This window comes from Dermacentor albipictus, chromosome 1, assembly GCF_038994185.2.
Source record: "Dermacentor albipictus isolate Rhodes 1998 colony chromosome 1, USDA_Dalb.pri_finalv2, whole genome shotgun sequence".
NCBI lineage: Eukaryota > Metazoa > Arthropoda > Arachnida > Ixodida > Ixodidae > Dermacentor > Dermacentor albipictus.
This window is the reverse complement of record NC_091821.1, coordinates 257923471-258479015: the sequence shown is the minus strand read 5'-3', so window position 1 is coordinate 258479015 and position 555545 is coordinate 257923471. Positions and strand designations below refer to the sequence as shown.

At 44.2% G+C, this 555545-nt stretch overlaps 11 protein-coding genes, 2 long non-coding RNA genes, 1 other non-coding gene and 2 pseudogenes across 34 annotated transcripts; 8 read left to right on the top strand and 8 right to left on the bottom strand.

Annotated features, from left to right (window-relative positions):
* Window positions 1-12084: 12084 nt before the first annotated feature.
* Window positions 12085-100639, bottom strand: LOC139054355 (uncharacterized). The gene is made up of 10 exons (XM_070531232.1): window positions 100415-100639; window positions 99606-99790; window positions 99412-99544; window positions 59034-59167; window positions 33674-33881; window positions 14829-15022; window positions 14436-14565; window positions 14106-14239; window positions 13364-13574; window positions 12085-12267 (listed from the first exon to the last, which is right to left on the bottom strand). Exons 1-10 carry the CDS (start codon window positions 100473-100475, stop codon window positions 12185-12187), a joined length of 1473 nt encoding a protein of 490 aa, XP_070387333.1. The 5' UTR covers window positions 100476-100639; the 3' UTR covers window positions 12085-12184.
* On the top strand, window positions 74079-74258 carry LOC139055075 (U2 spliceosomal RNA; annotated as a pseudogene).
* Window positions 100640-126790: 26151 nt separating the features above from the next.
* LOC139054353 (golgin subfamily A member 7) lies at window positions 126791-131273 on the top strand. 5 transcript variants are annotated; one of them, XM_070531231.1, is made up of 5 exons: window positions 126791-127106; window positions 128107-128223; window positions 128324-128476; window positions 128545-128646; window positions 130925-131273. In XM_070531231.1, exons 1-5 carry the CDS (start codon window positions 127092-127094, stop codon window positions 130964-130966), a joined length of 429 nt encoding a protein of 142 aa, XP_070387332.1. In that variant the 5' UTR covers window positions 126791-127091; the 3' UTR covers window positions 130967-131273. The 5 variants fall into 5 exon arrangements, with proteins under 5 accessions (XP_070387332.1, XP_070387330.1, XP_070387329.1 ...); XM_070531229.1 differs by having other exon boundaries at window positions 128089-128223; XM_070531228.1 differs by having other exon boundaries at window positions 126792-127106; window positions 128086-128223.
* LOC139054354 (uncharacterized) lies at window positions 131225-132067 on the bottom strand. Its single transcript, XR_011511152.1, has 2 exons — window positions 131777-132067; window positions 131225-131665 (listed from the first exon to the last, which is right to left on the bottom strand). It is a non-coding gene; the product is annotated as an uncharacterized lncRNA (long non-coding RNA).
* Window positions 132068-132250: 183 nt separating this feature from the next.
* On the top strand, window positions 132251-236497 carry loco (locomotion defects). Of its 2 annotated transcripts, none has more exons than XM_070531225.1 (15): window positions 132251-132595; window positions 146004-146422; window positions 149607-150171; window positions 158325-158641; window positions 175945-176040; window positions 176135-176317; window positions 179520-179606; window positions 189162-189483; window positions 194982-195151; window positions 205636-205815; window positions 205880-206077; window positions 206361-206463; window positions 208810-208949; window positions 217661-217790; window positions 233024-236497. In XM_070531225.1, exons 2-15 carry the CDS (start codon window positions 146021-146023, stop codon window positions 233278-233280), a joined length of 3150 nt encoding a protein of 1049 aa, XP_070387326.1. In that variant the 5' UTR covers window positions 132251-132595; window positions 146004-146020; the 3' UTR covers window positions 233281-236497. The 2 variants fall into 2 exon arrangements, with proteins under 2 accessions (XP_070387326.1, XP_070387327.1); XM_070531226.1 differs by lacking the exon at window positions 132251-132595 and adding an exon at window positions 132818-133029.
* Window positions 214219-214986, bottom strand: LOC139054949 (uncharacterized; annotated as a pseudogene).
* A 7388-nt stretch (window positions 236498-243885) lies between the features above and the next one.
* LOC139054350 (nucleoporin NUP42-like) lies at window positions 243886-261844 on the bottom strand. 2 transcript variants are annotated; one of them, XR_011511151.1, is made up of 7 exons: window positions 261571-261844; window positions 260971-261472; window positions 258344-258521; window positions 258131-258217; window positions 254912-254963; window positions 246558-246720; window positions 245685-245820 (listed from the first exon to the last, which is right to left on the bottom strand). XR_011511151.1 is itself a non-coding variant. In XM_070531217.1 (6 exons), the coding sequence occupies exons 1-6, from the start codon at window positions 261677-261679 to the stop codon at window positions 245555-245557; spliced, it is 1194 nt and encodes a 397-aa protein (XP_070387318.1). In that variant the 5' UTR covers window positions 261680-261842; the 3' UTR covers window positions 243886-245554. The 2 variants fall into 2 exon arrangements, 1 of the variants encoding a protein (XP_070387318.1); XM_070531217.1 differs by lacking the exon at window positions 246558-246720 and having other exon boundaries at window positions 243886-245820; window positions 261571-261842.
* Window positions 261845-261943: 99 nt separating this feature from the next.
* LOC139054351 (ras-related protein Rab-24-like) lies at window positions 261944-301244 on the top strand. Of its 7 annotated transcripts, none has more exons than XM_070531222.1 (8): window positions 261952-262180; window positions 262361-262471; window positions 262570-262711; window positions 262794-262862; window positions 266129-266275; window positions 277327-277477; window positions 288013-288075; window positions 300611-300807. In XM_070531222.1, exons 3-8 carry the CDS (start codon window positions 262598-262600, stop codon window positions 300661-300663), a joined length of 597 nt encoding a protein of 198 aa, XP_070387323.1. In that variant the 5' UTR covers window positions 261952-262180; window positions 262361-262471; window positions 262570-262597; the 3' UTR covers window positions 300664-300807. The 7 variants fall into 7 exon arrangements, with proteins under 7 accessions (XP_070387324.1, XP_070387325.1, XP_070387323.1 ...); XM_070531221.1 differs by having other exon boundaries at window positions 261953-262180; window positions 262420-262471; window positions 300608-300807; XM_070531218.1 differs by having other exon boundaries at window positions 261954-262180; window positions 300608-300807.
* A 138-nt stretch (window positions 301245-301382) lies between these two features.
* 5PtaseI (inositol polyphosphate-5-phosphatase A) lies at window positions 301383-323149 on the top strand. Of its 6 annotated transcripts, none has more exons than XM_070531215.1 (17): window positions 301384-301922; window positions 302652-302693; window positions 302773-302873; window positions 304148-304235; window positions 305335-305398; window positions 305487-305590; window positions 310480-310596; window positions 310696-310751; window positions 311683-311767; window positions 311944-312039; window positions 315581-315658; window positions 317384-317457; window positions 317536-317647; window positions 318594-318668; window positions 318739-318775; window positions 319133-319242; window positions 321960-322098. In XM_070531215.1, exons 1-16 carry the CDS (start codon window positions 301863-301865, stop codon window positions 319147-319149), a joined length of 1206 nt encoding a protein of 401 aa, XP_070387316.1. In that variant the 5' UTR covers window positions 301384-301862; the 3' UTR covers window positions 319150-319242; window positions 321960-322098. The 6 variants fall into 6 exon arrangements, with proteins under 6 accessions (XP_070387311.1, XP_070387315.1, XP_070387316.1 ...); XM_070531211.1 differs by lacking the exon at window positions 318739-318775 and adding an exon at window positions 318776-318930 and having other exon boundaries at window positions 301386-301922; XM_070531210.1 differs by lacking the exons at window positions 318739-318775; window positions 319133-319242 and adding an exon at window positions 318776-318930 and having other exon boundaries at window positions 301383-301922; window positions 321960-323149.
* TRNAS-UGA (transfer RNA serine (anticodon UGA)) lies at window positions 318056-318128 on the bottom strand. The gene has a single exon. It is a non-coding gene; the product is annotated as a tRNA-Ser (tRNA).
* Window positions 323150-323469: 320 nt separating the features above from the next.
* Window positions 323470-384076, top strand: Pdcd4 (Programmed cell death 4). The gene is made up of 10 exons (XM_070531216.1): window positions 323470-324160; window positions 324730-324842; window positions 325053-325166; window positions 332697-332918; window positions 333271-333368; window positions 333481-333595; window positions 347658-347765; window positions 370927-371037; window positions 375601-375740; window positions 383779-384076. The coding sequence occupies exons 1-10, from the start codon at window positions 323872-323874 to the stop codon at window positions 383837-383839; spliced, it is 1371 nt and encodes a 456-aa protein (XP_070387317.1). The 5' UTR covers window positions 323470-323871; the 3' UTR covers window positions 383840-384076.
* A 6396-nt stretch (window positions 384077-390472) lies between these two features.
* Window positions 390473-397627, top strand: LOC139054347 (uncharacterized). Of its 2 annotated transcripts, XM_070531209.1 has the most exons (4): window positions 390473-390614; window positions 394129-394317; window positions 394417-394614; window positions 396176-397627. In XM_070531209.1, exons 1-4 carry the CDS (start codon window positions 390599-390601, stop codon window positions 396256-396258), a joined length of 486 nt encoding a protein of 161 aa, XP_070387310.1. In that variant the 5' UTR covers window positions 390473-390598; the 3' UTR covers window positions 396259-397627. The 2 variants fall into 2 exon arrangements, with proteins under 2 accessions (XP_070387310.1, XP_070387309.1); XM_070531208.1 differs by lacking the exons at window positions 394129-394317; window positions 394417-394614; window positions 396176-397627 and adding an exon at window positions 391225-392587.
* A 3941-nt stretch (window positions 397628-401568) lies between these two features.
* Window positions 401569-403184, bottom strand: LOC139056710 (uncharacterized). The gene is made up of 2 exons (XR_011512461.1): window positions 402936-403184; window positions 401569-402871 (listed from the first exon to the last, which is right to left on the bottom strand). It is a non-coding gene; the product is annotated as an uncharacterized lncRNA (long non-coding RNA).
* A 29557-nt stretch (window positions 403185-432741) lies between these two features.
* LOC139054346 (mitoferrin-2-like) lies at window positions 432742-445959 on the bottom strand. Its single transcript, XM_070531207.1, has 5 exons — window positions 445619-445959; window positions 444755-444980; window positions 435459-435515; window positions 434977-435377; window positions 432742-433434 (listed from the first exon to the last, which is right to left on the bottom strand). Exons 1-5 carry the CDS (start codon window positions 445733-445735, stop codon window positions 433258-433260), a joined length of 978 nt encoding a protein of 325 aa, XP_070387308.1. The 5' UTR covers window positions 445736-445959; the 3' UTR covers window positions 432742-433257.
* A 200-nt stretch (window positions 445960-446159) lies between these two features.
* LOC139054345 (uncharacterized) lies at window positions 446160-481030 on the top strand. Of its 3 annotated transcripts, XM_070531205.1 has the most exons (12): window positions 446160-447571; window positions 450040-450255; window positions 450834-450917; window positions 451514-451651; window positions 464815-464936; window positions 470169-470209; window positions 473968-474081; window positions 474146-474251; window positions 474355-474526; window positions 476030-476250; window positions 476597-476678; window positions 478564-481030. In XM_070531205.1, exons 1-7 carry the CDS (start codon window positions 446326-446328, stop codon window positions 474077-474079), a joined length of 1959 nt encoding a protein of 652 aa, XP_070387306.1. In that variant the 5' UTR covers window positions 446160-446325; the 3' UTR covers window positions 474080-474081; window positions 474146-474251; window positions 474355-474526; window positions 476030-476250; window positions 476597-476678; window positions 478564-481030. The 3 variants fall into 3 exon arrangements, with proteins under 3 accessions (XP_070387306.1, XP_070387305.1, XP_070387307.1); XM_070531204.1 differs by having other exon boundaries at window positions 476597-481030; XM_070531206.1 differs by lacking the exons at window positions 470169-470209; window positions 473968-474081; window positions 474146-474251; ... (2 more) ...; window positions 476597-476678; window positions 478564-481030 and adding an exon at window positions 470045-470149.
* Window positions 481031-481535: 505 nt separating this feature from the next.
* Window positions 481536-543321, bottom strand: LOC139048463 (TBC1 domain family member 12-like). The gene is made up of 9 exons (XM_070522866.1): window positions 543309-543321; window positions 541398-541833; window positions 509668-510057; window positions 502658-502740; window positions 496275-496726; window positions 482985-483113; window positions 482553-482662; window positions 482391-482494; window positions 481536-482335 (listed from the first exon to the last, which is right to left on the bottom strand). Exons 1-9 carry the CDS (start codon window positions 543319-543321, stop codon window positions 482148-482150), a joined length of 1905 nt encoding a protein of 634 aa, XP_070378967.1. The 3' UTR covers window positions 481536-482147.
* Between the last annotated feature and the right edge of the window lie 12224 nt (window positions 543322-555545).

Below are 555545 nucleotides of genomic sequence, written 5' to 3'. Positions count from 1 at the left end.
GTGTGTAAGGCACTTATGCAAGCCATTTCAGTTTTATGGACACCTTCTGTTGGTTGTTGCTTTCTGCACTAGAATTTATAGGGTGCGTGAGTTAGATGACTGTGGTTGTCTGTCTAGTATCCTATGTTACACACTCCAAAAATAAATGTGCTAGGGGAAGGAGGTTTGGGGGAAGACTTGAGAAGCCACACTAGCACAAAAATGTTAAGCGTAAGCACAGCTTATGGGGGCACAGTGCTGCATGTATTCCTATAAATACAATGCCAGGTGAAACTTAATGCCTTATTTGTTTACACATGGCTTTAAAGGGAATGTTTCAACTGTTGAGTGCAAGCAATAATTGAAAAACTAATTGATATACAAATGGCCGTGACTTCTTTTTGCTGCAACTGGTTAGGTTTTCCCAATAATCCTTGTAAACTACAAAAACTGCTACATGTACTTGAATACAGAGGCAAACAAATTTCCTTTATTAAAAACACTTAAAAAGCACATGGAGAAAGCAAGATGTAGCATGGTGTCTGGCCATGCTAGCTAACTGCTTTGGCAATGCACATGGCATAGCCTCCAAACAAAACAATTGGTGCCAGAATAAATGCTTGTATTGTCACTTTTTTCTTACCTTGCTCGTAAGGGCGCAGAAAACTGTCAGGGCTTGGGCTGCTTGGCTATGCGATCATCATTATTCTAAAGACTAGCGCAAAATCGCAGGGACAAAGACAGAGAAGACGACAGGACGAGCGCTAATGTCCCTGCGATTTTGCGCTAGTCTTTAGAATAATGATGACACACCAACTAGCCCAGCTTTCTGCCTTGATCGCTATGCGATCATCACAGCATAAAACTGTGTGGGGTACAAGCTGTATTGAAACTTTAATGACCACTGAACTTGGCAGACTGTTAAACAAATTTCAGAAATGCTTGACAGAGGGTGCCTTTGGATCTGTATATATGAGAGCGATCTCTTTGGTGCTGGATAAGAAATGGATTACAGCTCTATGCAACATATTTTATGATAAGAAAGCGTGGGAATTTACTGTCTGCAAGAATTGCACTGTCAATGTTCCCAAAATGATGAGGTATTTCGAGCATGTGTGGGTGAGATTGAAATAGCATTGATATATGAAATACCAAAATCTACATGCTTTTACAGTTTAACTGCGTGGTGTGAAGTCAAGGTGTTGCTTAAACCTTTTTTCTGTTGGTAATCCCAGTTTTCTCTTCTAGTGTACATGCAACAGTCATAAGCTCCTTGTAAACCATAGAAGCACCTTGAATGGTGCCTGTTGATGTTGTTTGCGCTATATAATTTCATGCAATAATTACTAGCGGGAACTCTGGTGCTAGCATACGGAGCTAGTACGTAAGCTGCAATTGGGGCGTTTCAGCCAGCATAGGAATTATGGGAAGTACATGGATTTGCCTAAGCTTATTCCTTCTGGCTTCAAACTAAGTCATTTTCAGCAAAGTACTGTGTAATAAATAATTAAATACACATTATTAAAATTATCCAAGCAGGAGTCAAACACAAGACCTCTAGCATTGAAGCCCGATATTGAAACCATTACACCACGGACGCATGCATTGGCGTGCAACATGAAACGCCCTTATGAGTTTATAACGAGCAAGCCAGTGCCTTGAGACGCTTGGCACGTTTCGATTTGGCCACCTCGACAAGCTGAACCGTTGCAGTTAATAGTGATTGTGCATGTTCGTAGCATCTTCCACACTTGGAAAAGTATAGATTGCTCTGAAATTTACTACAATGAAGGCATACAAAATGTAACAAACGAATCCACAACCATGAAGACCAGACAAATCCATGTACTTCCCATCATTCCCATGGTGGCTGAACGATTGCAGCGCCAAAGTTCCCTCTAGTAAATATTGTAGGAAACTCTATGGCTAGTGGAGTTACAATAATTCAAGCCTGTGCTGGTATTTGTTATTCTAATCATTGATTCTGAGGAAAAAAGTTCATATTGGAAGTGAGTTGTAAATAAATGTCGTGCTGCCACGAGACTGAATGGGGACTGTAGCCAAAGTTATTATCCAAGCAGAAGGTTATGTGCGTTAAACCTTTAGGTGCAGTGAACATCATCTGTGATGATTGTGAAAAGAAAACAAACCAAAGCTGAGCTCAGGATGTGCCCTAACCATCCTGCATAATTCCAGTTTGTTCATAAATAGCAGCCTTTGTTTCTCCTTTTCTTAAAATGGCACACTTTTTCTTAATAGGCAACAGAAAAGTGGCTGCATAGTGAGGAGCCACAAAGATGCCTTAGGTATGAAGGTCCAGAAGAAACACCCGGTGTGAAGCTTGTTGGAGAGCACTTTGCGTAATGCTAATGTTTCATGTGATATTCTCGCTGTATAACCTCTGTGGATTTCAGTGCCTGAAAGTGCAGTCGTGCCTGTAGTGCACCTTTTTGCTGAATTTCGCCCAATAAACTTTTGAAGCAGTTTGTCTTTAAGGTCCAACAATTAATAAAAAATTTGCCATATATAGATCCCTTCTTGCTGCAATAAATCAGCATTTTAGGGGTTAAACGAAGTTATGCTTGTGGGTTGCAACAGAAATGCTTTCATAGGGTCTTGAAACATTTCATCTAGGGGTTTGCACTTTATTATGATTATTTACACTTATTACTTACACTATATTATTTTACACTTTATAATGATGAATTGTGACTGTTCAGTTTGTCTTGAAGTAACCAATAATAAAATTTGCTAATGTTTTCATATAAGCTGTTAATGTGGCAATTAGCAATAAAGTGAAAAAATATTTTCCCACTATTTTTCAACGGGCAAGCAAGAATATGCTATCATCGGAACAGAGGAAGATATTTTTAAAAAGAATTTGCTAGGGAAGTTTTGGTATTCTGAAGGGATCCAGAGATTGTCCTGGAATGGTATTATTCCAAGGTGGATTATTTGATCGCTCACTTCTGCATGTATTTGTTTTTCTGCTCCGGGTGTGTTCTGTTTTTCCTTTGGATATCGTGGGAAAGTGGCACTCTGGAACTGTTACATTGCCTCTTCAAAAATCTTTGTCCGCACATTTGCACGTAGGCCTTGCGCACAATGTCATGCTGAAACATTATGCCTTGGTCACCACTTTTGTTTTGGCAAGAAGCTTCCAGCTTCATTACCATTCCAACTCCCAAAATCTTTCCAGGAAAATTGTATAAAATTTCTTCAATTTCGTTTTATTTTCCAGATGTTTTGCACAAAGTGTGCTGATAAAAAATATTAATGTAAGCATTAAACAATAAAATAAGCTAAAAAAAAGAATAAGTAAGCAATAAAAAAGAATGTTTTTCTAACAATGCATAAAGGCCTTAAATAACATACCCTCAATGCATGAAAGCAAAACAAAGGTAAACTGCAAAATAATATGCACGAATGCCTAAACTCGGCAGGTGGTGGGATGAGCAGACGTGTGTGACTCGTTTACGGCTATTAAAGCAATGGAAATTGAGGCGTGGATGAGTGGGGCTCATCCTTGGGAATATTGGTAGAAATTAGTAGAACTAACACAGCGCAAGGTTGTGGTTGAAGGCTTATTGAAGTACTTGCTCATTAGGGATGGTAGTTGACAAATATAATTACTTTGCATGCATGCATGCATATTTTCTTGTAAAGGCAAAGGTGCTTCTGCCAGTGACCTTGCGGCACAACTGCCACAAGTAAGAGCTATCTCGACGTAAACTTTTTTTAATGCATTAGCATTGGGAGTGTGTGTGTGTGTGTGGAAAACTTTATTGAAGGGAAAAAATAGCATAAAGAAAGTGTGTAAGTGGAAAGAAGTGTATGTCAAGTGTCGAAAGCTGGTCTCGGTGTGTGTATATCATTGCTTTAATAACTATCATAACATGGTTTCTATCATGGATCCGGGACCTTAAAGAGGCGAGACGTAATGCTAAAGCATTTGTCCAGCATTTACCACTAGATTGCCACTGAATGTTTTAGTTTCTTCATGCTTCATGCCAAAAATGTTTGTTTCCATTACTGATTCTGTGTCTATCAACTGTTGTCCCAATTAAAAACTTTTCCTAATGTGAATTCAGCCTGCATGTAGTACTGACGTGCCTCCTTACTGTGGACAATTTGGTTGATGCCAGAATTGCCCATAAAGTGCACTACTATCCATGATAATGAGTTATTGAAAAGTGAATAAACTGTATTAAGAAATTCACATTGTTTGGTGTATTTCCACGTATTTTGGTGTTCATTAAGATTACAAATGTGATAAAACCATGCTAATGAAGTGCATTTTTCTCTTCATACCTTTCAAAGCCTACTATCTAATTCCAGGTATGTACATTGAAGGCCATGAGAAGTGTGATGGCATATTTTCCATAATGCAGCTCTGACTCCTCTTAAAAAAATTATTTTCAGTTTAAATTCAAAGATGGCTTGGTAAATTGTGTGGTCTGAAAACTGAAGACTGCAGACATCTCTGGTTCTGTTTGGTCACATGATTCGCATTATACAGTATTCACAGACATGTACATCACAAGGCCACTAGCTTATTATCATAATTTTTTAATGGAAGATGCAATCTGGCATTGCAAGTATGTGATCGGCATGCTTTCAGGCATGCCATTGTATCTCGGCATAAACTGTTGCGATGAGGGGAGAAATGGTGAGCCAGGTGATCTGTTGGCACAAGTGAACAGATGGGTAAAAATATGTACCACAAAAGCATCTAGTGCACTAACGGTAGTGATTAACAAAAATCGAGCCCTTCTGTTTCCCTTCTTCTCGTTCATTCTAGTGCAATAGTGGCTTGAACACTATCAGATTGAGAGCTACGCTTCTGTCCTGCAGCCTCTCGGCAAAAATCCTGCACATTTGTTCCTAGCAACCATGCATATGCTGCCCACCATGCCAAATAAGAACTTTTGTCGGCTGGATATTTTTGTACCTTGCTCATTCTTCTCCTGTCTATTACCTGGACATAGTTTTTTTCATAATAACAAGGCATGGCTACATTAAAAAAGTATGCAGATCCAATGCACATGTTAGAATCTATATGAGGCAAAGCTTTAGTGAAGTGGTTAATTAAATGCTTTACAACTAAAGGTGATGCATACAATTTTGTTTACTTTTATACTATGAAACGTGTAATCTCAATGAATATTTGTTTATTCACCACAAAAGTCGCAACTTTATTGTCATGCAATTTTTATGCTTGTGCACTGCACCACTCACAAGCTGTTTATGCCAAAATAAAAACTCCTAATAAGGCGGATGCACAGTGTAAGAGGTATACACAGTGATATCGCTAGGACAAAGGCAATGCACAATGCTTGTCGAGGGAAGAATGGTGATGAATAGAGGCCGAACTTTGAGGTGCTAAAGATGGGAGTTTTAGGCGCCTAAAACAGGCACTTAAAGCCTCATTTTAGGCACCATAGGGGCCAAAAGAGTCACTATAAATGGTCCACAAACCACAACTTGTTTTCTGTATTCAATGTTCATTGCCAATTTTCATGGTAACAAACCTGAAGTAGAGTACACTTGTTAAGGTAACAATCTTATTGTGAAAGCCATTGATTGCCAGAGCGTTGTTGGGCACACAAGAGGCCTCCTTTTTGTCAACCCGCATACTGTAACCACCATGTTTTCTTACATATGTTCTGACACAATGATCATGCAGTGTATATTTAATAGCCAAACTTTCCTACTTACAATCACATAAAGTACAGCAAGCACGAAAAACAAAAAAATGCACCAGTGAAGCCGCTAAGTGATTGTTGAGAGAAGCTAAAATTCGTGCCTAATGAAGTGAAGTCAACAAATGTTCCAGTAAGAAAAGAAGCATTTAATATTGTACATGTAGACATCTTTTTTAAAACCTACTGCAGCAATGCCTAATTATCATCTCAGATTTTTAAGTTCAACGTTGTGCCTCTTCTCACTTATGATAAGCTTGTATAGGATTAAAACAAGTGCTCAGCTTCAACAAAGGTGAAATTAGTGTTTTTGTATTTCTGCATTTTTTGAGGGCATCATGCTCTCTGGTATTCTTGAATGTTCGCTTATGAGATCCTCAAAAATTTTTTTGAGCAGGAAAGACCCATTTTTCTTGTGTAACACATACTGAAATTTTGCACAAGCTTTTTTTTGACAGCTGCTGCAATACACATTGGATGCATTAAACTTGTGTTATGGCACAGTAGATGTGTCATGCCTTGTGAACAGTTCACAACTCTTCTGTAAGCACTATTTTCTATATTGCTGTGACTTTATTCCTTGCAAAGTTTTTTTTGTTTTATTATTGCACCTTGGAGCACAGCAGTTTGTATCTCCTTACGCACACTTATTGAAATAAAAAGAGTGGGGTGAGTGGCAGAACTTCCTGGTTTAGATGAACCGTCACAGGCTGGTTTTCTCTGTAGCAGTGTGTACAGTAGGACATGTGCGTTGTTTTCTCTCCATTCTGATAACTTATTCATCCTAATATGTGGGGCTGATTACTGTTGCAATAGCCACGAAAGGGCGGAGGCACTGAAAAAGGGTACTGCGTAACTACAGTCTACAGCGGTTTCCGTGAACTTTAATACGCTTCCACCTAAAATATGCACTGTGTGCTGTATAGACAGCACTCTTTCCAAGCTACAGCCAACAGTACACGCCTCTCGAAGTGCTCTGCATTTTTCTCGTTAATTGCTGCCTGCAGTGAAATAAAGTGGCATGCTCACTGTTGAAAAAAAAAAGAGACTTTTCGTTTCTGCCATTGCTAACCAGTGTTAGGTAGATAGTGAGAGACCCTCAAAAGTTCAATGAGCACTGCAACGCAAGCCCTTAATTATTTGTAATTTGCTAGGTCACATTGCCAGGTGCGTTATCATTAATATCAACCAATAATGCTATGTCGTGTTGATACGAAAATGTGCTTTTGAAACAACATGAGTGGGGTGCTAAATGAATGAGGCACTCAGAATGAAGTGCTAAAAGGAAGAATAGGCATGCATAGACACAAACGATAGAAATAGGCATTTATCCATAGGCACTATAAAGTAGGTGCTAAACCACTTCTAACCCATAGTTTGTGCTCATAAACCAAGAGTGCAGGAAGAAATAAGCATTTGCCTATAATTTCGTCTCTAGCGATGACGTGTGTGCACAGAAAAGTAAAACACTTATCAGGCAGCATTTAGGGATTTTGTACCTTTTGTGCCACAGAGGGACATACCCATTCTGGAGGATTGGGCAAGAACAGGCACACCCCCAGTGGCACATAAAGAATGGCTTAGTCAAATAATCCGTCAAATATAGTATATAAAAAAAGATTCTATTAACAGATCGGAGTGCTGCCGACGTTCGTCAGAAACCAACGGGCATCTTAACAGACAACCAAGAGGCATCTTGCTTGAATATTTTACAGAGTGCTTCGACTCATTTTATCTACTTGCAGTGTTGGTATTCAGAGACGTTGAGCTTAATCCGGGCCCAGGGATAGCAAAGTAACTTGAAGAAATTTTCGAAAATCAAAAGACTTCTTCATGTGAACTGAAGTCTATCGGAGTTAAGCTATACTTGCACATTTCCTCGACAAATGAGAGACTGGCTTCCATTGAAGGTAAACTGGAACTGCTCTCGCAGACAGCTCAAAGGACGGAAGTCTGCGAGCAATTTCTTACAGAGTTAAACAAAGAGATTGTTTCACCAAGGATGAAGGTGCACTACCCTGAAAATTATTCTCAATGAAACAATCTGCTCATTTATGTCATTCAGGTGTCTGAAGCAGAGATGGTAAATACTAGTCTTAAGGAACATGTTGTAATGGAAATTTGAACGCAAACTTGAAATAAAAGTACAGAGCCTAGAGAGAGTACACCGCTTGGGAAAAATATTGGAAGATAAGGTGTGTCCCATGATTATGAGGCTTTTTGACTTCACAGAGATGGACATTCTCAGAAATGCTTTGAAGCTGAAGAGAACTCAAATGTCCATTTGGAGGACTTCTCGCCTAGACTAAGAAAAATTAGAAAGCTGCTCTGGGCTACTGCTAAAGATAAGAAGCCCGAGGACAAAGGGTACCTTAAGTATGACGAATTGGTCACCAACAAAGAGGTGCACACATGGGACGAAAAAAAAAAAAAAAATCAAAGGTATAGAGTGCCTGATGCCGTTTCACGTGGTATTGATCACAACTCTGAAAGTAATGTTGCAAAAGTTTCTCAACCAGGGAAGAATACAGGTCGTCCGTGGAAGAAATGCCCTCATGCTTCTAGTACTTGACACGTCATCAGTTCAGAATCACTGAGCTCTTCTTTCTACGCCCATGGTACTCAGAATCCAGCCAAGCATAAACTGTCATCAGCTAAGATTAACGTTTGAAGTTCTCTTGACGGCAAAATAACATCATTGCCAAATACGTGCCAGTTATGTGTGATATCCTTGAACACTAGAAGCATTGTAAACAAAATAGGTAGCCGTGAAATCTTGCTCTTTTCTTACGATCCCCACCTACTGGTGATTACCGAGACATGATTACACAGTAGCATCTTTGACGAAGAAATAGTGCACCCGGACTATGTCATATACAGACGGGATCGCGGCTCACGTGATGGAGGCATTGCTGTGATTTCGAAGTAAGTAGTCAACGTAACACTGCTTGAGCAAATTGATCACCATGAAAGTTTGTTTTTTCACGTAACTGTGTGTGGTTTCACTTTTTTCTTTGTGCTATTTATCATGTACCTGATGCAATGGATTCTTTCACGTATAGTCTCTATGATCAATTACTACATTACCAAAATCGGAACTTAATTCTTACCGGTGATTTTAATTTCCCCGACATCACTTGGGATAAACTGTCTCATGGCCTGTGTGCCTCATGTGATGCTATTTTAGATCTGATGTTTTCTTTAAACCTTAAGCAAGCTGTTCATGAATGCACCAGAGAGTCATGCGTACTAGACCTCTTCTTGGTTAGCCAAACCTTTTTTGATGGAGTGCTTAGTGTTTAAACTGGAATCTGGGATCACCGTCTGTTGTTCTTAAGTTGTGCTTTGCCACTTGTTTCCGGTATGCGTCCGGTTAAAAGGATAAAAAACTATGCACATGCTGACGATAATGCGATTTTCGACTCTTTACAATCAGAGAACCCTCGCAGCAATAACCTTCATAGTTTATATGGCAGCACTTTGGGGATACAGATACAGTGCAATACAACATTGAACATTTTGTTCCCCTTAGAAAGATTCGTATTAATAGTTGCAATCATTGGATAAGTTGCAAAATTATTCAAATAAAATGCAAAGTGAAGCCATGTTGGAAGAAAAAAATACCTTGCCTTCAACAGTTCCAGGTACTAAATGATGAACTTGCCTCCAAGTTAAAATTAGAAAAAGTCCTGTTATTTTGGCACGACGCTCCCCAAACTTATCAAAAGTGATCCTCCAAAATTTTGGAATTTTCTAGGCCACAAGACTTATCAGTTGACCAAAATTCGAATAAAATAATATTGTAACTGACTCCACGATCATAGCACAAAGTCTTAACTTGTATTTTCAAAGCGTGTTCCTTACAGAGTGGGCAACCTTACGGAGTTGTAACCTGAAGCCCTCAATGCAAACCAGGTTGGTTTCCACCCTTCCAATTTTTCCAGCATCACAGCAGTGCAGGCCGTCACAATGGCCACACTGATTTGCTGCTGAAATCTTTTACATTGTGCCTGTTCTTTTGCTAGCCAGCAACCTGATTTTTTAAATTTTTTTTTTACACTTCTCTGCATAAAGTTTTTTTGCTTGCAATGTTATGATGGACCAGCAGCATATTTTTTTTGTGTGTGTGCAATGCCACTGAACATTTTAGGGTGTGGCAATGAAAACTGTCTCGCAACAAAAAAAAGTGTGATCACACTGTTTCGTCTGTATGTACTGCATAATAGGCACTCTGCACTAAGCAGAGAGTTTTGTGAAGCTGTATACTCTACTATGGGCTGAACATGCTTAGTCACCATGCTTGGAGTAGTAGTTCAAGGACACATTTAATTCATAATATTTCAAGCACACCCAAGACACTGTAAGCAGCATGTATCTAAAACGGGAAAGCCTTCTGCCATTTGAAGCCTGTACATTTGTCTCATGCATTTTTTTTATGCTGTGGACATGTAATGTGAATGTACTGGAGTAAAATGCAATTATTGGTCTACTATATCTGTTTTTAATGTGGTGAACGGCACCGATACTCCTTATCTTGATGAAAGGGTAAAATTGTCATCCACCAAACTGTAGCATAAAGCTACAAAAGAAACCCATACATGTTTTTCAGGAATAAAGCTACTTTCCTCCACCTTGCAAGCTTCTGCAGAACTCCTTTGCAATATTCATTACTTGAGGTACACATGTGAACAGTAGTGCACAGGTGGCAGATCGAAATAAGCAAATTGTGCATACCATATAGTATATGCTCATGCTCATAAAAGCTTAAGGCAAAGTAGCTGACTCGCTCCAATGTATTTTGAACAGAACCAACAAGACCAGAATGTAGCAACCCAGGAAATGTGTTACGCAAGCATGCTATTAATGTGATGCCAGACTGGTTCAGCAGTGTTATAACTTGATGTCTTCTGCTGAGCACAATGCTGCATATTTGATTCCCAGCTGCGCTGGCTGCATTTCAAACGGGACAAAATGCAAAAATGCTCATGCACTTAGGTGCATGTTAAAACCCCAGGTGGTACGAATTAAATCCGGGGCAATCCACTGTGGCATCTATTATAGCCCTCATGTTACTATGGGGTGTTAAACCACAATTGAATTTTCATAACCCAATGTCATTTACCGCATTCACTCGCATAATGATCGCACTTCTTTATAAAAAAAAAATGATGTGAATTCAGGGGTGTGATCATTAGCACGCGAGTGCGATAATTATGCAAGCAAATACGGTACTGCTACTTCAAGCTGTTGCCCGTGTTTCACTTGCATTTTCCATAGACCAAGCAGTGAACACTTACTAATTATTAGTTTCAGCATTCTTTTCTCATTCACTAGCCAGGTGTTAATATAATTGGGCTGATCCCATTTGGGGATATCGCCTTCAGATGCAGACTGGATGAGCCAGTGAGCAGAATGCACATTGCTCTCATGAGGTGTTGCACCGGACAATACATCATGCAAAATGGAGGGTATCCACAAAAGTGATCAATCAAGATTATGGCTTCAGGGGACGAGGTGATGTTTTGAAGACTGTCGGTGGAACCAAAGTTGGCATCTTGCAGACACTTCCTAACTTCACTTGTATCCAAGTAGTGACTTCTTGCAATGTAACCACTCGAACAAGGATGCTGGCTGTCCACAGTGCAGAGCGGAGGCAACGTGTTCCAGTGTTCCCTTTTGTATAATTGTATGTAACATGTAGTAGTTATTAGTAGTTATGATTTTGAAAAGTTGACAGAAGTGACACAACGTTTTTTTTGTTTTTTTTTGCTACAGAATAGAATATTCAAGAATGGAGTGCTATGTAGTATTTTATGCACACCAAGCCCATATAGTTGGATCGATGGTGGTGACTAAACTATTCTCATGGTGGTGAAAGATGTATGCAATGTTATTCGTTCCAGTATTGTGTGCCATTTCAAGGCACAATATTTACACTTCCAGATAGTGAAATATACCAGGTGAGAGCTTGTCCATGAATGCTAGCCACAACTAGAGCCTTTGTCTCTGCGTAGAGACTTATGTTATATTGGCTAATGGTTTTTTCTACAAGAACTATCGGTGTGGTACAAGCCACTGTCATTTGGTTTAGTAACCAGTAAAGTACTTTAGCTGCCAAGCAAGCACTTGATTTTAGAAGACTTTTGCTTTGTTCTAGAAGATTTTGTTGCTTCTTGTCACATGTGGGTCATAGCTGAGATACTTATGTTAAAGCTTGTAGCAGTGGTACAAATAAGTACATACATTTTCAAGAGCATCTCAATTTGTTTTATCATTATGAACAATGGGCTGTTATTAGCCCATCTTGGCAACCATAGGGAAAACAGCAGCACAAACTTTCATGCATTTGCAACAGTCCAAGGAACATTTCTTTCAACTTCATACAAATAGTCTGAAAGGTGTATACTCTTCGAGTTAACTTTATTACTTCAACAAGAAACAAATATTTGTTCTGACAATTATGTACACTTATAATACAAGGCAGAAATAAGATTATCCCACACTCAAAGACTACAGCAGAGCGCTGCAAGAGCAGTGGTAAAGACAGTAATGATCCAAATGGGGCCATGTCGCCAGCTTCCAGAACCTGGGAGAAATAAAGTGCCCCATATGATTAGCAGATGTTTGCACAGCTCTGAGGATGCCTCCAAAGAGTTTTTCTTGGTACAGAAAGTGTCCTGTGCATAGTGATCAATGTTGCACTATCAGTTGGCTATGCTCATCATTAAACATTTTCGTGGCTCGTGTGACAACATAACTTCCAGTTCATACAAGCACACTGATGACACTGAAAGTTTGTGAGAGAATGTAAATATATGCGTGCTGCCAAAATTAAAGGCATAAGGCTGTATTTCTGAACTAATAATAAAATTAGAGCTTGATGGAAGCAGCCTGACATATCAACAGGTACACTGGATACAAGAATGTAGTGGAGAAACACAAATGCAAATCTAGAATTTACAAAGTCAGTAAATGCTTCTGTGATGCAAATGTTAAATAGCTGCTTGACAGAATCACACCGATTGATGGTGCAACAGACATAGATAAACAAAGAAAAGGAAATATAAAAGAAAGAACACAAGCCATGAAGACTGACAAAATCAGTCCTCATGGCTAATACTAGCATTAAGCATGTTTTCAGACTTGGATCTTAAAAGTGGATAGTTAGTTGTGGGACCTCAAGTTGCAAATACAATGAGGGAGTAAGAGCTTTCAGTGGCAGGTGCTGAAGAAATTTGCACAATCTCCATGTGCATCTGTTTTCAAATTTAACTGTAGCAAAAATTCAGCTTCAGAGATGAAACTTTTGTGTGTGTGGATAAATTTGCACATGGACATTCACTGGAGAGGAGACCCTAGGCAACAGCCTTCCTCTACCTGTAAAGTTGCCAACTATCTCAAATGTTGCCATTAAAAATTATTTAATTAGAAATACAAGGATAGAAAGCCTGATTTTATTATTTGATGCCCCTAACATTACTAGTACACATGCCATTTCCAAATTATTTGTTTTTCAAAGTCAACTGTGAGCTATACAGGAGATGCTGTGAGGGGAACTTGTGTCTCCTTCAGCTGGCTTAGAGGAGTCCATAGATCGTCTTGCCCCATGTGTGCATGCATGCCTATGCCTGTGCCTTCCAGTTCAGAAAGAGCAGATCATCTGGCTTCAATAGAAGACCTACCATAAAGGCCTGCCCATGCTTGTGGGTGGAGAATGTCGATTAGCCGTTCTGCACTGCTGGAATACTCATCACCAATGTACGCTTCGCACTTCAGTGTGAGTGACCTGTTATTTGTGAGAGTAGGCTCTGCTGGCAGTTCAAGTCTGGCCACTGCATAAAAGGTGCCTTTTCCTGTTGGAATTTCGGCTCGGTCTGTCACATTTTCATCCACCTGGAGCGAAAAACAGACTGGTTGAAATATATCTGCAGCTTCTCTGGAAATAACAAAATGTTTACACACAGTAGGCTACATCTGTGTGATGCCAGAAAACATAAGAGCCGGCCTCTCAAGAAACTTGCAAGAAACAACAAATTTTCATTTTTTTTTCCTTCCTTCTTCATTCCTGTGACTGAATGCACCTTTGACTGTAAATAATTACTAACTTTGTATTGTGTGGATAACAGAATCTATGCTCTCGGCAATAGTTCTTTTTATAGTGGTGCTGGTGTTATTATACATGAAGGCTATTGCTGCCCAAGTTCCTGCCAAGAACTGTGTAGTTGCTGCTGCATAATTGTGTAACTTTTGAGCTTGAGTGGTTGAAACTCAAGCAGTAATATTTTCAAATTTTAAAGGTTCGGACATGCCAGAATGTTGCCTCAAATAACATCATCCAACAGCAACATGAATGACTAGAGTACTCTTACTTAGTCTCTGGCACAGCTGCAGCGTGCTAAAATTGTGGTGTTGTGTCAGACTTACCCGACCGCCATTGACGTACCACATGAGAATGGGAGCAGGCTTTGATGGCCCATTAGAACAGGTAACATTGATGGCATCTCCAATCTTGTAGGCCATTTGGAGATTCTCAATTTCTGGGTCTTTACTTGGGAGAGCTTAAAGAAAAAGAGAACTGTATTGTATAATGGTGCACAATTCTTCCAGTTACTTTTTCTTCCCAAGTGCCTGTTTTCCTTTTGTCCTTGCTGCACAAAGTTTTGACAGTAGTTATAACAATAAGTAATTCATGTACACATTCCAGCAATCAAGCCAGCGACATACGTGGGTGGCTACTTTGTCAAAGTAACTCACCATATATTTGGAGCTTCTTTTCAGAGACCTTGGTACGATAACTTGGCAGTTTCACCTTGCAGGTGTAGGTACCTTCAGTGGCAAGTTCAGAACGGCTTAGGTAGACATGGCCTCTGTATGAAACATCCTCCTGTGAAAAGATTTAGGAAAGCTTCTTTTACAGCATACGCAGGTGCACAGCAGAGTCAATGTATAAAGCAAAGGAATAAGGAAGCCTTTATCCTTTCGGTGAGTGCATCTGTATCCCAGCATTTTCATGAATTCCACAAACAAAGAATTGACTGTGCAGGTGCTTCACTAAATTTCGAGAAGTAGTGCATAGTCAGCCACTCTCAATGTAAACTTTAATAATGTGATGTTGCATCCACACGGATTTGATGTGAGGCAACTCACATTGACACGGATGCCTGGAACGCTGTTGTCAATTTTTGGGCTGCCGCTGCCTGTGGAGGAATACTCGTAGAATTCTTGGCCATCCTTCAACCAGTGTATGGAATGTGCTCCAGGTGAGCTACAGTTGAGCCAGAAGCCACTGTCAAGAATGACTATGCTGGGAACTGACAGGACCACGCCTTCCTCCTGGTTCTCTGCATGCATTCAAAATTTATATAAATGAAGAAGCACTGCCTTTCAAAGAAACATGTATTACTACTACTCATCATGGGATTCTTTTCGTGCATGTAGCATATTAATTATTGTGATCTGTCAGCCATATTCTTTAGATAATCTTTTCTTTTCCCTCACCCTCAATCATTTTATTTGCTGGGCATATGACCAACTTGCAGAGTTACACCAAATAAGTGCTGAAGATAAAAATGTATGGTACATGAAATCCCAAAGCAAAAGTTTGACTAGGAGGGATGCCATGCTGGGGGCTCAGAACCTCCCAAGGTTCCCGAAATTGCACTGAAATCTATGTGGCATCCTCAGCAAATCGCACCAGGGTGCCCTGAGGTGCAATGATTGAATAAAATGGTGCCCTGGTGCGCACTGATGCGATTTATCGAGGATGCCGTTAGTAAACCTGGTTCAAACAGCTCTGCTTCTGGATATCATAGTTTACCATGCTTATGAATATTATCACTAAGGAATGATGACGATGGTGACGATGCCAGCAAGATGGCGATGGCGGCAGTATGACGACAGTGTGACACCGATGGCATGAAATAATGGCTGCGTATTTACTCTACAGAGGCCCAGAAACTCCTCCAACCATTCTCTTTCAAATTATACAGTTACCATATGCATAGTAAGAGTTGGCCTAAGCGAAGCTGTGGTGAGCCAGCTAGATGAAACAGTGCACCTCAACAAGAGTCACGCAGCATACGTCAATGACAAACACGTCCCACAAATGCCTGTCTAGACAGTGGCCAGAGAACTTAAATCCAGGAGAACCCCAACACAGTATCTAAACCTTTAGATGCCACAAAGCTCTTGTGGGACAGCATGTGCGCCTTAGAGAGCTATATAGGTGTCCAGTGATGAACGCGCCACGCAACTCAGTTGCCCGTGGGAGCACATGCCCTCAGCAGAGAAAGTCCCACTACAGGCCTGACCACAAAACTGGGCGAAAGAGCCAAAGAAAACTTAAGATGATGATGATTTAGTGGCATTCGCTTTGAAATGGGACGGTGACAAACATTCACCTAGCAGCTACTTAAGCTAATCAGGTATGCTATACATGCTTTTCAGTCTAGCACTTCGCCTACATCGGTCTCCTTAATCTTGACAGCATAGGGGGTTCCAGAAAGTACAGACGCGAGCACAAGTAAAGTGAACAGAGAGTACAACGCTGGTAGATGGACAGGACAATGCTGGTGGACAGGACACCAGTGTTGTCCTGTCCATTCCTTTTACTTGTGCTCGCGTCTGTACTTGCTGGAATCGCCTATGCTGTCACCATGCACAAAACGGCCCAGTAAACCACACTGCTAAAATCCTTAATCTTCTTTCCCTTCCTGGAAACTTCTATATCTACCCTGTACTGGTACCTATGCCTGTAATGGATCTGGTCCTATCAATCTCTGCCCTGCGTTTTTTCCAACAATACTCTAAACAATTCACTTCTGCCAGCTCCACCAGCATGAGTGCCACTCCTACGCATGTGGGGAGCATCTTTCCTACATCATAACTTTAGAGTCCAATATGGCGGACCTTTGCGCAACTCTTGCTCCATACTATTGTGAGGCACTATGCCACATTCCTTGTTTTGTCTTAACACTGTGACACATACTGAATATTCGCCCATGTTGTCGACTTATTTATCAACATTGGTGGAAGCAACGGAGGAATGACAAGAAGATTTCGCAGTTTCGCCCGAAAGGCAAAGCATTGGTTCCGATAGCAAATTCGTAGACAGCTATACGAACTAAGGATAATAGTTCTATTGGCCGTATAAACTTGTAAACATTCGCTTACTAACTAAATTCTAATTACCAACTTGATTCTTTACCAATATCTCAGAATGGGTATCTGTTGCCTCATTTTCTCACATGCACAATGGAATGCATAAATAAACAAGGGACCATAGGTCCAAACTACTTTGGACGTCGACGGCAGTACTTTCAAAAGCTCTAGCAGTTCTTGCTGTAAAATTATAGGCTCCATTTTTTTGGGGGGGGGGGGGGTAGCAGCGTGCTTTATCACCTACAGAGCCTTGGCACAGGGTTTCAAAATTTAACGAGTATCAGAAAGCCCAGCACCGCGTAAGTATACAAAACCATAATTATCTTGGGTTTCTAGCCTCACCTGGTTGCAGTGCCAATGACAGATATAAAGATGATAAACAAAGGAGAAAAAGAAATGTGAAGAAAAAAAAAGAATATGCTTTTCTTGAATTTGGTAGTATGCCGAACTGGCAGTCGAGACAGCAGGCTATTTCAGAGGTGGATAACACATTGCACAGGTAGTGAAGAGAGTTTTTAGCTGATATTCGTTTAATTTGTTGTAGCATTGGCACAACGACACACAGAGCTATTTCTAAACAACAGATTCAATCTTTTGCTGGAAGTTAGCGCTGTGTGTTATCTCGTGTGCAAGCTTCTATGCCGGTGTCATTGTGCCTGCGCTACAACAGTTAGAAGATAACCAACCAACAAGCCCATATAATTACCTTCATCGACTGCTCTATAAAGAGCTGCATCGTGGTTGAGCGTGAGCGAAGCCATCAATGGTCTTTACTAATGCCGCAACAGTGCCAAAACTTGCAGCATGCAAGCTTTACCGCACAATATGTCATAATGCAGTGAAGTCATCTTTTCAAAAACATTGACAGCAAGAGGAGACCCAAAAATGGATGGATGCCGATGATAAAGAAGCGCTGTTACCTTAAAAAGAAGCGAAAATAACAGTCAATTAATGGTTCAGAAACCTAGCACTGACAGGACTTACACCGAAAAATGGACTTACTCAGATTGAGAAAGAGATGTAGCGTAATGAATGCTAATGCTTGTGTGAGCCCTGCTATATGCAGAGCTTGTTACTTCAGATGAGGTGTTTGAATTGACATGAAGATAAAAAAAAAGAAAAAGAAAAAATTGGAATGAATGAACAAATGGAGCCCTGATGACAAACAAAAGGTCAGCAAATGTTCATAAATACTGATTGGCATAAAAATAACAATCCTAAGATTGGTACATCTGTTAGTTCCCCGAACAAACCCTGTGACACAAAAGCTACAGCGTTCTGCTGTCAAGAAGTTAGCGAATTCGAGCCCCGCCACATAGGCTGGAATGCAAACGTGCTCGTGTATTGAACTCGGGTTCACGGAAAAGAACCCCAGGTGGTGAAAATCCCGAGCCCTCCCCTATACGGTGTGCCCCTGTGCTAGTAATTTCCTTTCAAAGTCAACGCTGCAACAACTGCTGTATTAGAACAAGGAGCAGCAGCGCGCTTATCGTGCATTTTCGCGACTGCGCTGCGTGTGATTTTTATATTCTTTAGCTCTTCCAAACTAACTTTCCTTCCGCTTATGCAAGAACTAAATTTAATGTGCGACACAAGCCTTGGCATTTCCTTCTTTATTTTTTCCCCTCTTTACATTTACTGCATTCTGATCTGAGATGTTAATCTGCTGCTGGGATAGCGGAAGAAGTGTGGCATTCTAAAATATTGCTGCATGCACTTTGCATGTTTCTATTGAGGATGCATGCGGGCGCCCTGACCAAGAAGACAAGCTGCTCCTGGGTCTCGAGCTGTCGGCTGAACTGCCCAGCGCTGCAGTTGTTTTTGTAAATATACGTTGTAAATAGTCTTCAGTGTTTACCCTCGATCGTTAGCTCGCGTAATAATATCAACATGTTGAGTGCATGATACTACACAATACAATACAATACAATACAGTAAAATCATTATGGTGCATAAAGGAAAACAAAGTACAGATAGCTCATGAACGGTTAGTGAACATGTATATCTGTGGCATGAATTCTCGCACTGGCAAATGAATGCTGACCGATGCTTTGTGCGCGACCGCTGTGATATTTCCGGGCCGTTCGCTTCGTTGGAACATCTCCCCGGCGGTTCTGTTATATCTTTCTCACAAGAAGCACGCTTCTTACACGTTCATGAAGTTTGCTAGTTAACGCGTTAATTCTGCTAGGTGTTCCCGCCTCTGCCTCTCATGCACTGAAGCCCCAGGGGACATGCTTGAGAACGTCAATATTTTAGAATGTCATGAGCGCTTATGCAATATCCATCCAATTTTCTTTGTGTGTACTTGGATGTATGTGTGCGGATGTATGGGCTCCCTGCAATGGTCAGGCGGCGCAGCGATCGGCTCAGCTGTCAGCACCACCGTTTCAGTTGCATGAAACACCGAGGCGGCTACTGCTACGGAGGTATGCTTTTGCGGTGCTCGTTTGAAACCTGTCGAACGTTCTAAATTGCGGTTTTAAGGCAATCGAAAACATCGAGGCCCATTTTGGACCAGCGACGCTTCAGAAAGGACATAAGATTTAAGACTACAACCACATATATCGTGTCAAAGAAGTAAACATCACAGACATCACAGCGAGGTGCCTAAATTAAATTATGGTGTTTTAGGTGCCAAAACCACGGTGTGATTAGGAGGCACGCCGTGGTGGGGGACTCCGGAATAATTTGGACCACCCGGGGTTCTTTAACGTGGACCTAAATCTAATTACACAGATGTTTTGGCATTTCGACCCCATCGAAATTCGGCCACCATGGCCGGGATTTAATCCCGCGACCTCGTGCTTAGCAGCCCCACACCATAGCCACTAAGCAACCATTGCAGGTCGCGAAGTATTTGTCACAACATAGCAAGCATGCTTACGACGTCGAACTCAAAGTTAACAAATAATCATTTTATGCCACTTAAGTGAGCAAATACGGCCGTGGGTGTCTTTGAACTGTCATTTGTCGCTTCATTACTTGGAGTGTGCCTTGCACCTCACAATTGTAGAGGTTTCGGCAAATTGGCAAGTAAGTGCTTTTTTCTCCATTGACAAAGTGCCTCGAGCATATTCTGGTATTGTCGTTCGGACTCGAATGTGAGAGGGCATTACCGCTGAAGCATCATAGAGAGCAATCAGCTGAGACTAAACAATGTGAAGACTGAACAAATATGCGCTAGCATGTGCGAGAGAAGTACTAATTTTCGAATACTCGATGTGTGCTGCAGTGTACTCCAACCTTAGTTCTGTTTTTCTATTCGCATCTGGATCTTGGCGCAAGAAGAAACACAGCGCCTACAAAGCTCCAGCACGGAGCGCTTACGAAGCTAGATTTCACACGTAACAACCACTGCGTGTTTGTTTTGGAGTATTTTGGACGATCTAAACAACTACCCAAACTAATTTACAAGAGCGGGAATCAGTTCACGCATTTTTATGCAGTTGACGCTTTACTGTGTGTTTTTACGGATGCCGTTGCTGGTTGTTTTTAAATTTTTTTCTTGTTTTTGCATTTACGTCTTAGTTTGTTTAACAGAAATTCTCAAGACCGACACGAACCGTGACGATCCACTTCAGCCGCCGGGTTGCTTCCCATGGTTTTGAAGGGAAACGGTACAATTTGATATCGACATCCCCTTCGCGGTTGTGACAATTCTTAACGCAGAAGTATCTGCGCTTGTTCTTTTTGTTCACACTTCTCACGAAGGAGCTGCCAAGAGGCCGTGATGAATCCATTGGAAAATTGAAAAAGCAGGCTTTCAGTCGGGCCTGAGCGCACCACGGACAGTGGTGAAATGACGGTGAGGGCCTACCCGCGGGTGCTCACCGCCGCTGCTAGGTGGCGCGACATGTACAGGCAAACTTCATTGCAGGGTGACCATGCGTGCGCGCGTGTGTATGCGCGCTGAACTCACAATCTCCAAGACCAACATTATTGATGCGAAAGCATCAAATGGTCCACTGAGCGAAAAAGTAGGCGTCTGTAGCAGCAAAACGGCACCTAAATTCCGATTCGCCGCAACGCCACGTCATTTGCGCTCCTCGACGGAGCAGAGCAGGCAAAAGGACACACCTGCTGCCACACCAGATGTCGCGTGAGCGGAGAGGACATCGCCGCGACGCGACGTAACCACTGCTCTCGGAAACCTGCGTTATCCGCATATTCCTTGATCATGCAAGCTCTCGCCCGCATTGTAACTTCGTCTCGGTAATCGCTATATCACGAAATTAATGTATAAGAAATTCGCAGTTTCGCCCGAAAGGAGACAGCAATCAAGTACGATAGCAAATTAGTAGACAGCTATATGAAGTAAGGACTGTAGTTTCATCAGTAGTATTATTGACCGTATTACATTTTATCGGCCGTTACTAACTGAATGAACAAGCAGCACAAGCAAACATGAACACATCACACTCGATGTGATCACGGACACCTTCGCTGTCAAAATGCTGACGAAAGCAAGTACATAGCACGCACAAAGGCATGATATGTCTGTAGATCGCTTTCAAGATACGCCGCGCGCAACTGAGCAAATTAGGCAGTTGGAGTAGAAGCCGTCCCTCCCTCCTTCCCTCCTGCGCTGCCTCCCCGCTTTCCTCCCTTTCGCGCGCGAGATTGAGCCATGGTCGTCAGTTCCCCTTGCGCTAGGTCGCGAAATACGCAGTTGCCGCCGGAGCACAACGCACAGAATTTTAGACAATACAGATTTTTTTATTAAGAAAGCTATGACCGTAAGACACCTGTCATCTTTGCATACAAGATTTATTGCGAGGCGGAAATACTTTGCCGCTGCTAAAGTTGCCCTGAAATGAATGAATGAATTGTAGGGTTTTACGTGTCAAAACCACGATTTGATTATACGATGTACGCCGTAGTGGGGGAACTCCAGATTAATTTTGTCCACCAGGGGATCTTTACCCTAGCCCCGAATGCAAAGGACACGGTCGTTTTTGCATTTCGCCCCCATCGAAATGCTGCCGAAATTTGATCCTGCGACTTTGTGCTAAGCAGTGCAACACCATAGCCGCTAATCCACCGTGGTGGATAAAGTTACCCTGAAAAGACTAATTCACAAAAAAAATTTCATTAACTTTTTTATTGTTAACTTGAGGCAGAGTCCTTTTCTGCTTGAGAGTAGTGCTTTATGGAAAACTTTAGGGCTTCACTATAAGTGGCACACCCATTTTTTAGAAATAGAAAAAAAGAGCATGTGGGATTTATGTATATATCGTCATACATAAGCCAAGAAACAATGACACGATATGATATCACTAACACTTGGGTGCCTCGGTTTCCGCTCTTCTCGTTCACGCAAAAACGCAGACACACACACACGTAGTAGGAGAGAGTGTGTAAACATTTGTAATTCTAATCTCGTTCACAAATTTAACGCTGTTAACACAATTAACGGGAAGAAAGGAAACTGATGAAATACGGTCGAGGTCAGCTCTATTTCATGCGTTATTAGTTCGGATCTACTTGGCCGACTGCTGAATCTATCGAGATATTCCCCTAGCAGCCCCTTTAGCTCATCTAGCTGCTCGGGTTCAAGAGTGTTCGTGCTTACGAGTGCTCTACTTCTTCCAGACTGATTTCAGAGTTGGAGATCGTCTTACACTCATTAAACTCGGTAGTAATGTCATTAGGCTGCTTTTTCTTTGTGGACTTGCAAAGAAATCACAGGTAGCTGCAGGTAGCCTGAAAATAATCGAGTTGGCTGTATCAGAGGCGCAGTCACAGCGGGGTACCTGAAACTTCTTGTGCGTGCTGCAGAGGGTGTATGGGCAATATGACACATAAATGACGTAAATATGAATTACATATGACTCGCTATCCCGGCCCTGCGAAAGTGGATGTCAGCGAAGCTGTTGAAAATCACCACTACGACTGCTGAGGGGGGTATGCAATTCTTAATTTATTCCTTTAGACTAAAGGTAGTAAATATAATTTAGAGTAATGGTAGTATTGGGAATATTGGTAATTTTTACAGCACGCCACCTCCCATAGTGAAGCAGCAACAACAATGAAATCAGTTGCTAGGCTTGCCCTTTTATATACGGAATGCTAGGAACGTCACTCCCCACGTCGGAAGCTGCCACCGGCACAGCAGCTTGCGCAGCAGTAATCTTTACTGGGAAATGTATGCGGGGGGCGCAACGTGCTTCGCATTGTTATCAGGAGCGCTTTATTATCAATTGTGTGGTTTGGATGACTGCTTTGCGCTGGTTCTTTATTGAAATGTATGCTCTTCAGTATGTTGTATCCGGGATTCCAAAGACTGCATGCACGGTTCGCTTCACTTTGCTGACTGCTTGAAGCCTCTGCCTTATGCAGCCACTGCTCGTGGCCCTGCACTGCCGCCGGGATCAGCCCACATCTTTGCTTACAGATGCTGCCACTGAAAAATGCCGAGTAACTAGAGGCTAACAGATGTCTATTTCCTATTATACTGAGGTATTACAGCCCGGCTACAAGAAGCCAACAAACAATGACACGATGGACTGCACAGGGGAAATTATTTGTAGTTGTTCATTAAATTAAATAACTGGCCACAGGTGGGATACAAGCCCACGTCTTCGCATCACACGTGCGATGCTCTTACCAATTGAGCTACCGCGGCGCCATTTTCCCATCCACTTTCTGGAGTATTTATAGTATAGTGTACTAGATGTCTGTCAACCGCAGCGGTGGCAGTGGATATGGTGTTGCGCTGCTAAGCACAAGGTCGCGTGATCAAATCCTGGCCGCGGTGGTCGCATTTCGACGGCAGCGAAATGCAAGAACGCCTGTGTCCCGTGCACTGGGGACACGTTAAAGATTCCATGGTGGTCAAAATTAATCCGGAATCCGCCACTACAGCATACATCATAATCAAATCATGGTTTTGGCACATTATACCTCAGAATTCAATTAAAATTCAATTTATTTATGTCTACTAGAAGTAACCATGAGAGTATTAGCCAGCCCCACTAATCATGGCCTCGGCAGCGGATGTGGAACATCCTATCTACTGCAGGCGTCACATAGTACGTGAACTTTTTGGATTAAGGCAACTGGTCAAAAAATGGTAGGCGACCCTAATCTTTGACTTATGTGTCTCTTAGCGGCACTCACAGCTCCGTGTTGGTGTTGTTTAGGTTAAGCAAGCGAACGTCATTCCCCTGGCACGATATGTGGGCAAGGAGCGAGGGAGGGTGAAGAGGAAGCGCAGCATGCGCCACCTGGCAGGGCGTAGCCCCCTAGTGAGGGACGCACGAAGTGCACCTTACGTGCCCTCTCCGATGCTGATGTCAGAGCATGCAACGAGCGCGTGCAGCTGTTGCGAGCGAGCAGGTGAGCGCCAGGAGAGGAGAAGCGAGAGCGGAGGGAGTGACATCACATCCGCTCTGCTAGGCAGATGTTCAGTCTGTGCCAGGCAACTGTTTTCCATTAAATTGTAGCTAGTGAGTATGCAAGGCATATATAAACTTTTTTTCATTTTTTATGTTACAGTGTTCCAAAACGCCTACGTTAATTAAAAGTCACTCGACAGTTTTAGCGGCAATTTTAGTGACACTGAGGCAATATTTAGCAGAAATTTATCGACCATTACCACTCCGCTTAGCGACACCTCTCAAGAAAATATGGCAACACTGTTCGTGAAGGGCCAGTGCAGCCAGCGTGGCCGTGCATCGAAGCAATCACGCGCAGGAGCAGTGATGCTTGAAGGTATGGCTCACAGTGTTATCTTACACCGTGGGATGCCCTCAAATTGTCTGCTATAATTTTTGTGTGCGCCAAGACTTTGTTGCACTGAAGAAAGGAAATTCCGCTTTCAGCAAAAAATCACAGTTGCGACGAAGCCAGTACTGTGTTTGTGTACAGCATTTAAAATGCCAGTGGTTTGAATAACTTGAGCTTTAATTATACTTAAAATGAATTTAATTAACTTGGAACGAATACGGAGGATGGCACTGGTTTCGAGATATGCATTATCAAGCTCACGGTAAAAATGCACTGTTGTCCCACTTACTTTTTAAGGAAAACGCTCGTTTATGCAATGAAGCACAAGGGGTGTTCCACCCATGTAATTCGTCACACAGTTTGAAAATTAATATGTCGAAACTTGTGTCACTGAGAATTCATTCCAATTGGATATGCCTTGTTAAGAATGACGAGCCGCTAAGCAAGATTGCCACCTTGCCACCCGATTACGACAAGGGGTGCAAGACGCGCATTCCGCTCCCTCTCCGTCACTGCAGCTAGGAGGCGTTCGAAGAAGCGGCCTTTGTGCTGAAAACCCGCTTCCTTCCTCCAGCCCCATCGACATTGTGACGGGACCAGTTCGGTGTGTGGACAATGATTCCAGAGTTCCCCAACGCGGAGCTGATTTGACACGCCTGGACAAGCTGCCGCGGGAACGACGTATTTTTGTGCTTCTCACGGTTCGGAGTGGCACGGAACAACGAGCGACCCTCGATCGGCAACGATAGTTCCCGGAACGGCACCCGCCAACGCCGTCGTCGGGCATCAGAGCGCGGTTGCCTTTGTGTACGTAAACTGTTCTGCAGAGCAGCGGCGCGTTGGTGATGAGTAAACGACCAGTCGCCGCGTCGTAGGACCGGCGGATCGAGTGTATAAAAACTGTGGTTGTGCGCATGCTGGACACACTTCTCTTGAGCAGTCATGTTAGACTGAGTCACTTCTCTCATGCAGTCATGTTGGACTGTTACTCTTTTTCTCAAGCAGTCATGTTAGACTGAGTTAATTTCTGTAAATAAACCCCTTTTCCTCGTTCTCGATAAGAAGCAGTTCTTCACTTCATCAACGATCTCAGCGTAAATAAGTTGGACGACGGCATGGGCCAGCTACCTCCGAATTCATGCCGTACTCCAATCTTGGCAAAGGACCACGGACTATGGGATTGAGCCCCCAATCCTGACAACTGGCTGACAGCGGTGAGATGGACTTTGCGACATGGTGCTGTATCTGCGGTGAGTGCTTGGTTTTTGCTTTGACTCTCTAGGCTTCATTTTGTGGTTGTTCTGTTTAGAACAGTAGGGAAGCTAGATTGTTGTGTGTTAGCTAGGTTGTGTTTTCCTAGCTAGATTTAGAGAGCAGAATCAAGGCAGTAAAGCAGCAGTCATGGAGTTAAGGACACTGCTGAGAGACGAGGTGTTGATTGTTGGTGAGGAACTGGGCCTAGATGTACGTAAGGAAATGCTCAAATCGGAATTATTGGAGCTAATTTCCAATCAGGCCAGTGAGCAAGATATTGAAATGGGATTGGAACTTCTCAAAAAGAGAGAGAAACGGGAAAAAGAAAGAGAAGAACGGGACAGAGAAAAACGAGAGAGAGAGGAACGCGATAAAGATCGCGAGTTTCAGTTAAGGAAAATGCAACTTGAACTTGAAAGCAAACGTTTGGAGTTGCCTCAAGGAAGTGAAGGCGCTCTGGGTCGATCAAGTGAGGCAGAATCGTACCGCATGGACAGGCTATTAAAGCCATTTGAGGTCGGGACCGACATAGGCTTGTTCCTAAGCAATTTTGAAAGGACTTGCGAGAAGATGAACTTCGGCCCGAGTACATGGCCACAGCGGTTGCTGTCTATGTTGCCGTGTGAGGCGGCGGAAGTAATCGCCAGATTGAGTGTGCAGGATGCATATGATTATGCAAAAGTTAAGGCTAGTCTCCTGAAGAAATACCGCCTTTCAGCCGAAGCTTTTCGGCAAAGGTTTAGGAGCACAGGCAAGAAAGATAGCGAGGGCTATCCGGAGTTTGCGTATAGCTTAAAGGCCAACCTAGTCGAGTGGCTTAAAAGCGCGGAAGCGTACGACAGCAGAGACATGATCATTGAATGCATGTGTCTAGAGCAGTTTTACAAAACCATCCCCCAAGCTGTGAAACTGTGGGTGCAAGACAGAGGTAATGTAAACACTGTGGAAAGGGCGGCTGAATTAGCCGAAGAGTACGCAACCCGTAGAAAGTTGAACGCCGAGGAGGGAAACTGGGACGGTCGAAATGGACCGCGGAAACCATTTCCGTTCAAAAAGGGTGCGCAAACTAGACGATCCGAGCCTGTAGACATGGCGGAAAAGCCCGCAGAAAAGAGCGAGGAGAAACTTAACGGAGAAACCGCACAAAAAGAACAGAAAAGAAAATTCGAATCTGTTAGACCAATTCGCTGTTACAAATGCCACAAACTGGGACATATAGCTGTAAACTGCGAGAAGTCTAGCGTTGTTTTTTCCTACGTGGAGGAAAAAGATGAGAATATGGAACTTTTAAGTCCATATCTCCACGACCTGCAAGTTAATGGAAAACCATGCCGAGTGCTAAGAGACAGTGCCGCCACGCTGGACATTGTCCATCCGTCTTACGTGATGGTAGATGACTTCACCGGAGAAGTAGCATGGATAAAACAGGTTGTAGAAGAACACAGCGTGTGTCTGCCCATGGCCAAAGTCAAAATCAGTGGACCATTCGGGGAGCTAGAGACTGAGGCTGCAGTTTCCAAATTTTTGTCACTGCAGTATCCCTACATCTTTTCGAATCGTTCGAATCAGTTACTGCGTGACAGAGGGCTCAAACTGGGAGAGGGCATAGTACAGGCATTGACCCGAGGCCAAGCTCGTAAGATCGCGGCGCTTTCGGCTGAAAATGCTCAAGCTCCTCCAGCTGAAGCAGAAAAGGGGATAGCTTCAATACCCGAATCCGAGCTATGCCCGAGGGACAAAAGAACAGTTGAGGAGAGCCTGCCAGTTGACCAGCTCAATGAGAGCATAGCACTAGAGTGTCAGAGTTCTAGCCTGCAGGAAGAGCAAGCAGACGCGCTCACAAGCGAGACAGGGTCGTTATTATCACCGGCCTCAAAGAACTTTGATCAACTCTTACGCGTGGATAGAGAGTCACTGGCAGCTGAGCAAAAGATTGATGAGAGCTTAGCTAAATTACGTGACACAGCTAAAGAAGGCATTGCTAGGCGCAACGTAACGATACATGAGAGAGGAGGATTGCTGTATCGGCATTACAGAGATCGAAAGGGTAGGATTTTAGATCAGTTAGTCATACCTACTAAGTATAGGGAGGACCTTTTGAGTCTTTGTCATGGAAATGGGTGGTCCGGCCACCTAGGCATAAACAAATCAAAGGAAAAATTGCTTATGGAATACTACTGGCCTGGCTGTTTCAAAGATGTAGAAAATTTTGTAAGATCATGCGACGCCTGCCAGCGTTCTGGTAAACCAGGAGAGACTTGGAAAGCTCCACTGAAGGTAGTGCCCTTAATAACAGAGCCTTTCAGACGACTGGTAATAGACACGGTAGGGCCTCTTCCAAAAACAAAATCAGGCTACAGGTACTTGTTTACCATGCTGTGTCCGGCTACCAAGTTTCCAGAAGCAATCCCTTTGAAAGAGCTCAGCTCCACCGAAGTAGTAGACGCGCTTTTGACAGTGTTTGCACGAGTTGGGTTTCCAGCCGAAATTCAGGCAGATCAAGGGTCAGTATTCACGAGCGCACTGACTTCCACATTCTTGCAAAAGTGCGGGGTAAAGTTAATACACAGTTCTGTCTATCACCCTCAGTCAAACAGTGTAGAGAGGTGGCATTCGGTGCTTAAGCGAGTTTTGCGTGCGCTCTGTTACGAGCACAAGGAGGACTGGGAGAACTGTCTGCCGGCAACTTTGTTTGCTTTGCGAACGGTTCCACATGAGGCGACAGGGTTCTCACCAGCAGAACTAGTGTATGGGAGGACACTCCGGTCTCCACTGAGAATGTTAAGAGAGATGTGGGAGGAAAGAGGGGAGAGTCCAACCGTGGTTGAATACGTGCTAAATTTACTGGAGCGGCTAAGCGCAACCCAAGAACTAGTCGGAAAGAACATGGCACTAGCTCAAAAGAACGCCAAATTCTATTATGACAAGAATGCGAGGCTTCGTACGTTTAACGCCGGAGACCAGGTAATGATCCTCAAACCTTCAAGAAAGAACAAGCTTGAAGTTCACTGGGACGGGCCCGTTAAAGTGTTGCACAAACTTTCAGATACTAACTATGCTTTGAGAATGCCCGGTCGCAGGAAGGAAGTGAGGATATATCACTGTAATTTGATGAAGCCGTATGTAGAGCGGAGCGGAGTCGTTAACTATACCGTCAAAGAGCCGGATGGCACTAGTACCAAGTTTGACGAATATAGGGCGACCTCCAACTCTGAAATCGGCCTAGAAGAAGTAGTAGAACACTCGGTAAGCTCGCACGCTCTAAAACCCGAGCAGCTAGATGAGCTAAAAGGGGTGTTAGGGGAATATCTCGACAGATTCAGCGATCGGCCGGGTAGAACCGAACTGATAACGCATGAAATTGAGCTGACCTCTGCCGAACCAGTAAGATCAAAACCTTACAGGGTGTCTCCAAGACAGAGAGAGATTATGGAGGCAGAGATACAGCGCATGCTAGAGTTGGGAGTTATTGAGCCCGCTGAGAGTGACTACACGTCACCGCTAATACTCGTAGAAACCCCTAACAAGGACCCTCGTCCGTGTGTTGACTACAGGAAGTTAAATGCGATCACTAGGGATCAGCTGTACCCGATACCCAACATTGAGGAACCAATTGAAAGAGTTAGCGCTGCTAAATACATTTCAACTATAGATCTCGTGCGGGGGTACTGGCAAGTTCCCCTTTCAGAAAGTGCCAGCCGCTATGCCGCATTCATCTCGCCTGTAGGCACTTTTCGCCCTCTCGCACTCAGCTTCGGGCTGAAGAACGCGCCGTTTAGCTTCTCTAAGTTAATGGATATTGTCCTAAAGGACTTGCAGGAGTTCGCTTTACCTTATCTTGATGATGTGGCCATTTTTTCCGACAGCTGGGAACAACACGTATCGCACCTCAAACAGGTGTTCTCACGGTTGAGGGAAGCCGGCTTAACGATGAAAGCGGAAAAGTGTAGGTTTGGTTGTTCGCAGGTTACTTATCTGGGCCATGTTGTCGGTCAGGACATGAGACGGCCGGCTGAGCTGAAAATAACTACGATTGGAGAATTTTCTCAGCCGCGCACGAAAACGGACCTTCGTTCATTTTTGGGACTTGTGGGGTACTATCAACGGTACATTCCGAATTACTCGCAATTGGCAAGTCCATTAACAGATGCCCTCCGAAAGGGAGCACCGAGTAACGTACACTGGGATAAGGACAAGGAGAACGCTTTCCAAAGTTTGAAAACGCTATTGGTTTCTCGCCCTGTGCTTCGCGCGCCAGACTACACAAAGGAATTCATAGTTCAATGCGACGCAAGCGACAGAGGTATGGGCGTGGTACTTAGTCAGGTCGGCGACGATAACGAGGAGCATCCTATCCTCTACGCCAGCCGTAAACTAAATGTAAGAGAGGAAGCCTACAGCGCTTCAGAGAAGGAATGTGCTTGTTTGGTTTGGGCCGCCCAGAAGTTGTCGTGTTACTTGTACGGAGCGAAGTTCATCTTCGAGACCGACCACTGTCCTCTGACGTGGCTCAATCAAATGTCACACAAAAACGGCCGCTTGCTCCGATGGAGCCTCACTCTCCAAGAGTACAACTTCTCCGTTAGATATAAGAAGGGAAAGTTGCATAGCAATGCGGATGGTTTGAGCAGGCTAATTTGAATTCTGCGTTTGAGGGTCCCGCCTAAATTTTAGGGTTACTAGTGTTAACTTTTATTAAGCGAAGAAGATCCCCTCTCATTTAGCAGGATTCCCTCCATGATTGCTGAATTTGTCAGCAGGAATGTGCTTCAGAAATTGGCATAGTGAAATGCAGCATTTTTTTTGTTTCTGCACTTATGTTGTTGTTGTTTTTTTGAAGCCTAGCGAGTCTAAAGTGAGAGCCAATGCACGTCATCTCGGCGCAGAGCCGTGTTGTGGGGTTCATTTTGCAGTTGCCTGTCCTTGTTGGATGTTTTGGGGCGGTGACATCAATGCACAAGTGGTCGCTGCGAGCCAAGACATCAATCCCCCCCTGACCAGCAGCCGTTCTCTACCTGCCTAGCGGTTGTCAGCGCTAGACAGTCGAGATTTTTCGGGCCATGGAGGCGCTGTTAAGAATGACGAGCCGCTAAGCAAGATTGCCACCTTGCCACCCGATTACGACAAGGGGTGCAAGACGCGCATTCCGCTCCCTCTCCGTCACTGCAGCTAGGAGGCGTTCGAAGAAGCGGCCTTTGTGCTGAAAACCCGCTTCCTTCCTCCAGCCCCATCGACATTGTGACGGGATGAGTTCGGTGTGTGGACAATGATTCCAGAGTTCCCCAACGCGGAGCTGATTTGACACGCCTGGACAAGCTGCCGCGGGAACGACGTATTTTTGTGCTTCTCACGGTTCGGAGTGGCACGGAACAACGAGCGACCCTCGATCGGCAACGATAGTTCCCGGAACGGCACCCGCCAACGCCGTCGTCGGGCATCAGAGCGCGGTTGCCTTTGTGTACGTAAACTGTTCTGCAGAGCAGCGGCGCGTTGGTGATGAGTAAACGAACAGTCGCCGCGTCGTAGGACCGGCGGATCGAGTGTATAAAAACTGTGGTTGTGCGCATGCTGGACACATTTCTCTTGAGCAGTCATGTTAGACTGAGTCACTTCTCTCATGCAGTCATGTTGGACTGTTACTCTTTTTCTCAAGCAGTCATGTTAGACTGAGTTAATTTCTGTAAATAAACCCCTTTTCCTCGTTCTCGATAAGAAGCAGTTCTTCACTTCATCAATGATCTCAGCGTAAATAAGTTGGACGACGGCATGGGCCAGCTACCTCCGAATTCATGCCGTACTCCAATCTTGGCAAAGGATCACGGACGATGGGATTGAGCCCCCAATCCTGACAGCCTTGTGAACTCGTCGGCTACAATAAATTGTAACATGTACTGTAAAGCAATTAATTGAAAAGTTAATCAGTGATATTTTTATGCGAAGCATACTAGCCGCACAACCACGCTCTTCCTTGCTCCGCCGCGCGCGGCCGCGTAGCTACCATATGACGTCATAACAGCTGCAAAAGCGGAGGCTCAACTCGTGCGCTCGCTTGCGGCCGCGTAGCTACATAACCGGGTCTCAGCTCGTGCGCTCGCCGGAAGGTGACCATCTGTCACGGTCACGCGCTCGCCGGCGCGTGACCGTGACGTCACGCGCCGGCGCAGCGCCCCTAGCGGGAGGAGCGGGAGTCAGGTGGTGGCTGCGGCCGCGCGCGACCGCGCGAGTTGGGGCCCAGCTTTTCCTCCGGCTGTCGTGACGTCACGTCACTTGGTTAAATGGTGGCTGCCCGGCCGCGCCCAAGGGCTGAACTGAGTGATTGCAATATGCAACGCATAACAACTAAAATAAAGGCTAGTATCATCCTGGGCTTAACCTTAGCTAAGCCACAGCCATTTTTTGTTACTTAGCCGCTTATGCATTTTGTTTTCTCGTAGAAGTATAATGTCCGCCTCATCGAGTAATTTAGTTCAATGGTTAGAATTGTGCTATCTGCCACAGGCGATTTTTAAAGATTTAGTGCAGTTAAAAAAAAGAACATCTGGTATACATGTACACTAGAGAGAGAGAGAGATGTTAACGTATACATCCTAGCAAACTTGCAGCATGGATGCCTTCGCAGTCTTTCTTGGCTACATTGTACCATAATAAAGTGAGGCTGAAGAAAAGTGCTCTGAGATAAGGGTCCACGCCAGTGGAGGTGCCGAGACCATGACTGGACGCATAAACTTCAGTGACAGGAATTCGCAACTGTCTGCGGGTCTAGTTCCATTCGCAAAGTAGCCCGCAGGCAATTGCAACGCAAATACCTATCAGGTGTCCCAGCTGACGTTAGCCAGGCTGTTCAACAACAAAAAAATTATTTAAAAAACACGGTGCAAGATACGATCGTAAGACAAACGGTGTCCGGTTTCCAGACCTCTGACGACCGGACACCGTAGCTTTCATAATTCCATTTGGCACTGCGTTTGCAAAATATTTTTCTCATTTTTTTTTTAGTTGAACGCCTTGGCTAACGTTAGCTGGGACAAACGGTATACTGTATAGGAAGCGTTTCAGCACACATATTACGTGCCTAGCACACATTTGGCAAGTCGAATAAAAACCCTTCTGCAAGAATCTTACAGTAGAAGGAGAACATTTTGGGTGGAAGCAGGTTTTCCTAGACAGGCAGCATTTTTTGCACTCCAAGTAGTGCAGGAATCAGGACATGCGCGCGCAGGCCTAGTGTAAAGCCTATATATATGAACCCATGTGGCTTTTCTGTTAAAGAGATTAAAAACTGGATGCATCACAAAAGGCCTAGTGTTCGTTACAGGAAATAACAGGCGTTCATTGGGAATGTCTTGTTAGATTATGTTATCTAGAGTCATAACACTCCTGTCTGTTTTTTATTTTAAATTCTTTCTTTGATTATTTGCTGAGCGTTCACATATTCCTAAAAAGGCCTAACAACGCAATCCCAGTGTATTAACTATATTGTATAGTGTTGATAACTGAACATTGAACCACAGGTAAACACACTGTCTGGCACACACCACAAACAGCACGGAGCAAGCTCCATAACGCAGCGGATCCGCGAGACACAGGAGTGATGACATCTATAGCCCCGCACTGCGAGGCACCGATTGGACCAGTCGATGTGCAATGCACAAATAGAGGGTTACATGGCTACGTTCGTGAATTCGATTTGTTTTCACTTACATTCCTGTTCGTGCGCATCAAAGTATTCTTAAAGAACATCCTCATGGCGGTAAATTCATCCTGGCCCTCGCAAGTGTTGCGTTGCGGTATACATAAGGCAAGAGTGACGCTGGTCATGTGGCCCAATTCGTTGCACGTGCACGTACCTGGCCTGAGGTGGGGCGTTGTGGCCCTGGTGACCAACTTCTCCGCGGCGCGGCGCCCGAGCTCGGGCACGTCCATGACACAGCTGATGCGCATGACGCCCTTGACGAAGTGTTGGTCGCGTGCCCGCAGCGCCAGCTGCTGCCGCCGGTCCTCGAGGTTTCCCACCCGCACCAGCTCGACACGCTGCTCCGTCTCCTCCTCGTCTGGCTGCAAGGCAGGCGTACAGCCTCAGTCACACATGCATAAGCGTCACGAGAAAACCGAGACATGTAGCGTGCCCACCAAGCGTTCCAACACTCGAGACTGGAGCTTCGAAGGCCCAGAATTAAAGCATGCACAGTGAACCGGATGCCGTACATTCCTTTCTATTTTTACACACTAATACTGTGCGTCTTACGAATAAATAACAGTAGTGACAAAGCAGTATGACAAAGTTCAGAGGGAAAGCTATGTAGGTCATGGCTCCACTGCAGATTGATCCACACTCCTCGCTGACAGAGGCGATGCTGGGGCGTCGAGGAGTTCAAACTGGCAACACTTTTGTAGCACACAACAACCATATGTCAAATTGATTGACGTAAGTTTTAATTCACATCGCGTGCAATCGTGTGCATGTGGTGTTGATTTTTCTTTTTGTCTTTTTCTTTGGATAGGGGGAGGGGGACGTAGTGGCGTCCATGTGGGTCTGGATACAGGGAACTAAACAGCACTCCATGGTTCTCGATCGCAGCGAACGCTGCCGTTTTCCCTCCCTTTACCTGGCTGTGGGTGCTAGTAGTTTGGTTTTGTGATTTTTAAGTCAAAGGTCACCGCAGCTAGCTCTGCTTGAACCAAGAGCTCGGCCCGTCTGTTCGAATACCTTGAGAGGAAAGGGGACGAGACTATGTCTCGTCCCCAGCCCGTTTGTAATAAACCTTTCCAACAAGAGCTCCCTGTGGCGTTGACATAATACTCTCTGCACTGTTGTGAACACGCGGGAGCCCTCCTCGAAAGCACTGCATTGCGAAAGCACTGCGAAAGCACAAGAGTTCACAGAGGATCTACCCTGCCTAGAAGGCGCACGGATGCCTAGCGGCATTTGAGAACAAAAGCTGCTGACAAACCCATTTCACACCAATTTGGTAGTTGGAGGACCGAATTAAACGCAGTAAGCACGGCGTAGTTTTACACGATAACGGATAATAATAATGTACGTCGCTCTTTGAGATCGACGAAACCCTATATCTCACATGCGCTGAAACATGGATAATTGGAGCTCCAGAGTCGTGTGCGCGGAAGCCCATTACTCACACGGACATTTTCGCGACATTCATCGTTAGCGGCGGGTGTCATGCGGAGGGGTGCACACGGAACGTAGCTGCGTCGGGGTGCCGCTCAGTCGCTTGCATGTTAGAGAGACCATGTGAGAGATTTTGTGAGGACGGGCATTGTGTTTTGCGCGAACTGCGTAAACACTGTTCGTGCACTTCAATGTCACGAGCAACTTTGCCTTATTGATGAATCCCTAGAGAGCGAGTCAAGTCACCTTGAAAACAAAAATTTTTTATTCTGACCGCAACGGATCATTATTGCGGCACATATGTACACTGGGTGGCCAAGTGCTCATCAGCAACCGCATTGCACATCGACCGGCATCATCCCGAGAGAGACCTGATGCATTTTTGCACGGTTTGTTTCTTGGTTTCAAATGCTGTAAAGCATTTGTAACGCGCTATAAGCCTCACCGTATCTTGGTTTCAATTGCACTTGCACTGGTTCCACAGACGAACTTAGATTTGAAGCAATTTTTGGAGCAGCAGAATGTTAATTTTGGAGCAGTTTGAAGCATCTAAATACAAATTTCTGAGCACTTTGGATCAAGAAATGCTACAGAAATTCTGAGGATCGCCTATAATGCTTAAGCATTCCTTGGCTCTGCTGTTCCTTTGCTTTTATTTATTACTTATGTTGCCATCTTATGCATGTCTACCCATCACTTTTTCCAGAGCCAAAGAATTCTTATGCATTAGTACACAATTCTAAGAATTTCTGTAGCATTTTTGTTGCTTATGTATATCCTGCTCAGACCATATCATAACGTTCCAAGCACGATCCCATTCTATACAATCACGGGGATTACAATTGGCATTTCGCGCGATTTCGCGTGACTGGCACCGGGCACGTCGACGGATAATAGCGTTCCTGGCGCAGTGCCGAGAATACCGTTGCTCGTAGATGCCGACGCGTTTGACGCTATATAGTGACGCGAAATCTCGCGAAAGTGAACTTATCCCCGAAAGTGGTCATCCCGAGAATATGGCGTGCTTTCTATTGCGACAGCAGTTATATGGACACTCCAGGCGCATTGCTGCCGTCGCCGTGAAGTTCCGTATGAAGTCCACGGGCGATACAACATCGTCGCCGCGCGCCGTACGTGCGAGTGAAGGCGTGCGAGGGTGAGCCAACGATGGCGGCTCAGTTAAATCCATCGCCTCCTACATAGCTCAAGGCCTGTGCACTTCCACCCGTGAAGTCATGCTACCTTGCTCGAAGCTGCCACAGAATCTAATGGGGACAGTCCCGAGTAAGCCGCGGTCATTCTGACGTCACCGCTTTTGTCACGCCGGGGTTGGCAATGGAAATTTCGGTCCAAGAAGCATGATCTCGTAAAGCAGAGTGCATGAACAGGCCTAAGCTATATAGGAGGCACCGCTGCTCGATCTCGCGCGCAAGGGAGGAAAGCGGGGAGGAAGGGGGCGGCTTCCATCGTGCGCAAGGCACCGGGGTGCGGGGGGGGGGGGGAGGGGCATGTCTGCTTATGCACGCGTGACACCATGCTTGTTAATTTAATTAGTAAGCGAATGTTTACAAGTTTATACGGCCGATAAAACTATATTATCCTTACTTCGTATAGCTGTCTACTAATTTGCTATTGCAATCGATGCTTCGAGCTCTCGGGCGAAACTGCGACTTTTTAACCACTCGTGGAATAAACTCCCTTGTTTCCTGGCGAACTTAGATATTTTGGACTCGCCCAGGTGCACGCTGACGACGAAATGCACGCGGAGCGCGCGTGGCAGCATGTCGAGCACAGGGAATCGCCGCCTCCGACTACTATAAACATCACGCGCTTTCCCCCAAAGAGTATTCGCTATTTATCTGCGCATCAGAATTGCTTTACTTCAATTATTCGCAATACTGCTAACACCCACAGGGAGAACTCGGCAGAGTAGAATAAACCTAAAAGCTAAAGCGTTGCGTCTTTGACGCTACTTGCCGTTGCTGACCGCTTTATACAGAGCTGGCTGAGGGCTCTTGACAAGCTGCCTCTATATATGAAGAGCAGCTTTCACCCACAGCCTCTTCCACCACTGTGATGGATACTGTTATGTTTGTGCCTTGGGATTTGCCTGACGGGAGGCCAGTGCTGTGGTGTGTCGACCGTGGAGGCAGCATTCATCCCCACATGGTGCCCGCTTCGGGTACATGACGACTAAGTGCACGGCTTGGGTGTCCTCGCGGCTGCACGGCGTCAACGACGGAAGCGGCCGCCGGCTCACCTACTGCTATTCGGCCCCTCCTCGTGCAGACAGCAATGCACCCCACCCCCTCCTTTCTGCGGCGGCGCCCAGGGGCAACCCTTTTACCGACCACCCAAGGACTATGTTTCGACACCTTGCCTTGCAGATTGTTCCCTTTGTCGTATGCCGGGCCATTGAACTTGCCCGGCGCACCATACCGACCGACCGCCAGATTGGCCTGACGGCGCAGCACGGTGCCCGGAGGCGCCGGCCACTGAAGGCGGCGTTGGGACCACGGAGGCTGCCCGGACCCTCTCTCTCTCGAAATTGTTCGTCCTTAGGGACTATCTGGGGAATCTGGGGACGGGGAGGTGTTATTTAAGCAGCTTGGAGCTGCTCGGTTGGTCTCTCGACCACGCCAACTTGTACATACTGTACAAAGAATTCTTCGCCGAGAAAGCTCTCCTCGTCTCTGACTCTGCGTGAAGTGGGGTCAAGACCTCCTGCCTGCCACGCATACCTCGGCACACGCAACAATACAACAACAACAACACAAGAATGCAAGAGAAACAATAAAAAAAGATTAGAGATCACATTGTAACCTTAGTCACGTTGACACGCGAGTCAACCTTTAAATTTTGCTCTTCCAACAGATCTCTGAAACAGTTCCATATGTCGTCCTCCGTGACCACGCATGCGCTTGGCGATCCTTCCAGTGTATCACTGTCATATCATTTTAAGAAGAAGGAAGAATACATAATTACTTATGTGGTAAAAAGGGACTATAACCTAGAAAGAGTGCCGGCACTGGTAGCGTAGCCATGAGGCAAATTCAGTGTATTCTGATAATCTGCTATTCAATTTTCATTTGACTATACTTTAAACATAAAGACATGCGATTTCATTCTCTTCGGACATGCTTTTTAAACGAGCTCGGGTAATCAATTGGGAAACAGTCAATTGCGACCATATATACTGAAAATAAATCTGGTAATCTTCTTTCTTGGAGAAGGAGGGGGGGGGGGGGGGCGTCTCTTCATGTTATTAAGATTGAAAACAGCAAACGGGCCCCAAATACCTGCTCTCAGGTGGAGCGTGCGGTACACGACGCTTGGCTAAGCTCGTCCGCCAGTCACTAAAATCTGACGATGTCTGTGGAAACGAAAGTAGCACAGCAGGCAGAGCCCTCATGTTTAAGAATTTTAGAATTATTTCGGTCTCGATCAGTCGTCTTATTTTCTTGCTTCGTTGGGTGCAAATGGGCGGGAGAGGCTGAGGTGTGGAGTCAGGCAAAACTCGCGCCTTTTATACATGCTCAACGGCATCTCATGCAGGCTTCAGTCAAGCGCAGCAGCACCGTAGCTGAGCCGGTCTACCAACGGTATAGGCTATTTTAACTATGACACGTTGGACTTCAGTGTACTACTGCCGAACGTTTCCAGCATACAGCGACGAAGGTAGCATCCCATTCTCGCCACCGGGCATATTGGTCTCCATGTAAGAATTCCGTGTGATCTAGCGAAGTAGTATAGTTTTCGAGAAATAACCAGGTTGTGGATATGGTAATGTAATTACGGATGTGTCGTGTGTGGGGTCTATCATGTGCACCAGACGGCTATAGCATATGCGACATCGTAAGGTGTACACACCCTCGTAATTGTAAATGAGTAGAATAAAAAAAGATTACTCGCCATCCCGGCCTTGCGAAAGTGGATGTCCAACGAAACTGTTCAAAACCACCACTATAAATAACTGCTGATGGAGATATGTAATGCTTTATTGCTTTAGAGCAGTGGTAGTAAAGATAATTTAGAGTAGTGGTAGTACATAATAAGAGTAATGGTAATTTTGACAGCACACCGCCGCTGGTCGTGTTGCCGTTTCCTTTTCCCTTTGACGCACCTCGTATTCACGCTGCTCCTCGGGAGTCCTAAATATACGTTGCCTACCTATAGCGGTGCTGCAACGACAATGAAATCAATTGGTAGGGTGCTTCTTTTATATACGAAAGACTAGTGACGTCACTCCCCCACGTCGCAAGTTGCCGTCGCCACGGCAGCTTGCGCAACTGCAATCTTTAGCGGGAAAGGTATGCGGGTAGCGCTACGTGCTTCGCATAGTTGTCAGGAGCGCCTTATCAATTATATGTGGTTCGGGTGCTTCTTTTGGGCTTGTTCTTTACTGAAACGAATGGTGTTATGTATGTTGTATACGGTTCCAAAGAATGTATGTAATTTTCGCTTCACTTTGCTGAGTGTTTGAAGCTTGCCTCATCTCCACTGCAGATTAACCCGGTATTGCACTACATCTGGGATCGGCCCACATTTTTGCCCACGGACGCGGACACGAAAACTGCCGACCAACAAGAGGCTAACAGCTTCGCTGTAAAATTGTATTGTAGGCATATAAAGCTAGGTGACTGCTTCTCAACACTATGGGTCATTTTATCCGCCCCACATAGCTAAATTGTTTTTAACTCCCGAGTTATCTCCAAATTCACCGATCTGCACCTTCCACATTGCAAGGGAAAGATTAGTTCTGCCTTATGCTTGATTTTGCCGAATTCAGCGCGCTAATCTCGTATATATTTGTGTAAGCCGACGTAACGCAGCGGCGCGATGAAACGCTGCAACCTAGACTGGCGGTATGGTGTACCCGGTTATGGCGGTATGGTGTACCCGGTACCCGGGATCTTTCGACGGAGGCTGTGAGAGCCCTGCACGGCAGTGGTATCACGGCTCTTGTCAATAATTCCGGGCAAGCCTCAAACTGACAGGTGCAGTGGCGTCTTACTTCAAGGTTCCCCTGTACATAACGAAACCTCAACGTGCATGTCGTATCTATTTCGCCTTGTTCCGTTTCTACTTTTTTTATCTCTCTCATCTCTATTTTCAGGAAAGCAGCCGTCGGCTGTAAAACCAGCAGAGAATAAAAGTGCACCAACCATACGTTCGGGGCTCGAATGTCGGCTCTAGCATTTGCTGGCCTGGAAGGAAAAGGCCGGGAGGTTCTCCGGCGATCGTGTTTCCCCATTACGAGATTGCGTCGTGAAGCGCGAGTCACTCAAACGTTCTGGCAGTCGCGCACGAAAGAGCCCCCCTTTCAGGGAGAAATCCCTTCGCTGAAAATCGATCAGATGGATAAGCGCGGGATCAAGTGTAGCAACGTTGGCTGCCATCAGCACTCCACAGCGCAGACCCGCACTGGTTTAGCCCGGGCTCGCACACGCCTGTTGCATGCCCACAGGCCGCGGCAGCTCGTTGTTGGCTATGGCGTTCTACATATATGAGCACGAGGTCGCGGGTTCGAGTCATGACCACTGACGTACTCCTGAGGAGCATGCAGCTTTCGATCAGCAACGCCGCGAGCGGAACCGGGAACAAGCCCGTGCCGATGCTGCAGCCTGGGCACAAGAACAGGCTCGTGCAGCCGAGCGCAAGCAGCAACTGCGTACCGAGGATCCGGCAGCCTACCAAGCCGTTTAATGAGCCGCCGGAATTCGCCCAGTGATAAACATCAGGGCCGCACGTTTCAGCTTCACTGGTTAACCATCTGTACGGAGTGCGTGGGCGGTGATTTTTCACTGCAGTACGCAATTCTCATACATGCCAGCAGACGAAATAGGGATGGCCGAATAACTTTTTTATTCGATTAACGATTAATCATTCATCTTTTTACCCTTTAATCGATTAATAGCTTTCGACGCAGGGTTTTTTATCGGTCAAATGATCAATCGAAATTTTTGCCGGGCAATTTGAAACATAGTTATCTACGTTTGTAGGACCCTAATTTAATGTTTGAAAGGTGCAAGCAAGTTTGAAACGCAAGTGTATAAACGTTTGTTAAAGTATAATCTTTAAATTGTTAAAGACTATAATGTAGTTGGAACTAGCGGATTTTGAAAAGATAAACAATATATGTTATAAAGTGGCACTTAGAGCAGACTTAAATAAGATACGTCGCACTAGCGAATCCCTGTACAGTGCAGTTAAACAATAAGTAAGAAAAACGGCAAAAGTGAAAAGTGAAGTCCAACTGAAGTATGAAAGAAACTGCAATAGAGGAAAAGAAAATTATTGGTTTATAATTTTGAACCACATGCTCTTTTCTACAGAGCGAAGGAATGTCAATCCTCGTGCTCCGCCATTCTAGTGCGATTTCATCATTTTCGCGCCATGGACTCCTGTCAAACTCTCGGAAACGCTTAATCGAACAGGTCTAACCGATAAGTCGATTAAATGAAAGCTGGACATCGATGGAGATTAATTGTGTTTAACATTTAACACATTGATAAATTAATCATTAATCGATATTACCAACTCTAAGGCGAAAGGTTCTCAAGAATACGCGGAATATTGGGCCTTCATTCAAGTAATGAAGGCCAATTCCCCCTCAAATTATTATTACCCACGAACGTCTAGCATCACTAGCATTAAAATATCTCTAAATCTCCCCTGGCTAGAAAATCGAAGGCTGATAGGACTTTTTTCTCATTCGGTCGTCTTTCAGCGCGTGCCACAGCAGGCTCGCCCGTCGTATCTTCCCGCGCCCTGATCATCCTTTAAAGTGCAGCCCGTTCTTGCGCGCACAACTTGAGTCACTCGCCCCTCTTTCTCGCGATATATCCCTGGAATATGTTACCGAATGAAATCGTATAATCTCTAAGTCATGATGATTTCCTAGCAAAACTAAAACATTATTTTAACGTACTAACGTAGTATTCTTTTGCTCATTTGCTATAGGCATCACTGTGTTATTGTACGCTTTTTTCTTATTTTTTTTTCTTCACCTTATTTTGATGTTCCTTGCGCAAATGGTTTTGTTCTAGGTTAGCACAGAGTTCCTTGTACTACATAAAATTTTCTCTGGTTGTGCTTTTCAATGTTTCATACAGTATCTGTTGGTATGTGTACCTTTTTAGTAAGCATTTTCCTTGTATGAAGTGACCAAGTTACGTTGATTTTCTGTTACACCCATTTTAATTCTATATGTATCTTCAACGTTTAGGACGTGTCGTTGTATTACTCTTACTGTTTCTCTTTTTGTTTTCCCTGTTTTTCCGCTTGTGTTATGTTTATTTTAGCATGCATAATATGTTGAAATGCGTATACTGTATCTATCACTAATTTATTGTAGCACCCTTATGTAATGCCCGTATGGGCCTTTAGGTTACTTGAATAAAAAAAAAAAACTCCTCCTTGTTACGTCGCTAGTGTATCATCGCCGGCAAATAGCGCTATTCGGTATCGTCAGCTGAATTACCCGATGAGGCGGGCGCTATGCTTTATCACAAACAGCAATGTTTAGTTATAGCTGTAAGCGGGGTGATCATTTTTAGGTTTTCCGCAATTTTTAAATATCGCGCCGGTGGCAGATAGCATAATTTTTGTCCTTGCGCTGGAATATTCGAAGAGCTGGACATAACTATCACGATAAACCGAAACACATATTCAACTAATTAAAAAATCCACCAATAACCTTCTTAATTTATTAGTTTGCGCAACATATTGCAATTTACGAGTTGTAGCCGGTGAGATTGCAAGACGTAACCATTTAAAACGAATCTCCAGGATGGCACCAGTTCCGATAGATTATTTCCCAAAGTGTGCTACGAAACACATGGGCGTTCCGGTTGCGTTTGTGCTTCAATGCGTATAAGAGCGTATTGCAAAAAAAAAAAAAGAAAAGAAAAGGTAAGTGGCACAACAGTGCATTTTTACGGCGAGTTTGATGGCGCGTATCTCCAAACTGATGTCAGTCTGGCAATTTATTTCAAATGGATGTGCCTTGCGAACTCACCGGCTAGAATTCGTACATTGCAATATGTGCCGTAAAATAATTCGTAAGGAGATTAAATAGCGGATTTCTGTTAATTAGTTGAATATGCGTTTCGATTTCTCATGGAAGCAATATCCGCCTACCTGAATAATCTAGCTCAACGAGTAAAATTATGTTATCAGCAACTATCAGCAATTTTTTTTAATTCATGAAAAATTTAAAATTACCACCTCGTATAACTAAATTCAACTGACGAACAAGTTGTATTCTTTATGGGCACGTCTATTTATTTAAATACTATAGAGGCATGTCAATTTGGGAGCTGTTTCCAGGTATCCACAGCACCCGCCGCGGTTGCTCAGTGGCTATGGCGTTGAGGTGCTGAGCACGAGGTCGCGGGATCGAATCCCGGTCGCGGCGGCCGCATTTCGATGGGGGCGAAATGCGAAAACACCCGTGTGCTTACATTTAGGTGCACGTTAAAGATCCCCAGGTGGTCGAAATTTCCGGAGTCCTCCACTACGGCGTGCCTCATTATCAGAAGGTAGTTTTGGCACGTAAAACCTCATAATTAAAAAAGGTATCCACAGCCAAATTTATTTCAATATTCTGCTTTGGGGAAAGTAATACGCTTCATATACTGCTATCCAGAGGATGTACATCAGGTACCACAGAACAAAGCTGCGGCGGAAAGCCACCGCACTGAGGCTTATTTTTCGCGTGGATATGTCGAAACCGGTGCTACAGTTCCATGCGCATTCCTATACTAAACGGAACATGTCCCCGAGCACTGACCGGCTGAAATTTAGCAAATGCAACACGCGCCGTAACGTAATCACGAATTAAAATATTGTAACACGTTCATTAGCTGCCATTTCATCTGTCACGCTATGTCCGCCTCTTGCAGCAATGGGGCGGAAGTGGAGGAATCGCCGTCACCAGCAATTTTACAGGATCTTGCGCAAGCCGTTAACATGGCCTTATCGATACGAATACGGCACATCGCACGCACAATGAGAAGACGTGGGTTCTTATTCCACCTGCGGCCAGTTGTTATTTCACCTACTTTCATTTCCATTTATTTACCATTTCTTCACTTCAATTAGAACTACAAATAATCTCCCCTATGCTTTCCTTGGTGTAATTGTATGTTGGCTTATGATCGTGACTAATAATCAAAATTGGGCCCCTCTGTTCCCTTTCTCGTCATGATATATAGCTGAAATATGCGGAGCATAATCAACCTCTATATATATACAGCTTTCATAGATTCTGAAAAAAAAAACACACATTTGATTCAGTAGAGGTACCAGCAGTCATGAAGGCATTACGTAATCAAGGAGTGCAGAAGGCATACGCGAATATCTTGGAAAATATTTACAACGATTCCACAGCTACGTTGCTTCTCCACAAGAAAACCATAAAAAATTGCCCCGCCATCCCGATCCTGCGGATGTCCAGCGAAGCTGTTGAAAAATGCACTACACTTGCTGTGATGGGGTATGAAATGTTTTGTTACTTTAGAATAATGGTATCCATAATAGCTTTGTGGTCGCTGTGGTAGACCATGATGGATTCTGCGACAATTTTCGCTACATTCTCGGCGAAGACCAAATCCAAACACGATCTGCACCGCGTGGTGGGTTGATTGGGGCCGTTGTAGCACGTGAGTCCAAAGTTGTCCCTGACAAATAACAGGAACCAGTCCTTCTTGTCGGGTTTCGCAAATGTCAACATTAAAGTCGCCGACGATAACCACTGGTGCGCTTCGCTCTTGTCTCACCCATGCAAAGTGCCTTCGCGCGAAGTTCTCAATGTCTGTTCTGGATGTTCAAGCATGCCAGTACTGTGTAATAAATAAATAAACGGTATTAAAACTATCCGGCGGCAGGCACAGGAGCTCTAGTAGAGAAGCACGATATTGGTACCGTTACTCCACGGACGCATGTATCGAAAAGCGGCATAAAACGTCCGTAGAACTTTTTGCGGGCTAGTCATCAAATTTGTGGTTCGGATGCTTGTTTTGTGCTTGTTCTTTATTGAAACGAACGCTGTTCTTTAGGTTGTATGCGCGATTCCAAAGAATGTATGCCTGCTTCGCCTCCGCCGCGGGTCGGCCCGGTATTGCACTACCTCCGGGATCGGCCCAAATTTTTGCCCACATTGGCGGACTCGACAAATGCCGAACAACGAGACGCTAACAGCTTCGCTGTAAAGGCTGTAGCCACCATCATTCAGCGTTTAGTTACATGGCGGCAAAAACTTGCGAGTACGACGCTGATACCAGCTCCTTTCCATGCGTATACTGAGGCGCGTCATTTTCTTGGCCACGCGACAGTTGCCCTAGGAACGCAACGGACGAAGATTACGGGGAGGGGGTAGCATAGTTTGAGCGCGGGCACGCAGCACAGGCCTTTTAACTTGTTATTCAAAATGGAGGAAATGAACTCTACGAACAAGAGGACGCGACGATGAACGATGGGGAAGCTCGCGCGCCGCCCTGGCTGCTGCTATTCCGTTTCCCCCGGGCCTTTCCCACTCAGCGAGGAAGAAGAAAAGATAACAAAAGCGGTAAGACGCGGAAAGAAAAAGAGACAGATACTGGTGACCCCAATGAGTCATTACACCCGGGCACATTGCAGAGAGAGTCGACGTATACGTCATGCAGCCGGCGGCAACCCTTTCAGAGAGGAATCAAGTGAGATTTAAAGCCATATATCCGTGTAAGGAATTAAACGCGGCGCTGCGAAAAATATATATCAGGATAGAAGAGGAGAACAATGAGTAAGAAAATTAGCAGCCGGACCGTAGGGAAAGAAGGATTAATAGCGAGGTCGGCTAAGCAAGCGTCCACGCGTCTGTCCGTGGTGCGGCGTGACGAAATACACGTCGCCAACCGGGGAGGGGGGGGGGGAGACTCGGAGGTGGGGGGAGTCGCGGTCTCGCGTCTCCGCAGGCGACCTAACCGGGGCATAAATACACGCGGACGGACTTGAAGCCGTCCTTGAACGGAGGAGCTCGGCGCTATTCGACGTTCCACGGGGGAGGGGGAAGAACAACTCTGAGATGACTCGCGGACCGTGGCGCGAGCTTGGGCGCCCGCTGAATTTACGCGGCTGCCGCCACGCTGACGCCGGCAGCTGAACGTGCGGGCTGTAAGCGCCCTATAAAAGTGCTCCGTCCCGGGTCGGTCTTTACGAGCTGCGTGTATACCGAGGAGTGCACGAGGCACTCCGCGGTCAGTGCGTCTCTTCGGCGCTGAACTATGGGCCGCACACGTCCGGAGGGATGGTGACGCCGTCGCAGCCGACCCTGAGACGCCCCACCGCCAACATCGATCGCCAACGGCGGCGCCTGTGTAACGAGAACTAAGCTAGGGACCGTAGGCGTCGCGCCGGCAGTGTTTTGAAACGGAACCGTGCCGCGTTTTTTGCGCTTCTGATTTTTTTTTCCCCCTCCCACGGATTTGCTGTGATCCCCGCGTGCCCCTCCTTCCTCATTTCACGCAGCGGCTCCTTTTCCCGCCTCTGGAGAGAAGCGCTCGGCGTGCGTATCACGCGTGCAGTGCAAGCGCAGAATGAAGGGGGGGGGGGCAAAAAAAAAAAAAAAGCTTCGCCGCAATCCGGCTGCCCGCTCCCCTGACCGCGCGGCGGCCGCATGCAGACGACGGCCCTCGAAAGCCGCGATGGACGAGAAACATAAACAAGACGCAGAGTACGCACGTACGCCTGCACAGTCTCGCGCGGCGAGTGTGTGCATATATCCGGTATGCATTTGTGACGTAAGAATTACGCCGGAATCGCACTCGGGTAACTGGAAGCCGCAGTGGATGGCTGCACGGCATACATGCCCATGAACGAAAGCACGGAGCCGACGCGCTATCTACAACATCAGCGGATTATTTTTTGTAGACAGGCTGTTTTCAAGGCCGCATCGGAAACTATACGAACAAGCGCCGAGGGAGCAGCAGAGAGTGTACAAAAGGAGTTGCAGCTCGAAACAACAGGTGGCGGCTGGTCGATTTGCCACCATCACGACAGTGTGCGTGCTCGCTGGCTGGCTGGGGACAAGCGCGGAGGACGTCCCGGCCAGGCGCGCTCGCAAACGACTAATTCGAAAAAAAGAAAGAAAAAGAAAATACATAGAGACTGGAATAGAAAAGCGGCGCGTTGCAGCGGCGGACGTTCCGTCACGCCGCGCGATAGCTAGAGCAGGCGCAGCGCATTATGGGCTGACGAAACTGGTGGCGAAATGTTTCTGCCATGAGACGCCGGACGCGAACATTACAGCGTCGCGGCGGAATGTTTTTTTTTTTATAAGGTTATATTAAAGAAGCACCGGTACACGTTTTGTAAGCGGTGTCAGAGCCCTGCAGCTTAAAGTGACCGATATTGAAAGAGAAAGAGGACATGCGTGTTATATAGGAACTCATGTATTATCGGCGTCAAATGAAACGTGAACAGCGAAGAGCGTAACTGAAGTTGAAGCGCGCACTGTCCAGTCATCACCATCGGCAGGCGCGCTCATCCAGTTTGAACGCACTGCGCGATGATGCTCCCCCTTTTCGTTTCTGTTCTGCCTCTTTTATTTCAAAGCAACAAAACAACAATCGAAGAAGCTACAATGTCACAGCATAGGGCCAGTATAGTATCGCCCAGTGCAGCGAAAGCGTATGTGCCATATCGGCGTCAAATGGATCGCGAACGAAGGTGCCCAGTTTGCGCAGTCATCATCACTGCGCCGTCATCTTTTCTCGCCTTCAAATAAAAAGGGGCCCCAGAACAGGAAAATGTCAGTGTATGGTGTGAACATCGTCGCGCAGGGCAGTTGAACCGGGTGTGCGCGGCTGTCAACGGTGATGAGTGGACGGTGCGTACTTCACCTTCAGTTAGGCGCTCAGCTGTTCATATTTCATTTGATGCCGATAGTACATACACGAAGCGTTTCGTCGCAACGTATCAAGGTAATTGCCAAAACCATGCACAGGTCAGCACACTAGCCCATATCCGGAGTAAAGCGGCCTGTTTAAATGGCTGTTAAAAAAAAAAGTGGGATAAGATCACCGAAGAGTCCATCCGGGGGCTCTAAGGAAACGCCGACAAATCTGTCGGCGTTTCCGCATGCAGTCCATCCGAAGCCATATACATTCAAAACAAGCCCGTAGAACCGTGGAGCCCGTAGAACCTTTGTTTTCCGGCGGCCAAGTTCCGCACGACAACGATTCCGCGTTGACATGCACTTGAGAAATGTTATGTAGGTAAGACGCGACGTTGTGCAAACGAAAAGACGCCTTGAGTGAATTACGACAAAACTCTTTCTATACTTGATCCCGTCGTACGCAGGAAGACGGAAATTTACAATGTCATACATCGCAAAAAAAGAGAAAAGATATCACCGCCCAAGCATTTCGTACAGATGGTTAACCAGCGAAGCTGAAACGTGCGGCCCCAGTGTTTATCACTGGGTGAATCCCGACGGTTCATTAAACGACGGTTTGGTATGCTGCCGGATCCTCGATACGCACTTACTGCTTGCGCTCGGCTGCACAAGCCTGTTCTTGCGTCCGGGCTGCAGCATCCGTACGGCATAGATGAGCTCGTTCCCGCTTCTGCTCGCGGCATTGCTGATCGAAAGCTGCCTGCTCCTCGGAGGCGGAGAGGAACTGCTGCGCGGGCTCTCGGCTGCGACGGAGAGCTACGACGTCACTACTTGCGCAGCCAATCGCGCGCCTCTCTCTCTTTTTTTCGCGCATGCGCATGGGGTTGCGCCGGAGGAGATTTCGGCGTACAGGCGACAGACGCATGAACGAATCGGCTAGCCACATACAGCTTCGCTGTAAAAGCATAGCGGCGCGCATGTGCCTTCAATGCATGGTGCAATCATGCATTGCAGGGAGAGGGAAAATGTAAGACGAACGAGAAATTATGGAATCTTTTGCATTCCGCCCTTATCAGGACGCGACCGCCGCGACCATAAGTCAAATACGTGGTCTCATGTTCAGCTGCGCTGGAGCCATCGCGGCGGCTTCGTTTCTTCATAAAATAACAAGTTGGCCGTAAATCAACTGGTGTTTTCTTTCTCAGTGGTGGAACAGCCATTTCACTTTTCGGCGCAGGTCCTGGCGCAGGCAAAAAAGCCGATTATGCGCAACAGAGAGCACTTTTGGCGCAGGGTCCAATGTACGTGTGCTTAACGTATAGCATGCAATTTTAACTGATATAGTCGATATATTGTGGATACGGGTCTGCGCGAGGCTTACCCTGCAAGCGCGACGCTCCTCGACACCGCGACGCACAAAGGGCGTTATGGCCGGGTTCGTCGCTATGGCGCAGAGAGGGCACCACAGAGAGATCGCCAACAAACGCGTGTTTATTAACCCCATGATGCAACACAAGTCACGGCTTGCGCGCAAAGGCTGACCGCAAGATCGATCAGCACCATCACGCAATATACTCATGTTATGCCATGTACATTGGGGAGTTCTCGAATAGGGGACACAATAAAATAAAAATAAAATAGCGTCAGCGCCACAAATAGCGTCAGCGCCAAACCCGTTTGCGTCTCGCGCATGCGCGAGACGCAAACGGGTTTTTGCGCTTGCGTCGGCGTCTATTTCACCGAAATAGCGCAGCGACCTTTGCGAAACATTTACATAAACCTTTGCGTCAACAAACTGCCGTCGCCCATCGAAATGGCGGCTCTCGCCGTGTGCCACATTCGACCACCATTCGCTAATACCATTTTTAACTGCACCACGTGCGATTATGATCGCAGCGGCTTTTTTGCAAAGCACCGCTATCACCAATGAACATCGAAAAAGCTCAGCTTTAATCCTAGAATGTGACATCTTTCTTCGGCAAACTCCGTACGTGGTACCACGCGGGTTCGATGAGCACCGAAACAAAGCGCTAGCAAGACGGTACAGCAGCACTACATTGTATTTCTGTCAGAGAAAAATGCGCGAATGACAAACCGGGCGGCTCCGACGGGCTCACAGAGTTGAGAAACTCTATGGACAGGCCCGTGCTTCCTCAATTCTATAATGGTGATGATAGCGTTTTGTTGGTTTCGATTTCAGTTTTGCCAGCTACGAAGCATCGACGGAAGGACGGATTCGCTCTCATGCATGCTTTGGTGCAGGATGGCGCAGCTGTTCCACCACTGCTTTCTCCGTGTTCGTGCGCATGCGAAAATCTATGAGCACGTAACTTCTTTTATGCTGCAATAATTCACAAAAGTTTCATGCGGCTGGTTTTTCTTTCGGTTGAGGCGGAATTGAAGGTTAAAGTATAGTTAAAAAGGAAGGAACCACAGGTTAGATCAAACCTTGTGCACAGTGGCTGAGCGGAAGCGACAGCCCACATCCAAGAACAACAAAGGAGAAAAAAAGAGCTGTTAACATCGGTTTATTCGTATGCACATCGCGGCAATGGATTGCGTTGGCTGCACAGAAAGAAGCGAGTCGGGTAGGTGGGATGATTATTCAATGTTACCTACTCCATCGGAGGCATTCAAACAAGAGCCTGGCACGTTAATACGAATATGGGGCATCAATGGTCCGCGCCGTGCCGATCTATTCAGTCGCAGTCACCAGGGAATTGAGCTTGACATCGCCCGCCGCGCCAATGACCTAAGAGCCACAAGGCTTCTGTCACGATCGGACGCATTGCTGGAACGAGCAGAGAGCCGTATACATGCGGCCGAATGAAAACAAAACGGCGGCCTGGAACGAGTCACGAACGCGCGTTCATGACATCCCACGCTTCGGTCGGGCAACGCGCGTCTCCGATGGCCTCTGCCGCCGATTACGGCTGGGTAAGCGGTGCATGTACTACACGTGCGTCAGTGCGAGACATGAAGCATATCCGACGTGAGCGCTAGTATCTATCTATCTATCTATCTATCTATCTATCTATCTATCTATCTATCTATCTATCTATCTATCTATCTATCTATCTATCTATCTATCTATCTATCTATCTATCTATCTATCTATCTATCTATCTATCTATCTGTATATCTGTATGTATATCTATCTATCTGTATATCTGTATATCTATCTATCTGTATATCTGTATGTCTATCTATCTGTATATCTATCTATCTGTATATCTGTATGTCTATCTGTATATCTGTATGTATATCTATCTGTATATCTGTATATCTATCTATCTGTATATCTGTATGTCTATCTATCTGTATATCTGTATGTCTATCTATCTGCATATCTGTATGTCTATCTATCTGTATATCTGTATGTCTATCTATCTGTATATCTGTATGTCTATCTGTATATCTGTATGTCTATCTATCTGTATGTCTATCTATCTGTATGTCTATCTATCTGTCTATCTATCTGTCTGTCTATCTATCTATCTGTATATCTATCTATCTGTATATCTACCTACCTGTCCGTCCGTCCGTCCGTCCGTCTGTCTGTCTGTCTGTCTGTCTGTCTGTCTGTCCGTCCGTCTGTCTGTCTCTCTGTCCGTCCGTCTGTCCGTCTGTCCGTCCATCCGTCCGTCTGTCCGCCCGTCCGTCCGTCCGTCCGTCCGTCTGTCTGTCTGTCTGTCTGTCTGTCTGTCTGTCTGTCTGTCTGTCTGTCTGTCTGTCTGTCTGTCTATCTGCCTGCCTACGTCTGGGTGCCCTCATGTTCGTCCCGTTAACTTGGTATACGCTCCCCACACACTGCTTCGCATAGCATCGATTCCCACAGGGCGTGGGATCTGTCGGATTTCTTCTTTTTTTTTCTCTCTCTTAATATATCCACGAGTATATCGGCTATCCCCGCTGGCTCTCTGATCCACATGGCTCTCTTACTGACATTTTTTCGCTCCATCGCTCTTTGCGCGTCCTTAAAGTACAAACCCTGTGCAAGCAATCTGCAAGGTTGTCGCATCCGCTCGTCGCCTATACAATTCGAACCCCACGTGAGCGACGACATAGAGCGGTACAGCCGGTGTTGCCGGTATGAGGAAGAAAGTACGCGTCGAAACTGGCACGACGCATGCTCTGATAATTTAAGTTGATGTGCTATGACGTAAAGAGCAGCATAAAATATTTCTGAAGGTTTTGCAGTAGGTTCTTATCCTTGACGTATCAAAATTCGTTCCTTGGCTCGTTCCGTGCGACAATCGACAGTGCTTGACTGATTTATACATCCAGTTCCAACTTCGCGCTATTGGCTAGTCGCTCGCAGCACTTCCGGGGGACGAGAGACGAATTATATTTCCAAAACCGAGCGATCAAGCGACAGGAACGAGCGATTTGTTCGCGCGACGGCCCGTTTCGTCGCTCGAAGTCGTCGCTCGTCGCTGTCGCGCACAAAATCGCTCTCATGGGGTTTGGGCGTAACTTGTTCTCGAACTTTGTTAACCTCCAAGTTTCTGTCCCATATGTTAGCATCAGTAGAATGCAATGATTGTACACTTTTATTTTCAACCACAGTGGTAAGCTCCCAGTCAGTATTTGGTAGTGTATGCCGTACGCAGTCCAAACCATTTTTCATTCTTCAGTAAATTTCCTTCTCAATGATAAGGGTCTGCCGTGAGTAACTGACCTAAATAAACGTACTCTTGCACAGACTCTAGAGGCTGAGTGGCAATCATGAATTCTTGTTCCCTTACCAGGCTCACTACCTTTGTCTTCTGCATATTAATCTTCAACACCACTCTTACACTCTCTCTGTTAAGGTCCTCAATCACTTGTAATTTGTCCCCAGAGTTGCTGAATACGACAATGTCATCTGCAAACCGAATGTTCTTGAGATATTCGCGTTCCCAGCCTAATAGCTTGAATGCTTCTGCTAAGCATGCAGTGAATAGCATTGCAGAGATTTTGTCTCCTTGCCTGACCCATTTCTTGATAGGCAATTTTATTAATTTCAACCCGCCGTGGTTGCTTAGTGGATATGGTGTTGGGCTGCTAAGCACAAGGTCGCGGGATCCAATCCCGGCCACGGCGGACGCATTTCGATAAGGGCGAAAACACCCGTGTGCTTAGAACTAGGTGCACGTTATAAAAAACCCAGGTGGTCAAAATTTCCGGAGTCAAAATTCCGGATATATATATATATATATATATATATATATATATATATATATATATATATATATATATATATATATATATATATATATATATATATATATATATATATATATATATATATATATATATATATATATATATAGAAACGAAGGTGCACACTTACGAAAATTGCATCTTTAATGTTTGTAACGTTTCGGCCGTGGCACGGCCTTCGTCAGAACCTTCGTGGTACGACCTTCGTTTTTTCTGACGAAGGCCGTGCCACGGCCGAAACGTTACAAACATTAAAGATGCAATTTTCGTAAGTGTGCACCTTCGTTTCTAAATCTACCTATGCACCGGACCTACAGAACTTCTCATTGAATTATATATATATATATATATATATATATATATATATATATATATATATATATATATATATATATATATATATATATATAGCAGCTGACGGTGTTCGGCTCTGAACCACCGTCCGTTGCACAATTCGCTCTTCGAAGAGGCAGGACGTGCCTCGAGTGAGCCCCTGAACAAAACTTTGCAATGCGGCGAACGCGGTTGGTTAAACAACGGATCCGGGACCTCAAAGAGATGCGACGTAATGACAACGCATTTATCTCGCCTTTGCCACTACATTAATTGCCAATGAATTTACTTTATTTGTTTGAGGGGCTTATATAGTAAAGGTCTGCACCAAAGAATACGCGATATTCTGATCGGCATTTGACCAAGCTGGGATAGCTGGTTCGTAGTGATGGGAAATTAGGTAACAATGTCAAACACAATAATAAAGTCGTTCTTTGCATAGAGGCCAAAACAACGACTTTCGTATTTCGGCAAGGGCTCCATCACCGCTTGATGACTAACAATTTCGTTGACTAGTGTTTCCACAGGTGTCCACGTTATAGCGTGTTAATTAGCTGCACCGAATAATGCATTACTGGAGGGCCGTCATATGTACCATGGGCGCATGATTACGGTCTTTCGCTGTTGCGACAGCGAATGACTAAATTTCTGCGCACAGAACTAGCATTGAGCATTTTGAAAAGTTCTCGACGCGGCGCGAGATCCAGTGGCAGCGAACAGATCGCTACGAATAATAAAGTTTGGGCAGGTCGGTCGAGGTAGGTCTTGTCGATTTATTTCGCGCCGCTAATGGCACGCACATAGCGTAATGCAATCTCATACTGCTCTGCACTTCAAGTAATCAGGTTTAGGAGGACGTGAGATTCAGTCCTGCCGTCTAGAAGTGATGAGAAATTTTCGCTAACAGAGCAAGACCAGCTATGTAGCTGCTGCAGTGCTGCCTTTCGTAGTTCTGGCACCGTAACTATAGGGTGCTCACTTAGGCTTACAGCTTTGGGTGCGGGATTGAGAACATCCACGCGTAATGAAGTCGAGTGACGTCACCAGAACGTCCTCCCGTCCTCGGTTTCGCGCACCAATCTCCGTGCACGGTAGTTTTTCCCGATTCCAGCTACAAGGGGAGTAAAGTGGCAGCGGAAAGAAGGGCACGCCAGTCACCCCGCCTGCCGCGTAATGACCTCGCATGGCTTCGAGAGCAGCAATAACCAAAGTGAGTGAAATGATTTCCAGCTCCGCAGGACCCGCTTGCCTATAAGTAGTTTACTTTATTTCTGTCCCCTTGCGTTTCATGCTGATGAACCCGCTCAGAGCGATTCGTCTTGCCCAATACGTCAGCCACGACAAGGGTTCGTTTCGATGACGTCACCCTATAGCGCGCGCAGTCGAGCAAAAGAGGTCGTGGCAAGACCTCTTGATGTAATCGAAACGCGCCGCGAGAAGCCCCGTGGTTTACGTCCGCGGGGCCAAAAACGGTACATCTGATGGCACATACGGCGTAAATGCGTTTTGAGCGCAAAAGTGTCTGTACATAATGTTGGAGCTCAACGCGAAAGAAACGACGCAAAACGCATTGCTCCACTGGCGTCGCAATAACTGAAGCTATAGCAAGGTAAATATACTTGGTAGTGAAGCTTCCACAGAACCCCATACCAGAGTCCTTCCATGGAAGGACTCTGCCCATACGTTCAAAACATAGCGGTTCATCGGCGGTTCACGGGGCTTAGCGCCATCTGTGTAACAAGGGAACACTTCCGGCGGAAGAAAAAATAATGTGACGCCTTATCCGTTAAAAACAGAAGTGACGTCATTTTGTTCTCAAAGGCACGATTTCTTATGTTTTTCTTTTTTTGGGCCTGCCATTAGAGCTGTGTTTTCAAATACCCCGCCGTTCGACTTGATGGGCGTTTCGAGCTTTGAGTGTGGAAAGCGATGCATCAAAAGGGCAGGCGTACTGGTGTCGAAATCACACCCCTGCACAGAACAAACTTTCTTTGGAGGCTGACGAAAACCTTCGGCGTAGAGTGCTGGTCCCATCGTCGGACGCCAAGTCCGTCGGCCAGCGCAGTCGCACGAAAACAGCTAAACTAAACAATTATCTCGGGATCGTAATTCAGTACTTTCAACTGGACAGGTTAAGAAACGATGAAACTACCCGCGCCACCAAATTCAGACAAGCGTCGACAAGCAAAACAACACAAAGTACGAGTACTGGAACAAGTGAACTTTACGAGCGCGCCTTTCTGCACACTTCAAGAGTTGCATTGCAAGTGACAGAGGCGTCATAGCTCTTATAGTGGGCGCTAAAAAAAAAGAAAGGTATTTATTGATAATGAGAAAGTAAAATAGAGTTGTGCTATCTTTCCTCACCACACGTATATAAAATTGATCAGCAATTTTATCTTCTTTGAATTAATCAAACTCTCTCCTTTTATTCAAAAAACGTTTCCCCCCCCATGTTTGTTCCGTATTCACATAGTAGCGCTTCAATCGCTTATGATGTCGGTGACAATTTTTTTCTGAACAGCCAGAAGATTCGCGACCTATTTGGATCGGCCTTGGCTATGCAGCTGCAGTTCTGCGGCTGTTGCAGCTTTATTTAGCTGCTTCAGCGGTATGCTACATGAATGCATACAACGACGAGATAACAACAACAACAAAACTATTTGAATCGACGACACAAATTGTTACCACGTTTACTTCCTTGGCTTGCATAGAGAGTGCTCAAAATAAGCCATTCTCGACCGGCGCATAAGGGGCCATTTATAAGTGACGCCTTCAGGCCCCTCGAAGCACTGAGCGCGCGAAGCTCAACATTCGCCAGGTGCTTCGGTGCAGGGCCGTCGCGGCACGCAGCGATGGTGGCAAATTGCAGCTACCACAAAGGTGACCCTCGAAATTTGGAACATGACCGGCAGAATGGCGCGTGCGCGAAACGTTCACGCACCGCGGAGGGAACTTTTCACGGTCACCGCCAAACATGTGCACAGTACTGCTGATCGCAGAGTTTGCATGCGAGAGCCCCAAATGGCCCATTGCGCGAAAAAGCCGGCGTCTGTCGGAGCGAAACGGCACCTAAATTCCCATTGGCTGCGACGCCACGCCACGTGCGCGCCTCGACGGAGCAGAGCGGGCGAAAGACATGCGAAAGGGCGCACCTGCTGTCGCGGTAGTTGTTGCGTGACGGGAGAGGGCATCGCCGAGACGCCACGTCACCCTCGCTCTCGGAAGCCTGTGTATCCGCGCGTTCCTTGGACGCGCAAGCTCTCGCATGCGTTCTAAGTCCGCCTCGGTAATCGCCGTAAAGAAATTAGTGTACAAAAAACAAAATAAATTCGAAAGGAAGAATTTTTTAAACCTACAACCCCACGCTCAGGAGCCGAGTGTCTTACCCACTGGGGTAAACTAGCGCCTCCTACACAGCAGCTGGGCCTGTACACTCTGCTTCATGACATCATGCTAGACGACAGCGGCTGCATTTCGACGGGGGCTAAATGCGAAAATACCCGTGTACTTACATTTAGGTGCACTTTAAGGAAACCCAGGTGGTCCAAGTTTTCGGAGTTCCCCAGAACGGCGTGCCTCACATCGGATTGTGGTTTTGGCACGTAAAACCGTATAATTTAATTCATTAATTTACCATCATCCTACTTGGACCGAAATTTCCATTGCCAAGCACGGCGTAACGAAAGAGGTGACGTCAAAATCACCGCGGCTTACTCGGGAGCGTCCCCATTAAATTATATGGCAGTCGGGCAAGGTAGCATGACGTCACGGATCCAAGTGCACCGGCCTTGTGCTATCAAGGAAACGGTGACCAAGCGTTTAAACGCGCTCGCTTGCCTACGAGGAGTTCATAACTCGAAGGACTGCTCAGCGGCGTTCATTTGGACATTAATGCTGTCGCATTCACAACTCATAAGAAGCGTCTATAGGTTCCCTCGGGTTTTCAGAGCATGGATGTGGCGAAAGGTTACGAGCTCGCAGCTCAGTTTCTAATTTATGCATGCAATGACTTCACGGGATGGTTGTGGTGGTATTGTAGCAGGTGGTGATAGCTTTGCCTGTATGTCCAGCAATTTTTTTTTCCCTGAGCGTCTCATACGCTAACTCGGGTGCGTCATCAAACGTTGATCAACACAGTGTCTCGGAGGAAGCCAATCAATAGGCGTAGAACTATTTGCCTGGTTACTGCAGGCCCTCCAGGGAACACTACGTCTTCAAAGCTCGCGTGTGGAAGAGCCTCGTTTGTAGGCCGTCAAGTACAGCGCCTTTCTTTCCCCTTCGAACTGCGGGCACAACCAGAGGAAGGGTTCCACATCACTGGGAACACAGGACACAAAGCGGTGAAGCGGATCGTCCGGTATTAAATAATCCAGACTTGGTTGTACAGGAAGCAAGCTATCTACTGCACCTTCCGGTTCCATAGCGTGCATGCGATGGCTTAGACAAAACTTGGACTTTTTTCTCGGATGTCATGACACGAAAACATTTCCAGACGGGGTTGCAGCACCGGGTTGCCATAAAAACTAGGAATGGAAAACCTCTAAACGAGCAGAAAGAAGGAACTGTAAGACAAAACAAAATCAGTAGCATTCCTTAATTCAAAGCAAGAAGAAAAAGAAAGCAAGACAGCACCTTCTTTGGCAAGTATGTCCCAACTATAACAGAACTTTATCGCACCATGGTGACAACAAAAGCTTTGTTACTTTCAAAGCAAAGGTAATTTGTCAACATCATTTTCGTCTATTTTGTTTCAAACTTCTGAACGCACTGCGCACACTAAGGTTCTGGGAGACAACATTAAGTGATATTACTTACTTTCCCTTTTGGTCGTATCTTGCAAGATACGACCAAAAGGGTGTAATTTTGTTTCAGAGTGTAGACGCAAAACTCACTTATAAGAGCGTTTGTTCACTGGTGGGCGATGGGTTGGCGTTCGGGAACGGCGTACCAGCCACTCATGATAGCAGTCGGTGTGATCACGACAAGCGATAACAAATCGCGGACGGCACTTCCGTAAAGTACGCTTTATGAAAGGTCCCGAATTCACAAAGCTTTTCGTTCGTAAGTGTTCTATAACAGGGCGTCCCACGTAACTTGAACCAAATTTTATAAATGTGCAAATGCCACGTAGCTGGACATAACCGTTCATTTCTGTCGCTTGGAGATACTCATATTATTTGTTTTCATTCCGCCCAACTATATAATTAGTCATAATTCATTAATCAACTTCTCAAATATTATATCTAGATGGAAAATGTCGATGAGGGAATTGTAGAGCAACACGAAAAACTCCCGATACAGTTTTCTGTTGCTCGATACGTGCTACATAAAAGTGTTTTTCCGAGCGTGAAACAAGCCCGCGAATACACGCAAAACGCCTCGAGCGGCCAGTCGCGCGGCAATGTATTCGCGGGCATATTTCATGCTTGTAAAACCACTTTTACGTAGCGCGCACTGAGCTACAGAAAACTGTATCGGGAGTTTTTCATGTCACTCCACAATTCTCTCATTGACACTTTTCATCTAATTACGCCATCTAATACGCCACATTCACTGGCACTGCACAACTGCGCGTGACGTGCTCGCACAGGACTGCCCTGAAACGAATGCAAGGAAGCGGAACGGGCATTTCGCATGGGGCGTGTTGTGTGTGTGTACGTACCTCCCGGTCGTTAATCAGCCAGTGGAGAGTGGGACCCGCGCTGGAAGGGCCGCTGCTGCAAGTGGCGTTGATGCGCTCGCCGATCCGGTAGCGGGCCTTGATGCCGGTCAGGGTCGGACCCTGCAGGTCGGCGGCTGCCAGGGCCGGGAAGAAAAACTCGCGTTAATGCCGCAGCACGCGCGCGCGAGCTCCGCAAGGGCTGTCGACCGCAAGGCTCTCTTATGTGCGCAGATGCAAATAATGGCTGCCTTCCAGGCTCATAACAAACCAAAGAAGGGACGACGAGAAAAAAAAAGCTTAAAAGGTAACAACAATGCTACAAATGCTCCTTGAGAGTACAACGTCGAGTGTACAACACGTACACGATGAGGATATGCGCACGAAAACTTGCGTCACCGTGTGTCCACCGATCCAGTCAGTGAGCCTAGAGGTTCACAGAACGGCTCAGCTTGTTTTAAATGACACTGTTTTACATGACGGCCAGCATCGGTGGGGAATGCGAAGGTTGTGGGATCGTTCCCCACCTGCGGCAAGTTGTTTTTTCATCCACTTTCATTTCCATTAATTTATCGTGTATTTATTTCATTTATTAAGCAAGTAATTTCCCCTATGTTGTCATCGGTGTCGGTGTTTGTTGGCTTCTTATGATATGACTAATAAAAATCGGGCCCCTCGGTCAACCCCCCTTTCCTCTCGTTCAGCACCGGAAGCGTCATCCTTCCTACTATAGTTTCATTTGGTAAAGAAAAAAGAAAGCCTGGGCTGGTATATAACGTAGCGATTCGTTCCGCTGGATTATATTCCGTTGTTATCGTCCACCGCTCACAACCGGCCGACTTCAGGGAGGCGTGGTGGAGCGCAGTTCGGACCACTGTATTCACAAAACTTCTCTTACGTAGTGCGCTTCCTCACTGCCGGTGTTTGGGCGCCAGCCACTGATATAGCGGTCACCTAATTTATTGGCCGGCCACCTTCACGTTCGGTGCCTCTTCTTACGAACCACTTTAGCGTACTAAGTGCTTTGTAGATTCGATCCTATGTCTTTCGGAGTAAAAAGAACTCCTTAGCTTATAAAAAGGAAGAGCTTCATAGCTCAATGATATCACACTATTCAATGCAGTATAATGAATTCTTGTTAGCGCGACAAATAAAAAAAACGTTTCATATATCACGTTTACCGGGTCAATCGCTATACCTTTGCACGAATATCAACAGGCTGCTGATTTCCGTAATGTGTTAATGTGTGAAGCAACTAGCGAGCATATTGCTATAGCTTTTCACGGGAGCCGAATAAGACCATGACACAAAATGTGTGTCGGTACTCCTAAAGGTGCCTGGAGTCGCTAGGCAACGTAAAGCACCGTCAGTCAGACAATTTGTTCAGTAGTAAAATAGACAAATTTATCCGCACAAGGGAGATTTGTGTTTCTAAGCAGGAAAGGAATCTCGATGATAAAGAGCGGGCAGTACACTCCCGTCCAGCTCAATGGAGTGTCCCTGTTCCACTACACGCTTTGAATATTTTACGAAGGGAGGAAGCGGTTGCATAGAGTGGCAGCAGACAGCAGATATCAACCTTCTTTTTTTTTTTATCTCTCGCATTTCACACTTTACCTCATCTAAAACCATCTCTCTTCTTTTTTTCATCGTAAAAAAATAAAAGTCGTTTTGCCTTTTTTTTTTCCTTGGCTAATTTCTCATAGAACCTTGTGCCATTTCATTTAAGACCGACCGACCGCCTTGAAAAGTTAGCATTCTAACGCAAAAAGACAGTGCAACAAAGGCAAACATACGACGTGCACAGGCGCTGACTTGCGACTCTCTATGCTGCAAACATGTGTTAACTCGGTAATACGTCGGACATAGCTGTCGCCTGTCAGTCGACGCTTGAACGATCACTTTTCAAGGGCAATGTACGAGAACGGTTTACCAAATATAGCCAACCTGCCGCCGGTTGCCGCATAACTGTCTCGCTCAAAACGGACACCCTGGCCATTCCACGGGGAAGTGAGAAAAGTTGCAGTTTCGCCCGAAAGGCGAAGCGTTGATTGCGATAGCAAATTAGACAGATATACGCATTAAAGTTAGTAGTTATATCAGCTGTAAAGCTGCTCTAAACATTGGCTTACTAACTAAATTAACAAACATGGTTTCACGCGCGCACAGGCAAGTGTGAACACACCTCACTCGATGACCGCGGACATTCGCCGCCAGAACGCCTGCCTGATGAAGAGCAGAAGCTTGATGTGGGCGAGTTGGTTTAACATACTTGAAGAAAAGAAATGAGCACTGCGAAGACGCGGTCTAAAAAAAGAACATGTACGACGGACAGGCCTGTCCGTCGTACATGTTCTTCTTTTAGTCCGCGTCTTCGCAGCGCTCATTTCTTTTCTGATGAAGAGCGGCAACAGCGGCGAGCGAATTCCCATTCGCGCTGCCTCTCGCTTCAACGCGAACTGGGTGCGCGAGAACACAGCGCACACGAAGGCATAAACTATTTCGGGTCGGCTAGCCTTCGGAGCCACCGCAGATCTGTCGTCGAAGCGGCCTGAGACTAAGCGAAAGCCGTTTACACAGTCATTTGCTTCGAACGAAGTGCATTTTACAAAAGCAACGCCAAATTCAATTCGAAGCGGGCAGCCGGGACCGCCGCCATGTTTCCCGCAAGCTCCGCAAACCCCGCAAAAACGCTAACGCTAACTCGTTTGCGTTGCGTACTCCCGCTATACCCGCTATTTCGTTTAGCGTTCTGCGCATGCGCAGTGACGATCCGCTATTCTTTAGCGTACGCAATGGTATAGCGTACGCTATACTAAAACTGTCTATTGCCACCCGCGCGCAGCGGCGGCATGCGCAGCGCGGCCGGAGGAGCGGGTACGTGCGTACCCTCTTTAATCGGCCCTTACTCTCCCTCTCGCACATGGAACAACGAGAGCTTTGGGGCATCTTTCCATCCGCTGTACTCTGTCTTGCAACCAAGGGCAAACAATACTTCCTTCGCCGCGGTTTGTTAATAACACGACTCGCGCATGCAGGAAAAAACACGCAAGCGAGACAATGCCAGCACACTGCACAAACATGCGGGACCGTGCCAAACAGCCGATGTTGCCGAGCGCGGCGCGTACAAGCAGCAGGTGAAAGGACAGCAAGCTAGGGATTTCCGCACTTCCAGCTTCCCTGCGCAACGCTCTCGCATGCCGGCTCTCCTCCTGCTGCCCCCATGTATTTCCCTATACCGCTGAGTAAAAGCTTTCACAACCACCACTACATCTCCAGGTTTGGAGTGGCGCCTGACACCGGAAAAAGATGCCGAGAGCGATTGGGGCTATACTAATCCAGGTACAACCAAATTAGGAAGGCCCACTAAGCTTCAACAAAGACGCCCTCTCACCAGAGCAGGAATTGGCCTCCCTGGTGTAGTATTCGGCCACTACCTCCCTCATGATTCCTACAATTAACTCATGGCCCTCAGTCCCCTGCAGCTGCGGAGCACCTGACCAAGGCGGCGGTCAGACCTGTAACGCAGCAAAGCGTGCTATGAATCTCTCGACCCGGACAGGCCGCCGATGGAAGCTGACCCTGGCAACTGTTAACACCCGAACTCTCTCGAGTGAGGCTAGCTTAGCAGGACTCTTTGAGGAACTATCAGACATTGTTTAGGATATCATCGGCCTTAGTCAGATTAGAAGAACTGGTGAGGCTTGTACAGTGCTGACTAACGGCCGTGTCCTCTGCTGTAGAGGTCTCCTAGCTAAGAATCAAGAAACATGGGGTAGGATTCATAATCCATAAGGATATAGCGGGCAACATTGAAGAATTGTACAGCATTAATGAGGGGGTAGCCGTCTTTGTAATCAAACTTAATAAGAGGCGTAGATTAAAGTAGTACAAGCCTACATTCCATTATCCAGTCACAATGATGATGAAATAGATCAGTTTATGAAGATGTTGAATTAGCGATTAGAAAAGTGCAAACTCAGTATACTGTAGTAATGGGCGACTTCAGCAAAAGTGGGGGATAAGCAGGCTGGTGAACAAGCAATTGGCAACTACGGCGTCGATTCTAGGAACGCCAGAGGAGAGATGCTGATAGAATTCGCAGAAAGGAATAAGCTGCGAATAATGAGCACCTTCCTCAGGCAGCGTAGCAACAGAAACTGGACCTGCAAAAGCCATAATGGTGAAACAAGAAATGAAACTGATTTCATATATTCGGTCGATCCCAGCATATAGTGCAGAATGTAGAAATGTTAGGTAGGGTAACGTGCAGTGATCATAGGTTAGTGAGGGCTAGAATTCACCTCAATTAGAAGAGAGAAAGAGCAAAATTGGTGAAGGAGAAACAGGTCATCATAGAGGCAGTAAGGGTAAAAGCAGACAAATTCAGGCTGGTGCTTGCAAGCAAATATGCAGCCTTAGAACAGAGGGATGAAGATGACATAGAAGTAATAAATGAAACCGTAACTAGGCTGGCTTCAGAGGCAGCAATTGAAGTGGGACGTAAGGCATCAAGGCTACCGGTAGGTAAGCTCTACCAAGTAACTAAGGGCCTAATAAAGAAACGATAAAGAATGAAAGTGTCCAACTCAGATAGAATACGCGGAACTGTCAAAACTGATCAACAAGGAGAAAATGCGGGATATTCGAGATTATAACGTGAGAAACACCTAAGAAGCCGTAAAACATGGACACAGCCTGAAATAAGTGAGAAAGAAACTCGACGTAGGACAAACCAAGTTATATGCGCTGAAAGATAAGCAGGGTAATATCATCAGCAATCTCGAACATATAGTAAAAGAAGCGGAAGAATTCTATACTGACCTGTACAATACCCAGAGGAGTCAGGATACCTCCATTAGTAACAGTAATGAACAGGATACAGAAACTCCTCCTATAACTAGCGATGAGGTCAAAAGGGCCTTGCAAGACATGAGACGAGGAAGAGCGGCAGGAGAAGATGGAATAACAGTCGATTTAATCAAATGTGGAGGAGACATAATGATTGAAAAACTGGTGGCTCTCTATACGAAGTGTCTATCGACTTCATTGGTCCCAGACAACTGGAAGAATGCAAACATTATACTAATCCACAAAAAGGGAGACGTTAAAGAGTTGAAAAATTATAGGCCCCTTAGCTTACTCCCAGTATTATATAATATATTCACCAAGATAATTTGCAATATAATAAGGGCAACATTGGACTTTAGTCAACCAAAGGAACAGGCAGTTTTCCGGAAGGGATACTCTACAATGGAGCACATCCATGTCATTAATCAGGTAATCGAGAAATCCGCAGAATAATATCAGCCTCTCCATACATGGCTTTCATAGATTGCGAAAAGGCATTTGATTCAGTAGAGATACCAGCAGTCATAGAGACATTACGTAATCAAGGAGTACAGGCCGCTTACGTAAATATCTTGGAAAATATCTACAGAGATTTCACAGCTACGTCAATTCTACACAAGAAAAGTAGGAAGATACCTATAAAGAAAGGGGTCAGACAAGGAGACACAATCTCTCCAATGCTATTCACTGCGCGTTTGAAAGAAGCATTCAAGCTAATAAACTGGGAAGGCTTAGGAGTAAGGATCGACGGCGAATATCTCAGCAACCTTCGGTTTGCAGACGACATTGTTTTGTTCAGCAACACTGGAGACGAGTTACAACAAATGATTGAGGACCTTAACAAAGAGAGTATAAAGTGGGGTTGAAGATTAATATGCAGAAGACAAAGATAATTAAGGGAAAATAAGACATTCACCCAATCGTAGCAATTGCTACGAAGGAAACCGGACCGGACCAGGACGAATTTTTCTTCAACTGCAAGGCTTTTGTTTCGAGGAACCCGTTTGAGTTTCCTTTGTAGCAGTTGCTATGGTTGGGTGGATCTCTCATTTCGCCTAATTAATTACTACTCTCCACCTTGCGGGTTTGCGCAAAGCTATTACGTTAAGACAAAGACAATCATGAATAGTCGGGCAAGGGAAAAAAAGAGTTCAGGGTCGCCAGTCAGCCTCTAGAGTGTGTAAGGAGTACGTTTACCTAGGCCAAGTGATCACAGGGAACCCTGATCACGCGAAGGAAATTCATAGAAGAATAAAAATGGGTCCAATCGTATACGGCAGACATTGTCAGCTCCTGACTGGAAGCTTGCCATTATCATTGAAAAGGAAGGTGTACAATCAGTGCATTTTACCAGTGCTGACATATGGGGCAGAGACTTGGAGACTGACAAAGAAGCTTGAGAACAAGTTAAGGACCGCGCAAAGAGCGATGGAACGAAGATTGCTAGGCATAACGTTAAGAGACGGAAAGACAGCGGTTTGGATCGGAAAGCAAACGGGTATAGACGATATTCTAATTGACATTAAGAGAAGAAAAATGGAGCTGGGCAGGTCATGTAATGGGCAGGTTAGATAACTGGTAGACCATTAGGGTTACAGAATGGGTGCTAAGAGAAGGGAAGTGCAGTCGAGGATGGCAGAAAACTAGATGGGGCGAATAAATTAGGAAATTAGCGGATGCTAGTTGGAATCGGTTGGGCGTAGGACAGGGGTAATTAGAGATCGCAGGGAGAGGCCATAAAATAGGCTGGTGATGATTATTATTTTTACACCTTACGAACCGTGTCTCAAATGAGAGAAACGCAGGACGGAAAGAGGAGGTGGTGGCGAGTAGAGCTGCACTCATTCTTGCAATGATCAAAGCGCCTGTTCACTACTGAAGGAGGACGTGCCCGTTATTTCAACCCGCGTTGGCGGCAAGAACGTATGCCGTGTGTCCCAGCTAACGTTGGCCAAGCCGTTCAAGGAAAAAAAGAAAAGGAAAAAAAGATTTAAAAAGCACGGTGCAAGGTGCGGTTATCATACCTACTGTGTTCAGTCGTTAGATGTCTGACGACCGAACACGGTATAGGTACTAAAATGGTGTCTTGCACAATGTCTTTTTAATTATTTTTGCTCGTGAACAGCTTGGCTAATGTTAGTTGGGACACCCTATATACTAGCCCAGAGACACTAATTTTATGTTCGAACAATTCAAAGGAATTGAGATTGTCTACAAAAACATTACGGTACAGCCCACTTCGGCTACATAAAAAAAAACAAAAAAAACTTTTCTCAATGTGATGCGTGTGCTTACTTTCATTACGTATAGACTTCATTGCTGAGAAAAACGGTTGCAATCTTCTCCGGCTCTTTCCCGCGAAACTGCCTAGAAAGCATTGGGATGAGCGAAGTTCCGTTTCCAACGCAAACAAAAACGTCTCTGCGACGTTTTGAAATTCCTCTCCCTTGCCGTATATAGACTTCGTTGAATAAGAGACGACCGGAGACTTCATCTTCGCCGACTTCCCCGCAGCTGAGCGTTCAGCGCGCGCCCATTCACTCGGCAGCTGAGCGGATCGAACCGCAAAAAGCGCGCCGTGCGCAACTATCGCGTCGCGGCGACTCCACAAGTGGACGAGCGGCTCTTCCTTTCCACCTTTCTTACTTCTCGGCCATTTCCCGTTCTACCTTGAATGATAAAATTAGGCCTTCAAGTACACTCGTTGGCCCTAACCTTTGGGCAACTTTCGCGAAACGTCTCGTAGAGCGCCGGCCAGTCGCACTACACGAAGGCGGCGTATCACTAATTCTCCCCAACTAAACCTGCAGTCAAAAAAAAAAAAAATATGTCGCAGTTTCGCCCGAATGGTGAAGCATTGATTGCGTTAGCAAATTAACAAGCCTGGGCTGGACCTGTGGTAGAAGCTTTTCAGAACGGTTTCTTCAAAAAGTTCCGGTTCGGCTCCTGCTCCAGGATGGCGGAAAAAAATATCGGTTCGGTTCCGGTTCAGCTGAAAATAGCGATTCAGCTCGGGATTTCGGCTCACTTCAGTTCCGGTTCCGTCCAAAACGCTGTATACTGGGTGATCATTTCTAAGTTTTCCGCTATTTTTGAATATCGGCTCTTTCAGATAGCATAATTCTTGTCCTTGAGCTGGATTATTCGGAAAGGCCGACATTACTAGCACGATAGCTCAAAACACATATTCAGCGAATTAACGAAAATGCGCTAATTAAATTCTTAATTACTTTACGGCACATACTGCAATTTGCGAATTGTAGCCGGTGAGTTATCAATAGGTGTCCACTTTGTGTCTTGCACGTGCAAGGGCACGTACGCTGCATACCGAGTGCCCGAAAGGTGCTAGAGGTTCTCTCATGTATATATGTACAAGGTGTCCCAGCTAACTTTAGCTAGCGTTTGAAAATGTACGAATGCCACGTAGCTGGACAGAACCAAGGTAATGTTGTTGGCCGTCGCTTGGAGATACTCAAATTATTTTTTCATTCCTCATAATTAGATAATTCGTCTTAATTAATCAACTTCTCACATATTATAATTAGATGAAAAGTGTCCATGAGAAAATTGTAGGGGAACATGAAAAACTCCCGATACAGCTTTCTGTTGCTCAGTACGTGCTACATAAAAGTGTTCTTTTTTTTTTTTCCGAGCGTGAAAGAAGCCCGTAAATGCGCTGCGAAATTGCCGCGCGACTGGCCGCTCGAGGCACTTTGCGTGCATTCGCGGGCTTCTTTCACGCCCCAGTATGGCAGTTTAGCTCTTGAGCGTGATGGCCCTGCAGGGAATTCCTGCTAGTAGAGCGATATGGGCGTACTCGAACTCCATGTGACGGATTTCATCAAGTGCAAAGCGCGCCTGCGGTGTTTGATAACACTGGTTAGAAAAAAAAAGATATAAAAGAAAAGCAACGATATTTTTTTTTTTTTCGGGCTCCGTGAAACGCTTTTCTTCAACGCGTTCTTTATTAAAAAGCACCGCGACAGCCTCTGCTGAGTGATCTGCCCGACCTGTCACTATAGGCGGAGGGAGTTTGTGGGTGATAACCCACTGACTGTACGTGAGAAGTAATAATAATAATAATAATAATAATAATAATAATAATAATAATAATAATAATAATAATAGTCAACTACCTGCAAGCTGTGAGAGACACCGCATGTATACCGTGTAGACAGGGCTCCACAATTTTCGACCGCCGCACGCACCCCTTTTAACTCTGCAGGTACATATGCTTGCGGACACGCACTCCCTGCAGCGAGGGCCGGAGTATGCCGGCAGTCTTTGCGAGGCTACACGTGTCACTGTCCACATACTTTCCCGAGCTGGCATCGCTCGGTTTCCTCGAGCCTTTGCCTTGCGCCCCGCGCCTCTAACTCCTCCTAGATATTCCATACTCAGCGGTGCCATCGCTCAACATTATAACGATCTTGTCCTTTCTTTCACGACTGCTATCGTCTCCCCCTTTTCGGTAGCGTCTAAGGTTCTAGCTTTCCACACGACCTCACGAAAATGCAAACGATTATTTGCTTTTCTTTACCGGTCAATGGGCAGGGGGCCGAATTCACCGAGCTTTTTCTTCGCAATTGCTCTGCCCAGGTAATGCGTACCCATTCCATTCCAATTCCTTCTCGCGCGTAGTGGGATTGCCCTCCGCCTATGCGTTATCACGGGGATCGGTCGATTGTGAACGGCGCGTGACGGGAAAGAAATAGCATCGAGTGAACGGAATCCTTACGTTATACAGGCCCTGTTTGCTACTGGCCTTCGCTAATAATACGTACGCAGTCGCTATTGGCTGGGGTCTCCTTTTTTAAATAGTGCTATAGCGCAAGAATTTGTGTGTGTGCGTGTGTGTGTGTGCGTGTGTGTGTGTGTGTGTGTGTTAATATGAGCTCGGATTCACAAAGCTTTTCGTTTCTAAATCCTGTTCCTATACGAACAGCCCAAGCGTGCGAAATGTTTTGTGAACTCTGGCCCCGAACCCATATTCAACACGCAGTTCATACACTGTAGAGCCGCTCGTGTACCAGAGCATGGCTCTGGCCAGTCGTAATAGCGATACATATCTGCGTTACGCACGTTAACCGCTAAGCTACCATTGATACAATCAGGCCGTGTAACTCACAGCGAGTACTCTGCTGCCTCTGTGCCTTGCCGAATAAGCCCGCCGTATTGCTCGTCTTTGTACTTGAGTGGCGTCGCAACATCGATCGAAGGAAGGTTGTGACAGCCGACACCAGTCTGCCCAGTGCACTAAAGGAGACTTTGTATGATCATTGACTTCTCAACGCAAACGTGGCCCATGCCACAAGTTCCTGTCCCAGTAATACTGACCCATCCCTCCTCGTAGATCACTTGAGCAAAACGGCGGCACGCCTGACGTTAGCTGGTCTCACCCATCCATTCACCAGACTCGCCCAGCGGGCTTCGCCTCTGATCCGGGTATTGCTATATGGCATGATCAGGGCGACGGAGAAGGAAGAAAGCTGGCTGCGGCCTCTCGACGCCATCATTGCCTCGCCTTCAAATAAGCGACGTTCACTTGTAACAATATGACTAGCGAAGGCGACCGCGACCAGTGGCGCATGATTGTGTGTGTCAACAAAAAATTCGCCACTGATCCCATAGACACGAAGCAATTTGCACGCTGAGCCAGTACAAGGTGTATAGCGATTCCTTTCGCTCGATTCTAACCGCTCATGACAGGGGCGATCACACTGATGACGTATATAGGCTGAGCGCGGCCGGTGACCGTTGACGAAACGCGAAGGGGAAATGAATTGGAATAGAATCGTCACGAAAACTCCAAATAAACACATGTCCACATTTGAGTGTCTACCTCGTCATACACCCTGCGCTATTATTCCTATGAATGCCCAAGCTGCGATCAATGCGCTACGCTTTACCACATGGTATGGGCTTGCGCAAGTACGCCAAAGCTGACACATATAATACACCCCACCATGCGGGAATGGGAGGCAGCGCTGTCGAGCTCCGACTCGAACCTGATCAACCGAGCGGGAAGGGAAGCTGAGGCCTCTGGACTCCTGAACTGAGGGGGCCAACCACTGCACAGCGGAAGAGCTACATATATGCTCGTGTGCGTTCTTCTATAAAATTTGCTCTCTCTCTCTCTCTCTCTCTCTCTCTCTCTCTCTCTCTCTCACGCAAGCACGCACGTAGTGATTATTTTCGTAGTAAGGAAAGTAATGCGCTGTTTATAAGCCATGACAAACCAAATACCGGGTATTTTTTACACTGTGCAGAAATTTTCAATATCTCCTGTGACAGACAGAATAATTCTAATCTTTGAGGTGGATTATTTAAAGAAGCAGACATTACTCGTGCGACGAATCAAAGTGCCCAGTCGACTAATTAACAATATTTACTAATTAATTTAATGGTTAATTAATTGCTGCACATATTGGATTTACCAATTGTAGCCGGTGAGTTGGCTAGACGTATTCACTTGGAACGAATTCTGAGGATGGCACGGGTTTCGAGGTATGCACCATCAAACTTGCGGTAAAGATGCGCTGTTCTGCTTACTTTCTTTAACGACCGCCTTTTTACGCATTCAAGCACAAAAGTAACGGAACGTGCATGTATTTCGTCGCACGCTTTGGGGATGAATATCCAGAAAGTGGTGTCAACCTATATATTAGTTCGAAGTGGATGCGCCTCGCTAGCTCACCGGCCACAAATAGTAAATTGCAATCTGTGCCGCACAGAAATTAGTTAGAAACGTAATTAGTGATTTTTGTTTATTAGTCGGTTATGCATCTCGATTTCTCGTGCATGTCCGCCGCTTCGAGTAATCCAGCTCAAGGACTACAACCGTGCTATTTGCTGCAGGCCACGTTTAGAATTCTGTATACGTTTAGCTGTCACGAACAGTCCATCTAGAATAAGAACGTTTGAGTGAATACAAGCCCATTTTCGCGGTCGTCAGACGACCCGCTTCTGAAATTCTTGTTCTCTCCGCAACCGCCGGCACCCCTTTTGGTGTCGTTATCCGCCGCGTCGTGATTGGCGTTGCCGCCCCCTTGACGTGCATGGTCCCGCCAGCCGCAGGGAATGGTGCGAACGCGCAATCGTTGTGCATGCGTCACCTGCCGCTGGCACGAACCTGACACCAGCCGTGTTTTGACGGTGCGAACAGGCGCGGAGCGAGTGGCCTCTCCCACGAAGGGTGTCTGTCGTCGGGGCGAAGAGGGATGTTTGTCGGACGTGTTTGATCACGGCACGCATTTGTGTGTGTTTTACGTGCGCGCGCCGCTCCCGCGACGGATGCCGCGGGCGGCCAGCTGGAACTTGGCCAGCCGATGTCAGCCGCTCTGCCCCCGCGATACGCGCCGCTGAGTAGCGGCGCCGTTGATTGGAAGCCAGCCGAGCATCGCCGTGCCACCGAGGTGTCGCCCCGCAGCGAATCGCGGGCCGTTCGAGAAATGTCGGCGTTTCGTATCGCGCTGCGCTCGGTGACGGAACAGCGAGGCGTGAGAGCAGCGCGTGGAAACGTGTCGATTCGCACGCGGGGCGTCTGGAGTCTGTAGAACCGCAGTTGTCTACCATATGCGTCGTCACATGCGTTGTATTCGCCACGCAGAACTTGCGGAGCCGCCTAAGCAATTTCTGGTGGACAGTAATTCCCCGGCTTGGAAATCACCGCGCGAAGGGACAACGAGTGACGATGGACACGCTGCACGTCGCCACTTCGTGCTGTAATTGTGATCAGCTCCTGTAATATATAGCCCAGCTTCCCGCGCAATATTTCTGGGCGGCTACGCGCTCTTCAGTCAAAGCGGCAAAAGCTGCACAGTCAGCACCTGTCGGAGCACTGCTGGTTGTATGCTGTCTCAGATATAACAGCAGTTTTTTTACCTAATAAGTGCAGAACATCGATTTACGTTCCTATTTTCGACATCTGCAAAAAGATTACACGTTAGTGCTCGCGTTTATCTTAGTTAAACATTAGTGCTTAGTGCCCAAGTTGTGCTCGGGCACTAAGAAGTCGGCTCTTCAATGTTCGTGTAGCTTTTGCCCGCGTGATCCAAACGCAGTGGTGATGTATCAGATTTCACTGGTGACAGCTACGGCTGCATCGTCAGGCCCTGAAACGAAGCTGCAATGGATTCCTGGACATGTCGGTATGGCAGGAAACACTAAAGCCGACAAAATGGCTGGGAGTGCACATCGTTCCGTTTCTGTTACACTAACTCAATCCACGAGGGCTGGCGCTAACGTTAGAACCAAACAATTATGCGAGTCTGTAACACCAATTCATCGATTTTATGCCAATTCTGTGTTACAGTCTACTGTACACAGTCGACCTCCATCATCAGTTTCCGTTCTCTGCTGTTGCTGGCCGTGACAGGCTCACTCGTTCATCGTATCAGCTAGGGTGGAAGTGGCGGCGCATACAGGTGGCTTTTTTTTTTCTGTATTGTATACGCGTCGTTCAACTATGTCTTGTTGCACGCACGGCCATTTATGGAAGAACACGTTCTAAGAAGCTGTCTGTGCTAAGTTTGGCTGGCAAATATGTGCTTTAAAGACAACTGGGGTTCCCGGTTCCAATCCCGGACCAGGACGAATGTTTTCAACTGCGAAGCTCTGTTTCTGAGAAAACCGTGTGAATTTCCTTTGTGGCTTTGTGCTACATTACTGCATACAGGTGAATGACAATTTTTTTCTTTTCATGATACCTTTTTGTAACTTATCACGTGCATAGAACAAATGTAGAACTGTGTAATGATATATATATATATATATATATATATATATATATATATATATATATATATATTAGGCGCAAAACCAAAGCACCTTTTTTTACTTTGAACGTGAAGCTTTTTGCAAAAAAAATTACTTTTTTTTTTTCAGGCAATCGTCTGAACTTTCAAAGCTTTAAACATTTTTCGGCTATACTATGTCCACCGAGCTACCATTGCATATTTAATTTGCGCCTTCCGAGAAAAAAAAATTCAAAGTCACACTATGGAATTTTACTCGCTTTTTCCGTGCCAAAAGCACTCTAAGTATTCAAATCTTTGAAAAAAATTGGCTATCACTTCCTTGTCGTGCCATACACACCATTTGAATAACTGGATTATACCATGTGCGTAAAAAAGATGATTAATTTGCCTTCTAGCTCAGCTGGGCAGAAAAAATAAATTGTCGCAAAAATGCTACATGTTATATATATATATATATATATATATATATATATATATATATATATATATATATATATATATATATATATTAAACAAACTAGGAGAGTGCATTTTGAACTCCAGCAAACATGTGGAATATTTTTCAGCTATATCTGTGATGTTCGCAAAAACGCTGGTTGATTTGGCGTGGAATGAACCATATATCGAGTGCATACTTAATACTGTTAGCGCAGAATTTACAAAAATCACAAAGGGACACGAATGGGACGTGTCTCTTCGTGCTTTTTGTAAATTCCGCGCTAAAGTACTATTAAGTATGGGCTACCAACTAGCCCGAACCAACGCTCTTTGCTCTGTTATACATAAAGAGCATATATAGTACAACAACGCGGGTCATTAGACTAAACAAAAATGCTTCATTCTGTAGAGGTGGATGGCCAGCGAAGCTGTGTATGTGGGCCCCTTAATGGCGAACTGTCCATTGCCGTGCGTTAAACGCCGTATGCACATAAATTAAAGGCGAGGCCCGATTAGTCGCTCCTCCACGATGTTGAGCCTCGGGAGATGATGGAGCACCGGGGGGTACGCATACCCATGTATTGTTCCAAAACACGGCACGACACCTTTTACTAACGAATTCCGGCGCGTATACAAAATACACGCATGTCACCGCGCACTCCGAGGGCGCACATTGCTTCACCGCAGCCGAGGCGATCGTGCGTTGAACGACGTCAGACGTAGTGCAGTAATGGTTGTGAGGTCATTCGAAAACCTCAAACGGTCACACACAACACAGGCCGCACCAAATTGGTTCCCCACAAACTCCCTCTGAAACCTGGACGTCGCTCCGGTGAAACATTCCAAGTTTTCGGCATCGCGGCCACATGGACGGCTCGCATTTCTTTCCGCCTCGCGGTCCTGGCGGGCAGCACGGGACCGCCACCACGGGAGAGCGGAAGGAAAGGAGATACGCAAACGCTTGGAACGCCGACAAAGATAGGGCGGCTCGAACGTAGACATGGCCGACGGGGGTCAAGGTGTAGTATCTGTTCTTGTCAGCTTAATATCTGATACGGGTTGTATTTGGACCTAAGATATTAAACTTATTTTTGCAAGTCGACGGAGTGCTTAAAGCCCGCTTCAGCTCCGCCGCGGGTCGGCCCGGCATTGCACTATTTTCGGGATCGGCCCACGTATGGGGATAAATTCTCGGTCTACACGGCTCGATAGACGCACGCAATTTTTTCCAGAACTTGTCCATACGCAGCTTCGCTGTAAAAAGAAAGCAGACTCGGCGGCAGAGCTACATGCATTGAAGCTGGTGTTGATTGTCTCTTGAGAAAAGGTATGGGGCCGTTTCATAAGCCTTTCGTTCGTAAGTGCGCTTTGCCGTTGGCCGGCTTCTTTCGTCTATAATACGTCCAGCATCAGGACTATCTCGCATTTTCTCTCACGAACGGTGCCGTATATATCGTAAGAGCTTTTTGCGAGCACGGGCCGTGATTCGTGCTCCCTAAGTTCAAATTTTTTAACTATATATACACCTCGACGGAAGCTGAACGTCAACATTTAGTCACGCAGGTTCGACCTGCATACCTGTATTATGCCTCGCTTCGTTTGCCACTTCTTCTTGTGGCGTGCACTGGCGCCCGATGATATTCGACGTACAGAAAAATAAGCGCCGACGTACGCCCATCACGAAACTTTTCGTTCGTAAGCGATTTGCCATTGCCCAGCCACTTTCGCTAATAAACTAATATGTCCAGCATCTGGATTGCCTAAAATGTCCTTTGACGAAAACACGCCAGTGTAGGAGGTTTTTGTGAATACAGGCCGGTGTTATGTAAGCCTTCATATCGCTCCATTATGTATATTTCTTACAAGCCACCGCTCACGGCTGGCCGATCCTATAGAGGGATAGCATAGGATAGGATAGCCAAAAGAAATAGCACTAGAATACAAGCGTTGCATCATTCCCGCTTTATAAACTTCTATCTGCATGTTTACATTTGCTTCTAAGATGATTTGCAAAGAACGTTGAACATTGTTGATTAATTAACAGCGAAGACGAGAGGAGAAAATATTGTGTGCGAAAGTTGCATTCTGCCGGCGCCAGCCAGTCCCTTTTAATTCGGAGTGATGTCGTCGTCGCGTAATAGCTGAGGGGCGCCCGATTACGACAGCGTCTCAGCCACGCCCTTCCGTGGCGGGTCAACGATAGGGAAACACCCGTCGTTGCCGGAGTACACGTGCCCGGTGCTCCAGGCATCACCAGGCAAACGCGACACTTTGGGCACGAGTGCGCGCTCCATTAGAAAAGTGTGCGGCCATTCGCAGCCCTTGTAGGCGCGTCGCGTCACCAGCGGCAAGCGTCGTCAGCTGTTTTGCTGCTCTGCTCAGTTTCTGCCATTATTATTACTTTCTTTGTTTGTCCCTCTAGCTTCGCTTTCACTGACGGCTCATTTCCCGTGTTGACGTTGCGTACGGATGAGGTTCCGCAAATGAGTAGACAGAACGCGTGGGCAGAAGCCATCTTGAAAAGTCAATGCGTCTGCGCTGAAGGGAGCCCGCTCACTTTCTTTTTTCTCCCCACCCGTGGCGCGTGCGTGGATCGGCTGTTTTCCTTTCTCGGATCAACCCCGTCTTTTTCCTCTTGAGGTCGTGTGGGCGGCGGTGCCTGTCATACCAACGTTGAATATTACGCAACAACGGCGGCGGCCGAGAAGGAACATTTGTTATTGCCCGCGCGGTTATATCTGCATGTAATCTGATGCGCTCCATGTGCCGTGCATGCACCGGTATAAAAGCTCTAGCGGCCGTCAACCAATCAGGCCGTTGATCACAAAGCTCTCAAGGCGAAGACACTAGCGGTGGGACTACCGATAGCGAAGACGCCAGCGAGTATCGAACAGCCCTCGCCCTTTGTTTTTTGGTAATCGGGCTCCTATTCGTAGGCTATGAATAGTTGCCTGATTATAGCAGGAGCCGGCAAATCGCGAGAGCAAAAATGATGTTAGCGGCGGCCGGCGACTAATGAAAAACAACTCCATGGGAATGAAAAAAATGAAGAAAAAGTTGAACTCGACTCTCGAGTTGCTAACGGCCACTATAGCTTCTACAATGCTGCATGGTTTCCCGTTGGACATGTGCATTAACGACCGTTTTGCAGCCAGCAGGAAAGGCGGGCCTCTCATCCCCGAACGTGCATATAAATCAAAGCGGCGCCGGCGTTGCACTTTCACTCGCTTGGAGGGAGCTTGATATTTCCTGTTAGGCCGTCGTGTTTCGGGGATGCCACCCATCCGTTCAGTGTGTGTGTATCGGCAGCACTGCAAGTGCAGACAAGTGCGTGCTGAATACAGTCACGCGACGTCCCTATCCTCTGGGGAGAGCTGATAATGCGCATTCCTGCTGCGGCGAAGTACCTTCGGAGGGCAGGTGCGGACGCCGGCCAAGGTCTCATATATATATATATATATATATATATATATATATATATATATATATATATATATATATATATATATATATATATATATATATATATACTTCTATAAGAGATGCGTCGCCAGTGTTTATATATATATATATATATATAAACACTGGCGACGCATCTCTTATAGAAGTATGTGAAAGGGAAAAACCACTCCCTCTGGTATATCGTATGGAGCTTGCGTTTTTCTGAGTCTCTGTAAAACCGCCTGCGCAAAGCACCATTTCGCCTTTGCAGCAGTATATGGAGAGGTGGGCACTCATCTTGCTCGTCAAATTGGAACGACCATCTTTAACTAATTAACAAAATAAATCACTTGAGCTTTTAATTAGCGTCTTTAGGAAATGTTTTAACGGCTGTCACCTGTCTGTCACCCAAGTTTCGTCTGCCCCTCCATGTAATAACCGAGCTGCAAATGTGGAATTAATTTTCGCGCCACGGGCGATTTTTTCGTCTCCTAGTCTACAAACAAAGGAACTGCATATCGGAATGTCTGAACTTGAAGTTCTCCAGAACTTCCATTGTATGTCACTTCTTTACTGCAGCAGCGCAAGCGCCAGTTTGCGGCGCAAGGGAAACGCAAGCGTGAATCACAAACGAAGGGGGCGCGATTGGCCTCCTATATATATGTTGACTATTCAACGTGCTTGCAACATGACTTTGAAAGTCGATTGCACTCAGTCGTTTACGTCATACCGAGTGGTCGCTATATAGCCGCAGCCAAAAATGTTTATTTTCGCTCTGCGTGTGCGCACACGTTTATGTTCGTTTTCCCCGGTGAACATTCCAGCATCTTCCTCGCAGTGCACACACAGCTGACACGCATGCTTCCTGGCTGGCATTCCTGGTTTACACTTCGTTTCTTGCGCTTGGGACGCGTGTTGCAGTAAGCGGCATGCTTTCACTGCGTGTTCGCATAAAAACGCTGTCCCTGCTGACGACCCCATCTGCTTGGCTTCTCACTAACACCGCCACTTCAAGTGCATCGCAAGTGTAGAAGCCGCATGCTGCGAAAGCGTGTCTGGTATTTGTTTGCGCTATCGAAGCCATCTGGGAGGCGAGCTTCGTCATAACTTCTCGTCCGAAGCAGCAGCGCGATGCTTGCAACTGTTCTGCTGCTTTCGCGCGTTTGCAATGTTTACGTCGACTTCCTTTAGGCTGGCTCTTCTTGGCAGCGCATATGCGCTGATGTATGAGCGCGCTTGTACGTGAGAATGCCAGGGCCCGAGGGACCTCACACCTTTCGTATAACACGGCGTATACTCGAAAACGGCTGGTGAGCACACAACAGTGATAGAGTTATACTCCTTTCCCAGTGCCACATGAGTGTTGGCGTTCTCAGGCATATACGATGTTGTAGGTGCGAGAGCTAGATAGTTATCCGTTGGTTGCTTCTCGACCTTAGCGTTTTTCGTATGTTTCACGGCACCGGGCGTGTAGTTTAATTATGTTCAGGGCTCGAATGCAGGATATAAATTGTCGCGTGACAGTGTCCGAAAGTTCTGAATAAAGAAAACAACAAAATATGCAGAGATTGCGCGCGAATAGGTAGTTCCCTGTAGATGGAGTTACCGGTATCAGATATCAATGTATCTTGTACCTGCGCGAAGACGCATAAAAATGCGCATTTTAAAAGTTGGTATTAAGCGGCGCGCCAGTTTCTATATTGCTCGGTTGCAATCGTTTGGGTGTTCGCTTCTCAAGTGCATTCGAAACGTGTGTGTATATATAGGTTGGTGCGAAAAACGCTGTTTTTCACATTTTTTCTGTATATTTTTCTACCATTTGGGAGAAATTGTTTTGGGATATACATTTACAGCGCTATGAAGCGCGCTACCAGCTGATCACCCCTGTACTTGAAATAACAGCTGCCCAGCTTCCAGTTAAAAAAAAAAAAGATCACGCTGAAACTCTTCTGGGAGTTGTCTAACTATGCGTAAGCATTGTGCCGCTTGCTCATCTCCACATAGCCCGGTGCCATTATCAATGTTATGAAACTTGATCTGATCAGTACAAACCCTTGTCGACCCGTGTCGGTTGTTATCGACCTTATCGGACTCGATCCGAGCCTTATCAGCCCTTATCTGTCCTTATCCATTTTATCGCACATAATCCGACCGTTAGCAACTCTTATCAGTCCTTATCAAGTTTCTCGGACATATGATCCGATTATTATCGGTACTTATAAGCTTATCAGAATTGTTCCGACCATCCTAAGCCGTTATCGCTCTCTAGCACATTATCTACCCACGTCGAACCATAACCAACCGTGATGAGACACCTATAATCCCTCATCACTCTTCATCACTTCTTATCATGCTTATCAACTCATTGACTCATTGAGGGCTCCCGCGAAGCGCGTGAGCCCTCAGAGATCTGTGGCATTTAAGTCGGTGAAGGAAAGCACATCCCACGACCACCGAAAAGCATGGGGGACGTGGCGTTTGGCATTAAATTTTCGCAAAATCTGAATTTTTCTGGTGTCTACAGTGTTCCCAGTCGACTCTACCTACATGTGGTCCTAGAGATTACTTTTATTCCACCATCACCAAATCTTTCAACGAAACCTTCATAGAAACTGTTCTACTTTGACATGTGTTTTGTGCCGCCGGCACAACACATTCATATTGTTCAGATATATTCACCTTCGGCAAGCGCGGGGGGTCGTTGGTTCGGAACTGGCCACCGCCAAAGCTTTTTATTTATTTATTTTATTTATTTAGGAATACTGCAGGCCTTAGAAGGCCCAGGCAGGAGGGGAAAGGTACATACAAAAAAAGAAAACAATAGATTGACAAATGAGTAAAAAAAGAAAGCTCCGGAAAAAATGTATTAGAAAGTACAATCGCATAATGAGTAAAGCACCTCTAAATAATGCATAGAGCTATGCATAATGCATAGAGCATAGAGCTAAATAATGCTTTCAAATTTGTTTTGTTTTATACATTAATTTCTTTCTAGCAGTTGTTCTTACGTGACGGACGGACATATATCCTCGTTGGGTAGGTATAGAAATGTTTACGCATTTTTAAAATATCACAGTTTCACCGTAACGGCGACGCAGTGAATGCGATAGCAACTTGTTAGAATAGTACACGAAGTGCGAAGACTCGTATAGCTGTTGTGGCAGTATGAATTGAAATAAACCTAAGCTAAGTAACAAAGAGCAGTTGTGCTTAGGGGGTCCTCTGTTTGAATCCTGCAATCGGAGAATTTCATGCATATTTATTAATTAAAGCCAACGTCTTTCTTAGCGATTTTACCACCAAGCGCTTTTCCGTATCCGGCACGTTTCGAACCTCATTTCTGGGCCGGTCCCGGACAAAGTGCACAGCCGCGCGCCAATAGAATTGCATCACTTTCAGGTTTGAGTTCTGTTATATTGTTTCGAACTTTTAATATTTAAGTCTGAGAAGATTTACAACAAAAGGCACGCGCTGTCGGGGTTTTGTTTCATGACATTTGTTTGTGGGCTTCCATTCTTAAAATTCCGAGGAACAATTCTGTCAAGAGCAACTTTGGCGTGAGCAACTTTAGTGATAGATTGGTGGTGGCAATACAACACGCATATGCCGCATGTCATATAAAGCAAAGCGTGGCATATAGCATGTACGTAACTAAATATATACGGAACCTCACGCTGACGACGGCAAAGATTCGCTTGGAGTGTCCATATAATTGCGATCGCTATATGAAGAGCCGCTGCGCCATGCGATGATATATGTAGGACTCCTGTTCCGAACTGGTATACGAGTGCGGCGTTTGTAGCATAGGTTTGGTCCGAACGTCTTATCAGGTCAAAGTGGCTGATTAGATGGTTTTTCAGCTCGACGAGCAGACTATTGAAAATCAGCATCGTTATGCACGCTCAATAGAAACCGATATTTTTGACTTGCTACAGCCGGTGGTATCAAATCAGCGTCTGAACAATCAAGCGAGATATGAGCACTGTATGGGGAGTGATCTCCATTCCGGATCAATTACCTTCCCCAGAAGTGAAAGGTTTGATATACTATAACCCGCGCGGGGCTCTATCACAGTGCATCTCCTAATTCTAGATTCAGTGGCGAAAATGCGACAAAATTTTGCTTCTTGTCGCATTCTGCATTTTTCAAACTTTTTCGGTTGGCTGCAAGTGCACCACTGCAAGCCGTGCACAAAGAAGTCATGCTAGAAGCGGAGCTGAATCAGGGATTACGGTGGTGAAAGGTCAAGGGCAGTGTTTTGCAGTGCCGTATAACCTGGAGGTTGGTAAGAAGGTTCTTTCTGACACCCCCCGAAATTATCGCTGCGACGATGTATACGGTTTAGCATAACTTTCGTTATGTATCGTCATCATCATCATCCTCATCATCATCATCAGCCTAGTTACGCCCACTGCAGGGCAAAGGCCTCTCCCATACTTCTCTATAATGCATAGGTATGTCTTAATATGGATATGTGAAAACGTATAATATATGTCTATACTATTATACAGTATGACAGCGACGTGCTTGATTCACGCGCAAAAATAAGCGAATATCTCGAAATACCTCCCCCTCACCCCCATGCTTCATGTTGGTAGGTGTAGTATTGACGGCGATACTTAAGCAAAAATCCACAGTCACCGCCCTTGTACACCAGCTGCAGCGTCTCCACGAAAAACGAGGGAAAAAAAAAAGAACTATGCAGGAGCGCAGCTTGAATATGCTGCAGGTGCTACACATCCCACTGATAACGCCATTTGAACGACCTTTGGCTATATCGAGCTCAGCAGCACTTCCTTGCATTTGTGAATTACGTCAAAATGGTGAGGGGGGGGGGGGGGGTCTTGCTGAATACCTTTTGGAGTTCTGTGACTTGCAGCGTCCGCATTTTACTGCAGTGGAATTCAGAATGCGCTTGCTTTATCATCGAAAGGCTGTGAATAGCCATGGTTATTGGGTCATTGACTGAGAAGCAGCCCCCCTCCCCTATTCACAAACACGAAAAATCCCAGGACGCCTAAGCACGTCTTATGAGTTGTGAATGCGAAAGCAGTGATGTCCAATTGAACGCCGCTGTGCTGTCCTTCGAATTATGAACTCCTCGCAGGCAGGCGAGCGCGTTGAGACGCTTGACTGGTTTGGCCCGGTGGGTAAGACACTCGGCTTCTGAGCGTGGGGTCGTAGGTTCGAAGCTCACTACCACCGACATTTTTTCTATCAGATCCATTGTTATTTTTATACATTAATTTCTTGACAGCGATTACCGGGGCGAAGCTAGAACGCAGGCGAGAGCTTGCGCGGACAAGGAACGCGCGTATAACACGGGCTTCCGAGAGCGAGGGTGACGTGGCGTCGCGGCGATGCCCTCTCCGCTCCCGCAAGCGCGCTGTCGGTGCAGTCCCTCTCGCCTGCTCCGTCGAGGCGGGCACGTGACGTGGCGTCGCTTCGCTGCTACGGAAGCCCGCTTTTTCGCTCGATGGGCCATTTGATGCTTTCGCATAAAAAAGAAATCGTGGGGCCGCAACATCTATATGGGGACGGGTTACCAGCGAAACTGTTCAGGCTGCATACATTATGAGGTCGTACGTTTTTCTTAATACGCCGTCGCACTACGCCGACACAAGCGCCGCCGCGGTCACCGCACCTACCATGCGTACGCCGCAGCCGCTGCTGTAGCCGCGCGCGTGACCAATGAAAGTTTTTTGCGCATGGTATCTACCTGCGCCTCCCAGCTAACGCGTGACGTGAAAATAACTCCGATAATCTTGTGTTCGTTGGCAATTTCGATGCATGGATCACCAGCATGCGGGGGATGCATACAGGGGCTAGAGGTAAACAGCTTCGCTGTAAGATAAGTTGTTACGCTAGAAGTCGAGCTACCAGCCAGTCGTGATGCGACTGCGTGCAGCAGTTAACACGGCAGCGCGCCCAGGTGCAACCAGCCCGCGGTACAAATTCCCTGGATGCGCGCCTACTCTCGCGAACCCCACTGACAGCGGCTGCCCACGAGGCGGCCGAGTGCCGCGCCGATCATTGCGTGTGCTGTCAAGGTTACGGCCGCCTCACCGTCCGGGATTGGCCACGCACAACAACCAGAGGGTCAATCGCACCGCATCCGTGCGTGCATCGATCCTTTCCGCCGTGTCCGCGGGCGACCGCACCGACGAGGAGGTTTTGCAGCCGGCCGGCCCGTGGTAGCCACGTGAAACGAAACAGTTAGCAGGCGGACGCAGCCGGCTAAAATTTCCTGGAACTTCTCAAGGCCGTACGAGTCGCCGGCGAAACAAAAAGCGAGAAATAGAAGGATCCGGTGACTTCGTTCAGTTGAATTCATCTTGCTGAAAACGCAGAATGTGGGCTAATAAATGGTAAAGTCAGCTGTAGGTCTCTTGTGGCAATTGTCTCTTTCTTTTTCCTTTTTTTAAATATAGAAACAGTGATTACTTCAACCAACGTAACGAAAATAGCGGAACTAGACAACCTGGGGCCACATTTACGGACGACCACGCGTTTGGGGATAATTTGCGAGATTTCGCGCGAGGTGCCGGAGGCATCGGCGGGGGCAAGCTACAACATTCTTGGCACAGAGCCAAGCACGCTGTCTTATCACAGTATACATAGAATAAGGCATAAGGCATCGCTACAAAATAGCGGCCAGGAATAGTAATTTTGAATTGCGTGTACTCGCGTTTAATTACAATTTAGAGGTTATTCTGTAAGCAGCAAACAATTAGTTGCGCTTACTTTTGAGCAAACCAACTTTACGTGCCTTCACCAGCCAAGCTTAGCCGTGTTAGGCCTACGAGCCATAACATCCGCAATCGAATGCGGAATCAGCGGCGTATAATGGATCAATCTTCATAACACCCGCTAGTTGAGAGAAAGCAATAACCGCAGTCACTTCTCGTAGCTTGGGAACGTCACGCGTTACAACGAATCGAACCCAGTTTTGTGCTAGGTTTGAGCCGTCGCTTCGATGTGTGCCGCCATGTTTGCTGACACAAAGCTTTTGGGGCCGCTATTTGGGCTTTCGCTAAATCGGTGAAATAGCGTACCCAACGCAAAACCCAAACGCATTTTGCGTCTCGCGCATGCGCAGTGGCTTCGACACTATTTCATTGGGGCCCCAAAACGTTTGGGGCCCCTATTCTAAAACTCTCTATTAACGAAGCGCGGCCAAACAACAGCAAACGGCACTTACGAACGAAAAGCTTCGTGAAAGCTTGTTTGTCTCGGACTTGTCTTTTTCATCTCCATCTCCCGCCTTCCCCGTGTTTTCCCTGAAAAAGTACCCACGTACCACTATGGCTACGGCTCGACACAGCTATGCTTGGTTTCATGCTTTCTTACATAGAAAGATAGCTCTTCTCACTTTGCATTTTGACTGGCTCGAGTTGTCGCTCTGGGTTTCGCTCTTGAGCACTGCAGTATGCATTTTGAGCCCTCGCGTCGCAAGTCCCCGTTGCGAGCGCAGCCGGTGATCACGAGGCACATCCCAAATCTTGCTGGGCACGCCCATTCAACCTGGTGCATAGGCGCTGACCGAAGCTGACAGCGTCTATGGATAAGTTTATTCGTGGGGACTTAGCGCACCGGAGCTATTTCCTGCACCGATAAATCGATTCCTTCTGCCGCGCGTGCTTGGCATTCCGTACGGAACATGAGCGGAGGAGCCACTGCGAGAAGGGAGAGATGACGACACGTTCGAAGCGACAGCGCAGATTCAATAAAAGCTTTGGGGCCTGAATAAACGGATGGGGAGGAAATCAAACTCCGGGCTTTGGACGGCGCTCACGCCGCGGCCTGCTGTCTCCTGCTTGGACGCGTACTCACGTCCGAACATCTGTTTGTGACGCTAGTAGCACTCGTCGGAGCATCACGAAAGCTCGTCTACGCCACAGCGCGTCTCTTCGTGTCGCGTTGATGCCTATTTCGCGAAGTGCCGGCGTTTCAACTCCCCTGCTCGCGCCGCGTTTAAACAAAGGTCCAAACTTTTGTTTGATATTGGTATTTACTATAGGTCGAAGGTATATAGCCAGATGTACAGATTTGAGCGACATATACCTGAGCTTTCCAATTTCTGTAACTCAATAGACAGGCGTCTTTGGACGATGGATGCCCGTAATAGAATGCGGTGCTGTCGGTTTCACTTCTCGTAATGGATATTGGCGGCGAAGAGTTACGGAGTCGCCATCTATCGGAAGCGCCTCGCTGCAGTATGAGGGATCATGCGGTGCGCTCCTCATAGGTTTTGCTGTCAGCGCTCACTGAAAACACCACGCGCGAGCTCCCCGGACATTTCTGTAAGTACTTTCGAAACGAGAGAAGTTTTTTACCGTCTAAATAATAACCTTGGGCAAACTGAAAGCACAGAATCGTTTACAGACGCTACCTTTTTACCGAATAAGTAGAGTGAAGGCCACTGCGCGGGGTCGCCGCGATGATTAAGTCTCCCGAACCGGCTTCTTGCGTGAGAGGTAGGCAAACACTGAGACCAAACTATGTGAAATATGTTCTTATAGTGTTTGTATATCTAAATGGAGCGTAATAGAATGAAGCCTCTATGCAGCGATCGCACAGCTTCGGAGCGACCGACTGCGCGTCTGCATGCTTGTTCGCGCACCGTTTCGCTCTCGCCGCGCGCGCGTTTTCGCACCGTGCCATGAGCTTTAGGCCGCAGAATATGAGCATTTGACAGTATACAGGGAACCATTGTTGCGAGGGCGCTATCAGAGCTGTTCAAAAATAATTTCATTGTAGAAACTTCGACGCCTACGGGGACTGTGATGTGCCGTCGCGACGATTCAATCTTTTTTTTCTTCTAACTTCTTTGACTTTTCAATGCTATTTTTCGAGTTGCGTCGCACTGTATGTTTATCGGTGTTCTCAGCGTGCGATTTCTCGCTGCTTCTTTTTCTTAATCCAGTGCATTAATTCATAACACAAACATGACCATATGCCATGCTTTCTGTTTTAATGTGCTTCTTACCGCTCCCTTTCCACTCCAGTGAACTTGCCAGTATCTATAGCATCGAAAAGCTCATAGACCAAACCGTCATGACATTAGTCGGGCAGCGGACTCGGGCGAGCGTCTCAGTGCGCGTTTTCCGAACATCGCAGACCCGGCGCCGTAGCAGAAATCTTCCTCACGTCTGTGCTTGCTGCATACCCGAGTTGTAGCCGATGACTGTTCGCCGGTTTTATGTTTCGCGAGCCAAGCTTCACGCAGCTTCTTGTCCTGCGGCTACGTGTGAATAAGGCTGACACAGGGCTCCGTAGCGTACGTCCGGCACTGCGGTAGCGAGCAGTATAGCCTACCATGTTGCGCGCCTTCAAAGGCAGCTACTACCTATTGTAGTGCTTTCAAGCGTTGTAAAGGAGACACTCGAAGCGGGAAAATTTCGCTACTAAATGAGGACCGCAGCGTACGAGGGAATTTAAAATCTCGTTTTCAGCTCGCTTCGGCGCTCCCGAAGCAGCCGACGCGGCCGCTACGTCCACCTCATCCCTCATAGCACGTCACGCCGACGGTGGCGCCAGCTTTTCCAGTGGTCGAGTTCGAGGCCAATACTACCTGTCAAGATGAAGCTAGATTTCTATGGCGCCTATTTCTTCTCATCCTTCAGTTGCGGTTTCCTTGTTTGGAACAACCGTACTGCGTTGAACACTCTAAAGCTTAACACTCTAAATTTCTTAATATGTGAATGCCTGACAAATAATAATGAGCAACACTTTAAAAAATACCCTTATAACATTGTGTTCATTGCTCTGGAAGTTGTTAGTACAGAATTATGAATTTTTCGTTATCACTGCTTATTTGTAAGCAGGCTTCTTTCCGTGTATTCTCTGATACTGAATTACTCCCGGGGTGGCGAGGCCACTCGGGGCTGCGGCGCTGCGTTTTTCTTTTTCTTTTTTTTTCCTCGCGGCCCTCAGTTCTGTGAAATCTAGAATACATTGATCGACTGAAATATGGAGAGAAAAAAAAAGCTCAACAAGTAACTATTGACTACATTTTAATCTCCTGAAGGGCCAAATTTCTAGTTACGTTTTCTTTTTAATTCTGTATTTTCCTTTTTCTATTTTCGCAGGCATTCAATGACCGGTAACGTGGGTACGGACACCAGGGGCTTAAACTCGCCGTTTCTTTTCTTCCTATTGTACCAACTATTTCTCAGTGACCGGTCGCCTTCACTAATAGCATATATTCTCCGCTGTCATGATTGGCCAGAGTGCGAATGCTCGGCCAGAGTGTGCACGCTTCGTTCATAAAGATTGTTCGTTGTTGGCCAGCAGCCTTTGCTTATGAATAATTCACTACCAAGGTTGGCCAGCACCAAATTTTGTTTTTGAGCACTTCTACGTACAATACGATTCCGCAATTTTTATTTCCCACCATGCAGCATCCTCTTTGACTCCGGCCGTTCGCTTCAGGTTTATAGCTGTTCGGGGCGCTCTTCATACACAGCGATTTGTTAATAGTGAGTTTTGTTTGTCCTAGCACACATCGATGTTCGATGCATGTCTTCTTTCTTTTTCGAGTGCGCTGTGGGCAAAAAAAAACAAATAAATAAAAGATCGACAGCAATATCTTCGTGGAACGCCATATCTAACGAGCACAAGGCGCGTTCTTCAAAACACGACCGCGAGTGAAAACGTACGTTGGAAAAATTGACTCCCTAAACAAAGTGAAAAGGGAAGAGATCGCTGATTTTCGCGAATGTATTTCAAGTAGTGTAAGAACGAGTATACCGGGGCGGCCTTTACACATCAGTCATCACTTGTACCTCGGGTAAACTATGTAAGGACAACGTCCAGCGTCCGAAGTGCTCCACTCCTGCGTCTGTAGCGGTTGCCCGCCGTCCATCTTTGGACGTGCCCTGGGAGAGAGACACTCCGCGAAAGTGTATACTTACAGGTTTTTCGAAGTTCACGAGTGTCATACCTGAAGACTATAAACGATCGCTCACTGACAACACATTTCATAAGTCCTCGTTGCAGTATCTGCACGAAACCGGCATGCATGCTTACACGTAATTAATTTCATGCCGACATTATGTCACGTGGCAATCGATGCGAATGAATAAAGAAAATCAAATAGCGTGCACACCATGCCTCTCTGTTTATATGGATAGCATACGTCCTGAACGCATAAACACTGTCTCACATCCCCTGTTTCTCTGCCAGAAGCATGGCGTACCTGGAGTACAGTGCATGCGTGATTCTTTTTCATATCCCTGTAAAATGTTTGTTGCGTTTACCGTACATTTATCGATAGTGAAAGGACCGCCCTTTTCATATCTCACTTATCAGTGCAGCGACATGCAAACTATAGATGGTGCTGGCTGCAGCCAATCAGATGGCGAATTTAAGAAGTTGCAATGAGGCACCTTTCCTGACAGGCCGGTGCACCATGGATGAATAACGCACCATCGGCTATCGTGAATGACCTGCGCATGGATTTCGTCCAGTCATGCACGGGCCTTTATTTGTTGCACATAGCTTCACAGATGCAGCGCCGGATTGGCTGAAGCCAGCTCTGCCTTGCACGGCGCTCGAGTCATGGTGGATAAAAAGCCGACGTTTTAAATGAAGAAAGGACAGACATCCGTTGCGTTCGCCTTTACAGCATGAAGAAATAGTTATCGTGGTGTAAAAAAAATGCGTACTTAACTGTAAAGTTGTTCAAGACTACCACTCACGACACGACTTGACCACAATACCAACACGCGATTAAATGGCCTCGCTACCTCGCGCTCCACGGTAACAATCAATTTCGCAGTTGAGGGCGAGGCGCTGTCTGGGACCAGGCATCGGACAATGCGAATCAAGAAATGACAGCTCCGAGCGAGGTTTCATGGGGGAAGAGGCGGAGTTTATAAAAAAGAAAGACTTGGTCTCTGGCGTTACTGGCATTCTTTTCACCCGCTTAAGCACGTCTTGCCCTTGGCCTCCACTGTATATGGCCCTGTACATTGGCACAGGGAGAACTAGATCGCATACATCTTTGTACAATGTTTTACGTTTCACTGAAAAAAGGTACTCATTTGAAAATCTAACGGACAAAAACCGTACACTTAAAATAACTTCTTTAAGGAATCCACAAACAGGACCGCTCATATTGTCTGTGCAGACTACATAGCTAGGTAACGCGCTCCTTAGCCTCACTTGGCACACCGTGCGCAAGAAAGGATCGCTTAGGTCGCGGAAAAATAAAAACCGGTTTACGACCTGTCGTATAAAAAGGTGCGTCATTCCCAAACCTCCGTCTTTAACTCGCCTGAACAAATTCGTTCGACTGCATCGTTCCCAATTCGAAGCCCACACAAATACTGCGAATACTCGGTGCAACTTCTGTATATTTACCCTTGAACAATGCAATACCTGCATTACATACCATATTTTCGCGACAAAAAATATATTGCAGACTGTAGCTCTTGCAAACAATGACAGACGTCCACCTTCACACGGGTACGTTGAATGTCAAAACCTTTTTAGAAGATCGTGGGTTTTTCTTACCCTGGGGCTCGCATTGCTTGATCTGTAAGAAACCGGAAACTATTGATCATGTATTTCTAGATTGTTGGGCGGGTGTCTTCTTTTGGGATGTACTTCAGAGGACTATCAAAAAGGACTTTCCTTTAGATCCACAGGGTATTAGATATTTATCTATACAAAACGATGCTGGACTGCCATTTGATCTTATTATGCTAGTTGGCCTTCACTGTCTATGGCGCGCCCGTATGGCGGGCTATCACTGCGATCCGGATGCTCGGCCTGCACGAATGCTTTTCCGAGAATGCATGTCGAGATTTGTGGAAATTCAGAAAGCACAAGATTGTGTACCTGCTTGGCTGTCGAGGGTGGAACCCTTGACCGCGCTCAAAGAATTCTAAAATAGTCAACCCTATAAAGCTGACACTTGGTGCTTAAAACTTGCGAATTTGTCTTGTTTTCTCAAATGTCATTTGCTGTTTGATATAGAAGTACAAAACAGGCAATAAAGAAAAAAAAAAGAGGCGGAGTTTATACATATACGATCCATCAAGTAGTAAATACGCGCATGCGCATTAGCGCGCGCCAAGCACTATAACTGCGAGTAAAAGCGGTCGTAATGACATGCGTTCAATGACACGCACACGAATCGTTCGCCGCGCGGGCGTGCGCGCTCACCCCCCCCCCCCCTTCTCCCCCCTTCGCTTCAGCGTCCGGGCGAGCGACCGCATTCCACCGACGCACAATCGGAAAGATGTCCGTCGGACGCTGTTCGGCCTGACACATACACCGGGAAGTGTGCCAACGCATCCGCCCCGACCACACGCACAGAAGATCGGCAAAGAAAGAGGACGAAACAAGAGACTGCCGACGTTGCAGTTTCCGTTGCCTTTGTTTCTCTCCTCTCCTGCTGGTGTCTTGTGTTATGGCCGGACAGGAGACGGGAATGCGTGGCACGACGATACATTGTAGTACAGTGACACGGCAGGTTTATTCAAGTTGCCATGGGCTGTGACGGATGGAGAAAGAAGACGCTACGCGGCAGCTTGGCGAAGCTCTCGCTCCAGGGCCAGTATTCACAGAAAGCTCTTACGCTAGGATTGTGCGACCCATCGCTCTGTCAGCACGGCCTCATCGCATACCGGAGAAACGTACGTTTACAAACCGTCGACTTCAAAGTAAAGCCTGACTCCTCCACAGGGCCAAGCGATCGCCGCGGAGCCAAGGTTCACAAATGCCGGGGGATCCCGAGCAGGGGACGCCTGGAACGTCAGTCGGAGACCAGCCGCGATCAAGCGACGCACTAACCCAGTTGCGTCGTGTTCTACAGCTAAATAAACCGGGGCCGAGGGCGCGTGGGCCGAATCGACGAAGCTTTTCGTTCGTAAGTGATATTTGCCATTGGCCGACCGCCTTTTCGTTAATAAAATATCAGTTTCGTCCGAGAGGCAAAGCATTTCACTGATTGCGAGAGCAAATTATTAGAAAGCTAAACTATGTAAGGTTGGCCGTTTTATCAGCTGCATAAACTACTGTAAACATTCGCATGCTAGCTAAATTAACAAGCACGTTGTCACGCACGCACAGGAAATCACGAACACATCTCACCATGGCTGTTAGAACACCATGGCTGTTAGAACGCTGGCGTGATGAAGAGCAGCAGCTGCCTTCCCCTTCGTGCTGCAGCCTCTCGACGCCGCCGACGACGACAAAAATCCGCCTGCCGTGTCCATCGCAATAATACTGACTACCGTGACTATCGCAATAATACGTCCAGCATCGCGATTCGGCAGAATTTGTTCTTACGAACAATGCTAGCGCATATACGACCTTTCTGTGAATCCCGGGCCCGTATTCACAAAACTTTTGTACGCTAGAATTGTTCGCATGAGAAAATTCCAGCCATTCCTGATGCTGGAATAGCAAAGGCGGCCTGCCAATGGCAAATATCACTTACGAATGAAAAGCTCTGTGAATTGGGCCCCAGGTAACCATGCATATACTCCATCTGACAAGTTGCTCGCAGCGCTGCCGAAGGTGCGAGACGTACACAGGCGCAATATCCTTGCGCAGCGGAATATATTTCCAGGCGTAGCTGTCTGAATAGTGGCGGGATTAGAGAGTTTAGTTTTTGCGTGGTAAATGATACGCGAGTTGTTAGGACCTTCGTGCACGCACGTCGTGTATATGTACCGCGAATTGAGCAGCCGCTGAGCAGAGGACGCGGGCGCGGATGGACACATCTCGAGGGACATTCGGCCGTCCCATTGGCTAAGGAGTCCTGCAGCTTCCACAGCGCTGCAAACGACTTGTGAGATTGAGTATATAAACAGAAAAGGGCAGGAGGCGATCCGACTGCATGACAGCAGCGACCAACGCAGGTCGCACATCTATTCCACGGCGTGCGCCGCACTTTTGGCTCCACATCGAAAGCATAGCCACGATTGGTACAGAATTGCGTACAGACCACCGCAACAGATTGAAACAGCCTGCCCTGAGGGCGCCTTCTACTGGCTTTATGGTATTTTAAGGCCTGTAACGTGCAGTGGGTTCAATCACGTTCGACATTTTTGGGCCCATTTTCGAGAACAACGTATAAGAAAGCTTTTATGAGCTACGCGAACGCCCGCGCAAGTCACGGGCGCTGTGGGCAGAGCAGCAAACCCTTCATTTGAGTCGGGGAGATGTTTCATGAATATGCAGTAAAAACAATCGGGTGGAGCGCAATACAGAGTTTCTCACGAAATTGCGTTCGAAGTACCTTAAAGTTAAGGAAGCCGAGATAATTAAACGATTTCCCCTGGAATACTGCTACCACAGATGCGCACGTTTGAAAGCGACCGTCCTTATCAAGTTGCGATCGCGCTGTACATGTACATGCGCTCGCCCGACGGTGAGACGCAAGCAGACGCAAGCTCATGGGTGGGCGTCTATATACATATTATCTGAGGGAGAGACGGTTGCGCTCTTCGGCTGTTCAGTTACGGCTTCCCTGAGTGATATCTTTCGGAAATAGTTACGAAATTAGCAGCGTGAACTTCTTCCATTTCTGGAAACGGATGGTGCGCTTCAAATCTTCCATTGGGACCGATCGAATGGCTATCTTGTTGAGAAAAAAAAAAGGTTAGCTAATTTGCAAATTACTTGTCTAATTACTACATCGAATGAGCTTCGAATGTGTTCCTCTGTGGTAAACGTCGTCCAGAGGAAATCACTTAATTGCCTCAGGTTCCCTAAATTTAAGGAATTTCGAACGCGCGTCGCGAAAATTCCCAGTATGTTTGCACGAGAAGGCGTTGTATACTGCGTAATTTATTTCTCCTGTGACCGGCCGGTACTGCGCGAAACTTAATGTTAACGTAATATCTCGTGTTGATAATACCGCCGAAGTTGATGTGGCCCCTCATGTCGCGCCAATACTTACTGGTATTAATTTGTGCCAAGAACGTCAGAAGACAGGAACCTCATGCCTCCACCACTGCCATTTCTAACGCCAAGAACATCAAGACAGCTGTTGCTACTCATATCTGTTCTTTGCCCTCCGCTCTGCAAAGCCTTCCGGCTATTGAGAGTGTGTATATATATATATATATATATATATATATATATATATATATATATATATATATATATATATATATATATAATGAAATAAGCATACGGACATGTGCAAGACGTGCGGAGACCCTCGAACACTACAGCCTTTACGGCGATGTGCGTCTGTGGTATACCGCTGACACGCGCAAGAACGGGCTGCCAGCCAACAGCGCCAAGGTGTTTCTACGCGTTTCTACATATAGCGATGCGGACCATATCGCCTGCGGGAGGCAGCCCATAAAACACGACTCTTCTAGAAAAGTCGGGCCTCGCATCGCGGCTGCTCCACACGAACTAAACAGTGCCGGGGTGTGCGGGGCCGGGCTTACAAACGTTTCGCCGAATTGACAGCAAAAGCGAACTATGGCTTTTCACGCTGATACAGTCGCTTTTATTTATTTACTCATTTATTATCACATCGTCCCTTTGCAAGCAGTTTCCTTCGTCCTGGTCCATCCTCTCTCCCTTTCCCACTCAACCCCGCCCCCACTGCTGACCGCTGTTCAGGTGTGAACAGGACAGTTACAGTGCGGTCAGTAGTAATTTCCGTCCTTTCATTCTGTATCATTTTATGTAAAAATAAACAACCAATCAATGCTACCTGGAGTACTGATCTCTCGCAAATGATAGTTCGCAATTGATCGTTCACGTCTTCCAAGGCCGCCTGTCACTCTTATGGAAAACGGTCGGCGTCGGACTTTCAACTTTATTTTTCAACTTGCAACTTTATTTCGCATCTTTCCACACATGGGATACTGGGAGCGCGGTAGAAAAGTCAACAACAATGTTGGCTTGAAGGGAACCATGCCCCCGATGACATTAATTGGCAACCACTGCTGCGAAGAACATAATAGTGAAACCAAGAGCTAAAAGCAGCGAATAGAGTGTAACATGCTGTGAAAAAACTAATAATAAAGGGAATAGCAGACGACAGTAATCACGAAAATGTAGAACACAGGCCGCCAACAACCGAAACGTGCATAATGGTAAACAAATAGAGTTAATAGAAAGGGCGTTGTCAGCGACAGTAATGCAGTGCATTTCGAACAACAAGAACTGTAATAACAAAGTAACAATAATGGTAGCATCACATTAATACGGCCATACACGGAATCAAAATTAATACAACAAAACAAAAACAAAGCCGTGCGTGTTACGGACTATAAACCACCAACGCATCTTACAGGTTTTTCCTCCTGCGTTTTATGCGCTTTAAAGTGAATGCTATTCCCAAGTTTTAGGCGTGGGTGCATTTTGATTAATATTTAATGACTAGTTTATTTACAGTAAAGGGCAAATGGTGCTGTAGTCCTTGGCATCCATAAGCAGCCCTGCTAAAGGGTATACGCCAGGGGCCCTATAACGTAAAACTATTCCAATATGTTTTTATTCCAATCTCCTGACGTCAAATTTGCGTAAACACTGACGCAAGCATCGGGCGGTCATCCGCAGGGTTGTCTGAACAGACCAATCAAACGCTCTCCTCGTTCATACGAGGTCACTTTTGTTTGCTTGAAAGACGAATAACATTGCCTACACTGAGCGGCTTGTCTTATCTAATTGGTTCACACGAGGCGAGGAGCACGCTCAAGTGGAGAGGGATTCGATAGGGCCGAGCCACTGCACCGAAAATCGATAACCGGACGAAGAGGGTGGTACCGGCGTCTGCGATTGGTCCGATTTCCCTTACTTAGCTTGCGGTGGCTCGTCGACAATCGCGGCGGCATGTAACGGAAGCTTAAGGATGACGCTAAAACGGATCCTCAGCAAGGAAGAGTTGGCAGAACGAGGTCGTAAACATGCCGAAAGTGCTGGAAAATGTTACACGGCCACGCAAAAAGCTTTAATACACGCAAATAAACTCACGCTCTCCGGCAGGGGCGTGTAGCCAGTGACTGAGCGATCGGCGGCAGCCATGTTTTATTCTTTTCGGAACGGGGCAGCCTGCGGCTATTCAGAAGAAAATTCAGTTTTGTTCGCCATATTAATGCATCTTTATCGCGTACACGTCACTTTGACGCGGTGAGTTTTTGCGGTTTTGTGACGTCGCGTGAGAGGCAGGTGAACTGGGCGCAGTCCGGAAACTTTTGACCAATAGCCGAGGGCCAATGGCGAAGAGGGGTCCAATCAGAAATAACTATTTTTCTTTTGCTCGGTCAAATCATGCATAATCCGTGTGTACACGTTATATCAGATGGGGAGCTAACGCGGTTTTCGTGACGTCGCGTGACAGACAGGTGAAATGGGGGTGGTCCACAAAAGTTTTTGACCAATCGCGGAGGGCTCATTGCAGAATTGCAATAGAAAAGTTTGGAATAGTTTTACGTTATAGCGTGAGCTTAGGGCGTATGTTTTGTTGTTGTTGTTGTTTTAATTTGGCAACGTCCTGCAATAACGTGCGATTAGACTTTCTTTCCCTAACGTAGTGCCCTATGAGTACGTGTTCGTAAAGAGAGTGAAGGGCAATGACCCGAAAATCTCGGAACAGAAATTCTGTGGGAGATCCAGAAGGAATGTTATCGACAGTACGGAGAGCTTTATTTTGTAAAATATGCAGTTTATTGAGATTACTAATGGTGTATGGTTGTACCCCACATTAAGTATGTGCATAACAAGTGAGACGAAAAATGTCAGTTGTAAATTTAGCTTTGTCTTTGTAGGCAGGAAGTACTACTTAAACTTCATTAGTACACCGCAAACTTACGAGAGCTCTGAACGCGTGTATGTTCCAAGAAAGGCGTCGGTTAAACGTCACTCCTAATGTATATTACACAGGGAAAGTAAGTGGACAACTTCCTGCTTTTCATTTAAGCAAATAAAACAGAAGGTGCTTGCGAAACGGAAACGCCGCCGTCAGACAGGGGCAGCCATTCGGGGCCTGCGTTCTACATAGAGGAGCTCACAGCTGAAACGACGGTGAGGCGATGCCGTTCTGCGACATCAACCGGTTCGAAATATGTCTGACCTGAGCTCGGAAGGCAGTAAACGAATGCACATCACACAATTTTTAACGACATTTAAATATCCCAGTGGCGTCAATTACACCATGGCGTCGTCTCCAAGTTTCTTTGCCTCTATCGCAAGTGACGCAACAATTTCGATGCATTCTGCGTGATGGCTTTTGAAACTAGGGGTTGCTTCGCGACTGCTAATGATTTTATAGAGTCCGCCGGACCCGTGGACGGGCAACAGCCTATACACTGCGGCCGCGGACAAGTGTGGCGTTGCGTCTCGCGGGATCAGCGCTTTCGAAGCCGGCGCCATGTACAATTCAAGTTGCCTCGGGCGACTTAGAACAGGGCGATCCCAACATCCCGCACACTGGCACGAGCATCTGATCGCGGCAACGAGACGATGCTGCCATCAAGATTGGATCAAACAGACTGGCCCCGTCTGTCATCGATCGCGCAGGTGTACATAGAACGAGCCGCGCCCTCGAGCCCCGATTTCACGAGGCGCGACGACTAAGCACGTTATATAGGCAAACAATCCCTCGCGTTTGACGGCAACACTCAACGTATGAAGATGGGATGACATTAACGAAAGACTATAGGGCGTAACACGGACACCCTGGTGGCATTCAATTCCGCAAGGAGTCGGGAACGAGTTCAGTTGTGGATGTAGAGCAAGGGAATGCGAGCTCCAAGTGGCATATGCTACTCATTCCTGTAAAGGGTCGTTTGCAGCTTCGCTGTTTAGCACGCATTATTCGGAGCTTGGAGTTCCCAAAGCAAAGCACCGTCGGACACTCCTACGGGGAGTCCTTTTATTTATGTGTGGTACGTTTTTAGCACAACCTGCGTGCACGAGAAGGCTACAACGTCATCCGTACGATTGACAGGAAAAGTTCACGGAACACGGCAGTGGGGAAAAATTAAAGTTTTACTCTAAGTTTACGCGATGTCCACATATGTGCGCGACCACTGCTTCGCACATGACATTTAAATTATGTGCTCCTAAAGGGACACTGAAGGCCAACATCAAGTCAAGCTAAAGCGATAGATTAGTACTCGAGAATCTTTAAGACGCCAATATTATCGCGCAAAGAGCCTTAGACATCGAAAAATTGAGGTAAATGCAGAACACAATTAGAGACTCACCGGGGTCATTCAAGTAATTGCTCGATGACGAAGGGACTCCTCATTTAAATTCGGTCACTAGTACAGGACCACTCGTTATAAAAACATAATTTTACTCCGTTAAAGGACGAAATAAAATGCTACTTGTCCAGTTTTATTTCGTTTTTAAAAGAAAGAACTCGTTGACATTACCCTTGACAACGACACGGGCAGCCGAAAGGTTTCGTTTTCGCTCGACTGTGCCCCGCCCGCACTTTCGTGTTTCAGTAGTTCAGTTATCGCGTAGCGCCGCGCTAGTTTTGCTGGCTAGCAAGAGCAGAGAATTCCACGCCCATGTGATGTTGCGGGATGCCCGAACGGTCCACGCCACTTGACCAAAAACAGCTGTTTCGGTTTCTCTATGGTCGCACGTTTTCGTTTTGCGCAGAGAACTGTAGCGTCGTCTGTCGGGGGCCGTTTTGCTCAAAGACGGCAGTAGGGCTATTTTTTTTAACCTACACTGGCTACACGAGTGTAACTAGTGCAGGAAGTCGCAGTTTTTTTTTTTTAAAGAAAAGTGTAGCTCCGCCCACCTACACGAAGCCATTTTTTATAGCTGTAGTGTAGCATGACAAGTACACTTTCTACACCTTGGTTCCAATCAGTGTAGGCAGCAGACGACAAACAAGCAAGCTGGCGTTGCAAACGCGTGGTGCCATTTTGTGTGTGACTGTCGGCGCTGATATAGCGACGATAGTGAATATTCGCTGCACGAACGGCAGCGAAGTGCTGACGTGACCACGTGTCACAGAGGAAGGCGAGCTAATCTTCCAAGAAGATAAAATTATCTTACTCACAGATTGTGCGGCCTGTTTCAGACTACGCGCAGTTTTATACGCACTGGGAAGTTGTCCTTCTGCACTGCGCATTCGCGATGTATTTCGTTGCAGTTTGTATAGATTTGTTGATCAAAGGAAACTCGTGCATTGGCGTTGTTTCAGGCAAGGGCATACACGCAGCCAGTAAGTGCGAAGTCAGGCGAAGTGCAAGTCAGGCGTTTGATCGTCTGCTCACAGATGCAGAAGACGGCGCGCTTTCTTGTCTGATTGGCTACAGCCCAGAGACGCAGCACACGACGTCATAGCCACTGCCCCGCACTACACTCGTTTACACAAGCCTGCACGAAGTGTAGCTTTAAAAAAAGAAAAAAAAAGAAAGCGCCTAGCAAAGGGCGGTGATCTGGCATATGCAACCATAGAGTTTCTCACTGTAACACCCACAGGGAAATCTGGCGCCACCATCTATGGGAGTTTCTTAAGGGGGCACCGTGCCGTCATGGGAATGACGGTATATGTGTCTGCAAGGCTCGTGTTGGCTGGTGTTGCACGAGGCTTCGTCTAAAACGTGTATATGGCTACACGAATGACGCGTTCTCAAAGTAAAATCTTCAGAAAATGTTTCCATTCACGCATATTGCATCTTTACTCACGTACAATGCATGACCAAGCGAAAAAAAGCAAGAACAAACGACAAACTGTTTCAAAGCGAGCGCGAACCTTGTCGTCTGTCCTCCAACTTTAGCTGCCCGCTGATACTTTTTACGTAACATATAATCGTACACGCAATAACAAGTTCTCATAGTTAAACAAAACACGTTTTTGCGTAATAATAAAACCAAAAGAGCTTTTCACGAGCTGTTTTAGTAGAAAATGAATCATTGTGACAGGCGGAACGGTGCTTGCCAAGCGCGTCTTCAATGTGTTCTGGCTCTCCGAGAACGATGCCAATCTGAAGTCACAATATAACGGCATACCCATGCATACCGCAGCGCAGCAGCGCCAGATTTCCCTCTAGGTAATGTAGTGAGAAACTTTATGTATGCAACGTCACCACTCTCCGGTTGGGTGGCGGGAGACTTGAATTGCAATAAAGATATTCGGACCCTTTAGATGCAATTTTCTCGTAAACTAAGTCCTTCTTTTCTTCTTTTTTTGCACGAAACAAGCGCTGCGAGGTTTATAGAATGGTATTTAAGCAGCCCACGTCGATTTAGTAATGGCGTTTAGTGCCCCTTGCTCTTAATTAATGTGATTATAGGAAACGCTCCTTTTCTCACAACTTACTTCCAATAAACATTTTGGCAAGATACCATGCGGATCTATAGGAAATCGAAAGGCATGCAGTGAATTAGCTATACGGCAAGTCTGATCGCTTTTAGGAGGCCCAGCTTCAGCTACGGCACCTCTGACAAGCCCGCGGTCACTCCGCCAGGTATCATGGGTATTCCATTTGACGAGTCGCATCAAGGAGAATGCATATGTGTACAAAGATGTGCCTGATGTCTTCTCGCGATACGGCGTGCTCGCATGATCCCGTCGTCATTAATGCCCTCGCAGTGCCAGAACAAAAAGCATTAGAAAAGCAAGACCCGGGCAGCCCTGGCAGCTCATGCTCATGCTATCCGCGAGGGCATTCTCAGCCATGCACGCGTTCCAAGGGACCCGCTGATGCTGGATCGCATATATTGCATCGCACAGGCTCTTGGGTTCGCTGAACCAATGGTGTCTCAAATAGGGCCAAGCTTCGCAAGGCGGAGCGCTCAAGTCGTGAAAGTTTCGGTCAGCGGCAGCGTCACGGTCGTAGGAGCAGCGCCCGCACGTGCGTCGTGTTCTAGACGTCGCCCCCATTCCGGTGCGGACTATAAAATCTATGCGCCGCAGGTGCATTGGTGGGCTTACTCACCGACCACCCGGACTTGCAGTTGCGCGTGCTGGGGCACGACCCCCGGCTCGAGCGCCAGGTCGCAGCGGTACACGCCGCGCGTTCGGATATCCGCGTCCAGCAAGCGCACGAAGCCCTCGCTCGACTGGGCGTGCTGCGGTATATACGTGGGAGCTTCAGTGCCTCGCCGCGCACGACGCCTGGCGACTACTCACATCCACGTGCACACCGGGCACCTGGTAGCTACGGCTGGGCGGATCGGCCTGCCGATCGTACGAGTAGAATTTCGTATTGTCCTTGTACCACCACACAGCGCTGGGGGCAGTGCCGTGGTCGTCGCTGCAGTTGAGCCACAGGGGGTTCCCCTGGAGCACCAGGTTCGGCCCGCTTATGCGAAGCCCTGCGACAGGGGATGGGGGGGCACCGGTCCCAAGGTACCGCGCGTTTTGTACTGCACCGATCAGCGAGCGCGCTGTATAGACAGACGGCGGGAGACCACTCGCGGGCAAGCTGCCGACGCAGCCACATTTCGAATGGCCCCGCGAAAGTCATCGTCCGCGCGTTCCCGCACGAGGAAACACGGCTACTGGGCGCATGTTTCAAAGCGAGCGCCTCGACTGGCGCGCCGCGGAAGCTGCGTTGGCAGCTCGCCAGGGAAGCTCAATTCCGCTGGCATTTACCCTTGTAAACGCTGCTCCGGTCGGCTTTTCACGTGCGATGTTTTCAAGTTTTGCCTGCATTGACAGCGCCCCGGAATTATTCTCTCCCCTTTACCAGCACGTCACGGTCGACGTATTCGCGCCTGACAGGCTTTCCGTTTCTTTATTTTACACCGTCAGAGAGGTAAACAAACCCCAATCCGATGCGAGAACAACGAACGCTCGATTGGCGCGCGTTTTCTCACCAGCTAGACCGCTGAAGCGCGACGAGGCAACGCACTCACCACCGCTCCTTTCCGGCTACGGGACAGGGGAATCCCGCCAAAGCTGCGCGCAGACACACGAACGCGTACGGTGTCACTCACCAGAAACGGTCCGGATCACCAAGCAAATGAAGACGGCATGGCGAATACCCGCGCTGACCATGGCTGAGAGGACCACGATGGCCCTCGGGCCGCACCGGCCTCCACTTTGTGCACGCAGCACACCTGAAGTACGACGGGCTCCGGCCTGTTGGCGCCTTCCAACCGCGCGCTCTCGACTGCACTGCGCTCTCCGACCGCTCACTCCTCCGCTTCCGATGCAGCAGCTTGCTCCGGCGGCTCACTTGCCGCGCTCGCGACGCGGCACCGATCACGTGACGGACGATCGCCGCCAGGGCTGTGGGCAAGTCGGTTCCGGTTTCGCTTGGCGGCGACGCTCTTGCTTCAGCGGGCGCGGCACGCTCCCGCTTTTATGATATTCAGAAACTGGCAGGTCGAGCTTCATAGTATAACGGCCTCAATGATGCAATAGGTAGACGAGAAACGGTGTGTTGAACATGAAGTAAGCAGAGCGGTAACTGAATATGATTACGTTTCCGTCTCGTTTCAAGAACACTGGTACGAAAAAGGTCGTCAAGTCGATAAAAAGCACAGCGTACACATCTCACACTCTGAACATTTTCTTTCAGCTTGTTTACATGCGATTATTATCGCAGCTGGCGTTCATATCAGCTTAAAATAGGCAACAAGAAGCTCTTGTCTCCCAATGCCCGTTGGGACAAAGGGCTATGGCACACTGCTTAATTTTTGGTAGTTACGAAATGTGCCCGATATACCAGAATTGTCACATCTAAAGCAAAGTTGCCGAGGCATTGCTCCACCTCTCGTTAGACTCTACATAGCTTTTTAAACAGCATGATCTTACTACAAACTCTCACTGTTCCTAGTTCGCTTTAAGAAGCAAGTTTACATGCTCCCCGAACCGATTCTCAGTAGACAGTAATGGTCACACTCCTTGACTATTTCTTTCTGTCACTATTACGCATGTTTTCACATTTTGATTTTCACCATCTTCAGGCCTTTTCTACTGACCAAGCAGAAGATAGTAATTATTTATTATGCTGTACCCTGTCTATTATTTATGATGATGATGATTTATTTATTTATTTATTTATTTATTTATTTATTTATTTATTTATTTATTTATATAAACGCGTGCCACAAGGCGGCTTCAGTCCCACGTTTTGTGGCTGTCTAAAGCCCGCTGTGGACAGTGCCAGCTTTCGCATGCAATGGCGCCTAACTCAAGCTATGCGAAAATCCATAAACGTCCACTGTGCATGCATCGGGTCTCATGTACACCGGGGAGGTGCGCCGCAAGCGCTAGGGCGCTCGCTTACGTCATTACATTGTTGTGGAGCCGAGGGGACGAAAACGGGAAGGTGCGAGTTGCGCTGAAATAAGAGCGCTCACTGAAGTCGTAGGTGTCATATACTTTCCCCAGCAGTTTACGGAACAGCCACGCTGATATCCCATCTTCAGTGTCCACCGTCATTTCAATGCGTAGCGTTCTTTATCTCATATCAGGCACTTTGATGTAGGTATATCGGTTCCAGTCTCACCTCGTTCAGAGACTCATCAAAAAAAGAAAAATTATAGGAATAAATAAATATTGCGCCCGATGGCGGGCTTCGAATCCGGGTTCCCCAACGCAAGAGCTCGTTGCTCTGCCCACAATTGACAGTGGAACCAGGCCCGTGTTTATAAAACTTCTCTTCCTTAAGTACCGTCCGCAAATGGCCCCCGAATACGGTACCCCCGGGTAACGCTACCTGCGTATGCTACCTACGTAAGCTGCGTAATCTGCGCGTGATGGGCTCCCAGAGCACGTTAAATTTCTTCGCATCGGCAGCTGGACTTACGGATTGCGCCTGAGAGCTTGATATGCTCATACATTCCCTCAGGCAGTGTCGAAGACGTGATATCAGAGCCAACTGTCGATTCAAAGCAAGGCCTGTTTTTTTTTTTCGAAGCTTGTGTACCTGGAGCTTCAGATTTAATTTCAAAGCTTACGTATGCGTAAATCTGATCACTAAATCAAGTAATCGATTAAAGTGCACGATTATTTGGGTTAATTTTTTTTATTGATGACCTGCCCTATCGAATTTTGGCATTTGTGAAAGGCAACGTACCATACGCCAATGTACGTCATATGAGTTTACGTAAATGACTGAGAAACATAAATAAAGTATCATACCATCCTATGTGTCGGCCTAATGTAATTGATAAAGTTGCCTGGCGATGACGATCCTGACATGGGATGCGCTTTGCTATAGCCTACAGGTCTGCGTTTGTTGAGTGCTGTTAATGGGTGTGTATATGTGGCGTTAAAATATCTCCCCGACTACAGCAAACCATAGCTACAACAAAATTGACTTATTTGAAATGTCGCTTTGATCGAAATTCTTCGTGGTTCCGACTGCAATGCGTGCATTTCAGTCTGGATAATCCAAAGTGTAGTGGCGCCGAATGCTGCTCTGTACGGAGTGCGAAGCGGAATATATGCACACGGGACCGCTCGGTGCAGCATACACCGGATCACCCTTTGCTTATCTTTGAGTCGACCTGGAGCGGCCAAGAGAGTCTGTGAAGGAGCACGTTTACCTAGGTCAATTACTCACAGGGGACCCCGATCATGAGAAGGAAATTCCCAGAAGAATAAAATGGGTTGGACCGCATACGGCAGTCATTGTCAGCTCCTAACTGGAAGCTTACCATAATCATTGAAAAGGAAGGTGTACAATCACTGCATTTTACTGGTGCTGACATATGGGGCAGATACTTGGAGAATGACAATGAAGCTTGAGAACAAGTTAAGGACCGTGCAAAGAGGGATGGAATGAAGAATGTTAGGCATAACGTTAAGAGACAGGAAGATGACTTGGATCAGTGTGCAAACGTGTATAGCCGATATTCTAATTGACATTAGGATAAAAAATTGGAGCTGGGCAGGTCATGTAATGCGCAGGTTAGATAACCGGTGGACCATTAGGGTTACACAATGGGTGCCAAGAGAAGGGAAGCGCAGTCGAGGACGGCAGAAGACTATGGGGGGGGGGGGGGGCGATGAAATGAGGAAATTCGCGGGCGCTATTGGCGGCGAGGAGTTCTGGAGTCGCTTTCTATCGGAAGCGCCTCGCTGGCGTAGTATGAGGGATCACGTGGCGCGCTCCTCATAGGTTTTGCTGTCAGCGCTCACTGAAAACACCACGCGCGAGCTCTCCCAGACATTGCTGTAAGTACTTTCGAAACGAGAGAAGTTTCTTACTGTCTAAATAATAATCTTGGGCAAACTGAAAGCACACAGTCGTTTACAGGCGGCAGCGGCGTAATCGCAAACTTAGGCGCCGAATAGCCCTGCTGGCAAACGAAGCTAACACCTATGCGCAGGAGCTGAATAATCAAAATTGGCGCAGCTTCTGCGACTCTCTCAGAGGCACCCTCAGCACCAAGAAGACCTGGGCCATTCTTCGGTGCATGTTAGACCCAACTAGCACGCGCACCGAGACGTCTAACGTCATGCGGCGGCTGTTAGGAGAATACAAGGGCTCAGATCAAGAACTACTCGAGCACCTAAAACGCACCTACACCGGCGCTGCCCAGACATCTTCAAGCGTTATGAGAGAATACCAAGGACAGGATAACTCGAGCTTGGACGCCCCCATCACCTTCTCGGAGCTCTGCGCAGCAGCACAAACCTTCAAGAAGAACACGGCTCCTGGACCCGACCAAATCACCAACGCAATGCTGCGCAACCTTAGTGACGTAGCCCTACAGCACTTAGTCGACTTCTTCAATGAACAGGTCTGGCGACCGGATGGGAGACTACCGCGAGAATGGAAGCAGGCAGACATCGTGCTTATACCAAAACCGGGCAAGCCGCGCGAGCTCAACCATCTCAGGCCCATATCGCTCACGTCTTGCATGGGCAAGCTCTTTGAACGAGTAATTCTAACCCGACTCGAAGCCCACATCGAACGAAACTCACTCTTCCCTGAATCCATGTTCGGTTTCCGCAGGCGAATCTGTGCACAGGACGTCTTTCTTCTATTAAGAGATGAGGTGCTCGATCCTCCTCCGGGCAGCATGGACAGAATCCTGCTAGCACTCGACGTCCATAAGGCATTTGATAACATCTCACACACTACAATACTAGACGGACTGCGAGATGTCGGGTGTGGAGAAAGGGTATTTCATTACGTTCAAGACTTCCTGAGCAGCCGCTCCGCGAAAATAGGACTAGGTTCAGCACGTTCTGCTCTGTATCGCCTACCAGATAAGGGCACTCCTCAAGGATCCATATTGTCACCACTTCTTTTTAACGTCGGCTTACGTAGAATGGCCCTGGACTTACAGAAGAACCGGGACCTTGGCTGCGCCATTATGCAGACGACATTACACTCTGGGCCTGCAAAGGGTCCTACGGAAACCGACAAGACACGCTTCAACAGGCCATCAACACCATTGAAAGCTATATGAGGCGAGCAGGCATGAGGTGTGCTCCAGCGAAATCGGAGTATATTCATATTAGACCTAGACATACCCAAGCGACCAGGGCTCCGGATCTGCAGCTCACCTTAGAGGGAGAGCCCATCAAGAGGGCATCCCACCTGCGCGTACTGGGAATGTGCATTCAAGAAACGGGCAGCGTTAGCATAGCCTCTCCAATCTCAGACGCACTGTTCGGAGCGTAACTGGGCTTATTAGCAGAGTTGCACGCAGCCGCGAAGGCATGACCGAAGCAGACACCATGCAACTATGTCACAGAGTTGCATGCCCGCGCTCCTCTCAAGATGGCCGACATTGCCGCAGCAGCAGCAACGCCGCTTGAACGGCGGAGGGAGAGCGCTCCCCATTGTCCCCGAACCCGCCCGACGGGTTGATCACGTGGGTCACCTCAGCGCGGCGGAGGGACGCGGGGGCTCGGCGATCAGCAGAGCAGCTTGGGGAACGAAGGAGTGGGGTCGTGCACCGGGGAACAGCTGAAGATGTGGTCGGCAGGCTGAGATCTCCAGGCCGAAGTCTTCGCCGGTCGAGCGACAGACGGTGCAAGTTCGTCAGGATCTTCGGCAGCGAGGTTGCAGCAGCCCGACACTCTTCAGATCGGGACCTCGGCAAGCACGCCCCAGATAAGCCTCGTGTTCCGGGCCGCTCTCAAACTTTCCGCCGGACTCTCTTTTCTAATCGCGTTTAATCTTTCCTTTGTTTATCCATCGCGTGTTGTTTCTTATATGTTCTGTTAGTGTAGTACTTGCCGTATTTATTGTCGCGTGTATTTTTCATTTGTGTCGCGTATTTTATTGTATTTCGCGAGTGTTAGTGGTTCCCACGTGGTGGGCTTAGGGTCGCGCGAGTGGCGTCAGGGCGTGTGCTGTGTGACCCGCACGCTCTCCGCGAACTAGGCCCCGCTACTGGAAGTTTGCATGTTTGTTTTCCATTATGTCTCGGGCATAATTTTATTGTATTAAATTGAGTGTGTGTGTTGTACGACGTCGCCTCCCGTCTCATGCCTCTGGTTCACGGTCGATCAGGCGTGGACCTTATCGCCGGTCAGCAGTCGAACCCTCACTAAACGCACGCGGGGTGGGTTTGTTGTCGCCCCATCCCCTCCGGTTCGGAGAGTGCGAACTACCCCACCACCAATCTTTGACAAACTAGTAAACGCCTTCGTCATTAGTCGTCTAACGTACGCCCTGCCTTTCCAAACCACGCGGCGTCACGACATCGAACATGCGGATAAGCTCATAAGAATTGCCTGTAAAGCAGCACTCGGCCTGCCTGAAAGCACAAGCACGATCCGACTGAACGAATTAGGAATGATGAACACTTTCGAGGAATATGCAGCGGCCACTCTAATGGCGCAGCGTGAACGGCTAAACACGACACCTCAGGGGCGCTCGGTTTTACAACGACTTAACTATCCACTGACACCACAATATCGTGGCGATGAAACAATCCTACTGCCATCTGAAATTCGAGAGCGGATCCACGTGGCGCCGATCCCCCGTCACATGCACCCAGTCCATCATGCGGCACGGAGACGCGCGCGGGCAGCCACCTTACTAAGGCGGCGAAGCGACCCGGATACTTACTTTACAGACGCGAGTTCGTATCACAAGAATACAGGAGCCCTCAATACATTTGCAGCAGTCGTGACTAGCCAAGGACGAACAACCGTAGCAGCATCTATACACACGAAATTGGTTGCAACGGCCGAAGCTGTGGCCATAGCCCTTGCTATACGCGCCGCGGAAGCTAAGGGCCAATCGGCCTACTTGCTGACAGACTCGCAGGACGCCTGCCGCCTCTTCCTTGGGGGGGCTTTACCGGGCTGCGTCTTCCGCATCCTAGGAACGAACCTCACCATGGACCATTGCGTGACCTGGTGCCCGGCGCACACAGGGATAGCGGGGAACGAACGGGCGGACCGCTTGGCTCGAGGCATGACAGGCCGAGCCGCGGGCCACACCGCCCGGGAGAACACCTCGACACCCGGTGCGCCAAGAGAAATCCTCGAGTTACAACGGCTAAGTAAGCGAACCAAAGCCCTTCCTCACCCAGGCCTAGACAGGAGGCAAGCACGGGACTGGCGCCGCCTGCAAACAAACACTTTCCCACATTTATACAGGCTACACAAAATGTACCCAGACAAATACAGCAACACTTGCCCGTGGTGCGAAGGAACACCGACATTGGAACACATAACATTCCAGTGCGCGTCACGTCCGGCGGCTGCCACCTCGCCGCTGCTAGACAACACTCTACATAACTGGTCGTGGGAGGCGCGACTCGCGGAAGTGGAATTGGGAAGCCAACTGGCGACCCTTGACCAGGCCCGGCGAGCCGCTGTAACCAGTGGGGCCCTGGAGGAGGGGCTCCACCCACCATAACCAAACAGTCTCTGTTACAATAAACGTTTACTCTCTCTCTCTCTCTCTTTACAGACGCTATCTCTTTACCGAATACGTACGGTGAACGCCACTGCGCGCGGTCGCCGCGATAGAGTCTCCCGAACCGGCTTCTTGCGTGAAAGGTAGTAAACGCTGAGAGCAAACTATGTGAAATATGTTCTTATAGTGTTTGTATAACTAAATGGAGCGTAATAGAATGAAGCCTCAATGCAGCGATCGCGCAGATTCGCCGCGACCGACTGCGCGTCTGCATGCTTGTCCGCGTACTGTTTCGCTTTCCCCGCGCGCGCGTTTTCGCACCGTGCCATGAGCTTTAGGCCGCAGAATATGAGCACTGGCAGTATACAAGCAACCATTGTTGCGTGGGCGCTATCAGAGCTGTTCAAAAATAATTTCATTGTAGAGACTTCGACGCCTACGGGGACTGTGATGTGCCGTCGCGACGATTCAATCTTTTTTTTCTTCTAACTTCTTTGACTTTTCAATGCTATTTTTCGAGTTGCGTCGCACTGTATGTTTATCGGTGTTCTCAGCGTGCAATTTCCCGCTGCTCCTTTTTTGTAATCCAGTGCATTAATTCATAACACAAACATGACCATGTGCCATGCTTTTTTTAAATGTGCTTCTTACCGCTGCCTTTCCACTCCACTGAACTTGCCGGTATCTATAGCATCTACAAGTTCATAGACCAAACCGTCATGACATTAGTCGGGCAGCGGACTCGGGCGAGCGTCTCAGTGCGCGTTTTCAGAACATCGCAGACCGGGTGCCGTAGCAGAAATCTTCCTCGCGTTTGTGCTTGCTGCATACCCGAGTTGTAGCCGATGACTGTTTGCCGGTTTTATGTTTCGCGAGTCAACCTTCACGCAGCTCCTTGTCCTGCGGCTACGTGTGAATAAGGCTGACTGCGGGCTCCGTTGCGTACATCCGGCACTGCGGCAGCGAGCAGTATAGCCTACCATGTTGCGCGCCTTCAAAGGCAGCCACTACCTATTGTAGTGCTTTCAAGCATCGTAAAGGAGACACTCGAAGCGGGAAAATTTTGCCACTAATTGAGGACCGCAGCGTACGAGAAAATTAAAACTCGTTTTCAGCTCGCTTCGGCGCGCCCGAAGCAGCCGACGCGGCCGCTATGTCCACGTGATCCCTCCTAGCACGTCACGCCGACGGTGGCGCCAGCTTTTCCAGTGGTGGAGCTCGAGGCCAATAGTTGGAATCGCTTAGCGCAGGACAGGGATGATTGTTGATCGGAGGGAGAGGCCTTCGTCCTACAGTGGACATAAATGATGATGATGACGATGATGATTATGATGATGATGACGATGACGATGATGGAGCGGCCAAGAGCGCTATGCAAAGGCCACTCCGCCGTTTGGCGGGGGCGCTCCTTGGGGCTGACCGTTGGCGGGATGATAAGAGACAGACGAGGCAGCACTATAGCTCACGGGCGTCAATATCAGCAGAATTTCTCCGCAGCCATGTCGCCACTGTCGAGTGCGGCCTTGTTTGAATATACATTCGGCGAATTCCCACGCTGTTGGAGTGCTCGTTGCACGTTACTATAACTTGTCTTGACATGAGCTGTCCAGTCCAGGTAAGCTCTGAATTATAACAGTCATTTTATGTCGTTATTGTTGAGAGCTCCCGAGGCTTCGCACTGATCCCTTTCTTCTCGCTACAGGTAGGCCGGGTGGCAGTCAAATTGAGTGCCAGCGCCGTCGAAACTCTTTTAGAGCCTCTCCGCGTATACTGAAATACCGCTTATAATGAAGTCAATTTTCTGCCCCAATGTCTTCGTTGTGGCGATGGTTTACTGTATAGGACAATACTTCGTGGATAGAGCATAACGAATGGTGCAAGCTCGACGACACACCACTCGACATCACTCGCGCGCGTGTCCCTTGCCGAGGCGCGCATGTTGTAAGGGAAGTGTGCAAATATGTGCAAGCCGGTCAGGTTTGGTTTATTTTGTGCCGGGCAGAATAGCTAATGGCGGGCTACAACGTCAGTGGTTAACGCCGCTGCTAAACCTGCTCACGCCAGCAGAGGATTCCGTACAGGGAACACAAGCGTGGCAAAAATATCAGGCGGTGTCACGCAAGGATCAGCCATCAGAAGTGACACACACACACACACACACACACACACACACACACACACAAAACGCACGCACGCACGCACGCATATGTTGTCCCACATAAGCCAAAATTTAAAAAATGAAAGGCACTCCGTACGCGAGTTGCACCGAATGCATAATGTTGGCGCAGGCCTAGAGCTACTCAAGCTATATTTTATGTTTAATTAATAAATTTTTTAAGTATTGGCTGCAGACCTAAAGTGTGACAAGCAACGTTCTATAGCACCTTGAGAAACCTCCCAATAAATTGTTTCCAACACGATATATGTCTCACCTGGTCCTTTTTTTCCGCGTTCCAAAGAAAGCCCGCGAAATATGAAAAAATATCACTCCACGGGGCGCTTGCCACGGTTATTGTGCTGCTCTCAAGCGTGCGATGGATGTACTGTACAGTACAAGGTCGGCTGCAGCGAGGCTGGCCCGCGACAGGGCGTTATGTCCGGTGTAGGTAGCTGGGCATGCGGCTCTTATCGCATGACGGTGCAAATGCATGCTGCTGGCCGAGCGTTGTCGAATCGATAAGGCGTCTAAGGACATGAAAAATAAAAGACGGAAGCAGAATTTTGATTCTGCTTGAAAGAAGGGAAGGGCGAAGCGCATGGGAACGATGCAAGGCGATGACGGCTGCTACAGTTTTGCCTTTGTACACAAATGACCTTGTAGTAGTTTTCGAATTGAACGATGACGCTACAGCTTTAAACCTTAAGGCTCCAATAACAGCGGATAAATCACACGGAGACGAAACTAACTAATGGTAAAAAAAAAAAAAAAACCTTGGCTATATTCAAGGAGGGTTATGCATGTCTTCTTCAGACGATGATTCTTTTCGCACTGGGCCTGTCTGCTTTCCCCAGCAACGATTTGGCTGTGACCGGACAGGCCGCTATTGGAATATGAACCATTTAACGCTATAGAACATTATCTAGTGAGGCGAGTCTAGCAGCGCTACTGGAGGAATGGGGGGGCAGTAAATGGCATATAATAGGGCTCAGTGAAGTTAGGAGGCCAAAAGAAGCACATACAGTGCTAAAAAGCGGGCCCGTCCAGTGCTACCGGGGCTTAGCGGAGAGACGAGAACTAGGAGTCGGATTCCTGATTACTAAGAATATGACTGGTAACATACAGGAATTCTGTAGCATTAACGAGAGGGTGGCAGGTTTTGTTGTGAAACTTAATAAGACGTACAAAATGAAGGTTGTACAGGTCTACGCCCCTACATCCAGTCATGATGACCAGGAAGTCGAAAGCTTCTATGAAAACGTGGAATCGACAATGGGTAAAACAAAATACACTATACTGATGGCGACTTCAATGCCAAGGTAGGCAAGAAGCAGGCTGGAGACAAGGCAGTGGGGGAATACGGCATAGGCACTAGGAATAACAGGGGAGTTATTAGTAGAGTTTGCGGAACAGAATAATATGTGGAAAATGAATACCTTCTTCCGCAAGCGGGATAGCCGAAAGCGGACGTGGAGGAGCCCGAACAGCGGGACTAGAAATGAAATAGACTTCATACTCTGCGCTAACCCTGGCATCATACAAGATGTGGACGTGCTCAGCAAGGTGCGCTGCAGTGACCATAGGATGGTAAGAACTCGAATTATAGCCTATACCTGGGGAGGGAACGGAAGGAACTGGGACATAAGAAGCCGATCAATGAGTTAGCGGTAAGAGAGAAAATAGAGGAATTCCAGATCAAGCTACAGAACAGGTATTCGGCTTTAACTCAGGAAGAGGACCTTAGTGTTGAAGCAATGAACGACAATCTTGTGGGCATCATTAAGGAGTGTGCAATGGAAGTCGGTGGTAACTCCGCTAGACAGGATACCAGTAAGCTATCGCAGGAGACGAAAGATCTGATCAAGAAACGCCAATGTATGAAAGCCTCTAACCCTACAGCTAGAACAGAACTGGCAGAACTTTCCTAGTTAATCAACAAGCGTAAGACAGCTGACATAAGGAAGTATAATATGGGTAGAATCGAAAATGCTCTCAGGAACGGAGGAAGCCCAAAAGCAGTGAAGAAGAAACTAGGAATTGGCAAGAATCGGATGTATGCGTTAAGAGGCAAAGCCGGCAATATCATTACTAATATGGATGAGATAGTTCAAGTGGCTGAGGAGTTCTATAGTGATTTATACAGTACCAGTGGCACCCACGACGATAATGGAAGAGAGAATAGTCGAGAGGAATTCGAAATCCCACAGGTAACTCCGGAAGAAGTAAAGAAAGCCTTGGGAGCTATGCAAAGGGGGAAGGCAGCTGGGGAGGATCAGGTAACAGCAGATTTGTTGAAGGATGGTGGACAGATTGTTCTAGAGAAACTGGCCACCCTGTATACGCAATGCCTCATAACCTCGAGCGTACCGGAATCTTGGAAGAACGCTAACATAATCCTAATCCATAAGAAAGGGGACGGCAAAGATTTGAAAAATTATAGACCGATCAGCTTACTGTCAGTTGCCTACAAACTATTTGCTAAGGTAATCGCAAATAGAATCAGGAACACCTTAGGCTTCTGTCAAGCAAAGGACCAGGCAGGATTCCGTAAAGACTACTCAACAATAGACCATATTCACACTATCAATCAGGTGATAGAGAAATGTGCGGAATATAACCAACCCTTATATATAGCTTTCATTGATTACGAGAAAGCGTTTGATTCTGTCGAAACCTAAGCAGTCATGGAGGCATTACGGAATCAGGGTGTAGACGAGCCGTATGTAAAAATACTGATATATATCTATAGCGGCTCCACGGCCACCGTAGTCCTCCATAAAGAAAGCAACAAAATACCAATAAAGAAAGGCGTCAGGAAGGGAGATACGCGCTTCAATGCTATTCACAGTGTGTTTACAGGAGGTATTCAGAGACCTGGATTGGGAAGAATTGGGGATAAAAGTTAATGGAGAATACCTTAGTAACTTGCGATTCGCTGATGATATTGCCTTGCTTAGTAACTCAGGGGACCAATTGCAATGCATGCTCACTGACCTGGAGAGGCAAAGCAGAAGAGTGGGTCTAAAAATTAATCTGCAGAAAACTAAAGTAATATTTGACAGTCTCGGAATAGAACAGCAATTTACAATAGGTAGTGAGGCACTGGAAGTGGTAAGGGAGTACATCTACTTAGGGCAGGTAGTGACCGCGGATCCGGATCATGAGACGGAAATAATAAGAAGAATAAGAATGGGCTGGGGTGCGTTTGGCAGATATTCTCAGATCATGAACAGCAGGTTGCCATTATCCCTCAAATGAAAAGTGTATAATAGCTGTGTCTTACCAGTACTCACGTACGGGGCAGAAACCTGGAGGCTTCCGAAAAGGGTTCTACTTAAATTGAGGACGACGCAACGAGCTATGGAAAGAAGGATGATGAGTGTAGCGTTAAGGGATAAGAAAAGAGCAGATTGGGGGAGGGAACAAACGAGAGTTAATGACATCTTAGTTGAAATCAAGAAAAAGAAATGGGCATGGGCAGGACATATAATGAGAAGGGAAGATAACCGATGGTCATTAAGGGTTGCGGACTGGATTCCAAGGGAAGGGAAGCGTAGCAGGGGGCGGCAGAAAGTTACGTGGGCGGATGAGATTAAGCTCTTTGCAGGGACGACATGGCCACAATTAGTACATGACCGGGGTTGTTGGAGAAGTATGGGAGAGGCCTTTGCACTGCAGTGGGCGTAACCAGGCTGATGATGATGATGATGAACGTTGAGCAGCAGATATGGCTTACTCCAATGTGGAAAAAGCGGATATGGTTCTGGCTCTATAGGTTGTCAGGATTGGGGGCTCAATCCCATCGTCCGTGGTCCTTTGCCAAGATTGGAGTACGGCATGAATTCGAAGGTAGCTGGCCCATGCCGTCGTCCAACTTATTTACGCTGAGATCGTTGATGAAGTGAAGAACTGTTTCTCATCGAGAACGAGGAAAAGGGGTTTATTTACAGAAATTAACTCAGTCTAACATGACTGCTTGAGAAAAAGAGTATCAGTCCAACATGACTGCATGAGAGAAGTGACTCAGTCTAACATGACTGCTCAAGAGAAGTGTCCTCAGCATTCGCACAACCACAGTTTTTATACACTCGATCCGCCGGTCATACGACGCGGCGACTGTTCGTTTACTCATCACCAACTCGCCGCTGCTCTGCAGATCAGTTTACGTACACAAAGGCAACCGCGCTCTGATGCCCGACGACGGCGTTGGCGGGGTGCCGTTCCGGGAACTATCGGTGCCGATCGAGGGTCGCTCGTTGTTCCGTGCCCCGCCGAAGCGTGAGACGCACCAAAATACGTCGTCCCCACGGCAGCTTGTCCATGCGTGTCAAATCAGCTCCGCGTTGGGGAACTCCGGAATCATTGTTCACACACGCCGAACTAGTTCCGTCACAATGTCGATGGGGCGGGTGGAAGGCGGCGGATTCCAGCGCAAAGGCCGCTTCTTTGAACGCCTCCCAGCTGCAGCGACGGAGAGGGAGAGGTGCGCGTCGTGTCGCCCTGTCGTAACTGTGAGGCAATCTTGTTTCGCAGCTCGCCATTCTTGACAAGGTGCGTCAAGTGGACATAGAAGGCGCGCAGTTGAGCTATTTTAACGCTCGCATCCAGGGGCCGAATCTTATAACGGTTCGGTTGGGGGAACCGTTCGTTTGGCCTCACCTTATTGGCCAAAATTTTCGTTACATCACAGGTCGTCAGAGGCAGCGGGGCGGTATCGAAATTTATGAATACGTCACGCATCTGAATTGTGCTTTACCTAGTCGAATCACCACTGTCTGCTGCATGCACTGTTAGGAATGGCCTGCCGAGGTGGCAACATGCAAGTTTTCGCAGCCAGCTGCAGCTGCGAGCATGGCGAGCTTCTCCGCCGAAGGTACCAGGTGTTGCCGAAGATACCAGGTGTTATTTCTCCGAAGTAAGGTGTTGCCTTAGAAACGTGCCGTAGAAAGTTATACTGCGATGTATATCGGTAATTATGAGCATGTAAATTACAGAAGTCGCAGTTAAACGAGTAGCGAAGTACGTTTCCGCTACATTTCTTCTGCGATTGGTGCACACGCAGAGCCATCTTGCGGCAAACACAGAAGACCCCCTCCTCGCAATATACGGCACTGCCCCGACAGGTGGCGCGCCACTCACCCGCTTCTCCCCTTCGTCTCGTTTGAGCGCATTGGGGCCGTGCGGGGACCGGTGCGAGGATGCCCCAATACGCTTGCGTTTAGTAAGTTTTCTCGCTCTCTCCCCTTCCAACTTCCAGCTTGCGTATCTCGAACCCTCGTGTTTAGGCGACGCGGCTCCTCTTTCCGCTCACAGCACGATTCCTAGGAGCAGCGTCCGATGCAGGACGCCTCTGACGTGATCGCTGCGCCGTAGCGCGTCTGGTGGGAAAGCGTCCCCTGCGATGTGTACCGTGCAGCTGGCGAGGAGTCATGCATCTGCGTGGTGCTCCTGGTACAAATAATTAGAAAAAAAGTTGTGCTGTGGACTTAGAAGTGTTGTATATGAAAACTATGTCTTTGTGTGACTCGAGAGCATGCCGAGCGAATGAGTGGGCGGTGCGAACGGGGTGCGATAATGCTATCGCGTTCCAATCTTGAAGGCGAAGCTTAAGCGTCCTCCAATTTCTTGTCATGCGCTTTGGAGCTCCATTTCTGCGGCGCCTGTACGTCTTACGCCTATCAAGAGGTAAGTGACAGTTCATGAAGTCAACGTTTTTCTATTAGCAGCCCTGCAATCTGTTCGACTAAAATGTCGTGTCTGCGCATAATCGAATGACGGGCTTTGTAGTACACCTCCATCATTTGCAGCGACGGTAACATCAATCGGCGACTGACCATTCGTTGTGCTGAGTTTGGTCACATCGTACTACTTTTCTGCAAACTTCCGAGCTTACTCTGTCCTATATTTCTGCGTAGTGTTGAGATCCGCAAAAAAAAAAAAAAAAATCGGTATTCGAAACTTTAGAACCGCTAACTCCTTCCATGTAGCCCATAAGATGGGTGCGCGAGAGTTATCGTTGTGTCTTTCCTGAACAGTGGTGAATAATAAGAAAATGAATATTAATTATAATAACTTCCCAACACACACACTGTCCAGAATAGCCTTGCTTGAGCTTCGTTTGCGTTTTATTTGCGTAACCGTGATTGCGAGAGCAATCAGTCGTACAACTGCGTAAGGCTGAAATAGCTGAAATTTTGCACGCATTTGTATCACGGGCGGGGCACTTGCTGCACGTTATGGCCGGCAACGCTGCTGAGCTTTAATACGCCTGTCTTTAGGGCTGCTATATTGACCTTACTAACAATGCATGCACTTTTCTTGGAATAACGAAACTTTAGGGCGACTTGTTAGATTTCTGCTTACTTAGACGTGATCGGATGGTGGTGACACCAAGACAAGTTTACTCTTCCGCTGTCTGTGACGAACGAAACGTTTGCGCGCCTACTTAATGGCTCGTTCGCACGTGGTCGTATATTTTAGTACGCAACGGTGAAACTTTTTTTCACTTGACTGATTCTTTCGCGTGCTCGTAGTGATAACCGTGTCGCGTAAACTTAAAATTAAATTATGGGGTTTTACGTGCCAAAACCACTTTCTGATTATGAGGCACGCCGTAGTGGAGGACTCCGGAAATTTCGACCACCTGGGGTTCTTTAACGTGCACCTAAATCTAAGTACACGGGTGTTTTCGCATTTCGCGCCCATCGAAATGCGGCCGCCGTGGCCGGGATTCGATCACGCGACCTCGTGCTCAGCAGCCTAACACCATAGCCACTGAGCAACCGCGTCGGGTCGCGTAAACTTGGGTACGTGTGCTGTTGGCGTTTTGTTTGTGTAACAGCGATTGCCAAAGTTATCGTAAAACTGCGTACGTTCGGAATAATAGAACTTTGTTGGCGTTTGTATCGCGATCTGAGAATTTGCTGCCCGTGATGGCTGGTCGCGCTGCTGAATTTAACAACGCGTGTATTTACGGCTGGTATTGTTTTTGGCTAACAGTGTCGTGCACGTTGTCGTAATAACGCAACATCTGGGCGACTTGTTAGGTTTCTGCTTATTTACACGTGAACGGATGCATGCTAGTATTGTGTTAAGGTCAAATGCACGTCTCAGCTTCGTAACGACTAAACGTGCGCGCTGATGAGCTCCTTCGCACGTGGTCGCAATTCTTTTATTATAAGAGTTTGTGAGAGTTGACTCCATCACACGCTCGTACTGAGTAACCGTGTCGCTCAAGCTTCGTCTGCCATTGCTGTTTTGTTTGCGTAACGATCGCGATAGCAATAATAAAAACTGCGTAAGGATGGATTATCTGAATTTACTTATTTCAGTACTCTGAATGCCACGCAGGGCGTTACAAAGTGGGGTGGGATTCTACACAATAAGTGGAAATCGTGCTTTTGTAGGATGATGGGACAGCTTGTCGCTGACCTTAGAATGAATGAATCGTGTAGGTTTGTACGTGAACTTGGGACGTGGAATACAGATGTAAGCATCTGTATCACGATCGGAGCACTTGCTGCATGTACGTGATGGTTAATTGGCCGGCCGGACTGTTGAACTTTACCCCGCTTGTCTTTACGGCTGGTATACCAGTCGTAAATTAACCATTACGTACAACACACACACACGTGTCAAACAGTGACATGCACATTTTTCTAAATAACGAAACTTTTGGGCAACTTGTTAGGCTGCTCCCTATTTGCATGCATGTGGTCGGATGCATGCTATTATGCATGTAATAAGATCAAGCTTAAGTCTCAGCTTCCTGTAGCAATCGACACATTTACGCTAGTTATACTATAGCTCGTTCGCACGTGGTCGTATTGTTTCGTATTCGTAATAGGGAATGTTTGTCGATTTTTGTTGATTGCTAAATTTGCGTCACACGCCCGCTCTCACTGATTAACCGTGTCGCTTGAGCTTCGTCTGCCGTTTGAGTTTTCTTTGCGTAACCGCGACTGCGAGAGCGATCGCAAAACGGCGTACGGTTGAAGAAACTAAACATTTGTGGGCATTTGTATCGCGATCGCAGCATTTGTTGCACGTGATGGTTGGCCGGCCACGCTGCTGAATTTTCCCACGCGTTTCTGTCATACAATGGCGTACACGTTCGTTTCTGGGAATAACGAAATTTTGGGCGACATCTTGTGAACTGCTGCTTATTTACACGTTCTCAGGTGCATGCTAGTATGTTGGTGAGATCAAGCTTACGTCTCAGATGTCTGTCACGATCGAAACGTTTACGCCTAGTAGACTATTGCTCCGAATTCACACGTTGTCGTATTTTTAGTGATGGAGCCCCGGCTACGGCGCCCGCATTTTGATGAGGGCGAAATGCGAAAACACCCGTGCACTTCGAGTGCACGTTAAGAACCCCAGGTGGTCCAAATTATTCCGGAGTCCCCCAGCTTCATAATCAGATCGTGGTCCTGGCACGTAAAACCCAATAATTTATTTTTTAGTAATCAACGTTTGTCTCTTTTGACTGTTAATTAAATTCTGTCGGGTGATTTACCGTGTCGCTTAAGTTTTGTCTACCGTTTGAGTTTTCTTGCTTAATCGTGTTTGCAAGACCAATACAATCGCGGAAGTTCCGAATAACGGAACTATATATAGGCTCAGCACAATGCGTCGGCGGGCTAGTTGGTGCGAATCCAAGAGTAGCGCCTTGTCCTGTCGTCTTTCTTGTGTCTGTCGTTTTGCGCGAAACAAAGTATTCATATATTGTAGGCATCTGTATTTCAATGGCAGCACCTCGCACACAGGGCGGTTGACCAACCGTGCTGCTTCAGTTTTCTACTCGCATTTGCTGTCATTTGGGCCTGTATGTGCTGACATGTGTGCGCGACGCGCTGGAAAAGATTACGAGTCTGTTGCATCCCCATAGTGTCATTGTACTCTACTGGAGTTATATAGCCGACATTCGCCTAATTTTTTTTATTATTATTGCGATAGGAATTGTCGGGACACTCCTGACGAAATTCCGCTGACGCGGACGTGCGCCGCAGTGGGTAGTGGCTTCGCGGGCGCTGTTCCCGCGCAGCTGTAGTTTCGAAGGTCGCGTAAACTTGGCTCTGGAAACGCATTGTGGCTGGAAGCAGCAAGAAGCGATCGCTTGTCGCTGCTGCCCCGCTTCATCGCGCCAGCGTTCATACAGCGTGTTTATGCCGTCAGTGAGATGCATTCACGTTTGGCTTTGCGCACGACACCAATGTTGTGTATAGGTGGCGCTGTCAATTATATCAGTTGTATCTAAGCGATTGCCATGAGAATAAAGTTCAGTTCCGTGGCGCCCCGAGAATGCATAGTCTTGTCTTATCATTCGGCGCTTCGCGTCACTACAACCAAGTTTGTTAATTTAACAATGACGCGAAGGTTTACTGTAATTTACACTGGCGATAACACGTACAGCTGCTTAAATATAGCTGTCTGGTAATTTGCTGTGGCAATCACTGCTTCGCATTTCGGACGAAACTGCGACATTTTTTTTACTGTTATCAGCTCGCTTGACATAGCTATGCTGACGCAGAGACAGGGAGAATTCCTTTTATCTTTGTACAGAGTTGAAACCATTATAACTTATTTTCTGATAACTGTTAGCTCAGCGAGTTTGTATTAAGCCACAAGGAAGCAAAGTTGCAGTCAGAACCTGCAAGACTGCTGTTAAAAGTGCACGTTGTTAGCATGCACATGGTGGATACCAATTTTCGTACATATTTCTAACACGTTTTTATTGCATACTTTACAGCCATGCTGTGTTCCTGCCATCAGCCTGGTGTAACTTTGGGTCGACATCGTTCTTCGTTGATGATCAGCACAGAATTAAACAAGCCCACGGAAATCTGCTTTAGTACCTCTGATCTTCAGGGCATTTTCGTGTCTGCGACCACTGGAACCAATCATGCAGGATGACTAGTAAATTGTGTAGTGTACCCGTGATCTCTTCTGTTCTTCATCTGCAAGCATGGGCGAAAGGCTGCACCCAGTGTGTGGTAACTTCCTTATGGGTCGATGTACCTGTGAACTCTGGGTTAAGTTCTGTCTCTGTGACTGTTCAAGCAAGTCCAGAAAAATGCCCCACTAAATTTCTTAGTACATGTGAGCTGCAATGTAATTGTCTGCGACCGTTGAGCCAGCCTGCAGTGAGCCTTAGTATAATGTTTAGTCGCCAAGATACCTGTGATATTTTCAGAATCATTTGTATCGGCTGCCATGGAAGAACAGCCACGCTCTGCCTCTGGTAACTTCCATCGAGGCTGTCTGATACCCGTGAATATTTAGGATGAACTTGTTTTTGTGTGTGGCCACTGAAGCGAGCCCACACAAATCCTCTCTTAGCTTCCGGTAGGGGTGAACTCATACAATGCATTTTTCTGTCTATGACTGCTGAAGCGAGCATGCTGCAAGCCTTTATTGTGTAGTGGCCAAGGTACATGTGACGGCTTCAGCAATATTTGGCTGTGACCACGGAAAGGTCACAAAGGTAACTCTGTTTTCCGTTTCCTTTGATTACCCCTACCTCCTTCCTTTTTTGCTCTTCCGAGCTGCGCTACAAGCCTAAAACAGTCACATTCAGCTTCTGTTTACTTGCTTAGAGGCCTTATGAACACTTAGGGTAAATTTATGTTTGTGACCACTCAAATACGGCAAGTGTCTTGTAACTTTTAGTACCTGTGAAATCAGTTTGGTATTGTGTTGAAGCAAGTGTCCTGTAACTGGTTTTGCGTCTGTGAACTCTCCAGTAATGTTCGTGCTTGCAACAGTTTAAGTGATCCTTTAGCAATTTTTTAATGCCCAGTGCGTCTATAAAATATTTAATACTTTTACTGTGTGCGACCACTGAAGCAGGCCTGCAGAAAGTCTGAAGGAGCTTCCTTCATGGCTAAGACACCTGAGAACTTTCCAGCAAATATTAGCACAGTAACCCTCCTACTAACCTCCTTTGTACCCCCCCCCCCCCCCCCACCTTTGCAGAGTGCTTTTAAAGTTCTCTTACTGGCCGAGCTGCACCTGCAAATTATTAGCTCAACTTAAATGGTCTCGTCACTACACGAAAGTGTCGGTGTTTGCGCTGGGGACCTTTACCAGAACTTGTTATGGATACATAGCGCATTTCCTCTATAAATGGATGATCATATAGCAGCTGTCTGTGTCTATATATGACCACTGAACTAGTCAAGTAATTTTGTTAATGCCTAATGTAGTTGCGACATCTTTAGCATAACTCGTGTTGGTGTATGTAACTACTGAATATGGCTTAGGGAAAGGCTGGCAACTTAAAGCGTCTAACATATCTGAACTGTTCAGCAAATTTTGCATTGATGTGCCTGCGACCACGGAAGTGAGCCTACAGCAAGCCTCGTGATAAGTTCCGTAGTGGCCCCACTGCGAATTCTTAAATTTTCTTGCTACCCAAAGTGCATTTGTAAACAGTCTGATTCATGCTCACTTTTACTAACCATGGCACAGTAGAAATAACTCCTAATGGCTGAGGTTGTATGATGAAATTATTTAGTTTTATTTGTTTGCATTGATGGGCTTTACTGAAAACTGCTGAGTGCATTTCAGAGTTAGAACTAGTGATCTTCCTGCAACTGTTTTATTGAAATAAATGCTGTATTTTTTATGAGATTGTCAAATGATTCAGCAGCCTGCAGAATTTAGTTCTGTAGCTTCGTTCCCGTTAGTACAAAAAAGTATAGCTTGCATGTCCTCATGTTTTGAATTAATGCATTTTTATCAAGTTGTATGCATTGCATTTGCTTAGCGTAGCAGGGAACCATGTGCACAATGCTTAGCTGCACTGCAGCCTTCATTTAAGAGGAAGCTTTAGCTCGAGTGCTCCTATCTAAATACATGTAAAAGGAGAATTCGTTTTTCTCGGTAACCACTGCACCAAATTTGACGAGGTTTGTTGCATTTAAAAGACAAACTTAAAATCTAGTGACTGTTGGTTTCAAATTTTTGAGTTAAGTCGTACATTTTTAATTAAATATTGGCAAAAATAGAAAATTTTCAGAAAACGAAACTATCAAGTTTACAACTCTGTTATTCAACGACTAAAAATGATGATACAATTCTGTGAATTGCATCTAATAGTACATCTAAAGCGGACAAAATTGATATGTTACACATGGATGTAAAAAAATTTAATCATAGGGAAATACAACTTTTGCAAAACCGTTGTAACCAACGTAACAAATTCACGTAAGATGTAAAATGACATATTGAATTTGTCCGCTTTGAATGACCTAATGGATGCCGTTTACAGAACCGCGATATCAGTTTTTGATGCCGAGCTATGAATTTGTAAACTTCGTGCTTCTATTTTTTTTCAAACGATCAAATATTTGAAAATCGATTTAAGAAAATTCAACCCCTCAATCGAAATTCCGCTTCCAACAGTCACTAGAATTTAACTTTCTCTTTCAAATGCAACAAATTTCATCAATATCGGTGCAGGGGTTATCTCATAAAAACGTTTTTGCGTTCTACATGTATTTGAATAGGCCGCGTCGGAGTTGGGCCCGAGCTAAAGCTTCCTCTTAACGTGCTTTGAGATGCGGTGGGCTCCATTCCTTGTCTCCTGGTACTGCTGGACCTTTACCAGAACTTGTTATGGATACATAGCGCATTTCCTCTATAAATGGATGATCATATAGCAGCTGTCTGTGTCTATATATGACCACTGAACTAGTCAAGTAATTTTGTTAATGCCTAATGTAGTTGCGACATCGCCGTAATGCTTTAACATGACAAAAATATTTGGTTGCCTTATTGGACCGCTGGTATGGATCTTCAAGAGCCATGCAGTTCCTTTTCATCATTGCCCACAAGCCATCACAAAAATAGGCCAAGCTTACTTTGTTAATGCTTTGTAAATTGCAGCAGGCTTGCTGCACTGCTATAGGGCCCATTCTGAGGAACGTCCCAATTACGGTAATTTATTTGTGTTCAAAGTACCTTACAGGCCCCAAGGGGAGCGTTGAGTAAGGGGGGCTTATAATCAATGTGGACGCCCTATGGATATCCTAAATCCACAACCAAATGTTCTACAAACGTCGTTTGGACGATTGGTAAAATGTCCTAGAAGCGTCTTACATCCTGACAAAAATGCCCTTAGGATGTACTCGGGATTATGCAAAAAGAATAATCCGTATTTAAACATCTCTTGGACGTCCGGATATCCCAGGGACGTTTGAGTGTCCCATTTTGGATCTCTGTTAGACATCTGTAGGACGTTGGTGCTCCAACGGGTTATCTTCGGAGGTCCTGTGGACGTCCGAATATTTGATTTTGATGCACGAATCCTTTGGAGATTCACTGGAGATTTGTGGTCCAATGGGACACCTTCCTTTTCAATGATCTTCCAGTCAGGAGCTGACATTGATTTTTATTCTTCTATGAATTTCCTTCTCATGATCTCAGAGTTCCCATTGATTAATTGACCTAGGTAAACGTACTCCTTCACAGACCCTAGAGACTGACTGTATGGCGATCTTGATCCTGAACTCTTGTTCCTTTGCCCGGCTATTCATCGTTATCTTTGTCTTCTGCATAATAATCTTCAACCCGACTCTTGCACTCTCTTTGTTGAAGTTCTCAATCATTTGTTATAACTCGTCTGCAGTGTTGCTGATAGCACAATGTCATCGCCAAACCGAAGGTTGCTGAGGTAGTCGCCGTTGATCCATACTACCTTCCTATAGTTTAATAGCTAGCTTGGATACTTATTCCAATCACGCACTGAATAGCATCGGAGAGATTGTATCTCCTTGTCTGAACCCTTTCTTTATAGGTAGCTTCCTACTTTTCTTGTGGAGAATTAAGGTAGCGGTGGAATCTCTGCAGACATTTTCCAGGATATTTAAGTGAGCGGTCTGTACTTTTTGATTACGTAATGCCTATATGACTGCTGGTATCTCTATACTGAATCAAATGTCTTTGGCTATAATCTATGAAAGCCATATATAGAGGCTGATTGTACTCTGCGGATTTCTCGATTAACTGATTGATGACATGGTTGTGATCTATTGTAGAGTATCCCTTCCTGAAGCCGGCCTGTTTACTTAGTTGACTAAAGTCCAGTGTTGCCCTTATTCTATAGGAGATTATTTTGGTAAATATTTTATATAATACTGGGAGAAAGCTAATGGGCCTATAATTGTTCAATTCTTTAACGTCTCCCTTTTTTGTGGATTAGTATGTTTACATTCTTCCAGTTTTCTGGGACCCTTGCACTCGATAGACACTTCGTATAAGGAGCCGCCAGTTTTCCAAGCATATTATACCTCTCCTCCACCTTTGATTAAATCGACTGTTATTCCATCTTCTCCTGCCGCTCTTCCCCGTTTCATCACTTGCAAGGCCCTTTTGACCTCATCGCTAGTTATAGGAGTAGTTTCTGTATCCTGTTCATTACTGTTTCGAATGGAGTTATCCTGAGTCCTCTGCGTACTGTACAATTCTTCCGCTAGCTGCTTTTACTATACCTTCGAGATTGCTGCTGCTGATATTACCCTGCTTATCCCTTAACGGGGAATTAAGTATTTTATGTTTATTTTAAATACATAGATAAACAAAGGATGAGGAAGGGAAGAAAAACTTGTTACTGACCGCAGTAAATAACTGCATGTAGCGCAGTCTGCCGACACCTGAACCGCGGCCAGCAGTGGAGGAGGGAGGGTAGTAAGACATATGGAGGAAAAGGACAGTGGAAGAGGATAGAGTAGCAGAGCGACCAGGTAAAACATATTCAGAGTTCGCTTGTGGGGTGACTTCCTCGAGAGAGTTTGTCACGCGGCCGGCCCCGCACCGGCACTTTTGTAACAGCAATTCGCTGTTACAAGTGCGAGCTTGTCTGCGTTTGTATTTATGATAGCAGCACAAACGTGTTAGAGTAAAGTCGACAGGTGATCAGCCATGGAAGCACCAAATCGCTAGCATGGACCGAGTTCTCTTTAAACTCGCGTAGGCTGGCCCACGGACCCAGGCTGCCCAGGCCAACCTAGTCTAGTAACGTGGGCCCAGGCCGGCCTGAGAACGTCGTCTGCAACTGCGCGTACAATTAGTCGATGGAGGTGGCGAAAAAAAGTGCATCTGTACATATTCGTAGTAGGCGCAACATTGTTTTATAGAATGACTGTACAACCTGCACATTAATTTTTGAAGTGCTGTAGTGATATTAAGAAGCGAGTGAGCTACGTATCTGGGCCGGGTGGCTGGTGTAGCGAATGTGCTAGTTTGCATGCATGCCTTACCAGCAGACGGTGGAATTCAAAAGTTACATCAAGAGCTAGAAGACCTCGCATTTCACGGGTCACGAACAAACAAGCAAAACATATACACGAAAGATTGCCCCACATTTAAGGTGAAATTTGGCATGATAACAATTAAAGCAACCCCACCTACGTAAATAAAATATGACACCACGGTGCATATGAAACTCTTGTAAAGCTGACTTGGGGGAATTACAGCTGCATGACAAATTTGTAACACTCTTGTGTTCTAGTAATTGGAACAAAATAAATGTACCGTCGCTGTGAAGTCGCATACTTATAGAATAAAACACATAATTATTCTTCAATTATAAAGGAAACTGGGACTGATGAGGAACGATGAAGCGAAAGTCATTCGATAGCGTTTGCTGGAACGCTAGCTAGAGTTACGTAGTGAGCAGAGCACACTAGAAACTTGTTCTAGTACGCTCAAGTCATGCTCAAGTCGTTAGGATCGGTAGATACATCAAGACGCACCCTAAAACTTGCAGACGAACGAGCAGCAGACGTCGTGCGCTCCGTCCGCTGCGCATGCGCAGACTTTTCCACGGCAGCCGTGTTTGGCAGCACGTAAAGCCCCTCAATTTTCCAAAAGTAGCGCCATTCTTAGATCTTTCCGCCACCCCGCTCACCCAGGCGCTTCCTCCTCCACTCCTCCTGTCGCCCCGGCCTCCTCCGCTTCCCCATTGGCCAATCTGTGTCACGTGAAAGCGGGCCCCGCGCTTTTGTATATTTTTTTCTGTCCGGCGCAGAGCAGGCGCCGCGCTTTTGTATATCTTTTCTTTCCAGCGCGCTGCGATCCCCAATCTTGGGCCTGCGACCCCCATTTTTGGGCCTCCGCGACGAAGTACGGCAGGCGGTTTGAAGGAGCGCGGTAGTTTTATACAATGTGTTAGGGCCGAGTGCTTAATTGCGATGCCGTGCTGCTGCGCCTACGGTTGCCACAACAGACCCAGTGACGGCAAAAAGCTTTTTGTTTTACCATCCGCCGGGCGCAACGCAAAACGAAGAAAAGTGTGGATTCACAAGATCGGGCGGGCTGACTTCGAGCAAGTGGCAAAGAACGCGCGGCTTTGTTAAGTGACACGGCTCCTCCAACCTCTTCTTTTGACGCCCGTGTCAAAACGGGCCCGTGTCCAGTGCATTGGGGGTGCGTTAAAGAACCCCAGCTGCAAAAAAAATTAATCCAGAGCCCCCATTATGGCGTGCCTTATGAGATCGTGGTGTTGGGATGTAAAACCCAAGAATCAACTTTTCTTCTGTCTTGTGTGCCTTGACTGTTCCAGTTAACGCAACACTGCTTCCTTGTGAAAACTTACAACGCAAAAGAATACAGACGCACGTAGTATACAGAGATAAAATTAGCACTTCAACAAAAGTGTTGCTGGTGCCAATGAGGGAGGGGGATAATTATTTTCTGAACCTCTTTCCAGTTGTCCCATCAAGTTCCTTCTTTCTTTTCTATCAAATTCTAACCATTTGCACTGTAATAAATAAATAACGATTTCATATGCTGGTAAGTTGTTAAAATTATCTATACCGCCTATGTGTGAAAACGTTGCTCATGGCCACCACAACCTGTGCATGAGCTACGTACATCTGTTAAAGGCGCGGAACAGAAACGGCCCTGCTGCCAGGCATTGCTGACCGCAGACAGTCGGAATCTCTCACGCGCCGGCCGAACAAAAGCATCCTGCAGGTACGTAAATTAACCTACGAAACCACGTGCACATACTTTCGCGCTGTCAAAACCTGAAACTCTGGTAATTACTCGCGTGTCTGAGCACACCGCGTGCTTGTGTCGTGTTTCAGCAACACGAACTTTCAACGTGCGCGCGCTTTACGCCTTAAATACGCCTTGAATAATGGTGCTTTTCTCTATTTCTTCCGCAAATCCGACACGACATTCTTAAGGCCAGTTACCGACTGACAAAGCAAGATCTAGATTGAAAAAACTGCTCCGCAGGACTCGAACGAACTTTTCCGCGGATTTCCTCCCGTAGCGTGTTAGACGTCGTCTGCTACGGCAGGCCCACTGCCGGCGGCGCCACCGTCGAGGCCGCGCCGAGCGGAGGAGGAGAGAAGTGAATGGCGCTACTTTGGGAGATTGAGGGGTTTTAGCAGCACGGTGCGCGTTGTGCGAAGCTGTGTAGTGTAGTTTATATTGTCGCTATTATAACATTTATTGTGCATAATACGCACTTGTTTCGTTACCATAATAGCCAGTTAGTTAATTTTAACCTCGTGACCTTGTCACATGGGACAACTCTGCCGAAATACGCGGGCACGTTTTGAGTTGAGTCCGTCTCATGACTAGCATCGATCAGGAGGACATTTCAGTTTGTAATTTTGCCGATACTTAATCTTATGGTGTAAGCAAGCGTGCCGGAATGGCATCAGGCCAGGTAAGCGCTTCATTGGATCCTGCTTCTACTCGCTTAAATGTAATCCAGTGTTTGAATGCCAATGTTAGGCTTACGATTTAGCGTTTATCTAGCCGTCACCTATCTTGCAGTTCAGCTGTTTTGACAGGATCTGCGACGCCCATTCATGGTGTACACTGCAATTTCGAACGTATGACCGTGTTTTTAATGGCGCGGTCTTCGCTACGGAAAGTCTGCTTTGTAAACTCGTAAATTCGGTGGAAGCTTCGTGCTTAAATGTGTCGTAAACGCTCTTGGCGAAGTCATGCTTTTGAGTGTTTTACGGCTTAAGGAATGAATGGGGATCTAACATCAGAAGCACGTATATGACCTGTCCACCGAAGTGATTGGGCAAACCGGACTTTGCTCAGAACAATAGTGGTGGCAGTAACAGGAGATTGTACTTATGGGGATTTTCCAAGATTCAGTCAAATGTAATACTGTGGCACTATGGCCACTCTAGTTGCCGTAATCTTGTGAGGCTGAGTTTTAGCTCTCTACATAAAGTACGGAGCGCAACAGTAACACTGTACCATATTAACCATTTAATTGGTAGAAGACCCGTAAGGTTCATTTCAGTCACCTGGGAAAAGAGGACGTTTACTGTTGCGGCTGCATGATGTTCATTAGAACGTTCTATTTTTTTGTCTTTAAATTATAAGTGGGTTTGTCTTTGTACACTACATGCAAACTAAAAGGCCGAACTAGCGCACTATCGATGGTATGCTCTTTGGGCTTTCAGTGCACTGGCTGTAGCGTGTGACATTTTCACATGACTAGTGGGCACTCACTTACACCGCACGACAACGGGACTAAATGAGACACACATAGTACATTGTTTAGCAAGTTATTCACCACGAACCAGATAGCTCGACAGTATATTCTTGTGACTAATGCATGTGGCTGCTTTCTTATGTTTTGTGCTAATGTAATCTTTATGCATACCTCTCTCTCGCTGTAGCAGGTCTCTTCACTTTTGCAGAACCAGGCAGGCCATGAGGGAAACCGCATTCCAAACAAGGTGTTCATTCAGAGGGACTACTCCGAGGGAACATCAGTGAAGTTCCAGACTAAGTTTCCACAAGAGCTGGATGGCTTGGTATCTGTCCAATAGTGATTACATTAATGTCAAATTTATTATGTTAGCTGCATAGTGCTGGGACATTTGTGTGAGTGATATCTGCTTCCTTGTTTTTCAGATAGAAAGGCACATGTTTGATCAGATGGTCACCACAATCAACTCTATATACTCTGAAGCTGAAAGAATGAGTAGCAAGACATTTTGTGAAGGCTTCATGGCGTGCCTCACTGCATATTTATTATACATGTGTACCGAAACCCATTATGAGAAGGTATGGCAGTTCTGATTTGCACTTGTGACATCATACTTACTTTCGTTGCTGTGGCCACTTTGTTGCAGTTCTTGAAGCAGGCCACTGCATACATTCATGAGCAGAACGAGACTGTTTATGGTCCACGTGGCCTCCACATCACAGACCCCATAGAAAGAGGTCTACGAGTTGTATCCTTTTCTGCATATTACTGAGATTGCTTTATCGGAATACTATGAGCTTATTCACTTATGGCGAGTGATTTCTGGTGACGATTGGCCCATAAGTTTAATCTGAGCAGCTGTAGGCAGGGCTGGGAACCACAGAAGATACTTGTATCCTAGGTGCAGATTGGGTATCCTGCGTCTGTGTTGAATTGCATAAAAAATATGTATTTCAGCATCAATATTTAAGATAACATTTTTATTGTCTGTTCTATTTAAGATGCCCAGTGTTGAATGGGTAAACCAAATGTTTACATGTAGTTTTTCTTGCCAATTTGATTGTGATTGCTCATATGAAGTGGCTGCCAGTTTCTTTTTGGGTTTTATTATGTATGTTGATTATTATTTTAAATTATGGCAGACATTATCTGCAGACTTTGGGTCCACTTTCCAAATAGACATGCGTGTGGTGTGCGTTTCTTTTTCTATGACCTGTGTGTTTTTAGCGCTCTTAAGTTTTTATTATAATGCATTACCAACTAGCCCACCTATCCATCCTTTTCCATCAAAGCATTTAGTTTGCACAGTTATGTCACCTGTAGCGAACTGCCCCTGCATTAGTCTACTTTGATTTGTGATTTGGTTATTCAATATTTGGGAATGTTGCCTTATGCCCTTTAGGTAATTCCATTATTTACTGATATGATTGTGCAATGTTGTGATGTGCCAGCTGCAGACTTGCACTAACCATGGAGTTTCCTGCCAAAGTTATAGAGGGTGGCAGTAATTAAGTGACCTTGGGAATGATCGATAGTATAGGCACTTTCATGCGGTTCGGCTTGGCTTCATTGAGAAAGCAACTGCGGCTTTTTTTTATTGTTCAACTGTACTGCGTACTAGTCACACAACATTAGTTGGAGCACTCAAATGTTTTACGCAGAAAACTACTTGATTCTGTTATGCAATTATGACTGCATCAACTTCTGGCTGTGCATGTTGCTAGATCTAGGTGGTATTTGGGCATTGTCACTCACCATAGGTCATTTTCATTTGTGAGGTTCGGTATAATATTAGAAGTTGGAATAATTTGAGCTGTATTAGTAACCCTCGTACTCGTCATAGGGGAAATTGTTTTAATTGAAATGTAGGAATAAGGTGAAGGGAAATGAAAGTGGATGAAACGATAACTTGCTGCAAGTGCGAGTTGCCATTTTGTCCAATTTAATTACCCTTTAATTGAAATTTACATATATTAAGGTAAACATAATTAATTTCCCTAGGCTTTCTCTGGCTTCATTGTCTGTTTCTTATGGTTGTGATTAAGACCTTGAGATCGCCTTATTCTTCTTGTTCTGAATTGAAAGAAGGATTCTTGTGCCGCCTTCGAAGTTCCTGCACGAGCTTACCATGGCTACATGGGTTTCAACAGCACCTGCTTGTGCCTAGTTGAACTTCTTTAAGTCCATACAGGCCAAATACAAAAAAATATTACATTGAGATCTGCGATGTCACACTGACATAACAATGCTGGGGCACTGGCAATCTGTTAGTGCAAAATTAATGAAAGTAGATGTCTGGAAGAATACTTTATCCTTCTAAACTTATGTAGCGTTTCTTTAAAACATGCACCAAAAGTATGGTGCACAAGCATTCTTGCATTACATCACCATATGCTTGTGGTCAAGAATTGGAGCTAGCATCTTATGCTTAGTTCAGCACTAGACTGCTATAGACATAGGTTGGATGGTGATCAAAAAAAGAACATTGAGGGTAGAGAAATTCAAAGATGCTGATGTGGGATAAGTGCAGCGGGAGTGAGTGGACATGTTTCTGCTAATGATATATAAGCTTGTAGCAAGTGTGTATCTGTGAAAAAAAAAAAAAAGCTAGGACGATTTGGCAAGGCTTTGTAGTAGATGCAGAAGGCTATTTGCTAGGAAAGATGCGCAATAGAACTGCAGGGTTGCCCAGTGGCATGCAGAAATGACCAGGTGCATTTATTTAGGTGGTCCTGACCTGGTATGTTGCAAGAATGCTCAGGTGCATGGCTTTGAATGTTTGCACTGTGGTCTCATAACTCTCTTTAATCGCATCATGTACATGCACTGCGAGAGTCTGCCTTGATAGTTCATCTGTGCATGTTGAAAGCCGAGGTTGTCATTGCTGGTCTCCCACAGAAACGATGTGAGGTGTTTTGTTTTGCATCTGTGTTTTGGTTTACTAGAAAAGGAAAAAAAAACCTTTGTATTGGCGCATTTGATTTTTTAAACTGGCAAGACATTCTCACCTTGACATCTGGTTCCAGATTGAGATCACTATCTTAAGCGAACAAGGTGCGCGGTCATGATCGCAAGCATAACCTGGCCATCCTTGAAGCCTGGTCTGGTCCGTGCTGCACTGGTCTACCCCAAATTCTCACTGTGGCCTCACAGCCAAGCACCCAGCCCCCTCTTGTGCACCCACTCCGCCATGTGCCCAGCGATGGATGCGGCCCAGGGACGAGTTCTTTGTGTGTTCAAGACAGCTTTGTTTTCCTTCTAAGCTTGCTGGATGCATATGAAGTGGGGGAGTAACGATAGCTGGTGTTTCCATCACGTGTATAAAGTATGCTTTCTCAAGTATGTTTTTATTAAAGCTTGCTACAAAAAAATGGCTACATCGGTCTTATTTGACGCGTGCACAGTGCAGCGCGGCCACGCCCCATGCTAAGCGGCGTTGCGTTATATAAGGTCACTTTATTTGCATAATGTTCACGCGAAGTGCAGTATGCCATGTCACTGGAGGGGTACTTCCGGTGCCGAAATGCTCCTTGAAACAGGGCTTCCTACACGATGTGGTCATTAGGAGTCATTAAAATCATCAGGCGCAGCAGACTCCATCTGGGGCACTGTTGGCGCTTCGCATGTCTCATTCAATCGTTGGAGAAACGATTGCAGCAACCGCTTGTTCAACTGGTCCGTCAGCGTGGGTACGTTGTTGACTGGTTCAGGTTCACCGTTCAAAGTCTCATCCCTTCGTCTTTCCGACATAGCGGCGCTCACAGAACCTATTTAAAAAGAAAAGGTAACGAATTGAAAGTCGCTCATGTATGTAAACAGTGGGCAAGTAGGTAACATTAATTGCGAGACTGCGACAGTAGGGCAGAAACAATACGTACCAAGAGTCGAGCCGGCGTTAGCAAGGCAATGAGTGGCGCTGAACCGTGCCGTATGAAATCGAGTCGCGAAGCCGTCGCACTCCACAACCGCCAGCAGCCCGGCCAAAATCACAGACGACCTACAAAAATGACAACCCTAGAACACACGCAGTCAACTGAAACTAACCATACACAAGCTGAAACCACTCACACGCTTTTGGTGGGGGCGCTAGAAGTCGGTTGGTGTTAAACTCTAGTTGGTGTTATTGGTGTTTCAGTCTGGCGTGTTACATTAGTGGATATCAGTGCGCTAAGATTTGCAGCTCACTTTATTGTTTAGTGCATCACAATTAAACAGAAATTTCTAAATGTATTGGTTTTGATATACTGCTTAACAGGTTTGTATCCTAAACTTTGAGCCTATCAGCGTGCAGTATAGACGCCACGTGACCCGAAACGGTCACCATTTTGTAAAGTGTGCAAAGTTCACTGGTAGTTGAGTGATCCTTGATAGGTCAATGAAAAAGAAGAGAACTCCGTGCCGCCGAAACTCTGGAAAACGATAGCATGAATTGACAAGTAGTGAAACAGCATATTTGATTCTAGTCATGCGTGAATTCAAGAGTTCAGACCACTACAGTGCCACCAACGCAGTAGATCAACTTTTGTGACCCGATCCCTGCTGGAATGCTGCCCCGACCTTACCCCTCCTTGTGTCCTAAAGTTGATGTTGAGGGCCAATTTGTTCCGGTATCTCCCGAGATGACATCGGTCGTTCGAAGCATTAAATCTTCCAGTGCATTTACCAACGGGGAATGTTATTCGCCATAATCTGACCAGGTAGGAAGAATAATAGTGTACACTGTCGTTGACAACTTTTGTTTTCACCGATGTCTACTATGCCTTTCCGTTGTCCGTGTGTGCGTGTCTGTGCGTGTCGCGAAGGAAGTGATTGCTTACCCCAATGTGTGTGTGTGTCATCCTGTTTCACGCGCCGGAATGGCCTTGAAGTATAATTTTGGGCGTGTTGAATGCTTCTGGTAACTTTGAAAGCGATGAAATGGATGAATACAGCACGCCTTCGGATTCTATGCAGTACAATGTTTCTACGTTTTACGAATTGAGGCCAAACGAACTGTTTAAGCGAGCTGGGTGCAGGTGCATATAAACAGAAGGTCAGGCACTGTTAGCGGTCACTTTACTAGCCATTTCAGTCAGTGCGGAATTCAGTGTTGCAGATGTCCCGTGTTTAGTTTCAGCCTTGAACCACTGAGGTAAGCGTTTTATGACCAGAAAGGGCGAAACTTTCTTTTCCCACTCCGAGCACGTTTTCTTTTATGTTGCTGCTTAATTACTGCTTTATTGTAATTTGGACAAAAGATGTTCATTATTACTGAAAAAAAAAAGCCATATCTGTGAATAACTTTTTCTTCAATGAGATGTTTTCTTGCTTCGCAAGCCAAGTTTTTCCTATGGAAGGGTACGTTTAATTCACGCCGATTGCAGAAACGGTGTCAGTTGAACAGTACCTTTCTTGCATTTCGTTCTAGTGTGCAGTGCTTGATAACACATACGTTGAAGTTTTATGTGCTGCTACTCATAAGCTTGCACTCCTTTATATAAGTTGGCAATAACAATCAATAGTGTAACAGCAGACTTGACCTATTATTGTTTTTTAGCTAAACACTTCAAATACCTGAATATGTGCAGTTTATTGTTTGTGTGTTACAGCTGGGTACCTTGTTTCATATAGTACCACTGATTGCTAAATATAGGTATGCACTGTTTCACAAAGTTTGTGAAACAGGAAGTTTCCATTAAGAGCTCACAAACAGGTGTTTCACCTTGTTTGTGAGCATTTGTGCACTTGGTGCTCAGGTATTGTGTGGATGTGCTATCAAGACGGATTTGTATACAGGAGCTTTGTCTGTGCATGCATCGTACGAGACTCCCCTTGCAAGTGAAGGTTATGTGGTTGGTGTGGAGACAACACTCTAATGTACTCCCCGTGGTTGCTCAGTGGCTATGGTGTTGGGTTGCTGAGCACGAGGTCGCGGGATCGAATCCCGGCCACGGCGGCCGCATTTCGATGGGGGCGAAATGCGAAAAAACCCGTGTACTTATATTTAGGTGCACGTTAAAGAACCCCAGGTGGTCGAAATTTCCGGAGTCCTCCACTACGGCGTGCCTCATAATCAGAAGGTGGTTTTGGCATGTAAAACCCCGTAATTAATTATTAACACTCTAATGTTGTGTTAGTGCCAAACTTTTTTTATGTTTAGCACTTCGCTTGCTTCAGAAAAATGGACCCTTTTCAGTGCTTCTAAATTTTTTTGTTATTTCAGCATGTGTTATTTGCAGGTCGTACTGTCATGTATTGTAGCCATGCTGAAGTCACAATGTGTTCAAACACTTTGTGGAATCTTCCATGCTGATTCTGAGATATAATCTTGTCAACAAAACCTGACACAAGCAGTGCTATGCACATGCTTTCAAGTACTCCAAGCTAAGGTGCTGAAAAAAAGTATTGTTTTTAGGCGGTCATGAAGTCAACTAACATGGTGTCTGTGCCAAAGGTTTAGAAATCCCCTGCTTCCTTTGCAGTTAGGATGACTTGTAGGTCGCCCGTAAAGTATTGCTATGTCAAAAGTTAAGACTGTCATTCTTTGTCACCGTACTAACACAAACATCCGAGGCTCTGAAGGAAATGCTCATGATAGTGCTATGCTTCGAAAAGACGAGCATCCTCAGTGCGAAGTGGTCAAGGCCACGAAGAATACACTCGGCTACTGGTGCCCTATGAACTTCCTGTAGCTAATGTTGAAGCTCAGATGAGTTGTTGATGCAGTTTTACGAGATGCGGTGGAAAAAAAAAAATCACATTATGCGAGGAACAGGCATGCCAACTCTGATACGGGTTGTGAGGTATGCAGTGATGTGATTGGTGCTCCAAACTGCTCCAAAAAGCAAATCCTGCTACATTTTCGCTAATTTGCTCCAAAGCTGCACCGAAAGCAGTTTTTTTGCTGCTATTGTGTATGAAACTAATCTCTCGAGGTCAAGGCCCTTTTCTATTGGAAGCGACATCATAATCTTCCATCTACTTCCTGCAGCAGGAAAAGTGTAAACTCCAAAGGAGTTGTTGGTGGATGCTGAGCTACTCATTAACCACAGTTTAAAGACTGAGAGGTTCAATGACATTAAAAGTGGGCAGGATTTGCTTGCTGAAAGCAAAGCAAGGCTCTATGCTATTCTGGACAAAATGTCACATAAGAGTGCGAATTAATCAGTATTTGTAATTGAAGAAAAGCGCAAGCACTGTCGCTTACAGAAAGAGCACTGGTCAAGTTCTCTGCTTCAGGATGGGTCAGCAAGCTTAGAATTTGTCTAGTCATTTCATGTATATATTATTAGGTTACACATTTACATTGTGAATTGTAAATGTGGTAGGTTTTCTTTTTTTTCTTACAAGCTAGTCATTACTTGTATATGTAGTTATATTGAAAGCAGGGTGGCAACTGCCACCGAGAGGGGTGCAAAGCCTGCCTTACTCTTTAGAAAAAAAAAAGGATAGAAAAGAAAGTTGAAGAGGGGAAGTAAAGAAAGAAACAACAAGATGACAGGCCACAAGGACGAAATTAAAGCAAGGCATAGAGTGAGCAAGTAGGAACAGAACGTACACTCATGAGCAGAAAAAAAAAAAGGGTAACACTAATTACAGAAGGATGTAAATAATACGAAACCAAAGCTAGCAAAAAAATATTTAATCACTTGCAAAGTCTCTCAGTAATGGGAAGCCAAACCAGTTTCTTGTAGAAAAGCAAGCAGGGTGCAATGAGCTTGGTCGCGTTGAGAAGCACAACCACTCTGTGATACAGGCAATGCATCAAGGGTCTTACACTACAGGCCAACTGGCCTATAGCACTGGTTAGCACGTCACTACTAAGGGGCTCTAGCACGTCACTATACTATAGCACTATAGCACGTCACTACTAATGGGCTATAGCCCCTTAGTAGTGAGGTGCGCTGCGAAAGGAAAGCAGGGTATTCTAATGTAAGGTACTCGGGCGTCTTGCAGGAACCACGAGAAGCACATGACGGACTGCCGACAACACATCCTTGCCGGTATAAACATTCAGACACCAGGACAAAGCCATCCTTTAACTTGAGCAATAGAATGCAATGAGCTAGCCTAGACCATGAACACAGTAAGGCTAGGATCCTTTTGTAAATGTTGGTCTGGGTGCTACTTGAGGAGGAATCGATTAATCAACAGACATGTCAAACCTACACCAAATTTTCAGTCACATTTGTTGTTCGTTTCCGTCACTACTTACATGCGAAGGTATCTGCTGGCCAATGAGGGATGCTCCACGAGATGCAATTTTGCTGACAGACTCATGGATGCTGTGCGCAATGGTGCAATGAGAGTCACTTCTCTGTAGTCTGCTAAGGGCAGCATGGGAGCCCGTAAAGATGACGACCTTCAATGTGCTTAACTCCTCTTGCGTGTACTTCTCAGCAACATCAATTGCTGCGAGCTCCGCATTTGTTGATGAGGCTGATTGTGGTGTGTGAAACACCACAATACTACTTACAATATTACTTTTTGTATGGACAAGACTACCGTTACGTGTATGCGCGTTCACTGCGCATCTGCATATTGGACAACGTCTATATATAGTATCTCATTGTACCATAACATAATCACCCGCCACCTACCTTTCCCTGTATTTCCCACTTCCCCTTTCCCCAGTGAGGAGTAGCAGGCTAGAGACACGCTCTCCAGGCCGACCTCTCCTCCTTTCTGTTCATTAAAATCTACTCCTCCTCCTCCTCCTGTTGGATGTCTGTTGAAGGATAGTAGAAAGCTGCAGAACCGCCTAGGCCATCGCTGCATACAGATGCGTCCATAAATAGATTAACATAATCTCCAAATATGCTCTGCTTAATGAGATATGGTGTGTTGCATCTAGTATTCTACAGACTTGTGTGGTCATAAGCATAACGTGTATTCATTAGGCATATTTTAAACGTGGTTTACTGTTTTACTTGATAGCAGTTTCATATGCGGCAGCAGTTTAATTTCATGCTGTAGTTTTCTAGCAGCAGCCAAAAAAATGCACTGCTTCATGTTTTGATTTTTCTCTGAATTGAGGATTGCAAATTGTTACATCTGCATAATGGCTGTACGTGTTTCTGCTGCCATCTTCAAATGTCTGTTGTGTAATTGAATAAATTAAAGGGCCCCGCACTGGGGGCTCCATTGGAAATTTTGGTTATACACTAGAATATGTATGGCACTCTAGGGAGCATGTTACTGCAAGCATTTTTCAAATCAGTTTATTATTAGAGGAGGTGGGAGAAATTGAAATATCATATTGCCATGCTGCCTGGAGGCGAGCTTCGGTGTCAATGTAGACATTCTGCCTCTTTGCCTCAACTAGTATCCACACGCGAAATTCATTCCATGCCTTCTTCCATGCCGTAGCCAAGGGACTGGCCCGTCCCTTATTTTTTTGCTTTTTTTTTACTGCATGGTGCAGTTCACATTCTGCTTTGGATGATTTACTGAAGTGACGTGCCATAAGTAATGTTGCACACATAATTCATGTTGCACTGCCTGCAACATCAATTATGGCATGGGACTTCAGTAAATCATTCAATGCAGAATTTCTTATGTGGATGCGTTTGTGTGTGTGACCTTGAATCTCTGGCTGGAAGTGGGGGTGCTGAAAAAAAGTGCTTGCCGGCCTTTGTTTGAAGTTAGAGCTGTTCTTGCGGCGTTCTTTGCTGCAATACTGTGCAGACATGATTGTGAGTGCGTCGTGTGCAACCTCATGAGGGGTCCTTTAAGCCTTATGGAAGTTGGGCACAATTAACTGCATTGAATCCTCAAAACGTTGGGTCAATGAACTGGTTCAATTTCAAGCACCTAATGCATGCTTATGGTATGCGATCACGTTGCATGGTACTAAAAGCACACCCATATTATAGCCATTGAAATGTCTGAATCTGAGTCGTAATGATGCAGGCAGGTCCAGGCTCAAAGTGAACAGCTTTCATCTGAAGGTTCTCAAGCCCTCTGAGGTACAAGGCATATGTGACTGCCTAACAAATATTAATCAAGTGCAGCAGACGCCAAGTAAATATATTCAATGAGAAAGAAAGAATGGAAAGAATGCAGAAGAGGCTTCTACTCAAAAAGTATGATGGACCTGTCCTTCATCCTTCCTTGCTTCAATAAATAGTTCCCACATATATGCTATTGGCAAGTGCCCTAGTTACTAAAGGGACTGGCAACCAATTTTCGTAGTACCCATTTTTTTTAGTGCAATGGAAAGCTTACCCATCAGAGTGACTAATCATGAAGTGCTAATGCAGAAAACGCCGTTGGAACATTTCTTATCCAAATTTTTCTATCTGCAGTGAGGATGTAGTCGTTCACTGGAAACATGCTGAAAATGGGGATAGGTGAGCGCAAGTGATTATACACCGGCATTAGTGGGAGGCAGACGACAAGTGTGGCTGTAGTAGCTGTAACATAGTATGATTTTGTTAATCGAGTCGATGCTCCCTGTGATTCAGGTTTTCCGAATTGTTAAATTATTTCTGTGATAATAGCTACATGTTTTTGGGGTTTCCTGTCCAACTACTTTGGTAGTTAACCAGTCAAAACGAAACACCTTTATGCGTCATACGGAATTCAGCGTGTAGCTGTAGCCACGCGGGCATCTTTGATTTCCGAAGCATCGAATAATGCACTCATGTCTAATAATATACCAACTGCAATTTTAAGCAATAATTATTATTCACTTAATAAGAATGGGTGAAAAAGCAGGCTGGTGAACAAGCAATTGGCAACTACGGCATCGATTCTAGGAACGTTAAAGGAGAGATGCTGGTAGAATTTGCAGAAAGGAATAAGCTTCGAATAATGAGCATATTCTTTAGGAAGCGTAGCAACAGAAAGTGGACCTGGAAAAGCCCTAATGGTGAAACAAGAAATGAAATTGACTTCACACTTTCTGCTGATCCCATCATAGTGCAGGATGTAGAAGTGATAGGTAGGGTAAAGTGCAGTGATCATAGGTTAGTGAGGGCTAGGATTCACCTCAATTTGAAGAGAGAAAGAGGAAAATTGGTCAAGAAAAGACAGGTCAACCTAGAGGCAGTAAAAGTAAAAGCAGACAAATTCAGGCTGGTACTTGCAACCAAATATGCAGCCTTAGAACAGAGAGATGAATATGACATAGAGCTAATGAATGAAACCGTAACTAGGTTGGCTTCAGAGGCAGCAATTGAAGTGGGAGGCAAGGCAACCAGTAGGCAAGCTCTCCCAAGTAACAAAGGACTTAATAAAGAAACGACAAAAAATGATATTGTCCAACTCCAGAGGTAAGGTAGAATTCGCAGAACTGTTATCAATCAATCAATCAATCAATCAATATTTATTTTTGACAAAAGAAATACAAGATGGGTATAAGTACACATTCGGAGGTCCCGAAGTAACAACTGTCTGATCAACTAACTGATCAACAAAGGGAAAATAAGTGGTATTCAAAATTATTATAACTGATAACTTATAACTTATAACTGATCAACAAAGGGAAAATAAGTGGTATTCAAAATTATTATGGGAGAAAGACTGAAGAAGCCGTAAAAAATAGACGCAGCCTGAAATCAGCGAGAAACTCGGCATAGGACAAACCAAGATGTATGCACTGAATGATAAGCAGGGTAATATCATCAGCAATCTCGAAGATATAGTAAAAGCAGCGGAAGAATTCTATACTAACCTGTACAGTACCCAGAGGAGTCAGGGTACCTCAATTAGAAACAGTAATGAAAAGGATACAGAAACTCCTCCTATAACTAGCGATGAGGTCAGAAGGGCCTTGCAAGACATGAAACGGGGAAGAGCAGCAGGAGAAGGTGGAATAACAGTCGATTTAATCAAAGGTGGAGTGGAGGTATAATATGCTTGGAAAACTGGCGGCTCTTTATACGAAGTGTCTATCGACCGCAAGGGTCCCAGAAAACTGGAAGAATGTAAACATTATATTAATCCACAAAAAAGGGAGATGTTAAAGAATTTAACAATTATAGGCCCATTAGCTTATTCCCAGTATTATATAAAATATTTACCAAAATAATCTCCTATAGAATAAGGGCAACACTAGACTTTAGTCAACCAAGTGAACAGGCTGGCTTCAGGAAGGGATACTCTACAATGGATCACATCCATGTCATCAATCAGGTTATCGAGAAATCCGCAGAGTACAATAAGCCTCTCTATATGGCTTTCATATATTAGCAAAAGGCATTTGATTCAGTATAGAGATACCAGCAGTCATATAGGGATTACGTAATCAAAAAGTACAGACCGCTCACGTAAATATCCTGGAAAATATTTGCAGAGATTCCACCGCTACCTTAATTCTCCACAAGAAAAGTAGGAAGCTACCTATAAAGACACAATCTCTCCAATGCTATTCACTGCGTGCTTGGAAGAAGTATTCCAGCTATTAAAATGGGAAGGCTTAGGAGTAAAGATCAATGGCAAATATCTCGGCAACCTTCGGTTTACCGATGACACTGGTCTATTCAGCAACAATGCAGATGAGTTGCAACGAATGATTGAGAACCTTAACAGAGAGAATGTAAGAGTGGGGTTGAAGATTAATATGCAGGATACAAAGATAATGATAAATAACCTGGCAAGGGAACAAGAGTTCAGGATCGCCAGTCGCCCTCTAGAGTCTGTGAAGGAGTATGTTTACCTAGGTCAATTAATCACGGGGAACCCTGATCATGAGTAGGAAATTCACAGAAGAATAAAAATGGGTTGGATTGCATACGGCAGACTTCGCGAGCTCCTGACTGGAAGCTTACCATTATCATTGAAAAGGAAGGTGTAGAATCAGTGCATTTGACCAGTGCTGACATATGGGGCAGAAACTTGGAGAATGACAAAGCAGCTCGAAAACAAGTTAAGGACTGCGGCAAAGAGCAATGGAACAAAAATTGCTAGGCATAACGTTGAGAGAAAGAAAGAGAGCGGTTTGCATCAGAGAGCAAATGGGTATAGATGATATTCTGATAGACATTAAGAGAAAAAAATGGCACTGGGCAGGTCATGTTATGCGCCGGTTAGATAACCATTAAACCATTAGAGTTACAGAATGGGTACCAAGAGAAGGGAAACACAATTGAGGACGACAGAAGACTAGGTGGAGCGATGAAATGAGAAAATTCGCGGGCGCTGGTTGGAATTGGTTGGCGCAGGACAGGGGTAATTGGAGATTGCAGGGAGAGACCTTCGTCCTGTAGTGGACATAAAACAGGCTGATGATGATGATGGTGGTGGTGGGGATGATGATGATGACTTAATAACAGTCTACTTGCATGGAGTAATCTCGTAGAATATATTCGAAGTACCAAGATTTCACCCACAGGTCTTGCCACTTATTGGTTTTTGAGACTTTCTATGCCAATTTTAAAATTATAATTCCTATTACAAATCGCAAACAGTGTGCTGGATTCCCATCACTTTAAATCATGGTCGTTTCATTTCCATCAACAACTGGCAACATATTCTGGCCAGTTGTCATTCCCTTAAGCAATGATGAGTACACGACAGGCCTATGTGAAAACAGTAAAAATCCCCACCAAGTGTGGGGATGGAGATAACTGAAAAGCTCAAGTGGGTTGTTTGAAGGGGGCTCTGACCCCCCCTCCCCCCCCCTTTTTTTTATTATCACTCGCACCTTGGCAACACGGCAAGGAGATGTGTTTGCAACGCCTAGGCAAACACATGGATCAAAGAGCGGGAGACTGGTTCATTTGTACATGTTCTCCTTGTAGAGCACTTGCTGCTGCATTTTTGGGCTGTTAGATACGGGACCTTTTTCTGAGGCCCCTTCGAGTTCCCCAGACCACATCGAATCGCATCACAGCTAATTGAGAAGCGCAGAAGCACGGATGCCACATTCCAGAGGCGCGCACGTGCAAACAAGTTGAAGGCCCCCACTTCGTACACCGCCGGTGGAGCTATTCAATGGACTTTTCCAGAAAGCGAAGGGATAGCCTGGCACTGTTGCAAGTAAAGTGGGTCCCGAAGCAAGACGGCTGTGATGTACCGGGAAGGCCTGGCAGCGTAGCCCCCATACGCCCATTGTGCCGACGCGTTGCAAGCCAGCAAGGCAAGACCACAGGGTGAAGTAAGGCAGTGTGAAATTCTGCCCGCCTCGGTCCGCCGTCGCCCCACCTGGCTATTGTGATGGCGTGTAACTCAGCAAGGCAAGACCGCAGGGGGACCAAGCGGCGACTCTCTTCGCTGGGTATGACACCAGCGCACGGGCGCCTACCATTGGCCGAAAATGGCGTCATCTGAGCGGGCTCGCCCATTGGCCGAACGTCGTTTTGAGCTGAGACACCGAAGGGCTTAAAAGACGCAGACGAAAAGCATTCCTAGAGCATTCCCTTGATTCATCTTCTCTCGAACTTCTTGCGACGGGCCACAGCGTCCGAGTTGCTGCCGGCCCGTAATGACTGTTAATTGACTCTCACAGTAAATAATGTAAATAAACCCTCCCTGCTTTTATCATCCCAAAGTCCACCTCAACTCCTACGGGGCCCACACTGACTATGGTTGAAAGAGATGAGGAAAACTAGGTAAGCATGACACAGTGGCACTATAAAAAACAATTACAACAGGAAATGTTCTCAAATATTGCACATAATACACTTATATATGCTGACATTTTGTATTCCTGTTAATGCCGTAATGGCATATTGCAGCATCTCGGTGTTCATTCTGAGCACTTCAAAAGGGAACAGCTCAGTCTTTTTGATTTTCTGAGGGATGTATAGCATTGCTTAGTCGGGGATGTTAGTTCAGCAAAAGAATTTCAACACTAATAAACTGACTTCTTATACATGAAAGCTAAGGAATATTCATACGCAGCATGGGTTGACATGTTCAAATATTTTTTAATAGTTCCTTCATATTTGCACCGTAATCTGTATTTGCAAAATGACGAAGTGTGTTTTTTTGATGCATGTAAATCTTATTTGTATTTAATAGTGTTTCATCCCCATACTGGGAAGCATTAAGTGTGCTAAACATAAATTATAAAATAAAATAGAAAAAATAAATTGATAATTTTATTGCTGCATGAAGTTAAAAGTAACATTTGAGTTTGTCTTCATGTTTTGTTAAACAGTTTATCATGTAGCTTGTATGGTGATCCGAACTCTAGTTCTTTTTCAAAAAACACACCTGTGTGTTTTTACCGTGCCCACAAATCTAGTAGTGAAATCAATTTTTTTTTAAATGATTTAATGGGAGACTGCAGTTTATTGTGTATAAAATAGCACAGCTGTTGTTTTTGTGGCATTAAAATGATACAGTTAGTTTTGCGCTCAGCTTTCAGATTTAACATTGTGCTGCAAATTGTATAGATATTTCTGAATGCACTGCATTTAAAGGTTATTTCCTGCGCTCTCATTTGGTTGTGCTGTTGTTATAGTGATGATTCTCTGACAGATAGAAGCATATGGGCATCTGATGTCAACTCTCATTATTACATGACCATGAAGCACATTGCCGCAACATCGGTCTTCCTGTCACAATTCGTGACTTATTGTCAAATCATTAGTTCTTTTTTTCCCCACATTGAAACTTTTATTAACTCCAAGAGCTCCTGCTTGCCCTTTCTCTACTGATGATGAGTATAGTCGCCATGATGAGTATAGTGGTCCTCGCAGTGTAAACTGATGAGTACGCGGCAGCTTGCTTCTAGTTGCTGTTTTTGACACTAGGTGGTGGTGCCAATGTTAGCAACTAGGATACCCATGTTGGCACCCGGTACAAAGGGTATGGCCGCTCAATGTCATCATCATCAACATTCCCTATACGTAGTCTTTCCCTCTAATATGGGTTGCTTGAATGCTTGCATTGAAAACATGCCGGCACATACAGTACATGCTTGGGAAGTTTGGTACCTTTGTCATTTCCTGCGCTATGAAAGGAGTTCTGAGTTGTTCTGCTGGCCTGCAGCTCGGAACTAATTTTGTTAATTTTTAAAAGGTGTGTGCATCCGAACAGCATTTCCACACGAGTTGCTGTTAAGTGTGCTTTTCACACTGTACTCTTGGAAAGGGAGTGGAAAGGGAGTGCCATACTTCAGTCATCCATATTATATTGGTCATGGTCATTTTCTACCTATATCATGATATTGTCATCATCATCATCAGCCCATTTTTATGTCCACTGCAGAACGAAGGCCTCTCCCTGCAATCTCCAGTTACCCCTGTCCTGTGCCAACCGATTCTAGCTAGCGCCTGCGACTTTCTTAATTTCATCACCCCACCTAGTTTTCTGCCGTCCTAAACTGTGCTTCCCTTCTCTTAGTATTCATTCTGTCACCCTAATGGTCCAACGGTTATCTAATCTGCGCATTACATGACCTGCCCAGTGCCATTTTTTTCTCTTAATGTCAATTAGAATATCATCTATACCCATTTGCTCTCTGATGCAAACTGCTCTTTTTCTTTCTCTTAACGTTATGCCTAGCAATTTTTGTTCCATTGCTCTTTGCCGCAGTCCTTAACTTGTTTTCGAGCTGCCTTGTCAGTCTCCAAGTTTCTGCCCCATATGTCAGCACTGGTAAAATGCACTGATTGTACACCTTCCTTTTGAATGATAGTGGTAAGCTTCCAGTCAGGAGCTGAAAATGTCTACCGTATGTGATCCAACCCATTCTTCTGTGAATTTCCTTCTCATGATCAGGGTTCCCTGTGATTAATTGACCTAGGTAAACATACTCCTTCACAGACTCTAGTGGCCGACTGGCGATCCTAAACTCTTGTTCCTTTACCCGGCTATTCATCATTATCTTTGTCTTCTGCATATTAATCTTCAAGCCCATTCTTACACCCTCCCTGTTAAGGTCCTCAATCGTTTGTTGTAACTCGGCCAGAGTGTTGCTGAATAGAACAGTGTGATCGGCAAACCGAAGGTTGCTGCAGTATTCGTTGTCGATCTTTGCTCCTAAACCTTCCCAGTTTAATAGCTTGAATACGTCTTCCAAGCACGCAGTGAATAGCATTGGAGCGATTGTGTCTCCTTGCCTGACCCCTATCTTTATAGGTATCTTCCTACTTGTGTAGAATTAAGGTGGCTGTGTAATCTCTGTAGATATTTTCCAGGGTGTTTACGTGTTGTCAGCATGCTGTTATGTAAAAGTGTTTTAATTTTCCGTCTTAAACTTCAACATCCTGCTAAGCTTTGTCACTCTTGTAAGGAATTAACTAGCCAGTTGTGCTTAGTAGAAAAGAAAATCATGTGCTAGTTTTTTTTTTTTCAATGCTTAAACTTTAAACATAGTTACTTTGTCTGGACTGTGAAGATTTGGTATTTTATTTTTATGTATTATGATTGTTTAGAACTTTGATATGTTACCTGCAAGCACCTGTTAGTTGAGGCGGTTGTTGGTCTGCACCCTTTCAAATTTTACAGAAAGGGTTGCAGTCGATGCTGGAAGTCTCTCCAGGTGCTCCTTGCCATAATCATAATTTGTGTTCTTTAGAACTAGGAAAAGTGAGAGATTTGGTAGATACGAGAATAGAAACTATGCTTGTTTAACGAAATGATTGCTCTGAAATTGAAGGGTGCTTTCTTTTTCATTTGTCCTATTTTTTTCTTCAGTGTACCTCCCCTCAATTTCTTGTTTATTTCATTCTCAGTTTGTTGCCTTCCTAGCATATTATTAACCTGCCAACTGTCCTGAAATTGTTTGTAAAGTTTACTAACTTGGATGCATTTTACAATTTTACAAATGTTGCCTCAAACTTTATGAAAATTAAATTTTTTGGCAAAAAGATTTGCTTGTTGGTCTTCGAACCTACCTTTAGAAGTCTTCTGAAGGTGAAAGCACTCAAGAGGAGTACCTGCTTGGAGCAAATATACTGAGACAAGTTCTGGAAGCAGGTGAAATTGGCAACAGGAAAGTTGCTGGAGAAGTCATTGGGATCTAAAAGCAATGGGTTGCTTGTCAGTCTCTACTGCTCCAAGTTTGCTGCTGCTTGTCTGTTCAGGGCAAGCTTTGCATAAACGTGTGTTACCCTTTCTCCTTCTTGGTGTTGTGTCTGCAGGATTTCACAAATTTTAAAGCTCACAGATTGGTAGATATGCTGATATCTAACAAAGTTACAGTTCTGGATGCAATAATCTTTTCTGCAGGGCCCATCAGGCAAGCCATGCACCAAACAAGACGGAGGAAAAAGCGGCCCAGCTATGGGGTTAGAACTGTGGAACTGTCTCGGGGCAAGAAAGGTTTTGGCTTCACAATCTCGGGCCAGGCACCATGCATCCTCAGCTGCATTGTTGCTGGCAGCCCAGCTGAGCGTGTGGGTTTGCGGCCAGGTGACTTCCTTGTTGCAGTAAATGGGCACAATGTGTCGCGGGCACCCCATGATGATGTGGTGCGGCGGATCGGGAGTTCATCTGGTCCCCTGAAGCTCCAGATTGCCGAGAATTATTACTCTGATTCTTCCGATGAGGAAGCAGCCACCCCTGGCCGTACCCATCACACAAGGCCACGGCATAGACACGTGCCTCGCTTGGCAGCACGGGACGCCCATGGGCTCTTCCCTCCAAGCGTGAGTGGCATGCCATTTGTATAACTTGCTGTTTCATGAAATCACCTTTAGAACTTTAAGCAGGTTTGATAGGTGATTCACCTGCCAAGGTGGCTTAGTAGCGTTATGCTGCAGCGCACGAGATCACGGGTTCGATACCTGTCTGTGGTGACCACATTGATATGGGAGTGGAATGAAAAGATGCTTGCATACCATGCTTAATTGAGAGCCTTCAACCTAGGCATCCTTCATAACCCACTGTACAATTTCAGCTTGCTAAACCCCACAATTTCATTTATTGACGATTTTATTTTTGGTTAATAGTCAGTGCCATCTTGCACTGTAAAACAAGCATTTTTTCGATTCTCTGTAAAGGGACGGTGTTTTGCAGCTCCATCTGACATTGCCAGACCACTGCTCTATCAGTTTGGTACTGATCTCGTATTTCATTTGACCAGTGTAGGTCTTAGCAAAATAATGTTATCATATGTCTGTCGCCAGCATGTGATGCTCCAGGCCCGAATGTTTCCGGTGAATGTGGAGTGAAGCAGAATAAAATGTGGTGTTGCCTTAGTCCTCACTTATCTCCATATATCACACACATACGTATAAGTCTACAATGGCATGCTTGTTCAGACTGAGGTGATTCACCAGACATAGAAATAAACACCACCCAGGTGGGGCACAATATAATTGAAATTGGTGAGGTGCTTCAGCTGCTTCTCCACAAAAGAAAACTGCTATTTCAGTGATTGTATTCGAGGTAACGTGCAGTAATGCATAGTACAGTTGTATATTTCAAAGGTTTTATCAAGGCATACCGTAAATGCATGCACTTCACATGAATGCATGAGATAATAGCCTTTCTTGTGCTGGTTGTATGCATAGCATAGTTATGCAGTTTGTGTTCTAAAATTTCAGAGGAAAGTTGACGTTTATATACAATGTCAGGTTTTGCTACACAAAGTATTAGCCTTCACTGGTAAGAATTGATGGTGATTCAGAATCACAAAGCTGCATTGATAAATTTTGAGCATGGCATTTGCCCTCTGAAGTCTAAACATACAAATGAATTTCACAGTCCTAGACTATGAAGGTTCCCTTCCTTATGTTGGTATACAGGGTGTCCCAACTATCATGCACCAAGATTTAAAAATATGCAAATGTCACATAGCCGGAGAGAACCAAGGTAATGTTGTTTGCCGTCACTTGGAGATACTCAGATTTTTTCCATTCTGCCTAATTACATAGTCTTAATTACCTTCTCAAATATTGTAATTAGATGAAAAGAGTCAATGAAAATATTGTAGAGCAACATGAAAAACTCCCAATACAGCTTTCTGTTGCTCAATACATGCTACATAAGATTGTTTCTTCGAGCGTGAAACAAGCCAGAATTGCCATGCGACTGGCCTCTTGAGACACTTTGCGTGTGTTAGTGGGCTTCTTTCATGCTCGTAAAAACACATTTTGTAGCATGTATTGAGCAACAGTTTGGAGCACTGCAACTGTACCCTGTCGTGCTAGTTTTTAGCTTTGTTCTAGCTTTGTGCCAAAGGGGGCACGAGGAACAGAAGAGAACATAGCATTTTCTTTTGTATGCGGGGACCCCGGCTCAGTGGAGTCACATGATAACGTTAATTTTGGTAAATTGTTTAAATGTGGCCATTGGGGCTTATTGCAGTGAGTAACATACTTTAGAATTTGCTGCATCCCCCCTCCCCTTATAAAAAAAAAAGAAGGGGGACGACGCTAAAGTTTCACCTCTAAGAGTGGAATGCGATAGCATTCAAAGATCCCTGAGTGCTTCACGCACTTCCAGGCAACTGCAGCTTCATCATCATCAGCCTATTTTATGTCCACTGCATGGAGAAGGCCTCTCCTTGAGATCTCCAATTACCCCTGCCCTGTGCCTACCGATTCCAGCTAGTGCCTGCAAATTTCTTAATTTCATCACCCCACCTAGTTTTCTGCCGTCCTCAACTGCGCTTCCCTTCTCTTGGCACCCATTCTCTAACCCTAATGGTCCACCGGTTATCTAACCTGCGCATTACATGACCTGCCCAGCTCAATTTCTTTCTCTTAAACTCAATTAGAATATCGGCTATCCCTGTTCACTCTCTGGTCCACACCGCTCTCTTCCTGTCTCTTAACGTTATGCCTTACATTCTTCATTCCATCGCTCTTTGCTGGGTCCTTCCCTTGTGTTCGAGCTGCCTTGTCAGTCTACAAGTTTCTGCTCCATGTGTCAGCACCGGTAGAATGCATTGATTGTACTTTTCTTTTTAATGATAATGGTAAGCTTCCAGTAAGGATCTGATAATGTCTGACGAAGGCGCTCCAACCCATTTTTATTCTTCTGTAAATTTCCTTCTCATGATCAGGGTCCCCTGTGAGTAATTGACCTAGGTAAACATACTCCTTCACAGACTCTAGAGGCTGACTGGCCATCCTGAACTTTTGTTTCCTTGCCCAGCTGTTCGTGATTATCTTTGTCTTCTGCATATTAATCTTAAACCCCACTCTTATACTCTCTCTGTTAAGGTCCTCAATCATTTGTTGTAACTCGTCCCCGGTGTTGCTGAACAGGGCAATGTCATCTGCAAATTGAAAGTTGCTGAGATATTCGTCATTGATCCTTACTCCTAAGCTTTCTCGGTTTAATAGCTTGAATATTGCTTCCAAGCATGCAGTGAATAGCATTGGAGAGATTGTGTCTCCTAGTTCCTTGTGGTGTTAGGAAGTTTTAACAGTGGTTTCATGGGACTGGTTAATATATTATTGATAAACAGTGATTACATTGCATCCTGAATGAACCATAGACTGAACCTATTTAGTTTTGAAAACTTTTTGTGAATAGAAACAGTCTGGACATGTAGAAATATCTTGAAATCTCTGGCGTCATACAAATATTCCGCTGCTACGAATAATTTTCTTTATAAAATCCAACACTTTTCCGTCAAATAAACACGAAGCCAGTCTTGAACAAATACTTCAACATTCTAGTAGAACTCGTAACACACTGTCCTTTTAAAGGTGTTCTCCCCTTGATCATGGAAATCGTAGACAACTTCTGTGCTTCTGCTGGGTTGTCTCTCAGTGCTTTGCATATAATGGGCAATGCATTTATATTTCTGCATTCGCCATGGTAATGCATTTTTTTTCCTTGTCAAGGATTGCAGCTACCTCTTCATGCTTTGTGCAGACTAATCAAGCAGACAGCAACAAGGCATTGCTGGAGCTTATCCTGGAGCAAAAGGGGCTGCGAACCTCACTGGTCTTGCGTACAGTTGTGGGCTACCTTGGCACCATTGAACTACCTCGTGAGGTGGCTGGTTCACGGCTTCAGGCCATTCGCAGCTGTGTACGTCGCCTGCGCCTTGAACAGAAAGTGCACACGTTGGTTCAGTTGTCAGTGCTGCGGGATGGTGTGCTGCTGGCTGACCTGCGGGGTGCAGCCCTGGCACGTTTTCCAGCTGAGCGCATTGCATTCAGTGCGGCTTATGCTGATGATAGCCGCTTTCTTGGCTTGGTCACTAAGGGAGCAGATGGTGCCCTCTCATGCCACGTACTCATGGTGGACTCGCGGCTGAGACTTCCCCCAGGCGTATTGCGGGCAGCACCTCTGCACACATCTGCAGAGCCCATCTTACGTGCTGTTGCTGCACTCTACCATCGTGCAGATGGCCCTAACGCCTCACCTCAGCCCAGCCAGGCAGGCAGCAGCAATAGCAGCAACAGTGACAGTGGCATTGGCTTCAGGGATGAAGGTACGCAGAATAATGTATTGCCCAATATTTTCTCTTTAGATTATGAGAAGACAAAGTATGCAGTGTACAGCTACTTCGAAACATTTTGGACATGGAAGCTCAGAAGCGAGCTTTTTTTTTTGCAGCCTGTGTGTGCTGGCAGGAATTGAAAGATGTAGGTACTCAGACTGCATGCATGAGTGGAGTGTCCATTACTGTACCTGTGTCCATTGATGCCGTACTGCACACTTGGAAGATAAGGAAGACAGCTTATTCGTTCGAAATTTCAAAGTGGCTTTCTATTACCCTTTACAAAAGCTTTGTTTAGAAGGCCATTGTTGTGCCTTGTGTAGAACAAAGTGCTTGTTACATGTTTTTATTCTAGCTGAGGCAGAAATAAATGAACATGTGAAAACAAGGCCTGCCTGTATAAAAACTGTGCTGGTGCTAGTGCATACAGATAGTGCACAAGAATGTCATATGTCTCTGCTTCTACATGCTGGTTGATTGATTGATCATCGTTTGTTGGCCATGAAAGCCGATTAAGCAGACACTGTTAAAACTGGCTGTTACTGTCAGCTTGCAGAAGCTCTGTTCTCACTCGTGTACCTTAGTGTCACCACAAGCACAGGCGAAATACGCCTGTCGTAGGCATTGGCATTATGGCAGTGCAGTTTGCACATTGCTCCCACATGAGTCTTTCCACTAAGGATTTCCAAAGAGGATGTATGACATACAAAGACTTTCAACAAAAAATCAGCTAGGGCTGGTAAAGTAGTCTTTCAAAACAAGTATCAGTAACTTTATAGGAAAGTGTAATTTTAATACTGGAAACAATAAAAGAAAAACTTATCTTTTTTGAATTTTGGGCTGATATCTCGGTGCCGGAATGTCAGCATGATGTCAAGGATTTCAAAGTATTTTCGCGTATTTTGCTCATGTTGGCACAAGAAATGTTTGAAACTTGCTGGATCGGGAGTTTTCTTCCTTATCTATTCAGTGGGGCCTTTCTTTACCTATAAACAATTACTAACTAGGTCCGAGTAAACACTGTCGAAATCCATGACATCATGTCAAGTTGGTACGGGAACTTCAGGGGTGTTGCTATTCATTGTTGTTTTTTGTGTTTTATGCATTACTTAGCCTCCATTGATGGCCATTTTCCAATTGCAGTAGTGCAATTTACTAATGCAACCGAATGTTTCTGTTTAGTGCCCCTTTAATGAAAATTACAATGCTTAATGCTTTCAGGTAAGCTGGGCATGACCATACACAATTTTCGGCTTTGATAAAAGAAAGTTGTCGACATTTGCCTTAGCGAAAGGCAGATGCAAGTAGCTGCTCTCTCCTCATCACACAGTTATAGTCTATATGTGACAATGTGAGCTTTACTGCTGTCTGCATCTACATTTCCACAGCAGCAAACTGTTAAAAGGGTGACAAAAGTATTGGGGGAGTACAGGAGCCTAACACAGCTTTGTTTGATATGTTGGATGTCTAATTATGAAAATGTATTCACAAGGCTGTGAAGTTTCAGTGGGTTTCTTTACACAAGTGTACTGGATTTCCTCAGTACTAGGAGATTCAAAGCAAATGTACAGGTAACATTTAGACTTCCGCTTTTCAGTTCAAATGGAAACTATTGAATTTGAGGAGGACTTGTGCACTTGACTACTTCGCTGGTGTTTGTTGATTGGACAACATGCATCATCTCGCTACGCAGGGGTGTCTGCGTCAGCAGGCGTTTGGTGTGTTGCGACACCACGTACCCGAGCACACGAGGGTTGGACCCTCCTGCGTGTAGCCGTGCGCGGCTTAGCCGTGTCTGGGGAAAGGGGGATCTTGGGGGTTGAGCTGATGCTGGGTGTTTGGGCCTTTAAGGCCCCCCGGCGGAGGCAACACACCCCTTTGGCCTCTGCTTCACGTACACGGCACCCCCGGACCGACCCACCCGGGGGAAATCGCTAGTTGCCTCTTCCTGTCCCCCTCTCCTCTCTTCGTCTTTCTCTCACTTTGAATCTTTCCTGTCTTCTACTCACTTCAGTTTACTTCTAATTTTCCAGGCAGCAAGGGTTAACCGTGTGTATCTACCCAGCCTTGGGTACATATATTAGGTTATAGCGGCGTTGTATAGCTGACGTCTACAGGTATGTTCCTAACCTCCTAGTGTCCCCTTGTTGGGCTCAGTGGTGGGTGGCTACCATCGCTGCTGAATAATCTAAGAATGACATGGCAAATGCATCCCCCCCCCCCCTGAAGATCGTCCTAACAAAAGAGGGCGCACCGAAGCAATTTTTGATTTCACTTTAAAAACCAATGTAGAAACATTCCCACGCTACCATGTGATCCACAGTGAAGGATCTCAATAATGAGAAAACTATTTCCATTCGCAATAGCAAAATGCCTAGTAGAAAAAATCGGCAAACAATACAAAGCTTCAAAGATGTCAAGGGGACCTTCTCCTTGAACTCAAAACCAAAGACCAAGTTGAAAAGCTCACTGATCTCTCCAGTGTCGGTAACATCAAAGTCACAATCTCGGCACACCGTTCTCTCAACACAAGCAGGGGTGTAATATCAGAAAAAGATTTCTTAAACCTAAGCGATGAAGAACTCCTGGAAGGTTTCCAAGAACAAAATGTAATCAAAGTTCAAAGAATAACTCTCCGAAGAAATGACGAACAAATCCCAACCAAACACGTTATACTTATCTTTGGTACCAGTATTATACCTACTACACTTGAAGCAGGCTATCTTAAGATCAACGTAAGACCGTATATCCCAAACCTGAGGCGGTGTTTCAAGTGCCAGAGGTTTGGACATGCATCGCAATCATGCAGAGGTAAATCGAGATGTGCAAAGTGTAGTGCCAATGACCATCAGTCGGAGAACTGCAATGCTGCTCCACACTGTACAAACTGCAAAGGAGATCATCCAGCATATTTATGACCTTGCCTTTGCTGGAAGAAAGAGAAAGAGATAATTGCACTTACAGTGAAAGAGAAGATCTATGAAGCAAGAAAGAAATTAGCACACTTACCTCAAACAACCTACGCCAGTGCGGTCCTACCATGGGAATGATGGGAAGGACATGGATTTGTCTGATCTTCGTGCTTATGGATTCAAACGTTCTTGTGGCTTTGTATATTACGCTATATAAATCTTATTGTCGTATATTTCAGCGCAATCTATATTCTTCGAAGTGCAGAAGACGCCAGGAACGCGTACAATTGCTATTAATTGCAACGATTGAGCTTGTCTATGTGCCCAAATCGAAACGCGCCAAGCGTCTCTAGCGTCTCAAAGCACTGGCATGCCCGCGATAAGTTCATAAGTGCGTTTCATTCGCTTGTCGATGCATGCATCCGTGGCTTAATGGTTTCAACATCAGGCTTCTGTACTAGAGTCCGTGTGTTCGAATCCTGCCGTCGGTCAATTTTAATGATGTTTACTTAATTATTTATTACGCAATGCACTGTTGAAAATGACGAGTTTACAAAGTCACAAAGCCGTTTGAAGCCAAAAAGGACGAAGTTTAGGCAAATCCATGTACTTCCCATAATTCCCATGCTGGGACAACCGCTCCCATTGTAGCTCACGTAGACACTAGCGCCAGAGTTCCCTCTAGTAATTTTGTAGGAAACTCTATGCTTGGTTCCACAGGGCCCCAGGCTAAATCGAACTCCCAGGCCTGAGACGCGCGTCTCAGCGCCTGGTTCTCGGATCATCCAGCGCCTCGAAGAAGGCTATGGAAGTCGACACCAAAACTGCAGCGTCATCGACAGCAAAACATCAGCGCTCTCTGGAGCGCACTAAGAAAGACAAGCTCACAATAACTATGCGAACAAAGGGACCGGTAACCTGAACGGTTACCGTTCTTCCAATAGTACATTCCCACGAACAAATGTCACCTACAGTTACTTAGTACATATATATAAGTTAACATTCTCAATTCTACCTCTATGACTTTTATCATGCATTGGAATTGTAGAGGACTGTTTCACAATTTAGGTGACACTAAAGACATAACAAATAACTTTTCGCCAGTCGCATTTTGCCTACAGGAAACAAACTTAGGTGCTAAACACAGTCAATTCCTTAGAGGCTTCACCGTTGTCCGAAGGGACCGTGAATGTTCCAGCCGTTCTTCACGTGGAGTGGCTATAGTCGTGCAGGGCAGCACTCCTACCCGAAATGTCCAATTAAATACATCTTTAGAGGCCGTAGCTGTCACCATTCTATCCTACCAAACCATCACCATTTGCTCACTATATATTCCACCCCACACACATTTTACTACTATAGACTTAGAAAATCTAACAGATCAGTTGCCGGAGCCATTTGTCTTGGTAGGAGATTTTAACGCTCATTGTACTCTTTGGGGCAGTGTCAAAACTGACCAAAGAGGGCAACTCGTTGAAGATTTTATTCTGTCAAATGATATGTCTTTTAAATTCAGGTGCGCCAACTTATTTCTCACCAACTTCCCGCACATTTAGTTGTTTAGATTTAGCTTTTTGTTCGCCCTCTCTTTTTACTGATTTTAAGTGGGAAGCTCTCGACACGTCATATGGTAGCGACCACTTACCCGCACTCATCAAACTCCTACCATCATCACAAGCTTTAACAGCAAGACCACGCCGATGGAAATTACAGCTCGTTGACTGGCAGGTTTTTATGGAGAACGCGAAACTGGAAAATGTCTTTTCACCAGAGGTTAGTGTTGATCAACTTAATAAAAAAATCACTGAAGTTATGATATCAGCGGCAGAAAAGACAATACCCCAGTCATCCAGTATTGTGCGCAAAAAGCTAAATCCTTGGTGGACAAACGATTGTACTGAAGCCAAAAAAGAACAAAATAAGGCCTGGGGAATCCTACGGAGGTACCCAACCTATAACAATCTTCTAAATTTCAAACGGGCCAAGGACAAAGCACGATTTATTCGAAGAAATGCGGAAAAATTATCATGGCAAGAATACATAACTTCAATTAATAGTACAGTCACATCAAAACGAATGTGGGACCAGGTGAGGAAATTTAGAGGAGAGTACTCATCATACACAATACCACTACTTACATGTCCAGGCGCACAAACAACACTACAGGATCAGGCCAACTTATTAGGTGAACACTTTTATAACATATCCAGCTCAGCAAACTATTCAAATTCATTTTTAAAATATAAAGAATCGGCTGAGAAAGAGAGGCTGCCTACCACTGGGGCTTCAGCTGAAATGTACAATAACCCCCTCACAATACATGAATTGAACAGAATTCTCTCTGCCGGTAAAAAAACGGCAACAGGTCTCGACCGTGTGCACTACACAATGCTGGCACACCTATCCCAAGCATCGGTAGGGGCACTTCTTAAATTTTTCAATGATATATGGGAGTCTGGGTTAATGCCCACAGATTGAAAAAAAGCGGTAGTAGTGCCTTTTCTAAAACCTGGTAAACCCGCAACATCCCCTAGCAGCTATAGACCCATTGCACTAACAAGTTGTCTAGCCAAATCCTATGAGAGCATTATAAACATAAGACTCACATTCATCCTTGAAACAAGAAACCTAATAGACAAACACCAGTGCGGATAAAAAAAGGGCTCCTCCACCACTGACCACCTCGTGCCTCTAGAGCATGAAATACGTGATGTGTTTCTTCACAAGTAATGCTGCCTCGCGGTTTTCCTTGATTTTAAAAAGGTGTATGATACCACATGGCGGTATGGAATTTTGAGAGACCTGGCTAACATGGGAATTTGCGGAAGAGTGCTAAATTGTCTATGCGATTTCATGTCAAATCGAACATTTAAGTACGTCTCGGCACAATACTCTCGCGCACATTCACACAAGAAAATGGCGTTCCACAAGGTTGCATTCTGAGCACGACGCTCTTCATAGTCAAAATGAATTCTCTAAATAAGATCATCCCATCATCTGTTATGCACTCAATATATGTCGACGATTTGCAAATGGCTTGCCGCGCCTCAGACTTGCCCACCTGCGAACGACAACTACAAATAACGATAAATAATTTCACACAATGGGCTGACAAAAATGGTTTCCGGTTCTCAACACACAAAACTGTTACAGTTCTCTTTTCGCAGAAGCGAGGGTTACACTGCACTCCAGGTCTCACATTGCATGGTAGAACGCTACCGGTCAAAGAACACTATAAATTTCTAGGCGTAACGTTTGACACTAAACTGAACTTCCTGGCCCACATTAACGCAACTAAAATTAAAGCAAACAAAGCGCTAAATATTCTTAAGGTTTTATTGCATAAGCACTGGGGATCTGACCGAACATGTCTACTACGTATATACCGGTCCCTTGTACGTAGCATCCTCGGCTACGGCAGTGTAGTTTATGATGCAGCTAGGCAGACCTACATTAAGTGACTTGATCCAGTTCATAATCTCTGCCTACGACTAGCAAGTGGTGCTTACAGGACATCGCCTGTAGAAAGTTTATACGTTGACTCCAGTAAGCCTTCATTACAGCACCGCAGAGCCGAACTTACACTTTGCTATGTATTAAGAATTCGGTCATCACCACAACATATATGCTACAACATCGTAACACAGTGCAAATCACGAGTACACTACACAAATAAACCAAACATGGTTCGGCCACTCATCTTAAGACACGAACAATACTGTCAGACTTATGATGTCCCTCCTGAAGCCCTGCAGGTTGCCGAAAGGCCACCAAGATTGCCCCCGTGGTGCAATTTTACACAACTATGTGCCTGGACGTTAACACATGTAAAGAAAAAGGACATTTCACAAGAACACCTAATACAAGAGTTCCGAGCTATACAAGAAAAATACAAAAATTACACTGAATGTTACACTGACGGCTCTAAAACACTAGAACATGTAGGTGTTGGGATCGTGACGAAAAATTGGGAAAATAGCATTCGGATAAATAATTTTTCTTCAGTGTTTACCGCTGCAGTTTATGCCATATGGATGGCAGTTAAGAAAATTACTTCCGACAGGCACAAGAATGCTATTACTTATACCGACTCGTTAAGTGCTCTAAGGGCCCTAAAATTAAACTCCGAGTCTGAACCCCTGCTTGGTGATATCTTAAACATAGTACTTAACAAGAAATATGAAGGAACGATACGATTCTGCTGGGTTCCAAGCAATGTTGGGATACCAGGGAATGAAGCAGCAGATAGAAGCGCGTCCATGGCAGCGCACAAAGGCATAACACACATAACACTTCCATACAAAGACAGTATCCGAGCGGTTCGTAAGGCCCTAGCATCAAAATGGCAACAAGAATGGAACTCGTACGTAAATAACAAGTTACATATGACTAAACCCCTGCTTCGCGAGTGGAAATCATGCATTATCAACAACGGTTCTATGAGGTAATGTTATGTAGACTTCGAATTGGACACACTCATCTAAGACACAATTTTTTTACTTCTAAACGAAAACGCACCAACATGCGAGAAATGTCATGAACTGCTTACAGTAACCCACATCATTATATCATGTTCGCACACTGAAACGCAGAGGCAGAAACATTTCAAAAATTTGTATCACTTACATATACCTTTGCACCCTCTTAATGTTAGGGGACGATCCACTAGTGACATTCACTAACTTGTTCGAGTTTTTAGATGAAACCTGCCTGTCTCTCCTGCCACATGGTGTCCTGTTTATCTCCCCTCACAGCTACTAGTTGTGGACGGTGGTGGCAACTGATACAGCCAATGCGTACAATAATGGGGAACATAATCTAGGTAATTTTTGAAACATGGAAGACTTTTGACTACCAAAGCAGGTAACAAAGGCGGAACTCATATTTTTGAGTCTGAGAAAAATTAGTGTGCGTGTAAATTGTTTTCATATTGGATCCTAGCTGTACTTCAAACCACAGTGTGCCACATGGCTCTGTTCTGGCCCCCTTGCTGTTCATCATTCGCCCTGCATGGAGGCTACAAGACATCACAAGCGATAGCAGGCTGACATCGACTTTAAGATAACACAGCTAATGCTGCAGTAACAATGGATCTTATACTGTCCTGTGACTGTCTCAGCATGGCCTTAGTCGCGTTTGCACCATTAAACCCGAATTAACTAACTATTGCATCGTCTCAGATGGTATGTGAAGGCTGTGGCAGGACTTCTCCAACTTGCATTCCTGATGCAGGTAACTCGAGTGACCGTGTGCTTGTGGTGGATGTGGAAAACCAGCCACGCTTCCAAAGCTTCAGCTTGGACCGGCAGGGGGCACTGCCTGCTTGCCCAGACACTGAGCGGTTGCGGGCACGGGCCATGCCAGATCCTGTAGGAGTCAGTGGCGAGGCTCCCCTTGCCTTGCCAGATTGGGTAGACAGCAGCCCCCTTGGAGGCTCCTTGCTGGATGACACACTCACAGCTGCAGACCCTTGTCCCGACGGAGAGAGTGTTGATCTACAGTCATCTACCAAGGGAGAAGATGGCAGTTCGTCAGCTACCCCACGTAGGGTGTGTACTGCTATACTATCTGTTTTCAGCATATTCTTGAAGTCCTTCTGCTGTGTTCAGCCTGTACTAGCAGCAAATAATGTGGCAGGTTTCACAACTTCAGCCAACATGCCAAACATGGAACTGTATCCCCGCATAGACAAGTTGTGTTTTTCTGCAGCCTCTGTGTGCCACTACTCCTAAGGATAGGTATCTCTCAACCTTCCCAAGTTAATCACACATGCAATACTAAAGATAAAGTTGGCCAACCCATGCATGTCTAGTTTCATATTGTGCATTGACAGGTGGGGCTCTTCAAAAAAGGCAAGCTTTTGCTGGGCCGAACTGCTCATATAGAGATAACAGTGGTTTAAGAATGCTACTGCCATTTGTTGTCACCAGGTAGTGTTTCCTGTGGGCGTAACTGAAATAAAAGTTTATGCTTGTTTATTTTAATAATTCTTTACCTTTGAAAACAAAAGGGCATGAATCTAGTTTTCAGACACTATTAGTGTTACTGCTTGCCCTACTTCTAATTTTTACTTAAAGTCATCTTTGTCCCCACTCTTTCCTTTCTTTCTTCTTTCTTTCTTTTTTCTTTTCTTCTTTTACTCAAATGAGCTCTGTTGCAACAGTTTACTTGTGCCGATTTCCGTCACAATGAGTGCCTGTTGACCCACTAATTACAGTACAGAATCTTGTCCTCTTCAGCACATGAAGTCCACAACCAATTTCACCGGTAAGCACACCCGAACTGTGTCATCACTGCAGAGCACATAGGTATGCCCTGCCGACTATTTTTCTGTGCGCATATGCACTGTGGCTATTTGCCAGGTGAATGTATCACTTGACATCACTATAGATACTCCGTAAGCGGCATATGTACATTAGTACACCACTTCTAATTTGGGGGCCTCGAGGTGGTCAGGTTGGCAAACACTGCATAGATGCGAGCTTTTCGCAACGGCCGACAGTGGCTAGCTTAGCCCCACTCTGTCCTACACAGAGGCAAAATAATCACATGGTGTTTCCTTCTCTGCTGCTTCACACTGGGGCTAAAACGATGCTTGAGCAGGCCACGGACACTCACAGCAGACTGGAACAAGCCTGCAAACTGGAAATTTCTTGACATTTGTCTCTTATACTATGGTTGGTGCGGAATGACGATGATTCATGTTCTTGCATAACTCATAATCTGATGATGTGTAGTACTTGCAAAACAATGAATCAGCATCTTGCACAATACAGCAGAACCTCGTTCATACACTAAAAAAAAAAACAAAAAAACCCCCCCGCAAGAATGTACTAATTGAGAAAACGTAAAATCTGAAAGTAACTACACACATTTTCACAGACTCAGCTGTTGACATCTACGCAATGCGAAGCTTTGCACAATAATTGCGAATTGCAATAAGACTGAAAGGTGGGCTAGTTGGTTTGACTTCATTGTGGAAAGTTTTGCGGGCACTGAATGTAGACAACAAGAAAAGGACACAGAGACCAGCGCTGGTCTTTGTGTCTTTTTCTTGTCTTCTAGGCTTGTGCGAATAGTGCTTTTTTGGTTTTAAACGAATTTGAAGCGAATACAGTGGAATCTCGTTGATACGATTCTCACGGGCACCGAAAATAAAAACGTATTATCCAAAAATCGTATTATCCAAAACGGACTCCAAAAGATCGCGAATAATACATACTTGGCACAGAACTTGCTTTTATTAAGGGTGGAGGCTACCCTGGAGACCGAACTTTCTTATTTTTTAAGATATCCAGATGAAACTTTCAGGATATGTTCACACCACCGTACTATGAGGAACTGCAAAGTTTCATGAAGATATGTTTATTAGTTCCAGGGTTATTGAGGTTTAACTAGGTGATTCATGTATATGCCTGAGGAAAAGCCTGGAGAAATGCCAGGACATCGTAGGAAGCTGAAATTCACTGTGATGATTCCTTGATAGATATCCCAGGGGGCTAAAGAGCCCTTTTCTTTAATTTCCCCTCCAAAAAATTTTAAGACAACTTTGAATTTGATGTAGCCAGTAATGACCACATTCATCAAAAATTAATTGCTTATTATAAATTAACTGCACCAACTTTCAAAAAAAGAAGCCTGTTACCCCCTGGCAAAGTCACTCAGGAACAGAATAAAAAAAAAACGGCATACAAATCTGAAAAGCGGTTCTTGAGATATCGCCTTCCCTAGCACCACTACTAGCGAAAAAATACATTCCGAGAAAACAGGCCTTAAAGTTGAACACGTGTTTTTTTTTTTTTATTAGAAAGCTCCTGCGGAGCTTCTAATTAGCTCTTGCGGCTCCAGGCACACTCAGTGTGTCGGATTTTCGACTGGCGACAGCCGAAAGCACAGTTTCGCCGCTGAAAAGCGTCTACGCAGTCGGCACTCGCTGCGGAAGATAGGAAGTTCGATGCTCGTACAAGACGCATATCGCGCTCCCGTGCACCGAACATCTGCACTGTCTTGGGCTTTGCCGGCATCGCGTGCAGCGAAGAACTAGCGAAAAAAAAGAAAGCTGAGCAAATAATCTAAAAGATAGCGCTAGGCGATGAACAGCTCGAAAGCAGGCGAGCAAGGGACGCGAGCGCGCCATCACAGGGAGGAGCCGCTGCCGCCCGCGCAGCAGCCAATGGCAGGCGCGCTTTAGCCCGCGGGATTTGAGCAGCCGCCGCCGCCGGCGCAGCAGCCAATGGTAGGCGCGCTTTACCCCGCGGGATTTGAACGCGCTGCTCCGGCCAATCAGCGCTCCGCATCACATCGCGGAAAAACGCCAATAGCGCCTCAACCGCGCCGACGATGCGGTGCGTTTGGTGTGCGAGCTTGCGAAAATTGCTCCCAGAGGCCGCCACAGTGCTGCAGGCGCTGTGCAGAAGCACGGCCGGACTCTAGCCGAGCCGAGCCAGGCCAAGCCTCGAGCATACAAAGCGCGCGTCGCCGCGTCTTTAGTCCGCCGTGCCTGTCGTTTCGCTCGATGTTAATTTCAGTAGCTCTGCCCACCCGCTTCAAAGGACTGGCTCTGATGTTATCATCATACAGAAGACGTTTCCGGGATCGTATTATCCAAAGCGACGTGGAAATACGATCGTATTAGCCTTACAAAAATGCATTTACCTCTATAGGGCATCGGCCGGGAACGAAAAAAAAAACGTATTATGCCGAAAAACGTATTTAGCCGAATCGTATCAACGAGATTTCACTGTAGTAATTCTTCGCGAATAATTTCGAAGCTAATACCGTAAAAACCGGACTATAGGTCGGACCGGAATATAGGTCGATCCCCCAACTAATGAATTCTAAAAATGAAAAAAATCTTCTTCAGTGGCAAAAGTACCGAAAGACATGACACCCTTAGCTATAAACAAATGCGACTCAGCGGGTTGCACAATGGTGACAGTATTTATTTAAATGCTGCTCGCATGTGCACCTGGCCATGATTTTAGTGGTATCGCGCGACCATCGACCCGCGTGCTTGTCAACACCGTATTAACGGCGCTGAGCAGCGAAACAAACGAGATGCGCGCATCTGTACACATGCCCTTACTTTCGCTATTTCGCCGCTCCGTGCCGTGATGATAAAAGGTGCTGACAAACATGCGGGTCGACGGTCGCACGATACTGTTAAAAATTCGTCGGGTGTACAGTACACAGAAGGGCACGAAGTCCGCAAGCGCTACTCCGAATCAGAGCAACACGTTTGAACAGAGTCGAATGGCGAGTGATCCTCGCTGTCCAGTCCATAGGCGCGTGCGATCTCTACCGCTTTCAAACGAATGCATTCGACAACAGGCAGCGATCTTACACGCAGCTCCCGGACGGACTCCGCAACCTTGCCTTCCAGTTCTGCAGTATGCTGCGATCCGGCCACGAAGTGACGTTTTCTTTTGGTTGCTGCAAGTTGTAATACGTTGCTTTTACCTCCGCCACTACTGAATGCTATTTTCGGATACTCCAAGTTCGCTCTGTGCCGCCAGGTTGCCGTGGGCTTCCGCGTACTCAATCGCCTTTTTCTTGAAGGCGACGGTGAATTGAAGTCGGCTTCCGCTCATTTTGAAACAAAATGAAAATGCAGCTTTTAATAAATATAACTTTGCGACAGTGGAAACGCAAAATGCCGGTGCCACAATGTCGCCACGCCATAGAATAAAGAACCAACGCCGCGCTGCTGATGATGGCGATGGCGAAGGCGGCTGTTTACTTCATCCGCCCATTGTTGTAAGACTTCCGTAGTTTTTCCGCCAATGTCCGGTATATAAGTCGAGGGTCGACTTTTCGCGATGTTTTTTTAAAAAAAAGTTCGACCTATATTCCGGTTTTTACGGTACTTTGAATAGTAGCAAACAAAGACAAAAAAAAAAGCAGTGGGCTAAGGTTTGGGATTCATTCAAGGAAAGTAAACAACTTGATTATTTACGAAAATCTACAAATTTTTGTGCAAAAACACCAGCTGTTCCACATGCTGGGGTTTGAGGTGCTCCCTTCTGCAGCTTACAATGGCTCCTGCAGTCGAACAAAGCCTTTCACTTCTTGTCTGGGTGGCTGGTATCGAAAGGTACCTACGGGCAGCTGCAACCAGGGTTGGGTAAAGGTGGCTGCCCTTGCTTTTCCACCACCCAAGGGGGTCTTCAGACCAGGAATGAAGGGGGGGCCTTCAAGTACCCAGCAACCTCATTCGAGATTGTACGGCTAGCCTGATGATGTGTACGCGAACTGACGTGTGTAAAAGCACTCCACACAGAGTCCCCTGATGAGTCTGCAGAGCAGGTGCTGTTCTCACTTGTTGCTGTACCATGTTGATCAACTGGCACAGTCTCTTCTGCTGCCGCTTTGAGTAGAGTGAACGCCCATTGCTTTGCAGGTCGTTCAGCATAACAGACATCTTTGTATCTAATCGACCAACATTGCCAATGCAGGAAGGCGTGACATCTTGATATCAGGGAACCTCGTCTTGACGCTACGCAAAAGGCTTGAGGCAAGCAATGCTGCCTCACGACCTTCGGAAACATGTTCAGCTAGAACCACCTTGGTACACTGCAACAGGGGAATGACTTGTGACAGTGTGGGATATCTGTCCCCAGACAGTTCAGTTGTGGTGTGGTCAAGTGGCTTCAAGACTTGCACTGCTGCATTCATAAGCTTCCACTCACTTGCATTCAAGTTTGGAACTACGTCAGATTCTGAAAGTTCTACAGTGATGACCGTACGGAGCTTCATGAGCCTGGCCATTATGGCATGCTCACTGTTCCATCCCATTGGGACATCTTGTATAACCTTGAGTGGGTCCAGCTGCATGTTTCTTTGAATTTCCTGAAGCCGTCCTCGGGCCATGGCACTCCGTTTGTATCTATCCACAATCGCTCTGGCCTTAGCACAGAGCTGCAAAAACCCTGACACTTCTCTTTTGGCATTACTGACACACAACTGAAGGGTGTGCCCGAAACACTGCACACCATTCCAGGGCAACCGCGCTACTGCAGAAGTAAAGTTCGTTCCATTATCTGTAACGACGAAGATCGGCACAGTATTGTGGGCTGGAAGTTCCCGCTCCTCGATGACATCTGCGATAAATAGCTCCAGGTTTTCTGTAGTGTCAGAGTCTGTCATCTCCGTGCAAGTCAATGCATGCACGTGTTGCACAAAGTCACTGTCCATGACGTGACAAGTTACACAAACGTAGCTGTCATTTGCCCGCGATGTCCAACCATCAGTTGTGATTGAAAGTGACTCCACTCCGCTTGCAAAAATGTCCCCGAACTCTTGGTAGTCCTTGTGCAAGTCCGGGTGTCTCTTTAAATGTGTTGCTAGGGTTGTTGCCGTACTTGTCGGGGTCTTCAGGACTGCCTTGCATTTAAGACATCGAGCTTCGGTTCCCGGTGGAATCTTTACAAGAAAGTTCCAAATCGGATTGCTGGCCGCATGCAAGTCTCCATGGTGCTCTCTGGAATGCTCCAGGGTGGCTGGGATTGATCAAATCCCTCCGCGGCAGAGACAGAGTCGCCCACTAAATGCAATCGACCACACCACCACGCCGACGAGATGCGTTTTTGTACGCCTTTGTTCTGAGTATAGTTCTGTTTTCCTGGCTTGGTTTGGATGGGATTGGAGTGGAAAATGTATGACTGAATCCAAAACCGAAACTTCTGAAAACGCTTTCTCCCTGCCCCGTGTGGCTATTCGTTCGGGCGGGCTGAATAACAAAATTCGAATCGAAGCGAATATTGAATATCACATTATTCGTTCAACTACAGTGCAGTCCACTTATAACGATACCACATATAATGATATATCGGTTATTACGATGGGTCGACATGAGAGTGTCATATTATGCATTAGGTTTATGGGGGAAAAAACCATTTATAACGATAGATCAAAATTTTGCCGTCTGGACGGCGTTTTCTGTGCCAAATAAGCGTAACATTTGCATTGCTTAGTTCCCAGAAACGAACGATGTCGAGACGAAGCGATGTTTAGCTCCGTAAGTTCGTGTCTGCCGCCATTACCGCGCAGCACGTCTTGCCCCGACCGTGCACCAGAGAGTACCTGAGTAGGCACAGCGTGCCACAAGATGGCGCTAGCTGCTTCATGCACGTCAGCCACAGTCGCACCGAAAGAGGGAGAAAGAAAAAAGAAGTGACAAGCAAAGCAGCGCGGTGGCGCCCGCCCCGCGCATCTTTCTCTCGTGATAGCAGGCTGACGCCACCGAAGCAGCGTGCAACCAACGGTTCAACCCAGTTCGAAGAGGGCGCCGACAAAGCGCAAAGCTGTGTCGCTTGACACGAAGATGGATATTTTGCAGGACTCTCAATGCGGCTTCAAGGTGAGCGCCCTTGTGAAGAAGTATGAGCTCGCCCAGTTAACGATATCAACCATCTTGAAAACCGGGAGCACCGCGATTGTGAAGGCAGAAGCTATCAGTGGCCATGCCGATCAGCGGAAAAGGGTTAGAGACCCTTTGTACGCTGATGTTGAAGAGGCGTTTTACCAGTGGTTCATCACCAATTGCTTTAAAAAGGCGGGCTTTGTGCGTAAGGACGAACTTCCCCAACCCACTGAGACCAACACGGTGGAAGCCACTGACATAACCGAGCTCAGGGAGCTTTTCCTACTGGTGACACAGGTGGTGCGTCGAAGGCGGAGTTTGTGACTGCAGACGGTGCTGCCTCGTTCTGTGATGAGGTCACCGACGAGGCGATCGTCGAAGATCTGCTGTCTCGACAGACAGCAAAGTTGTGCGACGGTGGCGATGGCAGCAGTGACACAGTGATGAGATTGACAGTGGCTCCTTGACCCCGACCTCGATGTCCACGCAAAGTGCACTGTCGTCGATCGACTCCTTAATTGATTTTGTGCATGCTAAAGGATTGCGGCCAGTGTTCGCACAGCCGCTGGAATCCATGCACACCGCGGTTGTGAAGCTGAAGCTGCCACAAAAGCAAGTGCAGATTTCGGACTATTTCAGCGCGCCTAACCCGTGACACGGTCATAGGCGCTAGAAATAAAGTTTGTTTTTCACAGCCTACTTTCTACATCATCTATTCTAATCTAATATGTGAACTGCTCGATATCCATCAATGTGGTTTTAAAAAAGGATCATCCTCTAATGACCATCTAGTTTGTCTTGAAAACACAGTACGAGAAGCATTTATACACAAACAACACTGCCTTGCTGTTTTTTTCGATTTAGAGAAGGCATATGACACAACCTGGAGGTTCGGGATTCTTAAAGATCTGGCCGACCTTGGCATCCACGGCAGGATGTTGAACTGCATAAAAGATTTTTTGTCTAACCGTTCGTTCCATGTGCGCCTAGGCTCAACCCTGTCGAAAAATTTCGTTCAGGAAAATGGGATACCTCAGGGGTGTATTTTAAGCACAACACTTTTTATTATAAAAATGAATTCCATTAGCAAAATAATCCCAAAGTCCATTATGCACAGTCGCCGACCGATTTTCCGGACTCCAAAAATTCGGACATGCCCGATTATTCAGTGAGCTTCGCGGCACCGCCATTCTCCCCATAGACCATTATGTATAACAACTGCCGAAAGTTCGGACACCTCGCAACCTCTCGTCTGATTTTTCGGACACTCCTTGAGCCAACTCGATCGAGGGCATCATGCACCGACTCTGACCGGTGCTTAGTTCGACTTCCTGAACGCCGTTTTTGTTTTGAACGGAGCCTCCTTGCCGCCCCACGAAGTGGCGCTACTGGAAATCCCCGCTCATCATCATCGTTTCTCCTGGTTCGATAGAGTGGCCGTACAGCAGTTCCGGTTTCAGCTTAGTAAGCCATGTCAAGACAATCCAGCAGCTGATTTGTTTCTTTCGCGCACGACGCTGCGAGCAGGCCACGTTTTTCGTTTGCGCGACTGGTGTCGGCACGGTGGTGTTTGTGTGCTGTGTCGAGGTTTCGGTGATCCAACGCGGCGTACGGAAGCATCGCATCAAGTGTCTAATGGCGCCGACAGTGCTCGCGCAGACTGCGCTGGGGAATGCCGGCAAGCGGGTGCCGGGAGGCCTAAGATTTGTCGCCTTCCGATGTGCTCCCTACTGACATGGAAAATGTTCTGCCGAGACCTGCGCAGTGGTTGCATTGCGATTCCGGACACCGTCTCATTTGACAGTTTCACAGGTGCTGACACTGCTGTACTGACATGCGCAGAACTCGACGACGGCGAGATCATTCGTCAAGTTTCTGCTGCACCGCCGGACGATGACTCCGAGTTGGAACATGACACACCATGTGCTACGCTGCCGTCGCATGCGGAGCGTGCACAAGCAGTGACTGTGCTTTCAGCCGCTAATAGTGACCGTACGACCCTCTCCGAGATTCAGGCTTATCTGATTGCGCGTAAACGGAACAGCGTGCAACGGCGCACTCACGATTTCTTCAAGCCTACTGCCGAGCCCGAATAAGTGTGTGGAAATAAAGGATTTCATTGTTTTTTTTCTTAATTCGGACATTTCCGCAGTCCCCGTGAGGTCCGAATAAACGGTCGGCGACTGTATTCAGTATACGTCGACGACCTTCAGATAGCCTGCACATCATCGAACATATCAACATGCGAAAGACAGGTACAGCTTACAATAAATAAACTAGCAACATGGGCAGACAGAAATGGTTTCCGTTTTTCTCCACAGAAAACAGTGGTCATTCTCTTTTCACTCAAACGAGGAGTACAGACAGACCCCACCCTACACCTGAACGAAGCCACATTACCTGTCCAAAACGAGCACAAATTTCTAGGCATAATTTTTGACAAAAAACTCACCTTCCTTCCGCACATCAACGCGCTGAAAAAGAAAGCATCTCGATCTCTGAACGTACTTAAGGTCCTTTCACGCAAACACTGGGGTTCTGATAGGGTATGCCTCCTACACATTTACCGTTCTGTTATACGCTCCTGCTTAGACTATGGGTCCATAGTGTATGGCTCAGCAAGGAAGTCATATTTGAACCGCCTTGACCCAGTACATAATTTAGGTTTACGTCTTTCAACTGGTGCATACAGGACGTCTCCTATACACAGCCTATATGTAGAAACAAAGGAACCACCCCTTTCCGACAGAAAAACCATGCTTACATGCTCATACATCCTAAAAATTCGTTCACTGCCGAAACACATCTGCTACTCAATAGTTACAAGGTGCCCATCACGAATACTATTTACAAACAAACCCGAAGCAATAAGACCCAACTTCTCCACTTCGAGGAGAGATGCCAAGAACTAGATATAAGGGACACATTGCCTCAGATAGCCCGAAAACCCAATCCACTCCCACCTTGGTATTGCCAGCCTTCAGTGTGTGACTTCACATTAACGCATCTTTTAAAAAAACAAACACCACATGAACACATAATACAAGAATTTTTAGCACTAAACGAAAAATACGTGGAATACACAGCGTTTTATACTGATGGCTCCAAATCGGCAGCGATACAAAACGCTTGGGAAAAAACGGTACGCCTACCTCAGTGTGCATCCATTTTTACTGCAGAGTGCTACACAATCTCTCTAGCTGTAGACAAAATATTAAATGAGAACATTGAAAACAGCATAATTTACACAGATTCACTAAGTGTACTAACAGCACTTCACCCTAGAAATGCAATTACACAATTAATCGGCGACATCCTACATAACATAAGAAAAACCACTAGAAAAGGACACAACATAAAATTTTGCTGGGTGCCCAGTCACGTCGGAATCGGTGGCAACGAAAAAGCAGATGAATGTGCAGCGAAAGCTCGACATAAAAAAATAATCCAAACAAGAATTCCTTACAAAGACTGTATGAAATTAGTGAACCATAAACTCGGGAATAAATGGCAGACTACATGGAATAATGAAGTAACCAATAAACTACACCTAGTAAAACCTGTAATAAAAGAATGGAAGACATGCTCATACCAAGAACGCTTCATGGAAGTAATTTTATGTCGCCTTCGCTTAGGACACATGCACCTTACGCACAACTTCCTCCTGACAAAACAAGACAAGCCTTGCTGTGAAAAATGCGGAAATGAACTTACTGTAAACCACATCTTAATAACATGCGTAAAACTCGAAACACTAAGGAAAAAATACTTTACTTCGTTTTATAATCAACAGATTCCCTTTCACCCAGCATTGATTTTAGGGGAAGATGCACTTGTGGATACCACACATGTTATTAGCTTCTTAAGGGAAGCAGGTATCATAGAAAAACTATAAATGAACCTATTCCCAACTTCATCTTGGTATACACCTCACCCACCTTCTCATATTTGAGAAGAAGACTGAGGTCTTTAGTTTGTTGGGATCCTCGGGAGTCCTTGCCCAGACAAGGATCGTCGCTGAGGTGACCCAACTTTTTTAAAAAGAAATTTGACCTTGCGTTTGGCGCATTATAGCCTCAGTTGCTTATGCGCCATTAAACCCAACACAACAACAACAACATCTTTAGAGCAAGTAGTGAATTCGAGTTCGGAGCTGCAAAGGTGTGTTCCGCGTTTATTTAAAAGTTTTTTTTTAAATAACTGTAGTCCAGATATAGCGATCATCGGTTATAACGATCATATTTTTCGTCTTTCTCGATATCGTTATAAGTGGACTGCACTGTATTCGAAAATATTGAATATTTGCACAAGCCTATTGTCTTTGTTCAGTGTGTGCAAAGCTTTCCACAATGACGTTGCGATTCGTTACGCCAACGCACATCGAACTGTTGGGCCTTCGGCGGCCCAAGACACGTCTTGTTATTTTCCTATTGCTATTGCGCAGTGTTTAAAGACAGCGACGGTAAACCGAAACGAAATCAAGCTGGTGGGCAAAGCCGGATGCCACCGAAGTGAGATGTGACGCTCACATTGCAGTGCCTGCAGCAGGAAAGGGCGGCGCATTTGGGCTATCGCCAATTAAAAGCGCGCAGTACGCTTCCAACGGCACTCTGCGCTGTGAAACAGATTGGGGAAGATGCTTATTGCTGTAGGCTTGGTTCCGATAGCTGTGAATGCGGCGTGCGAAAACTCCAGGGAACACCATATTTTTTCGCGGAAAGGACGCACTCCCAACTTCGCTACTGTGCAGTCCCATGATCGAATGGCCGTGCTGTAGTGTTTCTGAAAGACTATAATCTTTGACTCTCGCACATGTGTTTAAAACGAGTGCACTTAATACCTAACGCATCTTTTCCGTCAGTTCCGGCCCAAAGGCGCCTCGCAGATTTGAGAGAGAAAAGAACGCGACTGCCTCTCTGCAACACATGCAGTTTACCTACTTTACGCTGACGTAATTGGAGAGCGTTCGGGCGGGATGCGCAGCTGGTCGCGGCGCACGGGGAGAGTCGAGTGAAGGGGCGACCGGCAATTGATGAACATTGTGGTCACAGGTTGGCCATTGTGTTGAATTCATGTGTGTGGCACGCTTTTCTGCCTGCCTTGGGTTTCGATGTTTGTGAGGGCCCTAAGTCGAGTATACGCCTGCTCCAGGACATAGTTTATCTACTCACAAAATGGAAACCCTGATTAGACACAAATAAACTTTGACGGGCCTTCTAGCAGGACGTTCGAAGAAAGAGACGCACACAGCATGCTTGTCAAAACAGGTGCCTGCTTCAACGTGATGCTTGCAATAACGGCAGACGGCCAGAAGCAGCTGTGAGGACGAGCTGGGGTGCGATCGGAAATAGCTGTTCGGAGCACGTGTTCAGTTTCGGCGCATGCAATTGGCCTAGGCTGTGCCGACTTTGTACAGCTGAGGCATCTGTTCTTTATTCTATGGTGGAACCACGATGTGGACGAAGCTGCCAGTGACCTGAACAGCAGGTCTGGTGGTTTCGATGCGGAGTGAAGTTATTGTTTGCAAATGGCATACATGTACCGTATTTACTCGCATAATGATCGCACTCGCGTAATGATCGCACCCCTGAATTTTGTCGTCAAAATTCGAATTTTTTTATTTCCCGTGTAATGATCGCACCCCGAACTTGCCGCAGCGATATGTCATGTGCCAAGTCTAGCTAATATTGATCGCGCTTACCATCTGTCGAATGCTACGTGAACGACTCTTCAAGACAAACCAAGCGGTCTGCACGCACCAAACATTCTTAATCATTTCATTACTTTCATCACTTTCCGCACTTCCATGACTAAAAAAAAGCTGCAACCAAACTTGCCTTTATTATGTGTAGGATTTATAATTGTCGTGGTCAACAGCAACAAAAAAGGCGCCTTTCGATTCTTCTCATCTGCAACGATAGTAGCCACGTTTACCCTGATACGTTGAAAGTGTACCCTATTCATACGCTGACGCTTGTAACACAGCTAAGATATTCACCCACCCTTATTGGAAACGTGCCGTATTAAGATAGTAGTGAAGACAGATGCCGCAGTTTCCGCAGCATGCCGGCCATGTGTTTCTTTCTATGTCACTGGCAGCTAAGCGCGCCCATCTGCTTCTGTCCCCTCAAAGTGGACATGGCTACATTATTGCCGCAAACTTGCTGATATTAACGATATTATTCATTACTGATACGGAAGAAACTGTTTCAATGCACATAATGTACTCACGAGAAAAGAAAAAAAAATTGCGTTCGGTTTGACCCGCTGGCCGCCGTTTTTGTTTTGGTGTCCCGCAGCAAATGCGGGACAAAAAAAAAATTTTTTTCTTTTCGCGGGAAATTTAACCCGCGTAATGATCGCACCCCTGATTTTGCGTCAATTTTTCTGACAAAAACGTGCGATCATTATGCGAGTAAATACGGTATTTTTACTGCAAGAATGAGTTACCTTATGCATGTTCCAAATCATTACTGCCTTACTTTCCAGTTATTCTGTTTCGAAAATGTCTCATAATGAATGCACCTCCTAACTTTGATTCGGTATATTTGGAAAAGAAATGTGTTCATTACGCAGGTATATACGGTGTTTGCTGGTGCCGGAATAAGGAACTGAGTGCGCACTGGTGTTTTCATGTTAGACGGGACTGTGGACTGTGATGTGGACTGTGAATTGTGGACTGTGATGTGAGAGTGAAAGCCAAGCGCGTGTCACAGGTGTCCGACAAGATCGTATACGTCTCCCTTACGTCCTTGTTTGCTGGCGCTAAATATGCTTTCAATTTACCAACACGCCCAACAAATGGCAATGCTACAAGATCGTATACGACGTCGAGTTAGAGGTACGCACCATGTTCAGAAATTTAGCCACTTTTATTTCAATTGCAACATAAGTCACTCTGGCAGCAGGAACTTCTGTTGTCATACTACTCGATGACTGCAGATCCATTGGGCTGCTTCTTGACAGTTCCGTCACTTCACAAAGGCATGTTCTGGAGTCTGTTTCACACGTGTCTTGCTGCTGCTCAAAAGCTGTGTCACTGCAGTACGAAAGCACATGTCCCGGTGGTGCTGACTGCTGAGAAGACTGTTGTGATTGTCATTGGTCTGTTTCGCGCCGCTTCCATCTGCATCGCATGTAAATGAAACAGTATGTGTGCCTATTTGTTGTGGGGATTAAATAACTCCCAATAATATGTTTGCAAAGGTAACGTTCCTGTGATTGTGTGCATATATTATTCTACAAGAGTGGTACCACCACAAGTTATGATACTTGCACACTTAGATACTTAGAAAGCATGGGCAAACAACAAACATATCGCGCACGTCTCGAGCGGCTGCTTTCCGATCTGCCGCTTCGCGACGCCCGCGACGACCGCGGCTTGCATTAAATACGGTCTGCTACCACGCAAAAGTAGCGCGCAGCCCCTTTCGTTACCTGCACAACTAGTAATTTAAGTTGCAGCGTTTGGAAAAGGGAAATAATTCTCTTGAGCTCATCTATGCCGATCGCGAGGGAAGGCACAGTGCAATCAAATAAATTCGCGGGTTCTAAGTGCCAAAACCATGCCAAAACCACGAAATCATTATGAGGCCCGCTGTAATGGGGAGCCTCAGCAATAATTTTAACCTCTGGGGGTTCTTTAACGTGCACAAAAATCAAAGCACACGGTAACAAGGGTGTTCTTGCATTTTGCCCCTATCGAAATGCGGCCGCCGTGGCTGGGAATCGAGCACGCTTTGTAGAGCTTAGCGGCGCAACACGCATGCATTTACCGCTAACAAACGGCCGATGCCACCACAATTCAACAACGCGACACGACTAAACAAACGGCCGTGCACTAAAAACAGGCATATGACTATTCCGCTTTGAAGATATTACACGCGAATGCGAAAGTATGATACTTACTTGACTTGGCGCACTGCAGTTATCCATGCTTGTCGTCTGTCCTTCTCGTACCACTTCCCAGGAAATCTGTAGAACTTCACAGGCGGCGTACGACCTTTCGTGTTTTCGAGGCTGCTGTGGCAATCAACAACACATCAGTATTGCGTGCCACCTTTCCTGGCTGATGAGGTCGCACTCGGCATCGCAAAAACCATGCGCACGAGCGCTCCCGCCGTACAGAACACGGGTGCGCGCTAGCACAGCGACGACCCTCGAAACTTCCATCGGTCCGCTAGGGGAGCATTTGGCGCTGGTGCCGCGCGGGCAAACTTTAGGTTGCCTTGTCTATACATCGTATCATTCTTTTCAAATGCATCCTAATGTTTGTAGTGCATGTCACATGTCACGGCCATAACCTTATTATACAGATTTTACGCATTTTAGAACGATTCTTTTTAAGGCCCCTCTTTGCCACGTCACACCAACTTCATAGAGCTCATCACTACACTGCGAACTCATTACCACGAGCATGGCGCTCTTTGGCCATATTTGGCTCTTGCACCATTAAACATCAAACATTCATTTATTAAAAGTTAATCTGCAGAAAACTAAAGTAATGTTTAACAGTCTCGGAAGAGAACAGCAGTTTACGATAGGTAGCGAGGCACTGGAAGTGGTAAGGGAATACATCTACTTAGGGCAGGTAGTGACCGCGGATCCGGATCATGAGACTGAAATAAAAGAATAAAAATGGGCTGGGGCGCGTTTGGCAGGCATTCTCAGGTCATGAACAGCAGGTTGCCATTATCCCTCAAGAGAAAAGTGTATAACAGATGTGTCTTACCAGTACTCGTACGGGGAATTTCTAGATGTATGCTCAGGCGTTCCGCAGGGGTCTGTTTTGGGACCACTCCTGTTTATTATTTATATTAATGATATTGTGTACATGGCGGACTCGTCTGTATTCTTGAACTTATTCACAGACGACTGCATCCCATTTACCCCTGTCAACTCTCTCTGAACAAATCACCTTGAATAACACTTTAATTAAATTGGCAGGATGGCGTGTTAAATGGGAAATGTGAATTAACCATGAGAAAACTGTACACATGTGCGTCACTAATAAACACAACAAACTTCCCTTTGGCTACCATATAAAAAACAACCCCCTTGAAGAGGTTCAGGAATGCAAATATTTAAGACTGACATTAACTTCTAGTCCTAACTGCTCTACCCATATGAACAACATATGCTCTACAGCCCGAAAGAAATTAGGCATTTTGAAACATAAGTTGGGCAAATCTTCCCCCTCTCTGATTGATGACATATAAAACTTTTATCAGACCCTCTTTGGAATAGGGTAGAGCTGTTTGGGACCCTTTTACTCAGGCAAATGTATAAAAACTTGAAAAAGTTCAAAGATTAGCCGTTCGCTATGTTTACAAATGTTTCAAGTGTCTTGACTCACCTTTGGCGATGTTACAATTGGCCTAACTTTAACCACTTGCTTAAAGGAGAAAAACAGCATGCTTGAATTTCTTAGCTTCTCTTTATTTTGGTAAAGTGGGAATAAAACCTTACAACTACTTGCAGAAACACACTGGTCGAGCCTCAAAACACAGTCATCACATCAAACCTGTATTCACCACGACTAACTTATATAAATATTCATTCTTCCTGCGTACAATTACAGAGTGGAATTCATTACCGTCAACTTCACCCTCACTACGTAATACCTTGTGATTTGTTGCCGGGGATGTTTTCTTGTTTTTGTTTGCACCCTTTCCTGCTTGGACTATTGTCCGCAGTATTGTGCCAAATAAAAATAAATAAATTAAGTTATTTTATGACAAATTCATTATTCACACTGTTAGGCAGTTCTCGTTTAGTCTGAATTATCAGTCTGTGACCTTATTAGTTCCAGAATAGATTTTGTAACAGCCGTGCTAAATAAAGGACCTTGACATTTTCTGTTTCTTTTGAAATCAGCTCCTACATTCACTTTTTGATGCTTAACATTTCTGATAACAGTGCTAAGAGGGTGTATGAGACGTAGTGCTGCACCCCTGGAAATTTTTCTCAGTAAATGGAACTCTTGTTAAGTGAAACAGTAATTTTCCAGTTCATTGATGTTCTACCTAAATGAGATTCTACTGTTATGTTGCTTTGCTGTCCTTGTTAGCCAGCTTTTGTCCTGTGCTCTCTAATCTTGTATGTTGATTGTGGCGTTTAAATCATGTTCATGTACCGGCTTACTAAAAGATGAAGAAATCTGTTTCCGCCTGTTTTTCTAGATATTGGGCACGTGCACTGATGTCTATTTGATAGCACTGCAGAGCTATGGGCTGTTGCATCTGCTTCATGTTTAAATTTTGGCTACTGCAAAATAAGGTCCAGAACAGTAATTTTGCAACACTGCAAACAGTAGTACATGCTCATTATTCTCCTCTTTTTGCTGCATGAGGGTTGTGCCTTATAGCCTACTGTTACAGTGGGCCACGTGCTCTATTGCAAAGACTTGTACATGTTTTCAGTCCATAGGGTACAATCAAGTGCATATTTTGCCATTTAAAGTTGTAACATGAGTGTGTTATATTGGTGCAGAATGAAAGCAGCTGCAGTAGCAACAAGAATTGGACACGGTCATCGTCGCTTCGAAGGCATCAACGGCGAAGTCATCATCGACGCAGCACACATGAGGTAATTAGCATCACGCTGATCTTGATGTGCTGGACAAATATAGGGGTAGTCTGGGTTGTCTTTTAAATACTTCCTATTTCTCCTGTGTTTGTAGGCAGGCACTGTGTCCGATGGGGAGGTGACAAGTGAAAAGCTCTCCATGTCGAGCAGTGTGCAAAGCTTGGAGCAAGCAAGCGATTCCAGCAGCACATGTGACCAGCCACGAGGTCGTGTAGGCCGCTGGCTTGCTGGTTTTGATGAACTTCTGCATGACCCTCTTGGTCTCCTAGTGTTTGCAGTAAGTGTTTTCTATTTTGGCAGTGTTTACAGTGAGTGCCTCCTATTCAGGCTCTATAAATATCACATTTGAAGCAAGTCTGTACTCAAGGCTTGTCTATTTTATAAAATCCTTTGAATAGCCTTAGAATTTTGACTTTGCCCTAAATGCACCTACAAATACATCTGCAATGTACTTTCAGTTTTCTTGTGCAATCTCAAAAGGTACAAAATTAGTTAATGTTCAGTTTTTTGTGTTTGTTGACAAATGTCTTGTTTATTGCATGGTGCAAAATTCTGAATGTACGTAGTTTTGGCTTATAGAAAGGGTACGTTGTGTTGATCACTTAAAATGCCTCATTGCATGCGATTACGAATGCAAGGTCTTATTTTTATGAACAACACAGCCCGTTTCTGCGTGCTCCTCGTCATGCTCATAAAAAATTTACAGACTGTTGTGTATAGTGGTGCTAGTACACTTGAACGCTGTTATATAAACCAGTTGAGACCTACATGAATGTTTAATGTAGCGGTAGTTTTTCAATGATTGGAGCTGCTGCAACTTCATTGAGCTAGATTCGTTCCAGTTCCGCAATTTGGTCTCAACCACAAGAAAGGGGAACATAGAACTGACTGAGTGTTACTTTTCAGCGTAGTCCCCTCAGTTGTCTACATACTTAGCCCAGCGATTTTTTAGTGTTTGGATCCCCGAGAAAAAAATTGGGAAGATTGACTCTTGCAAAATGGTTGAAGCTTGAATGATGTCATCATTGGTGGAATAGTGGACCCTACAGAGTTCCTTCTTCATCTTCGGGAATAGTTGAAAGGCTGACTGGGAGAGATATGGCGAGTATGGCAGTGTAAGCACGGAAAGTTCGCAGGAATGGATGGCCGCGATCACCATAGCAGTGTGGTGTGTAAGTGCATTGTCTTGATGGAGAATGATCCTTTTCTGAAGCATATTGTTTGGCCTTGATGTCATCCCGCAGGTGATGAATCAAGACAGCATGATATTCTTCGGTAGTTGTTACGCACCGTGATTGCTCACTGGTTATGGTGTTGGGCTGCTGAGCACGAGGTCGCGGGATCAAATCCCGGCCACGGCGGCCGCATTTCAATGGGGGCAAAATGCGAAGACACCCATGTACTTAGATTTAGGTGCACGTTAAAAGATCCCCAAGTGGTCGAAATTTTCTGGAGTCCTCCATTACGGCGTGCCTCATAATCAGAAAGTGGTTTTGGCACGTAAAGCCCCATAATTTAATTTTTAATTTCGGTAGTTGTCTACCCCTTCTGAAGAAAATCTGTGAGTAACAGGCCCTTGGAAGCCCAGAAGATGGTAGCCATCACTGCCTACTGAGAGAACAGACCGAGCTTTTCTGGCTGAAGAGGCAGGATATCCATTGTTTTGACTGGAATTTACTTTTGGATGGAAGTGGCACACCCATGTTTCATCAACAGCCCGTACCATGAAATGAAGTTAACAGGGTCTGCCCTGAGCAACTCCAGCTTATCTCTAGATGATGCGCACTGCACACACTTTTCCTTAGTGAGCAATCTTAGGACCCACCGTGCATAAACCTTGTGCATCCCATCATTATATTAATTGTCCACATGTTGAGCCGGCGATATGCCATCACTTGACCTTGCACACAGGTGATGTTTACTTGTGTGCTGACTTCGGCTGACTTGCTGCAGCGCGAGTCGTCTTTGATGCTTGTCCACCCTTGCTCAAACAGGGTAGCTAATTTCTTTAATTTGGGAATGGCCGTCCTCCCCCAATGTCTTCACCTTACTTATTGATCCCATCTGGTGTTGTCCTCTTCATTAACAAAAATTTAATCACTGCATGCTTTCAAGTTCTCAATTTTGGTATGGCTGCACACTTTACCTTCTACTGGTGCCCCAATCTGCTGCACATGCTGCACATGTGAAAATTTTGTGGTGTGACTTCTGAAAAGTGCATCTAGTAGAACATTTTCTAGATTCAGTGTGCAAATGTTGTCTGTGTTGTGCCAAGGACTTGTGGGGCAAATCTCATAGTAATTGTTATCTGTGCATCTGCATCAATTTGATTGCACTGCATAAATTGTTGGCTGCACAAAAAGGTACCAATAGAGACGGGAGGTATCCAAACCAGAAAGAGTAGCTAGTGATGACTAATGGATTACTCTGCAAGATCCATTATTGCCACACTTTTTATGCAATAATATCAAATGCATCAAGGCCGGTGAAACGTAAAACTATTTCATTCTCTTTTTATTCCAAATCCGCCATTCGCCCTGCGTGATGGGTCAAAAGGGCTTGGCCTCCACCCATATGGGCGCAGCGCCTGCCCATATGGGCTGTGCCAGAGCCACTCTGACCTGTCACGGAGGGCTAATGGCATACTTGGAAGAAAAACAGATCGAAATAGTTTTACGTTATAGCGGCCCAGGCTTAGATTTCAGCTGGTAGTTGCTTCAAAGCTGGAATGGCCTTGTCAAGATAGTATGGGAACTTGATCTCTCCGAGACCACCCCATCTGTTTTCTCTATAATGGATTTTGTGTAATGGCGCTTTCTGCTGCTGTAAAGGTTGTTTAGTGCAAGCAAGCAAATTCTTCATTATGGTTGCAATACATAGATAAGAAGTGGACTCACATCATCATCCTAACTTGGAAAGTGTAATGAGGCATAGGAATTGGAACATAATGTACATGAAATGCATCTCTTCTACAAACGATGCATGCTGAAGCTTTTGATAAGAACTTGGGGTTGACTAGGGTATCACTCATGTGACGTATAATGGTGGGAACCCAAATAGTAATGGTGATAGTGAATGGTGATGCTAGTACTAGATCCTGGCATTAAGAAGTATTTGGCAACTTTCAAAACTTTGGATTTTAGGGCAGACCTTGAACATTATATGTAATTCTTAAAATTAGGCTGTATCAGTGAAAGGCCATCTGGCGTTGTATTACGTTGCACTGTATTTGTAGCTTTAGTACTAGCTTGTGACTGCTGTGGGTGGGACAGTGGTAGTAAGGCTGAAGAGTGAATGCAGTCATTTAATCTAGTGAATTTGTGTCTGCAAGACAAATATGCCATATTATACTATATCTTTATATAGTTGAGCTCCAACAAAATGTGATTATTATTTTCACTCAGAGTGTGGTGTCTATGTACTAATGTGTGAGAAGTTGTTTGAAAAAAATAACGTCAATTGAATGAAAAATTTTTCAGGAATTTCTGAAGAAGGAATTCAGTCAAGAGAACATCTTCTTCTGGGTGGTGTGTGAGCAGTACAGAAAAATGCTTGACAGGTGTGAGGTCAGTATCTGGAAGAAGTATATCTAAAGTGAGCATGTATGGAACATTTGTGGAGAAGTTTTGATGTCATTGCTTCTTGCTGTTAAAGGGACAGTAAAAGTAAATACGTCAAGCTAAAGTGATAGATTAATGCTCATGAATGTCCTTAAGCGTCAATATTATCACGAACAAACTTTTAGTATTCGAGAAATAAAGGTAAATAGAGGACACGATTTGCGAGTCACCTGGGACATAAAAGTACTTGAAGTACATTGAAGACCCCATTTTAATTTTGTCACTAATACTCAACCTCTCGTAATAAAAAGATCATTGCACTGCTGTATAAGATGGAAAAAAATGCTACTTGTCGAGTTCTATTCGATGTTTAGAAAAAATTCATTGACATTAACTTTGGCAATGATGCGGCCGGTCTAAAGGTTTTGTTTTCGCTTGACTCTGTGCCGCCCATACTTTCGCATTTCAGTAGTTGCATTGTTGCGTAGTGCTGCGCTGGTTTTGCTGGCTCGCCAAACTCGCACAAACTGCAAGTAGCAGAGATTTCCAAGTCCATTTGGTGTCGCAGGATGCCTGAACGGCCCATGCCACTTGACTGAAAGCAGCCACAGTGGAGAATCCAACACTGCCATGGCTCAGTTCCTTGATGGCGTTTGTCTTTTGCAAAAAAAAATGCAGTGCCGTCTGTCAGGCACATTTTACTCACTGACGGCAGTAAAAGGCGGCAATGGCGTATTTTTGGGTGCATGTTTTCGACGCACACCGAAAAGAAGTCTGCATCCTGTGAGCGCATCGCTCCACATATTGCCTGGAAATCAGTTCAAGTGCCGTTGGAAAAGTGCTGCTTTCATCTAGAGACATTTCATTGTGAAGTGCGCTTATTAGTTGAATTTAGTTCCCAAAAAGCTGGCACTTCCTGATATCTTACCAGGACTAATATTTTTGTCTGCCTGAAAGGGTCTGATACGCGACTGCAAAGGTTTGATAAACCCACCTATTTGTTGCAATGTTTCTTGAGCATCCGAGCCGGATTTTGTGCCATTAGATGTATGTGCACTTTAAATGGCTATTGATTTAGCTTCCTTGCAGTGTTGGGAACAGTCAGTGCCAACTGACAAACAGCACCAGCCGGGATGGAAGTGCTGTGCCATTTGCACCAAACTGCGCCGTGAAGGAAATCCTGCTACATGCTACGTAAAATTGTCGTTTATGGCAGGTATTGTGCCAAGCCTGCACCGACCCGCACGTGCTCCAAATTTGGAATACATATTTTGTGCGTACGAGAAAGCGCTGCGCATCAAACCACCCTTCTTCGTGACTCACCCTTGCACACTTTCCATCATAGCCGCAGCAAATAGACCTAACCATGCTTGCAAATGGTAGGCACCGTCAATGTATTCTGTAGTACTATTCTAGGCCTTATAGTGCCAGCGCGTAGGTTCCGCCCACATTCGCCATTCCTGCTTGTGCTTCTCTTTTTTTTTTATTCTGGGGGTAGGGGACAGGGGGGAGGTGTCAAAGCCACGATCTCATTATGAGGCATGCGGTAGTGTGGAACTCCATATTAATTTTGACTACCTGGGCTTCTTTGACGTGCACTCCTTGCATTTCGCCCCCATCGAAATACGTCTGAATGAGACGGTAGACCTATCTCGCTGACCGCCACAATAATAACGACTGACGGCACATGCGATCTGGCCACAACTTGTCTAAGTGTGCTTATTTTTGATAACACATTTAACATGGACTACATGAACTAGTTTTCTCAGTTTTGTTGGTGCGAATAGCAAACGGAATGTAGCACTTGCAAGCCACCCGAGCTGCCTTGCTGATCGATGTTTGCTTTCCATCTGCAAGACGAAATGCGGTCGGATCATTGCTGGTGATCACGCCAGTGGTTTAGTACCAGGCGCTGCTTTACAAAACAATTGCAAATTTGATCTAATGTTGTGTTTTTAAGTACTACTTCATGGGAAAAACAAGCTGTAGCAGATTTCTATGTCACCATGAGTGGCGATAGCAGGGATAGTTTGGGTTGGGTGATATGGGACCTGCGATGCCAATTGTGTATAGGCCCGTGTAATCTTAGCTGTTGGCTGTGGCCGCCCGATCACACCAACTCTGTACCAACTGTACATTTCATTCCAAGTGTGGAAATTGATTAACACATATAGCCGTGTTGATGACATAGTACAATTTACGTAGCTGTGACCATGCTGCCTGCGTGCGTGAACATCTGATAGGCTATCTACACTACAGGTGACTCAATTCCTTGAGATGAAAATAATTTATAGATCCTTTATTGAAATGCAGAATTAACTGTGCATTAGGATTAAGTTTGCGCTTATCTTCATCTTCTTATATAACAACGATAAAATGGAACAGCAAGTCGAACAAAAAATACTTGCATCTTAGTATAATCAGGGTGTCTACCAACCGGGAAAACCGGGAATTCTCAGGGATTTTTAGTAGTCTGGAAAAACTCAGGGAAAACTCAGGGAATTTGTGCCTCCATCAGGGAAAATTAGCTGTAATTTTATTGAAAGGGTCGAAACTCGCGGTAATGCTGGCTCGAGTAACAGACAGGAATCGTCATTGACTCCCTGTCATCGGCTGGAGGAGTTGCCAGTGTAGAGTCAACGACCGACTTTCCGGATTCCCGATAATTTGGACGGCTTCGCGGCACCACCATGTACCCCATAGAGTCAATGTATCAGAACGTCTGAAATTTCGGACGCAAGAACTCTTTGGCGTCCGATTTTCCGGACGATCTGCATGACCGCAGGTCCGAAACGGCATTAATTAAAGCCACCACCGCTGCCATTTTGATTACCTCGCCGCCTCGAACCAGCGCTATCGCACGCAGATCCGCTGGCAGCCATAGCCACCACTGCGGCAACGCTACGCCTAGCTGCTTCGACGTTCGGTGCCGTGTTTCTTCATTTCTCCGCTGTCAGCAATAACTTTGGCTTCGAAGCTCGGAAAGCACGATGCATTCCATAATGCTGGTTCCTGAAAGTTAGTTTTGTCTAAGTATAGTTGTGTGACGCGGTGAAGCATTAGCAAAGGCATTGCGGTGAAGCTTAACAAGCGTAGGAAGGGGCAATTGTCACGGGACACAGTATGTATTCTTAATTTTACACGCATGCACCCGCCCTCTCCTGTCACAGTAGGAGCCCCGCTATGCCTAATAAGTGTACTGACAGGCATTCAGAGCTTTTCCAGACGTGCCTGTGTCGATTTGAGCCCTTAAGAGCAGTAAAAGACGTGCATTTATTTTTTCGGACTGCCTGACTTTCGGAAGTTTTCGCGGCCCCTAGGGGGTCCAAAAAATTGGACGTTGGCTATAAACTGACCAAGAGTATGCTTCAAATGGTCCGTAGTGCGAACGCGCGACAGAAGTAGCATGAGAACAGAAAGGACCAACGCATTGAGGAATGAACGGGGAATGAAGTATGCGAGTGCTTCTTTGAAGGAGCCTGAGCAAAAAAACACTCTTGGCTGATGCCGAGATGCAGGTGTCCCTCATACAAACCAAAATAAACTCTTTAAAGCAGTGAAACACAACACTGAGGCGTCGTGCGCGGGCTGTATGTCAGGATAGTTGAGGTTGACATACGAGCTGTTGAGAGAGACTCAATTGTGACAAAATTCGGGCCTCATACCACTGAGCTTGCTATCAGTTGGTATAAGTAGCTCATATTCGAAAATATCTGCTTCTGTATGCATCTCCTTTTTATTTGTATTTGAGAATGTCTGACTCGATTTGCAATTTCTTTCGAAGACATTTTATTTGCTGTGCATTTTACTAACCCCTCCCTTCTATTCTTTCTTTTTTTGAATAACATAAACACTACTCCTTAGTATTCAAATTGGATTAAGTCGGTTCTTTTAAAAAAAAATTTCTTATGCTTACGAAAGAGTGAGAGCATCGGGCGATATGGTTCCAGCCCGTCTTGACATAAACATAGTTCTGCATCACTCAGGGAATTTCGCAAAGGCACTCAGGGAAAACCTGGAAAACTCAGGGAATTTGGAAATGTCAACTTGGTAGACACCCCGATAATACATATTGAATGCATTGTTTCAGAAAGTCCTAACTTATACAGAGCTTCCTTTTTGCACCAGAGGAGTAAGTTAGTGGTCCAAAGCATTCTTTTCTTGCTTCAGACGCAACTTTTCCTGCTCTGGAAGCTGTTCCAAAAGACCAAGCGCCACTTCCATCACTGCACTAGCCATACAGAGCAGGCAGTAAAGAAAACCGAGTGATTATGGCGAGTTGCACATGTAGAACTATTGCAGTTAGTTTTACCGATAGAGACATTTTCACTTCAATATGTGTGGATACTATACAAAAAGTGGTTACCAGTTTAAGCGTGCAAAATAAATAAAATGTGCAGTTTAGCAGAAACATGTGCGTGAATGTCATCTATGAAATGTAACCAAAGAACTATACTTGTAATACAACTAGTTCATTGGCCATGTTTTATAGATGGTGCTACTAAAAATTTTTATTGTGAAAAGATGTTCGTAGGGAAATGGCAACCAGTATCGTAAAATTATGGTATAATCACATTCAAACAGTCATCAGTGGGATGGCGAATTCAAGAAAGTCAAATTTGATAATCATCTAATTTCTTTTAATTATAAGTGAATATTTCATCCTCTTATATTGACAGTGAAGTGACACATGCATTTTTCTGTCTTGGAAACTCTAAGTCATGCTGACGTTTGCAGTATGCAGCATATGAATATTAATTAACCCACAATTTCACTGCCTCTGCTCATTTTACTTCACTGCTGTGCCTATTTTTATTGCTAGTTTATAAAAGGACTCAAGATTTGGCCAAGAAGTGTTTTAGCGAGAGCATGCAACTGGCTACCAAGAATACAAGTGGGTAGTAGATAAAAAAGGGTTAACCTGGTGTAGTTCATCCAACCTTGAATCTATTATATTGGGTTATAGTAGCTATGTAGAGCTGGCGTCTGCGTTTCCTTCGGGTCTCGCAGTGTCCCCTTGTTGGGCTCGGTGGTGGGTGGCTGGCATAGCTCCCGAAATGTAATAAGTTATTGATGGCTTTAAGCACCTTTCCCCGACTTCCTGATCGCCCTCTTTCGAAAAGAGGGCACGCCGAAGAAACTTTTCAATTCTTCGCCCAACGCAAGGAATCCTTCCCGTGCTACCACGTCATACATAGTCAGTGCCCTGATAAGACAGTAAGAACCCTTTCACTGTTGCGAAAGTTCTCACCGATGTTCTTGGTCCTGGAACAAGATCACTAAAATGGCTAGCGGTGACCTACTGCTTGAAGTACGTGACCAGCTCCAACGTGTAAATATGCTCATTTTGTTCTGCTTGCCTTTTTCGCATATGCAATATATGCTGTAAGCAGATGCACCACAGTCTATGTTATTTTTAAGGGACACTAAAGGCAAGTGTTAAATCAAACTAAAGTGACAGATTAATACTGAAGAATGTCTAAGGCATCAATATTATCAAGAACAGAGCTTTAATGAGTGAGAAGTTGAGGTAAATGTAAAACATAATTTGAGACTACTGGGAGATTCTTTTACTAGCCCGATGACATAGCAAGTCCTCATTGTAATTCTGTCACTAGTACTCAACCACTGATAATGAGAATACCATTGCATTGCATTATAAGACTGAAGAAAATGCTACATGTCCAGTTGCATTCGATTTTTCAAAAAAAGAACTAATTGAAAAATATGCTGTAAGCAGATACACTACAGTCCATGTCTTGTTACCCTTGACAATGACGCGGTGGGTGGTCTAAAGGTTCTGTTTTCACTCAACCTTGCCCTCCTGGCACTTTTGTGTTTTGGTAGTTTCTTTTATCACGTACATCATTCGGCGATCCTGGAAAACCTAAGCACCACTTACTGCAGCAGGAAAACGTACAGCCATGTCAAAGCTTTCTTGAAGGACAGGACGACCACAACAGACATTGACACCATCAGGTCGGACATCCTGTCTACGCCCAGCAGGGGCTGCCGCAGGTTGTGGTGTTGACCTCGACCCTATTTAACATAGCCATGATGAAACTTCCAGTAAGGCTCAGTAATGTAGAGGGAATGCAACGCACAATATACGCGGCTGACATCATGTCTTGAACCACCAGAGGGTCGCTTGGCCTCAGATGTCTGCGAGTGTGCGTGAAACTGCGGTCTGCAATGCTCACCAAAGAAATTCGAGAGCTCCCATTGCTGTGCATGCACAAACCGTGAACCCAGCAACCGACGATCAAGCTACATCTAAACGGCGTGGAAATCCCGTCAGTGAAGACACTAAAGATACTGGGCCTCCACCTCCAGGAAAACGGCGGGGGAGCCCATGCCATTCAGCATCTACAGAAAGCAGTCTCGTAAGTCTCACAAATTATTGGCCGCGTCACATCCTAACACCACAAACTCAAGGAGGCAGATGTGATGGCGCTGGTACAGGTTCTGGTGATCAGCCACATGGGCTTCTCGGGGCCATGGTTTCCCCTGACGAGATGAGACGAGACTGCGACAGACTAGCACGAGTGTACTAGCAAGCGCTGGGGGTCCCACCTGGCATGTCGACCCACCCGGCATGTCGAAGAGCGAGCTCATGGCACCATGCATGTGCAGCATCACCCAGGAGGTAGTGGAACCACATCTCATCACTCAGCAAAAGAGATTGGCCCCCTGCTGGCAGAACCATCCCAACATGCGCAGGATACCCCACACGTGAACAGGGACATGAAACAATGCTTGCACTGCTAACACACATACAGATACGCGTGGCTCCCATGCCGCACAACATGCATCCGAACACAAAGAGCTCATCGTCAGTTATGAGCACAGGCTTTCCAGTGAAGATACGAGCACGACAAATCAGCATTGTATAAAGACGCCTCCCCTTACTTGGCAAGAAACACCGCGGCGGTCAGCGCAGTCGACTCGAACCTCGAGGAGCGATCGGCCCTAATCGTGTGCACCAGACACGTCCTTAAAGTGCAGGAGATGGCCATTGTCCTGGCCATAGTCTCTGTGTTGTGAATTCAACACGTAACGGTAATCTCCGACTCCCAATCGATGTGTGGGAACTTCGTGAGGGGACACGCATCTGCACACGCGCATCAACTACTCGTGACGCGAGAGCTCCCATTCATGATAGACGTGATCTGGACTCCGGGACACGATAAGAGTCTCTCGGCAGTAACAAGCATGTTCACACCACGGCCCTAGCGCACACCATCTGGGCACTGCAACCCAAGGTGCTCAACTGGGACCCGTTCCCGCTATGATACCATGCGATACAACACTACAGACTAGGTAGACGTGCGTATCCCCTGGCGCATGATATACTCGCGAGAAAAGGTGCCTTGGCCTGGCACCAGCTGCAGACTAACAGGTACCCGCACCTTGGTAAACTACATTTCATGTACCCTGCGCTTTATTCTGCCACTGCCCTCACTGTGGGGAGCACACATCACAGCCAGCACGAGCTGGTGCGGCGGGTCCGGGAGATGGCCAAGGCTGCAGAGCCTTGGACTGAGGGCCCCTCCTCGGAGTGGGAGCCCCAGCTCCCTGCATTGGCTTTTTTGTTTTGAATAAGCCTATTTCCCTCTCTCTCTGTGTTGTGTAGTGCTGTGCTTGTTTTGATGTCTCGCGAAGTGTACGCTTAATAATCAGCCGCATGCATGCGTTATTCAAGCGACAGCAACACAACAGATGAACCTTGTAGTGGTCTCTTGGTGTGGGTATACACATGGGCACGACATCACAAAAAAAACTAGTGGCAAACTCATTGTTTTCTGAATAAATACAATCACACGGCCTTAAAAAAATTTCAAACCTGCTGTGGGGCCATCGTTTTAACCATAGGGTACTAAGTTGTAATATACTGTCATTGACAGTAACAATGCATTCCATGCTGCCAGCACTAAATGCCATGGCGCCATCTGATAGCTAGAAATCAAAACACTTTCGTAACTCCATGGCCTCCAAGATTGCGGGCTCTCACGAGGTCTTGGATACTTTGTACTCTGTGTGAGATGAGACGAAGGCTCATTTTACCATATTTTTTCTTGCTGTCGCAAAGGAGAGCAAGCAGTAAGAGCAAATTCGCACTGGCACACTGGTTGCTGTAATGTCATGCAAACATGCTGTAACAGGCGAATTTGCAGGCATCAAGTGAAATTTTTGCAAGCGGCAGAAAATGCCACATACATGTGATATCTAATGCTGTTGACTGTGTCTTCACTTGGTTTCTGGCCGTATTGTCGCTTGTTACGCAAAAAAAACGTGCTGGCTGTCAGAAGCCATTTTACTAACCTGCAGCAGCAGTAAATGGCGATGGTCGTGTGAGCATCATCACACCTCCTAGCTCGTGGTGGTGATTTGAATTACACCAGGGAAATTCAGACTCTTCAGACACAATCTTCTCTGATATGAAGCATTTTCTTGACACAGGAAATGTTCTACGGGGTTTCTTGAATGGTATTAACGTGACAGCGTTAAGGAGCTCGTGTCGCAGGAAAGCCGGTGTCGTCGGCGTTGGTCGTGAGCGATAAATCTGGGCAGGCACTTCATGAATAAAAAACAACTTGCAAGATGGGCTGGGTGGGAATCGAACCAGGGTCTCCAGAGTGTGAGACGGAGACGTTACCACTCAGCCACGAGTTCGATGCTTCAGAGCGGTACAAAAGCGCCTCTAGTGAATGCGGTGTTGCCTTAGAAACGAGCCGTAGAAAGTTACACTGCAGTGTATATCGGTAATTATGAACATGTAACTTACAGAAGTCGCAGTTACACGAGTAGTGAAGTGCGTTTCCGCTACATTTAATCTGCGCTTTCCGCACACGCAGAGCCATCTTGTGGCAAACACAGAAGACCCCCTCCTCTCAATGTACGGCGCTGCCCCGACAGGTGGCGCGCCACGCGCGCATTGGGGCTGTGCGGGGACCAGTGCGAGGCGCGTCGCGGCCCGGACTCCCTCTCCCCTGATGACGCTTCACCTTGCTCCCTCACGGGTTGCACAATCACGCGTCCTCCTTTCTTTAGATCACTGTCTATCTCTCTGCCCATGCCGATCACGACGTTTGGCTGGAGTGCATCGTTTCCGCCTCCGAGACACCAAGTTCTTAGGTTCGTTCCGCTTGCTCAGGCGCACGTATCGTTGCCGCGCCAAATATGAGTTGCTCGACGCTCACCACGTCCGATGCGGGGCGCCTCGTAAGTGATCGCTAACATACCTTAGCGGGTCGACGGGAACGCTGTTGCGTTCCACTCTTGATGGCGAAGCTTAGCGTCTTCCAATTTTTTTAACAGTCCAAGTTGACATATTTGCTTTTAGTGTCCCTTTACATTTCTAATTTGTAAGTTTCAGTTGTAATGCAGCCAAGCGCGTCTTATTACAAGCTCTTTCAGGTGTGTTTTGATCAAGTTGCTGTTACACCCACCTCTTAATGATCCCTGTGACTGCATATCAGCAAAATCTTACTTCCATACAAGGGTTTCTGAGTGCCCTGAGCACTCATTCAACTAATGTGTGGCTGTTTATTTTATTTACAGCGCAAGGTGGCTGCCACTGCCATCTACCAAAAGCACTTGGGCCCCGGTGCACCTGAACCCGTCAATGTGGACAGCCGGGCACAGCTCTCCGTGCAGGAAGGTCTAGAAGAGGCAGCACCAGACCTCTTTGTGCCAGCGCAGAAGCAGATCTTCAACCTGATGAAGTTTGACTGCTACCAACGTTTTCTCAAGTCGGAACTATTCAAACAGTGCATGCTGCGCGAGGTACAGGGAAAACCTGTCTTTCCTGAAGCTGAGAAGGAAGCTTGGAAGCTTCACAAGGAGGACAAGCGTCGCAGGTCGTTCTTGCCATGGCACAAAAGTGAGTTGGTCTTGTGATAGTTTTTTCAGTCATAATGGTTTCTTACCAAAAATTATTCATATATTATGCACTGGTCATTTGGAAGAAGTCATAAAGTTCATATTTGCTGTAAGTTATGTTACAGACATTGGTCCTATAGTGGTCTTACGGTGTCTGGCTAACTTATTGTTCTGCCTCGTGGCCTCATGCTTTGTGGTGTAGCTGGTGGTGATTAGGCTATGTAGTTTATTTTTGTGTTGTTCAGAGTGTTCTTGTTCTAGAAGATAAAGAATAGTGTGGGGATGGTCATGGTTACGCCCCTCACATCAGATGCTGCAGAACATGTTGCCAACACTGTTGTGTTTCTGTGGTATGGGATAAGCAGCTCCCAGGGCTATATCTTAGTGTACACATACAGAAATACCCAAGAAAGTGGACGGGGAGATGGCTGCCAGTGTAGCTCAATGGTAAAGCACCGCATACATTGTCATAGATGTCATAGACTCTTACCTGCTGCATCTTGTTTTTTTGTTCGCCTGATTTCCCTTTTCCTTATTATTATTTCTACATTTCAGTTACAAAGAACAGTTAATTTTTCTTCATGCTGTCTGTGGTTTCGTCTGTTGACTTCATGTGGTTCTAACTAACAAAAATGTAGCCCCCAAGATTCCCGTGTTCTCATTCAAGCATCTGAAATATTTGGTGCTGTAGTGGAGATCCTTTACTTGTTACGTCAACTGATGTAGTTCCTATCTGTTTATTTTAAGTTTACTTCTATTTTAATGTCTTTCAGCACTTTACATAATATAACTCCTCTGGCCCTAGTTTGCTTTGTTGTGGTTCTACAGTTAAACTTGATCATAATGAAATGGTTTGATAAAATGCATGAGCCATTCCATGTTGTGAAGGTGGATGACCAGCAAAGCTGTTTAGCGCATGACACAGAGGTGACACCGAATTTTGAGCAAGATGCAAACATAATTGTTGTCCTCATCTGTAGTCATCGTCACAGTATTGGTACGCATACACATTCGCGTATCACCTCTGTTGTTAAATGTGTCCGTCACGTATGAAAATGAATGGCTCATACCTCTGCAAAAGCAGCTTCCCCATTACGATGACGGTGATTATCGAACCGTAGTCTGTCGCAGGCATTGCAGTTAGAGCTGAAATGACAGATCAAGGAAGTCTCTTTGGAACTTCGCGTTCGCTCCCTTGAAGTCATCCACGTTGACCCCTTGATGCCAAAGGCTCTTCGCGCCATTCTCCGACTCCAGGCAAGGGACTGGTGCCGCCTGCAAATGAACACATACCCACGCTTGTCTCGTCTACATGCAATCTCCCCAGGCAAATATACGTCCCAGACATGTCCCTGGTGTAGCTGCCACACAGCAACACTCGCACACATAACACATGAATGCACCGACCGTCCGGCCGACGCAATTTTGCCACGAGTCGCAACGCACACACGCACTACGTGGTCTTGGGAGGCGAGACTCTCCAAACTGGACCTGGGAAGCCAACTGGCGACCCTCGACCAGGCCCGGCGAGCCGTGATCGCCAGTGGAGCCTTGTCAGAGGGAACCACCCAGGAATAAACCACGCAATGGTTTCTGCAATAATAAAGTTCCTCCTCCTCCTCCGACTCGCAATATGCTTCATTGGTTCTCGCTAAACTTGCGGACAACTTTTCTTGGCTATGAAGTGAAAGCTAGGGGGGTGGAGCTTCTGCACATGACTGTATTTGTACGCAATGTAGTCCGGGTGCGCTCGGCACTGGTTTTCTTTTCGCCAACCTCTCGCAACCTCTTTTCTTTAGTGAAGGCACATGCAATTAACTCGGCATGAATCAATGTTTATTCGCATCAGATATGTACCAAGTTCTGAAGAGTGAGCATCGTAGCCTGTGTCGTAGCTCCGAAGCAGCCGTATGATGTTGGTTAGGACTTGGATGCGCAACCGACGCTGGTGTCAGTAGAGCCGGTGCAGCAGTCAGCTCGCTCACTGGTTTGTACATGCACAATGTTGCGATTTCCAGGTGGGTTTGCTTGGTTTCTGCACAGACGCTGCAAGCATTTTTTTTGTGTGCTTCAACTGTCTTTTGTTGCTGAAGTTTGTCAACAGCCTCTCAGGGGAGTTGATTGGCGGGACAGCAAGCGACAAACACTCACCAGAAGACAAGGGTGTCATTTTACGTTTGATGAATGTGCAAAACGTGTGACGGTTTCGGGTGTGCGAAAACTCGAGAAATACCTGATTGGTGAATGTTACATATCGTTTCAAATTAGGGCTGTTAAAAAAAAAAAAAACTGTTTTCTATTTTTCACATAAGAAAACGTGAGCAAAGCTGCGGGACTACTTCCAGCAGCGATGAAAGAGGCGCACTTAGTTTCCGTAGCTTTCGCTTCATAGCCAAGAAAAGTTGTCCGCGAGTATATCACGTGCTGTCTTGTGGGCACGCTTGTCAGCTGCCGCATTAGCGTCCGCACACCATCGATGATCACACTCGCGTTGCTCTTCGTACGCGTGCTGTTCTTTTGCAGTTCTGACAACACGCGGCCTGCCCATTGTACTGGTGGAATGAAACTATAGAGCAGTGGTGCCAGCCACACTCTAAAGAGCCATTGCTGATGATGATAGCTTTTTACACGACGGAGCCAGCTGTGTAAGAAGGTGACGACGAACGCATGAGCAGTGACATTAGAGCACGGTTGCGCCGAGGGGTGCCAACAAAGTGGTTGATGATGCTCGAGCCATTGCTGATGATAATTTCTGCTCGCAGACACTATGAAACCCCGCATCTGAGCCATGTATATATCTTAGCTGTAAAATAGGGGAATTCAGAAATGGAATGCAGTCCCTCTTTTGCTTGTAGTGGTACTGTACTGGTACAAGTGGGACAGCTAGGGAATGTTGAGGTATTTTCTGCTTTGGTTTAACAATTATCAAACATCTTTAGCTTAGTGAGGTCCAAAATACTTCTTTGGGTCGCTATTAATAGCAGTAGCCAAGGGCATGCTTGAAAGGCACCATTAGCAGTCTGCACATCAAAGTGCAGTCGGGCCGTAGCCATTGTTGGTGAAACGGCAGTAATCAACGCGAAAATGACAGCCGCTGCTTGCAGCTTGCATGCAAAAGCATGTTCATGTGTTTTAATTTTTATTTTGGTTATCTGGCCCAGGCAAGTAATGCAAATAAGAGAACAATTATCAAACATCATTAGCTAACTGAGGCCTAGAAAACTCATTTGGATAGCTATTAATAGCAGTAGTCGAGGGCACACTTGAAAGGCACCGTTTGCAGTCTGCACGTCATATCGCAGTCATGCCGTAGCCATTGTTGTATTTGTTTACCTGGCTAGACAAGTAACATGAATGTAAGCACAATTATTCACCTTGAATAGCTCTGCTAGCATTGTTTGTACTAAAAAGTGCTGAGTAAAGTTGAATGTGTTTTATTGAGGCAATTTTTTAATTCACAAGCCGTCGGCATAGCGACGGCCAGGTTCAGACAATGACATTGGTGAAGTAATAAATGGTGAAAGTTGCAAAAGCTCTATGCACTGCTTTGCTGGGCTCCATTCACTGAAAAATGTCTTTGTGACGATAAAAGTGTCAGACAGGAAATGACACCGCACTGCACAATGTTATTCGTGTTGAAAATTTGTACCAGCATATGTGATGGGCAGTGAAACCGTCTGTTTACTAAGACTGGAAGTGGGAAAAATGCAACAATATAGCAAGGTGCTGTTTCACAATATGGCTCCCTTTCATGTGCACTTCTGGCGGGCTGCCGCATGCACTGATGCATAAACATGAACAAAGGTAAGAGGCAAAGTTACTCTGCAACCCACATGACACTTTTAAGAAAATGTATCTGTAAACCTTTTTGTCTTCATAAGTGATCAAAATTTGTTTTGAGTAAGTTGGTTAATCACATTGCGGCAACTACACAAGAAGCAAGGACAGAAAACACAGCTAGAAGGCAGATTGAGAAGACGAGGTAGACTGGTGAGAAAGGCTTGAATGAGATGGAAGAGGCCAGCCCTGCAGTTTACAGGAGTTAGTGCTTTGAATGAGATGGGTTAATGAAAAAGTTAAAAAGTCATTGCTGAAAGAAAATTAGCAAAAACAAATGCTAATATAAAATAAAAGAACAGAAATAAGAGTAAGCGTAAACACGCATGGAAGCAGGCACATTTTCATACAAAAACGTGAAAACTAAGAAAAGCTCAAATATCAACAAATGTAAAAAATAAAATATTTAACGCAAGAAAACATGCACACATACATTTATAAACAGATGCTGGTACAGGTATTGGGAGCGGGTTCACAAGCTGCTGTGCCTACCTTCTCGTATGTTTTTTTCTTTTTCTTTTTACCGTTCTCTTAACACTGTCTTGGGAATTTTTAATTGGAACAGATCACGAGAATCGAAAAGCAGCATGGAGCTGTGTTGTGGGAAAAAATATCGAGCGCTGGCAACACACCTTATGCGTGACTGTATCACAGCATGCATTCTACAGCATGCTACAGTGAGCACTGGTGAACAGCAATCAATCGACGGTGCTACACAATGCTCGAACACTGTAGCTAGACGCTCGGCTATCTCACTGCTGACAAGGATCGTTCATGCTAAATTGACGGTGACAAAATCTTTGTGTTGAAGGCTTCTGCAAATATTTTATGTTGAGACACTCGTAGGTTTGTTTCATGCACGCACACTTTTCTGATTTCTCCTGAGAATGGTCTTGCTCCATCACTTCACACCGTCCAACTAAAAACGCAGCGACACAGTACACGAACACACCCGCTGCTAACAGTAGGCACCAGTCTTTGGAAAACTTTTCTTGTCGTAACTTCACTCAGGAGCGAACTAAAACATGGAACAAACACGCAGGATGTGTGTTCGTAGTGGTCGCTGCAGGATGCTGTTTTCAGGCAAAGCGTAGTGCAGCGCCAGCGATGCTCGCCGCAATGTTTCATTGCTGGATCACGGCTCAGAATAAACGCATGCGGCACAAAGGCCGCATTGTTAGCTCACAGTAATATTTCCGGCATGATAGACCATCGCAAAGAGTTCTGGAATTCACTCTGACGAGGGGCTGAAACACACAGCTGATGCGACTTCGCCCAGTTCGAAGTGGGGGTGGCCATCTTCTCCGTCGGCGGGGTCACCGGCCGTCCGGCTCATGACGTTTGTCCAGAGTGTGCACCCATTGGTGGATGCTCGTGTGCATCCGCCTCGTAGGAGTAAATGCCCCCTTTTTTTCTAAAGTTGTATCCGACTATGAATTCATGGCACTTCTGAACTTTTTTATAACAATCTATAACTGTATTAATATGTGTGAAAGTAGCTACAAATGAAAGAGCAGTAAGTTGTAAATTGGACATAAGGGGATTACAGTATGTTAGTCTAATCAATAATGTATTCTCAATTTGATTGAAGAATTGGAGGCAATATATTGGAACAACTTCATGGCAGTTCATGGCAGCCTTCACTTCTTTGCCTCTATGCAGATCTGAAGTTGGTGGGTAGCAAATTGGGTGAAAGAGCTGCCTGGGCTCGAAGGTCTTCCAAGAAGAAAAAGACGCCCAAGGAGAGTACAGCTTCAGACCTCACCAGCAGCCACTCCTCGCTAGCTAGTAGTGAAGCCAGCCTGGGACTGCTTTGCTCTGCATCCCGTGAGGTAAGACTTCTCTTAGACCACTTTGTGTTATGTTAAAGGGACACCGAAAAGATAAGTGAGTAGTTGTGTTAATAAATTATACTCTTCAACAACACCAAGAAAGCCACTCTCACTGCGAAAGTGGTGGAAAGATAGGTGGAGACCCCACCTCCCTTCAAGTTCCTGCACCAGCTCAGCGTGACATAATGTATTCTGACAGCGTCTGCTTGGGCCTAATTAACTTTTTATTGGTAAAGATGAGCTAGAACAACTTCTTGTTTTATTAGACAGAATTTACCACATTTATTCGACGCATTTGCCTATGTTGTACAAATCATAGAATTTATTGCTATAAATTAGGTATGCTATTGACATCTGGTTATGTTATTGTAGCACAAATAAAAGAGGCACAAAGAACGCAACCGGGCAACACAGGCGCTCATTTATCAGTCCCCTAGAAGACCAGAACAAAATATACAATAAAATGCACGTTTATCATGCAAGTTTATCATGGTAAATAAGAAAGGAAACAAAAATGTCACATGTCGCTTCTAAATACTAGACACACAGAAGTATCGTTGACGTAATCCGTGTCTCTTTTCTTGATATGAAAGCCTTCCGAAAGTTTGCGTGCAGCAGTTTGTTTGCTTCTGCCAAGAATCTTATACCCGTGTCACACGGGCACAGTTGGAAGGCCTTCCAGTCGACGGCCTTCGAAACGCCAGAACTCTATCGACTCAAAGGAGTTGTCGCGCTGCTACACAGCACTTTTGAAAGGCCGTTGAGTGGTTCCGGCGTTTCTCGCCAAATTGTGGGGCGCTGCGTGTCTTTATTTTCGTTTTCATGTCACAAAAAGTTAAACAGCATTAAAACCACTTAAAAGCACTATAATGTCTTTTATGTTTGTTTATACATTAAAACAATTGTTTATACATTGTCTTACATGTATGTTTAGTTTTTAAGTTGTTGAGTAGCGAAACTGCGGCAACGTTTGCGTCGCTGCACGTCGCTGTTGTCGAGAGTGTGTGTAGTTCGCGCATATCAAGTGGCAAAAATACTTTATTGAATAATTGATAACACTCATATATAGTATTTTTAGAGCATTTTGGTTTGATTTGTTCTTTCTAACCGTGAGTTGGAGCACACTGTGAATGAGAGGGCATGTTCGCGCCGTTTCCATTTCCGTTGCTCAAAGGCCATCGAGATTTCGATAGAGTTGTAAGGTGCTCCGTTGACTCGATAGACTATTGACTCGGCGGCCGTCGAAACCGCCCATGTAGCAGCTCGAACTTGACCTTTGAGTCAACTGACTATCGGTTGGAAGGCCTTCCAAACGCCCGTGTGACACGGGTATTAATCTCGCAGAACCGAGGTTCACATTTGCAAGCCATGCAATGTGCAGGCAGATGCACATTCTTAAATGAAAGTTCATGCTCCCATGCTTGGTCATTAATGCACTGTCCAGTTCGACCTATACAGTTGAAACCTGCGATAACGAAATTTTTGCGATGAAGTAGTTTCGTATCGCTGGCGAAAGCATATAGGATTCAATGCATTTCGTATCTTTTGACAACGATACGTCGCTGTACTACAATCCTGCATCAACGAAATTTGCCAGAACGTAACCCCACATATTACCTACTTGTGTAGGGCTAGCAGGTTCTAAAATGTGCTCAAATGTGATTACTTTGCACTACAATTGCGCAAAATACCACCACATTACACTTGCATGGGCGCCACCATTTTTGTTTACAAAAACAACCAAGTGCTGGAAGCGATCGCATGCGCTGGAAACACATCATGGTCACCATTTTGTTTATCGCCCGTTTGAAGTGGCACACATGTTGCTCCTGACATGTGACAATGGTCCTTACACACCTAGTGCAGTGCATATTTATTTATTTATTTATTTATTCATTCATTTATTTATTTATTTACCCGCAAGGCCAATGGCATTACAGAGGGGAGTGGAAAAAATATACAATCATAAAGAGAGCAAGATACAGTAATTATGCGCCTCAGTGAAAAAAATGCAGCAAAAACAAGGAAATCCATGTCTCACTGACGTGGAATTGTTTATGGCGCTTGGTACGGCGGTCGTAGCATGGAGTCCCGTGCATCGGGCTGTGATTGAGCAATCGTCCAGGAATATGCATCCCTTGCTTCAAGAATGCTGGTTTTGGTGCCTCCCAACAGGCATCGCGTGTGGATGCGCAGTGCAAAGGGGCCGTAGTCTCGATTGATTGCCTTCGGGTACACGAGCTATGATCACTTTCGTGCTCGGCACTGACGTGTTGGCACCTAGGAGTGACAGCGTGCGCTGGAGAAATGTTGCTGCATGCGTGGTGTGCTGTTGTTCTGCATCTAGTGCCAAGTTACAGAAAATCTAGCAAAATTGATCATATCTCCAAAAGCAGTTCACCAAGAATACTCCTACATGGCAGTGCTGCCACTGATGATCGATGCATGCGGTGCACTTTGTGCCGTAGGCAATGTGGTTCTACAGGAACCCGACTATATCGAACCCATTTACATCGAATTATTCTATATATCGAACAATTTCTGGACACAGTATAGTTACAATGAGTATATATAGCAAAAATTACGCTTGCATAAAATAGAAATAGCAGCGACTCCCGATATATCGAACGTCAAGCGGCGAAAAGTGCCCCTAGAAGTTGGCTTTTCCCTCACGACGGCAGGGAAACCCGGCGGTGCGGCTCCATCCAACCGCTCTCCCAACCATGACCGCGCTGCCTTGGGCGAGCCGTTGACACCCCCCTGCAAGAAATGATCCTGGCCTGCCTGCAGCGCTTGCTTAAACAGCCAATCAGAGGCTCTTGTGCCCTCGTCGTGCAAGATGGCAAAAGTGCGAGTTGTCTCGCTGCTTTTCTGGTTCATTGTGTGTGCGCCTTGTGGGCCTTCTCCCGCAGTGTTGCTGTGATGAAGCGACTGAATTCACCTTTTGTCGTGAAGCTCGAAATCTTAAATCGAGTCGAACGCGGTGAGAAGTCGGATGTCCTCGCAGCATGCAAGATTCCGAGGAGCACTCTCAGCATGATTTTGAAGAATAAGAGAAAGATTAGGGCTAAAGCGGCCAAACTCGCGAGCCGGTGCCTGTGGTGCCCGACGCATACGCTTGGCCGTGTGCAAGTGGTTCATCTGAAATTGCTTCAGCCATGCCAGCTTCCATGTGCTCAGTGATGGCTGTAAATTTTGATGAATGCGACAAAGCCGTTGCCGATGTTGCCGAGGTTTGGAGCGAGCTGTTAGAATTTCCGGAAGCTGTTGATGAGTCGACGGTAAACGAGTTTGTGAGTGCAGGTGATTGTGTCGCGACCATGGGAGAGCCCGAAAACAGACTACATCGCCAACATCGTACCTGTCGTGTCTGCTGCCAGAGCGGTGATGCAAGAAAAAGACTGACGCCACTCCGATGTAGCCACGAACCCAAAAAGCCCCGTGTTTATTAGACAGCCGCTTTTTATCCCTTTTCCTCAATGACGTCACAGCCTGTGCACATGCGTGCTGGGTCAGATCAGAGAACCGATAACACTACAGTACCGAGCACCAGTGAAAGTGGGCACAATGAGGAAAGCCATGACGGTCCTTTGCCCACATCCTCCAACATGATTGGTGCACTCGCGCTAGTCAAGTGCCTCTGCGCAAATGCGGAAGGTTGTGGCCTCAGCTGCTCTGACTCATTTGACAATGTGGAGCAGTGCGTGCATCACAGGCAGCGAAATTGCCCAAGCACAAGAAAATGCAGAACTATTTCATGCAAAACTAAGCTAGTTGCATCAATAAAGTGATTTCATAAACGTTATGTGCTTTTATGACATCCAATTATTTAGCAGGCTTTATCGAATTATGCTCTATATTGAACTGCTAGGCGTTTCTTTGCATGTTCGAGATCCGCTGGCAGCCGTTGCCACCACTGCGGCAATGCTAGGCCTAGCTGCTTCGACGTTCGCTATGAAACTTCTTGTCATTGGGTGCCGAGTTTTTTATTGAAAGAATTAGCTGCTGCCAGCAATGGCATGGACTCCGCCTTTGTGATCCTGGCGATTGACATAGAAAATGCCGGTTCCTGAAAGTCAGCTTCGCCTCTGAAAGAAATGTTACTTGGTGAAGCATACACCAAAGTATTGCAGTGAAGCATAACAAGCGTGGGAAGGGGCTATTGCCACGGAACACGGTATGTATTCCTTAATTATACACGCGTGCACCCGGTATTTCCTGTCACATTACGAGCACCGATATGTCTAATATGTGTTGCGACAGGCCTTCAGAGCGTTTTCGAACGTGCCTGTGGCGGTTTGAGTCCCTAAGGGCAGTAAATGACACGCATTTATTTTTTTGCAACTGGCCGAATTTTCGGACGTTTTCGCGGCCCCTAGGGAGTTCGAAAAATCGGTCGTGGACTGTGCAACTGACCAAGATGCTTCAAATGGTCCTTGGGGCGAACGAGTGGCGGAAGGAGGACAAGAACAGAAATGAACTACGCATTGAGGAATAAAGGGGAAAGGAAGCTAGCTGCCGCCGTTTTGAAGGAGCTTGAGCTCAAAAAATAAAGTTTTGGCTGATGCCGAGATGCAGGTGTCCCTCATCCAAACCAAAATAAACTCTTTAAAGCAGTGAAACACAACACTCGGGCGTCGTGCGAGGGCTGAGAGTATTTCAGAACAGTTGAGGTTGACTTACGAGTGTTGAGAGAGAATCTCAATTGTGACAGAATTCGGGCCTCATACCACTGAGATTGGAATCAGTTGATAGGAATAGCTCATATTCGAAAATATTTGCTTCTATATGCATCTCCTTTTTATTCGTATTTGAGAATGTCGAACTGCATTGCAATGTTTTTCGAAGACACTTTATTTGCTGTGCATTTTACTAACCACTGCCTTCTATTCTCTTCTTGAATAACATAAACACTACTTTTTAGTATTCAAATTGGATTAAGTCGCTTGTTTAATTTTTTTCATGTGCCTACTAGGGAGTGACAGCCTCAGGCGACATGTTTTCAGGCTGTCTTGACATAAAACATAGTTCTGCATCACTCAGGGAAATTTGCAATGGCACTCAGGGAATTTGGAAATGTCAACTTGGTAGGCACCCTGTGAACCCACTTATACTGATACCAATTTTAACAATACACTAGTTATAATAATGAAAAGCTTCTGCACCGTTAACCTTTGTATGTTTTCTATGGGGAAATAACCCGCTTACTATAATGTCCCCATGCTGCATTATCCGTTATAGCTATGAGGTCTGGCTGCTGGGTGTCTGTGCCAGAAGGTAACGGAATGCGAAACCCTTGAAAAGAAAAAGTGAAATGCGAGCCACTGCACGATTGCTCACCACCCTAACTGCTGCTGCCATGCGTTTCTCTCCGTGAGAGATGCATGGCAGCCTCGCGCGCATCTCCCGTTGCCTTTCCATCCCTCCAAAGACGAATGGCCTGTGCCGATAGCTCTGTGCCGCCCCCATAGCTTTGTTCTGCGCCACCCTCCGAAACACGAATGGACCGTGCCGACAGCACTGACAACGCTGCCAGCGCTGCTCCCAGATTGCTTGCTGGGCCCTCACAGTTAGTTCTTTATTCCATGGCCCTCATTCTGCTCTATTCTGCTAATGGTTTAAGTTGCTTGTGTTTGTCTTTGTTCGTTGTGTCGAAGTCGTTCCTGGCCAGATTGTTTGTCGGCCTCGTTTGACTTGCCACCAAAACATAAGATGGCTGATCTGCTCGCGGATCATCAGCAATGCACGATGTTGCTGGTGAAAATAAAGTGCACTGCTTTAGATTAAGAAACGAAGTGCTTCTAAGGGATGAGGTGATCATCAAAAACGTGCTTGCATCAGATAAAGACAGTGATGGCCAGGACGGCAGCGCTGACATGGTAGGCCAGGCTGCCTCAACATTGTCCCCAGGTGAGGTCCTGTGTATGATGCAGTCTCTCACGGGCTTGTTTTCGCGAGGGACCTTCCTCTTCACTACATGGAGCACCTGGATGCCTTGGAGAAGGATGTTTGCATACTTTGCGTAAAGCAAGCAAGACTGACGGGCATGCGGTTTTCTTGTGCAAGCAAGTGGGAATTACATGGCAAGATGCTTGTGGCGATCACATCCCAGCTTTCCTTCCGGATTTCTCACGCTGAGATGCTGCTGCGGCAACCTTTCTGCATTTTTTAAAATGTTTGGGCCACCAAAGCAATGCCTTGGCGGGACTTCTATGTCACTTGCTACTCGTGACCCCTCTTTACAGTTGTTACAGCAGTGCCATTCTTGAATTCCAAAAGCCACGGCTTGTTAACAACACGCGATCATAGCGCACAGGAAGCAGAGTTAAACAGTTAAACGGGTCAACACAATCGGAAGCTATATGCAGGAAGGTGGTGGTGGGAGGGAGGGAGAGCTGGCCTCTCCATCATTATAGTTATTGTTTTAAGTGGGTTCGACTGTAGTGTTCTGCAAAGTGAATTAAAAACATCTTTTTCTGATTTGTCTGTATCACTCATGTTTAGCCATACTTAGCATGCTCCAAAATGCGTATCGTCTGCTCCAAAACGAACAATTCCTCCTCCAAACCTGCTCCAAAACTCCCTTGGCCACTTCCATCCCTGTAATGCATGGGCACAGACAAGCAACCTTGCACGGTCCCAAAAGGACCACAGGTACATCATACCTGTGCACCACCTTCTTGATGCTCTGGGACATTTGTAATGCTGGGCCTACACTGGACCAGGCCCAGTGTAGGCCCAGCATAGGGCACTACACTGGGCCTGGTCCCTCGTTCGGGAGGGGGGGGGGGGCTCACGTTGCAGCTCGGCCTCCTCCTTATAGAATTTGTCGAGGGATCAAATACATTAATAATAACTCCATTGTCATTGCCAAAGATACTGCAAACAAATTCTTGAACGCTACGCACTGTCAAGTCAAGTAAAGTATGTATTTTTTCATAAAAGAATATACTAGAATGTCTCAAAAATTGTGCCTGAAATAACTGATATCAATGCTTCCATGTTTTCTGTCTATTTAATAAGTAAAGAATGTATCACACGAGCTTTAGAACTATATCAGTTTGAAACCAGCAAAGCAGTGCATGCCGCTGATTTCAAAAATGTAAAGGCCATGAAATGAGCAAGTTGAGGACAAATATTTTTAAGAAACTTTGTTAATCTCCCTGCCTTTCTCTCATTTACATTTCTCCCTCTGTTATTCAAGTACCTTGTTTTACATTTTTGTGCATATGCAAGGACCAGGGAAGAATCTCAATGACTCTATCCTTAGTTACAATATATCGCGCAGGAGCAGCTGTCACAGGTCGTGTATTGTGAGTAATTGCACTGAAATAATAGTTGCACCAGACAGCGCATATAATAAGCAGGAGGTCTGCAAAATCTATGAGGGCGAGTCGAATGAAAGTGAGCCAATGCGAATATATGACAAACGGGGTACTCTATCCAAATTAGTCTCTATGAGCGTTTAGACATTTGTCACACTGACTGACGAGTCGTGCGATTCCCGTTTGATAAAACTCCTTGGGTTGCTGTTTAAAAAGTCTGTAGCTGACTTTTTGACGTCATCGTCCGACACGAATCTAATTCCCTTGAGCTGTCTTTCTTTCTTTTTTTCAAATGCTCCAAAATGTGGAAGTTACAAGGTGACAGGTCTGGCCTGTATGGCGGATATTGCAGCGTTTCCCACTTGAACTTTGCCAGTTTTGTATTAAGCACATCACCGACATGGGGACGGGCATTGTCGTCGAGCAAAATGAACCCATTCCTCAATTTTCCACGTCGTTTGTTTTTGATTGGGACACGCAGCCGATCCTGCGTTTCACAGTATCGGAATCAATTGATAGTCTCTCCAGGTTTAGCAAATTCGATCAATAATGGTCTCCGACGATCGAAATAAATCAACAACACCTTTCCGGCAGAAATGACTGCCTCTGCTTTCCTTGCGGTGGTGAATTCAAATGTTTCCACCGTAAGCTTTGTCTTCGTGTTTCAGGCTCGTAGTAGTGGCACCATAATTCGTCCCCGGTCACAAGTGCAGACAAAAAGGCAGTGCCGAACCTCTCCGTCTTTTGGCGGTGGTTTAAAATTTTGGGCTTCCATTGCACACACAAGGTCGGATAATCGAGATGTTTATGAATTATGGTGTGACCCGAACCGTGACTGATGTTCACACGCCCTGTCAATTCATGGATGCTTATCCTCCGTTCTTGCCTAATCAGCCTTTGCAGTTGTGTTGTGGGTGATTTCATGGTGGTTTTGGCCCGGTCTTGGATCACCTTTGCAACTTTCACTCCCTTTAAACCGTTTTTAAATGCTTCACAGTGGCCAATGAAGTGCGATGTTCAACGTACATGGCAGCCATACGGCGACAAATTTCTTTTTCGAAAACATCTTCAGCTGTCAAAAACCTCATGACACCATGCTGTTCCATTTTTGGAGTGTCTATCATGTCATGCAACCATGTTCAACCCACTGTATGAGAGCATTAAAGAACCTTTATCCTTACACCTGTGTATCACTTTTGTAAATGAGAGATGCCTCTACGCTACGCGCATGCTTCGCACATAATCAACCGAACCATTATTGCGCGGGGTGGGTTGGCTCACTTTCATTTGACTCGCCCTCGTGCATTAGAAATGCAAAGATAGAATGGAATATACAAATTGAAAAAGATACAGCTTCATAAAGGGCAAGGAAGTGTCACTGGAAACAAATTTAACTGCACATATACACAAAGCTTCGCAACAAGATATCTAAACATACATATAAATCTTTAATACATCGACTAATTTAAGAAAAAGTCACTGTATATAACGCATTAAACAAGGACAGTAAACATGTTGCGCAACAACAAATTCACAGATCACAGCCCCATCTTCCTCCACTCCTCCTGATGTATCGCGCGGGACAGGAAGCGGCACGCTTTCACCTCGCTTTTCTCCCTTGCGGAAAATGAAGGTGACAGCGACGGCAAGAATGTGCCTGGGGTGTCCCTATGACTTCTATCGCAATAACATCATAAGATTATTCGGCAGCTGAGGCATCCCTAGGCCCATTACTTTCCGCAAAAGAAGTAACAAAATTGAACTTTCACCATGCGAGAATTTGCTGCGCCACAACAATGTCTTTTTTTCTTTGGTGTGGCGGAGGCACGGTAATGAAAAAAACTCAAGGAAAGCATGTTCGCCACAATGGAATGTCTACTTTGGGCACCTAATGTGGCTACCGAAGGAATATCGAACAAAATGTGAGACGCTTGGCGCACAGAGAACCATACGCATACTGTTCGGTATCCTACCAGCGAGACAAAATTTTCCAGAGAGGTTGCGCTCAAGTTAACGCGTTGCAATCCGTCGAGTCCCCGCAGTAATGGCGGCGAGCACCAATGCATTGTTTCTTTTTCTCGTCTGCTAGCCAGAAAGCGCCAAAACTCTGCCAGACGAAAATCCACTCAGCCAGTGAAAAGCAAACGTGCATCAAAGTGCGCTGCGCGGTGGTCGAGGCAACACGAGGAAAACGCATGTGCTCTGGCTGGTTCCAGCAGCCCGTGGGTAGCAAGAAAATAAATAAATAAATAAATAAAATAAAAAGAAAGAGGCTCAATGGGTCTTCGCGTTAAATAAATAAAAACATAGTTACATTTGCTAGTTTTTGTGTTTTGACATGAATGAATGCTTTGGCGCAGGTGAAAAAGAATGTTGATATTGTTTTCTGGGACATGACAGCACAAATGAACCACCACAATGCTTTGGCTCATCGGACTTTGCTGCGTGCTTTGCTAACTTGTCTGATAGTGTGTTGATTTGGCCTGTCTCGTTGTACGGTCTGATGTACGACATTAGAAAAGTCAGTGTACATTTGGCGTCAAATGGTTATGACAACAATAAACCCGCAAAGTTCCGGGATTGAAAATCTAAAGCATGACTTTGGCAATGTCAGTGCACCCTTCACATCAAAAGGTTATGAGAACTTTATACCTATAATGTTTTGGAATTGAAGTCCATGCGCTCCGTAGATTCCGCGGCCTCCGCGAGATGCCACGATGAGCGCGCTCGCCATCAAAACGCCCTTGAAACTGGGCTCGGATGGGACTCCTTGCTTTACGATATGCGGCTCCCGGTGCATGGGCGTTGCCGCGAAATTGAGTCTGACTTGGCAATGTTCGCGCTGAAATGTCTTTTTGAACATTTAAAAAGACATTCTAGACAAAATGCAGCATGATTTCTGGTGCCGGGGGTTGTTTTGGGCGGCGGCACGTGACAGCAAGAAAAAATATCAAGGGGGGGGGGAAACTGAGGCCCCATAAGCCCCCCCCCCCCCCCTGGCTACGCCCCTGATGTCTGGTGCCCCTTACCTTTTGCAGGAGGGTCTCCGAGACCGCACTGCTTCCAAGTCCGATTTTAATTTCTTCACTTTGATCACATTTTCTTTACCCTGATCAGCATCTGTTCTTTTTTCTTCATGTCTGTGCTCTTTTGCCTCAGTCACTGACAGGGGCGCCAGACTCCAATTGCATCCTCAGTAGAGTCATACTGCCAGATGGCTCCTCCACTGTGGTTCGAGTTCACCGTGGCGAGACTGTTGGTGCCATGCTTATGCTGCTGCTGCAGAAGCGCTCACTAACCTACTCTGTTGTGGACATCTTCGTGGCTGGTTCAGACAAGGTTAGCTGCTGCACAAATGCGACTGGCAGGATGTATCTAATTATGGCTTGTTCTTGCTTTGCAGCCTATAAGTCCAAATGTTGACGTTACAATGGTTGGCTGTAAGGAAATTCATGTTGAACCACGGGCAGTGTTCTGTGTGATTCTACCCAACAGCAAGATGCTTGGTGTGAAGGCAGTTCCCCGCCGTTCATGTGGAGAAGTGCTACGTCCCGTATTAGCAAAGTATAGTGTCCAGTTGGAGCATGTCAATCTGCGCATGGTGAGTCAAGTTTGTATTCTGCAAGCATGTTTCCATGTTGGGAGGCAAGGATTATTGGTGCACTGTATTTTTCTTCTCTTACAATTGCTGTCATTGTGCCCTATATTATTGGTGGTGTTGTCTTCACAAATTAATTTGTTAAAATGTCTAAAAGTGTTGTGTATCTTATCAGGTAATCCATTTAGGAATTCAGCTTGAGAACGTATATTTTCCACGTGCAAAACTTTTGATTGCATATTGAGAGTGAATACTGAGTGCTAAAATGTCTGCTTCAACTGTGCAGTTTCCTGTGCAAGGTGTGACATTGAAGCCATTGTCATCCAGTGCCCTTGTCGCTGACGTTGATGGTCAACACATTGTGGTGCAATTCAAGGAGAATGGTTCTGGTAAATTGAAGGCTTTTTGATGAGGCACTTGATAATTAATTACACAAGGTGTTGAGAAAAGTGTGTTTGTGTCCTATTTAAATTAGTGCTTTTGATTGTGACTGGGTCAGTGACAGTTGTGTGGAGTTTACTGGGCAGCCTCAGCTGCATTTGATGTCTGAATAAAAAATTCACTCATAAATATTCGGGTGTGCTATTTTTGAGTAGTTCTTCTTGGAATACTCGTGTAGACATGGGGTTTTTAAAGCAGGTTTGAATTATATTCTAAAAAAAAAATGTTAAATCTGCTCTCTGCTACTTCAGGCAGACTGTGTATCTAACATGTGTTAGACCTATTTTGGAATATGCTTGTACTCTTTGGGATCCATCCCAAATATGCTTGATTGAAAAATTTGTAAATAATCAAAATAGAGCAGCAATGGCTGCCCTAGGTATGTATGGAAGGCACAACAGTTGTACTGGAATTTTTAAAAAGTTGAATTAGAAACCACTTCCTTCTTCTAAAAAAAAAAAATATTGTGAATAAAGTATATGATATGTGAAATTCAATAATAAAATGGGAAATTATTGTGGCAGATATTCAAATTTGGCATTTTATCTGCACATACTGTTTGTGTGCAAGGTCAATTAATCAATTAGCTTTTATTATGGGAACATAGAAAGCGGTTACACAATAATTGAACTGATAGCCATGAGGCTAATGTCCACTCCAAAGCATATTGCATCTACGGGTAGGTTACCGTTGTACCAAAGGGAGTAGCACCAGGCCAGGACGACACTGTATGAAAATTCTTTTTTGTGTAAAGCTATCACTCAGTAGAATCGACTGTCAATTGAGCAAGCATGCAGTGTGAATGAGTGTGCATATTTTTCAAGCTTGTAACTCCACTGTTACAACACCTTCGGGCAAAGCGGGGAAATGATTGAATAAAGAATAAGGAAAATAATGGCAGTTAACCTCAAAGGAGGTTAGCGCTTGGAGTTCACAGTCAAGCAGGTGAACTGCCAAGGTGTCTGCTCCCAACAAAGAAATCTTGGCATCCGAAGTATTGAGTGAAACATTTGTAGGAATGCAGGTATTCACAGACATGCTCATGCACATCTGGAGACATCATTTGCATGACAACCACAATGCAAATGGTTTTTCTTGGTTGTGTTCTTACCCGGTTTTCGACAGCCTGTACTCAGTGGTAAAAATTAGAACTTACAAGTTTAGGTCCTGTAAAACTAGGTTAAAATAGGTTAAAAAAATATGTGGAAAGGAAAATATAATAATGTGCACCCTCGCAATTTTTAATGTCACACGAGCGTCAAATGCATGGTGGGTCAGCAGCCTTGTAGCAGTGAGGGGCAATGAGAAGGGTGACAACGCTTGGGCTCCTAAGGTGAATTCCAGTTCAAATGTATTCTGCTGCAGTGTTCGCCGTTGCAAGGCCAGTTACACACCGTGCAATATTTAAAAATTGTAACGGTGTGCATGTAATTCTTGTCAACTGTTACAACTGATTCAGTGTACACGCGAGTGTAGAGTTTTATAAGAAAAGCCGTGCAAGAGAAGGTCTGCAACTACCAATTACTTCCATGCCAGTGGAGAACATATTACTGTTAATTAAGGAGTTGAGAATACCATATTTTCCGAACTGCAAGTCACACCTTTGTATAAGTTGCACTCACCAGTTCACGCAAGTTACGAAGAAAAAAAATTTGGCATATAATTTGCACTGGTGTATAAGATGCACCTATTTTAATTTGTTTAATTTGGTTGGGTTCACAGTTCACATTCACAGTTAACACACAACGCAGAACAACAATCACAGCCTGCCGTGGGTGCCACAGCATACAATAAAATATTGTGGCACCCCTTTTAATTTTTATTGTGTCGGTTCCGTGGGTTTAACCTTTTCTTTAAGAAAAACTAAACTATAACGGCAAACTAGCGTGCCTGACCTCCAGTCATAGAGGCACCCATATCATGGAGGCCAAGCTGGCTGCGACCACACAGCCACTGTGTTGTCTACATAGTGAGCCTTAGGGGCAAGTATCTGTGGCCATGGTCGCTCCACTTTTCATATAAAATTCGATTTTTTTCTGTATGTTGCCACACATGGTTTCTTGTTGCTTATAGTAGTTCAAGTGTTTTATTAGGTGCACCGACGAAAACTGTAAAAAAACTGCGTCTTATAGTCAAGAAAATACGGTAACTGTATCAAGGTAGTTTTCAATTACTGTGTGTCACACGAAAGTTTATTTTCTCGTAAACTTGTTTCATTTTTAGGCCTTGCCTAATTATTACATTCATGTTTTACAAAGTCCACTTGTTTAATGCACAACCTGTTCATTTTGCAGAAAACCGCAGTACGCCTACAGTGCGACTTCTGCCTCATGGAGAGTCTGTGGTTCCTCGATTTCTTGATGCCATTCATGATGGAAAAGTACAGTTCGACGACCTTGGTGTGACTGACCTAGACATCCTGTTTCCCCCTGTGGTGAGTTTTCAGTGTGACTACATGTATGGTGCGTAAACAAGTGACATAGCCAGAGACGTACATGTTGTGGGGATGCGCGACCCTCGCGCCTCCCCTGATGTTTTTCCCGCATAGCGCGTCTCCTGTAGTGCGGCTTCGCCGCACACGCGGCGGTCCGAGTTGTACAGGCGCAGTGCGAGAGATGGTGCTAGTGTTGCGCTGCTAACGCCGCAAGGTTACTTGGGCGCTGAAAGGAAGGCGCTTGCTCTCTTGGGGTTCCAGACAGCCAGCGGGACGGACGTGCCGTGCCGCACTTGCAGCGGCCCTCTTTCCCCGCGGGTCGGCGCGCGGCGGGGGACGTCTCCCGCGTGCGCGCCGACCGATGCTTCGGCGAGACCGCCTCGCGTGGCCGCCTTCGAATGCGCCACGATTCGCGTGACTATACACGCGAACGACCAGGCGTTGGGATCCAGCATGGAGCGAACATATTCGCTCGCGAGGACGCGGTGAGTCGGACTTCTAGATTTGTCGCGCGCCCATCGGCATGTTTTGTGGATAGCAACTCGGCTAGCAGGCATTGGTGTATGAAAGGTGCAATAAATGCCCTTGTGATTGTTTGCACTACTGTGTTGTCGTTCCTTTGTCCCAAGAGTACGGTGTGAGACATCCCACTTCAGACCCCACAATGTACAGCAAAAACAAGACATATGAAAAAGTGCTTTTTTTCAGAATTAAGTGCCGCCTAGCATTGCTTCGGTGTTGCTGCAACCTCCCACAAGTCCAACAAAATATAGGCTTATGTGAATATTCAATATTTTCGAATATTCGATCGAATATAACCGTATTTACTCGATTCTGACGTGCCCTCGATAGTAACACGCACCCGTTTTCTTTGACCCCCCCCCCAAAAAAATAGTACAATATAGAAATACAATATACTATATATATAATACAATATAGAAATACTATTTTCTCTTATTTGGAAAAAACTGATTTATTTCCAATACACTAAAGTTGCGATGAATAAAAACACAAATGGAAGCGGTGTACCTTGCCACCAAGATTTTCACTGCGCCGGTACGAGTTGCGTGGGGCAATATATATTGTAACATAGATTGAAGACGGAGTTTTACAAAATAGATGTTTCTCTTTAATGGTAGGCCAGAAGAAGAGCGTGCAGCTTACACACTTCGTCTTTTGTGGCGCCGACCTTTGCGCACGCCGTCCTGTGGTGCGGGAGCCCCACATCTTTGTGTCAATTGCCCCCGCATGCGAAAAGCGACCGTCTCGGTCGCATCAAAAAGTTCTTTCAGCGACATAAGAAATGGAGCTCCTCAGGTGCATCTCGGCGTTCACGTATGCGCATAGTATGGTTTCATGCGCACTACATGAACAACCTCAGCGCGAGGACGACGACGGAGTGAACCGGGGTCAGAACTGCGGGGGACGACTTCGTAGGTCACGTCACTGAGCCGGCGTGTAACCTTGTAGGGACCAAAATACCGGCGGATCAACTTTTCCGAGAGTCCACGGCAACGGACGGGCGTCCAGACCCACACGCAGGTGCCGGTATTGTAATGGACGTCGCGTCGACCCTGGTTGTATCGAAGGGTGTCGGTATGCTGTTGGCTCCGGATACGATGCCGAGCAGGCTGGCGTGCCTCTTCGGCTCTTTGTACGAACTTTTCCACGTGTTCGTTGGTCGGGCTATTATCAGCCAGAGGTAGCGTGGCGTCAAGTGTTGACGTGATGTGGTGCCCGTATACAAGTTTGAACGGGGTAAACTGTGTAGTCTCATACGCGAAAGTCACATAGGCTAAGATCTTGTCCCACGTCTTGTGCTCTACGTTGACATACATGGAGAGCATATCAGCCAGCGTTCTATTCAGATGTTCCGTTAATCCATTGGTTTGAGGGTGATACGCAGTGCTCTTGCGGTGAGAGCTATGTGTCAGCTGGAGAACGTCCTGCATAAATTTCGCTGTAAATGCTGTACTGCGGTGGGTGATGAGAACAGACGGTGCACCATGTCGTAGGACGATGTGGCATACAAAGAACTTGGCCACTTCATACGAATTTGCTTGCGGAAGCTTCGGTTTTGGCGTACCGGAGTAAGTAGTCGGTAGCGACGAGTATCCATCTGTTGCGCGAAGACGTCACTGGGAATGGCCCAAGTAGGTCCATTCCTATTTGTTGGAACAGTGCTTGAGGAGGGTCCACAGGATGGAGAAAGCCAGCCGGTTTAACTGGTGGTTTCTTGCGGTGCTGACAATGGCGGCAGGTCATCATGTACCGTTGCACAGAAGCATGATGATGATGACAAAGTGTATTTATTAAGGGATGGTGCGAAGGCCTATGATGGGGAATAGGAAGAGGAGGGGGGAGGCGTATTCAGAGCCGTCCTAGAAGTTGCGCGTCCTTGGTGAAAGCCAAGAGCGAGTCCAGAATGGCCCTGTCGGAATCCATCGAGCCAGTTGCCAGTCTCATCCACTCCTTGTAGGACGACACTCGCACCGCCCTCAGGTGGTGGTCCCGCTGTTGAGCGTGTCGCTGGCACTCCCAAAACAGATGGGCTGCGGATGGCCGCGTAGCCATGTCGCAGTCAGGGCACCTGTGTGGCGTCTGGAGCGCTTCTTGGTCCGCGGAGGCTGTGGGATGGCCGGGTTCCTGCGATGGAAGGGAGCTGGGAGACGGAGATGGAGGGCGTCTTTCCCGGCGTGGCCGGTACTGTCGCCACCGCTCCAGAACATCCGGTGTGAGGACAAAGCCAGAACGGAGCCTATGCAGCAGCACCTGCCCCGACCTGGGAAGACCCGCTGGAAGTGGGTCTGGGTCTGAGGGCACACTCGCACGGACAGAAGAATAAAGCCGGGGCCAGTAATACTTCTGTCGTATCCTTGCTAATGTCTTAGCGAATCCCAGGTGTCCCTTGCATGGCTCGTCATGGCAGGCTTTTGCCAACCTCCATTGGCACCACAACATCCGAACAGTGACGCTCATTGCGATGTCGTCAATCCCTTTCGCCACCAGCTTGTCGACCAGCTCGTCTCTATCGCCGCAGGCTCGTCGCACACTGTCCCTGATGCAGCCCCGACATGCGTCTCTGGAAAAGTAAGCGATGCAGCTACCGGAGATGACGCTGCATTGACGACTTGACCGCAAAACCCTCTGATCTCTTTGCCGACCAAACAGAACTTGATGGACGTTTTAGTCTATGGCGTCAGTGTCCCAGCACTCATTGACACTGGCATGCACGTATCTGTGATGAGTGCCCATTTGCACCGATGCCTGAACAAACTTCTCACACCCGCTGCATCACGCATCCTCCGCGTCGCCGACGGAGGAATGCCTACTGTGCTTGGTATGTGCACCGCTCGCACTGGTATTGCTGGATGCCTGACGACTGTTTTGTTTTCTGTTTTGGAACAATGCTCTTACAACGCTATACTCGGCTTAGACTTTTTATCATCCCATTCAGCCCTCTTTGATTGCGCATGTAGTGTCATACAGCTTGAACTGCCCCACGGCTGCTATAGTCCACCAGTCACGCAACCACGGTTATGCTCTCCCGAAGACATCTGCCTGTCGCTTCAAGCCACGATGTATGTCACTCTACTGTCGTACTTATCTATTCCCGATGGCGTCTGTGTACTATGTCCCACTGCTGACATACTGCATGAAAGAAATTTGGCCGTTCCCCATACCGTGCTCACTGTAGCAGGCAACCAGACATCGCTTCGTCTCCTTAATTTTAACTGCTCGACTTGACTTTACTGCCCAGAGGCATCTCTTTGAGCGACATCTCGCCTGTGAACAATTGCGAGATATTGGCTCTTGATGTCGAAATTCCGTCGCCCTTTACAGGAACCTCTGATTCACCAACTCTCACAGACGAACTTAGCAAGATGATTGCAGCCGATCTTCCGGCACAAGCTGCTGACCCCCGCCATCGGTGGTCGCCCATTGTATTTACACCGGAGACGCCAGTCCGATATGCTGCCGGCCGTACCGTGTTTCACACGCAGAACAACAAGTGGTACAACGAGAAGTTGATAAGATGTTGACTAAAGGGGTTATCAAGCCATCTTGCAGTCCCTTGGTGTAACCTGTTGTCCTTGTCAAGAAGGACGGCAGTTGGCGCTTTTGTATGGATTACAGGCACCTCAACAATATCACATGCGAGGATGTCTACACCTTGGACTGCTTGCACGGAGCCAAGTACTTTTCATCCATAGACCTCCGATCAGGCTATTGGCAAATCTCGGTATATGACATGGACCGTGAGAAAGCTGCCTTTGTAACACCTGACGGTCTCTACCAATTCAAGGTTATGCTGGTCGGCCTTTGTAATGCCCCGGCAACCTTCGAAAGAATGATGGACTCCTTACTTCGTGGCTATAAAGGGTCCACATATCTGTGTTATCTAGACGATGTCATACCGTAAAATTCCGAGCAAGGCCCCCCCCCAGCAAGTCGAAGTCACTGGCAAAGTAGGGGGAGGGCGCTATCCTGGAACGGCGCCGAAATTCAAGATGGCGGCGACATTTTCCCGCTAGAAAAAAAAGAAATTGCAGTGCACATGGATTTAAAATTTTGTTTACTTCTAGGAACATGAACTTTATTGAGCGAAAGATTCATGATTTCTATGTCAATCACTTTCAAAACCATCGAAACACTCCGAGTCAGTCGCAAAAAAAAGCTCACAGCATTCTACTTGAGGCCCACCCCGGTCTTAAGGCGCCACGGCTCCAACATCTGCCAGTCAGCCATGCAGGTCGCTGTCCTCCGACCCATCGAGTGCGTTAGTAATGCCGCACCCCTTGAAGGAGCGTGCCACAGTCTCCTCAGGTACAGCAGCCCACGCCTCAGCGGCAAAATCAAGAGCATGCTGGCGCGACGGCTTCTTCAGGTTTCCTTTGGGCATCCTCTCTTCTTCGTGCATATACTCTTCCCCCAAACACTGTAGGGTGGACTTGAAAGGCTTGTTCCAGTAGGTGTCAGCCGGCTGCAGGATGCTCGTGCACCCTGCAGGCACATAAAGCATGTTAGCATCACGCTCCTTGAAAGCATTCTTGGCAGCTTGCGTTTGATGGATGGGTGCATGGTACAGTACCAGTAAACGCCGCACATCACCGACGTTTGGGCCCCAGATTCTTGACAGCCACTCCTGCATCTTTTCCGATGTCATCCAGCCATCTTTTGTGGCGGTGAGATTAACATTTGCTACGAGTGAAAGAAAAAAAAAAGTCAGCGTTTTGATAGAACGAACTTAGCGACATCATGTGATTCCTCATCCCATTGAAAATTGAAAAAGAAAAAAAAAAGCATTCTCACCTGGTATGCGAAGGCTCGCGAAGACCCTGGCTGGAATTTTCCCGCTTTGTTCCTTGAAAATAACGAATGCCAGGAGCTTGTGGCCGGTGGTTAGGCAAACCGTGAAGCCTCGTCGGGCACATCCAGTGTTTGCAATCCATATGGTGCTTTCGCCGTCCACGTTGTTTGTCCTGTTGGCTGCGTTGTCTATTCGGACCATCGTCTGGTCCATATTGGCGATGTTGTACAACGTCTAGTCGTGCCGTCGCAGGGAGTTTGCGGCAGACCGAAAGGCACTTTCTGCCTCCGAAAACTCTTCGGCTGCCTTCTGGCTCTCGTTCGTAGAACAGGGCATTGACATGCCAAACCGCTGCTTCCATCGACTTATGTAATGGCTGGAAGCTACGACGTTTCCCAACTGCATGTTGTTGGCTATTCTGACAGCCTCTTCAGAGAGAAGCCGGTTACTAACAGCACATTCTGCCGTTCTTTCCCGCTCGAAGAACTCGAAGAGCGCATCGTCCACGCATTCACTGAAAACTGGGGTGCCATTACTCAGCTTTCTTCAAAGTTTTGTTCTCCCATAGTTTTGCTGAAGCAACTTCTCAAAATTGCTGTCCCATTCCCGTATCTGTTTGCGGTCGAGCTTGAAATGTCGAGATGTTTGGTGCACGTTTCTTCCATTTTCTCGATGCCATTGTACAACCTCGACTTTCTTCGCCACTGTGTACGAATGCATCGGCATCGCGAACTTCACAACGCCAAAACAAGACGACAAATGGCGCGTGCGAACGAGCATGCGAATGGCTTGAAAGGAAGGATTGGATTGGATTAGCTTCTTGGACTTGGTTGGGCAGACCAGTGTTGTTCAGACGCGGTGCGTAATAAGGTCGTGGGCGGGGGGAGGGGGTGCTTGTTCGGAATTTTAACGTAGTCTTTTACCAACTTTCATGATTCATCTAACTCGTCTATCGGCTATTCTTGCTGTTTTCCAGCAAGTTGGCCTGCAATTAAACTTGTCAAAGTGCCGCTTTGGACGTCGTCAAATTACCGTTCTTGGCCATCTCATTAGTGGCGCTGGCATTCCACGCGACCCTGACAAGGTTTGCGATGTCCAGAACTTTCCTGTTCCTTCTTCCGCCGCAGACGTAAGAAGCTTTGTTGGGCCATGCTTGTATTTCCGTCGTTTTATCAAGCATTGTGCCGAAACTGCTCGCCCACTCACCAACTTACTAAAGAAAGACATTCCTTTCACATGGGGCCTTGCTCAGACGAAAGCCTTCTCCGCCCTCATACGCTTGCTCATGGCTACCCCATTGCTGGCTCATTATGATCCATCTGCCACCACTGAACTTCACAGGGACGCCAGTGACCACGGAATATGGGCTGTACTTGCTCAGTGGCAGTGTAATGCAGAGCACATAATTGCATACGCCAGCTGCCTCCGGTCACCCGCCGAGAGGAATTTTTCAATTACCGAACGGGAGTGCCTGCTGTTAGTTCGGGCAGTTGCCAAATTCTACCCCTACTTGTACGGCCGCGCATTTTCCATGGTTACCGATCACCATACCTTGTGCTGGCTCTCCTCATTTAAAGACCCCACTGGACGATAGGGTAGATGGGCACTTGAGTTCCAAGAATATTCATTTGCTGTTTTATACAAGTCAGGCCTTCTGCACAAGGATGCCGACTGTCTCTCCCGTCACCCTGTCGACCGCCCGAATATGATGTGCATGACACTGACTCTTGTGTCCTGGCCATTTCTGATCTGCACGACATCCGCACTGAACAATGGCGTGATGACTGCTTATGTATTCTCATTGATCGTCTCGATTCTGGCCATTCGGAGCCCACGCTGTGCGTGTTCGTGCTCCACAACGACGTTCTCTATCATTGTAGCTTATGTCCTGAAGGACCAGAATTTTGACTTGTTGTACCACACAATCTGCGGACATCAGTTCTTGATCAGTTGCATGACGCCCCTACCTCAGGCCTCCTCGGCGTTTTGCATACTTACGACCGTATGCGGCGCCACTTCTATTGGCCAGGCCTTTATCGCTCTCTGCACCGCTACGGTGCAGCCTGTGCACTCTGTAAGCACCGTAAAAAACCTGCTGTGCTGCCCACTGGACGCTTTCACCACATTGATGTGCCCTCAGAATCATTTTTTCGTGTTGATCTCGATCTTCATGGCCCTTTCCCGACGTCGAAATTTGGCAATAAGTGGGTCATTGTTGAAACTGATTACGCAACCCGGTATGTGATCATGTGAGCATTGCACACAAGCTGTGCGACTGAGGTGGCAGATTTCCTTTTACATGACGTCATCCTCCATCACGGCACACCCTGGCAGCTCCTCACTGATGGCGGCCGCACCTTCTTGTCCTGAGTAGTTGAAGACCTGCTTCACTCCTGTTCTGCCAAGCACAAGCTTTCCACTGCCTCTTGCCCGCAGACAAACAGACTGGCAAAGCGGCTCAATCGCATGTTGACAGAAATGCTGTCTATGTATGTTTCTGACAACCACAGTGATTGGGACAGCACGTTACCTTTCGTGACCTTCGCCTATAATTCGTCTCGTCATGAGACCACTGGCTTTTCACCCTTTTACATTTTGTTCAGCTACCACCCTTCTTTGCCCTCCGACACACTGCTTCCTTCCTCGACGAGCTCTCCCACTGAATATACTCAAGACATCTTTGCCCAGGCTCACACAGCACACCAGGTTGCTGGCTCCCGGCTCACTGAGTCTCAGGCCGCCCAGAAGATCCGGTACGACAGCTGACACTGGGATGTTCGATTTTGTCCTGGCTCCCTTGCCCTTCTATGGATGCCATGTCGCCACGTCGGCTTTTCTGAGGAGCTGCTGCCGTGCTACACACGGTCCTACATGATATTACGTCAGCTTGGCAATGTGAACTACGAGATCGCTCCGCTGGACTCACATGTCCACCTCAACCAGGACACGTGCACAATGCACGTGTCCTGGTTGAAGCCTTACTTTGCCACGAGTTCACCTCCCTTATAGTTAGCGCCGTGATAGTGCCTTTGCAGGTGGGGGTTATGTTACGGTGCAAACAAGAGTCGTACCAGTCAGAAGACCACGATTTGACATGTATAGGTGGAATCGCTCTCAAAGGCCATCTTGCTTATGCATTGTTGTCTCTCTTGTAAATATTGTGAATACATCTTTATATGGACTTCTGCAGTGTAACAATATGTTCTCATAAAATGCCATTTTTAATAATTCCAGCCAGCAGCTTAAACTTGTTTTTCATAGAGCACAGAAGTAGCATAAGGACATTATATGGTTCAGGTAGTTGTGCGCTCATAAAGGTGAGAGGGATGGCAAATTTAGTAAATGAGGGTGCTGAAAAAGATATAAAGCTATTTAATTATCGGCATGCACTGATGTGCAGGTGGAACTGCGCCAGTGTGGCAAGAGCCATGGCATGTACCTGCCCCCATCTGCACTGCGGCCAAGCATCGAAAAGAGCCCTCTTGTAGAGTGCTTGCGGCAGAGGGAGACAAGCCCCCGGGAAAGAGATGGTGAGTGTTTAGATTGCCCGCAGTTGTTAAATACAGACTTTGATTTTTATTCATTACCAGTAGGTGACCTGTTGGTAAGCAGTGTTGATTTGCAGGACTTGGAAGAGCACGAGAGTACTGTATAGGGCTAGTTGGTTTGTTAATGCAGTCGCCAACCAATGATTCAGACATGCTTGTTTAAAGAGTGTCGTGCGGTAATTTGGGCTCGTACTGCACAGCCATATGCTAATTGCGATATTTTCATTTTTATGCGTCATCAGTCATGTTGCCGGTGCCTCCTCGAAACCGAAACTAGCGAAGCCTAGTCTATTAAATATTTGCCGACCATACCCAAACCACAGGACAAGCTAAGCTAACCCAGTGAAAGCCAATGTTTCTAGTAACATTGGTAAAGGCTGCATTTGCAATTTGTGTGATTTGACATAGGAGTTTCGTTCTGCTCTGACCACTGACGAAGCATAAAAAGCATGAAAAGGGATGGTATAAAAAGCTTTTTTGGAAAATTGCAGCGAGAGACTATTTAGGGCGAAAGCGTGTACTCCTCTGTAATACCTTGGCACAGTCCCCAGATTTTTCTCTCGCAACTCACACATACAAGCGTCGGGCAAAGGCCTGCCCCTGTCTTCCTTTTTGATTCCTTGTCTTCACATTTGAGCAGAATGCAGAAAAGCAGATAGAATTATCATATTTACTCGTTACTAATGCATCCTCGATTGTAACGTGCACCTGTTTTCTGTGATTAAAAAAACGGAAAAAATACTGCCCTCGATTGTAATGCGCACCTGTCTGCCATGACCTAAAGAAAGAGAAGTCCTTTACAGTACCACGCTACTCAATCTTTCATACAGAAGTACAGTTTTCTCTCATTTGGAAAACACATTTTTTCCAAATGCACTAAAGTTGCGATAAATAAAAAAAGTCGCAGTTTCGCCCGAACGGCGAAGCTGCTCGATTGCAAATTAGCAGACAGCCACTGTATACGAAAAGTAAGGTTAGTAGGTTTATCGGCCGTATAAACTTCTAAACAATCGCTTACTAACTAAATTAACACGCATGGTGTCACACGCGCACAAACAAAAACATGACCATGTCTCACTCAATGACTGGGGAAACTTTTTATCAATATGCTGGAGTGAAATGTGGCAGCAGGAGTGAGTAAATTGACCTTTGTGCAACCTATCGCTCCAACGCCAACTAAGGGACGAGAACACAGCACATTGCACCTAGATACGTAGATTGTCTCCATCGCAGATTGCTTTCGAGATAGGGGCCGCGCAGCTGCCGAAGTAGGACACCTATCCTGCTTGCGCCAGTCCCACACGCAAGTTTTGGGAACTCCGAATGCCCGTGATGCAGTCCAATTTCCGTTCGTCTTCGCACATGTTATCACTTTCCTTGTAATTGCGGCATAATGATGAACTCTTGTGTCTCTTCGCAGTCAGCACTTCCAACTAGACCAAACTCAAAAAACTGGAAGACTGATGGTGGACTAACCTAAACACACATACTACTGCACATGGAGGAAGCTACGGCAGCTAAGCTCAAAGCACGTATGAGGCGGCTATTTTGAAATGCCGATGGTGATATGGTAATACAGATTTAGGGTCGCACTCGATCCTAATGCGCACGCAATTTTTAGACCTGTTTTATCGGGAAAAAAAGTGCACGTTAGATTTGAATAAATACAGTATGCTGGGAGCAACACAAGAGTGGAACACTTTTTGCTTCCATTAGCTCTTGAAATATTAGACAGGGATTCAGTAACTCTGCTATTTGCACTTGAGCAGTCTTCACTGCTGGCGTGCTAGCTTTGCACTTCAAGAAGAGACCATCAAAATGCTCAGTCACAGGTTGTCGATGAGGCCTCCTTGGAATGCATGCATGGTTTTCTGCAAGATTGTGCAATTCTCCTCCTCACTACATCGACTACAAGTAACTGCATGCTTATGGACACTATGCTCAATATGGTTAGATATAGCCGCTCTGCGATGCTATGCTTATGGCACTTCAATGTGAGAGCCTTAGACCAAAATTAAGACGAAATGATCATGGTCAAGAAAGTTTGAAATATGATGTTATAGTTCTGTCCGAGACATGGCTAAAAGATGGTGAATTCATAAACATTCGTGGCTATCAATTTGTGTCCCTCCCAAGGAAGTGAAGCTCCCAATGCGGCAGCATGGTGCTGTATATATCATGCCATATTACCTTTAAGAACCAAGAAAAACTTGCAGAAACAAAGTTGGGAGAGCTAGAGATGTTGTTTGTAGAGATGCAAAATTACGTCATCACGGGTATCATGTATAGGCCCCCATATGTGAAAATTTAGCCACCTTTAGAAAGATTACAGCACAATCACCAACATTTTACCAGTGAAGATAAATAAGCCATTTTACAAGGTGGTTGTAATATAGACAAAGGAAAACGAACAAGTGCGGAGTGTTGAGTTATGACTTCAGAAATCATATTTTAGCACCGACAAGACTTACACCAATGTCATCTACAAAAAACGACCACATGTTGTCAAACATTGATAGTGAATACATTGCAGCTGGTATGATAACACCGAAAGTTTCGGACCATTTTCCAACATTTGTTTATGCTTCTATCATTCATCTACAGGCAGAGACAAACCACCATACACCCTTTGAGGATAAATTACGAAAAGAGTAGAAGAGCAATTCAAGAAACACAATTTTTAGGTAGAAGCAATACAGATCCTAATGCAGCCTTCACAAATCTTGCATCATTGCTACAATCAAGATGCATAAAAGTAGTGTACAAATCTCGCCGAGCAGCGTGCCTGTCCACACCAATCTGCCCTTGGATGAACAAGGCAATACTCAATGATTAGATTAAGAGAACACCGGCTGACCAAAATGAAGCAAAATAATGATACCCGTAATTATAAGGACCTGTACAGAAACACACGTAATCTATTATTATCGATCACCCCGCAGGGGCGTCTGCGTCAGCAGGCGTTTGGTGTGCTGCGACACCACGTACCCGAGCACACGAGTGTTGAACCCTCCTGCATCTAACCGTGCGTTGCTTAGCCGTGTCCAGGGAAAAGGGGATCCTGGGGGTTGAGCCAATGCCGGGTGTTTGGACCTTTACAGCCGCTCGGCTGCGGCAACACACCCCTTTGGCCTCGGCTTCATGTAGACGGCGCCCCCGGACTGACCCACCCGGGGGAAATCGGTAGTTGCCTTTTCCTGTCTCTCTCTCTCCCTCCAACCTTCGTCTTTCTCTCACTTTCCATCTTTCCTGTCTTCTGGCTTCCCTTTACTTCTAATTTTTCCAGGCAGCTAGGGTTAACCTTGTGTGAATAGCCTACCTAGGTTATTTCATATTTGGTTATAGTCTTAATGTACAGCTGGCGTTTGCAGGCTGTGTTTCACAGGTCCTGCAGCAACCCCTTGTAGTACTCCACGGTGGGTGGTTGGCGTTATTACCGAAATTACACTCTTTTATGGCTACCTGCTTCCCGCCACTACCTGATCGCTCCCTGAAAAGGGGGTGCACCGATGATGTCTTCGAGTTTTTTGCCCACCAAGAAGAAACTTTCCCTCGATTCCATGTAGTCCACTCTGAAACACCAGACAAACCCGCGTGAACAATGTCACCATTCCTCGTGTCTAAGTCTCTCGCCCAAGTTTTTGGTACAGGTTATAAAGCATCCAGGGTGGCAAGCGGTGATCTCCTCTTGGAGCTCCACAACCAGAAAAAGTATGAAAAGCTACCCAATCTAGTATCATTTGGGGACACCCAAGTAACAGTAACTCCACATCGTACTATGAATACCACCCGTGGCGTAGCCTCCAATGATGATCTCTTGCAGCTGACTGAAGCTGAGCTCCTGGAGGGCTTCAGTGAGCAGAACGTCATCAACATCAAACGAATTAAGATGGGGTGTGACAATAAGGAAATACAGACCAAACACCTAATACTTATGGCACAAGTGTTCTGCCCGAGTCCATCGAGGCCAGGTATATCAAGCTTCGTGCTCGGCCGTACGTCCCTAATCCCTTGCGATGCTTCAGATGCCAGTGTTTCGGTCTCAGCTCACAGAGCTGCCGAGGCCGCCAAACTTGCACGAAATGCAGTGCTCATGAGCACACCTCTGAATCTTGTGAAAACTCTCTCTGCTGTGTAAACTGTGATGGGGAGTACGCTGCATACTAACGGTCGTGCTCATCTCGGAGGAAAGAAAAAGAAATTGTTACAATTAAAGTAAAAGAAAGCGTAAGTTTCAAGGAAGCAGGCAGGTGGGTATCCTTCCTGCCAAAGAACACCTTTGCCGATGTGATGCGTCAGGGGGGCAGCGACACAATGGCTTCCGGCGGCTGTCCGACCCCCAAGCAGTGAGTTGGCAGTTACGCCATCTGCCCCCATGGCGGTTGCAGCTAGCGCTGCTCCGTCAACCCAGCAGAAGGGGCCATCTACCTTCGGGCAGGTGGCCTCAAAGGTCTCGCCCAACGTGCCGAGGCTTGCACGTCAAACAAAGCGCTCGGAAGAGCGCTTGTCCAGCACCTTGCAAGAGGCGATGGGCACAACCATCAGTAAGACGGTGCCACCAGCGCCTAAGGAGCGGCGAGGTTCTCTCGATCGCTCCAAAAAAGACAAAACTCCAGTCACGGCGCCTGCAAAGGGCCCGTGAGCTAATCCTCGTTTCCTAAACACACAGCACTAAACACAAGTAGCATAATAGTTACGCAAATACTACAGTGGAATGTACGAGGACTTTTAAATAACCTCGACGACATTAGAGAACTACTACACAAACACAATCCCAAGGTGCTGTGTGTTCAGGAGACACATCTGAAACCTACAAACACAAACTTTCTTCGCTATTACTTCATCTTCCGAAAGGACTGCGATGAGTCTAACGCCTCTGGTGGAGTAGCAATAATAGCGGACAAGTCTGTAGCTTGCCGACGCGTCGCCCTTCAGATGACCCTTGAGGCAATGTCAGTTTGGGCCATTCTTTTTAATAAATTAATCATTTTCTGTTCTATTTATATACCAGCGAACCATCATATAAAAAAAAAAACAGACTTTTACAACCTTAATATCCAGCTTCCCGAACCTTACATACTTGTGGGAGATTTTAATGCTCACCACACGATGTGGGGAGACTCACGATGCGACGCGAGAGGTCGATTAGTTGAAAACTTTTTAGTAAACACGGGTGCATGTCTGTTCAATAAAAACGAACTGATCTATTATAATATATATCATAATTCACATTCATCTATAGACTTATCTATTGGCTCGGCAGCACTTATAACTTACTTAGAATGGAGCGTTATTAAAAATCCTTATGGAAGTGACCATTTTCCAGTACTTTTAAACTTAATTGTACCACATGAATGCCCTCCACATGCTCCTCGGGGGAAGCTGGCTTCTTCCGACTGGGACCATTTTAAGGAATCGACCTACCTATCACGATATTTTATCACCGATTTTAGTATTGACGAGGCGGTAGCGTATTTCATGGCTTTTATCATCGAAGCAGCGAATAGCTTCATTCCACAATCAAGTGGTAGCTCATCCAAAAGATGAGTTCCATGGTGGAATGGCGAGTGCAAGGAGGAACGGAAAAGTAGAATAAAGCTTGGGCCATACTTCGCCAATCCTCAACTGTAGAAAATTTGATTCCATTTAAATATAATAAATCACAGGGAAGGCGAACGCAACGGCAAACAAAGAAGGCAAGCTTGGAGAGGTTCCTGTCAGGCATTAACTCATACACACGGGAGGCAAAAGTATGGAATGGGCTAAGGAGAATTAAGGGACAACAAATTCATCCATTGCCCCTTGTTGATATAGATGGAAACAAGTTGGAAGACCAGGCCGATGCTCTTGGTGAACACTTCGAGCGCGTGTCTAGCTCCACTCACTATTCGCAGACCTTTTTGAGACGTAAAGCAATAGAAGAACTTAAGCCACTGAATCGGAAATGTAACCCAAATGATCCCTATAACCGTCCTTTCACCATTGCCGAACTTAAAGCTTCCTTATCAGTATGTCGGAGCTCTGCACCAGGCCCCTATAGAATCGTGTATGATATGCTTAAGCACCTGCACTCCGACACACAAATCACGCTACTCACACTTCTCAATACTATCTGGGCTGCTGGTTATCTCCCATCAAAGTGGAAGGAGGCTATTGTGACCTCTGTTTTGAAGCATGGTAAGGACGCTTCATTGCTGACTAGCTACTGTCCTATAGTGCTTACGAGCTACCTCTGCAAGCTTTTTGAAAAAATGATCAATCGCCGTCTCGTACATCTTCTAGAGTCCAACAAAATGCTTGATCCATTTCAATGTGGTTTTAGGGAAGGGCGATCTACAACCAACCATCTCGTGCGCATCGAAGCGAGTATTTGCCATGCCTTCGTGCACAAACAATCTTTCTTATCTGTATTTCTGGATATGGAAAAAGCGTACGACAACCTGGCGGTACGGAATCCTGCACGACCTTTCGGCGCTGGGCATCCGCGGAAATATGTTAAATATTTTAGAGAGCTACCTAGAGAACCATACATTTCGGGCGAAAATAGGTAATGCACTGTCGCGTACATTCATACAGGAAACTGGGATACCCCAGGGTGGTGTACTCAGCTGCACGCTCTTTGTCGTAAAGATGAACATGCTTTGTGCATCATTACCACCAGCTATTTTTTATTCTGTCTACGTAGACGATATACAAATAGGTTTCAAATCCTGCAACGTCACAGTGTGTGAGAGACAGGTACAGCAGGCCCTAAACAAGGTGTCCATGTGGGCAGACAAAAATGGATTTAAAATCAACTCCCACAAAAGTTCTTGTGTTCTCTTCACAAGAAAAAGAGGCCTGGTCCCAGATCCTTTTCTAGAACTGGGTGGACAACAAATTCCTTTTAGCAAAGAGCACAAATTTCTAGGTGTTACACTTGACTCCATGCTTACTTTCATTTCACACATAAAATGTCTAAAAACAATGAACTTACTGAAAATCCTATCCCAGACAACATGGGATAGCGACAGGAAGTGCCTGTTGAATCTTTACAGGAGCCTAGTTCGATCACAAATAGACTATGGTGCTGTAGTATATCACTCTGCCACCCCGAGCGCACTAAAGATGTTAGACACCGTTCACCATCTGGGAATCCGCCTGGCCACTGGCGCATTTGGAACAAGCCCTGTTGAAAGTCTATATGTCGAGTCAGATGAGTGGTCACTCCGTTTTCAGAGAACATACATCAGCTTTACCTATTTTCTGAAAGTGCGCTCTACAAAGGAACATCTGTGTTTCACAACCGTTAACGACGTGACGTGTGAAACACACGTCACGTTTTATAACAGACCCTCTGAGATTGCCTTTCTCACTGCGTGTAAGAGAACTTAGCGAAGAAATGGACGTCCCATTTCTCGAACATCGCCTAATGCCTGCAGCTAAGCTAATACTGCCCTGGGAGTGGCAGGTGATAGAATGTGACGTATCCTTTGTAGAGGTCACAAAGCATGCTCCTGAGCTTGAAATTGCCATGCATTTCCATGAGCTTCAATTGAAGTACTCCTGCTCCGAATTTTACACAGACGCGTCAAAATCACATGCTGGCATATCCTATGCTGCTGTTGGTCACTCTTTTTCTCAATCTGACATGTTGAACCCCCTAACAAGTATCTTCACTGCAGAAGCCTATGCAGCACTGCGTGCAGTAAAACATATAAAGAAACTGAAACGTGACAGAGCAATCATATTCACAGACTCGTTAAGTCTTGTAAAAGCACTCATTTCTTCACAAAAGCACATGAATCCTGTCTTCAATGAACTCTACTCACTCTTATACAACATCTATTTATCACATAGACATGTAGTAATATGCTGGGTTCCTGGCCATAGAGGAGTCGAGAGAAATGTGCTTGCCGACGAGATCGCCAAATCAATAGCATCGCACGGTATTCGTTCTGCTGCTGTCCCTGCCATAGACATGAAACCTTTCTTAAGAAACAAACAATGAAGCCACTGGCACCGCTTGTGGGAAGCAGAAACGAGTAATAAGCTTCACCTAATTAAGCCGAAGTTATGTTTCTGGCACCCAACTATGAAAACACGAAGAACAGATGTCCTATTCACTACACTAAAAATAGGACACACATTTGACACTCATAACTTTCTTTTGACCGCTAACGAGGCTCCAACCTGTGGTAAATGTGGCGACAGGCTGACCGTCCTCCATGTCTTCGTGGAGTGCCGGGAAGCCGAAAGATACAGGAGGAAACATTTCCTTTTTGCATACCGCCATTGTATTCCCCTGCATCCGGCTATGTTTCTTTGTGATGAACCGCTTTTTAAGACCAAAGCAGTCCTCGCCTTTTTGAAAGATGTTGTGCTCCATGTCACAAGCCCATTAATTTCATAGCGCATCCTCTTTCCAGAAGATGCTGCTATGATAGTTTTCTTTTTATAGCACATGCCTCTAGGCCCTTGACTTTCAAGGGCTCTGGTGAGGCAGTAGTGCTCTAGACAATTTTAGCACCTCACATATTTTATATATTGCATCATTCTTTCTCTATGCATTCTAATGTTCATAGTACGCGTCAATAGTCATTCCCATAATATTACTACATGTAGATTTTATGGAATTTACCTTAACTCTTTTAGGCCCCTGACAGCCACGTCACATTAAGTTCACAGAACCCATCAGTCCACTGCGAACTCATTAACACTAGCATGGCGCTCTTTGGCCACACCTGGCCCTTGTGCCATTAAACATCAAATATTCATTCATATTATTATCGATCATGATGAAGCGCATGACAAGAGTATTACAGTAACTTTATCGTGAAAGCTAGTGGTAATACAAAGGAAATTTGCTGCACAGTAAAATCTCGTTACTACGAACACCGCATTAATGAACTTCAAGATGCCTATATTTTCAATGTAAAAACATTCGAGAAACTTCCGATACATGCAGGCGCGTTTTGCCCTGAGAGATAACGTTTAACATTTGTTAGCTGGTGAAAAGCGGTCAACCGAGAAAGATAAGCAAGTACACATGTCAGTATCGTACTGCATGCTTTTAGTAGGCGATAATCCAAATGTGCCTGCCGTTCCCTGCTGCAGGCGGCGCAATGTGAACGTTGCATTTTGCTTTGGCGGCATACAATGTCGCCCACCACTTCGATTTAGTTTCTGTTTCCCATTGCCAGCTTAAAACATTACGGAATAGGAGAACAACAAAACGTGTCGCAGGCTGCGAAAGTGTGATTGTGATTGTGTGCAACGATTCGTGACACGATTAGTGCAATGCTTTGCATTACGTAGATGTCAACCACAGTTGAGTCTGTCCAATTTTTAGAGCGCAGCTGCCTTAGGCTAGTTTTCAGCATTTCGTGATGTGCGTGTGCAATAACTATCATAATGTGGGCTGCGTTTATGGGATTATGAGCCATTGCTTAAGGAGATATGAGCCTGTAGGGGTATGACTCTATAGGCGAACAATGTACAAATCATGTATAAGTACGTCGAGCCGTTCGGCGGTCTGAACATCAGAGTGTGCGCCAATCTGTGGCAACTGCCTCCGGTTCGTGCTAACAAGGTCTTTAGGGATGCACGCGGTCACAACAAGGTGTCCAGCCTGGAGGTGAAGTGGCATAATCTCTCCTACTTCCTGTTGCAGCAGGTTGTGCGTCAAAAGGACGCTGCATTCTTGGCAATCCTCACGAAAATTGGGGACTGGAGGGGCCCTCCAACCAGAAGAAGTGCACGTCATCGAGAGTTGGTTCGTCGGCGCCGTTCGAGCCTTGGTCGTTGCGACCAGTGCTGTGCGACTCTTCTACTCCAATAAGGACGTCGATACATTCATTGCCCTACAGAGTGTGGGAGACGTACACGAGGGTAGAGCAGTTGATGTGTACCTCGGATACAGGTCCGACGATGAGTGTGTTTGCGCACAGGCCAAGGTGGCCAGTATGACGCATGTTGAAATGGGCAATTTACCCGATACGATAATGCTTGCTTGGGGCAAGCCCTACATGGTGACACCTTAAACATCGATGTGAAGGACGGACTCATGAACTGTGCCGTCGGTGTACTTCAAGAGGTCGAGTACAGGGAAGGCAACATGCGTGATGCAGTGTGCATTTGGGTGAAATGTGATGTGCCACATACTGGCCGTCTGGCTGAGATCAAAGACAAGCCTCTAGCGCATGCTGCTCGGAGACGGGGGATCAAGATCATGGCCGATTGAGTGCCCATCGAGTTGCATACCCTCACCCGGAATAGAAAGACTGGATCGAGTTTCTGATGGGTGGTTCAAGCTAGTGTGGTCACCGTAGAGACAGGGGACCGAATCGTTGCCACCACATACTTTCATCCTGGAACATCAAAGAAGGACCTTGAAGAATTTATGAACAACACATTTGGGTGGATCCTCCCGGTGGACCCCAATCGCATCATCATTGTGAGTGACTTCAGTGTCGATGTGTCTCGTCCCGACAGAAAGTGATTCTTGGCGCTTCTCTTGGGAAGGTTGTGCATAGACCTAACGTTCCCCAAGAAGATCTCCAGTGTCGTCACAGATCCCGTGACCGTTTATCATAGCTACAGTAAAGCAATAATTACTGTGGTAAGGAGATAAACGTTATTACAAATAAACATAAAAAGTGCTTACTTGTGCAATATCATTTTGTTATTTTCTTTTCTTTATATTTAGATACAGCTTTGCTGGTCGTCCACCTTCCTTGAGTGGAATGGTTCTGAATTTTTATAGTTACTTTGTTTTCTCTGTTGGTACGTTTTTTTCTCAAAGTGTATGAGTAAGGTTCTACGTATTATATTTTATTGTATTTCACTTTAACACATTGGATGGTATCATGGAGCTACACGTATACTTCATATTGTTCTGTGGTTAGTACTCTGAAGAAAAGAGCTATACAAACCATTGCATCAGTTGCCCAAAATTGCACTATGCGCAGAACTTTTAAGAAATCTGAACGTGATGCCATTTAATCTCACGTGGGCAAAAGAGGATGGGAGGGTGCCTCCAGTAGGGTGCCTCAATGTGCCGCACCCAGAGTCTCGCACATTGAAGCACCCTACTGGAGTCACAGCACATTGAGGCACCCTACTGGAGGCACCCTCCCATCCTCCCTTGCGCACGCGATATTGAGCTGTCATCGTTGGCTTTCACTTGCACAAGCACCATACAGTGCGCGAAGACGGTTATCATGAGACGAACCCGCTACGTCCGTATCGCAAACAAAACCTGTAGAAACGGCTAGAGGAGTTCAACACAGCTTGCCTCGGCCTACCTTAGTCCTCCGCAATGCTTTGCCTCATTTCTTGTTTTCCACTTCGTTCAACGTTGCCTAGACTTTCCTCTAGGTGGTGTTGCTTTGCTGCGTGCTCAGCATACTCCTTCGTACTTTTGCCAACTCAAAGCCTCACCAATGACCTGTGAGAGGGCAGATGCCTGCTTGAACTCCCTAGTGAACTTTTTCCAGCAGCGTGAAGGCACAGAATTATTTTTAAGGTCATTAGGTGAAACGACGTCGCTTGTGGCTACTCCTAGATTTGCAAAGAAGCGACAAACATCCATCACAGAATGGATGAATCCAAGCAAGAGTACCACTTGAAGACAGTTTTCTATTAAGTTCAGCTAAATAAATGCTTCTTATGTCATTTTTCCGCCATTGTAAGTCGACTTCATTTACTGTTTTGAAGTAAGATATTAGGATGCACCTGGTTATGCCAATTATTCTGCTGATCAGACGAACAAATTTTCATGGTCCCTTCAAGTTCATCTTAAAAAGAGTCTAGTGTACATGAGTGTGCCATGCAATCCGCATCATTGTTAGCAACGCAGCACTTTGGGTACAAAATTTAATACTAATAATCGGCCTAACAGGAATGGGCAAGAATCAGATGTATGCGTTATGAGACAAAGCCGGCAATATCATTACTAATATGGATGAGATCGTTCAAGTGGCTGAGGAGTTCTATAAAGATTTATACAGTACCAGTGGCACCCACAACGATAATGGAAGAGAGAATAGTCCAGAGGAATTTGAAATCCCACAAGTAACACCAGAAGAAGTAAAGAAAGCCTTGGGAGCTATGCAAAGGGGAAAGGCAGCTGGGGAGGATCAGGTAACAGCAGATTTGTTGAAGGATGGTGGGCAGATTGTTCTAGAAAAACTGGCCACCCTGTATACGCAATGTTTCACGACTTCAAGCGTACCGGAATCTTGGAAAAACGCTAACATAATCCTAATCCATAAGAAAGGGGTCGCCAAAGACTTGAAAAATTATAGACTGATCAGCTTACTGTCCATTGCCTACAAAGTATTTACTAAGGTAATTGCAAATAGAATCAGGAACACCTTAGACTTCTGTCAACCAAAGGACCAGGCAGGATTCCGTAAAGGCTACTCAACAATAGGCCATATTCACACTATCAATGAGGTGACAGAGAAATGTGCGGAATATAACCAACCCTTATATATAGCTTTCATTGATTAGGAGAAAGCGTTTGATTGAGTCGAAACCTCGGCAGTCATGGAGGCATTACGGAATCAGGGTGTAGACGAGCCTTATGTAAAAATACTGAGACATATCTATAGCGGCTCCACAGCCACCGTAGTCTTCCATAAAGAAAGCAATAGAATCCCAATAAAGAAAAGCGTCAGGCAGGGAGATACGATCTCTCCAATGCTATTCACAGCGTGTTTACAGGAGGTATTCAGAGACCTGGATAGGGAAGAATTGGGGATAAGAGTTAATGGAGAATACCTTAGTAACTTGAGATTCGTTAATATTGCCTTGCTTAGTAACTCAGGAGACCAACTGCAATGCATGCTCACTGACCTGGAAAGGCAAAGCCGAAGGGTGGGTCTAAAAATTAATCTGCAGAAAACTAAAGTAATGCTTAACAGTCTCAGAAGAGAACAGCAATTTACAATAGGCAGCGAGGCACTGGAAGTCGTAAGGGAATACATCTACTTAGGGCAGGTAGTGACGGCGGATCCGGATCATGAGACGGAAATAATCAGAAGAATAAGAATGGGCTGGGGTGCGTTTGGCAGGCATTCTCAGATCATGAACAGCAGGTTGCCATTGTCCCTCAAGAGAAAAGTATATAACAGCTGTGTCTTACCAGTACTCACGTACGGGGCAGAAACCTGGACGCTTATGAAAAGGGTTCTACTTAAATTGAGGACGACGCAACGAGCTATGGAAAGAAGAATGATAGGTGTAACATTAAGGGATAAGAAAAGAGCAGATTGGGTGAGGGAACAAACGCGAGGTAATGACATCTTAGTTGAAATCACGAAAAAGAAATGGGCATGGGCAGGACATGTAATGAGGAGGGAAGATAACCGATGGTCATTAAGGGTTACGGACTGGATTCCAAGGGAAGGGAAGCGTAGCAGGGTGCGGCAGAAAGTTAGGCGGGCGGTTGAGATTAAGAAGTTTGCAGGGACAACATGGCCATATAAAAGGCAATATAGGCAAAGGCAAAGGCAATATATATATAGGCAAAGACAATAGATAGGCAATATAAAAGTGCAACATTAGTACACAAAATAATTTACAAGAACGTTCCCTTTTACTCATCAATTTTGTTAAAGGGTCCCTCACGAGGTCTGGCCATTTTCAGCTGATAAGCACTGTGCATACAATGGACGCTGACGATCACGTCTGCTAAGTATTACATGGCTATGCGCTGCAGAAGGAGCTGAAATTTCAAACAGAATGCCATTTGCCCTTCCTCTCGCAGCCACCACGCTCCAAGCCGGAGGGTGACGTACATGTGCTAGTGCACCTACTTACATTTGTTTGTGCTGCGACATCGCTCGTGGCGACACGTGACTTCGAGAATTATTCAAAGCAACATCTGTTATTTGTGTAATCTGTTGCTTCAATAGACGAAGTTTAGAGAAATAGTAAAACACACAAACCGAATGTCTGCACGTTCTTGTTTTACTTCACTCCAGAGCAAGAGAGATGTACACATACTTTTGTTGTGTTGCTTGTTCCCACGTCATGCATGCAGTCGCGCATGCAGACAACTAAGGCATGTCATTGTCTGCCCCAGTATTCGCGTAGCACTGACTTATACCACTAGTCAGGTGTTCTCGTGCACAGCGTGCAAAATCGTGTACTGCACGAAACAAGACGAACGCAGCAGCTCGCGCGCGACACTGTCAGTGCACGTGCGCCATGCAGCAAAAAAGTGAGATTAAAACTATGAAGGCGGTGCCCATGACGTATGCTTCACGTGACCCTCGAGCTCTGGTATGGGAGAACGCAGGGAAGAAATTTCGCTTGTGGAGGCTAGACAGGGCAAGTGGAAAGAGTTTCTCTCTTGACAGTGGCCCTCGCCTCCTGAAATCATGGGTTAACTTCACTGAAGTATTTCTGTCTCGCCTTAATGAAACCATTTGAAAAACTCTTGCAGCAGAATGCTCCCTAGAGGGCACGTAACAACTTCCAGTGTATAACTGAAATTTGCTATGTGCCCTGATGAGGGGCTGTTTAAAACCTAAGTCTAACACTCTACAGGTGGCGGGGGAAAAAAAAAAGAACTTGATCTGCTGATAGTTTGAATGTTTACAATCGTCGAACAATATCTTTTGTTGACGCAACATTTTGTAACAATATACCTTGCTTGATTGAATGTCTGTGATGGCGCTACCACTCACCATATTAGTACACTCTTGAAACATTTGCACCCTTTGTGGCGCATATTTGTCACACAACAATAATCATCTTCTGCCTTGCTTGCGTCTCCGTCCTTGAAAACGCTGCACTTGCTACTTTTCTGTCAAGAATGCTATGTCACACGCATGCGCGAACGCACATGCCATTCGTGACTTGGAAGTACAGAAGAGAGATGGCGATTATTGTTGTAGGACCAGATACATCCCAAAGGGTGCAAACTTTTTTAAGAGTGTATTGTACTCTCAGACTACTGCTGATATTGTATACATGCCACATTAGTGCTGTGATTTTTCATATTAGCGTGGTACTCGCTGATTGATGTTGTACTTACTCAACCTGTTTGTAATGGATCCTCAGCTTGCCACGTTGGCTATTAATCCAGATGCTGTCACAATCATTATGCGTACCTTTTAGTTCAATAAACATTCTTCTTCATTGATGTATTGGAAGAAACAGATTAAAAGTCGAAGGCTTTGAAAATGCACTAAGTACATGGCTGTTTTGATGCTTGCTTACAGATGCACGTGACTTATGGGTGTGCCGGGAACTGGTTCGAAACCTGGATGCAGCTGCACCATCTCCTCCACCACCATTGCCACCAAAGGCAAAGCAGCGAGGGCCTCCACCACGACCCCCTTCTCGACCTCAAGGTGGCTACCTGTCAGATGACGAGGAGCCAGGTCTAACAGTCAAGCCTTTAGAGCACGGAGAATTTGTACACATCCCTACCAAGACTTCCTTAACCAATCATGACTGCAACATTAGTTTCGTCTGAGGTTGTATGATTTCTGGGCTGGGTTCAGCTTGTGGTTATGGTGCTGATGATAAACTGGTAAAATTGCGCATACTTGATGAACACTACCAAGTGTGCCAGACCGCTAACGAATAGGAGGAACACCATTTGTGTACCTCCTCTTGTAGTTCATGTAACATTATAAACTGAGCGTGCCTTTCATTAACTCGGACCTGCATTGTGGTGCCATGCTGGCATTTGGCTACAGTGATGAAAAATGGCTGAGGGAGCACTTGCTATATAGTAGTAATTTGTGTGCAACATATTCTAAACTATTCTGTGAATGTTCATTCATACACCATGCTAGCATGTTGGGCTAGCTTATATGAAACTGTGTTCAGCTGCAGTGCAGCTTGATAACTGTTATAAAAGTTAATGGTGAGCTTGCATGTGGCTGCAATAACTAGTGCTGCAAATTTTTTTGTGCTCGGGACCACTCTAAGGCCCACACATGCTAGTTTTAAGCTAGTTGGCTACATGTGTAAGGTATATTGCGCAGAGTGCTAGCATGCTCACACCACTATATGTACCGTACTTAATCTATTCTAATGTGCACTCTTATATTTACTTATTTTAAGACGACTAAAATTCACATGCATGGTGGTTTGAAAGGAAAAACACAGGTCATGGAGCTTTGCTGCTCACTCGATAGGCATGTTGAAAAAAAAAAAAAACAAGGTGCCTTATTGAGAAAAAAACAAAAACTGTTTTCTGAAGCGTAGACTGTTGTGCCAGTTGGGGCATCATGTAGTGTCGTTGAGTGGAAATACGGGTGGGAAGAAATGGAGCATCTGCCTTGTCCACTGTTTCTTCCCACCTGTATTTCCGCTCAACGACACTACTTGTTTCCTTACAAAAAACTTTGACCAGTCATTTGGGTAGCAGTTTAAAACAGTCATTACTTGCTTGCTGCTATGTTATGCCTCTTGGAGCCACACCATTGTGGTCCACATATGAAGTTGGTAGATTTTATTTACGTTTTTGCAGCTTAGAAAATTGATTGGCGGATGAGTTCCAATACACACATCTAGTATTTTTATTTTTTTCTTCTGGTTACCACAATGTGCCATACGAAAGGACCCCGCACTAAGTTTGGCCATTACAAACAGACAAACATCCTGCATAAATAATGCGGTGACGATTGTGTCTGCAAAATATTGCATTGGTGTGCACTGCTAATGCAGCTGAAGATACGAACAAAAGCCTGCACATTTCTCAAACAAGCTCCTCAGCGTGCCTACAGAGTATCATGTCAAATGTGTGACAGTTCCATGTCATGTGCAAATAGCTGGCAGCAGTGTGAACAGCTTGGGGATTTCTGCAAAAAACAGCGTATGACATGAAGCAAGAAAAGAAGTGGGAGAAAAAAAAATGGTGGCAGGAGTTGTGAAAGTGGTGATCTTGAAAAAAAGAAAAAAAGAGAGAAAGGGTTGTGGGCCCTCACGATGTTGCTTGCTGGAACTGGTAGAAGTAACTAGAGGGAGCCTTGCTGCAAGAATGATTGTAGCATGGCATGCAAACATTTCATTTGCTTCCTGGGTGGCACCTTACAACTTCCAGCATATGACCAAACTTTCCAACGGGGCCTGGCAAGGAGCCCTTTAAGTGAAAAATGTGCCATCTTTGCATGAATTACACAAACAAAATGAATTTGAGCAGTGAAATGTTGCATTTTACAATCAAGGATTCACATTTCTTTCTGAACATGAGAATTGCTATTGTGTTACAATAGAGTTCTGTGTTAGAATTGAGTAAATACGGTACCTATGTCTGCTTTGCCCCGCAATTTCCAATAAAAGAGCATGTCTTGTAGTTTAGCTTTTCTTTTTTCACAGCTGCAGCTGTAATTTAATTAAATTTGACTGCTGTGTGCACTTTTGTATTAAAAAAATAATGATTGGACTTGTCAGGACGTGCCCTGTGAGATCATGTCAGTCTGGCCTGTCGTATAGATTGTGCATTTTAATATGGCCGTCTCTTGGGTGATGGAAGAGGTGGCTGTAAGTACTGCCATGTGTACGCAACATATTTGGTCACTCATTGCCACAGGTGTTCATGCACCACATTTTGGTGCCTTTTCTTGCATCTCCACTGTAACAAAGCACAATGTTCATGTTTATATAAAATTAGCACTGATACTGGTGAAAGTATATGTTTAGTGTAAATGGTATCTATTTGTGCCAGCCTGTAGTTAACATTCCCGTGGATGAGTAATTGGTGCCCTGGCACAGTGTGCTGTGTAGCTGTATGATATATGAAGACTGCACTGCAAGTGGGTGTGTGTACTGCTTTTTTCATCTTCATTTCTTGAATGCAACATTTTTTTTTAAAGTGATAGTCAAATTATTTGTTTTTTACTGTTTGTTCACACTTGGCATATGCTGAAGCCACGAAAATGGGGCTGTACTTTCATCATTTTGCTTCTTTAGCTGGGAGTCTCACCCCGTTTACTTTATTCACTTATCGAGGAGAATGTTTCTGCATCAGGTCTGAAGTAGAAGCATCCTTCTTTTACGAAAAGATTTTTCCTCAACGAAATGTGATTGTTTAATGTTCGTACATACTTAGTGCTTAATAAATATTCTAATGCCCTGTGCTACTGTACACAGCTATATCCTTTGTACTAGTAGGAGCAAGTGCATGTTGCCTTTACCTGTGTCATACTGGGAACGTTTTATCTAGTGTATTTGGAGTAATACTGTGAGAAACTTCACAAGAAAATAGAAATACATAAGCACTGAACTGGACAGTGCAACAGCTGTCTGTTGTATTTTGAGGTTTTACAAGTGCTGTTAAACAAGCTTGCATGCACCCAGGCATGGTAAAAAAGGCCAATGTCTTCTGGGCATACTTCATATACTTGTTTCTTCCATCTTGGTGTTAATTTCACTGTTGAATAATACTTGAAAATATTCTGCAGATACTCAGCATTGAGTGCCAATACTGTTGCTGGTGTCCATAGAGGGAATGTTGAAACTTGTGTATACATCTTGATATTTGACGAGATGATCCTACTCTGCCAATTTCTGTGCCTTGTAAGGTTCAAAACAACATTTGGTGCCAACAAAGGATGCCAGCAAATCCAAAGTGCATTTAATTTGCATTTAATGATGGTGTTTCTATTTTTGGATGTATATATAGTCTTGTATGTATGAGGGAAATATTTTAGTTGCAATTAAAGAGGATTTTTTTACAGCTTTCACTGTCTTGGTAGTGGTGACTGGATCATACATGCTATAGTTGACCTTGAATCATTGCCTGCTATTGTAAATGGTGAACCCAGGGCAAGGGGGCAGGGCGTGAACCGTTAAGTAGCAGGGTGCCTTTGTTGAATTACAGTCGAATGCCAACATCATTGGAGAATGCTGCATTTGTTCGAAAAGCTGCTTGGCTTCTGAAAGGTACGCTAAATCAAGAAATGCCAAATCAATTCAGTCTGATTATTCTTTTAAGACTTCACGATTCTTTAGTGGTCAAGGGCCGATTCATCATCATCATCAGCCTGGTTACGCCCACTGCAGGGCAAAGGCCTCTCCCATACTTCTCCAACTACCCCGGTCATGTACTAATTGTGGCCATGTTGTCCCTGCAAACTTCTTAATCTCATCCGCCCGCCTAACTTTCTGCCGCCCCCTGCTACGCTTCCCTTCCCTTGGAATCCAGTCCGTAACCCTTAATGACCATCGGTTATCTTCCCTCCTCATTACATGTCCTGCCCATGCCCATTTCTTTTTCCTGATTTCAACTAAGATGTCATTACCTCGCGTTTGTTCCCTCACCCAATCTGCTCTTTTCTTATCCCTTAATGTTACACCTATCATTCTTCTTTCCATAGCTCGTTGCGTCGTCCTCAATTTAAGTAGAACCCTTTTCGTAAGCGTCCAGGTTTCTGCCCCGTACGTGAGTACTGGTAAGACACAGCTGTTATATACTTTTCTCTTGAGGGATAATGGCAACCTGCTGTTCATAATCTGAGAATGCCTGCCAAACGCACCCCAGCCATTCTTATTCTTCTGATTATTTCAGTCTCATAATCTGGATCCGCAGTCACCACCTGTCCTAAGTAGATGTATTCCCTTACCACTTCCAGTGCCTCGCTACCTATTGTAAATTGCTGTTCTCTTCCGAGACTGTTAAACATTACTTTAGTTTTCTGCAGATTAATTTTTAGACCCACCCTTCGGCTTTGCCTTTCCAGGTCAGTGAGCATGCATTGCAGTTGGTCTCCTGAGTTACTAAGCAAGGCAATATTAACAAATCTCAAGTTACTAAGGTATTCTCCATTAACTCTTATCCCCAATTCTTCCCTATCCAGGTCTCTGAATACCTCCTGTAAACACGCTGTGAATAGCATTGGAGAGATCGTATCTCCCTGCCTGACGCTTTTCTTTATTGGGATTCTATTGCTTTCTTTATGGAGGACTACGGTGGCTGTGGAGCCGCTATAGATATGTCTCAGTATTTTTACATAAGGCTCGTCTACACCCTGATTCCGTAATGCCTCCATGACTGCCGAGGTTTCGACTCAATCAAACGCTTTCTCCTAATCAATGAAAGCTATATATAAGGGTTGGTTATATTCCGCACATTTCTCTGTCACCTCATTGATAGTGTGAATATGGCCTATTGTTGAGTAGCCTTTACGGAATCCTGCATGGTCCTTTGGTTGACAGAAGTCTAAGGTGTTCCTGATTCTATTTGCAATTACCTTAGTAAATACTTTGTAGGCAATGGACAGTAAGCTGATCAGTCTATAATTTTTCAAGTCTTTGGCGACCCCTTTCTTATGGATTAGGATTATGTTAGCGTTTTTCCAAGATTCCGGTACGCTTGAAGTCGTGAAACATTGCGTATACAGGGTGGCCAGTTTTTCTAGAACAATCTGCCCACCATCCTTCAACAAATCTGCTGTTACCTGATCCTCCCCAGCTGCCTTTCCCCTTTGCATAGCTCCCAAGGCTTTCTTTACTTCTTCTGGTGTTACTTGTGGGATTTCAAATTCCTCTGGACTATTCTCTCTTCCATTATCGTTGTGGGTGCCACTGGTACTGTATAAATCTTTATAGAACTCCTCAGCCACTTGAACGATCTCATCCATATTAGTAATGATATTGCCGGCTTTGTCTCATAACGCATACATCTGATTCTTGCCCATTCCTGTTAGGCCGATTATTAGTATTAAATTTTGTACCCAAAGTGCTGCGTTGCTAACAATGATGCGGATTGCATGGCACACTCATGTACACTAGACTCTTTTTAAGATGAACTTGAAGGGACCATGAAAATTTGTTCGTCTGATCAGCAGAATAATTGGCATAACCATAATATCTTACTTCAAAACAGTAAATGAAGTCGACTTACAATGGCGGAAAAATGACATAAGAAGCATTTATTTAGCTGAACTTAATAGAAAACTGTCTTCAAGTGGTACTCTTGCTTGGATTCATCCATTCTGTGATGGATGTTTGTCGCTTGTTTGCAAATCTAGGAGTAGCCACAAGCGACGTCGTCTCACCTAATGACCTTAAAAATAATTCTGTGCCTTCACGCTGCTGGAAAAAGTTCACTAGGGAGTTCAAGCAGGAATCTGCCCCCTCACAGGTCATTGGTGAGGCTTTGAGTTGGCAAAAGTACGAAGGAGTATGCTGAGCACGCAGCAAAGGAACACCACCTAGAGGAAAGTCTAGGCAACGTTGAACGAAGTGGAAAACAAGAAATGAGGCAAAGCATTGCGGAGGACAGGTAGGCAGAGGCAAGCTGTGTTGAACTCCTCCAGCCGTTTCTACAGGTTTTGTTTGCGATACGGACGTACCGGGTTCGTCTCATGATAACCGTCTTCGCACACTGTATGGTGCTTGTGCAAGTGAAAGCCAACGATGACAGCTCAATATCGCGTGCGCAAGGGAGGATGGGAGGGTGCCTCCAGTAGGGTGCTTCAATGTGCGAGACTCTGGGTGCGGCACATTGAGGCACCCTAGCCTCCAGGATCGGTAGCAGTGCCAGTCACTCCGAATGTTCATCTTATTCGAAGAGTATGTCTGAGGTGGTTCGTTTTGAGCTTATTTTTAAAAAAATTGGGTATGGAAAACCAAACAAACATTATGTAAACATGTTTGTTATGTAAGAATTCGGCTTAACCGAGTTATCGTTAACGAGAGTTCACTGCATTTGCCCTTTTTCTGCAAGGAATACCTAGTGAGGCTGCCAACCAGGATGGCATTTGCTTACTTTCAAATAGATTTTTTTTTTGTAAACAAAGACTGCCATGAGCAATGGAGTTAGTCATAGGAAACTTGGAGCATTATAAGGAAATTTGCAGAATAAAGATGTCTCTGAGGACATATGGGGCACTCCTATATGATGACTGGAAGCTTACTGTTGTCCTTGGAAAAGTGCACAATCGTTGCAATCCCACGGTTTGTATGTCACCTTGAAATCCTTGAAATCTCTTGAACTTGAAGAAAGAGAAGGGCCCTTTCAAATCCTTGGAAATAAACGATTTCCTTTAAAACGGGTTGGGGGCAACATCTGAACGTTCAAAGTAACAAATTACATTAGCGGGGAAACAATCCTATATATTGTCTTTTGAGAATTTTGATGAACCATTGTGGTGTTAGATGGAGCGGTTCAAGCCATACTGCCATTTTCATTTTGCTATACTTGGTTGCGGGCATCAAGGCTTCGTTTTTAAAGGCCTGGGCTCTAAAAATATCTGGAGGAAAATAAGTTTCAGCCATTTGGCTTTTACATGATGTGTATATTTAGGTGAAACTGGGCATACTATCCCTCACTGGGAAAAGCGTGATAGGCCACAAGGGGACTGACATCATTACAATGGGAAAGTAGACTTTGAAAAGCCACCTGAAGAGCTTGAAGCATGTGTGCAAATCAGCAGCTGCTTAGCTATAAAGATTTGATTTTTTTAGCTTTTGTATAACTTAAGTTTGTTTTAAAGTTCCTTGAATTATGGCCTTCAGCAGCCTGGAAATCTGAATTGTCCTTGAATTTTGTGTCTGATATTGTGTACGAACTTTGCATTCTACTGGTACACAAACTATGGGGCACTAACTTGGAGAGTAACAATGAAGCTAAGGACCATGGAATGAGGGAGGGAATTAAAAATGATCTATATACTGTTAGGAGGGAGGAAGTCTGATGTGAAAAAGAGTAAACGAGGGTAGCCAATATTCTTGTAAGGGCATGAAATGAAGTTGGGCAAACCATGTGATGTGTAAAGCAGGTAACCAATTGCCCAAACAGAACTAGTGCCAAGGAAAAGGAAATGCAGTCGAGGACAGCAGAGGATGACTAGGTACATTGGTGAAATTGGTAAACTTGCAGGCATAAAGTGGAGACTGCTTACGCAAGACGGGTAATTAAAATTTTTGGAGGACGCTTAAGCTTTGCCTTTAAGTGGAACGCAGTAGCATTCAAAGATCCCCGACTGCTTCTTACACCTCCCGGCAACTGCAGCGTATGAAACTGTAATGTTTGCCGGGAAACGCTATGCATGAAAGGGCTTTCTGGTAGAAATGCGGCCTCTTGCGTGAACCACACTGCAGCGGAGGTGGGCGCCACGTGGAGGTCTTTCAAGCAACCGGGCACACTGCTCCGTGGCCTCCTGTGATTTGTCGATTTGCATGCGCGAATGGCAAGACGCCGTGGCTGGTCTGTGAATCGTAGAAATGCTGGAAAAGGGATCTTAGTTCTCACGTAACAGAATTACGTTTTCTCGTATATTCAAACTACAATCCGACGCTATCATGTCTGTAAGCTGTGTGTAAGTCATAGTTTACGATTTTTATACATATTTTAGCTTGAGAAGTTCAATTCAGTAACTTCCTTGCACCACATGGAGGGCCTGGGTATGCGTGGTTCGAAATTAATTTTGCCAAAGCGACACCGAACGCCGGAATTTCTCTGACAAGGGGCCCTTAACGCTATCGCAATAATATCACTGGAAGAGGCCTCTGTAATGCAGTGGACATAAATTGGGCTGATGATGATATCGTGATTAACCTTTGACAACAATCAGCATTGCAGTTGTGGAACAGCTACGCCAAACTACGCTGAGAGGTCCTTAGCGCCATCCTGCGCTAAAATGGCATTTTAGCGGAAAATTGTGCTGAGCCTGTGTTACTTGTGCCAAAACATGTATAAGAGCGCAACCCTTCCATTGATGCTTTGCAGCTAGCAAAACTCATATCAAAACCAGCAGTGCACTATCATGCATCATCACCATAAAAGGAAGCAGAGGCCGGTCCTGTTTGCGAGTTTCTGTGAGCAGAAACTCTATGGGCCCGTCGGAGTGGCCCAGTTCGTCATTCGCACATTTTTCTCTGACTGACGTACAATGTAGTGCCACTGTACTGTCTTGCTGGCACTTTATTTCGGTGTTCATCGAACCTGCCTGTGTGGTAATGCGGAGTTTGCCGAAGGAGGAGGTCACATTTTGGTATTAAAAGAAAGCTTTTTCTATGTTTATGGGTGATAATGGAGCTTTGCAATAGAGCCGGTACAATAAGAATTGCACGTGGTGCATAGTTAAGAATGGCATTAGCAGATGAGGTCAAATGTGGTACACCATGAGAGCCGGCACTTTGATGGGTGCCGCCATGTTCACAGACACAAAATTTTTGCGGAGCTTCGTTCGCTGAAGTAGCATTGCAGACACCAACGCAAAGCCCTATTTACGTCTCGCGCATGCGCAGTGGCGCTGGCATTTTTTTTTCCGGCCGCTATTCAAGAAGTACCTATGTGCATGACATGAGTAGGTTGCATGATCAATGATCAATGATCAATGCAGACTCGATCGGTTTTGTGGTGACCCTTTGCCCACAGGCCGCGACTGTCGCACTGTGTTGCATCCTGCGTTAATAAACGTGTGTGCTGACGATCTGTCTGTGGTGCCTTCTTTGTGTCGTATTGACGAAACCAGCTTTAACACCCTTTGAGCGCCGCTATGTGCAGGAGCATCGCATCCTTTCTTGATCGCACTTACAGGGTAAGCCTCGCGCTTGCAGGGTAAGCCTCGCGCAAACCTATCTCCACAACATATTGACTATATCAGTTAAAATTTGCGGGGTATATGGTAAGCGCACATGCGTTGGACCCCACCCCTAATTGGCATATTTGCCTGCGCCAGGCGCATTTCTGCCGTCGCCGTGATGTTCCGTATAAAGTCCAAGGGTGATAAACTTGTCACCGCGCACTGTATCTGCAAGTGAAAGCGTGCGAGGGTGAGCCAGCGATTGCGACAGTCTCGCGTATGCGAGAGAAAAGCGCGAGGCAGCGTCTTTTCTTGCGCGCAAGGCTTTCGGGTGGGGCACATTCTACTCTGTGCCACTGTATCTTGAAAGTCGCCTGTGATGGGGACATAGTCCACCGCGTGCTGTCTTCTCCCGGCCTCGTTCACGTTGATGCAAGACACAGCACGAAGGTTAATTAGCTCACTCCTGCTACCGCGCTTCCTCACTCCAGCGTTTCGACAGCGAGATTCCGCTGTTATCAAGTGAGATGTGTTCATGTTTGCTTGTGTGCACGTGCCACCATGCTTATTAATTGTTCATATGCCTATGCTTACAAGTTTATACGGCCAATAATACTACTACCTTTACTTCTTATAGCTGTCCACCAATTTGCTATCACAATCGATGCTTCACCTTTCGGGCTTGCCAAGCCCCGTTTTGCAACAAGACGGGCCCATTTCTAAATTGTGTGAAATATGAAGTGAAATTAGGTGAGCTGATGTACATTATTAAATGCACAGCCACAAGTCTACACTTGTGCATATTTGTCTCAGTGTGGTTTGCCTTCATCATGCTATTGTTTCACACTGATTCATGAATCTAGTTGATTTATTTAAAACAATAAGAAGCAGTTTAGACTGCTAATACATTCTTCATAGTTTAATTGGCAGAAACAGGTTAGTTACCAGCAGTGGAAATTTAAGCCACACAGTCCAACAAGCAGACGCTTAGTAACATCTACCAACTAAACGAGGAATTAAGGTGGCATTCTTTTTTTCTGGCTAGCAGCCTTTGTTTATTGCAAGTCTTTTCTCGTTTTTAATCCCAGAAGCATAGTTTGCCAATGCAGCATAACTTTGTACTTCTCTTTAGTGCCCATTTGACATAAATTTATAAAATAAACAGCCAATTCACTATACACTGTGAATAGGACATCTAGCAATTCAGTACAGCCGAGTTATATGGCATACAGTTTAAGAAAACTGACCATTCGTTACACTCAAATTTCGTAACAAAGTTGCATCAAACACAAAAATAGCTGTTATATCCAATATTTGTTATGACGACGTATTCATTACACCAGTACCGGTGAGAAAATTTTTTATATTTGTGTATTTTATCGGGGTATGACTGCATTGCGTGGACCCACCTTACGATTCATAAAGCTTTTTTGGCTAATAGCAGATGAATGCAAGCCCATGGTGCAAGTATAACAGATAACAGGTCACAGATTAACATAGAATTGGTGTTTTACTGGTACCATCTCTCCCTTGTCCCATGGCAGCTGCAGCAAGCACATTCTACTGGGTAAACAAAGGTGAGTACACTTTGGACATACTAGAGTGGGTAACTTGCTTGTACAGATTTTATTTACAACCACAGTTTCATTTTGGGAACAGAAAAACAAGTTCATGAAGTAATGCTACTAAAAAGATGTTCAAATATAGTGGCTGTGTACAGCTTCACAGCATTTTACAAAACTTGGAAGAGCCCAAATGGATATTAACTAGAAGCTTCTGGCTTGTAATGTGTGCATAATACAGTCAAAAGTCTGCCATAATAAAGGCTGTTGTACTGCATACAACACTTTTGTCAGTTGTAACAAATTTTAACTGTACTGCTTGTTCCCCAAGCAAACTTGCACAAATTTTATTTACCACATAAGTGCAAAGGTCAAGAACTCCAATAAAACTATTTTTGAGGCTTTACAGCTTGCAAAGCAATGTGTTTCAATAAATATAGAAAAAGCTATGCAAGAGATGTGCCTCAAGACCATCCATGTGGTCCTTAGTGGAAATTTGTACAAAAAGAAACACAGACCGCAACAAGCAATAGCAGCAGCCTGCATGCTATGAATGACACTTTGTTCATAAATTATTTAACCAAATGTGCAACTCTTTGCAGCAGTTCACTAATAATGAGAAACTAAACTATACACTTTCCTTGAAAGTTGATACGGAAAAAAGAAATGATAGCGACATTACTGGGGAACTTGTGTAGTTCAAGCGTGCCAACTTAGATGCATATTTGTCACATAGGGCTTCAAACAGGTGTTTAAGAGACATTGGCACAGCATATTTACACATGCCAAAGAGGTGCGCATTTGTTTCAGTATACCTACAGAAAAGCGACATCAGTGCATGAAGACATGCATAGTACATAGAAGTTGGCGATATTTGTGAACATAGCTAGTCTGGTTGATGGTCATGCAGCCAGACACAAGTCAACCTGTACAACTTAACGGCACAACTGCACTGCACAAGTCTGGCGGGCACACAAACGGGTCTCAGCATTGGGCAAAAAATAAAGTGGATTGTCTGCACTGCATCCTGTCGAATGCTTGCATGAGACAATCTGCATTTCACACTTATTAATTTATACACAGTGCTGTGTATGTCTCTTCTATGTTTATCCCTGTGCTGGTACTAGACAATTATGCACCATGTTTGGTTACATATATCAAAATACAAATAACATTTGAATGTTAATACCGAAACATTTTTATGGGAATTTTACATTCTGCTTCAAAAACACATTAGAGATTGAAGCTGTTACAGCATGCTTCTTCATCCATTAACAATTTCTGAAAATGCCTGCCTTTTATTATGCTTGTTTGCAGGCCTATGGCATGCTCATCAATGCAAATTTTTTTTCAATGCCTGTTTTAAAAAATAACTTAAGGCTATCAAATATGCTGTAGCATCAAGACAAGAACTCTTTTTCTATATGGCAGCAACTATATTCATGTGTGTACAAATGTACAAAAGGCAAGGCTGTAAGAATGTTCTGAACTATCAGCTCAGAAAGAGCTCTTCCTAGGTGGCAACTATATTCACATGTGTACAAAAGACCAGGCAGCTAGCACTGCATATCTTGTAGACAATACTGAATCAGCTCTAGGTGGTGATATGGCATGCCATAGCATTTCTCTTGGCTGCGACACAGTTTCTGTAGTTAAGCCTGTGAGCCCAACACTGATGAGCCCAAAGCAGAATGTTGCCTTATGTCTAAGCAACACCACAATACTCCTTTGGTGGCGGTCGTAGAGGGATCTTTCCAGGTGTGAAATGTTCAGCCAAAAACTGTTCTTTTTCCTCAGGTGCCAGATTTCCAACAAGTGAGTAAACATAATCAGTCTCTGCAACTTTCTGGGCACTTTTTGTACTCGTTGGCCTCATGCTTTGCTGCGTTGAAACTTGCGACGGGGGCTGTGATGTGAAAGGGGGAAGTGCTGCTGTCAAGGCTGCAGAAGTTTGTAGCAGGCCAGCTGGAGCTGTCAAGGCAGCAAAAAAGTGAATGCTGTCAATTCCTAAAAAGTACAGTACAATTTAAGCTAAGTTTCCAGCAAAATGCTTGCATGTTCCAACAAAGGAACACACAGACTTGTTCTTGCAGTTGTATGGATAAATAAACTTCAGAACAGATGACTTAAATCATAGACAACCCCACATAAAATTTCTCTGCCAGTGCATGTATTTCCCCTACTGGAGCAAGGAGAACTCAGACGGGTGTGTGTGCATGCCTGACCTTTCCGCTCCTTGCTTCCCTAGCTACACCATGTTCGCATTCAACGTGGCAGCTTCATTGGGCCTGTTGGTAAAACATCTGTTCTCTCTTCTGTCCCCTCTGGTGTTCTTGCACTGTTAATCAAACTTTAGGGTTGACTTATTTCATTCACTTGGAGTGATCAACAGTGGTTGAACAAGGGGTGTCGCTCAAGCCAGCATTTTGACAACGGGACTAGTCTTTATCGTGGCAACTGCCAAGGCTGATTGATGAAAGCGCACAGCTAAGAAATTGCTTTCCTTTGCAGAGTTTATTATTCCCCCCACCCACGATGGCAAAATAGAATAGGTGAGAGCATAGAGCACGATGATGAGAAGTCGAAATATTAAAAGAAGGAGGTTGCTTACCGCACTTACTCAAATCTAACGCACACTTTTTTCCGATAAAACGGGTCCAAAAATTGCATGCACACTACTATCGAGTATGACCCTTAATCTGCGTTACCATATCTCCATCGGCACTTCAAGATGGCCGCCTCACATGCACGTCGAGCCTAGCTGCCGTAGCTTCCTCCATGTGCTGTAGTATGTGCGCTTAGGTTAGTGCACCGTCCGTCTTCCCGGTCTTCCCGTTTTCCACATTTGCTCTATCAGCACGGGAGTGCCGACTGCAAAGATATTCCAAGTTCATCACAATGTTGCAATTAAAAGGAAAGTGATCACGTGTGCGGAGGTGGAAAGAAATGGGGCGGCATCACGGGCATTCGGAGTTCCCGAAACTTGCGCGCGGGAATGACACAAACAGGAGAAGCTTTCTACTCTGGCGGCTGCTATGTACGGCGCGGCCACACAGTCCCTATCTTGAAAGCAATCTGCAACGGAGACAGAGTCTATGCATCCAGGTGCACTGCACTGTGTTCTCATCGCTCAGTGCACAGCTAAGCGAGAGGCCGCACAAAGGTCAATTCGCTCGCTCCTACTACCACACTTCCCCACTCCAGCATTCTGATAAAGAGTTTCCACGGTCATTGCGCAAGACGTGTTCATATTTGCTTGTGCGCACGTGACACCATGCTTGTTAATTTAGTTAGTAAGCGAATCTTTAAAAGTTTATACAGCCAATAAAGCTACTGTCCTTACTATTCATATAGCTGTCTACTAATTTGCTATCGTAATCGATGCTTCGCCTTTCAGGCAAAACTGACTTTTTTTATATAACGCAAGTTTAGTGTATTGGGAGTAAATCTTTGTTTTTCCAAATGAGAGAAAGCTGTACTCCTGTATGAAAGAATGAGGTGCACGGTACTGTGAAGGATTTTCTTTTTTTAGGTCACGGAAATGGGTGCGCGTTACAATCAAGGCCGATATTTTTTTTTCCTTTTTTTTGGGTCACGTAAAACAGGTGCGCATTACAATTGAGAGCACGTTAGAAACAAGTAAATATGATAGTTGTATTAGCAAAGAGATGCTGATTCTTTCAAGTGGTAGCAAAAATGGTCGAGAATCTTTATGCATGAGGAAGCGTTGTCCTATCTGGGGACCTACTTTTCCAAGAAAACGGGAAGAAAGAAGACATATGGCTTGTACAGTTGAAGAACAAGCAATAATGAAACTAGAAAAAAAGAATGAGAAGAAAAAGATGGTTGACAGAAACTCAGTTGTATTGATAGGTTAGTAAAAAAATACTAGATGTGTATTCAAAGTCTCCCGTCACTTAACATTTGCACTACTTAACCAATCCGCCTAGGTGGCTATGTGGATAAGGTGTGCTGCTGAGCATAAGGTTGTGAGTTTTATTCCGGGCCATGGCAACCGCATTCTGATAGAGGCGCAATGCGAAAATGCTTGTGCACCATGCTTTGGGTATGCAATTAACTCCAGGAATTCAAAATAAATGCAGAACTCCCCATTATGGCGTCCCTTATCCACTTTTCAGCTTCTGGGCATAAAATCCCGCAATTTATTATTACCAAATGCTTTTCACACTGCTATGCACTGAAATAACAGCACAGTTTTATGGATATTTATCATATGCAGAGACAGGATAACATATAAAAATAAAGTGAACGGTGTGTTGACTTTCTGTTGACACATACAATATCGTTAAAACAAACTCAACAGAACAGAGTGAGAATGATTAAATCACAGCCTTCTGACACTGAAAGTTGGGCATGTAAATTGAACAGACAGCGCATAAGATCAATAAATACCCACAGTCTATGCAGACTCCTAAAATGAATGTGTCTCCTGCTTACACAACGGGTTCCTTTTTGAAGAACTAAATAACCACAATTCTTCATGCTTGCCTTCATTAGGCCACAATTTCAGTTGTTTCATTAGTTGAAAGAAAAAAACTTGACTTCATGCTAAGGAATGTTTTGGTGGAAAGTGACTGTGTATCGGAGCACATTTTGCCTTAGAGATATTCAAAATGTGCTAAGATAATTCAGACTGAAAGAAGCTAAACAAAGATGTGCATGTCTTTCGTACCAGCACATGTACCTTTATTTTTATTTTTCTTACCTATTCGCTTCATGCCATCAAGGTGATGACGCAGGAGCTTTGCTTTCAGTGATGCATAAGCAAGGAAAATAATTGTCTGCGTTTTATACAGATCACATTTTGCAACAAAGCATGCATGGCAAACTATGCATCGTAACCTTTATGCATCCAGCCCGATGTGAAAGAAAATCAAGTTTGCACAGTGCAGTGAAACGGAGGAGGACCGTGTGCTGCTCGCCGGGCCCCTTTTAAAATGTTTTGCTGTTAGTGGCGTTCACGACTGATGCTGTAGCGCTCCCTTGCCATGCTGTGGTTGTCTATTAAACTTGGAACAGTTGTTTATAATGCAAAGTGGAAGGCAGAGATACTGGCCGAGATAAGCAATTAATTTCTTGCAAAAAGTATGCGTGTAAAAAAATTCACCAGAAAATTTCAAGCTCCATCTGCCAAATAAAGCAATCCTGCTTGCCACATGTTTCGATATCGCCAGAAGTAGCTATGACGACAAGAAGTCAAGAAAAGCATACGGATAATTAAGTTCTTTTAATTGAAATGTATAAATAAACTATAAAAAGGCAAATTAGAGGTGTACCTGGTAGGAGCTGTATCTACAGCCTCTACATGACATGTGTGATGCTCTATCATTAAGAGGAAGCTTTAGCTCGGGTGCTACTTTCTATGTACATGTAAAAGGATAATTCATTTTTCTCGGCAACCACTGCACCAAACTTGACGAGGTTTGTTGCATTTAAAAGAAAAACTTTAAATCTAGTGACTGGTAGTTTCGAATTTCTGATTTAGGTCGTCAATTTTTTACTAAAATTTGGCAAAAATAGCTAATTTTCAGTAAACGGAACTATCAAGTTTATATCTTCGCAACTCAGCAATGAAAAATGACACCAAAGTTCTATGAATTGCATGTCATAGTACATCTAAAGCAGACAAAACTGACATGCCACACATGATTCTCAAAAAATTTAGAAATGTGTAAAAGCAGCTCTTGCTATACCCTTGTATCCAACGTAACAAATTCACCTAATACATGAAGTGTCATATCGCATTTGTCCGCTTTGAACAATCTAATGGATGCCGTTGACAGAACCACGATATCTGTTTTTGATGGAGAGCTATTAATTTGTAAACTTTCTGTTTCTATATTTTTCGAACTTTCAAATGTTAGAAAATTCTTTGAATAATATTCGCATCCTAAATCGAAATTCCGCTTCTGACAGCCACTAGAATTTAACTTTCTCTCTCAAATGCAACAAATTTAACTAAAATCAGTCCAGGGGTTATCTCAGAAAAGCGTTTTTGCGTTTTACATGTATTTGAATAGGCCGCGTCGGAGTTGGGCCCAAGCTAAAGCTTCCTCTTAAGAGGAGTAAGACTTTTACGAGATAACCGCTGGACCAATTTAATGAAATTTGCTGCATTTAAAGGACAAAGTTAAATTCTAGTTACTGTTGAAAGCGAAATTTCGATTTAAAGCCTGAATTTTACGAAAAGGATTTTCAATAATTGGAAAGTTCGAAAAAAAAATAGAAGCAGGAAGTTTATAAATTAATAGCCCTGCATCAAAAACAGATATAGTGGTTTTGTAAACTTCATCCATTAGATCATTCAAACAAGGAAATTCAATATGTCAATTAATAACTTACGTGAATTTCTTACGTTGTGTACAAGGGTTCTGCAAAAGCTGTATTTCCATATTACTCAAATTTTTTAGATTCATGTATAACATATCAATTTTGTCCGCTTTAGATGTACTATGAGATGCAATTCACAGAATTGTGATGTCACTTTTCTTTGCCGAGTTAAAGAGTTGTAAATTTGATAGTTTCGTGTTCTGAAAATTTTCTATTTTTGCCAATATTTATAAAAAATTGACATTCTAAATAAAAAATTGGAAACCAACAGCCACTAGATTTTAAGTTTCTCTTTTATATGCAACAAACCTCGTCAAATTTGGTGCACTGGTTGCTGAGAAAAACGAATTCTCCTTTAACATGCATTTAGATGGGAGCACCCGAGCTAAAGCTTCCTCTTAAGCTATGGCAGTGGCTGTCCCCCTGTCTACTTTCTTGTGCGTATCGTGTAAAAAACTTAGCCCAGGGAGTGTCAGCCAGTGTCACTCATGGCAATGGCAGCGGAACATCCTGTCAACAACAGGCGTCGCATAGTACAAGAAGCAGGAAATTAGTAGGAGGAAGCTAGCCAATAAGGCATCAAGGGTGCCAGGGTTTAGGCCCTCGTTATGCGATGAGTTGTCTTTCTAGTCATTAATATGCCATACCAGTACACCTCACTGGCAATCGAGTGCAAGATCATACGCACAGGCAAAACTGAAGTCCGTAGTAGTGAGTCTGTGTGCAGCACCCATGTGCGAAAAATCGATTGGCGACTGTACTGAGCAAAAACACTTTGAAATGGCACGTTCTTGACGTGCATGCATATTTTGCTTAGCGGCCTGACATGGCTGGATGGCAGCGAGCAAGCCAACATGCCAATACCGTGTGATGACAACCATTGCATGGTTGTGAATTAGTGACAGAGAAAAACACATATGAAAATTATTGTGATTTCCGTGACAGATATCAGCACAGCAAGCCATTAATTGGCTATCAAATCTGCATTAGACCCTTTGTTAATCTGTCAGAGGTGTTTCTTCCACATTGTTTTCCCCTAATGAAATCAGTACGTCTGCCTGTAACAAGCATTGCACATAAAGAAGGTATTTTTCATGTTGGATATCGCTTCATTATAAAAGCTTCATCTGTAGTTCCAGGTGACTGATTCACTAGTCAGGTTTTCTGTGCACAATGATATTACATACCAGTACTATGTGATGGCTTTACATCCTCCTGCAGAGCCTCTGCATCCTAAGAGTGGCTAGTTGCAAACTTGCATAACCAATGAACACCCATCCCAGCCTTCTAGTTCCTAAGATTTAAACCCTCTAGACTGCTATGCATGGAGTGTCACTAAGGGAAAAAATAACAAATAGCCACACAACAGGAAAATCTCATCAAAGGCTGATATTGTTGAAGAAAAATGGTAGACATCAACATGCACCACTTGATCTGAGTATGCAGCCATTTTTTTTAATTGCGCTTAGTTGATCACTGAGGCTGAAGGTGGTTTTACTGAACAGCTTTTGAAAACAGCAGTGCGAAAAGCAGTCTATAAAGTTTTGTGCAAGTAAATCTAATTTTTTCTACAACACTGCAACATTACAACAGAAGATGTCACTATGTTATCAAATATCTCACGCAGCAGGCAAGTCCAATGTTGCATTACTGCAACAATGAAGGTAGAGCATTACTGCAACAGTGAAGGTAGATCAAGTGAAATTGTTTCATCAAAGCAACACAAAAAATTAATATTAGAAACTATATTCACTTTATAAAATTGTGAAACATTACACAAACTGGCACAGCAATTACCTAGATAATATATAGGCACTTGCACATTTCAATGTCAAAATTATTACACTACATTTGATGTTCAGTGAAGCTACTACAAGCATGTGAAGTCAGGTTGTAGAAAGATGGGCAGCTGGGCCAGGTTCGTTGATTAATTTTGCTTGCAGCACCACTGGGGACAAACACCAGAGAAAAGCACAGTGGACAAATGCTGTCCTCTGTGCTGCTCTCATGTTTTGTCCCTCTCTGTGCCACCAATGAAATCAAGATAGGTTGTGCCACTAATTCTTCTTGTGCTACAAAAATAAAAAAAATAAAAGTTCTGGGGTTTTATGAGCCAGAACTATACGATTATGAGGCACACTGTTGTGGGCAACTCTGGATTAACCTCTTGGGGTTCTTTACCATGCTCCTAAATACAAGTATATGAGCGTTTTTGCATTTCACCCTCAACGAAATGTGGCAGCCGCAGCTGAGATCGAACATGCAACCTTGAGCTCAGTCGCGCAATACCATAACTACTAATCTACCGAGGCTAGTCTCTGTGTGCTAGCCAGCAAACACAGCAGTCGAGTATTGATAATGGCAACATATGGCAAGCTGTGTTTAGAAGTATGAACCCCTTTTAGAACAGATATTTACAAACAAACATCAATTCCTTAAAGGGCCCCTCACCAGGTCTGGCCATTCTGAGCTGACAAGCGCAGAGCATACATTGTGCGATAACGATCGTGTCTGCGAAGTATTACATTGCTATACGCCGCGGAAAGATCTGAAATTTCAAACTGAACGCTGTTTTTCCTCCTCCTCACGGCCACCGTGCTCCAAGCCAGACGGTGACGTAGTCGTGCCCCTGCGCCTACGTAGTCGTGTTCGCAGTGTGATGTCGCTGGTGGTGCCACGTGACTTCGAGAATTATTCAAGACAACATCCCTTATTTGTGTAGTATGTTGCTTCAAGAGACAAATTAAAGCTTAGAGAAATAATAAAACACACAAACAGAATGTCTGCACGTTTTTGTTTTACTTCGCACCGCAGCAATGGAGATGTCCTTCCGTTTCGTCTACTTGTTCCCACGTTGTGCAGTTGTGCGCGCAGACACCGAAACTATGCCATTTTCTACCTTGTTCCAGCGCGTGATCATGCTCTGCGATCTGCTTGTTCTGCCTCAGTCTGTGTGTAGCACTGAATTATACCACTAGTCATGTTTCCTCGTGCACAGCGCGCAAAATCGTGCGCTGTGCGAACGAGACAACAGCTCGAACGCGACACCATTAGCAGAATTGCGTAGCCCCCCCCCCTCGCCCTCGAGGGAGAAAAAAAAAATGAAGGCGGGGCTTGTGATGTATGCGTCAAGTGATCCTCGAGGTCTGGTATGGAAGAACGCGGGGAACAAATCTCTCTTGAGTAGGCTAGACGGGGCGGATGGAGAGAGCGTCTTGCTTGGCAGTGGAGTGCGCCTGCTGAAATCATGGATTCGCAGCACTGAAATATTTCTATCTCAGCTATTAATGAGCTGATCTGAAAATTTTTTGCAGCAGAACACTCCCTAGAGGACACATAACTTCCAGCTTATAACCAATATTTGCCTGATGAGGGGCCCTTTAAGAGAAATGCAGTTGAGATTATATAAGCAAAATTTGTTGCTTACCATATATGATACACCATATAATTACAGGGATATTTTATGACCAAACAGAAGGGCATTGAAATTGCAGAAAACTTGAAAAAGATATCTGAGCCTGTTAAAAAACTTGACACTTAGTGGTAAATAATGGAGCACATTTCTCGCAGTTTCATCTAGTAAAGTTATTTCAAATTTGATGACATCGTTAGTAACCCCAATATCTAGGCCAGAACTTTTAGAGCGCTTACTTTTTAAAAATTAATTTTACTTATTGAAGCCTTCAAGAGACTAACACAAGCCTCCTTCCTACCTCTTCTTCCACTAGTTCTTTGTTGCTGCTGTTTCCGTTAGCTCTTGGTACAGAGCACTTTCCATGCTATATTTATTGTAACAGTGGTAGCATTTTTATTTTCTGACATATTAACAATACTGATGCTACCAAGCAGCATAAGCTTGTAAAAACATTATGTCTTGCCATCAAATTTGTTCTCTCACGAACAAACAAATCTCAGCTGTTCTCCACAAAACTTATAACTGAGTGCTGTATTATATATGACACAGCAATTAATGCTTGCCTCACAGAACACAACTTGAAAGTATTTCTCTTTCAAAACATTATAGTAGGTTAACAAAGAGCAAATAAACACCACAGTATTTTTGTTCATTAATTTAAAGTGTTAAAATTGGCCAAATAACGAATTCATTATGCAAGTTGTGTGACGAACTGCTGCCATGCATTTTTCAAGAAAGAAATAACTCAAAAATTATTTCCAAGGTTATGGTCGCGATGTACTTCAATGCTAGACATGACACAGATTCTGGGGAAATATGTTACCTTTTGAATTTTTCTTTTTTCTGTTATGTTTGCAGGAGTTGTTCTATGTGTACCATATATGATACACCATGCGATAAGGGGTTAACACATATTAAGACAATACAACAATTAGTAAGGGGTTGACACATACTAATACAGTTGAAGGAAGTTACTGCTGCTTCACACAGAAGTTAGATACACCTGATGACACTTTTCAGAAAAAAGTCATTAATTTGGTGTAACTATGTGGCTAGCTCTGCTTTTGCCTGGACATAGAATTTGGGGGCACAAAGTATTCACAATGTCAAAAATCTAGGACGTGCAACATTGATGGATTAATTACGCTTCAGCTAAAGATGCCTAAAATATCTTAAAATTGACTTCATATCTAAACAAGCAAAGCACATAAGTGGTTGGTGTTTTGAAATCTGTGTTATACATATGGAACATGCAGTCACCAGAAAGAAAGAAAAAAATACTAAGAAATGGATTACCTGTACTAAAAGATGGTGGACCTGCTGTGGCTTGATCATTACGAAGGTTTTTCTAGGAAAATAAAATGGGCAGTACAGTACAGTAAGCAGATAAACAGTACAGCAGACATCCGTTAATTCCACTTTTCAGTGAATGCAATCCTGATCGAAGGCCCCGTCCAGCACCCGTACGTTTATACGGGCCCAAACTTCTGTTATTTCGATCTCGAAATTGGCCTTCACCGGATAATTCGAACTTGACGAATCAGCTTCGCCGCAATACAGTCATATTATGCGGCGAAGCGTACCAAGCCTAGAAAAGGGGCCACTGTTACGGGACACAGTACGCGTTCCTTAATTACACAGGCATGCATGCGCCATCTCCAATCATAGTACGAGCACCACGACGCCTACTAAGCATACTGGCAGCCATTCAGAACTGTTTCTGACGTTGCTGTCGCGATTTGAGTCATCGTGTTGCCCGCGATGCGTGCCTGCATGGTATATGAGACCGTTAACGGTGCCTAGTTCCTTAATTACACGCGCGTGCGCGCACCGAGAAGAGGAAAAAAACCATCCGTATTTTGGGAAAGCTAGCGAAAAGAAAGGCAATACGATGAAATAACTCCGAAAGTCGAGAGATCACTTAGAGCCAACAAAAGAGCAGGGGTCTACCTAAAAGTCTTAAGGCCTGCCAGTAAATTTATTAGGCGTCTCGGTACTCGTACTGTGACCGAAGATAGTTCATGTGGGTGTGTAAATGAAGGGACATGCGCTATGCCCCGTAATAGTGGCACATTTTCCCGCATGATATAATTCCTCGCACTCATGCTTGTATTGCGGCGCAGCTAACTTTAAAGTCAAACATTGCCTAGTGAATCAACGGCGTGTGTCGGTGTTTTTTTTTCCGCCTCTTGTTTAATTCCAACCGCCGAAAAATTCTACCAGTTTCGACGGTCCCGTCAGGATCGAATTAACGGAAGGCGACTGTATTATTATAATTACAATAGAAAGAGAAGCGAGGAAAGGCAGGAAGGTTATTCAGATGCAACAAAAGAAATTATGTAGAAGTAGCTATCCTGTACATAAACTAGAATGTCTAAGGCCAGCTGGATTAACCTTCAGATACAGCAGTTGCAGTGATGACATGGAAGTCAACGAGGTAACAAAGGATGAAGTTAGAAAGGATTTGCAAGCAATGTTCAGGGGGGAAATACGATTCAATAAAAGTGGGCATCGAAGAACAGCGGGAATATTGTGCTTGAGAAGCTTACAAACATTTATGCACAATGCCTCACAATCTAAATTGTGGGGTTTTAATGTCTTAAAGCAACTGGCATTCTCGAGAAAATTTCACAGTGGGGGGGCTTCGCATTAATTTCGACCACCTGGGGTTCAGTCAGTGCCTCATAACCTCAGAAATACTAGACACTGATTAATGTTACAGAAAAATCGGACCTATCAGCTTACTGTCTGTACTGTACAAGATGTTCAGTAAGCAATTCCTAAATAAGAATAGCGATGTGGGTGAGTTGGTTTAGGTCCGTTACGCAAAATTTCTGCAGCGAAAAAAAAAAAAAGAAGAAAGGACGAAGGAAGAATTGCAAGAGGACATGAGCGTTCATGTTGTCCTCTTGCAATCCTTCTTCCTTCGTCTGTTTTTGTTCTTTTTTCTGCACTTCAGTGCTTCGCAGTGCAGAAATTTTGCACCACGAAGCAATTCCTAATAGCATTGGGGAAATGCCCAACCACAATCAATCAGTGGAACAGGCTGGTCTTTGGAAAACATATTTAATGGCATAACATGTTTATGTCGCTAATCGAATTACTGAGAGTCAGAAATGTGCAGTTGATAGGTGGCCAGTGTATTGTTAAAGTTTGGAAACTACTTGCATCAAATTACAGAGGACTAGCACCATCAAAGTTTAGGTATAAGGTTCAAGACTACTGTGCCAAAAACTAAGGTAATGTACAATAGCCTGTCAAGGAAACAAGAGCTTATGATTGGTAGCCAGCCTCCTGTAGCAGTGATGAGCACATTTACATAGTGTTTATGTGAGACCAAAGTTGTGAGAAGGAAGTCTGAAGAAGAATAAAAAGAGAGCACATTTAGCTCTCTCAAGCTTTGAACGACAGCTCACTAATATCCTTTAAAAGTGCGCCGAGTCTTCCAAAGTTATACTTTGTCCAAGTTTAATAAAAACATAGGCTACGCAAATGCTGCTTTTGTGGAAGCTTTATGCTTTTTGGTGGACATTATGCCATGCAGACGGCAGCAACCATCAGCCAAGTAATTAAAGATTTGCAAGTAAATTTTTCAATTATTTTAGAACATGTATTGCAGTTGCAGACTTGTAGCTAGTTGGAGCTCTAGGCATTTCTGCTCAGTACGAAGCTTATCGAGTGAGAGTTTTGACAAATATATCTGCAAAACCTGTGGCAAAATGCACTGCTGTTCCAGTTAATACTTATCAGCACTAAAAATATGCAGTGCTAATAAGTGTTGACTGAAGCAGCAAATACACTTAGCTGCTCATTCTGAGGACACATTTAACAGTGGTGCTAAGCACAGGATTTCTAGCAAATGGGTATGCTTTGAATACTGGCTATCTTCCTTTTGCAAATTCCATGTCCTCCAGTGTTAAACATTATTTGCGAATGTAGTTACGAACTTGACAAGGGAAACTGTTTGCACACCTTATGTCTACCTAGAACCATAAAGCATAAATAAAAGCAACATGTGTGCAATTTGTAAAGCTTTCTCATTAAAAATACAATTTTGGAGGCATAGCATAGTTGTTGCATTGCTCCAGTACTAACTCACCGGCCCACAACTTAGAGCCTGAGAAAAGTGAGAGGCCACTAAGGAGTGCACAACAAGCGATAGAAAAGAAAATCACAGGTGTAATGTTAAGAATTAGAAATCAAACTAATCTGGGATCAAATGCAACAGATATTTTAATTGAGATTAAAAGGAAGTGGAATTTAGCAGGTCATGTAATGCAGTTAATGAGTGCTTTATCAGGGAGATAGGATGGCTGTGAAGGGAAGAAAAATGCAAAGGCAGCAGAGAAGATGAGATTATAAAATTCATGGTCATAAAATATGTTCGGTTCATGCATGAGAGGGCTAAATGAACTTTCCTCTGTTGAAGAGGCCTGCACTTTGCAGTGGGCTTAATTAGGCCGATGAAAATCTAGAGCGCAGGTCATTTTAGGATGCAATGGGTACAGCACTTACCAAGCAGGTCCTTACATCTGGAGGCATTAACAGCAAGTGCTGAATATTCTGCTGCACATTTGTAGCAGCTTGTTTCACGTGATTGGACTGAAAAAATGCGGGACATATTTTAAAGGAAGAATACTGTGGAAAATATGCTTTCATGTATAGTCCCCGAGTGCTCCTGCTTTAAATGCATTAAACAAGTCTAGCAATCAATAAGCTTTAACTTACATAGTCACCAACTGCTCCTGCTTGAAATGCGTTATAGAAGTCAAGCCGCAACTCCTCCATTGAAACATCACAAAATCCAGGGTACGATGCTGAATTACCAAATGGCCCATAGCATGTGAACAGCCACTGCCCACTTGCCTGCCACTGTTTCATGTCTGATACAACAGCAGCTTCATCACTGGAAAAAAAAATATGACAAGAAACAAGCTGCATCCAAGGAGGTAGTGCTGTATGCACCAGATATGTAAAGTCGACAGGTTCTTCAACAGTACCGCGCGAATGACGAATGGCTGTTAGAGTCATGTGATGAGATCAGCAAGAGTAGCAGCACATGTACACCAAGTTCACTGAAAGCTGTTATCTCCGATTAGTCGGGGAGCTTGCACAAAGTAAATTGTGCCAGGGGCTGTGTCATGCTGGTGGAAAGAGCCTAGCAGGCAAAACTTGCGCTTCCAGTGAACTTAATGCACATGTGCTAGTCTTGCTTATCTTGTCGCTACGCGCTGTTGGAAGGCACTGACCAGCCGGCCAGTCTACGCTTGTGCGGTACTGTTAAAGAATCGGTCAACTGTACAAGATACTAAAAGAAAGAATGCAAGATAAAATACTAAATTCTGACCAAAAAATCTACTCAATAGAGTACTAAATTGCAAAAGTATCTGAGTAGAGTACAAAACACAGACAAAGGTAATTCATTACTTTTAGGATAGTGTCAAAATGCAAGATACTGCCCAAACAAAATACGCCGTTGCAGTGCTTTACTTTGTCAAAGAAAGCAAAGGGCCAAATTACAAAAGCATTTGCTCGCCCCAAGAAAGAGCTGCTATTAAAAGTTTGCGTAAGACAGCCTGCCTTCTTTTTGAAGATATAGCTGGCGACATTGAAAGCCACTCTTCGGCATAGCAGCATTGTGGTTGAGAAAAAAAAATGCTGAAAGGGAAGAGTAATGCAATACCAATGTCGCATTGTGGTTCCACTGTCATAATCAAATTAGGAGTGCAGTTGCTGTGCAGCTGCACTTTCTTATGTATGCTGGCGTGTTATGGAAGGAGAGTTCTCACCATTCGTTTTGTTTAGTGCAGAGGAAGTTGGCTGCAGAGCAAATCTTGCTGCTTTGCCCAAAACACGGTCATGCCAACACGATCGCAAGCAGCCATCATAAAGAGCAGTGTGCCAGCTTTTCGAGTGCCAATTTGTGAAACTTTTCAGACAATAGGTGCGCATGACATCACAGCAATAGTTCCTAAAAATGCCTGAACACGCCACGAATAAAGTAGCAAAGCAATGTATTCCTGCATCTGCAACCAGTCAAAATCAGTTGAAGTGTCTTGAAGTGTATATTAAATAAAGATTACAAAATTCCACTAATAAGTACTTAAGTTACTGTACTAAACACTTTACGAAAGTATTTCTGAAATACTCAAATACCCACAAAAGTATTAAAAATACAGAAATACAGTATCTTGAGTAGAGTAAATTAGGCACACACAAGACAAATCTAGTCAGCCACAAAAGCTTACAGACCGCAGGATCTGAAGAAGAAAAAAAAAGGAAAGCTGAAAATCTCAGCAGCCTCGGCATGCAGCCCGTTATCTGGATTTCCAGACTGTAGTTGTGCATAGGAATAACAAGGTGTTGTGGGGTTTTATTGGCTATGGTCGCCAAACTGCTCATAAATTTAATATTTTCTCCGATTGTGCAGTCCATAAACTTTTGTGGTCGACTATACACAAAAGCTTAACAGAAGCCGAGACTTTGGGAGAATAAAAATATACCAAAAGATACACAATGGTTTATGTAAATGCAATGGCACTAAAATGAAGCGATCTTATGTGCCAAATTCTCACACAAGCTTTATTTGAGCACTTCAGCAATATGGATGCAAGAGCCACGCCCCTGCGTAAAATGAGAAAGTGGCAGGACAAGTTAAATTATCAAGATGTTTTCATAGGTTGCCAGGATAAGTGAATACTCACTCATACTCATTAACCAATATTTGATATTTGTGTGGGCCATGTAGTTACTCGCACTCACACTCCTACCCATGCTCACCAACACCAACAGTAGCTTGCACTCACACTTACCGGCACCCACAAATGCTCATACATGCATCTACTCCTATTCACCAGCACTCACACACATACATACTCACGTTGGTGCACGCTCACGTTGAACGACACTCATTTCTGTACAAAGTCACCCTTAATTACTCACTAACACTCTATTTCATGCCTGTGAAATGAGTGTGAAGTATGAGTCATTGTACTCATGACTGAGATGTTGACCCCTGGATGTCTTATAGCAGAAATGCAGAGACAACTTTATCGATACTATGAACTCTAATAACGCCAGGCGAGTTTTTTCTCGATGGCTGTTTAGTTTTTCAATAGTTTCTCCTAGAGAACTGGCCAGGTGCATTAAATATATTGGCAAATAAAGCAAACCAGTTCGGAGCTTGTCAATATATATATACTGCTGCAACACTCAAATCGAAATCAGTTGGGAGTTTGCATATGTCCAGCGTTCTAGTCTTCGTTTATTTAGAAGACAGGTGCCAACTAGCTTAAATCACATTTCTTTAGCCGCACGAAGCACCGAGAAATTAAATTCAGCAGCGCTTTCCTTACCTGGACAGTTCACTTGGATTCTTACGTTCTTCGGCTTTGGTCACCTCCTGGAGTGCTTTATTGAAGTCGAACTCCACTGCTGGAGCCTTCCGACTGCGGTCATTTCTTTCGGCGTTCCGAACCAACTGAAACCGGTTTTGTTGCTGCTGCTGCTGCTGACTGTAATGACCACTATCCGAGTACCGATGAGTGTTTCTTTCGGTGTCGCGAAGGGCTTGAAACCTATTTTGTTGCTGCGGCTGGTAACTGTAATAACTACTGTCCGAGTACCGACTGGAGTTTCTTTCGGTGTCGCGAAGGGCTTGAAACCTATTTTGTTGCTGCGGTTGGTAGCTGTAATAGCTACTGTGCGTCTGCCGATTCGCCTGCGGCGAGTGGTAAGTATCAGCATATCTCCTTTGGAAGCTTTCGCTGCGGTACTGCTTCGCCTGCTCTTGCCGGCGCACATTTTGAAGAGTGGCGTTAAAATCGAAGTTATCCGCTCTTCCACCGCTTGAAGTATCTGAAATAAATACAGTAGTGACGTACTGCGCGACAAGACAATCTATTTGTAATACACTTCTACAACGATAACGCGCAGTCAAACACAAAAACCCTTACGTGGTTCCTCGTATTCGTCGTCGTAGTCATATTCCAAAGAAGGATGCGCGTTACGGCAGCGATCGCCATAGCGGCACCTCCCTTGCATATAGTACCAGCACACTGACATCTCTGAACCCCTCGACGAAATGCGCACTAAAACATGAAAGTTAACTTTGGACACACTTTACAAGCTGCACCAGAAGCACTACTAAAACTGGGACGCGAAAACACGGTCCATTTGGTTTAGTTCATCCACGGCGTAAGACACTTTACCCGCCATCACCGAATCCAAATCGACTGAAGCACTGAAGCCATAAAGCCAAGACGAAATCGAAATTAAGCCAGTAAGTTTGATGATGATAACTTATTTTGTTTGCAAGCGCAAAAGAGCCATCCGCAGCTGGAGCTGCAGCTGCAAATAACGTCTGTAGCGTTTCTTCGCGTAATCGAAGTGTTCCGCACTGAAATAGCGGCGAAGTTTTGGAAACGGACGCGAACTGTAGCAGGGATAATTAAAGTAACGTTTTTCTTGACGGAGTTGCGCCTGGATGCAAAGATGTTTCACCTCCCGTCATTTCTTGTGAACCGATGTATCCTGGGGGTTACCACATAACCATAAGTTTCACAAGTAAGTTGGTCTCGGCCTGAGTTGCGGGCATGTGAACTGAGAGGGATTCAGAGGGACAACTGATATCTTGGACAGAGATGAAATAGGTGCCGTCACTCGTGTGTGCAAACCATTGTTTTCGTTCATCGAAACATCAGAACCGAATTTGACACCTGTCGACGTTTTCTGTCTGTTCTTTAGTTCACTACACAAGTTTCGTAAGTGCGCCTGTTTGTTTGGTTGACTTGTCTGACATGCAGCCAAGCTAAGTTGCCATCAGTGAAAACTAGCTCGGCCACACCTTTATGCAAGGTACGCTTGCTTTCTCTTTTATTTTTCGTTCAGCAGATTGTGACATCATGCGCTCTTGTATGAAGGAGAACCTTTGCTGAGCTGACAGTGTCTTACAGGTGGGTCTCCAACCAAAGTACCATAGCCATGAGTCATGTGGATCTGAAAGTGGTTCTTCTAGGCAAAGAATACGGTGGCAAGACCAGCCTAGTCGAACGCTACCTCTACGACCGTTTCGATGCATCTACCCCCTATCAGAATGTAAGTGAATAGACTTTAGTGGGGCACAGTGGTGGCACGCAGACCGAATACTGTAGCTAAATACACGTTTTGAATTTTTCAGACAATAGGTGCTGCTTATGGTGCAAAGCAGATCGCCGTGCGCAATCGAAGGATTACCCTTGGAATCTGGGTAAGTGCACTGTGCTGTGTTGCATTACTATGAAGTAACGTTGTTTGGACATATACACAACGTGGATACGTTGTAGTGACTGTGACGAACACAGTAGCAAAACTGTGAATAACGAAACGAACTGTTTATTGTGCGAACCTGCGCCCGCAAAAGCGAGTGACACTTGGGCACGATAGCGGCGAGCCAATTCCGCGATCGTCGAAAATCTGATCTGCGGGTCAAGCGCATCGGCTTTTATATGTATTCATATGACTCGTCGAACGTTCCAGCGTAATCACTGGTGCCCGCGTACTTTCCACAATGTACTACACAATTAGTGTCGCGCATACAATCTGATTGCACCAAGTTCGGCGAGACCACACCCAATAGAAAGATTCAGTAATAACATTAAAGTGCCAAATCATGCAGGGGCCTCTTGCGCTCAGGGATAACACAGTCCCAGGAAAAAAGGATAAGTACACGTCAATATATATATCAAAAGAAGCCAACAAAGACACCGCAGGGGGAATTACTTGTTCTTAATAATTGAATTAAAGAAATGATAAATTAGTGGAAATGAAAGTGGATGAAAAGACAACTTACCACTGGTGGGGAACGATCCCACATCTTCACATTGTGTGTGCGATGCTCTACCACGTGAGCTACCGCAGTGCTGTTTTCCCATGCATCCACTTTCTGGGTTATTTATGTGTTACTAGGAGAACTAACCCTGAGTGTGTTAGCCAGTGCCACCACCCACAAACCATGGCGGCAGACATCCTTTCTGCTGCAGGCATCAGGACTATGTTATATATATACACACACACACACACACACACACACACACACACACACACACACACACACACACACACACACACACACACACACACACACACACACACACACACACACACACACACACACACACACACACACACACACACACACACACACACACACACACACACACACACACAAAGGGCATTATCTTATATGCTTCTATATATTTTTTGTCGACTTATAATGATATAATCTTTAGAATGTTCATGCCGGAATTGTAATAGTGCATTCCTTTTTATTAAACAGACGAGAATATAAAATGATATAAAGTATCTTTGTAGATGGGAAGTTATGTGCTGCTTTCAGTACAACATGGTAGTGACAATAAGTGTCAAGATTAATAGCTGAAGAGTATTGTTGGTAACCATGGTCCGTAATTCCTGACTGCATTTACATGAAATTTCGAAAGCCTTGGCTGCGAGTAATACGCTTCAAAGTTATCATTGTTAACACATCTACACCATGTGGCAATTTTGTTGAAGTTTATGACCTCAGTGTGCATGTCTAGCCAAGAGTTGAACATTTGTACAAAGATCCAGAGCATGTGTAGTAGTGTTTCTAATTTGATACGAGGGCGAATCAGAAAGTCTTTGCCTCTATATTTTATTAGCCAAAATAAGGTACATACAGGTAATTACAAATATACATACTATTCTACGTACCTTGTACTATTTTCCCACGTAGTCCCCATACCGGTTCAGAGATTTGTCCCATCGCAGCACTAAATTTGAGATGCCCCTCTGGTAGAACTGCGGTGCACACGGCCTCCCTGAACGCTCATTGTCATGCAAGTCTTCACAGCCTTTTGCGAACTCGCAACACCACCGCTTCACACTTCTCACAGTGAGACACCTTTCCCCATACATGGGCTGCATTTGCCTGTGGATTTCAATGGGCATTCATCTCTTGCTCCATAGAAAACAAATCGCGCGTCGTTGCTCGTAAAGCGTGGATGTGAGAAGCACAACCGCCATCTTCAACAACTGAAAGCAGCGCGCGTGCCGCAGAGCTATCGGCAGATAAGGCCGGGACGGTCCAAGGAAGGTACACCGCTGGGAATGGATATGTTGGCTTCACATTTACAGCCTTAATTCGGCTTAAAAAAAAGAAAAAAATGGACGAAGTCGTTTTGATTTGCCCTTGTACATTCATTGCACATGGATCTGAAAATGTGTTTTCTTTGGTGAAATTCGATTCTGCATAGCCCTGTCGCAAAATTTTTACCGTCTAAAAATTTGTCTGGTAAACATGCTCATTTTAGAAAGGAAATGTTTCACGAGTACAGTCGAGCAGCTTTATAATGTAGTGCTTGGAGCCTCCGAAATCATTAATTATACAGGTCACTTCATTGTAGAGGGGCTCCACTGTATTAGTTTTTTTTTCGGGAGGGGGGGGGGGGGGGAGGGCAAGCTCATGCAAGCTGTTCATTGATGTAATTACTTTTATACAGGGCTTTGTATAAAAGATGCTGCACCGACTAAGCAACATTAAAATTGAAATTGCTGGGTCTTTTCAAAGTTCACCATTGTTGTGATGCGCAGTCTCACTTCGCTGTCACTGGAAAGATGCATTCCTGAGTCCGAATTTCACTTGCAACCTTTATGTCTGCACAGACATGTGAAGTTGGCCCAGTGTGGTGTTTGTGTTCAATGCGACAAACAATGCTGACACATCGCTAATTTCATCATTGTATTATCAGACTTAGTGGTTTTGAACTATTCTGTTCTCTTGCATTTTAACTTTCTAACTGATGCTTGTTACCACTACATTTGTGTTTTGTATGTTTCAGAGCATGCACCGAAAAAATAGCACTTATTTTTTGTTAATGTCCTCATTTTAATGTACAAAGAATGGTACTGTCAACCACACTAGACTCTGGTCTTGATGACATCTTTGCGAGGGGCTTTAAATGCCCTGCTGGGGCTTTATTTCAGAGTATGCGACTGATTGTGACTGCATTAAACTGTAACACTTTGACAATGCAGGACCTGTAGGGCAGTGTAGGAATGTAGCACTTTTAACATGTGCAAGAATAGTTCCTTGCTTCATTATTTTTCCCTTCATCTATTCTACCCCTTTCTCTTTGTACAGTGTAACCAGATAGAGAGATGTTCACATTTGACATCTCTGTTTGCTTGCTACTCGTCTTCCCTCATATTTTTTATGTAAACTATTGAGTACTTGCACAACTGCTTGGCCACATGCTCTTATTCCTCCCATTGTCATATTGCCAAATGTGATGTTTTGGGTATCTAATGAATATATAATTCATGTTTTTGTGGACAGGTGCATACTTTCAATGCCTGCACTTATAATGTAGTACTATTTTGATAGCTAGTAGAACATCTTGTTTTCATATCTATTGTGGTCTGCGTTGTGTTGGTGTTTTCTTCTTCTCTTTCTAAAGAGGCAGTGCTGTGATGGCAGTCTTTCTGATTTACCAGGATACTGCTGGCAGTGAGAGGTACGAGGCCATGAGCCGAATCTACTATCGGGGGGCTGGTGCTGCTATTGTGTGCTTTGACCTCACTGACCGGGAAAGCTACCAGAAGGCAAAGTTCTGGGTGAATGAGCTGCGCAAGCATGAAGAGGTGAGCATTGCCTTTTTTTTCTGCATTCACAATGTTAAAGGGATCTTCACGCAGACGACTTCACCTGGGGATAAGGAATGGATTCAACATTTCCAGTGAGCTTCCTCTCTCTCCCCCACAAGCAGCACGTTGCACTGTCAAGTCCACTTATGAGAATATCAGCTATTACGAGCAGAAATGCTGTGACCGTCACAATTCTTGTGCTAGCAGTGACCATTTGTCCTCAGTATAGTGAACATGTGTGGATGCAAAAAATGGGATCTGCTCGTGCATTCATTATAGCAAATGTACAAGCACACTAGACTTGCCCAGGCAGCTTCACATGAAGCCATGCTGCTTTATTTTGACTACATTCTTCACTTGTTCCACTGTACACAACACGCTAGGTCACAGTGTTATGGGGTAGCATACTTACAAAAGTGTTAACTAAGTTATCCACATAACATAGCTACCATTTGCAAGTTTTGCTTTATCATTTTTTTTTAACACTTGGTTACTTTCTTGCGTTTGTTAGGAATTGTTGACTGATTCACCTTCTTATCCACCTGCATGGCACCACAGCATACGTCTATCCTATTTTTACCACTTAATGCAACGTCAGACTACAACTACTGGATGTCAATATTGCCCATGCATGCATTCAAGGTGGCTTATTGTCGTTGTGTCGTTAAGCACGCACTTGCAGCAATGGAGCAACTGATTCTCACCAGAGGCCTTTGCAATGAACATATATCCACTCTAACTGCCTAGAAACATCATAAATTGGTCCACACTAAAGGTGTTAGCTAACCTTATTGAACGCTTTTCGGCATAAACTTTCATCTTATTTTCCGGCTTATTTTTAAGCAGGCCACTTAGTACAAAAACTCAGATATAGCAGACACATTCTGCATTGCGGTAATGTTATATGTGATGTTCATTGTCTGTTTTTGTTCATGATCACTAATGAGAGGGAGCAATTGTCATCTACCCTAGCAATTCCTCCACCTTGTTGGCTTCGGCAGAACTTATTTACCATAATTGCAATATATGTGTGTGTATATGGGGGAGCATTTGATTCTGTCGAAACCTCAGCAGTCATGGAGGCATTACGGAATCAGGGTGTAGACGAGTCGTATGTAAAAATACTGAAAGATATCTATAGCGGCTCCACAGCCACCGTAGTCCTCCATAAAGAAAACAACAAAATCCCAATAAAGAAAGGCGTCAGGCAGGGAGATACGATCTCTCCAATGTTATTCACAGCGTGTTTACAGGAGGTATTCAGAGATCTGGATTGGGAAGAAATCGGGATAAAAGTTAATGGAGAATACCTTAGTAACTTGCGATTCGCTGATGATATTGCCTTGCTTAGTAACTCAGGGGACCAACTGCAATGCATGCTCACTGACCTCGAGAGGCAAAGCAGAAGAGTGGGCCTAAAAATTAATCTCAACAGTCAACAACAGTCTCAGAATCAACAGTCTCGGAAGAGAACAGCAATTTACAATAGGCAGAGAGGCACTGGAAGTCGTAAGGGAATACATCTACTTAGGGCAGGTAGTGACTGCGGAACCGGATCATGAGACGGAAAGAATCAGAAGAATAAGAATGGGCTGGGGTGCATTTGGCAGGCATTCTCAGATCATGAACAGCAGGTTGCCATTATCCCTCAAGAGGAAAGTGTATAATAGCTGTGTCTTACCAGTACTCACCTACGAGGCAGAAACCTGGAGGCTTACGAAAAGGGTTCTACTCAAATTGAGGACGGCGCAACGAGCTATGGAAAGAAGAATGATAGGTGTAACGTTAAGGAATAAGAAAAGAGCAGATTGGGTGAGGGAACAAATGCGAGTTAATGACATCTTAGTTGAAATCAAGAAAAAGAAATGGGCATGGGCAGGACATGTAATGAGGAGGGAAGATAACCGATGGTCATTAAGGGTTACGGACTGGATTCCAAGGGAAGGGAAGCGTAGCAGGGGGCGGCAGAAAGTTAGGTGGGCGGAAGAGATTAAGAAGTTTGCAGGGACGGCATGGCCACAATTAGTACAGGACCGGGGTTGTTGGAGAAATATGGGAGAGGCCTTTGCCCTGCAGTGGGCGTAACCAGGCTGATGGTGATGATGATGATGATGATATGGAGGAGAGGGGTTACATTTAGCTTGACGGAATTGAAGAGTTGCTTCTTCTGTGTGGGCTTTTTTAACTTGTCCGGGTCTTCCCTTTCATGAACCTGGTGATGCTCTTAATTTGACTTCCAGATCCCAATATGGATTGCACAGCCTTTTTTTTTTTGCTTACAGTGCTATCGCAGCTGTCCTGTACATATCAGCAAAGTTCTTGCCAGCTCTTATAGACTAAATTTTATTGCTCTTGAAACCTATGCTCACTGAGACCATCATCATCCTATTTATGCCCACCGTAGGACAAAGGTGACTCTCAGTGATCTCAGTTACCCTGTTTTGTGCCATCTGACTTCACTTCATACTTGTGAAATTGCTAATTTCATCACACCATCTAATTCTCTGCCGTCTTCGACTGCGGATACTTTCTCTTGTCACCCGTTCTGCAACTCTAATAGACCGCTGGTTATCTGCCCTATGTATTACATGGCCTGCTCATCTCTGTTTCTTCCTCCTAATGTCCACAAGAATATTGGCTATCCCCAGTTGCTTTCTAATCCACACTGCTGTCTTCCTGTCTCTTAACGTTATGCCTATCATTTTTCATCTAATCGCTCATTACACAGTCGTCAACTTTTCTATCTTTGTTAACACCCGCCATGGTTGCTCAGTGGCTATGCTGTTGGGCTGCTGAGCACGAGGTCACGGGATCGAATCCTGGCCACGGCAGCCGCATTGCATTGGGGGCGAAATGCGAAAACACCCGTGTACTTAGGTTTAGGTGCACCTTAAAGAACCCCAAGTGGTCGAAATTTCCGGAGCCCTCCACTGCGGCGTGCCTCATAATCAGAAAGTGGTTTTGGCACGTAAAACCCCATAATTTAATTTAATTTTATCTTTGTTAACCTCCAAGTTCCTGCCCCATTGGTAGAATGTAGTGAATGTGCACTTTGCTTTTTAAGAATAACCGTAAACTGCTGGTCATGATTTGGTAATGCCTGCTATATATGCTCCAACTCACCTTGATTCTTCCGTAAGTTTCCTTCTCATAATCAGGGTCCCCTGTGAGTGATTAGCCTATATAAACATACTCTGGCACAGATTCTAGAAATTGACTGCCAGTTGTGTATTCTGGTTCTCTTGCCAGGCTATTGAACATTACCTTAGTGTTCTGCATTTTAATCTTCAGACCTACTTTTACACTTTGTTGGCTGAAGTCCTCAATATTTTGTTGCAAGTCATTTCCATTATCGCTGAACAGGACAGTGCCATCTACAAACTGCAAGTTGCTGAGGTGTTGCCCACTGATCCTCATTCATAAACCTTCCCAGTCTAAAAACTTCTAAGCATTCATTGAGTAGCATTGGAGAGATTGTGTCTCCTTTCTTGACCCCTTTCTTGATAAGTGTTTTTCTACTTGTGGAGAACCAAGGTAGCTTGAAATTTCTGTAGATATATTTCAAGATATTCACGTATGCTCCCTGTACTCCTTGATTACACAATGCTTCCTCCATGACTGCTGGTATCTCTATTGAATCCAATGCCTTTTCATAATCTATGGAAGATATATAGAGAGGTTGGTTGTACTCTGCAGATTTCTCAATTACTTTTTTAGTGACATAGATGTGATTTATTGTCTTGATGCCAGCCTGTTTTCTGGGTTGGCTGAAGTGAACTGTTGTCCTTATTGCAGAAACGAGGCAGCAGTGTTCAATGTGAACGAAACCAAGATTCTTCTTTTTATTGGTTTTCTAGCGCGCATGCCTTTTGAGCCCGCTGTCTTCTTCTTTCTCGTCTTGTCCGCTCCTATGAGTTTCAATAGCTTCCGGCCGCGAAAAGTTTTCTTCTCATCAGTGGAAGCAACCTTCAAGTGTGTAAAGATGTTGTACAGGTCTCCGAACGAGTCTTCCTTTCGTTTTTAAGAGACAGGAGCGCGGCTTCGCGTCGACTCCAGAATATACTTCAAGGACCTTAGCCAGGTTCCAGAAGGATCTAGGAGTGCGTGCACCGATCAAAACGATATCTCCTTGGTTCACTGTCATTTCTTGCGTTACTCAGTTCTTTCAGATATTCCCTGTTCCATCTTTTCCACGAATCTTTCATGATTTTTTGCTTATTTCTCCACATTTCTTCTATGCTGGCCTTTTTTTCACCTTCGGTAATGTCTCCTATGCTTTCCACCTATTATATCAGCCGGCACAATAGGTAGAGGCTCATCTGGTTCGCTGTATACATAGGTCAACGGTCTGTTATTAAGGACAGCTTCAACTTCAGTTGTTATTGTTTGTATCTCTTCTCTTGATAACAGTCTTTTTCCAATAACTTTCCTCATTGCTGATTTCATGCTTCATACCATCCTTTCATAAAAACCTCTCCACCAAGGTGCTTGTTCTGCGATGTACTTCCATTTGATCTGATCTCCTTGGCTTGCTCTTTTGGAGACTTCTTCCCGTAGTTCTTTAATCACACAATTGATGTCTCTGTTGGCCTTCTTGAACGTCCTTGCGTTGTCACTGTAAATGGTGCAACATAGCCCTCGTCTCGCTGTAAGTCTTCGGAATGCATGTAAGAATGCTTGTGTTGTCATGTTGTCCACAACTTCAAGATGTACAGCTCGTGTAGTAGCACATACAGATATTGCAACATATGGTGTTTTAGTGCCTTTCATCGCGTCTTTTATAAGTAACAAACCCACGAAATCCACACCAATCACTTCAAATGGTTGTCGCTCGTTGGCTCTGTCAGCAGGAAGTGGGGATGTTTCTTGGTGCAGTGGTCTGGCATCAAATCGTTGGCACTTTAGACATCCATGAATTGTCTTCACCATCTGTCTTCCTTGTATTGTCCAGTACTTAGTTCGAAGCTGTGGTAATGTGACGCTTATTCCTCCATGCAGCGTGAGTTGATGAATATGGCGTACCAGCAGCTTTGTACCAGCTGTCCACTTTGGCAGCACAATAGTATCTCTTTCGTTGAATCTTAATCCACTTTGAAGTAGCAGACCTTTGTGTCTTATCAGACGTTGCTTGTCTTCAAAGACTTCCATACCATGAAGAAACATCCTTGTTGTCTTCGTAGGAATGCTCTTGCTCTGTACGATGTTTTCTCTAATATGTAGTTGTTCTAGTTTTATTATTGTCTTCTCAGCATTCTTCAGTTCCTCAAAACTCAGATCTCCGATGATCTGTCTCTTTTTTCATATATTCCGGATATACCTGAGAACCCAAGCTGTGACTCTGGGTAATTGTATGTATGTGCCATACTTCTCCGCGTTAATCACTGCTGCGTTTGACGTGCATATGTTAATCACATAACTTTCGCCATGCTCAGTGTCTTCTTCTGCTTCGGTTTGTTTTGTTGTTTTCTTGTTCTGAAATGACCATTTTGGACCATGCCACCATAGTTCTGAATTTATCAGACTCTCTGCGCTTACACATTCTAGTCATCAAATCAGCTAGGTTTTCTTCACTTGCAACATAATTCCACTCTGGCAGTTTCGTTTTTTTCCTTTATCTCCTTTACTGTTTTTGACAAAATTGTCACGTTTTTTTCTTTCCGTGTAACCAACTCAGAACAATGGTCGAGTCTGTCCAATATCTCGTTTAATTTTCTTACAAACCCTCTTCTGACATATTCAGAAAGGCATGCAGACAACGTTGCAGCCATTAGTGCGAGTCTTGGCAAGGACATTTCTTTCATTGGAGCTATTCATCCTTTTGCTATGAGTATCTCAGACTGTTCTTGGTTTTCGTAGGTATTTATCAAGTAGGCTGCTATTCCATAAGCGTACGGGCTTGCATCGGAAAACAAATAAAAATCCGTGTGAAGAGGCTGGCTGCCTTGGTTAATATCAAACCATCTAGGTATGCTGAAGTCTTGTTATAATCTTAGCTCTTGAATCCAGTTCCTCCACGATGCCATTTCATCTACTGGTAGTGGGTCGTCCCAAGATGTTCCTTTCCTCCACATGTTTTGTATTTCTCGCTTAGCTGTCACTGTGAATGGAGTGAAGATGCCCAGCGGATCGTATATCCTCGCTGTTAGCTGTAACATTTGCCTCTTCGTAATTGGACCACCTGTATCGATGTCCTTTGTGTCAAAATATGGGAGGTACAGTCTATCTTCTTCGTAATTCCATCTGATGCCAAGTACCTTTATATAGGTGGAGGTTTCCATGTCTATGTTTTTCTCTTGTATGTTTATAGTTCGCTGTAATCGAGGCTCGTTCATTTTGAACTTTCTGAGTGTCCTTGATGCCTCTGGAAATGTTTTTTACTCTTTATAATGTTTTCGGCTTCTTCTGTTGAGTTGGCTCCCAGTATCACGTCATCGACATAAATGTTGTTCTTCAGCTGCTTAATCGTTTCCGGAAAGCTATCTTCCAACTTGCTTAGGTGGTTTTGCATATTTGCTGCAAGTAAGTAAGCACTTGGAGCTATTCCAAACGTTACTCTTGACATTCTCCATGTCATAACTTTTGCGTTGCTATCACTTGTAATTCTGTCCCACCAAAGAAAACGCAATGCGTCTCTATCCTCTTCCTGTATTGAAATCTGCAGAAATGTTTTCTCTAGATCAGTTATCATTGCTATGTGATGGTGTCGGAAGTTCATCAGCATATGCACCAAATCCCAATTGAGGTTCGGTCCTGTTTTCAGGTTATCGTTTAAAGAAAACCCTTTTGTCGACGATGAAGACGCATCAAATGCAGTTCTTATCTTTGTGGTTTGACGATCTTCCCTTATTACTGCCTGATGTGGTATGTAGTATGTAGCAGTGTGTCATCGGTCTACTTTTTTCTTCGGCCACTTCCGCTACTCCACTATTTAAATAATCTCTAATCGCACTGTCGTAACGCCGGAGTATACTTTCGCCCTTCTGTAGCCGTCGAGTGAGTTGTCATAATCTGTTCATAGCTACATTCTTGTTTTCATCAAGTTCTCCTTCCATGGATATCTGACAAAATATCGCTTCTCTTCAAATTTTAAGTGCCTCTTGAAGTGCTGAATCACTTCCTCTTCTCTCTTGGTTTCTATTTCAGGGCATTTTATGCCTAGAGTTTCAATATCCCAGAAATGTCCGAGTTCTGTCTGTATTTCAGAGTTATCCACGTTGACGTTAAGTACCATTACGTTGACTTCTCCATTATTGTTGCTGATATCTTAGCTTGACCTTGTACTGTCCAGACGACTATGGTTTCTGTTGCTGTCAACCTTTCTTCTAGTCTTCAGATCCCACCTTTCATTACTTGCCAATACTGGTCTGATCCAATAAGTAGTCCGATTTTCATGCGTGATGTGCTTCTACATAAACTGTCAGCCAGCTTGAATCCGCCCTCATCATACTTCTTTTGCAGTGATATAGACAGAAACAGTAATCTTTTTTCTTTTTTTGAAGTTATGTCTACCTCTAGTGCTTCCAATAACACTTCACTACTGTAGGCACTCTTCGGTTTAACTTAACCAAAATTCATGACTCTTTCATTTTGACCTCCTCCGAATGAGCCTATCGTGAGTCTGTCTTTTCCTTTAACTTTACAGCCAAGTTTCTCAGATAGGCTTTTCAGTATGAATGATCTTTGGCTGCCAGTATCCAGCAGAACACAACAATAACATGACTGCCTTCTACCTTTTGCTAATGCAACTGCAGTCTACAGAAAAACACTTGATGAGAGGTTCATAAACTGGAAAGTAGATGATTTCTCTTCCTGATTTTCAATTTCACCAGGAGTACATGCTGTACACTGTGCAGTCAGTTCTTTGCTTCGGCACATAGACGTCGCATGCCATTTTTGACATATCTTGCACCTAATGTTTGCCTTACATTTTTTAGCAGTATGGCAAGGCCTGGTACAGCGGAAACATCTGTTTGCTTCCTTGAGGTTCATTTTCTTATCTTCATAAGGCATAAGGTTTTCCTACAATCATCAGTGTAATGAGTAGTATTCTCGCAAAATATGCAAAACTTTTCAGCTGTACTTTGAAAATTAACAGTTCTTGTCTGCTGCTTACTCTCAGTTCTGTTGCCGTAGCTTTCTCTCCTTTCTGTCGATAATTCCTCTCTGCACTCTACCTGATCTTCTATGTATTTCATCAAGCGCCTAAGAATATCTTCTTGACGTAAAGCCACGTTCTGACCTTGTGCTGAAGATCTGCTGATCACTTCTCTTTGTTTTAACTGGAATCCAACGTACAGATCCACTGGCAAAGCTCTTTTGAGGATTAGAAGCAACATCGATGCATAGGACTTGTTTTTCAATCCTTAGGATTCCAATCCACGTATGTGCACTTGCACCTTTTGTGGCAGCTTTCTTAAACCGTCATGGCCGTTGCAGCTTGCCACTGTATTCAAGTTAGTTCTTTCATATGCATTTCTACCAGCACGTCATCTTTTCCGTACTTCTGCTTTAGTAGATCAATAACATTCGCATAGTTACTGTCAGAAAACTGTAGTACCTCCACGGCAGCTGCTGCTTTTCCGGTTAGTGATGACAGAAGGTACGTAAATTTCTTATTTTTGTTCAAGCCGGTTCTTTCACGCACAGCTGTTTCAAATTGCCGCCAAAATCTCTGCCATTTAATTTTATCGCTGTTAAACATCATTATTTCTAGCTTTGGTAGCTTCACTATTGTTGCTTGCTGTGGTTGTCTAGCTTCGCCATTAAAGTTGGGTTGCTCCCTCGCTGTTTCCCACATTTCTTGTCGAGAAAGGTACACGTTAATGCTGTGCAGAGCAGTTATTATCTTTAACTCGTACTCAGTGGTTTTCGCAAACTCCGAGTCAGCTGTTTCGGGTGTTATGAACTGCTCCATCTGCTTGTCTGCTTTCTTTAGTGAGTCTGCAGTACCATTAATCTGGCTGGCTATCAGTGACATCGCTGTAAGATCCTGATTTTTCTCCAGTTTCTTTTCAGCATCGCCCACTAAGTTTGTTATTTGTGTCCTCAGCATTTTTCGCTTTTTCAAAATCACTTCTCTATTCATCTTGAATAACTGAGGAAACTGCTGGTTGCTTACAGATTCCAGCGGTGAGACGTCATCTGAGTCTTGGTTGCCCTCTGTGTGTGTGCCGCTCCTTGCTGTCCAAGTCTCGCCTCGCTGCCGTTGGTTTGCCTTCGGGCCTTCTCTTTGTCCATCTTCTGTGGCCAGTCCGTCATTCTAGTAGTCCGTGGCCAGTCGGAAGAGGAGTAGCCGCTATCCTGGTCATGGCACCATGTCGCAGAAACGAGATGAGACAGCAGCGTTCAATGCGAATGAAACCAAGATTCTTCTTTTTATTGCTTTTTTAGTGCGCGCGCCTTTTGAGCCCGCCGTTTTCTTTCTTGTCTTGTCTGCTCCTATGAGTTTCAGTAGTCCTGGTTCTATTGGAAATTACTTTTGTGAATATTTTTTACCATACTTAAAGCAAAGTTGTGGACCCACAATTCTGCAATTATATAATGTCTTCCTTATGGAACTAGTAGGATTTGCCATTCTTACAAATCTCTGGTACACTTGAAGTCTTGAGGCAGTGCAACTAAAGAGTCACAAGCTTTTCGAGTAGAATGTATCCCCTCCATCTTTGATCAAGTAGAGTGTTATTCCATCTTCCCCTGCAACCTTTCCTTGCCTTGCAAAGCCTTTCTAACCTTATTGTTAATTACACATGGAACTGAGACCTTCAGTGCAAAGTAAACATTTCTCAGCTTTTTGTGGCTGTTATTGATATCGACAAATTGACAAAAGTGGTCCAAACAGTCCCTCACTAGCCACTGCAGTGACTAGTGAGTGACTGTGGAATTTTGTTGCTTTGCGTGAGGCTGCAGGTTTAAAAGACACATTTCAATGGGAGTGGAATGCAAAAATGCTGGTGTGCTTAAACTTATGACCTCTTAAGTACCTCCCAAATGGTCAATATTAATCGGGAACCCTTCACAATAGTGTCTTTCACAGCCATGAAATTGCTATTGGATGCTAAACCCATTTAATCAATTGAAATTATTGCTACAGTATAATCTAGGCATACACACTGTGGAAAATACATCAGAGAGGAGCAGTCTAGGTCTCCTCGGTCTGGCTTATGGTCTTGTCCTGTTGCTGCTGACAGTTCTTTCAAGCTGGTTCTGCTCTGGGGGACTTGGATTGCTTCCACAATGCTTGTACTGGCACCAGCAGCCTCTAGTGTATTGGGTGGGGGTCTACCCAGCAGAAATTTTCATACTAAGAATACCAGAGGAAAACATGCGTGTGCCACTGGTTTGGCTGTTCATCCAGCATGGGAATAATCAGCAGTCATATATTTGCTCGAACTTAGTTCTTCTGGTTTCGAACAACATTGTGGATGCTTGTATCAACATTTTTCAAGTTCACTTTTCATAGGAAATTTTTGTATGGCAACATTTAGTCTTATTTGACCTCTTACTTTCTGCCATTCAATGGTTTCAGAACATCATGTCCATAAATAGCCACTTTAAACATAAAAAATAACTGTGCATGCTGAACGCTACTTATCATCTAGATTTGCTGTCATGCATACTCAAAAGTTCTGTGATCTGTTTTTGCTAGATATTACACAGTGAAATGAAGTATTGGTAAAGAAATTTAACTGCTTTAAACAAATGTTGTGAAGCTAGTATGCAACACAATGGAAGCACACACACACACAAAAAGCTGCCGTGTGTTATGCACATGGATTCATGCCAGCTGGTAGAAAAAATGTTCTGTCACGATTCTCATTGTGGTTGAACAATTTCAGTGCCAAATTTTCTTCTATTAAACTTAGCAGGATACTGTGTTTACCCTGCACTTCCAATAATATGCTGTGACAGGAAAAGCCTAAAGAGGCCGCCACTCAGTATGAATGAAATGATTCTCTGCTTTAGCTAAAATCAACATCCTCAACATCATCGTCATCATCATGCTGCAAACTATTCAAGTGTAGCAATTAAAATATCATTTCTTTTTACAGAAGTGCCAAATTTTTCTTTGTGGCACGAAGAATGATTTAATCAAAGAAGAAGGAAAGTACAGGGCAATCAATTACCATGATGTGCTCGATTATGCAGATGAAATTGGTGCCAAAATGTTTGAAACCTCTAGTAAGACAGGAGAAGGCATTGGTAAGTTATGATTCTTTAGTGAGTTATTTTCCTTCTAGAACATTTTTCATGATTTTTCTTTTTGCATTACATTTTGAGTTTGAAGGCTCTTTGCATTCCCATAATGGAGCCAGGCAAATACAAGATTGGCTTACAGTTGAACCTTGCATTGAATTGCTGTGAAGGGGAATTAGCTCTAAAGGAAAGATGGACAACTCGAAATTTGTATTTTTACAAGATGTGCAGATTGTATATCTGTATGCCATGCATACCTTGGGCCCGAGAAGGCTGAAAGCAGTGTATTAAATGTAAGTCTTTGATATTTAGTAACAATAGATTTGGCATAATGATATCTGTGCCATAGAGATTACCAACCAAAGCAGCCATACATTAATTTACCCACCTATTTGGCGTGCGCACAGTCATGCAATAACAGACACAGATGAACTGGACACACTGATTCAGTAAAACTTAAGCTCTGAAGAAGAGTTTGCATTGAATAGCTAGGGCTCTTGAAACTCAATTTTTATTGTATTTGTATGTCAGGCCTCTGAACTCTGTGAACTTGCTCATTTGACTCATCAGCAAAAGATTGCAAAACCTATCCTGCACTTCAATTTATTTTCATGTTTCAATACCATACTGGGTGAAAGCTAAAATGCTTCCTTATTGGCTGCTTGACAAGCTACAATAATTGTTATAATTTTACAAAGTAAGTTTTGAACATTTGTTGACGTACTAGCGCCCAACACTACGAAATACTACTGGAAATAACAAAAAAAAAAATATCTTGCACATGGTGAATGTAGAGTGGACCTGTTAACCAACTGGTTTTCTTTTTTTTAGTTTGGGATCCCAAAACGTGTCCGTAGAAAAAAATAGTACCTAATGCCTTAAACTTAGTTACCATGTTTGTAGTACAAACAGTACAAACAGAGTTCATGTCGATGTTTCAGATATTAATCTTTTGCTCAAAACATGACTGTCTTGATGACTTCTGAGCACCTACACTAAATTGTAGTGCAGTGTATTGTGGGGGAACATGGGCAGACGGGCAAAGGTAATGGGTAACGATCACAGAGTTGCACTCAAGCATAGCAACCAAGAGCTCATATTGCCAATGGCTATGTAGCTTATTATTATTTATTATTTTCAAATACTGCAGCCTTTAATGGGGCGATCACAGCTAAATGCACATGTGCACAGGCACACACACTTGCACACAAAATTACAAGTGATAAACGAAAACAGTAGAAAACATTAAAATACAAGGCTAATAAATAATAGCTCCTCAGGAAAGCAATTTGTGGGGAGCATTCAGTCGCATTCAAGGATTCTTTCAAGGTTAAACATCTATTAGTACTACCAGGCAGATTGTTCCAATGTTCAAGAGTCCTAGGGAAGAACTGTATTAAGTGCATTGATGCAAGCGTAAAAGGAAATTAAGTTAAGATCATGACTTTTTCTTGTAGCTAGTGGCTTTGTACATTACAGGCAGATGTTGGACAAGGTGTAGTACTGTGAGCAAAGCAGGGAGTGTGGAAGCTTTAGAGACGCAATCATTCTCATTGAGTCTCCAAAGCTGGTGGAGTCTCTCTGCAAGTGAAGGAGTTAAGCCAAGAACATCCATATGAATGAGATGATGGTGAAAAGTTTCTATAAGAACGGGATTATATGAAATGAATAGCTTTTTTCTGAGCAGAGTCTATCTTGTTAATATAGGAAATTGTGTATGAGATTCAGATACTGGTAGTATCAGCATATTCAAACATGGGTTTTATGAGAGTATATTAAGTTATGAGTGTAGGTCCTGTGGAGCTACGAATAAGCCACTCTTTGCTTGTTTCTTTTTTTGTGCGTGAATTACAATAAAGCATTGTTATAATAAAGTTGAAGAGGGAGTAAAATTACTTAGTTTTAGCCTTTCAACGTTGGCTGAGGAGCAAGGAGACGGAGGCTAGTTATTATTGGGTATGCTGAAACAACTTCTGTGCACTTTCAAAAGGCTGCAGCTGGAATGGAAATAAGAGCATTTGTGTCAATTTATTCTTGTGGCATAGGTAAACAATTCATTTTGACGGTTATAGGGGATGTCGTGCTGACTGACTGTTGTTGCAATAAACTACTGCACAAGTGCAGTCAAGGGGTTCGTGGCTTTGCGTCCTGCTCTTATGTTCTTGGTGATCACGCAGGTTGCCAGGGTTGCGTAAACATTCAGGCAGAGCATTGCAGTCCTCCAATTTCATTCCACCCCAATCACTGGATGTGAGAAGACGCTTCTAAACAAATTTTAAGCGGGGCATCTAGTGATGAGTGTCATATGAAATCAGAGGCTTTCTGCACTCTGCCTGCATACTCATGAAATTCTGATGTGCCGCTGAACGATTAGTGAGAACATAAGAGCAAGTGAAAATTTGCAAACCCCTTAATTTGACTGTGTATGTGCAGCAGTTAATGACAGCCGCACTTAGGGGTCGCAGCATGTGCCGCAAGGCACACGCTCTGCTGTACGTATTTGATTCCTGAATTGGTATGTGACGCTGAATATCAAGGCACTGCTTGTCTTGTGCACAGAGTGCGGGAGTCGATGTCGGCGGTAGTGTGCTGTGATGAGGCAGAAGCGATAGAGTGTATAATGTAGCGGTATAGTGTGAGAGCAACCACCAACTTTGCACCTTGGCCATTTTGGTGCCTTGCCAGTTGGCCAACAGCTTTTTACACTGCTGAATCAAGCGAGTTACTAGCAACGTTGTGTATCACCAGAGTTACATCTAGTCAGTATGGAATTAACGGTAAATCACTGTTCTAGAATAAAAAAAAAAGGTTCATTCATTTTACCCATTTGTATAAAAGCTTAACTTCATTAAAATTAAATTCTAAATGCATGTGTTTCTACTGGTATTTCAAGGGGAATTGCGTTATCTTCGTCATATTCATTAGTTTGTTATAAATTTTGAATTTGTTAAGCCATTATGAAAAGGCAAATTGACGTACATGAAACAATATTTTCTCGACTGAAAGGAGCTTTACTATCACATTTGACAAGAAATAAACGGGGGGGGGGGGGTATACTGTAAGAGTCTACCTAATAAACTGTCCATTTCGGCTTCTGCTGAAGTGCTGATTGGCTGTGAGCAGGAGGCACGCACCCCCAGCCACCTTACTCCTCGCTGGTACAGCTCCAGCCAATCAGTGGCGGCTGAAATAGACAGTCCACTAAGTGGCCACTTACAGAATAACCCCCTGGTGTCATCTGCATAAATATGTATATCACAAAGCAAACTACTTGTGTTGTCATTTACAGATGTTGGCAGAAATTGGGCCACAATGTGTCACCTTGGATAACAGAAAATGATGTCTTTCAACTAATAATGAAGTTTTGTTGAATGATGCATATTTTTGGCTGTTTTCAAGATATTATGTGTCTATATTCAGTGCCAAACATGTATATCAAATTATTCAGACTTTTGCAGCACTAAGCTGCAAATATTGTACCAGTAGTTTTTTTTTAATCAATGACTATGCCCAATACAGAGTGATTTTGTTCAAATTTTCGTAAACTAAACTTTTTCGTTCCGTTCAGCAAAATCTAGAATGATCTTTTCTAAAACCACATAGTGAGTCCATTACTAAATTATGGTTGTTTATAGAAATGCAACATGTGAAAAAATTATGTTTTCTTGAAGTTTTGAAATGTAGGCAGTACTATATAGGAATTGGGCAGCCTGTAGTTATATAGTTTTTTTGTCGCCTTTCTTAAAAGCAACATTGACTCAATTCATAATTAAGCAGAAAAGATACTATTTGTGAAACAAAAATTAAAGATGTAGATGAGTGGGCTGTCAATAATCTGCACTACAAATTGAACTGGGTGAGCCTTTGCACCTAAAGAAATAACAAAAGCTACTACTCCTTTAGCCTCCTAATCATTGAAAGAGCCTTTAACTCGGATAAGAAAATTAAAGAAAACAATTCCATGCACGGAGGTTTGACGTGTCATATACATGTCATCTACTGTCAATCGTGACAGGTGGGAAACATAGAGGGAATTGCCAAATGATATTGGCAGTTCACTTGCCGTGATGTTTCTACAGTGAATACTCACTTCTATAATTAACATTTCTGCATCGCTGGTGCTGAAAAGGGATATTTTTTTTTTTTAATTGACTGGTCATAAGCTTATAGTTAACATAATCATTCTTAGCACATTTTTGTTACTGTGTTCAGGTGATTTAGGACTGCTTAAACGTCTTTAATAGCTCTGGATAACAATGTGTAAGGAATATGATCTGCAGTGAATACTTCATCCTAATTTCCTTTCGTGGATTTTTATAATGTATTCATAGTTTTCTAGCTTTCCAAGATTGCTTATACTGTTCCTGCTGAATTGTTTTTCATGTGTAGATTTAAATTTGGTAAAAAACACATTGAAAGGTATGTTTGCAATTTGGTATAAAGAAACACTAAAGATTATTTTGTCCTTTGTTTATTAATTTCCAAAGATTTTAATCCACAGTCCATCTATAAAGCATCAGATTTGATGGCTTCTATTCTTATTTTTTCTAAAAACACAAGTTGAAAGAAAAATAGAAACAGTCTATTTCGCAATCTTCTACCAAGACAGGAATTACAGCCAATCGTGCACAGGATGGTAGTAATATTTATTACAGTGGGTGCTAAAACAGTACCAAGATGTATCTTTGCCTTGACGCAGCTTCATTATGTTTCCTTAGCTAGCTAGTGTCACCCAAAATACAAGTGGATGAGGAGACCCCTGCATGCTGAGTATTCAACACATGGCTCTTTCCTTGAGCAAGATCTCTCCTTGGGTGCATACAGGAAGCCAGCATTGGAGTCTAAGTGGTGTTTATGCATGCCTAGAAAGATTCCACTTTGCAAACTGTTTCATTCTACCATGTACAAATGCAGGCTCTTATGTGCATACCTCCCTGCCGTGGCTCATCACATGGTTTCGAATTCACTTCAAAGCGCTGACTAGAGGCATTATCTAGGGTTTACATTGTATACCACAGATATAAGCGGGAGCCGATTCTGTTGAAGAGTGTGCTGGTGCTGTCACCTGTTTATTCTTGCTGCCTTTTTTGAAGCATCACAGATAAAAATACGATACGATATAAATACGCCATCGAAATGGGATGGAATTAAATAAGGTTTCACTGAATGTTGGTGTGGCCAACAAAAATGTGAAGATATCAACCAGTCAACCACCCAGTGTGAAATTGATCGCTTAGATTACGTGATAAAACTTCAGTTTTATGTGGAGCTTGTAAGCAAATGCTAAATAATATAGATGGTTGGGCAGTTATTCTTGTAAATTAATAATAGTGCTCATTAAGCTTAAGGTTTAGATAGTGAATTTACCTGACTTGCCATGGAGGAATTTACTATCATATCAATGTTTACATCACTGCCACAAACTACGTTTAACTTGTTAATGCCTGCTGTAGTGAAAAATACCTTCAAAATAATGTAAGAAAAATTACATTTCAGAGGGTGATATACCACTGATTTAAATTAGTTGTTCAGATTAACAGACAATATGTTATACTTGTTGTCGAAGTGAGCGAGTGCTAATGTAATCAATAACTTCTCTTCCCTGGCTATGACACCTTGCAATGTGCTATTTGGATGAATTAAATAAAATACATTTATCTAGGCAAACTACTTGAAACGCTTTTGTTGTCATATCATGTACGGAATATCATAGTCATCGTAAAGCAACAATATCATCGCTATCATCATCCGTCAATTTTTATGTCCACTGCAAGACAAAGGCCTCTCCCTGCGATCTCCAATTACTCCTCTTCTGCGCCAACTGATTCCAACTTGTGCCTGCAAATTTCCTTATTTAATCACCTCACCTAGTTTTCTGCCATCCTCGACTGCGCTTTCCTTCTCTTGGCACCCATTCTGTAACTCTAATGGTCTACCGGTTATCCATCCTACGCATTAGATGGCCTGCCCAGCTCCATTTTTTTCTTATTGTCAGTTAGAATATCGGCTATCCCCGTTTGCACTCTGATCCACTGTGCTCTCTTCCTGTCTCTTAACATTACATCTAACATTTTTCGATCCATCGCGCTTTGCGCAGTCCTTAACTTGGTCTCGAGCTTCTTTGTCAACCTCCAAGTTTCTTCCCCATATGTTAGCTCCGGTAGAATGCAGTGATTGTACACCTTTCTTTTCAATGATAGTGGTAAGGCTCTCAGTCAGGATCTGGCAATGCCCACCGTATGCACTCCAACCCATCTTTATTCTTCTGTAAATTTCCTTCTCATGATCAGGGTCCCTTGTGAGTAATTGACCTAGATAAACATACTCCTTTACAGACTCAGGCTGACTAGCGATCCTGAACTCTTGTTCCCTTGCCCAGCTATTGATGATTATATTTGTCTTCTGCATATTAATCTTTAACCCCACTCTTATACTCTCTCTCTGTTAAGGTCCTGAATCATTTGTTGTAACTCGTCCCCGGTGTTGCTGAACAGCACAATGTCATCTGTAAACCAAAGGTTGCTGAGCCCCCTTTTTTCTCGTTCATTACATAACGAGGGTCTCGAATCCGGCAACATTGATGCCTTCAGGTAGCATTGTGGGTTTATTGACCAGTTGCCTTCACCCAAACAGATTACGTACTCGTGACGCCTGCGGCAGAAAGGATGTTCCACATTCGCCGCCAGCGTTTGTGAGTGGTGGCGCTGGCTATAACACTCCCAGGGTTAGTTGTAGTAAAACATAAAAGCCCAAAAAAGTGGATGGGGAAACGGTGCCGTGGTAGCTCAATTGGTTAGAGCACCGCACGCTTAATGCGAAGACATGGGATCGTTCCCCCCCTGCGGCAAGTTGTTTTTTCATCCACTTTCAATTCCATTAATTCATCATTTCTTTAATTAAATTAGTAAGTACAAGTAATTTTCCTTATGTTGTCCTTGGCGTCTTTGTTGGCTTCTCATGATATACAGTATGTATAATACTTCAAGGTTACCAAGCTATCGCAAGCTTTCATGGTAGTTCACAGGATTTCTTATGGAGTGACCTGTCATAACACTGCATTTTCTCACTCTCTTCGCTTCCATGCCTGTACTGGCTGTGACAAATTTTAAGCATGCTTCTTACCAGACTCTCAGTTGCTTCCTTGTTTCCACTCCTGTGTCTGTGTTTCTGGTTCTATCTTTCTGGTTCCTTGCCTTTTCCTCCACTTGTGACTTTTCAGGGAAACTGTCCAAAGTATGCCTTTTACTGTCTGACACCTAAGTGTCTTTAAAAGACAGGTGCAACAAGCACAAACATGTGCATACAACTTTATGGGCAAGATTGTAAGTTGAAGTTAAAGGTCTGTCTGGTCAGGATGGAATGTGGCAGAAGCAGCTGCAATGATTTATTTTGAACAAGGCTCCCATAACGAAGCTTAAACTTTTTGTTTTTGTTAGTGTTGTACGCACTAACCATGCCACATGGGTGAAGTTAATGCCATTTAATGTCTCTAACCTTAAAGACCAACTCTAACGAAATTGCACTTTGTATTATGCAAGCAATTGTGGCAAAGCTACAGGGCTAGTAGTTGTCGGATTTTTGTATTAACAGCTTCTAAGTACCAACTCAGCAGGCAATGCGTGCACCTGGTGCTTAGAGAACCTAACACAAATCCTACCACCGTGCCTCCGCAATTTTCATTGGTCTGCGGTCGCTGTCTAATCTTGGAGGACATTCTGAGGAGCTGCACTGGTTCACAGCATTTTATGTTCTGTCATTTCCTGCGAGTGGTAATGGTGCTACCTTGTTTTTTTTTTATCAGAAATGCTTATTTTTGTAAGCTTTTCACAATGCATTCACTCATATTTTTAATGTTGCAATTCTCACAGAGACTGTTATTTTTCCACACTACCTGCAACTAGGCTTTGATGCCATCCAAATTTTTGTTGCAGTTGACCTTTAAGTTACTTAATTCCATTAGATCTAATGTTGGTGCTGCATACACATTTTTAACAAAATTACATGACATGATAATAGTAGCGGCAGTGCCCACAGTAAGCTTGTTTGCAATTGTAATGTTAAAAAAAATTTAGCACGTAAAAGTGCTAGAAATATCACTCAAAATATCAATATTCACATCTTATGTAGGATAATTTCAGTTCATTTCAGAGTTATGTTTTTTTGTGTGGAGTTGGAACTGTTAACAAATGGTCACAGTATGCATTTGACAGAAACCGAATGAGTTGTGAGAATTAAGTTATAAGTTATAAGCATTAAGTTATAAGCTCATTATGTATGTTTGTGGGGCACAACAGAAATATACCCGCCGTGGTTGCTCAGTGGCTATGGTATTGGGCTGTTGAGCACGAAGTCGCGGGATCGAATCCCGGCCACGGCAGCCACATTTCGATGGGGGCAAAATGCGAAAACACCCGTGTACTTAAATTTAGGTGCACGTTAAAGAACCCCAGGTGGTCTAAATTTCCGGAGTCCTCTACTACGGTGTGCCTCATAATCAGATAAACCCCATAATTTAATCTAATTTTTTTTTAACAACAGAAATAGCATTAAACTTTAAGGCATTGAGTAGTAATGTGATATCTTGTGCCTTATTACATGAGTATTATCTCTTACCAAGGCTGTTCAGAAGATCTATGCTTCCCTAAAATAGTACTATTTGGCTTAGATGTTCACCATTGTGCAACCACGGGAGTGGAGAGGCTCCTTTAGCATTTTCAAGAAATATTGTGGTTTATTCTAAAGTAAATACTCGTACAGTGGAGTAGTTACTTTCAACTCTGTCATGCTGTTTCATTGCAGGAGTCTGCTGAGGGGAATAAACACAGAATTGTACGCCATGGTCTTTTCTATAGTCGAGCTTTGCTCTGCGCTGACCTCCCTTAACTAACATTTCTGCAAAATAATTGTATTCTTGAAAGTTTTATGCTCTTTTGTTTCTCCTAAAAATGCTGTCCTTCCATAGGAATGAATGGACTGCAGGTTAGTTGGCACTGCATGAAATAATGTGCTTGAATTAGTATAGTTGCATTGTTTTTTAATTGAGTAGAGTGAGTTTTGCTAAAGCTATGCTTGTATGGCATGTACCATTTTTGCACGAATATAACTTTTTAATTACCAGCCATCGCAACTACCTTGCCTTGTATTTGGAACTATGCTTTGAATATGACACAGTCCCCCTCTTCCACTTTGAAAGGACACTAGAGAGCAGCACTAAATCTCTTTGTAAGGTATATTTTAAAAGTTCTAATTTATTTTGGGGCGAAGGGCTGATCACTAGTGGAGAAAATGAAGGCCAAACAATTTCATGTTTTCATTGAGTTTCATGTCAAAATCTCAAGTGCATCAGTGTGATGTCACGAGTTTCAAGGTACTTTATCATACTTGGGTCATTTCGGTGCAGGAAACAATGTTGAAATGTGCTAGGTTGTGTCTTTGCATTTTTTTTAAATGCAATGTACTCCTCCCTTACCGATAAACAATAAACTAGACTTCACTATAGACACTTTCAAAATACATGATGTCACAACACACTGGTACAAGAACATTGGGGTATTGTTGCCACCTCTCTTGGTCAGAGCAGTCATTTTGCTACTTCAGAATTGTGGTTTAGTAGTACTGCTCAACTTCATATTTCTCTTTAGTGTCCTTTTAATGTTTCAACTTGCAGCTAGCTCGGACAGTGGCATTTTATCTCTATGGGCGAGCCTAACTAATGGTGGCAGGAGGAATGTCTGTGAACATTGAGAGGCACCAATTAGAATGGTGGTGCAGGATGCAAAGGGGTACAACTACAGTAAGAAAGCCTACCTGGGGACTTCAGATCTAGCGGCACAATCCACTCATACGATCAGCTTCCACCTCTCAATGTAGAGAATATATAGTCATACCATGTAAACAAAGCTGCCCAGGCATATGCAATATCAGTTCAATGCAACATGCTTCTTGTAGAATGTTTGAAGAATGGCATGATAGGTGATTTCATTACTGTGATGCGCATTCTATTGGGCCTTGGCTTGTGCAGATATGTTAAGGTTATGCATAGTCCACTGCACTATCCTAAAAGGCTGTGCAACATGAATTCAATGGCGCTGCATGTCCTTAGTTCACTTTATTAGTTTAAAAATTTTCAGTCAGAAATCTTGTGTCACATTATATTGACTGCCACATTACGTTAACGCAGTTATTGTAACTTTTATGCCTGATTATGTGAACATCGTGTTGGAACTTACAGCAGCAATACCGTAAATGCATGATCTCTAAAAACAAAGCAAGCGCATGAACTCCTGTGAAATACTTAAAACCTATGAATAAATTATTGCTCTGTGTGTGTGTGTGTGTGTGTGTGTGTGTGTGTGTGTGTGCGTGCGCGTGTGTGTGCGCGCGCGCGTGCGTGCGCGTGTGTGTGCGTGCGCGTGTGTGTGTGTTTTTCATGCAAAAAGGAAGTAAAATAACTGTTTACGACAGGCCAATATCTGCTATTAGTATTGCAGGTCTGTTGGTTTTACTCTTTCATAAAACACTATATTACACTTCTTTTGCAGCTGAACTCTTTTGTCAAATTGCTAAGGACCATATAGAGGCCATGTCCACGTCAAGGAACAAACGTAAGATTTTTGGAAAGTGTGAATTTAACTGTCCCCTTGCTATACTTATTTCCTTCCTGACTGCCTGACTGCTGTTGTTTTCCTTGCTAGGTGAACCTCCTACACATTGGTTTGATCATGCCTCCCACAGGAAATTAAAGAAATATGGTCCCCGCAGGGGCGTCTGCGTCAGCAGGCGTTTGGTGTGTTGCGACACCACGGACCTGAGCACATGAGGATTGGAACTTCCCGCGTGTAGTCATAAATGGCTTAGCTGTGTCTTGGGAAAATGGGATCCTGGGTGTTGAGCCGATGCCGGTTGTTCAAACCATTAAGGCCCCCCCAGCAGAGGTAACACACCTTTTTGGCCTCTGCTTCAGATAGACGATGCCTCCAGACTGACCTACCTGGAGGAAATCGGCAGACCTTTTCCTGTCCTCTTCAATCTTTTTTCCTTTCTCTCTTGCCTTTTCATCTTTCCTATCTTTTAGTCACTTCTCGCTTCTGAATTTCCGGGTGGCAAGGGTTAACCTTGTCTGTGTAGCCAACCTTGGGTATACCATATTTGTTTATAGTAGTGGTGTACAGCTGGCCTTTCGAGGTGCTGCAGCATCCCCTCGTTGGGCTCCATGATGGGTGGCTACTATTGCTGCCAAAAAATTAACCTTTCACATATGGCAAGTTCCTTTCCCCTACTCCCTGAATGCCCTTGAAAACGAGGGTGCACTGAAGAAGTTTTCAAGTTTGTTGGCCGACATGGTGACAATTTTCCCCGATTTCATGTGATACATTCTGAGAAAACAGAAAAGGCAGCGAGAAATGATCTCACTTTTCGGGATTGCAAAAACACTTGACTGAAACTTTTGGCTCTCCTTCTGGACCTACACAACAAGAAGCAACTCAAAAAACTGCCTAATATAGTTTCATTCAGGGATCTCCCAGTGACAGTGACCCAGCACCTCACTATGAACACCATCCTTGGTGTTGTTTCTGATGCTTATATGATGGGGCAGACCAAAGCTGAACTACTAGAGGGCTGAAGTGATCAGAATGTGATAAATGCCAAGAGAATTTAGAGGAGGCGTGATGGCAGAGAGATTGAAATAAAGCACTTAATATTAACGGATCAAATATGCAGCCCGAGACCATTGAGGTAGGGTACATAAAGATCCGGTTCAGACCATACATCCCTGATCCTCTCCAATGCTTTAATTGCCATAGATTTGGCCACAGCTCACAGAACTGCCAAGGCTGCAAGACTAGTGCTAAATGTAGTGCCCAAGAACACCCATGTGACAATTGCGAGAATGCTCCACGTTGCACGAATTGTGATAGGTTGCATGCCGCATACTCACGGTCCTGCCCATCCTGGAAAAAGGGAAAAATAATAGCAACAATTAAAGTGAAGAAAAACGTATTCAAGGAGGCAGGTAGCGTACCTGCCAAAGAAGTGCCTTGTCGAAGTGGTGCGTCAGGGGGCAGTGCCAGAACGGCCTCCGGCAACTGTCTTGCCCACACATAGTGAGCCAACAGGGACGCCATCCACCTTCCTCCCCCCCCCCCCCCATTGCGGCTCTCGGGGGGGGGGGGGGGGATGGCATTGACTTCCGGCCAGAAAGGACAATGGCCAGAAAGGGCCATTGACCTCCGGGCTGGTGGCCTCAAGGGTCTCGTCCCCTGAGAGGAGGCCTTCTTTTGAAACGCACCGCTCGCAAGAGCATGTGTCCAACACCTCTGAAGAGGCAATGGACAAAACACCCACCTTGACGACGGTGCCCTTAGCACCTTAGGATCGGCACAAATCTCTGCTCCAGAAGAGACAAACCTCGCATCATGGTGCCCAGGAAGGGCTCTGTGAGCTTACTAGTTTCTCTTACATACACAGCACAAAAACCCTTTCATCATGGACATACAAATATTACAGTCAAACGTCGGAGGACTCTTCCACAGCCTTGATAGCAATAAAGTTGTTAGACATCGCGACGAAAGTTTTGGAAGTGAGGCGTTTCGGATATTGCAGACTTCGGATAAAACTGATGTTTTTTGCCGGGTTATCAGGGTCCATTGTGACGAGAGTCGACTGTACTCCCAAATAATCATCTTGGTAAAACAGATTTTTATAACCTCACTGATCAGCTTCCAGAACCCTGCATACTTGTGGGCGATTTTAATGCTCACAACATTTGGGGAGATTCGCAATGTGATGCAAGGTATCGGCTTGTAGAAAACATCCTTGTGAACTCTGGTGTGTGCCCCTTCAATAAGACGCACCAGGCGGTTCTGAGAATCTCTGGATCCGGACAGGTCGCCAATGGAAACTTACCCTGTCAACCTTCAACACCCGAACTTTGTCAAGTGAGGCTAGCTTAGCAGGACTCTTTGAGGAACTATCAGACATTGTTTGGAATATCATCAGCCTTAGTGAGATTAGAACAACTGGAGAGGGTCAGACAGTGCTGACTAATGGCCATGTCCTCTGCTATAGAGGTCTCCCAGATAAGAAGCAGTACGGGGTAGGATTCCTAATCCATAAGGACATAGTGCGCAACATTGACGAATTGTATAGCATTAATGAGAGGGTAGCAGTAGTCGTAATCAAACTTAATACGAGGTATAGATTAAAGGTAGTACGAGCCTACGGTCCAACGTCCACTCATGATGATTATGAAGTAGATGAATTTTATTAAGATGTTGAATTAGCTATGAGAAAAGTGCAAACTCAGTATACTGTAGTAATGGGCGACTTCAATGCAAAAGTGGGGAAAAAGCAGGCTGGTGAACAAACACTTGGCAACTAAGGCGTCGATTCTAACAACACTAGAGTAGAGATGCTGGTAGAATTCGCAGAAAGTAATAAGCTGCAAATAATGAACACCTGCTTCGGGAAGCATTGGAACAAAAAGTGGACCTGGAAAGGCCCTAATGATGAAACAAGAAATGAAATTGATTTCATACTTTCTGCCAATCCCAGTAGAGTGCAGGATGTATAAGTGTTAGCTAGGGCAAAGTGCAGTGATCATAAGTTAGGATTCGCCTCAATTTGAAGAGAAAAACGTAAAATTGGTCAAGAAGAAACAGGCCAACCTAGGCGCACGCAGTAAGGGTAAAACCAGTCCATTTCAGGTTGACACTTGCAAACAAATATGCATCCTTAGAACAGAGAGATAAAGATAACATAGAGGCAATGAATGAAACCGTAACTAGGCTGGCTTCAGGAGCAGCAGTTGAAGTGGGAGGCAAGGCACCAAGGCAATCAGTAGGTAAGCTCTCCCAAGTAACAAAGGACCTAATAAAGAAACGACAAAGAAGGAAAGTGTCCAGCTCACGAGATAAGACAGAATTCTCGGAACTGTCAAAACTGATCAACCAGGCAAAATTAAAGGATATTTGAAATTATAACGTGAGAAAGACCGAGGAAGCTGTAAAATATGGACGCAGCTTGAAATCAGTGAGAAGGAAACTTGAGATAGGACAAACCAAGTTGTATGCACTGAAAGATAAGCAGGGTAATATCATCAGCAATCTCAAAGGTATAGTAAAAGCAGCGGAAGAATTCTATACTGACCTATACAGTACCCAGAGGAGCCACGATACTTCCATTCAAAGCAGTAATGAACAGGTTGCAGAGGCTCCCTCTATAGCTAGTGATGAGGTGAGAAGGGCCTTGCAAGGTATGAAACGGGGAAAAGCAGCAGTAGGAGATGGAATAACAGTCGAGTTAATCAAATATGGAGGAGACAATGATTCAAAACTGGTGGCTGTCCATACGAAGTGTCTATCTACTTCAAGGGTCCCAGGAAACTGGAAGAATGCAAACATTATACTGATCCACAAAAAGAGAGATGATAATGAATTGAAAAATTATAGGCCCATTAGCTTACTCCCCATATTATATAAAATATTCACCAAAATAATTTGCAATAGAATAAGGGCAACGCTGGACTTCGGTCACCCAAGGGTACAGGCTGGCTTCAGGAAGGGATACTCTACAATCGATCACATCCATGTCATCAATCAGATAATCGAGAAATCCGCAGAGTGCAATCAGCCTCTTTATATGGCTTTCATAGATTATGAAAAGGCATTTGATTCAGTAGAGCTGCCAGCAGTCATAGCGGCATTACATAATCAAGGAGTACAGGCTGCTTACGTAAATATCTTTGAAAAATATCTACAGAGATTCCACAGTTACCTTAATTCTCCACAAGAAAAGTAGGACGATACCTATGAAGAAGGGGGTCAGACAAGGCGACACAATCTCTCCAATGCTATTCACTGTGTGCTTGGAAGAAGTATTCAAGCTTCTAAACTGGGAAGGCTTAGGAAAAAGGATCGACAGTGAATATCTTGACAAGGCAACCTTCGGTTTGCCAATGACATTGTTCTATTCAGCAATACTGCAGACAAGTTGCAACAAATGATTCAGGACCTTAACAGTGAGAGCTTAAGAGTGGGGTTGAAGATTAATGTGCAGAAGACAAAGATAATGGTGAATAACCGGGCAAGGGAACAAGAGTTTAGGATCGCCAGTCAGCCTCTAGAGTCTGTGAAGGAGTATGTTTACCTAGGTGAATTAATCACAGAGAACCCTGACCATGAAAAGGAAATTCACAGAAGATTAAAAATGGGTTGGAGCGCGCATGGCAGACATACTCAACTCCTGACTGGATGCTTACGATTATCATTCAAAAGGAAGGTGTACAATCGGTGCATTTTACCAGTGCTGACATATGGGGCAGAAACTTGGAGAATGACAAAGCAGCTCGAAAACAAAATAAGGACTGTGGCAAAGAGCAATGGAACGAAGAATGCTAGGCATAACATTAAGAGACAAGAAGAGAGTAGCTTGGATCGGAGAGCAAATGGGTATAGCCAATATTCTAATTGACATTAAGAGAAAAGGATGGACCTGGGCAGGTCATGTAGATAACAGGTGAACGATTAGGGTTACAGAATGGGTACCAAGAGAAGGGAAGCGTAGTCGGGGACAGCAGAAGACTAGGTGGGGTGATGAAATTAGGAAATTCGTGGGCACTAGCTGGAATTGGCTGGTGCAGGTTAGGGATAATTAGGGATTCAGGAAGAGGCCTTTGTCCTGCAGTGGACATAAAATAGGCTGATGATGATGATGACTATTCAGCTTCCAGTACTCTGCATACTTGTGGGCGATTTTAATGCTCATAACACTTTGTGGGGAAATTAGCGATGTGATGCAAGAGATCGACTTGTAGAAAACTTCCTTGTGAACACTGGTGTGTGCCTCTTCAATAAGAAGGAAGCAACATATTACAATATTCATCATAATTCATATTTATCAATAGACCTGTTGATTGCCTCTGCTTCTCTTATCCCTGATTTAGAATGGCATGTAATCAAAAATGCATTTGATAGTGTCCTCTTCCCAGTAACTCTAATCTTAGTAACACAATGTAACTCCCCTCCACATGTCTCTCGCTAGAAACTAACCTTGGCTGGTAGAAATGTTTTAAGGAATGCACTTGCTTATCACGAGATTTTATGAATAAATTTAGTATAGATCATGCTGTATCATATTGTACCGCTTTTATTATTCATGCAGCAGAAAAGTTCATCCCTCAAACAAAAGGTCATTCAAGTGGAAGACGAGTTCCCTGGTGGAATGATGACTCCAGACAAGCTCGAAAGGAACAAAACACAGCGTGGGGCATTCTGTGCTGATACCCAATTGTAGAAAACCTTGTTGAAGTACAGCCTAAATCACAGGAAAGGCACATGTGACGGCAGGTTAGGAAAGCAAGCTGGGAGCGATTACTTTCGGAAATCAGTTTGTAGAGCTAAGAAACAAAAGTGTGAAATGCACTCGGAAGACTAGAGAGACAGCAACGGCATTTGCTGCCCTTGGTAAATAATCAAGGAAACAGGTTGGAAGACCAGGCAGACGCTCTTGGTAAACATTGTGACCTATCCTTGGTAACAAGCTACCACCCCATAGCGCTATGAGCTGCCTGTGTAAGCTTTTCTAAAAAATGATAAATTTCCATCTTTTGCATTTCCTAGAGTCAAACAATATGCTTGATCCCGATACCAATGTGGTTTTTGAGAAGGCCGGTCCACAACAGACCATCTTGTGCACATTGAGGCAAACATCCACGATGCATTTGCCCATAAGCAATACTTGTCAGTTTTTCTAGGTATGGAAAAGGCCTATGACACCACATGGTGCTACGACATTATCAGATACCTATTGGGAATGGGTATTCATGGCAACATACTTAGCATAATTGAAAGCTATCTCTCACACTGTACTTTACGTGTTAGAATTAGTAATGCTCTGTCTTGGTAATTTTCACAGAAAACTGGGGTACCTCAGGCTGGCGTACTTACCTGTGCCCCTTTTCATTGTTAAAATGAGTGCTTTATGCCCATGTATTCCACTTGGTATGTTTTATTCAGCATATGTCAATGATGTGCAGATTGGATTTAAATTGTGTAACATTACAGTCTGCGAGTGACACATTCAGTTCGGGTTGAACAAAGTCTCAACATGGGCAAATCAGAACGGCTTTAAGCTGAACCCCCTGAAAAGCTCCTGCGTTGTCCTTACAAGGAAGAGGAGGCCTTGTGCCAGAGCTGAGCATCCAGCTTCATGGTCAGTGCTTATTTTGAACACACAGCACAAATTTCTTGGTGTCATACTTGACTTTAAACTTACATTCATGTCACATATAAAGTACCTGAAAGCCAAATTTTGAAAAACAATGAACATTCTTTGATTTCTTGCACCCGTGGTATGGGGCAGTGACAGGGTTTGCTTAATGAACCTGTACAAGAGCCTCATACGGTTACATCTGGATTATGGTTCCGTGGTGTATCACTCTGCTGCTCCAAGTACATTGAAGCTTTGGATCCCATTCACCATTTAGGTATTTGCCTGGCTGTAGATGCCTTCAGAACAAGCCCTACCTATACAGATTTTATATGTAACATTTAATTAGTGGTCACTCCACTTGCAAAGAACATGCATAGATTTGCATCTTTCCTCAAGTGCACTCTAATCCTGAGCACCTGTGTTATACTACCATTAACATTTGAGGTCTGCCACACTATTTCAAAACCATCCTTCAATCAGAAAGCATTTCTTACCACATGTGAGGAAGCTGAATGAAGAAATGAATGTACCACTACATGTGCATCCACTGATGGCTCCAACAAGCCTGTTGCCACCATGGCTGTGGCAACTGATATAATGCGGCACATCATTTGTTGAAGTTACAAAGCATGCTCCAGAGATGCACATTCGTATGCACTTTCTAGAACTCCAGTTGAAGTACTTCTGTCCTGAATTTTATACCAACGCATCAGAGTCACCAAATGGCATATCCTGCATGGTATTTGTGTGATCCTTTTCAGAATGCAACGTTCCGCATGCAGAGACGAGCATCTTTATAGTAGAGGCTTATGCATTACTCTCAGCTATAAAACACAGAAAGACATTAAAACTACATAAAGCTGTCGTATTTACAGTAAGAGCTTTAGTGCCTCTATGAAAACATAAGAATCTAGTAGTCAATGACTTTTACTCATCTTTGTGTAATATGTATGCATCTAACCAATGTATCATAATATGTTGGGTGCCAGGGCACAGAGGCATAGTGGGCAATATGCTTTCAGACGAACTTGCTACGTCCGTAATGAGAGCCTGCAACTCTACCGTTGCTATCCCCCCCACAGACTTGAAGCCTTTCTTGCGCAGAAAGCTTAGAAATTTCTGGAAATCCATCTGGGACCATGAAGCCTCTAAAAAACTTCATTTAATTAAGTCGCATCTATGAAATTGGCCTTCGGTAACAAAAGCGCGACAAACTGATGTCATGTTCTGTTGACTGAAAACAGGACAAGCATACCGTACTCATTGTCACATGCTGACTGGTGGTGAACCTTCCTTCTGTGGTAGGTGGAGTGAAAGGCTGACCGTTCTCCACGTCTTGGTGGAGTGTTGGGAAGCAAAAACTGAACGAAAAAGCACTTTCCTCTAGCATACTGATGCCGCATTCCCCTTCATCCAGTATTGTTTCTTGGAGCAGAACCAATTTTTGACCATAAATCACTTTCACATTTTTTACAAGATGTTGATTTATTGGGCACTATAAGCCAATGAGATTCATAGCACATCTTTTCACCAGAGGCTGCTGCTGTGATAGTAGTGGTCTGTATGGCACATTCCTTCAGGCATTTGTGCCTAAGGGCCCTGGTGAGGTAGTTGTGCGACTTCTAGCAACATATTTTAGTACATCACCTTTTTGTAGTACTACATCATTTCATCATAGCATATGTCATGTATCATTGTGTAGTTTTAATGTATATGTATTATGCACTTTTGAATGAATATTTTTCTAGGCCTATATACAGCTGTGTTTCATCCACGTCTCAACATTCATGATGCATATAGGAATGACAGCTTATTATCATGGCCTTGGCACTCTTTGACCACATCTGGCCCTTGTGCCAATAAACTCCAATAATCTTCGTCATCAAAGAAATATGGCTGCCACAATAGATAGGCTGACTACCTATCTGTTGCTGCTTTCACTTATGCCAGGAATTGCTCTCTATCCCTTTTTCTTTGTGTCCACAAATCATGTTTGTTTGGGCACTAATTTTTCTCTGCACGGTGGCTACGGCATTGTGCTGCTGATCTCGAGGTCACGGTTTCAGGCTTGGCCACGGTGACTGCATTCCACTAGGGGCGGAATGCAAAAACACTTTTATTTATTTATTTATTTATTTATTTATTTATTTATTTATTTATTTATTTATTTATTTATTTATTTTACCCTCAGGGTTTCCACATTACAGAGGAGAGGGGCATATTACAGATCAAAATTGGAAAAAAAAAACTGTTGATACTGAATAAGGAGCATGAACAATCGAAAAATTAATACAAAAAATTTACAGTTGCAACTAAGAAAAGCATAGTAATTTCGAGGTCTAAAAAAAAACTTGCTAAAAAAGAACTACTATTTGAGCCCAAATAATTAGGCAATGTTAAGCTTGTTATTAAAAAAACTCTTAAAGCGCAATGTATCCGTTATTGAAGTAGCTGCTTCTGGCAGCTGATTCCATTCGGAGGTGGTTCAGGGTAAAAGTGTATGTGAATAGGTCACAGTTCTGCAACGAGGAACATCAACTTTTTGGAAGTGGTAAATTCTAGCTGATATGAAAGTAGGGGTTTTAATGAACTGTTCACGAAGATAATTGTTATCCTAGTAAAGTTTATGAAAGAGAGTGAGCTGGGCTATTTTACGCCGAATGGTAAGTTCCAGAAGGTTAAGCAGTGACTTCATGGTAACACTGGTTGTGCAGTCATAATTGGATAACATAAAGCGAATGGAACGATTCTGAACTCTTTCAAGTTCGTTTATCAGTGTAGTACCACTGGGATCCCAGATAGATGATGCGTATTCAAGTGATTGACTGATATGAGTTGTGTAGAGAAGTTTTTAAGTAATAGGGGTGCCATATAAAAATTTCTTTGAAAGTACCCAAGTGAACAGTTAACTTTTGTGATGATGTACGTTACATGATGCTTCCATGATAGTATACTACAGATATGAACAACGAGATATTTGTAAGATGAAATGGACTCGAGAGACGCATTAGCAAGGTGATAGTGTGGACATACTAATGAGATACAAGATATGCACATTGGTTTGCATTTTGAAATGTTTAATTCTGTGGTCCACATTTGACACCAGGCAAGTATGTTATTTAAGTTGGTCTGGAGTAAGGCAACATCATCTTGGTTATCTACCGTCTGGTAAGAAAAGGGTCCCAATACAGAGGGTCCCAATACAATAATGGTGCTCCCCCAGGGGAACACCCGATAGTACTGGTTGGACTGGGATATCAACAGTATTAGCAGAAATAAACTGAGTACGGTTAGGTGTTGTACTTTGCATTGGGTGCACATTGCAGAACGTCAGTTGGTTAAAATTAATACAAAGTTACCCACTACGGCTTGCTTCATAATCTGATTGATGTTTTGGTATGTAAAACCCCAATATTAATTATAAATTACATAACTTTTTCCCATCTTTTGTACTTGTGTTGAGTAGAAATGCTGCATTGAAGAAGCTCTTACCCTAAAGGCAACATAGCTGTGTGTGCACACATCAGCCACCGTAAAATAATTTGACCTGTGCCATTTATAGGATTAAAATAATGAAAGATTTGACTTGTAAAAATGTGTTGGCTGCTGGCAGCGACTGTCCCATTGGCATCAAATAAATTGAATTACCCACAACCAGTTTAACAGATGTCCATTGTATCTTGGTCCAACACTGGATGGGTGTCACAATAGAAATTAACGGTGTAGTCCAAGCAAAACAGAAGAACTGGAGGGATGTTTAGAGGCAAAGTACCCAGATGTCAGAAATAGGGATGCTAAGATGGACGCATAGAGTGAAAAGGAAAAATAAATATTTTAATGGTATCATCTGAAAGAGAGTAAATCTGACCATATATAATTGAGTAAGGACCACACACTCGTATGAGCCATCCCCCAACCTTGGAAACCAAAAATTGAAAATAATAATAAAGTAAAAAATAAATAAAAGAACTGAAAGCTTGTCTGTTATTGCATTCCGAGCGCATTGTAATGAAAAACTTTAATATTACAGGCATATCTAGCGCTATGTATGACACTGAGAAAAATTGAATCCATGAGTGTGCTGCCGAACCAAGCCTGAGCAGTGGTGAAAGTGACTAAAATTATATGAACATTTGCCTGCATGAAAAAAAGTAAAGAAAGAAAAAAGAAAAGCGTTAGAGGAACAATAGCATTCACTCTTTTGGTAAAAAAGTATCGCGGAGATGAAGCATAGCTAGGAAAATTTAGTGGGAAAAAAGACCGCACCTCATCAAAGTTGCAAAAAAAAATGGTCTGTTGCATGAGCGTATACTGTATTTTAAGAGCCTTGGTGCAGTCATTTGAGTATGGTCAAAGACAGATATCGATGTGAAGATTTAAAGAAGACTAGAGTGGGACAGCTGTCTTATGGGAAGATACAGGGGTTACATTCATAGGATTAGGGAGCTTTTCATTTGAAGAGGCGGAAAGCAAGGTAGCATTAATCTCGCTGCCAAGAGGATGATGAAGTAAATGAGGGTACAAAGTGCAAGAGAAATGCAAAGCAATGAAAATGCAAAGCAATGATTCTATGTATAAGTAGTGTTGTGCTATGAAAGCGGCTTAGAGGGAGGGAAAACTCTGAAACAGAAGGAAACGTTACTGCAAAGTAACGTTTCCAAATAATTAAGGAAAAGGTGTACGTGCAAGGCATGTGTATATATGTGTTTCCTCTGACATGGCATGAAATGAGAGCTAAGGAAGAGAAATGAAAAGCGGCTTGCTTTCTGAAGTGTTCTTACAGAAAAGTGAATTTGCAGTAATGTCATTATTTTCAGGGTTTGGAAGGGTACTTTTTTTTCTGGCATGAAATCGCTTAGTTATTTTCTGTTTTCTCCAGTAATTTGGTTGTTAAAGTTATGGCATTACGAAACACAGACGAACAGAGTCATAGCCAAAACAAATTCATTGAGGCTCTGTAAAAAACCATGGTGGTCCTCATTTTGTGCAAAAGTAGAGTATGTCGTAGCTCGAAAAGTATTGCTGAAATGTGTAACATTGGTGTACTGCTATGAGGTCTCCTGCAACACGCTTTTGAACACAAATGATTGCTCTCCAAAGTGTTCTTCATGTGGTGGCAAGTCAATCCAGGATTAGGTAAAGCAGTTGACACGTCCATACTAACGTCATTGTCGGGCCTTTCGTCTATGTTTGTGGTCATCTTGTTTTACTTCTTTGTGCCATAAGCTCTTACAACAAAATTAATGGAATATCAACTAGCTCAATTTGCCAGCCTTCTTTGGACATAACATACAATTGAGTAAATGTCCTCTCATCGTCACAGTTACAATTCACAATGCAGAGCAACATCAGCGCTGCATTTGCTTCCTAGAACATTACCACTATTTGTGTGTATGTGATGTGTGGGAAATGCGATGTCATGGGAAATTGTTGTATTCATATAAATGTGGCTAAAGCAATAAGCTTTCATTCACTCAAGGCCAGCAGGCTCTGAGCGTAGCTTTGTAACTTTTGTACTTTTTTATTTCTGTTCTAGAAATTAAACTTGTCATTCTTGTATGACTGTTGCATCCACATGTTTAATAGAGGAATGTTGCTGATATGAATGTACCAATGTGATATGAAGGACACCCCCCCCCCTCTTCCTGCCTCTCTCACAGGAGGGAGAGTGAACCATGATCCACACACACATGTATGTCCTTTGATGTGCATACTGTTGGTATTTTTTACCCATATTTGAAATGTAACTTGTAAAGACTAAGCACAGCTTTTTATATTTGTTGTGGCAGTATGGCAGATACATACTGATTGCTTCATATATTGTTGGTTAGTGTGACATTTTGTTGATCAGGTGGTGTGGATGCAGGAATTGTAATTACATTTTTGAAAACATGTTTGCGCATTGTGGCACCATTTCTTTTCCAGCAGGCACAAACTTTAGGCTTGAAGAACCAGCTTCACAAGGCGGAGGCTGCTGTTGAGCTCTGGTTTCCTGAAGGTCTATCAATTGGTGCAAAGAGTGGAGGTCGTTCATCAAGCACTATAAACATCGCCTCCTGCACTGGTCTAGTCACAGTGGGCTCAGCAAAGGCCATTTGTGTCCTTACTCATCCCTCATGTGACTTTCTGGAGTGCCTTGATCAAATGTAGGTGTTGTTTAAGAAGTATTGCTAGAATCTTCTCGTTTAAATAGTTTGTGTGTTTTGTAAAGCAGCATATCTCTGCTGTGTAATTGATGTTGCATACAAAGATATGCCTTTATATTGTGTAGGTATATATAATTGACATTATTTGCCAATAAGCCGGTAGAATTTCTAAAGTGGCATAGCTAAGCAGGAGCAAGCTTTCGGATGTGAGAAGATTTGTGATGCTGTGCATGGTTTCAGTATTTGTAGGGATGACCGAAAAGTTCAAGCGCAGTGATTTTATTTTGAGCGCATGCACTTCGCTCACTATGATATGTAGCAGTGTACGTGCATGGAAGTGCGTTTTTAATGTTCTGTACAATTAATGTATCTGTTCTTGTGAAACGGCGCAATAAATTGCACACTGTTTCGTCCGACTTGTGCTCCTTACTGGGCGTTCACGTATTGGCTGGCGGAGAGAATTCGCCACAAACAAGTGATGCGAGCAGTGCTCACGCCAGCTGAGTAGCCCGGGTACAGCAGAGAGTACGCATTGCGCCTTGTCAGCGAGCGGCGAGGAATGTGTGCGTGTCTGAGGCGCCCTGGCTTTGACGCGCTACGAGGCCGCGGCGCTTCATCCCGCTTCGCATAGTTGCAATCTTTCGTGAGCTACACGCTCATGCCCAATATTTCATTTACAACTTTTATCTCCTATTTAAGGACTTGGTCCGGTGAAAAAATAATGAAAGAAAAAGGTAGACCGAGCCGGTGTTTAATGCATTAATGCACTCTGTTTACAGCGCGGTTTTGGCACAAGCCACCATAGCGTAGCGAAAGCAGACGCAGGCGCATAGTTGCCCAAACAGTCGTTGACGTCAGGAGCGGTGGGCGGGCTTGATTGTGCGCTTCCGCTAGGAAGAGGACTGTGATCATGGACGAATTCGCTCTGGGCTGATCGGCAGGCTCAACATGGGAGCTTCTGGGGGCCTCCCGTAAGCGCACCTTGTTTTCCTCTGTCCACACGGCCATACCAGGAAAGGTGAACAAGGACAGTAATGGGCGAGTACATACCGGTGCTTCTAGTCACGGCCAACGTAGGATCCATCTTTGAAGAGGTAAGGAAGGCCTGCGTGCATTTTTCCAGCTTCCAGAGCTCCGTGAAAGAGCAGCAGGGAAAAGAAGAATCGTTTTTGCTGATAATTTTTTTTTATATTACTAAAGTGCGGAATAGTGCGTGCCTGCTGCTTCCGTAACGCTATTACGTGCGTCGTACTGTATTCCCGTACAGTTGCACGGATTCATGCAACCGATCGAACTGCCGCTGTGCAGCTGCAACAGTCTCTGTACTAAACGTATTAGCGGGTAGACGAGGGGACCTTGTCCACCTGGGCGAAAACGCACGCTCGTCGAAAATGCGGGCAATTAAGCCAGTCCTTGCACTAGTCGACGTCTGATGTCGGTGGGACGCCTGATCTCCCGCAGAGCAGCACAAATAAATATATGCGACTCAGTCATGCTTGCATCGTCGGAGAGCGTAGCACCCCGCCCCAGATCGTGAGATAAAAATACAGTGTTGATAGCACGCATTATTATGGTCGTCAGATTGGAGAAACTCTCAACCGGTGATATTGGTTGTAGCTGACCGTGCACCAATAATTGTTTGCTGTCTTGCTGGTAGCATAAACACACACTGCATGCTCTTTCCTAGCATTTCGCTGCACGCGGGAATGGTCGCTAGAAACTTTGTCTTTCCCGTGCGCGGCCAAACGTCAGAGCGGTAGAGCTAAAATATACCATTTCTTGTTCCTTTGCCCCCTCTGATTGTTTTCCACGTCCATTCGCAGCCTCGAACGCTTTTGCCGGGATGGATAGGCGAGTTCCTTCGGGTAGGTAATGTACTGTATAGTTAGGATGTAAAGTCATGTTTTTGAATACAAACAGTGTCTTTTGCTAAATGATATGCAGACGGTGAAGCAGTATCAGCCCAGTTTTTTGGCTCTACATTGTCAAGAAGTAGGTGGGAAAAACTACGAAAGGACCATGCCCCACGTTTCCGACTTCATCAGGTGAGAGGTGTACCACAGTAAGTGTGCTGAAAATTTTTATTTAATGTCTCTGCTCTGGTCTGGGGGTTCTTATGTCAAAAAACTTGTGAGCACGTTAGCTGTCTCACAAGGTTAGCAACACTCTTCCTAATACTGCTCTGAAAGACATGAATTGCAAAAGCATATCAGGCTCATGTTGAGGATATCAAAAGCAAACTGACTGTTCTGACTTTTGTCAGTATTAGTTGTTTAGAGCAGCCATGAATGGAGGCCCCTAGGGAACAGCAAATCTTCAGACTTAAGTGTGTACAAACTTAATTGTATGCAAATCAGATCATTTGTAAACTAAACTACACTGTTTCAGTTTTGCATATGATTTAAGGCTTGTTCAGTGCTTTTATAACAATGTATGAAATTTCTCTCCTTGCTGTCAGAAATCTTTACAATTCCCGCATGCAGTCCCTTGCTCTCCCTCTTGGCGTTGGTGTGTCATGCACTTAGAAACGAAAAAGGAATGCAAAAGAGCAGTACATTGTGACTAGTATTGAAAAAATGCCGTGAATGTGTGTGCATGGGGTAATGTTCTTGCTTAAACGAAGAAATCGAAAGGCATCTGACATCAGTGCATGCAACAATACACAAAATCAATTATCATTTACTCGTCTAATCTGTAAACATATTTAAGCACCTCAGCCTTTTTCTCATAGATTTGTACAGTGGGTATCAGTATGTATGATGGAATGTACAAATACTCCATGCTTTCTATAGCTTTTTTTCTGCTGTCGGAATTCTAATATTATTCTTTGTATTATGTTATTACATTGCACATATCTGCTTTCGTGTTGTTGTTTTTCTTGAATATTAATCACATATACCTTACTCAACAGCAACACCAGCTCCATTTTATGTTGTTTTCTTAGACAAACCACTATTTATCTCTCAGTATTCATGACCCTCTTGGAATTCAATTCACAGAAAAATAAAAAAGTAGAGAAAATACATAGGTATTGTTGAAGTTATATTACTGGGGGATCTTTGTCCTGGAAACCTGTTGCAGGAATGGTTTTGGTTGGAATATGGTGTGTTTTTAATGATGTTATCACAATCATGTTAGTTTTAGGTTATGAATCTCATGTGTAGAAACAGGCTTTCTATTTTTCACGTAAGGCTCTGTCAAGGCACTGCTTTCATCACGTCAAACTCAAGAAATGTACTTATATTCTATTCTGTCAAGAAATTATAGTGCTGGCAAGACTGTCAATTTGCAGCCTTAGATAGGTACGTTCTTTGCACAGAACTCTCATGGGCAGCGAGGAGCTCTCAAGTTACACAGCAGTCCAAGTGTTCTTGGACGAAGACTTCTCCTGTGTAGAAAAATTTACGGTGAGTTTCTTGCTGGGTAATCATGCATCTGGAGCAGGCCTATAAGCCAGGCATGTCAATATTGAACTGAATCTAACGTTGAATTTTTCAGTGTCCTGGGAAGTCTGTATTATCCAGCAGTGTGTGCTAGCTCTGTGTTTCATGTGTGTTCAGTGTTGAAAAATTAGCTTTTGATTTGAAAACACTACACACAATGTAGACCTAAACCCCCAAGAGAGAATGATAAATTTAGCCAATTTTTGGTACAATAAGCTAGTTCAAATGAATGGGCATATTAAAAACCATGCATTATTGAAAAGCTTCAGAAAAATATCCCATTTGGCAGACTAATATATTTTGAGAAGAATATACTATTTAGTGGTGTTGATGCTCCTTTTGTGGTGTTTACAAAATGGGCAGCAACATGTTGATAGATGGAGGAAACCAAGAGAGTGGTAGAAAAAAAGTACATTAAAGAAAAAAAATGGAATTGAAAAAAAAAAATAATTCACATCTTTTTTTTTAGTGTAGAGAAATGCCATGCAGCAAGGAAATCTGAAATACTTGATTAAGGCAATAATAAGTTGCATTACGTACATGCTGAGAATCAACGAGCTTCAGGTTGGAGCAGGGGAACTTTAATAGTGTTGCACATGGTTAGTAGCTGTGAGGTGGCATTGTTTCTCACTAAAAATTTTGTTTTGCAGCATAAATGCTGTGTGTACCCATTGAGTAGCAGCTGTACATTGCAGTTGTTCCAGTGGTACTGTTCCTAAAGCACATTCTCTAAAGTGTTGTGCTGCTTTTGAAGGTAAACTGTAAGCAATTTTTTTCACCAGTACATAATTTTTGCAGTTAATCTTTTGCCGACTGGGGAGGATTAGTTGTGTTAACAACTTGAACTGTGTGTCACACTCTGTTCAATGACACTGTGCCCTAACACTGCACAAAGCTCATTGCAGTTGAATAATATTAGAAATTTGTATATGGCTATAGATGCAAGGTACTGATTTTGCAAATTAAACATTGTTTGCACTATTCAATGAATGAAAAGTACTGATATGTTATTTCAATTCACCCATGACATACTGCATTGTATCTTCTTGTATCTTCTTGGTAGGCCTTGGGCAACTTGTACTTTGTCCATCAGTCATTGAGAAACCCCCAGATCTGGGATTTTCAAGGTGAGCCATCTGGTGTGCCTAGAAGATTATTATCTTGGCTTTCATTTTGTACTGGGCTCTTATTTTTCTGCTCTCAATGCATCATCAGAGTGCTGCTTTCGACCAGTCATGGCAAAGGAGATTCATTCTGGAAACATAGAGAAGGTGTTCACCAAAGAAAAGGTTAAGTTTCCCCAGGAACTGTTTCCAGAGGTAAGTTTTCCATATAGCTTTATAGCTACATCAGCTTGAAATTCTATTGTTGTTAAGCTGTTTATTTATCTCCTGAGCAGTTACTTTTTTTTTCTATCATACTCAATTAGTGCAGCAATGAACATGCTAGCATTTCAAATAGTTGACGTAACCAATTCAGTTATTAACGAAGCTGAATGTTTTTTCTTATGATAATATTATTCTTTTGTTCATTATTCGGTGAGTGCCCTGCTTTGCCAAAAAGACGTTACAGCAGGGGGGGTTACAGACTTAAATGAAACACTTCTTCATCTATACAGCACACTTGCATCTCTTGCAGCCGGTTCCAATCCCTGATAGCCATCACAAAGAAGGAATTTGTAAAACATAGTTGTCCTTGCACGGTACTCTTTCACTTTGTGTCGGTGGTCATTTCGACTGGACATGTAATTGGGTTCATCAAGGTAGTTATTACAAGCAATTCCAGTGTTGCCATGAAAAACACAACAGAAGAACTTCAACCGCAGTTTTTTTCTGCGTAAAGAAAGCGATTCGCAACCCAATTCCGTTTTCATAGTGGTACAGCTGTCTGTCCGCTTGTGCCACCCTAAAGCAAACCGCGCAGCTCTATTCTGAATTTTTTCAAGCTAATCTATAGACCTGGCCTGCATCGGGTCCCATACAGGGCATGCATATTCCGAAATCGGCCTAATGCACGTGAGGTAGGCTGTGTTCTTTAAATTCTGGGGTGCCCATCTTGGGTTCCACTGGATAAAGTTAAGAGCCCTTGCTGCTTTACCAACAACATAATCAATATTAGCATTTCATGAACAATCATGTGATGAAACAACACCAAGATATTTGCATGTTGGTTCGGTAGTAGTCACATACATATTTATAGTGTAAGCATTTTCTATTTGTTTCTTTTTTTTTTTTGGAAACACGCATGTGCACACACTTTTTTGGATTCAACGTCATTTGCCACTTCTGGCACCACCTTGTAGTACGATCCAAATCGTCCTGCAGAGAAATGCCGTCACTTGCGTTCCTAATCTGCTGATATAAAACACAAATGTCGGCGAATAAACGTATACGAGACGAAATACCCACAGAAATATCATTAACAAAAATAAGGATTAAGAGTGGTGCAAGGACGGAGCCTTGTGGCACGCCTGATGAGACACCAACATAGGATGAACACCTCCCATTTAAAAGCACGCATTGACGCCTGTCGAACAAGCAATTGGTTATCCAAGTTAGTACATTCTGGTCAAAATTTAGAATCTGCAGTTTGATGAGGAAAAGGAAGTGCGACACGGTGTCGAAGGCCTTTCGAAAATCTAAAAACACACAATCTGTTTGCTCTCCCTCGTCAACACTGGAAGCCAGCTCATGAAAGAACTCTACAAGTTGCGTGGTACAAGAAAAGCCCTTGCGAAAACAGTGCTGCTCATTTATCAGAACATTATTATCTGTAAGATGGGTCAATATGTGCCTAAATAGGATATGTTCAAGGAGTTTGCATGATATTGATTTTAATGAAATGGGCCAGTAATTTGTTACCTCCTTTTTTGAGCCATCCTTATGAACCGGAACAACATGGGAAATTTCCCAGTCATCGGGTAAAGTGCCTGTTGAAAGGGACTTAGTGTAAATTATTTAAAGGTAAAGCGAAATGGGCGCAGCACATCGCTTCAGTACACGAGGAGAGATGCCGTCAGGACCAACTGCTTTAGATTAGTCTTGGCTTTCAAGAAGAGAACGTATACCGCGAACACTCAGTTCCACCGGCGGCATAAGTGGAAACGTGCTTGGGTGTGGTTGTGAAGGGGCGTCATGCTTGGGTAAAAACACGGATTGGAAATACGTATTTATACATGTGGCTTTAGCTGCCTCATCAACTATAACCGTATCATTAAAATTCAGTTCGCTGACTCCAACATTATCAGATCCGCACTCCTTGATATAAATGCCAGAACGACTTGGGATCAGTTTTCATTTTATTATTGAGCCCCTAGAAATATCTCTGTTTTGCTTTTTCCACACTTGCTTTATACTGCTCCGTTAATGCTTCTAATTCTTTCGCGTGCTCACTGCTTCCAGTTGTCTTTAATTTACGGAAAACTCTATGCCTTTTCTTGATTTCTCTCAAAATACCAGACATCATCCATGGCTTCTTGTATTTATTAATCTTGCCTGCTTGTATTGCAGGTATATACTTATCCACGAGAACTAACACCTTATCCCTAAACTTAAACCATAAATCGTTTACACTATTGTTTTCATCAAGGCACACAAAAACGGGCAAATAATCTTCTAGCTTTTGAGCTATGCTTGAGTAGTCACCCTTGCTGAATAGAAAAACATTTCTTGTTGCACAACTTAAGGTTCTTCTACTCTCTTTTATAATGTCTGCAACAACTGCCATGTGGTCACTGATACCTGGAATAACACTGACATTATTCACCAAACTGGGGGAATTTGAGAACACGAGGTCTAGAACGTTATTATTTCTAGTTGGGCAAGTAACAATCTGAATAAGACCAAAGTTGTCAATTTTTCATTTCCATGTTTACATGGCACCTAGTGCTGCTTACACATTTTCCATCACGCCATTCTAAGTCTGGCAAGTTAAAATCACCAGCAAGAATGAAAGGTCTGCTTGAAACTTGTGAGATAATTTTATTCAGTGATTGAAGTGTATATTGTGGTCAGTTTCGTGGTCGGTGAAATGCACCTATGGCGAATGAAGAATTATCTTCTAGGGTAACTGTGCACCAAACAGATTCGACATCACACAGGATGTCTAAGGCAGCAGATTTCGGGGTACTTCGCACAGGTAAAAATACACTGCCCCCATGGCTCGGCCTATCTCTACGATACGCGACAAATTCGCTTGGAAACACCTCACGATCGCCGATATGGTTCAGCCACAATTCCGTGCCAATAACTACGTCAGCTCTCACCAACTCAATTAGTCCTGCCAATTCTTCCGTCTTATTCGTTACACTTCTACAGTTTATTAAAATGGCGACCAGGTTGTGCCGTGTTACCTTTTTTTTCTGGCAAGCATCATTTTTTTTTCTTTGTAGTGAAGCAACTACCTTCTTTTCGTCATCCCATACGTAAGTTCTTTCACCAAGAGTAAGCCTATCAAAATTCAGTTTAACTTTTGTTTTCTCACCTTTGTGCACCTTACTGTATTCTCATTATCGCTTTCTCACTTCCTGAGTAGCTGGCGCATAATCCTGATCAGCTCTGAACTCTGACCCCTTAAATTTTTTTCCGTTGGACATAATTTCTTCTTTTTCTTTATACGAAGAGAGGTTTACGATAATCGGCCTCTTTTTTTTTTGGTTCTCGGTATACACCAATCCGATGTGCCCTTTGTAGTGATTTAACTTCAATTCCCAGCTTGTCGCCAACGATCTTTTTAATCAATTCCCCTGATTGGTCCCATGTTTCCGCCCTGTTGTCATCCACTCTGTAAAACAAAAGGTTTTGTCTCCGACCTTTGTTTTCTAAGTCAATATTCTTAACCTGCAAATCCCTAAGTACTTTCTGAAGAGTCTCAAGTTCATCCTTATGTTCTGCAACTACTCTACCAAGGTCCTGGACTTGTTTCTTAGTTGAAAGTTTATTTAACATAATGAACGTATACAATTGCAAAGTACACACTTTTGGGACCCAACAAATTTGTTAAAGGGTCCCTGCAGATTGTTATCAGGGAAAGAACACTTCTATGGCAGCTGTTTTTTTTATACTGCAAAATCACACAAAACCTAAATAGCTGAATAAGTAAAACAAGAAAATACAGTAGTAGGGAACATTTCACAAATGAGATACATTTTTCTAACAATTTTCTTTGTTACGTCATCGAAAACATCGGCACAGGAAAGGAAAAAAAAAAAGTGAGGGCATGTGCAAGCATGCGCAGTGTTACGCATTGTTAATAAGTGAGAGTTTTAATCGTTTAAGAAATGTATGCAATGTTCTTAGAGTGGTTAGGTCACTATCAAGCTCCAAGGCTAGTTGCTAGTTGCTAGTTGCTCCAAGGCTGGCTTTTATGTCCTCTATCATTCCTTCATGTATGGCGATCCTGGATTCAATAGAATCTAGCTTACTCAAGATTGCAGTCTGCCCTTTTTGCAGTCTTTCCAATATTTCCATTTCGACAGGACCCGGATTAAGTTTTATATCGCCAGAAAGTAACAAAAGCATTAACATGTAGAAAAATCTGTTGACAAATAGAAAAGACCTACTTCGAGGCTCCCGCGCTCGTTTACGACAGTAATCATCAGCAACCAGCATAGTGGAAGGAGCGGACAACGCACACAATAGCCGTGAGACTCGAATAGCGTAATGCAAACCAACCTGCGTGAACAACAGGGGAATCAGCTGCATGTCTGCCAGCGTGCTGGCTCCAAATCCCACGAGGCAGAAGCGTTGCTCATCTGTATAGTGTCCACTTTGGTCATGTGGGCTTCGATTTCCAGCGGCGATTGGTCGATAGTAATCACTCAAATTCCACCACGCGGCGAGCGCTGCACTGAAGATAATGGGCCTTGAATCGCCGATGTGCCTTGACAAGTCGTGGGATGTGGTACCCGCCGAAGATGAAAGTAACGCTGAAGTTTGGTTTTGGTCATGATAAAATTCTGTGCCGCCGACAACCACACCAAGCCAGAAGGTGATTCCAAGACTTGCGAAAACCTGCGTGAACAGGGGAATCAGCTGCATGTCTGCCAGCTCTAAATCCCTAGAATTGCTAGATGAGTCACTTAATTTACCATTGTAGATCATAATGCAGTATTACTGAAGATGTCCACTGAAGAGAAGAACATTTTAATTGTGAGCAATCCCTTAATTTCTTTCTTAGGGTGGCAGAACTTTCTTTTTTTTTTTTGCAGTGCAAGTGGTCAAGAAAAGGCTTTATGCGAACAAGGTGGAGCTTGCAAGGCACAATATTTGACCTAGTCAATATCCATCTTTTCCATGATGAATCAAACTTCATAGCCATGGAATGTGTGAGTTTAGAGCACATGTGGCCCGCCAATTGAAGCTTCTCTTGAAATTGAAAGTTTTTTTTTTTGTCAAATCTTGTTTTTTTCTTATTTTTTTTCCAGTTCCCATCTTCTTATACAAAAAATAGACAAGGAGCACTTGACTACACTCTGAACAGGTAAAGTGTATCTCATATTTGATTGTATTGCATTGTTATAAGATTGAAACAAAAAAAAAAAACAAGTTTTATGGCACATTGTAAAACTCGTATACATGTATCGCAAAATACTAAAATCTAGTAGGCACTGTGAAGCAGAAACCTGTTTTATTGAACAATGCTGATTTTCGGGCATTTTGTTCTTAGATTTTAAAAACGTTGCTCTGCATGAGGACACATACAAAGAAAGAAGATAAAAACACTCTCTGATGGGTGTGTGTGTGCTTGTCACTCTTTCTTTTGTTCTCATCTGAGGCGGTGCAGTTTGACTTAGCCAAACCCCCATGGCTACATTTTCCTACAACTGTCCACAATGGCAGCTGGTACAGTACCTTTGTTGCAATCTACCAAAGTCTCTAGGGATATGGCGATCCCATTTTATTTGAATAACACAAGAATGCAGCCAGTGAAAAGGTGGAAAAAAAAAAGGAGTAGCATTGTTAAATTTGCAGTGATTTCATGAAAAATGAGATGTAAGAAGGAAAGCACGCAGAATGAAACGTGGGGCTGCTAACATGTAGTGTGAACAAACCAAAGCATCCCAGTCGGCTTTCTTGCCTTTGTATCACTCTGGCACAATTTCAGCTGGTTCACTTGCTTTGTATAGCTTTACTCTTATTCATGGCTTCATTGGAAAACTGCACAATTAAACACTCAAGTTCCTGGAGTTTCTGTTTTTGAAGGCTGCTTTTGCAAAATGTGCATTACCATTGCATGTATTCAAGAAACACACTGTGGATTAGCCTTATGAACTTTCTTGGTTATTTTCAATTTTTCATCGAAAATAAGGAAAAGAACTTAGCCTAACAGTAATGCCATGTCATGCTGATCTGGTTATTGCTTGCATATTTGCATATTCATTAGACTGAGGATAAGTGTGCTTTATTTCAAGGATCCAGAATGACAAGTATGAAAATGTTCCATTCTTCATCTTTGGAGACTTCAATTTTAGACTTGACACACAGGCCGTCATAGAGGTGATGTACTCCCCTCATATTTTATTACTTTTTATTTGACTCGTTCTTATTGCAGTGTCTGCTGCTTTTTGTAACCCTGAAAGTCATATTCACTTCATACCTTTTCTAGCTGGCATGTTTTTCCTTTGAAAAAACATGCACACTACTTCTTCTGAATGAATGTATTGTTCTTGCAGAAAGTTACAGATAAGGCCCCTCCAGTTCAAGTGAAAAGTGCCAAAAATGGAGATGTCACAAAAGTTCTCTTCAGGGATCCTAAAGATGAGAATAAGGTGGGATTGTTGTGACACATGCTTTGCCTTATTGGGCTGCTCCTGCAAATAGCTGCATTGTGATTCTGGTTCTGTTTGTTGGAAACTATACCAGATGCACATTTTAAAGGTGCCATGACATGGTTGCAAAATCAGTCGCTCTGAGTTTGAAACTTTTCCCGCCGGTAGTTGAGATTCCATGTTGAGATGTAGAACATAATGCTACAAAGCACAGCCCATGGGCATGTTGTCTGCAATAAACAGGCTACAATATATTGCTGATTTAAAACAGGGAGCACAATTAAGAATCGCTGCTGAGCACATTCCCAGACGCTTCAAGGAGTTCTCAAGTTATGTGTTAGGTAAACATGGGACCAATGCTGACTGAATGATTAGTCAAGTTGGCAGTACACAGCATTGCTGAAATGTTTTTTTCTTTCTTGCTGAACTGCTCAGATTATGACACCACTGTGGCTGACTGTAGTCGCAGTTTGACCAGCTTTTGTGCTGATGATTCCTACAAAAAATTTATTTGCATGGATTACACAAATGTGATGTCAGCCATATCTGTTCTCACCATGACACAACCTAAATGCCTTGATGCCTCTTGACATATTTCAAGACTGGTGCCACCTTGAACTTGTCTCATGTTGTTGCCACACAAGTTTAACCTATGACAGCGTTTTGCAAGTGCATTCTTTTTTCTGCATGCTTTGATGTGTCTGTGCATGATATACACCTGTAATATGTTTATTATATGTTACCATGTCTTATGCTTACTAACGAGATGCGATGTTTTCATTAACCTTGTTAAAGATATTACAAGAGGATCCAGTAGTGCTTGCATTTAAAGCAACAGACATGGTTGTTACACTATGACAATGAAACAGCCCTAAGTGGCACCAGTAAGATAGTATGCATATTGTTTCTGGAGTGAAAACTTCCCACCAGCAAGAAATCTGCCCTGGCACTACACTTGTATCAATTCCACTTGGGCTCTGAATTTATTTGAAATTAGTTTCCTGTGTTAAAACTTGCAAACTTCAGCACTCGTAAGCTACCTGCATACATAGATTTCTGTTAAGTTGGGACCTTGTGTATTAATGCATGAAGTGTTACATTAGTGCAGCAGTAATGACCATAGAATAAGTGATTTCAGTGGAGTTGAGAACTTTTGAAGTTAAAATATAGAAATGGTGATTTTAAATTAGCCAACCCGCCGTGGTTGCTCAGTGGCTGTGGTGTCGGGCTGCTGAGCACGAGGTCGCGGGATCGAATGCCGGCCACAGCGGCCGCATTTCGATTGGAGCGAAATGCGAAAGCACCCGTGTGCTTAAATTTAGCTGCACGTTAAAGATCCCCAGGTGGTCTGAATTTCCGGAGCCCTCCACTACAGCGTGCCTCATAATCAGAAAGTGGTTTTGGCACGTAAAACCCCACATTTGTTTTTTTTTTTTAAATTTGAACTAAGCCGTATATTACATTGCAGGGGGTACAGAAAAGGCACAAAATGTCAATACCTTTTTAAATGTCAACCTTTATATAATGATCACAAATATAATGAAGTAAATATAAAATTTGGTTCGCTATCCTTTATTTAGATTAGTATTCTACTGCTGTAACAAAACCGAAAATGCAAGATCTGAGACAGTTTTGGCTACAGCGAAGCAAGCATTTGTTTTCTTGGAGCTCAAAATGCGTGTTTTGGTAGTATGAATGTAAAACACTTGGCCAGATCAACTTAAGACAGCATATTTTGGACATGTGTGCATATCTTGGTGAACAGCTTGGCTTTGCTCGATTGCAGTTAGCAAGCCAATTCACACGAATCACACCAATTGCGTGGCTGCATACAAATTAACGACTTAGCCAAGCGCATTTGCAATTTAGCATTGTTCACATGTAAAGTACCTGTATGCCGCCATGCCATGCCGATATGTGGCAGCATATTTGCAGGCCACCAAAGTTGCAAGGAGACTCTGTGCTGTCCCATTTAAGGCATCACACTTGCTCTTTTTCTCTTTTCTTCACATACCTGACCGTGAATTTTTCGCTGATGTCAGCTCATATGCTTATGACGAATATGAAATATAACGAAGGTATTTTCATGTGAGATGAAGTTTTGTTATATTGTCATGTGGTTGTGACATCAAAGAACGCAGTAGCAATACTGTGAAAGGCAAAACTAGCTTTTATTGGGCGAACCTGTGCCCACAAAACAGGCTACACTTAAAGCACAACGAGAGCGGCGAACACAGTCGGCGAGCAGCGAAAATCTGATCAACGGGTCAAGCGCATCGGCTTTTATACGTCAATCGTCGAATGTTCCAGCGCTGGGACCCGCACGCCTTCCACAAAGTTCTACATTATTCGCGTCGCGCACACATGCAATCAGATTACACAAGTTTCGGTCGCAGGCAGTGGATGGAACCATCGATAACATTCCAGAAACTTCCCACACATGCAAGCGCGTCCTGCGCTGTGCAATAACATTTGTTAGGCGGTGAAACGTGTCGCCCGATAAAGACAAGTACACGTGTCAATATTGTGGTGTACTGCTATTGAATCTTGTTCTTTGAGTGACATGACGTCAAGCAGATGAGGGGATTTGCTGATATTAACAAGCTGTCTCATTTTAAGCGAAGAATAGTTTTATTAATGTGAATCAGAGCTTCAAGCAGTGACCCCTTCAATACAGCTTGCGAATGTAGTTGCAAATGCTGCCATAGCGCTAAATTATATTCAGCAAAATTTGAAATCTTCACCTTTTGCCCTCAAAAATACTGCTTATATTTCATTCATTCATCTAATCTTGGAGTATGTGTGTTGTGTTTGGGTCCCTCGCCAGAAAACCTTGATCGACCAAATCAAGAGAATACAAAACAAAGCGGCAAGGTTACAAGAAAGAGAAGAGCTGCACTGCAATGAAAAGTGAGCTCAGATGGGAAGCGCTCTTGTCTTGCCGAAGAAAACTGCCTCTAAAATTGCTATTTAGCATATATAATAACAAAACCGGAATTAGTAGAGACACTTATATTAAACCACCGTACTATGTATCTAAGAGAACAGATCGTGAATTCGAGAATACCGAACTAGAACGAACCTTTATGCTAATTCATTTTTTGCCCAAACTGTAACAGAGTGGAATCGATTATCTTGTGACCAAGTGTGCTGTACGAATGAAAATGTGTTTTTTTTTTTTTTTGAAGTTTTAACCCCCCTGCTTGCACACACCCGGGCAAAGCGGGGTATCTCTGAATAAAGAATAAAGAAGCAAACCTCAAGAGCCATTGCAGCAGGTGATGCATAGAATAGGTCACAGTTTACTTCAGTCACAGAAAATATGCAGCGAGTTACCAGGCTACGAAGGTGTCTACAAGTAAATAAAACATTTCAGTTTAAAACTGTCTAACCTGTGAAAGTGGCTCAAGTTAGGATGAATGAAGAAGCAGTGAGACAAAGAGCATCTGTTTGAAAATATGGTGTCATGGATGTGAAAGGGAAGGTTCACACCAAGTGCAGTGTCACTTTCTTGGGTAGTAAATTGGCTGGTGCATTGCAGGTGGTGCTTACAGTGGAAAGGAAAGTATTCTCTCTTCAAGACCATGAGGAGGCTTTCTACCGAAATGACGGAAAATGGGTGTGTGCTCCTTCTCAGATATGTTTTGTGTCTGGTAATTTTACAAAAAGCAGCTGAAAGGCAGACATGACTAGAAAGTGTAAGCTTGCAATAGCATTTCATGTGCTTGTTTGTTGTTGTATACCATAACCATATATTGAAACATGAAAAGGAAATAAGTGAGCAGAATTCCTCTTCCATGTCATTACATGAAAGTATCTGTGATCGCTCTGTAGCCGGTTTCTAAACATGGAGTACTCACAAGTATACATATTGGAGGCTAAATTAAGCCACAGTTACAAAATCGGGTAAACCTGGAAGCAAAACGATGCATTAAAGTCATTTCCAGCTTCTTTGCGTTTGAAGGTGTGCTGATAGTGTGCTGATACCTTGTTTTTGCCTTCACGTATCTTTTTGCTGAAGTGCTCTGAAAGTGAAAACTGCCAAGGTGTTTAGGGGAAATATTAGAGTTTTAAGCAGTAGTATGTCTCAGCGTATCAGGGTTTTAAAACATGTTCCGTAGTAAATGAATGAAGTTGCCCTATTTTTACGTTGATACAAAACAGTGTGAGCTAATTAACGGCATGTTCAGTCAACAACTAATTAGTTTTTGCTTTCATTTTTGTAAAACAAGCCAAAAAGAAACTTGGAGGGTGCTTAAGCTTTGCGTTTAATACGTGTAATGCATAAAAAATTTTGAATTTTTAAGGAATAAATAATTTTATTTAAGGTAAAGTTTAGTTAGTAAAAGTATAGATATGCATATTTTAACCTATCAAGATAACCCTTTACTCAGGGAGTGGAATGTGATAGCATTCAGAGATCCCAGACAGCTTCGCATGCTTCCTGGCAACTGCAGCTTATGTAGCCATAACGTTTTCCTGGAAACGCTGGTGGCGAACGCTATGCACAAAGACAAGCTTTCTAGTTATTTATTTTTCCTTCCCCCCAATGGCGGGCACCACGAATATGCGAAGGTGAACACCATCTGGATGGTGTTGCAAAGAACCGAGCGGGGCATGCCACTCCTACTAAGACAGACCTCAAACGGCAGTTGGAAAAGGGGTTTGTGTTTGAGAGTTTCTGCGTAACAAAATGATGTTCTCTCGCATATTCAAATTACAATCTGACACTATCATATCTGTAGGTTGTGTGTAAGTCGCACTTCAAAAATTTTCGGGTGCATTTTACTTTGAGAAGTTCAATTGGTTCAGTAATGCCTATGTGCCACGTGGAGGGCCTGCTTGGTTCGGGATGTTTTTACTCTAACGGACAATGCCGCCGCCAACACCCAATTTTTTGCAATGCGGGGCCTTTAACGCTATTGCGTTAATAAATGTATCTGCAAACATTATCTCTTACAAGGGTGGCGATGTGGGCTTGTTGGTGCATCTTGTCCTCGTGTTTCCCTGTGCTCGGCCACCTTTGGTCATTATCTTTGAATCAATGAAAATTTTAAGAGACTGGTTGTATTGCTAAGTCCATAGCTGTGGCACCAATTTTGCTCTGTAAATTGCTGGTTTGACAAATGAATGCAATGCATTTTCCTTACTACTTCCACATGGCTTCTCATTGTGGAGGCATGATGGAGCATGTGCGTGATGTGCAAGAAACGTCATTAAATCCAAACTGCTAAGCAAAATTGCTTACTACTAAAGGAAGTAAAACATTTGCTACTCCAAAGTTTTGTTTACTTGAAGTTTGGTAAAGACATTACCACAACGCTTGAGATTTTTGTTTTCACAGCTCCAAGAGCATGACAAAGAACCGAGCCTGTTCCAGGACCGTCTTTTTGAATTTGACATCGCCTTCCCGCCAAGGTGGGTCAGATGTGGCACTTGCACGTAGCTGTACCTTGTATTGTGTGTTGTGAACATGCCTTGAATGGTGTTTTGCAGCTATCCATTCAAAGAGGAGTCCTCGGGTCCCCGCAGTTACATGCGGACACGCTGTCCTGCCTGGTGTGACCGCATTTTGCTCAGCAAATCGGCCAAGACCCTGGTGTACACGGTGAGAAACCTACTTCTGATTTCTTTATTGGTTTGCAGTTTCTATCATTTTTGGTGCGCAGTAGCCATTGACCTTATGAATTTGTATGCTGGCTATAAAATCGTATGCATTCAAGTTTTCATAAGTACGGTTTCGTGGCATATGTAGTTGAGTGTATGAGTCTCCATGTGTTAGTTTCTGTTTAATGCCGTTCGTGACTGCCTGTCTTTTCATATCTTCACACATCCACATTGGCTTAAGTTGTGTTTGTATTATTTTTGCAAGGGTTTCTGGTAAGTATGGCATCATGATCTGTCATATCATAAGAAGCCAACAAACACTGACACCAAGGACAAAATAGGGAGAATTACTTGTGCTTAAAGAATGAAATAAAGAAATGTGGAAATGAATGTAGAATAAAAAACAACTTGCCATAGGTGGGGAACGATCCCACAACCTTCGCATTTCACGTGCGATGCTCTACCAATTGAGCTACCGCGGCGTCGTTTCCCCATCCACTTTCATGGGTATTTATGTTTCCTAATAGAACCCTGGAAGTGTTAGCCAGCGCCACCACTCGCAGATCTTGGCAGCGGATGTGGAGCATCCTTTCTGCCGCATGTGTCACGAGAATGTGATCAATTTGCATGAAGGCAACCGGTCAATAAACCCACACGTTACCTGAAGGCATCAATGTAGTCATTCAGATGAAGTGAGGGAAGTTCCCTGAAGTTCCTTGGAGTGTTTGAGTCCCAATATCTTAGTTTCTGTTTCATGCCGTTCATGACTACCTGTATATCTGCGCAAATCCACATTGATTTAGTTTATACAAAATTGTGTTTGTATTATTTTTGCAAGGGTTTGTGACAAGTATGGCTTTGTGCTCCATATTCATTCAGATCAAGTAAGGGAAGTTCCTTGAAACCAGTGGGGCGCTAGCAGAGCAAACTTGTTTCCTGTGGTGCAGGGCCCTGACGAAGGTGGCAAGGCATCTGTGGTGTATCACATAATGGGGCCGAATGTGTGCATGGGCGACCACAAGGTAAGCGGCGGCTGCCGCTGGAGGAGCAGCCGGCCCACTGCAGTGGCGATCGTCTTCTCTTGTGTTGCAGCCTGTGGTGCTGTGGTTCCGCATGGTCCCTGCTGCAGGTACGTGCCCCCCGGGCTGTGTTGCTAAAGGCGAGGCGCACAAGGGTGCCAGCCCGCACCGGTCCTCGAGGTTGCTTAGGGGCTGCCCAGCTGGGTGCCGCCTCCTGTGACCACTTCCCACATGTGCATGGCTCCCCCGTTCTGTTGTGCATGGTGTAAGTGGATGCCCCCATTTTTTGTCGCTGGCTGCCAGCTACCGCATGCTGACGGGGGGATTCTCCTTTGTTTGCAAGACCCTGCTCTTTTCCATTTGTGTATTCAAAAAGTTGTTTTGTTTAGCCTGTTTTGAGTTCAGCACCACTCCGTAGCTGCAGAAAGCCTGACTACTTTTCTTGTTTTTGTTTTTATCTTTTACAGCATTGTGTTTGCATTAAACGTGGTAGTCGGAGTTTTTCGTCGTGTCTAGGTGCATGAGGCCTCTAGTCAACAACCCAGTCAGAACAGGTTTGACATGCCCTTTTGTGTTGGTGAGTTTATTTCTACTCCCTTTGTAGTATACTAAAATCTAGTTGAGCTGGTGTGGTTTTGCTTGCCAAGGCTAAGCTCACAGTTGTGTTGCTTCTCTTCTAGAATATTGATACTCGATTCAGATCACTGCCATTAGTAGATTATTGTCATGGCTTGTCGTCTTCTTGGGATCCTGCATAGACAATAGCCATTGGGGTTACCTGTAGCATATGCTTAGGCATGCTTGTCATCAAGATGTGCTTAGGGATCACAACATTGTGAGTTGTCTTGCAGAAAAATGTGACCTTGCAATGGAGCTTTACATTGGCATTGTAAGGTGCTGAATTATGTTAGCCACAGTACGAAGAGTTATCTGAAGAGTTATGTGTAATACCATTAAGGAAAGATTTTGACAGAAGCATCCTAATTTTCTAACATTACCATTTTACCCTCCTTACAAGAAAGTGCTACATTTGACAAGTTAGCACTACCTTTAAAAAATGGACCCATGCGTGTCTGGTTTGCTTGCGACTATAGTCAAGTGATGTTTTAACAGTGGAGTTTTTCAGCTTTTAGTTCCACCGTGGAGCATTACCAGAAAACTCAGCCCAGCTGTGCGCCACCTCACGTTGCCTAGCAAGCACCTGCGAGAGCACCGAGCCATGTAACCTCCTTGCACCCCACATGTGTGGTGCGGAGTTGTGAGGTCACAGGCAAGTAAAAGCTCGGAACAGCCGGCACGGCAACACACCTCTCGCCTTTGTACTCCGTGCGTACGTGCTGCCATGGGAAGACCAAAGAAAGTCTGAACGCAGGAAAAGAAGTGGCTTACCAGAAAGAGCACCATACAGCCAAGCAAGAAGCGATGTGTCGCTGCCGAGCTAATCCGGAACACCGCGCCGAAGCTGCGGCTGAGAAGAGGCAATTCTGAGTCGAGGATCCCGAGTTTCAGTCTAGGGAACGCGAGAGTTGGTGCCAGAACGCTTGACATCACCGAGAAAGCGATCCCGGCATGCGACTGCTTGAAAACTTATAGCATCTAGCCCGTCGAGACAACAACTTAGCCAAGCCTACCATAACCTCGCAAAACCTACAAACAACTTACGCAAGCCATGTAAAAGCTAGGTGATCACAAGCTCCACTGTTGACTCCAGCCTTGCACCACTAGTGCAAACTGCGCACATTTTTTATCTACCATTCGCATTCCACTTCATCATTGCTGCTGCCAAGTCATAGCTCTGCAGGGTTTTTATAGCTCCAACAGTGGGCAGTAAACTCCTCTCATTGTTGCTACGTTTTTTTTTTGTCACCTCAACTTTTTTATTGCTTTAGATGCCTTGATCAGCACTGCTTTCTTTTTCTTCATACTTTTACATATTATAATTGTATTTTACAGTGTCAGCTATTAAGAGCTCATCCATGGATCTTGTTTGTACATGCAAATTTCAATTATTGCTCCAGGCAAACATGAAGACATTTTCATGTGAAACTTGGCAGGAACAGAGTATACCTTGTTAAGATGCTAGTGAGAGCCCTAAAGAATGTGTGGTGAAACCCTAAAGAACCGTAATTAATTACCAAAGTGTCAATAAACAATGGTCGCTGGAGCCTACAGGCTATTTTCAAAGACATTATAAAGACATTGTTTCAGGTAGAGTAAAAGATGTATCAGGATGAAACTTTCCAGGTACCATGTTGACTAAAAAGACATTTTCTCCTAAAAGGCAGCATACAAAATGGAGTATGCGCTAAGAGCTAAGAAAAAGATGACAAATATGCACATTTGATTGCCCATGTCGCACTGTGTGGTTGCGAGGCACAATTTTGTGAGACCACCATCTTGGGCAAGTCTGCAAACCACACAACTCGAGTGTCTTTAGAAGCATTCTTTATCCATAAGAATTGATGTATCTGTATAAGCAAAGTGTCTATTCTTTTGCACAGTGCCGAACTGGACTTCTTGAACTCTGTTATTTGAAAAAGGTAGCAGTATTGTTAACTTTTTTTATATTTGTTTGTCACCTGCGCATTGGCAAGGGGGCGTGGCATTTGTACGTCGCTCACATTATAAAATTGAAGGATGTGTCGATCAAAATAAACAGAAGGTAGTAGCGCGTGTCCTTGTCTGTCTTGTCTTCTTCGTGTGTATGTGTATTGTTTTACGCTATGTCTAGAAGTAACTATGATAGGCCAACTAGCCCAACAGATGGTCCTTCTGAAGCATACAAAAAGGTGGAAACATTGACGATGACACCTGCCTACCTTTATCTTTTTAAGTGTGCTCTTAGTTTGCAAATATATATTTTAGCAAATATATTCTATGTTACAATGAAGTCGCATCTGCCTTGAAAATACCTCATTATATGTTATATCTGATATTCGTTGTAAGTATACAGTATTCCTTATGTGGTAATGTTGTAAAGAAACATTTTCAACACTTCATTATATGCAACGATTCATTAGATCTGTGAGCACTGTTAGAAGTTTGACTGTAGCAACTAGTCTAAGAAGCAGTTCTCATAAACCATTAAGGCCTTTTGTAGATACTTATGAAAGCTTAGTTTTGTGTGGTAAAATTTGTAAGTGCGTAATTAATCATTAAAATTTCACTGAACGTTGGTTGAGCGGACGGGCGGTGCATCGGCTAGCCTTTGAGCACAAGTTGCACATGTGGCCATCTATGTGTTCTCTGTGGTGGACATACACTTCCTCATGTGCACCTCTTTCATTGTGGCAGAGCCGTGTCAGAAGCCGGCCCAGGAGGAAGCAGCCACCCGCTACATCCAGGTCAAGGTTCCAGGCTCCCCTGTGCGCATCTTCCGAGAAACCACCGTGTGAACTTGCCACTCGATAGCATAATGCCCTTTTGTTAGTGCATCTGTGACATGGCTGCAATGCTAACAGTGTGTAAAGACTGTGCAAGGTGCTGTCGAGCTGGGATTTTCTTTAAGCCATTTTAATTTGAGATCTGACATTACATGTGCCAGTTCGCTAATTCGTAACCCCAGCACTGTAGCATTGAAAGTGGTAGTAATGCTGCGCATTTTATACCAGTTTTAGTGCCACACTTTGATGTGGGGTAGTTAATTATTATTTTAATTCTTGACGTGCACCCTTAATTGCAAAAATACACTGACATGTACACACACAAACCTATATATACATAAATATATGTCTAATGCCACCTTGCATCTGCACATCTGCTTATGTTCACTCGTTATCCACACAAAGCTGGCACACTTTGTTTTTAATTAAGAGCGGGCACAATACCAGTGGGGCAGACATTACGTGCACTTAGATGGTTATGACAAGGAAAGTGATGTCTGGCAGGGTGTGTCAAAGCATGCCATTTTTCTGCAGCATTTTTCACCATCGTGGAGACTACATCAAGTCCCTTCCCCCCTCTCCCCCCTTTTTTTTCTGCACAGGAGTATACAAAGTCATTCTACAATCTCCCGAAGTATCGTTTATTGTAGGAAGGCTGCTATTTAAGCCTCTCCCTCAGGGCCCTTTGAGATTATGCGTGTATTATCACCAATTTCCACTTCACACTTATTTACTATTTATGATCCATTTGTTGTGCCAAAATTGTTTGGTGTGCATGTGACCTTGTGTTGTGCAATATTTGTATGGTTGATCCACTTGTGCTACACCCCATTGCAGGTGATATTCTCGTTATTTAATGCAGTGACGCGCGTTGGGCGTCGCGACTGCCGGTCGCCGCGTCGCACAAAGTGTTACACAGTGCAGTGTTCCGTCCAGTGGTCTCGAGGGCCGCGCCGTGATGCTGTACGATCGTCACAAAGTCAAGTTATGTTTTTAGCGTTGTTGCATATGTGCACATTTTTCGGTAGTCTCTAAGCATCGGCTTCTTGGACGTCACCTGCCATCGTCGATCCGATTGCAATAAATGGTGCAAACCCTTTTTTTGTGTGTGCGCTGTTTTTTAATCTCAACTAACCAAGTTGCGCGCCTTTGACGGCTTGCGCAACTCTGGTTCAAACACGCCTTGCATGTTTCCGCCAGTATCGCTCTAAGCGCGCGGCGATATGGCATCGCCGTGGCGGACAGAGCGACATGGCTATGCGAGGTAAAATAAAGACATACCATGCATGTTCGATACGCTAGCGAACTGCAATTTTGCATGCGAGAAAATATTATGAAATGCTTCAATATGTTTGTAAACAAGTCGAGACCGGGCGCCACGTGAGGGACAGGGAAGTACTAGAAAACGTGATGCAACAAGGGCACCAGCAAGTGGCAGCACCGAGGGCATCGCTTGCGTTCGCATACATTTTATTTTGCAAATAGTGTTTTCGAGATTCATTCACGTGCCGAGTTGCGCGTAGCGCTCGCTAACCTCGAAATAATAAGGACGGGAGCAATTTCCAGTTTCCGTTATACTCTGCCGTATCGATTTGTCTTCTGTTACTCTTAGCACTGTGCTCTCGGCATGCTCTCAGCTTTTCTCTCCCGCATCAGGTTTTCGTAAGGCATAAGTTTGGCTGCTGCTCGTGTTTGGACATCGTGGGAGCTCTTGAGCGTTTGTTGCACGTTTGCATCTCTTGTTGAAGGTTTGAGTAAAAGAGGGGCGCTGCACTAAAGCTTAAGTCAACAGTTTCAGTTTCAGTCTGACATTAAGGAGTGCCATGTCGAACGGAGGCGATATTTTCACCAACGAAGTCGTCCCCCGTGTGCACGAAGCTCCGCAGTTGATCGTGGAAGATGGGGAGTCTGTAGCGTCTGCCGATATGGACAGCGACATCAAAAACCCTTTCGACGATGGAAGGATCAAGAAGAAGGCTAAACGGCCTTCCAAGCTGATTGCGTCCGGGGATGTGAGCCCGGTCTTGCCAGCAGCCACCAGGACGCACCCCCAGTACCGCAAAAACAGCCGAAGGCCTAGGAATGGCCACGGACGCGGACAGCCGAAGAAAGGTGAAGTGCATTGCTATCGCTTCTTGACAGCATATTCGAGTCCAACGTGCCGACTGAATGTGCCTGCAAGTTGTTGCAATTGCGTCCTTTCTATTGCGTCTGCGTTCCTAAGGCATGTTAATATAAATATGGCGGCTATCCAGTGGACATACTTTTTGTTTGTTTGTTTTGTCAACCGATGCGCGTTGGATTTCTGTTACCTGGCGTTCGCATTGTTTTAGTAAATTGACTTTGTAATAATTTGCTGTCAGCAGAAACCGCAAGAAATCGTAAAGTGGTAGAACGGAAGGAGCATTGTTTTTTTTTTTTCCCCGTCGTTGTTTTTGAACTTTCGAGTAGTTCAGCGAACAATGTGCTTGTAGTATTCCACTTGGACCGTGGTTCGGCGTGATTGATGGGCTAGAATAGGAATTAATAGTAGCTATATTGAAACCGCCATATTAGCTCCATTTCCTGGCTGAGACATAAATTAACGGTACATTCTCGTGTCTGGATCTGCTATGTAGCAACTAGCCATAAGCTAGCGTCTGTTTCGTGCTGACAGCATCTTTTTTTTGTCAATTCCGCAGGTGGTGCAGGCGGAAAGGGAACTTGGGGCAAACCTGGGAGCGAAATTTCGCTCGAGGAGGATGATATCTCGGCGTCAGACGTCCGCGACCCAAACTACGATTCGGACAACCAGGTAATAGCCGGGGGCACAATTTGCAGCTTCTTTCGAGCTCTAGGATCCGTGTCACTTCTGCAATTGAACCTTGTCGCTGCTATTCCGAAGGAGCAGTAATGCACTTTTGCTGGCCTGTTAGTGCGTTACTTACCCTTCAAGTCACAAAATCGTGCCTTCCCGATGCAGATTTTGCACGTTTAACCGTGAACCCGAGTTTACCCTTTGCAGGAGAACTGCGAATTTGAGTCCATTACGCCCGAGCTTACAGAAGATGAGTTTGAGACTACAGTCTACCCGTTGTTGCTGGAATACTTTGAGCATGGAGACACCAACGAAGTTGTTGTAAGTAACCAGCTTGAAATGTTTTGAATTTGCAAAGTGGTAAATCCCAAGCGCTGCATGCTTCAGTTAAGTTGCACATTTGCTTGTGTACAGGTTTGTGTAGGGACATACGATTTTTCCAGTATGGTTTAGTTGTTTTGCACAACTAGAAAATAGTTGTGTATTGTGGTTAGCAACACCATTTAGCTGACTCTTTAAGGCTTTCACATTTTGGCCTCGTTTTTAAAGGTTACTTCTGCTGAGCACAAGGCTGTGGATGTTGCATTCTGATATGGGGAGAATGCAAAAACATGTGTTCTTATGTGTGCATTAGCTGCAGATGGTTGAAATTATCTGGAGCTCCCCACTACGGTGTATGTCATAGCCCACTGTGTGCTTCAGGCTGTTAAGTATCACAATTTTTTTGCCCCACACTTGCATTTGATCATCATTGCAAACATCAGATTCCATTGCTTGCACTGCTCTGAGAGCATGTCTTTTACACGATTGAGAAGATACACTGAGGGGCACAATTTCTGTTGGTCACAATAGCATGAAGTCAACAGACAATGAAACCGAAGGGGTGCTGATGTGATAGTGTAAGCTGAACCTATGTACACAACTTCATGGTACCACTAAGCTACCTTTGAGAATTTGTTTATTTACTAGGTACTGCAACCTATGGTTTATATACCCAGCTCTAGAGGTGAGGCTCCCTATAGTGTTCATGCATTGAAATCTGTAGCCGCAAGACCGCCGATATGTTGCTACGCTATGCAGGCGCAGAAAAGATAGGATTCAGACAAGACACGCAATCAACGCCATCCTGAGCCTCCATCGGTATGGTGCAGCTACTAGTTCAGGTGCCTTCAAACGCAGCCTCTCACGTGCCATGAATTGTACATATAACTTTTATAATAGCTATGAGATCTTTCACAAAAACGTATGATATAGTCCCTCCTATAACTAACGATGAGGTCAGAAGGGCCATGCAAGACATGAAACGGGGAAGAGCAGCAGTAGAAAATGGAATAACCGTCGAGTTAATCAAATATGGAGGAGACATAATGATTCAAAACTGGCGGCTCTTTACGAAGTGTCTATAGACTTCAAGGGTCAAAGAGAACAGGAAGAATTGAAACATTATACTAATACACAAAAAGGGAGACATTAAAGAAAATAAAAATTGTAGGCCCATTAGCTTACTCCCAGTATTGTATAAAAATATTCACCATGATAATTACCTATAAAGAAATAGGTCAGACAAGGAGACACAATCTCTCCAATGCTATTCACTGCATGCTTGGAAGCAATATTCAAGGTATTAAACCGAGAAAGCTTAGGAGTAAGGATCGATGGCGAATACCTCAGCAACCTTCGGTTTGCCGATGACATTGTTCTATTCAGCAACACTGCAGACTAGTTACAACAAATGATTGAGGACCTTAATAGAGAGAGTGCAAGAGTGGGATTGAAGATTAATATGCAGAAAACGTAGATAATGATGAATAACCGGACAAACGAACAAGAGTCCAGGATCGCCAGTCAGCCTCGAGAGTATGTGAAGGAGTACATTTATCTAGGTCGAATACTAATCACAAGTCAACCCTGATCATAAAAGGAAATTCATAGAATAAAAAAAAATAAATGGGTTGGATTGCATAGGGCAGACATTGTCAGCTTCTGACTGGAAGCTTACCATTATCATTGAAAAGGAAGGTGTATAATCAGTGCATTTTACTGGTGCTGACATATGGGGCAGAGAATGGAGACTGACAAAGAAGCTTGAGAAGAAGATAAGGACTGCGTAAAGAGCGATGGAACGAAGAATGCTAGGCATAACATTCAGAGGCAAAAAGAGAGCGGTTTGCATCGGAGAGCAAATGGGTATAGCCGATATTCGAATTGACATTAAGAGAAAGAAATGGGGCTGGGCAGGTCATGTAACGCGCAGGTTAAAGAACTGTTGGACCATTAGGGTTACAAAATGGGTACCAAGAGAAGGGAAGCGCAGTAGAGGATGGCAGAAGACTACATAGTACGATGAAATTAGGAAATTCGCGGGTGCTAGTTGGAATCAGTTGGCACAGGACAGGGGTAATTGCAAATCACAGGGAGAGACCTTTGTCCTACAGGGGACATAAAATAGGCTGATGATGATGATAGTTCATGCATACCTGCTATGTGTAAATGCTTGTTTTTGCATCATTCAGCATGCATTCTTGTTTATCTTTGCTGGTGACCGCATTTTCATTGGCTAACATTTGTTAGTTGGTGAAACACAGTCACCAGTAAAGATAAACAAGTATGCGTGCCAATATTTAGATTATTCTAATGTTGCAAAAATGAGAGGTAGCTGTTTGATGATGCTGTTTTTGTGATTGTCACTTTTTTGCCCACCTTTCCTTCTGGAGTCTGTATACTAACTGTACTGCAGACCCATCTAGGCCCAAGCAGATGGGGTAAAAGTACAAAAGAAATTTTCCTATTCCAAATGTGACATAAGCACCACTTAGCAATAACACTGAAGCCATTGTGAATGTGTGGTGCCCACCAACACTGGGAGCCCTTTTGCTTTGATAAATATTGCAATGTAAGCTTAGTTTCACACATAGGCTAAATACTGCAATCTATTTTTAGTGTCCCTATCATGGGTGTTGCACAGGAGGTCTACATCAGTCTTTGACCCTGGGACTTCCTCCTGTATCTGTTTTACATGTTTGTTTTTATGCGAAGCATACGAGCCGCACAACCACGCTCTTCCTAGCTGCGCCGCACGCGGCCGCGTAGCTACCATATGACGTCATCACAGCTGTAAAAGCGGAGGCTCAACTCGTGCGCTCGCTTGCGGCCGGGTAGCTATATAGCCGGGTCTCAGCTCGTGCGCTCGCCTGCATGAGTTGTTTCTTCGTCTAGCCGAACCAAATATAGCCAAGCAACGGCAGTTCACCAGGCTAAACAGTGGTTCAACAACTAAAATAAAGGCTAGTATGCTTCGCATCCTGGGTTTTACCTTAGCTAAGCCACAGCCATTTTTTACAAAGCTTGATTGTTTGATTAAATGATTGAATGGGGATGCAGGGCAAGGCAGAGTGCTCTGTTCATTTTTAAATGGAGATATTTATGCCATGGTAGATCAATCTGCTGCCATGCAGTAAACGTTTGCCTTTGTGGGCTTCCTGCATGAAAAAAAGAACACTGTGGTTTAAGCATTTTAATGTTTGCAGTGGTGCTGTGCAAATTTCTCATTAATAATATGCTGCAAAGTCAGTCGTTAAAAGGTTAGCTAATTTTAACTAATCATTAAAATGTAACAGTAGTTTGTGTTGTTAAATGTGACTGAACATGCCCCAATGTAGTAGTAGCACTTCATTTAAAGGCTTATACTGTATGTAACCTTTATAATATCTGCTGGAATCAAGTTGGAGGAACTGCTGCATCATTTGCTGTTCGGTGCTGCTTTTAAAATTTTGTACCACTGCTTCACAGTACATTAACTGTTGCATAAGTTATTGGTAGCATCATGATGCACCTGTATCAAAGCTGGGGAACAAACAGTACAATTTATTCCCCATTCATATATAATTTGTTCTGTCTAGCAGTCTGCCCTGGCTGGTAGATATGATGGTTCAGGAAAATGGAGTGTAAAAATAATTGAATAAGATAGTTCACTCTGGCATCTGGAAATGTGTTTTCTATTTAAATTTATATCTCGTTTGCTTTCTACTCGAGTGTAGCATGGTTCTGGGCTCAGGCAGCAGAGGTAGCCTGATGCAGGGCTACCTCCTTGGTGACCGGGAAGCCTAGGCAAGACAGCCTTATGCAAGGTTGCCTGAATCGTTCAGCTCCCATCACTAAGGAGTTGAACAATAAGGTGTCCGTGCAGCTGTCAGTGGGAAATGAGCAGACTTCTTTGTATTGCAGAAATATTGTTTTGAAAGCAAACCTCATAGAAGAAAATTAAATTCATAGGTTTTGCGTGCCAAAACAATATGATTATGAAGCACGCCATGGTGAGAGATGCTGGAATAATTTTTAACAGCTGGGGTTCTTTAGTGCACTCAATGCAGGATACACGGGTGTTTTTAAGCATGAAATGCTTTCAGCTCCCATTGTCGGTGACCTTCAAGTGGCCTTGAGCCAAAAGCCAGAGCTGTTATCTGGCCATAGAACGAGAACATCCGGGCAAGTTGCGAGAACAAAGCGAGATGATCCGGGCAACCAGTCAAAGCTTAAGAAAATGCGGTTTCTGGCCCCCGACCCTTTGTACATGACTGCGTTACCTACGCTAGTTATTGCACGAGCAAGTTACAAGAAATTTTGCTTCCAAGTTCTTCCTAATGTTTGTTCACAATTTCACTCAAGCTGCGACTTCTAGTACGCTGAAGTTTTATTTGTCATTTCCAATAGCGACATTAAAGGCAGATACCAAGCACCATGCACTTCATTGTTATTTTTAGGTGCGAAGATAGGGTTGCCTGTGCTCTTTTGAACTCCGCAAATTCTTTGGTGCGGGTTTTGCATTGCCTCGAGAAATGGTGCCATGCCGCGTGGCGCCTCCTTGAGAAATGGTGCCATGCTGCATGGCGCCTCCTTCAGGCAATGGGCAGTGCGCTGTCTCCCTGGCATCTTTCGCTGCCTGTCGTGCCGCCTTCAGCCGGTTTTCTTCTAGCTGGGCAGTGTCCATATGGACCAGTGTGCAGTATGGTGTGGTGGTGTGTGCTGTTGCGAACATGCAGTACACCCATTTTAAGATTGTGGCTAGTATTGTCTCCAACCAATCTGCTTTGCTAGTTGCCATTTCGTACTTGCATTTGCTCTATTTCGTACTACATTTGCTTACATTTGCACCCCCTTCAAGATGCGGCTGCTGCCGAAATTTGATCCAGTGCACTCGGGCTTGGCAGTGTAATGCCATAGCCATCACAGCTAGAAGAACATTCACAATGGCAGTGCACATACTAAAGAGACACTTGCATGATTAAGTTGCTTCTGCTGCTTGAAGAAGTTATGCTTCCATGGTGAAAAAGTGTGTTCTGTTGCCTTGAACATTCAGAATTGGCACTTCTAAAAAATTTAAGCTTTAAAGGGACCCTGAAACGATTTTGACGATTTTGTACAAAGGTAGTGAGTCGTTAGGGTAGGTACTTCTGATCCTTAAGTGACATTGAAGGACTTTATGCAAAGCAGGTAATTTATCACAAGGTTTTGAAAATGTGCATCGCTACAAAACACAGCAGTACCACTCCAGTGAGTTTCAGCTTCCCTGTTGCCATCTACGTAGCGGGCGTGTGTTATGTTAGTTGGGTGAGCTATCCGATTGGCTGCCCACATTGCATCATTGATAACTTTTCCAAGTTTATAGTCAACAATGTTCGTTAATTGTATTTATAAAAAAATAACAAAGAGAAAACACGACGATGATTTATCACTACACCCCGCACTTCAGCACACGGCAAATGTATGCTTGTGTTACAACGTGCTCCGTATTGACGTGAGGCATAGAGTTAATATAGCAATCTCTAGAGGAAAAGCTCCCTGTAGCACCCATGCAAATAGCCATTTGAGGTTTTCGAAAAATATAGGATTGAACGTTGGGCCTTGTCCAACGTACATGCCAAGTATAGATGCTTGTTCTTGCATAGTATTATGAAAATTTTTAGGATTAAAAAAATGACTTGTAGCAACATGGCAGTGCCTTTGCAGTTGCCCCCCCCCCCTTTTTTTTTTGCCCAGCGTTTTCTCTACAGTTAGTCTACTAACTCTATGGTGCAAGCTACATGGTTAGGGTCTGTCTCAAGGTTTCTTTTTGGGCGGACCATGAATTGCCTTGTTGCATTGTGGTCTGCAAATCTTGCGATTGGCGGCATGGGAAGCTGCGGCATCGTGTCCCTCTGCAAGGCAACAGGTGAGCGGAGTGGCTGCAGTGCATCAGGGTGTCAGTATCCAGTCAGTGGCAGGATCTACGTGTTTGCGGCCGTGGCTTCACGCTGGAAGGTTTACTGCCAAAATAGAGTTTTAGCATGTCCGGTATTCCGGTAAATGCAGGCGGACTGGGCGGAGGCGCAAACGTGAGCAGCCTGCAGGGTGCAGCCACCTGGTGGCGCAGAGCTCAACCAGACAAATGCAGCTCCAAGACACTGGAAGTGGATGACCCACGTCGCATCATGATGCAGAGCCATTGAAGGCGGGAGCTTAGCCTCGATCGCTCGGCAAACGAGTTGAGGAGGAAAAGCATGGCTAGGGAGGAGGGTAACTTGTAATCGTCTGTAGCTCTTAGTATGAACCGTTTCACTTAAATTGTGGCGGAAATGTTTTACTGCAGCTGCACCCTACGCGTATACAAAATCTGTCTAAACCGTTTCAGGGACCCTTTAGACTATTTGTGTGGTGCGTGTGCACGTAAGTTTGCAGTGATTTTAGGCTTGTAGGTGTTTTATGGCACATAATTGGAGGATGGACATGCTGAGAAATCAAACAGCACATTGTGCTACTGCTGTAAAAGCTTTCAGTTTTGATGTTCTTGCGTCAGGACAAGTTGTGTATTGATATGTATTACCCAGTGTTTTTCACTTCATTCATAAGTAAAATGTTAAATCCAGGTGCACAAAGTAAATGTTGATGCATGTTATTAAGCCTTTTTGTTTTCTATTCTTGTGTACAGAAAATTAGAAGTGTTTACTATCAGTGCTGTGTATGTGTTGCAAGAAAGTGTCATTTAGCTGGAAGCTTCAAGGTTTAGTGGCCACTGCGTGCTGACAACTGCATATGATGACCACGTGTGCACCTGCCTTGCAATAGAAGTAGTCAGTGTTACACAATGTTCATTTATTTTTTGGTTACCACAGAAGGAATATTCAGAATATTCTGCGGAGCTCTATGCTCTGTCAATGAGGGTTACGATTGCCACTGCAGGTGGAAAGCTATGTCATGGGCAGCCCAATAAATGACAGGAAACCGAAGCTTTACAGTGGGTGAGGGTATGCAAAGCAGAACATGGTGCCTGGTGCACAGCTGTGCGAAATGGCCTTAAAATACTGCGACTCTAATTATCTCTTATGTGTCAAATTTTTGAAGAAAAATGTTCACTAGCATTTGCCCTATAAACCACCCATATGCAACATTGCATTAGAAGTGCTTTGAGCTCCTGCTACATGTTTCAGCAACATTATTAAGCAGTGCCCACATTTTGAAACAAGCCATTACGTCATCCATTTTTCGCCTATGGCATTGTGCTGCCATTGTTTCTGAGATTGGCCACTTGGTGTGATGCGCAATAAGAACAGGATGGAAAATAAAATGCAATGTTGTTAAGTACAGGCTGCTACATGGGATAAAGGATAAATTGTGTACACAACATTTTGTATTAGATTAAAAAAATTTCAAGTGTCAGTATACTGACAAGATCTGCTATTTGGTAAGAGATGTTCACTATAATTTTGTATTTGAAATGGCTTGCCATATTCTTCTAGAATATATATATATATATATATATATATTTTATGTGTGTATGCTTGCCTCTGATGCTTTTTTTTTTTCATTATGTTGCAGTTGTCTTTGGAGGAATTCAACCTGCGCCAAATTCGGCCCAACCTTGTGTGCTTGGCCATATCTCTGGCTATGGAGCGTAAACCATCGCACAGAGAGATGACATCTGTGCTGCTGTCTGACATGTATGGTCGTACCCTGTCGGAGCCAGACTTCGAGAAGGGCTTTCAGTTATTGCTCAAGAGCTTGCCGGATCTGGTACTTGACACACCAGACGCCACAACAGTAGGTTTCATACTGTATGATTATTGCACTGATACCGTTCAAAAATTCTCGGAGAGGGTTTGGCATTGGCTGATGCTCGCCCACCTTTAGTTCTTGCCATTCTCTATCTTCAACCTGTTCCTATTTGCCTTTGAAAGTGACTAGTGCCTTGCACTTTAGTGCTGTCACTGACTTTCGCCGAGGGTGCTCATATAAGATATATGCACATTTCTGCTATTCGGACCTTCTTCATCAGTATTTATTTTGTCATTTATGTGGTCATTTCACATCAACAGTCGGTGTTTAAAAAGCACTATTCAGTGCTGATATCTTTAACTCTAAACACCTCATGACTGGTGCATATTTCTCACAGGTGCTTGGGAACTTTTTGGCGCGTGCTGTGGCAGATGACTGTGTGCCGCCAAAATATGTGCAACTCAATCTTGAGGAAACGGATTGCCCACTGTCCAAGTATGTAATGTATTATTAGTGGTTTATGGGAAGATTTCTCGCAAGCTTCCTGCTTATTAAATGTCAACCCCCACCCTCCTTTCCCTACCCTTTCTTTTTTGCTATTGAACAGGCAGACCCTGCAACATGCCTGCACATTGTTGAGCATGAAACATGGACTGGTTCGTTTGGATAATGTGTGGGGCATGGGAGGAGGCATGCGTCCTGTCAAATATCTTGTAAAGAAGGTGTGTAGACATTGCTTGTCTCTTTGGGTAAAATGGCAATCGTATATGGTAATATGCTCGTCACAACTGACCGTACTAATACAATGAGAAAGGTCCACTACTTCCAAAGTCCGCGTTGTATGCAAAATAAGGGCCACGGTGCATTGAGGAAATGGCAGAACTTTGCATGTACCATCGTCTAGAGCGTGCTTAATTGAACCCGGAAGTGAACGCAAGCACAAGATAAAAAATAGAAAGTAAAAGAACAGATTTACCCAGTAATCATATAAACACTACCAGCTGTGCCTTGAGTCTGCCAGTTTTTCAGACACTGGCTGCTGAAAAATGGTAGTTTCTCTGTTCAGCTGCAAATTTTTGTTGTTGGCAAAAAAAGGTTAAAATATTTCTGCCTTGACGGCCAGCTCCCTGTCGTGCTGGCCAGCCAGCCCGAGTGTGCCGCCACCATTGATGACACAAACATTGACTCCAATTAGTTTTTCACGCGAAACAAGTGTGTAGTATGAGCTGATGCCTTAATTTTATCTTTCATGACAAGTGATGATCACTGTCAAACCTCCACCACGAATAAGAGCTGCGATAATGTGGCAAATTCAACTTGGAGCATGCATGTTCGGCCGATGCTGCACTGCATGCGAGACAACTCGACTCCGTCGCATGTTTTGCAGCCTGGTCTGCAAAACATGCGACTTGGGCTGCGAATAGCAGCCCAAGTTTATCTTTATATGAATTGACGGGATGAGAAAGAAAGTGTTCTCAAAACGAAGCCTTTTGTGATCGTTAGTGGTTGTTTTAGAAGCGCTGCAACTACAGAGTGAAACAGGTTAGGCCTAGTAGCACTTGTCAACACCTGCTCATCAGTGCATTTACTGAGCCGATACTAGTAGGCGGCTGTGAGCCGTTTGTTTAGTCATCCCGAAAACTCTGAGCGTCACTCGGCATGGTGTTGCTGCGCGCTTGCCGCTAGTGTGTTTGTATTTTCTCACTGTCCGCTAGTGGATGGAGAAAGTTGGATGCAGTGCACTGCTTCAACAAAACGTAAATTAGGCACTGACCCAGTCAAAAATATTAGACGTTTTGGTATGCTTACAGCTTCATTGTTCACTGTGAACAAGGAACCCATATGAGTTCCGAAATGTCTAGTAGTTTTGTCTTGGTCAGTGACCATAATTTTTGTTTTATTAAACATGCTACCGGACCGGATGTGGTTTCTTCCAATTCTTTACTAGTGGACTGCTCTACGCACACATTGCCACAGCAAGGCAAAACTTGCCCAAAATTTTGTTCATTGTAGTCTATAATCTGTTAAGTGCACAATTTCTTGCAGTAATAATATACCGCAAAAACCGGACTATAGGTCGGACCGGAATGTAGGTTGATCCTCCAACTAACGAATTCTAAAAATGAAAAAAATCTTTTTCAATGGCAAAAGTACCGAAAGACACCCTTACCTTGAAACAAATGCGACTCACGCACAATAGTGACAGTATTTATGTATATGCTGCTCGCATGTGCACCCGGCCAATTTTTAACAGTATCGCGCGACCATCGACCCGCGTGCTTGTCAGCCCCTTATTAACGGCGTTGAGCGGCGAAACAAACGAGATACACACATGTGTACACGTGCGCTTACTTTCGCTATTTCGTCGCTTTGTGCCGTGATGATAAGGTGCTGACAAACACGCGGGTCGATGGTCGCGCGATACTGTTAAAAATTGGCCGGGTGTACAGTACACAGAAGGGCACGAAGTGCGCAAGCGCTACTCCGAATCAGAGCAACACCTTTGATCAGAGTCGTCCCAACTAGAGTCGGATGACGAGTGCTTTTCGCTGCCCAGTCCAGAGGTGCGCTCGATCTTACACGCAGCTCCCGGACGACCTCCGCAACCTTGTCTTCCAGTTCTGCGGTTCGCCCACGAAATGACCTTTTCTGTTGGTTTGCTGCTTCTGCCTTTGCCAGTACCGAATGCTCTTTTCGGATTCGTGCTGTGCCGCGAGGTTGTCGTGGGCTACTGCGCACTCATTCGCCTTTTTCTTGAAGGCGACGGTGAATTGCCGTCGGCTTCCGCTCATTTTGAAACAAAATGTGAAAAAGCAACCTTTAACCAATATAACATTGTGACAATGTAAATGCAAATTGGCGGTGCCACAATGTCACCACGCCGCGCTGCTGCTGATGGCGATGGTGAAGGCGGCTCTTTACTTCATCCGCCCATTGTTGCAAGACTTCCATAGTTTTTCCGCCAATGTCCGGTATATAAGACAAGGGTCTACTTTTCGGAATGATTTCTTGAAAAAAAGTTTGACTTATATTCCGGTTTTTACGGTAGGTATATATTATATATTGGTGTTATGTGAGGTTTGAATTACTTTTATCATGGTTGGGCTGTTTGATTTTCTCTTTTCTGGCTTGCACAGCCTCCTCTAACGGTAAGAGTGGTAGTTCTGCTATTACAGTCATAATTCACTAATGCTTCTCAACTTTGTAATCCTTTTTGAGGCCTTTTTTTAGATAACTTGCTAAATTTAGCAGGTAAGAAGATACACAGCTTGCTGTAGTCTGTTGATGCAGGGTACCTTACCTGTCAATAATTTAGCACTGCATGAAATCACAGCTTTGTATGTTAATTTATTTTGAACTACATTATAAATTATACACAATCTAAAGGGATAAGTAAACCCTCATTAACTTGAACTCTGATATCTCGAAATATCGGTGAAGTCAACATTTTTTCTTAGCTAGGTGTCAATCCCATGTACTTTTCATCTCTTATCTCGATATGCTTGTGTGCTTGTGCTCTGGATATCTCAAAATTTCCACTGCGAAAATGTCTGGAAAATACCCAAAGGTTTCCGTACTTTGTGCGCAGCTGCGATATTCGAAAAAAAATGTCCGGACAGCAAGTTTGTAGCGACTGCCGCTTAATTTTGTGCCTTATCCACCGTTCATGGCTGCCTGCGATCTCCTTGATATGGCAAATCAGTTCTGTGGAAGCCCACAAGGTGGATTAAAGTACATGAAAGGGAAAAGTATTGGTGTCCTCAGAATTTTAGCATAAAGCTACAAAGGAAACCCATACGGGTTTCTCAGAAAGAAAGCCTCGCAGTTGTAAAAAAATTAATCCTGGTGCGAAGCTACAAAGGAACCTGTATGTGTTTCCTTTGTAGCTTTGTGTTGCAATTCGGGTGGTTGCCAATTTTGATGTGGGTGGAATGTCACTTTGACCCCCTGGTCGAGTGGGCCTGATGGAGCTCTCCTGCTGATACGCCACTGCATGTGGAGAAATTGTGCGAGGGTTTGATTGGGGTCTCAGCTCAATCAAGCAAGTCTCGGCCCCAACTGGATTGGGGCCGAGATTGCTTCACGGCTTATCCAACATAATTCCGCTGCGGGCAGCCACACAGATTGCACGTGTACCCTCTTGTGATGGTACTTTATTTCAACTGCAAATCTTTATTGACACCTTTTTGGCTACCTATACATATTTAAGGTATGGGTTAGACTACATGACATCTTCAATTTTGCTGCCGTCAAGTGCGTCGTCTGCAAGCGAGCACGCATTTGTTGCGTGGACGCTGGCGGATGCCCAGTTTTTCTCGCAGTAAGTCTAGTACAATTTTTATGGTTTTACTTGCTTTTGTACAGCCGCGACTCTTCTCGGCCGGTACCAAATACAGTAAAACCTCGTTAAACCGTACCCGCTTAAACAGTAGTTTCGTTTTAAAAGTAGTAAAGTCAAATCCCCGACTCGGCGGCCATTGAACATAATGTGTTTTGTATCCACATAAACCATACCCGCTTATTGCGTACGTATCGGTTAACATGTAGTGTTTCCACTTTTCGTCATGCAAGCGGGACGGTGCTTCGTCTCCATCGGTCGGCCCGGCAGAACAAGCCTCAAAGATCTTAACAGCGGCCTCCAAGCACCCTGTGCGTTTGCGCGTGAAGCCACATCAACATCAACATCATTTTGAGATCGAGTTAACAAGGTTTTACTGTAGAGTGAAATAAACCAGGTTTATAAACTGCATGGCTCCAAGAGACACAGATGAACAATGCACTTCTAGGTAAATCTAAGGGTGCATAGATATGATATATATCAAAAACATACATGTATGAGAAAAATCAAGTATTCTAAATGCATCGATCGAAAAAGTGAAAACTCCCGACAGGAATAAGCATGTTTTCGAAATCCTGTGCATCTTTTAAAAGCTGTGCCAACCCCAGATGAACCAACAGACTTTCTGAGAAAAGGAATCGAGGCAATTATTGGACATTAATATGAACAACAGTGTTAGGGAAAAGGTATTGCCTATATACTTGGACTGAATTGGGGAGACTGGGAAGTCTTTGCCAATGTAATCTCCGTGGCTTGTCTGGTGATCTCCTTCAACCTTGCCAGCAGGCGAAATGAAGTAACATATAGTCTAATCGAATGGTATTTGGTTTCAGATCATATTGAACTTCAGAATTCACTATTAAATATTATCAAATAGGCTTTTCTGTTTGAATGTAATGCATAACAGCACTTTTGAAGTCCAGAAGGTGAGGGGCCGATGCAAGTGAGGACTCTTCATTCCAAATGATTGTGCTATTGAAAAGTCGTGGCTGTTGTGCAGAGGTGCAGCAGTTCCCGAGAGAATTAACGCACAGGTGCTAATCGGTTCTGCTCAAGTTCCTAGCTGTCATTCAATATAAACGCCCCATTTTTGGGCAGCCTGTAAATCTGTTAACTTGATTCAGGCAAGGAAAAAAAATTTTTGGCACTCTCACCCTGTCTGCAACCTGTTGAAACTGGGTGCCCAATGTGGTACCACTCTTCAACAAACACAGCAGATCTACAAACATCTCTACGTGTATGTAAGGCATGCCGTTCCTTTTATTGCCTCATTATTGTCCTTATGATAGTGCACCGGATAACTTAAAGCAGCTGTTCATAGTATGCAGCTGCTTAGTTGACATTACGTTCAGGTATGAAATATAAGATAAGCATAACATTTTTCTTGGAAATCAGACTCGAGAATAATTTCTCTTGTTAACACCTCAGAAAAAAAACTGAAGGTTGGAACTACCGTCTTTTTTGTTTGTTTGTTTAATTAAATAGCAATTTACATCTGGCATTTTACATCTGGCGATGTGATTGCGAGGCACCCTGTTCAGTTCTCGCCACCCGGTGTTGTTTAGCATGAACCTAAGCAGAAGTACACGACTGTTTTTCAATTTGGTTTTCATCTAACTCCGCGACCTGGTTTGAAACCGTGAGCTCGAGTTCAGCAGAGCAACACCATGTCTGGTATATAGCCACTAATTAGGCTACCACGCCACTTGTTGTCGTCGTTGCTTTTTTTTTTTTTTTTTTCTTCTTCTCACAAGATAGCATTAAGGGCCCCGTGTCGCAAAAATTCTGGCGTCCAGTGTTGAGTCTTTGAGCGAAAAGATCATTCCGAACCACGCAAGCCCTCTGTGTAGCACAAAGATGTTATTGAACTAATTGAATTTCTGAAAGTAAAATGCATAAAAAAAAATGGTAAAGTATGACTTACAACTTACATGATAGCGTCCAATTGTAATTTTATATAAGAGAAAACATAATTTCGTTTTGTGGAAACCCAAACATAAACCCCTTTTCCAGCATTTCTACCATTCATAGAGCGGCGTGCCGAGCTCGGTTCCTTGCAACAACACCATCCAGATGGCCCGTGCAAGAGGCCTCGTTTCTACCAGAAAGTTTGCCTTCGTGTATAGCGTTCACCGCCAGCGTTTCCCGGTAAACATTAAGCTTACATAAGCTGCAGTTGCAAGCAAGCGTGTGAAGCAGTTGTGGATCATTGAATGCTCTCGCATTCCACACCTAAAGGAGAAGCTTAAGCATCCTCCAAATTTTTTTTAAGCCTGGACTGTACAAAAAGTTTCGCGCAGCTTAAGGGCCAAAGATTTGCATATATAAATTAAAATCAAGTTATGGGTTTTACATGCCAAAACCACTTTCAGATTATGAGGCACGCCGTAGTGGAGGACTCCGGAAATTTTGACCACTTGGGGGTTCTTTAACGTGCACCTAAATCTAAGTACACGGGTGTTTTCACATTTTGCCTCCATCAAAAGGCGGTCGCCATGGCTGGGATTCGATCCCACAACTTCATGTTCAGCAGCCCAACACCATAGCCACTAAGCAACCATGACGGGTATTAGCATATATAGTAGATACTTAAAACTGTCTTCGACGCCCAAGGTCCGACTGCACTAAAAGAACCTGTACGAATTACTCTGCATTCTGTTACGTAAGGAAGGCGGAAACATAAATGGGAGGTTGCGCTGCAGTTTTCTTTTTTAATTTTTTTTATATAAGAATACTTCCAGTAAGTCTGAGCACAGGGTGCCAGATGGGGCAGGTATGTTTTATTTGTGTGAAGCAGCAAGCAGGAACAATACATAGGTTTTTCTGTCTGTGTTTCGCAAGGCCTACTGATGGAAAACTATACGCACAAAAATACACGAGAGAAAGATGCTGCTTAAAGAAAAAGAAAAATATTTGTTCTGCAATGGGAACCGTACAATAACATAGTAGAATGAAAGCCGACACCGTGGCCACAGTACAGTCGCCGACCGTTTATTCGGACCTCACGGGGACTGCGAAAATGTCCGAATAAACAGGTGTCCGAAAAAGCAGATTAAGAAAAAAAAAATGAAATCCTTTATTTCCACGCACTTATTCGGGCTCGGCAGTAGGCTTGGAAGAAATCGTGAATGCGCCGTTGCACGCTGTTCCGTTTACGCGCAATCAGATAAGCCTGAATCTCGGAGAGGGTCGTACGGTCACTATTGGCGGCTGAAAGCACAGTCACTGCTTGTACACGCTCCGCATGCGACGGCAGCGTAGAACATGGCGCGTCATCGACTCAGAGTCATCGTCTGGCGGTGCAGCAGAAACCTGACAAATGATCTTGCCGTCGTCGAGTTCTGTGCATGTCAATACAGCAGTGTCAGCACCTATGAAACTGTCAAATGAGACTGTGTCCGGAATCGCAATGCAACCACTGCGCAGGTCCCGGCAGAACATTTTCCGCGTCAGTAGGGAGCACATCAGAAGGCAACAAATCTTCGGCCTCCCGGCACCCGCTTGCCGGCATTCCCCAGCGCAGTTTGCACAGGCACTGTCGGCGCCATTAGACCCTTGACGCGATGTTTACGTATGCCGCGTTGGATCACCGAAACCTCGACACAGCACACAAAGCAAACACCGCCATGCCGACACCAGTCGCACAAACGAAAAACGCGGCCTGCTCGCAGCGTGCAGCTGGTGCAGCGTCTTGCGCGAAGAAACAAATCAGCTGCTGAATTGTCTTGACATGGCTTACTAAGCTGAAACCGGAACTGCTGCAGAGCCGCTCTATCTAACCAGGCAGAAACGATGATGATGAGCGGGGATTTCCAGTAGCGCCACTTTGTGGGGCAGCAAGGAAGCTCCGTTCAAAACAAAAATGGCGTTCAGGAAGTCGAACCATGCACCGGTCAGAGTTGGTGCATGGTGCTCTCGACCGAGTTGGCTAAAGGAGTGTCTGAAAAATCAGACGAGAGGTCGCAAGGTGTCCGAACTTTCGGCACTTGTTATACATTATGGTCTATGGGGAGAATGGCGGTGCCGCGAAGCTGACCGAATAATCGGGCATGTCCGAATTTTCGGAGTCCGGAAAATCGGTCGGCGACTGTACACGTGTGGTCACCGAGAAATAACAATGAAATAAAGAAAAGAAAGAAAGCATCTACTCCCAAGGCATAAATACATGTCATATGCAATTCTGGATGCCGTTCAAGCCGTCTGAACGCATTTACCGGCACGTGAAGTAATACGAAAGACCCTTCCGAGAAATATTGCCAGAAGTTTCCAATGGTGCAACCTTCATGCGGCCCAAACCACTTCTAATCGCAGTGCTGCCGCAGTATTATTTGTTGCACACATCATTGCAAAGCATGCGCCGCCCCAGCTGGTCGTCCTTCCAGCGCCTCCTCTATATTTGAGATGCCCGTCAGGTCGTACGCCAAACAATGGGAGCTTGTGGGACGCCGTGCTTTGCACTCTTGCCGCAGTAGGGCACTACCGGCTGACACTATTGCCGGCCCTTCATCTGCTCTGGCTGTACGGACTGCTGTCGTGATACTGCTCATGCTACCTTTTCTCTTTTTTTTTTCTTTTCTTTTTTTTTCGAATATGTAAACTGCGAACTATTTTTGTGTCTCGCAAGCAGGCATATTTTACGACCTATGATGACCTGGCTCATTTGCTGGCTCACCTTTATTTCAAGAAATGTACTCTAATGCACAGTCTTTCAAGCAGTACAATTTAACTCTTGACAATGATTCTTTCACGGGGGGTTGCTTTCCCCTTTTCTCGGAGCATGAGGGAGCTATCTAACTGCATTGTGGGAGGCACACAAAATAAGGAGTCGTGATTAAAATTTGGAAGTTAATTTAGACATGGTTCGTTCCAGCACTACGATAGTGAGTCCAGAGAAAAATGCAGCCAGCAATTGGAGCGGCCTAATAGCATGCCGTCGGTGACTCTCGCATCCCCCCTCACCTATAATGTATGCCCATGTTTCGATATTTCTCAGCTTCATTAATGACAAATGACTCAAATGCATTTTCGAAGGGAGAATTGTGTGTATATTTTTCACAGTTCGCAAAACATTAAATGTTACAAAAACATTTGAATAGCACCTGCTACAATTTCAGAACTTTACACTACAGTGGCTTCTTCGCATACATTTTCATTAGAGTTCTTGTCCGTGATACCCGTGGCCTGATTGCTTAGCAGTGGCTTGATAAACTTGCAGCACAAAAACACTAGGAACTATTTCCTGTGAGCTGGGTCATCTTTGCACTTCAAGACTGTAATGTCCACCGGTACACCGACAGCATGCTCCATGCTGGTTTCCAGTGGCCTATCAATTGCTTTCTCGTAGTGGAGAACAATATCCACAAACATTTTGAGGCTTATCAGAAATGAGACATGTTCATTTGTAGGATACTTCAGTCCCCTTTGTCTTGATAAGCAGTGATCCACAGGCGCATTTCCTTCTGGCTTTTCAACAATTTCAATGCAGCCCTGCCAATTCATCTTCTTGGTCAAGACACAGGCTATGATGTACCATCCAATCAGGGCTATGCTAGCAATCTCTGGATTGGGAAGCCATTGCCTGGGCGCTGGTGCAGTCCTCGCGCAGCCTATTTTCTACTGCCAGTGGAAAAAATTCCTTATCTGGGCAGTTAACATTCTGTGTGCCAGTGCGTGAAACTGCTGTGGCAGCACAGAACAGCGTTGAGACATTGACATTGCTTTGTTGCGACGAAGAAACAATGCCAGTCTTCAACATTTTTTCGGGCCCACAGAGCATGCTTATTTGCATAGCATCATTCCATCCTGCTGTTCAATGAAAGCCAGTTATGGCCTTCGTTGCACTACTAGAAAATTTTTGTGTCAGAACGATGGAACATTTTTCATTCAGCAGTAACCTGATCTACATGACGTTTGAGGTTGTGGTAAGTACCAGTGCATTGTACATCTGCTTGCTCAAGGAACTGTCAGGGTGGCTTTAATCCTTAAACTTGAAGTTGTCCAGGAAAGGTTTCTCGAGCCATTCCAACGTTGAGTCATATGGGTCACTGGAATGTCAGGTGTTGGGATCATTCTTATGGATGTGTTGCTGCGTGTTACTAACATCCATAAGAAGAAACCACTCGCGCATGACTGTGATGAATTCCACAGTAGGATCCACTGTTGCAAACTCAACATCACAGGCTTGGCCAGTCTGGTGCTTCATATACTGCAGTGCAAATGTGACAGGTGGTGAGAAAATCTGCATCCCATGCCAGAGGCTCGTCTTTTCTATGTTTTGTATGTACAAATGCTTACGTGTCGGCAACTTTATTGGCTTTACTTTTGACCCTTTCTGGATCCTGTAAAGCTCTTTTAAACGAGCTGATGAAATCTTTTTCCACCCATACATTTTGCAAGAAACCGAGACCTCGCATTTCTTATGATGTTGCATTGATCATATGCCCTGAATAGGCGTATTGAGGGGTCTGCAGGGTGCGGTGCTGATGTGCTTCCCTGCTCTTTGCACAAAATTTCCATTGCCGCGACATTCATTTTATGATTGTCAGGCGCAAAACGAACAATTTTAAAACCCAGTTTTTCAGTTTATTTCGCAACATGAATGATGGTTGCAGCAAGATCAGGTCTCGTGCATGCCTTAGTGAAAAAATACCCATCTGGTATTTTAATATGTGCAGCCAAGCCACAAAGAATGAATTATAGCGGGGAGTTTGCCAGGTGGTCTTTTCTATCACTTGGCACCAGTTGATGTAAATCAGGAGTCATGTTGATTTTCCTATTAAAGTGTCTCATTGCTTATTCAAGCTTTTGTCTTATGTGCATTTCATCAACGATTAGGCTGCACACTTTTGATTGATCTGCAGCTAAGCCCTCAAGCTCCATTTTCAGTCTCAAATGCACCAAAGGACTGAAGCCAACTTCGCCAGTGCATGGTCCCATGTACTTATGCAAAGTATTTCTGCATGGCAAGTGCAAAAGCACTTTGGAATGGATGTACTTATACGCTTTGGTGGACAAGTTCCATTGAACTATGCAGTACTTCACAACTGTTTCACCCCATGTAGCCCTCTTCTTGGTGTACTTCTTGATTTGGTCCACAATGAATACAGCCTTCACACTATTTTGCTCAGCATCAGTGGCAACATCAAGGAAGATACTTGCAGTTGTCCTTCAGCTTCAGCAGTTCTTTATTTTACTGTCTGCTTCAGCCTTGCGACCTGAAGACGAAGCATACGCTCCTTTTCTGGGCACTTCATGTGGTGCAGAAATGAACTCGAGCTCACTCAGGCTTTGTCCGTCTGCTTACCAAATGCTCATCTCGCAAAAACAAGTTCATTGCGAACCATTGCCATAAACACAGACTGTTCTTTGGAGATCGTGCTACTTGAAAGCTGTGCAGATGCCATGGACGATTGATCGTTACCTGGAACAGTGTTGCTGCAGGTTACTCCACTGGCTGGCCCCACAACAGCAGTAGGGGTCTCATGAGGCTCCATGATGTTGTCGATCAGTTTTGGGTCACCAATCTCTGATGAATTTGATGTTGAACGTCTTCTTTTGCCGCTGCTGTGAATTTTGTCTGGCATGCGTTTGAGACTTCTTTAATCACTGTGCACCTTACTAGGGGCAGGCTGCTTGTACAAAGGATAACGTCTGAACACAATAGGCACTGCTCCCTTAGCTGGCGGATCTTTGAGTTTTCTTTGAAATGTCATTAAACCCAGTGTTTACTGCACACAACTGAATAGTTGGATGTAGAATTAGGCTCCCAATCCTTCCGTGAAATCGCCTTGATCCGCTTTTGACGCAGTTCAAGATCTGCAGGGATTTCGTGGAACGAAACACCTGGGTCCTTCTTTCTTTGCACCTGACGTGCACATGGGTATACAGCAGTACCACATGATGAAAACTGTTCATCAGAAACACCAAGGTTGACAAGTAGATGCTTCTTGTACACGGTAATCACTGCAAAACAAAGAGCACTAAGCCTTGGCTTGGCGAACCACGTTGATAAACGCACTTGGATGGTCAGAACGGCCGGTAAATTCAAGCGAATGGGAGAGGGGACAGGAGAGGGCTTCCGAGCCAGCTGCAGCCTTTCTGACGGGTATCTAAAAATTGGATGCGCTAGTCCCACTGAACGTTATCCTAGTACACTCTATCCCCTGACCAAGTGCAAGAAGGTACATGTGACCTCTGCAACATGTGTGCTCGTATGTCTGCGGAACATCTTCAGTTTGCGTATTCACCATGCTCTGCCTTTCTATTTGTGGATAAAAAGTTCAGTGCCATTATTCTGTAATGATTTTTTTTCCATACCATTTATTATCATGCTTTGTCAATGGCCATAGCAACGCTCTGCCTGCGTTATCAGTAAGATAAGCCAACCGAGAATGGTGAAGGGAAGAGTGGCATATTATTGAGCAGAAAACATGGCTGCAAAATTGTGGCCCTGGGGGTGGCATTCCTGGTCCATTACTTTTTTGGTATGCAAGCACTTTTGCAATATTTTCCCAAAGTGCTCTGTGCAAGGATTGCTGTTGCCTGTAGACGCCTGATGTTTTGGGTGCCGAGTCGCAATATAAATCTCGCAAAAGTAATGTACCAAAAATACCGCTTCTGGTATTTACGCTTCTTTGGAAAATTGAGTGATTACTGCGCTTATTTCAGAAGGCATGGCCAGAGGCTTACATATTCGGGAATTCACTCGCCCTGAAACACAGCGCATGTTAAAATTTTTCCTGGTTCTTACAACTTGAGAGGAAGCTTTAGCTCCAATGCTCCTGTCTAAGCCACTGCACCACATATGATGAGGGTTGTTGGATTTAAACAAAAAGAAAAAAATCTAATGAATGTTTGAAGCGATTTTTTTATTCAGGCTGCCAAGTCTTCAATAAAAAGGGTTAAAAATTGCAAATTTTAGAAAACAAATCAATCACGTATACTACTGTTACTCGGCGCTTAAGTGTGATATTGCAAATTTATCAATAGCATATAATAGTACATCTAAAGTGGTCAAAACTGATGTATTATACATGGCTCTTAAAATACACCCTAATATGCGAGTATGAATTTTGCAAAGCCCGTATAAACATTGTTACAAATATGCTTACGCTGTAAATTGATATATCAAATTTGTCCACTTTGAATATTCTAACGAATGCAGTTTATGTAACCGTGATGTGTTCTTGGTGCAGAGTTATGGATCTTTAAATTTTACACTTCTATTCTTTTTATTGCTATAGCAACTATACGGACACTCCAAGCGCATTTCTACCATTGGTGTCACCGTGAGGTTCCATATAAAGTCTGAGGGTGATAAAATTGCTGCCGCGCGCCATATGAGTTGACGCAGTTGATCCTGCGTCAACTCAGTGCCAACTTCTGGCTTAGCGGTGATGGTTAGGCCTAGCAACTTAGGCAATGCTGCTTTAAACATGCTGACAGCTGGTGAGGTGGCGGCAAGCTGTCGCAGAACTTTGCCATCAATAAGCTCTAACCAGTAGATTACATCGGCGACCAAGCAGGAAATCACACGCACAGACTAATTTGGCAGCCATATAGGGAAGTGCGGTGACTGAACTCCACAAGATTAACTTCAAATAGCACATTCTGCACTCTTTTACATGTTTTGCCTAGCGGCTTTTTGGTTGGGAGTGCAGCAAGCAAGCCCAATGTTCCTATCCCATGTGATCACACCAATCGCACTGCTGCGTATTAGTGATAATGGAAATCATGCATGTATTTCATTCTTGTTCCTGTGCCATGATGTGGCACAGAAAGCTGCTGATAGGGCATCAAAATCTGCAGGAGGCACTTCTGTTCTTTTGCATAGACCTGATAGCATTTTCCCCCCACCAAATCGGTGTGTATGCTTGTAACAAATATCAAATATAGAAAATGTATGCTCACGTCAGATGCAGTTTTGTTCACGTCAGATGCAGATGCGGAAGTTGTGGCCAAACGAAGACTTTGCTGAGGTTGATCACCCGCAAGCACCGATGTTGCCCCGCTTCCGGCTTAAGCTGAGGCTGTAACTGCTTTGGCCGTTCTATACCGCTAGTGCAGCACAATAGAAGGCACCGGCCTATAGATTGTAGATCGTTTAGACTATGTTGAGGACACTGTGGTTAAGCATGTGGCTGCCTATAGCAGCAGGCTACGCTGCTGCAGTAATTTTGCCAAAGAAATAAATACTTTGTGCAAAGCTTAAAGTGAGTATTTACTATGTCATGATTGGTTCATTGATTGATTTGTACACGTTATTGATACATTTTTGAAGTGATTTTATATATCGAATTCTGGCTATATAGAACAATTTCGTGATCATTGCGCTGTTCGATATATATCAAGGTTCGACTGTACATTAAGTTTGGTGCTCGTGTGTTTGGTTTTGTTTTCTCCACTTGTAAAGTAATCATTTGAAAACATTGGCAAATATTTTTCAGATTCAAATGTTGCTCAAGGAGTATTTGTGCTCCGGAGACGTTAACGAAGCCATTCGCTGCTTGCAAGACTTGGAAGTTCCACACTTCCACCATGAGCTGGTCTATGAGGTGAGGTAAAAACAGATTTATTGAAATAGAACAGCACAAAACTACAAGGCACAAAAGACAGGTGGAAACAAAATGAGTGCTCGTCCTGTTTTCTGTGCTTTGTTGTTTTGCGCTGTACCATTTCACTATGCCTGCATACCAACTAGTGTCACTGTTCATATGTTGCTACATCTCGTGTAGCTGGGCTTTCCTTACGGCAGGTTGCATGCGGATTAGGCTTTCTGGGTGTGTTGACACTTTCAGCATCAAGTAAAATGTTCATTCATTGCCTAATGTAATTATAATTTTACATTTGTAAGATCCGTTACGTGCTCATTTGGTGTGGGCTGTGATCTCAATATTACAAATTTTGCTTGCAATTTTAGTATACACAGTGTGATTGATAGCATTCATTTACTGAGTTTTGTTGATAAATGGTCTTGTTTTTACTATAGCATACTCTACAGTAAAACCTCGTTGATATGTACCCGCTTAATAAGTAATTCCAGTTTAAATATAATCACAATGAATGCCCTGCCCTGTTGCCATTCAACCTAATGTATTAGCTCACCGCTAAAGCCGTAGTCACTTAGCGCATGCCAAACAGTTAGTGCGTAGTATTGAGAGCTTTAGTGTGTCTGGTATTCGGGTAAATGTAAGGGGGCTGTTGTTTTACTGGATCAGCGGAGGCATAAACGGGAACAGCTTGCATGTTGCAGCCACCTCTTGATGCAGAGCTCAAGCAGACAAACACGGCTAATATTGCAGTAACCAGGTGTAGGATAGGATAGGAATAACTTTAATGAAGTGCCGGCAAACGACGATTTAACGTGTCGTGACGCTGGCCAAGCGTCGACCCGGGGTTATGCCCTACTCTGCACTAGCCCAGTTGGGCCCATTTGTAGTGGGTCATGAGGCTTGTGCTTCTCGAGCGCACCCCGGGCCTGCTGGACGGCCCATAGTTGTGATTCCTTGTCTGCAGACTGCAGTGCACCTTGTAGTTCTGGCGGGTAAGTCCTGGAGGTAGCTGCCGTCGGGAACCTGGCACAGTCCCACATGACATGCCATTGGTCCGCCGGACCCGCTGCACAAACACCGCACAGCCCACTCGGATAGAGCTCTGGGTGAAGCACGTGCAGCATTGCGGGGGCGAGGAGTGACGCAGTCTGTATTTGTCTTAGGATTACGGCCTCCTCCCGACTGAGTGCCGGGTGGGGAGGCGGCATTGTCCGTCGAGCTAAGCGGTAACACTTAGTTACTTCGGCATAACTAGTCACTCTGTCCTTGGTTTCGAACCACCACACGGAACGGTCACTCTCGGGGGCACGGAAAGTAAGCGCTCGTGCCGCCGAATGAGCCGTCTCGTGGTTCGGTGAGGATGCACACTCGCCAGCGTGCGCCGGGAACCACTTGATACGGACGGTGCTGCCGCGGTCTTGAAGTTGGAGCTTGCCGATGATGGCGGCCGCCGGCGCGCATATTCGCCCCTTGGCAAAGTTGCGCACGGCATTCCTCGAGTCGCTGAGCACGGTGCGACACTCGGCCTCGGTGATCGCCAGAGCGATGGCAACCTCCTCAGCGTCTGTGGCGTTCGTGCACCGCACGCTCGCCGCCGTTGTCTTGGTGCCGGTAGCCGCCGCAACGACCACCGCCGCGAAGCCTTCCCGCTTGTATTCCGCGGCGTCCACATACCGGGCGTGCGGGTCTTGGGCGTGTTGTTCAGTGAGGGCCTTGGCCCGCGCCTGCCGCCGTTCTTGGTTGTATTCTGGGTGCATGTTCTTCGGGATGGGGTCCACGTAAATGTGGGCCCGCGCCTCATCTGTAATCTCGCACGGTTGCCGGCTGGGAGCTTGGGGGCTGTAACCCAGGGACGTCAGTATACTGCGGCCCGTCTTGGTGGTAGAGAGGTGCTCGAATTGCGCGCTGAGCTGCACCTCGGCTATTTCTTCTAGGGTATTATGGACGCCGAGCTGCAAGAGCCGAGCCGTACTCGTGGTCTCCATTAAACCCAGCGCCGCCTTGTAAGCCCGTCTGATCAGCGTGTTGATCTTGGTCCTGTCAGTGACATGCCAGTTAAGGTAGGCCGCAACGTAGGCGATGTGACTAATCACGAACGACTGGACAAGGCGCACGAGACTGTCCTCACGCATGCCTGCCCGTCGTGCAGAGACTCGATGTATGAGCCGGATGGCGTCCATTGCCTTGGTGGTAAGCTTGTTGATGGTCTCGTCGTTGCGGCCGCTCTTGTTGAGCAGCAGGCCCAGGACCCTGATCTTGGGAACTTCGGGGATGCGTTGCCCCGATGCAGTCACAATTTTGATGTGATCACACTCGCGAAGAGGAGCGCACTTCCGTCCCGGTCGAAGCGGTGTGAGGACGAACAGCTCGGATTTGGCGGGCGAGCACATGAGGCCTGTGCCATCAAGGTGCTGCTCAATGGCGGTAACCGCCACTTGCAGCTGTTGCTCGATGCTGGTGTCGGTGCCGCCGGCCGCCCACAGGGTAATGTCGTCGGCGTAGATCGTATGCCGGACGCCGGTCCCCGCTACTGCCCTCGCTACCCCGATCATGACGAGGTTAAAGAGCAACGGCGATATGACCGAACCCTGTGGAGTACCCGTACTGCCGAGCTTGTGTTCGGGGAGCTTGAGGTCTCCGGCGTGCAGTTCCACCGTGCGGTTGGTCAAGAAGTCTTGAATGTAATTGTAGCTCGTTACCCCCATGTTGAGCCTTGATACTTGTCCTAATATGGCTGAGTGTTTGACTTTGTCGAATGCACTTTGTAAATCGAGACCCAGAATTACTAGGGTCTTGAATTTCTGTGTTTGGTGCTTGGGGTTACTGTAGATGTTGGCGATGAACAGGCTGCCTTTCCGTTGTTTGCTTGGGATGATTTCGGTGAAGGCGTATTCCACCCTGCTGCGGCCTTGTTTGAGTTGGTGCTCGATGAACGTGAGCCCTTTGCGGACGAACGTGCAGACGCCCCGTCCCTCCGCTTGGCTGACGTGAGTGCGATACCCAGGGAGGGTGGGGGTCACCGTCGCCGAAATAGATTCCATGTACAACTGCGGTGCAATTCCCTGTCAGCTCGGTTGCAGATCTCGTTCCACTGTTGACGGCACAGGAGCATGCAATGTTGTTCAGTGGCCCTATTTAAGTCAGCCACCTTCTTCCTCAATTTGCGATTCAGCCGGTGCTGCTTCCAACGCGCCTGTATCGAACGTTTGGCCTCTATCAGATGGGGCAGGCGGCTGTCCATGATGATGACGTCTTCGTCTGTTTCTATGGTCTTTGTGGCTGAGCGCACTGCATCGCGGAGTTCCGCAGTCCAGGTTTCGATCTCTGTGATGTCTTGTGCTGTGGTGAGGCGCCCTTTACGGAATTCGTCCCAGTCCGTCCACTTATGTATAATGGTATTGCTCCGTAATTGGTTGGGTATCGTAATTTCGAGGATGTAGTGGTCACTGCGCAGGTCGACGCCCGTGTTGTGCCATGTTACTTTGCCTGTGTGGTCATTTTTTATGAACGTAAGGTCTGGTGTGGTGTCTCGTGCTACGGAGTTGCCGATGCGCGTAGGATGCGCGGGGTCCGTGATTCGGACACATTTGTGGTCCAGGGTATCCTGTAATAAGTCCCGTCCCTTGGCCGTGTCCTTCACATAACCCCACGCTCGATGGGCGGCGTTGAAGTCCCCTCCGATCAGCAACGTGTTGTCTCTGGCTTGGGTGCTGGCTGTGTGTAGTAGGGTCTTGAATTTCTGTGTTTGGTGCTTGGGGTTACTGTAGATGTTGGCGATGAACAGGCTGCCTTTCCGTTGTTTGCTTGGGATGATTTCGGTGAAGGCGTATTCCACCCTGCTGCGGCCTTGTTTGAGTTGGTGCTCGATGAACGTGAGCCCTTTGCGGACGAATGTGCAGACGCCCCGTCCCTCCGCTTGGCTGACGTGAGCGCGATACCCAGGGAGGGTGGGGGTCACCGTCGCCGTTTCTTGCAGTAGGATAATGTCGGGTTTCTTGTTTACTGTGGTAATATGTTGTCGCAGCACGGCTTTCTTGTTGTTGTAACTGCGGCAGTTCCACTGCCAGACCGTAAGGCCCGGTAGTGATGCTATTGTGGATTTGTGTTGGGACATAGTTGTGGCGAGGGTGGGGCTTGCGTCTGTTCTTGGAGGTATGGGTGTTTTGCGAATTCCGCTGAAAAGATGGGGCTGCGGACTATGGGCTTGAGGGTGTGTTCAATGAATTCGAAACGCTCTTGTATGGTGCGGAAGGACGTGGTGATCAGTTCCTCCAGCCGTGCCAGTCGTTGGTCGGGTCACAGCAGCCGTGCTGGCGTAGGTGTTGGCGAGCGCTTCAATTTTGGCTTCGAGCTGAGTTTCCAATTGGGTCAGGTCCTTGTAATGTCGTGATGAAGTGCGTGTTCGTTTCTTGGTGGTTGGGTCAGTGGTGTTCTCCTCCTGGGGCGCGTCTTGGGTTTTGTCCTTTGATTCTGTGACTTGGTGCGATAGCGTGTCGGAGTTCTGCTCGGGGACAATGGTGGGTGTTGGTTCGGTGCGTGCTCGTTTCTTGGGGGTTGGATCAGTGGTCTTCTCCTCCTGGGGCTCGTCTTGGGTTGTGTCCATTGATTGTATGCCTTGGTGTGATGGCGTGTCGGTGGCGGGTGTAGGTGTCTCGGGTGACTGAGCTGGTTCTGTCCTTTGATGGGCTTGCGGTGCTTGAAGCTCTTTCTTGACCTCGGCTAGCTCTTCGGCAAGCCGGCGCGTGGTTTCTACCAGGGTCGCATTGGTTGCGCGGAGTTGTTCGAGTTCCTTGTAGTAGGGGCTGGTAGTCCACGCCTGCCAGGTGCTCGGAGTGCTTCGGCCACTAGTGGCGCTGTTGGAGCTGGCGCTGCTGCCTTTAACTTCGCCCTTGGCTACGTCGGCCCAGCTGACTTTGTCACGGGAGCGCGATCGCGTTGCGCCGCAACTGTTCCTGTCCGATGAGTCACGACCGCGGAATGCGCTGCGCAAGGCATGACGGGAAGCGTAACGTGATGCGTGGCGCGACGCGCTGCGGGACCCACCACGGGAAGCGCTGCGCGAGCGGGAGCGTCCTAGGCGTGGAAATGCGCTTGATTCGAGTGCTTGCTTTCGCTGTTCTTTGGCGTTACGGCATTCCCATCGCCGTCGCCGCACGACGTACGGAACCTTGTATTTGGCTCTGCAGAGGCGGTCTCCAGTGGGGTGTTCTTCGCCACAGAGCTTGCACTTGGGGACACACTTGTGGCCCTCTCTGGGATTAGAAACACCGCATGAAAGACAAACACGTACGTTTGGTGTGGGCACACGTGTAACCAGGTGTATTTTACTTCGCTGCCGGTGTAAATTTTTGGCCGCAACAAGATTTTGCAGCTGCTGAAAATTTACACCAGCAGTGAAGTAAAATACGCTTGATATTAGCTCTATGTTATAGTTGAGCTCTGCACCACCAGGTGGCTGCACCATGCAGATCATTCATGATTGCGTTTACCTGAATACTAGACTTGCTAAAACTTGATTTACTTCATTTTTTGGCAAGTACAAGCGTGCAATTAGCTAAATGTTGGGCGCACAGATCATAGCGAAATTGCGGCGCATGGGCCTTTCCCACACTGCAGTTGCCACTGATAGCGACATAAAAATATGGTAGCCATGGCGTGTTTCCTGCTCCCATAGCTTGTAGCACTGCCAGATCATTGTCATGGATGACGATGTGGGTGATAGCCCTTCCATATCCGACACAGCTAGTGTGTTGACCGTCATGAGGGCATTCGCAGAGATGTGTGGTTTGGTGGAAAAACTGGCTTGCGGCCTTGCTGAGTTTGAGGATGCTTCTGTCACTGCAAGGCCATCATGGCGGCAAGTGAAAATCGGATTTCTACTGCCTGCCTGCAAATAAAACATGTCTGCGTTTGTGTTTGAGTGAGAATTAACATGTTTTTTAGGTCGGTAAATCTGTAGCCACTCATCTGACGTTCAACATACAGTAGACCCTCGTTGATACGGTCCCTTTTCGTACGATTTCCTGACACCAATGTTTCTGATTGAGAACGCAAAATATGACCCAATTCTGTTGTGCGTCTATTTTACGGATTTAATACATTCCCTGAAAACACTTTTAACACCAACATTCAGTATATTGCCAAACTACGGTCTTATGACACATTTTCAGCTGCTAAATTTTATGTGAACCAAAAAAGGTTCTGCGAGGCACTTGTGATCGAGAGCAATAGGCGCCCCCCAATGTCAACTTCCTTGCAGTACTCGCATGCCCATGTCACATGAAAATGCCGCTACGCATTTGGTCTCCTATTCTGGTGCAACCAAATTTCCCCGCGTGTCATTGCATGCAGTCGAATTCACTTATAACAGTATTCAACTGCCACAAAAATTCCGTTGTTATAACTGATAATTGTTACAATCGAGTTGCATGAAAAAAAGAAATCAAAATGGGGGATGGCATAGCTGTTCCAAAAAAACAATAATAGCGGGGAAGCCAGTTCTCCTACCCATCACCTTCCTCCATCCGGCTTCCGATTTTGTTGACTTGTTCAACTGGTTAACTCTGCTTACTGCGATTGCGTGTTAACCCTTTCAGGGTCAATGACATAAATATACGGCGCCGCAAACATTTCCAAAATGGTCGATGCTTTATATTTACGCCGCCGACTGTGCATTTAAAAAGCGTGCCAATTTCCTAACTTTTCTTGGCAAAACTTGCAAAACTAATTTTGTTTTTTTGACGGGCACACAGCCACGCAGTTCGCTTGAGTGCGCTCACCTACGCTGTTCGATTACGCTATGGATGTAAATAATACTGTAAGAGCAGGAACATTTGAGACTTACGAAATATTCTTGTGTGTGCATTTTCCAAGCCATGAACTATGTGTATAAGAATGCATCAAATTTTTCATTCTTATAAGCTTATTTCCTGTTTTTATTGTTCTTATTCATGAACAAACTACATATATACCAATGCAAAATATTTTTTTTTCTCACTTTACAGTCACCCTAGAAAAATTCAGGTAAATTTTAAAAAAAATAATTCCCTCTGAAGAATTTCAATCTGCAATAAAAAAATTTACCCTGGGCGGTCGCATATGGCGCAAAAAATAGAACCTGAAAGGGTTAACAAGCCACGGCTGTCGGCGTTCAAGAATGGCACTGTTATAATATGTGACATGTGCTTCGCTGAGACATCGCCTTGGTGGCCCCAAAAGGTGCCTTTTATGAAATGTGGGAAGGTTGCCGTGGCAGTGTCTTGCTTCGCTGAGACATCGCCTTGGTGGCCCCAAAAGGTGCCTTTTATGAAATGTGGGAAGGTTGCCGTGGCAGTGTCTCAGCTTGAAAAAATCCAGAACAAACGCTGGAGCGAGATCGCCACAAGCACCTCACGACGTACTTCCCACTGGCTTGCATTAGAAAACCATATGTCCGTCAGCCTTGCTTGCTTGACGCAAAACTTGCTGACATCCTTCTCCAAGGCATCCAGGTGCTCCACGCAGTGAAGCGGAAGGTCCCTTGTGGCAACAAGCGCATGAAGGACTGAATAATCTACAGGACCTCCTGCGGGGACAATGTTGAGGCAGCCTGCCCTACCGCGTCAGGGCTGCCATCGTGGCCATCAGTGTCACTATCCAGTGCAAGCACAGAAGAGTACGCATTTCAGCTGGTTGGTTCATGATTATGAGCAGTAAACAGCACTAAAAAACTGTACAAAGAGAGGGACATAGACAACAGTGCTGAAAAAAGGGACACAGCGCTGTTGTCTGTGTTCCTCTCTTTGTCCTGTTGTTTAGTGCTGTTTACTGCTCGTAACAATGCAAGCTTGTTTGCGATGGTTGCTTAGAATCACTTCGTTTCCAAATATATAGCAGTGCGCTTTCTTTTCACTGGCAACATCGTGCATTGCCGATGGTCAGCGGGCAGATCTGCCATGTTCCGTTTTCGTGGTGAGTCGAAAGAGGCTGATAAACTATGTGGCCAGGAATGACTTTCACGCAACGAACAAAGACATAAAAACAAATTAATTAGTTAGCATAATTGCGCAGAATAAGGGCCCAGCAAGCATTCTGGGAGCAGCGGTGTCAGCACAGTTGGGACGGTCCATTCGTGTTTCGGAGGGTGGCACGGCACAGAGCTATGGGCGCAGCCCATTCGTGCTTCGAGGGTGGAAGGGTGACGGCAGAGATGCGCGTGAGGCTGGCTTGGATTTCATGGAGAGGAGTGCGCAGCAGCAGTTGGGGTGGCAGGTAATCTTGCAGCAGCTTGCATTTCACTTTTCTTATTTTCTTTTCAAGGATTTCGCACTCCATTACCTTTCGGCACAAACACCCAGCAGCCGGACTTTATCGTTATAACCGATAATCCAGCATGGGAGCATTTAAGTAAACGGGTTATTTCTCCATAGAAAACATATAGAAGCTGACGGTGCAGCAGCTTTTCATTGTTATAACCAATGTATTGTTAAAACCGGTATCGTTAAGAGTGGGTTCGTCTGTATTGCCATTTGTAGCTATCGCTGCCAACCCTGTTGCTGTAAGCATCATGACTTATGTGTTTCACAGCACACGTGGTGTTGGAAGCGCACTGCACGCTCTTAACCCTTTAACTGCCGGCAAAAGATCCAAAACTGTATTCGGAAAATAATTTTTTATGCCACATCTAGATAGCAAATTTTTTGCAGATTCGTAATGTATGTGACATGGGAGTAGCAAATTCACAATTTTAGAAATACAAAAATTTAGGCACTAGCAAAAGGTTCCATTCATCTAACTGCATTCACTGCGGCACTGTACAGGACTATCGTCTACTATCAGCAACATCAATCTCAGATTCACTGGATGTGTCTATAGCACAGAAAGCACTGCCATCACTGTCAACGCTTTCATGTAGAAGTGAACCATCTTTGGAGCTTGGCGACTCAGAATCTGCACTTTTGTGACAGACGCGGCAAGTCGCAACTGACAGCCACCATCGCTATCGGACGAACAGTCTGTAGGCCCCCTAGTGGCCAAAGAGGGAACTCGCCTGAACGTCAAAATGGGTTGGAGCAGTGTGGCCTGTTACTAGCACTTAGAAAGAGCTCCCGAAGACATGGACAAAACACTCTCCCTTGGCATCAAATGCAAAAAAAGGGAAATTGTAACTGAGGGAGACTTGTCCCCAACTCTTAAAGGCTTAATAGCCACCATGCCCTACTGTAGGGAGTGGCAAGTGTGCGACGTGCTCTGGTCTGGCAGCATCATTGCATGTTACTCACCAGCTCGATTTCGTTTTGGTTTCCCATCGCTTTCTTAAAACGCCGCTGTGCATCTCGGGCTACTCAGGCCCCACCAGCTTGACCAGCGTCAGCGTCTCGTCTCATGCCACAACAATTTTTGCCGACTGGACATGTCAAAACTTCTCGTGAAAATGCTCCACCCGAAAAAAGCTGTTGACTTGGGCCAAATTCGAGGGTCAGGAATGCAAGTTTGCCGAATAGACACACAGACAAAGAACTTTTATTTTGGTCCTGAGAAGACGATGAGTGTCCCCTTTAGGGGTCAGCATCTGCGGGCCGCACCCACGATGGAGCTGATAGGTTGAGACTCTCGGCGGTATCGTGGGCTCTCTGGACAGCCCCGAGTTGCTCTTCCTTGACGGAGCTGGTGACGAGCTGGAGCCAGTCTTCCTCCGACAAGGGGAACCCTGAGCCCCTGCGCAAGTCAAGGCACTGCCAGAGCATGTGCTTAAGAGTGCGCCTGGTATGTCCACAGCAGGGACAGCCTGGGTTGATGCCACCTAGGAATTTTGAGCAAATAAATGGAGACGGATACGTCTCTGTCTGCAGCATTCGCAGGGTGATTGCCTGTGGTGTGTTTAGGTGTGGGTGTGGAAGTGGAAACTTCCGACGCCCTAGTTGATAGTGCTGGCAGCCCTCATTAAATGTAAGGAGAGGGTCCCTGTGCCATTGCCATCCACTGGCCTCCGATTACCCACTTCCGCCGCCGTGGGTGAGATCTCGCACCTGGGAGTGCGCAAGTTCATTGGCGTTGGGGACGGCTTCGTGAGCATCGCTGCCCATGTGACCGGGGAACCAGATTAAGTGCCTTTTGTCTGTCCAAGAGAGAACGCGAGTGGCTTCCTTGCTTACCAAGCCTTTCATGAATGCTCTAACCGCAGCTCGCGAGTCTGTGAAGATAGTGGAGCAGTTCATGGCGGCCATAGCGTTGGCTACAGCCACCTGTTCGGCTTTGTCAGCGTTCACATTTTGATGCATAAGCGACGTCAGCAGTTCGACCCGCAGCAAGTTAGCCACCAAAACAAAATGATCGGAAATTGCGCATTGCGCGGCGTCGATGAAGGCGACGTTGTCCTCGATCTTAGCCGCTAGGCTAAGAAGGGCCCTGGCCTTCGCTTTACGCCTGCCGTAATTGTGCTCTGGGTGCATATTTATAGGTATCTGGGATACCGAATACATTTCTCTGGCTTTGACGGGGAGTGCGCACTCCCTCTGGTGATGCTTGAACCTTGACCGATATGCGCTAGTAGCTGTCTGCCTGCTTCCGTGCAAGCCAGTCTTGCAACTTGTGCCATCTGTTGCGCCTTGACTATCACTTAAATGATATTGTGGACGCCGAGCTCCAACATTCTTTGGGTACTGGGGCTCTGTGGGAAACCCAGTGCCTTTTTTATGCTCTTACAAATGATTGTTTCTAGCGTAGCCTTTTGAAAACAGTATTTTCGGAATTTCCAACAATTATTCTACCACTTCGCCAAATTTTGCGCATTCTAAACCAATATTTTAGCAGTAATATAAATTTTTGGCACCAGTGTGCCAGTGCCAAATATGAGCCAATGTTTCTGTAAAAAAGCGCTTTTTCCACGGCGCATGACGGCCGCCACAGTCGTTCATTAGCACCGATCTGTATATTGTTTGAAAGAACAGTCTCTCGTCTTCATTTTCCCGCCACCACCGGCTCTGCACCGGGTCTGCACAAGAACACCCAATGCGTGCTGTTATTGGTTGACAAAGGCATGTGACCCTCAGCTAGCCACGCCATTGGCTAGACTAGCATCGTCTGCATCACTCCGCGGCCGCTCTGCACACGCTGTGCATGCCAACGAGGTTTTCCCCACTAACAGCGATGCGGACCTCAACTCCAAAGTTCGCTACGAAGGAAGAGGAAGTCGGCGTACAGCGTTGAGAAACGACACTCCGCCGCGCCGTTTCCCGATGACATCGATAAGGCACGTTTGTAGTCCGACGTTATTGGCGCACAGGCAATGGTCGGAGTCCGTTGGCCGCGTCTGGTTACGCTGGCTGCGCCAGTGCGTCGAACCATTGGTCTTATGATAGATGCTGTTGAACTCGCCAGCGTGGCGTAACGTGCGCACGTGTTTATGCTACGTCGGGCTATATTTAGCCCGCCCGCTCCCGCAATCGAGCGATGCCGGAGATCCTGATAGCGTGTTAGGCCTAGTCCCCCGAAACGCTCCTGGCAACAGCCGCGTTTCATCGACGTTTCGGCACGACACTACTATTCTGTAGCCGGAATTTTTCCAGAGTATTGACAGTGAAGCTTAAGGAAAACTTTAAGCATTAACGCCAACTCCTGCTACTGACCGAAAATCGGAACTACTGGACACTGCTACTACTCGGAACTACTACGACACTGCTGCCGGGACGCGTTTTTACAATTGCTAGTAGGTACAGCGTGGCGTGGCACTTTTGACGGCGCTCGACGTTTCTGCGCAGGTGCGACTAAGAGCGGGTGCGAGAGAGAAAATCTGGGGGCTTTTACTCCTTGAACATGTGAGTCTACCTAGGCACTACAGTGAAGTTTTCTAGGCATTGCGGAGGGGGGTCGACTTTGTTTACGCTCCGCCGCTGACTGCCCGCGCAGTGAGGCAGTGGGCATTGTTAAGAATGGCGAGCTGCGAAGCAAGATTGCCACACAGTTACGACAGGGCGACACGACGCGCACCTCTCCCTCTCCGTCGCTGCAGCTGGGAGGCGTTGTAAGAAGCGGCCTTTGCGCTGGAATCCGCCGCCTTCCTCCAGCCCCTTCGACATTGTGACGGAACTAGTTCGGTGCGTGAACAATGATTCCGGAGTTCCCCAACGCGGAGCTGATTTGACACGCATGGACAAGCTGCCGCGGGAACGACGTATTTTTGTGCTTCTCACGCTTCGGCGTGGCACGGAACAACGAGCGACCCTCGATCGGCACCGATAGTTCCCGGAACGGCACCCCGCCAACGCCGTCGTCGGGCATCAGAGCGCGGTTGCCTTTGTGTACGTAAACTGATCTGCAGAGCAGCGGCGAGTTGGTGATGAGTAAACGAACAGTCGCCGCGTCGTATGACCGGCGGATCGAGTGTATAAAAACTGTGGTTGTGCGAATGCTGAGGACACTTCTCTTGAGCAGTCATGTTAGACTGAGACACTTCTCTTGAGCAGTCATGTTAGACTGAGTCACTTCTCTCATGCAGTCATGTTGGACTGATACTCTTTTTCTCAAGCAGTCATGTTAGACTGAGTTAGTTTCTGTAAATAAACCCATTTTCCTCGTTCTCGATGAGAAACAGTTCTTCACTTCATCAACGATCTCAGCGTAAATAAGTTGGACGACGGCATGGGCCAGCTACCTTCGAATTCATGCCGTACTCCAATCTTGGCAAAGGACCACGGACGATGGGATTGAGCCCCCAATCCTGACAGCATGGATGCCCCATTTGGTGATCGCTGTCTCTGAAGGGGCAATTCTGACTGATGCTGTATAAGTCGCGGGTCACTCTGTTAGTCGCGACGATAGATTGCATTTTTTACAAGCACTGTTCCAGGAGGGCGCATGTAACCGGCAAACCAAGGCCTCAGGAGAGCACCTGAGGTTATATTAAAGCAGGCGGTGCAGGATCTCCGGGGCACCTTAGTGGTAGCGGGGGGATCAAAGCTGGAAGCAGGGCGGCCTGTGCGTTGGGGCCGTGGAGGCCGAAGCGTGCCCGAGGGTGTTCACATAAAAAATTGGCTGTCCGCGATAGCGGACAGCCGATCTTGGACTCTTTGGCACACGCAGGCCTCTGCGAGCCCCAAACCACGGACCAGTCCGGCTTCTAGCTTTGATGTCCCCGTTACCGCTTTGGTGTCCTGGAGGCGCCGCCAATAATGTGAAATAGTGACATGTTCTCATTAGCAAACAACACGATTGAGTAAATATAATTGCCTCGAGCCGTCAACTTGCGATGCTAGGTTCAGCACTACCACGCTCCACGACTTATGCCGGGCGCGCCTAAGAACAAGCGCATACAACACGCGCTAAGAAACTCCTCCGTAGTGCCTAGGCAGAGTCATATATTCAAGAAGCAAAAGTCCCCACATTTCCTCTCTCGCACCTGCTCTTACTCGTGCATGTGCGCAAACGTTCGTCGTCTCCACAAGTGCCACGCCCCGCTTTACCTACTAGCAATTGAAAATATGCTGCTGGGACAAACGAGCTGCTGGCTATGTCTGCTGAGCATAGCATCTGCTGAAAGCTTTCAGTGGGTGCTCAGAAGGCAATGCCGTAGTGACACTAGCCAGACTAGATTCCTGGAGGCTACTAATGTAATAGCACTTGTATATATTCAAATATTTTGTGCTTTTCTGTTATAAAAATAAGCTCATTTTGTTTTTTCGAGTCTTAGAATCTCATTTTGGGGGTTTTTTTAACTTGTCAAAGCGCTCTCTCAGTCTTCGGGGCACATAAAACCATAATTTTAACAGCGGCATGTAGCTACATGTGTGTGTACTACACATTGCTAGGAGCAGATCTTTTTATTTCACTTTTGTAAATAATAAAATATGGCTACTAATTGGACCACGATTGCCATGTCTGGAAATTGAACTTCACATTGCTGTAAAATTGGTAATACTTGCAATATAAAGAAAAGTAGCCCTACAGTTGTGTAGCTTACACTTTGTAGTATCCATCCATGTCTTTATAAACATTCTGGCTGATACTCTTCTTACAGTTGTTCAGATAAACAATAGGTGATTAATTTTTTATTATATCTGGAACCACTTTATTATATCTGGAACCACTATTTGAAAAGTAATTACAATTTTGAAATCAGCACGAAAAACTCTGTCTGGGTGACAATTAGCATTAAATTTAGTCAAAAAATAAAAAAAACGTTTCTAAACCTCTTTGTCCTCCTTAATGTGGCTGATTAGGAAGGCGGGAAAGAGTCTCGGAAGATTATCCTCCGATAGCTCCCCTTTTTTGTTGGCCACCGTCGTCATTAACTTTCTCATGGTATTGGCTTTGGCTGCGATGCGCTCTAAGGTGTAGTCATTACTGGCGCCCTTCTCCGATCCCATGAGATTTGCGCGCATCGGTGTCTCGTGCAGCAATGATTCGCGCAATGTTTCGCATTACATAGATGTCAACTACAGTAGAGTCTGCTGAATTTTTTAGTGACTTCAGATCGTACGTTTTCCTGGTTACAGTGAAACCTCGTTAAACCGTAGTCGGCCGGAGCTCGGAAAAAGTGCGTACTAAACGGTAGTACTGTTTAAGCGAAATAGCATGAGATCGCCCACTTATCTGTCGAAAACGGAACTCGGGGAGAGTGCGATGAAAGGGGAAAAACATGCAGTATTTATTCACTTCGCGGGACGTAAATGTTATTTTCGTGTGATATCGCGGCGGCCTAGCACGACGACAGCGGCCTCAAACTTACTGAAGCTGCGTGCCAGCTTCTCAGCTAGCCCCCCTCCTCTAGGCAAACACTCGCACGGCAGATTCCTCGTTGGCGTTACGCATTCTCCGTGCACGCACGCAGTAGTGCTGCATAAGTCCCGGGGCGCCTTTTTAATTGCCGGGTGCCGGAGTTCGGAAAACTTTTCGTTTGGAATAGTTACGTTATCGCGCCCCTGTTCTACTTGTGACGATCGCATTCATGAGGCTGACGTAACGCGCAGCTTCTGCCACTGTCGGGCCTGAATAGCCCGTGCTGTCGCTTTCCGTGTCGTCCTCATCACTGTCGCTAGTTGACACTTCGGCAACAACAGCGGCAACGATGGTGAACAGTCGAACCTCGTAGCCGACATCTCTTCGCGGTCGCAGCAGCGCTGCCGAGCAACTTCGCATTCCAAATGCCACACACTGTAGCCAACGGCAGATCCATATCGCGGGCCAGCGCCGACTTCTTCGTGTCACGTTCGGTAGCACGGACAATGTCTAATTTTTCTTCTATGCTGAGCACCCGGTGTCTTTTTTATCCTAGCTTCGGCATGACGCGAGACCTCGCTTGCACGACGCCACAACGCTCTCCGGCACGGCGTCCATGCGGCGTCGAAATGATGTTGATGTTCATGCGGCTTCACGTGCAAACGCACAGGTCGCTTGGAGGCCCTTGTACCGATCTCTGAGGGTTGTTGTTCTGCCGGGCCGCCCGATGGAGACGACGCACCGCCGTGTTTGCGCGACGAAAAGTGGAAACGCTACGTTTTAACCGATGCGTACGCAATAAGCTGGTACGGTTTATGCGGATACAAAATACATTATGTTCAATGGCCGCTGAGTCGGGGAATTGACTTTACTACTTTTAAACCGAAACTACTGTTTAAGCGGGTACGGTTTAACGAGGTTTTACTGTAGTATGTATTTTGTTGTTTTTTGCCAAAACAGATGAAAGAGGTTCTACTGTAGTTCAGCTCGTCTCTGGCCTTCCCAAAGCCTGGAGTACCGAGTCATTCCATGGGCTGTAGCTTTCTCTTAACTTATTAGTGAAATCTTGTGAGCACGTTTCGTGGTATTTCCAAGAATTGTCTAAGATAAGTGCTATGTAACTAGCGACACCTATTGAGACAGACGAGCAATGGAATTTTACCACTGCATGTAACTGCAGTTCTAAAATAAGGATTAAACATATTAGCCCTTGATTCTTCTACTACTGGTTTTTAAAGACGTTTTAGTGTACAACTATGCACAAAACCAATTTCTGGCATCTGACTTTGATCATGTATTGGGACTAGTACCATGGAAAAAGCATGCAGTGAGCAAGTTTGCTCTTTCTTCTGTGCCTCCAGTGTATGGCAGCTTAGCTAAGAAATGAGGAATGGTATGTTACACCCAAACCGCCATATGTGGGCCTGGTACTACTTTCACCCCAGCACAAAGGGTGGTGTTTTTGCAGATCCACAGCTAGGCCATGTTGACTGCTGACATTCTGCTGTTCTATTTGTGTATGTAGACACAAAGTTCTCGAGGTGTACGAAGAAATGTGTTAGCGGTCTACACATTATTTTACCACAACAGCTTCCTAGTGCACTGTAGGATAGTATTGAGGGGAACACTAGTATTCCGTATTTGCTTGTTTAAGGCCCGCACTTTTGGGGGTGATTTTTTCAAGGTGCGAGTCACACGAGGCAAGCTTATAGCTACTTACTTGAGGCTAACTATGAACAAGTTTATTCAGTTGTCCTCATCACTTCCACATCCCAGAAAATTAAAAAGAGAAAGAAAAAAAATTCCTGTAGAATCCATCTCGTGATGACTGTCAACATTAATGCAATTGGCATTTCAAGCAGTGTGTTGATACGTCGTATTGAGACTGCCAAGACGCATCACCTATGAACAGTGTACTGCAGCTGGGCTGCTCTCAAGCTTCCCACTGGACCCACATCACTGTCTACTGTATTTGCTCTCACAATTCTTGCACTCGCATAATGCTTGCTCCCTGCAGATTGGCCATCAAATATTAGAAATTTTTCTTTCCTTGAGTAGTCACTGTGTCCTCAAAAATTGCTACAGCGTCTGTTGTCTACTTGATCCGGCCAGTGATAATGATAGTGCGTGGCAGCCGAGCACCCTGTCTATGCTCGCAACCACAATCCAATGTAATGCAAATTGCAAGGCTGCCGAGCACTCTGTCTATGCTCGCAACCACAATCCAACGTAATACAAATTGCAATTGGTGAGGTTTCTGTGATTTCGTGAAGTTTTTGCATTGTACGTGAACTGCTAACGTTGGCATTGTTTGCATTTGTGTTGCTTTGCCATAGGTCAGTATGGGAGCTACATAACTGGTTTCGAGCTGAAGGTCAACGTCAGTGTTGGCAGCAATGGTGATGTGGCTAGTGAAGAAGCTACAGTGGACTTCCTTTAAATAGAACCTCAAGGGACCAGTGAAATTGGTTTCCTTTATCAGGAGACTCAGTTACTGAGAGAGAAAGCTCTAGCATTGCGTGAATACAAAATGAACCAACCATGAGGAAGGTGTTCCATTTAAGCGGCAGTTCCATTTAAGCGATTTCTATTTATCGAGATTCCACTGTATAAGCGACGTCAGCGCTGACACTAACTTTGAATATGTTGGCACAGAATCACATTAATAATTCGTTTTGCAACTCCATGTTCAGCTACTGCCTGCAAATAAAGGGCCTTTGCAATTTCTGTTAGTGTACCCTGTGCTCTTACTATAAACGTAAGTTTTGCTGGGGTTACAGCGCTTACAGTGGCTGGGGCAAGAACTGCAATCTACAGCCACTTCACTATCTACTTTCTCTTTAGCACCTGGAACCTTCCCTTGTAAAATGTTTTCCACATAATTATCGCCAACTTTGATCAGTTTTCCGTGAAAAAAAGTGAGTATTATGGGAGTAAGTACGAATGGTAATGGTGCACCTGTGAAGTCCCCTTCGTTTTGCGTGGCTTCTGAAGTGGCACACTGGTGCATGGTAAAGCTGAATATTTTCTGTCTTTATCCATATTCATCTGCGCCACGAGTGCCCACGTGTACTCGTGCAGCAGTGCGAAAGCTTTTGGCTACTGCGCTTGAGGAACCCATGTGATGCAGAGTCAATTCTGCCCAGCTCTGAAAATATTTTAAAGGATATTTTAAAGATTGAAGAGCAGCATAAAGAGGATAAATAGACACGCTGTAAGTGGCTGAGTAGGATAAGAATGCTAATCACATGAAAACAAAACACACATACAACAAAACATAGACTTTACCACTAGTCAGCTTTTCTTGTGCACAACACGAAAAATAGTGAACTGTGCGAAATGAGACAGACGCAACAACTTGCGCGAGAGAGTGTCACTAGAAGTCCATGGCACAGCAAAAATGTGAGAAAAAAAAAAGGCGAGGCCTGTGACGCATGCACCATGCAATCCTCCATCTTCAATTCGGGAGAGCGCAGCGAAGGAATTTTGCTTGCGGAGACTAGACGGGGGCAAGTGGGGAGAGAGTCTGTTGGAGGTTATGCTCACCTCCTGAAATCATGGGTTCCTGGCACTTCAAATATTTCTGTCTCAGCTATTAGTGAACCAATTTGAAAAATTTTGCAGTAAAACACTCCCTAGAGGGCACAGAAGAACTTCCAGCATATAACCTAAATTTGCTTTGCAGCATGCTGAGTGCTGAAATAATATAATTAGCCTCACAAACTAGTCATGAAACTGTGACTGCTTTTTTTTTATCATTACAAAGGCAGGTGATGTCAAGCGCTGCAGTCTCGACTCATATTTTTTTTAACATGAACGTGAAAAGTGGTTGCCAACGACATCTGACCACATCTGACTGAACACAGCACATATGATTTTTATAGATGAGCATGTTCCGGCTCTGAAACAGTGGTAACATGCAACACCACAAGAATTTGTTCATACTCGTGTAGGTTTTCAGTTTTAATTAGGAAGCTGTTTTCTAGTTGCATCATCATTGGGTTCCAGAGAGCAGGGCACAAAGTGTCCTGCTCCCTGTGTGTTGCATTTTAGTGCGACATATCCTTTAAAATGCTTTGCATGAACAATATCGGCGCTCTTTCTGGATTTACTGTATACATAATAGCAGATATTTCTTTTTATAAACTGCATGAAACATATCTTTTAGCACTGCAGCACTCCCTCACGAATGTAACATGTATCACTATTTTAGTGCTCTTTGTCTCATGCTAGTTGTTGCACTTCAAGAGCAAGAAACAAAGACATTAAAGAATACTTCAAGTAACAAAGAAAAAGTTAATATTTGTTCATTTTTCTGCCATCTGTAGTTTGACCTTTCATCATACCTGCCAACTCCTCCGAATTTTCTGTAAGATGTACGAATTTCGAGCAGCCTTACGATTTTACAAATCTTGCTTGAAATGTTACGGAAAACATTTTATTTGGGAAACCCCCCCCCCCCGTGTAGAAATGTAGTAAAACTACACCCTGGTACATTGCGCCACCACGAGAGGGCAATACGTATGCGTGGTATCATCATCAGCAGCTGCAAGGTTGTTGTGACTTCTGTCATCTACTAGGTGTGTATCGAATCCGTATAACAAGCTTGATAGTGCCGATAGCGCCTCTAGCGCCTCCTCAAACCTTTTGCCATGCTGCTGCCTTTGTTCGCGTGGGCACGTGGCCTTGGACTTCAGTCAGCTTCAATCGCTGCAGTGCGACTCCGGCCTGTAGCGGCTTCGCAGTGCAATGGCAGGCTCGAAGCCCCAACAGTACTTCCAAGTGTTTTTGAAATCATACACGGCAGAATTTTCGTGCTTAGTGCCATCGAAGAAAGGGGAGAAGTTCGGATTCTGCACCACATGTGCCTGTGATGTGAACATCTCGCATGGCGGCAAGTCTGACATCAAGGTCCACATCGCTTTGAAAAAGCATCGGGGATACGTGCGAGCTGCGGAAAGCCAGCCAAGCCTAGCAAGTTTTGTACAAGTGACAACAACCTCAGTGTGATTAGTGTAGAATGCCTCTTCACGACGTTTTTAGTTGAACACAACATCCAGCTGAGTTCATGCCAGACCTCTTTTCCGGAAGATGTTGCCCAAGTGCGAAGCGATACGCTACGCCTGTGGACGAACAAAGACGATGTCAGTTGTTCAGGAAATAGCTGCCAATGCGCGGAGACTTCTTTGCTGGATGACCTAAAACGGCAACTATTTTCCATCGCTGTGGATGGCAGTAACAATAGGGATATGCAGCTTTACCCTATTGTTGCGACCTATTTCGTTAAAGAAATTAGTAGAGTCGAAAGCCGCCTTCTTTGCCTCTGGACAATCCGAGCATAAGCGACGGGTCACAAGATAACAAATCTGGTTCTGGACGAAGTCTTAAAATTTGCCTGTTTGAGACCTGTTGGCTATGTGTTCAGACAATGCCAATATCATGATCGGCAAGAAAAACAGTGTTTCTACTGTATTGAGAGAGGCTCAACCAGGTTTGATAGGGGTTAGTTGCCCATGCCATCTCGTCAACTTGGTCGCCTTAGAGGAGCTTCATGTCATCCTGTAACGGTTGAGGAGGCTTTGGTTGACTTTCTTTTTTTTAAAAAAAAAAAAACCTAGAGAAAAGCTTGAAAGGGAAAGATTGACTTAGATTTCCAAAAGATGCATGACGCCGAGGTCAGAACGATGTTGAAGCATTCGCTGACACGTTGGCTGTTCTTGGGAAAGTGTTTGAAGCGACTTCTTGACCAGTGGAAACCACTACTCAGCTTTGTTTTTTATCTGAAACAAAGCAGTGCGATAAGCAGAGCTTGTTTTTGGAGCGGTACCAAATTCTGAAGACTTCCTCGCAAGCCCCAAAGAACCTGCACTGACCCCAAGGCTGCTACACATCTTCACAAGCCTGCTGCAGGCCTCGGGGAAAAAAAGCACCGACGGCGATGAACTCTCACTCAAGAGGAAAGGAGCTCATTCTGGACCTCAAGCAAAAAACTGAAACTTCATGCCAAGGATTCTGGGGAAGCCAGCCTCATGACCCATGAGGAGTGCCTGTTCTTTGTCATTGGAGCTAAACAGAGCACGCTATCTTTTTCTTCAAAATGTTATACCGCTTTTTGAAAAGGCAAACTGCCTTCTTCAGGCACAGGCACCTCAGATTCATGTACTGACGGGCCCCTTGAACCACCTTTCTGAGGGTCTCCCGACTAGATTTGTATGCCCAAGTGTTGTCAAGGCATGTCATTCATTGCTGGAAGTTGACTGGAAATGCAAAGAACCAGAAAGATGACGAAGACATTGCCATTGATAGCACAACCTACTTTGTGGTTGACGCTGAGCTGCATTGAGAGAGAGCAGTTCTCTGCTGTACGTCTGTACTTAACCCTTTCAGGGTCAATGATGTAAATATATGGCGCCACGAACAAGTCCAAAAATGGTCGATGCTGTATATTTATGGCGCCATTCTTGTTTAAAAAGCACGCTAATTTCCTAACTTTCCCTTTCCTGTCCTGTGCTGCCACTATGTGTGAATACAGGGAATTTTTTTCGCCTGCTTCCCTCTCTTGGTTTTCATTGCATGGTTTGTTTTAGAGCTAGTTTGCTCTCGCGCATATATATACTACGACTCGCACATAGGCGGCCGGCCAGGTGGGCGGCACATTGGGTTTTGCAAAACTGATGGCTATCTTATTACTAATTGCTGAAAGGGTGACTGCTTGTTTCTCGCTCATTTAGTGCTCACAGAGGTGCACATAGAAAGGATGCCACCGTGCATCCGTTTCCGTTGCTTTTTTTTTTTTCCCCGCGTAATCTAATAATCTCTGGTTGGCGATAAGATAAAGATTAGCGAAAGTTGGTCACACGTTTTGCTTTTTTGACGGGCATACAACTGCACAGTTTCTTGAGTGCGCGCACCTACGCAGTTCCATCACGCTGTGGATGTACATTCACCCGCAAAAGTTTACGAGATGCAGGATCTGCGAAAGAGCCAAATTTCTGTGAAGCCTGCACATGTAGCCTCTAAGTAAAAGCTTTGATTCGTAGCAGTTCTTGCGAACTACACTGTGATTCATTAAATTAGAAGCGCTGTGCCTTAACAGAGCAGAAATTCACATTTGTTGTGAAACCCGTGCCCCATAAGCTTTTGCGGGTGACTGTGCGTATTAGTGTAAGAGCAGGAACATTTGAGTCTTGCGAAATATTCTCGTGTGCGCATTTTCAAAGCCTTGCAACAATGCATCAAACTTTTTATTCTTATAAGTTTATTTCCTTTCTTATTGCTGTTATTCATGAATGAAGAGTACATATATACCAACGCAAAATGTTTTTCTCACTTTACGGTCACCCCAGAAAAATTATGGTAAATTTTTTTCGAAATAAGTCCCTAAGAAAAATTAGAATCTGCAATAAAAAATATCAACCCTCAAAGGGTTAATGGCCGTATGCGATTACAGTCGCCATAAATTCCTGCTAGAAGATGTCACTCTCAAAGTAGCTGAGGTTGCTCAAGTACAAGCTCTGGAAGCTGCTTCATTCAACAGGGTCCGTCATTTTGTTATGGTGTTCCCTGCTATCCTACCCTAGCAGAGTGGCGAATCAAAAGAAGCATCGACCCACTTGAAGTCGAGTTTGCCAACTTGCAAGCATATCAGGTTCCAGCTGACTTATTGAATGAGCCAACGTGCGACATGCAGTGTTCGAAGTGTCGACGGATCACTCCGGTTCCACAGAATTTCAATGGTTATGCTGGGTATTTTCCCCATTCCCCAGTTTTATAAATTTCCAAATCTTCACGTTGGCAGGTATGCTTTCATATAATTTTAACCAAAACTTGCAGTTGGCACAAAGGTCATATTAATAGGAGTCTATTGTATTCCATTTTTTTCACTATACCATGACTTCGTGTCCATGTTTCATAGGCAGTGATACCGCTGCAGACTGCCACTTTCAGGCCTAATGAAACCACCACCTGGGAGCATGAAATCCATTGAAAATTTGCAGCACCTGCCAATTTCAAATACAGGTGTCATCTAATCAGTTCTTGTAATCGCATTTTGTAACATTCGATGGCATACAAGGGCACCTTTCTGATGTGGCTGGTACAGCTGTTCTTTTTCTGCGAGGACACACAGTGTGACAGAGAAATGCTTGGGCATGTGCGTTCACATGTTATGTATGTGCTCAGCATTTATAGCTTAGTTTTGAATATGGTGCAGTGAACATATTCAGTTTATTGTGCAAAATAAGTTGTATTGTAGCCATGCAACAATTGTCTTTTTTTACATCTGAACCAAGAATGCTAGGTTTGAGGTAAACAGCTTGGGCTGTAATCTTCATTACCTTTGAAATGTAGGTTTTGTGCAGTGCATCCTGAGTCATATTGTTTGAAGTGAAAGCTATGATCATGTAAAACAGGTTTCTACTGGCAACTGTAAACTGCATACCTTGAATGACCAGAATGTTTTCTCTTCTAGGCTGTGGTTATGGTGATTGAAGACATGGGTGATATGGCCATGGAACTCGTGTGTAAGCTGCTTAGGGTTCTTGACGAGAGTGTGATTGTTACTCCTGAACAGATGAAGCGAGTAAGTAGAAGTTCTAGTTTAAAATTTGAAAAGAAAAGAAAGTCAAGCTTTCATTTGTACTGTGCTCTCTCGCTAATCTGGCACAGGTTATGCTGTAAATTAACCCCCCCCCCCTTTTTTTTTCTATTGTGTGCACTTCAAAAGGTCTGGACATCTGCAGAGCAGTGCTAACAATTGTAGGGATATGTTCCTACCGTTAGAGAATAATGGGGGATGCTCACTTGAAGGCAAACTTTCTTATTTAGGAAAAGATTTACGAAAAGAGGGCAGGTTGATGCGTCTCCTTCTTTAGCATGCCCATGGCAGCACATTGCTGTTGGTGCAGCTGAGCACGTACGCAGACTGTGCGCCCTGTTCTAGAGGCAGTCTGCCGTGTGTGCAAATAGTGGGCATGCTGAGATTGCGTGGCATCATGCTTGTTCTCTTCCTGTGCATGTAGTACTGGAGGTTACGTAATATAGAATTTCGGAAATTCGCTGAAGCGAGTGGCAGACCAAGCATTCGCACCTCGCTGCCAGCGCTTTTCATGGTACCGTCGTTCCAGTGCGGGTGATATTATCAGTAGCGGGGACGGAGTGGATGTGAAAGCGTGGATGGCTTCACTTAATGCGTACCGATGACGTGAGGATGTTGTTGACATGCCACGAAACCATATCTTTCGTTGCCGACTATCAAATTCAACAAAATAAATGTTTTTTCTCATTCAACTTTGCTTTTTTTGATTGCTCGATAATTAGGAAAATCTTAGGCACGTTGCTTACAAAGAAACATCGATTGGCGAATGTACTTATTTGCATAAAAGGCCGAATCTCAATACGACGAAATTTTGATATAGCAAAGGATATTGCCAATTTTACCAACTACGTTATGTCGAGGTTTAACTGTAATATAAAATGTCTAAGGTATAAACCAGTGTATTAGGTTGATTTGAACTAGTTAGACCTCATCAATGTTGCCTGGTGACCCGTCGTGGTTGCTCAGTGGCTATGGTGTTAGACTGCTGTGCATGAGGTCGCGGGATCGAATCCCGGCCGCGGCAGCCGCACTTTGATGGGGGCGAAATGCGAAAACACCCGTGTACTTAGATTTAGGTGCACGTTAAAGAACCCCAGGGGGTCAAAATTTTTGGAGTCCTCCACTACAGCATGCCTCATAATCAGAAAGTGGTTTTGTCACGTAAAACCCCATAATTTAATTTTTTTTAATGTTGCCTGAAAAAATGCAATCTTGAAGGTGAAATTACGACTCATTAGAAACATTTTGTGAAAGAAATAGTAAACTAAAATTGGGCATACATACACTCCATGCATTTATCTTTCATGTAAAAAAATATAACTAATATAAATCAAAATATCTTTATCTCCAAACTTGCAAGTGTCTCAAAATTGTTTTGGAAAACCAAGGAAACACATATGAAAGCATGTTTATTGGGACAAAACATATCAGATCCTATGGAATGAATCTTATTTAAAGGAAGGGTCTCAAACTCGAAAATGACAAAACTGAAAATGTTATCTTTGGGCCAATTTATATTTTGCAGCTTCCCCACTTAAAGGTGCCTTTTTCATTCTGTAAGAAAGAGTTGTCATTTTTTGCCCTTAGGTTGGAATATGGGAAACTCTTGCCATTATTAGGTACCAAATGTGTGCCTGACATGCTACCTGAAAGAACCTCATGAAGTACACATTCTCATCAGTTTCTTTGAAGGCACTCTTCTGTACCTAAAAGCTACAGGGCTTATTATTTTTGGGAAATACATACGAGTTCTGTTAATTTGATTCTGATGGGGCCGACAAAATTAATTATACAGCGGGATTTAATCAAACAAAAGGCAGAAAAAAAACTGAGACAGACCATTAATCCACTTTTGCAGTATTTGCCTTTAAAGTAATGTTCCTTAGAGAACTGTTATGGTACTGAAGTTCAACAAGGGGGGAGGGGGGAAGGTGCCAGTGTTGGCACCTTGTGTTGGCACAGCTTTTGTTCCATAATTTGCACACGCACACACGTCGTCTTCGGTCACAGTACAAGTACCGCTACCCCTAATAAGTTTACTGGTAGGCCTTCAACGTTTTAACAGAGCCCCGCTCTTTTGTTGGCTTAAACTCTCGATGCTGCACTTATAGAAATCGTTCAACTCTTTCCACACGTTGCTATGCATTTGTTTGAATTTTTCTACTAGCAACATTATGCACACTCTGAAATGGCTGAACATTATGTATTTGTTAGATTTCACAATTGTTGGCAGATTGGGGAGTATGGAAAAATAAAACTTCAACAGGAGGTATCGCCAAAATTAGCCTCCTGTGATCGTGGTACACTTTCAATAAGAAGACCTCGGAATTTGTGCTTTGGACAACTCGGCAACATATTTTTTAAATAACAGCAGCAGTGAAGCCACAGAAGCTCTTGAGTTGTCTTTCTTTTTTTTTTTTTTCTTCAGATCAGATGTATTGGATGTCTCAAATGGTAGATGTCACGAGTGCATGTTATTTTAATTATTGTGTTCAACTAAAATAAAATGAACTTCATTTTACCCCCCATGGGTTGCCTTTATGCATCAGAACTTCGACAGCTTATCCACAAATTATTACAAGCAATCTTTCCCATCCTGTGGGGTTTTCACCCACACAAAAGCATGCATTTGACCAAACCTTGACTAGCTGTCTGAGCTCTTACATTTTGAACACCGCCCATTCGAGTGCCCTTATTCATTGTTGTACAATATTGTGCTACACTCTGTGTTACTGTATAGCACTGTACAGGAACTGAGCAATGCATGTTGAGGCTCCAGCACCAGTTGAATGCACTTTAGGCCACCTTGCATACTCAGAAAAGCTGATTGAACAAAATATTCAAGCATGAGGAGGCATGTGCATGCTCCGTGAGCTGAAAACCATTACTTGGTGAGCCTAAAGAATTCAGCAAAAGACGAACAAGATGCCTGCTGCAATGAGTAAAAACAAATGCTCCCTGTACAATAGAACTTACCCATTTTCACCTTTGCAAAGCTACTGCTTTCCTGCATAGCATTGTCATCACTATGGCTAGTATTCATGCCAGTAAATCTTCATAATAATGTTTTTGCATGATCTGACTTACAATAATTGTGAACTAGGAAAAGGGTGCACATTTTGTATATTCCAATTTTTTTTCACTCTCGGTACTTAAGCTAAAAATAGTAAATTATTACTTTCCTTCGTTACCTTATGTACTCCTTTTGAAGTTTCACATAAGAATTTGCAAAAATTTTCTGAGCAATTATTACTATGATATATCCATTCAATACACCAGTTATCAGGCTATAATTTTATGTGTTGCAGTATACATTGCGACTGCTACGTCTTTAAATGAAATGTTAAATCGTAACAGAACCAAAAATGCTCACACTTTTGTGGTAACGAGAGAGTTAAACGACCCCTTGACTTTTCGAGTTTTTTCATCTTACTGCCTTCCTTTTTGCTAGATTTCTCAAAACACAGTTGGTTTTTCTATGCTTCGCGGTGCACAGCATGTGCACACGTAAAAATTAAGTAACGCGTACTAGGCCCCATATAATGATCTCGTATACGAGACACTCATGGTGGCAAAAAGAGGGCTTAAATCGCCACAACAACATAAATGGCTCTGAATGGCTGCCAGCATGCTTATTAAGCATCTAGGTGCTCATACCGTGACCAGAGATGGTGTGTGTGTGTGCCTCTATAATTAAGGAATAGTTACTATGTCCTGGGGCAATAACCTCTTTCCATTATTGGTATGCTTCACCGCGTGATGCAGCTGTACTGCGGCGAAGTTGACCAGTAAAGTTGGAATAATTTGGCAAAGGTCAATTTTGAGATAGAAATAATGGAAGTTTGGGCCCATAGGAATGCATGGGGGCCAAACAGAACATTTGGTCAGGTTCGAATTAACGGATGTTTACTGTATCACAAGGCTTACGTGATTACATAGTTGAAGCTCATAAGGAAAGGGAATCTTTAAAATGTTTCTTTGCAGTTTGCTACATAATAATTTCTTTCATTGAAGTATTAGAGATAGGCAGATATCTTTTTTTCTACAAATGGGGTAAGAAGGTCTGTTGCTGGCCTGATACTTTGCTGCTGGGCATCAATATAGTGAAAGAAATGTTACGATACTCTTTGTCATGTTAGTAGCTCAGTTTGGCTTCAAGAGCCCAGCCAGTCCTTTGTGTGATATTTTCCAACCATTGATAGCCTTGGTAGATTTTTATGTAGTGTTTTACATTATATAACTTATGGCCAGTTGTTGAACAGTTCATTTCTGAAATTTTGCCGTACTTCCTTGGTGAAATGTGCCCATTCATCCATCCACATTTGCGGAAGAATCCACTGTTATTCATCTGAACAAAATTGTTGCTTACCTTTATAGACTTTCATGTTTCAGCTGTCCATTTGGTCAGCAACTGTACTGCATTCAGTAAAAAAGGATTGGTAATGCATTCTGTTTTTTAGGAATTTGTGAAAGTGAACATGCTAAGGGGAAAATGCAGTAGCAAAAAGTAATTTTGACTTTTCTTTACATGAGTATTTTTTGTTTCAGGGTTTTGACAGGGTTTTCCAGGAAATGCCAGATATTTGTATTGATGTGCCTCCTGCTTATACAGTCTTAGAGAAGTTTATAGGCAAGTGCTCGTGCACAGGCTTCCTGTCTCCAGATATTGCCAAGGCAATGCCTTCAAGGTAGGTGTTTTCAGTAACAAGTTTTCTCGCACAACCCAACACTATTGAGTGGCATATCTTATCACGGCACTTTTGAGTGCAGTATCTTGTACGCTCGTCTCAATAATGCTTTAAAGGCACTAGTTGCCGTTTGATAATTCAGACATGATGGAGATTGCCTAAATGTCTGAAATATTGGAATTGCCAGACAAGTGACTTCATTCTACAAGTGGCCAAAAAAGGTGTGTTCTGCGATGATTACCAAAAAAGGTGTGTTCTGCGATGATTACTTTTGGGGATACCTCGACTTACGCATGACTAGCATCAGAAATATCAGCGTCTATGAGCGATGACACTCTTGGTACAGTGGCAAGCATGCTGTCTAATCGCCTCAGGAAAGCCTTCATCCTTTGACGTGCCTGACATGAAATGTCAAAAGAAGTATCTTCGAAGGTGATAGTCCAAGAATACAACCCAAGTTTTTCGATGTGTTGCTGCGCATATATGCTTGCCTGCGACCAGGTCAGTCTGTATCTTGACCATTGTCATACTATTGCTACAGATAGACAAAAGTATAGTCAATTTATATGCCGAGCCTTGTTCCTTTGGCAACATAACGAAAGGCATAATCGCAGTTTTTTTATTATTATTTTTTATTTCCCATCGGCCACGATGTCGTTGACATAGAGATTGATGTTGGCGCCGCATGAAATTGCTTGAAAAAGTATTTAGTACCGTGTTGCTATTAACACACAAATGAAGAAACGGTGCACTCATGGAACCAACACCGGCTAACTCTCATAACAAAGGTGCAACCTTTATCTTCTGTAGCTTGGCCTGGCTTTTCATGTGGTGCTGTTGTGCGATTGGTGCTGAATTGGTTAGGCCTTGCTCATTCTGGTTTTGAGGAAGCAATGGCGAAATGGTGGCAATATATCAAAGCCAAAATATTGCTATTTTTGCTCAATTCTGGTCAAATTACCATGCGTGGAGGCGGAGTTCAAATTACCAAACGACGTGCCGCAAAGTGCCCGAAATATAGGCTGTCCTTGCACAATAAGTCTATGAAGCTGGTGGTGGTGCTGCGAAGTTGTCCAAATGATCTAATATGTCTGAATTTTTAGTCAGCGACTGTGTAGAATATGTTGAAAAAAGTGTCTAAATAGAAGAAATTGCATGTGTAGTTGTCATGTGCAGTTCTCCAAAATGCTCATTGTGTCGTGGGTCACATGTAGGATGTCGCAGGTATAACTGCAGTGCAGGAGTGATATTCCTGAAGAAAAAAAAATTGAGGTGAAAAATTGTCACATTGGCTTTCGTATTGCATGAAGTGCACTTAGGTCTGATAAACATTGTACAGCTTGTCGGTAACTAATTGTACAACATGTGAAATCCTAAATAATTTTGCTCTTGAAGTTTAGAAGATGCATCATATTCTTGATGACATAGGTGAAATATGCTCAGGGAAAGCACCAGTTGCCATTTGGGTGGGGTGGTGGTGTTGTGGTGTGGATAACCAGAGCTTCATACAATGAGAGCCTCAAGTATATCAGTATTTTCTAATACCCCAGCACTAACTGCTAGAGTGCTGATGCCCTTTCTTTTTGGCTGTTGATGGTACTCCGTTTCATACTTGGCGTGCAATGCTGTGGCATATATGTATAAAGTTTGGTCATCAGAGTGTCTCATGCCATGTGTTTCGTGGTCAAGTGGTCTAGACATCCAGTTCTCAATCAGAAGTATGTGGGTGCAACAACTTCGTATAATTTTTTTCATTTTTCTTATGGCTGATGGAAATTTGCTTCACTGGAACATTGCTCTGCATCTGTAGATTAATATATTGGATTTCTGAGATTGGTACGTGCAACATCACAAAACAGGTGCAGCTATCGGTCTGTCTATGCTTCGCTGCGCACCAACTGCGTGTGCTCACACGAGCGTGTGCGTGAGGTTGCTGCAATGGCCTGAAAACGAAATACTGTATTTACTCACATAATGAATGCGCTTATTTTCCCAATATACCAAAGCAAAGTTGGGAGGTGCATTTGTTATACGGAGTAAATATCATGGAAACTTTTTCAAAACAACAAAAATTGTAAGTCTGCAATGTTTTGGAGCATGCATAAGATCACCTTTCTTTGCAGTAAAAATATATGGACAGTGAAACCTCGTTAAACTGTAGTTGGCCAGAGCTCGGAAAAAGTACGTACTAAACGGTTGTACTGCTTAACCGAAATAGCATGAGAATGGGCGACACTTACCAGCCAAAAATGGAACTCGGAAAGAGGGCGATGAAAGGGCAAAAACATGCAGTATTTATTCACTTCGCATGACAAAAGTCTGTTTTCGTTTGATGTCGTGGTGGCCTAGCAGCGACAACGGCCTCAAACTTTCCGATTGTGATTGTCTAATTGATTTTGCGCGCTGTGCACAAGGACACCTGACTAGCGGTATAAGTCAGTGCTACACGACTACTGAGGCTGACACAAGCGAATCACAGAACATGATCGCATGCTGGAACACGGTAGAAAATTACATAGTTGTGATGTCTGTGCGCGCGACTGCATGACGTGGGAACAAGCAGATGAAATGGAAGTACATTTCTATTTCTGCAATGCGAAGTAAAACAAGAACATGCCGACATTCAGTTTCGGTGTTTTATTATTTCTCTAAGCTTTAATTCATCTGTTGAAGCAACATATTGCACAAATAACACATGTTGCTTTGAATAATTCTCGAGGTCATGTGTCACCGTGAGCGACGTCACAGCATTAACGTGTACGTAGGTGCAGTGGCACGCGAATGTCACCCTCCGGCTTGGAGCACAGTGGCCATGAGGGGAAGGGCAAACGGCATTCAGTTTGAAATTTCAGATCTTTCTGCGGCATGTAGAGATGTAATACTTTGCAGGCACAATGATTATTGCGTATTTTATGCTCTACACTTGTCAGCTCAAAATGGCCAGACCTGGTGAGGGGCCCTTCAAAGGGGTCCGGAACCACCCCTTGGGCTTGGTAAAAAAACGCAGTCTGTGGATGGCCTACCCTGCTGTGAACACCTCACCCAAATTTCACATTCGTGCGCCGTGCGTGGAGCTCACAAGCGGAGTGCGAAGTCTCATTTCTCGAACTCTCTTTTCAAATGAGGCCTTGTCCTCGCCCTCTTTGAAGCTGCGGTGGTTTGCATGTGTCTTCATAGGCAATATTCCCGTAGAGGGCTGCTATTGGCTGATAGCTGACACCAATCAAGAAGGGTTTTTGGATCAGACCATTCGTTCCTACGGTTACTGTGTATGTTTATTGATGCGGTTTATAAACAGGCTTAATAAGTGAAAATCTGCTTTCGAATTTTGATAAGAATAACATACTTCAGGATGAAGCTATCGTCTGCTCACGCTTGCCTGCACCTGCCTGCGTAGGAAGTAAACTTTGACCACCCTGCTTTTTGGTGTTGTAGCCATTAGGTCTTACTGATTTCCATTGGTTTTGAACACTCAGCTAGCCTGGAACCACGCGAAACTTGAGGTCAAACCACACATACGCTTGCCAGCGTGTGCTTACTCCTGCAGGCCGCTCCTGGTTGGCCTGCAGGATACTGTGGCTGCTGCGACGAACCCGCTCGATGAGGACAACCGCGTTTGGCGCATTGTAAACACCATAATCGAGCATAGTAGCATCTACGTGAACATCCAAAATGAAATACAGTATGAACTTCGCATCACAGTGACGCTCAGTAGGCGGAGTATGTGGGCAAACCTCGCTCCACCGTAGCCTTTGCAGTGCAAGGCATTAGAGAAGAAACAGGAGCACCGTAAAGGGGGATCATAGGCAATTTTTGGTTGCCAGTAATTTTGCTTCTGCAAAACCTATTGAAGTACTTTTTGCGGCAAAGTATTTCTGAAACACTCTACTTTAACTTTATATGCATTTCTCAACTTCAATAAAGTGTGGCTCAGGGCTTCTTTAAAGGGGTCCTGAATCACCCCTTGTGCGTGGTGAGCAAACACATTTCTGCAAGTGCATGACAGCTGTGAACATTTCAGCCAAGTTTCATAGTTATACGTGGCACGTGGAGGTAGCGACAGTTCTTAGTTTGTCTCTCCCATCCTGTTATTCCTCTAAGGAAGGGACCTTTGTGAGACTCCCATGCAAACAAAACAAATGGGGAAGGTGCGGCATGGCCTTGGAAAAATAATAATTTACTAGGTGCAACTTAACTCCTTCCCGCATCCTCGTAATATCGCGCACGAGCGTGGCGGCAGATGCCATGACAGTGCCGTGCTGGACACCTGGTATATGGTCACATGACGGTTCGTTGAAGCGGTGCAGCAGATAAGTGGGAAGTGCAGGGCGCGCTCTTGTCATCTGCTTTTGCGGGGCTGTTTGATGCCAGAACGCCGCTCTTGCATTAGGTAGCTATAGTTCGAGTACACTAGCTCCTAACAGTACTCTTAACAAGTACTGTCCACCTTCGCTCGTTTGACGCTGCTTTTGCGGGAAGCCTGTTCGGAGCTCATTTTGCAACCATTCTGCTCACAAAATGCTTTTCGCAGACTTCGTTGCTTCTTCTCAGTTCTCGATCCTCTCTTCCAATACCCCTCGCCTATTCTTGCAGTCGTTAAGGGTCATATGGAGCTTTGAAAGTTGGAATGTTTCCGCACATTAAATATATATCCCCTGTTGCACTTCGGGATGAAGCATTGATGTCCCATTGTTGATTATTAGAGAAGTTAACATAGTGAACACTTGCATTGTAGAGGAAGCAGTAGAGGAACTGCTGAACTTGCGAAGTGATCATTCTGACCTGCTGGTCCATCTATCCATGTCTGCGAAAATGTGCTGCAGGCATATAACTGCATTCTGTTTCCCTGCACAGTAGGTATTATCGCATACCCTGAGTGGAATTTTTTATGGCACATGTTAACTAGAACAAATTCTCGTCTTTCGTTACATCTAAAAATTTAAAAAGCATTAAGCGTAGTTTTCTATACACCTGGCTATGATTGCAGATTGTCCGCTCTTTCAAGTGTGCTAGTTTCTTGCTCTCATTGGAACATGAAAAACATGTGATCATAAATATTGACCCTTTTCACGGTGATCCCGTGGGCGCTGTCATGTTTGATAGTGGTGACGCATCCATTGCTTGCCTCGGCTGTCTCCGTTGCCTTTTTGTTTACAATGGATGTACATGACGCCGGTGAGGCTCTGCAAACCTCTGCTTCGGCGGATATCGTAGAGGGTGACTGGGTGGACAACACATGAAGATTTGGCTACAGCTTCAAAGGACATGCAGGCGCTTTCAGAGCTCATCACGCTTTGTACAAATGGTGCGAGAAGCATATACTGAGCTTGCGATAAAATGCAGTGGGGTGTGCCCACAACGCTCCACCTTTTAAATGTCACTGTGGCGCGCAGTTCAAATTTTATTTTGGTTGTTGACATAGACACCATGACTTCCAATTTCGGTGCCTACTACATGCCAAACGTAAGCCAAATGTGGTTGTCCTCAGCACGCCGCAGTGCACTTAGCCAGTGGACCGTAGCTACCAATGGTAGTCATGTATGGGAATCTGCTTTATTACAAAATAAAGTGTAAGCCTGCCTGCAGTGAATGTGTTAACGGGACACTCAAGACCGTGTTATACTTAATTTGCTTCAGAAAACTTGTGTAGGATATGTTACACTATGTTGCTCAGGTTCTATTTGATTTTAAGCACATGCTACCAAAGTAAAATGGGCTTTAAGTGAAGAATTTTTACATCCTGCACTTACAATGGCATACCAAGTGTTTCATGTACTAACTTGAACCAATCTTTTCAAAATAGTGTACACTTTAGAAGAATAAGAGCAGTTGCATATTGTTCGTAGTCTTCCTAAGTTACTCGCACTATTTTTGAAGTATGACTTAGCTAATTATTTATGCAAATTTACAATTTGTTTTAGGGCCTAAATTTTATCTGCAATGTCAGTGCTTGGAAACTGTTAGGTTCCTTCCCTGATATCTTTTTTTGCAGTTCTTTTTTCTGGGCTCTGAAGAGAGGTCATGAAATATGGAGAGGGAGCAAAAAGAAAAAATATCAATACTCTTTCACGTCTAAATTGCAGAGCTCTTAATAGGGTTTCCAAAGAACAAAACTGGCATTTGTGCCGAAAGCTGACGAGTGTGTTTGCATCGATGTTCAATGCTAGCCGATCTCATCATTTAGGTTTGTGGCCAATAAAACCCATTTATCATCATTAGGTTCGTGGCGGATTTTGATCTTCAGAACAAAGGTGCTTAGGTATGCAAGTCACCATTACTGATCGCTTGTCTTGTGATGGACATGCAGGCTTCATTTCTTCGCAGCATGATTGAGTGTACTGCCATCTAGCTGCAGATAACTTCGCGGAAACAATTTTATTTGGTATTTCTGCGCGTGCTATATAGTTTTTGAAATATGACTTATTCCGTAAAGTATGCACTAAAATTTTGCATGAATAAACATAATTGGCTAACCAGTCAAACTTCAAAAAATACTCTGAGGAGCCAAAGACAATTAAGGTGTAAGGTCTAATCTAATTAAGGTCTAAGATGTACCACTTCTATATTTAAAGTTTGATTCAAGTTACATGAAATGCATGATATAAGCCATCCATGAGCAAAGTACTGGTGATGTTGTACTGGATGCTACCTGAGCAATTCGCCCTTCGACTTGGATCTTGCTTCATTATGTTGGCTAGCTAGCTAGGTATCAAACAAAATATAGGTGGGCGGGGAGGCACCTTCATGAAAAAATGGCTCTTCTGTTTATCGAAGTCTGTCACGAGTGCGCATAGGAGACCAGTGTGAGAGATGGAGCGAAGTTTATTTGTGCCAAGAAAGATACAGCTCATAAACTATTTCATTTGGCACATATAAATGCATGTCCATCCCTCCACGTTGAGACTTTGTTACAAGGTTTCAAATCCAATTCTCAGTGCAGAGTTGATGTCTCGTCTAGCGTCCAGATTATGCACCACAGGGGGCCCCATTAAAAGGTTGGGCATGAGGTCATTCATCAGCATGCTACTTGCAGGGACTTGTGCGGTGACTTCTTACGAGTATGAATATGACAAAGTATGTTTTCTGTGATAACCAAATTGGAAACGGTTGCATTAAATGTTGGCACATTCAACAAAACTAAAGTATCAACCTTAGGGTATCAAACTCGCTCAAGCTTCTGCACTTCTAAGGTGTCAACCAGCCAGATGTGTGCTCCATTGGTGGCTTGCAACAGTTCTTAGTAACACCAATGGAGTCTTCAGCTGTTGACTCTTTCCGCATTTTATAGACTTGGCTCTCCAATATTGAAATTCACTTTAGTGTCCCTTTAATAGGGAACTGATGAAGGGCACAGCACTAAAAGCTAATCACCCGCCTGTTAGACACAGCCAGTGATTCATACTATGTTGCGATATGCAGTTTTTTTCTCTCCCCCTCTTTGATTTTCTTAGCTTGTGTTGGTGTTATTTTTTGCCTGGATTCTTTTGTGGGGAAACAATCCTTTATCACAAGCTGTTTACACTGTCAGCATCCTAAATGCAGGAAAAATTTTGCAAGTCTAACGTATACATCCTAGAACAAAGAGATGCAATCTGTAATGAAGGAAACGTGATAATCTAAGGGCATAGTAGTCTGATTCGGCCTTGACCTCTGTTAAACTTGTTCTACATGGATAGTTTAAGATGAAAAGTTATCAAAGTACACATGCTGCTTACATCTATCTAACATTGAACAATACTTTTCACCATTGCATAATTGTACTGGAAGCCACTTGCTGAAGTATCATGTATTCCGTACTGTGCATGCAAATGTTGCATGCAGATGGCTCAGTTTGATGTGTTCACCAATGTCATGGCGTCGATACTCTTCGTAGATTTTTGCAGCTGATAATGTATAGTTTACAGCTTATTTATGGATCTCAGTGCAGATAAACATCAAAACTTGCCATATTTCTGGTATGGGAAGCAAATTACAGAAAATTCAAAAACAGTCTTTTGTGGTGATGTCATAGGAACATTTTCGAACTTTCTCTTTTCAGGGGACGCAAACGGTTTGTTTCAGAGGGAGATGGAGGTCGCCTCAAAGAGGATGCCTACTGAGGAGGACCGATGGTCCCATTTGCAGTGTACAATACCCTCTGGAGATGTCCCCCCCCCCCTTTCTTTTTTCTCTTGCATGTTGTTTTGCCTCCGGCTAGAGGTGTTTAGAAATCATTTCATGGCACCATTCTTCATACACTGTTGTGTTGGACAACACTTGTTACTGGATGGGCTTCTGTGCCATGTTGTACCCTCTCTGTACCTGCAGGCGTTTTCCATTAAACGTCTACCAAGTCACCAAGTGTCTTGTCAGTACGCAGTTGAGGCTGTGAAGCTTCATGCAGATTAAGAAATTAGCATGTCTAATTTCAGATTGGCTGCCCTCCCCTTTCTTGTACATGTCGAACACGTGAGCAAACTGCTTAATCAACTGGCTATAATATTGCGCTCCTGAGCTCAAGTTCACGAGTTAGATCCTAGCCACAGAGGCTGTATTTTCATGGGGGTGGAATGCAAAATGCTTGTGTGCTGTGTATTGGATGCATGTTAAAGAACCTCAGATGGTCAAAATTAATCTGGAGTGCGATGGCATGCCTCATAATGCGATTGTGGTTTTGACACTTAAAACACTAGGTTTTAGTTGCTTCTAAACTAATGAATACATGGGGGCGAAATGCAAAAACACCCATGTACTTAGATTTAGGTGCACATTAAAGAACCCCAGGTGGTCAAAATTTCCGGCATCCCCCACTATGGCGTGCCTCATAACCAAAAAGTGGTTTTGGCACGTAAAACCCCAAAATGAAAAAAAAAAAAACTAATGAATACAGAATTAACACAGCAAGCTGGGCGAGTTGGTGATGGAACATATTCTTAGGGGTGGGCAGTGCAACCCGCACGAAGGACTAAAGGAACTGCAACTGCGCTCGTACCGTGCACTTCCTTTTGTCCTTTGTCCGGGTTGCACTGCCCACCCCTAGGAATACGTTAATGAATACAATTGGCATAACCTTGTAACCAATATAGACTGTACAAAATTGTTCCAAATTCAAATGCCTATTTTCTGTCCTGTGTAAAAAAAAAAAAAGTAGTTGAAAGTCATTTTTGGTTGTTGAAATCATTGAGAAAAATAAAGGGAATTTTAGCCACCTGGGTTTTCTTAGTGTGCACACATAGCTCACTACACGAATGTTTTTACATTCCAATCTTGTCAAAATAGCTGCAGCTTATTGAACATGCAAGCTTGTGCTTGGTAATGTAACGCCCTAGCCACTGAGTTAGCACAACAGCTTGGCATGAATAAATAGAATACTTATTTTTTAGGATTGTATTTGCTGCAAGATTTCGTGCCATGATTTTCAACCATGCAGAAGAAGTAAGGTTGACAAGAAAAATAAAATCTTACTTCTGTTCAGTGAATAAAGTGCTAGCTAGTTTTGGAATTTTGTTCCAAAGCAAAGTGGCCTCTGGGAATAGCTGGTGTCCGAAACATGGTGGCCATGACGTCACTTCCAACGCCTGCAGTACTCAAAAGTATGGCCTTCAAGGTAAGTTTCCATTACTCCCGAGGGATTGACACCTGGGGGCCGAAATGTGGGCACCACCTATTTGTGAGCACTTCACCATACACTGGCTTCAGCCGCAAACCAATGTCAAGCAACCAGCATGTCGCGAGCAAAAAAGGGATGGTGATATTCTGTTGCACTCTTGAACATTTTTTTAATGTACACGTTTCTTATGCAAAAACTGAGACTACTTACTGGGACCAACATATCCTCTCACTTCGACATTTTTGCGATTCTCAAGTTGCATAAACCTTTGTGGGTTTTTTTTTTCCAGTTCTGCTGGCTTTAAGTGGTTGTGGAGTCATTTGTGGTTGCCAGGGTGTTAGTTGTGCAGCAATGGGTAACAATGGAACATGCTCCTATGACGTGACAGAGGTGAAGTCACTTCAAAATAGCACAAGTTCTGCTTTGATATCCATATATAACCATATCACTTCAAAAACGTTTTGTGGAAATTCACTGGATTAATTTTGGGCCTTACCCTTAGATTGTATTCACATGTTTTGAACCACAGTTGGTAACAACTATGTTAAAGTAACCATTCGAAAATCGGTGTGCCAGAACTTTCTTCCATGAGCACAAGCATTGCAGAAGACAGGACAGTATGTGGCCACACAGCGAGCCAGCCCTGAGCACTGGCATCTCTGCTGCCAGTGAGCTCTGGTTTGAATATAGGGAGGACCAAACCGAGCAGAAGCAGGCAAGTGTGTGGCTCGAGCTTTGTCAAATGCTAATGGTGGTGGCATTACTAGAAGCCCAAGAAGAGCTGCGTCTGCCACATTGTCTGCTTCGACACCAGATGCTGTCCGACTTGATAAATATGTGCATTCATTTTTGCATGCTGGAAACTGCTGGTCCTATGTGTTCTTACCCGTCAAGAACTGTGTGTTGTGTGCAGAGGTAATATTCATTCTCCAGGAATTGCTAAGTAGCTCTGCTCTTGAGCTGCTTCAGCAAAGCTTCCTGCTCTATGGGCTACATGTCACCTGGCACAGTAGAAAATAACTTGCCAGAAGCAGTACGTCTGTTCGATTGTCTGCACCATATGGAGCAGTTCATAAGGTGGTGCACCCTGCCATTTGTTTCAGCAGCATAACCTGCTGCCCTCTTCAATCTGCTATTCATTTTGAAAAGTGCAGGACTGGTTAGCAATTTTCTGAACGCTCCCTCATGGCAGAGCAGACTTGGTGCAGGTGTTGAGCACCAGTGCAGTGAATTGTATAGCACACTGGCACAAGTACTGTGGAAGCCCTGCTTATGCTGGTTTGCTGCATCCATGCAACACTTGCTGGTGAGAATGTGCAGCCTGCATCTAAACGACACGTCGCATTGCGTATTTGCCCATGATCAAACCAATCCTACTTCAGATTAAGGATGCCCCGGAACACAGAGAGAAAAAAAAAAGAAAAACGGCATATTCACTAATAAAGGCACGACAAGTTTACAAGGTGCAGGGCCGGTGTTTTGTAGCAATGCCTTTTCCGATTCTACGCTTTTTAAGGCTTTTCGCGCTTGGCCAGTGGTCAGAGCGACGGTCTGCCCACATTATCAACGAAATCAGGCGGCCGTGTGTGGTGGACGATAAGAATAGCATGGCATAAGGCATCGCTACAAAATAGCGGCCCTGATGTTCTACAGCATGTTGTATTTAGAAATATGCTGCCCGATTGTCCATGGCACAAGGATGGTTAGCCGTTAATGGCATGTTAATATTTCTCATTGGCAGAGCCGATGTTCTGTGCCCATTTGTGTGTGTGCATTGTTGCTTCTAGCACAAAAGGGACATTGCTGTCTGGGGCCTTTAAGGTCAAACACTTAGTTGGGCGTACCTGCAGGTGCGGGGCATTATCTGCCTCATACCTGCCGTACGGGTACCATATGTCCAGTGTTTGTACTGTGCCACTACTGGTGCCTGCATCGGGCATGAGACAGCTTAAGCCACATGCTTGTCTGTGCTTGCCAAGTTTCGTCCCCATGTATGCAAGAGACTTGGCTTTGGTAGGCGTTCTAGGACGGTTCAATTTACCTGCACGACCAGAACCAGTTCAGGAGGTGCTGCACCCTGTCATTAGTTTCAGCAGTGCAGCAATGGTGCCCTCTCGGGTCTGCCATTTTTCTACTAGCCCAGGCAGAACGATGGGGACTCGGAAAAGCACTTCAGACAAACATGTTTGTTTGAAAGAGTGCAGGGCTTCTTCACGATTTTGCTGCACCCTCTCTACTAGTAGTCAGTGCAGACATACAGGCTGTGGTACAGATGCAAAGCAACAGACGACACGATGCACAAGCTGGGGGTGCCCCTCTTATGGGGGTCTTCTGTGTCTACGCAAGTGTGGGGTTTATATTTACACCTTGGACGCTGATCATACCAGCGGTTCAGGACCTCTGAAAATTTACGCACTCGGTGCACATTAAACAAAATGTAACACCTCCCACGGCCGTTGGATAGAAGGAAAAAAAAAAAGTGTGGCCTGCCGCATGCATCATCGGAAAAAACGCCATCATCCGCCACGGTGCCACCAGTCGGGGACTGTTGCCTGGGGTTGGCATAGAAAATGCGTGAGGAACGCGCTACGAACGCCGTCGCCCGTGGAAACCGACGCGTCCTGTCCCCGACTGCTAGCACCGTTTGGCCCAGCCAAGCGACCGAGAATGCAACTACGGTTGAAGCATTTGCTCCCATTGTACGCCCGCCTGACGTGGCAGGCTGCACGTTTTTTTTAACCATCGGCCCTTCACCTGCACTGTGTTTGCACCTCGGCACTTGTTTCTAGTGTCGCGCTGTGCCTTCACCACAGAAATTGAGCTGAACCTTCGTGAACTGGCTCACAGTGGTGCAGGCAAATCAAATGGACTTCATGTGAGCAAGGCTCAAGTAATGTCTTCCTTGAGTAATGCCCATGCAGACCACGTGGGCACAGGTGAGTGTCATTGTTGGTCAAGGATAAGAATGTGTTAGTTCTGGAAAAATGCTAACAAGTACGTCTACTTGAGAGAAAAAAAATTCTGTAGTTCATGCAGCCCTGGTAAATAGATCAGATGTTAAAACAGTAAAAGGGACAGCTATAGTATCCAACGTTCATGTATATAGTAAGCACAGGAGAGTTTACGCAGCTGTTTGTTCCACTTGAATGGGTCCAGTCCTCTATAGGTAGTTCTCTTGAGAATGGTGGAATGCCTAATTATGTGCTGGAATTGAGCCGACTGAATCGGCTTTTATATTGTCACTTTTTTTTAAGCATAGAAAAACATGGAAGATTTCCGCACATAATTAAATCTCTTAAGGTGCACTAAATATCTTGTAAATGTTGGCACAAAAGATGTATACTTAAGAGGAAGCTTTAGCTCGGGCTAAACTCCGACGCGGCCTATTCAAATAACGGACGGACGGACTGACGGAAAAAACTTTAATGGAAAAAGGACCTGCGAGGTTGCCAGCCCGGGCTCAGGCCACCCGGGCATTGTGTGCGGTGAGGCATAGCCTTTCCACCGCTGCCAGGGCCCGCTGGATAGGTCTGAGCTAGTCAGAGCGCTTAATTAGCCATCGCTCCTCGAGAAGGTCCGGTTCTATCTTGTCCTCTACTGATCTGTGTGCACTTCCACAAGATGTGTGCCATGTCTGCATGTTCGTGTTTGCAGAGCTTGCAGCTTGCGTCTGGATATTGTATTGAATTTATTCTGTTTAAGTGTACTGGGTTTCGGAACGTTCTGGTTTGCAATCTTCTCCAAGCTGTTTCTTGAGACCTGTCGAGTTGTTTGTGGGATTGTGGGTATGCTTCTCTTTGTTTCGTGTAGTGTGTAGTATGTCGTGGTACGTGACCGGTCTGTCCTTGTCATCTTTTATCGCTTCGTCGTCGTCGTCGCCTCCTCCGTCTTCTCCATCGCCTCCGCCGCAGTCCTTCCACCTTCCCCGGGGGTTGCGGGGTGTTGGGCCGTCACTGTCCGTGCCGCGGTGGGTTAGTTTTCGCGCGACTCGGTGGGCCTTCTCGTTGGGAGGGGCATTCATGGTAACTTCTCCCATATGTGCCGGGATCCATTTGAGGTATTTGGGTGTAATTGTGCCGTTCTTAAAGTCTTCTGCTCTGTGGTTCAGTATTTTGGCCGCCTCGGTGGAGACCCAACCCTTTGTGAAATTCTTGGAGTCGCTGATTATTGTTCTGTATATTGTTGCCGGCCGCTGCCAAATGCGATTGCCGTTTCTTCCGCTGCCTCCGACGATCTAGTCCTTACGGAGCCCGCAGTCACGGTCTTTCCTTTCGTGCATACGGCCGCTATTGCGAATATTAAGAGGGAGTTACCATTGTCAGCGCCACGACCGGCTTTATTACGTAATAAAGCCGGTCGTAGTCGGCGCCGACATTACCATTATTGTCGTCCCTGTTTCGGGGTGTTAGATATGGAGCTGTTTCCTGCGATTACTTCGAGTTCCCCAAACCACTTCGAGTCGCAGCACAGCTAATTGAGGAATGCCGAAGCAGGAAAGCACCCCAGTGACAACACCAGCTCCCAGGGATATCCGAATCGTATCCGCATATCCCAGCTCATTTGCGTACTTCCGCAGGATGTCCGTGGGAAGTCCTCCTTTTAGATGTCCTGACACGATATCCCCTGGATATCCCGCTCGGGTTATAATGCGAACACTTACTTGATATGCATTCTTAGCGCAATTTTGTGCAAAGTTTTGTAAGACCTGCTCTCGCAGTAGCTTCCTTTAACTGGATATATGTTCACTTTTAATATCAGGTGCCTTTTACATGGATGCATGTCTCTCAAATAACCTGCCCAATATATTTTCGCCGCATTAGATATATAATAAACACTGCGGCCTTGAGGGGAGTGTTCGAGTCGTTTCTTTGCTTTTCGATCAATCTGGCATCTAAACACGACCTCATGTTCAGCACGTGTGCAACGCATTCTATTTATAGGTTTTTCCTCGAAGTTTGAAGTTTGCCGCGCTCAGATGTCGGCAGTTGATAATAAATAAAAATAAATATCAAACTGAAAAATACTTGGACACAAATTTATAAACAAATGCGTTTTTTCATTTATGTCTACGTTAAAACAAATTATAACTGATGCATATATGAAGCATTTGACGTGCTGCGGTCCTGCCGTGTGCCGCTTTGTTCCTTTCGGCAGCGCGGGCTGCGTGTGTTTCGGCGTGTGCGGCTTTTGGCGGGCTTTTAGTTTGTCTGCGTTGTCTACGCGCGCCGCGATTGCAAGACGCTTTGAAGCGAACGGCGGTGGCGTGGCCATGAGCACGTCCAAAGGTAAGTAATTTTTCACATCTTGTTCATACGCCTCCTTTGCACGCAGGACCTAAGGTGGCCATGGAGCCGTTACTTAGTCTTAGTCCTGTATGGCGTGTTGTATTCGTCCCAAAGGAGCATGACATGTATGCATGTGTTGTTTAGCTGCATAAGATCACCGCGGCACCGCGACTCGCTATGCATGGCGTTTCTTTGTAGAGTACCCGCGCAAACTCAACTGCGGCAGAGAACGCTGGGCGGAAGCCAATAGCCAATTATATTGACGCGCGGCAAGTGCTTGAATTTCTGTTATGTCCGTACGGTTGCATGGAACTGTGGCGCCAGGTATGAAAGTGTAGAATCGTAAACTTTGTGCGGAGCACAATTAGGATAAATGCCTCTCGCTTGCTGCGCTGCAAAATTGTGTACAATTTGCCAAGTTTTCGAGCGCCCAAAATAAACTGGACCACTACAGATGACTTTTTTTGCAAACACTTCCTGGTGAATCTCGGCTTGCATGGCATACCAAATCGGACAGAGAGCTTTCACTTTTTGAAAACCGATTTTTTAATACATTTTTTCTGGTTTGAAAGCCACTTCCTTTTCAAGAGCATCCTTGATTGATACGCAGGACACGACACGGGTCAATCTGGACGTTCATTTCGGCGTCGCGTTAGAGGCGCTGTAGATGCCAGCCTCGAAGCTGCGTCATCGCAGCTGTTGTGCACGAGCTTGCAGGCGCCGTGCGAAGCAGAAATTGACTCAGACTACTCAGACGGAGAACCTGAGTTATGTGATTCTTTCTCAGACCTTTTGCCGTCCTCAGCGCATGTTTCAGTGGCGTGCACGCCCCAGCATGAACTCGATGCATGTTTATCGCCTGGTGCTCTTCAACGCTCTCGTGTGCTGCCGCCGGTGATGGTTGAGTGTAGTGTAAGCGACAGGAAAACAGGGTGCCTTAAAGACCGTTTGAAGTCTTGGGCAGTTAAATTCAATGTTTCACACCGCTGCCTCACAGCGCTTCTGAAAGACCTCCGAAATTCATCTCCAGCTGTACTTACTGAACTGCCAAGGTCTGCTGTGTCGTTGCTAGGAACGCCCAGGCGAATTGAAGGAATAGTCACTATCGGAAACGGACAGTACTACCATTTTGGTCTCGTGGCTGGCCTACAACATGCTTTGAGGGAAACGTGCACCATACCTCAACATCTAGAACTCATTGTTAACATAGATGGCTTGCCTCTGACTAAGAGCACCAAGGCGCAGTTTTGGCCCATACTGTGTCAATTGAAGAACGTTGAAAGTAGTGAGCCTTTTCCCATTGGTGTGTACTTTGGGCACAGCAAACCTGCAAATAGCAATGAGTTCTTGAAGGAGTTTGTTTCAGAACTCAGTGAAGCACAAGAAGGAGGGGTATTTTTTAGGGGAAGAGTCATCGAAGTACAAATCCTTGGTGTAGTTTGTGATGCCCCTGCCCGTGCATTTGTGCTGTCAGTAAAAGGACACAGTGGATACAGCAGCTGTACAAAGTGTGTAACAGAGGGCAGGTTTGTTAATGGCCGAATGTGCTTCCCAGAACTGAATGCGGCCCCTAGAACAGATGTCAGCTTTAAGGAGCACACTGATGAGGACCACCATATTGGCACATCAATTCTTGAGAACCTCTCATTTGACTTAGTTAAACAGGTTCCTCTTGACTACATGCACTTGGTGTGCATAGGAGTTATGCATAAGCTGCTGCGGCTTTGGTTTCAAGGTCAACATTCATTCAGAATGGCCGCTCAAGTAAAAGATGAGATTTCTAAAAGAATTGAAAAGCTTGCAGCTTGTATCCCATGTGAGTTTAACCGCAGACAAGGCCACTGAGTGAGCTAGACAGGTGGAAGGCAACAGAGTTTCGACTCCTTTTGCTTTACCTGGGGCCTGTAACTTTTTATCACCTTGTACGAAGTGATTTGCATGGGAACTTCATGGTTTTACATTGTGCAATTACAATCCTAGCTTCCCCTAGATTGTGTGTACAGTTTGTAGACTATGGTGAACAGTTGCTTCAGCACTTTGTGACCACCTTTAAGGGCATATACGGGATAGACTTTGTGTCTCATAATGTCCACGGTCTTATACACCTCGCAGAAGATGTTAGAAACTTGGGGCATCTAGACAGTTGGAGTGCCTTCCCGTTTGAGAATTTCATGCAGAGATTAAAGAGGCTTCACTGTAAGCCCGGTAAGGCACTAGAGCAGCTCTGCAGGAGAGTTAGTGAGGAGAGGGCTGCATCTAGCAGTGCACAGGCAAGAAGGAAGCAGGCAGAGCCAACATTGCTTTTCCCTCATGATGACGGTCCTTTAACAGATCATTTGGAGGGCCAACAGTACCGTAAGCTTGTAACACACCAATGTTTCACTTTGACTGTGGCATGCCCTAACAACACGTGCCTCCTTTTGGATGGAACAGTGATTGATGTTGTGAACATTGTGGTGGAACACGTGCCTCCTTTTGGATGGAACAGTGATTGATGTTGTGAACATTGTGGTGGAATATCACTCTAGAGATGTGCTTCTTGTTGGTCATAAGTTTTGTGTTAAACGTGACCTTTATGACTACCCTTGCTTGTCATCACTTCTCAGTGTGTTCTTTGTCTCTAACCCCTCTCCTCTTCATGTGTGGCCATTTTCTGAAGTATTGTGCAAGTGTGTGAAGCTTCCATTTGGCAATGGTTTTGCCATTTTTCCTCTTTTACATGTTCAATAATGTTGCCTTGGTGTTTCACTTAGAATTGTTTGCTTTTCTGGATATGCCTCTTTTTGGGAGATAAGTCAGCGAAGTCATGTTCAGTAATACTCGCAAATCTCTCCTGGCAGTGAAGCTTATAAATAGGGTTTAGGCTTTCCTCTTTCTATGATAATTTTGGTTTTTATTCTACAACACCTTGTTTTTTTTATCGGCAAATATTATTTTCTAGGGATGCCTTGCTGTTTTTTTTTCCCGGCATATATGTGAGCCTGTACAGTTGCTATACCAATAAATAATGTACATATGGTTGTCTTACTCTAAACTATGCTTGTAAAAGGATTAGCTATTTTCATTAAAAAAGAAGCGAACAGAAACTAAATGATTGGGTTGCTGGACTGCAATTAAAGTAGTTTAAAAATACAGTGGTTGTATTATGAGTTTGGTTGCACGGACTTGAGCAAGTGGGCAGGGAATGATGTGTGAAATCAGCAAAGGCTATGTGAATGTTTGTAGTGTCATGTGGCAACCATAACCAGTAGTTCTCCCCTTTTGCCTAAGCGAGGCTCTGTTTCTTGTTCTAGTTAAATATACCACCGCACAATCTATTTTTTTTTTGCAGTTGCTTGTATGTTGAATTTTCACACCCTGTTCCATATTGCATTCATTTCATTGGTTCAGAAAGGTCTTTTCATGTGAATGACTGCTATCAGACTACTATGCATCTTTAATTATCAGTGTAATTTCTTTCGCTTGCCACTGAGCGCATATCATTTGTAAAGAATGTTTATTGTTTTCTTCAAAGATGGAGATTTTGCCATTGTCAAGTTTCCTGACGAAGGAGATGCTGTTGCTGTGGTACGACGCAGCTGGATACGTGGTGGAATGTGTATGTGGCCACAAAAAGCTAAAAATGTGCAAGAGATGGTGAGGAGCTGCACTGAGCCAGGTTCAGGATGGATTCAAACCACATGTGTGGTTCTTGGTATGTATGGTAAGTTGTGCATTTTTATTAAGGAAATTTGTACCAGTTTGTTCAGCACTTTAAGGTTTGCTTTTTTTTATAAATAATGATATCTGTTTTTTTTTCTAGATAATTATAAAGAAGCAAGAAATAAGCTCTCCAAAGCAGAGCTCACGTCAAACTTGGATACAGACCCTGACGAGCCAAGGAGGAGGAAGAAAAAGCGGCAGTTCGATAGCAGCTCAGATGAGTCTGTTGAGCCATACAGTCTTCCAACTCCACCAACACCTCCCAGAATGCCTTTTGCAGCCTGTGAACTGCTAAGTGGTAAGGATCTGCAATTTCAGTGCAGCTAAGGCAATTAAAAGAATGTAAAAATGTAGTAATAGATTTGTACACACAATATATTATTGCGTGAACCTTTGCACACTAGCTGTTCAACTAAGCTGAACCAAGGTTTTAGAAAGGACGTGTTCTAGGTGACGGCAACCTACTGAAAATTGTTGAGAGGGAGATGTATTGCAAAGTAAATTAATCGGGATGAATTAAATTTCCCATCTTTGGTTTCATGAATACAAAGTTGGGGATCACATTAAAAGCGTTGCGTTAAAATATTATGCGAAGCATATTACGAGGGCTCAACCCAGCTCCTCAGGCGCGGCGGTGACCATGAAATCACGTGACACCGTGACGTCACGACAGAGGAGAAGTGGCTTTGGCTCAACTCTTGCAAGACGGGCTGGGTGGGAATCGAACCAGGGTCTCCGGAGTGTGGGACGGAGACGCTACCACTGAGCCACGAGTACAACGCTTCAAAGCGGTACAAAAGCGCCTCTAGTGAATGCGGTGTTGCCTTAGAAACGCGCTGTTTCTAAGGCGTGCGTCTCTTGCTCAGGCGCACATTTCGTTGCCGCGCCGAACGCTGCTTTGCTCGACGCTCACCGCGTCCAATGCGGGGCGCGTAGTCGCTGCCCTGTAGCCCATTGTCTTACACCCCTTGGCGGGTCGACGGGAACGCTGTCGCGTTCCACTCTTGAAGGCGAAGAAGTAATGCATGAGTTGTTTCTTCGTCTAGCCGAACCAAATATAGCCAAGCAACAGCAGTTCACCAGGCTAAACAGTGGTTCAACAACTAAAATAAAGGCTAGTATGCTTCGCATCCTGGGCTTAACCTTACCTAAGCCACAGCCATTTTTTTAACAATGTTCCCATTACTCATCTGTTTGCAGCATACAAAAACAGCTGCTTGACAGTGGCATTGGCAGCTGCAGTGCATTTTGCGGACATTTTTTTCAGGTCAGAAAAGACATGCCTGCTGGCTGGCAGGGAAGGAAGGGAAGGGCTGGGACAAATAGTCAAAGAGTCGGGCTTTCCAACGATACCAAAATGGCGGCGCTCCGTGGCGGGAAAGCCGAGCAGTCGCGCGTTGAACTTCGCGGCTTTTTCGCGATTTCGGGCGGACTTGTGGACGCCGGCGTCGACAAATATATTTATTTTAAGTGCTTAGAGTTTGTTTTTCGGTGAAATATTTCAGTACAAGATAGAAATGATGCTGTAGATTCTGAAAAGCGTACTTTTCAAAAATCGATTTTTTTCGCGAAAATCGCGATCTGATCCCCGCTTCCCCCCTTAAATCATTGGCAGCATGTCATTGGCCAATGATTGTTCACAGGCATGTATACTCATGGTGAAGACTTGTGCCAAATGCGAGTCTTGCCGCTTTCAGGATTGTTATTGGAATGAAAACAATGCAAAAATTCTCTGATTTAAAACAGGATGACATAATTATTATGTGAAGTCGAAGGTTGTATTTTAAATTTACTTTGCGGAAATCACAACTACATACTTGTAGCGCTAGCCTCATGGAGATGTTGATGTTAACTTGCAGAACCAATGACGAAGCAGCACTTCCAACTGACCTGGGAGAAGCAAGCATCATGGAGGAAACGTCCCACAGGCTGCTGGACATAGAAGCGGACAATGACGATTCTGACCTGTAAATTTAGCTCTATTTTCCATGTTGTATGCCACTAGTCGTGGACAGTATCTTGCAAACAATCTTGCTTTGCACATTTTCTTGGGTGCCCCACATTGTACTGATTATTTTGTAATTATTGTTTACTTTTAAAATGGGGTAAACTGCTTCTTTTGATTTTTTTGCATAATTGTTTCCTTGTGTTGCAGCGGTGTCTTGTGGTTCCTTACAGACTACCAAGAGCACTGGCAGTGTAAAACTATTTTTTACTGCATAATGTGTGTCCATCCCCTTGTACTTCACCTTAGCCTGTTCTCCTATTAGCGGATCAGGTTACGGCTTGTTTCTCAAGTTTTATGGCTGTCCCAAACTAGCAAATGTACCTCACCTGAATACTAAAAGCCTACCAGCTCTTCCAAGTGTTTCTGTGAAGCCTTTTTTATTTTTATGCAGGATGCTGATCAGGAATGCAGTGGTAAATACCCTTCTATGGAGACCCTCCAATCAATGGTGTCGACCAGATTTTGCATTATTCCCATTTACCGCCACCAAGCTACTTGCAGTCACCTGCGATTTCATGCGAGCGGATTAATCGCGACATTGTCGGAACTGGTCGATGCCATTGGCTGAAAGGCCTCATTTGAAAGTCCTTTGTCGCTAAGTTCGTAATTGTATCTATTATTGTTTTTCATTCAGATCATTCAATTCAGTTTTTATTCAGTTGGCGTGTTTTTAGCATTGTATTTTCGATGTTGTCCTTTTCTTGCACATTTCCTGGTAGGCTTTTGCAATACGTCAGGAATGTTTTATCTTGGCATATTACAAGCACCAATATAGCTGCCGCATTTTGATATTACGAATGCCGTGAAATTTCCTTCTGTTACAAGGTGTGCACAGATTTTGGTCTGCTTTTGCTAGCCAGAAAGAAATTCCTGTCTTTCGACCCTCTCTTTACTGTGTGCGCCCCACTCCTAGTCAGATAAATTTTTTGTAGCAGCTAGCCTGATGCTTTTGACATGAAAACAGTGTCTATGCAATGTGTGAAACTAGTCCTTTCCGCTTCTTGTGAACTGTTATTGCATTTATTTACATCACAAGCGTGTCAATCATTGCCAATAAAAAAATGGCCTTTCTGATGTATGCACAACCTTTGTACCCCTTTTGAATGCCAAAGCTTTACATATTTTCTTAAAATTTTATTTCTGTAAGTTTTTGAGATGGTAGTTTTGTTCACAATATTGTTATAACTATGCTGTTTTGAAATGTGTTTGTGTGGAAATATCATTGTGCAGTTTACAAAATGACTAGTTACTCGTAATGAAAGTGCACATGGTATGCACAAGTTAAGTGCAGAGCTTTTGATTAGTGTGCGTGTCTGTCATATTGACTGAGAATTTTGTAATTCCTAAAATAAAATTATATTTGATGTTGAAGCTCTGTTCAGCGAGGTATATATACCTCGAAATTTACTGGAACTCTATCAACACTACACTCGTATGAATAGAATTATGACTGCTACAAAAATTATGTACTCATGTTTGCCACGTTTTGCATGCAACTTTCTTGCATTTCTAGTGACTGAAGCAACCTTCCGACAAGGCATATTTGTACCCATTGTTAGAGTTGTGCAGGCAAGGCAACAATATTTCTATTTCCTTTTAACTGCACACTGCTTGGTCTTCCTGGGTAGCTTTGGGCGCCTTTAATGCATCCAAGCTGCCTGCAAGAATACCTGTTTGTCTACAAGAATCATTTACAACTATGTCCTTGTCGAGTCCTGTAAAAATTCCCATGGACATCCCATACCACTCGACAAAAAGGATGAATATGTTCTCTTCAAGTCCTGTAAATATCCTATAGGACATTTCATATTTGACCAATGTCCTCATCGAGGCCAATGAAAATCCACAGGGATTTCCTGCGGACCTCCGTGGGATACAGAAACTGCGGCCAAAAAGATATGCGAGGGATGTCCGCGGGAGTTTCTTAGCACGTCCTAGGGATATCCGCATATCCTTTCAAGATTTCCCAAGGACATCCTGTGGATGTCATTGTTGTCACTGGGACATTCCAGAGGAGCGGCCGAGCAAACAAGTTTAAGGCAACAAGTTCACGTGCCATGCCAACAAGTTCGTGCGCCGCCGGGATTAGCAGGTGGGCCTCGGACAATGGAGCATGAGCAGCCCTCCCCTTCTCCTCGTTAGAAGTGCATTGCCAGTCTGCGAGGCAAGACCGCAGAGAGCCGCCAGGTGTGACACCGCGACACGGGCGCCTACCATTGGCTGAAAGTGGCGTCATCGGAGCGGACTCTCCCATTGGTCAAACATGACGTGACTTACAGTGCTCGAAGGGTTTATAAGAAGCCTTCCAGAGAGACCTGAGCATTCTGGGACAGTCCCTGATTCCCTGATATTCACCTCTCTCGAACTTCTTGCCGCGGGCCGCAGCGTCCGAGTTGCTGCCGGCCCGTAATGTCTGTACGACGGCTACTTGTCTCTCACCTCCCTGTACATAATATGTAAATAAACCCTCCCAAGTTTGGTTTTCATCCGCGAAGTCCGTCCTTCAACCCCTACAGGGGGTACCGCGCGGCGTCTACGAAGAGCACCCCCTCCCGCGCGCCGTGGTTTTTGAGAATCTTTCGTGTGGCATTTTCTTCTCTCGACATTGTGCACGGGGTGCATGTTCTTCGTGATATTTTCCGTGTCAATTGCGGCTCGGACGTCAGGGTGAATCTGCATCTTGGGGCCGTTTATTCCGTGGTAGTTTATGCCGATCTTTTCCATCATTTCTCTGCCCGCCTTGGTTCCGGAGAGTTTCGAGTTCCGCTATTCTGTGTGTTTCTGCGATCTCCAGCGTGTTATGCACCCCGAGTTGTAGCAACCTTTCGTTTCTTGTGTATTGGGGGAGACCCAGTGCTGTTCTGTACGCTTTTCTAATGAGCGCGTCGATCCTGTCTTTCTCGGCCTTGTTCCAGTGGACGAATGCCGCCACGTACGCGACGTGGCTGATCGCGAAGGCCTGAACGAGCCGTACGACGTTTCTTTCTGTAATGCCTCTCCTGTTGTTGGAGACTGTATCAGCCGAATGGCCGCCGTGACTTTCTTTTCCAGGCGTGTTATAGTTTCCGTGTTTGTTCCCCTGGCTTCGATCCAGAGACCCAGGACTCTAATCTTTTGGACCATGGGGTATCTCCGTGCCTTTCCTCGTGGTTAATCTGATTCCCCTTTTGTGTAGTTCCGCTACGTCTCTGGACGGTTTGCCGAACCTCCTGGGGCGGTAGAGCAGCAGTTCCGATTTTTCCGGCGAGCATTGAAGTCCGGTGCCCTCTAGATGATTTTCGATTGCCTCCACCGCCCCTTGAAGTCTGTTCTACATATCGCCCTCGCTTGCGTCTTTCGTGGTCCAAATCGCAAAAACGTTTTTTCTGAGATAACCCCTGGACTGATTTTAATGAAATTTGTTGCATTTAAGAGAGAAAGTTAAATTCTAGTGACTGTTGGAAGCTGAATTTTGATTTAGGGCTTGAAGTTTTTTTAAAAGATCAAAAATTAAGAAGTTTGAAACATATAGAAGCACGAATTCGAGTTTACAAACTAATAGCTCTGCATCAAGAACAGATATTGCGGTTATGTAAACGGCATCCATTATATCATTCAAAGCGGACGAATTTGATATGTCATTTTACATCTTACGTGAATTTGTTACATTGTTTACGAGGGTTCTGCAAAAGTTGTAATGACATAATAAATTTTTTGAGATTCATGTGTAACATATCAATTTTGTCCGCTTTAGATATACCATTAGATGCATTTCACATAATTGTATTATCATTTTTCGTTGCTGAGTTGTGAACTTCATAGTTTCGTTTTCTGAAATTTTACGATTTTCGCGAATTTTTAATAAAATATTCACGACCTAAATCGAAAATTCGAAACCAACAGTCACTAAATTTTACGTTTTTTTCCTTTAAATACAACAAACCCCGTCAAATTTGGTGCAGTGGTTGCCGAGAAAAACGAATTCTCCTTTTACATGTATTTAGATAGGAGCACCCGAGCAAAAGCTTTCTCTTAAGCTTCCAACATAGTTCGTTTCATATTATTCACATAGCGCACCTTGGCTTTGAAAACTTAGGCAAGCCACGAGTCGGTCGGACAGCTGTGTATATTTTATCTATGTAGACCACTACTCCTGTGGAAATATTCCGAGATATTGGAGTAGGCCCAGAGGAATCTTGGAATAGGACAATTGCAATGTTTGCTTGAAAAGTCCTGGCCATGAAATCTTTTGCTTCATTCAATGGACCAATGCCATGGAAATGCTTTAGTACATTTCACTGTTGGAGCAAACAGGAGCTTCATTTATGTGGCAATATAGAGTTTTCAGTTTTTATACAGTGGGTAATATAACCAAGGCAAAGATCCATGTTTTAAGGACACTGATGTATACAATTTGGTGCTTCAGTGACATCTGTGGTGTGAATGCTTATAAAATGTATTGCTTTACGAAAGTCTCTGTGAGAAAATTGCATAGCATTTTCATCAGCACAGAAAACTCGGGCTACCCTGCACCCTTACTGTCTAGCCATGACAGTGACATATTCCCATGTGGACACAACTACTTTGGATTTGTTTACAACCCACTGCTGTGGCTATGGTATCCTGCAGCTGAGCACAATGTTTTGAATTTGTTTCCCTGCCGCAGTCTCTGCATTCCAAAGGGGTGCAAAATACATACTTGTGATGTAGATTTAGGTGCACAAGTACCCCAGGTGGTTTTGACTAAATTTATTGACCTAAATAAATGGGTACTCCTGCATAGACTCTACCCAAGTAACCACGGATATCCGGGCGACGTCCGACGGACGTCCTTTCTGGATATTCGGGATGTCCGTGGGATATCCATGAATGTCCGACGTACGTCCGAGGGACGTCCCTGGGAAATCCAAAGGTAATCGCTTTGGCATCCGTAGTACGTCCGACGCGGACATCCAGCATGGACATTCAGGGGACGTTCAGGATATATATATATATATATGTATAGATAAATATATATATTCATATATATATATTTATTCATATATATATATATGTGTGTGTGTGTGTGTGTGTGTGTGTGTGTGTGTGTGTGTGTGTGTGTGTGTGTGTGTGTGTCTTCCAGGGGATATTCCAGATATACACATGCCTTGAAGCGACAATAGTGGCCGGGACACATTCAAGCACCGGACCATTATATATATTACATTGGTCTAATGCTTGAATGCATTCTTGTTTTAAATAAACGAGAAATGAACTTACACCAACTTCCAAATACAATTAAACGTTTATTGTCACCTTATACATATACATAAAAAGACCAATAAGCAGATATATGCGTACTGTTCAAAGAACAAATAAATACACGGATAAAGAAGAAAACTTGCAATTTCAATAGCACAACAAGGTAGAGAACAGCAGAACAAAAATACTTATTGCCCACCCTGCTTTGACATTTGAGTTTGCAGCATGGAATAAAAAGAAAGAGCAACAACACATCAATTAGCATTATTAAGCAGCGAAAGCAACAGAAATGACATGAAGGAATTAATCTTGACTACATCACTTCACTAGCACTCTGCGACACGGGCACAAAAAATGACATTAACTGGCTAATGCCTTAAACTTGTCATTCGCGGGGTGCCACACGGACATGCTTAATGGTATTGCAGCTTAAATGTTATTCGCGACGTAGTGCGTTCTCGTAAGTCAACTTGCCGTCAAATGCGTACTCTCGTTCCCAATGTCTCCACATTCTGACGTGGCTAAACGAACTATTACTGAAGAACAATCAATATATTCTTCACTTTCTTTAAACAATAGCTCTTTCTCATGGCGTAGTGCGTTCTTACAATTATTAAAACTCACTTGGCCATCGAATGCGTACTCTCGTTTACAATGTCCCCGCCGTGGCCGTAGTGACCATATTCTCACGATATTAAACAAACTCGTAGATAAAAACAACTAATATATTCTTCACTTTTTTAAAAGGAGCTTTTTATTTTCGTAGAGATCAGCAGGCGATCTTGCCGCTACTGACGGCTACAGCTCTGATCATGAGCGCATTAGCCAGGAGAAGCTGTTTGCCAGGAGAATCAAAGGGCGCCGATGAAGAGTCCGCGGTAGCTAAAGCAAACGTAGACTCCGGGGTCCTGCTTACCAGAAAACCCGCATTGACTTGTGCGTACACCTCTCCTAAGGGATCCTGTTCCGTTCTCACAGCGAAGTGAACCATCCGAAGCGTCACGTAGAGTATATCCATCAGGGAAGCAAGGCACATTGTCCTTAGTGCGCGTAGTGTCACAACCACCGTCCTGAACTTCCGATGTCGCCTCGGTGCAGCGACCAGCATCACAAGGCGTGCAAATGTTTGCAGGGACAGCCCGAACGCACATGTTAATGCATGCGTGCGGGGTATGCGCGCCACTGCACAGTTCTAGAGTTGCGAATTCTCGAGCTGTTGACTGCTGGCTGCCGGTGCGAGATCCGAAGTCCTCGAATATCGTCTTTGTTTCCAGCGACGCTCTTTTTCGCGCGTGCGGCTTCTCCCGCAGTCTAGGCATCCTGGCACCTGTGAAGAAAACACATTTCAATACCCAAACGAATTAAACAAGAAATCGATGTAGCTGTCATACCTTGGTAGCTGAGTAGGAGACTTCGGCAGGCACGGAAGGTGACAAACGCTGCTCCGCTGCCCTTAAAACGATCGCAGAATGAAAAAGGCCGGCGCTGGGTGCACGCACGTGGCAGCAGACGACCCCAAGTGGAGTCCGCTGCTGCCACGCATGATGACGTCACAAAAAGAAAACTTAGAAAAAAATACATGAAATGCTAACGTTATCGTTTTGTTGTTAAATACACTACGCCTAAATAAATAAAGCATTTATTTTGTGCAGCGTTTCAAAATCGAAAATGACTGTCGGCGCCTACACGCGTGCACGCAGTGGGAGAACCGTTGCGATTCCTTGTGGCTGTGTGGTGTGTACAAATCACTGTGTAATATCGGCGAGTACGAATAACGTTGCCGTTACGAAGCTACAGAAGCTTCGAACGAACTGTGCTGCATCCACGAAACAGCACGACATGTCGCATCATTTGGACTGTCGGTTTCGAAGAGTCGTGGTAGCACAGCGCCGACTGCATATTGGGTCACTGTGTAATATCGGCGAGTACGAATAACGCTGCCGTTACGAAGCTACAGAAGCTTCGAACGAACTGTGCTGCATCCACGAAACAGCACGACATGTCGCCAATGTCGCCTCATTTGGACTGTCGGTTTCGAAGAGTCGTGGTAGCACAGCGCCGACTGCATATGGTGCCGACACGGATCATGCATATTGCAGGGTGTGTCGTATGTAGCGATTCTTTAAGTTGTGTGTACGCCTTCTGGCAAAGTCGGATGCCTATTTGGCCTTGGACACCACGTCGACACACTGCTCTCGAGCTCGAAAACGCAGAAGTGGTGCGCGTCGGCATTGACGTCGATGTAGGGTGCATACACATTTCCAAATCGCTGTGCAAAGTAAGGGCGCCTTTTGTCGATGAGCAAAGTGCGTTCAAACATTTCGCGTCGCCTTACGCACGCAGAAGCCTAGTAACGAAAGCCTGGACGTGAAACGTGAATATAACAGAAAGGCCTGTTCCCGCCTGAAGGCAATGTCAGCAAGTGTCCGTGACGAGTGTCAAGTGACTCACACGAGGCTGGGCGTTGAAAAGTGTCTCTCGAGTGCCGCTGCTTCAGTCTGGCCAGGGCCCAACCCGCTTTCATGAACCATTTGAAATGCCCAGTGTATTAGTTGCTATAGATTGTGGTGCAGCGAGACAGCCATTCCATAGCAGCCATGAAAATTACCTGTGGAAGTAATAGTAATGCGATAGGCTTTCGTGGCGATTGTCATTATGTATCACATGCATCGGAGTGCGATCATTTACACCCTGTGCTTGTGTTTAGATGAATGCTTTATCTTCTGAAGATACGTCGGTACAGCACCTGGATCTTGAGTGGATCTTTCACTGTGCAGGCTATACCAAAACCTCTCTACCTTTGTGTGCTTCATTTTTGCCAACTGTCTTTGCTCCACAAAGAAGGCCAAGTTTCTTTCACTGAGTTTCACTCACTAAGGGAACAGGCTTGTGCGACTTGCAATCAACAGGGGTCAAACACATGTGGTAGAGCTTTATTTGTACAATATTCAATTGGGTGCCATTGTACATGCACCCCTAGGAAATCATTTGCTATGGCAAATACTAACGTAGTGGCATTTCTTTTTAAAATTTGTATGCCTTAATAATATTGTTAAAATATAGAAGTATGTCTGCAAATTTAATAAATTTGGAGATCCTGACGTAATTCCTAATGCATGTTGGTACATTATATTATTCCCAATGGACTCCTCAGTATCGCTGTTATTTCTCAGCATTCTCCCACAACAGGTATTCTTTCATCTCTGAAACAAACGAAAGTCCTCCCGCTTTTCAAATCTGGTGACTAAGGCATTTGTAGCTATATATAGATTGATCTTCTTAGCACCTTATTCAAGTAAAATGTTAGAATACATAGGTTATAAGCATACTGTTGAATTTATTGAATCGCATAATGCCCATGTAAGTTCTAACATGGTTTTTTGCATGGATTTAGTATGATGTCGCAGTTAACTCACGACGTCACTCATGCTTGTGTTTTCTAGCAATGTCAATCATGATTAATAGTTTGCACTTCATTTGCTTGCTTTTTTTCACATTGCATGGTGTGTGCATATTATTCTTGTATGTATACCTGAATAAAAAATTCAGTTGCAAGTCAGTGCTCCTGTTGCGTTTTCACTGTCCTTCATACTTTGTGCACTGTTTCTACTCTTTCAAAAACGCACTAACTCGTCCAGCTCTCAGTATGGAAGCTTAAAGTCAGCTGTTAAAATGAGAATCCAATAAACATGGAAACTGTCTGTAGGACAATAGCAATGATTTTGCTGTTTGCAACATGCAGTTTGTACATGTTGGTACAAGAAGATTTCAGAGAGATATACAGAGTGTTACAGTGCGTAAGGTTGAATGGCCCGTCCCTGCCATGAATACTGCAATATCATCATAAGTGTGCACAGGTCTTTCACTGCAAGCCAGAGACTTGCTCCAGGGCTTTCTTATTTTATTAAGTGTCAGCTGCTTGCATTGATAATGTGGTTGGTAAATTGCTTACCTATTTCCCACCTAAGTTCTCTGCATTTCATTCTGCTGTATTTATCGAATTGTTTTCAGCACTGTTCTTTCAATGACATCAAGGGTTACATTCATTTTGTGTCAAGGTGTTTTCTAATGCACCAAGATTAAAGATTCTGACAAGTTTTCAAAGCTGACACAATGGCAAAAATATTCTCAGCCATAAAGTGTGCTCATTGAGACACCAGGTACCCTGTCCCACAAAACATCAATCAATTCTATTTTTAGATAAAAGCACATCAGTTTCTTACTTGTCAAGCTACATCTCTAGGCACCACATGGTCTTTCCAAAAAGAAGGTTGCACAAGTATTTAAATGCACTGTTTAAAAGTTTACTGTTAAGACTTGTGTTTCCTTCATTTCAGTTGCAGTATGTGAAGTAGGTAGCAAGAGTGTTCAGCTTTAGTGCATCTGCTGTTGACAGAGCTAAGCTTACATGAAGGTGAAAGGGCATCCCTGCATGTATCAACCCAATGTAAAGGTATGGCTTGATAAAGACATGTTGTGCTGGAAAGGTTAATTAAAGGTCAGCAGGATTCTCTGGTAATGTGGCATGCACAATACAGCTGGGATACAATATGCAGATCACTTTGCAATTACTCATTCGCTTCTTGCTTTCTTTCTGCAGCATAAGTCTGCATGCTATGGTGTTATTTATCTTCATAACATCATAAAAAAAATTGCAATTCATTGCTCCACCAAAGGCACCATCAGCCAGCTAAGCCATTCTTGACATAAAGCTTCTCAGCGTGGTCTCTACATAAGTTAGCTTCGAGAATGTCTTTTCACACAAACTTATCACAGGAACTCTGGAAAGGAGGTCAAGAACGTAACATAAATCTTTGGAAACTGATTTGTCCAGCCCAGTATCATTTTACAGTCCTGGCTTTCTTGATGCCAGTTTGGGACTTAAGAAGCTGCAGCTTAGCATGCAAGGTGTTGAATTATATATATTTCAGAGGAGCTAGACTTGAAAAGCCATTTTATTATCCCCCACATAAAGGTCCAAAAGGCTCTACATGAAAACTATGAGATAAACTTGCGTAAATCCCACGCAATGTGAAAATTGATGTTATGTGAAGTATTTTACAGGTAGTTGGCTATGCCAAGGTGAGGTATTGCTATCGGTGATTCGAAATGAACACTCGTGTGAAACTTCCTTTTCAATTTCAAATGGAGGTGACCAACAACGGGTGGGTGTGCTGCTGCTGAGACACCTGAATCTTTTCATGTGAGCCATCTGGTTCCAACGCAGGTAGCGTGAGAGTCGCATGACAAAGCTGGAATGATGTACGACAACGCAGCGAACACGATGGCATCACAAACATAACACATCCACACATCTAGTGGCACAAGCTAATATACAACTTGGGCTACTGGGTTGGCATAAAAACAAGTAAGAGTAACAACCCCATTATTGAAATCTTTCAATATAAACTATAACAAAAAATTTTGTGCTGTGTGGCACCTATAAAACTACATCAAAAAAACGTATACTAACATAAGCAAATACACAATAAAAAGTCCATTACAGCAAAAGCAATATTGTATTACTTATGCGTATTACTTTATTGATGAGGCCATGAAAGTAGAAATGCCAGGTGATAACACTTGCCAAAGCTCAAGCAAATGTCTCGTTTAGTCCACTTCCTGTTTGGTGGACTTTAATTTGCTGGTCATTGATGCTTGTACACGTTGACATAGCTCCTGCCAGTCATGGCAAAAGCTGATATTATTGTGATTATGGCATCCAGTTTTTAAACTCCAAGCCCAGCTGCTGCTCTTTTTTTTAAGCATAGCTTCCTTCAGCTGCAGCAATAATATAAAATTAATATGTGCTGGGCCAATGTACAGATATTTCTGTACTCTTGCATGTCATCCTATCTTTTTACTTCTCCCATTTCTGCCCAGAATGATGCAGTTGATTCGATTTCCAAGGTTGCTTTTGCATTGCTTGTAATTAAGCTTGGAAGGCAGCATTCTCCACTCTTTTTCTGTCCTTGCTGGATTAAGCAACAAGTGAGAATGCTGCTTCATGTGGCCCAGTGGTTGCTTTATTTTGTCCTCCAGTGTAATAGCAGTTGCTACGAACTTAGCAAGAACCTGGTCCAGATGCCAGCAATCCTTTCTGCACCTTCGTCACAGATGTCTGACAATGCAAATTATTGGCAGAAAATTTGCAGATCATGCACTTCAACTTGCTCACCAGCTTCAATGCATGTTGCTATGCAACGCTTGCAGCAGTTTGTCCAGTTAACATATTCCACTGCCAAAAAAACTTGTGTGTCTGTATCAGCATCACTCTTTTCTCTGGTGTTTGGTCGGATGAAGTTCTGCAAGAGAAGAATCTGCCAGTCATCGCACGAATTCTTGGGTATACATTAACCAAAATATTAATTGAATTGGTTTAAGCAATGTAGGTAGTTGGGCAAGTTGGTTCAGCATTGCAGGCTTGTAAATGTATATAAGATACAAGGACAATTAAAAGAAAGCACAAGAATCAGTAGTGCATGTGCTACATGTGTGTTGTCCTTTCTTTTGTACTTGTATTTTAGGTGAATTTACACGTCTGAAATTGTTTAAGCATGTCGCATCTTAGTTTCAACAGGTATGGCTGACTAGATATTGTGTGGTTTTTGGTTTTTCTGCATGGGGTTTACATCTGAGAGAGAAAGAAAGGAACAAGGAAGGCCGGGTAAGTTAACCAGACGTACATCCAGTTGGCTATCCCTGCATGGGGGTGAGGGTATGAGGGTTTAAAAGAAAAAAAGGAGGCAAGTCGAGACAGTTCACTCGCACAAAAGACAGATGGTGTCTATAAGTATCTTTTCAGATTCGTTTATTTTAGAAAGTCATAAGAGCATGTATGCATAGCTTTCTTCATTAATATGGCCAAGCACCCAGGATCCTAGCCTCTGTGAAAGGTCGACTATCCAGTTGTGTGGGTACACTCTAAAAGGGCTGACATTGGACATCAAAGACTGACAGGGGAGGTGTTCAATGGTCTTTTTGCAGTTACAGTGGTCACATTTAATAACGAAGGACAGTGAATTTGTAAAGGCACTTGATCAAGTATGCCTCTAAATACCAGGGGTTACAAAGAAGGCCCAGATGTCATAAACAGTTCTAATAGAGCTTTCTCTCACCCCGAAGGGGAAATGGTGATGTTGCAGCACATGCAAACATCTTTGAAAGTGGAGGCTAGTGAGTAACAATGGTTCTTGAAAATGTAGCCTGAGAGCTCACCACTTTCAAGCAAACGAGATGGTACTCAAGCAAGATGGTGGAATGTTGAATATGTGCTCTGAGCCCTTTAGTATGTATAGCTATGTAGGCCGAGATTAGGTCTCTCTGCTGATTGCAATTGTAACAATTCAACTGTCAACAATCGTGAGTGTGTTTTACACACAGTAGATTCAAGAAAATGCTACCTCGAGACATACCATGGCTGTATCACCAATTTAACCACTTCAGAGCTAAACTTGCATTTCAAAATGCTAAAGGTCTCGTTAACGGCCATGTGCTCAAGAGGGATTTATTTAGAATTATTTGTCTAGCATATGCCATACATGTACCCGCCTGTTGTGTTAACTAGGACAGGGACCATTGATTTATATTTGCAGAGGCTTTGTAACAGTGAGGGCTGTCTTTAGGAATTCAGTAGCCACACAATACACGATTTGTGGTGCAACCAAAAATATATGTGAGCTGTGCTCCACAAAGGCAATGAGAAAATCACTTTTGCGATAGTGCATTTCGCATGGATGTAAGTGTAAGTCAGTGTGCTTTTTTTCTTTTTTTGCTCACTTCCTTTCTTTAGTCCCTTGCCGTGTAACATGGAGAATAGTTTTCCAAGCCTGGGGCTTTGGCTTCTCTAGATGCAATTAAATTTTATCTCGAAAGAGAGAGAAGAGCTAGATGTTGAAGATTTCACAGCCGCTGACAGTCCACAGTACACTCTAAAAAAAGTTTACACCCTCTCGGGCTTGTCTTGTCCTACAGCGATAATCGTCATATCTGCCTTACTTGCATATTTCCTTTCTTGAAAACTCGGTGCTCGATACTTTACTGTTGAGACTGCTGTGTCAAGCTGATTACGCACAAGCCGTTCGTGACTAGGAAGTACCGGCCTCGCAGCATTAAAGAAAGGAAATGTGGGCAAGATAAATGACGATTATTGTTTGGGGACAAAATACAACCCACAGGGGGCAAACTTGACCGCAACATAGACATCTTGTGGGCTAAATTGTACAAAATGCAGTGCAGAGGAGCATATGTGCTAACATACATATATATATATATATATATATATATATATATATATATATATATATATATATATACACACACACACACACACACCTACACGTGGGCAAAGGTCTTGTATGTGTTTCTTAATGGTTGTTTTTTGCTTTATCTTCACCACAATACAGACAAGTTATGTGGTGAGTTATACAAACTAACTGCATTGCTGTGAAGCATACTGAGATTGAAAGGGGGCTCAGTTCAACTCTCACGGGGACTATAATAAGAGTCCCTAATTACAGACGTGCGTACACGTCGTCTCCGGTCACAGTATGAGCGCAGAACCATCTTATATGTGTACCGACATGCATTCAGAGGTGTTTCTGGTGTGGTGTTTTAAACCGTTTTTTTGCCCTCAGGATTCCTCTCTGTTTGCGCCTTCTTTACACAACCGCTCGCGAACAACAATAAAGCCAACTAATAAACCCAGCTATTCGCTGCAATGCATAATTGTTGTCTGCAAATGGGCTTTGCAGCAGCATTAAGTATTATGCAGTGAAGCCTATCGTAAAAATTTTAAACTCCGGTAAACACATTGCGCTTCATCATGTTTTCGCAATGTTCAGTGTCTCGCAGGTAGCCAGTATATATATATATATATATATATATATATATATATATGCATATATATATATGCAGCACACACACACACACACACACACACACACACACACACACACACACATATATATATATATATATATGTGTGTGTGTGTGTGTGTGTGTGTGTGTGTGTGTGTGTGTGTGTGTGTGTGTGTGTGTGTGTGTGTGTGTGTGTGTGCAAATCAAGTTTTTACGATATGTTCTCAGCAGTTGCAGTGGCTGCGACGAACTAGCTTTTACACCAAAATCTATCGGCTTCATCGCATAAAATTTTTGCTGCAGTGAAAATGTATTCGACGTGTACCATACATATCCGACTGCACTGGTACAATAAACCATCCACAAAATTAAGCCAATAGCTGTTTAGCTTGAGTTTCGTAGTTTTAATGTCTTCGTGCGAGTGAGATGTTTCCAACTTTCTAGTTTTTTTGTCAGTGAGGTTCATTATTACGTTGTACTGCAAAGAAGCTGCATGTCAGAAGTACATATTCTTTACTCGTTGCACAGTGACTAACAAATTAGTGGTTCTCGCCATGAACTGCTGTCCATATTCACAATGGTCACAGTTCACCACAGTTCACAGTTCACAGTTCACAGATCTCACAGTTCCTGCAAATCAGTACTCATTCAGCTCATACTACGTGTCTTTTGGTGTGCGCTACCAATCAGTGATTCATTCTGTCTGCTGTTTGCAGTCGTCCATTAAAGCTGTATGTGTTAGTACTTAGAAACTGGGACAATATGCAATGATTTACTCATTTTTATGTGTTGTATTTACATTTTTTAATTTTTTCCTTTCTTATTTCCAATGCAATACAAGGCGTTGTGCAGGCTAACGATGCGGTACTTGTAAATTTATTAAGATAGCTCTGTTTTTTGAACACTCTGCATGGTTTTGAATTTGTCTTCGGTTATATGTGTAAACGGCAGGAACTCCTTTCTGGTATAACGTTGTTGGTTGCAGTGAAGGATGTATAAATATAGCTGATTTCGTAATAGCTTCACGATTTTTTTGTGCCGCAGTTCTTTGATAGCGCACTACCAATACATACAGAATACACTATAAAAATGTCTTTCCGCACTACACATTAGAATTTTTGGCGAGGTGTTTGCACCTGTGAAATTCAGGAGCCGTTGTGTTGTGGCTGCCCAATTTACGTGTCCGACATTTGTGGCACGTTCGCTAGTATAGGAAACAAAGGTGGCAGTCAGGAACTGCTCTGCTTCCTTTTTACCCAATCATGTTGGTGTTCTGATGGTCTATCTTTTAGGTAGTCAGAGTTGTCAGTTGATAGTTCTGTATCTACTGTCATCGAAAGCTTCATAGTTAGCCTTTGCAAAACATGAAATAGATTATCATATCTTGGAGGTGAAGCAGTGCACTGACAAGGACAAGGCGAAGACACCTAAGAATTTATGACACTAGCTGCAAGGTATGATGATTAATCAGCAACTAGCCCAGCTTTCCACATTAATGAAATATATCATTTACTTGTAGCGTGAAAGAATGACGCAATAGAAATGTCAGCTTTTCATATGAAAGTATGCATGCACGTGATTCATGCATGTGTGCTTTTTTGATCCAGCGATTCCACAAAGGCAGCCCTGTCAGAATAACTTATTCTTATGTGAGAATAAACCAAACTTATTGTTGAAATGTTCTTTCCCATACTCACTTGAATGACTGAGATGCCCTTGTACTTAACTAGGGATAGCTAGTTGGTCAGCACACTTGGTCAGGCAATGGCCTGGCCAACTAAGGTACCACTTTGCCAGAAATTAATGGTGGTTTTAAATTACACCTTATTGTGCAAGGTTTTGTGTAGAGAAAGTAGATCACCACACAATAAGTTAAATGACTGACAGTCACTGAACAAAAGAATCTTCTGCCTGGAGTCAATGTTTGGACAAAGGGACTTGCCTTATTAAAAACTGATTTCCACATAGCTCATCGCTCGCAAAGGTCGAGGAGGATATCAGGTGCGTAAGAGTAAAATGAAGGCTGTGGAAAGGGGAAGTGGAAGGCTTTGAAGGCAAGGATTAGTTTGCAATAGTAAAAGGGGTGTGCTAAGGGTTCTTCCAAGTGGAGTGACGAAAACAACCCACAAAACTTCAAATGAACCATTACATACAAGTAGGCGTCAACCTACTGTGGCAGCCTTTTAGGGAAACCTAATTAAGGTAAGGCTTGCACTGTCAACTCTGTGGACAGCTGAAAGTCTCATAATCATTTCACGTTATGTCCTGGCCATGACCAAATATAATCTGGAGCTCCTACTGTTCCACTTGCCCTTTGTATTTACTATGATATAGTGTTACCTGAAAACACATCTTTCTTGATGGACAGCTCTTAAACTTGCAAAGCCTTTGCTCGTGCACTTTCACACACTCGGGCTTCTTAAGCACAATGTCAATTTTATTAGCTTTTTGTCAATGGGTAACTGTTCTAAGACCTGTGGTGTACAAAAATTATTTATCTTCCGATGGTGCTTACTTGTTCAACATCTCCCAATATTGCCCACCATTTAATATTTAAGACAACAGCAGTTATAGTGGACTAAGAATGACTGTATTGACTGATGGAACTACCCACATAAAAATATTTCACTTTTAGTACTCTTAAGAGTTCAGCATTTGAATTGTTGAAACATTCAAATGTGGTCAAGTACACTGGGTTACAATTATTGGATTGTGTCTACATTAGAAAGAAAAGAATGAAACTGCTGCCATGTCATGTATGGAACACCTGGCTTATAAATTAAGTCATGAACTCAAACCCTAGCAGGAACACGGATTTTGTTTTTTCTACAACAATGGTTTTTTTGTAGGATCATTTCTGATCACTAACTCAGCCACGCTAGCACCTATGAGTGGTATACATGACGGCTAAATTAATATTTGGTACATTATATTTTAAGCTTGTTTTTTTAACTAGTATATGCACTTGAACTGATTTGACTAATGGTTGTGCAGCTTTGCTAAGGTTCCCTTCTTTATATATTGGATATGCGTTTAACGGGTTCACAGCAACTCCATTTTTATTAATCACTCTGTTGTGGCAATCTAAATGTACTGACAACCATCATCTTGCACTCATTTCTCTCCTTCCAAGTTGAAAAAGAAACACAAAAGAAAGAACTATGGTCACTAAGAAAAATGTTTTGCCTTTAGTGTACTTATCTGACTAAACCTGTATTCCATACATACTAATACAACTAGGAAGACGTTACAGCATGGAGCCCCTCTGGTTGCTTGAAAGTTCCGAGATTCATGCAGCATTAATTAATATCAATATAAGTGACCTTTCCTCTGCATATGTTCCAAGTAGTACTTAATGAACAGGATTGTGGAAGTATATGCCTAATGCTGATGCTATTAAGCCAATTTGTCAAAAGACATTGCTACCTGATTTGTGTGAAGCCTGTCTGCAGCTCCTTTTTATAAGTTTAGGTGTATAAAAAAGGGTAATATTATAAACCTGATGATAAAGCAGTCATCGTAGAGAGAATCTGGTTCATATTTTAATGTCTGGAACAGGAGCCAGAAATATCACCTATCTCATCTGCCATTGTTAATGATGCGTGGGCATGTCCTACATACATCATTCTTAATCTGCTTCTGAGCCCCCCACCCGGGCCGGGCCCCTTGCTTTAAATCATTGTACAAACAAAAAGAGCATGTAGGTGGCTGTGCTAAGACTTGTTCTTCATTATTGCCTTTCACTGAAAGCCATATGACCCCAAGCTCTTAACAGTATTCCTTTGTCTAAGCAATGCAAATTTGTGTCATCAAGCTTATTAAAAAGAACTGGTCTGCCAAAGGCATTTTCATAGTAGCCTAATAATTTACCCGCAGTTTCTTTGCAAAAGCTACCCAACATCTTTCACCGCATGCCTTGCATTCTTAGACTTTTGTCCTTGCTGTCTAGTTTTGGAATTGCTGACGTGCATCATTTCAGGCGTGCTTTCTAGCAAGATTGGTAGACTTAGCTTTCCGTCAATTGTACAAGCAATACTTGCCAGGTGTGCAGCTTGTGTTCCCCTACTTGATTCTGAAATGAAATACTTGTACACATAGTGGTATGTTTAACATTTTCCGTGCCTTCGACGAGCTAGGTTCGTCCGTGGCTTTTTGCTAAAAACGGCCAAGAACAAGCTCAGCTCATAAACAGTATTTCGCATTCTCTAGCATTGCCATGGACAAGCCAAGATGTGTCTCAATGCTTAGTCAGGCTTTTGATCGAAGGCAATGCATAATCCATGGGACAGTACAAGAAGAAGCAAATTTATTCTTTCTGAGCAGGTAAAACACGTTGTCAACTGAGGTTTTAAAAATACATTAGCCACTTCTCATCAGAATGAAATGAATTATGGGGTTTTACATGCCAAAACCATGATATGATTACGAGGCACACCGTAGTGGGGGATTCCGCATTATGACCATCTGGGTTTCCTTAATATGCGCCAAATGCACAATACATGGGTGCCTTTTCATTTCGCCTCCATCGGGGTAACAGTGCGACATGGAAGGGGATAAAAAAGCGCTTGGTAGTACATACTGCACGAGTGTGCTTAACTGAGCTGGTTAGTGCACGTTTATAATTGAATTTACCAGTGCTGAAGAGTGGCGGAGAGAAGACGACAGACAGCGTTTGAGGGGTGAAGCCTCAAAACACCGTAAATAATTCAATATAGTAGCTTCTTTACAGCCACTTTTGTTTTCCAGGAGGATACTATGCCTTGATGTCACGACACAGTATATGGTCATGTGGGAGCAAGACATTACGATGTTATGACACTCGTTCTAGCTCATTCAGTCGTCCACTGTGCTGCTACATTGACCTTCAAAATTTGCAGTGCACAAGTCGACTGAGCTAGCCGGAGGCCTCAAGAGAGTGTCAAAACATTGCAATGTCCTTTTCTCACATGACCACATACTGTGTTGTGATGTCACTACATAGTATCCTCCCAGAAAACAAAACTGAAACCGGCTCCAGGAAAGCTATTATACTAAATCACGCCACTCCAAGGCTTGTTATTATATTTTTAGAGCTCTAAAGCCTTAATTTAATGAGAGAAAAAAAGGAATAATTGAAGATATCATGTCAGTACCTCTCCAAATGGAACTTTGCAGACAATGTTCGGCCTAAAGTGTATTGGGTGCTTTGAATAAGCATTTATGGTCTTAGGATGTGTTGTAAATGCCAAAGAAAAGTCGAAGGGGGACAGCCCCCGGGCATAGTTTTGTTGGTAAAGTACTTTACTTAAAAAACCTGAAGGAGCTAAGTAACATCTTTTTGGTGCAAATATTGGCTTGCATAGCTGTAACTGACACAACAATTGTTGAAGCTTGAAGCAGCATCGACTGTGTCACGGGCACTCAAGCAGTGGGCATTCCTTCTCTGGACAAAGACCTAGAGTGAGGGGGCAGGGTAGAATTGAAAAATATTGCCGTCCATTATGAATGCAAGGACATACTTTATGTTATGCACAACATACGGTATCTGTCAACAATAAACTTGCGCACAGTCATAAAATACAGATATGCCTTCTCGTGGATAGACATACATGGCTGCCTTATACATGACATTTAGCATGACAGCTATTTGGCTTTGCCAAAGTATGCAGTAGTCTAACAGCCATGCAAGACTGTATGGCAAAATCTATGCAAATTAAAGGGCAGGCTATTGCTTCATGTCAAGATAACTTGATTCAGTACAATACCAGTGCAATTTATATCTCGGTATATCTGCCCAAAATAGAACCTATTTACACATTGCACTTCTGCCCACGTTAACTCTCACACTACTGCACACAAATGTTAATGTTCTTTTCTTTCCCATTGCCGAACTCCTATTTTGTTTACCACTATAGAAGTTTGACTAATTAATAACCTTTCTGCTAAGCAAAAACTGCACACATTGAGCTTATGCAAGCCACAATCCCGATTTGCTCACAAGGAACAAATTCTATTCCATCTATTTCAGGCTGAGTTTGCACAGTTATGCAATTTTGAAGCTGTGTATAATGTTTGATGTATCGTACAGTGGGGCAGTGTTATATTAATATTGTGTTCAAAAGGAAATCCTTTTTCTTTAACATAACGTATTATTTTCACTCTTTTCTTGCATTCAGGTGCTTGAGTTGTTTCCCGCAATTTTTCTGCATTCAATTGCGTGACTGTCTTTCCAAGCTGCCAAGTGCCTTTGCTTCATCCTTGTGCTCCTCTTGACGCCTTCAGTATGATGCCTGTCCGTTTGATCACACACGAAAGTGCAAAAACTCTCCTTTGACTTATCGTTCTGGTTCTGATCATGGCTGCCACACCTTATCTGAAAGAATCCTTGTCTCGTTTTTCTGCAAGCTTCATCCCCCCCTCCCTCTTGCTTTGTTTTGCGTTTTTGTCTTTAGGATAAATGTTTAACATTACTTTAGCAGTGGTGCTAGATGGGCTATCAGTCCCAGTTAAAGGTAAGCTGTCGCCGTCTTCAGGGCAGACACAGCACCCATTGACCGACACAGCATAGCAGACCTGCTGACAGAGAACAGAATGGCTTTTGTGGCACAAATTCAGATTCACCTCCGAGTTTCTGTGCTTCTGGAGCTATGACTGTTGCTTCTGCAACGCATCTGTTTGCTGTGAGAATATCGCTACTAAAGTAGTGTTAAATTCTTGCAGCATTCTTTAGACCGAGTTACTTAGCTTTATCAATGGGCATCCTCTAGTCATGTGAACAAACCCAGCTCTATGGCCTGCTTATTAAAATCCCTGTTGGCTTGGCGGATGTGTAACGTGCTTTTTTGTCTAATTTGGTCAATCGGACCTCGAGCTTCACTTTACTGCAGCAGATGTCCAATTCAAAGTATTCACAAGCCTCTACGTCACTCTCGTTGAAAGCAAACTAAGTTGAACTTAACAACTATTTGTGACATAGATGTAAGTATCCTATTACTTTTCTTTGATGTCAGTGTGCAAGAATATTCCCATAATTCTCAGCCACTCAATGTCCCATATTTCAGTCTTTTAGGTCCCTAGGGCACTTGTGAGTACACAGACAAGGATGCTACATAATTGTTAGTAAACACTAGTGATCCTTGCAGTTCCTCCCATCTTTAATGGTGGTAGTGGATGCTTTAAGGGCAAAGCTTCCAAATTTCAGATGGGATGACCTCAGCGTTCCAGCCTTGCAGACCTTGGAGAGCCCATCACGATGAAGGCACAGATTATTGGCAGACACACAGCTGGTGGTTTCAAGGGCTAGGCCTGCACGATCAGCCTTCCGATGAGACTTGCTATCGCAGCCTTGTGAGCTATGGAGCAGTCATCGTTGTGGTGGCAAGATAAGTCTGCACTCTATGCGCCATTCACTTCAAGGACTAGGCCTTCAAGATGGATGTCACTGAAGAAATTTATCGTCCCAGCCTTGCAAGCTTTGCAGTTGTCATTGCAGTTGTCCTTCGCATCGATAGGCAGGTCATTGGCTGCTCCAAGGGCTGGGCTGACAGGTTGTGTCATTCACCTCAGGGGGCATCCTGGCTTTGTGAACTTTAGACTGTTGTGCTGAAGGGCAAGGTCAGACAGGAGCTGAAGCAAGCAGAAGGTGCTCCCACCTCCCAAACTTACAGATGACGCCTGCAGCCACAGTACGAGTCCTGGGTATTATGGCACAAAATGTAAAGAATCGAGACAGATGCCATGGATACCCTGATCTTGCTCCTTTAATGGAACTCTAATGTGAACGATCATGATAGAAGAGTGGTGCTATCTTCCTTTTCTGTTTGCAATAGGTATGAGGGCATTCAAGGCAAGAAAACAGGAAAATTAAAGGACCTATTTGTACATATTAAGTAAGGGACTAATCACTGCGGACCACGAAGCCCCAGGTGACAAAAATGAAGGGAATAGCTGGAACATGGATGAAAGCCACATAGGAAGGTTGCCCCATGGATTGTGCTGAAGACATGCAGTCAACACTTCACTGGACCAGGGCAACCAGTCAAAACCTGGCCAACACATCGCTACAAGAGTACGGTTTGTAACTTCACCAGGCTACAGAATTCTAACACAAGGCCTGTGAGCTCCCGCTTCTGTGGCCAGAACACAAGCTTCTCGATATGGTTCCCGCTTCTTTGGCCAAGTGTGCACATTATGTTCGAGATGTCTTGGACCCTTCGGTCAAGCCTGTAGTTGCTGGGGTGAGTGCAGGGCTGCTTCCCTCTTCTCACCTTGCAGCAACAGTGAAATGTTTTTATTGGCTGAACAATACTTTTTTCATTCGCTTTGTTTTGTGCCGCTGCTTTATTTGTTGTAGTCTGCTGTTCACGCCGAAATACCATCTTACTCTCAGCTTCTAACTTAAATCTTTACGATTTACTTCCCCTTCCATGGGTGCATTAAACTTTTATTGCATGTATGCGATGGATTTTTTTTTTTTGGGGGGGGGGGTACTATGAGGTTTTTGGAAAGTCACCAATTCCAAATATAAATAACCGACATGATATCTACTGATTATTGGTAGCCATGTGGAAAACAGGCAAACGCAATGAATATGTAATGGCTAAAAAATCACTCCACATAGTTAGATGGTCTGTTGAGATTTTTAGGCCTGCCAAAGTTATAAGAACACGACAGTGCAAGCCATAAAGTACTTAAATTTAGAATATACAAAATAGTATTCGGTTATTCACTATGTTGACTGTTTATTAAATAAAGACTGGCAGATTTTATTCCGTAATGATGCTGCGAACAGCCATGCAGCTCAGTATAGTTGCAGCCGCAATGGGTCTGTGCTGCGCAGAAATGTAAATGAAGTTTATTAATTAAATATTCACATAACATCTGACGAGAACTTAGTTGCCATATACATGCAGCCGTGCAGGTAGGTCTCCATGATCAATGAGCGCAAAAACAATTAGGCCATAAAAATAGCTGGGTGGCTTGTTTTATTCTAAATTGATTTTGCCCATACTACACACAAATGAAAAATCATCACATAATATCTATCTCAATAAGACAAACATAAATGAGGGGGGAAATGGTACGACGAGGAGGACAACAAAGCCAGAAAGATTGGGCTTGGTTCGAAACTTGACAGCAGCTTCAAAGCATGGCCAGAAGGTTGGCCCAGGATGCTAGAAAATATATGTATGTTGGGAAGAGTTCGAGGGCATTGTGGTCAGGTTCATGCTTGATCCATAGTACTATCTGCAATGCGTGTCAATAATTGGCCTCCTGAAAGTTGTTTCCTATGTAAGCATGGCTGTGTATGTTTCAGCTCAAGAACAGGACCTGCTTCTGTGCCTGAATTGACAGGTGAGCACGCTTAATAAACCAGAGCGTGTCAATAGTGTACTGAGCAGGCGTATGTTAGCAGGCTAGGATTTTATTTGTCTTTAGTTATATTTCTCATCATTTCACCTGTTGCACAATGCAGACCAATGAAGGCCCAAACACAAGAGGGAAGATGAAAAAGTGAATGCATACAGGACTTTCTTTAATGGCAAAATGAATGTTTTCTGCATCAATGTCATAATACATACCTGCCAACTTTTTCAATTTCATCACAACAAGTCAGATTTTTAGAGGTTGCTTATAATTCTTCTATAGACACAAATAATTATAATGTGGGCATTTCTTAGGCACTTCATCATCTGCACATGACCATCATCACATCGTGTTCTTCATCTCTTGTGGGGACCCAGCTTAAGATTGAACTGCGCCTTCAGTGTGATCGGTCCACCATGTCTTCGGGACGTATTAAAGGTCATGCTAAATGCTACATCACAGTAACATTTTTTCATTTGCATCTTAGTAAAGGCAAAAACTGATCTTAACGGAATGCAAATATTATCAATGGGCAATTTTCAGAGCCAGACTACTCAGATCCACTCAGGTATTCAGGCTTACTGGCAGCAGTGCCACAATAAAACGGCAGGTAATATTTTGGCTGATGTTACATGAATATTTTGCGAATAAACATCACAAACATTTCTTTTTCTATGACGCAGATTATGTTTGCTGCGAATATAGAGCAGCGTGCCTTTTCCTAGAGCCTCTATAGAATGAAGCCATGTAAGGTTCCCAGAAATGTTGCATAATTCAGTTTCCTAAAATCAGCTTCGCCACAATACGGTCTTGTTATGCAGTGAAGCATATGCAATGTACGACGGCGAAGCATATTATAAAAGTGGAAAGGGGCCACTGTCAGGGACATATAATGTGTTCCTTAAAGTGACAATAAAGAGAAAAATTATTTCTTCTGCATTAGTAAATTACCTTTCTACAACACCAAAAACACCACTCTTACCAGTATAAGATGCTTGGTAGACCAGAAAAAGTGCAAAAACAAAAGACGGGTTGCGACGCCTCCTTAAAGTTCCCAGACCTGGTCGCTGTGACGTCATGGATTTGGACGGTATCTTCTAGGGCCTACTTAAGTACATAACGGTACAGACTGTCTACATTGTGTTCTAAAGGAACCAAATATGAAGTTTTTGGAATTTTTACTCAGCTAACGCTGCCCAAATGCAAAAATATACTTTGAAATCCCTGACGTCACACTGACGCAGCTGTGTCGAGGTTTTGGCGTGAATTTCAAATACTGATACTTCGAACTTCAATTTCACATCTAATAACCAAACTATTGTTTTAAAATGACTGCCTGCAGGGTTCTAAAACAATGCTTTATTAGTCTAAACTGATTCATTGTTTTGCTTTAGTGTCCCCTTAATGATACGTCTGTGCACCCTACGTCTCCTGTCAGTAAAAGCACCGATACACCTATCTATTGTACTAGCAGGCCATCAGAGCTACTTTGGACATGGCTGGGGCAATGTGAGCTGTTATTTCAACTACCTTGCAAGGATGTAGCTATTATTCTAGAAATATTAAACACTTAAAAAACATGAACACTATAAACTTTGGCTTCATAAACAAAACGTTACTTTCTTACAGCTAGGGCCGCACTTTTCATCCCAGAGCGTGGGCCTTAAATCTCCACACAAACAGCTTTGAATGGCTGCCAGTAGTTATTACATGTGTCGGTATTTGTAGTATGACAGGAGACAGCAGGTGCGTGCATGTGTAATTAAGGAACACGCATGTCCTGTGACAACAGCCTATTTTCATTTTTGACATGCTTCACCGCGTAACACAGCTGTATTACGGAAAATCTGACTTTAGGAAACCGACTTACACAACATTTTTGGACCCTTGCCCAAAGTCAACCGAATTTCTTGTGCAGAAAACAATTCCCAGAATTTTTTACCATATTTTAGTATTTTATGTCTGCAATGGTAGTACTTTTTGGATTTAAAGTTGAAGAGTCTGTAATACAAATGGTTTGTTTGTGCGTAAAATGTCTATCGGGGTATCTTAAGCACATGTGTAAGCACATGTGGTGCGCACGTCTGTAATTAAGGAACACACATGTCCTGTGACTACAGCTGTATTACGGAAAAACTGACTTTACTTAGGAAACCAAATTATGCAACATTTTTAGACCCTTGCCCAAAGCCAACCAAATTTCTTGCACAGAAAACAATTCTCAGAATTACTATATTTCAGTGTTTTCTGTCTGCAATGGCAATACTTTTTGCATATAAAGTTGAAGAGTCTGTAATACAAATGGTTTGTTTGTGCATAAATTGTCTATTAAGCGCCAAGTAGAACACAAAAGCAAGATGACATACAACACAGAAAAGCTTAAATTTGGCCTGACAGCACAAGATAGCACGAATTTTAGTTCTTGTGTAAATGTCTTTTGACCATAAGTTGAAAAACCCTGTTCACTTAATGTTGAAGATAAAAGCTATAAGGAAAAGTACACAAATTCTTAAGGAATGAAAATGCACAAGGTAGGCTCATCAGAAAGTATAAGCTTTGCCTTTTAGTGAGAGTTTCTTGCAAATGTAAATGTGGTTTGTAATGAGAGCTAATTTTGAATGCTGATAATTTTCTTCAACTATGAGGCCTTTCTTTCGCGGAATTCGTATGGGTTTCCTTTGTAGCGATTGCTACGAACGGGTGGATGTCTGATTTTCCCTTCATTCATTGCTTCTCTCCACCTTGCGGGTTTCCGCAGAACTACTACGTCAAACTCTTGCCTTTGCTTTGTGTTGTCGACAAATTCGACTTCGCCCTGCCATCTGCTAGCCGCCTGGTTAGCTCAGATGGTAAAGCGGCTGCCCCGGAAAGGCGGTGGTCCCAGGTTCGAGTCCCGGACCAGGACGAATTTTTCTTCAACTATGAGGCCTTTCTTTCGAGGAATCCGTATGGGTTTCCTTTGTAGCGATTGCTACGAATGGGTGGATGTCTGATTTTCCCTTCATTCATTGTAAAAATTCTATCACATTGAAATCGTTTAATAAGGATCTAGCTTCGCTTTTTCCTCCAAGTTTGGCGTCGGCACCTAACCAAGTAGACGTAGCAGGATACAGCTGTACAATGGACAGGGAAAACGTGAATATTTACAGGACAAAAGACTCCTGCCAGATAGACTTAGCGGAAGGGCTCTGCACTTGTGTGATGGGTGTATTTAATAGCTCATGCAATTCAGAGATGCTCAAACAGTAAACATGTTTAGTACCTCGTAGCGGCATGACTGTCACCTCTAACGCAGGCGAAAAAGATGAGCTCACATGCAGGTAGTGCGAGAATAAATCACGCTAGCGCACTTGACCAAAGCGGCCGCGGTGTCAGCCTGCCCCGAGATCCCGTGGCACCATGGCTGGCTTAAACAAACAGTGGCTACGGCAGTTACTTCTTCGCTCTGCCTCCCTCAAAGTGATGACACAGCTGACCGAGCCCAGCCTTCCCACAACTTGGTGACCAGGACGACTGAGCCCTGCCATGCCAGCATCAGCGCACCGACTTTACCAAGGCGAGTAGTGACGTGGCCTCGCACGGTTTGGCAGAAGTCTTGCGATTGTAGGGGGCATGGGAATTCTACATTGACATGCTGGACATCTGGTTCATCCCGCTAAACAACCATTTCCTTCTTAACAAGGTTCCAGGCTCCGGCTCTCAGCCCCTGCTCTGACTTGTACAAGGACTCGTGGGCAGCCGTCCTTGCTCACTATGTCACCTCGAGCACTCACTCTCCTCCAGCTGGTGCTCCATCACAACAGCTCTCGCCATCTATCGTGTCATTCTGAATATGGTCGTCCCACATCACCTGCTTCCACCCATGCCGGTCGTCGGCATGCGCCGACCCCAGCATCAAACCTCTACGTGGTCCATGAGCTTCCTCCCCCAGCTCAAAGGCAGCTGCTCGACGATTCTTTCCAAGAAATACACTGGGCTAAACGCAAGCGCTTTCGGCTACTTTACAGCTCGTCGCTGTTCTTCCTTAGACGTCCCCACAAGCTGCCCGCTTTCCACTCGGGGCAACTCACTCATCGCCAATTCAGAGGCTCAGCCACCGACTCAACAAGGCGCAAATTTCACTCTCGTTGGCGCGGCGTTGCCACAAGCACAACCTTCGTGATGCACTGAGTGACCACTGCAACCCTGATGCTATCGGCATTCGAGATTCCACTGAAAGCAGCAGCAGGCAAGCTTTCCGATGTTGTGCTCACATCTTCCGCAGATGCATGGCCTACCGAAATTTTGCAGGAGCAACTTTGCCATCTGGTTTCTTCAGCTCGAGAATCACTTCCAAGTCAACAACATGAGTAACCAACACTTGCGCTATCTCCACACAAGTCCCAAGCTGCCAGATGGTCTACTTTTGGAGCTCCGACTTCTACAGGCCCGTGCATCTACGAGTGCCTGTGGCAGGTTGCGATTTCTCACTTTGGTATCATATGTGGCTGCGCTTCACTCACAACCTATGCTGCCTGGTGTATATCTCACAGATTGCGAGAACCCGACACTACCAATGACAACACCGTCTGCACACTTTACCTGGGGGCTTTACCATTGGACTTTATTTCAATTGCACTTCGCACTAGGACATGGGCTCTGTAGCGGCGCGGCTATCACTTCCAACATAGGCAAAGAAGATGGGCTCACGCACAGGCAGAGCAAGAATAGAACATGCTAGTGCACGCGACCTGAACGGCTGCTCCCAAGATCCCGTGACACCATGGCTGGCTGGCTTGAATAAGCCTAGTTACCTCTTCATGCTGCCTCCCATAAATTGGTGACCAGGACGACCAAACCTAGCCTTCGCACAACTTCTTTGTACATACACCTCTGCTCACAGTGCTTCCGTCGCAAGTCTGAAAACATTGCCTTAGCCTGCAAGTCATTATTGCATTCATGTAATTAACAATGAGGACTTGTTAATTTGAATTCCAGCAAAAGAGTTAAACAACTACACAAGTCGGAAATCAAAATGGAGCAACCATAACCAATGTTATGGTAACATTTTGCTGGTAACCCAACATTGTTATGATTAATGTGAAGTGTTGCTAGGCGGACCAACATGTTTGTGTAAAATGAACTATGTGTGTAACAAAAGCAAAAAGACGTCAGTGACTATGATTGTGTGACACTGACAGCATGATTTCTACTCCGGCCATTTGAAGTCAGCTTACAACATGCAGACTGTTGCGTTCTACATGTGTACTGGACGAGCATATGAAAGAGAAGCATGGATTGTCAAGTTATCAGTGATTATGTGTTATACAATCGTACGTACCTATGGCTATGTCATGTGATGTATGTTAAAACAATGATGGCTTCATAGGTTTCTCAGCCCAAAGCAGTTTTTTAAAAACCCATAAGGGATTTCTTCGAAAAAAAAAAAGCTTCATAGCTGAAAAAAAATTTTCTCCAGGTCCTGGGATGGAACCCAGGACATTGTGCTAAAGTCAGGTTGATGAGAATTTTCCTTTTCGTGAACCCTCCTTGATTTTGCGGGCTTCCACAGAACTGATTTGCCATTAATCGGTCTTAGGAGCAGGCAAATGGTCGACGGCCCTAACTTTGACCGCCTAAATGCCTTGGGGTAGCATACAACAGTTTATTGGCTACTAGCCTGCTTCTAAGGTCACATGCAATTAAAATGAATTATATTAACTAACACATGCAGGATTGTTTTAATAACATATGCCTCCATGAACTCATGCACTGCCCAAGATCATAACACGCAAAAAGCGCAGTTCACATTAGTAGGCCTTGAAAAGCGTGCCAAGATGCACACCATGAAATATATTTGAATTGTTTGAGTGTTTCCTATTATGGCCATTTAATGGGACACTAAAGGCAAATACTAAGTAGATGTTGCCTATTAAAGTAGCATTCCATAAACCTCACAGTGCTTCTTCGATGCCAAGAAGAGATAGTTTACGAGAAAATTGCATCTGAAGGGTTCGCATACCTAGAGAGCAATTCAATTCGCCTGCTCCTGAGGACAGAGTGGCGACGTTGTGCCATCACTGCCCTTCACTTCCATTGGTGAGTAAAACAGTACCCTACAGACAGTGCTACAGTTTTCTGTGCAAAATGCGTAAGCCCGGCCATGTAGCAACCGAGCCAAGACAGAACGTTGGACTCGCCGCTGCAACTGCTCTTGATCAAGTAGCACGGACTGTTCGGGAATCCCGCAACATCACATAAACATCGAATTCTCTAACTTGCAGTTTGTGCGAGTTTCGCGAGCCAGAAAATCCAGCTCAGCACTATGTGATAACGAAACTACTAAAACATGTAAGCGTGGGCGATGCTTTCAAGGGTAACCTCAATGGGTTCTTTTTTCTAAATATCAAATAGAACTAGACGAATAGCATTTTCTTTCATCTTATAATGCAATGCAGCAATCTTTTTATTACTACTAGATAAGTCCTAGCGACAGAACTTTAATGAGGAGTGCCTTCATCATCGGGCTGGTACTTTAATGTGCTGGGGCAGCCTCTAATTGTGTATTGCAGTTACTTCCGTTCATCAATTACTGAAGCTCTGTTCGCAATAACAGTGATGCCTTCGACGTTTTCGAGCACTAATCTATTACTTTAGCTTGACTTAATAATTGCCTTTAGTGTCCCTTTAGACACTAGTCCCTCTGACCTGCATAGGACTTGCCACAGCAGAGAGGTATTGCACTGATAACCCCCACAGCACAACACACAAAGTGCTTGGCATGGTTCTTTGTACATCCTTGTCTCTCAGTACTCGTGTTACAAAGACACAATTGGGCTAATCACTTCGGTGCGGGAGAAACCATTGGGGCACCATATCTACTAGTCAAGTTTTTCAATTTGTGGCTAATTCTGAGCACATATGGCACGAAGTCATATCTAGTGATATCTGTTCTTCTTATGTGCGATGGTGCGTCCTAGTGAGGAACGCTTCACCTTTCAAAGAACAGATTTGGTAACGGCATGTACAACCAATTGAGTAAGTGGGATTTCAAATGCCTGTTCATTTGATCAAATCACATCAACAGGCCACTTGCCCCAATTGGGCAAATGGCCAATAAACCATCATACCCTGTCTTAGGGCATCAAGGGGCAGCCGAAGTCAGAGCCCTTGAACAGTTGCCTGCTGATGTATTTTATGATGCCTGCAGTTAAGACGTCTGCTGCTGTGGCTGTGAGTGGTAGTGGCTTATGCCAAGGGGATGGGAGGGTGAGTGCCACAGTAGCTGAATTGGTAAGGCACTACATGCCTAATGAAGGTGGTGTGGATTCAGCTCCTACCTACAGCAAACTATCTTTTCGTCCACTTTCATTTCCCTTATCCATACTATTTATAAATTCCAAAAATGCATATTTAATTTACCCTATGCTTTCTCCGAGTTCATTACCTATTTTCATCATCTGGTCAAACAATTATGGCTCAGCTCAATAAAGGCTAATTCAGCTTGGAAGATAAGAACATCCGAGGAGACCAAAGGAAGTGACTTGGTCGGCAATTGTGGATACTGTTCAGAATCAGCTTTAAAAACATAGAAGGTTTTCAGCTAAGCGCATAGCAAAGACAGTCAACTTGTCATAAAGGTGCTTAGAGTAACTACTCACTAGTGCACTAAACATGAAAGTTTTAGCTAAGTGTGCCCAAATTGCTGACAAGAAATGCGGAAATAAGGTTACTTGTCAATCTAGTATATGCTCCTGACAGAGCACCTTGGTGGCGAGCGTCGCAACACCCATCACAGCAGAAGCGCAACTAGCGAACAGGTGGGGGAATTAGGTCATGCGTGCCATGGCCGAATCCATTTCCCGAAAGCTGAAGAGCAGCTCGACAAGGACTTGCTAATCAAATGTAAGCGGAACAGACGCCACTAGGCCTGAGGTGTACAAATTGTACACCTCATGTACAAATATGCGCACAAATTTACCCACAGCTTCAAGAACATGCCTGCTAGATACAATGTCCCATTTGTTCCTTTATACACCTGTCAAATTAGCCCAATTGTGTTCTCGTACCTAAAGACAAGGGTGTATGAAAAATCACGCCAACCATATTGAGCATTGTGCTGTGGTTTGGTCATAAGATATCTCTCAGCTGTGGCAAGTTCTACGTGGACCAAACGGCCCAATGCCTGAATGACTATTTGAGGGAGCATTCAAACAATTTAAATAAACCGGATGGTGCAGCACACATTGCAAGGCCTGCTCATATGAGCCGTGCTTTCGCACATTATGATCCTGTGCAGGAGTAGCAACAAAACATCGCATGAGCTCACGAAGGTATATTTTATCAGAGAGTGCACATGTTAGTAGCACTTCAATTGCCTTAATTCCCCAGAGGTGCACTTGTTTAATGGCTATTTGTAGCATTAAAAGACAAACTAGCACTGTCACAACATTCACCTCTTGCCTGTGCACAAAATTTGTACACTATGTTTCATCCTTTGAATCATTAAATCAGTTAGTAGTTCGCACTTTCATGTGTCCTTCCTCTGTAAATAGATTTTCGCACACAAAAACAATGTGCAGCAGACTTCACCAATTTGCCCAAGACGAAGTCCTAGTCAGACTCAAAAATCTCCTTCAGAGATTTTCTCACTGTGATGAGAATTTCTGTCACTGCATGGCACTCTGTTCGAACAAGGCCTTCACTGATAAGATGGGAGAAAAAAAAGGTTACAGAGGCAAAAATTGTCACATTGGCACTCAGATATATTCCCTAATGCAATGCCTAAAAGATTTTTTTTTTGTTGGACAAGAGGATCAGGGTAAGGCTCATGACTAATGAGCATTCTATTGCACAGATGAAGGGATTAACCAAACAAGCCCTGCGAAGTCAAGGAAGATTCAAACAATGGAAACTTGGCATTTGCTTGAGAGTGGCATGCAGGGACCCGCAAACCCACACCGGTCATATTAGCGTGCATCTCACATCTATAACCTAATGCAGGTTCCTGCAATGAACCTACATCATGTTTGTAAACAAGTTGCGAGGAACATTTGCGCAAACCTGGTACCTCGCATAGCGCCATCACAAGAAGCAATACTAAATAGCAGCTTAGCAAACTAGCTGGAAGAAATTTAAGAAAATTTCTTGGTCTTCAAGACAGCCAAGCTTTAGAACAAAATTGAGCCAAAGTAGAACTATGAGTGGCTGGGCCACGTTCTGCAATATTTGTCTTCATAGTTTACATTGGGGTTGCTCAACATGTTCCTTTAGAACTGTGGCGAGCAGGTGCTCAAGCAAGTCGCGATTCGCTAGCCGCCAAAATCCGATAAACAAGGGAACAGTACGAACATGCAAGACAAGAAACAGTACAGGTAAATGCGACATCGAGTGCCATATAAAAATTGCAACAGCTCACTTACTTAGGCAATATCTGCAACAGCAATCCTACGAAGGATGAAACTTTTTTTTTTCGCGATCGATGCACAACACTAAGCGGCAACTGCAGCAACAAGCATTTGGAACGAGTTTAAACGTTTTTTACCATAAGAGCAAAAAGTTCTGCCAAACTGAGAGCCCACATATGCTCCATTCACATCAGTAAATTCAACAAACAAGAGCAACAGCACTGAAAAACGTAACAGGAGCTGCACAAGACCACACTACCAACCATAAACGCGCTCCAAGGCATAAAGAAACGAGCTGCTCCAGCGTTGCGCCCAAGTGTGGCTCGAGATCGCAAGCTCGAAACCCATCCGGTTCTTCCAGCGCAACTAACTAGAACAACATTCTATCACACAACACGGTAAGAAACCGTAAAATTCTGTTTTAGCTAAGCTGAAAAGCTGAAGCAGCTCCAGCAGCGCGCGCAAAACTATAAACCGGAACACGCCATACTTGTTTAAACAACGTCATCATAACTGTGACGTCACTTCCGTGCGTGGCAGCAGCGTTTTAGTATGGCATTTCGCTCCTACCACGTGCGTGTCAGCAGTTTACGCCAATGAAAAATGGCGTGGCGACGATGGCTAGAGCTTGGATTGGATTGGATGACTGCAGCGTTCTGCTTTGCCAAGGTTGTAACACTTCCACGTGCATCTACGCAAACATAAATAGGTTTTTAAAATATTCTATTATTACACAGTGAAATATTTACTTATTCTGGGAATATTTGGTATCTGATTTCCGAGTTTTTAGTTTCTGCTAAAGCTGTCGGCGCCAGAAAAACATAGCCTTTGAGATTACTGTCAATGCATGGCGGCTCTGACGCATTATAGCTTTCGTAATCGCTTTCAACGCACGCAGCCACCAAAAGCGTAGCCTTTGAGATTTGTTTTTGTTACCTATAATGATATTACTGTATGCACAATTGAACACTGCAGACAACTTCCTGTTTTAAGAAACCAGCCAAAAACAGGCGCACACAGGAAACATACGAGAAGACAGGAAAGAGGCTGGAAGAGTCCTGTCTTGTGTATGTTTCCTGTGTCCGTCTTTTTTTTTTGCTGTTTTTTTTTCTTAATACAATGCACCAACTAGCCCAACAACGTGTTTTACTTCCTGTTTCAATGATAAACCTGAACCTACATGTTCGGAGGTCAGGACCAAAACTCTATGATCAGGAACTTTTCATAATGAGGGATAACTTGAGTGCTTGGCTCTAGGTCGAATAAGTGGCTTCAAATGGGCGCTTATATATTCTGCTAGTCATCCACAAGCATTTTTTTTTAAAGCAAACTACAAATTGTTTGTATGACCCACCGATAGAAAAAAAAAATCGTATTTTAATACTGCGATGTTAAAGTGGGCAGAATTGATATCAAGTTGGAAATATATTTATATTTCTTTGAAAAAAGAATGAACTGTGTCCGATAGAGAACAAAAATAAACAAATATAATATGAACAAACTAAAATTTCCGGCAATATATTTATGCTAGTTTATATATAACTCACTAGTGTATATCCTGGGCATGCCTATTTATGGACAGCCAGCGGACGTTCAAAATGGGATGTCCCATGGACATCCCGGTGGGATGTCCTTCGGACATCCAAACAGGATATGGACTTCTCCTGTACGTCCCACGGACGTCCGTGTTGGATATCCGGATGGATGGACGTTGGGACTTATGGTGGACGTCCCACGGATATCCGTGGTTACTTGGGTAGAGTCTGAATGGCAGTCCTGAATTCTTGTTCCCTTGCCAGGTTATTGAACATTGTCTTCTGCATACTAATCTTCAACCCCACTCTTGCACTTTCTCTGTTAAGGTCCACAATCATTTATGGTAATTCGTCCCGTGTTGCTGAACAGGACAATGTCATCTGCAAATCAAAGTTTGCAAAGATATTCACTGTTGATCCACACTCCTATGCCTTCCTATTCTAATGACTTGAATATTTCTTCTAAGCATGCAGTGAATAGCATTGGAGAGATTGCCTGGCCCTTCTTGTTTCTGCTTGTGGAGAAGCAAGGTAGCTGTGCAATTTTTGTAGATATTTCCCAAGATATTCATGTATGCCTCCTGTACACCTTGATTATGCAATGCCTCTGCAACTGTTAGTATCGCTACTCAGTCAAATGCTCTTTCATAATCTATGAAAGCCATATAGAGAGGTTGATTGTACTCTGCACATTTATCGATTACCTGATTGATGCATGGATATGATCCATTGTAGAATTTTCTGAAGCCAGTCTATTCTCATGGTTGATTGAAGGCAAGTGTTGCCCTGATTCTATAGGAAATTAAATCTTGGTGAATATTTTATACAGTATTGAAAGCATGCTAATGGACCTATAATGGACTTGTGTTTGTGCACATATGCAGTAAACTTGGCAGACGGAGGTTCTTGTCACTATGATTAAAAGAAAGCTTGCAAGACTATTTTATGGCCTTTGTGCACAAAAACATTTTCCCCCTTTGTTAGCCTTCCACAAGGGAACTCCTTCATGGATTTATTTAAATGGACTTGTTTGTGTACACATGCAGTAAACAAGGCAGACGGATGTTCTTGTCACGATTAAAAAAAAGCTTGCAAGACTATTTTATGGCCTTCGTGCAAAAAAACATTTTCCCCCTTTGTTAGCCTTGCACAAGGGAACTCCTTCATGAATTTCCTTTAAACATTTCATGTGTTGCATGTTTTCAGAGGGCATGTGACAAGTCAATCAAGAAAATGGCAATCTGCGCTTCCAGAAAGCACCACCAGAAAATCGGACTTCCTTTGATATTGTCACAGTACATCTGTCTCGTTTTCAGAAGTCATATGGGCGATCTTCTTAAACTCTTTTTTGTTTTAAACCCTCAAATTCATAAACACAAATTAGTCATATATGTGATGGTTCATATATTTTCATGCGTGTAGTGGTTCTTTGTGAGAACATTTGACTATTTATGGATCATTTCTAGTGCAAATATTCTTTCCAGAGAAATTGTCTGCTCTTTCATACTCATTTCAAAGGTAGAGTGCGCTAATGTTGCTGTGAACACGAGGCATGGGAGCAATAACTGGTCAAACTGATCATAGCCGTCTACTCTTCAGAAAAGAGGCCTTTGGTTTACACTGAATCTTTTGATTACAGAAAGAGGTTGTGGAACGTTCTCCATATTTTGATCCCACAATGCCTATCAGTGATTAGAAAAATATGAATAGCCAATAACTAAGGTCATGAAACTTGTGCAAGAATGCAAACATCCTTTGACTCAACTTGTGCAACCCAAAGCTATGTCAAAGTAGCACAAGGGCATGTTATGAGCTTTGTTACAAAACATACTACCTGTACAGGCAGCAAGATAGCACACTACTGGAAGCATTTATTGTTGATATGTACACATGGCACCATTTACATCAGCTTCTCATGTCTGTTTTTGCCCTAAGTATGATTACAAATATCAATGGCAAGCCCTAACTTGGGCCTGCACAGTGGTAGTAACAGAAGCATGTGTATGTGTTCATCGGCAATATGCAGGGCGATTATGCTCTCCACTAAATTTGCAGCATGGTGGACAGTACGGTTCCTTTAAAAACTCAACTACTGAATTTACTTTATTACCGTTTTCTCAATCTCAACATCTGTACATAACGTGTCTCGCTTAAAGCCGCTCCGCTCCAGGGAGGCTTAGCTACTGGAATCACTTCTCTCTTGCCCCCTTTTGATATTTCAAACAACCTAATAGGGATGAAATGTTAAGCAGCACCACAGTCTCTGGAGTCCATATCGTGACCAAGTGTCTTAGCAAAAGCCAAGCACCACACTGCAGCTTAACTGCTGCACCCAAGCAGTCTGATCCTTGTTTTGAAAGACGAAGGCGTTGAGCTTGTTCTTCATCTTCAAAGGTTGCTTCCTTGCTTCCTGCTCATCTCGGCTGGAATGAGATGAACACCACTCCTGTGGCAGGCTCGAACACTTTTGCCCAAGGCTTGCTGCCATGTGACTAGCTCTTCCGGGCGAGGCACAGCTGTGGTCACGAATTGTAATTCTAGCAGCCAACTGACTGCATGCAGCTCCATGTCCACGGGTCACTTGTTTCCTAGATGGTGCCAGAACGACCTATGGACACACTAGCAACGGCAGTGTCTATACTGGTTGCAGAGCCAAATTCACTTTCTCTTGGATTATGCCTGTTCAGGTTGGCTTTGAAGAACTCGTAGACAGACCAAGAGATTGCTGTACCAGGCATCTGGAACAACACTCGGGCGTGCATTCCCTGCAAATGAGCAGAGCACAAGACGTTTACAACTGCAGTCCAGGCCTACACTAAAATGCTAAAGGGTCACTTCATGCACATGAACTTCACATGAGTAGCAGCACTTATACAGTAATAATTCATTAATGAGACATAATCTTCACTGATGTCATACATTACCCACAAATTGCTTTTAGCAACTTCAGAAGGAAATGCATCCACAGCTGTAGCTCCCCTTCGAAAATAAAAGGTTGCTGTCCATGGCAAAATCAAGTTCAAGTAATGCCCAAGCTCACTGGGTAGAGGCAAAAGGTTTCCCCATACTGTTCCATTTAAAATAAAAATTTGGACTCTAGTTATTGCTATTTATAATCAACCAGCTAATTGATAGCGAATAATTTAAAACAAATATATATTTTGGGACCACTGAACACAAATGTGAATTGTAATATAAAATGCACAAGTGACCAAAGGCCTGCCTCGATTTTACCAGTGGCATTTTATAGAAAGGCTGAAGGTAGAATTGGATCTATTTCTGACAAGAATTCTCAATTTTCAGCCCATTTACAAGTCTTGAAAATAAAACTTCGGGAGGAGATATCATTGAAAATGACCTCTAGTGAGCATCAATCACCCCAAATCAAGTAAAGCAAAATGTGCACTTTGGCTGACTTGGTTGTACAAGTGCCCGATTTACTGCTGTGACAGCTACACTTATTTAATTAATAGAGCATTTTACCGAATGAGTGGAGGCACTAACGTGAATGACCTGCATGGTGCAGCCATCTGGTGGTATAGAGTTCAGCCAGACAAACACTGAACTAATACTAATAAGATTGTAGCACCATGTGCATAGTCGGTGCTGCCATCTGTTCATGGTCCCCATTAAAGGAACTAAAGTACACAACTCCCTAGTGAATTGCAGCTTGCTCAAAGTATGTGTCATGAGGTGGGACTCCAGCAGTGAAAGTGCTATTCTGTTCATGTAGCCCTGGTGCCTCCCTTCCAACTGCCACTATGCATAGGTGACTACCTCAGCATAATATACAGCAAACTATAGATGGCATACCCATTAAAATACCACAGCCACATGAACTGCAAGAAATGTGCAGCCAGGTGCCATTCTGCAGTTCAAGATGACCTGGTGAGACAACATGTTTAAATAAACATTACATTCTACTAATTAGCTCATTTTACTGTATTTTACAACCAAGTTTATTCAAGTGAACATTCATTGCACTTCTTCCATCAGTGCTTCGGCAAGGCTTTTGAAACATTAAAATTTTTTAGGTGGAACAAATAAAGTTGTTAAACTTCTGCATGCTTTGTCACACCTGCTCTTTTCTTTACAATTCTTAATGCCTTATTTAAGTCTTGACTAAATAGCAGTCTCACAGTAAACAATTTCTTTTTCCAATAAAATGGTCATACCTAGTCAAGTGAAACATGTCCCAATTTTTGAGCTAGAAAAGGGCCAATAATAACGGCACATTCTTTACATGTATGTGTGAAAATTTCTCAAACAAGAAGCCAAATAACTAGGTTAACATTAGAATGACATACCCGAAAGTAACCCTTGATGCCACAACAGCTGTAGATGGTGGTTGCTGCGTTAATGAGGCCACTGATCTGAGACTGATGGGTGGTTTTTAGTAGAGAGGTCTCTTGTGTGTTTAGCAATGTCTTGCACACATCCAGCGGTGTGGTGACAGCTGCAGCAAATGCACCAGCCACACCACCAGACACCATGTGCGCCATTGGGTCGTAGGCGCGTCGTTTGTTGGTCACCACCTGCATGAACTCATAGGTGACAAAGTGGACACACTGGAAGGGAATGTTCATGGACAGCTGTGTGGTGTAGCTCCGGTAGAAGGCACGTGCTCCCTCGTGCTGCCATACATGCAAAAAGCACTCTGTGCATCGCCTGAACTGGCTGTTGTACATCTGCATTCGCTGCTTCACCACTGCAGGAAAAAAAACTCATTAAAGGCATTGCCAGATGAATAGAGAGAAAGGCCGAAAAGCCACTTGCTTTGCAAACTCACCTTCAGCTGGGTTCATTATGCTGTCGTGCATCACTGTGGCCAAGCACCCTGCAAGACCTGAAATCAAAGATAAGGCCTACATTGGGAACAGAATTTAGAGAAAAACAGAAAAAGGAATGTGCCTGTTTGTGCTGCTAGGAAGTGAGTGAGCCTAACCATGATGCCAGCAACTAGAACAAATAACATGTGTCTGCACTTCAGTTTTATAAATAGAATATGCAGCCATGTTCACAAAGCCCAATTCACAATCCCTCCTTTTATAGTATATTGACTGCTATGACACACTGTTGTAACGATGTACATGCATCAGCGTATCATAGTGCAACATGCATCCCGCCCACATGTGTAAAACAATTGCTTATGTGCAACTTGTCAAAAAAAACAGTTTGTTGTTAGGAAATAATGCATCCAACTCAAACCACTGAAGACAATGATTGTGAAACTTATTCCATTTCCACCTCTTCTTCAGCACCACAGTTCGCATGTAGTTTGTTTTTCAGCATTTAAGTTATTCACTGTTCATTACAATGTGCAGTGCCAAGTTATTATGGATTCAGGTGTCTTAATTTTGTTGCTTGTGAAAAATGATAATTGGAATTGTGTTGATGGCAGCACTGGAAAATTTGGGGAAAAAATCCATACAAACTATTAGAGTGCCTCAAGGCTTCATGTTAGCTCTGCTTTTATTTACTTGGATGCACCACTTTTAAAGCAAAGCTTTCTTTGCCTCTTCCCCGGGGTTTGGCATTCATCATCATTTCCTCGCCTATACTTGTAGACAACTTATGTGGCAATAACAGGAAGGCTACAGAGGTAAAGCGATCTTAAAAATAAGTCCCACATTCTCATCCATGTTAGCTTAAGCTGGGGAAGAGATAACATTACCATCTTGTTAACTTAACAAATCTCTTTGGTTTTCTCTTGCGCGTTTTGGGCAAATATGAAACTGTCCTACTTAAGCTACACTGATTCAGTACCTGCTCCAACCAAAGGCACTGTCAAATGCTGCCGGACTACTTCGCGCAGTAACACAGTGTAGAAGCTCTGCTTCTCTAGCTATCCCTTCATTGCCAAGGAAAGTTGTCCACAAGCATAGTATGCAACAACTTCGGCTGCTTGGCACGTGCCTCTGGGTATGTGCATGAACAGACAACTTAGACTACCGGGTATCTGCCCATTTTTGGCCAATTATCTAGAAGTGGTATGTGCCACTGGGACAAAATGGGTATAAAAGCCTTAAATACATTTACATATTTGTTGTACTTCGCTGTGCATACGCCTCTTACTGACATTCCACCCTTGACAAGCATCATAGATGGCCTTCGTCTTCGTGACACAGAGGACTAATAGCTACAGGTGACGAGGCCATGTGCATGCCATCTAATGTCCCCCCATACAGCACAGACAAACACACCTCATCCTACTCGATTTCTCGAAGGCATTTTATCGGGTATCACACAAGAAGCTAGTGAAGAAACTTGAGATTACATTAGGTACAGGCCCCAAAAATGACTGGATTTGGTGACTATCTTACAAAGCGTACCCAATTTCTGGAAGTGAACGGAGAGATTTCCCAGACAGCCCAGGTAACATCGGGAGTCCCCTAAGGAAGCATTCTGGCTCCCCTTTTATTTCTAATTTTTATGGATGACCTACACGCAAAAATCACAGGAAACATTAGGCTATTTGCAGACGACTGCATTCTTTATCGAAATATTAACTCACATGATGACCACATAATATTAAACGACTTGAAAGCTGTGTCTAACTGGTGTGCCCACTGGCAGATGACCATCAATACTAAGAAATCAACTGTTCTTTCAATCACCAGAAAAAAAAAGTAACTAGAGCTTTATGTATACTCTTGACGACGTGCCACTAATACAAGTTCATGAACACAAGTACCTCAGATTAACGTTAACACATGACTTCAGATGGAACTCCCACATAAATAATGTTACAGCGACTGCAATGAAATGCCTTTCTTTCTTGGAAGACACCTCCAACTAGCACCAATCGATGATACAAAACTTCTGGCTTACAAAACTTTCGTCAGGTCAGTCCTTGAGTACACAAATGTTATCTGGTTCCCATACACTAAACGACTAATTAAAAAACTAGAAGGTGCACAAAGGAAAGCTCTACGGTATATATACAATAAACATAAATTAACACTCGCCCACCGAACTACTTAACAAAGCCAGAATCCTAACAGTACAAAACCGAGCTGTACTAGCCCGTTCTAAACTTATGTACCAACTCTTACACAACAAGCTTAATATTGATACCTCTAGATACATCTCCAGAAATGAAACATGGCCGACGCGACATAAACACACATAAACACTCAATGAGTATTCTTTTCATACCGATTGCTTTAAGAATTCATTCTTTCCTTTAGGGATAAGAGCGTGGAATAAATTGAGTGAATCCAGTAGTAACAGCTCCTCATTAGATACATTTGCAAATTCCGTGGAAAAACATCTCCTCGCCTTAGAGCTCTGATTTACATACTCAGGTTTGTTACCGATCTTCACAGCCTAAAACTTTAATCTATGAGTGTTCTTTTTGTATGATGCTCTATATGCATGACTGCATCCTGTTTGTCATGTTCATTAGGTGTTTTATATCGCATGTGTTTTCAGGTGTTCTTTTTTTTTCTTTCTTGTTTGGTTTCTTCTTTTCTCAGATACTTCTTCATTATAGTATATTGTATCCAAATATGGCATTTGTGATGAAGTACTTCATTCTTTTGTTTAGCGAAGCCAAAACCTTTGCAATAACACACTCGTGATTATACAATGTATTTATATTCTTTGTTTGCAAATACTACCATATGTACTTGCCCTTCCTGTTATAATCCCACGAAGGATTGACAGTGTGTGAAATAAATAAATCAATCAAAAAAGGAACTGTGTCCTGAAGGCCGCAGTTGCTTAGTAGCCATCGTGTGGTGCTGCTAAACAACGAGGTCGCGGGATCGAATCTCGGTCACGGTGGCTGCATTCCGATGGGGGCAAAATGCGAAAACACCCGTTTACTTAGATTTAGGTGCATGTTAAAGAACCCTAGGTGGTCCAAATTGCCGGAGTCCCCCGCTACAGCGTGCCTCATAATCAGATAGTGGTTTTGGCACGTAAAACCCCACAATTTAATTTTAATTTTGTGTCGTGAAACAAATAAGGCTTGCCAGTGGAAAATATTGGTAATATTTGATAGGGAAACTACAGCACAGGTTTGGGAATCAAAGGTTGAAGATAGTGTCAAAAAGAGAATAGCTGCAGCAGGCAACGAAATAGCCTGGTAGTTTAATCCACTTTGTCTTTTCAATGGTGAAGTTGTTTTCTACTTTGTCACTGAATAAAACAGCATCGAATTTTGCCTCCACGCTAGTACCATACTGTTACAATGTATATTACAGTGTAATCATTTTTTATAATTACCTTGTGTGCTTAGTATTTGCTAAACAGCAGTAATATAATGGCTTAAAAACGTTTTATGGGTGCTACATTTAATGATCCACAACGAACAGAAAGGGCAAAAGACAGTCAAAATCAAGAGAGGCTTGACAGATAGTATATAAGAAGTTATCATCATTTCACCAGAAGATATAGGCCTCTCTCACCCGATGGCTGCAGATTTCCAAATCTGCTCCCTCTGTCTTCTGCCACCCTTGACTTATTTTTTCTCCCTTGGCCACACACTCTGTTATTCAAAAAGACTATTGATTGAAGCCGTATTCTGAATTAATTAGTTTAGGAGATGCTTTAACTTCTGCATGATGTAGCATCTTCCCCAATGCTTCATTGGAGCAATGGGCGTTACAGCCAATCAGCATCTGCTAAAAGATATATCACTGAAAATGAAATCAAATTATGGCATTTAACATCCTGAAACTTGTAGCCTAAGAGAGACATTGTGTTGGGAAGGGCTCTAGATTAATTTTGACCACCCAGAGTTTTTTAACATGCACCTAAATGTAAGAACAAGCATTTTCACATTCACCTCCCAATAGAATGTTGCTGCTTGCAATTAAACCGACAATGCTCAGCAGCACAACACTGTAGCCACTGAACCACCACAGCACTGAAAGTCCACAGTCCAGAATTTGACCTCCGTTTAATGCATTTTATAGCTTGCCGAACTACAGTTCTTCCTGTTAAATGGAAGCTCTGACCAATCAAATACATGTAAAACATGGAAATGCCTTTTTGAGATAACCTCTGCATTAATTTTAAAGAAATTTGTTGCATTTCAGAGAAAAAGTTATACTCTAGTGAGTGTTAAAAGCAGAGTTCCAATTTATGTCCTGAATGTTTTTACAAGAAATGACAAAAACTGATAAGTTTGAAAAATTAGAGCACAAAGCTTATAAATCCTTAACTCTGCACGAAGAACAGACATCACAGTTCTGTAAATTGCATCTATCAATACATCCAAAGCGTACAAATTTAATTCATTCATATCTTAGATGACTTTGTTACAAGGTGCACAAAGGTTTTACAAAAGTCCAACTCTCATATTAGTGGTGCCTTTGAGAGCTATGTATAATACATCAAGTTTGTATGCTTTAGATGTACTATTAGATGCAATTGAAAGAATCAATACAATTTTCATTGTTGAGTTATAGAGCTGTAAATTTTTATAGTTTCATTTTCTTAAAATTTACAATTTTCAATTTTTATGAAGAAGTTGACGGTCTGCATCAAAAATCCGCTTCTAACAGTCACTAGTTTTAAATTTTTCTTTTAGATGCGAGAAAGCTCATCAGATTTGGTGCAGTGTTTGCAGAGAAAATTATTTCTCCTTTTCCGTGTATTTAGATAGGAGCTCCCGAGCTAAAGCTTCCTCTTAATTTCAACTAGAACCTCTACAAGTTGGAGGATTTGGAAGTACGTGCCCATTATGCTTCAACGACGTATTCATTTTCTTGTAGATTTTTTTTTGACAATACAGGTCTCCTTTGACTACTTCACCTAGATAAACTCTTTCACTGCTTCATGAGGCTGACTACCAAACATGAAGTGTTGTACTCTAACAAGACTACTCAACTTTAGTTTTCTGCATATTAATCTTCAAGCCTATCCTTGTACTTTGCCACCTCAGGTCCTTAAACATTTGTCAGAAGTCGTCTACTGCATTGCTTAATAGGTCAACTTCACCTGCTAACTCGGGTCACCGAGATATTTACTATTGATCCTTACACCTAGTGCTTCCCAATCGGCATCATGAATACTTATTGTGGACATGCAGTGAATAACTGAGAGATCGCATCCTCTTACCTGACACCCTTCTTAACCAATATTTTCCCACTTTTTTTGTGAAGATTATGGCATCTATGGGAATGTCTGTAAATATTTTCCACGATATTCACATATGCTTTTATAACAAAACACCTTTGTTATGGAAGGGCATCCCCTCATAAGTATGCCTTCACAAGAATTTTTCCAAAATATTTTCAATCAGCAAAGTTACGACAAGCCAGAAGTTACATTTTGTCATTTTCATAGCTTCCCCTCTCCCTCTCTGTAATTCCTAGCATGCTAAAAGCTGTTGCTCACTACTGGTGACAGTGATGCTACATCTAGTAAGAAGTCACTGGCAGAAAGGCAAAGTGATACATTGCTTGTATTATGCAGCTAATTTGACTAAAGCCAGTTTTAAGTGTGGAAATTGCCATGGTCATTATGCCGCTCTGCATTTTTTTTTTTCAGCTATCCGCTACCTTCTGCACTGGTCTGCTTGGGGTTGGCCACATTTTTTGTTTTTTCAGCTGTTTGCTGCTCTGATTGGTGTTCGTGACTTGCTGTTAGTGCACTAGTTCGTAGTGGCACCAGCTACAGCTCATGCAGCCAATGAACTATTGTGCTGCAATTTCTTACTCACACACACTCTAAGGATGATGAGGACTCAACAAAAAATGGAGGAAGGAACAAGTAAGCTTTTGAGAGAAAAAGCAGGTTTTTCCTGCTGCAACGTATTTATGAGCTAAGTTAGTTACAGCCTATTGAGTACAATGTAAAAACAATATGCAAGTTCAATATTACGATTTGTTCATTACCAGTCATTCGCTTGAAACATGGTGGAAGGCAGTGCAATACGATAGTGCATGAGCGCAAGCACGTTTTTTTTTTTTTTGTGTGTGTGTGTGTGTGTGTGCATATATTTTGCGGGCTTTCTTTCAATTCTGGAAAAAGGCACCACACGGGAGATACATTGCGACAAAAGACTGGATCGGTTGTTTCTGAACCCCCTCTACAACGTAACGAAATGCACTTGACCCTAAAGTGATTATTAAAATTGCTTTCATAATCCATCTAAGTTGATTAACTAATTAAGCCAAACATGAAAAAAATACTCTGAGAAGCGTGACATGTTGGTAAACAATATGTTGTTGGTTGCAGCCAGCTACGGTTTACCGTGTTTTGTTTTTTTAAAATCCTTGAATCAAGTTACATGGAACATCCAGTATTGTAGTAGTACAGCAGTCAGCAAGGTTAGTTTACACAACTGCTTCAACAGCTGTGCACAAAAATGCATGGCTGGAACAGATTTGTGCAGCAGACATGCCTCATGAACATATGAAAACAGTCATTTTCAAAGAAATAAAGTAATATAAAAAATATTGAGCTCATCACTGTCACAACACCCCTTCTTAAAGGAATTAGTTATACCATGCACATGAAATTTTGCCCAAGGAATAGCCAGAGAGGGTAAGAAGAGCAGAAGCGGATTCAAAGCCTGAGGCAACATGGCACCATACATCTTCAATGTTGGTGCCTGGAGGTCATCCTCCTTCCATTTTCTCTCCATATTGCATGTATGGTTGAAATGGTTGAGCATCCATTTGGTATATGCTGGATGGTTCAAATCCCGGTATGACCACTGATTTTTCTAATGGGTAGCGATATCCCCTGGCCCGATACTCAACCATTTTTTTTTAATTTATCATAATACCTACAGCGCCATTGTCTGGCATTAGAGTGTGTGTGTGTTTGTGGGTGTGTGTGTGTGTGGGGGGGGGGGTTGAAAATGAGAAGGTACATGAAATACCATCGTGTGCTGGTGACAAGAAAAATATCATTGCGATAGGAAAAACACAAACTCCTTTTACATAAAAATGTCACAGAAAGGAAGAAAATGAATTGTCTGATGTTATGGACATTAGCTCCTCAGGCAATCTGTTCCAGTCGGAAATTGTTTTGGGGAAAGAAGGCATTTTGAAGAGGTCAGTCCAGCACCTATTTATAGAGGTTGTCACCTTGAAAGGGGGGCCCTATAGAGTGGTTGGCATCAGGAGGTTGTTCTCCTATCAATGTCTCTCTGTCTCACACATAATGTTAGGAGGAGTTGCTTCGCAGTGTTGAACTCTACTAGAGTGACATTGCAACAGTGTACAATGCACATGACAGGCAAGGGTGGTTTTGAGTGTGCAGTGTGAGGCAACTATTGAGCAATGTCTAAAAAGTTCCTTGCTTAAAATTTAACAAATGTCTATAGACAATTATGCTCTGTAATTTATAGCTAATCAGAAGCTGTCTGCTTTAAACATATGCATGAAAAGATACAACAGGGGTAGCCAACAGGGTCAGTTAGTCAGTACGTAAATAAGTTCATCGAAGTACTTAATCCATTCACTACACCTACAGTCTTTGTGTACTAAGGACATTATTATTAATTACAATCCATATTCTGCCACTAAAGGTGTTTAAATAGTTGAATTTCGAAACTGAATCAAATCAAAATGTTCGAGATAGATACATTCGAATATGAAATTGAATACCAAAAATGTTCCAATTCATAAATAAAATAAAAAATAAAGTTTGTGCGGAGTCCATGTGGTAAAAAAGGGTTATTTACATCATTTAATACCGGTGTCACATGTACAGTTCTGATTGCGATCAACAATGGTCGCTGCAACACGATTTGATCCAGATCGAGTTATTAACGCCTGCTGTTCGGCGGCAACGCTTAGAAGTCCATAATGCTTTGGTTACAAATTCAGATTTGTAAAATATGGTTAAATTTGGACAATATTTCAATTTTACAACTTACTATTGCTGATAATAAGGTTTTTAAATGTATTTTATTGAGCTGCCTTCACTTTTTGTTTTTAGTGTTTTCAGAATACTGCGCCAGAGGGTGCAGACGTCAGCCTGCGATTGTGATTCAAGGATCACAATTGCCGGGATCCGGATACCGCAAGATCACCATTGCAAATGATCGTGTAGCAACACTGGATCTGGATCAAGTTCAATCTGGAAAGGCCCTAATTGCGATCAGAAATGTATCTGTGACACCGGTATGATACATGCACGTAATGCCATTCATAACTTGACATCCAGTCAACTGAGGACCGTTTAAGTTATGTACTTCTTTCAGTTATCTAGTGCACCATGGCAATGACAGCAATGAAAGAAGAGATAAGCCTGTCACCATGTGCACACAGAGTGCTGTGTTCTTTGGTGGAGCAATGCTACGACACTGCACATCATTTTAAGAAGCACCTGGGAATGAGATGTGCCAAATAGAAAATTACTTTATGAATAAAACAGAGGAATAAAGCAAATACACAGGCTGCCCAAAGGCGTCGCATTGTCATTGAATTACTAGCTGTTATTCTACAGGAGTTAGCTGCTCCATGCATTCACTGAGGAACTAGTGTCTCTATGTAGCATCAACGGCTGTCATCCAGCTGAATCATATGGTATTAAAAGTCCCCGATTGTGTAAGTCGTTGTCCTCTGAAACTCCAATGAGTGCTATTATTAGGTGCATGTGAATATTTGAAATATTGTAATACAAAGAGAATAGCAAAGACTATTCAATTCATATCCAAAATATTGAATATTAGGATACCCCCTACCTGAGCTTCCAGTGCATTTCAAATTATGTCACACTTTTCATCGTAAGCCAAAATAAGATTTGCCAATCTGGCTGCATATGCTAAGGGGAAAAAAAGTATAAGAATCCTCCAGAAATTAAATGTATGATTGATCTTAAAACGTGCACAGTCATGGTGAAATTCTAAAAACGACGTGCAAGACTGCTTTGCTGTTGCGCATTAAAAATAAAACATGTGGGAAAACTATATGGGCGATGACTATGCAGTGTTCTGAAGAATTGACAACTACAGTTGCTAATTTTAACCAACGACAAGCACCTGCATTGCTGCTACAAAATGCATCAAATGACACAGAAGGATAAGTTCTACAACCAAGCCCTACAACCTGACAAGTCGCCACAGTTAAGATTTTATGATTGCTATTTTGCAGGCGCACGATAATGTCCACGCACCTTGAGAAATTGGACTGTTCGTTCCATGTTCCGTGCCACTGATGGTTCGCTTGAGCTTTTCATAACAGGAGAAGTACAGGGCATGGGCTGGGCCGGCACCGACAACCACTGCACTCATGCCCCGGACGGGCCGGAGTGCGCCTTCGTGCCGCACCATCTTGTAGAAAGCATCAGGGATTGAGGTGTACCTGCCACCGGGACTGGGCCGCAGGCTTTGCATTCTAGTCTGCAAAAAGGTAGTCATCAAAACGTAAATAAATGGCGAAACTTCGATCACGCCTTCGAACGCATTATAGAAATGCAGTTTTCAAACGTTTTAAGCGCAATCACTAAACTATAAGCCATATGCAGAAATGTCACAGGCCATGAATAGGGGTTGTGAACACAAATGAGTGAACAGCAGACTTACGAGAGGGGCTCACCTGTATAACTCGGTGCTCTCGGCGGACTCGAGTGGAGTCCACTTATATGTACTTCACGGCGGCATTGTCAATTTTGTGTCCGTGTTTGCAAACAAAACAATCAACTTCGATTACGAGAATCAACAGAAATAGACAAACGCGAACGATGCCCTGTACCTGTGGGCAGGACATCAAGGTCGCATTTTTCAGCACCTCACCAACGTGAGACGACTGCTCTGGTGAACCTGGTAACATCTACCGACCCCCTTGAATATCGTGCTGCGCGAAAACTGATCATGCGCTAAGTAGGCAAATATGTGGTCCGATCGGAAGGTTACTCAAGACCAGTGTGCCCGCAGCACTCGGAAGCACTAGCGCGAAACGTGGAAAGCGCACCCCACATCGCACACTGTGAAGCACGAATTCCTACTTTTCGGGATATGCGCGTAAGTTTTCAACTCACCTTGACAGAATCCAAAGGATACATAACACAATGTTCCATGATTCCAGCCGCGGCACCCGCAAGCATGTGGGTAACCACATTGGACGTCGGTAGGCATTCATAGTCCTCGAACTCCATAAGATCAAGCGCTGGTTAAAAGGCCACCCCAAGGTTTATGCGTCTAAATATACACCACAAGACTACGGTGCGTGAAACTGTTTGGTATCGCTACGTTTTTGCGAAGAAATACATTGTCGTTAGGATAACTCGTGCACGTAGCCAACAGTTTATGGTGGCGGCAAGCGAGCCAAGCGAGTCGTGCCGCCGCTGGCTGCGCCTGGCTGCGCGCCTGTCTAATGAGCATTACGATAGTCGGCTTGGCGAGGCACCGACCGACACGAGACACGAAAGGCCCACGAGACACTTGAAAGTTGCCGAGGGCGCGCTTATCGCCGCATGTCGTCACTTCCGTCATTCCTGACACCACGACCCCACGATGTTTATATGCTGCTGCGGTTGCTTCGCGACAGCCGACCGCGCATGAAATGTGGGTGCACGCCATCGGATATTTGTTGCGGATATGTCATTTCTGTGTAACCAGTCGAACTGTGCCGGCATGTCGTTGATAGGGTGTCGGAAGTCAGTCGCTTCATCGGCACTAAAAACAAAATGTTTTAGAGAGCTCGTGTTATCTCCAGCCTATTGTTCAACGCATATTTCATAGCACGATGGGAGAGGCCGAACTTCCACCTGTCCAGCGGCGTCGTTTCGCCTCGGAACGTCGAGAGTGGAAAAAAATGGTAGAGATTCAGCAACACCTTCTACTGACGTCGTCTCGGTCTTCCAAGCACATTGCTTCGGGCTCCAGTTCCGAGAAGGCATCTCACGCTGTTCAAAAACCGGCTGGACTGAAGCCGAAAGTACCACCGATGGCACCCGTGGCCAAGCCTCCGCCACCTGAAGATCAAGCATGCAGCAGCGCACCAGCGTTGCTTGGAGAACAGAAGATTCTCCTCCATACTGCTGAAGTCATGGAAACGCTGAGTATTTTGCTTCAGTCTGATTCTTCGGTATGTAGCTCGTCATCTGGGACAGACGCTCGTCAGGAGTTGTGCTCCGCGCGCGAGGAGCGTGTGAAAGCCCTCCACGATCAAATGAAATCGTTTATGAAGGAACGTTGTTTGTTGGTAATAAAGAAGGAGTGCTGCCACCAGGTTGCTGTAGTGACAAAGTTGCGCGATCGCATCAAAAACCTAGCGCTGGCTGAAGACACTTTGATTGGGCAGCTGCTATTGTCTGGGCATCCTATCCTACCCAAAGATGTCCTGCACTTGTCATTTCTTCGAAAGTCGGCGTTTCTTGAGAACTTGCAAGCGGTAACCTTTGCTTGGCCTTGCCTTCTCAAATTTCTTGGTCATACGTTTAACAGCTTCGATGCGCAATGGCACACTTCTCTGGATGTTGTATTACGTTGGACCCAAGTTCGTCTCGACTCGCTGGCCGAGCAAGCGCTGCGATGGGCATGGCTAAGTTTGCGCAATGATATCCTGCTGCTCTGCCGGATGGACGCAGCTGACTTGCACGCCGACTGGATTGGTGGAGTGTTTTCTTCGTGTCACTTCTTCAACCAGCTGCTCAGCGCCTACGGCCTATCGGCCGGCGTGGCTCCGCTGCCCGTGTCAACGGTGCTGTACACGCTTGCAGCGCGTCAGGCCGAAACTTCTGCGGATAGGCTCGCTGCGTTCGTTTGTGGAGAAATTAGAAAGAGTCGCGAAGGGTCTGTGCGAAGCTACACCTGGAGAGATATCGCCAGTGCAGAATTCTGGAGCGCGGCGGCAGCTCGCGACGCTGCCGGCACAGCTGCTCTCCTGACCGCCCTCGTTCAATCTGGCCAGACCTTGCTCCTGAAGTACCTCTATGCTGCTACATGCATCGATCACTCTGCGCCACCCCAAACTGTCAAACAGAAACAAGGTGCCTTGAATCAAAATTTTATCCTTTTATTATTTTTGCTTCTTTTTCCTTTTAGTTGACTGGGAAATCCGTTTCGAAACCTGTCATGAAGTTATTGGTGTAGTTAAGATAAGTTGGTGAAAATAGGCCGACATACATCTTGATGTTTGTTCAGTAAACGATGCAGTGGATATCAGCTAGCTAGCAAGATCTAGCAGGCACATGTTTTTTTTCTGGAAGTTGTGAATGATGTGATTGTCTAGAGCATGTCGCCACACAATTTAGGTAATGATGAAAAGGAGTAAACTGGTAATCTGGTTCTGCGACATTAGTTCATTGTCTTTTGTCTACTTCCTGTCGTTTTGCACCAATAATACATTGCGCTAGTCCTTAAACCTACCTCTTAATAACTATAACAGTAATAAGCAATACTTAGATATATGCAGCCTGGATTGCTTCTGAAAGTTTGCCAGCCATTCATACAGTTGACATGCAGTGTGCAGGCTGAATGCTGAAACAAGAGTGAGTGCGGTTAATGAACTTATAGATTGAAACTGTGCAAGATATGCAATTTCTTTGTAGTACACATATTCTTCTGCCTAACAGGGACTGCATCTTGTAATGATCCATTTCAATTTCCATTCTTTGTTGCCCATCACCCATCATACGAAGTGGCAATTCCCTACAATAAACAGCAATGCAGTGTTGTGTGAGCGAGTGATAAAGTGCACAAAAGCTGGCAAATGAAATGAGTTGTTACAAAATAGGGCCCCAGATCTAATTCTTTACTATACGTGGATAAACTCACTCTCTTTTTGCTTCCACCTATTGATTTGACAAATGTAACAGCGCTAACACATGCAACCACAAAGGAGCAAGGACGAGGCACAAGCACTGATTTTGCACTATCACCACCTATGTTGCAATATTACACATGTAAAATAGAGCCCTTGTATTTAACAAACTAATTTATTCAGTTTGAGTGCGTTTTTAACTCATTTCCTTGTTACGCAATGTTAGCAGCAGGCTGTCAACTCCTGTTTATATCCACTGGGAAGACTTTTTTTTTTCGTTATTCTCTCTATAATGCTTTCTGCCTATGTATGTGTATGATGTTGTTTTTCTCCCAATGTTTTATGACCCAAGCCCAGATTTGGCATGAGTAGCATGTGTGGCTTGCCCAAATCAATGCACTAATTGCACTTGCTTTATGTGGGTGGAGCACATGGAGATTTCACTGCACATCAAAATGGACCACACCCTCAAGGGGTGTGCCTTTATTTCTTTGTGGAAAGCGACGTGCCTGTTGTCTATAATTAAACCTTTTTGTAGCCCCTCCATTAGGGCATGATTGCCATGGCTGGAGAGAATGACCTCTAGCCTTTCAGGAGCGCTGTACAGACTATGTTTTTTGTCAGTTTGACCTGTTCGACATGCCTCATGTACTGGCACCTAGAAGCCTTTTTCTTTTTATCGTGCTGGCATGTGGGAATTATTTGGATTCACTTGCTTGTACATTTATCTGCCAGGACAATTACATAAGGGCAATGAAATGCACTGTTGGTTGGGCACCACAGGAAAACGACAGAGCAAGTAGATGTGAATGTGTGTCCTCACTACACTCTTTGTGTATTATAGGTTGCTTAATGTTTCTATTGTTACTATCATTACTGCTGTTGTAATTATTACGTTTACGTGAAATGGTAATAATTTTTTATTCCTTATTTTGCTTTACAAAGTGCTTGCATTCTGTCTCCTGAGTCGTGGTCATTCAAAAGTTTGTTCTAACCTGGTAACAGAAAAATGTCTAAAAAGTCATTCTACCAGCTTTCTGTATCCACTAGATAATTATTTTTTAATAATGAGCAGAGCGTGTGCTGCAGTACATTGTACTTTGAACCTTTGCCGTGTAGAGGTTTTTTGTGTGCTAAGTAGATCTGTGTCATTTGTTCCTTTTAATAGAATTTGTGTCTTAGTGTAAAGATCCCTAAAGTGTGGTGAACAGAAACCTCCTGTGCAAAGGCTCAGTTTCCTTTTGTGTGCTAAAGCTGAAAATCATTGCATGACCATTATCAAGAAGTAACAAAGGTATGTGAAATACAATGTTTTAATGCAGTCATACAAACTATGACGAGCAGTGCAGTGAGTCTGTGGAATAATTTATACTTTTTGGCATTCTTAACAGTGCTGCAGTATATCTGCATGCAGCATTTTAAATTTCTCCTTCATTGGGATTGTGGCTGCTGCATCCATGACAGTGGCATCAAAAGTGGTGGGGCAGTGGCTGTCCCAGTAGTCTGAATGACTGCACATAGGCTATGGCTGGAGAAAGCAGTGGTATGCAACAAGTGACCGTTTTTACTGATTAATCAGTTTCAACAGCATCATATTTACTGCTTTGCCATATAAGACCCTAGTTAAATGTCCATTCAATGGTTGTGTGGTAGCTGTGATTGCTGCCACCACTGATGTTGTGCTGATACATGCAGGTAGGGCACATTGGCAGAAGCAGCAGCCAAGGGCAACCCGTCCCAGCTGCTTCGAAATGGAGCAGCTTTACTGGGAGCACTACTGGGACTGCTTTGCAAGCCAACTACTTGTCAGGCTGACAACCCTAGCACAGAGCATAGAGGTTTACAACATTTCAGGTGTGCCAGCAGTATCTGACGTCTCGCTGCTCCTGATGCTGGCCTGCCAAAGTCAGGGTATGCGCTTCTAATTTATTGGCTGTCTACCAGGTGTGCCCGAGGAACTCGATCCACTGTGCTTTGTTCAATTGCTAATACTTCGCTACAAATACTCAGTCTTTGTTCCACCTTTTATTCCTGTAATGCATGTCAAAACTCTTTCTTCTTCATAAAATGGCATTGACACGACATCAGAAATGCCAATTGACCCACGCTGAGCTTTTAAAGTACTGTTGGAAATCAAGCTAGGTATAAATTGGTTAGATAATTCAGCTTTTCGTTGTGCTGCTGGGCACAGCAGCCACAGTGATGCTAGCACAAGCCACCAACAGGCTGATGGCAACAGTCTGGTACATGTGATGTTGTTGAAAGTTAGGTGCAACGCGAGAAGCTTGTGTTTCAAGTTGTACAGGTGCATTAAACCAAAGATATTGCTTCAGTATTTGAATTTCGAGAGCCATCTAGGGAAATGTTACGTGCCTTTCAATTGTAAACACTCATTTTTTTATTGCTATAGCTCCTAATATGATAAGAAGCAGTGTTCAGGCAGTAAATATTGGCCTACCATACCATACAAAAAGGCATTTTTTCTTCAGATTTGCCGGCCGCTGCAGTGACGTCAATGAAGTGTGTCTGCCAAATGCTTCTTGCACAGCTCTCACTGGTGGCCTGGAGACGAGGTATGCATGGCGTGCTCAAATTGTTGACTTTATTTTACTAGGTTCTTTCATGTACCAGCATTTGTGTGCACTGATATAGCATTTATTTATTGCACAACAAGATATTGTATATCATTTGATGCAAGTTTTTGTGCAAAATTGTCCTGAGGAACACCACTACATTAATGGTCACCATTCCATTGGATATTATTTTCTGTACTGAGCAGACTGTGTGCCTTGAGGAGCTTGCTGTAAGCTCTCAAGGATTATAACTCAAGGATTGTCACTTGCAGCTGGTATTGCATGGTGTCAGCCTCCTCCTGCAAGCACCCAGTTGTTTAAGTCTGTAGGCTAACCACTAGCAGACCCAACATTACACACTATATGCTGAATGAATTTTATCACAATACTTGAACCCAATATGTAGATCTGAACACGCATACGTTGATAGAGTAGCAGTTGGACAAGTAGTGCTGGACGAGTGCTAATAGAGTTGCAATAGAATACTCAGCCAATGTAGTCTGGTTTAGTGCTTCACTTTAAGGTCTACAATTTTGAGGGAACTCTATGTATGTGGGCTCCTTTCTTTAAAAAGGTTCTGCTTATATTATCTACAGCCCTGAATGCAGCCTTGTTTGACTCTCGTCATGGAACTACCAAGGATGCCATCAAGAACCTACTGCTTCATGCTGTTCAGCCTTTGAGTGCTTCCTTGGCCACCCCACCAAAGGAAGACTACAAAAGCACTTCTCTAGGTGCAGGTGATTTCCATCTATATTGGCCACTTTCTGGCTCAGATGGTTTTTTGCAGGTCACTGTTATCAAAAACTGCCAGTATGAAAATGTTGCATTCTGAATTCCCTTGAATTGTGCATTACTTTTCTTTTCTTTTTAATAGTAACCATTGATACCTTTCTGGCAGCACTTCACCAGGAACATTCTTTTTTCTGCTATGAGCTATATGTCTTGCTGTACCTCCCTTTCTTTGTTGTCATCTGTTTAAGTGCTGTTTTATCATGTATGAGCGTTCACCAATTATCCCAAGTTTCCCAGTTACTGAAGAAAGTTTTATTACCTAAATGCTGTAAAGTCCTGCATATACAGTCGAAGCTCGTAATAATGAAGTTTCATCTGACATAGTTAAAATAGAACATAATAGTTTCTTCATATATGAGAAAAAAGGGAACAAAGGGCCCAGTTCGAAAGCCACACACCCATAAAGTCAACAGACAATGACAACGAGGAAAGCATGGAGGAATCACATGTAGCATGGAGGTGGGTGTCACCTCCACTTTCACTTAAAACTTTTTTTTAGGTTTACTTCCATCACCCCCACAGGGGCGTCTGTGCCAGCAGGCGTTAGGTATGTTGCGGTACCGCGTACCCGAGCACATGAGGGTTGGACCCTCCCGCGTCTAACCATGCGCAGCATTGCCATGTTCTATAACCTCATCAATCAGCTTCCAGAGCCCTACATACTCATGGGTGATTTTAACACTCACAACAGTATGTGGGGAGACTTGCAATGCGACACGAGAGGTTGATTCATAGAAAACTTCCTTGTAAACTTCAGTGCATGCCTTTTCAATAAGAAGGAGCCAACCTGTTATAATCTTTGTCATAATTCATATTCATCAATAAACTTAATTGGCTTTGCTTCCCTGTTTTCTGACTTAGAACGGAATGTAATCAAAAATCCATTTGGAAGTGGCCACTTTCCAGTAAATCTATAAACTTAGTAACACGATATCATTCCCCTCTGCATGGCCCCAGGTGAAAACTAGCCACTGCCAATTGGAAGCCTTTTAAAGAACCAGCTTTCTTATCACAAGATTTTATCAGCAAATTTACTATAGATGGCACAGTAGCATATTTTACCACTTTTATCATTGACGCAGCACAAACAAGTGGTAGCTCACACAAAAGACGAGTGCCTTGTTGCAATGAAGACTACCAGCAGGCGTGAAAGAAACAAAAAGTGTCGGGCATACCCCATCAATCACCAAATGCTGAAAATCTGATCGAGTTCAAACACATTAAATCACAGGGAAGGTGGATGTGACGGCAAGCTAGAAGGGCAAGCTGGGAGAGGTTCCTTTCAAGCATTAGTTACTGTACAGAGGAGGCAGAAGTATGGAACTACAGGTTTTCCCGTTCAATTTAATCCAAGCGCCAGTCAATTTAATCCGAGCGCCAGTCAATTTAATCTAAGCGCCAGTCAATTTAATCCAAGTGCCAGTGATTTTAATCCGAGCGCCACTCAATTTAATCCAAACGCCACTCAATTTAATCCAAACGCCAGCCGAAATAATCCAAACGCCAGTGAATTTAATCCAGACACAACCGAATTCAAGAACCTTTGGATTTCAAGCCTTCTGAAAATTTGTGAACATATTATAAGTTAACACCTTGAAAATGAAACAGCGAGGTGATAGACCAGTAGCTATCCTGCCACGGGACTAACGACAACGTTTGGAGGTTTTGAAGCGAAAAGCTTCAGCCGGCGTATGTCGGAATTGGCTCTGTAAGCATGTTCAGAGGCGAATTGGCTCCGTAAGCGTGTTCGGAGGTGGCACAGGTGGCCACTGCCGCGCGCTTGGCGTCATCGTTTGACGTTCGCCGCAAGCGCGTGTTTATCGCAGAGGCCGACTTATAACCGCTTGCCGGAGAATAGACGTGCGCATTCAACATGGAAGGAAAAGAGAGTGCTACTACCGATACAGAAAGCTGTGTCTATGGCTGTACAGAAATCGCAAGACAATGTGCCCATACAGAAAGCTGTGTCTATGGCTGTACAGAAATCGCAAGACAATGTGCCCAACAACGATGAATAAAGAAGTTTAATAATCCTGCATAACTTATTGTATATATCATTGATAAGCAATTTGCATAACTAAACAAGGCACATGTATAGCATAAACATAAGCTAACCAAAGCATATGCATAAGTGAAACCGTGAGCATAAGCATGCGCTAAATCATAAAGCATAACCATAAGCTAAACCGTAAGCATATGCATACCTTAAGCCATAAGCATATTCATAAGTTAAACTGTAAGCATATCCATAGGCTAAATCATAAAGCATAGCCATAAGCTAAACCGTTAGCATAACCATAGGCTAAATCATAAAGCATAACCATAAGCTAAACCAAAAGCATCAGCGAACCTTTTCCCTTCGAGATATCCAGGCTTAACCTTAGCTAAGCCGAAGCCAATTTTTTTTTTTATTTTCTACTTCGTTATGAAACGACACAGCAGATGACAATTCTCGAAATTAATTGAGAGGAAACGTCAGCATGAGTACGTCGAGTTAATGGTACACATGCGATTCGGTCATGGCTATCAAACGAAACAATGTAGGTTGATTCGCTGATAATCACTAGGCCCTCGCCAGGAGGCTTCGCTCGCTAGCGAATACGATTCACTATTCTACTGCGGTGTCCGCAGCCTCCAATCAAAGACCTTGTGATCAGTACCGCTAAAACAGTCATGAATACCATTTATTTGCATAACTGATATGGTCGAGTCACTAGTGATCACAAGTGAAATACAATGCGCAGTTCGGGGTTCTTGGTGTTTTGCGCAACATAACGTCACCAGTCGCTAGTGATCACTAGTGGCACAACATTGTGTCACTAGTGATCACAAATCACTCTTCACTATCAAGTAGCAATGGTAGCAGACCAAATGCTCACTGATCGTAAATGATCATAATTGGATTATTGTTTAAAAGTTTCATTTGACATGCATGACGCTATGCATCATAAAAGTGCAAGAACACCGAACAGAGCTTATCGCTAGTGATCATTAATGGCTCTGCAATGTCAGCTAGCAATGCTGACTCATTAAAATTATCATTTATTGACACTTTTATTTATACTATTGACGGCGCGCATATATGATGGCTGTGACCATCAAACTACACAAAGTGATTATTTGTCACTGTGAATCAATCTTAGTATCTCCTATAGTTAATAAGTTATAGTTAGTGAATAGCCGTCTGAACGACATTTCATTTGATATCTATGACGCTATTCGGCATGAAAATTCGAGAACATCGCAATGAGCGCATCACTAGTGATGATAAAAACTCGGCGGTTTCAGTTGGCAGTGGTAACGCAAAAATGCTCGTCCTTCTGCAGCTTCATTGATACTACTGATGGCACTCACGAGGGAAAGCTGTCTCAGGTATAGTGAAATAGGCGAATAATATTCACCAGTGACTTAAGAATACGAGTTTATATAGGCATAGTGAGTCACTCGTTTCATGGTATTTCATTGCATGTATATGACGTTATGTTGCGCGAAACACCAAGAACCCCGAACTGCACGTTGTATTTCACTTGTGATCACTAGCGACTCGACCATATCAGTTATGCAGTTAAATGGTATTCATCGCTGTTTTAACGGTACTGATGACTAGGTCTTTGATTGGAGGCTACGGATATGGCAGTAGAATAGTGAATCGTATTCGCTAGCGACCGAAGCCTCCAGGCGAGGGCCTAGTGATTATCATCGAATCAACCTTTATTGTTTCGTTTGATAGCCATGACCAAATCGCATGTGTACCATTAACTCGACGTACTCATGCTGACGTTTCCTCTCAATTAATTTCGACAATTGTCATCTGCTGTGTCGCTCTCATAAGAAAATACACAAAAAATTAGCTGGGACTCAGCTAAGGTTAGGCCTGGATATCTCAAAGGGAAAAGGTTCGGTGAGGCGAATGATTTAGCTTACGGTTATGCTTTATGATTTAGCCTTTATGCTAAAGGTTTAGCTTATGGTTATGCTTTATGATTTAGCCTATGGATATGCTTACGGTTTAACCTATGAATATGGTGATGGTTTAAGTTATGGATATGCTTACGGTTTAGCTTATGGTTATGCTCATGGTTTCACTTATGGATATGCTTTGGTTAGCTTATGTTTATGCTATACATGTGCCTTGTTTAGTTATGCAAATTGCTTATCAATGATATATACCATAAGTTATGCAGGATTATTAAACTTTTTTATTCATCATTGTTGGGCACATTGTCTTGCGATTTCTGTACAGCCATAGACACAGCTTTCTGTATCGATAGTATCACTCTCTTTTCCTTCCATGTTGAATGCGCACGTCTATTCTCCGGCAAGCGGTTATAAGTCGGCCTCTGCGATAAACACGCGCTTGCGGCGAACGTCAAACGATGACGCCAAGCGCGTGGCAGTGGCTACCTGTGCCGCCTCCGAACACGCTTACGGAGCCAATTTGACTCCGAACATGCTTACGGAGCCAATTCCGACATACGTTGGCTGAAGCTTTTCGCTTCAAAACCTCCTAAAGTTGCCGTTAGTCCCGTGGCAGGATAGCTACTGGTCTATCACCTCGCTGTTTCATTTTCAAGGTGTTAACTCATAATATGTTCACAAATTTTCAGAAGGCTTGAAATCCAAAGGTTCTTGAATTCCGTTGTGTCTGGATTAAATTCACTGGCGTTTGGATTATTTCGGCTGGCGTTTGGATTAAATTGAGTGGCGTTTGGATTAAATTGAGAGGCGCTCGGATTAAAATCACTGGCACTTGGATTAAATTGACTGGCGCTTAGATTAAATTGACTGGCGCTCAGATTAAATTGACTGGCGCTTGGATTAAATTGAGCGGGAAAACCTGTAGTTACAAAGTCTTCAAGGGTAACAAATCGATATGTTACCCCTGGTGGATAAAGAAGAAAACAAGTTAGAAGACCAGGCTGATGCTCTTGGCGAACACTTTGAGCATGTGTATAGCTCAATACACTTTTTGGAGTCTTTTCATAAATACAAAGAAATGGTAAACGGAAGCCAATCAACTGTCAATGCAGCCCAAGTGAGCCTTATAATCATCCTTTCAAGGTTGCCAAGCTTAGAGCTTCCTTGACTGCAGGTCAGAGCTCTGCACACTACCTGACAGAATCTTGTACGACATGATTAAACACTTCCACCCCAACACAGAAATTATGCTACTCACACTTTTCAATACTATCTGGACTGCTGGTTATCTGCCATCTAAATTGAAGAAGGGTGTTTCATCCCGGTATTAAAGCACGGTAAAGATCCTTCATTGGTGACTAGTTACCAGCCTATAGCACTTATGAGCTGCCTTTGTATTTTGAAAAAATCATCAGTGGCTGTCTCGTACATTTCCTCAAGTCCACTAAAATGCTTGACTCATTTCAGTGTGGTTTTAGATAAAGCAGGTCTACAACCGATCATCTTGTGTGCATCGAGACAAACATCCAGGATGCATTTGTCCACAAGCAGTACTTCTTGTCCATATTCATCGATATGGAAAAGGCATGTGACACTATGTGGCTCTACGGAATATTCTGAGACCTGTCGGAGATGCGTATTCGAGGAAATATGCTTAACAATGTAGAAAGCTACCTGTCCAACCACACATTCCGAGTTAGAATTGGCAATCTATTGCCGCTCTCATTTGCACAAAAATCTGTTGTACCTCAAGGAGGCGTGCTCAGATGCATGCTCTACATTGTTAAGATGTCCTCACTCCATGCATCACTACCTCCAAAAATTCTCTATTCTGTCTACGTAGGCGATGTGCAATTAGCTTATAAATCTTGTAACTTTACAGTATGTGAGCAACAAGTACAGCATGGATTTAACAATGTGTCTAAATGGGCAGAAGAAAACGAATTCAAACTTCACCCCCCAGAAAAGTTGCTGTGTTCTTTTCTCAAGAAAAAGAGGACTAGTTCCGTATCTTAGCATTGAACTGTACAAGCAACGAATACCTCTAAACAAGGAGCACAAGCTCTAGGCATCGTGCTTGATGCAAAACTGACCTCAATGGCGAAGTGCCTAAAAACAATGAACTTTCTGAAAATTCTATCTCGCACAACATGGGGCAGTGACAGGAATTGCTTACTGTACTTGTACTGAAATTGACCCTTGCAATGTTTAACACCCAAACCCTCTCGAGTGAGGCTAGCTTAGCAGGAATCTTTGAGGAACTATCAGGCATTGTTTGGGATATCATTGGCCTCAGTCAGGTTAGAAGCACCGGTGAGGCTTATACAGTGCTGACAAATGGCCGCATCCTCTGCTATAGAGGACTACCAGATAAGAAGCAGTACGAAGTAGGATTCCTAATCCATAAGGACATAGCAGGCAACATTGATAAATTCTACAGCATTAATGATAGGGTAGTGGTAGTCGTAATAAAGCTGAATAGGAGGTATAGAATTAAGGTAGTACAAACCTACGCTCCAACCTCCAGTCACGATGATGAAGAAATAGAATAGTTTTATGAAGATGTTGAATTAGCCATGCAAAAAGTGCAAACTCTGTATACTGTAGTCATGGGCGACTTCAGTGCAAAAGTGGGGAAAAAGGCTGGCAAACAAGCAATTGGCAACTATGGCTTGGATTCTAGGAACACTCGAGGAGAGATGTTGGTAGAATTCGTGAAATGGAATAAGCTGCGAATAATGAACACCTTCTTCAGGAAGCGTTGGAACAAAAAGTGGACCTGGAAAAGCCCTAATGGGGAAACAAGAAATGAAATTGATTTCATACTTTCTGCCGATCCAAGCAGAGTGCAGGATGTAGAAGTGTTAGGTAGGGCAAAGTGCAGTGATCATAGGTTAGTGAGGGCTAGGATTCACCTCAATTTGAAAAGAGAAAGAGTAAAATTGATCTAGAGGAAATGGGCCAACCTAAACACAGTAGGGGTAAAAGCAGACCAATTCAGGTTGCCACTTGCAAACAAACATGCAGCCTTAGAACAGAAAGATGAAGATGACAAAGAGGCAATGAATGAAACCGTAACTAGGCTGGCTTCAGAAGTAGCATTTGAAGTGAGAGTTAAGGCACCAAGGCAACCACTAGGTAAGCTCTCCCAAGTAACAAAGGACCTAATAAAGAAACGACAAAGAATGTGTCCAACTCAAGAGATAAGATAGAATTCGCAGAACTGTCAAACCTGATCATCATCAGCCTGGTTATGCCCACTGCAGGGCAAAGGCCTCTCCCATACTTCTCCAACTACCCCGGTCATGTACTAATTGTGGCCATGTTGTCCCTGCAAACTTCTTAATGTCATCCGCCCACCTAACTTTCTGCCGCCTCCTGCTACACTTCCCTTCCCTTGGAATCCAGTCCGTAACCCTTAATGACCAACAAAGCGAAATTAAGTGATATTTGAAACTATAACGTGAGAAAGACTAAAGAAGCCGTAAAAAATGGATGAATCCTGAAATCAGTAAGAAATAAACTTGGCGTAGGACAAACCAAGATATATGCACTGAAAGATGGAACTGTCAAAACTAATCAGCAAGGAGAAAATAAGGGATATTCGAAATTATAATGTGAGAAAGACCGAGGAAGAAGTAAAAGATGGACACAGCCTGAAAACATTGAAAAGGAAACAAGGCTTCGGACAAACCAAGATGTATGCACTGAAACATAGGCAGGGTAATATCAGCAATCTTGAAGATATAGTAAAAGCAGCGGAAAAATTCTATACTGACCTGTACAGTACCCAAAGCAGCCATGCTACTTCCATTCGAAGTAGTAATGAACAGTTTACAGAGGCTCTTTCTATAACTAGTGATGAAGTTAGAAGGATCTTGCAAGACATGAAATGGGAAAAAGTAGCTGGAGAAGATGGACTACCAGTCGATTTAATCAAAGATGGAGGAGACATAATGCTTGAAATACTTGTGGCCCTTTGTACGAACTGTCTACTGACTTCAAGGGTCCTAGCGAACTGGAAGAATGCCAACATTATACTAAGTCACAAGAAGGGAGACATTATAGAATTGAAAAATTATAGGCCCATTAGCTTACTTCCAGTACTATATAAAATATTCATTAAGATAATCTCCAATAGACTAAGGACAACACTGGACTTTAGTCAACAAAGAGAACAGGCATGTTTCAGGAAGGGATACTCTACAATGGATCACATCCGTGTCATCAATCAGGTAATCAAGAAATCCACAGAGTACAATCAGCCTCTCTATATGGCTTTTCATAGATTACGAAAGGGCATTTGATTCACTAGAGATACCAGCAGTCTAGAGGCATTACATAATCAAGGAGTGCAGGACGCTTGCGTAGATATCCTGGAAAGTATCTACAGAGATTCAACAGCTACCTTAATCCTCTACAAGAAAAGTAGGAAGATACCTGTAAAGAAAGGGGTCAGACAAGGAGACACAATCTCTTCGATGCTATTCACTATGTGCTTTCAAGAAGTATTCAAGCTATTAAACTGGGAAGGCTTAGAAGTAAGGATCAAGGGCGAATATCTCGGCAACCTTTGATTTGCAGATGACATTGTCTTGTTCAGCAACACCGGGGACGAGTTACAACAAATGATTGAGGTCCTTAACAGAGAGAATATAAGAGTGAAATTCAAGATTAATATGCAGAAGGTAAAGATAATCATCAATAGCCGGGCAAAGGAACAAGAGTTCAGGATCGCCAGTCAGCCTCTAGAGTCTGTGAAGGAGTACGTTTACCTAGGTCAATTACTCACAGGAGACCCTGATCATGAGAAGGAAATTTACAGAAGAATAAAAATGGGTTGAAGCGCATTCGGCAGACATTGTCAAATGCTGATTGGAAACTTACCATTATCATTAAAAAGAAAGGTGTACAATCAGTGCATTTTACCAGTGCCGACATCATCATCATTATCATCAGCCTATTCATGTCCACTGCAGGACGAAGGCCTCTCCCAGCGATCTCCAATTACCCCTGTCCTGCGCCAACCGATTCCAACTAGCACCCGCAAATTTCCTCATTTCGTCGCACCATCTAGTCTTCTGCCGTCCTCTACTGCGGTTCCGTTCTCTTGGTACCCATTCTGTCACCCTAATGGTCCAACGGTTATCTAGTCTGTGCATTACATGACCTGCCCAGCGGCATTTTTTTCTCTTAATGTCTATTAGAATATCGTCTATACCCATTTGCTCTCTGATCCAAACTGCTCTCTTTCAGTCTCTTAAAGTTATGCCTAGCATTCTTCGTTCCATCGCTCTTTGTGCAAATGCACTGATTGTATACTTACCTTTTCAATGATAACGGTAAGCTCCCGGTCAGGAGCTCACGATGTCTGCCGTATGCCATTCAACCCTTTTTTATTCTTCTGTGAATTTCCTTCTCATGGTCCGGGTTCCCTGTGATTAATTAACCTAGTAAATGTACTCCTTCACAGACTCTAGAGGCTGACTGACGCTCCTGAACTCTCGTTTCCTTGCCCAGCTGTTGATCATTATCTTTGTCTTCTGCATATTAATCTTCAACTACACTATTACTCTCTCTGTTAAGGTCCTCAATCATTTGTTGTAACTCGTCTGCAGTGTTGCTGAATAGAACAATGTCATATGCAAAGTGAAGGTTACTGAGATATTCACTGTTGATTCTTAGTCTTAAGCTTTCCCGGTTTAAAAGCTTGGATACTTCTTCCAAGCATGTAGTGAATAACATTGGATAGATTGTGTCTCCTTGTTTGACCCCTTTCTTTATAGGTATCTTCCTACTTGTGTAGAATTAAGGTAGCTGTGGAATCTCTGTATATATTTTCCAAGATATTTATCTAAGCGGTCTGTACTCCTTGATTACGTAATGCCTCTATGACTGCTGGTATTTCTACTGAATCAAATGCCTTTTCGTAATCTATGAAAGCCATATATGGAGAGGCTTATTGTACTCTGCAGATTTCTCAATAACCTGGTTTATGACATGGATGCGATCCATCGTAGAGTAACCTTTCCTGAAGCCAGCCTGCTCCCTTGGTTGACTAAAGTCCAGTGTTGTCCTTATTCTATTGGAGATTATTTTGGTAAATATTTTATATAATACTAGGAGTAAGCTAATGGGCCTATAATTTTTTAGTTCTTTAATGTCGCCCTTTTTGTGGATTAGTATAATGTTTGCATTCTTCCAGTTTTCTGGGACCCTTGCAGTTGATAGACACTTCGTATAGAGAGCCACCAGTTTTCCTAGCATTATGTCTCCTCCATCTTTGATTAAATTGACTGTTATTCGCTGACATATGGGGCAGAAACTTGGAGACTGACAAAGGAAGGAGGAGAGAAAGAGATAAGTAGAAGGCAGGGAGGTTAACCAGAATAATGTCCAGTTGGCCACCCTACACCGGGGGAATGGGAAAGGGGGAAAACAAAGATAACAGGGAGAGAGGAGGGAAGGAAAGAAAGAAATTGTGGTGAGTTCACTGACGCGTATGTTGTCTTACAGAAATTGCGTTAATAGACTGATAAAGAAGCTTAAAAACAAGTTAAGGATCGTGCAAAGGGTGATGGAACGAAGAATGTTAGGCGTAACATTAAGAGATAGGAAGAGAGCGGTGTGGATCAGAGAGGAAACATGGATAGCTGATATTCTGATTGACATTAAGAAAAGAGATGGAGCTGGGCAGGTCATGTAATGCGTAGGTTAGATAACCGGTGTACCATTAGGGTTACAGAATGGGTGCCAAGAGAAGGGAAGCGCAGTCGAGGACAACAGAAGACTAGGTGGAGTGATGAAGTTAAGGAATTCGCAGGTGCTAGCCGGAGGAATCGGTTGGTGCAGAATGGGGGTAAGTAAAGGTCGCAGGGAGAGGCCTTCGTCCTGTAGTGGACATAAAACAGGCTCTGCTGCTGCTGCTTAACGTAAACCAGCACAAATTTCTTGCCATTATAATCTCGTCTGATCTCGGCTGGACAGAGCATGTGGAAACAATAAGTGTGAAATTGAAGAAATTGTTTTTCCTCAAGTGGATGCTACGACATGCTAACCATGACACTAAACTTTTAGCATACATTGCACATGTCAGACTGTTTCTAGAATATGTTAGTATAATCTGGTTTCTATTCACAAGTAGTGATATCAACACGCTTGAAAACGTGCAGTGGAATGTGGTTAGATATATTTTTAACTGTTATCGCCACCTGGATTCCCTGCCGGAATCGTTATGTCGTGCAGGATTATCTACTCTCCAAAGTCGAGCTAAACTAAATCGCCTAAAGTTTCTACGTAGGTTACTGCACACCTGCTTTAATATAATACCACACAGGATACGTTGAAACTAAGAAAACAAGACAAACACATTACACGCATTATCTCACACTCCAAGAATACTCGTGCAACAACACATTTTTTTTATCCTTTTTTTTCCTAGATGCATACGAGAATGCAATGGTCTTTACTGGCTTATAGTAGAAGAGCATAGAATAGACGACTTTGTAGAACTAGTGCAAAAAACTGTTTAGTTTGTATGTACTGATGCATTTGTAAGCATATCACATTTATGTTTTTCCTATCCTTATATATATTTTTCCTAATGGCATGCTTTACATTATTGTATTTGTGCTTACTGTTGTATTTATTCTCCAACTTAAAAGGTTGTTTGTCTATATTATGCAAACTACTACGCTAACACTAGTACTATGCATTGTGCGTGCCTTCTCTTCCTTCTTCTTCTTCTTTTTTTTGTTTTGTTTTCGATGAGGGCGAAATGCGAAAACACCTGTGCGCTTAAATTTAGGTGCACGTTAAAAGAACCTCAGGTGGTCGAAATTTCCGGAGTCCTCCACTACTGCGTGCCTCATAATCAGAAAGTGGTTTTGGCGTGTAAAACCTCATAATTTAATTTTTTGTTTTTCTTTTTTTGTTTGCATTTGTGGGGTTCTTACCCGTGCTCTTGGGACAAAGGAACCACAACACAGTAGTGCAAACAATCACAATTTATTGTACGTTTTCTAGATCAATGCCTGCTAGCAGAGTTGCTATCCACAAAACATGCTGATGGGTGCGCGACAAATCATGGAAGTCCGACTCATCGCGACCAGATAACGAGCGAATATGTTCGCCCCATGCTGGACACCAATGCCTGGTCGTTCGCACATACGGTCACGCGAACGGTGACGCGTTCGAACGATCGTGTTCGTCCATTCCGGAGTAGACTTCGCGAAACGATCTCACAGAAGCATGGATCGGCGCACATGCAGAACGTCTGCGCCACTTGCCGATCCCGAGCCAAAGAGGAAGAGCCTTCTCCTTTTTGCACCCAAGTAACCCCGCCGTTAGGTGGCGTTAGCTGAGCAACACTCGCGCCATCTCTCGTACTACCCTGCAAGCATACCGACTGCCGGAGTAAAGCAACGCGGCGAAGCCGGATTAAAGGAGACGGGAGCTATGCGAGAAAACAACATATCAGGAGATGCGCGAGAGTTGCACATCCCCACACACTTTAGCCAACTGTTTTCTTGCTCCTGCCAGTTGTTTATGGGTGTGATATTTTGAAAACCTCACTCCTATAATAACCTTGCCAAAGGGTTGACAGTATGAAGAAATAAAATAAATAAGTATATATATATATATTGCATAATACCGTACAAAATATAAAATTTAACATAGTACCCAAACAATAATAATCTTTACAAGCGGGAACATGGTACTGTAGATGGCTAGCCAGGCTAAGCATAAAGGCTGAGGCCCATACGCTAGAGCATCTGATAGGCAGCCATCTAGAGCAGGAATTTGCAGGTTGTGGAAGATGCACACACACTCTCTCTCATACATACACACACTCATGAAGAGCATGTGACACACAGGGCAAGAACCGGGCAGTCAATGGCTGCACAACGGACAGTTCCAGCGTTCTGTTTTATTGTCGTGCACTATTAATGTAAATCAGTCTTAACGCAGTCTCAAATAAAGTTACTGAGCGTTTGAGCAGTGCCTGAGCGCACTGCTCATTCATTCAAAAGCTGCTAGGTGTCCTTGATGGCCAAGTTTGTTGACAACTATTTAGGGCTTATACTTCGTCAGAATTGCCACAGTACACATAGTTAAGTCATGATTTCTCTGGCACAGCTGTACTTAATGAATCGATTTTTGTTTTTTGTAATACTGTGTGCAGCTAAGGTCTATCTGGCGCTGACCCTTTGGCACATATTGCACTGGGCTGAAACTAGTCTGCGCAGCAACCTGCATTCATGGGCACCACCTTTGCTGCCCCAAGTTGTCTTCTGCGATCTCCAGGCAAGTGTGACAGCAATTCTCTTGCCTTTCACAAAATGCTGTGCAAGTTTTGCCAATTTTCTATTCTTTTCTTTTAGCTTTCTGTTTAATCAGGGTGTCTACCAACCAGAAATTCTCAGGGATTTCGAGCCTCTATCAGGGAAAATTAGCTGTAATTTTATTGAAAGGGCCGAAAGTCGCGGTAATGGTGGCTCGAGTAACAGACAGGAATCGTAATTAATCGTCTTTGACGTCCTGTCATCCGCTGGAGGAGTTGCCAGTTTACAGTCAACGACCGACTTTTCGTATTCCCAATAATTTGGACGGCTTCGCAGCGCCACCACGTACCCCATAGAGTCAATGTATCAGAACGTCTCAAATTTCGGACGCAAGAACTCTTCGCCGTCCAATCTTTGGGACATTTTGCCGTGACCGCAGGTCTGAAACGGCATTAATCAAAGCCACCACTGCTGCCATTTTGATTACCTCGCCGCCTCAAATCGGCGCTCTTGCATGCAGATCCACTGGCAGCCGTAGCCACCACTGCGGCAAGGTGAGGCATAGCTGCTTCAACATTTGCTATTAAGGTTCTTGCCGTGCAGTGTCGTGTTTTTCGTTGAAAGAATTCGCCGCTGTCAGCAATGGCACCAACTTTGCCTCTGTAATTCACGCGATTGGCCTCGAAGCTTAGAAAGCACGGCTTGTTGCATAATGCTGGTTCCTGAAAGGCAGATGCGCCTTAGCACAGCAATGTTACGCACTGAAGTATACATGAAGTATTGCCAAGCTGGTGACATTCCAATATGACCAATGGGGCTGTTTCTCGCAGGCAACGCTAGCGCTGCCTGGATTCTAACGGTAGTTGTACTGATACCCGAAAAATGTTCATCTACTACTAATACTAGATGATGTTTTCAATATTATTCACTTATCTAAATTTAAAAACGACAGGTGATGTCTGAATAATTTCTAGTTGTTTAGAAAGTGACGTGTGTCAAAAGCGGAATGACACATGTGAGGAATACCACACAGCAGACGACCGACGCTGGCGTCGTCTGCTTCTGCTATTGCTGCTGCGCTGCCCGCTTGCTTTGGCCAGATATATATATATATATATATATATATATATATATATATATATATATATATATATATATACACACACACACACACACACACACACACACACACACACACACACACACACACACACACACACACACACACACACACACACACACACACACACATATATACTTCTTTTTTACTTATTGATGACTCAGAATTAGCTTGTACATTTACCTTTGAAGGTTGGTACTGCTGCATAGGCCGAGCAAAATCATGACGTTAATTGCACCAACTTGCTGCAAATAAAGAGCTTTATTATAATGGCATCAATGTTTTAGATGAAATAAAACACATGCGAATAGCATTTCAGAAGATATACTGGTGCGCAACATGCATAGTTGTTTATTTGAAAAAAGATACTACGTACAGTCTCGCCACACATTTTTGGTGAACACAAGCTGTCCGCCACTGAATGAAGAAATACATCCGATCGCAAAAAGCCGCCGCAGGCTGGTACGTTGCTAAAGTTCCTCCAGTTTTGTAGCTGAAGATGTCACACCACTTCGTTCACAATATCCAACAAACTGCAGCTCGATTTGCGCATAAACACATAGCTTACGCAAGGGCGAATTCTGTCACGACTGTTCGTCTTCTGGTCCAGGCTGCTTGCTCTCTCTCTTGCTGTTACCCCTTCGAGAAGTTCTCACTATATGAAGCTTTTCAGCGTTTAAGCTGAATTTGCTTCAAACAGCTTAACATTTAAGAGAGAAATGTTTTTTTGTACGTGCTGGTTTGAAGCATCACAAATAAAGTTTACGATATAAAGGCTTAGCTGATGCTTCGATTACCGCTGCCGGCAGTGCGCTGTTGTCGCGCCACCCCAAGGCTTGGATGTGAAACACGCCACATGCCACGGGCTGTGTATTATGGTGAAGCTTAACAAGTGGGAAGGGGCAATTGTCACGGGACACATTATGTATTGCCTAATTATACACGCATGCACCCACCGTCTCCTGTCACAGTACGAGCACCGATATGCCTAATAAGTGTACTGGCATGCCTTCAGAGCTTTTTCGAATGTGCGTGTGGCGATTTGAGTCCTTACGGGCAGTAAAAGACATGCATTCATTTTTTCGGATGTTAACTGTACAACTGACCAAGAAGATGCTTCAAGTGGTCCGTGGGGCAAACATGCGGCAGAACGAGGAAGAAAACAGAAAGGACCGTCACATTGAGGAATGATTGGGAAACAAACTGTGCCGTCTCTTCTTTGAAGGAGCTTGAGCTCAAAAAGCAAAGTGTTGGCTGACGCTGAGGTTCAGGTGACCCTCATCCAAACCAAGATAAACTCTTTAAAGCAGTGAAATGCAACACTGAGGCATTGTGTGCTGGTTGAGAGTATGTCAGGACAGTTGAGGTTGACTTTCCAGCGGCTGCGAGAATTTCACTTACGACAAAGTTCAGGCTTAATACCGATGAGCTTGCCATGAATTGATAGAAATAGCTCATTTTCGAAAATATTTGCTTCTGTATACACATCTTTTTATTTGTATTTGAAAATGTTGGACTCTATTTGCAATAAGCTTTACCATTTCTTTTTCGAAGATATTTTATTCACTGTGCATTTTATTACCCCTCCCTTCAGTTTTCTATTGTAAATAAGATAAACGCTACTCCTTACTATTCAAACTGGAATAAGTCTTTCTTTTTTTAACATGCTTACTAGATAGTGACTCCATCGGGTGACATGGTGTCAGCCCGTCTTGACATAAAACAAAGTTCCATGTCACCCAGGGAATTTTGCAAAGGCTCTCAGGAAAAACCTAGAAAACTCAGGCACCTTGGAAATGTCAACTTGGTAGACACCCTGCCCAAATTTCTTTTTCTTTCCTTCCATTGTCCAACTGGCCTATGGCCAGGTGGACCGATGTCTCATTGGCCGATGTCTCTAGTAAGCAGGCTCTTTGGTTTCTTGTGTGGTGCCACTCATAATGCAGTAAACCCACGTTAACTCGAACTCTGATATCTCGAAATATTGGTAAAGACAATTTTTTTTTTCAGCTTGGTGCCAAATTCTTCGTGTTTTTCACCTCATATCTGGAAATGCTTTTGCGCTGCATTCCAGATATCTCGAAATCTCGACTGCAAAAATGTTGGGAAAAGGCTGCTACTCAATGGTTTCCATAGTTTCTGTGCTGCTGCAGTATTGCCATCTGTAGCGAATTCTGCTCGATCCTACGCCACTTTTATAATCTGCCATTCGTAGCTGTCTGTGATCTCATTGATAATGGACAGTTTTGGTTGAGGGCTGCTTACGTTCCACTCCACTCAAGTTTCAGACACTGCAGGGAAGTTTGTAGGTTTCGTATTTGATAAGCACATCTAGCAGAGACATGAGTGACATGTTATTTTGTAGGTTTCGTATTTGATAAGCACATCTAGCAGAGACATGAGTGACATGTTATCAGCTCACACCCGTGTGCTTAGATTTAGGTGCACGTTAAAGAACCCCAGGTGGTCAAAATTTCCGGAGTCCTCCACTACGGCGTGCCTCATAATCAGAAAGTGGTTTTGGCACGTAAAACCCCAAATATTATTTATTATGTTATCAGCTCGGTGATCTACTGAAGCTACAGCTCCTGGTACACTGAGTTTTTGTGAGAAATTTAGTGACTGCTGGCTCCTATCATTAAAGGCTCTATGGGGTCTATGCAAGGCCAGGGGCTTACATTTTTGTGAATTCGCTTATCTCGAAACTCCGCTTAACCAGTAACGTAGCAACAGGGGGGCCGGGGGGCCGTGGGCCCCGGGTGCAAGGGGCCAGTGGGGGTGTCATATACGTCTGAAGACACCTGGAAATTGTTGACATCCTCTACTACACCCGGTGGGGAGGGGGGGGGGGGCAGGGGGCAGAAGACCTATGGGCCCCGGGTGCCAGACGGCCTAGCTACGCCACTGCGCTTACCACTTAAGATGAAAGCCTTAGATGGCTCACGAGTAGAAAAATTGGCCATCTGGCATTATGGCAGCAAAATTTAATGGCACCAAATTCGGGGTCGAACCCTCGACCTTTGGTGTTAGTTATGGCAAAGTGAAGGCACAGGGAATTAAGATAGAGTTAAGCATTTGAACCCACAACCTGTGGCGTTAAGTTGAAGTTAACTAAGGCAAAGTTAATTAAGATAGATTTAATCAAGGCACTTGAGCCCACGATCTTTGGTGGGAGTTGACCCCATGACATTAGTGCTAAGGTGAATTTAATTAAAACACTGTTAAGATAGAGTTAATTAATGCAATCAAACCCACGACCTTTGCTGTTAATTAGGCAGTGGTGGAACAGCTGTGCCAATTGCAGCAGACTGCGCTGAGAGTGGGCATTTACGCCATTGGCACCAAAACGACATTTTAGCGGAATATTGCGCCGAGCCTGTGCCAAAGCATGCATAAGAGCGAATCTCTCCTTCCGTTGATGCTTCGCAGCTAGCAAAACTAAAATCAAAATCAACAGCCTGCTATCATCATCATCATAGAAGGAAGCAAAGGCCTATCCTTAGAGTTTCGCACCATATAGTGAGAAACTCTGTGGACCCGTTGGAGCCGTCCGGTTCATCATTCGCGCATTTTTATCTGACGGAAGTACAATGTAGTGCCGCTGTACCATCTTACTGGCGCTTTGTTTCGGCTTTCATTGAACCTGCATGGTGCCATGGAGTTCGCTGAAGGAGGCTGTCGCATTCTAGGATTAAAGTTAAGCTTTTTCGATGTTTATGGTTGATAGCAGGGCTTTACAATAGAGCCACTGTGATCAGAATCGCGCATGGTGCATAGTTCAAAATGGTATTAGCGAATGAGGTCGAATGTGCTACACAGCACTACACAGCTGCACTATTTCGGTGAAATGGTCACCGACGCAAACATAAAACCCTGTTTGCGTCTCGTGCATGTGCAGTGGCACTGATGCTATTATTTTTTTCTTGCGGCTGAAAACCTTTGCAGGCCTATTCGAAAACCCCCAAATGTGCATGACATGACATGAGTATAATGCATGATGTCATATTCAGTGCAGGCATGCGTTCTGATCGGTCTTGCGGTGAGCCTTTACGCACAAGTCGTGACTGTCTTGCTGTTGCATCTTCTCTGCGATGTATCAACAAACCCAGCCATAGCGCCCTTTGTGCATTGCAGTGTGGAGGAGCGTTGCGTCCTTTCCTGACTGTGCTTGCAGGGTAAGCCTCATGCAAACCCGTCTGCACAACATATCGACTAAATCAGTTAAAATGTGCATGGTATATGGTAAGCGCACCTGCATTGAATGCGGTGGCAAAAGTTCTTGCTGCTGCACCAAATTGGCTTTTTGCATGCGCCAGGACCTGCACCAAAAGGTGCAATGACTGTTCCACCACTGTTTAGGGTGAAGTTAATTAAGGCACAGTTAATGCACTTGCACCCACTTCCTTTGGTGGGAGAAAACAAATAGGAAGTAACAACGCATCTGTAGAATGTCAAGTAATTTAATGTCTCGCGAGCGCGCAGGCTTTCACTTTTATCCTCTTTAGTGTATGGTAAAGTAACTCGACCTTTTTCTAAATTTTTACCTGTTTTTACAACTTCGAATTAACGGGGCTTTTATGTACTTTTGACACACCAATGCAGTTGAGTTCTTTTTAATAGCATTTTAATACATAGCAATTTGACCACCTGTAATAAATGACAACAGAATGGAAATACTAAATACATATTTCTTAAAGCAGTGGTGCTGCTCTGACTGGGAATGAGAAATATTTGTTGTAGCTACTCTATGTGCAGTACTCAGTGATTCAAATGCGATAATCGGTCTGCATGGCAGTCGTAGCTAGGGACACAGAGCTGATGCATTTTGGTGTAGGATGAATGTGAAGGCTTTTGCGATGCATTGTGACTGCGTTTGGCCCCCCCTAACAATGCCAAAAGTTCTGGCCACCATGCGGGTAGATTATCGCACTTCAGTTGCTGAGCACTGTATGTGCTGCACATACATGCACGTGTTTGCGCATGTTTGTGCGTGAAAGACAAGTGGAGCATTTAGTTAATGTGTACGTCCTTGAAGGTGCAACAGTGGCTTTGCAGAATAAGAAGGTACGGCTGATAAGAGTGCTGCTTTTTTGTGAGCTGGTAATTCATACTGTGCATTGGATGCAGTAGGAGACAAGGAATTTCTCCTGTAGACTTATCTTTGCGAGAGCTGATTATGCTACAATTTGGAAAAAAAAGTAGAAAACAACCACAGTCATTGGATCATTGCAATGTGCTGACGTGGGCCCATCCTTGTAATGCATCATGTTTTGCATGTGCTGTCTTAGCTGGTTATTTATAGAACAGCCTTTGTTTGATTTATTTCGGCCTCATGACAGTGATATTTTGTATACCACTCATTCCGTGCAAGGATCATGAACATTGCATTTGACAAGGTGACAAACTGAAGCCGACCGGTACCTTGACTACCATTGCAGTATGTTATCAACATTCTTCGTGAGCAGTCTTATGGGGTCACTGTCCACTTACGAAGAAGGTGGCTTTGTCGTCATGTTCCAGGCACAGTGTGGATCTAAACCACATGAAACCATCACATTGAAAAGTTTTGCTGCTAAAGTTAAAGGCCAAGGGAAATAACATTTGCATTTCAATAAACCATTGCCAGTTTGCAAAATGTGTAAGCAACTGCACTGCATTACAGGCAATGCTCAGTGTTAAAATGCACAGGGCAGTGTGTCCTCTAAGGTTTATCTCAGATAACAGGACATGGCAGAGCATTGAAAGGGAAGAGAGGGAGCATTGGAGGGCAAACTAGCTGCTTCCAATTGACAGCCTTTTCTTGCTAAGAAAACTGATGCCATTGTGGACTTTTTAACGCAAACCTTGCGTAAGGGCTTCATAGCATGGTCGATAGACGTGAAAGATCTTTGTTCGATGCAGAACGCATAGATGCTACCACATGTTTTATTTGTAGATTCAGGGTGGTGGCATTTCAACATGACATCACTGGCAGCATTTTTATTATCTTGCTGCCTCGAACTGGCGCTCTCGCTCGTTGATCGGCTGGCAGCCGTAGCCACCACCGCTGCAACGCTAGGCCTAGCTACTTCGACATTTGCTGCCAAGCTTCTTGCTGTTCAGTGCCTAGTTTTTCATTAACAATGCGCCGCTGTTAGCAATTGCGCTGACTCCGCTTTTGTCATCCTCACCAATGGCTTTGAAGCTCGGAAAGCACGGCACGTTGCATAATGCCGGTTCTTAAAAGTCAACTTCGCCTCAATACAGCATTGAGGCGTGGTGAAGCATACCAAGAGTGGAAAGGGGGCAATTGTCACAGGACACGGTATGTATTCCTTAATTATACATGCGTGCACCTGCCATCTCCTATCGCAGTACAAGCACCGATACGCCTAATAAGTGTACTGGCAAGCCTTCAGAGCTATTTCAGATGCGCCTCTGGCGATTTAAGCTCTTAGGGGCAGTAAAAGGCATGCATTCATTTTTTCGGACGTTTTCACCGCCGCTAGGGAGTCCTAAAAATGAGCTTAACTGTATTATGAATTTTTAGGTACATTGACAATTTTTAATCATTCAGGGCATTACCTATGCTAGTCTTGACCAGGAAGCCAAGATTTTAGAAATATTCCAGAGTTGTTTTGTACCCCTTTTGTTAACTCGTGAATCAATAATACCTTGCAGTTTTTGGACCTTCAACGAACATGTACAGAAAAACATGTCTACTGGGCTTTTCGTTGTCGAGCTAACAAACCATTCTTGACGTACAACTCTTACCACTCAAAGTTGATCAAGTGCGGTATTTTCAACTTTAGTTCCATAAATGCTGTCTTGTTGTCTCCCTGTAAAGCCTAGACTACAAGAATAAGCAGTTTGTCTGTTAGCGGCAGGCTACCCAATGGATGTGATTGTCTCAGTTGCAGGTAATCTGTTGAAAAAATTGTGGAACCCAGATAGCGTCCGTGTGAATGTATCTGGAAGTAAGCAGAAGCTAGCATTCATTCCATATCTACACAAGGTTTCACTTGGACTGAAGAAAGTGACTGGTCAGGTTGGTTTAACATGTTTTTTTTTGCACCAGAAAAGCTAAACCATCTGTGCTCACTGACCAGAAAAAGTGATAGGGTGCCAGAAAGATCAGCACCCGGTCATCTCTTGTGTGGAAGGAGTTGTATACAATGTGCTATTGTCAAGTGTCCAAAAATACATCACAAAGAAAGGTTGCTGTATAAATGACTGGGCAAGGTAGTCGACGCTAAACATTATGTGTTACAAAGACACGCATTGACTGGTTGTTTTCTACTTTTTCCAAAATGCAGCATAATCAGCTATCCTATATATAAGTGCACACAAGAAATTATAGAATGAAAGCCATAATCAGCGAAGGTTCCATGCTTTTAGTACACCGTCTGTTTTGTTGTCAAGAAAAGAAATGTGCTTCCTGAACTCAGCAGGAAGATAGGCAGTGAAATTTTAATAACCATGAGTTGCTAGTGCAGTCTTTTATGTCTGTGTGTGCCTCACTCAGTTCTAGTCTTCTACTGCACCCCCTGCACAGTATGAAGAGCTGCTGTATCTTTTCGCGGTGTGAAAACAGTGCTAACTTCTGGTTCTTAGGGAAATAACATAGAAAAAGAAGTAGAACTGGTTTAATGATTACGAACCAAATATTGAATGCCACCACCACAATCTGTGGGTTCTATCCTGCACATATTGAGAACAGGAAGTTATAAATATGCCTGCACTTTCATTCATAATACATATAGTAGGAATGTCTTGTCTAAAAGATGCATATTTCCTCAAATATAATTCAGATGGGGACATTTGAATTTTGAGGGAATAATCACAGAAATATTACAACTATTACACCAAATAATGATGCCTAAATGAATTGTAGCCGTGGGCATGCAGTGAATGTTGTATGTACTGCAATTTCATGAGTGCATCTTACTTTCAGCCAATTATTGCTTCTTCAAAGCGTGCACAACCTTCCTGGGACAAGCCTGAAAACACAACAAATCTTTCTTTCCATGCGAACTCGTTGTGTGCATCTGCTGTGGATGCACTAGAGGTACGGCAAAATGTTGCTTTCTTGGAGGCTAAGCTCAAACATTTTTTTTTTTTGGCACATTTAGTGTTTACAGGCCTCAGTTGCTGCACGTTACCAAGATAACTGCTACAAAACCTGCCTGCAAAATCTACAGGCAGTGATGCCAACAGCTAGACGATTTCATAAGCAAGGTACTATATTTTTGTTCTCTACACACAATAGCCAATCTAAGGATAGTACAGGCACATTCTATCTAATGCTTAATCCCCACCTCCCGCTCCTTCTACTTGGCAGGGCAGGACAAAAATGTCCCTGTATCACCCATTCTGGATCAAGCTTTAGATACAGTAATACCAGTTCTTGTGGGATTGCCTGCTCATGCACAAGAACTGTATGCAAGACTCACGCTAGAGGCAATTTTCAAGGCCTGGAAAAAAATTATTGTGATCAGGCACCTGAAATTTAGGTAAGCCATTTTTTTTTGTCACATTTGACAGCCACTGGAGCTTAAAGGGCCCTCACTTGGTTTGAGCATTCCAAACAGACAAGTGTGGAGCTATTATGCTGTGACCTTAGTGTCTGCATAGTATTGCACTTATGTGCGCCATTCTTGAAGGAGCTACCCACTCTACCACCAGAGATGACATCATAGCTAGTGCCTCCGAGTCACATGCACTGAACAAATGGCTAGTACGAATGGAAACATGCCATGAAATGCAGAGCACTAAAACAACCACTGCAAATGCACTATGCAGCAAGATAAGAATGAGCAGAGACAGATAAAAAAGAAAGAGAAGAAGTGGGAATCGTGACAAAAACGTCATGCAGGCCCTCGGCTTCAATATCGGAGGAGGCAGGGAAAGGAATTCACTTGCAGGCACTGGCTGAATTAATGGGAGAAAGCCTCTGCTGTGGTGACTCGCCTTCTCATACTGTCACCTCTCAACTTTTCATCTGCTTCTAGCTCCACTACAGTTGACTCCTTACCTTGGCTAATTAGACTTTTCACTTAATTCAAATGCACTCTAAATTCCCGGCTAGAAACCATGCATTAATATGGAAAAAAAACTTGTTTAATTCAACCCACACTGGCGCCACATTGTGTGTAGCGGTCACTAAAAGCTTGAAAATACAAAAAATTCAGTAGACAATGTCTTTTTTGAGGATTTTGTCAGCACCGACGACAATGTTGAGGTCTGTGGGTCGCTGACCAATGATGACATGTAAAGTTCTTGTAATACTGTATTGATGTTGTCTGTCGACGACAACAAACTACTTCAAGCAATAAAATATATTGGAATTCATTCATTCTGCTGCCATTACTTAATTCAGCCTTTTGGATAATTTGACCAAATGTTGCAGTCCCTGTTGCACGTCCTCCATTCTGGAGCCAAAGCATCCACATGCTGGGGGCCGCCGCCGATGTGGTGAGGAGGACTCCCTCACCTAAAACAGCACTGCTGAAGGTCGCTGTGGCAGGAGCGCCAGACACTTATCACCTCTCGAACTGCGTGCGAATACCTGGCAGGCGCGTTCCATGAACAGCGACAGGCAGTGCGGTGGTGCCCTTCAGATTAGGAGCGAGTCACTTGCATGTGCGGGGCGCAAGAAGAGAGCAAAAAAGCCTGTTTGGCACAGTGTGTCGTTACTCTCTCTTTCTCTGTACTCTCTTCCATACCCCCTACTCAAAATGAAGGAGTCGTCTTGATGCGCTCGAAGTGAAAGGACATCTGTCGTTATTTCATAAGTGAAAAATTTCCGCCTCTTATTCTAAGAGTCCCGTAAGGGTGGACTGTATTACTAAATTTTTATTAAAAATGTATGCTCCCAGACAGCACTTTGTCGCTTGGTGTATAAGCAAAATTAATAATAAGACCTGGTGAGAAGCCCTTCAAGTGTGGATGGTGTGCACTTTCTGCATGTTAACAAAAAATTGATTTGCCTATCTTCACCCCTTTCCTGCTTTCAGTGAACAGGAATCAGCTCAACTTACTGATGCTGCAGCTATGTGCCTAGCTCGAGTGGAACACTCAGACTTACATGAAGTTGCCAAGAGTGGTTTGTGGAACCTCAATGCTTACCATGAGCTGCTGGAATTGCTCCGTCCTGCACAGCGAACTGTGCTAGCTGCTTCTGAAAGGAGGAGGCTTTTCACCCCAAACAGGGTGTCTCCTCTGGTTGGAGCCAGTGGTGAGTGGCATACCAAAACAACCTGCCAGCAGTGGCCATAGCTGCCTGAGCTTGCAGCTGACTTTTGTGGTACATTATCAGATTGAGCAGACCATTGCCTTGTGCACTTTTAGTTACATTTTTGTTGCTTTTTCAACTGTATGCCTAGTAACAAGGAACATTAAGAGGCAAGTCTGCTGTTGCTGACAATGGCCTTTACATTTTTACAATGGGCTGTACATACTGGTTTTTGATGGGGATATACACAACTTCTGATGTGGTATGGTGGGCCAGAACAATGTTCAGCACAAGACTACCAGAATGTTGCTGGGGGAACGGTTGTATTCACAAATTTTATCTGTTGCAGGTGCTCAAGAACTTGTATGCACACCAGTACGCATAGAAGGAAAGCTAAGGCACAAGCTATGCTGCAATTCATAGCATCTTGGGCAAGTGATGAATTCCGACATTATAGCCGGGGTCTCGTGAACATGCCTATGAAGAAAAAAATGTAACGTCTAGTACACTGCCAAAGCTTTGGTGCACACAAATCAAGTCCAAGGTACAAAAGAGCCAGCTGGTAGAGAGCTGTTACAATTCAAGTGGCAGAATGAGCAATATTTTTCGGAGTGAAAACACATCAATAAGCACAAAGACGATAGTGTAGACTTCATGCAGCACTTACAATCGAGAGCTAGAGAAATGCTTTTTTCTTTTTTATATGTCAATGCACACCTTAACACCAGGATTATTAAAGGTACAGCTGAAGAAATCCTTGCATTATATTTTTAACTTCATTCAGCCCTCATAATCAAATGGCAGCAATATTTTGTTCTAGAGCTGAATTTTCCCTGAACTCCGCGGTATGTCACGACGTCTGGCACACATCGCAAGAAAAACAAATGAGTCTTTGGCAGTTCTTGGCTTAACTTGTGCAAAGCTGTTTGTTTTGTATGCTGCTGCCGCGGTAGGCAGTGCGAAGCATCACTGCAGCAAAGGCCACCCCGACACGAGTGAAAAGGGAGAGGCGTACGAACGACAGAAAAGGTGAATGCCTGCACGAAGGTGCCAGGGCGCACCTGAATCTTCGCAAGTCGTAATGCAAAAACTAACTGTATTCTCAAGCTCACTACATACCTGTCATAATCTTTAGGATGTAAACAATGCAAAAAAATTTTTGGAAGCTTGTAGTGACATTGTTTATGTTCACAAAAACTGTAGAAAATAGTTGACGTTGTAGGTTTGAGCACCTTGTTGATCTTGACACCAGACAACAGTTGCCAGCCTCTTGCTATTGCTTTAAATGGCACTGCATGCCAGCACTGAAAACATTGTTTGTCGTGAGTGCATGACAAATGTTTTGCTACACTTATTTAGTATGTTGCGAGTTTGCAACCACCAATGTTAAGGGCTAAAAGTAATAATAAAAACATAAATAAATACATTAGTAATAATAGAAAAAGAAGAAAAAGGCAAGGGGTTCTCTACTGCTGCATGGTGCTAAAAAGCTGTGCAACTATGTTACATTTTCTTACCTCAGTTCGTGGCACATACGTTAAGTCCCTCCATGACGTTTATATCGCTTAGATTAAAGGGGCCCTAAAACACTTTTCTAATTTATATCGATTAGGTTAAAGGAGCCCTCCAACACTTTTCTAATTATGGATTCGCCGCACTATTTAAGGACGTCTCGCAAATATTCTGCCGTAAGAATGTTCCAAATCCTTCAAGTATAAGTAGAGTTATTGCAGCCCTACGTGGTTTTCTCTCTCTCTTTGTCTCTGCTAGAACACTGGAAGCTATGCAGAAAAGGCCAAGGGGGGGAAAGCCCCACCCAAAGTTTCAGTGCATTGGCACCGAAATAGAGTCACTGGGAAAAGTTACTCTACGGCAAAAGGGCTTGTCGCGGCACTGCGTGGCAACAGCGGTAGACTGCACTACGCAACACACTGCAGCTATTTCGGATGCCATGCGCTGCAGACACAGCTATGCAGAACTGTCCTGTGTACCGGCTGTGCAAAGATGAAATAGTCTTTTTGAGATTGTATATGTCTAATTTATTTAACTCAGAATTAGTCATTATTAATTACTGTGAATGTTCTCTCAGTCAAAAATCAGGCAACAGCTGTTGGTGGGTCCAGATCCTTATGAAGACATTCCATGATGACATTGCAGAAGCAAGAGCTAGCGCTTTTTCTGTTTTGACACAAGATTGTGAATTCCCTGCTGCATGCAGTGCAATAATGTTTGGCTCACATTTAAAGTGTTTTGGGGGCTCTTTAAGTGGCATCAGCCTACCCTTCCTCCATGCTGCCTCCTTGTTTATGCTCTCAGGTTCTGGTGCCAAGTGCAACTTCCATCATCTCAGCTTTCATGCCGAGGGGAAGCTGCATTAGGAAAGACAAGTGGCAAGTAATGGTCAAAGAAAAATTCTGAAAGCAAAAGCTTGTGCAAGTGAAAAATCTGAGGGTAGTGGCACACATAGTTTCTTAATAGAGTGGTCCGCAGCATAGACTGACAGGCTACATGCTCACTACCTTCATGTGTGTCCGCCTCAGGAGCTCTATCTGAATACGTAGGAAAGCATAAACCATTTTTTCTCAGCAGCCACTGCACTGATTTTGACAAGGTTTGTTGCATGTAACAGTTACAATCAAGTTACTAGCATGGTGGATTTTCAATTTTTGCCATCAATAGCTCTAGAAAAATACTCGATAACTGCAAAACTAGCGGCGAACTGCTGCGGCAGTCACGCAACATGAAAATCTCGGCCCCTTTTTTTCTCTGCGCGCAAGTGCAAGATGTCGCACACTTTTTTCATTCGTCTGCTGACAGATCGGTGCTGTGTTTACGTTCTTAATGCGAGTCATGTCTGATAAAGATGACGACATCGTTGCCGCTGAACATAATCAGCTTGGTGTGCTACCTTCTGTTGCGGCGTCGCAGCTTTCAAGAGAAGAATGAGGTACTGGATGTCGCCTCCGCGTCCATGTATTCAGAGTCCGTCTTGTCATACTAAATCGGATATGGTGCATTGTCTCTATCTAAAAACCGTTCCATTGGGACGTCTCAGTTTAGTCTCTTCACTGTAAAAAAAAAGAGAGAGAGAATCGCAAACCATGACAATCAAAACAAGTGCAAGCGAGAGCCAACGCGAACCGACTACAGTGTGAAACGTGCAATTGGGCGGGTCCGCTCTCATTGGTCTGGTCTCTTCTGTTCACGGCTCGCTGCCACTGCGACAAGCCACGAAAAGTCGGTCTCAGACTGATCTCTCCCACAGCACAGAAAAGCTGCCGCGAGGCAGCTTCTGCGGCGCACATTCTTCTGCTAGTGTGGCTGGGGCATGAGAGTTATGAATAACAATGTCACACTTTTGCAAACTGCACCTAATAATGCATCTAATGTGGACTAACTATATGTATTTTATATGCTTCTGAAATATACCACTAATATGCGAGCAGAAATTTTGCAAAACTCGTAAATATTGTAACCTGTAAATTCATATCAGATTTGCCTGCAGTTTACAGAACTGCAATAGCTATTGGTGCAGAGCTACGGATTTGTAAACTTCGTGCTTATTATCAATTGTCAGTTATTTTTAGACAAAATTAAAAATTCTAAAAAAAAAAATTGTTTCTTGGAGTCTGTAGAATTAAGTTTTCTCTCTAATGCAACAAATTTAATTCAAATTGGTGCAGTGGCTGGCTTATAAAAACATTTCTGTTTTAAACCTATGTTAATTGGAAAAGCAAGGTTGCCCTACATACACTGTTGGCCCCTACATACATGGGCTTTTGCAGGGTTGCCTCCCGAGGGAACTGCCGTCAGGGCTGCAAGTCAAACACATAAAAAGCTGTTGCAGCTTCCCAAAGCCACCCCTGATAAAGAGAGTCTGAATGACTCCGAAACATTGGGTTAATTTTTAATAAACCTTCTTGGTTATCAATTGTTTAGTTTGCCCACTTTAATGTCTATATATTTGCCTGCAAACCTGCCACAGTGTGTGCTGTTACACTATTCACAATACTGCAGTGCACGATTACAATCTCTCCTTGAAAATTTTTCTACTCTTGAGAAATCTGTTTACTAAATTACAGCTGCAGGTATTTGCTATTTAGCACCCCTGGCTGCGTCAACAAGTTGCTGCACGCTTAGATTATTTTGGCAATTTTGTTGCTGCATTTCAAAGAAATTATGAACTTGCATGTCTTTTCGTGGCTTGTAAGAAGGTGTGGGATCTACAAATGTCTTTCAAGGAAATACATAGTGCATTAAGTACATACCTCGAAGTGGATGCTGTTCTTGAGTAATTCCGTGACAAAATTAAAAGCAACAGCTGCCAAAATGAAAATGGCATTTGTATGAAAAGTTGAGGCATGAAGCTTTGTTTGGTGTGTGTGTGTACGCACATACACCGTAAAATCCCACACAAGTGTGTGTGTGTGCCCCCCCCCCCCCATACTTTCGAGTGAACCAAGTAAGCTTCCACCATGGGGCGAGGGGGCATGCTCAGGATTTTACGTGATGTGTGCGTGCACGTGCATACGTACACATGCACAGACACATTCAAGAAAAGCAGAACTGCGTGTACAGAAGGCCTATTTATTTTTATACATATTTGTACATTTCCATATGCATCTAAGCATTTCTATACAAGTGTGTACTGTTTGTTTTTAACTTTAAAAACAGTCTGCAAAATCACCAGAACTTACACATTTGATTGCAGACTACAGCTATACACAGTTGAGACAATGCATATCAACTTCCTGTGAAACTGCATAAAATCGTTTGAACCAATCATGTCTTGTTTCCTGTTCTTTAAAAGAAAATGGGTGAATTTAGCATGAAAACAGACCAATTTTTGCCTGCCCACACATGTGGGGAACAGTAATGTTTAACTAGAGACAACATGTGATGTGGTGACAAGAGAAATGTTGTATAGGGCAGAATACTGCAAAACAGATTCAACAACTCCAACTAGCTCCACTGCTCAGAGAGATTAAACCTCCTGTACATCAAGCTGGATGGAAGACTTTTTCCCACCTTAGAAGGGAACATTTCTTCCACCAGCTAGATTGCATACCATGGTATGGAACAGATGCAGCCTTGCTGCTTACAGAATCTGGCCTACTGGCAGCAACACAACATACCCTGCCACACATGGAATGGTATAAATACTGAAAAATTGTATGCCAGGAGTTCCTTCTGAAGGAAACCCTAGCAACAGTGGCCTTTATAGGCCCAGAGGTTAACGGCACTGTTCTCTAGTTGGAACCATCCGAAACTTGCATTATGCTACTGGCTCGCAAGCATCACATAACTTTATTGATATGCCCCCACAGTACCTCATGTCACCAGAAGCAAAGGTCAGCAATAGAAAAATAACTAGTTATGATGGAGAGCCCACATTTTGCCAGAAACTCTTTGCACTGATGCAGTCTCAAAGAAAAGATGCTGCACACACTGAATAGCAGTGCCCATGTGGCCATGTTCTGCTTCGATGTGTTCTGGGCAGTGCCAGGCAAAACACACCTACTAACACTCCCCAGCTCTAGCCAGCCTGCACCCCTTCCCACTTTTCATAATAAAAGGCAAGTTTCCATTACACTCAGCATTGGTTGCCACAACCCACATTTGGCAAGGCTGTGGCAACCTCTCACTCAAGATTATCCTCCTCCAAAGTTTCAGCTGGTTGTGAGTATTGACTAGAACTGGACACTACACAAAAGCGAGCCAGCTGACATCTACCTCAATGAGAATAAACTTGCACAAAGTAGAAAGAACAAAAGGGTGTATAAAGAAAAAAACAAGTGTGACATGCCACTTTGTGTCCCTCTTGAGTTTGCAAAGATATATCAACAGTGCAAAACTCTGCAACATACTCCAAATTGCAAATGTACAAGTCGCTGTCCGCACTACCCAGCTAACTCTCTGTGTTTGGCCAAGACCTGGGCGAAACTTCGCTTGTTGACAGTCATGCGAATGGCAGCAATTGCATCAAACAATACATCGGAGCTCATGTCCTCTGGTAGCTTGGTCAAAAACTGAGCCAGGTTGATGAAATCGAGTCGCAATAGCACGTCCTCATACAGCCGCAGAATACCTGTAACCAAAATGGGTATTTAGTGACTGCAGTAGCCAATCTGAAGAATGCTCACCAAGGGCAGACCTGAAGAGGAACTCTTCTCCGTCTCTCAAGAAGACGTCCCACACTCGGCAGGCCACATCCAGGGGCAGAGATCGGCTGTAAAGCGTGTATATCCTGCACAGAAGGCATGGCCTGATGGCCATCTGAATTCACTTATGAGAGCTGAGCCTACCAGTCAACCAGGTACAGGTCCGAAGTGAGGTTGTGCTTCTTGAAGTGTGCAAACAGCTTGGGCAGGTTCTCATGGAAAAAGTCGTCGTACAGGGTATAATAGGCATTCATCTGCATTAAAACAGGAACTGGCATTAATTTTCTTCATTCATGTTTTACACTTAATGGCTATGTAGTGAATACATACTGCCCAACTGTAGTAGTATTGTAATAAAATAAAATGTGTATATACATCATACAGGATTATTACATTTTGGACAGTATTTTAGACAACAAAACCCATCATCTTGCAAATGTAGCTTAAGCACAGCAGTTCTGAAATAAAATTAACGAAAATGTTAATGCTGTAGAAGACGCTCTACATTTACGTGAAAGATACAAAGCATGCATGTTAATAGGAAACATATACAAGTATTACAATACATAGACTTGCCTGTGGCTGGTCTACACGAAAAAATGCTAGTTGACAGGGTCTGTTGAGCAGGTTTGCAAAGCAGATGAACGCATCAGCTACCTCCAGGTTGAGCAGCAGCATGGCAGCCAGGAAGGACATGCCTTGCACCTGCAGCACAGAAAGCAGCCACAGAGCAGGTAAAATTCAAACATTTATAAATGAAGACAGGCTAAACAGTGTTTACAAGCATCACAGTGAAAGTAAAAAATTACAAAAACCTTTCTGCAGAAGCTACACAGGATGACAAGTGCCCATAGATTCCAGGATATACATGTATGGCTGTAGTTTTACATATGCCGGCAACATTGTAGCCATATAGATGAGTACCCCATCTCATTTGTAGTTAAACCGTTTCACCAATGTAGCCTCTGAAAGGCACTTCAAACCACACCAGATTTCACCACGCCTGTATTTTTCGCAGTCTTTCTTATTCCATGTTAAATAATGTTCTTGTGGTGGCCCTTTCTTTCATTACTTTTTTTTTTTTTGCAGATTAATGTCTGAATTTTAAAGGCAGTGCTACTAGTTTCACTGTATTATATACACAGATTTGGCATCTTTTGTGCAAGCTACAATGTTCTAGTTTAGGGCTTTCAATGGGACAGATTCGAAATTTTTTCAAGTAGCTGCAACAATTAAAAAAAATTGTGATTAGCATTCTTAGAATTCTTTGCACAGTTTCCGGTATGTTTCTATGTCTCTAACCCCTTTTTCGCCACCTTGGGTCGCTGGGTGGTCCATGGTCTAGTCGCTATCTGTAGCGGGTAGGGAGAACTGGGCTGCTACGCTGAGAGAACCATGTTCGACACCAACTGTCGAGACTAATTTGGGTCATTGAGTATATCACAATTTTCAATGAACCTGTGATGCCAATTTGGGGGTCACTGGGTACGTGCGAATGAGTGTGCTGCACTTCAACAAGCTTCTTTGATGCCAACTTGGGTCACTGGGTATTAGGCTTGTACACATTACAGAAAAAAGGACCTTGTTGTAATTACACAATTTAAAAATGTTACCAACTACAGTGACCAATTACTGCCCCAAAAAGTAAGTGAAATGAACAGATTACTCCTACGTTACTTTCCTCCCAACTTTTATTAAAGGGACACTAAAGAGAAAAAGTAAGTTGAGCTGTACTAACAAATTTTCTTCCTACAACTCTCATCATTTGAGGAGGCTTGATAGATGACAACTCAAAAACTAAAGACAGGTGGAAAGACCACCTGCAAGTTCCTGCACCAAGCGCGGCGGCGCAGTTTTTGAGGGCGTCTGTTTGGGCCAAGTTTAACTTATCAATAAAGATGGACTAGATTGTATTCCAAAAAAGTGCCATAGACTAAACAAGTTGTAAAAACTTTCATTGAGCCACAATGGCTCAAGTATGAGAAAAACTTTGAAATCCATAACATCACACTAACACACCGGTGCTCAGGTAACGGTGCAAAATTCAAGATGAAAACGACCTTCCATTTTTCTCCTGAAATAATCAACCTCTTACCAAGAAATTGACAAAAATAGTTTTTAAGTTTACTTTGTTGGTCTAAACTGATTAACTGTTTCTCTTTAGGGCACTTAAACAATTCACAAATACAATAGAATGAGTTGGCCTGGCTCTTTCTGTGCGCTCTCTGCAGCCCGCCGACAATTGCCACTCTTCCCCCTCCTTCACCTTTTTTCCCCCTCTCTCTCCACACACATATGGAGGTTAAATAATAAACTATGGGGTTTTACGTGCCAAAACCACTTTCTGATTATGAGGCACGCCGTAGTGGAGGACTCTGGAGATTTTGACCACCTGGGGTTCTTTAACGTGCACCTAAACCTCAGTACATGGGTGTTTTTGCATTTCGCCTCCATCGAAATGCGGCTGCCGTGGCTGGGATTCGATCCCGCGACCTCATGCTCAGCAGCCCAACACCACACAAACTCTTAGCACTCACGGAAAAAAATGCTTTAACGAGGATGCACATTTTTGCATTGCTAAAACAACACTTAGCTTAACTTCTGATAAGCTTTTCATTACTAAGCCGTGCAACCACTTCGCATCAAATTATGCTATCATCCTCGTGCTATATTTAAAAATTATTGAATTAAAGAAACTAAAATTTCGATTACAAATTGATGCATTTATATAATGCATGTTGATGACCTAGTTGGTAGTTGGAAAAACAAACAGCGCTAAAAACTGGGCCGAACAAAAATAAGACAGTGCACTAATGTGTGTCTTGTTTGCAGCCCAAACTTGTTGCAGCCCAGGTAACAGTAGAGATGAGCTTTTTTTTTCCAGCCAGATCTTCTAGTAAGTCGTTCGGCCATGAGTACGTACAGAGAAGAGCAGGCACTATTTTGCAACTGCTATATTATTTATTATTATTTATTATATAATATATTATTTATATTATATAACTGCTATTTGCAATGCTATATTATTAAATTAAATTATGGGGTTTTACGTGCCAAATCCACTTTCTGATTATGAGGCACGCCGTAGTGGAGGACTCCGGAAATTTAAACCACCTGGGGTTCTTTAACGTGCACCTAAATCTAAGCACATGGGTGTTTTCGCATTTTGCCCCCTTATGCTATATTATTCTACATTTAAAAATTACAGGAACGAAGCTTCACGCTAGAACTTCGATAGTGTCATATGATGCACGTTTCATGCACTTTCAGTGACCTGCTGTCTGACTTGAAGAGGTGCTTGGAAGTAGTAACTTGTGATCATGGTATTGTAGTCATCACGGGACGTATACTGTCATTTAATCACACTCAGGAATTGATGAGCCAGACAGCTTGAAGCAGGACTGCTTCCTGCTTAGAAGCCTTCGTGAAAATTGCAGCATCCGCAGTTTGCAGTAAATTAAGGGCTAGTAGCTCCAAGAGATGTTTCCTGACACCCAGTTATTCTGAAAATTGCCAAGACATTTAGTTGGGATGGGCTTGGGAGGGTGCATCTGAAAATTTCAGTGGGGAGGGGGACTCCTTCACCCCCCCCCACGGCTACGCCTATACTGCGATGCCACGTAACAAGCACACCTTGTACACTCGTGATGCTGGCTTGGGCCTCGATGGAGCCGAGTGGGCAAAAAGTAACACCTGCTGCCGCAGTATTACGTGAGGGGAGAGGATATCACCATGATACCACGTTTGTCCTTGCTCTCTGAAGCCTGTGTTATCCATGCATTCCCTGTCTGCGCAAGCTCTCACCTGCGTTCTAATCGCACCTCAGTGAGGCCAAATCAAAACACGCCAAGCGTCCTAATGTGCGCGCTTGCCTGTGAGGCGCTCATAACTCAAACGACCGCTCAGCGGCGTTCAACTGGACATTATGTGTTCAACTGGACATTCTTATGTGTTCTGAATGCTTTCGCATTCAGAACACATAAGAATTGCTTAGGTGTCCTGGGATTTTGTTCTGATGTGCCATGGATGGACTTCGCAGCAGAGCCGCTAGATGATGCAGTGTCCAGAGGGATTGAGAGAGGAGCCCAGTTGCATACATATCTAACACGCAACATCTTTTAGCAGTGGCAATACGGTGTGTCACTGCAATGCTTCAATGCTGATTGCATTAACGTTCATCTCCAGAACTTTCTGAAGTGCAACAAAAAGCACATTGTCCTGGTTTTTTGTTTTTTCGTTGTTTCAAGACGTTCTGAATATGAACGTCAACCAATTAGCATGTTTGGCCACCTTGCGCATAACTTAGACAGTCATCATGAGGTGGGTTCTGCTGCAATTTTTTTTCTTAACCTTGTGAATGCCATGCCCAGGTGTACTTGTCTGAACACTGATGAAAACTCTTGGCCTAAACATTCCCTAAATAATCTGTCAACATGCAACATCTGTAGACGTTTGTATCATCTAATCAAAAGTTCGTTAAACTGAAATTTTATGCTTGGTTTCTAGATTAAAAGTTTATAAATGTTCAGAAACATTGCTAATAAATATCATTTGAATTTAAAGTCTGCTAATGTGTTACCTAGACTGCAATTGAATGTTTTGCACTTTGGAAAGACACCCGGCACTTCCCAACCCCTCAAAGTGTTAAAGGTACGTCAAACATGATGATCTGCATTACACTTATCTAACAACCCAAAATTCCAAAAATGCTGCAAAATGTCACTCACACGGCCTATTGAACAGGATGTGCCAGGTCGTTAGCTAAGACTAAACGTTCCCAATTGTCATGCAGTGTTGCTGGGGGCCTTATAATGCAGTCACTAATGCAGATACCCCTGTCACACAGCAAATCTAATGTCATTTCTAAAGAATGAAATTTCTGCAGTTAATGTCACTATCACTGTGTGCTGTCACACGGCGAAAACTAATTTAATTTGAAAATGATAACAATGATGATAGAAAAAAAAAAACTGGGAAAAATAGCGTTAAACCAACTTTTGTCCAATAATTATTTTCCAATATGCTAAATTCAGTTGGAGTATGTGATCCTCCCTACTTTTGGATCACTAACTTGTTGACACTGCCAACCAAGTCGAGTCAAGCCAAGCCAAAGATCAGGCAAGCAACATGGCAGAAAGCACTATGGGCGCGTCCACTATCTCTGCGTAAGAGGAATGAGAATGGCAGTTGCGTGTCATTGCCATTCTGATGTGCATGTGGGCCCCTAATATCCACATTGTCAGTGCGTGCCATAGTGCACTTACGTCGTCAGACGAAGTGGCTGTCACAATTCGACTGCCACAGCAAAAGCCAAAGACTAGTCACTAGATTGAGAGTAGCTTTCTTTGTGCACTGTGATACACTTAAATGTAATTAAAGTAATAATTAGGCAATAAAATAAAATAATAATCATTTTTTGTTATACAACAAAGGAACGTGTACTGTTTGCGAAGCTGATCGGCGGCTCCTGGTGTCGAGTATACACATTTGGTTCCAAAATGAATGTGAATGAGTTTGGCGAACTCATTCGTTTGGAAATGTAATTTTCGACGAATGTCATTGCGTTTTATCATGTGACAGCAAGCGAGTGTCATTAATTGTAAATGACATCAGATTTGCCGTTAACAGGGGCATAAAAGGCTCGTTAGCCCATCATGACTCATGGTGAAATTGCTGGAACAACTTGATCCCAAATTTGTGAGAAATACACAGGCAAAGTATGTTTACCGCACTGGTCACTTGGGGCCTCACTTCCCTGTGCAATAGAACTTTTGCATAAAGTTGCAAAAATGTGTGAAACCAAACTCTTTCCATATACAGGCTGGGCAATTTTTTATGTCAGGATTGCTAGCACAATGCAATATTTTAATGAAAATAATTTCTCATCAGGAGAAAATGACATTCGTTACATCTGCCTCCATATAGGAACGAGTAAAATTTCAGTATTCACTTCAACCATTGAAGCATGAGACGTAAATATCCCCCCTCCCATACTATTTATTTTCTATTTAAATGGGCTAAGTGCATCTGCAATAACTATACTTAACAGAAAGACAAAAATATTTTGTGGAAACGTTTTTAGTAATAGGGGAGGCAACACTAGGAAGAAAACTGGAAGTCAGCTTCATCTCAAGCCACCAGCTCTAGTCATATGCTAACCAGAGGTGTATACGGCATGTGCTTTACATTAAATGGGCGATATACCACTGCAGCTGGAAATATTGCATCTGTGTACTCTTTTTGACCGTGGTTAAAAAAAAAAAACTCAAGTCGCAGGCCAAACTTCTTCCTCGAGCGGTGATTCTACTCTAAACAAATGACACTTGCTGCCTGTCATTCTGTGTTTGTCGAAGACATGTAGCCAGAAACTCTGTACTGAATACCAAAACACAACAAGGTTTCTCTTCTTTTTCGCTTTTTCTTTTGTTTTTTGCAGGCAACATTCCTCCATAAAGGGTTAATATGAAAAGCAAGGCAGTTCATGAAACCTCCACACACTCTACAACACAATGTTCACTACCTAAATGAACACTACTAACCAGCATTTCTTGAAAGATATCTGCAATCCATCAGGAGCAAGTGAAACCAAATACATACATTCAATATACACTGTAATAAACAAAGCCCATTGTTAGAACTACAGCTGTACAGGCGCCCAAATCTTTAACTGGCGTGCGCGAGCGGGGACTTTTCCGGGCGTCAGCGCCGTATGACGGGGCGAGGCTGGAAACAGCCTAGCAGACGATTGGCCCAGCTGAGCGGGCTTTGTCCGCATGCGCTTAGCTTCAGACTGTTTCCAGCCTCGCCCCGTCACACGGCGCTGACACACCGAAAAGTCGCCGCTCGCGCACGCCAGTTAAAGATTTGGGCGCCTGTACATATCTTATTAAGCAAAGATGCCTAGGCAACAAAAAACTGCCTTGATACAATAATCCAATAAGCATGTCCCAGTTCTAAAAAACCTTGCTTATTCACATTTCAGAATGCAAACTAACATTTTAATTGTCTGAATTATCAAATCAATAAAACACTATGAAGAAATGTGCCTTTCATTGCGCACGATTACATCACCAAACTATTACATCTTTAACAATGCCACATACAGTAATATACTGCTTAAATGTATCACTACCATGGAGATATCAACATTTGTAGTGACCGTAAAAATAAACATTTTACAATATGATCAACATCACATATCGGACAAACAACCAAACTCTGCCTTCAGACAAGCTGCTTTCTAATGGAATGGGTGTGATATGAAGGGCAGTAAAATTCTATGAAGTGAACAAATGCAGATAGCTGCAGTCAAACGAATCTACACGAGATTTCGATTTGCCGGCTGATTAGTCCCATGACGTAAGGGCTGCGCATGGCATGTCTGCAGGCGGCGTTCAGATAGACTAAGACTGAAGTAGACAAAATAAATACTAGGTGGTACTTTACGAACAAACAAGTGCACACTGGCTATTACCCTTCACCCACGCCAGCAGTTACCAACCACTATCAACACACCACTACAGTATTCAAGATTGATGCTAAATAGAAAACGGCTCCTTGGCAAATCTTTACGTGTTCCCCACCAAAATTCTGGCAACTGCTCCACGCACACAACAAAGTGGTGGCACACTACACTGGTATAGTTTTAAGCTTAGATGGCCAAGATGCACAAGCCACAGTTGGCTGTTGAACGCATTATCTTCATCAAGAAAGTAAAAAATGGGTTTAGTTCTTTGGTCAAGTGTGTCCAGGGAGCGGCCTGCCACGAAACTTAAGCCCACATGCACATGAAAAAGTCACTACACAATTCATGATCTTGCTGCGTATTTTACAAACTGGAAGCACAGTAGCAAGACACCAGGTTCACAGGACACAACAGAAATTTGGTCTGCCATGTCGGTTTCACACGCACAATTTCATGCAGCACAAAGGACTGCCATTACCTTATATGAAGCTACTGCACACACAATACTCATCAAACTTGATTTTTGTAGAGCCTACTAGATATATTTTTGACACGATTGTATGCTAAATTACCCACATTTTAGACTTAAGCATTTTTAGTCCAGTGTTTTCTTGTAGGATAGCTTTCATGAGTGTCTGTTATACAATCAATGTGTTTAAAAAGGTTGATCGAAGCAGTCTAGCTAATGCTCAACCAATCTAGTACTCTACCCATATTTTCAAAGTTGCTCAGGAAGATTATAGCACTTCCTCGCTCTACAGGCCTTGAAGAAACAGATCAGAAACTCAGATCCACAGTGCAGTTTTCACAAGAAATCTGTTGACACAAGTCTGCATTCTATGTTACTACATGAACTTGAGCGTAGCACAAATGTGAGCAACATTACTGTATTTTCAATTAAAATGTTAAAACTTTTATATCATGAACTGCTCAGAAGAAAACAAATGTTCAATTTCCCTGGCCACACTGCTTCGCTTATCACGTTGGATCTAAAGAACCACGAACAGGCAGTATCAGTGAATGGTTTTGTCAGACACGGCACCTATTATTATTCAATATGGTGTTCCACAGAGAAGCATATTAGGTCATTTTCTTTTTAATAGCTATATTACTGACATCACACACGTATAATGCCATGCAAAGTTCACAAGACTCTATGCACAAAATATCAACACATTTTACCATAGAAAACATGGGTAACCTAGTTTATACTGCAAACTGTACAGTGGAACAGCTAGAGTTTCTTGTCTTTTTTATTACCTATACAGTCGATCTTGGATATACCTAACTTTAGGGAGATCACAAAATAGTTTGATATATCGTGAATTTAAAACAAAGTATGCATATCTGAAGCTTACCTGAAAACGCTGCACATCTCGGAGTCTCCTGAGATGGTGAAAAGTGGAAATTTACCTATATTTGTTTCTCTGAGGATGTGTCAAATGCACAAAAGCTAACTTTCTTTTTCCCCCACAAGAATTTTGCAAGTTACACACAATGCGAAATAATTTTTGAAGAACTGATCACAGTGTTAACCCTAAAAAGCCTGCATCAGCTAGCCGAAAGACCGCAATTCGCTCATGTATAAGTGCTTGTTATATGTTATTATGCAGAATAAGGTAGAAATGGACACAGTGCAGAAGCGAACCATCCATATGAACATGCGCCGTGCCGCCTTCAGCACACTTGTGCTGCGGATCGCACCTGAAAGTGCCCAGCCACATGTCAGTTGCAATGCGCCATTCATCATCAACAACCAATTATCATAAGTTGACAATAAGTCGACCAGGCAGACAATGTCACATTCGAAAATAGCTTTCAGCTTGCAGATCTTCAGAGTCAATTCCCAGTCGCAACCCTGCAAGCACGAATGAAGTTTGCTCGGCGCGAGCTGTGGGCCTGCGAATTGCACAGCAGTGCCTCTTTTGTGCCACTGCCACAATGGTCTTCCACAAAATGTATATATGTGCACAGCAGTTTTAAATTAAATCCAATCTGCGTAATGTAAAAATCTGTTCATGTGGGGGTTTGGGTCAGATTCGTCTTGGCCACTTGCAGAACCCTAAAATTCCATTCACGGAAATTCTACAAGACAAACCTGGCGGCCCAGGCATCTCAACTTCAGCATCCCATGTCCGGAGCCACTCAATGAAAAGATCCGTGTGTTTATTAGTGCTTTCTTGTGAAATGTCCATTTCGAATCCACAGGCGTTTAAGTTCTTGAAGCAGTGTGGCGATGCTCTTCCTGATGATGAACGGCTGCAGATAGTATGCTTCACTTCATTGCAATTAGTTCTTTTATTACCAGTATGCTTCATCGCATTACATGCTTGCATTTTGGCAATGCTTACTAAAGCAAATCCACCATTATGGTGCGAAAATAAGACCCTTGCTACACAAGCCATCCATATTCCGAGAAAGGAACCTTGTTTTTTTTTTTTCCTCTATACCATGTACTGCCTTTCACATTCAATGCCTTGTTTGAAAGCATCTGCCAAAACAGTGCCATTTTGTCGGCATGAATATTTACGATGATGGGAGAAGTGATGGCGGGGCCGTTAGGAGAAGCGCACTTACAGAGGTGCAGCGTTCTATATGGTATATATCAAATGTCGCAGTGAATGGGAGTTCGATATACACGTAGTACACTGCTATACTTTTTCATGGGATTTCCAAGGGGATGTTACACACTGCTCAATACAAACAATACTTCAATGTGTTCGGGTTCAATAATCCAGGATCGACTGTATTAAGGACCTTATACACACATTATGCCATGCAAAGTTCACAGCATGTGCAGAAGACACCGACATACATTTCACTGGAAATATGTAAAAGAAGTGATGATACTCAAACCTCGCTATAACCAAGTTGAAAGTGTTACGATCAGCCTGCTGGGGTACTGCTCTGCAAACCTATCTCAGCCCGCTGCAGTTGTTTTGATCGACCCACGAGGGTGGCGTCCTTCAGAGAACCGGCGACGACGACAGCGCTAACCGATCATGCACTTCCTTCGGAGAACTGGAGACTACGGCAGCGTTAATCCACCATGCACTTCCTTCGGAGAGTCGGCGACGGCAGCAGGGCTGGCCACGTTTGGCGGACCGTGTATTGTTGGTTGATTTGCCGTGGCCTTCATGGTCTATTTGCAGCAAGAGAGCTTCTCTAACAAAAGGTGTTTTGCAGTGCATTCCTCGGGGCCCAGGATTCGTCACAGACTGCCGACACTCGTGGCGGCTACCGGAGAAGTCAGCTCTGGAATTAAGAGGCGCCGGCTGGGGTGAAGCTTGACAACCTGGCTACGAGGACCCGCTCAACTCGGTGGGTTCTAGGAATCCAAAGTGCATATGCCAGTGTGTGAGCCCTCCCCCTCAAAGGCAGGTCGACTGTGCCCCAACGACTGTGGACGATCCGATTGGACGAAGGCTGGACAGCAGTTTTTCCTCCCTTAGGGATCTAGGGAGGACAGAGGCTTTTTAAGCAGCAGTTTGTCGGCTGCTAGAGGCGTGTGCCAAGTGCTTGGTGTTTGTGTGCTGTATGCTTCGTCTTGCGTGCTCCATTTGGGAGTCATGCTACACCGTTGAAATGTATCTCATGTTTTAATGTAAATATGTAAATAAATCCTCCACTCCTAGTTCCCGAAAGTTCCTCCCTACAACCACGTCCCAAGCGTGGGTGAGTTGGACGATGGCATGGGCCAGCTACCACTAGTTCATGCCCGACTACAAACCTAACTGGATGCCAGTGGTGAGATCGTCCTACAACTCTTACAAAAGGGAAGCCAAAATTGCTTTGTTATATCTATTACTTCGTTTCGACAACTGCCGCTTACTGCAGTATATACCCAGCGGTGCGCACAAGTTTAAACATGCAAAGAAGACTACAGCTATGCGGCTTAACAAATCGATACGCGGTGGCGTATGCAATGAAATTTCAATACAACAGCAATGATTCTCCGGAGCGTGTGCAACACACAACTTTTTTAAAACCTGAAGTGACAGCCTTTATAATAGCGTCCTTGTGTTCCAAATGAAGGTCTTTTGGTTCCATTTTCCACTTGGCTCGCTCATATTGTCATGAAACTGGCGAAACAGTGGTGCGGTCAATGGGAACAGCTAGCATGCTGCGTTGCAAACAAGTCTGTCTGTCATGTTGAAGCAGCACATAGCACGTAACACAGTGCGCCGACTATGAAGCTGGGCCAGTATTCTCCGGCAACCTCCATGACTTTCGAAGATAGTTTCACTTTTGCGTGGTGTTGTAAACCCTTCGAAGTGCACAGCTGGCACAGCTTAGAACAGTGCCAGAAACACTGTTAGCCGTAAATGCGGACACAGTTGGCCCATGAAAGTGAAACTATCTGATCCGTCGCCCTCTCATGACCCTGCGGCTCTGCTGTCAGAGTTAACTCTACGTCTATGTCTGCTGCGCTGACTTGGCTTGGCCGGCTTGTGCTGGTTTGAAACAATTTCAAAAGTCATGCCTAGCTGCATCAGCCAGTGCGCTCCACTGCAGTGAGAGAAAGAGAAGTGGAGGCACTGGTATTTCGGCATTCCTTGCGTAAGAATTATCATGGACGTATGGCGTCGTGAAGCTAGGCGTGGCTTCCGAGATTGCTATCTCGGAGGGTGTGCCTAGCGACCTAGCTTTGCCAGCTACATGCCGCAGTGAGAGAGAGGTGGTAGATAAGATAAGTGCTGCTCATGAGCAGCCATCGTGCGTGTGGCAGTGAGAAAGACTAGTGTTGCTCAACGGCATATTCAACGTGGGAATTTTGAACTGCTGCCCTGAACGAGCGCAGAACTTGGCGGAAATCAATATGCTCGGTGCACAGTGGCCAGTACTTTTGGTTTCGGAGACAAATCTAGTTTGTTACGGTAAACTCTTGGTGATACGAATTTCATGGGGTCGCATAAAATATTTTTATCACCGAAAATTCGTAACATCAAAACATACATAAAATCAGAAAAAAAATTAATTTACTTTTAGCAAGAAAATTCCTATACAGTGGAACATTGTTGATACGTTCCTCGCTACGACGCCGTCCCGGCTGCTACGTTGCATTATCACAGTTCCAACCTAAATCCCATTGACTTCCATGTATTACGTTCCCGGTGATATGTTGCCTTATCTTACGTTGCATTTTAATGTGGTGGTCATGTAAATTTAGCGATGCAGCCAGCTTGTATGTTGCAACAAGTGATCGGTGCATTGCAACGAGCTACCAGCACATTGCAGTAAGCAACTACAGTTTGCAATAAGCGACCAAAGTTTCACAAGCCAGATGCAGCACATATGCACATATGTGCACATAGCAGTTGGCGAAGCAATTGAAGCAAAGTGTGCATCAGTGAAAGCCTACCGGGAACCACGCCCACTGGGCCAGATCCACTGAGTACAGCATTACATTTATTTTGGATCTGGCAAGAGTCTTACATGCGTAGCATAATCGCTGGTTCTCTTAATTCAGCTTCCCTGCAATGGAGCCGTGTTATGCAGTGAAGCATAAGCAACATATTGCAGTGAAGCATATTGAGAGTTGAAAGGGGCCACTGTCGCAAAACACTCTACGTCTCTTAATTACAGATGCGCACATTTACTGTCCTCGTTAACAGTACAAGCGCTGAGACGTACTGTACTGGAAGCATTTCAGAGCTGTTTCTGAGATAGCTGTGGTGATTGGTGGCCTTCCTCAGTTACGTTTTCCTGGCTGTTAGATTTTGTTAGAGTTCAGAGTTCAGAACTTGTTAGAGTTCAGAAGAGCCAATGTTTTTTGCACTGTAAGCAATGTATTTTGGCCGGGGAATGTTATGAATTCGTATCACACCGAAATTCGTACTAGCTGTGATCGTCTCACTGGGGTTTTACTGTATATCCATTTACAGAACAATTTCACTTAATTAAAACGAGGTTTTAAATACACAGATCTCTATGGAGATTTCAAGGGGAATTACATTTACTTCATTACATCCCGTCTCGTCATAACAAGCTTCAAGTGTAGGACGTTTCGAGCTCCTGCATTTAGGATTGAATAAATACTGCAGGTAATTTGATCTTTGAGCACATTTCATCATCATTTCTGCACCAAGCAAGTATAAGCGCCACCAATTTACAGTTTGAACCCCATAGTAGCTTCAAAAGCATCTCACTTCAAAAATATGAACCACTAAATACCTTACCACCTACAAAATGGAATTAGTGACAGTTCCTCAGCTAGCATTTTTCACAAGCCTGCAGAAAACCCCTTTTGTACTGAGCTCCTTCGTAAACTTGCAGCAAGCAAATCTTAACATATCACCCAGTGAAAACAAAACAAGCTTCCATTAATAACAAACGCTGACAAAACAAGACAGAGTGGGAAAACAATATTAAATTATAAAACGGTGCAGCAGAACACTCACGTAGCCAATGTCTGGTCGGTAGACCACATAGGCACCGAGGATACAGTGCAGGACATCAAAGTAAGGGCCTGCCTCCTGAAAGATGCCCAGCTGTGGGAATGTGCGTGACACATCCAGTCGGATGAGGTGTGCCGACTGCTCGCGTGTGTGCAAAGCTGAAGGTTCCTCAGGGAGGGCCTCGCTGCGCCAGATTTTACGCGAGCGTGAGGCACAGATTTCATAGAGCTCAGGTGTGATGTTTAACTCATTGCCAATGGCCAGCTTCCAGACACGGCCTCGCACGCTCGGTGGAAGGCCCTGCCACCACAGGTCCCGTATGCGTCGCTGGCTACGTGCCACTTCCCAACATGGTAGCACCTCTGACACCCAAGTACGTGTGGCCTGCGCCAGCTGTTCCTCCTGCTTCCACTGCTGCTGCATCTGCTTCTTGCGGGCACGGGCATCTTTTAACTCTGCATGTGGTGGAACAAGAGCTGCGTGAATATAAGCCAGAAAACAGTATACAGCTAAACCTCAATATATATCAGTAGCGCTTAACTTCGTTACATTGAAATAACGCACATTCTCACGTAAGGGCTGTACTCTCGTATTTTAGAAATTATCCATGCATGTGCTGCAGCCCCCTTCCCCGAATGAGCATCTTTATAACCCTGTGATGCACTGTGCTATCCCTGCGGTGTTTCGATGTGGTGTACAGAGGCATTTAAGTCTCTTTTTCCATTGCTTCCACAGTTGAGAGTGTTGGCAGGAAACTCGTCAAATGAAGCATTGGTGTCACGAAGTTCGTTTCCCGAGAGCCCGTGGCTTATCCTGTCGTGCTTTCCTCCAGTGCTGGTTTTCACCAAAGGCACCTGTCAATGCCCTGAATGTGCGTGCACTGCAGACCCCATGCACCGAGGCTTTCTGCGCTTTGTGCAAGCATTTGTGCAATGAGCTTTCGTCATTCTTGTTTGCCATATTGAAAAGTACAGAGAAATTATCAATTGCAACATTCCAGTCACATTTCCGGTGAAAACCTCGGTAGTTCTTATTGTGCAACCTTGCACCTTAAAGGCAGCTTGTGTCTAATGATGGCTTCACCTTTGAACAGCACAGTATTGGTGCAGTCCTCTTCAGTTTCTACAGTTGATTGTTAGAGGGAAGCTGGTCAACTAAGCATAGTCACAAAATTTTTATCCCAGTATTCTTGTATGATTTTTCATAGGTAGTGCCTTCTGCTTTGCATTGTGCGCAGACTCTGCACTACATACTGTACACACTATTACATACTGTACATGCTGGTGTAGCAAACTTTCATTGTTACTGCTTCACACAGTGTTTATTTAAATAATGTTTATCTGGATATAAGCTGACAACCTATTGAAAAATGACAGACAAAATAAGGGTGCAGGCGTAGAATCAACAATGTGGTTCCAGAGTTGCAATGCTTTATCCTACCTTTAACAATACACTTACTTGAAGTAATAGTTTTGGGGAAACCCGCAAGGTGGAGAGAAGTAATTAATAAAGGGAAAATCAGACATCCACCCAATCGTAGCAATTGCTACAATGTTCACGTGTAGCAATTTTTCTTCAACTGTGAGGCTTTTCTTTCAAGGAACCTGTATGGGTTTCCATTGTAGCAATTGCTACAATTGGGTGGATGTCTGATTTTCCCTTTATTAAATACACTTGCTGCTGCGTCATGCCACCGAAAATCTTACCGAGCAAGAGCAACTGGTAAACCTGACTGGTTATCATTGCACCAACCATGCATCATTAAACAGTGATGGTGCACTCTTTAGTGGGCTCATAGAAAGGCCACCCTGCTAAGCTGGTCTCAAATACTTTCTGAAACCGATGCACATTACATGTTACAATGTAGATGACAATGGCGGATGAGCTTTTTATGTGTCATATGCAATCACCCAAAACATTTGTGACTAATGTGGCACAGTTAAAGATATATACCATTTTACTTTTGACAATATTTTGGTTGGTTTACATTTGAAAGCACCTTTATTAGTTTCAATTTCAGGATTAGCATCTTTTATTTGAAGCCAGCTTAGAGTGAAATAAGTACGGTAGGTTGCCAAGTGTCGTCTGCAAACAACTGCACATAATTGAACCATTTGACCACTATCGCTCACGGTACAGTTTCCATTTAATGCCTTGGTCTTCCTTCACACCAGCAGTGAATTTCATTACACTGAAATTGCGGATAAGCACTTCAATACAGGAGGATAAGAAATACATGGCACTGAATGGACATCATTATGAAATGTACAATTCATTACACTGAGGTTACATTGAAGTGTACTCTGAAGGGGGAGCTCCACAATGAAGCAAAGAAATGCAAAACTACACCTCTCTCAAGCCACGCTACCCCCTTTGATAGAAGCTGCAAATAGTGTTTGGTGACCAACAATTTAAAATACTTTTTTTTCTTCAGTTAAAGCTCGAGTTCACCACCTCCAGGCATAACGTGCAAATGGCCAAGGCTGTTGTCCTTTTGCACTTTATGCCAGAATATGCAAAAACAACTTGCCTCAGTTCCCAATTTAAGTTTTAACACCACCTCCAGCACTGCCAGTCAACCTGCAGATCACCAAGCAATTGCAATTCATAACATTTACTCTGTTTTGTTGGCTCTTGCACACACTATGTTGTAAAATTTTGGTCCTTGCCCCAAAAAGAGGAAATGGGAGAGGACACACCTTTATAGCTATGTCACATGCCTTCCTGCTTTACAAAAAAAAATTAACCGATGTCTAACGCTGACAAACAGTGCCAATTTGAGACCTTTAAAGGGACACTAAATGGCAAATATTAAATCAATCTGAAGTAACATGTTAATGTTCCAAATGTTACTTGTACCAAGAAACAGAGGTTTCATAAGCAAATGAAATAAATGGAGGCCAGGATTCGCACTGCCACTATAAAGATATGGTAGCAGCACCCACGACATAACACTCAGACTCAGAGTATAAATGGTAATTGCAGTAAGCCAATAATGATAAAGTTATTACAATACATTTCAACAACACAAAACAACATAAGAGGCAATTTGGCCAATTTCACAGGATTTTTTTGACAGGCATACTCAATTATTCTACTTCTTGAAATATTTTGCTAGCACTAAATATGCTTTCAGTTTACCAACACGCCCAACAAATTCGGTTTTACAACTAAAGTTTTAGTGATGACCAGTGGAAGGCATAGCATACACAGGGTCAAGCAATCTGACACTATGTGGGTGCCATATGCAGCAAGGGCACACTTTTGTTCATTAAAAGCAATAGAGAGGCCAGATTTTTAGAAAAACTTGACTCAATTGAACAAGGCAATAATGCTTGGTGGATTTGACATAACTGTATGCAAATGAAACTGTCTCTGGGACTCGATACCAGATTCAAAGCAGCAGCTAAATAGGTCACATGGGCCGGTATAATGAAAAACTATTTCAATCTGTGTTCATCCCAAATCAGCCGTTAGCCCTCCACGATAGGTCAGAATGGTTTGGGTCTAGCCCATATGGGTGTGCGCGTTATACCAGCCATAGTGAACATTGACAACTCTACTCAACAGAAGATGGCAAGCACAGGTACAACAGACAAGACATCTGCAAGTTCTGTATGTGCCAACCTTCATGTGATCGTGTCGCAACGTAGCTGTGACACGTTGCGGCAATTACACCACGTTCACTCATAACAAGCTTGTGTTCATAACAGTAAACAAGCTCTAGACAAGTCCTTCGCAAGTAAGGTTGAATTTAATGTACAGGTGCATTGTTAATTTTGATGAAAACAATGGTGCAGACCTTGACCCCAAATATGCTAATCTGAACTTAGATTTTATAATGCAGCACACAGAAGATGCAGACACAACGTGGCATGCTTCTTGTACATCATTCACTGTGTAGTGGAAACTGGACACCCCCCTGAATTAATAGTGAGATTTTTACAACAGCGTACACTGGGAGTTAAGATTTTTTTCAAAGGTAAGTCACTTGTGACCACGACCATCTGTTCCTGACCTCTGTTAAACTGAACCATATCTTCATACAAGCTTTTAGACAGTTTCTGCAGATACTGGACACAAATTCTAATCCAGGTGGGCACAGTGTAACAAGAGCAGTACCTAGTAACAGTAAAACGTTATTACATAGGCGATGGGGAATGTGGATCAGGTACGCACTAAATGACGCACTAATTTATTTATGTTTATTTATTCCGATACCTCAAAAGCACCCGAAGGAGTTTTACATGAGGGGTGGGCGGGCGCGTACATTTTATTTACAATTAGTTAGCTCTTCAATGATGCATTTAAAACAAAGAGGGTTCTCATGAAGAACAGCTGAAGGGGAAGGTCATTCCAGTGTCTTGAGGTACGAACAAAAAATGAAGATACACGAGTGGTGGTTTGGGCTGAACGAGGTTACATGGCTAATTAACCAACAATGGCTGATGAACGGCTATGGACTTACTGGCGAGAAAAGAACTACGTTGTAATTATTACTCGAACGAACACGGAGACAAGTTTTATTCGTGAGCAGGCGGCAAAGAATCCGATTTTCTCTTCTAGCTGTGGTTGCCTTATGAAGACGACGGCGTCCTCAGACTCAGCGAGACCACGGGCCCATTTCTCCATCAGGTTCCACTTCTCTGCAAATGCCCTCATGACAGTAAACGCACCCGGCACATCAGAGATGGAAGGGCCATCAGCCACTTCCACACCGCTGTCATAAACCATGTGGAAGTGCCTAGTAGCTATGGGAGCAGGAAACACATCATGACCACCATGTTTTGATGTCACTACCGGTGAGGTCTACTGTCCGTGAAAAGTCCATGCACTATTTCACTATCTATGGTCTACACGCAGAAAATTTCCCCAATTCCAGGCTTGTATGCGCTGAAAAATGAAGTAAACAGTACACACTAACCATCTGGAAAGTGATAAGTGATTAGAGCTTAAGCGGTCAGCCAATACATCAAGTTCAATGGCAACATGGTGGGGGATTCATTGTGGCTATATTTAAACAGGAATTACTTATTAATCAGATAGGTATTAATGAGGAATTACTGTAACAATTGCGGCCTCTGCTTCACCATCTGGCTAATTTCATGAAGCACAGCACCTGTCATGAAAAGGTAGCCTAAAAAAAAATTTAATTCTTGGGTTTGACATGTTGGAATTACAACCTAATTATGACACACGTCTTCGTGGGAGACTCCAGATTAACCCTTTGAGGGTCGAATTATTTTGAAAAATACTTTCCCAGGTGGTCAAATTACTTTATTACTTTATTGCAGATCTTGAATGTACAAAATGTATAAAGTCGGGAATAAATAGTAAAAAATAATTAGGAACAGTATTTTGATGTCGGCATCACTCAGAACTGCAAAATGTTCAATAGTATTTCCGAGTGTGGTGCTCCTTGAAACACGGGTCTACGCACAGCGCCTTATCGCAGTCTGCACACCTAAAATGCGTGTCTGTTCTCTTGGAGCGAGGAGTTGTGTTGGCGCACACATGACATCTCTGCGTGCGGCTGCCTTGGGCAGAGGTCTGAGGCACCCTCTCGCGTAAGCGCGTTGCCGCAGAAAGCGAGAATACCTCGTGAGCGGTGGTGATAAACAAGCTAAGAGCAGTGCCAATAAAGATAGAAATCAACTTCCGCCGCCCCTGCGAGAGCGTGCCGACAAAGAGAAAAACCACGTTTCGCGCCCCTCCGTTGTGATCACGCGGCGGAACCGAAACCTTGTTGCCACTGAGAGCGAGAATACCTCGCGAACGGCGCTGCTAAACAAGCTAAGAGCAGCGCCAATCAAGATAGAAATTGACTTCTACCGCCTTGCAAGAGAGTGCCGACAAAGAAAAAAAATGTTTCGCGCGCCTCCGTCACGATCACGCGGTGAAACTGAAACTGCCAAAGGGGCGTTGCCGCAGCCTGAGCGACGCGCTGAAGCTAGCAATCAGTTCTGTTTATCTCCCCAAGAAGGTAGCAGAAATTCCAAACGCATCTTGCAAATTCTAAGAGGTGGCAGCACCTCCCGGTGAGCACGCATCGCCATTATGGCCTGAAATTTCAAACGGAGGGTCGGAACCGTACCCGTACGGCCAAGACCTTGCGGGACAGAAAACCGCCGCCGTACATGTACGGCAAAAACCTTCAAAAAGTTAATTTTGACCATCTGGGTTCATTAATGTGCGCCTAATGCATGGTAAAGAAGCATTTTTGCATTACACCCCTATTAAAATATGGCTGCCGAGATCTAACCCGTGGCCTTGTGCTTAGCAGCGCAGTGCCATAGCCACTGAGCTACCTTGATCGGTAAGAAGGTGCCCTTGAAAATAAGGCACAGACACTACAGAATGCTCATGATACTGGTTACATAACTTGCCTTTCTTGCGGGCAGCCTTCACCATCTCCTCATACTCCTGCTTGTGCTTCTGCTCTTCTTCTGGATTCTTGGCAGGCAAATTTCTGCAAGAAAAGACATGAAAAGAAATAAATGCAACGATTCAAGAAACCATTCCTAATTGATACAGGAACAGAATGTGCATTGACATCATACAAGAGCTGGCACAGTGTGTGTACAGTGTAGATACAGGTGACCCCAGCTATCATACACCAAGTTATTAAAAAAAGTAATAATGAAAGTTCTCTAGGTTAATAAAACCAATTGCAAGTTATTAGCGTCCTCTTAAAGAAGCCTCCAGTATTTTGTGTTCTTAATAAGCTTTTATGAAGTTCTTATCCTTCCTCCGTACTTGGTGCTCGTGCTCAATGCAATTGACAGCAAATATGGATGTCAGTAGTGTCACTGTTGAAAGTACACATCTGCATTTATGGCAAGTGGTGTCACAGACGAAACTAGTCTATCCTGTGCACAAACGTTTGACAACTCAAAAAGCAAAACAGCAAGCTGGACCTACTGCTGTGCTGTCATGAATCGTAGTTAAAATGTGGCATTCTGTAAAGTCATATTATCTTTGTGGACAATTTTACCAGCATTCACTTTTGTTTATATATAAGAAAGGCCTTCATGCCACATAGTGGCATAAATAAAAGATTTGAGTACCATTCTGAGCAGCCCAAAATGCATGTGTGCTCCACAAAAAAAAAAAAAGCACATGCACACACAAACAAACAAACAAGAATTTCTATATTTTTGAAAGATCCCTTTAGCACATTACATCCTTAGGTGAAATGCTTCCAGCACTGCCAAGATTGCCCATCATATATTTTTGCTTCTTAGAAGACACTGTAATGCACAGGAAATTACAAGTGCTAAAAGTTTAACACTTGTAATCTCTCTGCATGTGCTAATAGTCTGGCATGAAAGTCTCTTAATTATTGATGGGTTCAATTAACAAGAAAGCCCTAAGCAAATTACAGTATACGAGTGAGTATGAGTGAGTTCCATTTATTTTGCTGACCTACTGTGCCACGTGCAGCAAGAATGCCACGGTATTTAGCACAAACTCTCCTTGTTCATCGTTCAGAAACATCAATGTTCTCACCCGCTTTTATATATTTAAAAAGCAGAAAACCTAGCGAAGGAGATGGCTAGCTTCTTGCATTGCTACAGATCATAAGACATCATTTATTTTTTGCAAGGTGAACGTGAGCGCCCTCTCCAACAAAGAAAAACATACAGAAAGTGCACAAAGAAAAATAAAGGGGGGAGGGGGGGTCTGGCATGAAACTGAAGCCGAGGGTTGCATTGTTGGCATCTCAACAACCGGATCTACGTTGCATCCTCAAGGCCAATTCTTAATAGTTCTGTTCAGACACTATAAGGGTTGACAGTTCTTGCAGTCTACAGGAAGAAACAGTGCCTGCAAATGGAGACTCGTCTGAATAATTGTGGTTTAGCAGGACCGCAGTTTTTATTTATTTTATTTATTTACATATACTGCCATCTTGCATAGCAAGATATTGCAGGAGTGAGTGCATACATATGTCAATCAGTTGAAGAATACATTTGAGTGGCAAAAAGAAAACAAACAATAGAAAAAAAAACAATATCAGGAATAGCTAGTTGATTAATGAACATGATTAGGTAATAGGTTGGCAAATACATCACTTGGTAACTCGCGCAAGGACCCCTCAAGGCCATTCCAAATCACAATTGTATGCGGAAAAAAGGAAAACCTAATAATAATATTTGGGGTGATGATGATGACTTCTTCTGGTGGGCCGAGAAGAAGGGTTAGTGAAAACAATAGGTGCATTGACATAAGTTTTCCCACGAGCAATCTTATGTAGCAGAACAACACGGTCACAAGTACGTCTATGGGCCAGTGGCTTTAGTAGTAGCTTGCTCGCATGTGATGTCGGTGAGAAATGGCGGTCATAACGATTATATATAAACCTTATGGCCTTTTTCTGAATAGACTCAAGCATATCTATGTCTTTGGAATGATGTGGCGACCACACTACCGACGCGTATTCAAGTAGAGGCCTTATTAGTGATCTGTATGCCGTTAATTTACATTCTTTAGTTGCATCTCGTAAGGTTCTTTTAAGAAAACCCAGTTTTCTCAACGCCTTGTTGGTTATACAGTTAATGTGAGCATGCCATTTTAGATCAGGGGAGAAAGTAACACCAAGGTATTTAAACGTGTGGACGCTTGCAAGCTTGTGCGCTTCATTAAAATATGTAAATTGTAATGGTTGTTTTTTATTTGAAAAAGTCATTGATACGGTTTTCTTAAAATTAAGTGACATTTGCCATGTTCTGCTCCATTCGCAAAAACGGGTGAAGACTTCATTCAGCTCTAACTGATCATGATTACTACTTATAGTAGAATAAAGGACGCAGTCATCAGCATATAGTCTTATTTTGACAGAAGTGCCCCCGGTTACTTCAACGACATCATTTACATAGACTACAAACAGCAAAGGACCGGTACACCGGATGTAACTGGTACACCGGATGTAACATTGACACGAGATGAGTGAACATTGTTAAATGCAACAAACTGGGTTCTTGTACTTAGGTAGTCCTGTATTCAACCTAGTAATTTATAATCATGAATTATTGCCTTGAGTTTAATGAGAAGCTTTTTATGGCACACTGTGTCAAAAGCTTTACTGTAATCAATAAAAATGGCATCAAGTTGTCCTCTAAGGTTAAGTGTGGATGCAATATCATGGGAGAATTCTAGAAGTTGTGTTACCGTGGAGAATCCGGAACGGAAGCCATGTTGAGCATGCGAAAGAAGATTATGTTCAGATAAGTACTCAATGATATATTTATGAATAATGTGTTCCAATAGTTTACAAGATGTTGATATTAAAGAAATAGGTCTGTAGTTAGATATTTCCTGCTTATTACCGTCTTTGTGAATTGGAACAACTTTAGCACATTTCCAGAGTATTGGAACAGTGGATGATTCTACAGATTTCGAAAAAATTAGGGATAAGTACCGAGAGCTCCATTCAGAATATCGCTGTAAAAACATATCTGGTATATTATATGGCCCAGTACTTTTCATAGTATCGATCTTGAGTATAAGATTGTGTACACCAGCTGAAGTGATTGCCATACTAGGAAAAGGTGATGACGAAAGAGTAGTGCAAAACGTGGGGGTGCGTCCATCATCACAGGTGAACACTGATTAAAGTAATTATTGAAAGCTTCAGTAATGCTACGATTATCTGAGCGTGGTTGATTAGCAATTATGAATGAAGGAGAGCTCTCACTTGGTGGACTGATGGTTCGCCAGAACTTTGATGGCTTGTTTTTAATGAAGTATGACAAGGTGCTATTAAAATAGAAACTTTTCGCATTTGACATAGCAGATTTTAAGTTGTTTTTAAGTGTGGTCAATACTGAAGCTTTCATTGGATTGTTTGCATAGGGTTGTTTGCGCAGACGCCTGATGCGACGAATTAGGTGTATAATTTCACGTGTGTACCAAGGGTGCTTGGGATTGCGCTTTATACACTTGGTTGGAATGTAATCAGTTATACATTGATTGACAATTGAGTAAAAACGGTTCACTAACACGTTAACAGAGGAATGGTTTATGCAACTCGAAAATCCATCAAAAGAGCATGCGAGCAACTCAGTTATGGAGTTGTCATCAGCACGTTCAAAGTTCAATACTGGTTCTTGCTTGCGCAAATGATAAGGTTACTGAGCAAACACACAGAAGAGGCCACTTATGACCAATAGTTACCACAACAGCCGAAGAGAAAATTCCTAAGCCACAGGGCTAGACGAGGCTCCCGTTAGGCTGATAAATGAACTAGGACCAAAAAGTAAGGAAGGTCTGGCGAAAGCAGTGGAAAAAAACTTTAAAAGATAGACGAATACCAGACAGTTGGCGACAATGTAGAATGAATTTAATTTATAAAGATAAATTTATAAAGATAGAATTCACTCGTATAGCACGTTGATCATTACATCGGTAATATACAGGCTAGCAATGCAGACAATCAAATTAAAACTACAAGCATGGGCAAGGAATAATGGCATTTTGGGAGAACTTCAGAATGGCTTCAGAATAGGTAGATGTTTGGATGATAACTTATTTCTTCTTACTCAGTGTATTGAAATATCAAAAGTGGAAGACTGTTATATGTGGCCTCTTTAAACATTACAGGAGCCTATGACAATGTAGACCGCAAAATTTTGTGGGATATCTCGGAAGGGGAAGGCTTAGGTGACGATTGTCTACAGCTTTTAAGAGAGATCTACCTAGAAAATACCATTTGCGTTGAATGGGAAGGGATGAGGAGCGAGGAAAAAGTTGATATCAACAAGGGACTGAGGCAGGGGTGCCCTTTATCCTCATTGCTGTTTGTGATGTACATGGTGAAGATGGAGAGGGCGCTAGAAGGAAGCGATATCGGGTTTAATCTCTCATACAAACAGGCGGGTACAGTAGTAAAGCAGCAGGTTTCAGGTTTATTTTATGCAGACGACATTATGTTGCTAGCTAACAAGCAAAGTGATTTGCAATGTCTGGCTAATATCTGTGGACAGGAAGGCAACAATTTAAGTCCGAAATTTAGTGTTAGAAAATCAGGTGTTATGGTATTCAGTGAAGATAGTGAACAGGCAGTGGCAATACAGGGCCAGGAAATGCCTCGGGTAAGAGAATATAAATACAGTAAAACCTCATTAAACAATACCCGCTTAAACAGTAGTTTCGTTTAAAAAGTAGTAAAGTCAAATCCCCGACTCAGCAGCCATTGAACAAAAATTTCTACAAGGTTCGGTTGAGCAGTAGGGGTCAGCAAAGGTTTTGCAATCCGAGTCGTCAATGCAGCCGCACCTCCGGGGGCTGCATTGCTTAGTTTCCCAAGAAGCAGCCTGCGTAGGACGTGGACGAGGGACATTGAGGTGTAGGCGAAAGGGACTGATGGCATTGCGGCAAGGGCGAGTGGCTAGTGGTGTGTCCCCAAGGTGGAAGGCCAGCATGATATGGTTCAGAGAGGGGCGACAGAGGCTGAGGGTCTCGGTCGAAGCAACGATCAGCATATGGTCGAGGCGAGGAGTACCAGCGGCTACTATGGCAGTGGCGGGAGATGTGGGACCGACCCGGGAGCAAGCAAAGCAAATTGGCCAGTCAACCGGTGTTCGCCACTCGGAGGGGTTCTGATATCAATTCAGGAACGACTGTCAAGGTGCAGCAGAGGCAATGACGGGTGCGGTAGTGGTGGGACGCGGGCGGACGGCAGACTGGATGCCCATGTTTGCAATTTCTTGGCGGACAACAGCTTGAATGACCGAGATGGCCATGTTGTCATGCGTATAGGGGCAGTGAGAACTTCGAGTCATAGCTTCAAGTGCGTGACGGGTGACCTTGGCGTTGTAGGCAAATGTGACGCCGGAGGTTCGTTGCAGGAGGAAGTGGCAGCCTTATTCGGAAGTCGGTCGAAGCGTTGTACGATGCGTTTGCTCTTCGCTTGCTCAAAATTCCGGCATTCCTTAATGACCGACTCAACCGCTGAGCAGTTTCTGCAAAGCAGGAGTTTGAACGCATCGTCCACGATGCTCTTCAAGAAGTGTCCAACCTTATCGGCCTCCAGCATGTCCGCGTCCGCTTTACGGCAGAGAGCCAGAACATCTTGAATATATGCGACGTACGATTCAGTCGATGTCTGGGCACGAGACGCTAGTTCTTGCTTGGCCTTAATTTGACGTCCCACAGGTCTTCCAAAAAGATCGCGTAGCTTTTCCTTGCAGGAGTCCCAGCTTCTAATGCCAGCTTCATGCGTCTCAAACCATACCTTCGCGGTTCCTCATAAGTAAAAGATCATGTTGGCCAGCAAAAGTGGCCTCCCACTTGTTGTGCTTACCGACGCGTTCATACAACGTCAGCCAGTCTTCGACATTGACCTTGCCAGTGCCGAGGAAGATTCCCGGGTGACGTAGCTGGGTTAGTACTACTTCCACTGGTGTCCGAGCGGCGGAGGTAGCGTCAGTAGCCATAACAGCGGAACCGATGTGACGCCCGCTGCGAAGATCCAGGGCTGGTTTGTAGCGAGAGCACGCCGGCACAACCACCAAAATGTTACACGGGAGAAAATATATGTATTTACAACATATACAGTTATGAAGTTGTAGCTCAGTAGTCAGGGTAACACCATCTACCGATCGCCGAGACACTTCAATCTCCTCTCCACCTCACAACGTCCTTTTGTCCAAAGTGGCACAAACTCGTACGTGACATTATCAACGTCAATAAAAGCCAAGTGCAAGCAGAGTTACTTATCTGGTTGTCAACAAAAAAACAAAAACCCACTATATGGTCATATGATCAGTGTGGACACAGAAAAATGCTACAGCATGCACAAGAACAGTAGAGGGTTGGCAGGGGCAGTGCCTGGCTGGTATCTTTGCCAGCATGGGGAAGAACAGCCACAGTGTGTACCAGAACACTGAACAGTACAACATACTAGCATTAACTGCACTTGAAGTATGCTTTCTGGTGTCGCATCTTTGCGAAATAAGGTTAGCACAAACAGCCAATGGTGTTCAAATCCTGCATCATTTTACCTCAATAAAATGAATACAGCTCTGAGGGGACCTGACAGTCAGCTTGAATTAAGCAATCTAAAGTTATTGGTCTTCTAGTGTATACATAAAGTAAAAGCAATTAGCAATGCCCTCATGGCACATCTAGTACCTCAAACATTTAGCAACAGAAGTTCCACAGTCCATGAGCTTTTTCAGTCCAGCTTGCCTTATGCTATATTATGCACTTGCTTGAACTGAGAAATTAGTCGCAAATGCCATCATCAAAATGCAATAGCTGAATACTACGAAACATTACGCACATAGTAAGGTGCCCATGCTTAAGAAAACTAGCACCTTAAATACCCTGTTGCATTTTTCGTGCACCTGTTGTTCAACAGTCACCACCACCATGAGCTTCAGAAAACACTTACGACGGCCGCTTTTCCAAGATGAGCGCAGTTGTTGAGCTTGGCACACAACCGTCGGCACTCTGCTTTGATGGAGTGGGTGATGGGTCCCTAGGTGAAGGCACCCGCTCATCCCCAGCACTTTTGGACTTCCATGACAACAGACCCTTGGTGAGAATGGCAGAGAGGCGGCCATGTTGCCTGGCACCCTCATCGGAGGCAGACAAGTCGGTGCTGACTGAAGAGCCACTGGTGAGGGAGACGGAGTCGGATGGTCCGTCAGGTGGAGCACGGCGCAGCAGCCGCGTGGATGGCTCATAGACCAAGGCCAGGCCGTCGAGGGCCCCGTCAAGGCTGGCCAGGCCGCTGCCGGCCGGCTGCCCGGATGGGGGCAGGCCGCCGCCACTCAGGGCCCTGCATGTAGGCATGCCAGTAGTATATTTTACCTAAAAATACTCAAGCTGGAGTGGCAGGTGGAACCCACTTAACATTATTTCAGTGGGAGAGGGCTCATTAAAAATATTATGTGTAGGGTAAACATCAATTTCCCATGGAACCAAATTATGAGACATGAATGACACCATTGTGTGACATCACAGAATGGGTTACATCTGCTCACAGATTTGTGTCCCGCAAGTGGCAACGTCCAAGAGTAGGCAGTCATTCTATTTTTCAAATACAATGTCAACCTTTTAATGTGTTAGAGTTCTTAAGGTACTTCACACACTTATCAGGGGCTATCTATCTATGTTTGTATCTAACCGTTTTCCTGGATCACTAGGTAGTTCGTGGTTGAATGGTTAGAGCATCGGGCTGCTCTGCTGAGGGAACAGGGTTTGAAACTAACCAGAGGACCAACTTGGGTCACTGAGTATGTGGCAATGTGTACATACATGCTGCTCTTCAACAAACCTCTTTCACACCAACATGGGTCACCGTAAATGCAGCAGTAGGTAGGCACCACTGTTCGAAGAAACTCTTTAATGCTGACTTGGAGCACTGGATATGTGCCACTCGGTCTGTGCTGGCCATCAATCAACCTCTTTGATGCGAACATAGGTCACTGAGTATGTGCAGGTAGGCATGTGCTGATGACCGTCTTTACACCAACTTGGGTAACTGGGAATGTGCCACTCTACATTGACGAAAAAGATCCCTTAAATTTCTTTGATGCTGAGTGGAATCTAGCCAGCCCACATCACAAGGGTTCCTCTCAAGGACAGCAACCCAACGCATTAGCAGGCTGCGCCATGAAGGCGCTGGGTTATGTGCCGCTCCTCAACGAACCTCTTGCCAAGTTGGGTTTCTGAGTATGTGCCACTGAGTGTGCGGTAAGCAAGGGAACGATTCTCAGCGTATGTGGGCACTGGCCCATCACACTTCTTGTCTGGGAGGAAATGCGCAAACTTTTTGGCAGTGCCACTAGATGGCGCAGCATGTCCGGAAAGAAGCACGAGAGAGGAGACCGGTTGCCACATAACGCGTTTCTCAGCGCTTGCCATGCACCGGACCACCATGCATATCAGAGGCCATGCGCAGGCACCATGGTGGCGGCGCTAGATGATGCCGAATGTTCTCACGAAAGCACAAAAGAGGAATTCCACTGCAGTACATGCTTCATACATAACTCATTTCGATGGTGGCAATATGTTGCCTCGCTATAGCAATTCAATTCTTAACGCATTACTGTAGACAGTCATCGTGAGGTGAGTTCGATTATTTTTTAACTATTTTGTTACCGCGCTTATAGAAATTGTTCGATCTGATTGACAGTTTTTCTATGCATTGTTAAAGATTTCCATTAGACTTCTTATACAAGCAACGTCATGCACCATCTAAAATTACGACTGAACTTTAACTATTTGTAAGATTTGACAATTTTTGGCAGATTATGGAGCCTGGAAAAATAAAACATGTTCATGTTATTCATGTTTGGAGCTATTGTCAAAACTATCCTCCAGTGCTCCCAGCACTTCTTCAATAAACAGACACAAAAGTTGCGGTTTGGTTGATTCAACAACATAATTTTTAAACAACAGCAGCAGTGAAGACACAGAAGCTGCTCTCAGGTTGTCGATTTTTCAATCTGACATATGAGCTATTTCGGCGATGTCTCAAACAACAGTAGATGCTCATAAGTGCATATTATTTAAATAACTGTTTTCAACTAATATCAAGTGCAACTTATTTTCACCACCGTGGGCTGCTTTTACCAATCAGCACGACGATAGTGTACATGCAAATTATTACGAGGAATCCTTCCGTTGTGTGGGGTTTTCACTCGCACAAGGGCGTGCATCATAGTTTAGTGAGGGCCAAGATTCACCTCAATTTTTCACCTCAGCCCTGTTTAAGAAGAAACAGGTCACTTAGAGGCAGTAAGGGTAAAAGCAGACAAATTTAGGTTGCTACTTGCAAACAAACATGCAGCCTTAGAACAGAGAGATGATGATGATGACATAGAGGTAATGAATGAAATCATAATGAGGCTGGCTTCAGAGGCAGCAACTGAAGTGGCAGGCAAGGCACCAAGGCAACCAGTAGGCAAGCTCTCCCAAGTAACAAAGGACCTAATAAAGAAACGACAAAAAATTAAAATGTCCAACTCAAGAGATAAGATAAAATTCGCGGAACCGTCAATCAAAACTGATCAACAAAGCGAAAATAAGCGATATTAGAAATTATAATGTGAGAAAGACTGAAGAAGTCGTAAAAAATGGACGCAACCTGAAATCAGTGAGAAGGAAACTTGGCATAGGACAAACCAAGATGTATGCACTGAAAGATAAGCAGGGTAACACCATCAGCAATCTTGAAGGTATAATAAAAGCAGCGGAAGAATTCTATACTGACTTTTACAGTACCCAGAGGACTCAGGGGCACTCTATTCGAAACAGTAATAAACAGTACACAGAAACTCCTCCTATAACTAGAGATAAGGTCAGAAAGGCCTTGCAAGGCATGAAACGGGGAAAACAGGCAGGAGAGGATGAAATAACAGTCAATTTAATCAAAGATGGCGGAGACATAATGATAGGAAAACTGGCGGCTCTCTATACAAAGTGTCTATCGACTGCAAGGGTCCCAGATAACTGGAAGAATGCAGACATAATACTAATCCACAAAAAGGGTGATGTTAAAGAACTAAAAAACGATAGGCCCATTAGCTTACTCCCAGTATTATATAAAATATTTACCAAAATAATCTCCAATAGAATAAGGACAACAATGGACTTTAGTCAACCAAGGGAGCAGGCTGGCTTCAGAAAGGGATACTCTACAATGGATCACATCCATGTCATTAACCAGGTTATCGAGAAATCCGCAGAGTACAATAAGCCTCTCTATATGGCTTTCATAGATTATTAAAAAGCATTTGATTCAGTAGAGATACCAGCAGTCATAGAGGCATTACGCAATCAAGGAGTACAGACTGCTTACATAAATACCATGGAAAATATCTACAGAGATTCCACAGCCACCTTAACTCTACACAAGTAGGAAGATACCTATAAAGAAAGGGGTCAGACAAGGTGACACAATCTTTCCAATGCTATTCACTGCGTGCTTAGCAGAAGTATTCAAGCTATTGAACTGAGAAGGCTTAGGAGTAAAGATCGACGGCGAATACCTCAACAACCTTTGGTTTGCCGATGACATTTTCTATTCAGCAACAATGCAGACGAGTTACAACAAATGATTGAGGACCTAACCAGGGAGAGTGTAAGAGTGGGGCTGAAGATTAATATGCAGAAGACAAAGATAACGATAAATAACCTAGCAAGGGAACAAGAGTTCAAGATCGCCAGTCAGCCTCTATTGTTTGTGAAGGATTACATTTACCTAGGTCAACTAATCACAGGGAACCCTAACCATGAGAAGGAAATTCACAGAAGTATAAAAATGGTTTGGATCATATACGGCAGACATCGTGAGCTCGTAAGTGGGAGCTTACCGTTATCATTGAAAAGGAAAGTATGCAATCAGTGCATTTTACCGGTGCTGACATATGGCGCAGAGACTTGGAGGCTGACAAAGAAGCTTGAGAACAAGTAAAGGACCACTCAAAGAGCGATGGAATGAAGAATGCTAGGCATAACCTTAAGAGACAGAAAGAGAGCAGTTTGGATCAGAGAGCAAACGGGTATAGACGATATTCTAATAGACATTAAGAGAAAAGAATGGTGCTGGGCAGGTCATGTAATGTGCAGACTAGATAACCGTTGGTCCATTAGGGTGACAGAATGGGTACCAAGAGAAGGGAAGTGCAGTAGAGGATGGCAGAAGACTAGATGGTGTGACGAAATTAGGAAATTTGCGGGTGCTAGTTGGAATCAGTTGGCGCAGGACAGGGGTAATTGGAGATCGCAGGGAGAGGCCTTTGTCCTGCAGTGGACATGAATAGGCTGATCATGATGATGATGATGATGAAGGGCATGCAGTCGATTTCAGATCGACCTTCGACCTAGCTTGACCAGCTGTCTAATTTCTCACATTTTGAACACCGCCTGTGCAAGTGCCCTTACTCATTACTGTACAATATGTGCAACACTCCACGTTACTGTACAGGAACCAAACAAAGCAACTGGAGGCTCCAGGGCCAGTTAAATGCACACTAGACCACCTCGCATGCACAGAAAAGCTGATCGAACACAATAATCAAGAGGAAGCTTCTGCATGCTCCCCGACCCCATGACAACCATTGCTTCGCGAGCCTAAAGAATTCAGTAAACAGCAAACTGGGCAACTGCTGGACAAGTAAAGACAAATGCTCCCTGTAAAATAATAACTTACCCTTTTTTCACATTTGCAAAGCTGCTGCTTTTCTGTATAGTAGCATGGGCATCACGACTAGTACTGATGCCAATAAATCTTCATAATAATTTTTTTGCATGATCTGACTTTTAAAAGTTTGGAACTAGGAACCAGGTGCATTTGTACATTTCAGATTTTATTTACTCTCAGTACTTTTACTTCATTCATGTGCTTTCATTCATGTTTCACGTAAGAATTCTCAAATATTATCTGAGCAATTATGACTGCTATACATTCATTCAAAAAACCAGGGATCTGGCTAGGATTTCATGTATCGCTTTGAACGTTGCAACCATCATGCCTTGAAATTAAAATGTTAGAACATGCGCACCAATAATGAGCACATTTCTAACGGTAACTACAGAGTTGAAAATACTTAGCAGTGGCAAGTAGCTCAACGATTATCAAATGAACCTGCTTGGGAAATTGAGCATGATGTCGCCACTTATCTTTTTATATAGTTTCTGGAATATTGTTCTTCTATTAGCACTAAAAGTGACATTTTATACACGCATTCTACATTTAATGTCGCGTTATGGCTTTACACTTATGCAGGACTCCGGCAATGCAGCTGGAAAACAAGTGGTAAACAGGCCAGCTCGCTGTCCTGCCATTTTTGTTGCCGTCCCAACTCAGCACTGTTGCTTTTCATCTGTTATGCACCAAGTTTACCCTGTATGTACCTTTTGAACTCCAGTAACACCGTAATGGTTGACCAAACAAAAATGCTGAGACTTCTTACACTTAAGCAGTTTGACAATGAACACTTAGCAAAGTGTGTGTGCAACTTCAATTACAATGCTATAAAAATTTGGTAAGCTTTTAGTGGAACTTTTTTTTTTCATATACTCAAGAACACTGAACTACTTATTTTCACTTCCTGCCAAGTACATGGAAGTTACTAGTTTTCACAATTACACCTCCTTATCTCTTGGAAATTTCTGCAGTCTTAACACTTTCCTCCCTGCACGTATTGCAGCCATGGCATGACATGCTATATTCAATGGGGCCATGACATAGACAGTAGACATACTGGGCTTTTACACAGCGATGATTCAAAAGTTCAGAGTCCAGCATGCATAAATTATCCTAAATAAGCAACTCAAATTATTAGCTTGAAGCTCCTCTCACAGGCAGCAACTGCCACATTGACATGCAGAGCGTGATGTCTAGAACTGCAGCAAATCAGTACATTGTGTGCAATGCACAGACCAGCTAGCTACACTGATGTGTTGACAAAGCACGTAAGCAGATATCAATTGACTATTGCTGCCAAGTCTTTCCAACAGCTGCCAAATGCTTGTGTCACTGCACTCATGCTAAGCAAGCATGGGACTAATGTCAACACGACGCTGACACCTATTTTTGGCGAATTCATCAGTCGACTGCTGCTAACATGCACCTATTCCGCACAAATATACTCAACAAAATGTTATTTACCGCAAATGTAATATGCAAGTGAGACATGGGACCACGAACAATTAGGGAGTAAGTTTTTTTCACAACCTCAGCTGAAAGGTTTTTTTTTTTTTTCTCATAGAAAACATCAGGGGGAAAGGGAAGTGTCCTACAAACGTTCAAACACGGTCTACAACTTGTGACGGCATTTTCCCCATGAACAGTGCTGCACTGAAAGCAGAAGAAATTTTTATTAGAAATAATCCGTTGTCTCATACAGTGAACACACTTTATTTTTATCAGTTTACACCACTATTCCATGTTATTGTAATTACATTCATGGATTTATTTTTTCAGTCTTTTTCACCATCGTGGGAATAAGTCAAGTGACACAGCACCCTGCATGGACACACTTATCAAAATGTTGGCCACAAGAGGCTGTAGACAGTGCATAAAGGCAAGCTTTTTACTTCTTAAAAAAGCTGCAGTGGCATCCTCGGAAGTCTCAGTGTAGCGAAAGAGATTTGAGAACCGTATTACATCATGTGCATGTATGAATTGCGGGAGTTAGTGCACAAGTCCTGTTATGCAAGTTGTGATGAGGGGCAGAATAAATATTACGAGGCAAGCTTTCAGGCATCTTGCCAGATATATTAGTAGTAGTGGTGGTGGATGGCGCAGGAGAACTGAATGCCTTACCAGATACATGGCATCATAGTAAATTTTATGACAGCCAAACTTATGCCTTCATTTAAACTTTGATTATATATTTGTTACCAACAGAAGACATGCCGCGTTATTTCCAGACACTTATAGTAAAGAATAATAATTTCCATTTTTTATTGACTAGCACCTTAAACACCTTGTTGCATTTTTCATGCACTTGTTCAAAAATATTGCGTCAACCTGACTTGATTTATCCAGAACCGATGCTAAGCTCTGAACAACTGGTGCCAGCTGGTGACTGTAGGAAGCCCCTTTCCAAATCCAAGGGGAAAAGGGGCAATATATTGTTATTTAAAAACTTACATTATGCAATTTCCGATGACATGTTGCAGAAGTTTACAGCATGATGTCAGAAAGAAAAGTTGATAATTTTCCATTAAAGTGGAGTCTACTTTCTCGAGGACAGGAACGATTCGAGCAGTTTCCAATCAGTGGGAATGCTATGAAATGATAAGGATGCACGGAAAATTACGACAAGAAACTTAGCCAGTATTTCAGCATAACAGCAAAGAAAGAGGATTGGTATATCACCAGGTCAAGGTGACGCTGTTACTCTTAGATTGAGTAGCACAGAAACAATGCCTGGTTCCGATATAAGGGTACTAACTTCATGGTAGCTGCTATGGTTGACATACTAGTTCAGTCCATTTTGAAAAAACACTGTGAAAGCATTCACTGAGATATTCAGCAATACAATGTTTATCATCAATAGTTACACCACCATACTCAATCTAATCAACTGCTTTCTTTTTCTTTGAAAGGTGCCCGCAAAATTTCTCACGTGAATCTCGATTAAGGTTAGGTAATGTGCAATTGAAGTAGCGGTGTTTGGTGTTAGAAATTGCTTCATTCAAGATTGTCTGCATTGCTTTGATTGTGTTTTTATTGGCATTTGTTCATTTAAATTTCTTAAGTTTTCGCTTTGGGTACAAAATGTCTCTCATGATCCAAGAGTTATTTTTAAGTGTTTATTTGATATGAAGTTAGCCAGACATTATGTGCCTAAGTCCTTAAATGTGATCCACAGAAAATTGGCACGATTCCCTTGAAAGTTGCCAAGGCTAAAATGCAAGTAATCTGCAATGCTTTCATCCCTAGCATGTGAGAAGTCTTTGATTAAAACTGGAGCGACAGATGTTTTTTGCACCTAAATGGAACATGTAAGCCCATTTCATGGTCAGAAAGACCCTTTTCAATGATTTTGCAGTAATTTTCAGTTGAACGGCTAATGAAAATAAGATCCAGCATCGAACAGTATTATTTTAAATGCAAGTTGTTTAGTTTACAATTTAATGAACGTTAGCATTCAACATAATATCTGTCATGCAAGTAACATGGGCACATTTATCTACATTCAAGAGGGGACAACCCAAATTATCATTTGCAAGGTTAAAGTCACCAGCTATAATAACTCTGTCATCATCAAAGCATGCCAGATGATCACACAGACAACACGAAAATTCAGGAGGTGAATCTAACGTGTGCGACACACCGAAAAGAGGGAGAAAACAAAAAAATGCTGCTAACAAGACATCTTCAGTGTGATACTATTGCGATTATAAATTTGGTGTGATAGCAAAGCAGGTATGTTTTGTTTTACTAGCACTGGAACACCACCTCCTTGCGACACATTGTCCCTCCAAAATACTTTATACGAGGATGGAGAAAAGTTTTTATTGTCAATATGATTGTGTAGCCATGTCTCTGCTATTACAACAACGTGGGGAGCATGACTTGGATAGATTCAAGTTGCACAGTTTTGTTAACAATGCTCCAAGCATTTATGTCTAAAAGCCGCAAATCCAAAATAAGTGATTGCGCGTGTCAGAGTTAACATGAACATATGTGACGACTCTGCAATTTTAGTCAACAATACTTATTTTCATCCCAGTAATCCAGTTCACCGTCAATTCGCACTTCATCATGTATACGTTGCCTTCTTGCCTTGCTGTTTTCGTTTCTAGCACTATTCCAGAGAAGTTCCCTTCTCTTCAGTGTATTAGGCGAGTAGTCAATCTGGATAGATAACTTACTTTCTTTGAGTTCATGTGCTTTATGAGTATTTGGTGTTTTTCATTATAATCCTGAAAATATACAATACAGGTCTCATTTTACCAGGTTTTCCAAGGTGCTGAAACCTTCCCACTGAACCGCAAGAACTGTTTAGGTTTTCACAAAAGAGCTCAGTAATAACTTACTGCTCGAAATCCTGTTCTGTCTCAGAATTTTCAGGTACGCCAAACACAATCAACTTAAAATGTCTGCTTCCATCTTCGAGCTCAGTAACCTTCTTGCAAAGGAAACCAACAGATATTTCGAGGTTGTCAACACGAGCAGCTCTTTTCCCAGACCAGTAAAATGTCAGTTGAATTCCATAAATAGATTTTGCAAAACAGTCTGCTGGGTTTGCAGAGCTTCAACTTCAGTAAATAATTTAGTAACTGTTGCAGCATCTCCTGCATATTAAAGCCGGTACTTAATTCCACGTCCCCATACAAAAGAAGCCTGCACAATCAAAACACTTCGCAAATAATATCAATACATTTTATGGGGCACGGCAAGACCACAAGATCATAGGAGTCGCTGCAAATAGTGAAACCAATTTCACCAACCTGTGTTTACCATTTATGTTCACCCAAAATATTTAAAAAAGTCAAGAAAAAAAAAACTTGCCTTGACACACTTGCTTTTATACAATTAAAGGCATCTAAGCCACAACATAATACTATAGGCAACTTAATTATACACTTTACTCACCTTTGGCAATATTGGTATAAACTGTGAGTGCAAGTACAGCTGAGCCTTTGCAGATGGTAAAGGAATCACCTGACCCTACTATAAGCATTCCGAGATTTTCAAGGAGCTTAATTTAGCAGGCCAGAGAACCACAAATGCTTTTGCAACACATTTTCTTTCTTGGATACAGAACTTACCGAAAGTTTGAGATGATATATGCTGATTCACTGAGTATGCCCACGGATGATGCCAGTAAAACTATCACACACAACATACCTGAAGCTTAGCATGCTAAAAGAGCACAAATATAAGATGGAAGACATTTGCAAGGAGCACAAAATGCCAAAGCATCGAGGAAAAGCTTTTATCGAAACTGCACAGAATTTAATTGAAAAAACATCTCATGCTTCACTTTTTTTACCTGCACACGCTCATTAATTTTTTTTTATGCACTGGTTTAAGAGGCAAGGGGGACCACTAACTTGATTTGGATAAAAATTGGCAGATGGGTTCAGGACAAGATTATAAAGCCAGTTACCAAATTTTACTAGTCTAGAAAAATTTTCGTAAACGTTACTAATTTTCAAATGTTGCAGTGGCTATGGCTAGTGGCAAGAACTATCATTCTAAAATGACAAAAGCTTTTGGAATTCTTGTGCATAATATATTAGAAGCGCTCGAACTATGTCACTGTGCAGCCGTTTTGTTCAATTTCTGCAGTATTCACTGAAAAATATTGCATAATTGGCTTCACCAGGAGTTAAACTTTAACCTTTAGGCCAAAATTTCAATTTTCATATAACAAAATTTTGGAATCGAGTCCAATATTGGATTCTTAATCAAATTCTACCCCAGTACACACCCTACCAATAAGTCCTTTTTTCTTATAAAAAACTATTGTTTTCGCAATCACGAACTTTTGTGAAAAAATACAGAGAAATGGTTTCAAAAGTTCTGAATTATGCCATCTTATTCGAATTGAATCTATCACAACTAAAACTCTCCTGCAGCATATGTTGAGCCTTCTTCAATTCGGCTTTGTTCTGTTGGAAAAGCTGGAAGCTTCTTTTTTCGAGCCACTTCTGAGCTGTCAAGTGCCATGGCTTTTGCCTGTGACAAGCAGTGCCTGGTGCTCGCTCCAGGTGCTCCAGTGCCGAAGGGCAGCTCTGGGTCCAGTACTTCGAGGTCATCTTCCCATCAAAAAACTGCACACCTAAATAATTGCAGAGCCATCACATAGCCAGCGCATAGGAAAGCTAAAGAAGGTCTTCAAAAGTGGAGCTTCGGTGAGAGAAGAATGAGCGCCGGAAGAAATGGCGCGAAATAGGCCCTGGGCAAAGTGGTGCAAAAATATTGTGGCAGCTATAAAAAAAAAATTATATATATATATATATATATATATATATATATATATATATATATATATATATATATATGCCAGGTTACGCTTGGTTTGCTGCTCACTGTAACCGGACCTTCACCAGGGAATTCGTCGACGCAACTGTTCCGCCTACCTGATATCCCGGGACGTGACTGGCCTTATCGTTAGACACCACATGGTGCCAGAGGCTACTTGCCCCCGACCAGTTCAACTCTATCAAAGGACAAGACCATGACGTCACGGCAATGCTATTTAAGGACCTGCTTCTGCGAGGGATCCTTCAGTGGGCGCGGCAGCAGTGCCGAGATGCATCGGTCAAATCCATTCTTGTTTGCCATCCAGGTGAGGAAGCGGTTCGGCAAATCCTTTCGTAGCAGTAATGTTTGTCTTGTTTTGCTGCCGTGCCCACACGCTTTGCTTGAGTGGTTCTGTGATCTGTCGAATTCCTTGCGGTTCCTGTTGCTGGCAGGGGACGTCGAGACTAATCCTGGGCCCGGTGACATTACGACTGAAGAGCAGCTCAACATGATTGCAAAAGACATCCAGGAGATAAAGAATGAAAAACTGGTGACCAATAAAAAAACTTGGAGCAATAGATAAAAAGCTGGAAAAAATAGGCAAACTGGAAAGGCAGATCTTGGAATGCATAGAAAGGGTTGACAAACTCAATCACCTGATACTGTCCTTGACCAAGAAAGTCGACGAATTAGATAACAGAGGCCGCAGGTCTAATCTTGTCGTATACGGTGTTAAGGAAATCAAAAATGAGAGCCACCAAGATCTGCTCGATGCTGTTGAGAAAACAATCTTTGAAGATACGATGGGAATAAAAACGGCTGGCATCGAAAGAATCCACCGTCTTGGGTGAAAACAAACGATTGATAATCCCAAGCACAGACCTGTAATTTTGAAGTTATTTGACTACCGGGATAAAGCTAACATACTTAGCAATTGCAGAAAGCTAAAAGGAACTGAATATTCAATTAGTGAGAATTATTCGCCTGTAGTAAGACAAATTAGAAAGAAGACATGGGAAAGAACGGAAGTACATCGAGACCAGAAAGAGAAAGTTTTTTTGTCCTACAATAAAGGCAAAATAAATAATCGCCTGTACACCTGGGATGATCAAGCAAAAGACATAGTGGAAGTTGCAAAAAACGAAAGCATGAACAACGGACCAGCCACACGAACTCGAAACCACCGTCGACCGTAGTTGTTCTCAATGTTAATGCGCGCAGCCTTTTGAACAAAATCGAACAGCTAGAGGCGATTCTGATCACTCTTGAACCTGACATTATCTGTGTGACTGAGACATGGCTGAACGCTGACATCACAAATCATGAAGTAGCCCCTCCGGGCTACTCCATTGTCCGAAAAGACAGAACAACTAGAGGTGGTGGTGTTGCTTTGCTTATAGGCCAAGGCATAAATTACTCAGTGATGCCAGATGTCCCTGGTGTAGAATTCAGCTGGGCCAGACCTACGTCTATGCTGGCACCGTCTACAGACCGCCCCAAGCCGAAGTCTCGTATCTCAAGCAGCTTCTAGAGTACATGTATCAAGACATGCTGGGGAACGCCATAATAGTAGGAGGAGATTTTAATCTTCCAGAGATTAACTGAGACTCTCTGAGCCCATCCAATGCAACAAACGATACCTTGCTGAGCTTTCTGTTTACCTTCAACCTGACCCAAATAGTATCCAAGCCTACCCGTGTTCAGGGCACTTCAAGCTCCATTTTAGACCTTATTTTCATAAGCGATTTCTTTTCCAAAGAAGATAACAAAATCAATATTCTTGAAGGACTATCGGATCATCACATGGATTTTTGCACGTTCACCGTTCCAAACCGAATCCGCCAACGTCACACTAGAAAGCGCGTGTACGCATTTAACAAAGCAGACGATGACGCCATTATGACCTACCTTGTCCATGAGTACTACGACTTTAATGAGCTAATCTCAAAAGGCTTGGCCAACATCGACGAAATTTGGTTGCTGTTCAAAGCACATGTTATGCACTGCTTAAGGCAATTTGTCCCACAAATACAAAAGAACACCAATAAGCACAACCCATGGATTACATGTGACGTAATTCATTTAAAACATAGAATAAAAAGGTTGCGGAAATCTAACAAATTATGCCCAGTTCCAGACTTGTGCCAAAAAATAAATTCGTTAATAAACAGACTACTAAAGGAAGCAACAAAGGTAGGAAAACAGCGCTTCTGCAGTACAACGCTTAGCAATTTTATCAAAGACTCACCCCAGATATTCTGGCGTTATGTCAGGCACAACGATAAGCGTACAAAACCGTTATTGCCGACAGAAGAAAAAAAACAAGCGGAAGCGTTTAACACATTCTTCCATTCCGTATTTGCCCCCGACAATGGCATTACGCATGCTTACAGGCCAGAAAATATAAAGCACAACGAAACACTGAGCGCTCCAGTCGTAACTGAAGCAGGCGTGTTTCGCACTATTATTAAATTTAGACGATAAAAAGTGCAACGGTCCTGACGGAATCCTAAACTGTTTCCGGAAACGTTATGCCGAGCCTGTAAGCAAATACTTATGCCTTATTTACAATAAATCAATCTCCGAACAATGTATCCTAGCAGAATGGAAAATTGCTAAAATAGTGCCCGTCTACAAATCGGGCAATATTTCTTGTCAGTCAAACTATAGGCCTATTTCTCACACATGTACATGCTCTAAAATCTTGGAACATATCTTAAAATCCGTTACACAGTTCATTGAGGCAAACAATGTCCTCCATCCACGCCAACATGGCTTCAGGACTGGTCTGTCTATCTACCGTTACCCAACTCGTTGAGATACTACACGATTTCTCCAAAGCAATTAACGACCAGAAACAAATAGATGTAATTTACCTAGACTTCTCAAAGGCCTTTGATCGTGTCTGCCATGCTAAACTACTTCTAAAGCTTAAATATATACTAGGAGATGGGCCAATTTTTCGTTGGATTAGCAATTACTTATCTGACCGCCGCCAGTTTGTTCAGTTAGGCTCCCACGCTTCTGAAACTGTACCAGTACTTTCTGGTGTACCCCAGGGTTCCGTTGTGGCCCCTATCCTGTTTCTTTTGTTCATAAATGACATAACTAATCAGATTGAATCCAAAATTAGGTTATTTAAAGACGATTGCGTCCTGTATAGAGAAGTACTAAACCGGCAAGACCAAATTAGTCTAAACAAGGATTTTCCTTTGATAGTCCAATGGTGCGAAAACTGGCAAATGGCCATCAACTTCGGTAAAACAGTTTCAATGTCAGTAACAAAAAAGAAATCCAAGCTTAGTTTTTAATACGGCTGTGATAATACTATACTTAACACTGTCACTCAGTACAAGTACTTGGGCGTTATCATATCACCAGACTTAGGATGGTTGGCTCATGTAGAGCACGTAGCAAGCAAAGCGATGCGAAAGCTTATGTTCTTAAAATGGGCCCTGCGATACTCTACGAAGGAAGCCAAGCTCTTGGCCTACGTTACAATCATATGTCCTATCTATCATACGTCGTAGAACATGCGAACGTGGCGTGGTTTCCCTTTGCCCAAAATAAAATTGCTACTCTTGAGGCTGTCCAGCTAAAAGCCGCGCGGTTTATCTGTAACCGATTTCGGTGCACCGACTCGCCTACTCAGATGCTATCCGAGATCGGCCTTCACTCACTAAGCAGTCGTGCGATGCTGTACCGACTCAAATTTTTGTGTCTCATCCTGCATAATAAGGTTCATGTGGGTTCTAACACCTATATTTCCTATAACACATCCAGAGAAACCCGTCACAAGCATCACCTTACACTCCAAGAATATTCTTGCACTAACAATACATTCAGCTTTTCGTTCTTCCCGCGAGCTGTTGGAATGCTTTAGCCCAGACGGTAGTCGCACAGCCCACTGTTGACAAATTTGTTGGCCCAACAGCACTGTCAATCACAACTAAATGATGTTATCAACGTTGTCTTTATCATTGTATTAATTACCAAATGTTTTTGGAAATGTGTGATGTGAAATGATGGATGATGTTATCAAATGTATAACCATATGCTTATCCTTCTTTTTTTCGTTTTTGTCTCTTTGCAAAACATCATATGTTATTGAAATAAGCTCTCTGTGCGTTATGTTTTTACCATACTTATTGCTGTTAACATAGGTCCATGAAACTCTACACTTACTATGTCCTCTTTTGTATCCTTATGTAAATGCCTGTACTACAATGTCTACAGACCCTTCTAACCCACTCCTGTAAAAATCCCTGATGGGATTGACAGTATCACAAAATAAAATAAATAAATAAATATATATACGCTATGGGAATCGCTGTAAGCGAAGCTTTCTATGGTGTTTGCTTTGATTGACAATAATTAGTGGCGACGTTGACGGTGAATGCGTAATTTCTTCAGCGTTTAGTCCAATACAAGAGTGGCAAGTTGATGTTAAGGGGAGACGTGGGTTCCAAGATGTTTTTCTTTATTGTTGGCTCAACCTGAACTAAACTTCACTGCTTCGATCAGTTTTTTCATGCCAATTTCAAATCTGTAATTAGTTTTTTGATAGCTACTCTGGTTCAGAAAATATTATACAGGTGAGAAAGCAGGCCAACATTTACTGTTTTTTCTTATTTTCACTCATTTTTTATTGTAATCTGCAAAATGATGCTAAAGTGGCAGAAATAGCACCACCTCTTAGATCATTTCAATATGAATACACTGATACCAAATTTGTTATTGCCAATCAACAACAGCATAGAAAAAAAGCCCTGCAAGACTGAGTGGGGTGTGTAAAAACATCAAACTGAGGAAAAGGCACTTGAAGTTTAGACAGCTGTTACTTTTCAGGGTGTCTACCAAGTTGACATTTCCAAATTCCCTGAGCTTTTCAGGTTTTCCCTGAGTGCCTTTGCAAAATTCCTTGAGTGATGCAGAACTATGTTTTATGTCAAGACGAGCTGAAACCATATCGCCCGATGCTGTCACTCTCTAGTGAGTATATGAGAAAAATAAAAATAGCGACTTAATCCAATTTGAATACTAAGCAGTAGTGTTTATGTTATTCAAAAAGAGAAAGAACGGAGGCCTTAGTAAAATGCACAGCAAATAAAATGTATTAAAAAAAATTGCAAATCGAGTCAGACATTCACAAATATGAATAAAAAAGGAGATGCATACAAAAGCAAATATTTTCGAATATGAGCTATTTCTATCAAGTGATAGTAATCTCAGTGGTATGAGGCCCGTACTTTGTCACACTTCAGATTCTCTCTCAACAGCTCGTAAGTCAACCTCAACTGTCCTGACATATTCTCAGCCCGCGCACTACGCTTCATGCAGTCTTGTGTTTCACTGCTTTAAAGAGTATCTTGGTTTGGATGAGGGACACCAGCACCTCGGCATCAGCCAACACTTTGTTTTTTGAGTTCAAGCTCCTTCAAAACAGCGGCAGCACGCTTCCTTTCCCGTTCATTCCTCAATGCTTAGGTCCTTTCTGTTCTTGTCCTCTTTCCGCCACTTGTTCGCATCACGGACTATTTGAAGCATCTTCTTTGTCAGTTGCACAGTCCACGTCAGATTTTTCGAACTCCTTAGGGGCCACGAGAACATCCGAAAAATCAGCCAGTTGGAAAAAAATAAGTGCACGTCATTTACTGCCATTAAGGGCTCAAACCGCCACAAGACCATTTGAAAACGCTCTGAAGGCCTGTCGGTACAGGTATTAGGCATATCGGTGCTCATACTGTGACTGGAAATACCGGGTGCATGCGTGTATAATTAAGGAATACATAGTGTGTCGCGCGGCAATAGCCCCTTCCCACGCTTGTTATGCTTCATTGCAATACTTTTGCGTATGCTTCACCAAGTAACATTTCTGTACGGAGACGAAGCTGACTTTCGGGAACTGGCATTATGCAACGCACTGTGCTTTCCAAGCTTCTAAGCCAATCGCGGGGACCGCAAAGGCGGAGTCCGTGCCATTGCTGACAGCAGCGAGTTCTTTCAATAAAAAACAAGGCAACCAACGGCAAGAAGCTTCATAGCGAACGTAGAAGCAGCTAAGCCTAGCGTTGCCGCAGTGGTGGCTACGGCAACCAGCGGATCTGCGTGCTAGAGCGCCAGCTTGAGGCGGCGAGGTAATCAAAATGGCAGCAGTGCTGGCTTTGAATAATTCCATTTCAGACCTGCAATCACGGCAAAACATCCGGAAAATCGTAAGGCGAAAAGTTCTTGCGTCCGAAATTTCCGACGTTCTGATACATTGACTCTATGGGGTACGTTGGTGGTGCCGCGAAGCCGTCCAAATTATCAGGAATCCGGAAAGTTGGTCATTCACTGTACACTGGCAACTCCTCCGTCCAATAACAGGCGTCAAAGACGATTCATTACGACTCCTGTCTGTTACTAGAGCCAGCATTACCGCGACTTTCGACCCTTTCAATAAAATTACAGCTAATTTTCCCTGACACAGGCACAAATTCCTCGAGTTTTCCCGGTTGGTAGACACCCTGCTTTTTCTAGAATGCAGCTACAGCAATATTAATGACATCATTTTGTAGCTCTATCCTTCACGAGAATGGACATACTAATGAATGTACCCTCGCAGAATACTGAGAAAAGCTTGTTTAAAGCCATGTACTGCCCCTAAACCAGCATGAGAAACCACATTTACTATTTCATGTGCCCATTCCAGTGACCTCCAAGCTAAATGAACACAAAAATTTTATAATAAGGTAGCCTTTCAATAGAGAAATTAACTTACACAGAGTTCAAGTGAAAAACACGCATAAAATATTTATTGAATGACCTAAATTGATTACTGTCATGCAACACCGCTTTGCTATACATATACAGCATGCCAGGGTTTTATGCAGCGTCCTTTGCTTGCTTGTGCCGTTTTGAAAGTCTGACCTTAGCACTTCTATCTAGATGCTCTTTGGGTGGCTTCCGAGGCTTTTGCGACCAGCAGCTTGATTTTCCATTCTGTCAAGCACTATGTCAGACACTCCGTCAAGATCGCTGCACTTTGCATGAACTCAGCCAACTCGCCCATTAAATACTGAATAGTATGCCGTATCAATGCAGTTTTAAATGCTGTTGTATGCGCTGGCTGCCAATCAGATGACATCAATCTGCAGCTAGGCCCAGTAGAATAACGGCGCCGGTAGAGTGCGCCGCTTCAGACGCAACGGATGGTTCTGTTCGTGCTAGCCGTTTTGGTAGCACACCATCATCCGCCATTTTCAGCCTCTCGTTCCATTGATGCTTTTTTTTTTTCCTTACGCTTGACATGTCCTCTTTAGGCCAGCATCTCCTGACACACCACAAGATGAAAAGACAGTGCGTCAGCCGTGTGAACGCACGCGAAAGCAGACGACAACCCACGCAAACCGGCAGCAACGGCCATAGAGTTTCTTGCAATAATTACTAGAGGGAACTCTGGCGCTGCAATCGTTCAGCCACCATGGGAATGATGGGAAGTACATGGGTTCGTCTGAGCTTCGTGCTTGTGGATTCAGACGATCTTGCGGCTTTGTTCATTATGCTTCATATGCCTTTATGGTCGTAAATTTCAGAGCAATCTATACTTTTCGATGCGCAAACGCTGCGAACACGCACAATCACTACTAATTCCAATAATTCAGGTTGTCGAGGTGGCCAAATTGGAATGCACCAAGTGTCTCAAGGCACCTAATTGCCCGCGATAAATTCAAAAGGGCGTTTTATGTTGCTTGTCAATGCATGCATCTGTGGTGTAATGGTTTCAATATTGGGCTTCTGTCCAGAAAGTCCCGTGTTCGAATCATGCTATCAGACAATTTTCATAATGTTTACTTAAATATTTATCTCACAGTAAATCGTGGAAAATGAGTTTACAAAGCCACGAAGCCGTCTGAAGCCAGAAGGATGAAATTTAGGCAAATCCATGTACTTTCCCCAATTCTCACGATAGCTGAACCGCCCCCATTGCAGCTCCAGCTGACACTAGTGGCAGAGTTCGGTCTAGTAATTATTTTATGAAACTCTATGGCAACAGCGAAGACGGCAGTGCATGCAAAACAAAAATAAAAAACAAAATGGACGCTTCGGTCACGCTAGCCAATCGGAGGCACAAGATGGGGGGCTCGCCTTGTGCGCGTGTGGTCCGCCCAATCAGAGGCCCGAAATCACTCTTCGGAAAAGTGGCAAGAGCAGTTTCGTTTGAGCAGCGCCAGTTTGAGCCGGTGCAAAATGCACACGAAGAAAACAGCATCAAAACATGGCCAAGATGGCAGCTGGCGGCTGCGGTCACTGCACGCGCGGGAAGTTGCAAATTCTACCTGGCGCAGGGTGTTTTGTGGTTTCTGCGGAGTTTTGAAAGCCGATTCTTTCCTATTTACTGATCGAAATCAGCGCTAATAATTTGAGGGCAGGCGCTTGATGGCACAAACATTCCTAAAATGTGTTTTTCTCAAAATCAAATTTTTGGCTATTTTTTACCATTCTACGAGGGTTGATCCAGAAGTAAGGTTCCCAAAGAGCTCCAGCCACACAGGAAGGTGCGAGGCGAAATCAGGCAACACTGCTGCTCGCGGCTGTTTCCCCACTCTCGATTCCCCCCTGCTGCACTTCGCTGCGCCACTCATTCTTAGCCCAGTAGACGTGCGATATTGAGGTTCCCATTGTTGATCCCGCCAAGTCCAAGATTCGTTCTGTAATTAGCTTTTTGCACGCCAAAGGGACTCTACCCGTGGATATTCATCGTCAGCTGATAGAGGTGTATGGCGACAAGTGTACGACCGTTCAACACGTCCAAAAGTAGTGCAGGGAGTTTAGTGCCGGCCAGACGTAAGTCCACGTTGAAGAACGGAGTGGAAGACCATCAGTTTCTGCGAGGACTGGTAGCCGTTGTAACGCCGCTTCCCGATAACGCCCGACCTCACGTTTCCAGTCAAACCCAGGAACTTTTCATAAACTTTGGGTGGACTGTCATGCCCCACCCACCGTACAGTCCAGACCTCGCGCCTAGTGATTATCACTTGTTCCCCAAGTTAAAGGAACATTTGAGTGGCCAATGCTTCCCGAGCAATGATGAAGTCAAAGAAGAGGTGAAACGCTTCAACAGGTTGGCGGCGGAGTTCTATGACATGGGATACAGAAATGCATAGAAAAAGATGGCGATTATGTAAAAAATAGCGCAAAGTTTCATCTTTCCAATTATGTAAATTTCTATGAGAATAAACAATGTTGTCTATTTATAAAATTGATGGGTACCTTATTTCTAGATCAACCCTCGTAGAACCCGCTTTTCCTACTTGAACATTACCTTGCGTGCACCACTGCTGTTTGTCTGCGTAGTACGCAGAACGCACAGGGAGACGTTTTTGCTTGAGCTGTTGTGGTGCACCATTGTTCATAAATCTCCAAGAGGGTTGAGCTTTATCATTGCCTCACATGACACATTGTATCATGGCAGCAGTGTTAAACTTTAATTGAATTAAGAGGCTGTACGTGCCAAGGGCATGATCAGATTAAGAGGCATGCCATAGTGGCGGACTGCAGATTAATTTTGACACCCTGATGTTCTCTAATGTGCACCTAAATAAAAGGGCACTAGCATTTTTGTGTTTCACTCCCGTCGAAATGTGGTTGCCATGGTCGAGATTGAACCCACACCTTAAGCAATGCTATAGCCGTCAAGCTATCATGGCGGTAACAGAAGTGTTCATTTTTGTATGCAACCACTTTCATAGCGTCGCCTAGACCCTGCGGTGCTTTAATGCGGCTCTGCATGTGCATGCTCTGCATCAGTTGTGTGGCTGACAAATTTGCATGGTGTTTATTTTTCAGAAATAGCAGAAGCGGACTGTACCATGCCTTCAGTTAGCCTGCAACCGCCGTTTCCTTGCCATCTCAAGTCATGTTTGACCTCTCCTGCCCTCTCCCACGTTAGTAGAGTAGAAAGGCAAGTGCTGCAGTTTTTAAAATGCTTGTGGGGAACTCCAGAGGGCATTGTGCACATGCTACGCAATGGAAAGGTCCACACGTGTTTCTCGCATCACTTTCTTCTCTGCCATGCTCCTGCCATGTATATACATGCTTTGAACTACACCCCCAACGCAGCATGCAAGACAGCAGTAGCGCAACAGATGAAAAGGCAAAGAAAGCTTCGCTTTAATAAGAAAAAGTACCATCGCTGCCTTCTTTCCACATTGTGTATGATTATTATCACTGTGAGCGTCAGTCAGTGCATGGTATTCCTTCTTTCCCCCTGTAGCCGCGTACAAATGAACCGTGGCAAGTCCAAGAGCAAGGAATATCTGCAGGTAATTGGGACATTCTTGTTTGCATGGTGTCACCGGCTTGTGAAAAAATACTATTTTGAGCATTTCTACTGCGCTGATAAGGACAAAATTTTTTGGAACATTCTCAGGTAGTAAAAGAACCTGAAACTGCTATAACCTTGAAACACATTTTTGGGCCTAGAAACGCAATTATTTTCCCCCCGTGCCTCCTTCAAATTGCCAGAGTACCCTTTAAGTGGATCAGAAGCCTAGTGCACTTTTACAGAATAAGATCATGGAAAATTTTCTGCATAATGCACAATGTTGTCACAACAAAACTACTTACATTAAAATAGAACCCTCCTCATGAAACTCTTCAGAAGCTTTCTGCATTTTTCGCGAATCATGAAGTATAAGGAAACAAAGGATGAAGTTGAATAGTTTATCACATGCTATAGCTGACATAACAGTCTCACACACAAGGCATAGTAAGAATATAATGGGTGTCCATAAATTATTTTTACAACTTTAGACTTCATAAGTTCAAAACTGTACTAAATAATAACAAATGGTTTTCAACATGTGACAAGATAGCTCAAAGTTTTCTTGGTCCCAAGGTTAATGTGTGTGTGCATGTGCGCACGTGCGTGTGTGTGTATGAAGAAAAACTAATTTGCAGTTTTTCTATCTGTGCTTAAGTTAGTCTGTAAGCACCAAATAAAAATCAGTGAGTCACTGCTTTTGTTTCTGCTCTCTTTTTCACAACACTGCACAGAGGTAAGTTCTGCACAGTCAGAAAGCACTTTCACCAGTATAATTTCAAGAGGCAGGACTGGCCTCAGCCTTCTTTAGGTAGGGCCATGACAATCACAATGTTTTTGGCATGAGTACAATAACTCTTACAAAGAAACGGTAATTCTTCACTTCCCTTACAGGCAAATGTCAATGCTTTGCTTTGTATGTTCTTCCTACTCATGCATGTCTGAAAAGTCTCCAGAATTGAACTTCACTCATCTGACATTTGGACCACATTAATGTGGCAAGTTTGTCATCAGTCATACGTGAGCGTTTTTCAGCCACAAAAGTCGCCATAGTACATATAGGAGAACTGTGTTTTCACATGACAAATTACAAAAACATGGAAAAGAGCCAAGGAAAAACCATGGAATTACACACACACAAAAAAAAAATGAGCTGTAAATGCAGTGGATATTATGCGTCTGTGTATCTGCTTGCTTTGTTATTGTTTGCATTCCAGAATCCTTTCCAGCACTCCATATGTTTACAATCCAGCGGAGGTCTACACAGGGGACAAGGTTACAGTTTCTCATGAAAAATGCCCAACTTAAAGAGATCTAATAAAGACAGAAAAACACTGCCAGGCAGCACAGGTCATAGGGTTATGTTCCTCACCAGCACTCTTTGTTTTTCTGTTCTCTTTTACACTATGCATTATGGCAAACCCTGTAGTAAAAATTTATCTCCCCTTGTCCAGTTCGCCTAATCATCTCAGAGCTACTAACTTATGGCACATACTTCCACACCCAAATTGTCATCTACAATAGCAGGTAAAACACTGTGCTTTTGCCATTGTTGCATGACACTTAGCCAGACCTTGTAACACCATAACGTAGGTAAGTGTAGAAACGAAATGAGAAAAGAAAATTTGAGTTGCTCTGAGAACCTCTGCAACATTACACAGTTGTTGCCATTGAAGATGCAACAACTTCAAATCAACAAACATAATTAGATAATGCAACGAGAAAGCTAAGTCAATTATTTAGAGGATTTGCTTAGTGTTATAGACAACACATTTTTCAGCTGTTTACTTCCCAAGATTGGTACACACAGAAATCTATGCGAAGATGCAATTAGATCTCTAGCCCATACCTCATTGGTACTGGCAAATGTCACCACACACACAATATTTACACTTTGGCAAAACAACAGGAAAAACCAAAACTGTATATAATCAATCCAAATAAAAACAAATGTAAATCATATTCTTGACAACTTATGCCAGCAGTATGAATTTACAAACAAAATATGAAGAAAGTTATTCCTTTACTGGAAGTTCATGACAATCCTAATTAAGTTTCTGTCCGGCGAGCAAGTTAGTCTACAAGTTTGAACCACCGCTGCGATCTTTCCATAGGCGATTATACACTGTGTCTGCTGTCCTCGACGGGGATAGTTGAGTTACGTAACAACGCACTTTTTAGATTTGATGTTTAGTTACATCAATGGACTGAAGGGCATCATATGCAAGATTTGAAAGGAACAATATGTTAAATACTGCAATTATTTTGTTTCATAGTCTGCGGTTCACTTGTCGCGCTCTCATTTTTCGAAGCGTAGGAACGTCCAGTCACTTTAAAGACGGTAAGTTGCGAGAAACATTCATAACACGCCGCGTCACGTGCCGTGACGAAACGCGGCGAGTTTCTTGTACACCAGAAAATACGCCTACGAGGCCGTCATGTCGCGTGCTCTTACCGTCAGTCTGTTTGGTCCATTTTATCACAGGTACTTGGTATCTGCACTGCTCCCCGGGAGGCTCCGGACGGTTGCGCTGTTCTTCCCAGATCAGAAACGAGCACGGCAGCACGGCTCCTGTACCACATGTACCGCGCCATCCCAAACAATCAGCGATATAACTCTGGACAAAACAGCTTTCACAGGCGCAGCATCGTCACTCTCGCCTAAATTAGTCACCGCCACTGAGCTGATACATCTCACTTACCCAAAAGATACACAAGACATTTAATACATTACTTCTGGTTGAAAGTTAAGTACAATCGCAAGCGCGCAATTCTGGTACTCGCTCAACTGATGACGAAATCCATTAAGATTAGAGACATGAAAACACGAAATCACCGCAACCGGTGATCACGCAAGTCAGCGCAACTTGCTAACGAGTAAAAGACACTGGCTGCAAGTTTGACAGCAACAAAGAGTACCTCACTCACATTCGCCAGGCGAAGACAGCATATTAATAGAACTGTCGACGCTGCTACGCATGACGAGGTAGACTTCATTTTTTCCATCGTTTTTTATCACCGATTTCTCCTCCAGCTGCAATCCTCAGAGGAACCATCATTCTTAAGCCTAAATTCCAGCTTCTCGTATACCGGAAAAATTCTTCCCCGACTGTCACGCGGAACGCAAAATGCAAGTGCACGCTGCCAAGAACAGAAAATTCAAAATGTACTAACCATAGTTACTTTACTGATACGTGCTCCTGTTCTGACAGATGTGCGTGTTTAGTTTAGTCTACATCGCACCGCTTAAAGTACCCTACCCTAGCTAGCAAGCTCTCGCACCGAGGCACCGCGGGCCATTGCCATTCTGAGCTAAACAACCAATGTGGCGATTTCAGAACCCCTGGCGGTTGGCATGCACTAGATTGGTCATTGTTTTTTTTCTTTGTGAAATGCAACTTCATAATCGTGCATTTCATTTGTTATAAATACTCGCCATTTTTATGTATGCGTAACTGAGAAAACAGTGCAATGCAATTTGTTCAGTCTTTCGTAAGAGCCTTGATAGGACGTAAATATGTACAGATAAGCTATCTGTTCTTTTGCAGCCTACTACAGTGATCACACTTCCGTATTTTGAAGTTAAAATTACAGAAACGTATGGGAAAATTTTGTCCGTCGAGAATGCGAACTTGCATTTACGCAATGACACATGACACCAGCAACACTGTTTCCGATCGCCGCTTTGTGACGTACGGTCGAATGGTCGGATGGTTTGTCCGCTGAACGAAGTCGGATGCTCGGAGGTGGAGAAAGGAACTCGTGACACATCCGATACTGCTCATCCGCCAAATGCGGTAATCGGTTGTTGCGTGCTTGCATTTCTACAGGTTAGTGCTGACAGAACACATTGGTAGCTGGCTCGAAAATTTGCAACCAGTTACAGGAATTTAAAGGCTTAACCCATTGTCGGGTAACACCTAGCAGCCACACTTCGATAAATTCCGTATGGATGCAGAAGCCCGCGCATGTTTCGTTAATAGGTGAATGCGCGATAAAATAAGCCGAAGGTTGGCTTCACTGCTCATTGCGCTTTTGAAGCTTTGGATATGATTGTGTGCTTTGGTGTCGTTATTCGTGTAGCATTCGACAATATGGATAGCTTGCAGACTGCACTAGTGACAGTGAAAGGAAGTTGTACGCCTAGCGGTTCTGCGAGATGATAGTGCAAAAGTAACGGTACCTGATATTTAGATTGTGGTGCGTGAGCGTTCTGTAAAGATAACATGCAACAAATAAAAACTTGTGCTTTTTCGTAGCGTGAACTCTCTTGTAATTCCAAGGCATGGCATCCGGCGAGGAGATCTGCGTAAGTTACCGATCTTCATTTATTGCATGTTTTGTTAGTCCATGTAGCTTTGTACGACGCTAATGCATGCAAAAAGCGCCCGAGCGGCCAAGCTTGCACAAACGTTACGCGGCTGTGGTATCTGGACTCGGCAGCTTATCGCCCCAAACAAAGTGTTTTCCGATTTCACGTGGATCGTGGGTTTCGTTATACCGGTGTCACACGGCGCACTTTCGATCGTGATCAAACCCGATCGGGATGGGGTCGCGATTGGCTCCCTTGCGTAAGCTGTAGGAGGAAGCCAATCGCGGTCGAGAATTTCGATCCGGATGGGGCTCGATCTCGATCGAAAGTGGCCATGTGAACCGGCATTCATGTGGCCCAGCTGCCATAGCCAGAATCCGATCAGCGTTCACTTGTGTAGTGGATGGCAGGCAAAGCGCACGGACGGAGCATTGTCGGCTCTTGAAGTTACATGCGTCGTGTGCTGGCACAAGCTGTGCGTCATGTTACCCTTTGTTCTCATCCTTTATACAACGAAGGTGCATCAAATATAAACAATTATATATATATATATATATATATATATATATATATATATATATATATATATATATATATATATATATATATATATATATATATATATATATATGAATTTGTAATAAGGGATAAACCGAGTATACATTATTTTTCTGCATATAGAAACGCGTTTTTTTACCAGCCGATCGGTAGGTTTTTGATCCCGTCATCACAAAATGAAGTAGATTGTGTCGGCAGTCAGTTGCGAACGTACTCCTCCACTGCATCGTCGTCGTCGGATCGTTAGCTTCCCTGAGCTTCTTTGAGTGGCACAAAGATATGAACGTCAAAAGGCAGTAAGTCAGGTTTATAGGGAAGGCATTACAGTGATGCCCAACTCATTTTCCAAAATTTTGCACATGTGACAACTGCAACATTGAGTCTGGCGTTGTCACGGGAAGAATGACTACATATCGGCCGGACACGCCTTTCGCGGCGATTAGCAAGTTTAACCTCACTCAACAAAAGCTCACACATACTCAGCAATGATGGTGCGACGATCGTGCAATGTGCGAAATTCCGCGGTGTCCGCCCCACCCCCTCCTCTCCTCTCTTCCCCCGTTAAAAAAAAAAAAAATGAAGCACTTTAATAGCCGACAGCCGAGTCTTGGCTTTGACAGGGGCTGCCTTACACGTATTTCTCCACTACATGCTTACTTGTTTTGACTCGGACGTCTAGTAGTGTACCCAAGTTTTATCGCACGTAACGATGCGATTAAAAAAAAAAGTCGTTTGTGCAAACCGCGCTGAGAGCCGCTCACAAACGTGCCAACGTACCAACTTCTGTTCTGCAGCCAAAATACGGGTTACCCATTGGGCAGACATTTTACAGAATCCTAGATCCTTTATTATTGTGGGTTGAGTGCTTCCATAACGTATGCCACTCCTGGAACAAATTTCGGAAACATTAGAGCGTCGGTCCCCCATGAGAAAGCACGAATAGCTTGAATGATCTGCACCGTAGTGCTCGTCCGTGGGCGACGATCACGGTTCTCATTTTTAACCCTTTTACGGCCTTCCATAAACACCTTATGCCAAGCAAACGCACTCAGCTTTGAGAGTGTAATCGCCGATCTGTGCCGTCAATCAACGTAGAATTTCGGTTGGTATTACTTCCTCACAGGCAAGAAGCTTTATAATAATGTGCTGCGAAATCGACGCGTGTACCTCTTGGAAATCATATGAAGGAGTACTGAAGAAATGTAACGAGACCGGCCGGCCGGCTTCTCGCACGACTCGCCTACCTAATACGCACTCGAGCAGCAGCAGTGCGCTAATCGATAGAACACGCGCTAGAACAAGTCTCGTGTAAATTTGATACACCGTCGTATCAAATTTATTTACGTTGTATTTTTTATCGTATCAGCTGGCAAGATGAGTTCTGTGCATGCGCCGACTTCTGCCTAGTTGTGAGTCGCGCTTAACGTGAACGCTTCTTTTGCCGGTTCACAAATACAAAAAAAAAAATGTGGGGTTTTACGTGCCAAAACCAGTTTCTGATTATGAGGCACGCCGTAGTGGAGGACTCCGGAAATTTCGACCACCTGGGGCTCTTTAACGGGCCCCTAAATCTAAGTACACGGGTGTTTTCGCATTTCACCTCCATCGAAATGCGGCCGCCGTGGCCGGGATTCGATCCCGCGACCTCGTGCTCGGCAGCCCAACACCATAGCCACTGAGCAACCACGGCGGGTGGTTCACAAATACAAATCGGTGACGTGAATGCGTTTTGTTCAGTAGAAATCAAATATCGTTAAGTTACTTGGCTGTGACCATAACGAGATCGCGGCAGTAGCGTCGTCTTTCCTCTGCCACGCTCTTTCCATGTATATGCACGCTCTGAACCACCCACCCGTCGTGGGGTGCAGGACAGCCACAGCAGTGGAAAACTTGAAGGAAGAGGACAAGAAAGCTTCGCTTTAATATATGGTTCAAATGCTGGTCCAAGCAAAGATTAAATGTGAAAGTGAACGTTGGTTGTAACAAATACGTGAGAAAGAGGAGGCCGTACCTAGAATATTTTGGAACCACATTAACTTATCAGGTAGGAAGTGTGGCACAATACAACAACTTATCCTAGAGAAAGGTAGAAACAAACTGGAAGGGGACGTGACGTCAAATTACACCCGAAAAGTAACAGCCGAATCATTTCAAGTCAATGACGAGGTGGCTTTTTTGGGGGAGAAAAGAAAAAGCATGAGAACCAGACGGAAAAGGGGCTTGTGCTGAGCAATTTCAATTGAAAGAAAGCCGAAGAGAAAGTTCCTAAGCGCACAGCCACAGGGTTAGACGAGGTTCCCGTTAGGTTGATTAATGAGCTAGGACCAAAAAGTAACGAAGCTCTGTTGAAAGCAGTTGGAAAAAGTACTTACAGGATAGGCGAATACCAGACAGTTGGCGACGAAGTAGAATGAACTTAATTTATAAAGGTGGGGGGGGGGGGGGGGGAGGGGCAAGGATAGAATTCACTCATGGACCATTGACCATTACATCGATAATAGACTAGCTTAGCAGTGCAGGCGATTAAAGTGAAACTGCAAGCATGGGCAGAATATATAGTGGCATATTCGAAGAATTTCAGAATGGTTTCAGAATAGGTAGGAGTCTGGACGATAACTTGATTTTTTTCTTACTCAATGTATTGAAATATCCAGGAAAGAAAAGACACCGTTATGGCTTGTTTAATCCATTACCGGAGCGTACGACAACGTGGACTGCAACGTTTTGTGGGATATATCGGAAGGGGAAGGCTTAGGCAACGACTGTATACAGCTTCTCGGGGACATTTACCTAGAAAACACCGTTTGCGTTGAATAGGAAGGGATGAGGAGCGAGGAGAAAGTTGATATCACCAAGGTACTGTGGAAGGGCTGTTCTTTATCCCCGCTGCTGTTTTTAATGTACGTGGTAAAGATGGAAAGGACCCTAGGAGGAATCAGTGTCGGGTTTAATCTCATACAAACAGGCGGGCACAATGTTAGAGCAGCAGCTTCCAGGTTTGTTTTATGCGGGCGACATCGTACGTGTTGCTTGCTAACACGTAAAGCGATATGCAACGTCTGGCTAATATCTGTGGACAGGAAGGTGAGAATATAGAAACGAAATCTAGCGTTAAAATATCGAGTTTTGTAGTATTAGGTGAAAACAGACTGTGTCAATAGATGGCCAGGAAGTACTTCGTTTAAGAGAATCCAAATACCTTGGTGTATAGATAAACGAAGGCAATAGATATATGAAAACACAGGGAAAGAAAACAATAATATTAAAGGGCAAAATAAACGCGGCCATAATGAAACAAAGCGCTATGGGGATACAATAGGTACGAGGTGCTCCGGGGTACGTGGAAAGGTGTAATGGTTCCAGGACTTGCATGTAGAAATAAGGTTGTTTGCTTATACTCAGCGGTACAATCAGGACTCGATGGTAACCAAAGGTCAGTGGGACGCCTCGCACTGGGCGCACACGGGCAGACTACAAACGAAGCTGTGCAGTGTGATATGGACTGGACAAGTTTTGAAGTGAGGTAAGCTCACAGTAAAATTAATTGTGAAGAACGACTGAGGAATATGGAAGAAAGTGAAGGGGGGGGGGAGTGTTCAAGAACTCGCACTGGAATAACATTGATTCCCAGTGGAGGAAAAGAACTAGGAAGCTTACCAGCAAGTATGCGGCCTATATGGTGAGCAACACGGCAACAAAGAACGCCAAGTGGAAAGTCTGAGAGGCTGAGATAATTTCATGGTTGGCGGCAATGGAAAAGAAACCTGTCATGAGTAACGAAATCAGAAAAGAAACAATAACAACAAGGGCTTGGTAGCGCAACCCACCGCTCTATTTCAAAGGAGACGCTCATAGCATCCATCCATCGATTTCTCTCTAAAGCCTCGTTGGTTCGAAACGACAAGCATCCTCGAAAAATCCGCGACTGTATTCATAATATGCTTTCGTCGAAGCGGCTTGATACTAAGCGAAAGCCGTTTAAACAGTCATTTGCTATGAATTAAGCGAATTCTACAAAAGCAAAGCCAAATTCAGTTCAGAGAGCGCGGTTGGGACCGCCGCCCTGTTTTTTGCGTAAACTACGTAAGCCACGCAAAGACGAAGGAGGAAGGGAAAATATAAGATAGAGCATTGTCACGCAGCCACCCTTGGCTAACGAACGCTCCGTGAAGCCACAGTGGTGGCCCAGCACGTGACTTATTGCCTCGAGGTCACGGAACGAAATTTCTTAAGACGTTTGGTTACCAGTAGCTATAGGCCAGTAGTTTTTATTCGGTGCGCGTTTGTTCGGCAGCCCTGCCGTCCATGGCTCTGAGCTGGAACACTAAAACCAACCGCGCGCTTTGACGTGCAATCACGTGTTGAACCACCAGGTTTGGCTTCAGTCGCGTCGCGGTATGTTCCCTCCTCCTTTTTTTCCTTCTTCCATGCAAAGACGATTACTAGAGGCCGGACTTTTAGGCATTAAAAAGCGCGTTTTAGACGCCAAAATTAGGCAGGCAAAACAACGTCTTAGGCCTCCAACGTCGTAAATATAGGCACAATAAATTTTTACATAAATGCAAATAATTTCAAACGAAGACGTGCGCGACCTGTATCTACAGCAGGAAAACAAGAACTGTTATTGTTTATGATATCGCAAAGGCGCCAACAGTTGACCATAGCCGTGCAATTGTCCCATAAAACTGCTGGTCTAATGACGATCAATTGCCTTAATTCAACAAGCGCACTGTTCATATTCATGTTCAATTGCCACTGTAGCTTACTCGAGCGCCGCATATAGTGAAACAGGCATGAAAAAGAATAATTGAAAGCTGGAAATACTGCTTAAGAAAAGCGCTGTCATGTCTACCTGACGCAGTTTAATTAAGACACAACAAAACAGACAAATTATAAATGCGAGAGACGGCGATTTATTAAGCAATTACCATGTTCTTACATGAGGACTGTTTGATACAACTCTGGCAATTTTCTCATATACAATGACACCTTCCGAATTACACGCAAGACGTCCGAACACTGGCAAATACAGTTCCGCTCATTTTGAAGTGCACATGTTTGAAGAAATCTGTTTGGAGAGCACGCGGAACGTAGTCTAAGAATCACTGTGAAAATTGTGGAAACAATAGCAAACTACCATCATCTCCAGTTTTTGCGATTCAGAATTGTGCCTCTTGTCACTGAAAATGAGCTTGTACGCTGAGAAGGAACGCTCGACATCGACAAATGTTATTGGAGCGTAGTTGTATTTGGGAACATTCGATGGCTTAACCGACACTGGGATCCCAGCAAGGACTCCTGAAATTTCTTTTAACGACAGAAAATCCCGCGTTGTTATCCAAGACCGAGTGTCACTTCGCACGTGCCTTTTCGGCTACTGGTCCTTCAGGAACGGCGGCCATTCTTTGCTGTGCATGCAAAATTAGCGCAATGCTCGTAATTAGAGTTTCTCCCGAACTTTCAAGTTTCTTGATAGTATTTGCAAGGAACGTGAAGTTGGCGCACAAGTAGGCGAGGTCTCCTTGGAGGCTATCCACAGAGAGGACAGCTTGAGCCTTTCGGACCACAGCACTCTCGTCACCTGAAAAGCCGTTAATCACGACCCTGGTGCCCGAAAAATAGCAGTTGTAATACTCAACATCTTCTAGCCATGTTCTCCGACGTGTGACGATGGGCTCTGGCGGAAGGGGTACGTCCGGCAACTTCTCCCTGAACGAGCGCACGCGAGATGGTGCCTTCAGGAACACGGCCTTGGCTGAAGCAATGAGCTCGTTGACGTCAATGAACTGCTTCCTCAGTTCTTCACAAACACGGTGGAGCGCATGAGCTAGGCATGTGGCATGCACCATGTGCGGGTAGAAGGTCTTCAGAAGATGAGCTGCCTTGTGCATGTAGCCTGCGGCTTCTGTGTAGAGCAACAAAACCTTGGTGTCATCGCCTCCTGCAGGGTACAGAACCTTCAGGGATTCGTTTACAAAGTATGCTATGGACTCCCCGTTCGTTCTCTCCAAACGCTTCGAGCACACAAGGAAATCTCTTGTTTTCTCGTGTGCCGCAAGCTTCCCAGCCAGAAAGCGAGCTACAAAGCGCTCCTGGACGTCTGTTGTTTCGTCTACGGAAATCCAGATGCAGGAGTCGCTAAGCTCTTCTCTGATTCTTCTTAGCGTTTCTTCATACAAAGGCGGGAAGTAGTTCTTCCGCAACGTAGACTCAGGCGGCACGTTGTGGTTGCAATATTTCGGTAGGAATTGTTTCAGTACAGGATTTTCAATCTTGGCCCAATGAATATTTGCAGCCACTAGGGCCTCGCACAAATCGACGTTGAAAGCGTTCGTCCTGTCGTCCTTGAAGGCTGTTATCAAAAACGACTGTTTGGATGTTGAGGGCTTGTCGCGCTTAACCTTTGCCAGGTGACCTTCCGTCTTCTCATGCTGTGCCAGATGGTACTTTTTCTCGCAAGGAATCTGCGCAAATGCGTTAGGATTTCTTAAATACGAAGCGTATATTCCATATCACAGCATCGATAAACATGCTAAAATACTAAGCATGCTGACACGCTAGCACAATATAAATAAATACCATAAGCACCAATAGACATTCCAACTTTCACAGCGAAGTGCTCGAACCTGCCTGCCGCGTCCCATTTGATGGTAGAACTGCACTTCATCAGAGGGCTGCCACGCGCTTCATGCGACCACGACGTACTTGAAGCGCAAGGAGAAGCTGAGCTTCCGCGGACGTAATAATAATTTGACTCAGCGCGTGCACGGTGTGCGACGTCAATCCGCTAAATTCCACGGTGGTAAGTATTAAAGCACCACGGCAGTATATAAGGCACCGGAATCCAATCGGGTGCTAACATGGCGTGGCGTACCTCGGTAATTCTTGCTGGCATACACATGTTATTTAGCCGTGCAGCTACCAGGTGGACCTCGCTTTAACGAATGTTTAGAGCACAGCCTAAAAACATGCTCCGTACATCATATTTTTGAAACATCGTCTTTCAGTATCAACCGATCAATTGGTCGCTCGATCAACAAATGTCTCAATGTTCACTTAACGCAGCACACAGGGACGGTACATAGAATTGTGACTCGCTACCACAAGGTTTCTAACACATATCGTCTCAATAACCTCAATTGTATTGAATGTTTAGGACTTTATAAACAAAGCTAGTATGCAAAATAAGCAACGTTTGAACAAAAGCAGGCACCCAAAGGAACGCTGTCTGCACTTTTCGAAACAATACAGGTGCCTCCTTCATTTTCTTAGCGCAAGGGACAATATAAACGAAAGGAAACAACAGCGAATCCCGGCCATAACGGCTAGACGCCAACCAACGCGGCACAATGGACGACTTCACAGTTCCGGAATCAAATGAAACGCTCACGGCACGTAAAAAACACGTCGGCTCACCTTTTACCCACATGGTTCGCAGAACACGGTCTCTCCGTTTATTCTGTAGCATGGTGAGTCAAGTGTCCACTGTCGAATCAACACACTCCTGGGTGCCTTTCTTTTCGGCGTGGCTGAGAAGGGCGGACCGCTAAAAGACCGCAAGGTATAGGATGACCGGGTCGTAGGGAGCCCACATGCGAGCGCTGTTTGAAACAGAGCTTGCATGTAGGCTCCCTAGCCGGGTCGAATCGCGTAGAGCCAATTTCTCCAATCGTGGTTAACACGTACCTTAAAAAGTAAATTACAAACAAAACAAAAGCCGCGGTGCGCATCACATCTTTCTTCTTTTGCTCTTCACTCTCCTTTTCTCTGACGGCTTTCCGCGGTTTCGCATTCGCCAACCGCTCGCGCCATGTCAGCGCGGCGGCATATGCTGGCCGGCGCGTCCCATTTCAGTGCTGCTAGCGGTTGTTTTCCGAGAGTTAGTTGAACTAGAGGACTAGGTTGAACATCACAGAGTTCCGAACAGTCAATCTTACCGGGTAACATGAATAACGGTCTCAAGCTGCACTCAAAAGCGAAACTTGAGGCTAAATAGTGTTCATATAGGCGCCGATTTTGAAAATAGACATTTATAGGCATTTAGGCACAAACGCCAAAATAGGCATTTATAGGCACTATAAAAACACCATAAAAGCCCTTCTTAACCTTTAATTCATGCTCATATATCAAAGTGGGGCGATAAGAGCGCAAGGATCAAAATAGGCATTTGCCTAAAATCCGGTCTCTAACGATAACGTTAAATGTGAGAAATATCGTGCATAGGCTAAACGTTATTGGTCGTCTAGCGTTCTGCGCATGCGTATTTAGATTCCGCTAAGCCCGCTATTACGATATACACGCTAAACTAAGACTATAAAGTGAAAGTGCTTGGAAATGACGAAACCGCTATCCAGAAAAAGCACCTCGTGCTTTCTCCATTTGTGAAAATTTCCATCGTGAACGAGTCGAACGATAGGCATCCTAGATCGTTTGCATACTTAAACCGGACAGTTCCGTGGTGGGGCCGCCAACCTGAACTGTGAAGTTTAGTCTCGCCAACATCTGTTGGGCGTCGCACTCTGTGCACAGGCGCCATGACGTACTCACGCCCGTGGTGTCCCGACGGGGTATGAGACGCCCTAGTGCGTAGGAGGGGGCCGTGGATTAATTTCGCCCACCTGGGGTGCTATGACGGGCACCTAGAAAGCACGATACAAGAGTGTTTTTGCATTCTGCCTCCATCAGAAGCGCGAGTCGTGGCCGGGATCCGTTCCCCCGACCTTGTGCTCGGCAGCAGAAAGCCATAGCCACTAACAGGTGCAGCCCGGTAAATCGGTGCGAAGTTCGTCGAAGATTCAGCGAGCGACAAAAGAGAATTCAGTAGACGCATATGATCGTGAAAACTACGAGGTAGCAGTACAAACAAAATAAACGGTCTATTTATAGCCGCAAGTAGACCCAAGAAGGCCCGTATTCAGTTTGCGATCCGCCGGTTTGGCCGCTCCAGGGTATCGGGGGGGGGGGGGGGCTGTTACGTAAGTGTCTACCTAGTGGACATGCCCATTTCGTCTGTTGCTGAAATCGTGATTGGCTGAGATGGGGTACGTGTCTGAAGGAGACAAGCGCCCCCAGCCAATCAGCACTTCAGAAGTGGACGAAATGGATATGTCCACTAGGTGGACACTTAGAGAATAGCTCCCCAGGACAGCTACCTATGGGCCAGTTCGTGCACAGTCCGGAGGAACCGCTAAAGAACTGCACAGAGCAAGAAAGACACACGACACTGGAGTACCTACCTCCTCACACACCAGATTCTGATGAACGAGGAAAAGGCATTCCCCCTATTGGGTCTTGCCGTTGAGTGCGGGAGTTGGCCGACGTTGAGGAGGATTTTGAGATGAAGCTGAAGGTTTATTTACAGTAATAACACAAAGTAATGAACAGTCATAAAGTCATCGACGGCCGGCAGCAAATCGGATGCTGCGGCCCGTGGCAAGAAGTACGAAAAAATGAATGAAAAAAATGAATGAATCCCTCTTCTCCCTGTCTCTCGCTTGTAACCCCTTCGGTCTCTCGGGGTCACGTCATTTTCCTCCAGTGGTAGGTGCCCGTGTAAGTGTCGTCACATTCGGCCCATGGGGTTGCTTCAAGGACTCCACTGTGCGACGGGTGACTTACCACCGGCGTTGCCTTGGTGTTGCTTCCCCGCCTGAAAGCGCTCAGCTGGAGGAGACGGGTTGTTTTCGAACGACCTTTCAGAGCTGCAAATCAGCTTTGCTCGGGACCAAGATCAACTACCCGGAACCGTGTCAGCCTCCCGTTGTACTTTAGGGAAGTGTCAAGCAGGGGTGGAGACAATAGGTCGACGTGCAGCGAATGAGGTGAGGGTCGCCATCTTGTCTGACAGGTCCGGGAACGTGGTAGAAGCGCTCCTGCGCACCGTAATTGGAAGGCCACGGCGATTGGATGTCGTCGGGGAACTTGAGTGATGCCAGGAAAAGGGTCCGTATCCAACAGCTCCTCCTCGCCCCGGAAGTTCGGAATGGCCGGTGAACTCAATTCCCTGGCCATGAGGAACGCTGAGGGAACATGTAGTGTACTGGTGACGAGCCTCGTGTGTCAAATTTCGGGATCCCGGGCCCTGGAGAACGTACGTAAAACAATCGAAACAACATAGCGCTGCACCACGTTCAAGCGCAGGCTCTTTACCCCTGACTCGCCAGGCTATTACTATGCTAAAATCAACCCTGGGTTTTCTTTTTCCCTTTCCCAGTTATGATAAAGCAGTTCCATCCACCTTTCTAAACAGCTTTCCATATCTCCTCGAATGCCGACAAGTCCAGAGTGTTATTGTCGTTGCAAAAGAAATGGGAGAAAGTTAAACAATTAATTAAAACAACTTGTATAACTATACACAAGCAAAGTTTTGAAACTACAAGTATGACTTCCAGCCCATAATAGCACTTCCTACCTCATTAGTCAAATGAGGGACGGTAATAAGTCGGTTTACTGAAACAACCGGCTCAAACCATCCGCGTTCGCGCAGAATATGCTTCTCGGTCACTTTTTGACCGGTGGCTCGAACGTGCTCGATGCGCAAAACGTCGTCAACGACGACGGCACCTTTCTTTTCTTCGCGCCCTGCCTTTTTACGTCTGTCGCCGTCTTTGGCTGCGCAACACTATTCACCGCATTCCGATCTTTACCGCGCTTCTTTCTACGGCGCTTTTTCCTCGAACTCCCTTTCCTGCCGCCTTCTCGCGCCTCAACCTGGCCGGTACACGTCTCGTCGGCCCGGATTGCTCTCCTACCCGCACAGTCTGAGTGATTATCGTTTAAACTCTCTCTTTGCCTCGACTGGCCGACAGCTCAACCGACTTTGGAACAATGCAGCAGTCTTTACTCGAGCTATGCAACTCGCACTCCTACGAACTGCCCTCTACTGCATTGCCCAGCTCACGTTGTGCATCGGCACACAGCTCGTCAGTCTCGATCGCTGTCTCACCCGCACAGTCCGAATGATTCAGAACTAAATCATCCCTCTCTTGGCTACCTAGACTGGCGGACAGCTGCAGCGATCCCTGAACAATGCAGTTGTCTTCCCGTGAGCTACGCAGCTCGCAATCCTGCGAACTACCCTCAACTGCATCGTCCAGCTGGCACTGCACTTCGGCATGCAGATGCGACTCGACATGGGTGCCCGTGCCTGTCGGGTCAGCAGTACTCTGCACTTCGTTAACGGTCTCGTTAACATTACATGCGACGCACACGCGCGGTGGCTGTGCCATTTCATTCGCAGCTGGCCTAGCTGTCTCTACAGTGCTCTGTTGGCAAATCACCTCGTACCTCTCACTAAAGCCTATAACGGCTTCTGTTGCCACTAAGGCATCGTTAGCAACTAGCCTTTTCCGTTCACCTATGAACGTGCTACTAATCTCAGAGGTACTACTCCTCTCGTCGGCGTTTGGAGAAAATCCGCTAGATATTGCGGCCTTTTTTGCTCTGTACTACCTACAGAATTTTCAGGCAGCTGTTGTCTTTGTGCGTTTAACTGCCGCAAATCTTGTATTTGTTTGTTCAGTGCTGCCCTCTCTTTTTAAAGCTCTTCCTGTTTTCGCTTAGGCTCACTCTCCTCTGTTTCTTGTATCACCTCCCAAGCAATCTTAATGTTTTCATCATCACTACCACTATCTAGAATTGCCTTTTGGATAGCTGGCTTTTTCATCTTTTCGTCCGCCTCAACTCCCAACTCGTCGCACCATAACAAGTCTGACCTCGTCAGCCTTCTAAGATCCATGGCAGATGCCCCGACTGGTGGTTAGAACTGTTTTCCTTAAATAATTTGTGCAAACACAACATATGCGACAAATTTCCGATTCCTAGAACTATCAAAATAAACACGCAACATTTGAAGTCTGGCGAATCAAAAGAAAGAAAAACCTCGCGCTCACTCACGGATGCAGCACCACGCCATCTGGTTCATCGGTCCGCTGTTCCCGGTTCCTCAGGACTTGTTCCTATGGGTGGGCAGCGCGACCCGGACGAAGGACAAGAGGAAATACACAATACGAGCGCAGACTTCCTCTCGTTCTTCGTCCGGGTTGCGCTACCCACCCATAGGAACATGTTCAATCACCAACTCGCCCAGCTTGCCTTGTTAATTTCCTCAGGACTCCCTGGGTCGAAGGATCTTTCTTCTTCGCTGTTTCTAGTTCCTCAGGACTCCCTGGGTTGAAGGCTCTTTCTTCGCTGTTCCCACTTCCTCGGGACTAATTTGGACGAAGGTTAATCCTTATCGCTGCCACCAGTTATTGGATCTTGCCGTTGAGTGCGGGAGTTGTCCGACGTTGAAGAGGATTTTGAGATGGAACTGAAGGTTTATTTACATTATTTACAGTAATAACACAAAGTAATGAACAGACTTAAAGTCATTCGGATGCTGCGGCCCGTGGCAAGAACGAAAATGAATGAAAAAAATGAATGAAGGAATGAATGTCTCTTCTCCCTGTCTCTCGCTTTTAATCCCTTCGGTCTCTCGGGGTCATGTCATTTTCGGCCAATCGTCGAGCCAGCTCAGGTGTCGTCATTTTCCTCCAATGGTAGGCGCCCGTGCAAGTGCCGTCGCATTCGGCCCATGGGGTCGCTTCAAGGGCTCCACTGTCCGACGGGTGACTTACCACCGGCATTGCCTTGGTGTTTCCTCCCCGCCTGAAAGCGCTCAGCTGGAGGAGACGGGTTGTTTTCGAATGACCCTTCAGAGCTGCAAAACAGCTTTGCTCGGGACCAAGATCAACTAACTGGAACCGTGTCATCCTCCCGTTGCACTTTCGGGAAGAGTCAAGCAGGGGTGGAGACAATAGGTCGACGTGCGGCGCATGAGATGGGGGTCGCCAACTTGTCTGATAGGTCCGGGAACGTGGTAGAAGCGCCCCTGCGCACCATAATTGAAAGGTCATGGTGATTGCATGTGGTCGGGGAACTTGACTGATGCCAGGAAAAGGGTCCGTATCCAACACCCCCAAATTTAGCGTGTAGTGGCGGTAGCAGTGACGTCAGAATCACAAAGGAATGCAGGGATATACAGTGTGTTTCACGTAACTTGAACCAAGTATTTTTTTTAAAAAGAGGTGGTTAGCCGCAGCTGAATGAACGGCATATGGTTTGTCGTCTCGTGGCGCTCTTTAGAGTATTCTTTATATTCCGCCTAAATGGTTAATTAACTCAGATCAATTATGCAAAATTTTTTATATTCACTTTAGTGCCAAGTGCGTTTCGTTGCTTTGTAGAGGGAGTTCAGAAACGACCGATCCCATTTTTTGTGGCAACGTACATGCTGCGTGGCGATCTTTCTCGGCGTTTAAAGAAAGCCAGCGAAATATGAAGTAAAACCACGTCACTGCGCTCGTGCGCTATCGTACTGCAGCGCTTTCAACCTAGCGTCGAGCCTATATCGCTTATGAGGGACGACGGCGCTTCCTTAACGTGTGCCATAACCAAAGATGCTGACGCACTGTGAAGCCGATGCCTAGAGCCGCAGCCGCTCACTTCGCCACGGTTGTACAGGGTGTCTAAGAACCGGGAGAACCGGTAATTCTCAGGGAATTTGTGCTTCTATCAGAGAAAATTAGCCGTAATTTTATTGAAAGGGTCGAAAGTCGAAGTAATGCTGGCTCGAGTAACAGACAGGAATCGTAATGAATCGTCTTTGACGCCCTGTCGTCGGCTGGAGGAGTTGCCAGTGCACAGTCAACGACCGACTTTCCGGATTCCCGATAATTTGGACCGTTTCGCGGCACCACCACGTACCCCATAGTCAATGTATCAGAACGTCTGAAGTTTCGAAATTTCGGACGTAAGAACTCTTCGCCGTCCGACTTTCCGGAAGTTTTGCCGTGACCGCAAATCAAAGCCACCGCCGCTGCCATTTTGATTACCTTGCCGCCTCGAACCGACGCTCTCGCACACAGATCCGCTGGCAGCCGTAGCCACCACGGCGGCAACGCTACGTCTAGCTGCTTCGACGTTCGCTATGAAGCTTTTTGCCGTTGGATGCAGTGTTTTTTATTGAAAGAATTCGCTGCTGTCAGCAATGGCACGGACTCCACCTTTGTGGTCCTCGCGATTGGCTTAGAAACTTGGAAAGCACGGTGCGTTGCGTAATGCCGGTTCCCAAAAGTCAGCTTCGCCTCCGTACACAAATGTTACTTGGTGAAGCATATGCAAAAGTATTGCAGTGAAGCATAACAAGCGTGGGAAGGGGCTCTTGCCATGGGACGCAGTATGCATTCCTTAATTGTACACGCGTGCACCCGGTATTTCCTGTCGTAGTACGAGCACCGATATGCCTAATACGTGTACCGGCAGGCCTTCAGAGCGTTTCCGAATGTGCCTGTGGCGGTTTGAGCCCTTAAGGGCAGTAAATGACGTGCATTTATTTTTTCCAACTGACCGATTTTTCTGACGCTTTCGCGCCCCCTAGGGAGTTCGATAAATCGTACGTGGACTGTGCAACTGACCAAGAAGATGCTTCAAGTGGTCTGTGCGGCGAACGAGTGGCGGAAGGAGGACAAGAACAAAAACGACCTACGTATTGAATAATGAACGGGAAAGGAAGCGTGCTGCCGCCGATTTGAAGGAGCTTGAGCTCAAAAAACAGTGCTGGCTGATGCCGAGATGCAGGTGTCCCTCATACAAACCAAAATAAACTCTTCAAAGCAGTGAAACACAACACTGAGGCGTCGTGAGCGGGCTGAGAGTATGTCAGGACAGTTGAGGTTTACTTACAAGCTGTTGAGAGAGAATCTCAATTGTGACAAAGTTTGGGCCTCGTACCAATGAGCTTGCTACACTCTAAAAACAGTTGCACCCTTTGGGGTGTTTTTTGTCCCACAACAATAATCGTCATCTGTCTTGCCCGCGTTTCCTTTCTTTAACGCTGCGAGCCCGGTACTTCCCAGTCACGAACGGCATGCGCGTTATCAGTGTGACGCAGCATTCTCGACAGGAAAGTAGCGAGCGCCGAGTTTTCAAGAAAGGAAACGCAAGCAACGCAGATGACGATTATTGTTGTGGGACAAATACACACCCCAAAGGGTGCAAACAGTTTTTAGAGTGTATCAGTTGGTAGAAATAGCTCATATTCGAAAATATTTCCTTCTGTATGCATCTCCTTTTTATTCGTATTTGAGAATGTCCGACTCGACTCGACGATGAAAGTAGCGGGCGCGGCGTCTTCAAGAAAGGAAACGCAAGCAAGGCAGATGACGATTATCGTTGTGGTGCTAACATACACCCCAAATGGTGTACATTTGCCTACCCCCCAATAAGAAAATTTACACACTTTGGGGTGTATACCGTGACGTCACTTTCCGAGCTCTCAGGCCTTCTCTTGTCTGAAGCAGCAGAAGCTTGATGTGGGCGAGTTGACTTCTTCAACTTCTCTTGTCTAGGTTGCGTTGGGCCAATCGGCCAGCGCCTTTTAACGGCACGAAGTGACAAGATCAGCAAGAGTGGCGCATGCGCGCCAAGTTCACTGGAAGCGCAAGTTTCATCTGCTGGGCTCTTCCACCAGCGCGACACAGCCCCTGGCACGATTAATTTGGCGCACGCTTCCAGGCTTATTGCAGATAGCAGGAGCATGTGCCCCTCTCTTGCGTCGCCCCCCCCCTCCCCCCATTTTTTTTAAGGCGTGTGCTTCTCTAGCGCATGCACATGAAAATAATGAACAAAATGTGCAAAGCTGCAATGCAACTTTATCATATATGGAGCAAGAAGGAGTAGCGAAAAAGAGGATTATCAACTTTTCAGTCTATAGTTTCAAACGGGGCGTAAGCTCCGCCGAGTTAATCGCGACAGGTGCGCTGTCATGCATGTGGGAAGAGCCTGCAATTGCATCTCGCGCCGTTAAAAGGTGCTGACCTGCCGGTCAATCTAAGGGACTTTAGGCAGGGGGGGGGACACTCCCTGGTTCCGGTGGCACAGGAAATTGGCGCCATCTCTGTAATGGGCGACGCGAAAATCAGTTTCCCTTGCATGGCCTCGTAGATCGTCGCGCGCACGCGCGCCGATCCAGGTGGCCAAGCCCTTCCCCCCGCTCAACTCCTCTCCCTACGCCCTCTCTCGTAACACCCTCTCAACTCCCTCACCTTCGACTGTCTACGCGCCCGCGCCGCCGTGCCATCCCCGCCGGCCCGGCTGCTGCTTAGTCCGCTACGTAACGCTTTATTTTTGTTATCTACTGTCATCGAGATGCGTGCGCTGCTGTGCGTTGACCGACGTGGCTAGTTTCGTCAGTTCTGTGGTCCTCGGTAGCTGTGTGCTTGTGCTCCGCGATGTTTCACCCGTTTCACGACTCGTACCGCTCGTGCATCGTGCAGTGGTGCACAAATACCTCAAAAACAAGTTCTGCAAGGTTGTTCCGGGTGCCTAAAGACAACTGGTGAGCGGTCAGACCCAAGGACAACTGGTGAGTGGTCAGACCCAAGGACATCAGAAGGCGCATGTACACGAACACAGCCCTGTCCATTTGTGTACTCCATGAGGCTCCGGACGTCGTTGCGCCTTGATTGTGCTACACTTGCCTCTTCCCGGTAGAGAAAGCTGACAAATAGATGTTCCTCCTCATTGTCACCTGGTCTGTGACTTGTGTTTTTCTGTGCCAATTCTCATTCTGCAACTTCAGTAACTTGCCCAGCTTTCCATACCGCCCTCAGTGCTTTTTCTGTGTATCGCGTTCTACAAACCAACTAACAGCTGAAAAATTACTGTTAGTGTTTGTGTACTATCTCAGTAACGCCCGATGGGAAAACCGCGCGAACAACCTTCATGTGTAGGCATGATACGCTTTTTTTTCCTCTGGAAAGCATGAGCATTGCAAGTGTCCTACATGCAGATTTTTGCAGTTCGTGTTTATTATACAAGGGAGAGGCCAGTAGGTACGACTTAGTGCATTAAGTGACGTCATTTTATTGCTAAGCATTGCATTCGGGTAGAAAGAAAAGTCGTGTTGGCTTGTTTTACCTGGTCTTTGATTGAGGAATAAGCCTTTCTGCGAATGTTTTCTATGTGCTGCTTTAAAAGCCGACTATCTTTTGTTCGCCTTGCCACCGTTACTCAAGTTGTGGCCAAGTGCAAAATGTGATAATGTGTGTTTCAGTTTTTAGTACAATGTTATTTTTTTCTGCCATGTTTTTTTCAATTTGTTCAGCAGTAATGAACATGTCAAGCATTTCATATACTTTCGTGCAGATTTATAAGTAAGCTTTCTTTCGGTATGGCTCTCTATCAAACCATGTTAGCATTTTATTCTATCTTTCAGGTATTTTGCGTGTCATTGTTTTTGCCATTACTAGTGAGTTTTCCCTTTTTATAGTTGTCATGACTATGTCATACACGTCGTCCAATTTTGTGCAATATCTTAGTGCACATATCAGGAGCTCGGCTACATTTAGGTCTTGAGGACGTTATATAAAAATCTTGTTTTTATATGTGTGTACATGAAATGGCCTTCGCGTTTTCTAGCGCTTTCTTTTGTTATTTCACCATCTGTGAACTTTTGTCTTTAGTACTCTTGTATATGTCATGCACCTCTCACTTTTGCTCGTTTTTTGAGCGTGTATCACACCACGTTGTAAGAAAAATCGCTTTTCGGAAACGAAGTCAATAAAGCGAGACTAAACATCTGTTGTGCTGGAAGTGGAATATTTTTATGTTCCGGCACATGCTGGTATAATATATGTATGGGCAAGACTGCGCGCCTGCCAACGCATAGCCCACGGCGCACCACGCGCCAGCTCGCAAGCAATGCCAATGCGTGGCGTAGCGCGCGCATTGCTTGCGAGCTGGCGCGTGGCACGGGGTAACAAGCGCGCAATAAAAAAGAAGAAAAAACGCGCCGCTTACGGGTAAAAACAAAAGAAAGTGAGCGGCGCGCGGCATGGGGGAAAGGGAGTGGAGCGGGTCGGCATAATAAAAACAAAAAGAAAAAAAACGTTTGGGAGAGGAGGTGCCGCGCCGCTGCTGTTGCCATGACAACGTAAACAATCATGTGCGCTGCCATTTTGCTTAATGCGTCGCCCATTGGTTAGGGCCGTAACTGAAGGGGACCTTGGCGCTAGCGTCGAAAGAGCGTCTGCTCGAAAACGGCCAATGGGATGTATACGAAGTGTCCGCCCCCTGCTTTAGGTTAGTCTAGGCCAGTCGACGCTCTCGCGGTACTAGTAGTAAAGATTCGGTCGACTGTACTCTGAACTTTGGCGCCAACATTCTGTAGACCGATGGAATCGGCGCCGTGTTGGCTGCTAACGGGCACGCCGCAAGTGATAAATCAATGAACGACTCTCGCACCGGGCACTGGGCAGCCTTCGTGAACTCGTTCTTTAACGTAATAATTTCGAATTTAGCAATGATCACAATACGCAGATTAGTAAGGCTTCAATGGGTATCAGATTTAGAGCAAATTAACGCGGTACCATTATGCGCATATTATAAATCTTTTTAATTTTTAAGCTAGGCGCTGGAATCATATAAGTGTTTCATAGAAGACGATGTAAGTAGAACCTTAGTAACACCTTCCTTAGGGGACCAAGGAAAACGTAACATACAGTAACGCTTGCGGCTGCAGTACAGATGAAGCAGAAAGCTATTCTCACACAAAGCTTAAAGGGACACTAAAGGGAAATACTACATCAAACTGAAGTGATAGATTAGTGCTCAAGAATCTCTAAGGGGTCAATTATCGCGAACAGGGCCTTAATAATCGAGAAATCGCGGTAAATGCAGGACATGATTAGAGACTCCCCGGGACATTCAAGCACTTACCCGATGACGAAAGCACTCCTCAGTTAAATTCTGTAACTAGTACTCAACTACTCGTTGCAAAAAAATATCATCGTATTGTATTATAAGATGAAATAAAATGCCACTTGTGCAGTTCCGTTTCATGTTTAGAAAAAAGAACTCATTTAAGTTACCGTTGACAACGACGCGGTCGGTCGTAAGGTTTCGTTTTCGCGTTTCAGTACTTTCCTGATCGCGTAGTGCTGCGCTGGTTTTTCTGGCTCGCGAAACTCGCACAAACTGCAAGTAGCAGAGAATTCAACTTCCGTGTGATGTCGCGGGACGCCCGAACTGTCTACGCCACTTGGCCAAAAAGCACCTGCAGCGGCGAATCCGCAGCTCTGTCTTGGCTCGGAACCGCCGCCTGTCGGGCGCCGTTTTGTTCACCGACGGCAGCAAAAGGCGGTGATGGCGTATGCGACGAGACCAATGAGTTTCTCACTACATTACCTAGAGGGAAATCTGGCGCTGCTGTGCTGTGGTATGCATGGGAATGCCGGTATATTGTGGATTCGGATTGGCATCGTTCTCATAGAGGCAGGACACCTTGAGAGAGAGAGAGAGAGAGAGAGAGAGAGAGAGAAAAACTTTGTTTCGGTTCCTTCAAGGATTTAGCGTCTCGAGGTCTCGGTCGTCTTGGGCGCCGGCGACTTGGAACCTCTTCCAGCAAGACGCGCTTGGCAAGTACCGTTCCGTCTGTTACAATGATTCATTTTCTACTAGAACAGCACGTGAAAAGCTGTTTTAGCTTTATTATTACGCGAGAACATGTTCTGTTTAACTATGAGAACTTGTTATTGTGTGTACGACTACATGTTACGTAAAAAGTATCAGCGGGCCGCTAAAGTTGGAGGACAGACGACAAGGTTCGCGCTC

Excerpts from the sequence above, each read along its gene's own strand:
- LOC139054355 (XM_070531232.1), bottom strand. The coding sequence starts at position 100,475 with ATGGTCAGCGCGGGTATTCGCCATGCCGTCTTCATTTGCTTGGTGATC. Across the intron at positions 99,545-99,605 it reads TGCCCGGTGTGCACGTGGAT|CACGCCCAGTCGAGCGAGGG; the intron begins GTGAGTAGTCGC and ends TATATACCGCAG. Across the intron at positions 15,023-33,673 it reads AACGCCCCACCTCAGGCCAG|AGAACCAGGAGGAAGGCGTG; the intron begins GTACGTGCACGT and ends GAATGCATGCAG.
- LOC139048463 (XM_070522866.1), bottom strand. Across the intron at positions 496,727-502,657 it reads GAAGGCTGCCCGCAAGAAAG|AGTTAAAAGATGCCCGTGCC; the intron begins GCAAGTTATGTA and ends CACCACATGCAG. Across the intron at positions 482,663-482,984 it reads TTCGTGTAGACCAGCCACAG|ATGAATGCCTATTATACCCT; the intron begins GCAAGTCTATGT and ends GTTTTAATGCAG.
- LOC139054350 (XM_070531217.1), bottom strand. The coding sequence starts at position 261,679 with ATGTCAGTGTGCTGGTACTATATGCAAGGGAGGTGCCGCTATGGCGAT. Across the intron at positions 258,522-260,970 it reads AATCCAAGTGAACTGTCCAG|TGATGAAGCTGCTGTTGTAT; the intron begins GTAAGGAAAGCG and ends TTTTTTTTCCAG. Across the intron at positions 245,821-254,911 it reads TCCACCATCTTTTAGTACAG|CTCCAGCTGGCCTGCTACAA; the intron begins GTAATCCATTTC and ends CTGCCTTGACAG.
- loco (XM_070531225.1), top strand. The coding sequence starts at position 146,021 with ATGCACCAAACAAGACGGAGGAAAAAGCGGCCCAGCTATGGGGTTAGA. Across the intron at positions 176,318-179,519 it reads TTGGTCTCCTAGTGTTTGCA|GAATTTCTGAAGAAGGAATT; the intron begins GTAAGTGTTTTC and ends AAAATTTTTCAG. Across the intron at positions 206,464-208,809 it reads ATTCAAGGAGAATGGTTCTG|AAAACCGCAGTACGCCTACA; the intron begins GTAAATTGAAGG and ends TTCATTTTGCAG.
- Pdcd4 (XM_070531216.1), top strand. The coding sequence starts at position 323,872 with ATGTCGAACGGAGGCGATATTTTCACCAACGAAGTCGTCCCCCGTGTG. Across the intron at positions 333,596-347,657 it reads TCAAATATCTTGTAAAGAAG|ATTCAAATGTTGCTCAAGGA; the intron begins GTGTGTAGACAT and ends AATATTTTTCAG. Across the intron at positions 371,038-375,600 it reads CTCCTGAACAGATGAAGCGA|GGTTTTGACAGGGTTTTCCA; the intron begins GTAAGTAGAAGT and ends TTTTTGTTTCAG.
- LOC139054346 (XM_070531207.1), bottom strand. The coding sequence starts at position 445,735 with ATGGAGTTCGAGGACTATGAATGCCTACCGACGTCCAATGTGGTTACC. Across the intron at positions 435,378-435,458 it reads CATAATGAACCCAGCTGAAG|TGGTGAAGCAGCGAATGCAG; the intron begins GTGAGTTTGCAA and ends TTTTTCCTGCAG. Across the intron at positions 433,435-434,976 it reads GCATCAAGGGTTACTTTCGG|GGAATGCACGCCCGAGTGTT; the intron begins GTATGTCATTCT and ends GCTCATTTGCAG.
- LOC139054345 (XM_070531205.1), top strand. The coding sequence starts at position 446,326 with ATGGGAGAGGCCGAACTTCCACCTGTCCAGCGGCGTCGTTTCGCCTCG. Across the intron at positions 451,652-464,814 it reads CTACAAAAGCACTTCTCTAG|CTAAGGTCTATCTGGCGCTG; the intron begins GTGCAGGTGATT and ends TACTGTGTGCAG. Across the intron at positions 464,937-470,168 it reads TTGTCTTCTGCGATCTCCAG|TGTGGAGGAGCGTTGCGTCC; the intron begins GCAAGTGTGACA and ends TGTGCATTGCAG.
- LOC139054353 (XM_070531227.1), top strand. The coding sequence starts at position 127,252 with ATGGTGTACACTGCAATTTCGAAC. Across the intron at positions 127,276-128,088 it reads TGTACACTGCAATTTCGAAC|GTCTCTTCACTTTTGCAGAA; the intron begins GTATGACCGTGT and ends TCGCTGTAGCAG. Across the intron at positions 128,647-130,924 it reads TAGAAAGAGGTCTACGAGTT|ATTGAGATCACTATCTTAAG; the intron begins GTATCCTTTTCT and ends ATCTGGTTCCAG.
- 5PtaseI (XM_070531210.1), top strand. The coding sequence starts at position 301,863 with ATGGGCGAGTACATACCGGTGCTTCTAGTCACGGCCAACGTAGGATCC. Across the intron at positions 304,236-305,334 it reads CCTGTGTAGAAAAATTTACG|GCCTTGGGCAACTTGTACTT; the intron begins GTGAGTTTCTTG and ends TCTTCTTGGTAG. Across the intron at positions 318,669-318,775 it reads TGTGCATGGGCGACCACAAG|GTACGTGCCCCCCGGGCTGT; the intron begins GTAAGCGGCGGC and ends TCCCTGCTGCAG.
- LOC139054351 (XM_070531221.1), top strand. The coding sequence starts at position 262,598 with ATGAGTCATGTGGATCTGAAAGTGGTTCTTCTAGGCAAAGAATACGGT. Across the intron at positions 262,863-266,128 it reads GGATTACCCTTGGAATCTGG|GATACTGCTGGCAGTGAGAG; the intron begins GTAAGTGCACTG and ends CTGATTTACCAG. Across the intron at positions 266,276-277,326 it reads AGCTGCGCAAGCATGAAGAG|AAGTGCCAAATTTTTCTTTG; the intron begins GTGAGCATTGCC and ends TTCTTTTTACAG.